Source organism: Chlamydotis macqueenii, chromosome Z (genome assembly GCF_036417535.1).
Source record: "Chlamydotis macqueenii isolate bChlMac1 chromosome Z, bChlMac1.mat, whole genome shotgun sequence".
NCBI classification, from domain to species: Eukaryota; Metazoa; Chordata; class Aves; order Otidiformes; family Otididae; genus Chlamydotis; species Chlamydotis macqueenii.
In genome coordinates, this window is record NC_141593.1 from 58,410,503 (window position 1) to 58,828,882 (window position 418,380).

The following is a 418,380-nucleotide window of genomic DNA, read 5'->3' on the forward strand; positions in this document are numbered from 1 at the left end:
AGGGAAGGCCTTACACAACTAGCTGATCCACGCAACTGATAGAGCCATTGACCTAAACCAAAGCCACACTTACGTCCCCTTTGTGTTGGGGTAGGTTCAACATTCTTTACAACAGCTATGGTCACTTCTTGTGTTCTTCCCTGAGCTTCATGAACACGTCTTTGCCCATCTCCTGTGAGCTTGCTTCCATTGTGGGAGTTTGTTGATCAGTTACAGTTGATGTAACCTGACCCTCAGTGATTTTGCAGTTATTTCCACAGAGAGAGGTAAACAATTATGTTAAGATATGTGCACTTAAGCTAATACAGTAGTGAGGTCATCAGGAATGAAAACAGCAGGGATGGCACTGGTTGTTACAGAATCATAGAATCATAGAACTATACACATATTACACATTACTGAAGAAGCAGATAGCATAATAAAAATACAATTGAGATCTCTACATTAGACTAAGTACTTCTAGCAGTGAAGTTGAAATGCATTTGCCATCCAGGATTTTTTAATGCTTATCCTTTCCTGATGCTTCTTTTTCTAAGAGACGACACTCTTATGACAGGACACTGGACGTGACAAACGTTTTGTCTGACTTGGTGCAGCTATTCTTATGTTCTTAATGTAACAGGAACATCACCAGAGCCAATAACTAGTCAGTCAAACTTGAGAAGTGTTTTAATCCAAAAATACTTTGAAAGAAATACCTTCCTTAAATAGATTATGGCCCTTTTTCTTAAATTACCTTAAACAGCAGTGATGAACAAACCAAGACTGACTGATGTACTTAAAACCCAGCTAAGGTTTGTTTTAAGTCCTTTCAGGCAAAGATCTCAAAGTAAATACTGATCTAAGACCAGTATTCCTCTGGGAAGTATGCTTGGCTCTGAATTATTCTAATGGCTTTACAAATGCATGAATAGGCTACATGAATTATTCCACCAAACTCTGACATAATACTGTTATTACATTTGACTTGAAGACCTGACCAGACCACATACATTTAATGCCTGAATGCATTAGTGGTATACAAGCACTGTGAGGCACAGTTGCTATCGCAGTGAGGTTATAACCTTGTTATTACAAAGTGAATATGTCAATATATGTATTTATGTATTTACTTTTAAGTGACTATATGCTAAGAAGGTGTTTTCTTGGACACGGAATAAGTCACAGATGAACACAAAAAAACCCCAAGAATATTCACAAATAAAAAAGGACCCTCCTTTCCACTGCTGCTTACCCTTCTCCTCCTCTAGCACAGTGTGTACATTCTCTCCAGTTCCCAACTGGGTGCACCAGATATTTGATGGATATAATGGCTCTTCATGATTCCAACCATGTCACAGGGCTTTCCTTCTTCCCCCAGCCCTCAGATGCAGTATAGTTTCAGAGAAGGGTGTCCCATCACTCCTGCTCCTTCTCACACTTCTGCCTGGAGGGTGTCAATTTCTGAGAATTCATTCCAAGATGAAACTTCCATTATAAAAAGTCCTACTAATTACTTAACAAGTGGAGTACTGACTGGAAACTAATGGTGTTAATCAAGCCCAAAACACAACGAAGAATAGTTTATCTGAAATGATAAAGCCAGGACAATAATTTCAAGTTTCTTCCAAATTAATGAGCTGTGCATGAAAATTAATTGTTCAGCACATTGTCATTCATTATCTGAAGGAAAGACAGGAAGATGAGCAAATGTTCAATCTGCATCATAACTGACATTTCATATGCAATTACTTATGTTTCATTAATACTCAAGTGCATTTGTGAAGCAGGCAAACTGATACACATAAATGTAAGGTCTGGTTTATAAACCAAGTGGGCAGAAGACTTCCAGTAGAAGTGGACATTGGTGATAATACCCTCAAATTATTTCCTGGTGTCTACAGTTGACTGTAAGTCCTTTCACAAGTTTATGGATCCAGAATTCTGAGGCCAACAACTCAAATTTATAAAATACAGCATGATCATCTGAGGTCTTGATTTATCGGCTGGATATGCATTGTATTCTCCCCAAATAAGATCTATGTAAAAAGTTATGTAGGCATTACTAGCTTTCGGAGTCGAGTCTCTCATCTGAAAATAAATGACAGCCATTGGTAAATACCATTTTTTTTTTCAATTTTGTAAGATAAGATAGCCTAAAAGTTGTTTATGTGTTTTGCTAATTCTATCCATTTTTGTCAAACCATATGCTCTTGGGGAATCTCCTAACGGAAGTACAATGACTTCTGCATTCTCAGTGACAGCTCTAGATTAACAGGTCAATAATGTCTTAAAAAGGTCATTGGCAGCTCCTCTGACAGACAGATTGCTTGGAGTTTTAAGAGCTTCCGTGTATATCTGGCAGAAGGACTGGGCACTACATAAGATAAAACTTTCTAATAAATCTTGAGGAGACTAAAGAATGAAGTGGAACAGTCAAGTAAGTGGAATGAAGTGGAATAAGCCCAGTCTTCATGGCACGTTGCCACTGTGTTCCCAAATGGCTGCAAAGTGAAACAAGGAGAGAATGTGTGATCATCATGGAGCAATATGAGCAGCCAGAGAAAAAGAATTAAAGGTAAAACATTTTGAGGCTGCTAAGGGAAATCAAATCAAAAAGGCTAAATTCGTATCACATCAGCACTGGCTGCTAAGGCTTTAGCAGATTATTGTGTATGACAGATAGCTTTGAAAACAGGCAAAAAACTTTTTTTTTTTTCCTTTAAGTCCATTGCCTCATTGCCTGCTGTGGCAGCTAGGTAATGGAGATTACTTCATGTCCAAGTGGGAATGAATAGGCTACTGTGTAAAAGCCTGTTGGGAAGAAGAATATTTTGGTTGTCTTCAGCTCAGAGCAGGGTATTTTTGCAGACAGTTCAAAGCAGAGGCATTAGGTTGCAGTGAACACAGTGACAGAGTAAATAAGAAAGTAATAGGCAGTTTAGGTAACCTTAAAAATAGTATTAATTTGAGTTAATTTATTAGTCTTTTAGAAATTTCACATCTGACTGTTTCTGTTCTACCTGTGGCCAGTCCATGGCAGGCTCTGCTGCCTTGAGTTTAAAAAACAATCCACTGCCTTCCTTGGGGATAGCTGTGGGTACTGAGACCAAGATCATTTAGTGTTCTTCAATAGGCAGCATCTTTGTCATAGTTTAGCTCTGCTCAGGACCAAGCTGCACAGTTTTTCACTAACTCTCCCTAGCCTCTGAGAGAACAGAAGAGAAAAAATACAACAAAAAGCTCAAGGTTTAAGATAAGGACAGGGAGAGATTATTGAAGTTACCGTTACAAGCAAAACAGACTCGACTTGGGGATAACTATTTATTTCCTATTATTAATAAAACCAAAGCAGGATATTAAGAAAGAGAACAAAAAAACCCAACTTCCTTCCAACCCTCCCTGTTCCCAGACTTAACTTCATTCCAATTATCTCTACCTCCTTGTCCCTCTGCCCCACCCAGAGCGGCACAGGTGGGAATAGGGAATGGAGGTTATGGTCAGTTCATCACTTGTCGCTTTACGCTGCTTCTTCCTCTTGGGGGGGAAGAACTCCTCACATTCCTCCCCTGCTCCAGCCTGGGGTCCCACCCATGGATCACGGTCCGTCACGAACTGCTCTGGCATGGGTAATTTCTTCCATGGGGTGCAGTCCCTCCAGAACGGCTGCCCCAGCACAGGCCCTCCACAGGCCACAGCCTCCTTCAGGCATCCGCCTGCCCTGGCGTGGGGTCCTCCCCGGGCTGCAGGTGGATCTCTGCTCCTGCGTGGGCCTCCATGGGCTGCAGGGGCACAGCCGGCCTCACCATGGGCTGCACCACGGGCTGCAGGGGAATCTCTGCCGGGAGCAGCATTACTCCTCCCCCTCCTTCTTCACTGACCTTGGTATCTGCAGCCGTTCCTCTCACAAGAAATTCTTCACAACTGGCGCAGGCAGATGCCTCTCAGGTTCTCTTCACATCTCATCTCCTCTCCACTTCTCACAGCCGGCCTGGGCCGAGTTGGGCCCAGTCAGCTGCCCAGTGGGAAGCCAGAGAGTGGGGGCCACAAGAGACACAAGGCTCGCGCCTCCACCTTTCTGCCCTGACTTCTGCTTCTTCACTTCTTTATTTTTTAATTATTTTTCCCCTTCTTAAATACTTTATCACAGAGGCGTTATCACTGAACATTCCATCGCTAGTTCATTTGTGAAGTTGCCACTTCACAAATGTCATGACAACCTTCTGCCACAGAGCAGTGCAAAACAAGTTCCTACACTTCTCCAGGACAGGTTAGAAAGATATGACACTGTCAGAGTAAAGCAAGTATGTTCCTTTGTCTCTGTTGCAGTGTCACACTAGGTCAGGAGCTCGCCCTGGCTGGTGAAAAATGGAAGAGCTTCAGAACTGAGGCTTGGCTAAAAGTGTGATGAAAACCAATTTAGCTGTAATCTGGCAGCTGTAAATTTAACTGTGATGGCAGAATATCTATAATTAGGAACTGGACAGGCAGGCAGACAGACAGTATAGAAATAGCAAAAGAGCTAGCAAGCTTTTGGTGAAGTTTTGGAGACTGTGATGGATGATTCTGAAATAGAAAGAAAATTATGTTAATGAAGACTGCCCATCAATTTTTATAGTGTATGTTTTGTGTATCAGGGACTGAAACTAGAGCAGTAAGACCAAAAAAACTCAGACATTATGGTTGTATCACATACAAAAATTTAAACAAGTGAACAACTAGCAAAGCTAGCAAAGGTACCTTCCAAACCAGAAGATGGTAGCATTAAGTCAATATGGTGTATTTTTGGCTTTCAGATGAAACTGCTTGATGATCAATCAATGCACTTGCTGTGTGTGTGAAAGGAAAAGACTGGCACAACCCCTGCAGAAATGCTCAGCAACAGGTCATTAACCATTCCGAGAAGTATATAAAGTAAACCATAACAAAAGAAAGAAGCCTTGGGATTTATCTGAGATTTCCCCCATTAAGAGATGTGGTAGTATGCACTTTGCTTATGCTGTCTGCACAAGTGAGAAGCTCAGTCCAGTGCTCTAGGCACTGCTATATTAAATATTGATGGGAATTCACTGTATAGTAGATTTTTCCTTCCAAGGAACTAATAAATAGTTAATGAGGAGTTAGGCAGCTGAGTCCATCCTGAGTGGGTAATTCCTTCAGTAACAACAGTTTGTTTGCCCCTTGAGGGTTCATTTTTTTTCTCTCTCGTACAACAAAATATAATTTAAGCTAGGTTTATTATTTTGTAACATGAATATATATATATATATTGATTGCTGGGTTCTAAATTATCTGAACACCTTTGGAAATCTTTTGCTACTCATAAATAAACAATGAACAAGTCAGCAGCTGTCTGATGAATTACAGTTGTTTCAAGCATCTCAGCCAATGTGATCTAGTCAATAATAGACAGCAGCAAAAAAAAAAAAAAAACGAGCCTACTTAGGCACAAAATGATTCTCTCTGTTTCTTTTAGTTATTTCTTCCTAGTCACAGTAACAAATATACCATGGCACATTCTAAACCTGTGCTTCTACTGTGGTAAGAGTCTCAGTACACTGAGCCAGCTATTTGTCCACTCTGTGTTTATTAGCTATCAGCTGACTGCTTCTTTAGTAAAGAAGAAAAAAAAAAAGTACTTTCTTTTCTGAGGATTTTGTGCTTAGATAAAGTGGCAGCTGGAGCTGGAACCCCTTTATCTATCTACAGAGGAATACAGAGGTAGGAAACATTTCCTCCACCACACACTACTGATGTCTTTCAGTAAAGCAAAGAAAGAGGAAAGCAGTGCCATGAACCCTCAGGAACATCCAGATCTGGGAAAGTGTATGTTACTTCTTTTCAGAAACTGACCCCAGGTGAGTTTTGACTTGTAGCTTGCATTAGAATAGAGGTGAATGCTCACAGGCAATGGTCATCAGCTCAAATAAAATCCAAGTCTTGGAGTCATGGAATCACAGAATCATAGAATAGTTTGGGTTGGAAGGGAGCTTTAAAGGTCATCTAGTCCAACCCCCCTCCAAGGAGCAGGGACATCTTCAGCTAGATGAGGTTGCTCAGAGCCTGGTCAAACCTGGCCTTGAATGTTTCCAGGCATAGGGCATCTACCACCTCTCTGGGCAACCTATTCAACTGTTTCAACTCCGTCACTGTAAAAAAAATTTTTCCTTATATCTAGTCTACATCTGTCTCCCTCTTCATCTGCATCAGCTGTTCAGTAGCACACGCCGAGATCTTGCTCCAGGTAGACAAGACAAAAGGAACTGCATAGGAACTCTGTCAATCAAAAGCAGATGCTAAGGGAAGTTTCTTGCATAGTGTAAGCTTGTGAGGCACTTTCTCCATACTGGAACATTGTGATGCACCATGGGATGTGACAGAAGTGGAAGCTTTCTTCTCAACCTACTGTAGAGTATTTGATGCCAGAGAAAGTTGAGGTTTGGACACTTTTATCAGAGCTATCATTAAAAATAAATAATTCATCTAGGTATTGCTAAGATTGCCTGATGAAAATAAGGTGATAATGCTACTGCATTTACAAGTTCATGCAGCTTAGAAAGGAACATTGATAGTCCATGAATGGCAGCTAAATCAGTCTGCAAACCACAGCAGTGATGACAACAGCGCTTAAAGAAACTACTTCAAGAATTTTTTTCCTTGTATAAATGAATGTGATTCTAGTAAGTCTTCACCAATCCTTAATTAAGTTGGGCCAGGTGATCATCTTTGAACAGCTTCCCACAGCAGTTTAGAGTGAGGCAAACTTTCATTTGTTTGTTTGGTGAGATGAAAACCACAAACTGCCAGACACTGGTTACGGTTACATTTACAGACTATGTGGCTAAAAAGCAGATATTCTGAACAATTTGTCTAAGAAGAATAAGGAATGCTTGTAGAGGTTGTTCTTCTTTACAATGTGTTTGGTGGATTGTGTTGAAGTGAATATATTAATAATTATGAAACAGTTGTTAGAGAGTCTGTCCAAGACAGTGTAGAGCGGAGCAAAGCTCACCCATCATGATAGATTTTGTGAAGAAACTGGAGAGCAACACAGACCAGCTATTATGGAGAATACTGTGCCTACAATTACACACTGGAATGGAACACTGTCAATGGGACAGATGGCCAAAAGAGTTACAGAATAAAAAGAGAGACTCGGATGAATTTTGGAGTGTAATGGCCTTGGCAGACAAGTATGCAAATACCAGAGTGACGGACATATTGCTACAGTGAGTCCTAGGGAACAGCTCATGTAATTCAAGCACAGCAAATTACAGGGCTCAGATAAAACTCATCCAAAAGAGTATGAAAGGAAATAAAGTGTGAAATAGTAGAAACACCAATGAGGAAGCTGAATATAGTGGCCAGTAAACACAGAGCAAAAGGAGAAGCACTTTGTTTACACTCTGTTTATCCTACCTGTAGAATTCATTGTCAGAGTCGGATCACTGAATGAAACCCAGGCACAAGATAGGGCTGGTGCATGCTGTGACTTAATGATAACTCTATGATTATCCAAGTAAGAGGCAGTCTGCCCTTAAATTTTGGCACGAAGAGAATTAAGGGAGAAGTGAAGGATGTTAAAGGAAAATGTGTCCCATGCCTCAGCCACCTCTAGTATTAGTGGTGGGTGCGTTACAAAACTTGCCATCTCTGCAAGCTCAAGACCGCCAATTACTCTTTCTGAATGATCAGAGTTGTCCATTAAAAAAAGATTGCTGTTTCTCCTTTAGTGTATTTCTCTATCAAGCCCCCAGTCTTTTATGAGCTTCTTGATTAGCTTTGTCAAAGCTAGTGTGTTTTCTGTGAGTCTGCTGGCCAGTGGATCAAGTCTGTGCTCAGCAGCAAATGCATTCTGAGATTTACCTCTTGTGCCTCTGCGTTACTGTATGGAGCCTGAGCGACAGTCAGGAAAAATTGCAAAGTCATGGCTGGTTGCATGACTACAGTGTGAGCACAGTCACAGAGACCGAGTGGGACAGCATGTGCACCATGGCTACAGGTGTCTTCGGGGAATTATGCTTCTGTAAGTTGGCAGAAGACCTATAGCTTAGGATAAAACCTATTTTCATGCTGGTTTGTCCTGTATCACCTTTGCCAGGAAGAAGTGCATATTTTGCTTTGCAGTGTCACTTCATTTGAGAGGATAGTCTTGAGTTAGTAGCAGCAGTGAAGGTCAGGAGATTAAGGAGAAAAACTAATTGCATGCTATAAACAACCAAAATATACTTCCTTCTGCACCAGGGGTTTTATCAGCTCTTAGTTCATCAGAAATCAATCCATCCCTTCACAGTTTACTTGTTCATAGGATAAAAAATTAGGGCTTGCAGTAATAAATATGGAAACTATAGCTATAATTCATCAGTTCTTTTATCTCTGATAAGCTTGCATTATTCACAGTAAAAGCTCCATGTTTCTCTCATTTTACCAGGAAATGTGACATTTATGTCTATAACCATTTATACAGATAAACTCACAAATCTGAGTCCATAGACATAGCTGGAATATCTTCCCAGTGCAGTTATATTGAAAAGACCTTATTGGTCTTTTACAGCTTGCATAGCTTCACCTAGCTCAGAAACAAACCTTAACTAGTTGGAAGCCCCTTTGTTTTCTAATGTAACAAGCCTTAGGGCTATATTCTCTCCATCTGAAAATGTATAATGGCCTTTGTCTTCAGTGCATGATTTCCTTGAGCTTAAATCAGAAACTCAAGCATAGCTAGAACACAGACTTTCAATAGCAGTCTTCAGTTTTCTTTCATAGTTATCTAAGCTCAAAACTCAGGGGGGAATATGTCATAGATAAATAAAAAATAATAAAAAAAACCCAAACCCCCAAATCCTCCTCACTTTACAAAAGGGTTTTTCAGAAGACTCTCATTTACTTGGTGTCATAGAAAGTATCTAGTGCTCCAGAAATGTGGGGAAAAGATCAGACCCATGCTCTAAGAAACATATAGGGAAAAAAAAAAAAAAAGAAGAAAGAGCAGATTGAACAGAGGGAGGAAGAAGAGGGAAAGGCACAAAAATTCCAAGACAAATCTCTCTGGGACTAAGCTTTGCTTGGCACAGTGACAAGGGGTAAGCCCTGGTGTTACGGATGCTGCCTCCCTAGCTGACAGCACTGACCAAGTAGGATACCCAGATTTTCCTTTCTTGGGCATAGGAGCTTGGGGACCCTCAGGCAAAGCACAGCCACTGGCCATGACCGGGGCAGAGGGGAAGGAGCACTCAAGAGAGGAGGGGAAGCAGCCAGTACCCTTTCAGCTACCTGAAAGCTACCCCTGCCTCTCTCTGGCCCCCAGCTTGGTCCAGTTCCTGCTGGATCCAGGCCACAGGGATGCATCAGGAGCAGGAGGAGTGCTGGCTACAAGGGGTCTTATTGCTGAGTGTGTAGAGGAGAAAGGGCGAGTCTCTGAAAACCTGGTATGCCTGTTACTGTTATTTTCTCAGCTGTCTCTGGCTGGCAATTTCTTTGTTATTTCTTTCTGTCTCATTTGATGCCTGCTGCTGGTTCTTTTTTTTTCTTCTGTCTCAATATCTTTTTTTTTTTTTCTATTTAGAGGTTATTAAAATTTAGTGCTTTCTTTCAGAGTGTAGTCCTCCTTGCCCTGTCATGAAATAAAATCATATTGAACAGAAAGACTTGACTTGGAGCTCAGACAGGAATTAAACACACCAGTTTTAACAAGAACATACATAAACATTCCCAGACTTCTTGTACTGCCAACGTGAGCTTCCTTATTCATGTTAAGATATTGACAATCTATTTTGAAGGCAGGATACATACTGCTTTGCAACTTTTATGTATGAAATATTTTTCAGCACTGTGAATACCTCTCCAAAACAGCATCACATCTAGTCCTCTTACAGTCCTCACTGTACCTCACTGTCCTCATCTACTTTTCCTTTCAGTTAATGCATCTAAATAAATATCTTAAACTGTATTAAATATGTATTATTTATGTACAGTTACCAGAGAGTAGAAGAAAGTCCTAACTTTGTCAGTGTGTTGCTGCTGATTTAATCAGTGTATATTTGCAAACCAGTAAAGTACACATAGTATTTTTCTTCTGCCTCCTGCTTGCTCTCCTTGTCTGCTGACAACATGGATAATACTGTAGCTGCTAATTCTCTGCTTGTAGTGCTTAATGCTCTTGCCAGAGCAGTCACTACTAGAAAGAAACTGAGGATCAAACTCATCCTGAGAGTAATCCGGCGTAGCACTGACTGAAGTCAACAAGAGTTGTGCCTCCCTATGCCAGGGTTGTATTTATCACTGAAGCCACCTCCAACGAAAAGATGCCTTGCTATGTTTATTCTGTCCCACCATATCCTGTATAATCATGAAAGAATAAGACACAAAAGGTTTACACTGTTGTTTTAATATCTGCCAGTAACAAGGTTAGAAATTCACAGCATCTGAAACCAATCAGTTCGGCAAAGTGCTCTGCAGCTGCACAAAGCACTCCATCTTAGCATTGCGTCCAGTTGTGCATTACAGGGGATCTTTCAATATGCTCTGCTAGGCTGTGCTAGCAAACTTAGTAATATGCACTCTTGCCTTACTTGCTGACTTGCTTAAAAAAAGAAAATTAAATACATTTCTCATATGGCTATATTGTGGAATTTTTCTGCACCATTAAATAGAATGTTGCTCTGGTTTATTGGCATTTTCTGAGAGAAAACGTTTCTTAAGTTAAACTAACTGAGTTGTATGGGACATTCTGCTTGTGCACACCATATTTTTTTCTCCAACACATATACTATTTCTGCTATTGTGCCAGCAACTCATCTAAAGTAGAAAATCAGCGTTCTCTTCGTCTCTCACCAGAATAAATAAAATAAAGAGTAATTCTTCTTAAGTCAACGGACTTAGACCAGCATACAGGAAAAGAAAATCATATTCTGCCTGATCAGCCTTGTAAAAGAAAACAAGATACAACCTTTATGATGAACAACTAAATTACAGAAACTTACTCCTTACTATACTTTTAAATGTAGTTTGAGTGACAGAGAATGGGACACATAATATCAGTAACGTTTCAGGAGTAATTAAGAAAAATAGTTGCATATGATGTGCATTTTTTTTTTTTGCATCAACAACCGTGAGAAAGTAATTCTTTGAAATAATAGTGTTTCTTTGTTAATGTATTATGCACACACCTGTGTATTCACATAGGTTAACAGCAGGGCAAAAGGAGCCTTAGTGCAAATGTGATAGCCAGAGTAAAGCAAATACAAAGGAAAGTTATACTGACAGACAGACAGCATGGTTTAATGTTAGCCGTTGGAGCAACTGGAACTGATACTTTGAGCTAGGGTTTCTTAACATTAAGGCTTCCTTCTCTGTCTTCCTGAAAAGCCTGTTACATAAGTCTGGTTATTGGGTTAGACTCATTTAAAATCCAGCCTTGTGTCCCCTATTAAGCTAACAGATGTAGTAGATCCATAGATGGATGAATTACTACTAGCTTCAAAGATGCTTGGCTCCTGTAAAGGGATTGAGGTGCTGTATGATGCTTGAGATTTTTTATTTTCTCATTGCCTTATCCACATGAGATATACTTTGCTAGGCACTAACTTGCTTGCCCTTTTTGTCTCAGTCTGAATTTTTCTATTAAAAATAAAAAATGATCCTAACAGAGAGATACCAAACATACATCGTTTAATCTCTGGGGTCCTTCAGCCACTTTGAAAGTCAACATTGGGGGAAGTAATTTTTTTCTGTTTGTTTCAGTCTGATCTCCTAAAGTTGTTTAAATTGGATCAGCACACAGGAGTTTTAAATTAACTGAATGGTAAAATAAACCCATTGCATACAGCTTTTATAACATTTGCACAGGAAAAATATGACTGTGTAAAAAAAAAAATTAAAAAATTCTGTGGTCTGTAGGAAGGTGTTCTTGCCAAACAATAATACAGAAATACACATTATAAAACAAAAAAAAAAAAAACCCCTCCCTGTGAATTCTGGTTTCAACAGGTCTGAATCACAACTGCTGTAGATGTTATTAACATATTCATGGTGAAAGATCTACTTTTGATCTTGTGCAACCCTGTTTGAGTTACAAATAAATCACGCACATCTATGCAGACCAAGTTATGTGTATGCATGTGGACAAGAGCATCTGTGCACATACTGAGATCTGCATGTGCTATAATGTAGTATGATGTGTGACAGGCCACGCAGAAAGATAACACAGAACAATCTGCTCTTAAGGATGTTTGATTAAATTATGATAATGAGTTGCTAGGGGTTTGGCACTGATCTCAGAACAAAATAAAATCTCCAACACAGTCCTTACTCATTTTGGGAAAAAAAAGACCAAAACCCTAACAAAGAAAAACCAGCCTGCTGAGTGAAGATTTATTATTTTAGAATAAAAATTTATTGTAGTTCTTCAAGGGGAGGCAGAACTCTGAATGATCCTCCACACGGGTTGGGGCAGTCCCAAGCACAAATACAGGCTGGGCAGAGAATGGATTAACAGCAGCCCTGTGGGCGAGAAGCTCAACATCAGCCAGCAATGTATGCTTGCAGCCTGGAAAGCCAACCGCATCCTGGGCTGCATCAAAAGAAGCGTGGCCAGAAGGTCAAGGGAGGTGATTCTTTCACTCTACTCCACTCTTGTGAGACCCCACCTGGAGTATTGTGTCCAGCTCTGGAGCCTCCAGTGTAAGAAGGACATGGACCAGTTGGAGTGAGTCCAGAGGAGGGCCACGAAGATGATCAGAGGACTGGAGCACCACTCCTATGAGGACAGGCTGAGAGAGTTGGGGCTGTTCAGCCTGGAGAAGAGGAGGCTCCAGGGAGACCTGATTGAGGCCTTCCAGTACCTAAAGGGGACTTATAGGAAAGATGGGGAGAAACTCTTTAGCAGGGCCTGTTGTGACAGGACAAGGGATAAGGGTTTTAAGATAGAGGGAGGTAGATTTAGACTAGATATAAGGAAAAAAAATGTTACAGGGAGTGTGGTCAGGCACTGGCAGACATTGCCCAGAGAGGTGGTGGATGCCCCATCTCTGGAAACATTCAGAGCCAGGTTGGATGGGACTCTGAGCAACCTGATCTAGTTGGAGATAGATCCTGGCAGGGGAGTTGGACTAGATGACCTTTAAAAGTCCCTTCCAACCCTAACTGTTCTATGATTCTATTGTATTTGTACTTAGAAATAACCAGGGGAAAATGTTAGATTTACAGGTGATCCAAGAGAAACAAGTCCAATCAGACTGTGCTGCAGCCTATATCAGCATAAAACTCATTTGCTCAATGCTGCTCTTATTCATTTGGAGTCTGATAAAGAAACAACTGGGTAGTCCAGCTTTATATTTTGTTTAGGATAAAAGTAACCTAAAATCACTCTGATAGACTTTTATAGTTATATGTGTTACATTCATTTTATAATATTAAAATCTCTGGACTGCAGACATTTGTATCAATGTAGCCAACTGCAGGGAAACCACACAGTAACATGAGGTCTTGAAATCCTCTAAAACTAACTAAATATTGACAGTGAGTTAATACAAAATATAAACATGGTAAAGTGTTGACGTTCAGTACATCAAAGATCACCCCAAGTGAAGAACAGTGCAAGACTGCTGTTCAGTGAAAGCAGTGGTATTATGGACTAAACAGGTATTTTCCCTATTGCAAACTGCACCTTCACAGAAACACAACCTGCCAAACAATTTGCTAGGTAGATGCACTGAGATTCTGAGGTCCCAGCCTCTTTAGAAACTGCAAAACAGCAACATCAGAAAACAATCAGAAGGCAGAGGCTTAATTGGGTCCCCTGGATGTAGTAATCTCAGTAGTCCTTGGAGCAAGAAAACAACAAATAGGCTCAGCTTCCTGCAAACTGAAACAGGCGCTGTATGGTGGGAGTCTTCTTTGGACATGTGATGAAAATAAAATTATTTTTTAGAAATTCTATTTCAAACTGTGTCTTGTGGGAGAGCGACTTTCCCATTTTTCTCCTTTGCTTTTGGTTTTCACTTCCAGAAAGGAAAATTAAGAGTCATCAATTGTGTATTAAATATTAATTTCTATATAGTTAGTGCTGTCTGTTTCAATGTTTGTAAAGTTCTAAAAAAAAAATTAATTTTTGCATTTGCTTGAAGATTTTGGAGGCTTCCTCAGCAGTGGAGCTCCATAAAGAGCCCTATGGTAAAAACTAAGAGATGTCAAGTAAAGGCAAGATTTGGCATTATATGTTTGTTCATGCAGTCTCTCTGTCAAGCAGGTCCTTCTGGAGTTTTATGAGAGGAAGTTCCGTACAGAGAAAATGGTGTTTTAATCTTGGGGTAGCCTGGATTGGCTATGCCAGCTCCTCTGTTTCCTTTAGTTTCTGAAGACAGTAAACCTCAGTTGATAATATTGTTTCCCTCTTGCATGGTTGCAGAGAATTTCTCTGAGGTGACCTGATGTTTCATAGCAATGAAGTGTAAGTTCATGTTCAACATACACCACAAGGCTAGACACACAACAGTATGCTCAAGTTCAAGTAGTTCACCAAAATCAGTTTTCTTCTCTTTTCATTTCTTTCTTTATTTTTTTTTTTTTTTTTTTTTCAAATGAGAAACAAATAACTCCTACAAAGAGGAACTGCAAAGAGGAAGAGCTGAAACCTCTAAAACTTTCCTGAAATGTTTAGGTACCAAACAAACATTTCTGACTGGTTGGCACTAGGACGTCTCCAGCAGAGTTGTACCCCAAGAACTGTTCCTACCCTGAGTCTTCATGCACCAGGCAAACACGGTGCTTCTCCCAGTGTTCTCAGTATGGAGAAGGATTTCAAGTCTGTTGGTGGATTCACTGCCAAGACTTCAGCTGAAACAGCTGATTATTTGGGAACTGTGGCCAGATTCTTTTAAAAACATTATTCCTGATTTCCCTGACTGCACTTCATGGTGAACACACACTGGCTGTATGGATTTCATTTTTTTTTTTTTTGGAACTTTAGCTCATGTCAATTTTTGGCCAATTAAGCTTGGCAATTTATCTTTAAAATGATGTTCTCTTCTTTCCCAACAATTGCTGTACATACCGTCCTTGGAAGTCCTCAGAACAGTTTTGTTTTTTTTTTTTTTTTTTAAAGCAAAAAAAAAAAGAAGAAAAAAAGAAAAGAAAAGAAAAAAAGGAATAAAGCCCCCAGTAAAGGAACACAAGGCACATCTATGTCAGAAAACTCTTGTTAGTGATTTCTGAACCACTTTTGTCACTGAAATTTAAAGCGAGAATAACAAAACCCTACTATAAAGGAGGACTGAAACATTGTTTCTCCCTTTTACCTCTTTGTATTATCATGTCACTCTGATTCAACTAAAGCTGCACAGAGGGAGGAAACCACGGTCTCAATCCCTCTGATTTTTGTAGCAGACCTAATTTTAGAATCTGTTGTGTCAAGTTTTTCTAAACCTGTCAGTTTAATTTGGCAGATGCGGGTTAATGGAGACCTACTGAAAGCAGGGTGAAAATCTATCTGGGTAGACGAACATAATTCATGACTTTCACAGTGCGGCAGTAAGGTAATAGATGTCTTTTCCTTGAAGTTGTAGCAGGAAGCTATAGAGAAAAGTACCTTTTTAAGAAAAAAAAAAGGCACTAAAAAAGAAAAAACGTTAATGGCCATGGAAAGGAAAAAAAAATACTGCTATGTTAGATGGCCCCTTATCTCCAAATTCTGAAGTGGCAGCTGTAAAAAGATCAAGACAGGTAGGGCAGCAGAAGGCAGAAGCTGAGGCACAAAAGGCTTTAAATGGAAGCAGAGCACTTCATGCACCATGATACAAATCAGCAGTGGCGGAAGAAGCCTTTCAAGAAAATAATTTAATATTTGTTAAATAATTTGTAAGAATTATTACAATATTACTTAGCTTACTTCAGCTCCAGACCGCCAGTGAGTCAGGAGTCCGGAAAATGATGTCCTAACTGGACACTGGTCCATTTAGGTAACTTAATACATAAATCTAATGTAAAGAGCTGAGGGATATTCAACTTTCTAATTACATTAGATTAATTCTGTAGTGATTTTCATTCTGGTAAAAAAATTTACGAGTGAAAGTTCACAGCAATAGACCCCAGCATAGTGAAGCCTACACCTTGAGTCCCATTGGGACAGTTTAAATCCTGACTGTCTCTCTAGGATCTCGGGGGGGAAACTCCTCTCAGGGCTTCATGCAGGTCCTCTGAATTACTCCTTGGAGACTGTCAGAGGGTCCTACCACTTTCCATTGCCTCTCACAAGGAACTAGGCAGAATTTAAAGACTTAAATTCTGAAAACACCAATTTTCCCAGAGCTCCCCTCTTTAAGATAAGGCACACAACCAGTACAGCCGTTATATGGAAGGATATTTGTGCAGGCAGATAAAAAAAAAATACAAAAGCTTCTAACTTGCTTGTGAAAATGTGAGGAAATGGGCTATTCTTCAGTTTTTGGTGGGCTGTTCTTCAGTCTGTAAGTCCACTTGGAAAAGGAAGTGTGAGGAGCTACAGAGGAGTTACTTTGTACACACCCAGGACTTGTCAGAAGCAGTCACAATCCACTCCAGAGTGAGCAATTGCAGCCATGACGTATATCTGACAACCACCTACAGCAGGGCAGGGAAGAAGGGAAGGGAGGAACCTCCCTCCTGTATTAGTGCCATGCCAAATTGCACTACTAAATACGGTAAAAGTCAGGCCCTTTAATTTCCCCAAGAGTGAAGAAAAATCGCTTATGCTTATAAAACTTCTTCCTGACTAGGTTTTTGCTTACAGAAGATCATTTTCAGGACATGCTGCAAGCCAGCAGGGAAGCAAGGTTTACCAGCACAAAACACCTCTGGAGACTTACATCATTAGGCCCTAGGTATGTGTTTGTCAGTGCTGGCCCTGTGTAGCTTTCCTTTATCACAGAAGAGCATCTCAGTTATAAATGTTGTTCCTCATATAACCCAAACTGAGGACCTCTAAAGCACTGTGACAAAAAAATAAATAACTGCAGAAGTGAAATGCAGGCTTACCAATCTTACTGCTTTTGGCAGTCAACTGCCTCCACCCGTATTAAATAGTTCTCCATCTGTCCTTTCCGTACCTGGGAAACTCCAGAAATCTTGGACAAACCCTGGGGCAAGGTGATTACATGCAATGTGGTAATAGGTAATATGTATGAAACAGCTTAATCAGATCTATGACTTTTGAACCATTATTCATCTCCTTATCATGGAAGACTCTGTTTAGACTTCAGGGAATTCTGAGCCTTAGTTTTCCAGTGCTCTGGGTGTGAAGTGATCCTGCCACGCACAGAATCAGCATCTACTCAGTATAAGATGCTTCTAGCATATTGAGTGACAAAACTAATCAGTGAAAGAAACTTGGCACATTGATAGAAGTTACATGCTAATGAATAATGTTTGGGCAATATTTTTGATATGTAAGTCGCATTCATCCTTTATTCAGCTCAAAACTTATTGGACTATCTCTAGTTGACAGTTTGAATCATAGAATTATAAGGAAAAGAGCTGGAGGGTCCTCAAGAGGTCATCTTTCCACCTCTCATGCCCTAAGGCTGAAACCCCAGGGGTGCTAAGCATTCAGGAGTGATTATCTCCAATTCTGTGAGAAGTTTGCCTTTCAGACATGCTAAAGGGCAAAGGGCACTAAGAACAACTCTGATCCGTTGTTATGTGCTTGAGACATTCACTGTTGTGGGTTAAGGGTCAGAGTCTATCCAGATTATTTTCTATTGTTGCCTAAAAAGGAAAGGCCTCTCTGAATACTGAGAAATTGCTTTAAAGCCTTGATTTAACAGCACAGGATTTGCTATGCTGGATCACGGCACCAGTTCCACTGAGAGTGGTTTCCCTTCTCATTCAACAACCCGCAGCAGAGCCTTCAGAAGGAGCTCCATGCGCCTATGTGCGAGCAGGGTTGATACCCCAAGTGCACTGACCATAAGAGAGAGCATCTTCTGGCTCACAGAGCTTTTGTACTATGCTTGTTGCTGTTCTAATTTGCAAACCTATAAATATTGTGAGCTGTCGTAATTTTATAAAGATCTTTCAAATATCTGGAGTAGTTAAATCAGGCACCTGCCACATGAGTGAACTCCGTAGACTGGCTGCGCACCAGGAGAACCAAGATTTCCTTGTTTGTGTTCTGAGTGGGCCTGTACTTCCTTGTAACCTATCATGGGGCAAAGGTAAAGAAAAGAGTTTCCAGCTTTACTATAATTTGCATAAGTGCCTTGCAATTATTTGAAAAACTTCACATTTTCACTATTGTTTCTTTGTGCTTAGTTAAAAAATCTTACTCTATGCAATTTCCTCTCTTGTCTTACCATCTCTTCAGCAGTTTTTGTTGTCTGTCTCAGATTTTACGCAACTCCTGCTATTGCTTTCTTTTGTAATAGGTTTTACTAGCATCTGTGGGCCAGATGCCACACAGCTCTAACCAGCTCAATAAGCACCGGTGTCAGTTCTGGAGTCAGAATCACACATTTTCTCCAAAAACTCTCAGCTTCTAAAGTATAAGTAGGAGTTACAGCAAGAAAAAAAATTTAACCAAAGACTGATCCTAAGCCATGAAAATTGTCGTTAGTTAAACTTGCTCTTTAAAAATTAATTAGGACAGCACACAGGATTGCTTAAGTCCCTGAAATTAGTGTACCTCTTCAGGGTCCTTGAGCAGAGCTGGCACAAGCTACCAGTCCCAGTTCCTTGCACAAGCACTAGTTCACAAAAGGTGATTAATCCTTCTGAGAATACCTGAAGTGAGATACATCCTCCACAGCCAGGCAAAGGTGAAAAGTAACCTTTTCTGCACATTGATATAGTATTTATACTACTACTTTCCATCTCTTTCAGAGACACAAGTGTCTTGACTGCCAGTGGCTGTTACAGTCCTAGTCATGACATCTCAGCCATGACTGCATAATGTCTTTCAAATTCAAGGCTCATCAGCAGAAATCACAGGTTAAGGTTAGCCTGATAAGGTTACCTTACTAGATTCTTAGGCGATAGATCCACAGGAAAGACTGGGCCACATATCAACAATCAATCTTTCAGAACCTTAGCCCAGGTATTTTCTTGGGTTAAATCCTCTCTTGCAAGCTTGAATTAAGTGCAGGGAAAAAATTAGGCACCTGAGAATTGAATTTAAAACTGTGAGAAAGATTCGCTTAAGTGAAACAGGAAGCACTGAGGAAGACTGCAGGGATCTTGGTGCATTTAAGATTCACCCTGAAGTCTCTTTCAAAGTCTCGCAGCATGGTCTACACATCCTGATAAAATATTGTCAGAGCCAGTGAATAAAACAATATGAATTCCAAGGTTCTCAGATTTTGAATCTTTGTATCAAATTATTTTAACTTATTTGAACGGGATCTGTATTTATTGAAGAGATGAAATGGCTCCTTCATAAATTTATGGCATATTAGACCATATTTGTAATTTATAAAAAAAAATTATCCACTAAATTGAACCTTATTCTTTTGCTGTTTTCTGGAATATATGTTAACTAAAATTATAGGTAATTTTATTTCCCAATTAATTTTCTTTAGAAAAATGCATTGCTTAATATATCATATCTAAATTGTATTTTTTTTTTGCTTTAGAACACTTTAGCACCATTAACAAATTAATTCTTATTGCCCTTTCATAAATGGCAGAGTTCCATGGAACAAAAAAACATGTTAATATATATTTTCTGAACAGTCAGAGCTGTGATATCCAGGATTGCTAGTTTCAATATACACGTCATCTCTATGGTCAGTTAATGGAAAGGGTCTTCTTAATAAAGGACCTGATCCAACTCCAATAAAAGTTGGTAAACCTGTACTTCTCAACTGTATACATTATGACTGGAAGAATTAAAAAAGTTATTGAGGTGTTGGTTGATAAGAAGCTCAACATGAGCCAGCAATATGTGCTTGCAACCCAGAAAGCCAACTGCATCCTGGGCTGCATGAAAAGAAGCATGGCCAGAAGGTCGAGGGAGGTGATTCTCCCACTCTACTCCGCTCTTGTGAGACCCCCACCTGGAGTATTGTGTCCAGCTCTGGAGCCCCCAACACAAGAATGACATAGATCAGTTGGAGCGAGTCCAGAGGAGTGCCACGAAGATGATCAGAGGACTGGAGCACCACTCCTATGAGGAGAGGCTGAGAGAGTTGGGGCTGTTCAGCCTGGAGAAGAGAAGGCTCCAGGGAGACGTTACAGCAGTCTTCCAGTATCTAAAGGGGACTTATAAGAAAGCTGGAGAGGAACTTTTGACAGGGACATGCAGTGATAGGACAAAGGGTAATGGCTTTCAACTTAAAGAGGGTATATTTAGATTCAATATATGGAAGAAATTCTTCACTATGAGGTTGGTGAGGCACCGGAACAGGTTGCCCAGAGAAGTTGTGGATGCTCAATCTTTGGAAGTGTTCAAGGCCAGGCTGGATGGGGCTTTGAGGAACTTGGTCTAGTGGAAGGTGTCTCTGCCCATGGCAAGGGAGTTGGAACTAGATGATCTTTAGAATCCCTTCCAACTCAAACCATTCTATGATTCTATGATCTGCTGTCGCCTGAACTGGATTTGTTGAACCAGCAGCAATTTGGCATCCTGAAAGGTTTTTTTTTTTTATCTTGAAGTGCTGCTATTTCCACTTAGGAGAACTGGCACTCAAAGATGTCTAGTCAGAGTAACAGGAGAGCATTGTCCTAGTTGTCCAGCTCCATCTCAGCCTGTGTTCTGGTTTTGTGAGTGAGGTCCCCCCTCACTCACAAAACCAGAACAGCCTGTGTGTCAAATCTTTCCTCCAGAAGCCAAGACTTAGGAAGGGTACACAGCGCAGAAGGTTCCTGAGTTTATCTTCTGAAGAGGAGCCCAAGAGTTGTCCCCTTTCATGCAGGAAAGCAATTAGGGACAGTTGTATCTGTTCTCCTCCTGAATACCACCAGAGTTACAGCTTTTCTAGACTAGCAGCCCAATATCCCAAATCTCCCACTGGAGAGTGCACAAATTAGGCTTCAGACTCATTTGAGCTCACTTGTTCATTAAACTGTCCTGGAGTAATAGATGGTATAGCAGGATCCACTCTTGATAAGAGTGACCTGGGAGCAGAACAGTAACAATGAACAGCTTTGGTATTTTAAACAGTTGTCACAATGACAAAACCATTACATTATTGCAGTCAGAAGTCTACCAGCTAAACTCATATTTTCCCCAAGTCTGGCTGATTTTGGCAGAAAAAAACCCAACCAAACAAACCAAAACCAAAACACCTCCAAAAAAGCTGTAAAAGAACTGAAAGATAATAACATTGCAATCATTGTAATTCTCCAGAATCTCAAAACTTGGGATCAGTAAATATTTATAAATTTACCTTCATAACAAGTTTTGGGAGTGTGAGATTAATTTTGCTGGTATGCAAATTCATGCAGAGAGAGGTCTCAGGATTTATACAGCAAGTCAGCAGAAATTCTGGGGAAAAAAAGTCAAGACATTGCAAATTCTGGGGGAAAAAGTCAAGCTATTTTGATATTTTGGCTCTTCTGAAACTACTGAACTGTATTTTGGTCATTTTGACATTTTGTAGGTTCCCTGCTTTCTTCTCTCCATGCTCATATTCTATAAAAGTAATCTTTTGTTCCCCTTCTCAGTGTTGTAATCCTTCTTAAAATAAGAAATGTAGATTTTCTCAATTTTTGTACTTTACTCTCATTCATTTTGTACTTTACTCTCATTCATTATCTGATCTGTGGAAGGCAGTTATATTTTTATAACAAGCTTTCAATTTATCATCAAACTTATTTTCTTCTTTTCTACCTCTTCTGTATCAAGGATGTTTGCATGATAACAATTAATAGAAGGAAAAAATTTTATGATAGTGCCTAGGATCAAGTTTTCAGCTTTTAAAATTCTGACTATATACATACAGATCATATTACCTTTGGGAAAGCTTTTATTAATCTCAACGTCAGAGCTGTTTCAACAAATCTACTGTAATAATGAAAAGACATCTTATCACATTTTGCTTTCAGTAAATTTACTATTCTTTGATAAGGTTGCAAACAACTGGGAAGTAATTGATCTGTAATTAGTGTGGCAACTATGTAAGATAGACGGTACTGGGATTTCATCATTTATCTGCCCAGTGCTGTGCATCCTGCTCTGTAATATTAAATTATTAAGCTTCTCTCTTCAAATACAAATGGTTTTATCCATTCTCCATTATTTAGGAACTCTCCAAAGATGAGAATAATATTTAAATTTCTGATTATCTGTCACCAGGAGAATTATTGCTGGATAGATCATTTCTCACACATGCCTTGCTATGTCCTTACTTAGCAAGCCATTGTCTGCCCATGCCTGTGAATGGATGCTACGAAAGACCCTTTGATCTGCACCCAATTTGCCGTATTTATCACTTGGCTGCACTAAGCCTCCTGATACGTGTGATTGCCATAGCTGAATCCTGCAAGAGGTGTGGTTACTGAAGGGCACGAGTTTAGCACACTGTGGTGCAGCTTCATCACCATAATCTGCACCACAGTTCTTTCTGCTGTCCTTTCCAAGACTGCTGCAGGCCATTGCATGAGTCCACAGTGAAAACAGTGGCTTTTTGACACAGTTTTCTATAGCATGACTTTTAAACGTAGTAGGGGCATATGAAGTGCATGATTTTTTTTCAGTTCCTGCCTAACTGTGAGGACTGGGGGGAAGGAGGCAGCATGGGTGTTCGCTGACCTGGCAAAAGAAGTGGCCATAGTTTAATTTACATAACTGAAGACATAATTTCTTCAATAGATGAGGAAGAGAGAGATGGCATTACCCTTTTGTCACTCAGCTTCATTTTCTTTTCATTAATAGTTACATTAATCAGTTCACCGAGAAGTCGAAAGGAGAGCCTGTCACTTGAACTCAGAAGTGTCAGGACAGTAATGTATTAGTTCATATCTAGCCTCTGAATCTTTATTAATTTCTGCTGTATAACTGACACAGGAAAATGAGTAGTGCAGAATACCAAGTGAAGGTGCTTCAGTGCTGCTGTATATAGTGACATGATAAAATTTTGGATGTTAGTTTCTGCCCTGTTCCTTATGCATTCTAAGTCTGGCTTCTTCTCCACAGCTATATAACCAAACAGAAGTTTTTGATGAGCTGATCAGACTGATGTGCTGTGTTGTTAACATAAAACAGAACAGTTAGCACAAGTGTTTCAAAATTCCTCCTGGTATGTATTTTCCACCAGCCAATTTCATTTGTTCAGTGCCTGAGGTTTGTCATGCCCTCTGAAGTGTCTTACAGTGCCATCCATACCAGTGAAAATGCCTGAGTATTCTTCCTTCTTCTTTTATTCTTAATAACTAATATATTTACACCACCAGTACTGCCTCAGCGCTTTGAGCAGTGCGTTGGTGATGGCCCATTTCTATTGTATGTATGCTTTACACTTCATGTTTTCTGTATTTAGTGCTCTAGGTATCTCTTTTTTTTTTGTAGCAACCCCCTTGAGTTTCACCTCCTTTTCAATGTTGCTGTTGGAGAGTGGCTAGCTGAGCAATAGAACATGGGCAGTGTTTTTTCCTGCCTTCCACTGGTAGCATATGTTTCAATGATTTGCATGTTTCTCCACAGCCTGTTTTCTAGTAAAAATTACACATGTGATGACAAATAGACATCTTCCCCAGTGCCTCACCAGATCTCTGTCGTGCAGAGCTTCACAGATGGTGCTCAGCCTGGTGCCAGGTTTTCCGTGAATGGAAGCGGGTAAGTAGGCCTTGAGCACAAAATGTCCGCAAACTGCTTCTAATCTCCTGCAGTACTGAAGTACATTTTTCAGTCATTGTTATTGGATTCCTGAACAGCTGACAGGAATTTTGACTGGGAAGTATTCGTGACATATGTTAAATTAAGTAAAGTCCTAAACTCTAAATACATTCATTTACGCATTTTAATTACTCAATATCTAACATTTTCTCTGCCCATAATACCTGCAAATCTTCCTCGCTCTGATCCTAATCTTTCTTTTTAATCTCTTAGCTAAGCAGGAATTACAGATTGCAGATTCATGCATTAGTTTGCTCACTTGAACTGCGCTACAAAGCAAGAAGCAAGAATTGTAGCCATGGGAGCCGGATGTTTCGTACTTCCCAAGATTTACCATGTTAGGAGTTATGGGCAGTGTGATATATCCCAGAGAACAGCATTCACGTGACTTTTCACTCACCTGAACTCACTGTGAAATGGGAAGGTGACAAGTTAGAACTTTTTAAGCAAGTCTCCTACACAGAGCAGTACAGTGGATGTGGCTTTGGGAGCCTCAGAGTTACTGAGATTTAACTTGAAATTAACTTGAAATATATTAGTGAGAAAGAAAAAAGGAAATGAAAAGAAGCTCTAATGGCATATGCTGTAAATCTCTTCATAGGACCAAGATGCTTAGAACATGGAATTAGAGGCAGGAGGAAAAAAAAGCACTAAGGCTTGACCAGTTTAAGCTGTTTTATCCTTTGCTGTCCCCTCTAGGTTTAGTTGAGCTCAGCCATACTTCAGATCCAGTTGCATAAAGTATCTGCCCTTATTTGACTTCTCCTAGTCTCTGCTGCTCAGACTTATTGTGGAAATCAAACAGAAGCTGAACCTCATTATGATACACTAATGGGGAACTGGCAGAAAGCCTCTGAACACACAACTAAATGGCAAGGGCGGTGTACTGCAGGCAAGCAGAGGGGAGTGTGCTGTGATCCTGGGCCCCGAGGTGAATATTTTGCACAGGCTTTGTGGATGGCTGTTAAGGTAGCCCTCATGCTCACTCACTGCCCTTGGCTTGCATGGGCACTGCTGAGGATCTGCCTCCTCTGCCCTGTGCTTGGGGGTTTTTTTTAACAGTGAAACCGCATCAACAGAAATTGTTCATGCCACGTAGATTCCAAAGCATGTACATAAGCCAGCAAGTTGAGTTTAAAGCTGTCAGGCCTGATCTTAGATCTGTTGCAAGAGGGTGGGTGTAAGTATATGTAAAAAAAAAAGTTCTCTGTGTATTTTTTCACAACTATGATAAGAAAAAACAGGTGTATAAATATGCCAAGATTAGCAGTTGGCTGAGGAGGCTGGTAGTGACGATTAGTTTATTGATTTAAATCCAGTCTGTTCAAATGACCCAGATTAACCACCAATTGACTGACTGATGGGCTGGGTAACAGGGGTTTGGTGCCCTTGGTCCAGAACAAAAGAGACAAGTGTCCTGCTCCCAAAATCCCACTGCTGACACTGTGAGCTGGCAGAAGGGAGACTCCCACAGAGCCATCCAGGGCACTGCAGACCATCTGTCACAGCAGGCTGCAAGGCCACAGCAGGACAGGCAGGACAGTGTGGCCTGCAGCCCAGGCAGCAGAGGACATCTCTCCTGGGGGTGGGAAGGGTCAAGGGGGCACCGCCAGCTAAAAGCCAGACAAAGGGACACCTTGAGCTATCCTCGATCATTAAGTGAGAGCAAATTTGATGAAAGAGTGAAAGCGAAGTTAAACGCAAATTATTTCCATAAACAAAAGTGAATGGAAATGGGCTGAAGCCTGATGAATCCACAGAATGGTTACATAGTGGAATGGAAAAACATGAAAGCCCTACACACGCACACATGCATATAGCCCGCCAAAACAAGATGTGATCAAAGCAAAGAGAAGCAAACGTATAGACAAATTTTTAGCAAGAGAAAAGCATAGCCAAGTTCACTGACCTTTATTTTAATTTTCTTTAGTTCTCAGACTTATGAGGAGTGCAGGAAGCGGAATGTGCTAATCCCAGCTGGTACAATCTCCAAGAAAGGTGCAAAATTTCCCCAAACTAGAGAAAATTGAATGCAGTCAGAAGCCTGTTTAATCTGCCTCCCTCCAGTGTCCTTCCACATAAAGCTCTCCTGATGCTCTGTCAGGGGCTACCAAATGAGTCAACAAGGAACTTGCAGTGTGGCAGAGAGCTTGTTTTATAAAATATATTAATACATCTTATAGAAAGATAACTTCAATGAGATGAAAATTTATTTGAAACACTGGGGGATATTTTTTCATATAGCAATGAAGAACTCCTGGGTTTTTTTTTTTGCTGTTGCTCCATTTCCAGTGCCTCTGTTTATTGTCACATCATTTGATAGCACCCAGCAGAGCAATAGGGGAATATTGCTAGGGAGTACACTGACTGGGCGTTTAAAGTGACTTCTGGAGGTCTATATTTTTTTTAATCTTGTGATGCTTTCAGCCTGCTGTTACATAAATACAAACAGTGACGGTGGAATTTTAAATTTTCACATGATTATTACTACTTTGCATTTACAGACACAGTTTAATCCAAAAGTATAAATTTAAGGCAGTGAAGATACTTGTGAAGTAGACAATTTTACGCCTATTTTGCAAATGAACACACTATGGCAACAAGATAGTTGAAATCCAAGCTGAGGACATAACGTAGACTTGCCAGCATCTCATTCATTGCAGAAGGCATAACCTAAACCCGTCCCTACACATGCCAGTGCGAGTTTTACCACTGACTTTTGTGGGGCTACGATTTCATCCATGGTTAGTGAGAAGTGAGACTGCCAAATTGTCTGTTAACTCGGGTTGACAGCAGAGCAATGCCATACCTGTGCCACCTGCCAGCCTCAAAGCTGACTCATGGATGTGCATACTGTGCTAGAACTCTCAGTTATTCAACCTGTCTCTGTTTTTCTAAACATTCCTGAAGATAAGTCTTTTGTTTCAAGCACCCATTGAGGCTGAAGGCCCATGATGTGTAGTGGGCTATCGAGTCGTGGATTGTTTTGACCTAACTTGACCCACACAGAGATTACCTGGTGGAGTTTACAAAATGCACCAATGAACCTTGTACAAAACCCAAGGATACACATACATTAAATTGTCTGAATCTTGAGCTGGTGTCTTAAATTGTAGTGCAAGCTCTGTAATACGATAACTCTCCGATTTGATGATTATATGACTGCCTATAGAAATTTTAGTCTAAATAAATTTTTCAAGCAATAAAGCATTTGAAGGATTTATGACTTGGCACTTTATTAGACTATACAGAAAGTTTTTCTTTGATTTTTTCTTGAAGGTAATCACCATACCAGTATCTACCAAACAAGTTATGGTTTTGTCTGACCACTGAACCTCTGATCAGCAGCTACAGTGAGACTATATAAATAGGAGCATGATTAAAAATCTAGGTATTAATGACTGGAATAAGAGGTTTTAACAGGAAGAATCAAGGGTTTTCAACTAGATGTTCCCTTTGTGCTAGAACTTCTTTTTAGGAGATGGATTTATTTTGATTTATAAATGTCATTGTTGATTTTTACCTAGGGACTTTGGAAAAACTTGGGAACAGAAACATTATTTTTGTACTACTCCACAACAAAACCAGAATTTTTATTTATTAGCTTTTTCCCTCTATTGTCTCTGTATAAAATAGAATATGTTTATTTGTTTTTGGTTTTATCTCATTTGTTTCTACTCCTCTGTTTTTTAAATATTGTACCTGTTTTCAGGTTGCAGAGTAAAAATTCTGCTGTATCTCCATTCTTTTGGCCCTCTATAACCTTTCTAAGCATGAAAATATATCGAATATGGAAAGGTGGAGAAAAGCATGGAAACAGTGAAAACTAGCCTGCCTAGGCACAGGCAAAAAGGGAAAAAGCAGGAGAAGAAAAAAAAAATTGAAATGGCAACATCTGAAGCTTTTCTGCCAAAAAAATAAAAAAGAAGTTTCATTGGAAAAGTTTGAATTCAAACATTAGATAGGAGAACTCTAGCATACACTTTTTCTCTTTGTAAGTTGCAATTGAGAAGGTGAAAAACCAGCTTCAACTTAAATAAAGCAGCATGCTGAGAGCATATGATGGCATTATAATGCTGCATACTGTATCACTGCCAGACATTCTGGAGCTGCTTTTTTTTTTCTGTTTCTGTCCCAGTTCTCCTTCTACTCTGCCTTTTGCTTGGTTTGTTGGTGTAAAATTTTGTGAGGTACTATTTAGGGACAGCCAAACTATTTCTTGTGACCTCTGACATGCATTATACAAATGAAAAATTAAAACCAAACCAAATATATTTTGGACATTAGCTAAACAAATGTAAGCATTTTGCAAAGAATAAAATGTTAAAGAATATTAGTTCAGAGAAATGAACATGCATATTTGAAGGTCCTGCTTTAGTAGGTAAGTCCATTAGCAAATTTAGAGGGGCTCATAAACATTCCAATATCTCCCTGTAATGAATGAAAGAAATAGAAACTGAATATATCTGTAGGACAGATTTGTAAACACAGCTATTCTTTCTTGTATAGTTTCAGGTACATCAGGCTGAATTTGTAATGGTTTTTGTTTTGCATACGATCACATTCATCCACCAGTGTAGACATCCAGTGGCCGCATTTGCATTGGCAGGTGAATAACTATACAATTAATGTTATGTGATCTAGGCTCAGAAATACAGCAACTATGTGTTGAAAAGTCTGTTCTCTCTAAAATGTATGCCTTTTGAAAATGTAACAACAAACATTCTGTGTTCACATGTCCACAGAAAAACCCTAGCTTTAGTCATTTTGATAAATGCAGGAAGCCTTACCATTAAATTAATCACAGCCTTCTCTCCTGGGTTTAAAGAGAGAGGATGCAACGCAAGCATCATGTAAATTGCATTGTCAGGGCTGACACACACCTCCACATGCATTTGCTACAGTTGTTGAAGCTTTAAACATAAAGGAGGAAAAGCAAATTTGAATGAATACCCAAAGGTTTATTTAATAATGTAATAATTTTCCTGGTTAAAACACAGAGTTCTAGAAATGGCTCCCAGAGCTAATAAAGCTGTGTTCTTAATCTATGTTTCTCTTCCTGGAGAGACCCAAAATAAGCTGTTTTCCATTTAATTCCTTTTCCTTTAGGTCATAAAGGAAAACACATTTTGTCAACCTTAGCCAACATGCAAGAAAAACTGAGAGCCCTCCTGTTTTAGCAGGCTCTCATTCCAGTATCTACCACAGTCCCACTCTGGGTATAGTACTATGCATCTACCAGTCCATCTGGTTTTTACCTACCCTCAGCTTTGGACATAGACGTCATTCTTTGCTGCTGTACTCTGAGCTTATCAAGCTGCAGCAGGGATCAGCCCAAACGACCTGCGCGTTGCATACAAACCCTCTTGCTGAAGAGCACCTGCAACCTGTTCTGTACAGTAGGAGCATCCTGTCCTTTTACAGCCCATCCAAGCAGAGCTATTTCACGTCATCTGAGGTGCTCTTCTCCCTGCTATTTCCTCTGTTCATCCATGTGTGAATACTGTGAAACCTGACTTGATTTTCTAGCATTTATACTCTCAAATTTACTGGTTTATGATGGCTCGTTAATGAGTTTTACAGCTAAGATGTTTGTTCAACCTCTCCTCACATGCTCTTAAAACTGTGCTGTTTTAATACCTGTGAGCCCACAAGATCTGATCTCTCCTCAAGAATATTTATATGTGTGGTAAGAGTATTCAATTTGACAACAAATGAGGTTACAGTGCCTTGTAAGTCATTTGGTTTGATGTTTATTTCCTCTGGAATTGCTCTCAGGGGTAGATCTTCCTTCCTGTCAAATGGCTCCACATTCACTTCTTGCCAGCTGTTCTGCTGTATCCCTCAATGTTTCCTGGACTGGGAGAAATGCGTATTCCCTGATTTACTTGATAACAACTTGTGACAAGGAAAGCAGAGCCCAGCCTATTGTTTTAATCAAATGTTATGGGAGGAAAGGAAGGAATGTTGGAAGAAATAGATTAATAGTTTTTTCCTACTGCTTCACCTTTTCCTAGTGTAAAAGCACAGTCTGTGGGTGCAGGTTGAGCAGAAGATCCTAATTGCCCTCTTGGCCTGAACCCAAGAGTAATTCTGATCATTTGGTTCAAAGGACATCACTATGAAAAACTGTGCTATCTTAGCAGCAGATATTCCCTTTCCCTCACCTCATTTCCTCTAAACAGGCCATTTCTGTTTACAAGAAGTCTTAAATAAATGCCTGCGTAAAGATTGCAGCCCTCAATGACAGGACAAGTAAAAAATCCCTTGAAGCTCAGCAGTGAGGAAAACTCAGTCAACTGAGCCAGGGCTACGTGTCACACACTGGCTGCCTAATGTAGATCAGATTAACGCACTCATACATTGGAACCAGGTCCTATATGCAGGCTAGTTCTTCATTAAAAAAAAAAAACGTGAAAGTAAATGAGGACAACAGGTCTCTTGCAATGCAAGTGTTATAAGTTCTGAGTCCCAGTTCCAATGACTTTGTGCTGCTCCCTTTTTTTTCTCTTTTTTTTTTTTCCTTCTTCTTTATAGGTTTGGTTTTTTTTGTTGTTTTTTTTTTTTTTTTTTTTTTCCTGGGGCTTTTTACCACTAACAAAACCAGAAGTTGCAAAGCATGCATGTCTTGATGTCTTAATAGGTTTTCTACTCTACTCTACTGGGGCACCTTAGCACCTTGAAAGTTTTAAGTTGATATACAGTGTAACAGTAAAAAAATTAATTATTATTAAGGGTTAACCAAGGACCTGAGTGGTAGAAACCAATCCAGTTGTGTATAATTAGACAGTAGGTACCTTGTAATATTGAAGCTGTAAATAGCCCCAGCAGGGGCCCTGACAGAAGTCTGAGGTGTTTACAAGGCACAAGAGATGCTGCCTTGAAGTACATAATTCCTGTTGCCATAACTATTGCAGATATAATGGATGTGTTCATTAAAACCAGAGGATTATTTGTTTATCCATCTTTTTCTATCACAGGCGCTTCCTCAGAGGAGGGGGGAACGGTGTCCTTTCAACACAAATTTATAGTACACACCTCTTTTTTTTGCCCAGTCAGAGGAATATTAAAGGATTGCTTTATTGATTGCCAACCAGAGGTCTGCTTCCCGCCGGGAAAACCTGCTTCTCCAAACCGCTTGCAAACAGCCCTGCAGAACCCAGAAAGGGGGGTGCACACGTCCATTTTTAGTCTCCCATTGTGTCTTGGGAGTGCTGGCACTTTGTCTGCAAAGTGTGACCTGCTTACGCAGCCACCTTATGTGCTCAGGTGGGCTAGCTGAAAATGCAGCCTGGGCCTATCTCGCATCAGAGAGAAGGTAAGAAAGCTACTTGAGGAAGAAGGAGTGGCAGAGAGGAGCTGTTGCAAACTGACCACAACCCCATTTCCTCATCCCTCTGCAGCGTTTGCGAGGAGGGGGTGAAGGAGTCAGGAATGAAGGAGAGATGCTGAGCCTGGGTGAAGGGGTGGAAGGAGGAAGATGTTTTAGTTTTTGTCTTTCTTTCTCACTTTCCAAACTTATTTTAATTGGCAATAAATTAAATTCATTTTCCCAAAGTTGCATCTGTTTTATCCCTGACAGTAAATGGTGAGCGATCTTCCTGGTTTTATCTCAACCCATACAAGCTTTGCTATCTTATTTTCTCCCCCCATGTCCTATTGAGGAGGAGGAATGAGAAATCAGCTGTGTGGGCATCTGGCAGACAGCTAAGGCCAGCCCATCGCAACCCATAGCCACCAGCCAGCTCCACAGCCCTCAGTGCATGCTTTCAGAGCTGCAGCCCCTCTCTGCTACAAAAATACAGCCCACACTATCTTTGTGCTACTCCTTGACTTCCCAGCATGTGAGCACCTACAGCAACATGACAAAGGACACTAGGACTACATCAGTAGCAATATCAGGAAACTAATAATAACCAAGCAGACAGCATCTCTGCACGAAGTCTTCATAACGTGTTTCCAAATGGTGAGACCACAAGTGGCTGGGGTATGCTGCCAATAAGATGACATCTTCACAAGCTACTTCAAAAGCTTCACACCCCTGGAAACAGGCAAGGGACTGTACCACAGACTGGTATTTCTGGGTGGGCTTTATGTGTCATGACTTGAATTTAATACATATAGTGCAGTTAGCTCTAGAAGATGCTGCTCCAGGTGTTCTCGGGCTGCTATTCTGCCATTACTAGCATGCTGCATTGAATCACTTGCTAATTTTGAAGCAAATGTGAGCTTGGGTTTAAGAAGGTGGAGATCCAGTGTTAGGGTACTGAAAGCAAGCATGCTTGCATGCGTGCTGCAAGCATGATATGAATAGTAAGTCATATGCTGTCCCTGCAATAGCCACTTCAAAATGAACTGTCGTGCTTGGGAAAGAGTAACTGCCCTACAGATATCCATAAAATATATCACTTAAACTGCATGCTGACAGAGTTCCCATGCACAGCTGAGAAAGATTAATTTATTAAGAGAAGGCAACTTTGCCCATAAGAAATAGGAACAGTGTTTTCCTCCTAGCATTACCTGTAGTCTAAATATTTCTCTTATCACTGCTGCTATCTTCACTCATTGTGGCCCATTATTTCAGCCCTCAGACCTCTGTCTTCCCTTCAGTATGTACCTTTGTCCCCCTATATCTTTATACACACACATATTTGCCTTAGTCAAATTTTATCATGTGTTGAATTTCTGTCACATCTATACCAAAGACCAGAACTAGAAAAAGTGTACACAATTTTATTTTCCAATCTGCCTACTCTTTGTACGGTGAAACTTTTGTGCCTTGGATTCCTGATCAGCATAGGGTCAGCCCAGCATCTCCAAGATAGAGTAAATGGAATGAGTTTGGCACAAATAGCTTGGTCACCAGCTTGCAGGATAAACTACGGGTGGGATATTGGAGGCTGCAAAAGTCTGTCAAGGTAAGAAGAAAGCCTCAGTGGAACATGGACCAATTAAAGGTCAGTGTCAGCGTCCAAAACTCTGTTTTGCTCTCATAGGCTTGGGGTTGGTTTTTTTCGGTTTTGTTTTTAGGAGATTTTTTTGCCTCTCCACTTTTACTGTTGCAGACTAGATTTCAGCAAAGGCTCAAAGCCTTTCAGTCTGCTTTGGTGTCTCCACCTGTGCTGTGGATATCCTGCCACACTGGATGCACAGCCCAGACTCTGACAAAACCTAAGTGAACCAAACGTGTACATTATGTTTTCGTGCTTGCTGATACCAACAGGAAGGCAAAAAAAACCAAATCCCAAACGTAAGTAAGTCCTGGCCAGTTTTGCTGCTCACAAGAACACATGTTCAGGAATCCTCCGCTGCTACCCGTATCTAGTTGCTGAGGATGAGTCTGGAAGTCAAGGCTTGTAAACCCATTCATAGCTAAATCTTTCGCTGAAACTTTCCGCTCTCCAAGTGGTTCAAACTCACAACCAGTAACAAATCTATTCAGATTTTACTGAGGCTCATGAGGGGAAAGTAGCTCTGTAGAGAGCTGAATAACAAGAGAATAAGAAAATGTTTCAAAGGAAATTAGGACTGTGTTCTTAAGGAGTATGGAAATGCTATTGCAAACCAGCTCCTGGCCAAGAGGTAAGCACGTGCGCTTAATTTGGAGTATTGATTTCATGATTAAGCACTATCCACAGTATTGACATATGTCCCTGAATCAGGGCCTTAAATTGTGCAGTTCTTCCAGAATCAGCTCCCAGAGGAGAATGGCTCTTCTAATTAGCTACTTCTGCCATTTCACCATAACCTCTCCATTTTGTATGAGTAGAGTTTTACTTGCTTATGAAAGAAAATAAAAGCATTCAATAAGAAAGCAGAAAACAGTGAGTCAGTTTGGTCCTTTCTTATGAGACGTTTGATCCTGGGATGTGCTGGGCATTGACAGTGCTTACAGAAGTCACCACAGAGGCCATCATATTACTTAATGCAGCCTGTCATTAAAGCAAAGCATAAGCTTTCCTGGTTATTCATGTTTTTACATACCAACAAAAATCTTAAAGCATAAAATAGCATTATTCTTATTTAAAAGGGACTTGAGAGACTGGAGCATTTAGGATTCAGCAATGAATGCACAGGACAGATAATTTTGGTACTAGCCAACTCTCCTGCAGTTTAAAAGATGTTGACAGCACTAACAAATTCTGAAGAAATGCACTGCTGAGTACATTTGTACTGGGAAGTATGAAGGTTTAGCAGGTATAGCTCTTGCTAATTCTCAGATATTGTGGGTCTGCCACTGAACAGAGAATTGTCAACTTCAGCACCCCATTCCACCTCAAAAATCGATGAAAGAGCTCATGATAGCTTGTTTATGTTTGTACAATTACAGTGACCAGAAAACAGTGTCATAAATTTGCTTATAAATCATCCTGCAATTCCACCTCATAAAAATATATGAATACAATTTAGAGGTTACCCTTTTGGTATTGATATAGTATTTGTAGCTATAAGTACATTGACTTTGTGAGATTAGAAAGTACAGTGACCCTCTTGTAACAGAGTGGGAAAGCAAGTAGCTCAAGGTCACTTACATATCAAACTTGCTCAGGAGGATAGTTTGGTCCTGAGCTGCTGACCAGGGCAATCAGATTTATATATCTGTGTTTGGAGATAATATGATATTTGTTTAACATGTCTGCCTGGATAATATTTGCACTGAACAAGCAGGAAAAGAAGGATGAAAAAGCCAAATGTCAGCTATTTTATCTTTATGTGTACAACAAAAGGGAGAGTTTACAAATGTCAGCAACTTGTTTTTGTGTTCTGTTCCCTCAAAACATCTTGCCACTAAAAATTGAATGTGACAAGAAATTAATCCATATTGTGATCTAATTACTGTTGGAATTATGGGAAAAATGTAAGATGTCTAAAATATTTAATTGTGAGAAGTGTCTATTAAGCTAACTTTTTAAACACTCGTGCCAGGTTTGAAATGCCTCAATAACCAGAACATTGTGATTCTCTCTTTCTGGGATACACATGGATTCCACAAAAAAACCCCACCTTTCTGGTTCTTACAATCCGTCCCAGGGCCTAGTCACAGTGTTTTCTTATTGCCACTGCATGGACATAGTGGAAGAGGCTCTTTTCCTTGGGCAAAGGTGACCAGGCAGGTGGGAGAAGGGAGCTGGGCTGGGGCACCCGGCCCCAGGGAAGGGCTGACAGAGCTGGAGCTGCCCTGCCAAGCCCCATCCTCCTGGCAGCCTGGCTGCGGTGGAAGCAGTTCCTCATTCATGTGGTGAAGGCTTGGCTTTGGGGAAGTGTTTACAAAGAAACTGATACAGCTGAAAACCCCCTATTTTTATATTTTAAAGCTCATTAAACTAGCTCACTTTATCTCACTAAGATATCTCTAAGACAGTGTTGTTAGAGGCATCTACAACATGATCAAAAGCCTGTAAATACTTGTTTTCATGCCTTTCTACTAACACAGTTGCTGTTGTGCATTTTTACATTAAGATATAACAAGGCAAAATGGCTGTTTGCCTATTCCTTTTGCAAATCCAGGCACATGCAATATGGAAATAAAGGAATTTTGCTCAGGTCTTTTTTTTTTTTTTTTTGAGCACCTAATAACTGTAACGAAAGAATGTAAAACAGAACTAGAGAAAGATAATTTTTTTTTAAAGATGTCTATTAGATTTCCCTTTCTTTCTGTTATTTTCGATGTTCAGCAGAGGTTTTTAAGGTTAACTCATTAAATACACTTCTGTCTCTGGCAAGTCAATTCCACGAGAGCATCTGGGACTGTGCAGGTTTGTGGAGAGAGTAATAACTCTCCTAGGAAAAACACCCTTAGATCATTACTTTCCACAAAAGGTTAAACAAGGAAGGAAGAAGGGAAGGAAGGAGGAAGGGCAGAACTACTCAGTCCTCTGCCCTTTCCGAGCCCCTGACATCCTCAATACCATATGACCTTGGCTCCTGACCCTCTACCCTGGCCTCCCCACTGCCATGCCCCATGGACTGACCTGAAGGGCATCACCCCATCCTGCCCTAGCTTTCCTCCATGCAACACCTCTCCGTCCAGGTGGTGGCCAGGTCTCCACCGCCTCTTCCACAGTGCAAAAGCAGGAGGCAGTCTAGCGTAGCTCCAACTGCAGGGCTTCCTGGGTTTACCCAACTCTTTCCTTACACCAGGAGCAATCAACATGACCACAGGCACACCTGATCCATGGAAAGACTTTTGACAGGGGACAGTATCTCTCATGCCAGCTGCTCAGTACTAGGCTGGCATCCAGTGGTTCTTGGGCTGGAAGTGCCCCATGGGCCACCAATTCAACAACTCCAATCTTCAAGTTTGCTTTGCTTTCAAGTCATGTCGATGGCAAAAATCCATCACCACAAGTTTTAGGGTTTTTGTTTTTAATGTTTTTGACATAGATTTCTAAAATTGTGGGAAATATTTTAACACAGTCATTAATTGCTTAGAACCAAATGATTTGGTAACTTTTCACATTGTCTTTGATCACTTAATTAGCTTAAGCATATCATATTTCAGAGAACAAAATGATGGTCCTTATTTGCATTTGTATTAAAACTTTGACATTGTACAAGGCTACAAAAGAAGGGATGATAAGTGTCTCCATATTATTGGCAGAACTCTGTAACTAGCACCAAGGAAAGTAGAAATCAGGCTCATTGCTTTGTATCTGCCAGACGTACCAAAGACTGTGAGAAATTCTTACAAACTCTATGACAGTGATTATGGCTCTAATGATTGGCTACAACCAGTTTTCACAAGTCAAAATGAGTACCAGACCTGCAGGCAAGCGAAAACATGGGGTTTGGGGTCTCCTATGATTTTACCCTCGTACCACTGATACAAATGGTGGTCGTCTTCCAATAAGAGGTCATTAGGTCAACCAAGTAGTTAAGTTCAGAGTTGCTTAATTTGAGGCAAAGGAACTGCATGGTTGTACAACTGTGTGAGAAGATCATCCCACAGGCTTGCAGGCAAATTTTGCTTTTTTTTTTAACTTGGTGTAGAGTAAGAGTAGATTCTTGTCATTAGTGCAATTAATCCAAATATATACCATTATAATTTTCAGCAGCATTCACCTATTCAGAAGCATGCTCTCTCTTTATTTTGTGCACATAACTTCCCTTGACATTAACAGGAGGGGATAATAGACATGGAAATGTAAAGAGAGGTTAATACTCTTCTCCGTGACCTTCCCAGAGACATCATATTTTCTCAAGCTGACCCCTCATTATGCCGAAAACTGCAAAGAAAAAGCCCCACGGTTTCTGTTGCTTTTTTTTTGTTCACTTCAGAGACTACAGACATCTGCCCTAAGTACATTCTGTTAATAATTATTTTGAATGTATTCTAAAAATCCACATCATTCCCAAAGAGGGGAAAAACACAAAAGAAACCCCAGTTGGTGAGGGAGGACAATGTGCGACATTATAAGCAGAGCTGGAGCTGCCTGCCGTGCTTGCCACTCAGAGATAAAAATCATTCCTCACACTTTGAGACAAAAGTAAATGGCAGTTTGCAATGTTAAGAACCCCTGTGGAAATAAGATGAAATGAGACGAGGCTTCCAGACCTGTGAGAAAAATCAATCTGATGGAAAATTGACAAACTTGTTTAACGTGTCGGCACAAGATCCGAGAGTTGACCCGTAGAGACCTCCACTTAGGCATACCGTGAAGTTACTGTCAGTTCTCTTAATCTGTTCAATTACACAACAGGATCTCAGAGGGGACTTTTTACCAAACATCACTTTAAATTAACTTTCCTCCTTCGTGTCTTAAACTTCCAGTCCTTTCCCCTCTTTTCGCAGCAAAATGGGTAAATTATTAAAAAGCCCACTTGCTTATCAATGCAAATGCTATAGAATGATCAGTTTTGATTGTCTAGAGATAAGGTTTGTGCAGTTAAAAATAGAAAAATGCTCATCTCATTACATGTGGCCAACTTAATCTCCACCTTAATTTCTTTGAGGCACAAGTCTACTGTTTTTCTGTTTGGGGGAGATGAAGAAATGGTAGCAAAAAGCAGCGCACCATAATTTTCATTCTAATAGGAATATGAAACTCCCTTTCACAGCCACAGGCCACAAAGCAAAATAGAGAAATCTTTGAAATGGAAGAAATACTACTGTACTGATCTGACCCTAAACATTTTTCTCTTCTGACTACATCTTTTTTTTTTAACCTTGTGGAAGTGGAGCAGCAATAGGATAGGAAAGGGAAGATGCTAAAGAATCCAAATGATCAAACAAATTTAACTTTGAAGATAGGTACAGCAGGATTTAAGAGGGAGAGACTGAACTCCAGATGGTTGGAGAAAAGAACTTGGGCTTTTCCTTCTTCATTACTTCATTAAATGCATTTTTGAAAAATAAGATTCATTTTTCCCAAAATCTCTTATATTTGAAGTCTGAAGTGAAGGACTCTGAAACTGAGCAGGAATGTGGCCTATCAATTAAACTCAAGTGCCAAGACTCATTTAGATTAATAGGTGTTACAGTGCAAGTGCCCAGCAATATTATTTAATAGGTTCATTGTCAGCAAATGCATGAGTACCAGCAGTAATATAGCTTTCTGTTAACCAGAAAACTCGTAGAGAATGTCCCAGTAGTTTGTCTGCTATCGATTTGGAGCAGGTGCAGATCATGTGATGGATCTTGCTGATGAATTCTTGGTCTTGTTGATTTCAGTGGGATTAGGCTTTATGCCAGATTCTTTTCTGTTTGTCTGTTTTATAGTTGTTTTGTTTTTTTTTTTTTTTTTCTATTGAAGAGATCAAAGCTGAGAAACAAAAATTCATTTTAAAATAGTAAGAAATGAAGAACGGAATACCAAGGTGATTGATAGTGATTTTTTTTTGAAAAAAAAAAAAAAAAGTCCTTGGAGCATGCACATTGTGCAAGAGATTGCATCTAGGAAGAGGGCAGAAGCAAACAGCTTTTTTTTTTTTCACTCAAAAGGGATTAAGCCATTTTCTACTGTGCTTGTTAGAACAACTTGAAGGAAGACTTACTTCTGTAAGCACTTAAAATACAAAAAGCATCGAATTTAGAAGGTCTCTTATTAGTTTCGTTAGAAGTACAAGTATTAATATTGTTGTAGTGTCAACAGCTTTTGATAGAGCAAAATACGATCAAGAGTTTAAATAGATAGTGCTTTAAAAAGTTCTCTTTCGATTAATAGTATGTTCTTGGTCTGAAGATTTAAGGTAAAGGTTAACTGTAATTTATATTACATACCTACTCTATTACTATGTCTTGCACTGCTATCAGAGATAGCATTATTTTAGGAGTGAAAATAATTTCTAAATGTTTTTGCTTGTATTTCTCACTGTTAAATTTCATTGGAAACTTGTTAAAAAGTAGTATTAACTCTTTTCTCACTTCCTGATTGACCTGAGGAAGACCTTGTTGCTCTTCTCAGCACCAAGCAATTTATAAAAGCTATGCTTCTCAATGAGAAAATGTTATTTATTCTCTCCAGTAGCTTTTTGACAGGCTTCAAAAACTTCAACCTCCTTAGAGTCTGCAGAAATCGACAGAACTCAGGTTAAACTGAATAGTAGGCACCCTTGTGTCTGTGGATTTTTAATGCTCTTTGGCACTCTAGGTCCTCAGCTCAGACTATGTACACTTAGAAGAACACATTCCGTCCTAGGGGAGTAAGGAGGCAAGTTCCAAGGTGGTGTGAGTATTAAGACTGTAACTGAGGTTAGAGGGGCTCAAATTAATGATATCTCAATTTTGAAGGCTTGTCAAATAGTTAGCCCTCAACCACTCTCCCAAGCTTGATTCATTAATCCAAATGCAGAGGTGGCACATTACTGGCTAGTGACTCCAGCTGCTAGCTCCTGTGTATCACTCACTTGGAAACTACAACAGGCACTACAATTTTTAGATATTTCCTATGTATCTAATGACATTTTTCTTTAAAAGACTAAGGTCAAAGTTTGCTCAAAATTAGAAGAGTAGCAGCCCTACTCTTCTATGGAAACTTTTGGTAGATCTTAATGCCTTGTGACTTCACCTACAAAGAAGATTCAGTATTACTGAGTATTAGCACTAATACCAATTCTAGTACAAATGCTAATGCTGCATACTTAGTATTTAACACTAAGTATTTGCTAAGCAAAGGGTCAAGAACAAGGTGTAACTGAGATGATAAATCTCATCAACAGATATATAAGTACATAGATTAACGTAATGACAATGAAGTGTTCTTCATGTTAACTTGTAGCTAACTGACAAAATGTTGAAATAGTAACAAAAGCTTTAGAAGTGTGTTTAACTGAGCCTTAAACAATAGACTATGGTTAAAAAATATACTTAAGAGGTGATGCTAGGCAAGCCAGTAAATTAAAAAACCAGTCTTTGCAATGTAGCTGCCAGCAAATTAGGCTGATTGTTTTGCAGAAATCCTAAAAGGAAGCAAAAGCTACATAGCCCTTTTTTATTATTTATTTTAGAAAAAACATTTGTGCTTTCTGGTAGCAAAAAAGAATCATCCCTTTATTAGATACCATCAAAAAAGGGGAGGGAGTGGCAGATGTTCATGCAGGGAGGAAGTCCTTATTTTTGCTTTCATTGATGCAAGCTTGACTTACAAAGAGAAAAAACAAGAAAGAAATTTCCATGGTCCTTACCATAATAGTATATAGGCATCTCCTGTTAAATTTCCAAAATGCCGCAAGGATTTAGTCACCTAAGTCATGCAGAGGCTTTGAAATTCTTGCCTTTTGTCTAATACCAGTAGTAATCTGTGATTCTTGTCTGTTACACTTTGATGATGCAAAGAGTTACCATTTCTGGTCATTAGCTGTCCAAGGAGGTTTTTTTTTTTGTTTGTTTCTAATTCATGTATTTTTCTTATCCCCATACATGCACACTACAGAATGTGAATTCTCCTCCCCCAGGTATAATGGGCAGCTTCCCAGACTATAATCAAACAGATGGGCTGATCGTACCTATGGAGAATTTATCTTCCTTTAGTGTTGTCCTTGCCACTTCCCAAACATATTGTCACGTTGGCAAAGATCCAACACAAGGCATCTTTGTTTCTGCCAAATCCCAAATCCTATCCTTATCTCATGGTATATTGAACTGTAGAATATTTAAGTTAGATGGCTTTATTTACTTTTTTTAAAATAGATTCAGATGTAGTATTTCTCTCCAGTTTTCAAGAATATCAACAGAACTTCATTTTAAAATTGATGGGTACACACACTCACAAACATGCAAAGGTCTGAAAAAATAAGTGTTTGAGGACTGGTAATAATTTCAGTATTTAACAGCTTCCTGCATTTCCTCAGCTCTACCTTTGCCAAAGATGCTTCCACCCATGGAAGGTTTACCCAAGATATTTTTTTTTCAGAAGCACATTTTTCACAGGCAAATTTCTTGAGCTTAATTTACTGCACATCCTTGCCGGAATAGTTCTCAAGCCTTTGCCGATGGAAAGTCACAGGGGCCTGCCTGGCTATATATGATTTTACATGCCTTGCAGGTAGCTCAGAGATGCAATTGCAAAATCTAGTGCTCATAGACAGCTGGGAATTTGTGACAGTCCCTGAAGGACTTTGCAACTATAAACCAATGACTGGATTACACCGATCCATAAATGCATTTTTCTCCTATCTCTGGCTAATGCAATACAAATAGTCTTCCTACTGTCAATTATTTCTGAAGGCACACACAAGAGAAAATAAAGCAAATGGATATATTCAAACAGAAAGGCCATCAGGCCATTTGCTCTTTATGCTAGCGAAAGACTTCAATACCTGTACTACTGCAGGAAGCACTAGGTACAGAAATATTCCTTAATTTAAGTTCTGCTTTCAGAACATTTTGCTGAAAAGCAATCATTTATTCAGACTATAGAGGGAACTGGTGATAACTTCTGCTCTGGAGCAGGAAAGCTCAACTCATGAACAAGCTGTGGGGATAAAGTTACAGGCTTCAGTTTACCAGCAGTTTCCTCGTTTGTAAGAATCCAGGAGCCCTCATGATGATGCCACTTCCTTATCACCGTACGCTTTGTGTCAGCCTGCCTTAGTACCTTCACTGCCTTGGTGCCATCCCACAGTTGCCCCTGCTTGGCTGACCGGCAGCCAGGGAGAGAGGCAGGATGGACAGCAGGCCTGTGGCTATCCGTGTGCCAAGGGTGCAGCGAGGCCCTGGTGCCGGCCAGGCTCTCCCTGACCTCTTCTCCACTGTGGCACCAGGCTGATAGGGGCATGGTGCTGGACAGGATTGGGGTTGTGCTGTGGGACCCAGGTGCTACTTCAGAAAAGCAGCTTCTGATAGATATCCATGGCCTGCAAATACCAGGTGAGCCATGAAGGCTATGTCTGTATGAGTAAATGAACTTGCCCAGGACAGCTCTCTGGTACCAAGGCTGATGGGTACAGGACCACGCACACCTGTACCATTAAACCTTTCTGCCCTCTGGAAGCACTGGCTGCATGCAGGGAGCCTAAGGAGAGGGCTACTTGGCATTGCTAACACCAGCCTTGCTTAGGAGAGAGTCAGTAGTCATGGGCCAAGAGTGCGCCAGTGACTGCTGGAGTGATCTGACAGCCCAGCAATGCTCCTGGTACTGCGCATGCTACCAGGAGAAGCGTAGCCACAGAAACCGATGTCACATGCCAAAAAATACACAGTGCCTAGTCCAGGGCCTCCACCTGATGGAAGGTGTATTGCCTGGTTTTCAGGCCTGTTTTATACCCCAGTTCAGCGTTACCACTATTTAAAACTACATTGGTCTGAATGCCCCACCGTTTCCCTAGGTTGTCATGACTTGCATTACTTCAAAGATATTGCCTTAATCTGTATTGGTTGCTGAGCCTCTATTTTTCTGTAATAAAATAAAAGTAGCATTTGAAAATTTGTAATGAAAAAACCCTTCTCTTGTTCTTCTGTTGGGAAGATCATGAAAGCATTTGGACTTTGGAATTCTCTTCACACTTCTGCAGAGTCATTGGAAAGAATTTTTCTTCAACTGCAGCCTTTTTGGTTACCATTAAAGATTTCTAGGTGCATTTGGTCCCTAATCAGAAATATTCCTTTGTAGCAAGTTTCTCGTCAAGCAAATTTTTTTTCCTATTTTTTAGTTTGCTCATTTACCTCAGCATTTGAGCATCTTTCAAAGCATCAAGCAAGGTCATTAACATTCACATTTGTTTGTCCGCTGTCTCCAAGGGAAGAAGGACATCAAGCATTTTGTTTTGTATATAAATATCACTTTGCTGCCTATTTTAGAAAAAAAAAAAGGTCCCTTAGAGTAGAGAATTTTTTCATTTATACTGGTTCAGAGACCATGCTTCACATGACATGCCTTACTGTGGGCCAGAGTAATTCATTCAACAGCATGAAGACAATCTTTTAGTCTATTAAAGGTAAGGACTGAGATGTTGATCCTGATTCAAGGAGAACCCAGAGCAAGGCACCTGGGACAAGTTAACTGTGCTCACTGGGAGCTAGGGTAGCTAAGAAATTTCTTGCAGCTTTCTTTAACAGTTGGTATTTTGAAAAAATGAACTGCCATAGCACTTTGCCATAGGGTGCATGATGAAAGCATGAGATGATGAAATTTTCAGTCCAGAAGCCTTTATATCTTCATAGCAGCTGGAAATGCCCAATAATCTTGGTTGCAAAATTTTTTGTTTTAAAACTTCTAAAGCTTATTTATACACGAACACTTTTCATAAGCTACACAAAGAGAGACCGCCCTGAACACTGAAGTGAAAACAGTTTGGCTTGCAGGTATAGCTGATTTTTTCCTAGATATAATTTGAATAGATTTGAAACATAATCCCATTAGTGAAACTTTATAAAGCTGGAACACTTGGATTTACCTTACATAATCCTGATAGCCTTTACAAGAAAAACAACCCAAAACCTAAATAATAAAAAAAATTGGTCTGAGTTTCTTTTTACAGCCATGGAGATGCAGCTGTTACACAGACCTTCCTTTCAGTGATACCTTATTCCAGTTTGTTAAGTGTCTCCAGTCAAGCAACTACAGCTGCAGTGGTGGGACTTAGCCTATTTATTTGTGTTAATCTGAGCCTAATGGAGACAAAGATCCAGAGAAACAGCTGAGATCTTTAACTGTTTTTCAGCATCTCAGATCATCTACAATGATTGCATCTGTGGACAACACATGCAAGGAGACAAGCACAGGGAGGTAAGGAATCTAAAATAATTTAGTACCCTCAGTTTTGTGTAAAACAGGACTGGGAAATAAATAAAAAAAAATAATAAAAAAATAAGCTGTCTGCTAAAAGTACGACAGACACTCTTGGCAGAAACACTGTTTAATGAATAGCCAGTGAATTCTCATCATTAACTTTAATACTATCTCTATTTTGTAGAATAGGATATGTTATGTTTTTTAATTCCTGGAAGAGTATAAGCAAACAATGTCACAGAACCACAACAGCAAAAGCATAGTTTCATTTGTTGGAAGTGTGGATATTTAACACATGTAAGTTTCTTACCCTGAGATTATTGATGCCTGTAGTTTTGTTGAAGGTATTTAGCGGAGGCAGTCAGTTTTGGCCAAAATTTCTTATCTGTAGAATAAACAACTCAGAAGTGAAATTTCAGAAATTCTTCTCATTACCTAATCATCCTGATCTGTAGTTACAAAACAGTATTTTATTTTATTCTTGCATGAATTTAGCCCTGCAAGCATGAGCTATATAAAATGCTACACATATCTAAAAAAAAAAAATCTGATTTTAAAATATATATATATATATATTTGTTTATTAAAAGGAATTGGAGTATTTTAATTTGCTTTGGACTTGAAGTCCAGCATTAAATATTTTCTGCATTTCTATCTCTCTCTCAAAAAAAAAAAAAAAGAAAAGAAATTGTGTGCAGTTGTCTGATCAATAAGCAGCTGTCTATAAAGCTCAATGGTTTGCTCTGCATACACCCACTAGTCAGCTCAGTGCTACTTCCCAGGGTGAGACTGACTAGACGCAGAGAAAAGATGATATAGTAGCTCAAGAACAGTTGAAGCGTAAGAGATTACAAGGATTTGGGAGCTTAAACAAATATTTCCCAGTAAGTCCTTCACTTAATTTTGATAGACTTTTGCAGTTAAATGTCTATTTCTTTTCCTTAGCAGAACTACAGACAATTTAATGAATGGAACTGTTTATAATGTATCAAGCAAAACTAGGAAAAGACCACACAATTCAATTAATAAAGGTCCCATTCCTAATGTGAAAGTAGGCCAGTTTTTTGCAAACTTGATCCAAGATTTGGGTGAACAAGAGCTCTTTCCAATTCCTCTCCTCCAATCCAAAAACCAATTAAATACAGAGTTTCCACATGTTTCTCAATAAAAAAAATAAATGTCTTGTGATCAGTGTGTCTACACAAATTGAAAAAAAGAGGAAAACAGTACTTGAACCTTCTGCCTTTTCTATAAAAAAATTCAATATGGAATTTCATAAATGAGCAGCATTAATTGCCACCTAATTCAGAGTATAAATCTGAATATTTACAAGATTAGACATCATCATAGTCTTTTCACATAAGCTTTTACAATTTTTATTTTGCAATACATTCTTTTATTAGAAAATACTTCTTTGCTGAGAAGGTGGTCAAACACTGGACCTGGCTTCTAGAGAGGTGACCAATGCCCCAAGGCCATCAGTGTTTACAAGGCATTTGGACAATGTCCTCAACAACACGCCTTAACTTTTGGTCAGCCCTGAAGTAGTCAGGCAGTTGGATAAGACGGTCATTATAGGTCCCTTCCAATTGCTCTGCTCTGCTCTATTCTATTCTGTTCCATTCCATTCCATTCTAAATTCTGTTCTATCCTATCCTAATTATTTATAAGATGTAAGAGCCCCTTTCCTTTTCTTGTTCAAGATCACATTACCTGAAGAAGGCCCTGTGAACCTCCTAAAAAACTTGCTTTGTGCCTCCATGACGTTTTCATGTAACTGTTGTGTAAGTAACCTGCTGCCTTTCTTGATTTTGTTCCTGTCAACACCTGTTCATTAAGCGACGTGGTATTTATTTCTTCAGAATTTAAATGGACATCAGTGAGCTCACGTGGAAGCCACCTGAGAGCCTGAAAAAATCAACTGTTGGTTAATTATCCTAATTAAATATATTTTCTCATTCAAAAGAGATTACAACTTGTTTTACCAAATACTGCTTTTGAAAACCCAGCTAGAGAGATCGGTAAGTTTAATAGGTATAGGAAACTGCCAAGGATGGCTCAAACTCTTTCACAGGACCTGCAGAGGAAGAAATGTTTTCTGTGAGTGAACCCAGTGGGGTTCTGGGGCCATGGCTGAGTTTTGAAAGTTAAGCAGAGTTGGTTGCTGTAGGAGCAGCACTGAAGACCTTTGGGTAATGGTTTTGACCATGCTGAAAGTCACTCCCACTTAGCCACCTGTAGCCATGCTGGGATCGGTTTATCCTTATCTGTGATATTTTTCAGAGGAATTCACTTTGTCCATGCTCAAAGATGACTAGAAACAGAGCACTTGCTGAGAAGAGGGGTATGCCAGCTTGGTGTTGGTAATTTACTAAACTTCCCACTAATCTGGGAGCCTGGGCAGAGCGAACTTGAATCTGCATGTGAAACACCATGGTAGCGATTTCCCTTGCTGGGACGCATTGCGTGAGGACACGCCCTTCCACATCACTTTTAAGTGGTGAGAGACAGATAGAGTGACCACCTAGTAAATTATCTGGGTGGCATTAAAACAGAATTATGCCTGGATTTAGAAGAGTGAACAACTGAAAATAAAGGTTATATATCTGTCTTTTTTCTACAACCACCTATTAGCCTCCTCTTCTGCAGGTGGAACAAGCCCAGCTCCTCTGGCCTAGAAAAATCTCTAATAAAGCAAATGCTGAGCCACAGGCTACCTACCCTAATGGCAGGTTCCCACAAAGACCTTGAAGGAACAAAGATACTTTGTCAGTAAAGCAGGCCTGTTGGAACTTAGGAAATCCAGCATGTAAGCTGCCTGTGGGTTTTTGAATCCACTGTAAGTTCTGAGTAAGAGAAACCAGAGGAAATTTTTCTTTTTGCAAGAGGCAATAGCTTTTCATTTTCCCTAAATGGTATTTCCCCTAAATGACATTTCAAAAATTAAAGAGTGTGCTACATTGCTATTTAGTCCTATAGAACTACTTAGGAAACACTAATTTATTGTAAGGAAATTGAAGAGCTATCTGTGGCAACACTGCAGTGAGAAGAACAAATTTCCATCTAGAATTCCCGTACCACACAAACACAAACTTCCAAATTATGTAAATGCCAAGATCCGTGGAAATTAATTAGCCACACTGAGATCTATAAAGTTTAATATACTCAGAAAAATAAGAGAGAGATGAATAACCAGCAGAAGGCCAAACTACTGGAAGTGACTTAAAGGCAGAAGTGAAAAGAGATGACCAATTAGATCTGTAATACATAAAAAACCTTAGAGTAGTTTGGATTGAAAAAGCTCTCTGGAGGTCATCTAGTCGAACTCCGTCACTCACAACAGGGACAGCTTGGATCAGTTTGCTCAGGATCATGCCCAGATGAGTTCTGCATACTCAGGGATGGAGACTTCAGCCTTTCTGTTAGCATAGTCTAAGTACAGTTACTAGCACAGATAAACAGAAGACACCACATCTTTATTATTTTATTAAAAGCCATTGCAAGATCAAAGGTTTCACGAAAAAATAGAAACTTACAAATTGTGTGAATAGTTTTAATGCACTCATAAAAAGACATTAAATGAAAAATGACTAAGATTCGGTACTATATTTGCAATATAAGACATTGGCTTTATTCTGAAAATATTGTTGCATTTTGGAGTAAATAAAAAGTCTAGCATTACACATGTTCACGGGTATTTACCACTTATTTAAAACAAAAACTTTACCATATATTTTTTCCAGAGAAATCGGTTCATCCCCATTTTGAAAAGTCTAATAAGAAAACATTCAACGCCCTCACTGGAATTACTGTGAGCTGATGTTTCTATTGTAAAAAATTATGCTATGGAAATCAACAAACAGTTTTACAGAAAGTTATACAGCCATACTAAACAAGCTTCTGGGTTATGCTGCATTAGACCTTCTGGATTAGCAAAACGTTTTGATAATAAGGGCAACTCTTCAGCTGAAGCTTAAGCATTTCATACTTTGGATTAAAATGTTGTAATCTTTGAAAAACAAATATCCAGTGTTATACACCCGAAAACATTCTTAACCAAATGGCAATACTCTAAAGGTTAATGCAACTTCAAATTGAAGCTGCAGTGTCTGTATTTTCACTATCCCCATGTCAAATTTAGCTCCTTAGAATGCACTATGACAGACAGAAAATTAATTGTTTTATGTATTTTCTCTGGGTATTTTCTTGCATACACTGTATTACAAAGCATCTGATCCTACAAAATGATACTCATAATGGGACTCATGTTAGATGGCCTTCTCGAGGTAAGCACTCTTTGCATTTTAAAATCTGTTTTAAGATAACAACCACAGAGGAAATGAGAGGAATTCTGTTATTGGCTTACATCCATTCATCTGAATTTCCCAATTCAGCAACATAACAACATAGTCAGAGGAGAAAAAATCACTTAAAAAAGAGTAATTTTTTCAATCAGATGTTTAAACATTATCTGTTAATTTATTTCTGATGGTTTATTCAATCACTGTTTGACTTTATGAAGTGGGAGCTGGTTATTAGTGTTAGGTTAAGCACTGTTAACAAGGTGGAAAGATTTGGAAATCTCTATAGCATCTTCTATTTTAAAGAAAACAAAGAAAGAAGATAGCAGTTCTGTTGACTGATTGAAAGAAAATAAGTAAGATTGTCCATTAAATATCCATTCTGCCATTATCACTGTTTACTAAGATTCTTTTTTAAAGTAATGATTTATATAATTACCAAAATGTTTATATGAAAATCACAATTCTTTGTAGATTTTCTTATTACTGTGCATCCTAAAATTCTTGGGGTAGCTTTAGTAAGTAATAGGCATCAAGTTTAGCTCCCAGTTTCAACACAGGCTTCTGTTCATCAGCTGCACTGGTGCTAGCACTGAGTTACCATTTACAAACCAAAGGAAACACGCATGACCAAGGCAAAGTAAACAGAGGAAAACAAGCTTAACATCTTCTATAACTCAAACTATCCAGAGAACTAGTAGGAATCCACTTCAAGAAATCTGCCAAAGGCTTTTATATCTTTTATGCAAACAAAAATACAATGCATTTCTAAAGTTTTGCTTCAATATCAGTACTTAGTTGTACAGTACATTAAAGTCAGTGTACAGCTTTTGCCATTTTACTGTAACCTCTGTAAACTCACAATTATATTGCATCATATGAAAGGTTGTGAACCCTCTGCAATCCCCATTATATCTACTGAACGCAGTAGAGTGGAACTGTCATGTTGCTATACGAGGTTAAGAGGCAGTAGACATATTCGGTGTCCAGCCCATTTGATAAGCTCGTTCCAACGTCCTCTTGCAATCCTGTAGCACAGTACTGAAGGTTATATGTGGATATTGCTGCACTAGCTGTTCCACTGTGGCTTCATTCACCTGCAATTGAAGAAAAGAATCTGTGATGTGCAGGAAGTGAATAAAAAGGGCAACATTATGCAAGCTAAATGAATAATCGTACTTAGGACTCCTGGGAGGACTTGCAGGATTGAGCTTTCCACTGATACTATTGGTTTGGATGCATTTATAACAAGACAAATATACAGAATGTAATATTCTGTTAGAGAAAAAAAACCCCACACGTCGACTTCATTGTAAAGGGAGAAATTCTATATAACATTCCAGTAAATACTGTTTGATTATTTGCAACTGAAGGCAAAAAATCTCCATTTGAAATCAGCTTGTTAAGAAAACTGCAACAATGCTTAACAATCTAGTAAACTATTTTCATTCGATACTTGACTATGCTGGCCACTCACAGAGCCCCAGACTGAATTATTCAAAGTCATCCTGTTTAACAAAGTGCTGCCCAGAGTAATGGATTTGTATCTTGAAATAGAAGCATATTTATTCAAACTTGCTAAAGCAGATAAAGGTTTGAAATGTAAGATTTCCTTGGCTTTGGAAAATGAAAATTGATTACATCTATTAATTAATTTATGGCACAGTTATGATACTTTTACACATTCTAAGTGGTAACTCCACAATTAACCTTACTGAAATGAACTTGTACTGTATAGTAGCTATCAATGCGGTTGCTATGAAAAATAAGGGATGACATGACCAAACACGAGGGAAAGAATGCAAACTATTCTACATTGCAGTTAGGTCAATTTACCAATTGCAAATATAGGTCAGTTTTTCCACAGGTTAAAAGTCCTGCATGTCTTCACATACATCACTGGTAGAAGTTTTTATTTCAGTCTTTTGGTGTGATGCTAACACTGCACAAAGGGTTTTGCGGGCAGAAATGGTGGCATCAATAATTGAAATACACAAGCTTGTCAAGGTCTGGGATGTCCCTCCTAAATCTCAGACATCAAAGGTATCACCTTTATTCTTGATTAGACAAGCCAATCAGACAAGCCTAGCTAAACCTAACACCTTGACAATTGCAGCACTGTGAGGGGATTAATTTGTCAATTATTTTTAAGCTGATTGCAGTTCATATCACAGAAGTAGACAGCTTTCTTCAGCCTTTAGATAAACAAAAGATTAACCTAAGAACCATAACTTTTAGGTAGCTCTCTTTGAAATCTTTGCTGAACATTTGGGCATTTTAAAATGCATTGGTATTAGATTTAAATACTGAACCACCTAGATCAGTAAGATGTACACCTAATATCATCATTTGCTTTTTTCCCCATGGTGTTCCACATTCAAGGCCAAAGGTAAAAAACTAGACTAAAACGGTTGCCACCATTACAAAGATCCATCCTGAGAATAATATTTTAAAGCACGGTGACCACAGTATCTAGTAATATTTTTGTCCTTAAAAGATAACAAGGAGTGCATCCTTCTGAACAGTGATTGCACTCAATGACAAGGATAGATGAAAGGTTTAATATCCAGTTCTTCTACTTTGATAACAGAAACTCTCTATCTATCTTCACTGGAAGTTTCATCTAGCTGAGACTGACTTGGAGAGAAAACTGGCTTAACTTCCCTCGGTAGCACAAACAGTACTCTTTTGGCAAATCACTATGTTACAGTAACATTTTCCAGTGCTGAAGACCAAGAAGGGGCTTTTAATGAATAAAAGTTAAATCAGAGATAGCACAAATCCTCCACAATATTTGGTATCTATTGTTGAATACATACTTTCAAGCTGTCAGCAACACTTCATAGAAAGATTCCTTGGATGGCAAAATCCCCTAAAGTAGCAGTATTTGCTACTTTTTGCCTATCCAAAAATAGTAAAAAGCCTTTTTTTTTTCTTCTCTAAATTTGTGGTGCAGAGAGCCATGGCAGAATCTATCATACTACCAGAAACTTTTCTTAATGGTTAACTCGGCCACAACAAAGGTGCTTACCACAGACAGCTGCTCATTCTGCTCTTTCTAAATGGGAAACTTAAAGAAGAGATACTGTTTATCTACTAGATATCATTATTAGTAGGTGGAAGTTATGATTTAACATATACTTGTTGGGCTTTAAATTTTAAAATAGCGTGGATATTATGGCTTTAGAGCCACTATCATGAGCAGATTTTCTGTTACAGGAAACAAAATAATAAAGCAAATTTGTTACAAAGATGATGTTCAAATACAGGAAGATAGGTAATGATCTCCATGTCTTTGACTCAAGACTGAACACATTTACAGAAGCTACAGTCTAGGTAGATATAAGCTAACGGTATTTACTACAAGCCTAACTTAAGTGAAATAGCATGGCCCATGATACTTAGGAAGACAATGTTACAACGGTAACTTTCAGTCTTAAAACCTATGAAGAAATCTATAGTAAACCATCCAGCACTAGCCATTTGTCCTAAGTTTTTTCTGACACAATTATTACTGGATGAAATAATATTTAATACAATTTTTACTAACTGCTATTACTACTTTACTAAATAGAAGAAAGAAACTTTTGGAATCGAATGTCAAATACAGTTACAAAATAAACATGAGCATGCAGAAGGCAGGTAAAATTATTGCAGAAGTAACACTGACAAAATCAGCTGTTTTATGACCAAAACCTGAACAGGAGAAGGTTTTCTGCATTTTTGCTAGAGTGTTAAATTAAAATTTTAACTTATTGGCTTGATCCTCGACAACAACTTGAGTGGTATTAAACAGTGAAGTAAAGACAAATCCTACATACACATTTGGAACCAGAACAATTATAGAAAGAAATCACTCTGAGTTTAAAAAATTGAGTTTACTCTCATGATAGAGGAAAAAATGATCCTACCAAGCTCCATGATAAATGATAATATATATGTAACTTTCAATTAACTGTAAAAATTTTTAATCCTAAGAAAGTAACAGAAAAAAAAGTTAAAAACTATGCTGGATAAAATAAATTCAATGTAAGATTACACAACACAAGAGGGAGAAAAAGGATCCTATTTGGCAGTGGGACAACCTGCATGGATCCCAGGATAAGAAACAAATGTGGACAGTTAAGCCAGAAATGAGCTCCTATCAGAAGATTTTGAAAGCTTTTCTTTTACTATGAGGGAAGTCAGGTCAAATATTGAAACACAGTAAAATTTTTAGTATTTTAAACTTTCTCTAGTATTGGACTGAAACTACTCTATTTAAAATGTAGGAAAATAGATAAATCCAAATTGTTCTTTGTTACTGAATGAGACAAATAATATCTAAGTCAACTCCCTAAGTATCCTTGTTATAAGTTCCTCTAATGGTAGGATTAAGATGAAAAGAAGTCTTATGCCTAACCATTAGAACACAAGCTTCTGTCTCTTTGTTAAGATGTAGTCTGGATGGTAAGAAAATGAAAGTACTGAATGGCATTCCCAGAATAAATTAATTACAAAACCAGCAATTTTCCCTTCTGAGCTTAAACAGTCTTGTTCAATGAATGAAAACTAAAAACCTTCACATCTTAAATGTGCTTTAAAATGTTATATTTTTCTTCCACAGAACTTTCATTAATCTTCATCTTTTGAGTTGTCAAAAGGAAGACTACTATCTGAAGACAAACTAGTTAGATTATCTAATGCATAATCATTCATTTGAATTTGAATAGCTCTTCAATTATGTTTTAAGACAATGAAAGAATGTAGTTCTTATCATAAAGAATCTAATAGGTTTGTGTGAATCCTGGTCATCAAACAGAAAAAAAGAAAACAACAACAAAGATTGCTTTGAAACTTATTTTTTCTTGCTGAAATAGAAATGTATTCCAGGCCAAAGAACAGATTAAAAAAAACCAACAAAGGAGAAGATGGGTTACAGAAACTGGTAGGACCAAGAACCACCTTCTAACTCAATTAGAGCAGTTACCTAGAAGTCACAATTTTGAATCCTTTTTGCTAAAAGAGATCTGAACACACATCACCCATTTCCCAGGAGAGTATACTTGATTTTGTGACAATTGTTTTCTGGGCTGGGACCTTCTTAATTTCTTCTGATGATGACAGTGTGGTTGTGTAGAAAGGATTTAAATATTACCTGCACTAGAGAAAAATAGTACCTCGTGATAATTAGGAGTTTATCTTGGAAAGAAGAACACGAATACCAATCTAGAGCATGTGAAGTGGACGAACATTCACAAAAGGGTTTTGGGAGTGCTCCTTTAGAACACTCTAATCTCGCTCTGCTAGGTATACACATAACAAGGGTGAAATATTGAGAAGAATGGGAAATTAGTGTTCAAAACTCTTTCTCTCCTTTAGGTAAAATGATCTACCCACAAAAGAAAGGTTGAAAAACCCCTCCAGTCTGTAAATATTTTTTTCCCATAATAAACTAACTGGCATTTATAAGCTGGTTTTTCAGGTTCAGGATAACCTGAAACTTCAGTTTTCAATTAATAAGCTACTCACAGAAAAATATTCACTCAGATTTTTTTTATCTAGTATGCTAGACTTAATAATCTGATCTGACTGCCAGTATTTACTGACTTGGTACACCATTTAGATCTGCCATGGACCACCATGACTAATTTTTTATGCCATCTTCCACAAGTTCTCTTGGAAAATTCTAACTACAAGCATAAACAGTTACTAGAAAATTTTTATGTTTTGCTTTTAGATATGCGATGTTATTTGACAGAATTCTAGTGATAATTTCAGCACCGTTTTCTTTCCTTTCTAGATTCTAAGATCAGGAATTTCTAAAAAATATCAAATGATCCCAAAGGGCTAGAATCTATTTGTCTTTACCTTTTGTTTCCATTATGTTCCTAGGACAGAGCTTATTAAATTCACAGGAGTAAAATTTTCCTAATCCCGTTAAGATAAATTAGGGATTACAACTGAAACCATCAGTTGAACTAGACATTTCTTTTTAATGAGATTGATAGCTTCATTCCCTCTGATGAACATGGCTGGCAAACTAGTAACAATGGATGAGGAGAAAGCTGAGGTACTCAACAACTTTTTTTGCCTCAGTCTTCACTGGCAGCCTCTCTTCCCACACCTCTCAAGTCAATGGACTGCAAGATAGGGACTGGGGGAGCAAAATCCCTCCCACTGTAAGAGATCAGGTTCATGACCACCTGAGGAACTTGAACATACGTAAATCTATGGGACATGACAAGATGCATCCAGAGACCTGAGGGAACTGGCTGATACAGTTGCCAAGCCACTCTCCATCATATTTGAAAAGTCATGGCAGTCAGGTGAAGTCCCTGCTGACTGGAAAAAGGAAAACACCACATTACTTTTAAAAAGGTTAGAAAGGAGGACCCTGAGGACTACAGCCCTGAGGACTACAGCCTCACCTCTGTGCCTGGGAAGATGATGGAACAGATCCTCCTAGAAGCTATGCTGAGGCACAAGGAGGACAGCCTTAGCTGTGATTTGAGACAGCCAGCACGGCTTCACCAAGGGCAAGTCTTGCCAGACCAACCTAGTGTCCTTCTATGATGGAGTAAGAATATCAGTGGACAAGGGAAAAGCTACAGATGTCATCTATCTGAACTCCTGTAAGGCCTTTGTCATGGTCCCCCACAACATCCTTCTCTCTGGATTGGAGAGATACGGATTTGATGGATGGACTATTCAGTGGATAAGGAATTGGCTGGATGGTCATATCCAGAGGGTAGTGGTCAGTGGCTCAATGTCCCGATGGAGATCAGTGATGAGAAGTGCCCCTCAGGAATCTGTACTGCGACCAGTACTGTTTAATATCTTTGTCAGTGACACAGACAGTGGGATCGAGTGCAACCTCAGCAAGTTTGCAGGTGACACAAAGCTGAGTGGTGCAGTTGACATGCCTTAGGGATGAGATGCCATCCAGAGGGACATGGACAAACTCAAGAAGTGTGCCCATGAGAACCTTCTCAGGTTCAACAAGGCCAAGTGCGAGATCTTGCACAGGGGTCACAACAATCCTCAGTATCAATACAGGCTGGGGGATGAAGGGACTGAGAGCAGCCCTGCCAGGAAGGACTTGGGTGTACTGATGGATGAAAAGGTGGACAGGAGCCAGCAATGTGTGCTCACAGCCCAGAAGGCCAGTTGTGTCCTGAGCTGCATCAACAGAAGCATGGCCGGTGGGTTGAGTGAGGTGATTCTCCCCATCTACTCTGCTCTTGTGAGACCCCACCTGCAGTACAGCTCCAAAGTCCTCAGAATAGGAAAAACATGGACCTGTTGGGAGCAGGTCCAGAGGATGGTCACAATGATGATCAGATGGCTGGAGCACCTCTCCTATGAGGACAGGCTGAGAGAGCTGGGGCTGTTCAGCCTGGAGAAAAGAAAGCTCCAGGGAGACCTTATAGCTGCCTTTCAGTACCTAAAGGGGGCCTATAAGAAAGATGGAGACCAACTTTTTAGTAGGTTCTGTAGCGATAGGACAAGAGGTAATGGTTTTAAACTAAAAGAGGGTAGATTTAGACTAGATATAAAGAAGAATTTTTTTACAATGAAGGTGGTGGAACACTGGAAGCGGTTGTCCAGAGAGGTGGTAGATGCTCCATCCCTGGAAACATTCAAGGCCAGGTTGGATGGGGCTCTGAGCAACCTGACCTGGTTGGAGATGACCCTGCTCCTTGCAGGGGGGTTGGACTAGATGACCTTCAAAGGTCCCTTCCAACCAAAATTATTCTGTCATTCTGTGTTTTTATGATTTGCAAGTAAGGAACAGAAACAGAGGTTTAAGGACTTTTCCTAAACATGACTTTCCTACTTTCCTACTTACTTTTAGTTAACTTGCCTTTTGTTGATATAATGTCCAGGAGATCTTCTCTTGGATTGGAGTACCACATAGCACATAAAGGAGCTTTAAAAAGCTTTGATTTTTAACTGAGAGATCTTCTTTACTATACTTCTAAGAAAAAATTTAAGACTGCCTACTGATCTCAAAAACTCCTATAGATTTATCAAGGACAGTTTCAGAATGCAGTTCTGATTCTAAAGCTACTAAAATGTCCCAGAAATGTCTATGTTTTGTCATTTAGAGCATTTCTCACTGAAACGGGAGAATAGAGTCATCACCCGGACTGCAAGTTTTATGCTGCTCTACACAGTGAAGAACTAGTCACAGTTAATCTAAACTCCTAATATAGCTTCCTATATAAGGAGAAGCTTCAGGGTAAGATCCAATTCACTTGATAACAGAAAAGACAAAGTTATCTCTATTCCAAGTTAATAACTGAAATCAATAAGCAGCCATAGAATTAAAAAATCACAAGCCCCCCCAAACCTAGACTAACAGGCAAAACCTCAGACTTGCACAACTGGATTAGTGCAAAGATGCAGTTTAGAACGTAGAAAAACTTGCCTATGCTCATTAGTGGTTCATAACATCATACAGGGAGGGACTGCTGAAATAACGTTTGCATAATATCTAACCTACTAGCCCTTGGACCTGGCATGTGGCTAGCTGATTTTAGAGAGAGTGCTGGTATCATGGGAACTCTCCTAGTGAGGACAATACAGGCAGGTATCTTCAGTTATACAACTTTATAGGCCAGTCATTAATAAAAAACAAAAAATCCAAGTTACAATATAGTTAGTCTGCAGTACCTGCAGAGAACAGCATTAACAATATATAGAACTGCCAGCTTAATTTCAGAAATCTAGTACTTGTAAAAAATTTTAGGGAAATGTTAGCACGTGAGAAGCAACACGCCAAAAGACTTTGAGGACTGCTATACAGATGATGTTTGATAGTACAGGTTAACAAGGTGCAAGTATTATCATTAAATTTCTAGAATAAAGAAACACAAATCCAACTTTATACAAAATAAATGCAAAATGCTTTGTTCCGAAAGGGTGTTCTTATTATGTTATTGATATTTTTGCTTACGGAGCGGTATTGCAGCATTAGCGGTACTGAAATTTGTGTGCATTTCTGTCCTGGTATACGTGGAGTAGTATTACATGAAAGCCAAATTTGTATTGATTGGACAAAGAAATGACTCTATAGTCACTGTGTGTGACTCTGCTCTAAGCTACAGTTTGCTTCCTCAAGTCAGTGTCTTATAAAAAGTGCACTTTGTTTGATTTTTTTTTCTGCTAATAGTTGAATGAATTATATTCTCAGGTGGCCCAATTATAACTGTTGCCTGTAGCCATAACAAAATTAAAGATTTCTGGAAACGTTTTGTGTGAAGTGCACTTGATCAGTTAAGGCAGTCATATTCCACAGAGTTTCAGTGACTGCCCTCATGCCCAGGGGCAGAACGTTTGTTTAGGACTTTAATAAAATAACAGCACTACCAATATTAGCACAATATCCTATAGTCCAAATAAAGTCCCTTACAATTTCAGCAGATAATGTATTTTGACTTAATGGATGTTGTTACTAAAAAAAAAAAAAAAAAGCAAAAGCACACATGCAGGCACATACAAACACTGTATTTATCGACTCATAAATAATGAAATGGACAAGTATAGTCTGATGTACTGTTATCAGGACATTAAACAACTTAATTTTGTTAAATCTTGGCAATTAACTTCCCACTTATATTTGGAAAGGAGAAGGAGAAGGTAAATAGAAATATCTGTAATCTGTTCTGCTGTGTGAAGTGAAATAAATGGAATACACAAACCTTCTCGTATTCAATGGTAGCACCTCTGGAAGGATTTCAGAAAAAGCAGTAAGGTTGCTTGGGGACTATTGCCCCATTACAGCTCTTTGCTTAAATCTTGACAGAAAGGCAGAGTCCTAGAGGGATGAAATTCATTGCTGCTCTTGTTTACACAGGTGAACGCTATTGCCTCAAACTGCCAGTCCCTGCACAATTGCTGCAGTCACTGTATTACTGCAAACTAGCAAAATAATCCATTTCAAGTCTCTGTGAGTTTCTAGCAAAGCCATCATTTCAGCGTTTGCTGTCCTAATCATTACTGCCAACAATATTGAATATAAAAGTTGTTTAAGTGATAAAGTTTTCTTTCTCAACCTCTTTGCTTATTGTGAGGGTTTAATTTTATATTAAATCAGAGAAACCATTCTAAAGAAGCCTGTTAGTTTGGCTGGTTGGTTGGTTTGTTAATTCTATTCTTTTCAATCAGATGAATTTCTTCCTTTCTTTCTACCTATGCAAGACTTCAAGGTAAAAATATCACCAGTGTCATAAGTATTTCAAATTTATGGCAAAACTCTGTGCATTGCTTTGTTCTTACTTATAAAAATTCCAGTTAATAAAGACCCATATGCAGTGAAATGACAGTGTTTATTTATATAGTGATAAATATTCTTTCAGATTACTTTCTGCCTGTTGAATTAATAGCATTGAATATTTTCCTTCCTATTCTGCTACATTAACAATAATTTGAGCACATTATTGTAATACTTGTCAAAATGATGGCCTATAAAATTAACAGAGAAATCATTCTCAAAAAGTTGCCAGCTGGCAAAAATGACTGAACGTTCCAGGGGAAAATGCTTCTAAAAAATTCATCTCTCTCTTTTTTTTTTAAATCATAAAAATGCTGACTACTTCACATTGCATTGTTCCTTAATAGCTGGTCTTATCCTGATTCTGAACCATTGATCACTACCTGAGGGCCCACTTTTTGGTTACAGTATGAAATGGTCAGGTGGTTGCTTTTTGAAAACAAGGACAAACTTATTAACTCAGGAAGATTCCATCTTCAGCCTACTGCCATGGGTATGTTGCTGAAATACCAGCCTGGAAGCTAAAAAATTTTTGGTAAAGAAACGGTTAAACTAGAAGTACAAAAAGTTCAATTTCTATAAAGATTCCTTTTTTTTTTTATACTCTAGCAGATGCTTTCGTTCACGTAAGTAATGGATCTGTTATTCTAGTTAGCTAGGAAAAAAAAAAGTATTGTTCAGTCTCTTAAAATTATTGTGTTGAAAATCAAAGTGAAATAAATGATATTTTTCCTTTGTTGTGGGTTAGCAAGGGTAACTGCAGTTTCCTTCTAATGGGATTCACAGATTTTATGAATCTAAAATCTTCATTATTCATGGAAAGATGTATCAATGGCAGCTCTTACATTATACATACAAAACTTTAAAAAATACAGTGCATCCTTTTTAATATGCAGCAATATAACTTGAACAAATTATAGTGATTTAAGAGAAAATAAATGCTATAGAATTTTTCTTAAAGGCAAGGATTGGCTATTTTCCGTCCTCTTCAAGATCACAAAACCATAATTTCATATCTCAAAATGAACCCCTTAAAATATAAAAGAATAAATGGTAGCAATTTGTCAGGGTTTTTGATCAAGCTAATGATAGTTAGCATTTTCTGAAGGTGGAAGGCAAACTGTTGTAATAATTATATTAAAACAAGCCATGGCTCTGTAGTCTTGCTGGTCTACTGTTAAGAACAGTTTAGCTCTAAAACTTATTTGAAAGCTAAAGATGTATCTCTAGAACCTAAGATCTTACCTCTTTTTCACTTTCTTCAGTTACAGATTACCTATGTAAATTAAAAGTGTTTGAATGAACAGTAACAATGTTTCCGATTGTGTTTACTAGTAAGTATCTATGAACTGGAAAACTCTTTTTGCACTGAGTTGTTAAGTTTTTTCACAAGCTGGCATTTCCTCATATGCAACAAGAGCAGTATCTCAGTTAGGCTGATTTGCAGTTTGCACAGGATATATATTTACACATATTTCTAAAACAGATTTTACAGAAGGATAAAGTGATCAATTATTTTAAAAATTACTGATTTTCTAAAAACGTACTCTTACTTGAGATGCAAATGATTTCTTAAGAGACCATTTTTATTTTTAGAGGTCATTTATCTTCCTTCCTGTCTGTGGTAATAGAAAAGAGTTTGTCTTTTTGTCAGTTGTACTGACCATCAATTTCTGTGTTCTAACATCTCACTAAAACTAAAATAGGAAATACGCGCTACAATTCACCTGAGAAAGTAATCTGGAATAAGCTACAGGCTTTCAGAAGTATTTTAACGAAAAGCAGCCTGAATTTCTCAAAAGAAAAAAAAAAAAAAAGGAAAAAAGTAATGAATAAAGGCCATCATGATTTATTAACTGAAGTTGTGTATCCATGCACAGACAACTTTGTCCGACTCACTTCGTTTCATTCACATATAGCTCTGAATATTGAATTTTGTGGCCTCTCTTTCTCACTGTCCCTTTTCTGCATATTTCCTGAGAAATGTCTCCTGCATTTACACGGTAACACTGTTGATAACCATTGCAAATAGCATCATAGCTACAGGAAGAGCATCCCGAAATACGAAAATCTGTGTGATAATAGTTGCAAACTCCTTAGGAAGACTATTCTAACACATTGTTCAACCAGCCAAGCTATCAGCCAGAAAAACAGATCAAATTTTTTTCAATTAGCCACTGTTTCCTATGCTATCCCACCACTTTCCACAAAGGTGAAGACTTCAAACTGCCATTACTTAAAGCCACTTGGGTTGTTGAAAATAATAAAAAACTGCTACAAAGACATCTTTAAAATGAATTCTACCAATAAATAGCATAGAGAACATTGCCCTCTTTCTCTGATTTACTTTGGAAGTAAGAAATACAAAATATTTAGAAATAATTAATTAAGTAGCTACAATAAGTAAATATTATATAGATCAGTCTAGGAGTAGGAATTTGTTCAGAAAAAGAAGCTTGAAACATCTGGATTCGAATCTGTGAATCTGATGTAGGCATCATTTTATGCCCTTAGGATGCAAGTACGGCTCTCAGGAATCCTGATGTCAGTGTTTGTGTGAGGAAAGAAAGCACCCTGTAACTGCCCACACCTCTCCCAAAGTATTTAAAGGAAAGCACGAATTATACTTTAAAATATATACTTTCCTGAACTGTGTTTCAAAAAAATAGGGAGCTACAATTAACATTTGGTTTGAAGAATGGGTAGTCATGTTCTCTTTCTACTGTGGTGGGACTGAACGGAGGTGAACTGAATATAACCCCTGGTTCTGGAGACAACTCTGCCTTTCTCAATATTTACTGAGGTGACAAATCAGAGCTTCAGCATACCCTGGCAGTACACAAACCAGCTACATGTTCCCACACACCCATGTCAAGTCCCAAAATACAACCTTGGCTGCAGCCCATAACAACACAGCACTCCTCTATGCACAGAAACCAGGAGTTTGAGGTTTCGTTGTGCTGCCAGACCATCAGGAAGAGGCAACATGAGTGAATGAAGCCTGGCTTATCGCCCCTGGGAGCAGGACACAGTGCGAATGTAGGCAGTAATGCCAGAATGCAAAACAGAAATACTTTGTCTTTTATGCCTTTTCCAATTACAAAACTCCAAAATGTCCCGCTTAGGCCTTAAATAACTACTGATTTTATCTCTTACTACTTTCGAAAGAAATGGAGAATGGCAACATTTTCTTTTTATGAAACACAAGACTCGTGCAGTCCCACGAGCTGTCGGGCTCCCCATACAGATCCGCAAATACATATGCACAGAGATACACATTTGCATGCAGCTGATACCCTGTACCATGCGAGAGAGCAGAAGGGAGAAGAGTCCTAGCTGCTGCCGAGTATGTGATGATGCTTGTATGCAGGCAACTGGGGAATTTCACTCTCTAAAACAGAGGTACTTAAAAATATTTAGGGTCTGCTTTCTGCATGCCTAAATACTTTTGGAGGTCTGGATCACAGTCTCTCAGAAGCCAATCTGATACAGAAATCTAATGGTATGTGTCTCACTGTACCTCTGCTGTACAATGCAGGACCCCACAGAGATCAAGCTAGCATTTCCTGAGCTACTCATGGAAATGGAAGCAATAAGTGATACTACCACGTCTATGTGACAGTATCTCATAGGCCTTGCTGAGTGGTAATTTTCTTGGACAAGGTTCTCCACTTTGGCAACCAAGCTGCTAGCAAGACTTATGCCTGTGTGTCCTCACTGCCCTGCTCCTTTCCAGTAGTACCAGTTTGTTCACAGTTCTCTCCAGGCCCCAGATACCACTGCTGTGTAGTGCAGGGAAAGTCAAATTTGGCTAAGTCATGGAGGTGCTAGGGAAAATCGGGGGAAAAAAAAGAGACATTTGCTCAGTTACCTTGCCTGTGATATTTTTACATTGAAAAGAATATTTAGATTTTATGTATCTAAGCATAAGCATGTTTTCTAAACCAAAATTCTGCTATGGATAGTTCTAAAAGACTTTTCGGCATTTAATAATCTTTGACTTTTTTTCTGTATGTGATTTGTAAATAGTGATTATGTTGCTATTTAGCAACATTTAGATGTTGAAAAAATAGTGTTAAAATGCTTACTAGAAAACTTCCAACTTAAATATATACCCTTATGATGATGATCTTATGGTTAAGTTGGCATTTTTTATGACTTCTCAACACTATGACGTTTATTTTAAGGCAAAGACCATATTGCTCCTGTGGTGTGCATGTTAGATGGTAGGAAACATGATAAAAAGAAAGGTCATAGCAACAGCAGTTTGATGAGAAATGAATAATTTGATTATTTACATGGTGTGGATCAATAATGCTCTGCATCTACTGACACTCACTGCCTGGAGGCACTCAGATAATCAATGGCACAAAACAGAGCCTGCCTTCACCCAGGCTTGCAGCCTCTAATCTTTCTTGGGACGACCCCTGACGCCTCTAATTTATGTCAACTGCATATCAAAGAAATTCCAAAGAGCCTGGGTCATAAAGAGTATTTTAGTGGTAACCATTTGAAGTCTACTTACATATGTTCCCTATGTAACTGTGTTTAAGTACTTCCCCTCCAATGCCTAGGAATTCCTAGAAAGGCATAAATGCTACCTGGGAGTAGGATAACAGTCAGTACCTCAGAAAAGGAAGGCTGGTTAGAAGGAGCAAATCTTCTAACCATCTCTTCATTGCAAGCTGACAATAGTCCGAAGACAAGAATTTCAGTCAACAGGGCATGTAAATAAACCCTTCTGCACCACCCAAGAATTCTCTTTAATGATGTGCCGGGACACTGACATTTTTAATTTAATAGAGCAGCCACTGGAAAAAATTAGTTCTGCATGATACTGGGGAGAGACAGTTGAAGACATGATTTTGTTCAGTAATTTCTCTGTTCATTTGCAGTGGAAAAAGGGAGCTGGCATCTTCTAGCTGCCAAAAACTCTTAAGTCAAGGATACTTACTTCATGCTGTCTGTGGAGCTATTTTTTCCCATCACGGCTTTGCAAGCAAGAAAATAATTCCCAGTGGTAGTCCTACTGCTACAGTGTTTGCTGTAACAGCATTTACTCATTTCTTAACAAGTTTTAGCTACCATACTTTGAATACTCGTACATATGCATGCACACAGACACTTACCTCCCCCCCCGTACATATACACACTTACAGGCATGCAGTCAACATTGCTTTTCTATCTTTCTAAAGTTTTCTTAAAAAATATTTCTTTTTCCCATTTAGCAGTTGATTTTCATAGCACAAAAGATGGTGTATAATCCTTTGTAAAGAATTAGGAAAGCATCAACAAGCAATTAGAGGAATACAGACCGTAGTACATGTATTTTAACTGACGAGGTAGTAAAACTTGTTTTCAACATCAAGATCATTGATTTTCTATAGCAGCTGAAGACAGAATAAAATTATTGCACTTATTAGATCCTTGTTGATTGTTCAACATTAGCTAAATCCACAAAATAAATATATGTGTAAAATTGATCCGGTGATTCAGGGTCAGATCTAATTCCGAAGGTCAAGTAACCCTCTGAACATTCTCTAAGTACATAATCTTAGCACAATCCGTCAAAGAGACTCACACACTCTTTTTGTCTATTGGCTCTTAGAAAACACTAATGTTTAGGAGATTAAGTGGAGTCAGCTATAATAGACAGAGCAATTCTTCCAAAGTGCTCAACCTCCCTCCAACTGGAAACTGTCTAAGGCTGGGTTTGCAAAACGCTGTTATTATGCTTTACCAGTTGAAATACTGGATTTTGTAACTGTCTTTTATAAAGCACTGCAAGACATGTAAGGTAATGGTTTTGAGCATAAAGTCTCTTAGACTAAAAACCTATGTTTCCACAGGCTGTATATAATCAGAAATATGCAAGCCTGAGAGATATGCTTATGATGGGCATTACAAGCTGGACATTTCATTCATGATGGCTAGAAAAGAAACAATCTCTGCAATTATATTTGAAGATTTGATATCAGAGACTCTGAACCTCCAAGGACTTAACTATTTGTGCTCTGCTCCCAGGCCTCTTGATCTCTCTTCTCTCAACACAGACATGATTCCTGAAGCCTATACACAGGGCGAGGTGGAGCTGGACTACCTTGTTCTCTCTTCTAATGATAAAGTGCTAAAACTTATACACTTTCTTAATATAGTCCAAGCAGGAAAGCAATATAATAAGAAATATAGTATTTTTTTTCTTTTTTTTAGCATTGTCCTGGTTTTGGCAGGGATGGAGTTAATTTTCCTCTCAGTAGCTGGTGTGTTTTGGATTTCGTGTGTGAAGAATGTTGACAAACACCCTGATAATACGAGTTGTTGTGAATGAGACCAAGGACACTGTCTGGCTTTCCAAGTCTCGCGAATTTGCAGATGCAGGAAGCTGGGAGAAAGACAGACAGAATAATTGACCCAAACTGGCCAAAGAGAGCATTCCATGCCATGAATGTCATGCTCAGTATATAAGTGGGGGCAGGCCAGGGTGGGTATCTGCCTTCCTGGCATCCATCTTTCCTCCTCGTTTTGCTGGCATTGTTCCCTCTACCTTGCTGGCTCCCTTTTGCTCCTTTGCTTGCTGCTGGTTTTCGTTTCTGTGATCGCTGCTCGGGATGGGCTGTATCGGTCGTTGGGACATCAGGTGGTGAGAAAATATATATTGTTCACTTTGTATATTTTAATGTCCTTATATTCTGTTATTATTGTAGTTTTCCCTTGTTATTTTAGTAAATTGTCTTCATCTCAACCCACGAGTTCTCCTTCCTTCCCAATTCTCTCGCCCATCCCACTGGGGAGAGGGAAGGTGAGCGAGAAACTGTGTGGTAATTCGGGCTAAAGCATCACAAGCATTATGGCTTTATCCAAATCCTTGTCTTTGTGTTTTCAAAACCATTATACATGAGCAAGTACACAGACGTATATAAAAACACTCTGGAAGTAACACTGAAGAATTTCTTTATTCTATTGTTTCTTTTTTTCTTTATTTTTAAAAAACAAAGTAGTCTGTCAAGTAATGAAATGACGTACCAATCACTTTTAGCCAAAAATATTCAAACCCCTCGGAGGGTAGATTTTACATAAAATTTGTGTGAGCACCTCTGGCTGTGGGCGTAGCCTGTGAGTGTATTTTGAAAATCCACATCAGCAAAAATTTATAACGCTCTTTTTAGTTCTCTAGATACTTTTTTAGCTAAATATGTGAATGCAATATACTAGAAGAGTTACCACAGTAGTGAACACCAAAGCTGTTTGTACAGAAACACTTAAGCCTTCCTGTCTCTCTCCCTCCCTTACACATGCACACGTGAACACTCCCTCTCACACACACTGAGAAGCAGTTCATGCAAATGCTCCTTACCTGATCACATCTCATCAGCCCTAGATATCTGAGAGACTTGCTGCTTTGTGCAATTTGGGTGGCTCCATGGTCTGTGATTTCTTTGCACCATCCAACATCCACTGTCTCTATTGTCATGCTGTATCGTCCAATGGCTATCAGAGCTGTAAAGACATTACAGATATGAACGACATAGCTTGTGGAGATGGTAAGCTCAGTTCTATGTATACACTAAATGATGTTAAAATTAAATTCTGAGAAGCAGGGGCCATGTACCTTGTAAAAGATCTTACATTTCAGCCCCTTTAACTATGAAATAGCTGTCTCTTCAAATTAGGAATACACACATGCGCAAACACATACAAACACACAGATGAACAGATTTTCCTATGTATTTTTCTGTCTATCAATCAAGATAAACAGACCAGTTAGAAGAGATGTTCTATAGGAGTTCTTTTTTTTTTCAGCAAAATTATATTGCAAAGACAGCACAGAGAATAACAGGACATTTTCTGTGTCAATAAACCAAATCATTTTAGAATGTGGGTATCTTATGTCATACATTTTATAACTATATTCTAAAATTGTATTTGTTTCCCATTGTTCATATTGATGATGTAAAAATGATATGTCTCACTTCCATGTTTTCTTCATGAACACTTTTCCAATAAAAAAACAAAAAATTAAAAAGGCCAGGAGGAATGAAAACAAAACCAGGAACGTTTATAAAAGGAAAAGAAAGGAAAGAGGATCTGTAAGTTCTGAAAGGACTGAAAAATGGTAGGTAGGAGTAACCACGAGGAATCTGATCAGGCTGGGAAGGCTTTGTCAAGACATGGCCAGTCTGGAATGACAGAAAGGATACCAATTACTAGCACCTTGGTCACCACGGACTAGAACACTTTCCAGGAAATACAGGCTGGAAAACTGTTAAGTCAATTTGGAATTTATTAACAGAAATGAGCAACAGTCTTCAGCAGCTAAAATCTCAGCTAAAGAAAAAAGTCTGCATAGTCTGGTCCCGATCGGGGCTGAACTACGACAACATCTCTCTTTTTTTTTATTTTCTGTTTTCCCTTTCTTAAATACGTTATCGCAGAGGCGTTATCACGGAACATTCTGCTACCAATTGGCTCGGCCTTGGCCAGCAGCAGGTCTGCCCTAGGCCCGGCTGAGTCCACTGAACAAAGGGGAGCGACTTCTAGCAGTTTCCTACAGAAGCTGCCACCTTAGGCCCCCCCTCACTAACAAAACCACGACAGATGTGAAGAAGCTGAGCAGGGGCAGAGGTGCAGAGGGGGAGGCGCAGGCCTCATGGGCCTTGCAGGCTTCACCCTCTGGCCTCTCGCCAGGTGGCCGACTGGGCCTGACTCAGCCCGGCCCGGCTGCAAGAAGTGGAGAGGAGATGAGATGAATGATGTGAAGAGATTCTGAGAGGTGTCTGCCAGCCTCTTGTGAAGAACTTTTCTTGTGAGAGGAACAGCTGCAGACGCCAAGGTCAGTGAAGAAGGAGGGGGAGGAGTAATGCGGCTCCTGGCCAAGATTCCCCTGCAGCCCGTGGTGCAGCCCACGGTGGAGCAGGTTGTCCCCCTGCAGCCCATGGAGGTCCACGCAGGAGCAGAGATCCACCTGCAGCCCGTGAATGACCCCACACCGGGAGAGGTGGATGCCTGAAGGTGGCTGTGGTCTGTGGAGGGCCCGTGCTGGGGCAGCCGTTCCGGAGAGACTGCACTCCGTGGAAGAGATGTCCCATAGCAGAGCAGTTTCACGAAGAACTGTGGCATATGGGTAGGACCCCACAATGGAGCAGAGGAGGAATGCGAGGAGTTCTTCCCCCAACTGTGAAGCAGCGGCCTAAAACAACGCATGATGAACTGACTGCAACCCCCATTCCCTCTTCCCCCCTGTGCCGCTCGGGAGGGGAAGGTAGAGATAATGTTAAGCTTGGGAAGGGGGAGCGGTGGAGGGAGGTTATCTTGTTCTCTGTCTCATTCTCCTGCTGTTTGTAGTAATAAATGAATAGTTTTCCCCAAGTCAAGTCTGTTTTGCCCATAACGATAAATTTAAGGATTTTCTCCCTGTCTTTATCTCAAACCTCGAGACATTTTTTCTTATATTATCTCCCCCTATTCTCTCGGAGGGTGGGGGGAGTGAGAGAGAGACTGCGTAGTCTGGTCCCGATCGGGGCTAAACTACGACAATTTGATTTTCCGTTCAGCAGCAGTATTAAATAGCTGGGTATTCTTTAATACATAAGAACAACTGACAACATTTTTCTAATTTAATTACAAATGACACTAGAAATCAATTACTGTATTACAGATGGCTGAAGATTTAAAATATCCTGTCATATGGTAGTAGAAAATAATATATTTATTTTGTATTTTGCAACTCTTTGTCCCCAGATTAGTAGACATATTTCTGGAAAGAAAATATTTAGACAAGAGTGTACAATGTTACACTGTAGGCATATATTGCATCTATGAAATGCACAGAGGGTATGCCATTTAAAAAGACCAATGACCATATTTTCAGAAAATTTCAATGTGTGCATCTGTACCCTCACAAGAATATTCCTGGTCAGCGGAAAGATACACTACTCAGTCTCTATCAGCACCCAACAGTGGGATATAAAGAAAGGCCATGAGAACAGGTGAAAATGTAACAATACTTACCCTGAAAACTTTTCCTTACATCAAAAAAATTGTGGTCAGGGACTTTCTGAGCCACGGTTGATGCCTCTGTACTTCTAGAAGTTCATCTAATCAGTCTTGTAATACACAACATATTTTATGCTCAGCAACATCCTCTGGCAAGGAATTCCTCAGTTCAGCTACCTTCTCTTTTGAAAACTGCCTTCCCTTGTGTCGTGGTTTTGTTTAGTGAGGGGGGGCCTAAGGTGGTAGCTTCTGTAGGAAACTGCTAGAAGTCGCTCCCCTTTGTTCAGGGGACTTGGCCGGGCCTAGGGCGGACCCACTGCTGGCCAAGGCCGAGCCGATTGGTAGCAGAATGTCTCGTGATAACGCCTCTGCGATAACGTATTTAAGAATGGGAAAACAGAAAAAAAGAGAGAGAAGAGAAGATGTGAAGAAGCTGAGTGGGGGCAGAGGCGCAGAGGGGGAGGCGCAGGCCTCATGGGCCTTGCAGGCCTCACCCTCTGGCCTCTCGCCAGGCAGCCGACTGGGCCCGACTCGGTCCAGCCCGGCTGCAAGAAGTGGAGAGGAGATGAGAAGTGAATGAGATGTAAAAAAGATCCTGAGAGACACCTACCAGCCTGTTGTGAGGAACGGCTGCAGACACCAAGGTCAGTTCAGAAGGAGGGGGAGGAGTAATGCGGCTCCTGGCCAAGATTCCCCTGCAGCCTGTGGTGACGACCATGGTGGAGCAGGTTGTCCCCCTGCAGCCCATGGAGGTCCACGGATGAGCAGAGATCCACTTGGAGCCCATGAAGGACCCCGCACCGGGGGAGGTGGATGCCTGAAGGCAGCTGTGGCCCGTGGAGGGCCCACTGGGACAGCTGTTCTGGAGAGACTGCACCCCGTGAAAGAGATGACCCACGCCGGAGCAGTTCCACAAAGGACTGTGGCCCGTGGGAGGGACCCCACAATGGAGCAGGGGAGGAATGTGAGGAGTTCTTCCCCCGACCATGAAGCAGCGGCATAAAACAACATATGATGAACTGACTGCAACCCCCATTCCCTCTTCCCCCCTGTGCCGCTCGGGAGGGGAAGGTAGTAGAGATAATGTTAAGCTTGGGAAGAGGGAGGGATGGATGGAGGTTATCTTGTTCTCTGTCTCATTATCCTGCTGTTTGTAGTAATAAATGAATAGTTTTCCCCAAGTCGAGTCTGTTTTGCCCGTGACGGTAACTTTAAGGATTTCTCCCTGTCCTTATCTCAAACCTTGAGCTGTTTTTCCTTATATTTTCTCTCCCTATTCTCTCGGAGTGTGGGGGGAGTGAGAGAGAGACTGCGTAGTCTGGTCCGATCGGGGCTGAACTACGACACCTTGATTGTTTTGAACCTGCCCTAAAACTTGATCCAGGACTTCCCCTTTCATGACTGCTTAGTTCCTCTGTGAATGCTTTCTGTAAATTCCAACAGATTGTATCAACTAGGTCTTCCTTATTCCTTGCCGACTTCTTCAAAGTACTGCCTGACACAATCATGAAGCACAACCTCTCGCAACAAAAGCTATGTCAGCTCTGCCTGGATGCATCATAGTTATTCATGTGTTCACTAATCATATTCTGTATTATTACTAATTTGCCTTATACAGATGTCAGGTTTATCAGTTAATATTTTTCTGGTCTTTTCTGAACCTTTTTTGGAAATACCTCTGCCAAGCAATCCTGTGGTATCCAAGCAGGCTTAAGTGAAGGATTACACAGCCCAGTTAGGAGCTCGGCTATTTAATCCTTGAGTTCTTTTAGAAGTCTTGAGTACACATGGTCTTCCACTTGTACAAGCAAAATACTTTAAGCCACAAGTTTCAGCTAAGAAAATGTTTGGACTGCTCAACAACTTTTCCTCCTCTCTGCATTTTCCCTCAATACTCAGAATACATTGCTATTCTCAGAAAGCCTGGCAGTGATTTAACCAGAAAACATACAGTAAAAGCCTTACAAAGCAAGTTTGGGTTCCATGACTTAGGAACTTGCAGCACAATCAGCAGTAAAGAACAGTCAAAGGTGTGTTTCAATACTAATGACAACTGAGCTTAAAAACATAGTGAGTGACTAAACAGAAGAACACGATACATTGAAATTAAGTAGAGGTGGGTACACAAAAATCCACCATGTAGTTTAAAGATTCTGGCTTTGACACATGAACCTCTCCATATGTGAATATTTAACAATGCATTCAATTCTTTTCTGTCCTTTTTTAATACTGTCATTTATTTTGGCAAAAGCAAGATTTCGTATTTCTTTTTCCATCCTTAGGTTGGTGGAACGGAAATCAACTGATGTACAGCTCCTACATAGCAGAAGATGAAGTGTAATGTCTCTAACTGGAATGGGAAAATAACCCGCCCAGCCTTGAGCTGTATTAAACAAATTTTTTTTTCCAGTTTTAATGATACTTTGTTGTAGCTTAGAAGGTGAAAGGAGATATGCAGGACCAGGTTTGCAGGCAGAGGTTGCATCTTTTAGACTTTAGTTGGAAGAGCTGGAAGAACAAGACAAATTTGGTCCTTAGTCCACCACCATTAAAAGTAAATAGTATTTAAACCCCATTTTATTTTAAAGTGATTAAGTTAATCTGACATAGTTAAATACATCTGCTACTCTAGGCAGAAATGACGCTTTAGAGAGGAAAGATCTCTGCTTAACCTGATGTAAACTGTGGAACCAATGGTTGCCGTGTGAATGTTGTCATGGTTAACTGCTTCTGGAGCTGGTCTAGGCAGGCACTGAGCTCTCACCGCTAAAAAAACGAGGGAGACGAGACTGCTAAACTTATTTTGCAGGATTGCTTTGGGAAATGATAGTTGGCAGTGTATTATATTGAGGCTTTTCTCCCTGACCTTGTGTATATAATTTAAAAAATCAGAAATAGATATTACACTAATATGTTTAAAAATTCAGTAATCTAATATTTATAATTTAGTCATGACCATTCCCAAGTATAAGGTCACTTCAACAGAAAAAATAACATACGTATCTTTGGTATGAACAACTGGTATTTGGCTCACTCTTAATTTAATTTTAATGTATTTTTAAATCTGGAAACAAATACACTTGGTTTTGTATAATTTTACCAAATAAAATTGTTTGGAAATCTGCTGTACTAAGCAGAATTACATTCAACTAAACATACTTTTACTGACACGCGCCTACTACAAAATAGAGTACATCCTTCCTCAATAATCCTAGTTCAACTTAATTGAAAACAAACCTTTGTGAGGTTTAACTGTGTTGCTGTTTTCTCCTGTCATCACCTAAAACATTGCAAATGTCAAAGGCACAGCACTTGGTCAGCCTTCAGTGAGAACTGGATAGAAATGTTTCTAAAAATTGATTGACATCACTCTGATACCAGGGTAGTACACATGGATTCATGGAAAAAAACATTCTAGCATTTGTTTATTAAGTTATTTTTATCATTAATGTCAAAAGTATTTAAATGTGCAAGAATTAGAATTTAAAATTTCCAACCTCTCTAAGGGTTTTACACAGAGTAGAAATCAATCAGCCAACCAAGTATTACCAAGTAATAGTCTTCTTATGGAACTTCCCATTATCGGGAAAAAAAATCGAGAGGAAGTTTATGAGAGTTAAAATTGTGATAAGCAGAAGTAATAAAAAGAAAATTATCAAAGAAAATGACATGTTTAGATGTTAAGAAAATGGTGTAACAGTTCAACTTAGTGGACTGTGAAATATTCTCCTGTTGGTGGAGTTACAGTTGCTCTCATCTGCTTGAGTTATTTAAAATATAAGTGGACAAAGCTCTAGAGAAGCTACAAAAAAACCCATAATACAAGACAGACTGAACAAGCCAATTCAAACAGTCTTTTCTATCTTTCATTTACATTATTATATTGTATTAGAAACAAAAGAGAAATATGTAAATGATGTGGATAAATTATAAACATTTGAATGCATTGTAATTACTTTGATATTCCACTTCCAGTGATTTGTGGAAAAGCATTTATAAATCATTGCACAATTAGACACAAACATTTGTCAGTTGTAAAATATAGACAACTATATAGACAATATAATCCTAATTAATTTTAATTTATTATTATACCTATAAAACATTAACTTACATATCTCAATAATAATCTCTACAGTATATAACAGATTAAGTATTGCGTATTTAGTCAACATAAATATTGTTTATACACAGAAAAAGCTCTTCTTTACAAGTTCATACCTATACAAACTTCTTTTCAGAAAATTTTCAGTAACACCAGGTTTTTTTCCCCGAATTAGGGCAACAGAATTTGACTCTTCATAGTAAATCTTGATGCCATAAGCAAAAGCTTGGTAATTTTGCCCACATGATACTAACAGAGGATTTGTGTTTACCCCCTGCATTGATAAGGTTGATGGTTATCTGCCACGCAAATCACATGAGGTCCTTGCAATTTAGCTGAACTGTTCTGTGCAGAGACAGAGTACATGCCTAATCCCATTTCCATGTGTCAAAAGATGTTTTGCTGCTGTAACTACAGACGGCGGTTGAAGAAATTACTGCTTGAGTTCTCTGCTGCTTTGCTCACCCAGCAGAGGCATCTGAGCTCACCATTCACATTGCTTCTGCCTTAAATGAAAAACATTTGTATAAAACTCGCTGCATCATACAACTTCTTATACAATTCATCTACTCCTGTTTCAAATTTATAAGGGTATTTTGATGACTAAATAAATGTTTGTTCATCATATACTGATATAAATTATCCATCAAGCACTGTAGTTCATCAGCTATCAAAACGGCTACCATGAGTATATCAGTCCAAAATTTCAGTTTGTACTGATTTACAGTCAAAAGTCTAATTCTGCTCAGGCTTTTGCACATTGAGCTGACGGGCAGTATGACACGCATTTTTTTCTTTTATAATAATGACCTCGCATAACAGCTACATTTCAGTGCCACCATGAAATAGCAAAGCAAGAGAGACAGAATTTGTACAAGAACTGGCATTCTACCAGGGAACTCAGCCAACCTCATTTATAATCCAGCACTTAAATACATGCCTGGTTTCAACTGTATGAGCAGTTCCCTTGAAATAAAAGTAAATACATAAGTAGAGGAGGTAACCATGAACTTCACTGTTCTCAAAATCAAATGTCAGTCTTAATTCCCTAACTAGTTTCCCTTACAGCACATACATCCATGTAATAAGCAAACAGGGAAGCAATTAAGTAATCTTCCCCATGGGATGGCAGTGATGCAAAAGGGAGACTGGTCAGTGTTATTTTAAAAAATATTTTACAATAGCGGTATTTTAATATTTCTAGTAAGTGGTCACATAACACAGCAACCAGAAAGGTATGTGAATAGGTAAAGACCTAAGCTTTAGTAAAAAAAAAAAGTTGACCAGCCTGAAATATCTTCCTGATGGAATGCTGCATCATCGCTCTGGATGGCAAGCCTGCATTTTAACATACTTAGTGTATTTTGTTTTTTCTATTGTCTTCACCTGTCTCAGGCTGCTTGAGGTCTCCTGTGATAATTTTATCTGCATATGTGGCTATGGGCAACATTTCTTGAGAATGAAGTATGGGACTTCAATAAAATGCAGAAAGATAGAAGGGCATGACGACACTAGGAAACTAATCTAATAAGATGCCTCAAGGAAATGAAAAGGAGACAGACTGTATCCCTTGAGCAAACCTGTTTTCTCCAAGAGTTTAGGAAACCTGGGTAAATCCCTTCTCTCTGGATGAATATTTTGACCTTTATTTGGAAGTATGGTGCCAAGCTACTCAACTAGTGATACTACTGTAATTTTGGCTAAAAATCTATTTGAAAGAGAAAACACATACAATATATTTCTAGTTTCCCTTTTGAAAACAAAATCTCATTATTTAAAGTACTGGTTACCTAAAGAAGCCTAAAGAAAATCCCTGGAAGCAAGAAAAGTCCAAAGGAACTGGAAGAACCTAATGCCTGTGAGAGGAACAATGGCAGAGACTGCTCTTATGCAGATTATATATATTTTTAATATAAAATATATTTAATATAAGTAAATATTTTATTTTTTTTTCTGTAAAAGATATAAAAATAATTGACACATAGTTACCTAGCTGTGGTTTGGCTGTGGTATATGGTTACCATTAAGTTAATACAATATACACTGCCGTACGCAAGGCCAACTTTATTAGCTGGTACATACAGAAAGGGCAACTGCTAAATCAACTTTCGTCCTACAGTTCAAACCCCTAGAAACACAAGACAGTTAGAGAGCTATGATTTCTGAAGCAGAATTAATCTTAGTGCTTGCTTTCCTTTTTTATCTTGCATATTTGGCCAGACTAAAACCTTACACAGAACACTTGTACAAAGGTTATTCAAAAAACTACCTGTTGTCCTACCAAGTAAGCAAAATTCTGCCATAAACTTGAAATGAAATTGAAAAAGTAGAAAAGAGTGTTCTTTCAAAATAATTTTTAACATAACAAGTGTTAAACAGCTGTTTCTCCAGAAGTCCACACTAAGAGCAAGGCCAACCTATGGACAAAATCATACAAGATGGTTTGTTGTAATTTATACAGGACTCTTAAGAAAAAATGTCAACATTGAAAATAGTAAATTAATGCTAAGTACATCTCTATTCTGAATAAACTCTGTGAGTGGAGAAGGGCTCTGTGACATTTCAGCCATTGCAACAACATCTTTTACTCAATGCATACCAACGGCAAAAACTAAACCAGATCAAATAAAACCCCAAAATCTTCAATACGAGGATGTAAAAAAGATACTAGTACTGGAAACTGAAAGGCATGCAGCACATTTGATTCTGTCCTGACTGTAGGCCTCTCATAAAAATATTTAAAAATATCCATTTCAGAGATGGATTCCGAAAGTGGTAGCAGCCGCCGGTTTTGACTCCATGGTCTTAAGATAAAGTGGCCCCTGTGGACCAAGCTGGTAAAGAGAGATTTGCTCTATTTTCACTTGCCAGAAGACACTAAAACATAACTTGTTTTCTTTGTATTATTTTGCCTAGAAGTAACTTCTGTCATTGACACAGACATAGTCTGATTGTAAACGGAAGATGGTAAGTCTGACTTTGATCCCCAAGAAAATAATGGAGCCAGTTTTCCTGGAAGCCACATCTGAAGGACACAAAGATGTGTGGGAACAGTCAGCTCAGATTTACCATGTGCAAACCAAGCCAGGACAACCTGATTGCCTTTCTGTGATAAGATGACTCACTCTGTGGACAAGGGACACTCTGTGTGGCAGGATCAGAAGAACATTGAGAATAAATGCTGTAGACTCTTAAAAGATGACTGCTTCCTTTTCCGGTCCAAAGATGGAAACATTGTTCTATCAGAGTCATAAAGACACTAAAAGTTACTGAACCCCTTAAAAGAGGAACAACAGATACATAAGGAAATTTCAATACAATATTTTCAAAACAGGAAATGGGGTATGAGCTTATTTAAACAACATGTACCTAACCTATGAAAGCTGTTAGTCCAAGTTGCTGTTGTATCCAGGAGCTTAGTAGCATTCAGAGATGACAGTCCTTAGTGATGACAGTGAAAACTCAGATCTAGACAGCATTAAAAATAAAGGCTGTAACCCTGAATGATGTGAGGTATATGCAACACATTAAGCTAGATAGAGGTAGGAAAGAAAAAATCTTTTTTTTAAATTTGACACCATTTGGACAACTGGTGTATGCACTGCTTATGACCTTCTGTGAATGCTTTGAAAAAGCTGGATCTTGGAGCACTTCAGGGGCTAGAGAGACAGCCACAGAATGCAGAATATCACATACAGAACAGATGTAAAATTCACTAAATGTTTTGCTGGAACAGCTTGAGATGATAAACTGGGAGAAGCTAGAAAACTCACTCTATTTATATTTATTAATACAGAAATATAACCTATTGCATAACAATATGTATATGATTGTACATATGTAATATGTATATATGAAATTAATAATATTACAATCACTTATTAGCCATCTCTTATTATTCCAAATTTCTGGTGAATGAGTTGGGTTTGGCAAGTCCAAATTTTACAGAAGAAATGAAAATCAGGATGTTGAGATGCTGATTGTCAAGCCATATTTTAGTTAGCTCTTAGTCACATGGGACTGTAAGAGAGGGGGCAGAGACAGAATAAGATGTTTTCACAGCGAGGGAATTTAACTGTTTAGCCTGTTCAGTTGTGGGATCAGCCAAGATAAGAGAGCGTCTCTTTGGAGAAATGACAGAAAGTAATCCTAAATGATGTGGGAACATACCCTTTTGCAAATTTAGCTTTGTCTTGCTCGCCTAAGGACTCTAGCTACTGTATTCTTCTGATTAATAAATATTGACTTTGAAAAGGCTGCTCGATGGTCTGCAAATACTTGCTGAGACGAAGGATGACATCTGTGACAGAGATCTATACTCATTCTGCCACAGAGGGAGAATGTTGAAAACAAAGGTCCTAAGCTGAAGAACAATAGAATTATGCGCTTTGCCCTTTTAAAAAGGAGGATTCATAAATCTATCAATTTGAAAGACTACACGTCAAAAAGACTAGAAGACTGGAGGAAGTAGAACATCTAATAAATGCATGACAACATGTTACTTCTGTGTCATTCACGAAAGAATTTCACACTGTTTGATGGTGAGAGGAGAACAATGACTACTTAAACTATGATTCAGCAAAACAACTCAAGTTTCTACGAACTTAGCAGCAAATAGAATACAATAGATTATTTTTTAGTACATAAAATCGAACCAAATGGAGACAACAGAGCCAAATAAATACTTACCAGAAGATAGACACTGTTTACAAGACGACAATTTTAGGTATACAACCTAAAGTGGAAGAAAATAGCTACTGAAAGTTTTGGTTTTCATTGTAAACTTCCTGTTGTATGAACTTCCTGTTCAGTACTCAGTAAGATGGTAGATATTTGACTGTTCACCAAAACACACAAACAGGTGTTCTGGTTTTGTTTAGTGGGGGGGGGGGGGGCGGGCCTAAGGTGGCAGCTTCTGTAGGAAACTGCTAGAAGTCGCTCCCCTTTGTTCAGTGGACTCGGCCAGGCCTAGGGCAGACCTGCTGCTGGCCAAGGCCGAGCCTATTGGTAGCAGAATGTTCCGTGATAACGCCTCTGCGATAACGTATTTAAGAAGGGGAAACAAAAAAAAAAAAAAAGAGAAGAGAAGATGTGAAGAAGCTGAGTCGGGGCAGAGGCGCAGAGGGGGAGGCGCAGGCCTCATGGGCCTTGCAGGCCTCACCCTCTGGCCTCTTGCCAGGCAGCCGACTGGGCCTGACTCAGCCCGGTCCGGCTGCAAGAAGTGGAGAGGAGATGAGCTGGATGATGTGAAGAGATTCTGAGAGGTGTCTGCCAGCCTCTTGTGAAGAACTTTTCTTGTGAGAGGAACGGCTGCAGACGCCAAGGTCAGTTCAGAAGGAGGGGGAGGAGTAATGCAGCTCCTGGCCAAGATTCCCCTGCAGCCTGTGGTGACGACCATGGTGGAGCAGGTTGTCCCCCTGCAGCCCACGGAGGTCCACAGAGGAGCAGAGATCCACTTGGAGCCCATGAAGGACCCCACATCGGGGGAGGGGGATGCCTGAAGGCAGCTGTGGCCCGTGGGGCAGCCATGCTGGAGAGACTGCACCCCGTGGAAGAGATGACCCACGCCAGAGCAGTTTCAGGAAGGACTGTGGCATACGGGTGGGACCCCAGGCTGGAGCAGGGGAGGAATGTGAGGAGTTCTTCCCCCAACCATGAAGCAGCGGCGTAAAACAACGCGTGATGAACTGACTGCAGCCCCCATTCCCTCTTCCCCACTGTGCCGCTTGGGGTGGGGGGAAGGTAGTAGAGATAATGTTAAGCCGGGCAAGAGGGAGCGGTGGAGGGAGGTTATCTTGTTCTCTGTCTCATTCTCCTGCTGTTTTTAGTAATAAATAAATAGTTTTCCCCAAGTCAAGTCTGTTTTGCCCGTAACGGTAACTTTAAGGATCTCTCCCTGTCCTTATCTCAGACCTCGAGCCGTTTTTCCTTATATCATCTCCCCCTATTCTCTCGGAGGGTGGGGGGAGTGAGAGAGAGACTGCGTAGTCTGGTCCCGATCGGGGCTGAACTATGACAACACGCAATAAAGACAAATAACCACAGAGCAGGAAATATTACACCGGATAGACTGTTTGTGCACTTCAACAAACATCTGTAGGTGGTACTTTTTAACTCCCAGAAACACACTTAGTGCCTTTTTAAGATACTGATGCAGTATTTACAATTTTCAACCTTAGGCGTACAGGTTACTTTTCATGAAGAATTGCATATTTACTTTTCTGAACTAAGCCAGTTCATACTCACCCTCCTTACTCGTAATTCTTGCAAAATGGTAGGTGAACACTAGAAAACTAAGATTCATGCAATATGGTTAGAATTGTTGTATAATCTTGTAAAGTTGTATGCCTAGGAATGAGGTATATGGGCTTGACTGAACAGCACTGAACAGAATGAAAAAACTGCTGTGGATTTCAAGACACCACGCATTATGCTATAAAAAGGCAGAAAGAAGGTGAGTGGTCACATGAAATATAACATATTTTCAAAGAGCAAACAAGAGAATGAAATTTAAAAAGTGAAACAAGAGAAAATTCCTACACATATATACAGAGACGTATCTTTATAGACCACATAAATCCATGAATATGTGATAACACAAAATATTAACATTTTTATTAAAACCCTTTACAGCTTGGGAACATCATTCCCTGATATATTATGTTTCCTCTATAATTACATTTGGGCTTTTGTTTTTTCCATTTTTTCCTTAAAAAAAAAAAAAAAGTTGGCCTCAAACACTGTTTTTTCCTTTTTTTCCTAAAAAAAAAAAAAAAGTTGGCCTCAAACACTGTATTTTGCTTGCCCCCTGCTCACATTTGTAATCATTTGGCTGTGCAGTGAGCTGCTGAAAATGTGAACAAACCAACGACTTCAATGCCAAGCCTCGATATATCCCATAAACCATTACACATCCGGATTTACAAATTTATCTGCAGAAGATCTATGTGTTTAATAGTGGTCCAGTGGCTACTTCCCACAGTCTTGAGGACAACAGTCTGAAAGCTGCTGTTTAAAAAAAGGAGACTCAAGAAATTCGTAAAGAAGAAATTCAGCTTCAGATGGTGGTCAAAAGCTTAGAATTAGTCTAAAACATATGGAAGAAATGAAGATATACTTAGGTTTATATTAGAAAAGCAATCTGAAAAACAGCAGCAATAATAGTTATTACCTAGCGATGGGACTGATATACTATTACGACATTTCCACAGCATTAAAAAAAGAAGTCTGAAATACAGCATTCAGACAAAATAATTCATGTGCACCATCACAGATCTTTCAACTGTCTCTTACTTTTAAAATATTTAAATTTTATTTTGAATTTCTACCTTATTTAGTTAAAGAAAAGCAACTTTGTACACTAGTTTTGCCTTATTTCACCCACAACAGATTTTCATCTGTGGAACTAACATTAATACAGCTGTTATATTTAGGAAGTTTCTCTATAGACCTACTTTTGGTGAGACCGCACCTTGACTACTGTGTTCCCTTTTAGGCCCCTCACTACAAGAATGACATTGAGGTGCTGGAGCATGTCCAAAGAGCCACAAAGGTGGTGAGGGGTCTGGAGAACAAGTCCTATGAGGAGCAGCTGAGGGAACTGGGATTGTTCAGTCTGGAGAACAGGAGGCTGAGCAGAGACCTCATTGCTCTCTACAACCACCTGAAAGGAGGTTGTAATGAGGTGGATGTTGGTCTCTTCTCCCAAGTAACACAGGATAGGGTGAGAGGAAATGGCCTCAAGTTGTGCCTTTCATTAGGAAAAATTTCTTCACTGCAAGAGTTGTCAAGCATTGGAACAGGCTACCCAGGGAGCTGGTGGACTCACCATCCCTGAGGGTATTTAAAAGACGAGTAGATGGGACATGGTTTAGTGGTGGACTTGACAGAGTTAGGTTTATGGTTGGACTCAATGATCTTAAGGGTCTGTTCCAACCTAAATGATTTTATGATTCAAAAGCCCTTGGATAGCTAGAGGTATGGGACAATATCTTCTTCCCAAACTGAATATGACCATCAGCCACATTATGTTGAAGACAGTCATCAGCCAATGTAATTACACAGGAGTAATACATATAGTGCAAGTATAGCGGGAACAATGTGGTTTCCATTTCCACTGCTCATGGGGGGGAAAACCAAGTAGGACAGGAGAGGGTAAGAAGGTAGGATATGGCAGGATGATATGAATACAGACAGTGATAGTATCTATTTTACAGCCTTAAGCTTGTGCAGACTTTTTATCTAACTATGCCTGAGTACATTTGAGTTAGTACTCATGGAAGAATGTCCAAAGAGGGTTCATGCAACTAATTCAAGGTCTGGATTAGTCTTCCAGATGTGCAGTTAATACATAACAAAATCACATGTGTATTTGCCAAAATACATTTTAAGCTGTTGTGGAGATGAAACTCTATGTCACTTTTTACTAAAAATAAGATTAGATTGAAATACATGCTTTCCTACATAACCTATATGTATTTATTTCACTTTGATGAACCCTGGAATATAATACTTTTCTTAAAATTGCTGAGTTAAAGTTTATTACTGAAAGTATCTTCTAGGTCTTTAACGATACCCAAAAAGGACAATAAAATTTGATGGAGTGGCTGACAGACTGCTCTTGAGTGTTTCCTATTGTGCTGATTGTTGCTTACATCCCAAATCACAGCATGAAGTTACATACTGCATGTGCTGCAACAGATCTGTACAATCAGGGAAGGACAGACTGTTAGCCTCAATTTTGCATTTTTCTGTTTTTATCAGCATGTATCACTCCACAGCTCAATATAAATTAACTTTAACACAGGATTTTGTGTCTGTTAACATAATATTTAATACATTTCCATGCAGTTATATTGTTCTGCTTTAGAAAATACAGTCAGAGAACAGCGATGTAACTTGCCATTAATTTCATCATGACTAATGAAACTGAGTTTGTTCATATAAATGAATATAACTAGATGCTGAGAGTGAGTACAACTGGCAGAGAGAAAGGAAGATAATTTAAAAAGGTTCCATACTGTGAATCATCACAAGCAAGCTTGAAAAATAATGAAGGAACTACTTTCAGAGAACTACTTTTGAAGATCTTCCCTGTTAAATATCTGAAATGTGTTGTGAATATTTTAGTATGACAGCTAGAGCTGAGTTTCCATGACAAAAATGAATTTATCAGTAATTTCTTAAAGAACACTTCAGTGCAGTGATCAAACTGCCTTCAAATAATGAAACCTATAGTACATCTGCAAGTTGTTTGTAGCTGAACAGTTACACAATCTTCCTTAGAATAATAACATTTCAAGTATTAATTAGCTGTCCTGTATAACAAATAGAATGAAACTTCATAAAATCAGCTGAGTATAATCGCCTAAGGAACACTTTAAACAATAATTAGCATGATGAAATGCAAACAAAAAATGTTAGTTTCTAAGGGCTCAAAAAATACTTGTTTTATGAAGTATTTCTCCAGTGTACTGCACATTCATGCATCTAATATATTTCCTTAATAATAAAGGCCATTTTCTTGGGAACTATACACGAAAGCAGTTTAGCACAGTAGAACTTTTTCTCTCTGACAAAACCAGAAATTTCATCTAACCAGATCAGAAAATACAGAAAAGTTTATGCTAATCAGATAATTTATAATTCTTAGCAATATGCCTTAATAAAATTCCAAATTTACAATATAAATATGGTTTCAATAAAATAAAAATGCACAGTCATGCAACTTGCTAAAGTGACTGCTTATCTTTTCCTTTTAGCTGCAAAATATAAAGATGGAAGTTTCTCCCTTTTATGATGTTATGTAAGAATGCAACAGCTTACGTAACAACTTCATTCAGGACATATTGTTCAAAAGAAACTAAAAACTGAAATAAAAATCAAGTTTGTAATAAAGTAAAAATGTTGTGGGTTTTTTTTTTTTAAATTGGCTAGATAAAGAACTGGCATGCAAAATACATAACTGGTTTAGAAGATAAAAATGTCTCCAATTTTGTATCAGGTACTGATTTTTCCAAACAGTAGAATGCTTTAATACCGATAAAGACACTCTGTTTGCAAGCTGGGATATAAGCAGTGGTCCGAGTATAAGGCTATGTGCTTCAGTAATAAAGTTTATTTGTGTGCCTGCTACTTATTTTCTTTACAGTTTGTGCTGTCATGGTAATAACAACTTTTGATACACAAAGTGTTAGATTTTCTTTATGCAGATCTGAATATCATACTAAATACATATTTGCCATAAATGATAGGCAATGTCTATGAGTACTACCTCTGGTAACGCCTGGGAGAAAGAAAAAGATCCCTGATAGATTGTGTATATGACATTACCCTACAATGTTTGGAAGTTTTTAATGACATTGCATATATTTATTTATATTCGTATATACACTTAACAAACTACCGAATGCAGGCCTAAGCAAAAGTCATCTTAGTGATGACAGTCACATAGAAATACATCTTAAGTCAGGTAACTACTGGAAGTTTGAGGTTCTGGTATCTTTACGCATTAATAAAGTTTAAAACTTGCAGTCTAAAAATGGTGCTATGAAAAATCTATTGGTTCTACATTTGAGTCTTTCAGAAAACCCTTTGTTTCACTTTGACACAAGAAAAATTCTTCCCTTCAATAGCGGTATCATTCAGATAAATGAGTCCAAAATCTTGCCTTGTCTTCTGGGCATGCTGAAGCAGTCTGTTCTATTATCAGGTAAAAATATTTAAAAATTAAGCAAATTTTAGCTCATGGGAAGGGTACACACACTCAAACATTATCCAAATGAAGAGTGGTATACATAGAAACTTGTTAGAGAGTGGCAAGCATTTATCTGTAGCACATCTGCAGCAGTTTTGAAGTCTTTTCTTGATGTGTAAGCAGTCACACAGACTGAAGAAACACATTTGCTCCTTTCTGCCAGAAGAATATTTCAATATATTTATATTTTTGAGCAAGAATTTTAGAATTTTATGAGGAAGAATGTGGTGAGTCATTCTCTGTTTTGTAATCCAGAAGGGTAAGCACTTGTAGTGTTAGCATAACAGTGACTATAAAAGTGAAAGCCAAACAGCTACTAACTGAAATTTCCAGATACATGATCTCAGCAGATAAACTCACTCTTCTTTGGCTTGTCCTCTGACAGCTTTTACAGGGACTGTAGTGCTCTATGTTCCATTAGAGACCACTTGGTCTACAAGTGACAGGGCCCCCATGCTCACTAAGCATTCTGGGTCAAGAAATTCCAAGTGTTTGCAAGTATAAAGGCAATTTTCTTGTGGGAGAGATGTTGGTAAGTTATTTCCAAACTTGTATCAAATTAACATGCTACTGAAATTCCCAAACTATTACTATTTAGTTGAATTGTATGTTCACAAAAAACTAGCGAACAGGCATGAAGGAGACAAAAAGAAAAGGTCAAAATAATGACATTTAAACTCAAATCCATAGTTCCTCTTTTCTTCAACAACAGGAGGAGAAAAACCAAGACAAACTTTTGTCAAGGAGTTAAAGAAGTATTTTTCCCCTCTCTCTCTGCTACTCATAAGTTTCCATGAACATTACTCAGGAATATCAACAATGCTGCTACAGATAATTTCCAACATTGAACACATCTTTGTGCATGTAGTGTAAAAAATAATTTTGCTCCTTGCAAAAGATCAATATCTCTGTTTTTCTCAGTTGTGAGCATTGCTTTTATTCTGGACGTCTTTTGTTCTACTTTATTGCAGACACTACGTCCCCAAACTTGAAATGGACTTCTACCATGTTTTGTTGTTATTGCTTTCTGCCTATCTCTGTCTTCAATCATATTGACAGTAATCGTTTCAAAAAAAGTTTAAACTTCTTTTAATCCGAAACAGCACTTGTGCCAGAATTCTGTGCTTACTGCTGTAAACCTTTAACCCTTGTACTTAAAACTTTTTGATTGTTCGAAAACACCTGATGCTGAGTAGAACCTACCTTGTAAAATCCATTATTAGCTAGGACATCAGCCAGGACACTGCTAGGTAACAGTATCCTCTGGTAAATCTACATGTGATAGCTCTTCTTCTGGCCTTTTGAAACCAGACTTTTGAAATATTTTCGGTCAACTTGTCTGTTACTTTATTTTTTCTTTCAGCCCTTTTGTTGCTCAGAGTTGTACTCAAGAACATCATAGCTCCTACTGTATCAAGTTATTATGAAAATCAAGTGTTTCATCTGTAAACTGAACAGTCATATTCAACATGGAATCAAATAGAAAAGAATACTCAAACCCAAAAGAACAATGAGCATATACTATTAACTACTAATTTCTTTCCAATGCAAGTGACAATAAAATCAAGATAATTAAAAACTATCCATACACGTATTTTTTTATTTACTTTGGTAAACAAGTTATATCCACTAATTTGTTAAGTTGCAGACTCACACAGGAAATGAGTAAGACGTCATTGAGAGGCTAGCACCTCTCATATTTGAGAGGTGTATGAAGTACTTATCTTTTAAAAATGGTACACTGAACAGAAACCGTAATCCTCTTTCACTGCACTCCACAACATAGCCACCTTAAAAATTCACGAAAGTGAAGTTACTTCTCTAAAGTGAGCCTTATCTTGGAGGGAAAAAAAAAAATTTATGTATTCACATACAGAAAAAGTTTCATACATGTACAGCAGTTAAGTTTCCCTAGTTGTGGGAGACAAACTCCACTATGGTTCATTTACCCACTAATCTCTTTTGCCACCAAACTACTACATGAAGAAGAAATCTGTGAACTTTTTTCTCCCTTGCTATTGGCCTATTACTATTTAAAGGATGCTAGATTCATGATAAAGAAGGTAAGAAAAAGAGAAAAGAATAAAGCTAGCTGGAGATTTGGAAATGTCAAAGTTTCTCTACTCTTCTGTCTTCCAGGTTCCACAGATTTCATGCCAAAGTCAGTCCCAAAGCCTCTAAGAAGACAGAAAATTCCAACAAATGAAATCCTAAAACTGTATGACCTCTTCTTCAGTCTTTTAAACTTTAGTGCAAGTGAAGAAAAAGATACTTAACGTTCACGTAACAGTTTCAGTGACAAAAGCCCCAGCCCATCCATCTTCTTTTCCTCCAAATTTAGTGTGGAAATCAGTTTCTGACTGATTATATTGCAGAATAGCATTATCATATACCATTAATATAACTTATATTCCTTTACTGAAAACCTTCCATTAAGATGACAAGTTCAGAATTTAGTCATGGTCCCTTTTTGTCTAAGGATTTATTTAATATTCCATGCAAATCAATTTGTTTTAAATAAACATTCCCTTTCTGGGATGTCTATGTAAATAGAAAGTAACCTTTCCTCCTATCCCCACCTCAAAAAGCTAAACAAAAAAAAAAATAGATTATGTTTTCTCACTAAAAATGACACTGAAATTTGTAAGAATGGTAGATGAATTAAAAGGAGACAAGTCATAACTATGTCATAAACAGATGGCCCCTGTAAGGGTTGATAAATAGTACAGTAAGCAACAGATTGTTGTTTAATTAATCGAGTCATGTTCAAGTATATCTTGTTGCATATCAAGTTATATCTTGGTTGCAATTTTAAACTCAGTAAAGAAGAAGCAGAAGTCTGAATTGTATCAGGTACAAATTCCATTTATCTTTCTAATAGCCAGAGGTGACAGCATGTAAAAACAGAAAATAGTACAGCTGAGACAATTAAGAGTTTTAACAGAATTACACGGTAAATCTGTCACAAAAATAAATCATTTTGTGTATAATGCAAAGTTTTCTTCATATTTTTCAAATGCAATAACAAATTAATCCGTATTTCTGTAATATCATTAAATTTATGACTGCATGGTTTAGTTAAGAAAGAATGAACATAGATTAGCTTTTTGCTGGTATAAGGCAGTGGTTTTCAAACAGTGTTCTGTGGACTGTAGGAATCTACAGTACTTCTGAAGGCTTCACAGAAGACTCAAACACAGCATACAGTAGTCTATACATATTTCTAAAATGTTCATGTTTTAATTTGAAAATTTCTAAAGATCTAACATCCACAAATTAAAGAAGGCTGACATCACTAGTATGAATCAAAAGGTACATTGATGTAGGTATATTTAAAAGAAAAGTGCATTTATATTTTGTATAAATGCATTAGAGGCCTCAAAGAGTTTGTTGACAATTTTATTGTCACACTTAAAGCAGCAAATACACCATATTATACGTGTCAAAAGATGCTAATTTTTTTTTTTAAACCATGCATTTATTAAATGTACAAACGTATAAATGTACTAACCAAATCTGCATGGACATCTTAAAAAGATTAACAATGCACCCAAAGAGTCAATTGCTTCATCACTTGGCTCAAAATTTCTAAAAAATTAAAAGAAACACTCCCTTTCCCCAAGCCTTCCACAGACACCCACTCCTTCTTTAAAAAGACTCAATAGAAAGATAAAAGTGTGAACATTACATTTACAAAGACAGACACTCTATGGTTCATTGGGAGATTAAAGTCCAGGATCCTGAGACACTGAATGAAATCATCAGTCTTTTACAATGAGGTACTGTAATATCTTTGTCTATTCTAGTTGTTGGAAGTTAGCTGTTGAACTAAATTTAACTTATAGGACAGAACATGCCTAGAGAAATTATTTGGAACAAAATCATACAAGGTCTTACAGTAAAAATCAACATCTTGAATGCAGTTAAAAACTATCTAAAAACTAGAGCACGCTCTGGAGTATATATTGAGAAGTTCTGCAGAGAATCCACTGAAGTAGGAGGCAGCAATATTCTGTTCTAGCCAGAATTTTACAACAGGTTTCCAACATAGCTTCAAGAAGAGCACACTGCCTTCATATGCTCTCAAGTCAACAGATGAAGGCAAGAGTTACTGGAGCGGAGACAACAGCCAGGAAAAAAAATTTGAAGCCTCCTCACCAAACATAATTTCTGCTTGTTTACTTCTATTTAATCATTTCATAGCAGAGAAAACTGAAAAAAAAATCACAAATTGAATGCTTTACCAGTAAATGTAAGTATCATCTAGTATAAAATCAATCATCTGAGTGCTTCTAAACTAATCGCTTTTGCTGAAAATGATCACTTTTACATACTATAACTTGATAGCTATGTAGGCAGCCTCTCTGTCCTTATTATACACTTGAATTAGAAATAAATTTCTTCTTTAATCTCAAAGAAAAATCCAAACTTGACTTTAATTTTTTGGATTCCATTATAAACCAAAATGTAAGCATCTTCCCCACTGACTAAAGGAAAACACTGGAAGACCTTAAAGAAGAGAGGGCATTAGCCATAGAAGAAGAGTTACTTTATTACGTTCATCAATCCTTGGACCTCAGTGGAAAAAAACCCCTAGATTTAGGTCTGTCACCTGTTGTTTACTCTCTCTCTCATCTTGAGGTAAATACCTCAAAGATGTCAAACTCTATTGGTAGGAGAAAAATCCCAGCTATTTAAGCCTTATGTTAACAAGTTTGCTGCTCAATTTTTAGAAAATACAGTCATGCAGCCAAAATGTTTTTAATGAGTACTGCTAAAGGAAACAATTTTTTAAAAGAAAAGGTATTCTACATTGCAAGAGTTCAGAGACAATTTTCAGAAATTAAATGCATATAATAACCTGTTCTAAATCAACAGAACTGCTTACCAGTTCAGATCAATACTACACGTACAACCTAGTCATCTGAAATGAGCACTTCATACAGCAATAAACCTGTTGCTGAGGCATATTTAGTGTTCACCGTGGCTAAATGTTTAACAAGCCTCCAAAGCACAATCTGTCAGTGCTAGAAGGTTTTGCTGCAACTTTAAAGCCATGGAAATGCCTGCGTAGCTCCACTAGGAGCTGTACAAGTTCCTTGCGTCAGAACAACTAGAAGAGACGCCTGCCAGTTCCACTGGGCCCAAGCACAGGTTTCACATTATTTCCCACTTGCATGCATTTTTAGTAAGCAGTTAGATGATGTTCATCTCCCTAGAATATATGTTCACTGCCAACAGATTTAGAAAGTTCAGACGTAAGGCCAATTTCATCCCTGCATCTGTTTGCAAATTCTATTTCCATAGGGATTATAAACTGTATAGACTAATGAATCTATTTGACATGATTCTATTTAACCTCTGAAATATTTTAGCTAGTGAGACTATGTTCAGATAAACTTCACGCATAATCTTAGCAACAGTAGGTTAACCAGACTATTGGGACATCAAAACACACTGGTGAGCACTGACAATCACATCTGCCTTGGTCATGTTTTTTTTTTTAAACTATATTTGTCCCCAAACTAGGTAGATCAAACACGAGGGGAAAAAAATGCACTGGAAAAATAATTTAATATGATTTTACAACCTTCCACTTCAACGAGATGATTTTTCCCAACACAAAACAATAACAAGATTTGTCTCCTCTTTTTTTTTTGGATTTAGTACAGGTAAAATAGACATTTTTTGGAAACAACACTTAAGAGAGTTTCTCTGCCATGTGGGAAATACTTCAGTTCAGAAGTAAATTAACAGCTCAGATTAAACTACTATAGGGCAGACACGATACAAAAGTGAGATGCTGGTCACTGGAGTGAGGGTGCCAGATGTACAACTCCCACTGGAACAACTTGCCAGCTAACACACATACAGCCACCCTCAGTTTGCATAATACATTATCAAGAAATCAATGCCTAGCAGCGTTCAATAAGCACAATAAGGACCCTTTCAGTCAAGATATTTTCACAGAATGTTGCTCTCTTAACGCAACTGTATAGAGATAATAGTGGCCATTTCTGTTTGGTTGAAGGCCTGCAGTAGCAAACATCAGTTATGTGGCCAAGTGGGCAGCAGAACTGACAGAGTTTAGTATTAATGCTTCCCCAGAATTCAAGAACTCATAACAAAATCTTAGTGTGTAAGTATTTTGTATTTGTGTAAAGGAATTCTGTTCTACACGTTATCTTTGTGAGACAAAAATTATAGTTGTCCTGGCACTGATATTTTACACAAAAATTTCCAAAAGAATATCTATGGAGATAGTTAGACAATGGCTTCAGTTGTATTCTTCCTCAGCAACAAGTGAAGGTTACTCCCAAAAAGAAAAAGAAGTTGTTCCCTAAGACGTACTCTACAAAATCATCGCTAAGTATTGTTACTGTCAGCATTACAGGCTGGCAGGAGCACTCTGCATCACAGAGAAGCTTGCTTCAAGCAAAATATGAGAATTTTTTCATCTCTATTAAACATTTTTAATCTCAGTCACACCTACAGTCCATTTTCCAGATGTACTGAAAACAGTATCTTAGTATGGCAGCACAAGTACATTATAATAGGCATTATCAGCCATTCAGACAAACCTAACCTGTGATAATCTGAAGTTTCCTTCACTTCAATGGTACTATTCCAGTTTTCATGACCATGAATCTGCACCATCTTGTGGCTGCCTTAAATAACATTAAATAATGTATTTCTCTATAACATTATCTCAGCACGAAGGTTTACCCACGTCCACGACAGATTGTAGAATATTGCTCATTACGGACAAGTAGAATATATATAAACCGACATTTATTTCCTGAGTAATCACTGCCATTAAAAGACTCCTCACTCTGCTTCAGGTATATAATATCAGCACAGAATTCTAAACCAGCAAAATTTGAAGGCTTAGGCCAGCAATTTCTGGGGAACTGTAACAAACAAACACTGAAACTGAAGAAAAAATAATGTTACAGAAAATAAAATTTGAGATAACTTTTTAAGATTCTTGAAAAGGGCGATCTAGCTTTCAGGGTAGTGTAAGCAGTCCGACAGCAGAACTTTGAATAAATAAAACTAAGACTTGGCCACGTGGACCAATGTAACAGGTATATATGCACTGCTCACATTCAATTTCATTGAAGTGATTTCAAAAAGGGCAGTGGAAATAAAGGCAAAAAGATTCTCAGGCAAAAAAGAACTCACCCTTACACCTTGCATTAGAACAGATTACATATTGACTAGACCACTTCGAAACCTGTTTAATCAGGTGAATCAAGAACAGCAAGCTGACCAAAGGAGAAGCTAATGGAGAATATTTATGAAAAATAGTAGCTCATTTAAAACCAATTTGGGATGTGGACTATTACAAAAGCAGTTCTCATTAAGCACAATTTGCTGATTTCTTCCCGAAACCAACTGCTTTTCATCAAGATCTTAGCTTTTTAAGACCTTCCTAGATACAAAACCAAAATTGTAGACTTGTCATTGCATTTTAAAATTAAAAACAGTTTTAGTATCTCCATAACTGAAGAATAAAAAAGTAGCCCAGAGTATTTATTTAAAAGCATATTAAAAATTTTGTTATCTTTATTTTTATCCTGAGTAGTAGTACTTTTTTGACTGTAAATGAGACATTTGCACATGTAGTTTTTTCAAATGCAATCTCCTATATCATTCAGAAAAGCGCTGAAACAAAAATTCTCCTCATTGGAGAATTAAAATCTAAACGTAAAATACATGTAGATTAAATCACACTAAGCTATTTAAACAAGATTTTGCAGGAATAGGTATGTTCTTTATAAAATAGCTTCCACAGATTAGAAAAGTCATGATCTAATTAAAAAATACATCCTTTTTCTTTTATCTTTTTTTTAATCTGATCACTCCAGTTACAATTTTGAGCATTACTGTCAAATAGTTGCATTAGTCACAGATAAATAAGCATAATAATTTACAATCAATTTTGACAGGTTCTTTTTTTTAACTTGTCATTTTTCTAATTACATTTTTTCTCTTTCTTCCTTCTATTTTATGAATATACCTAGATAGAGAGAGAAACAGATGGAAGGAATAAGACAAGTGTAATGTTCAATGAAAAAATGATGAAAAATGTAACTTGTGAAATGTCTCTTTAGGCCAGCTGATTGCAGGGTAACTACTGAAAAGCTGATACACACACTTTTATTTATATCTACTCAAAAGCAAGAAAATGTCAAAGAATCAGGATGAAGCTGATTTCCCTCTTGTGTATGTGCATAGGTTTTGATTATACGCTTTTTCCTCAATTGATGAAATATTGCATAGAGTTCTGAAAATCACTTTACAAAAATAGTGCTGTGCTTGGGGTCAATACCTCTCCTACAGTCAGCTATAAAGTTTCCACTGATTTTTTTGAAAAGAATGGGATCAGGTCCTCTTTATGTTGACTAGAGAGATTTTGGCAGTCCAGGAAGAATAAAAAGCCCATATCCAATTAATTTGTGGTATTCATTCATCTTTTTCTTCTGCTAAAAGGACAAACAGAATGTTATTTTATGCTATTTAAAAACTACTGTTCAACTTGGAAAAGAATATAAACTTATCTGAAGGTTTGGCTACACCAGTAAATACCAGTTACATGAGTAAATACCGTAACTACCAGAAAAGATTAAAAAACCTGAGAAATAATGAATACAGTTTTGAAATTAATTTTCCCCATTATCAAAGGAGCACATTCCTCAAGATCTTGCATAGTGCATTTGTTTTCACCCTTCTTCAAAAGCTTAATTGTTTTTAAGGCTAAGTAAGGAGTTCACGTAAGTGTCATCCCACAATATACGCAGTGCATCTAATATAATGTATCATCCATATAACTGGGAAACATGGGTGACACTCTTTATATGGACAAACTTGGTCCCTGTTTTTCACTTTTAATGGTATCATACAAAAAATCTGAGTACCTGCAAGACTTGAAAGTCTTCATGCATGCAGTAATCCCATAGTAACTTTCTACTATTTTGTCTACTGTCCTGTTTCTACTATTTTCTTCAGTGTATCTCCCACACAGAAAATAGAAATACCTGTAAAACAAATCCATATCTAAATTCCATTTTTACACCATGGCAACTGGTAGGAGTCTGCAGTTCATGTGCTGTGTTGCACTGCCAAAACATTTGATTATGTTTGTACTAGTAACTCTTACTGGTCATGCACCAAAATGAGATTTCAGTCTTGGTAAGAGTCTTGAAACACTAGTCCAATGTGAACATGTAATTAGAATAAAATGTGCTTGAATAAAAAGCTTGCCTGCAGCATTGATGTAATAGGTAGAATATACTACCTGAAAGCCCTTTTCAGAAAAGTTATTTTTATCAGATAGGAAAACAGAACAAGACAGATTAAGTGTAATTCCTAAACCATAAATAAATCTGTGACAGGGACAGGAACAAAGTATGGATCTTCTGATGTTTTTCCCCCAGTTTACTTAGTCTTTTGACATACTGCCTTCTCCATACACAACACAAACAAAAAATCAAATTTAATTGACATTAATTATAGGGCATTATTATGCACTGTTCACTGCTTTTAATATTTTTCTTTAATAATTTCTGGATCTTTAGAACCAATATATCGCCACCCCAAGTTTTGCTGCAGAATGCCAGAAAGGGAAGAGAGGAATAATAAAACACTGGTTTTTTAATTCAAAGCTGAGCATTTGTTCTGCAAGCACTACTACTCTTCCCACGCGACAGCATGAATTACACTTTTTCCACCTAGGGTTTTTTTCCTGACCTTCTTTGGCATATAAGTGCAGAAAAGAAAGTATTTCAGAGCTGCATGTGTCACTCTCAGAGATCTGAAGTTCCGGTTGCCTGCAGAGGCCATTTAAAAACATTAGCGCTGTCCTGGGAAAAGCAGCCTTTGGACATACTCTCATCCATAACAAAAGAGATTCTAAATAATAATAAGTGTGAGAATATATTGTTTCTCTTTGACCACTGGTGTAGGAAACCTGGTTGTATCATAAAGTCTCGTGAAGAGAAGCAGCATGTAGAGGCAAATAATGGGAAAATAGGACACCTATGGTGCATGTTCAAACTCTCAGGAATAGCTTTTACCAAGATTAAAAAGGGAAATGAAAATGAATCCTTTGACTCGCTTTGCAGTGAAGTGAGCATACAGTAGCAATCCGTTCCACTCAGGGCTCTAAAACTTTTTTTTTTAAGACGTATTTATGTAAGATAGTTTTGTTTTATGATTTGATTTGGCAAGCAGGAAGTCGATTTCATTTTCAATAGAGATTTATTTTCCAAACAAAAACAATAAAATTGCATTTTACCTGTAGACACCAGCACGGTCTTTAAACACAGAGCAATTTTATTTCTTCAGTAAATGTTAATGTTTAAAAATGAACTTAGTTCAAAAGCTTTTAAAAATGATTACAGCTTTTTTGATCAGTGGCATTAAAACAAGTTGACAGCAGCTGGATGGACAGTTTGTGCTTTCAAAAAAAGACTCTCTTTTCACTAATAGGCTTACTGTTGATCTAGAATTACTTCTTACAAAGACAATAGGAATCAATCTTTTCCCCATTCTAAGATAAGCACTTCCACATTTCAGTTAGTTGCATACCTACTTACAATTACATCAGTTATTCAAACAGCATATAGATGCTTCTTTAAAACATCACATTTTAAAACACTATCCATTTTAAACTGATTTCTTCAAAAAGATACTTTACTTGCCAAATGTCTATACTTACTTCCTTGAAAGTATAGAATATCTTTACATATAAAGGACCAAATCAAACCTTGCTTTGTCAAATGCAGTCTTTTGCAGTTTATATATATCCACAAGTCATTGAATGGAGGGTAAAAAATATCAGCAATGAACGGTAAAATCTTTCTCACTCACTCTCTCTCTGTAGATGGTTCCTTAAAGGATCTTGCCATACCAACAGTAAGAAGAAATGTGATTGTCAATATTGAGCACTCTGACAACTGAAAAGACACAATAACCAGCTCTAATAATTTGTACCCAGGCAAATGATCTTTGCATTTCATTTTTTGGGAAGAAAGGGATTCAGAGATTGCATGTCAAAACATTTTATCACTCCTAAACCTTACATGCATCAATTTTGTGTATCTAAAATACTCTGTGTCCTGGGAGTTCTTCCCAAAACATGAATTGCTAACAACTTTAACAGTTTTAAGCAAATGTGTAGCTAAATGGTCTGCCTTCAAGCTCCCTGTAAACAAAAACAAAATATTGAGACTACAGTTTAGTGTAATTAGATATAATAAGACAGGCATACAGTGAGAGCACTCCCCGAGCCTTACGAAAACATTCATACATATACAATGAGTATTTGGCAGAGGCTGATTTAAATAGCTGGGAAAATAACTATGACACACATGCCAGAGTGTGCCACAATCTCGAATTGTTTGCTACACCTTCACAACCAACTGCAGAAATCTACATTAAAAGTTAAGAATCAGATGCTAGCCACATGTCTGGGATCAAACTGGATGAGTTCATGGTCTTTACATTTTTTTTTTCCAATCGCGCTATGAGTATACGTGCAGCTGCAAATTTCACTGGAACATTTTCAAGGTTATTTCAGCATGGTAGTACCAAAAGAACCCAGAGTACAGAAATTAGCACAACAAAGAAAAAACTTTAACCTCAGGAAAATAATATACTTTTTCTTAGGTGAACAAGAGATCTGAGTTTATGTGGACAAAAGATGACTTTAAGCCTATTAGATTTTTCACTTCTGCAGATGGTAGTTCATGAGAGGAGAAAATAAAATGCCAAACTCTAATTCCGTTGCATTGAGTCTCCAGTGTCTTTCAGTCGTGAGGGCTCTAGTATTTTACCTGATGTGAATTAAGCTATATGGGTTATCTATAAAAACAGAAGAAGCCTGGGGGTATTATGAGAGATCAGAGCCACTTGCATGGACTAAGGGATGTCCTCTGTTCTCCTGGAAATGTTGTTTCTAAATAGCTGCACTACTCCATAATTACTATTAATTTCCCCTGGGAACTTTTGTCTAAGAAAGGATCACTGCCTATCTGGTTTTGAATGGAACAAAAGATGACAAATCTAAAGTTTTATTATGCAGTCTTTGACAACTTTTTTTAGATAAACATTTTTAAAGTAACATAGGATGTATCTTCCAACATATTTTAAAAACTGACACAAACTACCTATTGCCTTCTTACACAGAAGACACAGGTACCTAAAATGAGCTTTCTTCAGTAAGATTGATAAGTATTATAGGTGGATGACTAACAACATATGTAATAATATTATGCAAAGTATATATTTTAAAAAGTGCTGTTCTTAAAACTACAATTTAAGTTTAATATTCTGGCGTGTAAAATAAAAGCAGTTAGTTAAGTCTCTGACTTGAAAGATCAAAATTACTTCACTTTCCTGCAAAAAATACAGCTAGATGTTTGTTAATTGAATCTTAGGGGATAGAAGATTAAAAAGTAACTAAAAATTAATTTCACTGTTTACTATTATGTCCAATTTCTACTTTTGGATTACAAAGTATAGCTATATGCAGTTTCACAAACTATTATCTCAAGTACTTCACGTAAAATAATATATCTGCTTCTACTTTTCTGTCAAATTCAAAAAGCAGGACTGAAGTACACTAAAAAACCAGAAAAATTCTAAATGTTGACAAGGTGTACAGCAACATTTAGATAACATATCTCATGAAAGAACATTTATATAGGTCATCAACTTCTTCTCCTCTGATATTTGAGACTTACTTTTGGACTTGGGAGGACATCATGGCCACAAGTTGTACCAGAGGAGGTTTAGATTGGACGTGAGGAAAAACTTTTTCTCCCAAAGAATGGCCTGCCCAGGGAGACGGTGGAGTCGCTGTCCCTGGGCAGTGTTCAAGAGGCGGCTTGATGAGGAGCTACAAGATATGGTTTAGTAGCTGTGGCAGCAGTGGTAGTGGGAAGACGGCTGGACTAGATGATCTTATAGGTCCCATCCAACCATGTGATTCTATGATTCTATGATTCTAGCGGACTGGACTTGAGTTCCCAAGATCATTCTATAAGAATTCATACTGGACTAGAAGTTAGAAATGTTGAAAAAATTTCAACATCAATTCCAGCAATCAACTTTTTGTATGGACTTTCAGACTTTATATTTAAAAATATAAAGGATTTCAAATTATATACCTGCATTATGTTACTGCTATCAGTTAAATCCACAATAACAGATAAGAAACAACAGTGAGGTTTATTTTCTTTAATAACTTAAACAGCTTCTTTTCTTGAAATAATTCTAGAAGTATATTTTTGCTTCCGGACAAATTAGTAAAGTGAGCAGTTATTTGTTATTTTGTACACACTATCATGATTGAAACACTGAGAAAAGTGGCAAGGTCAGCTGGCAGAATCTGGACCTCTCAGTTCTGAAAAGGTGAATAGTTTCCTCCCTCTAAAACAAAACTATCCTGAGTAGAACTGCCAATGAACCTTAAACATGGATTTACAGATACCACAAACCTGTCCTAAGCTCAACTATGTACTCAAACCTTCAGCCAAAATAAGTATTTCAGAAAGGTGGGTTTTTTTTTTTTGCAAGACCCATGCTTCACACAAGAACAAAATTATTTAACTAAGGTCATGCCTATACAAGGAAAAATGCATCAATTTAACTAAACTGATTGATTTTAAATCCAGTTAAAGTGGCGCAAACATCTAATGTAAAGGCACTTACCCCAGCTAAGACCTCACTTAAATTGATTTAGCTTACTTCAGCAATTTATCAATGTTAGCTAAACCAATTCTAGCAAAGGTTAAGCAGGTTTAAGTGCTTCTATATAAGGAGTTTGAACAGATTTAACTATACTGACTTAAAAACATTTTAATTAAAACAGTGTAACATCTCATATGGGCAAGATTTAAATCCCTAAGGCAGAGAAGCAAAGCAGCATAAATAGTTGGGTTGCATGCAAACTGAAATCAGTCCTGGCTTCCACTTTGGTACCTCTCTGCTGATAAAGGATACATATACTGGGTAACCAGCATTTGGGAGAAGGCACAGTAGAACCAAGATCAATGTTCAGATGCCAAAGGATTTCGCAGGACCAGCAGAAAAACGAGAAAGGAAAAAAAACCCCAAACCCCCAAACACATCGTGAGGGTTTCCTGAGGAAACCAGGTCTGGGTATAAATGAAATAAATACAAGTAAAATTCTGTCATAGCATTTTAAAAAGTCACTTCTCAAAATGGAAACTTGTACATTCTTTTGAGACATTTAAAAAATACTAGTGTAGTATTCAAAAAGGGTTTCTCTCTTATGTACCAACTCAGTTAGTCTGGGAATTTCCTCGTGTGTATGTGTAGTAGTCTCCATCACATATATTTTAAAGTGAGTCTTGCAAGAGGAATGGTCAGTGGCAAAAGGCATCAAGAGTAATTTTCCCCTTCCCATCAAAACAGTAGTCACTGCATGCTTTTAAGCAAACTTCCATACCAGCTCATCCTTGCCAGTCTTGAGAGGCATGGATCCACAGACAACTGAAGGGCAAGTCCTCCACACCTTACGGCTGAGGAGCAAGCTTGTGCAGTCCAGAAGTGATACTCTGGACAGCACAGAGTAAGGCAGTCTTACTCTGCCTGTGATAACATAGCTGTACCCCTGTGTCTTGTAAACACATCTATTCCACCTCCTTGGTATGCGAGCAGAACTGGTGCAGCTACAGGCACTGAAGGCATCTGCACAAATCTGAACAGCTTTTAAACTTTACAATCCTTATTTTTGTTAGCTCAAGATTTTAAAGGAATATACAACTACTAGAATATAGAAGGCAGCTACGGTAGGTAGACTTTCATCCCCATTAATCGTCAGAGCAAGAATCCCAAAGTAGACACGAACCTAAACCTACTGCAGCTGGCACAGTTGTATGTGACACTTCTGTTCGTTATGTTCTCTTTCCATCAGACTACTCTCTGCCATTTCTTTTTGACTTTGCAGCTACCCTTCTCTTCTTCCTAAAGTTTACTGCCATTCTGAGTCCAGTTCCATGATTCCAGCTAAAAAGCTGTTCAAATGATTTTTTTTTTTCCTTTCTGATCCCAATCCTACTCGAGGAATCTGATAAGATGTTATGGGTGGGATACATGTCTGAATCCCTCCCTTGACTCTCGAGATCATCACTATTATCAATTTGCTTGGTCTCTGCTGGTCTATTTTTTACCATACAAACTTACCTTTCTCACAAAGATCTCATAGCAAATGCACAACTAAGTTAGTGGTTGCAAAAGCTTAAAACTGAAGCATTTAGAGAAATCTAATAATATGTTCCCAACTGAACTAGATATTGTATTGCTTCTCAATTTTTAGAAGGATGAAAGAAACAACTGTAGTTAAAACTTCTGAAATTTTGAAGTGATGAACTTTAATGCTTTAAAAAGAAGTCTGTAAAAACACTACAGTAATTGTTGATTAGATAACTTACTACAATACAGAAAAATACATATCCACAATTTTAAAAAGTGATCAAAAACGGGCAGGGTGTTTTAAGTACATTTTCATCAAGTAACTTCGTCTTTACCTGATCACCCTGGCATTCTTTGCTAATTCTAGTATTCTTTGGCAAGCTGTTTTTAGGCTCAATCAGGAAACATATGGCATGGTTAAGGTTAATGTTAATGTACTATTGATAGTACTAAGTATGCAAGATATGACTATATTTGCTTATGATGTTCAGCAGGTGGTTTTCACACTTAAACATTTTATGAACTATTTGCCAACATAAAGTTGTATTCGCTCTTTAAAATGAAAGTTAAGGATGGATTAATTTCATCTTATTTTAGCCATGGAAAGTTAGAAGTCTCATCTTTGCTGTTCATCTAACTAATCTCTGTACTCAGCTCAGTGGAGGAGTCCTGTAAGAGATGCTTGAAACAGGCGAATCATTCTGGGGACACAGGTCTCACTCCTTGCCAGCTGAAGAGGTACAGCTGGCTTAGACTCATGGATAACACAAGGTGAGATGAATCTCATGCTATCTGACTAAAAGTGGAAGACAAACACAAGCAACTTGAACAATTACTTTCATGTTTTCTATAAAAATTGCTGTTATATGTATATAGCCATTACATAGGGAATAGTCATAACAGAGTCATGCCACACTTTAAAATTATTATTTTAATGACTGTAATTTATTTTGTTTTGCTTTAACAAAATCCACATTATTAAAAGATGATACTTGCATGCATATGAACCAATACGTAATAAAAAGTTTGCAGGTTTAAACTTCATCTAAGATAGGGTTTTTCTAAAAGCAGCAAATGTGATTACTTAGAACCACCTAATTTAAGATTCTTTTATAGAATTGTTTTTCACTTTGTATCTTACATAAATTTAATTTAGAGAGCTTTAATAACTTCAAACTAAAAATCTTCTTAGCATATTTTGACGCTTTTTTACATTTTTGCTTTATTATAGATATTGCTGTATTTCATCTTGTCATTCATCATAGTGTAGACTTCGTAGGAACCACTGCAAGACTAGCACTTAAAGCAAGTCTCGCATGACTAGCATTTTGCTAGTGTGCCACAAAAGCTTTTTTTTTTTTCTTTAATTGCTATAGGTAGATATTGTCTAGAAGTTTGCTGCAGAAATACACCTGAGATGAATACATAATCCATTTACACAGGTTAAGAAAAAAAAAAGGCAAAAAGAAACACGCAATACACAATGTTTGGCACTTAGATGATCTGTACCGGGCACAGACTTTAACATCATCAGACTGGAACAGTATTAGCTCTTATTAGCCTCACCTGCAAAAATACCTTCAACCACACCTTCAAGAATATCATATGAATGTTTCTTCCCAAGATGGCTTTACTTTAAGATGATTCCCATTATGGAAAACCTTAACAAGGTTAACAAAAAATCTGATAGAGATCTTTGATGAAAGTGCCACAAAATTCTGCCAGGAATTTTGCTTTTGCCACCATCACTAACATCTCACATAATTGCTGAAAACAAAAGTAGGCAGCAATGTGAATGATATCTGAACCAGCCCAGCTGCAAACCTGTCACACAATCAAGTATTTATGTTGGAGAATATCAATCCTAAGCATAAGTAAGAATGCACCTGACTACCTATCTTTCTGAAGCACCTACTGTCTGAGATGGATCAAACATATAACAATACAAATTTTAGCCTTCAAAATTGTTAACTCAAATGCTGGGCCAGACATTGCTGGGAAGTGCTCATGTTCCTGTGTTCCTGATGCAGCGCAATGTCAGGGAATCTGGATATTTTCTCCTCGTCGCTCAAGTTCATATAGAGGAAAGCTCTTCTGCTCTAAAAGCAAGAAACCGGCAAGAAAAAAAAAAAAACCAGCAGGAAAAAAATGAGTAGAAAACTGCAAGAAAAGAAAAAAGAGTATAGTCTGAACAAGGAAGGAAATAAATAAGGTAGAGAAAACATTACATGAGAAGATTGGTTGCTTCCCAGGCATGAAATGGTAGCACACAAATACTCCACTGAATCCTTCCCAGTGAAAGGACAGAATAAATGAAAGAACTTCAGGAGTGGCTTAAGAAACATAGCTGTGGAGTATAAATGAATCACTATAGCATGAGTCACATTGTTTTAATGAATATAAACAGATTTATTTTTTGATGCAGAGTACAATAAGTACACTGTTACAGAAATGGAGTAAGTTGAATTAGATTCAGCTTATGAATCTATCCCAATACCCTATAGCTATATTTTACAATTTTATAATCTATGCCTTTACAAACAATCACTCTATCTACCCTGCAGCTTTAAAAAAATAAACAACAAAAACTTCCCTTACCAACACCGATAATCAGCAAGTGACTAAGACACATTTTTGTATCTCCTTAGTAGTGATATATTAGTTTAATCTCTACACCACTGGCATTGCAATCCTTTCCATATGGACACCCATACGCTATATTACTAGTAACGTATCTTTTAGGAAATAGCCATATGTTTCACTTTTAAACCTGTACAATACAAAGACTTCCTTGTATGTTTACAGTCATTCTCATTGTGCATTTGAAATACCTGTGGGCATTAAGTAGCACAAGAATAATTAATGTTTTATTGAACTCTGTGCAGTGCTGTCATTAGAAGTGCTTCCATACTCTTGACTGTTTTCAGCAACTATTTTTAAAAAAGGAGAAATATTTCTTGACTTCCATGTTGACCATGTACACTTTTTCCTTCTATTCCTAAGAACAGTGGTCAGTATTTATTCATGTAATACAAGGAAAAATATGGAACATTCACTCCTGAATTTAGTCCACTAAAGGCAATTGAATAGTCTGCATCTTGGTGCAGCCACAGCTGTTGCTCTGGAGTACTGTGGGACCCTTTGAACATCTATCCTGCCTATCAGGCCAGGCTCAGGCTGAGAGCCTGAGGCTAAAAAACTGTACTGTCCAGAACAGGGCTGGAAGAGGATTGTCCTCTGCTCCATTCTCCTTCCCCTTTACATCTCTCTGCTCACACCACTCAGAAGTCCTGGCCACAAGAGCAGACTGACATTTTAGTTAGGGAATCCACAGAAGCCTTACACACAGACTGGCAAAGAGACAGCTGGAATCAATGCAATTCACATGCTGCCTTACTCTGTCCTCTCTCTGTATAGCTCTGGCTCTTCCTAGAGACTCAGACACACTGTGGCCATAGAAAAAGACAGTGGGTAGGCTACTAATGGCAGGGAGCATTAAATTATAAGATTCCTGTAGGTTTGAGGAAACAGATGTCATGGAGATGAGCTATTTCTGAACCCATAAGACTCTTATCCTGAAATTCAATCACAGAAGAACCTCCATGGTACTGAGGAAAAAGAATGGCTTTGTGGAAAAGTAAAATAAGTTCATGGTCTTTTTCATGCAATGTTCTTCTTGCTAAATCTCGAATTATAAAGTGTAGCTAAAAACAAGTATTAATGCCCATAAGGAAAAGAGAACTGATGTGACTGCTGTTGACTTTGTAAGATCTTTCTAAATACTTTTATTTAGTGGCTTTGAATTTTAAAAAGTATACATATAAAAATTAAAAATGTTCAGTGAACGAGTCTAGTGAGAAGCTCTTTTCTCTACTGTCATTTGTAATAACATTTTCACAGCATGATCTTCTCTTATTGATCAACAACTACATTTTTCGTGCTGTTTCAGTATTATGTCACTATTTCTTGTTCTATTGCTTGATTTCTTCCCACAGAGATCAAAGAAAATCTGTTTATCAGAAGTTTATTTAGTATGCACGTAATAAGATGTTTAATCTCAGTAAGTTTTTGCAGTTGCAGTTCTTATTTAGAAATTCATAACAGTTCTTACCAGGCAATTATTATGCATTATTTTAAAAAATTATCTATAAAAATGTGGATTAAAAAATATCAGCTACTTCATTTTTAGTTGATTTATGCCAATGTTTATTCAACTGAACCACACCAGGCTAAAATACCAATCCTCCTAAACAGAGAGCTATTGAGCTATCAGGCAGTGTATGTTCTTTCCTTCCAGCGCTCACACAAGGTGAAAATGACAATAAAAGTGCATGATATTAAGGGACAAGGTAACTTTGCCTGGTAACTAATGTCTCCCTCTACACTTTTATCCACTCTCTTCAAAAAGAAGTACAAATTTCCAATTAAGGTCATGATTGTAAACACATTTAATACATGCAGAGGTTCTAAATCTAAGTAACTACATAAACTGCAGTTGCTTTGTATCAATGCATATAAATGCATTTTTTTTTTACACACTGAATACAATATACTTCAGTGGGACTACTTATAGCCAGAGATCTGCAAAATTAAACTCCAAATATAGGAATGAAATATATATAACCCAACGCTATATCAAACGTGATTTTATTTTCCTCTTCTGCCCTTGGTTTATGCCAGCAGCAGCAGATGAATTTAATTTGAGTTATACTTCCCACATTCATGTGTGTTTATATACACTAATTCATCACTACATAGAAAAGCCCTGAAGTGTATTAACACAATATGTTATGATTTCAGACATCTGCTTTATTTGTTTTGAGAACCAAAAAAGATAAATGATAAAATATTACTACCAATCTTGTCTACATTAACTCAGTATTTTACTAAAATAAGATTAAAAAAATAATTTTATCTATAAAGTATAGCCATAAAGAAAACTATGTACAGTAGTGTACTAGCCTCTGATTTTGAATTTACTTATAAACTGTGACCAATTTGCACAACACATCTCATGACATGTCATTGAAATACTTATTTCAGAAACAAAAATATGGTGTGGAAAACACAACAAACTTGGAATCTACTAGAAGCAAATTTAAAGGAGTATCACACTTAGTAACAGCCTTTTCTGCCATCTGTTTTATATTCTTACAATCCAACATACAAAACAAATCAAATACATTAACCTGCATTTTTCCTGAGTGTTTCAATCCTGACATTTTTTAAAAGGATTTTTAATTTCAACTCTTTTAACACTGATTATTGTACTTTCTTCTTAATAGTTGTGTATCACTATGTAAATGCCACTAAATTACATTCAGTTCCAAAATGGAATCTTTGAAAAACAGAAGTAAATTATTTGCAGAGCTGTCTACAGAATTCACTTACTGGGACAAAAGAACAGATTACAGCACATAAAGATTGCCATGACATACTACTTTCCATATTTAGTCAAGACACTGCAGGAAATTTGCCATGGTAAATTCCAGGCTTCATAATTTTCTACAGTGGACTGTGCACCAAATGTACACTGTCAGCACGGTCACTCGAGGCAGCAGGACTAAGATCAGACCTGCCAACAACTGGCACTGGGTCTTTGGCCTGGTGCCCTAAGGAAATGGAGGGGAAACTATGCACATTCAGTGCCTGTGTGTGTCTGCGTGCCCAAGTTTGCCTTTTCCTGACCTCCAAAAACCAAGAAAACCTGCAAAGTGCAGTGTCACATTTGAACACGACTTGTTGCTCAATTCCAACCAAGTCTGACAGAGGAGGAGTCACAAAGATGCTAATTTCTTATGAGGTTTTTGAGAACCGTCTTCTGAGGACCCATAAAAGCTCACATGGAACAAACAGTTGCTTTTAGACATCAGGGGCTCAACATGAGCTCAGCTCACAAATGCAAATCCATAGGAAAGCATGCCTCATTGGTTGTGCCACTCAGAAAATTGTTTTCTAAAACCAATAAACTGTGCCACACAAATATAAAATGGAAAAGAAAAACCATAACAACTAAACTAAAAGTGTGAGATTTCTTCTCAGCATCTTTGAAGTGATGCTCAAAAGAATGGTATCCTATTAATGTCTCACAAAATCTCAGCTTGTAGAGGATGTATACTCAGTTTTAAATAACTAGACCATTTTAGCCCAGAGTAAGCAATGGCTCTGTGATAAAGTGCACAGAAATAGATCCTCCCTATCCTAAAATAATTTCAATATTCCAGTTAGTGTTACCAATATTAGCCCATGATTTTTACTCCTCTAATGTTCACATAGGAGTAAAACGCAGAACGGGTCCATTCTTCCTTTTCTTTCCTCCTAAATGCCTTCCTGAGCCAGAAAAATAAATACAGAAAAAGCAGGTATACAGGTATACATAAGGAAACGCAATGGATAACATCAACATAACTAACCCTACTGTACGAGCCCATCAACTGTAACGTAACTTTCTACCACTCACAACAGGGCTGCACCTGCACAATATCACAAGACCCACGTTGCACTTTGTCCCATAAGGTGGTAAGTAACACTCACTGGCATGAAATAATTGATCGAATTTGGTAAAAACTATGAAAGTATCACTTTGGGAGTTCAGTATGAACATAAATCTTCATTATCTTCCAGAACTTAGCATATTTGTACAAACAAAGACCTGTAAATGTCATAAGTACATCAGATATTCTGAGGTCATATGCCTGAAGCTGTCAATTGGTATAAAACCAGCACAAGAGTCTAGATAGCTTAATGATAATTGCCATAAAAGTTTCCCTTCTCCCTAATTTTGAGACACAGTAAAATATATTTAAATAGAAATTATCACCATCAAACTTTGCCAAATACAAAACTCTTTTGAGAACTTTTCTGTATATATGTATATCATACATTGACACAAACATGCACACATAGATTTATACACATATCTGCCCCGACCTTCATTTTGGTCATGCTAGAAATATATTTAATGTTAAGATGCTCAGCATTTCCTACATGTACAAATTTGTTTGCTTTTTTTTTTGCAGTTACTTCATTCTCAAGAATTTTGTCATTTTCCTCTTGGTGCTGTCTACAGACACTACATAGTGCCTTCCTCATTTTAGAAATGTTTTTCCTTATATTTAACACAGGAGGATAGTGACAAGAAGCTTATGAATGCATAGCTTTACAGTTATAAATATGTAATTTTGTAAGCAGAGATGTAAGTAGAACACTGAAAATAATTAGTAATGAGTAATTGAAAGCTGTATTTCATGCACAGTAGTGATTCATGAGTCATTATCTGTGACAATCATCATGTGTAAATAAAGGCATGCTAGTTGATTAACATGCTGTCTGTAATTCCAGATGCCATATACTAACACAGGTAATGTTTGAATTATACCAATGAGTTTCAAAACTGTTGCCTTCTCTAAGCCGAACAAACATACATGTTTGAAGAATTGACTCTTTTTAAGGGCGTATTTAACAGCATAGGAAGCCATCAAGACCTTTGCCTTGTAGCAAGCAGCACACAGATGATGCTGCTAGCATACCAGACTACCCATGCATGAAGTCAGAGGTTACTGGCATAAAGCAAGTTTTATTGCTGGCTCAGGGCAATGTGTTTGAGAATTATAACTCACTTCTCACAATCCTGTTTTCCAACTCTGGCAACGCATTTTTGATAGGGCTTTTGCCTGTATTTTCAAGAATTCTCATCACTCACAATGTAGATATTATGTTTTTACACAAGAAAGTAAACAAATAAGGACTGTTTTTGCAAGGCACCGTCACTATTTACAATGGTTTACATAATTCTAAAAAAAAAATTACATGAAAAACAACATTAGAATTAACTGAATTAAACAGGTGCACATTTTCATTATTATGTGCACCAACAGGACATTCCATAAAATTATCCAGACTCTGTCACATACTTCTCTCGATTTCTTTTTCTGTCCTAAAAATAGTGTTTGTCTAATTAATGTTTCTTTTTGATTTCAAGATTCACTGACCAATTTTATCTAATTTTGCTTTCAATCTTATACACTATAGTCACTAGCAACGAGACTGAGGTTATCATCTTCGTATCTTTCCACCTTCCCAGGCATTATATTTCTTTCATGTTCTTTGAGAACAAAAAAAGCCATTATCTTATTTTAATTTTTTTTTTGAAACAATCATGTAAGAAAGATTTAGAGGGAGGCAGATTCAGACTAGACATAAGGAAAGAATTTTTTGCAATGGGGGTGGTGGAACCCTGGAACAGGTTGCCCAGAGAGGTGGTGGATGCCCCACCCGTGGAAACGATCAAGGCCAGGTTGGATGGGGCTCTGAGAAACCTGATCTGGTTGGAGATGTCCCTGCTCCTTGCAGGGGGGTTGGACTAGATGGCCTTTAAAGGTTCCTTCCAATCCTAACGATTCTGTGTTTCTATGATTTAATGTAAGAAGGGTTTCTTCTATCCAGTATACATGTCCATACATTCAGGCACACTCAGAATTGAAAGAGTATCTGAAACATCAATAATTAAGGTTTTATTACAGAGAAGAGTTCTGAAGTTTTTTATATCTCTTCAGTATTTCCGTTGTCTGCCGAAACCAAACTGATTTTTTACCAGAAAAAGATTACATTTTAAGATGGCTTGGAATTCGATTACTTAAATATTTTAAAGCATATTTTAAAGCATAACTCTTTCATTGTTACGAAACCAATAATGCTGTCTAAACTGAACATGACGAAAAATCTTGACCAAGAACATGAGTGGCAGAAATCTGAAAAAGGGGAGACAGTTTAAAGGACATAGAGGAAACTCTCAGAACACTGTTGGAAAGGGCTCATCATTGATAAAATATCTAGTACAGCATACTCTGTATCATACACACAATCACTCAGGAACAGCCACTTAGGAAAAATAATTCTCAAATAACTTTAGATATACACCAGCCTACAGAAACTGCATGTGACTCAAGTAATAAAAATGCCAGACTTCTGTTACAATCTCTTACCTTCCAGCCTCTAGTAACGTTTGCTGTTTTAAGCACGCTAAATATCACACTCTCAAAAATCACCATCAGTGTCATATCACTGGCATGATGAGACTGCTGTCTTTTATGTTGACCAAGATTGCCTCATTGATTCTTTATATTTTCTAGTTTTATTTTATTTACCTCTAGCCTCCTGTTTTATACATGCAGTACAAGCTCTGAAAGGCAAAGACCTCAGAGACTTATTTTGTTCTGCTTTTAAACAATGTCTTGTATAAGTGGTTTCCCCAGTTTGCTACTAGAGATTTTACAGTCTTTCATGGTGCTGTGATAAATAGTGCAGTAACACTGCAGATTAATGACTGCTCTTGTGCAGCTCAGTGTGAATGGGAATAACAGCATCGTGATAGCAGGCATTACTCCAAGTAGTGAAGGCATACCTTACACACATTGTAATGAATTCAATAAACTGTTTCAACAAACAAAGATAAATGCTATCAAACATGGGAAGTTTCTTTATTTTGGTATCACACTGAGCCAAATACAGTAGTACCCAGAATCCAGTCATCTACCGAGAACACTGCAAGAGGAACAGAAACTTTGTCATTGGTACTGGTTTTAGAAGCACCAAGGCACAAAATGTACTGTTAGACACGGTGAGAGACTGGAGAGTTTGGTGGTGGCGTAAGACCCAGTCTTTAAGAGTCCTGCACTGCAGATGGGATGTGCATGATGATGGGATCCACTGGCCTTAGGTCACAGCATGCACAATAAAACCACAAGTCCTTGTGCAGTGGCACAACCTGATAGTACAAAAGGGTTTTCAGAGTGTCTCCATAAGTATTTTAAAATCACATTAATTAAAAAAAATTAAAATAGAATATGAAACAACTAGCTACATCATCTTATGAATTAATGAAGCCTGGTTTCCAAAGGATTTGTGTTGTTACTGACTGAGTTTTTAATTGCATTACACTAAGACCATAGAAGAAAACCTCTAATTTTTTTCTATATCAGAGAACCAACACAGGAAGGTGTCGTAGTTTAGCCCCACTCAGGACTAATATGCAGTCTCTCACTCACTGCCTTCACCCTCCAAGGGAACAGGGGAGAGATAATATGACAAAAACGCTCAAGGTTTGAGATAAGGACAGGGAGAGATCATTCAAGTTACCATTACAGGCAAAACAGACTTGACTTGGGGAAATCTATTAATTTACTATTAAAACTAAAACAGGATAATGAGAAAGAGAACAGAAAAACTTCTCCCCACCCCTCCCTCTTCCCGGGCTTAACTTCATTTCAAGTATCTCTACCTTCTTCCCTCCCTGCGCGGCACAGCGGGGAATAGGGAATGGGGGTTATAGTCAGTTCATCAAATGTGGCTTTATGTGGCTCCTTCCTCCTCGGGGGAAGAACTCCTCGCGTTCCTCCCTTGCTCCATCGTGGGGTCCCTCCCACAGCCTACAGTTGTTCGTGAACTGCTGTGGTGTGGATCCTTAACTGCTGCGGTGTGGATCCTTTTCCACAGGGTGCAGTCCCTCCAGAACAGCTGCCCCAGTGGGCCCTCCACGGGCCACAGCCTCCTTCGGGCATCCACCTACCCCAGTGCACGGTCCTCCCGGGGCTGCAGTGGATCTCTGCCCCTCCGTGGGCCTCCATGGGCTGCAGGGGCACAGCCGGCCTCACCATGGGCTGCACCTCGGGCTGCAGGGGAATCTCTGCCGGGAGCAGCATTACTGCTCCCCCTCCTTCTTCACTGACCTTGGCGTCTGCAGCCGTTCCTCTCACAAGAAATTCTTCACAACTGGCTCAGGCAGATGCCTCTCAGGTTCTTTTTACACCTCCTCTCCACTTCTTGCAGCCGGGCTGAGTTGGGCCCAGATGGCCTCTTGGTGGGAGGCCAGAGGGTGAGGGCCGCAAGACCCACAAGGCTCGCGCCTCTCCCTCTCGCCCCTGCTTCTGCTCCTTCACATCTTCTTTTTTTTTTCAAATTATTTTTCCCCTTCTCAAATATGTTACCGCAGACGTGTTATCAGGGAATGTTCCATCACCAGTTAGCTGGGCCCTGGCCAGCAGCGGGTGCGCCCTAGACCCCGTGCGTCTACGTGATGATCTCAGAATGATAATTAAACATTAGATCCCAGCAAAGCCCTCCCGCACTGAATGTACTGAACAGATTGCTTGCCACTGAATGAGAATCTATTTAATATTTCTTACTAATGTCAAAATATATTAAGCATTGTTTTTGCACACTGCATGCTTTTATGCTTACAACCCAGGGATACAGTGATACTGTATCTTTGTGCTTTACAATAATTAAGATAGCATGTGATGGTACATCCACAACTATAATGTGAACTAGATACAACTGTATAATCATCACAATTTTACACACAAGGAACTAAGATCCAGATTAAAGCTGGAAATGGCCAGAGGGTCAAAATAATCAAATAATGTTGAAATGCCTGACAACAGAAATTTTCACCAAACCTCATGTGAACATCCTGACTTCACCTATGCATCCTAAACATAATAGGGTGATACACTGGAACACAGAGGGGCCTGTAAAAAGTCTAGAGATATCCCTTGCCCAGTATCACACAAGACCCCTCTGGCAGAGGCAATCCAGTTCTTTGGCAGAGCATTCAGCTGCCTTAGCATGACACTGTACTTTCTTCTACAGTCTCCAATTCATTCACTACATATTTTCCAACTTCCGCAGTAAAAGAAGCAGATGTACTGCAGACAACAGTCTCATTGCAACTCCAATATGTCCCCAGTACACAATTCATACTGTTCAAAGGAGACGATGAAAAGCATTATGCAATAGATATTTAAAATCTTCTGTGCAACGTAGACAAAATAACCAGGGAACTAATAATTCAGAATTTTCCTCACTGGTGCATTTGACCTTAAGAAATACTTTGAATGTTAATGTTAAATACCCCTTTTTTCCATACAGTTTTCTTAAGATTTGTAAAACTATAAAATTTAAAAATCCTCAAATACCATCAATGGCACGCATACAAACATGCAACATCCTGTTTCTCCTTCTTGAGATGAAGCTGACGCAAAATTTCTGGATTCTGGAGGAATATGCTCCAGTGAACATAAACTTGCTTGTCCTGCTCCCCCTTTTTTTCTTATTGCCTCTACCTCATGTCGTCCCCTGTTCCTTTGACCAGCTCCTGATTCTTTTCTCCTGACATTTTCTACCTTCAAACTGTTGCTGCCTTCTTTGTAGCTCTAATCCCTCTCTCTCACTTTAATTTTACCCTCCTCCCATATTTCCAGCAACAACCTTCTACTCTCCTCCCAGCATTTGTTTGCATGCCTTCTCCCTCAAGCTCCACTTTGAACCTCTCTGCTCTTTCCTTCCCATTCCCAGTAATTTCCTTCCTTTTGGCATGCCAGGATTCAGAATGCTGGATGGAGGAGTGTAAGGTGCACAGGAAAGATTTTCTTCTCTGACTTCCCCCACTGGGCAAATGGTTGGTTACTTTCCAGCTGTCTCTGGCAACTGAGAGTCCCTGAAGACTTGTACCACAAAATGTTCCCTCTTTCAAGACAACTTAGATGAAGAGCAGTGAAGGGATACACAATACCCACTACAGAGTATTGGCAACCTCTAATAAGTCTTGTCTGAATATATTCAAGTAGATTTTTTTTTTTTAAAGTTTATGATTTAGCCACATGTGGATGAATTTGGACAAGCAGAGCAATTACACCAGTATGACCCTGCCTTCAAACTTCATGTCATTTCAAAGTCATGACAGCTAGTCAATGAAATTATTTTATTAATGGTTAACATGGACAAAGCAACCTAATTTAATTCTTGAAAATTGCTGAACTGCTTGAACAAAAGTCTTTTAGAAGGTTAAACTGAAACATACAACTCCCATGGAGAAATTAATCCCAAAGCTTTGCATAAGTTGTAAGAAACTGAAAACAGAATCTAATGAAGAGTGCTAAACAGCCATAGTTACAGACTGCACTATACTTATCACCTACAACTAGGAAAACTATTTGAAGTAAATACGCTATTGATTGTACTAATTATTGCATAGAAAACTTTGTTTACTACAAATTTACTGTATTTTTCTTAATCATCCCTAAGAAAACGCTTTACTTTCATGTAATTTAAGGTTTAGTAAGTCACACTTGCAATTTGGGAATTTAATAGTGAAAAGAATTGTCCTGAAGGAAGCTACCAACAGTGCTTCACCTTCTCTAAAGCTCATTTGAAAGCATTACCAAGTGTTGAATTGTCTAAAAGAAGTAACTGCAGCTGAAAGCTATTAGTGTACAATGCGACAGCAGCCTGCTTAGGAGATGAATGAGACTACCCTATTGATAAGGTCGCAATCGATCTGAAGCAGACTTTTTTAAATTAGTAAAATGTTGCAGCACTTTAGAATGTGTCACCAACAGCCCTTCTCCATGAAAAATGCTCCAACTTGTAGCAAAACTGTAATTTATTATTTTAAATAAAAAATTTGCCTCATAGTGATAGAGTATCATCTATGCCTTATTTATTTCAAACCTATCCTTTCACTGAAAGTGAGCTTACTTTTCTGAAGATAATATTCAGATCTGTACTCTTAAGTTCCCTCTACATCTAGTCTTACAAAAATGCTCTTCAGGAGTCATATGAACTGCTTGAAAGTCAATTCACTTCAAAATACACTAAGAATAGTTATATTTAAAAAAAAAAAAGAAGAAAGAAAAAAGATATCAGCCACCTTTAATTTAATTGAATAAAAAAACTATATAGGAATGCTTAGAATGGCCTGTACTTCAAATAACTTCCAGTCCTTCAGCACATAGGATAAGGAGGTGAAAACTCAAAAGGACCATGATCTCCTGGAACTTAAAACAAAAAAGTGGATGCTCATCCTCAGGGCCTTTTCAAACAAAGGCTGTTCTTACGAGTTGCAAAGTAACCTTATCCTCCATTGTATTTCACTGTGTTCAGACCGTGGCAGGATCTGAAGTGTTGAGAGCAATATGGTAATGACGTTCACATAGACACTGTGAAAAACTGGATCATTTAAGAAAGAGAAAGGAATAAAGGAGTGGAACACTTCAGTCTTTTAATGCAAATCGAGCTAACTTTTTTTCATAGACTTTAGAAAGACTTTTTCCCAAACACTATAGCTCCAGTTAAGCTGGTGCTTTTCAAGTTTCCTTTAAAAATATGGTTTTGAACACCAAAGAAGGATGAAAATGCCAATGACCAAGGTCATACAAGGACACAGTTTCTCATTGAATTCAGGCACTAACAGTGAATAAACTCCACTTCAACACATTAGTAGACATAAAAGCTGTGGTGGAAAGCATGTATTCTGCAATAGCAAAGTGTTAACTATTTACATGTGAAAGAACAGAATAAGCCCTAAATATAAGATCTATGTCTTCTGTCCCAGTTGTATTTGAAATGACTTCTTCTTAATGCTGAGACGTTTCAGTCCTATTTCTAAGTTACTTAACAAATATTCTTAACTCACTAAATTACAGATTCTTAACTGTTGTCAGTCTCAGTTGAGGAAAGGTCAAGAGCTGAGCCAATACAAAAACTGTTTATGAAAAAGAGGAATAATTCAATCCGAAATAAAAACAAAATGGGACAAGTCTTTTGCTTGAAAACTTATATTGGAATTACTTTTTTTCATGATACTTGATCCTTGGATAAGTACCAGTTCTGATTTTTTAAAAGGATAAACATAGCCATACAGCATGTGGTAGGGTTACTTCATACTGTCAGCTTTATACATGCATATATTTAGAGTATATTTTATCTAAAAGCTAGAGAATTTCAGATGACATTAGGTAAAAGCACAGAATGTACTGCTATAGGCAGAAATGAACAATGTACTAAAACTAAGACTATAATCCTAAACTAATTTTCTGTTAATGTAAGGTAACAACAACTGTAGGCTGACAAAATACAATTAAAAAGTCATGAAATGGTAAATTTAATAATAATACCATTTACATAACTACAGAGCATAGTCTAAATACTTTGCTAAGTACTTTCAAAAGAGTAAGCAGTCTCATTATTTACTCTTCATTATAAACTTAAAATATGTAATTAACAGAAAATTATTATAAAAATAACTTGGATAAACAATTGGACTATGTTAACATTACAGGACAGCATTTACTTCCTCACATCAAAACTTCTTAGAAAATGTTATAGCTTGATTGCTAACACGCTGGGGTTAGAATTAATCTTTCTCTATGGACATGTTACTTCCTTTTAATCTTCCTGTAAATCATGTGATCTGAGTTATTCTTAAATGCAGGATTTATTGGCCTGTTGGTCTAGTTTGGTGAGAAAAGGATGTACTTTGGGCCCTGATATTCTCACATTTCATTAGCATAGTAGCTTTCTGTTTGAGAGCAACAAAAATGAGCTACAACTCAAGAATATCTCACATACAAGTATGTATTTTGCATGGAAGTCCTATGCAATTCGTTCCAATGATATTCTCTGTTGGGTGTCTTCTCACAGTCAAGAAGCAATGAAACTATGTCTTACAAGGTGAAGTTAACAGTTTCTAAAAACAATAAATGTTTCTCAAATTCAAACTAAATTTAAAAATGTTAAAGAAAATGGTTTCAAGGGGACTATATTTTCCCTTAGAATCAAGCAAATATTCAAAGGACTGGTCAGGAATATATTGTCTTGTAATGCTTTGAAAGAAAAGAAACAATATTGAAATCAGCATGACAGGCCTGTCGCTTATGTTGCCTCTTAAATGATGAGAGCCTTGTGTGAAACAGCTTAAAATGTCAAGTGTATGGCATGAGGACATGTCAAGGGTGTTTGCTGGACGGAGTACTTTGATTTCAAGCAACCATCAGAGCAATAGTAAACTCCATAGTTTACTAAGCAACGAAGAGCAAAAGTAAATCCCATAGTTTGAGGTAAAAACTCTGCATCCCTGTTATATTGTATCGGTGTTGGTTTAGTATAAATTGCATTTTTAATGTAAAATGCACAAACTTATGAGGGAATTAGGACACTTGTCACCAAACTCGAATGTTTTCCTCTAAACCAAGTGTTTCAGAATCATGCTGGTTCACGTTCACTCTTCTGTTTCTGTGACTCTTCAGTCCCTTCTGTACAGGATCTCAAAATGCAGATGTTGCAGCACCCAGTTGGTTTGCATCCAAGTTTCTTCCTGCATCTAACCTTAAAGTTCCTGACTACCGATCGCCTCACTCTACTTTCCCACTATTATTCCACTGCACGCACAAAGGTTTAAAGTCTGCTATAATTAACTATTTAACTGAAGAGAAAAACTCATTCTAAGGAAGTACAAAACCCAGTCAACTCATCCCAGGAGCTCTGTAGCACACAAGGAGGAAGACAGCACCAGTCAGGACACTGGGACTACAAAAGCAGGGCTCTACAATGTGAATACTCAGAATTTAGGTAGGGTAACTCGCACAGTAGCCATGTGATAAAACCCACCACAACAAAGCATAGCAAGATTTTGGTAATCTTGGTAGATTCTGGTCCTTTTACTCTATTAGGGAAATCTCAATAAGACTTTTATGAGCAATTTCTCATGGGATTTCATACAAAGTTCAAGGATGCATGACCTCATTCTTCCAGCTCAGTCAGTCACAGAAAAAAAAAAGTATATTGATTTAGGGCTTCACTATGTCCCTATTCAGACAAATCTGCTTTATGCTTCTCTTCCATCAGGCTGAAAAACCTATGCTTCCTCAAAATCTCACTACAGTTATTACCGGATGAGAGTAAATTGTTTAATCATCTGGTGGAGAAAGATGGAAGAGTCTTGAGGACACAGAAGAAAACTTGTTAGGAAAACAGTACATCTGCACCTTGCCTAGAGGAATTACGTTCTATAAATATTTGACATAGTTCAACTATTGGCAAATTATAGCTTTTCTGAAACTGTGTGAGTTTTATCAATTGTCACCACTATCTTGACTTTTTGTGCTTTTATAAATGTGTATGATGTTAATTGAAAGTCATAAATAAGGCTAGTGAAAAAATAATTGCAGTAATTTTTGAAAATACTGAAAATACAAATGAAGTTATTTAAAAAGTTAGGAAAAGACTGCAAATTTTCCCTAAAAAATATTAAAACTAAATCATTCTGTCTAATTAACAGAAATGCAGAGCACAGATAAAGCCTCTGAAGACAAGACTTTCCTCAGGCATCAAAATCTCTTTTTAAACACTATGTACCAATGAACTAAGTAACAAAAAAGGGGGTTAGCTATAGCATTTCTGCTTTCATGCACTGATACTTAAATGACAGAATATCTAGATAATTGTTTACCACATGGTGTGGGGTTGCTTTTCTTCTTATCTATTAATCCCTGCAAGTCTAGTAACATGACCCGAAAGACCTCAATTTACATAAAAAGAAGGCACTACTGTTTTTACACAGGTACCCCCAGTTGCAACTAGGCAGACAAAAGTTTTAAAACTCATAATCTCTTCTTAGGTGGATTTGGTCAGGGATGACTGGCTAATTGGGGGAAACACATGAAAGCACCTCAAAATCCAATTAGCACTTCACTGCAATTAAATAGCTTTGCTATTCTGTAGAGACATGGCTTTGATCTTGCACTGAAAAGTGTCCTTCCTTAAAGCTGATGTTTTGATTTTTTTCTCGGTAATTAGTGCTAATTGTAAAGCCATTCCTGACATACTATAAACAAGAGTATTTTGCTGCATTTGACAGAATGGCCTTAAATCAGTGCTCTCTTTTGTCTATATTGTACTAGTTTATTATTGGCCTAGCTACTCTGTTCATTATTAAATGCACAATATGTAAAACATGTTAAAGTCAGATGAAACAAATTACTTAGGTTTAAGAGCTTATGTGGATATCCTCACCAGTGTTTTTAAAATGTTGATTCCAAAGAAACAGAGGAGAGAATATAAAATCTTATTAGGTTAAAATTACAGTAGACTGCTCTGTCAGATTTATTTTATTTTTCATCCTGACCTGGAAAAGATTAATTTTGATTTATGTCTATTTTTTTTTTCAGTCTGCCATAAGATGCACACCGAATAATGAACTGAATGAATCATTGTTATTCCAATTGTCTTGACCACTCTTCTTTCTAAGCTACAGTTCTTACACCTATGAACTTACTAGCTGGGTTACAGACCTCTATCTCCATTTACAAAAAGGCTGGATGTGTCAACTCTGCCATAAGCTTTCTTGCAGGTATGCGTTCTTTCTGTCTTGGGTTACACTGTCAAAACCTAAACCCGTAAGTTTAGAATTAGCACCAGAGTAGAAATGAGAGTCAGCTGTGATTCAGAATTTTCCATTTTTTATTTTCAATTCGAGTGGTGAAGCACTGGAACAGGTTGCCCAGAGAGATGGTGGATGCCCCACCCCTGGAAACATTCAAGGCCAGGTTGGATGCGGCTCTGAGCAACCTGATCTGGTTGGAGATGTCCCTGCTCCTTGCAGAGGAGCTGGACTGGATGACTTTTAAAGGTCCCTTTCAACCCAAATCATTCTATGATTCTATAGTTTTAAAATGTTCCATAAGAAAAAATGAATTTCATTTAGGGAACAAACTGCATGTAGTACACCACAACAGCTACAAAACTGTGCAGATAGCAATGCCCTTTCATAGTAAGTATCTGGAAAGAAAAGCCCTTCATAACATACATTATGATCTCAAATTTAGTGTCAGTAACATAAAGACATAAACTATTTAATGCACTAATATTCCACTTCACAGGAAAAATGTCCTACCACTATTTCTTATTTCATTTTAAGGAATCTCTCACAGACATAAAATCTTTCAAAAGACTTTAAACATTTTTTTTTGAATGTCAACTACAGCAAAATATTGTTTTGATGAATTAAGATACTTATAGATCCACACAAGGCTCTCGCCTTGCACTATAACTGCAATGTTTATGTTACAAGATTCATAAGAGAGAATTATTTGTATTTAGGAATGAGACAAACTTTCTGACAAATAGAGTACCTTTTAGAAAAAAACAGTTTCAGGCATCCTAAAAGTGTTTGGGAAGATGTCAGTGGTTTTGGTTGGCATGTCGTTGCATAAAGCTGTCAGGAAAGCAATCGGTGATTTCTACCGTTCTTCTTTTCCTTGTCCCTCTTAATTCCAAAGTTCAAGCAAACACCAAGATTCAGAAATCACAACGCCATCTGAATCAGGTCAAGAATTTGAAACAAAACTTCTTACTTTCTCAGACAGAAACTGAGATAATAACTCACTGCCTACATGGAATATTCAACATTTGATCTTTCTAAATTCTTTCTAGTTGGATCTCATTAATTTTGAATTAAATGCTTACACACTAAGAGCATGTTTAGTTAGTTGTGAAAAATAGTGATGCATCATTAGAAGAGAGTGAGAAATCCAGTTTTGAAGTGACACAAGGCAGGAGGTTTCCTTTCTCTGCTTTTCATACAAATACATAAGAAGTACAATCAGCAAAAAGGGCAACATGGCATCAAACAAATATCATACTTGTTTTCCTTCACCTCAGTAAATAAAAAAACCTCTTTTTGTCTTTTCTTTTTCAGGAGTTGGAAAAAAAAAAGTTAATTAATTCACATACTCATAACCAGAGCACATGTTAAAAGACAGGAGGATTGTGAACTCCAACAACAATCACATTACTCTTCTCCATTCCACACCTTACTACAGTCCTTTGGCCTGATATTATTAATGTCCCTACTGTGGTTATCTCTTTTGTATTCCACTAAAATTTCAATTTTCATGAAACCAAACTTGCACCAACAGTAAAAAGCTGAGCGGAGCCCAAAGTGGCTCAGTCTGGCTTGTCGAAATGGCACTGAGCTTCACTCAGCTGTGTGCCACTGGAACAGAGTGAGAGGTGGATGCATCTCAAAGCAACCCAGGTAATTTTAATGTTGTTCCCACTAAATGATTCTACACAGACTAAAAAAGTTAGTCTTTTAGTAACATTTAGTGACATAGTTAGATATACAAACCTCAGGAAATAAGATTGATCTTCTAATAATCTGTTTTCAAGGTTGAAAAAATGATAATATCTGCTAGATTTTAAGAAAAATATCTATGTTAGCTCAGAAGCATCTTTTCCATCCACAAGCTTTGAATGAGCAATTAAACAGTCAGCTAAACATTTATCTTTAAAAAAAAATGACAGAGTATTTTATATTGAGGTTACTCACAAAAAAGGCAGATCACATTAAGACCTAATCCTGCACTTTCTGACGTCAATGGGACTCTTGCCATTGGTCTCGATGGGAAAAGAAGAGGGCCATTACAATATAATTTTACTTTTAGTCAGTCTTAATTATACAATGATGGAATGATTCATTCAATTGTTCAATTCATAACATTTTAGCATTAATAAACATGATTTAAACAGCTTTGAAATAATAATGAAATTTTAGGGTCATCTTTTAAAATAATATTTACCTATTAACTGTAGTAACAAGCATTAGAAATAAACCTAAATGGCACACACTCACTTTGGAAGCAAAAGGTGCGTCACTGCTAATGACACTGATACGTCATATCAGTATATTCTACAAAATCAAATGCTTTGAGAGAATACTGATAAGCCTGCGAGATTTTCCTCTGCTTTAGTAGCAGTGCACACCATCCCATTAGCTGGCTTCCTTTCACCCACCCGTCCACCTTCCCATCTTCCTGTCTTTTCAGCACCTTGTATCAAACTTATAAATGGTAGATATTGAGAGTAAGGCCAAATTGTAGCATTAGGAAGTCCTTGCATATGTGCCAAGAAGAAGGATACCCTCCCTTTTCACAGTTTTACTACCCAGTCCAGGTCTCCACAATGAAGAATGCTTTATGACCACTAAACACTTCGCAAAACATCTCTCTGAAATACTGATCTCAAGGTTAGTTAGCTCTGCTGACATCCTAACTTGCAAGGTTGGCTACCAGCCGCAAATAATACTTTTGCATCCTAACCACACCAGGGATTAGCCTTCAGTACTTTCCTGTATCTCAAGGTTATTTGTCCTCCTGCTGACTATAGTCAAATAGATCCAAAATCCATAATTCTACATGAGAAGAGAAAATAAGAAATAAAAATAATATTAATACAAAAAATTCTCCAGTATTATGTGTATAAAAGCAAAACCATTATGATTTAGCCTACCAAAGGTGTTTTTTCTCAAGAACCTGAAAGCTTATCTTTAATTACATAGATAGCACATAATCCTGGTATGAATGGCTGCATTATGAAATCTAATGCATTAAATTAAACTACAATTAGCATTTACTCTGAAGTCTTTACCAAAATCTGACACACCAAAAAATACAAGAAACAGGAATTTTTCCCAGCTCTGTAGCACTGCAAGCAGATCTAAGGAGACCAATTAGGACTCAAATAGATCTTGGTAGTCAAGAGATCCTCAAAGGAAGAGTCAAAAGACCAGTGATATTAAGCAAAAGCTGTAAAAAGGTGCTGCAGGGCACAGAAGATGAGCTCCTTACTGGGACCTACTGAGACATCTCCTGAAGGAGGAGTTACATCAGCTAAAAGCCAATTTTGTAACAGAATTGATAGGTACTAACTAATGATTAGAAATAACTGACCAAATACTGTGAAATGCTTCATGTTCATAAGTTCATGCAGACGGTAGGAAATTAATTCTGTCATAGTATCAGTATTCTGGAAGATGGTAGAAGAAGCCACAAACTGCCCAGAAACAATACTGTAACTATATTATCATAATAATATGATATTCAATAAATGAATATTATGTGACTGCCAGGAACTTAACATAGATGAGTTATAAAGCCCTTCAATACCCTCGCTCTTCCTGTACTGCACCAGAACTTTCCAAAATGTTGTAACAATGCAATTTAAATCTCAAAACTCAGATCTTTCTGGATGCTGAGTAAGACGCACACTGCAGTTTACCATTTTTCCCAGATCAAAAAACTGATGATCAGCCAAGCCCACAGCCTCATAAGAAATCCAGAAAACAGTTTAAAGATGAGGCTTTTATTTGTGAAAGTAATCTTTGGTTCCTTAATTAAAAGTCTATCTGTCAGTCAGTCACCTATCCTACCTACATGTACAGTGTGGTTTAGCAAACCCACTCTAAGAAGCAGCATCCTCAGTATGAGCGCTTCCTAGACACTCAATGGTGTTATCTCACAAGTATTTCAAGGTAAAATACAGAAGGTTGTTTACCATATATTTACTCAAAAAGCATAAGAAAAATTAGGCCAAAAAAGTGATTTGCTGTATGTGAATATCCCTGCAGAGGAAGAAAGAAAAGTCTCCAAACAAACATCAGATTATGTATTTCTGTCAGAAAGAAAAATGAAGCCACTGTATCAGAAGCATCTCTGACTAAATTGTAATGTCCTGGCACGTACAGCATGCCAGGACACTTCACAGCTAAAGCTCAGACATGCTTGAAGAGCACACAAACACACTTCTAGATTTATCTAACAACTTCTTGATGAAAAAACATCTTCATATAAAAAAAAAATGCATTGTACTATTGACAGCTCTTCAATAGCCGCAGAATGTCCTGCACCACCTTCTTAACAGTCATAATAGGAAAATAAGATGGAACAAAGTGGGATAAAGAAACACTCCACTCTCCTCCTATAGGGACTGTACATACTCAAAAGTAAAAGAAAATCTTTTAGAAGGTAAGTAAGAGTTTAAGATCTGCTTTGTCATGTTTTAAGTCCTAGTATTTGGTATTCATTCATCTTTTAGTACCTGTGGCAATAGATAGGCAGCGAACTGTGAATGCTGTCCTAGCTATAGATTAAAGAATCACAGTCTGTTTTGACTGCTAGCATGAAACACGTTTTGGTAAGTCTTTATCCTGGTTTTGACAGGGATAGAGTTAATTTTCTTCTCATTAGCTGGTGTGTTTTGAATTTCGTGTATGAAGAATGTTGATAAAACACCCTGATGATATGAGTTGTTGTGAATGAGACCAAGGACACTGTCTGGCTTTCCAAGTCTCGCTAATGTGCAGATGCAGGAAGCTGTGAGAAAGACAGACAGAATAATTGACCCAAACTGGCCAAAGAGAGCATTCCATGCCATGAATGTCATGCTCAGTATATAAGTGGGGGCTGGCCAGGGCGGGTATCTGCCTTCCTGGCATCCATCTTTCTACTTCATTTGCTGGCATTGTTCCCTCTACCTTGCTGGCTCCCTTTTGCTCCTTTGCTTGCCGCTTGGTTTTGTTTCCATGATCGCTGCTCGGGACGGGCTGTATCGGTCATTAGGACATCGGGTGGTGAGGAATCGTGTATTGTTCACCTTGTATATTTTTAGTATCCGTATATTCTGTTATTATTGTAGTTTTGCCGTGTTATTTTAGTAAATTGTCTTCATCTCAACCCACGCGTTCTCCTTCCTTCCCAATTCTCTCCCCCATCCCACTGGGGAGGGTGAGCGAGAAACTGTGTGGTAATTCGGGCTAAACCATCACAGTCTTTTAATTTTCTTATGCATTCCATGCTTTCACATTAGTTTTATTTAACCAATAGCACCAAAATGAAATGTGGTTTTTGCACTTGAAATTGTTTTCCTAATTTCTGGGCAAATAGTGCCTGATAGAAATCACAGGTATGGAAATAAAAATTTAGAAAAATATGACACTTGCTGTATTCCAACTTAAAAACATAAAAAAATAAGCTATGTTTTTGCTAAGTCATATGCTTGTTTAAATTATTTTTGGTGATACAGGATACAATCTTGATTAAGAAAAGGAATGACTGGTTATACAAAGAGGCTTGTCCCACATCTTTAAGTCACTCATAGTGGGTTTACATACATACCTGGCTACTAAGCTGTGAACACCTGAATCACTTTGTAAGAGGAAGAAAACCCTTGTCCTCATCAAGAGCTGGGCAGAATTTTTTAAGACCTTTGGCTGCCAACACGTTGATGCTTTTTGGCCACAATTCCTAACCCAAGAACCACATGGTAGTACCTGATACGCAGCACTTTCAATCCAAGTCACTCTAAAAGGATGGCAACAACTTCATGCTGGTCTATATCTCCCAACATCCCAAAGCTCTCAAAGCAGGAGTCACTACGCTTTTGTCAAAGAGTTGCCTTACTTAAAAGCAGCTATTTCTTTCCCAGCACTCTTTGTAAGAATTGGTGCCCACTCCACAGGACATGTCTTAGCAAAGCCCTCCCTTTCATGAGACCCAGCACTCTGAGTCTGTTGCACTTTACATACTATTCACCTTAACCTCCTAAATATTTATAGAATCATAGAATAATAGAATATCTCGAGTTGGAAGGGACTCATAAGGAACATCGAGTCCAACTCTGTGCTCCTCACAGGACTGCCTAAAATTAAACCACATCACCAAGTGTGTTGCTGACACACTCCTTGAACTCTGACAGGCTTGGTGCTGTGACCACTTCCCTGGGGAGCCTGTTCCAGTGACTGACCACCCTCCCAGTGAAAAACTTTTTCCTAATGTCCAATCTGAACTTCCCCTGACACAACTTCATTCCTTTCGCACATGTCCTATCACTGGTCACCAGAGAGAGGAGATCAGCACCTCCACATCCACTGCTCTCCTGGAGGAACTTGTAGACTGCAATGAGGTCCCCCGTCAGCCTTCTCTCCTCCAAGCTGGATGAGTCAAGTGACGTCAGCCATTCCTTGTAAGTCTTGCTCTCAAGAACTTTCACCATCTTGGTCATCCTGCTCTGGACCCACTCCCATACTTTGATGTCCTTCTTATACTAAGGAGCCCCAAACTGCACACAGTACTCGAGGTGAGCCTGCATCAGAGATTTTGTGAGAGTACACACCTATTTACACACACACACACACATAAGAGAGATGCTACAAGATCATACACACACACATATATATGTATAATTATACATACACCCAGAGAATCACCATAAAGAGCTACTAGTTCTAATCAGTTACCTCTGTGTAATGGGAGTTGTCCAAGGAGACTGTATTATCATGCCTGGAAGAAGAACTGCATGATCATGTATTCCCATCCCATGTTCATCATTAGATATCACGATCCCTGTGAGCTGGCACAATCACAGAATTAATTCAGAAGCATTTGAGATTGACCATCAATCTCATTTCCTCTTCTTTAAACAACTCTGCCTGACGCACCCTTAGGCATGGCTGGGCAAATCTTACTGTTTAACTCTTGGAGCTTTCTTCTGCTTCTTTCTTCTGGATTGCCTAAGCGCAAGCTGGGAACTCTTCATTCCAACACTCAGTCTCCCCTCTCTCTATTTCCAAGATGACTATCCAATCGTATGGTCCTTATTTTACTGGTTTTGATCCTTCCTTAGCTCATCCTTGCCTTCTTAGTTTCAACCTTCATTTCCGTCACTCCCGGGTTTTCCTTTTTTCCAGCTGGCAGTTCATATTCTTTGAACTGTTTCCTGTTCCCTTTCCCTTCCCTTCAGTATAGTTTTGGCTCCTCAGCTTTGGAAACAGGGCTTTCTTTGTCATGATACCAAATTGTCAGCAAAAGGGTTATTGCCAGCAAAGAACAGACAAATGTTCTACTTTCAATTACAATGCCCAGCCCTAGCTTAGTCCACAGTTGGAGAGAGCAGGCAAGGCAGGATAAGTGCTGCGCTGAAGCACTCTTCCTGATTTCCCTTTGTGCTGTGGCCATGGTAGATCTAGTCAGCTCAGGGACCAGTGGGGACTTCAGTCTAATACTAATAAGGCTTCAGATTTTTCACTCTTGCAAATTCTACAAGCTTGTATGAGCTCCAATGCTCCAAAGGTTTATAACTTAGATTAACTAAGTAGATTTTCCAGAGGAGAGCAGCATCTCATACTAAATGTTCTAAATGTCAAAAGTCCTTCTTCCAAAGTCTGCAGGGGCCACAGGAATTCAAGCAAAAAAGTCTATAAAATATTTAACAAGGGGAAAGCAATATTTTCTTCTTGTACTGTTCTGCAGAATAATTAACCATTTTGACCAACACAAAAGGGTTAGCCTGAGATGAATACTAAATATGGCAAATTTGACCCTAAAGCTACCGCTTTGTAAAATGTTGTATGAAGCAGTTGTTCTATGAATGCTAAGACATTGTAGTAACAGAAGATACTACCACTCCCACCTTTGAAGAAACTTTCATTTGATTTTTCTGAGAGTAAAATTTTAAGAACATTAGAATGACAATCCACCTTTTGCTTTGTTTTTATTTTATTTTAAATTCTATTGCTTTGTGTACATTAAAGTGCAAACGTTGGCCTTGCAGTACCTCACAACTGAGTCCTAGGTCATGATTGCGACAAGTAAAGCAAAAAAAACCTGAACCAAAATAATGACAAATGCCTGCTGTATTCAAACTTCTCTTTAGTTAAGGATTACAAAGGAATGCATTATTTGAAGCTTCCCTTTCAGGTTCAAAATACTGACTGTTAATAAAACTTCAGGGCCTGATACCAGGCTCATTTATTTTCCTGTGACAGGTGACACAATATTATAGGAGACTACACATTTCAGATCCTGGATATCTTTCCAGCTGCTGGATTTTCCTTTTCAAACTAAAGAAGCTTAACTGAGCAATCCCTTAAAAATCTGTAAAGAAGGTAAATAAAATGTAATACAAAGCAGCACTCTTGCATCTTTTGATGGCTGGCTATAGACCACATACAGAATACACACAAATTTACATTCACACTCATAGTGACCAGTTTCTAAAGAATTCTTAACCTCTTTGAGACTCAAACTTATGTAAGACACTGACACTTACTGAAACATGAAAGTAATGACCTGTTTAGTGCACAAACTTGTGTGGATTTCCTTTAAGATGCAGCAACTACAGAGTCATTGCTCAGCCATGCTGTAGTGTGACACACGCTTTACTGCCTGTTTGTAAAGCTACACTTGACAAAGCAAAAGGGATAGATACACAAGCAAAAGGGATAAATTTTTCAGGTATCTGCACTTTCAGTTTTAAGTTGTTTTTATGACATAGAATACAAGCTTACAGTCATATCTCCTTTTAAATATCACATATTTCTGTGTTTTGTTTGGATTAGAGTCTCCTTAAAGAAAGCAGAATATGATAACAATAAATCTTGTGCCATTTGGTATCCACTTGAGAGACAGTAATATAAAGATCTCATGGAGAAGGTTTAATTAGTTTAACAGCAATCTTATCCTTTATGCTTTTGTTAATGGATGTTTGATTTTACAACTCTAAAGATCTTGGTTCACATTTAAGGATGAGAAACACTGCTATGAACTTTAACATGTTCTGAAGACACTACACATATACTAACAGAAATCAGAAGTTCAGAAAAATATCTTCTGTATGCTGAACGTATTTCTACAATGACAAGTTCTTCTGAAATTACTAGGTTCCACCCTCCTCAGTTTATTCCAAATTTCTAGCCAACTGATGGACCTTGCAGACAACAATTCTATAAGCTGATCTTAATTACCATATGTACTGATTATAATGTCATTCAGAAACAGACCACAATCTATCTTCCTATCATATTTAATGGATTTCTAGAAAACAGCCTAAAAGTACAGAACAGGTGATGAATTAAACCAATGCCCTCCACAGCCTTTCCAGTTAAAGTTCTGTCACATTGTGACTATAAAAAAACCTTCACTTTGTACCTACATCAGGTATAAATTATTATATGTGTAATTTGTGAATGTTAGCTTTTAAATAATAAGCACGTACTTATACAGTACCTAGCACATAATGGGATTTAGTAACAAGCAGTACCAATATGAGAAGGATTAATTTTAAAACTCCCCAAAACAACTACTAGCTTCTGACCTAATCGTTAAGTTGTCAGGCACACTTCCTCCCAGAAGCATGTGTTTTTCAAGAACTACCTCCATCTATGATGCTGACATTCTTCAAATTTACCAAACATCTTTCCATCTTCCTTGCATAACAATTTTGCCCCTGTTTTTGATATAAGGAGATTAATGCACACAAATACAGGACTGAAGCTAAGCTACACTGCAGTTCCACACCTAAAGGGGAAATCTCCAGAAATCAAGTAATGCCTCAGTAACATCATCAGACAGAAGTCCCATTATTGCTAGTCCCATTATCGACAAAGCATCTATCATTTATAACATTTTAGGATATAGACATATCTCCAAATAACGAGGGCCATATATATTTACTAAAGTTGTAAGCATACTTGGGAAAGAAAATCAAAGTTTTCAAAACATTCCAATACCTTTTAACATTACATTTTAGTGAGAAAGATTCAAAAGGGAGACAAACTGAAATAATCCAAACAAAAGGCCTACTGCCATAGCTTACTACGTAGACTTAGCCTTTCAACACTTAAGAATTTGTCTTGAATTCTGTAGTTTATGTATCATGCGATTAGGTCGACTGAGGTTTCTGTATTTGAAACTCTAATTCTGGTTATTTAATACACAATAAAAAGGTCATGCTAACATTTCTGGCTCAGCTGATCCAGTTAACACACATCTCCTGCAAAACAGTTTATCTATGCAGCAGTTACAATCATATGAATATGCTGCATCTTCATTAAAAGTAGAGTTAATTCTTACAGAACAAGATGGTGGAAAAAAAAGGACTGGGATGCTTAGGATGTTTAAATTATACAATGTGTCTACTTAAGTTTTTGTCTATATCCAGTCCAGCCTGTTCTCTTACAGAAATAGTCCCAGTCAAAATAGATACATTGTAAGCACTGGCAAATTAATTTTAAATATTCAGTGTGATATATTGAAGATCGTGAAACTAGTGTTAGGTTTTTTTTGTGAGACAATAAATGACAGTGTTTAATGCATATAGGGTTTAAATCAGGACACTAAGAGTTATAACTTCTCTCTCTCCACATTGCCCTTCCTCCTTCATCCTAGAAACATAGTCAACCATGGAAATAGAACAAATTAACTTTATTATGGAACTAGAACAAATTAACATGAAGAATACTATAACCCACTATGTCATTACACCAGAGGTACAAACCAATTCCTTCTCAAGCACTTTTGCAAAAGTCAGAATTCTTTTTAAACACATGGACAATTTTAAATCAAAAGTGTCAAAAAGGAAATGATAAAAAAATAAACTGTTGCACCCCAGTTTCACACGAAACTAGGCCTATCCACGTGAAACAGGTTTATCATAAATTCCTGTGACAGGATAAAGATGACTGATAAACTTCAGTGACCAAACTAATTGAAAAAAGATGTCTCAGTCTTGTGATCAGATTTCTGGTTTTGAAAGATTTCTACACACCTCTGTAATTGATATGTAAGGACGTTTAGGGATGATGAGCCACTTACTTTCGGCATCAGGCTGCTATGGCACATTGTCACCTTTCTCAAGAGAAAACTAAAAATCCAGCACATGAAGTACAGATGGCGTAGCTATTCTTGGGTTACCTTGGAGAACAGTTTGACTCCTCTGAAGTTGTGTCATTCCTTGATGTGTTAGAGACTGTCCTAAGAAGCATCTCCTTTCTGCCTCTTGAGCTTTTCCCCTTGTACGTTACAAACTATGTAGTAATGTGGCAAACAGCACTACTTAATGTATTATTTTTTAACAATATGAGATTAACTTTTCGAGTTTTACAGACAATCAATTGGTATTATACACTATACATTTGCTTCCAAAAAGTAGACTCTTAGCAAGGTTTGATAGAAAAGTTATTTCTGCAGCTTTCAAGATATTACTGAAAAACCTACTATTCCATGTGCATGTCACTCATATTTTCATAAAAGACTACCTGAAAAAAAATGAACTGTTACTGCAAGCATGGACAGCCTGTATCACTACGGCCTGTACCACTGACAGTAAAAGTAGCCATACATGCAAAGTTAATGGTAGAAGCTGGTCAAATATATACATCAAAATGGAAAACTACTGGAAGCAAAATCTCCCACATAGGAGGAACAGACACGATGCTCCCTACAGAACCTCTATGTATGTTTTTAAAATAACTGCTGGTGCCAAGCAGATAACTTCTGTACAGCTAACTTATATATTGTACTTGTTTGCTGATACATTGCTTATTTAAACCTTTGTCTTGCTTCCTAGTTCTTTTAGCAGATTCTCTCAATCTTCCCCCATAGCAAGAAACTAAAACATGAGCAATATTCAGAATAATGACTTAGATATTTCCCAGTTCATCCTACAGGAGAAAATATTTCTCATATGGAAGAATACAAGTAGCAACTTAAATAGACGGTCTGCATGTAACACAATCAGAATAACGGATAAACAATCAGTGTGATGGGTTGGTTGTCTTGGTTAAGCATGATACATACAGATAAAAAGGACAATTTTAGCTTGCATAAGAAAATATGGGTAGAATCATAGAATAGTTTGTGTTGGAAGGGACCTTTAACGGTCATCTAGTCCAACCGCCCTGCAAGAAGCAGGGACAGAGGTATATATGTACTTGAGATCATGTGTGCATGGAACAAAATATTCAAGCACATAGTTGTGCAAACAAGTCTTAAGATGCTACAGAAATATAGTCCTGGGGGGACTCTGTAGGCAGTATGCATGCTTGCACGGATAGGAGGGGAAAGGATTACCTAGTCCATACATATTTTAATTCTAAAAATGCTTTTAGACATTTTTTTTTGTAAAGAATGATCTTATCTTGACAATCTTGCAAAGCTGTATTCCAATGGTGATTGCCACAACAAAATATCTATGTATAAATTATAAACAGAGTCTATTTATAGAGAATATTTGATAAGATCTTAATTGAAAACTGTATGACTTGTGGAAAATAACTATCATCCACGTAAAAAAAAAACCAACTTGCCATGCATCAAAACCAATATTAACTGAAACAAAAATAAAGATACAAAAATTAATGTGTCGGCTACTGAGTTCAAGACACCTAAGCACAGGCACCTATGTTTTTATCTTTGCTTATTAACTCTTCTAGTTTCCTTGTACCTCAGATTATATCGTTATTTGAAATTATGCAAGTCAACAATTGCTCGAGTACACACATCACGTTTTTGTGCTTTCTGATCTAAGAAGTAGATGTTTCTGCTTCCCTTGGACAGCCCAGTGCTTGGACTGTATTTTACAATAACAATATTTATAAAGTAAAAAGAGAGAAAATCATCTGGAGCTGTATGTAACTTGTTCTGATACTCTTACTATAATGCTATTAAGAAACATCATCAATAAATAAAGAAGCACCACACATAATAATACAGTGAGATTCTTACATGTAGCAAATATAAGCAGTACTTTCAGGCAATAGTCAAACTCGCATTTAAAGCCTCCTCTAGTCATAGAAGTTGGTGTTTCAATATTTTCCTGAACAGGAATGCTCTCCAGAACTGTGTTGGCAGAAAACAAAAGTAGGACTATTGACGTTGGTTTGTGAACACACTGCATCAAGACATTTAGCTTTAATAATTTTTTCAACTGCTAAAAAATCCTGAAAACAGCTTGTTTACTTCAACGCCAGATAAATTGCTACCTCACTACAGATCATTTATTTGTAAGAAAAATGTTTCCTACAATACTAGAAATTGGTCTTTTACCTTACTACTTTGGCAAACACTTTTCTACTTGTCTTAATCACATGGCAGAAATCTGCTGAAGAATCATTGCATGTCTGGAAAGCTGTTTCATTCCATCCATTCCACTCATCACAATTACCAGATTGCTTATTTGATGAAATCATCATCCTTTTTTTTCAATTACATCTGTATTTTCTAGATACTATGAGATATTAAAGTGATGAAATCAAAACACTGCTAGCCAGTTAAGTTACAATTCCATTTTAAAGCTTGTTTAAGGAGTTTAGGCTTTACTCTAGCATAAGCTGTGACAGCTTTTTGTTTAAAAAAAAAGACCATCAACATTAAATTAAAAATTCTTCATCATAATCTTTTAGGCACTTGAAATGAAAAATGTTACAAAAAAGCTTCATACTCGATTAATTGCATCTTCTCTTCCAGTTTTCATGTAGCTGCATAATATTTCTTTATGAAAGGTAAAAAAGTTTTTTTTTATTATTCATGACTGTAACACAGAAACATTCCTTTAAAAATTATTACAATTCCAACCTATAGAAGACTTTGCTCATTATGTGCCAGAACTATGGGATTATATTAAAACATTTTGTTATAAATGAAGTAAGTCAGACATCAGCCTTGCAGATGGTCCATGATATAGTATCAACGCAGATGCTGCAGCATAGCTCTAGAGTACTTCTGGCTTGCCTACCTAGCAAAACTATAGCAAAATAATTCAGGGTATGAATTTAGTAATTGTACTTCATGCTTCATTAACTCCTTGAGTAGACAATTATCCTGCATCTCAAAGTATGCATAATCAGTCTTGTCCCACACATAGGGAACATAAAGCATTTAAAGCTCCTTGAATAGCACATGGAAAGTACTAGTAACAATAGAGGACGTAAACTTCCCATTATGTAAGTTATAAGAGATATAAATAACTCCAAACACCAAATTTTTATTCCTTTTTTCTCCTAGGAAGAAGTAGAATAAAGAGAAAAGTGACAGCACTCAATTTTGGAATCCATCTTTCCCAGTAGGTAACAAGACTGGAAGAAAATTCAAAAGCAGAGAAGTAGGGTAGATTACACATTAAAGCACAATTTAATGTTTCTCAATCATGTCATATATTCTATATACCTCCTCCTCCCTCACCTCTTCCACCTTACTTTAAATCGTTCTTGCTTCCTTGAAACTCTTCTCTCAATCTCTGCCTTTATTTTCACGTAAGGCTTGACTTCATTGTTCTGATTTACTCATCTACTCTGGTATATAAAGTAAAAAATTACTCGCAAAGAGAGACCAAACTGAATCTTATTTTTTCACTAACTGCTTGAATAGACAATTATTCTGCAACTCAAAACATGCATAATTTGTCCTTCCTACCACAGGCAGTAAAAGAGAAATCTAGGAAATCATAGAATGATAGAACAGTTTGGGTTGGAAGGGACTGGTAAAGGTCATCCAGTCCAACCCGCTGCAAGGAGCAGGGACATCTCCAACCAGATAAGGTTGCTCAGAGCCCCATCCAACCTGGCTCTGAATGTTTCCGGGGATGGGGGATTTGCCATCTCTCTGGGCAAGCCCTTCCAGTGTTCCACCACCTTCATTTTAAAAATATTTTTCCTTATATCAAGTTTGAATCTTCCTCCTTCTATTTTAAAACCATTACCCCTTGTCCTATCACAACAGGCCCTGCTAAAGAGTTTCTCCCCATCTTCCTATAAGCCCCCATTAGCTACTGGAAGGCCACTATAAGGTCTCCCCAGAGCCTTCTCTTCTCCAGACTGAACAGCCCCAACACTCTCAGCCTGTCCTCACAGGAGAGGTGCTCCAGCCCTCTGATCATCTTTGTGGCCCACCTCTGGACCTGCTCCAATAGGTCCATGTCCTCTCTTACATGAAGAGATGCTGAATGGAAATCAAACACGCAGTAATAGAGAACAGGAATGAACAACCTGAATAAAAACTACTGCATGAAGAAAAGCCTAGAAGCTGAGCAAAATGTTCTACTTTGCACAGGCAACCATGAAATCATGGCAGGTAGGCTTGGATTCTTATGTCAAGGCATAGGGACTTCAGAACTGTACTACCACTGCAAGAGACAAGAAGATATAAACATCCAGAGAAGAAAAATTTTCAGGATTCTTCCACCACTTAAAGCAACCTTATCTTTCACATGTAAAGACCAAAAGAACTTACTTTACCATTAATTTTGTAACAAATCTGCAGGAAACCAGAGAGTTACAAAAAGCAGGAGTCAGCCCGATAATTCATGTAGATCTTTGCAGGAAATAATAGATGTCAATTTTCAAGACATCAGAGAAACAGGCAGGATGGATGACTGGTTTTGTGCCTGTATAGTGTAGCTGACATTTGGGACTATGAAAACAGTATTTTCCAGGTACAAAATATCATAGTCTTTCTCATGAAAACTGTCTGCTTCTTTATATCGTATGTTCTAATGCTTACTTATTTTGCTGTCTGAGAGGGATTTGATAAACTCCAAATAATTCTAGTCATCTATGATATCTCAAGGCAGAACTTCAGGAATCCAATTTCTACAGAGCAGAGAAAACAAATCGCTCTCTCTGCTGCTTGTATTTTTCAGTTCTGTCCTGGTGACTACTCTCTGACTAATGCATTTGCAAAGCGTCTTACATTAGGCTATGTCCATTTTTCTTTCTGAAGCGATGACTTTGCAGGTCAGTTTGCCTAATTTGCAGTCTAAAGTTGAACATGTATTTTGCGCATAATTGTCGCTGTTTATTTGCTGCCAGACAGTTTGAGGCTTACCTGTGCCTACAGGACAGAAAAGATATCTCTTGGACCTTGACAGCCAGAGAATTATTTCCCAGGGTCCTTTCAACGGAGAGACTTTTTCTTAACATTTCATATCTTCCTATACTAAGCTTTCCTTTGTTCACGAGTCAAACTAGAAAGAAACTCCATTTAAACTATTAGAATACAGATCAATTTGTGAGCTTTCTGGATCACATAACTTTTGTATCAATTTTTTATTTTCAATCTTAATTTTCCCTTTGAAATGTCACTCTGACTACTTGCACTTTATAAGAGCAATCCATGCTTTCATAATTACATAAACGAGCTCCAAGTATATTATATATCCCTACCACAAATGCAGTTATTTTTCCCACCTAACTTAGTTTTATGTAATTTTAGCCTATCCTTTCTTCAGTAAGAACAATAAATTGGTGCCAAAGATTCTAGACAGAGCAACAAATATTTTATCCATCAATATTGCTCTCTTGGTGCTCAGATGCCATTTGGACAGACAGAATTGTTTTTAAATGTCTGTTAGCTAATTCTACTTTTAAACTGACCACCCTGATACTCACAGGAAGCTCACAAAACAGCTTTCAAATAGTGGACGACAGAAACAGTATTTCTAAAATCTGCTTAGAAGTTGTATGCTCAAGAGTTTGCACAGAAACCATAAATACTGTATCTAGTTTTAATCAGATTTTTTATTTTCTAGTCACAAAATACACATGTAAATATTGAAGACAGAACTATGTACCTTTTATTCTATTGCTGATTGCAAACAGAAGTAAAACTCAACTTCAGATGCACACTGTCCTCACAATCATAGCTAAAATGTTAAAATATTTGTTTTGCTTGCTCCTACACTAAGAGGTAAGATGGAAAACAGGCACTTGGAAAAGGTAAATATAAGTACCAAATTTTGAAAGTTGAAATCAGACATGAGCATGGAGCTGTAAAGAAGAACTTAAAAAAATAAATTTCTTTCTCATCACAAAGAAGCCATTTTTGAATAGGTGACTCTTCTGCTTAATTAACAACAAATTAAAACTGAGGGCAGAGGCCATATCTGAAGAACAAAAGGTCTGCAAAGCTAAGACAATTTCCTGCAAATACTGAGGTAACAACAGCAAATTAGAGAAACTGTATTTTGAAAACAACAACAACAACCACAAAAAAACCCCAACCATGCTTACTTTATAAACTACATGGTTGCTAAACAAGAATGTGTGGTAAAGCTGGTGTTTGTAATGCCACTGTAAATTGAAAATAGAGATGGACATCTATCATCACTTCTGGTCTAACAATATAAAGACAGTAGAGACCCTTCATATCTAGCCACACAAAAGTTACTTGTTAAAATACCAAGCAAGCCTAACGTGGAAAAGTAGATAAAGAGTTTATGAATGTAAATGGCTGAATTTACAATAGTCATGAAGAAAGACAAAAATCTAAGAAAAGTTTCTAACTTTCTGTAAATTTCTGACTCCAATAGCCCATCACTGCATGGCACTTTTCTTCATATCATTATTTATACCAGATGGTCTACAATATCTTTTTTTTTTTTCCCAAAATACTAAAATCTTTTATTTCTTAAGAAAAAAGTATTTGCTATTACACAGAGCTTTAAAATCAAATTATTATTGGCTCTACAATACATCAGATAGCAAGAGGTTCCATGGCTTCAGAATACAGCTTTTGAATATATGATTCATATGTATAACTGCTGCAAATTGATATAATTTTCTAGTTCTCAGTTTTCACCTGGAAAAGAAAGAAATTAATCATAGCAGAGATAAGATTGATTTAAATGTTTAAATTTGGGGGGTGAGAGAGTATGCTTATTAAAAATACCCTTACGTACTACATTTGTGGTAGCAAGAGAGACAGTGGATGGGTTTGGAATTAAGATTTCTGTACAGGCAACAAGAAGAATAAGGGTATGTGCCTATGTGTGCATTCTTTTCCCCAAGAAAAGGAGTGGCCTGGGCACCCCCTAATCCTCGCTGAAGAGTGTCTCCCTACCCCTTCCACTCTAATATCCATACCTGAGACAAAATATATATAAATTATCTATACTTTAATACATCAGTATGTTCCAGCCCAAGAATCCTCTATTCTCTAATTTTCTTGAGGGTCTAACCTCAGAGCTTCCCATGTCACAGCTCACATTCCCCTGGCTGAAACTATATCCTACCTCCATGTGGGGCAGTCAAACTACCGGTGCAGTCAAATCCCTGGATCCCTCTTCTCCTCTGTTATTCCCAAGGGCCACCAGCGCCTATTATTGATTTCTAGACGAGCCTGCTATCTTGCTTAGTCCTTCAGAGAAAAGGGGGTTTGGCTCTTAACTTAGGAAGAGACTGAAAATACCTATACACTTATGAAAATACTAGGAAAGTGAAAAGAGGCAAGGTCTAGGTAACAAGGCACCTACAGTAGCATTCCTTATACAAAGTGACTGAAATTCAGCAATATCTATCCAAAATTTGCAATGGCCAAAGTTAACATTTGATTTATTTCTTTTTTTTCCCCCAAACATTCTGGGACATAATAGTGAAGGCTGATGTCTCCGAAAGATTCAGGTTGCCTCGAGATAATCAATAGACTTGAAAGTTACTATAAAGTCTGTTCAGTGTAGCAGAATTTGAAAATACTTTACATAATCAAATAAAACTTTTTAAAAAAGAGGATTTTTTCTGTGTTCCAGAACAGATCGAGGTTCCAGCTGACAGCAAAAATCCAAGGATTTTTTTCCTAAACTGTGGCTCATTGCTGTGACTGACTGGTTTTATTTTGAATTCTTTTGCTTTTATTCCCATACATCTAAAGCTGCTTTTATTCCCTATGTGATATAATCAAATGTCCAAGATTAAAGTCTATGTCAGCAAAAAAACCAAGCAAAGCTCTCCATCTTTCACAATCTGATGTGCACCAACTCTTATTGAACAAAAGACTTGTCAGTAGCTCCATTATCAAGTACAGTAATAAGCTTAACTTTCTGCGTGCAGTTTTAAGCCACTTCCCACAGGAACCACACAAATGTTTCTTTGTTAAGTCTTGATTCAAGATTATGGACTTTTTATCTGCAAACTGTGAGGTGCTTAAAAATCTCTAGTACTGGAATCTTTGGTAATCAGACAAGTGACTACAAAAAGTTGCAACTACGATGATTAGAGAATCATAAGCATCTTACATAAGGGTCAGAGCATAGAAGTGTGGGTAGGTAATTTCATCCATCTAAAGAGCAAACTATGTGCACCTACACTAAAAAAAAAAAAAAATCAGGGCTTCTGTATGTTATCTGAAACAATCAATCTTTCCACATGACGTATATAATTAAATCTACATGAACTACGGAACTAGGTTCTTGTGTATCATTAGTCCTCACAGTTTCCAGAATTACCTTTAAATTTTTTTTTTAAATATCTCAGTGCAGTTAGATACCTCAGTGAGATTCAGGCACTTTGTAAATTTGAAACAAAATTGTTTACAATTCACATATTGTTATTTTTTTATTTGTCACTGGCAGCAATATTTACAATTGCATGAACAGAGGTAAATATAAGAAGGTGCACCTAATTCATAGTCCATTTCCCTTCCATTAGAGACCTTCCTCGTTGTAAAATCAAATTAAATGGCATTATACATCAGCAGAAAGTAATCAAGTTGTACTTTATTTTACCAGAAAGACTACACTGTTGACCTTTTTATTTTGATTAAAAAAATAACAGGAATGAATGTGAAAAAATTCACCAGTAATGTACATGACTTACAGAATGTTCAATTGCATTATAAATAAGTTAAATAAGTTTTTTAAAAAATAAACTGCTATTTAATCTTCTTTCTTTTCCCTTAAAGACATCCTTGTAAGATATGTGCTATTTCTCTACTCTAAAGGTAATCTTTCAATTATGATTATATAAGAAAGAAATACAAAGAAAGAGCAGTAATTCAAGGTATTTTTTTCTGTATGCATGTTTGTACATGTAAATGCAATTATGGTTAAATGCATATAAGTGCAAACACATGTCTGTTGGCAAATCCTTCTACATAAGATCACAAAAAGATTTTGTGTAGCTACAAAGGCAAGGTATCTTTTAGCCTTTTTTACAAAAGCTGCGTAAAACCTCACTGGTCATAAATCACAACTCATAAGAAAATACGGAATTCAGGGGGAATATATATCTCTATGAACTAGGTTTCTTTCAGTTTGCAGTTTCTATTAGTTTCAAGGTGCACTTGTGTATTTATTGATTAAAGGACAAAATAGATTTATTTTTTCTTCTTTTTTCTTCTTAATATTTGATCAGAATGGTTTCTAAATCCTCCTCCTTTAATTATCTGACAAAAACACAGGATGGTAGAGAAAACAAGTTCCGTTTATACAAAATTGTTGAACGAGATCTAGGAAAAATAAAGAACTGATCTGCCCCTAAACTAAAAAAGAGAAACAAAAGAGATCATTTAAGTAGCCAAAGTGAAATTTGTGAGTATTATAATTTCTTTCAGTGACAGACACAAGCATCACTTCAAGGATTTACAGGCAAAAAATGAATACTTCATTACAAGACCTGGATTGACTAAGTATACTGATTACTAGCTGCTGAAAGTATGAATCTAAATGATGCCCCTCTTTTTTCACTGAATATTCTGTATCAACATGTTTTTTCCACTTTTTCAGCTTATACAAAAACTGCTCTGATCTAAACAGTCCCATGTGGACCCAGAAAGAAGGAATAAAGTCCTCCCCAGAGACACTGCTGTACAGGGGCTCAAAGAACTCTTCACACGTGCCGGTGCCACCAAATTCAACACAAAACACATCAGCCACTGTAACTCTGACTGATGAATGTGATGTAACTAAAATGCACAAATCAAAGAATAGGGAGTGAAATTTTAACAATGTTGCTGTGCTTGTTTTTCCTTAAAAACATAGCTCCAAATACCTTTCCATTTAGTGTAATCTTTCTGCCTGGCCATCCGAGGTACCTAAAAACCTAAATAATACCATGTTCCCAGTCAGAAGTTCTGGGTTCCTCTATGTGACCAAGTTCCTAAGACTTAGGTACAGCAACGCCACTTTAAGACATGATTAGTTATGACCCTGACTCCTCAAGTCTGGGTCTGGAAATAGCATCCAAACTGTATTACACTGTTTTTGTTAACATTAATCGAGAAAAACTGATACACTCAATCAGACAATAAAGTTTCACAGTGGGAGAAGGAAAGAAAAAGAACCATTCTATACTAAGAGTAAAGGTTATATTCTACTGATATTTTTTACTTAATTGGTCAAAAGAGGTACAAACCTCTGCTTTTAGGGAAATAGCAGGGATTCAGACAAAAAGGGAGAGGAGTATAGGAGATTTAAAATACACATAATTTGGATTTGTTGCAGCACACTAGCAAGTGGTTTAAGTTAATTACACTATGCATCCTCTTAGTAGGCAGCACCTGTTAAGTGCTATGATCTCCTCTCTTTCACTTTTCGTAACAGAGATGCTACCAGCAGTGTTAGCAGGTTAAGATGTTAGAGACTTGCAGCACAAATATAAGGAGTTTTCTTCGTTGTGTTTTCTTTCAAAACAAAACAAAACTTAAAGAACTTGTCGTTTACCAACATGAAAATCAAGCAGCCAAAAGAAGCTTGTACTTTTTTTTTTGCAATAAACCCACTGACTTTTAACGATTTCTCAATGTAACCATAAAAAGAAAGCAAATATAAATAATTCACAAGGCATTAGATTTTTTTCTCTTAATAATATGTTAACAAATTAAAAGGAAATAGTGAAAAAAATGATCATGGTCTAAGGAAAAACTCTATGTGATAAATATGCAGCATAAAAAGCTCCTGATAGGAAAAGTCACTGGTTGTCTAACCAAGAAATAGAAAGTTCCTTTTGTGAGTGTTTGTTAACATTTGTTCAAGTCCAGTTTTATTAAGTTCCAGGTTAATTTCAAATGAAAAAAAACAACACACATTTCTTCTTCCCACAAATTCACTGCTGTGGTAAGATATTGGTGGTTATGAAAATGATGGAATCAAAGTTGAGTCATGAGCTCACCAAAGGATGTAACAGGGTCAATGACAACACACAGTGTGGCTTGTGAGGTTTAGGTTGGGCATTAGAGAAAAAAAAAAAAAAATCTTTAGGAGTGCAAGCACAGCACCAAAACATTGTCCAGAGACACGATGGAACATTCATCCATGGAGGCTGTCAAGAAATAGCCAGGTAGCGTCACAGTGGACCTGATCTAGGACTGGTGACAGCCCCACTCCGAGTGCAAAGCTGGACTAGATGACTCACAGAGGATCCTCCCAACCAAAATACTTAAGATTTTTTTTGATAGTACAATATAAATAGTTTGTCTAATGTTCCTGTTCAACCTCTAATGCAGTAAGACCCAGATGTTTCAAAAATTCTTACAAACCATAAACATGCTGATAAACAACTCTAATTTCATCCTTGACATTTTTGTTTCCTGGTTGCTTGCTAAACTTCAAGACAGTAACTTTTTAAGAAGCAAGCAGTTATTCTAGGATGCTTTGTTTGCATGTGAGTCAGTAGCCAACTTAAGATACCTGACAGATGCTAAAATGGAGAAAATCCTTTTGTTTAAATTGCATTAACTCAGGTACTCGAAAAGTAAGATGAATGAACTAATTATTTAAGAAAACAAAGGTAAGGGATTGTGAACCGCTAGCACTGTTGACAAGCTGGTGTTCATTACCATTTAAATTGGTAGAAATAAAATAAGCTACAGTGGTTTTAAAAATAAATTTGACAGTAGATTACTATTACTGATGTAGGCCTATAGATTTAATCAATACATATGCGCTTCCATACTTAAAGCAGAGAGACATACTGCTACTTCACCTTCAAATTAAAATGATTTATGCAAAACATAAGCTATAATTCGGTGCTTTCAAATTTTCATAGTATGGAAAATTTATTTTGCATTTAATCTTTATTTGAATATCCATACATGGCAGAACTATCGAGTTCTTCAATCACTTGAGTTCATAAAAGATAATTTAGTTGCATCATGTATAACATAAATTGTATTTTGAAAGTTTAAAAAACCCCAACAAAACATTGACCTGGACAAAAAATAGTGTACTAATCTCTTCAGATTACTGAAAAATTTTAGAAGTTTGTAAAACTGGATAATTATATCTAGCTAATAATATTAAAACATTCCCAATATCTACCTTTTTTTTATTAAAGTATGAAAACAGGTTGACATAATGGAAGTTATTCCATTTATCAGTTACAAAATATGTATATAAATGAACAGAAGAATACAAATTGCATATTTTTAAAAATTCCATATATAAAAAAATTATGTAATATATATAAAATACATTATTCAATAATTTCCTTTATCTATTTTTATTCCTTTTTCTTTGTACTAACAACCCTGTACCTATATATTTTTTGACATATTTTACTATGCTTCTGTATTAGGCATCTTTTAATTAGAAGTAATATCGTTCAGTATGTATAGCTAAAAAATAGGGGCGATGGCTCCATGTCAAAGTGAATTGCAAATAAAGCAATTTTGTTGTCTGAGTGAGTGTTTTGGAAAGATACTTGACATTTCAAAAGCTAAAATGATCCCACTTGACTTATGAGAATAAAATACATAACTTAAAAGCTACTTTGAGATTAATTTTTATAGAAATTTTTATAGAAAACTCTTCAAATGTTTGTAGTTGGCCAAACTAAAATTTTGATGTCAATTTATTAATTTTGGAAAGAGCAATGATTACTTTCCTTTCAAATTATTTATGAAGTGACTCCTGTCCCCCACTTCAGTAACAGAATAGTTTCTACACTGTTGGACTGTGGTGTGGAAATAGTTTACACTTACAAAGACAATATGAAATTCTTTGTATACTTCATTACAGAGATAAAAATCAAATGCTTTTGTCACAGCAAATCTAACCCAGACTCACCACAATTAAAGAAATGCAGAAGGGTCACTCATTCCACTTCACTACCTAACATGAAATATATTTTGGATGCATCCTTCTTAGACAACTTGATAAAAACCCATGTTATTAGAATTTTTATTATTGTTTTTGCTGTAGACTCTCATCTTTCAAACTAGTATGAATTGAAAAATGATACAGTCCCTACTTCCTGATATTTAAAAAGTGGGCCGGAGATGCCATACTTAAACATAACAGATCTATCCATCTACATAAATAACAAGGTCTCTGTAGTACACCACAAGGCAGAGATGCAATAGATTTAGAATTTGTTGTCATATTCTCCTTTCCATTCTTAAAAACATTTAACCATTTGTGTTGGGTTTCGGTAGCTGTGGGTAGTGAACTGTTTTTGTTAAGCATTTTCTTTTGTTTTATAAAAACAATAAGGCTGTAAACCAGTATTTATCATATTGCTATGATATTAGCCATTTGGCTTTATTTCTGTTCTAGTGAACTACATCAATATCTCCATCAGTATTTTTTCAGGCATTTAAAGAAAAAAAATTGTTTCTAGGTATTCGTTCTCTTAATATAATCTCTGAGATTACAGAAATGATGAGAAGAATATAGTAATTTTTTCTTACGTTTAGGCATGCAAAATAATTGCCTCCATGAAGTACTTAATAACCTTTTTTAAGGTGGGCAGACAGTCAGATTATGGACAAAATGAGCCTTCACTTCAGTAATCTGAGTATTACTGGAATTCAGCAATGAGACAAGAGAAGTTACAAAAAAGAATATAGAAAGGCAATTTTACTACTAAAAAATATTTTTAAAGACTTAATTTAAATAATTTTGTTGAAACAACTGTATAACTGGCTAAGAATTTTAAACAACAGATACCATATTTAAACACTCCAAATGGAGATCTCCCTTATAGATGCTGCCCGAAGAAAATAATAACTTTTATTGAGGCAACACTGTAGTAAAATACTAATAAAATTTCATTTGTTAAAATATATTTTATACAGCATTAAAAAGGGGATCATAAAACTAGCTCCTAGAATTTAGAAGAAATAAAATACAACTGTGAACTACCACAGTTATTTTAAAATATGGCTAAACCAGGGTTTTGGATCATAACTGATGAAATGGAAAAAACTCGGTAAATTCCTTTTTTTCATTTTTCAGTTCTGTTTTCTCTCACTTAAGAAAAACACAAATGTCACTTTTAAATTTAGAATTCTGAGAGGGACTCTTAAATAACCTCCACTGAGACTAATACCTTTTTTTATAAGAATAATTTAAAATATAGCTAATGTACAGATTTTTCAAAGTATACTGGTAATTGCTACTCAACAAATAAAGTCGTTTAGGGGTAAATTTTAAATGAATTAGTAAGTTCAATTAATTAAATATAAAACTAGACTATAGCACGTGTGTTAATTTGAGTAACTATTGGTGTTTATCAGAAAATATTAAATGTTTTAAATATTTAAATTAAATTACATTCTAACCAAGCCCAAACCAGATCCATGTTAAATACAAGTTCCACAGTTGTTTTTATCAAGTAAATCCACCTCTGACTGCAAATCAAACATTCTGTGTGGAATTATATTCTCCATTGCAGTATGAAATTAATATATACTTTTTGAAATGAAAGATAAGACAAAAATGTAAAATAACAGTACACTTTGCTACTTTGGGAGAGTTTATCAAAACACAAAACCAAATTGCAATGACCCCAATGTTCACAATATGATCATAATTACATAGTTTACATGTAATTATGCACTTTAAATCAGTCTTAGGTTGCAAACAATACGTTTTTAGATATAATAACTTCAAAAATACTTTTGCTGTGTGCTAGGACATTGTTTTCAATACAGGGGTTAGCATGCATACTGAAGGAATAAAGGTTTATGTTATTTTGTAAAGGTCATATAAAACAGAAAATACAAATAACAAAAGAGAACAGATGCTGGGTCCTGGGTCAAATGAAAGTTCAGTATTATAATACAGTTTCCTTACACAGTAAATATAGTAAATGAATAAACAAGAACTTGAAAATGTATTTCTGGTAACATAGACAGAGGTTGTGGCCATTTCAATTTTTGTTATATTAGAAATGTATTTTGTGTTTTGGTACTCAGAAATGAGATGCATTTTTCCAAAGATTAAGTGAAGTATCTCTCTCCAGAGATTAAAAAAAAGCACAAAATTAAGCTTTCTATTACGACTGATTAACTACTGCCAAGTTTGTCACCAAAGAATTGAAATAACAACCCTAACCACTAGCTTTCCCACAGAAGAAATTAAATTAAAACAATAGCACCTGTGGATCTCTCTAAAAGACAAATCAAAACCAGAGTACAACACATCTCCATTTTCCACATTTAGAACAACCAACTGGGAACAAACCGTACAAATCATAGGATTCAAAAGTGCATCTACATCCAGCTTCTCCAGCTTCCTCCAAGTGGCTACTATACTACACTGTTTTTAAGGATACAGGTTAAGGAAGAGAATCCATCTTCTACTATGACAAAAAATAGTTTGGAAGCTTGTCCCACCTCATTATTCAGAGAGAAAATCCTTTATTATGTACAAAGGACAAAGGATTTGCAACTATCTGTTATTTTAGAAACATGCTATTACAGTAACTTATCTCACTGTATGTGTCTTGAAGATGCATGGTGGTATCTCAAATCAACTTTTAAAGAAAACTGGATGGAATTTTCATGATATTGGGAGTACTGATAAAACTTACACAAAGAAAATTTGGCTTGGATAGTTATGAATTATATATGGTGCTGACAGATTGTTCAAGGGCTCTTTTCTGCTTCAGGCATTACTTCTGATAGTTTTAATTCGACTTTTTCTTATTAACAATTTCTACTGAAAACTCCAGAGAGGTGACTAAACTTATCTATGTACTGACAGGTCCTCTGATAGGGTTCCAATCCCAAAATACATGAGCATACGCTTATCTTTCCTCACATTAACAATCCTCTTGGTTTCAATGTCAAAAGGATCTTTTCTGGAAATAAAATTTTGTGTCAACACATGCTATGCTGTGTATGAACAACTACTCCCAACTAAAACAACAATATAAAAGGAATAAAAAATAATATAAAAAAATCAGAACACAAAAGTTGAAAAACATCCTTATAAAAGCTGTATACTCTATATTTTTTTCTCCTAGCTAGAGGGAAATGTACAGAGGTTCTCAAATTCATGGAAAGACTCCAAATAGTCACTCTAGATGCTCCAACATAAACAGCAATGCCATTTAAATGGAGGAAGGGATAGTAAATTGTACTGCATATTACTGCTTCGTTAAACTACATAATACTCTGTAACTCACCTCTATTGCTAGAGTAAGTTTTCATCGATCCTTAAAATGACCAAAGTTTTTATAGAAATATTTGCTTCAGAATTCTGAAAGAATGAACATCTTAACATAAAAGCAATCAAAAGCACTTTACAAGCTGGTAAAGATTTTGTCAAAGGAAGTATCATTAATGCATACAGCAAGGTACAGATCAGTTACCACCCACTTATTCTTCAGGTAATTAATTCTTACAGTCTACTGGAGTTAAAGTTGTAGCCTATCCATAGAAAAGGAACCTTAAAACTAAGCGAAGAACCTCAACATTTGGCACTAAACATCAACAATACTGCTGATTTACTTTAGTGAGTTCAGGTTTCCGAATAATTAGGTAAGAGAACAAAAGGTAGAGAGAAAATGCTTTGTGGAAAGGAAGAAAAAAGTAAGTTTATCAGAAAACAATATCTAGATATTATTTTTCTTTCATATGAATACAACAATAAATATATACAATAATTAGATAATACAATACTACCATTTTATACACACACAAACATACATATATACATAACACACACAGCCACTAAAGAAGATGACAGAGACCCTGGTCCTTAAAATATTATCCGTACACTTATCAACAAGCATAAACATAGTTCTCGGTGTGATTACTGTTTGTATGTATTGGGTCATTACAAGACTATGAAAGAGAAGGAAATACTCACAGCATATGGAAACATAATTGAGGCAAGATTGATTCTGAGAAGACGGGAAACGTGGATCTCAACATAGCAGCAATTCAAAATAATATTAAAAGACAAACGGAGAGCTATATTTATTTAAATTATATATATTAAGGAAGAGATTGCAAACCAGTAATGTGCGAGGATTAAATCTTTTAAACTCAAAAAATGTATTTACTATATGTTCCATTCTATCTATCCATACGTGTTGCATTTATCCCACAAAAAAACTTATCTCCCGTCCGAGTAATATTGTACAAAAGACAATTTGTTTTAGAAATAGATTTTAAAAGGCTAAAATTAGGAAAGAAATAGTTTTAGTGAGATCAAGCACTGGAGAGATTTGCTAATCCAAGTGAGAAGTAGAAATGAAAAATTATTTTGTGAGGAAATACCCACAGTATGCTTATTCTTTATGATTTATATGACAAATGCTAAATATTGGAGGGAATACTCAATTGACTCTCATGGAGTATTTCTGTATTATTCAGTAGAAAGATCGAGCCTCTTGACAATTAAAATATTCTGTTTTAAAACAGAAAGCGTATGTAGCCTAAATAGTAAAACATTAGAGCTTAACAGCATCTTGGAAAACTATTTTAACATTGTTAGCTGTATCTCACTTCTCAGAAAAGAATCCATAATCCAGTTATGAGGAAAAAAATGCAACTTACAGTTATGTTTTGTCTTGGGACGGTCAGACCTAACTCAGTGTAAACACTACCTTAATCCTCCAGATATCTACTTGGAACAGCTATGCCCCATCTATACCATGTTAAAATAAAAACTATATAATTTAATTATAGTTTGCTGAAACTCATTTTTTGCTTCAGTAAATACCCTCAAGAAGAGAAATATTTTTTTAAAAAGTCATGTGTCCCCAGAGACACTAATTATATCAATAAATGATGGAAAGAGGCAATATGAAAAAGGAATACTCACAGCTTTAGTAAACAAAAGGCTACATATCTAGAGAGCTCTTTTTCAATACTCAGAATCTTCAAGCTATCAGTAAAATACCACAGTTCATGTCAGATCCTTGTGCCAAGCATTTATTCTGAAAAACTTTGTGCAGTTACTTCACAGCCAGAAAGAGAGACTTTTTCAGTTAGGCAGACTCCAGAACTACTAGGCAATGGAAATTCTACAAGACAACTATCAAGGCAACTATCATCTTTTGCAGGCTACTTGACAGGAATCACTATGAGATAAACAGATTCCCCAAACTGTGCTAACCACACTGCTACTAATGATAGCTTGGGTACCCTGTTTTTTCAGAAATTTCTTAAGTGATTTCTCACAGTGCAGCTGTACAAAGTGCTGATTTTGAACACTTCCTTCCTTTCCTTCCAACAGTTCTTTCTTGATTTTTATTTTGTTTTGTTTTGTTTGGGGGGGTGGGGGTGAGGTGAGGTGCGGGTGGTGCTCAGTTTGTTTTGGGTTGTTTTTTGTTTTTCTTTTATTTTCTTAGTGAAAGCCTACAATTTAAAGCTTGCCTTGAAATGACTTTCTGCACATACAGAGAAAAAACACTGGTCTGATTACTTTTCTAAAGTGGAAGTAAAGCATTAGAGACTTCTCTCTTTCACCGCTGGTAAAAACACGGTAATTCTTAGCAAGTTTACACTTAACATTACTGCAATATCAGGCTCTTAGCCTCTTTCACAGGTTAGTTTCATCAAATCTTTTAATCTTTGAACACAAAATCTCACTTTTGTGTTTCACAGTGCATAGCACTTTGCACCATTACAAACTTTATAAGTAATAATTTACTTAAAACCAATTCCCAGCACTAAGTATATCAATAAAACCCAGAACTAGAGCAGAAAATTGAAAAGACAGTTACACAATTCTGTGTGTGCTTGCTGCCCTAGCTCACTGCCACACATCTTCACATCAGCCTAATTCATTTGACACACAGTCTCTCCACAGCTGAGAAAGCCTAGCTTTCTTACTAGTTCTTAGTAAAAGCTTAAATACAAAACTCTCTGTGTTTAAGTAAAGTTAAGGTTGTGACACAAATCAACAAAAGGCAGGAAATCCAAACACTGACAATTCATGCTTAATTCATGATTGTTTAACAAAAGAGCAAAATGATATGAGGAACTAATGTCAGTTTTAATCTCACTCTGTCTGTGTACTTCTGCAAAAGGTGCTTATCTCAAAGATCATACTAATTGGGTCTCTCCTGTCAGTCTCGGTAAATTCTAGTGATTATTTATCATTTAACAATGTATTGAAGCTAAAGAAACTTTAAAACTAATTTTCAGCATCCTAGTACATTACATTACAACAAAAATAATTAATTAAAAATAATTTCCTAGAAAATTACGCTAGAAAAACATAAATGAAAAATAATTCTGTAAATTTTTCAGAAATAAAGTATATTTTTCTATATTAAAAATACAAATACAAAATTAACCATTTTGTAATGTGAGATACAGCAGTATATTCTATTTTTCTCACAAGTTAACAACTCTTAGTATATACACATACTTAATTCCTCACTGAATCCTTTTCTGACTGCCTTTTTGTATAATATAACAAAACATTTTTCTGGGTAGCAAAACGTCGAGAAAGTAATGCTACCTACGCTACATTATCAGGGTGTAGGAGTTTTTAATTAGTCTTTTAGGCTTTGAATTAAAATCTAGCATTTTCATGTGTTTTAAAAATAGTAGTTGCATATAAGCATGTCTGTCTGATAGTTTTGTATACTGTTTTACTGTAGAATTTGGAAAACACAAGAATGGAATGAATAAAATACTTCATAGGCTTCACTACAGTACATGAAATTACCTCACACATACATACCTATAGCATTAATTGCAGGGTAAAAATAACCATTTTTTGCTGTAATTATTTTCTTTACTTATAGTTATTATTATTTTTGCTTAATGTCTTAAATGATTACAAAATTTGTTGGAAATTAGCAATATTACTTTTTTTTTTCATTTGAATTGCTAAGCAACTATGATCTTGCTTCAGAAGTCAAAACTCCACTAACAGCTGTAGCATTAAAAATTGTTGTTGATCAGTTTTAAAGACGGCTTTTAAAATCCCGCATCTGTACTACACGCCTGCATTCCGTACTCCAATCAAGCTGCAACAAATCTGGCTACCAGCCTAGGTATGTTTTAAAAACTTAGTGAAAACGTGTGCAGCTACAATTTAAAGTTGGTGCCAAGATTTTAATTTCCAAAGCAAAGACAATTACGTGTTTGACCCTCAGAGATACCAAACAAAAACGCACAGTGACATGCAGCTGTATGCTCCTACCCAGCAATGGCCTTGCAGAGCTTGGCACAATACCTGCCTACCTCTTGGCGGAGCCTGAACAACTATGTATGTGAAACTGTGAGTCTTTTTAAAACCACAGGAGACTACCTGAACGATCCCACAAGAAGTCAGGCATGTGCTTCTCAGCTGATTTCCTCTACTTGCCACAAATACAAAGGTGCAGAGGACACGAGGGCTTGAAAAGCGCAAACAACTGCACACCAGAGAAAATGGTGTTATATGCCTATGCTCAGTCTCCTCTGCCATGCCCACAAGTGCTACAGCTGTATTGTGAGCTCATGTTCACACACTGTGGACATGAGGCAAGCTGAACTCTGCAAGCCAACATATCCCTGAATGCACCCATGCAAACCTCAGTGAAGGACAAAATCTGAAGGAGAAAATAAAGGAAAGAGTTTGTGACCAATGGAAAGGTAATTTGCCACTTTGACATAGTAAATCTTTATAAAAGCTATAGAGTAAAAAGTTACAATTTAAAAAAGAGTGAATGAGAAACAAAATAAACAGAAAACTTGAGATGCACATCTCAAATATACATTTTGTAAATCCTACTGAAATTTAGTTATATACGTGGGAGATAGACATTTGAGAATTTAGCCTTATTGTAGAAATAATTTGAGGTGAGTATCTTATTTAAAAAAACCCCACAAAACAGGATAAAACAATGCAGCCTCTGCAAACACACTCAAGTGCTAAGAAGTTTTCCTATTCCAAATACAAATTCTTTCTCTCTATGAGGCCTAACAGATAGAAAGCCTAATTCCTAAGATGCTCTCCTCTATTTTATTGTAACAGCGCTTTTAAGGGATCATCAAGTTCATTCAAGTTTTATGGCCTACAACACGCCAATCCACACTCAGAGCTGCTTAGTTATGGTTTTACAGCATCTAGAAATGAACATGTATTTTTGGATTTTCTCTCAAATGCTCTCTTGGTCCTCAGGACAATTCAAAGCGCGCGCGCTACCCAGTCTGCCCAGGAACTGTCAATTCTAGAAGAAATAGTTCGTAGCACGTACATACACTGACTTTCACACTTCCTAATCACAGATATTTTTCAGCACGTCAAACACTTTTGTACTTTTCCTATTTTTTTGGACAAAGGTTTTGAGAATTTTTATTTACACATTCCCAACACTTTTGTAACAGTCACTGTGCAAAGCTAGAACAGCTCAAACTTCATAAAAACAAAGATATAGGCATATTACATACCATAGTCAGTGATCTTACAGGATACTAAATACAGCTCCTTCAGGTTCCGGCCTTCTTTGGCAATCACTTCCACACATCTGGAAGATACATACAGTAAATTCACAGTTAAAACAAAATAGATCATTTTTAAATAGCAAAAGCACAATCCACAAGCGTAATGTACTGTATCTCAATTCTTCATTTTATGAATTATTCCATACAATACACTGAAAATGCATATATATACATTCGAGAAAAATATTACTTTACATTGAATGCTTTTATATCAATACTCCCATAAGTCTTTGAATATGTGAGCTGCTTGAAATATATACAGGCAAGTCCTTTGGAAAATAACACAAATGTAAATTTGCATTTCTTTATTACTGTGTAACTTTGAAAAGTTTCTATTGCAAGATTTAAGCTTTGAGATTTTTCTTGGAGGGAAAAACTATAAATACACTGTAATGAGGATGAAAGCTAAGAAAATTTAATTTTAAATTCATGTTTGTCTTTCTTCAGTGATTATTGCAGGAGTTAGTATTCATCAGGTCACATCATGCCACTGGTGTTCCAGTATGTTGCTAGAGAAGCTTGTACAGATGAGAAGAGAGTTCACATATTTGTCTTGTCACAACTATAATGAATTTACAATTAAATACGTAAAGGTTTTCTTCTGTTAATCTCCTTGTTTGATTTCTTGTAAGTAAGAAAACTAATATGAAAACTAAAATTGTCTTGTAAAATAGGAGCTTATTATATACTTGTCACCAAGTCTATATTAATGTTATGTTTACAACTGCATTGTTTATAGTGTTTCACTCAAAAATATAGTTCATGAAATACATTTTCAGTTGCTTTAATGTAAAATGCACCACTGCTCATTAGATCACCCAGATCAGCTAACATGACTATTGTGCTATTCTCTATAGATATTTTAAAATGTGTATTTTATAGGATAAATTGTAAGAATTTCTTCTGATTAAATACATTCCTCTTTAATTTTCAGATCAATTACCCAGTCATCTACTCTACCTCTAAAATCAACCCTCCTACAGTACACAAAATTAATTTACTTGCCAGTTTTGAAAAAAAAATAGATACAGCTGAATTTGTCATAACTTTTGGAAAATACACCTACACCCTCAGGTATCTTTTTCCTCTACTTACCACCACAAATAGATTATCTCCCAATCTGATTTAACTGGCAATTTTAGATTTCAAAAGCAATGACCTAATTCTTACAGCTTACAATAACAGAATGACTGAATGATAGCCCTTATATTTATGTCTTCTCTCTGCTTCCTTTTTCTAAAATCTAGAATGAAATTCACTACTACTAATAAAATAGTGCATCTCTGACAGAGTACCTTAATCATATAGTTCCTTAACCACTATTATAAATTTTCGACCCTTGAAAACTGTGAAAGCCAAATATTTAGAAAATTTTTGCATTGCTTGCAACTGGGAAAAGGTTGCCTTACTTTATGAGTACACAAAGAAAGGAGAGAAATATTTAACATGGTACCCTCTGACATGGAAAAAAACCAAGGTGAATCTCCAGATTCTTTACTTGTTTAAACCCGCAACTTCTCTGCAAGAAAATTAGCAAGCATGACAGTTATTCTTCTTCTAGAAGTGGCACCAGGACTATGCTTTTTAATATAAACTAATCTCAGAATGACACATTCTCATCAGGATAGTCTCCTAAAAATCAGATAAGATTTAGAAAATTAACCATATTCTATATAAAAGGAAAACTTCTTCTGTTCTTGTAAAATATTATTTTGAATGAGATACTCATCTTTGTTAACTGGTTTATCGAGATAACTAGGCCATGAGAAAGATTTTTTTTGTTATCTATTCCTGAAAAATGTTTCCTAATAATATTAGTAATATGAATAAATAGAAAATCATTATCCTGTATTTTATTAGCAGTATGTTCATTAGACATTTCAGCATATAACATATAATTGAAAAGTGATCAGACATCACAGTTAAAAGCAACTTTTATTAATTCGTAGCACCTATATAATTCAGCAGAGTATTGAGATTACGAAATGCTTCTTAACTTGGAAAAATATTCCAAATGTAGAAAAATATTTTGAAGATGTTATCTAATCGCTCTACAAGTTTTCAAACTAATTCTGATAATTTTTATGTACTGAGAGACAATTAATTGATCAAAAATATAATATAGCAATCAGTTTCTAACAATACCACCACAAGACAGTCAAGATGATATAAAAGACTACCTAACTTTCTCTACAACTTCAGTTGCACAAATGTTCAAACAACCAGGGTCAAATTTGTATTATCTGCACATAGACAAATCTGCATGTGCATCCTTCAGCATCCTTGTATACTTAAATCTCAGAACGTCGGCCAGTCTCCGTCTTCCAACAAAACTGATTTAACTGAAGAAAGGAAGTTGTAGTTTCTGTCCCCCCTCCCAGAAGGGTGCTAGTATATATTTACAAGCATGTCTTAACAAACAAAGAACACTAGAAATGCAGTGTTTGAGAAGAAATTTTAGATGCAGTCAGTCACTTGATTCCAACAGCAAAGGAAAAAAAGTATTTGCCTGTGTTGCCTTTTATAATTATATCCTTTAATCCCTCCAGATAGTGCCAGCTCTAAGGGTTAAAGTTTTTTCAAGTGGCTTGAATGACTCTAATTCTGTTATTAATGACACTTTGGAGTCTAAATGAAATACTGCTCACTTTCTCCTGACAGGAAAAGAAAACCTTCACAGTTCACCTATTCCCATTAAATAGAAAAAAAAAAAATGGCAAAAAAACGTAGCTTTGACTGCCTCATTTCTTTTTGTTTTTTGAAAACACTGAAATCACCTAACATCTAAAAGAACAAGGTAATGACACATCTAGTTTGAAGAAAAAAAAATAAATATAGCTGAAATATTGAACTTACAATTTTTTTTTGTCTGCCTTCTAAAAGTTGTGTAAGTCAATCTATTTTAAGTTTTAATTTCTATTATCCTTTCTATAGATCATTGTCATGTAAATCAATGTGCAGAGACAGAAGAAAGACTTTATATGGCCTCATTAGCCTCTGCTCTGTAGAGGGTCACACAACACAATTGTTAGTAAGAACTTATTTCTTTACAGCATAAGGAAAAAAATAAGAGTAGTTGTGCATTTATTACTTTTACCTTTTAAACTTTGTTAAACATGACAGCAAAGAAAAAGGTTAAAGTAACAAAATGAAATTAACCTTTTCTAGAAAGCAAGGATCAAGTCACATTAATTCCGTTGTAATAATCCATCAAAATTATATCAGATTACTGCCCTATCTATCTTCGGAAATCAAACTGCAACATTTGCAATGTTGCTGAATTAAACAACAAATAAGCCTAATCTTAAACATATCGGCATAATAAATAAGAGAATCATAGTTATTACTTAAAGTAGTAGCAAATGAGAGAAGTGAGCAAAACAGATAACTGAGCCCCAGAAAACTTGGTGACTAACCCCTGTCTGTCAGGGAGGTAACGTGATGTCTCTTGGATGTGGTAAAAACAGTTGTGTGCCAAGACACAGAGAAAATATTTTAAAATCTCTTAACTCAAGGTTACTGAACAGGCTTTTATCAGCTCAACCTACTAATTTTAATAACAAAAAGACATGTAACATCTAGATGAAATAATGAAAGTTACAGGGACACAGATATTTCTTTTACATTTTTCCTCCAAATACACTAAAATATAAACTTTCTTCCAGGGAAAAAAGTAATTTTCACACTCAAAATAACTTATTGCAAAAAAATGAGACAAGAGATCATTAGCCAAGGAATAAAGAAATAAGACTATAATTAGAGCTTTGAAAATATATAAGTCTGGATCAGAGCTGGACAAAGCTGAAATCTCTTAACTTCTTATTTTGTAAATGAATATTATTTAGAACCAAGTAAGACATGAAAATATCAAAACAGTGAACATGAAATACTTATTTTAGGAAGAATCTGCTTATTCATTATACTCGGAAATATTATGTTGAAAATACTTATGCCAAGCTTTCCCTAGATCTACTCAGTATTTTATGAATGCTGTTCTCTGATACACTGATGTGTAATTCAGTTTTATTGCACTTGATTCGAAAAGCAAGAAATTAATATCACACACTATGAAATTTACAGTGCAATCAGGAACAAGAAGAATGCAAAGAGCAGGAATTGATTTCACATAAACAAGCCAATCAAACAGTATTTCAGAAACCAAGAATATAACTAAAACCAGACCTACCTACTGTTAATACAAAATAGAGTTATAAAACCACAGATGTTTGTAAGACAACTAGTACTTGTTCAGCCCTGTGATATTGAACACACCAACATTCCAACATCCCCAAATTCATTATGTTCACAGACAAATAAATCTAAGCTTGTCTCTTACTGTTATAATTTCTAAAAATGTCTTCCTACTTAAAAAGCTAAACAAACTTCAAGAAGAAAAGGATTTAACTACAATGTTGCTAAAATTCCAGCAATCAATATCAGGAAAAAAATTCTCAATCTAGGTCACAGAAACTATTGGAATTTGTCTATTACATGGACTTGAAAGTACTGCTCTTCCCATCTGGTCTGTATAAATGACTGGAAAAATTACTCAAGTGTACAAAGATTTACTGGTATAAAGCTTCTCTGCAAACAAGTCTCCTCTAACAGAACAGCATGACTGAGACATTAGCTGTGTCCACTGACAACTTCAAATTTAGGCCAATCCTCTTGATAGCTTCCACATATAAATCTGTGCAATGAATTCACAAAGTCAAGGTTTCTGACGTTCCATGATATAACGCACAATGTAAGAGCTTAAAAATAATTTAAAAAATGACAAATTAGAGAATAAGTCATTCAAAACACTGTAATTTTCTCCTGTTAGCTAACTGATTCCTACATTCTTCGACTTAAATGAAATCTTAAGGTTAATGAATTAAAACTGTGCAAGCTTCTACCTATAAGAAAAGATACAAAAGATCCTTGAGTTATAGAAAATAATTGTATTTTCTATATACACATACAGCTTTTAGGCTTTTTGTCTAATTCTAAAAACATTGGAAAATCATATTTGTGACAACCAAAAGGAACTAATGAGAAAATATGACTACTGTATTTGTGGTATAAGTGGTCCTGGGAGACCTTGTTACAGCCTGAGATGCTCTTCTGCCCCGAGTGAAGGTAATTGGAGTTGCTGTATACTGGTTAAGAGATCACAATTTGAGGGAGTGACTTTCACTCACTGTAGAGGTATTGAAAAAACCCAAAACATTAACACATTCCCTTGGTAAGATTCAGAATGAACATTAGACTGTTCACATGGCTTCTCTGCATCTGACTGGCATACATTTGTCTCTAAGCAGTAAAGTGAACAACTCGCTATCCTTCAAAATATAACCAAGACCACTGCTGGGAGGCAAAAGAGATCTAGGAAAGAACAAGAACACTAAAATATACAACAGCAAAACAGAAACCTTGCAGAAATAAATATATAGAGCACCTAAAAAATCAGTGTTTCAAAGGTTAAATTCAGGCAGAAAATAGTAGCTGCATATAAAAGAATAAGCAGAGTCATTGGTTTTGATGACATAAACATTCCTATGGCCGGTAATAATGCAATATAATAACCAAGTCTCTCCTATAACAAAACAAAATCTCTTACTGCAGAAGCACATAAAGAGTCTTAAGAAATGGATGTAATTTGAGGCCTTATGCACTCAGAAGTAATAATCTGAAGGCTAAAATATTGAAAGGAATAACATTTTACTAAGAGAACTATAAACCCTCGTAAAACCTCATAACAATAAATGATGAATTTCACACGCTGATGGATATATATTCTTATTCAAGATTGTCTTTCAATGATAATTTTATTTACGTTATAAACAACATACCTCAATATATTTGTTTTCTAATATTTTATACTAATAAGAGGTATGATTTTTACTTGTCTTTCAGTTATCCTAGTATACAGTTTTTACTGGAATTTTAACATTTCAATCACATTCAAAATATGTATTTTAATTTTTTTTTAAATTTGAACACCAAGAAACAATATTAACCACAAAGCCAGCAAAACAGGGTAAGACTTTCAATCAAAATCACAAACTGAATATGAGAAGTACTTTTGTCCGGAGCCAAAATGCAAAGTTACACAAGTTAACAACAATTATCTTAGGGCAGTTGTTAAGTTCTGATTAGTAGGGAGGTATTATTTAGGAGATCAATGTAATTTAAAATTAGATTTATTAAACAGCTTTGCCACTTACAGCATGGGAAAATAGATAAGCTTATTTTTACACTGGAACTCTCAGACTACACAATTATGGGTAGACAAGTCCCACAGTGTCTGCTTGTGCTCTGAGCTAGTGAGATGCAAGCAACCTACACGGATAAATTAATCAGCACTGTACTTAAACTATTACGCCTTGTCTTTCAGCAATAAATGTCTATTTTCAAATATTTATTAGCAGTCTTATCTAAAATTATATGCCTTTTTAATTCCTGACTGCATGTAAATTCAGCAAGCAATTAAGCCAAGAAAGGAGAGATTTAGTAAATTGTTTAATTCCACTATTGGACATTTACATGTAGTAGTATTCAAGGCGGCCTTTGGTTCCTTTCTGACTTGGGGGAACCAGATATCATACTGGATTTAACAGAAATAAACAACTGGGGAAAACAATTTTATTCTAAAACCCTCATTGATCTGATTTTCCACAGCTCATCATGTTAAAGTCTGGAATACAATTAAATGGTGTATCTAATTTTTTAAGAACTTTCAAATATTTTAAAATTCAGATTTGAGATTAAAACCAGCATTTGACACAGTACTTCAAATACAGTTTCTTAAATCCATTGTGGCAACTTGTCTGCTAGCGTAAGGAAAAACAAGGAACTGTTTACCAGCAGGCCAATGAACAGTTCTCAGCAAGCATTATCTTTTGCATTATACAAACAAATAATGGCTTCCTTCCTGAATGGCTTCAGTTGTGCCTTTCCACTGGAAAAGTGCTAGTACTTGCTTTACAGGTATGATACAGCCAGATTACTCTGCCATTTTAGGAAGATGGTGTAGAAACGGAATTGCTTACATACATGTTAATGTCATGGTGGCTTTTCCTAAGACTAGCGAAAAGGTAATTATCATAACGTTATCTCCTTGCAAATGCAAAAATGTACAGATTTAGAAAATAAGGACTGCACAGTATCTATAGACAGGTCTGGTATTTGGCAAATTGTAGATTCTATTTCTATGCACATAAGCAAATCTTTGTGAATTCAAACAAGACACTTGATGTCCCACTGCCTCATTTTAATTTGTATAAAGCATACTGCAGTGTACAGAGAGGATGTGGTGGCATTCACATGCTGAATGTGTTCTCGTCGAATCTTTAGTTGAAATGATTAGGAACTGACGCTGCATATAGAAAGAACTTCAGAGACAGACAACCACACATGCTGCAATTTCAGAGGAGTGCAAAGGAGAAGAGACATTCAGGAGAAGGAAAGCCTGAAGTATTGCTACAACTCTCTCTCTCCCTGTACAAATCACACAAGAATATAAAACAGCACAGTTGCACCATTTCTTGTATGGAAAGCCTGGACTTTGAGCAGGGGTAGCTTTACTTTTTCCTGACCCTTTAGTTACAATATTTACAGGCTTCAGGCCTCAATATTTTTCCTAGAGCTACAGTGGCCTCAGTTTTTATAGAATTTTTTCTTTTTTTTTTTTAAAGAGTCTTGTGCCATCCGATTAAGGTACAGTATATAGAGCAAAAGTATTCATAATCCATTTGTTTTTGTTGTAGGCAACATAGCCTTCTTTCCTCAAAAAAGCTGCCAAGTTTAATAGTAAAAATAAGAAATGGGCACTGTACTGCTGTGCTCTAACTTCCCCAAAATGTTCTTTAGATTGTCCTTTTAGAATGCTTGGATAAATTTTAAAATACTTCTATAAGAATGAAAAAACTTCACCTGATAGTTTGAAAATAAAATATTCAGTGTTTATCCAACTCTCTACTTCTCGATCTCAACAAGGACTGCACACATACAAAAGATTTCACCACACTCACTGCTTGGTTTTCATGCCACAGAAGCTGACATACACTTCACAGAGCTTTGCACATAGCCAGCTAAATTAATCTATTGGGATTTACCCTTTCAACCTCTTTTGCATCACTTACTTTTTTTCTAATCTAGATAAAATCTTAACCTCTACTAGCAATTCTTTTATGTATACCTTAAAAGACCAGCCTTTCTTGAAATTACAGTGCAGATCATGGTCAATCGGTGATGTGGACTGAGAATGGACTTCATCTAGGGTCTCTCCACTAACTTTAAGAAAACAGCAAAACCTCTGCCTCAGTTTCTCTTTTCCAAACTGGAAACACATTCTATAGATCTGTTTTTTTTTTTTTTTTTTTAATGTGCTGTAAATACAGATGATTAAATATTGGTAAAGGCTCAGTTCTGTGAAAACATAAAACCCCTATAAAAGTTTGACAAATATTCTCCATTTTATTCCTGGAAGCAGTTGTATTGTTATGAGTTATCATGATCTAAATTTATACGACGTGAACAAGGTTTACAGGGAGAGGTAATCTCTTTCATCAGACAGTAAAAAAAAAAGTAAAGTCTTTTACAGGACATAAGGAAACTTTCTGCAAAACAGTCCTACCATCAGATCCGATCTTTCTCCTTTGCTGCTGAAGGACATTCAAGTTTGTAGAGAATTTGCGCTTACATAAAATGATGACAGAGCAGAAGAAGAGCCAAGATAATCAAAGACGAAAAACACATAAAATCCAGTACTCATCATAATTCCTGTATCCTTGGAATTGATTTGAGGTCCAATTATTTTATACTTTAAGAATTACAGCAAGTTGGTAGATCTGTTACATTAACTTAATGCTGCTGCTGTTAGTAAAAGTGATGAAAGCAAAAATCAAGCTCAACACATTTTTTGACAAATGCTATACAGAAGACATTAAAGAATGTCAGCAATAATTAAATTCTACAGTTCTCAGGCAAGGCCAGTACACTAAGGTCTCACCCAAAGGGTAGCATCACAGCAAAGCTTATATGTGAAATCTGGTGTATTTCATACACCATACATTACCAGAAAATTTTTAGTACACAAATTTTAGCTGAGAAAAAAACCTCTAAGTCTATTAAACTCTTAAAAGTCTTGATTTGCCACGAAGTATGATACAAACCTTGAGAAGAATGTCAAGGTTCTTAGAAATTTCACTTTAACCTAGAGAGAATGCACTGAGATAGCAACGACTTTTACAAAAACATGCTTAAAGGCAAATTGCAGAACCTCTTCATGAAATGATAATGAATTCCTTTCCATAAGGCTGTCTGGCTAGAATTTCTATTACTGGTACACTGCTTGGAGAAAGCAACAAAGAAAAAGCTTGATGGTACTGTCTGTGCTTTGCATTAAGTAAAATTTCCTCCTTTAACTCAGACAAGATACTAGCAAAAGTATTTATTACCAACTGAAAGCGCAGTATTTCTTTCTGTGTGTCATAATCTTAGTACATTGCCAATTATATTCTGTAAATACAGATTTTAATACCATCTAATAATGTATAAACTTCACCAAATATTACCCAATTCTTAAAAGTACTTAATAAAATAACTTTTCTTATAACTTTAATGGAAAATAATCTGGCTAGACAGAATACTAGGATATACTGCGTCCTTTTAAATAGTAGAGACGAAACATGCCAGTTTTCAGTAGCTGTAAAATTCACAACTGAGCAACTACAAACAATGACACAATGAAATGAAAGAGACAGTTGCTGGTATTCCTGATCTAAAATATCACCAAAATAACCAATCAGAAAACTAGTCTAAATTGTTGTTGTAGATAAAGATAGAAAAGTTTCAACTGGTAAGTTAATTCACAGTTAAAATCTATAAACTAAAACTAAATCTTAAGAGATACTATACCTAAATTAAGGACTTGCATGTACGTAATTTATAAAAATCAGCTTTATCAATCAAGTCTGAAGGCTGATCCCTATGACCACTTTGAATCTCACAGAAAATGCAGTTTCCTAGACAGCTACGCAGCAACAGAAATGATTTTTACCACCTTGAATATCTTTGCAGAATTCAGAAGCCCAAAAGCACAAGAATATTACAGAGTAGCTTTATATAATATGATGCCAGATGCTTCGTACAGTAAGATATAAGTGAAGAAAATTTTTTCAGTCCCTCCTGTTTCAGGGTCCCCTAAGTCTTACTGTGATGGTTCTGATTTTCTAGGGCATTGAGCATGCTGGTATTTATATTTGGTGTATTGCAGCATTGTTTATATTTTTGTAAAAGAAACATCACTCAGTGCTATCTGCCTGCACGTGCATCTGCAGACAGTGTTGTCTCATTGGTTACCCCAAAAGCTATCTAGTTGTTAAAAAATAATAAACTACCACCAAAAGAAGAGAAAAAAACTTAAGAATGAGTAGAAGGATTTTGACTGAAATTTTATGAGTTTTACAATTTTTTCTTCCTAATCTATCAGAAGCATTTAAGAAACCATCACACCCAACAGTTCATATCATCTTCTAGCTGAGTTTCTCTGTTCACTGATGTAAATATCCTAAATCTTGACAGTCTAAGTTTAGATGTCTTTCTGGCAAGCCTCAGCTAACTTTGCACTGAAATAGAAGAGAAATAGCCATCTAATTCCTTAATGGCATATCAGCTATGACAGTCATTATTATGTCCTGCTGCAAGACAATCAGAAACAGCTTCAAATGATTTCTTAAATTGATCCAACTGGACCCACAAGGGTGCAACTGTCTAAACCACTAGAAATTATGTAGTCAATTAAAATTTACATGTTCAGAAAGGCAAGGAAATTTCCACGGGTTGTATTTTTGCCTCTCTGGAGAACTCAGGGAAGACTTCTGTGATGTATTAACAAATCATTAAAGATAACTATAATTCCACAGAATTTTTAATAAACTATTATTAACAATTTTTTTTTTAAAATCTATGAAAAAACCTTAACTGTAGATCTGTCTTTCCCTATTTCCCTGTAGTAACATATTTAAATTAGGGTTAGAGCAAACCACATTTATTTCATTCACAACTTTAAAGATATACCTTTTCATTCCAAATATACTGCATTAAAGAAATAAATGTTGCTGACAGTTGAAGCTTTCCAAGGAAAGGACAGCGTTACCACGTTAGTCTTAGCTCTAAAACTCAGCAGTCACTTAAACCAGGTCAAACAGAGTTGGAATTACCAGTCTCTCTGTGCAAAAAAAGTAATTTCTGTATAAAAGTAACACAGGCGCATCTCTTCACTCACCAGGGAAGATCGGGGAAAAGCAAAGTAACCAGTGTGTCCTCTTGATAGAAACAGTGGGGGGCAGGAAAATGTTACGTATTTTCCATATGTGCAACTTTGAGAAATCACAGAAGGAACAGTACTAAGAATACATAAGCTCGCTTTGCACTTCTGTTTCCCAGACAGCTAAGCAACCCAGACAGCAGAAGCATGCTGATGGTCAGCTCGAGCAAACACGTCCACCGCTCAACACAATGTTCCAGGTTATTAAGGAATTAATTCAAAGCAGCTACTGTTTGCCAAAGTTGTTCTGACAGCTATTGTGTCCAGAATTTCTGTGGCTGCCACTGCATTTGCTGTACCTTATTAGAAAAACCGTAAGAAGAAATCTCTAAAATAACATAAGCACATTCTGTACTTTAAGAATAAACGCTGTGTCAGAGGACACCTCGTTGGCAGTACCATCCACTGTGTACTAAGATGTTCACAGGTTATACTGAGAAAGATAACTGGAAAAGATTATGCTCTCACTCTCTTAGTTCTGCTTAAATTACTGGTTTTCAAGGTTCACATGGACACCTCAAGTAATTCCTGGATTATCGGCAGGACACATAAAGGAGATTGTTACTCATTACTAAACATAATCTACATTACAAATTAAAATTATCATCTGGATAAAAGCCTTCTTTAGATTCTTAATAACCTGCCTGTACCAAAGATCAACACAGATAAATCTGAGTTTCTATTCAGTCTTTAGATCCCAAAATCTACAGGAGGCCTGAAAACCTGTTTTCTAAGTGCAGGACTGGAATTCCATTAGGAAGTGAAGGGGTAGCCGAAGCAATTCACAAAGCACAGGTAATGTGTCCACACTGGATTGAAAGAAGAGTTTCTACTTGTTGCTCCAATTCAATTTTTTGTCCTGTACTTGTCATTTTCAGTATCAAGTACATAGGATGAGCCTTGTTCAGACAGAATGTCCCTCTCCATGGAATAAAAATAACATTTTTCCATAAATCATAAATGCAAATTTCCTTGCCATGGCAAATAGTTTTGCATCTGTAACTCCAGGCATAGATCCCCTGGGATGTGTCCAGAAATGGTAACAGGCCTTCAGACTGGCTTGATGATAGGTGTCATTACTTCTACTACTGGTTACTTCAAAGTACTGGCAAGACCTTAAAATATTTCCTTTACTAATTAGCATCATATGTGCTTATGGAGATGTGTTTTAGTCAATATTGGTCTTGGACATACTAGGGAACATATAGGTAGTGATATGGCAGGCTGTTGCTTGGGGCCCTGAATGGAATGAATTAACATTATTTAATCACTCGAAGCAATATACCAGCTTCTTCTGAAACAAATAAATAACTAACAAATTCTGTCACAAAAAGCAGAGCCAGACTCTTCATATCCACATTCTAGCCAGTTGGTACATAATGGTATTTATGAAGTTTTCAGTAAGGCAATTCCATTAATATGTGGAATCCTCATGCCTTTTTTGACTTCAGCGAGCTTGGGTTTAATCCTAGATTTAAAAACGAGTTCACTTACTATTTCCTTCTGGCATTAGAAAGAATTCTTCACATATGTGGCTAAACCTCTGCACAGTATCTCTACTGGTTTTGTTGAGAAAATGATGACAGTAGCTCTGCTTATTTCTCTAGTAGCGCAACCAAGGAGACTATCAGCAAGTAGAGCTCATATGCCTTGAGATCTTTCTCCTCCATTGATTTTAATGTGGTCACCCTCTCCTGTTTGACTTGTTTCTGTGGCTCTGGCAGAATTCATCATCATATCCTAGGCATCTCAAGATATTATTTCATTCATCATCGTGATTAAATAAGGTCTAAGCATCTTCAAGCTAACTCCATCCCTGCTAATCTACTGAATAAAATTTACCTACTCAGTAATGGGGTTTGGGACAGCAGTTTCTATGCTAAGTGGAGTAACCAGCTGAAGTGGCAGATCCTGAAGAGTACAGGTTACACGCCTGTGTTGGGTTTGTGCGGCAAGGTTTTGGTAGCGGGTGGGCTACAGGGATGGCTTCTGTGAGAAGCTTCCCCTGTGTCCAACAGAGGCAATGACAGCTGGCTCCAAGACGGACCCGCCACTGGCCAAGGCTGAGACAGTGATGGTGGTAGCAGTTCTGGGATAACATAGTTAAGAAGGGGAAAAAAAAACCTGGGCAACTGCAGCTGGAGAGAGGAGTGAGAATATGTGAGAGAAACAACTCTGCAGATGCCAAGGTCAGTGAAGAAGGAGGGGGAGCAGCAATGCTGCTCCCAGCAGAGATTCCCCTGCAGCCCGTGGTGCAGCCCATGGTGAGGCCGGCTGTGCCCCTGCAGCCCATGGAGGCCCATGCAGGAGCAGAGATCCACCTGCAGCCCAGGGAGGACCTCACACCAGGGCAGGTGGATGACTGAAGGAGGCTGTGGCCCGTGGAAGGCCTGTGCTGGGGCAGCCATTCCTGGCAGGACCTGTGAACCCATGGACAGAGGAGCCCAGGCTGGAGGAGGTTTGCTGGCAGGGCCTGTGACTCCGTGGGGGACTAACACTGGAGCAGCTTGTTCCTGAGGGACTGCACCCTATGAAAAGGACTCATGCTGGAGCCATTTGTGAAGGACTGTCTCCCGTGGCAGGGTCCCCACACTGGAGCAGATGAAGAGTGCGAGGAGTCCTCCCCCTGAGGAGGAAGGAGCAGTCGAGAATATGTGTGATGAACTGACTGCAACCCTCATTCCCCATCCCACTGTGCTGTTGGCGGGAGGAGGCAGAGAAATGGAGAGTGAAGTTCAGCCTGAGAAGAAGAGAGGGGTTCAGGAAAGTGTTTTAAGATTTGGTTTTATTTCTCATTATCCTACTCTGATTTTGTTTAGTAATATATTAAACTAATTTTCCCAAGACAAGTCTGTTTTGCCTGTGATCGTACTTGGTGAGTGATCTCTCCCTGTCATATTCTTGACCCACCAGCCCTTAGTTATATTTTTTTTCCCCAGTCCAGCTGAGGAGAAGAGTGATGAAACAGATTTGGTGGGCACTTGGCATCTAGCCAGAGTCAACCCACCACAATGTCACAGGAAAATCAACATCATATTCTTTCCTGAGATTACATCAATATGTTATAGATCCAAACAGACTAACAGAATCTATAATTCAGGCTGTTACCAGTCATGTTTTTCACTTCAGCAGGTTCCCAATCTAATATGTGGTCAAACAAGATCGTGACCATCATAGGTGCAAAATCAGACAAAGCATTTGTCTCCATACCTTTAACTTCTAATTAAGTCACACAAATTTAGCCACAGTAATTTTTATACCTCCACCTCCTAATGAAGTATTTAAAATATGTGTTTCTTACAAGTATGTTGCTTACATATTTGAATCTTACAAAGCAAGATTTTTCTGAGCCTGTCAAAACTGCAAATACTGCACAATGTGATCAACTGGTTCCTAATGGAATTGTCCCAATAGACTTTTCTTCATTCCTGGTTACAGTTTGTATTTTCACTTAAAAATTTATAATTGATGAATCTTAGCTGACAAAGATTCCCTGCCATTGTATGATACAGTCACAACCAGAGGGATATGTAGAAGAAGGAAAAGATCTTTAAATTAGGTATTTATATTTCACTTGAATGACCTCTAGATGAGGGTTAATTTGTTTTGCTAAAGATTTCTGGTAACACTAAAGAGTCAGCTACTATCACTGCAGCATCAAGACCTCTGAAATGTATATTTAAATAGAGTACTACACATTTAAGTGAATAATAAGTAGGCATTCATTTCAATAGCAATTATAATGATTATGAGATATCTTGCTATCTTTGTGATCTTCTTAAATACTAAGGTTTTCAGATAAAGATTTTTGTATGTACTGTAAATATTTCAAAGTTGAAATGTTAGGCCTTCAAAGATGTATTTAAAAATATTTTAACACACTAGTATTTCTAATTAATAACATAGATGAAAACATAACAGATACACAGTATCTGCATATTTTTATGTACTTCTGTTAATGTAGGATTTTTCCTTTTTCTTTGTAAGAATATGAAAACAATGCTAATAATATTACAGGAGCATACTGTGTGCAGATACACTGGAGAAAAGAAGGATCTGATTCCACCCCTTACTATCCTCCCCAAACAATGCAGTGCCACCTTGTACATATAAATTAGACATATATAATGTGGATATAAGCCAGGCCACAAAACAATGTTAGTTTTCTCCTAAGGAGAAACCCCCAAGTGTGAATACAACCTTTTCATGTGAAGGATGGATACAGTTGCAGTCACACTCTGACTGCAGTACAGGGAGCTGGAGCTAATACATGAGTTCACAAGAAACGTTTCAGAAGCACTGCTATTAGCATTCATCAGAACTAATTAATTTCAAAAGTATATGCCTTTTGGTCACTGTAACTCAGACATTCTATAGGATTTTATAATTACTAGAGATAGTGTGAATCTTCTGTCCATAGATCTCCTTGATTTCAAAATCAGATAATTAGCTAATACCAATTAAAGAACAGTCAGTGTTTAAAAAAAGGTAGCCTCTCTTTTAAAATGAATTTTAATGAATTCTATTTTGGATATAAACAACAGTTATTAATGGATAATTTAGAAGAATAGTGTTTCAGTGAAATGGATGCAGCATAAAAGGCATCCTCAAATAATCCATAAGCCTTTATTATTGTAATATGCTTTTAGAATATTAATCTACAATCTTTAGCACCATGACCTAAGAAACCGAAATCGTGCAAAGCATCTGCAAGTGAGAGAGATTTCTAACAGAAATCCAAGTACCTCTTCTACTGAATCTGGATTTGAAGACTTCTCTGCCCTTTAACAAGTTTGTTACTGTAGGAATAAAGAAACAGCCATAATTCTTGCCCATCAGTTGGCATCAGCTGTCATAACTACTATCAACTCCTAATACATTATTTTGAACCATTTTCACTCTCCTTCAGTATGAGAAATCATTAAACCAAGGCCTGTCCCTGCACAAAATACCAGTGATTACAGTAATCTCAGATCTTGGTTTCTTCTGTGTCTCTCTCATAGGCAGCTGGAGACAGAGAGAAATTTCCCTTTCCCCCTCAGCCAGTTTCGTTTTACTAGTGGTAACCTGTCGATCTCTAAAATGTCTCTACTTTTCGGCATGGCTCGCTTTCCTGAGAAATGCTTGGACAAAACTGGATAACTTTGCCTTCACTGCCACCCTCTGGGCTCCTTCCTTCAAAAGTAAGACTATAAACTGTAGCATGGGGATTTCAGGATGCGTTGACACATACCGTCTTGCACATACTTACTAACAATAGTAGTATCTATTTACAATCTCTCCTTTCTCCTCTAAAAAGATCTCTGTCAAATGGCTTTACAGATCTATTGGCTGGATTGTAGCATAAACTTAAAATCAAGAGCAGTCAGAATTATTTTAATCTCAGAAATGAAGATGACCCTACACTATCATATAATCTAAATTTTCACAACTGATTTGTGACTGCAGATGAAGAGATGCCCTATTGCTAAGAGGTTACCATTTCTATTCCTATTTCAGTTAAAAGTATGAAAAACTCACTGATGCACCAAAGTCCTCAGGGTCTTTTTCTATTTTACCTAGCTATACAGTTCCACCAACATGTGTTCCCATACGAAATATCTGTTTGTGATACTGTTTGTCAGACATCCCAGAAGCTTAACTGGTCTGTTTTTTTCACATAAAAACAAAGAGGCAATGGTAAAGGAGGCCACACAGACTAGGGCTGTAACAGAGAGGTAGCTCTTGATATGGAACTCAGTGTCTGTGTCCACCTCTTTCTGTTGTCTCAGACAATCATTGCATGCTGTAGCATACTCCCCGACAATGAGGAAGGCAACTAAATCACTGTCCACCAGTGGCTGCAGTCTGAAACGGTTAGGATGGGTTGGCAGCTACTTGGAGGAGCTGGGATGGGAAACTAGTCATTCTTTTTCCACCTTCTTAACCACAGTCTCCCTCCAGTGTCCGCTTAAACATATGTCAACTTACACTAAAAATTATTTTCATTTGTATTTATCCAGACTAAATTTGCTTAATGTATAAGATGATGACTTAACAGTTCAAGTCAGGCTTGAGGATTACTAAGGGTGAAAACAGTGATGTCTGTCAAACACAGTGGAACAGAATTTTCAGGTTATGTTTGTACAGTGGGAGTATTTGAGTTCCTATAAAGTTTGGAAAACTTTCTTAACCTGACAGGTCAAACAGAAAAAGAGTAATAAAAAAATAATTTAGGCCTACAATCGCTTAAAGAAAGTGCTAGGGAGACAGGTGAAGTTCACCACACCTATTGTTACCGCAACAAACTCAAAGAATTAAAGCTTTTACCAAAAAATTCTCAAAGTATTTAAGTCATGGGGAAAAAAAGATGCTTTGCAAACATCTAAGAACATTAAAAATCTGTTTTTCCTCTTATCATAACAAAATACAGGACAAAAAGAACAAAGAAAAAGAATATACGCCCTGGGTTTATATATAACAGAGTTCTAAATTTTGTTTATGCCTCACATAAAATGATTCAGTTATGATCTCAGTGATTTGTGTAAACCAGTAAAACCTCAGTCATTCAAATAATTCTTTGTAGGCCTCTCAACCCAACAACATCAAGGAAGACAGAAGTGGCCACTAATCTTTAAAAGCACTCAATTTCGGGTCAAAGGTAGATAAAGGTTCTTCATAAGCTGTTCTCAAGGATTCTGAAATACTTCAGCAGTTGTCTTTGAAGACAATCACAGTGATGTAATCAACAATGTGTATCATACTTTATAATCCCCTACAAACTCTCACTCAAATACTAGTATCTGAAAGAAAAAAAAATGGAGGGAAGACCAAGTTATTTGTTTTCCTCTTTCATAGAAAATGGAAAGAGAGGAGGAGGAGAGATATAATACATGAAAAGCTTCCAAAACTGCAGACTGAGGTAAATAACACACTGTAATACATTAATCAGGTGCCAAGAATAACAAACAAAAAAGACTAATTAAGACATAATGAAAAAACATATTTGTTAGTGTAAGAATAAATGAGCTACATAAAGTTTTATGTATTAACTTACGTGTTGAAACTACCAGTTAACAACCCAGATGCTTATACTGTATCTTACACTTCCCAAAAAAATGCAATGGCATAAAAGTATTGTCAATGTAGATTCTTCCCTGCAATAACTTAGCATATCAATATAATTCCCAAACATACTGTGATGCCTAATTCAAGATTTCAGGGTTCCTTTTAAGACCTTATACAGGGCAAAAAAATAGCTGCTCAAAGTTCTGTGCAAGCTCCTTATACCAAGCATAAAAACAAATTAAAAAACAACATAAAGCACCCTCAAAAATGCTATAAATAATTCCAAGAAGAAAAAACTAAACCTTGTATCTTTAGGAATAGTGAAAAATAGATTTACAGATCTCACAAAGACATTGTTACAAGTTAGATACTTTGACAATTAAAAGCAATGAAGACTTTGTAATGTTGAAGTTCAAAATAGTCGTTTTCATTTTCTGTGCAATGAAAAAAACCAATACAAGTAATTAACACAATCATCACTGAACAGTAAATACAAGTAGTTATACTAAGATATGCTATGTAAGAACTGTTACAGAGGCCTTAATACACTAAGAGTCCATGGTTTTGGACAGTAGTCTGAGCTGAGTATTAACTTCAACACCTAGGTTTCTACGCATGTGACTACAGTTGCAAACAGACACATAGTTTCTCAAGCAACTCTATGAATAAAAGCCAGATAAATATGTATAACAATTCATGTGAATTAAATACTGAATTTTGTTTCTGAAAATGTTAAGTTGCTACATAGTCACATGGAAGAAGCTGTAAAATGTGACAAGGAGCCAAAAAAAAGGAACATGTGCACAAGTGAGATGTAAAACTAAATATTTCTGAAGAATTTAACGTGAACTTGCCTGCCTTTGACATTTATCTACAAGTGATGGGCAGGCAGACAGGAACGGACACTTTATATTTAAGCCTGAAACTTAGAAAATTGCTGAAAACTGATGCATAACAGCATCCTGAGTGGCTTTGTATTGTTGTTCAGTTCAAAAGTGAGTAAGATTTCTCCACAGTCCTCCAGTCTCAACACTTTTCAAGTGTTTCATGCTGACACTGATGTTTCAGAAAACTGTGGCAGCAATCAGTAGTCGTGAAAGCAGCTGAAATTCAGAATCTTAAAACATCTAGTAGGAATGCATGAGACAGGAGAAAAGTAGTCCAGCTTTCCAAAGTAAGTGGGAAGTTCAATATAAATGATAGAGGCTGCTACCTGCAACAAATCAAAGGGCTTCAAGCCATGAATTAAGAGGTTGCTTGCTCCATACAGATAACCTTCATGTGGGAGCACAAGCATCCTTTATAACCCTCAGGAAAAGTCAGTAAAAATCAAGATTCTAGATGAACCTCTGCACATTTGTGTATCATACATTTAGACATGTGTCAGAGCCAATACTAGTTTATTGAAGAAAGAAACAGAGCAAATATTATTTCACTTCTACATATGCCTTTTTAAAAATCACAGACTCTTAACATCAGTTCAATTATTCTAGATATGAAAAATAAATATTCTTTGCTCTATCTGCAACAAAAACATCAATGCAATTCCTTTTAAGTGTATTGAAAACAGATGCTTCAGCTGTCTGGTTTTCATAACTAAGATAAAATATGTTGCCTTATGTACAAAAATAGGAATATTTCTAACAGTATGGTTATTTGCCAGCTGAACTAAATAGAAAGCCTCTTGAAAACAGCAGTTTATGGAAACAAAATTATGAAGATAATTCAACGTACAACGGTAAATAGAACAATATTCTTGAGCTGCTTTTCATGAATTTTTAAAAACTTAAATATGTCCTTCTATTTAACAGTACAGTGGCTATTGTAATAAGGTAGTAAGGATCTTTCTACTGAAAAGAAGAATTAATAAAACATCATATAAGTACAAACTGCCTCAAACTGTATTTGAGAACTGGCTTTCATTAGAGGAAGCCATATAAAAGAAATTGGGGACTACTGGAAAGATCTATACTCCTAAGGAGGTGCATTTTGCCTGAAGCCAGGTATTGAAAACATCTTCTTTTCAGTGTTTCATGGTAAACGATACAAATATCAAATGTTTCAAACAGTTCAGGTTATGTGGGGAAGCATTACCTGAAGAAAGTAAGACATCCAGCTACAAAAGTATATTTTTATATAGTTTAATATCACTACTGTTGAAGATTTACAAACATACTGGGCTCTGTGTTTCAAATAAGGTAACCAGACATTCCCATTTAGTCAGAACACTGCCAGAAAACTGTCCATGACTCCCTACAAAAATATATGCAGTAGTATTTTGTCACAGATTTTCATCAAGAAACAGATTTTTCCCTTCAACCTTCTACTATGCAAGTGCTTTGGATCTAACCATCCAAATTTTTTTCAGCCTCACAGAAAGAACGGATGTGACTCTCACTTTGACTCCCACCCTCAACTCTGGTGTTGTGCTGCCTACGAAGATCCTTCGGCATTGTTCTGGTTTTACTTAGTGAGGTGCAGCTACGGTGCTAGCTTCTGTAAGAAGCTGCTAGAAGTTTCCCCTTTGTCCGGTGGACTTGGCTGGGCCTAGGGCGGACCCGCTGCTGTCCAGGGCCGAGCCGATTGGTAGCAGAATGTTCCTGGATAATGCCTCTGTGATAACGTATTTAAGAAGGGGAAAAACGGGAAAAAAAAGAAGGAAAAGAAGATGTGAAGCAGCTGAGTGGGGACAGAGAGGGGGAGGCGCGAGCCTTGTGGGCCTTGCAGCCTTCACCCTCTGGCCTCCCGCCGGGCAGCCGACTGGGCCCAACTCAGCCGGGCCGGGCTGCAAGAAGTGGAGAGGAGATGTGAAGAGAACCTGAGAGGCGTCTGCCTGAGCCGGTTGTGAAGAATTCCTTGTGAGAGGAACGGCTGCAGACGCCAAGGTCAGTGAAGAAGGAGGGGGAGGAGTAATGCTGCTCCAGGCAGAGATTCCCCTGCAGCCCGAGGTGCAGCCCATGATGAGGCCGGCTGTGCCCCTGCAGCCCATGGAGGCCCACGCAGGAGCAGAGATCCACCTGCAGCCTGGGGAGGACCCCACGCTGGGACAGGCGGATGCCTGAAGGAGGCTGTGGCCCATGGAGGACTCCATGCTGGGGCAGCTGTTCTGGAGAGACTGCACCCCGTGGAAGAAATGACCCACGCTGGAGCAGTTTCACGAAGGACTGTAGCCCCTGGGAGGGACCCCAGGCTGGAGCAGGGGAGGAATGTGAGGAGTTCCTCCCCCGATGATGAAGCAGCAGCATAAAACGTGTGATGAACTGACCGTAACCTCCATTCCCTCTTCCCCCTGCTCCGCCACTCAGAGGTGAGAAGGTGGTAGAGATAATGTTAAGCTTCAGAAGATGGAGGGGTAGGGGGAGGTTATCTTGTTCTCTGTCTCATTATCCTGCTGTTTTTAGTAATAAATGAATAGTTTTCCCCAAGTCAAGTCTGTCTTGCCCATAACAGTAACTTTAAGGATCTCTCCCCAGCCTTATCTCAAACCTTGAGCCGTTTTTCTTATATTATCTCTCCCTATTCTCTTGGAGGGTGGGGGGAGTGAGAGAGAGACTGGGTAGTCTGGTCCCGCGCGGGGCTGAACTACAACAGGCATACAAACCAGGGCAGGGAGCATGTCATGTGCATACCTTAGCTCTTTGTTTTCTTCCTTTGTTTAAGTGACTCTTTTAGTTTGATTCCCTGTATTTCTTACTTTTCATTACCAGAAAGGGCAACAATGCCTTCAGACAAACACAGTCAGCTCAGAAAGTGTAAGAATAGCAGTTATCAACCTAGAAATCCAGGGTACAGAAATCTAGAGGGTAGAAAACAAGGGACAGTACTTATCAAGGTATAGTATGTGTCAGCACTGATTAACTTTGGTAGCAGACAAAATTATAACACCTACACAGAAATATGGGACAAACTGTAATAAACCAATAGAATATAAAGTCAAGCATAATCAGGATCTGCATTGCAAATAAAGGTCTCATGGCCTTCACCCAGAGATCTCAGTCAGTTTAAGAATCATGCCAGAAAAACGAGGATCCTGGATTAACATCTCCTTCCACCAGCATCCAAAGTTCCCAAACCTATAGCCAAGTTGAATGCTACTCGTTTACTTTTTTCAACTATTTGGCCATGCTAACAAGTTAAAAACATCAAAAAAACCCAATGGCTCTTTCCAGCTTCTGATCAACACACTGCAGAGCTTACTGTACTCTTTTCTTCCTACCTTACCACCTGGCAGTTTGCCCTGTCCTAAACAAGCTCTAGAAGAAGCTATTCTATTCTGTGATTCTGTGATATAAAGTGGGTTCGAGTAGAAAGATGGGGAAGATAACTGCTGACAAGTCTTCCTGCCAGACATATAAAAAGAATGCTGCAATTTGACCTCCAGGGTCTCTTGGATTTACTTTGTTGTTGGTTCAGACTCATGATGAATGATAAACAAGTTTCCTCTGTCCCAGTGAAAACAAATATACAGTTCATCCAGCCTCATACTGAGATGAGCAAACTATTTATCTGTACTCTAACAAACTGGAACCTAAAGAACAATCGAGTGGCTCTTTCCATAGAGGAATATGGAGTCCACAATAACTCCTTTGGCTGTCAAACCATCCATTAATACTTCAGACAAAAGTCATCAAATGCCCAGATCTGACATGAGGAAAAAAACTGTTTTCTTCTTTCATGAGTCTTGGAAAACCTACAGAAAATCCTCAGTAATGCAGACTAAAAGCGCAGCTCAGTCAACCACCTTGCCTTGAAAGTTTGAAGAATAAAGCTTGTCAGGAGACTAAGTAAGGCCACTTAGAAGAAATTTTGAACAATGTGAAATTATAGCTGTGATTATCCAAGCTGAAGTAATAAAATATCTGTAAATATCAGCCATCAAAAACTATGTTATCCTCTTTACAGAAAACTGCAAGAATGAAAATGTATCAGAACAAAATGCTCACAGCCCAGATCTAACATGCTTTCTGGAAAACATAGCATACAATGCATCACCTTCAAAGGAGCAGAGAAACAATCAGCCCACAGGTTCTTACCCTTAATTACTCTTCTAAATGCCAGCTATACAAGTAAGTATTTGGATATGAAAGCTACCACCACTATTGGCGTCCAAGTTTGTGCTCCCTGAAGACTATAGGCGCCAAGTGTAAATCTGTTCTTTGAAAAAAGACAATATGCATAATATTACAATATTGAGGCCTAGGATGTGAAATATTTTGAAAAGGAGGTTAAAAGTTAAGCAGCAAAATCTAGCATGAACCCCACTTGGTTTATCACACTGAAATCTTGCTAGCCTATTCTCCCTCCTCAAGAGCTTTATTCTCCCATTAAAATCAACAATCAAAATTAATTTACCAAAATGCAGAGGAATTTAAAAATGGTGAGTCACACCCTGTTATACATTTTCTACATTTACCCAATAAATAAGTACTTTTTTTGGTACACCATTACTACTTAAAATTAATCCCAAAGTGCCCAAAGCCAGATAAAGCTGATAAAACAAAAATTTTCTCTACAGAGAAGTAATTCAGTACAGCATGGCAAACCTACCACAGAAATACTTAAAGAAATCCCAACATGCTAGTAATCCTTCATTCACTGACTTAATCAAAACCAGTAATGCTTCTCTAATGTTTCAAGAATTGCTGCAAAAACTATGCACAGAAGGCCTTAGCAGGTGAAGTTGACATGCCAAACAATACTTTAGGATGCCTGAATGTGACATCCTGGCTGACTGGAAGGGCTCTCTAAAGGATATTCTGAACAGTGTATTTAGCCGCCACCAGGTGTGCATGAAAGCTCCATCCATAATTAAGTTTTGCCACTGCCAAACATCGTCACCAAAAGACTGTTCCACCATAGAGTCATTCCCTCACTCAGACAAGCCAGTGCCTCTGGGATTGACTATCTATCTGCAGTATCCAGTATAAGTGGACATCTATTCCAAAAGTGAGTGTGTAATACAAGTCCCTTTTTGTCTCAATACACAGAGGCTATGAGCTGCTGAAACTCTCTGTTACAAAGTATTGGCTATTTGGCCAAACCTGGAGAGGCTTTTTAGCTCTGGGGCTTGGTGATTCAATTCCCTTTATTGTCAAGGGAGCAGTTAACTACAAATGCATTTGTTAAATTAATGCATCTGTGAAAGCTGCTGCAGCCCATTTAATAGTGCGTAGATTTAACCCCTGAAAACACACAGACATTTTGCAATACAGTATCTGCTTCATAAATGAAAGTAGAAACAGTTTCCTCTAGGACATATTATGCGTGGTCACATTTAAAATAAACCTCAAACATGTATGTTTCTTCCCTAATTTCTGTGATCTGAGAAATGTTGCCCTTTCTCATTTAAACTTCATCACTAGCATCATCAAATAGCTGCATAAGAAACTGGAAAACAGAATTCTGAAATAAAACAGTAGTTCCATTCAGTTTTCTCAGCTGATAAAAATGTAAACATATAAAGCATGAAGAGGAAGGGTAACCAGGTTTAAATGTGACACATCTCCATTGCTGGTCAAGAGACAATGCAATTATTTTCTGCCCAAGAGAGAGGACAGATTACAAAGGGCCAGTCTTGCCATAGAGATTGTACTGGTTAAAACAGATTATACTAGTTAAAACAGCTAATTCAACATAAGAGAAAAATAATTTAATTTACATAACACTCTTTTTCTTTTTTCCATTGCTAGTCTATTACAAAACAGCTATGAAAGCCATTACAGAACACAGTAAAATAAAATAATACTGAGGTATGATTAAACTAAAGAATCTAAGAAGGCCAGTGTATAGGCTTTTGTAAACTGAAGAGTTTATATAAGCTAACAGCACCACTGGAAGCGCAAGCACATAAGGTAATCTACACTGAGATTCTATGCTCATACACTAGATATCAAAATGAAAAATTTTTATATAGTTCAGTTCTCCATTCTCAGAAAACAAAAAGTTATTTAGACCCCCGCCTTGCAACACATCATTACAAATTTCTGGCACAATAGCAGAAAACCTGCAATCCTACACTTCAGATATATCTTTCATAGACTGCTGGGCTAGCAACAGCATTCAGAAACTGTCCCTTTGAATATTGGTGTGAGTTACTGGGGGTAAAGGCCACAAAAATAGCTAGAGATCATGTAGGGAAGAAAATTAGATACACTAAAACAAAGCAATTTCCAGAGATCACTGTCTGTCACCATGTATAAGGTTTTATCCAATATCAGAAGATGACACAACTGTGCTCAAATCTTAAAATGTTCTTAATAACTTACAGATAATGCAATGGCAATAAAAGAAGAAGCAAGTATAAAATTCAATAAAAACAGGGTACATGACTCTTGTGGTCCAAGTGATCACCTGAGAGATATAATCTGGTCATCAATATAGAAGCGTTAAAAGGAAAAAAACTTAACAAAACAAACAATGTATAATACGTCTTGACAAACTTGAATGTCCTTTTTCATGAACAAAATAGCTGCTGCTCGTAAAATAACCATTTTTACTTTGTGAGAAAAGACTAAATTAGGTAATTTTTTGAACTTCCTGAATTGCCTGAGAAATAGAAACCATAATTTCATATATTCATCCTAATTTTCTCCATTCAATATTTTGAGTAAATGGATCATAATGGCTTGATTAGAAAGCAATTAATTAATATAAAAATGCATTTTCTAATAACTGAAAGTCCACAAAAACTAAATGGTAGAATCAAAGTGTTATTTATGCTCCCATTTAGAAAGACCAATAATGTACTATTGGACTAATCAAAACTTTAAGCTGGAGATATAAAAGAATGCACAAAGGATCAAAAAATAACTACTTGCTGCATCCTCTCTTACATTAACATGATTGTAAATGTACCTTCAAAGAAGGACAAGATACAAATCATAGAAAAACATGATTATATGACACAAAAAAAAAAGGTGTAAATTAGAATTAACCGTGAGAAATGTATGAGATTAGCTCTTCCAGGTAACACAAAAAATAATTTAAAATCTTAACTGTATTTTTGAGGTATGTGATACATATGATGCTCTGATACACATGAAAATATGACAGTATTTTTAAGCATGTGCATTAAATTATAAAGCTATGTTCTAACAGACGTTAGTTCTAAAGTAATCTCATTGAGTAGGAGCTGGAAGTTGTTCTTTGAGGTATTTAGTGACAGACATTATAAGCAATCCATACCATGCAGGATGGTTTAATTCTTTTTTTATAATAATAAAGCTACTGGATAAGACTTAGATACGATAGCTGTTTGATTCTTTAATGCTAATTGAACTGTTTTATTATGATTACTACTTGCAAAACTGTTTCATTAATACAATATTTATTTACATAATTTAATTCCTCCACCAATAATATTTTAAAACATTTAATTTGAAGGGAAAATTCACTATGAAAGAACTATAAAAAAGATGATGACTTAAAAAAAAATACCAGCTAACAAAACACCAAGCATGAAGAAAATACAAAGAACAAACATGCAAACAAACATTTGCCATTGTTTTTAAAAAATCGGTATTCATACTACTTTATCTCTGTTCCAAAAGACCCAAAGATTTCTCCAAGATAAAGTAAGTAAAAGGAGGATAGTTGCACTCAGTACCACCAAGGTACCACCCCTGGCACGCCAAACAAACAAACAAACGAATACAGGAAATTAAGAAGCTTATCTATTGTCATAGAATCATAGAATCACAGAATCGTTAGGGACCCTCAAATGGCATCCAGTCCAACGCCCCTGCAAGGAGCAGGGACATCTCCCTCCCTCAGGTTGCTCAGAGCCTCATCCAGCCTGGCCTTGAACATTTCCAGGGATGGGGCGTCCACTGCCTCTCTGGGCAACCTGTGCCAGTGCTCTACCACCCCCATTTTTTCCTACTGTCTAATCTGAATCTACCTCCCTGTGACCTGTGTCAATGCTTACAGCTTTATAAGTACTGTGCAAATACCACCCTCCCATTTTAAAATAAAATCCTATATAATAGAATTTTAAATAAAATTCTGTATCATAAAATACTATATTTGTTTAGTGTTACAGACTACTGAATAGTTGAAAGATTACAGTTTTTTCATTTATCAGTTTGGAACCTACTGATTCCTTTAAGTAAATTAGTTTGAACTGGACAATGATGGCAGAAAAATACCTCAAGAATATTAAGTCTTGCTATGCCTTGTACTTGCTTTTATATCCAGCTTCACTCTTGCCTGGACTAAATCTTTGTAGTTAATTACCATTTCTGCTTGCATTTCATTCAACTCACAGTAAAATCATTTATACTGAAACCACCACAGTTCACATGTGTTTATTTATTCTTTAAATGCTTAATATTGAAAAACATGCATTATGAGGCAGAATCATGCACAGGAACTTTTTTAGGGATCGCAAGTACTTTCCCATTAACTTCCAAAACAAGACTTAATGAGATAAAAACACATCCAAGTAGCTCCCTGTCCTTCCACAGACATGATTTGTAGACGAATCTGCAATCTCCAGTCAACAATACAGAAAGAAAACAGACACACTTGCTAATTCCAGCAATTTACCTATCCTCTGGCAATCCTAGAAGAGATCACCTACAACTGCAACAATACAGTGCCCCTTCTGTACCTATTTCAGTGTCTAAACTGACTGTTATCAAAAACATTTATGGGCAGCAATACACAGAAAGAATTACCTCACTACAGCCCTTCCAATGCTGCAAATCAGAAAATCAGAAACAGAACACAAGGTAATAACTTGCCAGGGTGTCAATATTGAGTGATAGTACATGAAGCATAAATAATACAGAAAAATTTTTAAGGTAAGAAGTAAATCTGACATATCTCAAGAACGTACTGAAAGAACTTGGAGCTTCTTAGCCTGATCTTCTCCTACAAGGAACCACATATGTCCTCAAAACTTGATAAGGATCACAAATCAACTAAATAACTAACTTTGTAAATTCCACCATTAAAATGTTAACCATAAACCATCTCAGGTTTCTTGTCTCTCTGAAAGACAATTCCTTCTCTTGTGTGCGTTTCTTTCACGCATCATGAACACCAAACAGAATACAGTACTTCTACTAGCAAAAAATAATATAAGAAAATTGGTTCAAATTTTGTTTAACAGGCAGTTCTATTCCCTTCCTATTTGCAGAAAACGTATTTTCTAAGAAATCTAAGTAACTCTAAGTTCATACTTAGTGGTTCTGCTCAGGAAAACCAGTCTTAATGCATCATGTAACTTGGTATGACATAATTTCCTTAATTTGGGCTGAACACTTCTATGGATTGTATTTTTCAGCCTAGGAAAGAGAGGGAGACTTTATTTAAATGTACAATCACATAGAAACACACATCTCAAATTATTCTGTCTGATTTATTTGAAATGCAATTATACGCATCCTTGCATCAGAAATAAAGCTATTTAAAATTAACTGTGAATATATACTGTAAATCAAGAGCAAAAATTACTATGAACTACATTAGAAATGGTCAGAAAATGTTTTGTGCACTTCAACCAAATCCAGTGCTCATGGAAATGTAGCTTCCCATACGTCGCCAGGAAAGAAAAAAACCACAATGTCTTAACCAAATTGTTTCCTAATAAAATGTAAACAATAAAACCCCAATTAAATGTATACTGAGTTCTGTGAATACTTCAGTATTTATAGATGTAGTGTATCTTCCTAATTCACAAAGAAAAAAAAAAATTAGCTACCGTTTACATAGCACAATGCGGTGCTGTGCAGATGCAGATAACACTCCTCAGTAGGACAAATCAGTCACAGAGGAGGGCTGCATTAATGTAGGATGTGACCTAGCTTACCTGGAGCACGGCACTGTATCATATAAATATAGACCTCTCAACCACTTAGTTACAAATTGTCATGCTTTGACGACTAGTACTCAAAAACACACATCAGGTGAAGAACTAAAAGTACAAATGCAACGAACAGTGTTTGAATCCTGGCTTCCTGCTTGCTAATTTGATTTTGATAAGCCCGAACTGGTGCTATCTGATGAGAAAGTGCACCTTTTCGCCTGTTCTGCAGATGATCTCGGGCATGACAACTGTGGCTCAGTAGAACTCTCAATTCTTATCAGAGCTGAACCATCAAATTGTTTTTTTTCAGTTTTCCCATCTGAACCCAGTTCTGACTTCAACCTTTAAATTTTACTTAAATTCAGTAATTTAAAAGCAAGAGTAGTTTTTCACTTGGTTTTGATTTTCCCAGAAATTCATTGTTTTCTCTCTGTAAGGAGAGGTATTTGCATTTCATATTGCAAATATTAAAAGATCACCAGAATTTCTGACAGTTTCCTTCTGCACTTCCTCCATGTACAAAATACTGCTGTACTGCTGAGTGTTTTACTCCCTTAGTAGCAATATATATTTAATACATTTAATATACTATTAATAACTACGTGTCTCAACATTTCTTATAAAAAACTACTTAGACAATTGTCATGCTCTATTACATTAATCTTCCAAAAATTGCTCTTAACCCCTCATAAGCAATCAACAACAAAACTTCCATTAATCGCATTCTTCCCTTTTTTTGGTTATAGAGTTAAATTTTATATTTTACACAGGACTAAAAACTACAAAAAAGCACTTTTCCTATATCTCAAACCATGCCCAGAAGTACCAAGGAGTGCACTTGCAACCTCTAATAATTAAAAATAATTTATTATAATTAAAAATAATTTATTACTTATGATACTATAATATAAAACAAAATTTTGACTTCAAAATCTGTTTTTCTTTCTAAATATACAGACTAAAGTAGAGAAAAAGAACAGACAGGGATTTGTTGTTCCGACTTTGGTAAAGATAAAAGCAAACAGAACAAAGATTGGTAGAATATTTCAACTTATTATTGAATACTCCAGAGTCAACAGTGTGATGTAAGTGAATCTCATTCAATACTGTATAAATTGTATTATTAAAACTCAGATGTGTGAGGCACAAGAGGTGATTTCTACTGTTGAGTTATTTCACACTGCCTTCTGTTTCCAGCTCAGGAGAGCTATTTCCAAAATGGACAAAATAGAATCATACAATGATGTGGATTGGAAAGGACCTTAAAGATAACCTAGTTCCAGCCCCCTCTTCCTGGGCAGGGACATCTTCCACTAGAACAGGTCACTCAAAGAACTCATCCAGCCTTGTACTGAACACATCCAGGAATGAGGTATCCACATGAGTTGCCCACATCTGGGCAACCTGTTCCAGTGCCTCACCACCATCACAGTAAAACATTTCTTCCTTAGGTTGAATCTAAATCTGCCCTCTTTCAGTTGAAAGCCATTACTTCTTGTCACATCACTACATGCCCTTGTCAAAAGTCCCTCTCCAGCTTTCTTTTAGGCCCCCTTTAGGTACTGGAAGACCGCTATTAGGTCTCCCCAGACCTTTCTCTTCTCCAGGCTGAACAGCCCCAACTTTCTCAGCCTGTCCTCATAAGAGAGGTGCTTCAGCCCTCTGATCATCTTTGTGGCCTGCCTCTGGACCCTCTCTCGCTGGTCCATGTCCTTCTTATATTGGGGGCTCCAGAGCTGAATGCAGTACTGCAGGTGGGGTCTCACAAGAGAAGAGCAGAGGGGCAGAATCACCTCCCTTGACCTGCTGGCCATGCAACCCTGGATGCGGTTGGCTTTCTGGGCTGCAAGCACGCATTGCCGGCTCATCCACCAGCACCCCCAGCCTTCTCCTCAGGGCTGCTCTCGATCCAGTCTGTATTTGTGCGTGGGACTCCCCTGTACAGGCTGGGCAGAGAATCAGCTCCAGATAGATTTTTACCAATTAAATTACAGGTTGAAATTACTGGGTTCAGGTGGTCTGATACAAAGGCAAAGATGGAGATATGTAACAATACATTTCCAATATCTCAAATGTAGCTATTAAAAAAGACACTGCTATTTTGTTCTGCATGATCTTTGGAAGAAAAAGAAATCACCTGTAGCAAAGACTGTTCTGCTTATGTTCCGCCACCTTACTGTCTAAAACAGGTTTCCTAGGAAGCAGTGTGGTTATAAGAGGTTAGACATAGTTATGTGATGAATATTCCTAGTACACTTGATAATTGCCTCAGAAGAGAGAATGAATTAAAAATAAATTATTAGTCTTCCAGATTTACATTTTTATGATCCTATAATTTTCATAAAGATTTCTAATTTCATCTCTCAAGACTGAGTAACTGCTTTCTTCCTTCCTTTCCTTATAATGCAAAATGACACTTGGGAGCAAAAGCATTTCCATAAACTTTACCAAACTGCAACATATTAATGTCCAGACAAACTACAGGTAGCGTAATGAACAGCACCTTATCTTCCATTAGTTATCATGGTGATCTTCAGACTAAAATTATCACCCTCTGTTTTTTTTTTTCCCATAGTTTTTCCCACTGTATTCCAAAGTCTACTCCATGCACATGAAGGTACAAATTTATATTACGTAAGTAGCATGACATATTACATTTTTCCAACTTTAAGGCAAAATATTATACTTAAGTTTTTGATACTACTGTTTTATTTGCAGTGAAAAACTGCAATAAACTAAGATTTTCATTATTTACTTTACATGTGTGGTTTCAGAGGCTGCTTTTAAAAATGCATTTAACATCTGTAAAACTTTGCACTGTTTAAATTCAAGAAAGACTTCAAATCTATGGATATTGTTCTCCTTTACAAACTAAAAAAAAAAACCCCAAAATCAATGTAGCTGTTTTTAAAGAAGTAAACATTCTTCAACATTAAAGTCTCTGGAAATGTGTAATAAACTGAAACAGGAATCTATTGGCGCTAAAAAGTTAAAGCTTTCTATTTTTAAATAATATTTGAAAAATCAGATAATGGTAAAACCCAGAAGTAACTGTGCACTAAACTGCAAATATTTTATTGATTTAGTTAAATTAAGATCTTTCTTTTGCCAACTGATATATATACATTAAAACACATAGATTTGTTATACAATTATATCTTAGTCACAAATCAGCACTACTCTAGTAAACCATAATCAATTCCTAATTAACATAAAAGACCTAATATACACAATTGTTTGAGTTCATGAACACTGCTTGGAGGAGCTACGTGCAAGAGCTAATACACAAATATCCACCTCTTTATCTGCTACTGCTTCTCATTTGAATTGCCTGCAATCCAACTTAACATGCTTGGTTTCCAGCTTAGTTGAAATGAAGCTCTCACAGGCTCCTTTTACCCCGTCCTAAAAAATCCTGGAGGCCACTTTGTTCTCAGTCATGTTTTTCTCCAAAGGTTTTGAGCACCTCTTGGCATTGGGATTTCAGTGATCATATCTTTTGAAGCCTTCTCTTTCCTCTAATTTTATTTTACTGGTGGTTCCTATTTCTAATTCTTTGTCATTTTATCCTCTGTTCTTGTGTAAATTCATTCACATGTTGATGATTCTCAAACTTCCTTCTGCACTTTTTCTTTCTCCTTTGCCAGTTTGTTTTGCAAAACAGAAGCCTGAATTTAGATAAATATTATCCAAAAGAGACAAAAATACTTTATTCTGCACCATTTCCTCATTATTTAAGGTCAGAGGTTTCAGTTCAATGCTGTCTCCTCCCTGTCTCCTCTATCCACATAAGCTGTTAAAATGTCTAGTCGCTTGTTTGGTATCACTCCCACCTAACTATTTTGAAACAGACATGCCACAACATGCCACTTTCTGTCAAATTTTACTGCCCCTCAAATCAAGCCTCCTCATAATTTTAGTCTGCTTTGTCTTTTAAAAAATCTTACAAGGATCTATTTAGCCTAGATGTTGAACAGCTCTTAAAAATAATACTTAATAATTTATTTTTGTCATCAGCAGCACTGGGTACTATATCTTTTTTGTATTTTTTTCCTTAAGCTCTCATCAGCCTCTCCTGTATCTCCCAGTATGTATGCAATGACAACTCTGCACCAGAGTGCCAAGCAGCCCATCTCTCCCGTCTTCACGCTTGCCCCGCCAAAACTGCCAGTGTATGCACAGCATACTGAATGTATCAACTCTTAAAAAGAAACAACTGAACTCTGCTATTCTTGTAGAAAAGGGAGTCTAAAAGTGCCCAGTCCACAGAGAACTCTGGCCCCATTTTCTTTTGGCCTGTCTCGCCTTAGGCCTGTGAAGCTTTTGAGTACACAGGCCTCCTCTGTCAGGAGACGGTAACAGTGCCCCTTCCCAGCCTCTCCGGCGAGGTACACAGGGGAAATGAAAAAAAGCAAAACAGCTGTCCCTTTGGTTACTGTAAATGTGAGGAAGAAAACAGCGGCCTTCGTTACTCCCTCTCCAACATAACGCATCTGCCTCGCGCAGCAACCTCTGCTCTTGCGAGGTGCGTAAGTGCGGCCGGCAGAGGGAAAGAAGAGGCAACGCGAAAAGGTGCTCTCCTCAGCGACCAGCCTTGCTTTTCAGAAATGTCTGTTCAGTAGTGAGTTAGTGTACTTTACCCATTCGTTCGATTGAGAAAAAGTTTTTAAAGGCTGGAATAGTATTTTTTTGTGTCTTGTACAGCTCTGAGTAAATTGCCAGCACTTAAATGATTAATAACAACAACAATAACAACAACAAACAATGCTAAGTGCACTCTATGGATACTGAATCTCTTTGCAGAGTCCCCTAGAAGTCATTAGGTGTCCTCCCCCCTAAATATTTAATAAAGATTTGATTTCCAGCCACTCCCAGTGTCTAAAATGTTCTCTTGAAAAGCCTGTGAAAGCATAGAATTGTTAAATGAAGACCAAAGAGGGATATTACTTCTGCACGTTACAAAGTTTGACCACTTTATGTCAAATGATACATGCTGTTATTATAGCTCCATCTTGAGTAATGGTTTTAATTTTGTATTTCATCAAAGGAGACAGACTATTGTGTTACTAGTATAGGGTTAGATGTGACTTATCTGATTAATATTTTAGACAGGGGTAACCATACTGCAACTAAGACACTGAAAGTGTAACTTGGCATACCCAGATGTACCATTAAAATAAGGGACCAGGAGGTGGCCTTTAACCAATATTATTTTTAACATTAACTCTGGGGATGAAAAGTCAATCCCTAGGAAGCCAGAAGCAAAATCAATATTTTACTGTTCTGCAGAAACATGTTCAACCCAATATGTATGTGTAACTTATGTGGCATATCTGAGAAACATGCACAACCTTTGAGGCAAATTGTCTTAATGGTAATATTGCCTTTAATTGGAGAAAATAATATTACTTTATTTTTCCTTTTTTACTGCTATATATTGTCCTGGTTCTGGCCAGGAGAGAGTTAATATTTACCTGAGCTGGGTGGAGAACTGAAGCTGGTAGCCCCTATGGCTGGGATAGTTAACTAATTAGCTAACAGCTGGGGTTAATTTACCCAAATTAGCGAAAGGGCTATTCCATCCCATCTGACATCATGCTCAGTATATAAGTGAGGAGGGTGGTGAAAGGAGCCTCCTGCAACTTGGAAGTGACTGGATGTGGAGATCTGTTGTGAGATATTTTACTGTATTTGTGTTCCATCACTCTCTTGTTTTCTTCTGTCATTACTGTTAAATTTACTTTTTGTTCAATCTCAACCCATGTGTTTGGTTTTTTTTTTCCTGGTTTTCTTTTGTTTGTCAAATCTCCTCCTATTCTCTCGGAGAGTGGGGGGAGTGAGAGAGAGACTGCGTAGTCTGGTCCCCGTTCGGGCTGAACTACGACAATTATCAATGCTATATACTTATGAGGAGATGGTACAGGAAGTTCCAGGGATACCTGAAGCATTATAAATTTAATAACTATAGCTATAAATTATTTTTATTTTTAACCTCATTGTGTACAGAAATTTAAAGGTTTGAAGGTAATGTCTCTGAAGGGGTTCCTGAATACAAAATTATGCTACAGTACAAAATAAATGAAACTTCATAGTAAATATCACATTAAGACTCCTAGAACTGTATCCTGTTTATTACTATGCACCTATGGCACACAATAATTACAAACACAGTGATTCTGCCCTCTATCATCCTATTTATTATAGTTTAAATCATTTTTTAAAACTTCTTTTTTTCCTATTTCTTGCTAGTTCTGTTGTATGAACACCACAACCCAGTGTGGTGGGGCGGATTCCCTTCAAGGCAAGGCTTTAGCCCCTGAAGCTTTATAGAGGGATAAAAGGAAGACTGCTCCCTATAGCACTGTTCCACACAAACTCTAAAGACTGCCTTAGCACAAGACAGGCATGACACTGACCTGGGGAGGTTCTCTCACACAGGCGGGAGCTATTATGGGAAACTCACTACAAAGTGGAAGAAAGGAGGGCAGAGAGTCTGGAAGCACAGCTCTGAAGCCCTGGGGAGCGGGCGGCTGGTACACCTGTGGCTAAGAGAAGCATGTTGTGCCAGCCTCCCTGCCTATGCCGACAGCACCTTGCGACACCTCTGCTCCTTCACTAACAGCATCACTGAACCTGATGTTCTCCATTACAAGCTCAATACAAATTCTAACAGCCTAACTGAGATATGTTTTACTTACCTCCCAGGGTTGTTTTGCCTCCTTATAAAGACATACATACAGTTACAACAGAACACACTAAAGTTATTTAGTACATTGAAGCTATTTGAATCATCATCATGACATTTGAATAAACAAAAATTCTGCGCGTGCCTTGCTGTACATTTTATCCTAACCACTCACCATTCAAATTTTATTCTCTCTAGATCTGTGTGATCTTTAAGGCTAATAATAAACTTAGAAACAGTATAAAATAACAGTATGAACATATTGTATTTGGTTTCAAAGTAACCAAAAATGTTGTCGGAAAGAAAAAGTCAGTGATGATACATTTACACTTCCAGATAAAACCCATTGTAGCATGGAAATCTGTAGCGTGGTGTCCCCTTGCTGTGTCAAAAGCACCTCTCCCTCATGGAGGTCCTGGGCTGCTGCACCATGACTGCTGCAGAGAGCCCCATTCTGCATCCTGCAGCAAATGGAGCCTCGCTCACGTAGGCTGCAACGCTGCTGTACAGCTCTGCGACATCCCTTCCTGCCTTATTAGCGATCCTCCCACGCTGCCTACCTGGGAAGCAGTTTCTCTGAGAGGGATGCTGTCACTAACAGACAAAAAGTTCCTTCAGAAAGCAGGCAGCAGAAGTATGTCGAATCACTGGCAGTCCACTGGCTGTTGTTTTAAACTTCTGCTTGCATACATACATATAAGAATATACAGACACAATTTTACTCCTTTGCAGTGTTTTTGAACTGTAAAACAGTCCAAATTTATTAAATTAATTTTTAAAATCCAGTCTCCGTAATCTCTAATTCCTAATTTCACAAATCTTAACAAAACGGAACTTGCATTATCCTAAATAAAAGCACAGAATATTATTGTGCTGTAACTGAGTTACTGTTTGAAACATATGTGTAACTTAGTTAAAAAACACTTACTGCACCAGTGTTCAGCCATATTGACTGGTTTGTTGGACAGATCAGTTTTACTGTGTGACTAAGGCACATATAATGGTTTTATTTAATTTATAATTTAATTCCATGCTTTGTAATACATAAAACATCCTGAGGATATCCTTTTCATAACATAAACAGCCTCTAAATTCAAGTAGAATGATATCCACTTATTTCAATCCTGTATTATGTAATCACAGAAAACCTTCAATAATTAATAATTTCCACTTAAGAACAACTGTTTTGTATCTGGATATATATAACAAAAACATTCCTGTAAATAAGGATATTAAGAAGAAGTTTTATTGCAAGATTCAGATGGAATATTCTTCTATAGAGATATTTTAAATTTAAAACTCAATAGCATTTTACTCCAGGACATTGCTTCATAAAGACTTGATGAAGCTTATTCTCAAAGCAATTAAATATAGATTATGTATTATAATAATTTCAGTTTTGCCACTATGATAAAACCCTAGCAAAATAATCACTGAATGAACTATGTTAAGTCAAGAAATGCCAGTAGAAATTTTACTACGAAATCATGAGTGGGAAAAAAATGATTATCTATAATCTCATAACTGAAAAAAGACTTCTTTTACTGTTTGGGAGATAATTATTATATTTACTCCTACAGGAAAAAGAAAATACATTAATACACAAACTATGTTAAAGATGCATAACGCCTTTCTTAAAGTTAATCATCATACTAAGATAGGCTACTAATTACCAATTCTTCTCTGGTTATAAAGAACATAAGATAAAATGATTACAAATATGTATATAGTAAGCTATGGTATTATCTTATGTTGTATCTCAAATGGATTTAAAAGCATATAAAAAGTTATGGCAGTAACTGTGAATATACATGTTTTTTTTTTTTCCCTGAATAAAATATTTTGAGCTTATAAGACAACAAGTAATTTCCAAACTCTAAAAATATTTATCGCTACTGAAAAAAAAAGAAGTAACACTAGCTACAACGAGGACTATTCAGTTGAAACCTTCTGAAGTACAGAATCAGACTGGGCAAGGACTTTGCATTTTCATGGGAAGAATTTGCCAGAGAGTAACACAAAAAATAAGGCTTCTTATGAAAAGGATGATCTGAATTAGGAAACCTGAGACTTCAGTCAACTGCAGAAGAGAATGGACTATTCCCAAATGTTTTTTAATGTGCTTGTGGCTATTTTGACACAGGAGGCAACTAGAACTGAGACTTTCTCGGCACACATTTTAACTAGAGGGCTGAGAATGTAAAGTTGAAGATAACTTAATGAAGGTGATTATGAAATAAGAGGTCAAATGAAAGTCACCATGAACTAGTTATACTCCAAGTATTTCCAGTCTTGAACTAAACTGTGACCTTTCTTTCTCTTTCTCCTCCTTTCTTTCCAGTCATTAGGGAAAGAAAACTACTGGTCAAACAACCACAATTTATCAGAATGAGGAAGAACAGCAAGAAAAAGCCATTGTGGATAAATCATAACTCTTCCACAATCTCGAACTCAGAAGTCATTAAATAGGAATGGATACTATGTCCACTGAGTAAACATATTAAATTGACAGCATAGGGACAAAAACCAAAAAAGAACCAGGCACAAACTGAAACAAAACTAGCAAGGGACAAAGAACAACACAAATTATGTAGTAAGAATGCTCAGTAGTTGCAGGAAGACCAGGGGAAGGATTGCCAGGTTATTCAATAGCTAAGGAAGTCTGTCAACACGGGATGCAGAAAGACCGGAATTAAATGTCCTTATTACTTCAGATTTCCCTAAAAGAATCACGCATGGCCAGATGGCTAACTCAATTACAACAATAAAAAAGCCTTGGACTGACCTAGACGACGGAATAAAATGAGTGCTCTTGAAGTCAAAAAGCAGTTTGGATGGCTGAATTAGAAATTCAGGGTGATAGCAAGAAGTTACAGAAGTGATTAAAAGATACGATGAAAATCAACGACGACAAGTGAAAAGTCCTCCACTTAGGAGCAGTCAAATATATACAGCTCCCGTATCAGCTTACATCCTCTACAGAATCATAAACAGATCAAATACAGAAGCTTAAGAACTTAAGAAAAAAAAAAATCTGTAAACATAAGTTGCAATAAATTGAAGATTAATGAATACTAGGATGTTATATGGAGCTCCCACAGAAGCATGCAGCCGTCCAGGTCTCAGGCTGCAGGGAGTGCCAGAGCCTTTGAATGGTAACAGATGGAAGCAGTGGGAACAGCTGTGTGAGGTTTGACCCGGTGGATGATCTGCTCAGCCTGGTGACAGAGCTATGAGAGGAAGTGGACAGGTTAAGGAGCACCAGGGAGTCTGACAAAGATATAGACTGTTGGAGCCAAGCTCTGCCCTCCCTGAGACAGAAATAGAAGCAGCCACCAGAAAAAAACTAGACCAAGGGGATCCTCTCCCATCTCCTGCCCAATGGAAGGTAGCTTAGAGGATAAGCATGAATGAAAGCAAGTTCACGCTTAGGGTGACAGACAAATGGATGTCCTCCTATGAGGACAGGCTGAGAGAGTTGGGGCTGTTCAGCCTGGAGAAGAGGAGGCTCCGGGGAGACCTGATAGCGGTCTTCCAATACCTCAAGGGGGCCTACAGGAAAGATGGGGAGAAGCTGTTCAGTAGGGCCTGCTGTGATAGAACAAGGGGTAATGGGTTTAAATTAGAAGGAGGTAGGTTTAGATTAGATATGAGAAAAAAATTTTTTACAATGAGAGTTGTAGAGCACTGGAACAGGTTGCCCAGAGAGGTGGTGGATGCCCCATCCCTGGAATCATTCAAGGCCAGGCTGGATGAGGCTCTGAGCAACCTGATCTAGTCAGGGATGTCCCTGCTTCTTGCAGGGGGGTTGGACTAGATGACCGTTGAAGGTCCCTTCCAACTCTAACTATTCTATAAATCCCCTCCTTCCCACCCAGTGTTCTCAGGTGCCTCAGTACAGCAGGCATGAGGCTTTGGGGCTAGTTGCCATTACGGAAACCTGGTGGGATTAATCCCATAACTGGAGTGTGGCTATCGATGGCTACAGGATGTTCAGAAGGGACAGGTGAAGAAGGAGAGGTGGAGGTATTGCCCTGTACATTAACAAATAGATGAGTGTGAAGAGCAATCTCTGACGAACAGCCACGAGCAGGGTGAAAGCTTATAGATGAGAATTAGAGACTGAGGCTGTAAAGAGAACTTGTGGTTGGTGTTACTACAGGCGACACAATCAAGGGAAGCGTACTGATGAAGCCTTCTTACTGCAGCTACAGGAGGCATCACGCTCACAGGCCCTCAACCTGCTGGGGGACTTCAACCACCCCAACATCTGCTCGAAAAATGGCATTGCAAGCTGTAGGCTGTCAAGGAGATTCCTGGAATGCATTAAGGATAACTTCTTAAGCCAGGTGATAGACAGCCCTATCAGAGGAGATGCCATACTGGACCTGTTGATCACCAATATAAGTGAGCTAATCAGTGATACCAAGATTGGAGGCAGCCTGGGACCATGCACGGGTGGAGTTTGCAGTCCTGAGGGAAATGGCTCAGGCAAAGAGTAAAGTTAGGATTCTGAATTCTAGCAAAGAAAACTTCCAGCTGTTCAAGGAGTTAGTCAATGGGACCCCCCTGTGAAACTGCCCTCAGGGACAAGGGAGCAGAACAGAGGTGGCACATCTTTAAGAATGCACTTTCCACAGAGTGCAACAGCTCTCGATCCCCAGATGTAAGAAAGCAGGCAAGGAACGCGAGAGACCTGCATCGCTGAGTTGAGACCTGCTGGTCAAACTAAAGGGTAAAAAGGAAATGCACAGGGAGTGGAAGCAAGGGACAGGTATCCTTGGAAGAGTATAGGGACACTGCCTGATTGTCTAGGGATGGGGTCAAGAAGGCCAAGGCACAGCTGGAGCTGAGCTTGGCAAGGGATGCAAGGAATAATAAGAAGGGCTTCTACAAGTACGTCAGCCAGAAAAGGAAGGTCAAGGAAAGTATACTCCCACTGATGAGTAAGACTGATGAACTGGTAACAACAGATGGGGAGAAAGCTGAGGTACTCTTGCCGCAGTCTTCACTGGTAACCCATTTTTCCACACCTCTGGAGTGGATGGACTGCAGGACAGGGACTGGGGGAGCAAAATCCAGTAAGAGAAGATCAGGCTTATGACCACCTGAGGAACCTGAATATACATAAGTCTATGGGATGTGACAAGATGCATCCCAGAGTCCTGAGGGAATTGGCTATGTAGTTGCTAAGCCATTCTCCATGATATTTGAATATTCATGGCAGTCATGTGAAGTCCCTGCAGACTGGAAAAACAGAAAAAAAATGCACCAACTTTAAAAACAGGTGAAAAGGAGCACCCTGGTAACTACTCATCTGTCAGTCTCACCTTTGTGTCTGGGAAGATGATGGAACAGATCTTCCTAGAAGCTATTCTGAGGCACATGGAGGACAGGGAGGTGATTTGAGACAGCCAGCATGGCTTCACCAAGGGCAAGTCCTGCCTGACCAACCTAGTGGCCTTCTATGATGGAGTGACTACATCAGTGGACAAGGGAAGAACTATGGATGTCGTCAACCCGGACTTCTGTAAGGCCTTTGACACAGTCCCCCACAACATCCTGCTCTATAAACTGGAGAGATATGGATTCAATGAGTGGATTGTTTGGTGGATGAGGAAGTGGTTGGATAGTGCCATCTAGAGGGTAGTGGTCAACAGCTCGATATCCAGATGGAGATGGTGTCCCTCAAGGGTCCATATTGGGACTAGTACTGTTTAAGATCTTCATCACTGATGTAGACAGTAGGATTGAGTTCACTCTCAGCAAGTTTGCAGATGACACCAAGCCAAGTGGTGCAGTCCATACGCCTGAGGGACGAGATGCCATCCAGAGGGACCTGGACAAGCTCAAGAAGTGGGCCCATGCAAACCTCCTGAGGTTCAATAAGACTAAATGAAAGGTCCTGCACCTGGGTTGGGGCAATCTCCAGTATCAACAGAGGCTGGGGGATGAAGCAATTGAGTGCAGCTCTGCTGAGAAGGATCTGGGGGTACTGGTAGATGAAAAGCAATGTGTCCTCACAGCCCAGAAGGGCAACTATATCCTGGGCTTCATCAAAAGAAGCGGGGCCAGCAGGTCAAAGGAGGTGATTCTCCTCATCTACTCCGCTCTCATGAGACTCCACCTGCAGTACTTTGGCCAGCTCTGGAGCCCTCAGCACAGGTAAGACATGGACTTGTTGGGACCAGGTCCAGAGGAGGGCCACAAAGATGATCAGAGGGCTGAAGCACCTCTCCTATGAGGACAGGCTGAGAGAGCTGGGGCTGTTCAGTCTGGAGAAGAGGAGGCTCCAGGGAGACCTTATAGCAGCCTTCCAGTACCTCAAGGGGGCCAATAAGAAAGATGGGGACAAACTTTTCAACAGGGCCTGTAGCAATAGGGCAAGGGGTAATGATTTTAAACTAGAAGAGGGTAAATTCAGACTACATATAAGGAGAAATCTTTTTATGATGAGGGTGGTGAAGCACTGGAACAAATTTCCCAGCGAGGTGCTGGATGCCCATCCTTGGAGACATTCAAGGTCAGGCTGGATGGGGTTCTGAGCAACGAAATACAAATACAAACTGCACTAATATTTTATGTACCATATAAGAACTTACTGAAAGAGTATCTAGATTATTTTAGCACTATGCCACATCACAAGATAAAAATGACAGGTAGCAAGGTTTTCATGCAGTGTAAACAAAATGCCTACCTGCAGTTAAGGCAGAGACAAAACTGTGTACACCTCAACTGTCTCCCATGTTCATACCGCCTCGCCTCTTTAGTATAGACCTCACCACAGGAAAACTCTCTAAGCATTAACCTAAGCTCCCTAACACTTCCAACCCCTTGGTCTGAATTTGTCTTTAGAGTAAATCCCTAAAATCAGTTCAGACCCCAACAGCCAGTCTCAGCCAATGGTTACTACTCCCAAACCTTTTTTTATCTTGCCTTTCATTCCCTGATAACTAGCCTATTCAGTGCAAAATATCCACCACTTGTATTAACTTCGTACTTATTTCTGCCTGCTCATACACTGCAAGTGCAGATCTGAGGCTCACACTTGCAGATGACACATTACGCCTGCTGGCCTCAACTGCTGTCTTCTGATTGACTACTGAAAGTATCGGAGTTTGTCCCTGAGCCTGTCCATAAGCTTCTCCATTCAGGTTAAACTCTAAAAATTATGCTCTGGCAAGACTTCAAAGCCAAACAATCCTTGTTAAAGACACTAAATATTTCCATTTTCTCTGAATTATCCATTATTTGCTCACATTTCCTCCTAAGGAATGAACTCGCACTTCTCTGTGTTCTTCTTTTTCTTGTAATAAATCGACAAAAAAGTATTTATTGTCTTGCCATCAAGCAGCTATAATTCATTTTGTACTTCAGCCTTTCTTTAACAATACATAAATCCAAGCTAAAAATAGCTGTAGGGGGGAAACACTGATGACTGGGCTGTTCTCAATAGGTTTTATCTGAGAAAGCAATAGAATAAGGTATATCAGTGGTGCTGTGGAGAGTGCATTAGAGTATGTTGCACTTGCCTGAATACGGGAGTACAATAGTGTAGGGATGAACAAGACCAGCATAGTGCTGTGATGCTGAGGTATTAAAAATTAGCAGAAAAGTTGTGATGGCATGCCATTTCATTACACAAAATCTTCTAAGACCACTCTATGGAGACAAGGGATCCATAAGCTTTAAAAAGGACACGGAGAGTTTCCAGAAAATTTTAACATGAATGCTAGAGAATATATCTGGAGATTAGGAAGTCAGAACAAGCTTCCAGAGTTGTATATACTTTGTTTTAGAAGCAGCATCATAGATTGCACTTGATTAGCCAGGCTTTGTTCAGTTATCTTGTGAAAAATCTCTTTAAAAGTTTTTGTGAAAATGTAGGAACATAGCAGGCATCTGAACTGCAATAAAAGCAGCTTTGCAACAAGAATCCTCAGAAAACATTATGGAGAGAGGGCTTATGAAGCTAGAATAGAATAAATAAACTTTCAGATCAAGGGCTTCTACACATGATGATTATTTACAGAGAAGCTTATAAAATGAACCAATGCCTTCATTAATAAACTTTTGCTATAGTTTAGAGTAGTAAATAAATTATTGAATAAGAAGACTGGTAAGTTATAAAAACACAACTTCTTAACAAGCAATTTTCTATTAAAAAACAAAACATCTTTCAAAAGTAATGTTAAATTGTTCAAAGCATTAAGCCTATTTTACAAATACTTGAGCTATGGTGCCACTTGAGAATACCATGTAAAAGCATATGGTTTCTAACACAATAATGAAACTCTCAATAATGAAACTCTTCCAAACGAGTTACTGAATACCAGCTGTATTTGTAGCATTTTTCTTCCAACTGAAAAAAATTATTTTTCTTTTACAAAATGAAATTTAAAAACAACAACAAAAAATGTATTGGTATTGCTTCATTTGGTAAATAAATATCTATGAATATTAACACACAGAAGAAATAAATGTGTTTTCACTCTAAAAATAGTTTAGAAATTGAAAATTTTATACACAATATAAGCAAGGCTGTAATGTTCTGGCCAAATCAGCTTTAATATACAGTTAGCTTATTGGTGTCTTACTCACTCTGCATGATAAAAGTTTAAAAGACCAAATCTTAAGACATTAGCTCTTTCTAGAAAGAACTACAGAATTAGACTTTCATCAGTAAAAAATTGCATATTCTGTTAAAGGTCTCTGTTGCTGCTTTTAATACAGAAAAAATACTTTATTTTTTCAAAGAAAAGCTGTATTTGTATTATACGGTTAGCAATAAGAAATTGTGTTTGAACAATGTGAAATGTAAAAATAACAGGTTTTATGACCTATGTCTTTCAAATTTTATTATTTTTTTGCTACCCTGTAAACACAATGGAAGAAGACCTAATATTTACTTTTTGAACAGGAGGTATTCAATACTATTTGAAATTGGGAACATCTCAGTAAATTCCCTGAGGAACTGCTGTTCAAAGTTCAGAATAATGATTTTTCTTTGATGAATTACTAACAATTAAAAGATGACATGAAGTATGATTGAAGTTGTCATTACTGACATAAAGGACTAAACCAACACAGGAGCTCCATTTCTTGGCTGCAATATTAAGTAGTGCCAAATGAAATATTAAAAGAACCTGCTTCCTCTGGAATGCATTTCAGCTAATTGTTAAGAGTTTCACCTCTTCAGACTTTTCTTTTCTTTTGGCAGAGGAGTGGGTAGGGGAAGGGTGGGGAATGAGATAAAACTCACAGCTTTCTCTCTCCTTCCTCTGTATTTTTTTCAGTCTTCCACTGGGAAGAGATTAAGATAAACCTGAGAGCACTTAAACATTGCAGTAGGTTCCCCAAAAGTAGTGGAATCTCCCCCAGAGGAAGTACTCAAGACTTGGCTTGATAGGACCCTTGATAACCTGACCAAGACTCGACTTTCAGAAGCAGGTAGGACCAGGCAATTCCCCACAGATCCCTGCTGCATTGACTTTTCCATGATTCCGTATTAAATTCAGAACAGTGATCTTAGCATTGCATACATCAGTTTAACTGGCTGCCTTTGTTATGAAATGTATTACATTGAACAAACTTGCAGAAAATGTTACAAGATGAAGAAAGTGCTATGGGTGTTGCTTTTGTATTTTAAAGTGTGAAATAAGGAACCAGATAATTAGGGTGGTTTTTTTTTTTTTTTCTGTTGCTTGAGTTTTTTAGTTAGACTGCTACAATTTATTCCAAGTCATATATTTGCTATGTTAGGGTAAGCAAGGTCACTAGATAAGTAAGTGAATAGCTGAAAGAGTATCTGCTCATGTACGCATCTATACTATAATGTCAGGAAACTGTAAAAGCTAAGAGTTTTGAATTTGTCAGAGGAGCATCAAGAAGAAATTTTTTAAAAAAAATGAACCACTGATTACCTAAGGACAGACCACCAATTTTACATAAGGAATTCCTCATCAGCTGAGTAATTACTTGGGTAACTTCAGTGGCTGTGGTCCAAATCTCTCTCAGGTTCTGTTAAGCAATTGACAGATAAGTTGCTGTTGGAACCCGAGATGGTCATACCTCAACTTGCTAGTGGGGAAATGACAGTCATGAAGATAAGTGATTTCTGCTTAGTTCCAAACTAACAAATTACCCAGTTGCCAAAAGATTTCCTTAGTCTGTTATTCTTCTGTTAGGATTGCACATATTTACTTTTTGTTCTGCGTCGTTTTTTCTGATGAGGAATATCTTTTAGGTAATAATTGTCATTACAGATTGATAAAAACTTGTTGTGTAGCATACTCTGTATGAGAAAACTTACTGAAAATCTAAAACTACTACCATAAACATTTAGTCACAAAATTTAGTATCTAATTCAATGCCTGGAACTACATAATCAACTCATCCTGCTACTTGTTTGTATAAATGCAGAGATTTTACTGGTTATCACATTAAGGCTTGACAATTATCAAGTGTGTGGTACATCATACATTAAACAACAATGGGTGGTACCTTGTTTATCACACAGCTGTAGCAATGGGTCCAATTTACACAACAATTACCCAGAAGTGACTTAAGAAAACTGGAGAAAGATTAATTAACTTTGCTCAAGACTATGGTGTTGTGCACTTCAGCCTCATGCCCCAAGAGTAAACATCCAATTAAAGTCTGAAGTTAAGATATTGATACTAAGCTCAAGATTATACAGTATATTCTTTATACATGTAACAATATATATGACTCATTGTAAGCAAGCACTTAATGTTTGCTGGACCACTAATGATGAAGCAAGGAAATATACGGATTTTGAAAATATATAACAAATTCTATCTGAAAAAAAAACTGAAAAGATGAACTAATTATCCTGCTAGTCAAAACCCAAGTCAATTTAATGAGAAAGATTGTTACTAGCACACAAAGCTTCAAAATTATTTTAGACACATTTAACTCTGTTTATGGTATGTACATGTCAAGTTAACATAGAAAAGGCAGTTTCAAACAAATAGCACATGGTTCAATGAAGTATTAAATACAATAGCCAATTCGTGACCTTGTAATTAAATAGCTTTATTTATTCAGAACAAGAAACATTTCTTGTTTTGAAAGAACAAATAACAAGCCTGACGAAAGAAAAACAGCATCCTGGAGCTTCTTAATAAGAGTAGTGTTTACTTTGCATCTGAGAACAGGGGTTCAATTTCTATTACAGGGGCAAATTTTACCACCTTTTCCACAAAATTACAAGTTACATAAAATGAGCATGTAAGCAATTTTATGAATCTTGAAATATGCACCTTAAGGTATTTAGTTAAAAAATAAGTTTTGAACATCAGTCTTACAAGAATGTAAGTATGATGAGGGATATTCACAAAGCTTAACATCAGCAAGGCCAGGCTTCCTGAGCTCTCTTTATAATCAGTTAAGAGGCAAGGGAGAGAGACCCACTATCCAAGATAGCTTTGAGCTTTGAGTTTCTCTCTGGAAGACTTTCTCAGTAGTGGCCAACTACACTTCAGGTACTGAGATATTACCCTTTCTAAGACAGACAGATGAATAGGATAGATTTATGAATACCATTCAATAAGACCTTTGTAGTCTCTAGTAATGCCAACAGAACAATATAGGGTGTTTCAAATTTCCTATACAGAAGGGCCTGTTAAAACTTAATAAAAAAGGCAGCACTCAAGTTCAAAAATACTAGATCATCAGAGAATTTAAAGAGTTGAACTCTTTCAGATTTGTTGTGACATATACTATTGTTTTCAACAGGACTGCAGCCACAGACTTCCCTCGTAAGGAGGGCTATGACGTATCTTTTAGCATGCCTTTTTGTCCCCTAACAACATCTCTTAAAGCACATTCCCACAAGAATATCAGGTGGTGTTTACCATTATTCAAAGATGGTAACTCCTTGTTTTCAGTTGATTTCACTATGTGTCTATATGTAAGCTGAGTATGCTGGGGTGTTTATATTTTCACTATGTTGCCAATTTAAAAGAAGGTAAAATTTTAGCTTGTCTATCCATTGTGTTTCTTCTTCACAACAAGCCAAAGAGGGTGAGTGAATCTGTATTCAAAAGCAAAAATTAAAATATATGTAATGACTCGAAGAGGTACAGAATCAAAATTATATTTCACAGGAACTCCTGAGGTTACATATTCAGTGCTGATTTAATTAAAAAGTGAAATATCAATTTAAAAAAAAAAAAAGAAAGATTCATTACAAAAATCTATTTTAAAAGTAGATTTCAATGCACAATTATTATTTAAGTCTATGACACATGACAGGGATGCTTTGATTACTTAAAAATGTATTTGCAATGAAAATAAGTTATCAAGATTACTATTACAATCAAAAGAAGTTCTATCAAGCTGAAGTATAGAAGTGTACACTTGGGACAATTAAAAAAAAAATCTTTTTTTCTGCCATATAGTAACATTAAAAAAGGAAAATAACGTCTCCTGCAACCACTTAAATGTAATCTGAGACATAAAACACAGAACTTCTTCCTAGAAATAGTTAACAGTCTGGGAAAAGACAGCTATAAAAGGAGAGTTCAGCTGCTGTTAATATGCAACCAATTCTAATCACTGTGAGTGCTGCTGCTAAGTTAACTGAGACCCTCATCTTGAAGAGTGCTCCATGTAAACAGACTACTATAGTTTCTTAAGAATTGTAATATACAAGAAGTTTACTAGGAACTTTCTGAGTGTTCAGATATTTTATTAACCACCTGAGGACATCCACAGAGTAGCTACTAATTTGGTTACCTGAAGTAACTTACCTCATCTTGTTTTCATTTGCTTGTTCGTACACTTACTCTATATATCTCTAGCTGTGACACAATATTATAACTAAAATTTTACTTTAAAAATTCCTTGCTTCTTAATAGATTACAGTCTTTCAATTTTAAATAAGTTTTATTGGAAGCTTTTATTTAAAAATTTGAGTTGAATATACCTGAGTACTCATTGTACATCACAGAATAGATTATTTGCTGCACACATTAGAAAAAATAGAATTTTAATAGCCAGGGTTTCTAAACACAATTGGTACACAAGAGGAACAGTCCATCTTTTCTGCTACACATTTTTCCATGAAGTGGAAAAAAAAATAAATTAATCTATAAGTGAGCTCCTTAAGTTCTGACCTTTCAATTCAGTCTATACCATGAAAATGCTAATCTTTCCTAGTTAGGAACTGGTTCACCAAGTCAATATAGAGCACTAACTGAGCATAAGCCACCTCCAAGATTCTCAGAAGTAACTAAACACGAAGGTTTTCAAACTGACCTTTATTAAAAATCATTTCAAAATCTGGTGTTTTTAAGAGTTTCACCTTGCCATAGAATTTATCTTTCATATTCCTATGTAGCGGCTTTTTTCTATCAATAAAAACTAACACTGACCTTCCTCCTAGAAGGTTAAACTTCTAGCTCCTGCTTGAAACGCTAGAGTGCCTTTTCTCAGAAGAAATGCTACATATACCTGCCGCCAGCAACCAGAAAGAATACACTATTACTCCGATCCTTCATTAGTCAGAGGATCTTGGCAACAGCAATAGTGCTTGTATACGGTCTCTGCATGAAAAAGTGTTTTCAAAGGTAACCTTGCCAAGGGCTATGTTCTGTCTTGGCAAAAGGAAGCAAACTTTACTTTTCTACCAATCAGTTCACTCTGCATGAGAAACAGGTTTTGTGACAGGAAATGGGATTTGAAGCAGGAAGAAAATAAAATTTTCTAAAAATAAGTTTGGTTGGGAAAAAAAAATCAGATAATAAGCCTGCAGGGCTTACATGTTTTTGCAAAATGCAAATAATGAAAACCGGTTAAGGGATTAAGTGCTCTTTTTCAAAAATGACCATGGAGATTATAATCATTAATTAAAATCATGTAAATAATATTCTGAAAGAACTCTTCCTTTTATCTCATAGATTTCAAATGATCTAATGGTAAAAGGTTTAGTCTCAAAAGAGCTACTCTAATTAAAGCTAAAAATTTAGTATAATTAATAAGTGTGAGTAAGCTTGCAATCTCATCCACTTGCTATGACAATTTTTAAACAGAGAAAAAAAAATTAAGTATCATAATCAGGTTACAAAGGATTATATTCTTACATATCCCCTTATATTTTTCAATCAATTCAATAAGTGCTGTTATTAGAACCTTCTTGACGTGTGGTCACTCTTTACCACTGCTCCTTAAAACTCTGCATGTGTTAGCATTTCTTCTCCCCATATTGTAATACCTTCTCTTGTTCATCTGTAGTGATGTATACTTGAAACACTACAAAATAGACAGTCTTAGTAAAAATAATTGCAAAATAAAATCTATCCGTATAGTACATGTATTGTCTCTATATTCCGTAATTTCTTCACTGGAATCCAGTGATGGAATATTGCCCTTTAATATTTTCAGAACTTCAAATTATTCTGGCAAGGGAGAGAGAGGAACACTTTTTTAACACATATTAAGGCTCAGCTAAGACATGTTGTCTTTTTCATGGAAACAAGGAAGAATTCAGTTGCTCCATGTTGAACTCAAAGTATGCTTTCAGGAGCCCTTAACTGTGTTTCCTGTGCCCAAACAGATAGATGATTTAATCCTTTTGCAGGAGGTATAGTAAACCAGGAGGTAAGAGTACATTTAACAATCTAACATAAATTGCATGGACATTTGGAGAAAAAAATGTTTTCTAAAAATAAAGCCTGAAAAGTTTGAATTATGTTAAAAGTTATTTTCCGGTTTTGAAGTATATTGACAAACTGAATCTTTTACAATCTGATGACATTTTTCCTTTTCAAATTTCAGCACAGTAATTGTAATCTTGAGTCACCTCACTGGAATAAGAATGGTAACACAGCATTATTGATGGACTGGAGTATATTTTAAAATGTATATTAGAAGAAAAAAATAAAGTAGCTAACAAGCATCTTTGAATTAAACTAAAACCATGAACAACTGAAAACACACTAAAAAATTTCAACCTGTTTTTCCATACATCCTGCTACGTAGTAATTTGTTACTGTTATATTTTAAATACATATGATCCAAATAATGTAAATGCAAAAGGTTTGTGTTGTTTCTTAGAATTGCTGTTCTGTTCTATAGCAAAGTACAAAAGTACACCATTTTTTCTTTTTTTTAAAGTATCTGACATAGTAAGAAAATATATGAAAGATGAAAATTGAGCACACTAATATAAGATGGTAAATATTTCCCTTGAATTTGAATATGAAACTTATCTTGCAACTTATCTAAAAGCCACAAACACAACTTGCACTGCTACATACTGTTAAACACTCTTGCTACATCGAGTGTTGCTGTCTCTTCACATACTGCCCCCCCCCAATTAAGTTTAACAACTTTTAACTTCTTACAGGATTATTTCCACAACTTTTTATAAGTGCTGTATTGACAAGTTAAAACATCTTTCAAAGTAGCACTCTTGCTGCATTTTCATTAATAAGAGACTATACGGAGAGACCTGTAACCCAAAAGGACAAAAATATTTAATATTAATAATGTTCAACAAGCTCTCAGATCATAAACTCTGAGGGTGTCTCTATTTTAAATATCTCAGGGCATACAAAAGTCACACTGTAGAGAGCAGATAGCATGGAAAAAACAAATGCACCCTCTTAAAGTCTGTTTTATTTTAGATGTAATTGAAATGCTCTGTGAGCTAACCCAGTTGAGTAGAATTGTTTGCTGTAATCAAAATAAACACGAAATCAGAATCACTAGGCAACACAGGAGAAGACACACAGTGCTCCTAAAATGAGCATTTAAATTTCAATTTGTGCTCAATAAAAAAGCACAGATTATTAGATAAAATGGAACGCACATATGACTCAGTCTACTAGTATTACCTATTAATCGCTAAGTTCCATGTTACAATCATACAGGTAGCCCATTTAACCAGAAATGGTGAGTAAATGAGAACAAATATATCATGGCTTTGTAAGGATTTTAAGGCACTGCACTCCCAATATGAAACTATTCAACAATGGACATTTATAAAAATTCTCTTCACTTATGTCATTAAAGCAGAGGTCTGATAAACCACCCTCTAATACTCAAACATGCTGTTCCCTTACCCATTATTCTAAACAAATTGAGTGCCATGAAACTACTGAGCTGAAGAAGAGACTCAAATCACAAGGAAAATACACTCCTGCATAAACAAGTTAAAAGTACCTCCAGATTTTTTTAAGCATAAAATGAATTACATACTCATTGGTGATTATTTGAATCTTCTACAAAGCCTGAGAAATTATGAACTTCGTAAATAGGGACAATATGAGTAAAATCCAGTAATAAATGTACTGCTTATAAAATGGTTTTATAAAAATTGTTCACAAAAAATGATCATTCTTCATTCCCAGGTGAAGATGTCAGGGACACATTTTTCCACTATACATTTGGAAGGATTGTCAACACTGTCTAACTTTTTTTTTAATTATAGTGCAACCAACTATCTTTTTTTTTTCCAGCTCTGCAGTAGTTTAAACTATCAGTTTTATCTCTGCAAATGCCATTTATAACTTTATGATTACAAAACACTGTAAAAAAAGTCACAGATTTCCATTCATTTTTACAAAAACAAACTTTGCTTTCGAAATTAAAAGAAATTCACTACAGAACTTCACTCTAGTAACTTTTGTGTCCACAAATAAGTAAATTACATAATATTCAGAATCTATAAAGAATGTCAATTTTTGTGACCAAGAAGAATGCTGTCAATTAAAATTCCCCCATAATACGCATAGCAGTGATTCAACATTGCTAATTTTGCTTCACTGCAATTAAATGTGTCAGAATCACTTTTGGTAGGTGTTCACATTCCAAAATAATCACAGTACTCTCCTAGTTAAGTACTTAATTACTACTATCATAAAACACAGGCATCATAACTTAGTCACAATCTTCTCATTCAAACACTATAGTGTAAAGGAAGATCACAGAGTTTGACACACAGAATGTTCATTTCTTCTTTCTGTGGTATATAGATTGTGAAAATGATCTTACACAGGAGTGTAAAAAAAAAAATCCAGAGAGAGTTAAATCATACAGATTCTCAGTGCTATAATACAAAATTTGGCCATAATAAACTCGTGTTGCTTTGGAGAACACTATTTTAAATGACAGGAAGACATACTGGTTGAATGCTGAAGACAGGCCAAAGAGAGAGGTCTGCTGTAACACGGTATTTTAGAATGATCAAGGGAAGAGGAAAGTAGGAGGTCAGTGTCAACATAATTTTAACTGAAAACCAAATATTAGGCATTTAATGTGAGGCTGACACTCTACAGCGCATATCAGTTCTTCTCCATATGTTTTTTTTTTTAGATATTACAAGCTTATTCAGTGAAATGAAAAGAAATTCATGGCAAGAATTCAGAAAACTTGAGATCTGCAAGATGCACTTTAGAAAGCAGTTGCAGGACGTTAAATTCATGAAGATCACCATATTTGACTTTTTTTTTTCCCAATATGTAAGAAAAAGAAAAAGTATGAACATAAATTATTTATTTGTCTAAATGACCGCTCAATGGTAAGAATTCACAAAGCAAGCATTGCAAGGCAAATATACTTTTGCTCAAAGCTACGAAGTCCAGCAACATTTCCTACGCAACTAAAAAATGCTGTTGAGACATGCACCAATGTAACCATTTCTGTATGACTTCCATGCCTCAGCCATTTACTCAGTAAGGCTCTGGAGAATACAGATTTAGCACATTTTGCAAAAATGTGTTTATTTCATGAAGCACTACTGTTTCTTTTAGGAACAGTTGCTAAACATTCAAATTCCTCCCCACCATTAAGTTGGTTCAGAATTGAAAAGTTATGTATAGTAATGATTTGTGTTTCTTTGAATAATGTTAATATCTTTTCCATGATTTAGGGAGTTTTGCGCGATTTAGTGAAGACTGACCCTTTCCACCAACAATTACATGAGTGCAGAACCACTGAACACAATAGTGGGTCATTTGAAATCATGGTACAAGGCCTGTATTCATTAACCTGACTGTCTTTCTATACTGTCTTTTATAGAGCTAAGTTACTAAAATCAGGAGACAAGAGGAACACTGCTGAAAAAGTTCAAGGAGGAGAAACAATAGTCAGATCAGCTTTCACGACCTTAGACATTAAATTCTTTTTCATATTCTTCTGCACTTATACAGAAGACTTCTGTTAGAAAACAGGTTCATCCAATTTATTCTGAGGTGGGTTTGGAAGTGTGACTGCAAATTCAAGGCTATTCAGGATATAAATGTGCTGCACATTACATTTTGAATTGCAAATTTAATTTTTACTACAGAATTTGTACGCACTATAACACCAAGAGCCATAAATTTCTATGCTGGTTTGTGGCAGCAAATGTAGATAGTTTAGTAAGTTTGTTCTTAAAGCTTTCGAAGTGAACTGAACCGAACTGAAGAGTGCTACCAAATAAAGAAAAAAGACTATGTCAACCTTACATAAACAACTTCTTTCAGGACATAGCTGATGCACGATGCATTCAAGAACCTCTTTAGAACTTTGCGTTAAATATTTAATTAAGAATTAAATACCACTGTTCAAAGACAAATAAATTCAGTATGTGTACACAGATCTAATGTTCACCGGCCAAAACTTAATTTTCAAAAGACAGAGAGACTTCTCAGTGAACAATAATTATGTTTAGCTTATCATACCGAGACATGTGTGCCAACACACTCGAGCCTTTCCGTGTTCCACTATTCATTACAACACATATCAACATTCTCCAGTTCCTGCTAGCTACAGCCAGAGCTCATTTAGTGCGAGCCGAACGCTGAGTCCAACCAAAGGAGCTCAAGGAGAACATGAGCAAATGTTTTGTACGCAGAGCTCAGTTGCTGACAGAACGTGGTAATTTAGTACTTTCCCAGTTAATTATTACGATTTACGATAAGCCTTTGAACTACATCAAGTTACTTTTCTCTTGAACTTCTGTACCACTCAGCATAAGTGGGGAAATAATTACTGAACTAGGAAATAAAAGTTTTATCCTAAAAAACCCCAAACTTGTAACTTGCCCTGCAGTACAGAAAAGGCTGAGGAAAATGAAAATCCTATTACTATCAGGACAAACTTAAAATAAATAGAAGTTACATAAACCATATATTACAGTATACAGAGAGTACAGTAAGATAATTTTGTGTGATCTAGAGAAGACTGACAGTTTCCTTCCTTTTTCTTTCAAAACCAAATGCCTAGTATTTGAAAGAGATATACATAACACACACACTGGTAACTTCTCAGCCTAACTCCAGAGTTTGCACCAGATCATTTCTGTATTATTAGCTGGAGAAATGGGACAATAAAAATCCCACACAGTACCCTGCACAGCAATCTGACTAACCTTTAAGTTCTGAAATTACATTTATTGCACAGAAACCAGAAACACAGCTAAAAAAGTGCCACCGGTAAACCAGAAATGAATTGTATCTGCTTACAGCTCAGCTTCAAATTACGGTCTATCCTAATAAATTATTTGGAATGTCCAAACATTCAGTTTTTCATGGAAATCCTCCATTTTAGTCTAAACCTAAAAGTTAGTTTTACAACACCAAACAAACGTAACTCAAGTGAAACTTGACGTTGTCCTTGGCAAATTCAGTTAATCAGATCATTAGAACATTGTGTTGATTCTGTTGATGTGTGCCAGTAAGATTTGAAAAATGATAACAAAACCAAGGTAACCTGAGGAAGATGAGTAGTTTTCAAAAGTCTGGAAGATCTAAAGCTGTCAACTTGAAACTAACATATTTTAGCTCAATTCAAAATCACAGCTTTTTAGCATCCCATTTCTGGAAAAAGCCTCAGATTTCCACAGGTCTGAAATGTAACTACAGGTTATCTATCTTACAGATTGGGTTCTGGAAGTTCTCTAAGTCAGAAATGGTTGAGAAATAGGCCTTCATGGTTTAATTTCCAGATCAAAATATTTTATGCAGAAGATCTGCTGATGGTAGCACCTCAACTGAATTCTTCATCTCCTTAATTCCCTTCAAAAAAGCCGTGACAACAAAATAAAGACGGAAGAATTCTAGAATTAATCTAATGTTATGACTGAAATAACAAAGACTGTCCATTTCAAATCTCAGAAGGGAAAAGTTTCACTAAGTTTGCGTCACTTACACTTTAATTGATACCTACAAATCGGCAGTTTTAGATGTTATACTATGAAAAAAAAATTAAATGCTTTACTCATGCATTGTTTAAAAGAAGCAGGCATATGACCAAGATGGACAGAACTTGGACAATACTCATTTCACAAACAAAATTCATTCATTCGAGGATAAGCACAATCAAATTGATTAAGGCAAAAAATATTACATTATATTAAGGGCTTCTTGACTTTTAAACGTCTGGTTTCCAGATTCTTAGTAATGCTTCCATTTTTAAATTTAACAAATATATTTGATCTAATTATGGAAAAAGAAATCAGTAATTACACTGAAAAAGACATCAAAATTCTCTATTAACTTCCTCTTCGTTAAGATTTTACTAATTTTGGTAGGCTTTCAGGATACTCATTGGGGAAAAAGGCAGTCAAATTATTCTTCTGTATCACATTTGAAGATGCTAAAAAATATCCAAATCCATTATTTACAAATAAGCAACATGTTAGTTTTCATTACCTATAACTTTTAAGTGAATAAGCAGAGCCCAAATGAACAATCAAATTGGTATAACTGAATCTTTTTACATCTAACCGAAAATACAAAAGAGAATAGAACACTGTGCACTTTATTTAGTATTTGAATGTGTGTCATGTGGCTACTAATACGTTTCCTGGATGCATGTTTATGTCCTATGAGGAATAAGCAGCATTTAATTAATTTGCTGGTAAAACAAATGTTTATACAACTGGCACAATTGTGTTTGATTTACAGCCAATCACCTTCTTCTCTAAGATTAGCTTCTGAATCTGAAAACAAAGTTAAAAATATTTCACATTTCTCAAATTCTTTTTCACATCAGTCCTTGATCTGCTTTCAGTATTCTCTGTTAGGTTTTGAGAAGCTACAGGCTTTTGCTTATTGGAGGATGAGCTTATTGGAGCATAAATACCATATCGCATAGTCTTACAGGTCTCCAGCTTCATGAAAAATGCTGAGACGAGGTGCTCAAGCTGAGCACAGCATGACTGAAAAGAAGAGATCCACTCATGTAGTCCACTAACCTCTCCTCCCACTCTCAAATTCATATGCACAAATAATAGAGACAGAAGAGGCACACAGAAGCTTATACTGGTAAAATAAAAAGCACAAACTTAATTGTCATGCATTTCCAAATGAGGCACAATGACTTCTAACATAATGAAAGGCAGAATCAGGACTTAAGTAAGAGAATTAATTATGTAGAAGACGTAGGCTCGATTCTTTAAAAGGTGCTGCAAACTACAGGGTCAATATTAGGAGAAAACACAGAAACTCAAAGTGTCAAGATTGGCAGGTATTTTTATTTGAAAATAATAACAAAGAAACCTCAGAACTTCGGATGACATTTTAATCCTTCTAAAATTATTCTAGTCAAATATTTTGGTTGCAACAGTGTATTTTCTCATAGAGCATATGCAATCAGGTGACAATTCATACCACCATTACGTTTCTAGCTTTGACAATGAAACAAACTCAAACAGTGCTAATCTAAGCTCTTTTCGTTTTCAAGAGCCATTTGAGCAGAAGAAACCTGCTTGAAATTCAGTAACATTTCTCACTGTTCCAGAATGACTTGTTTCGCACTAGAATGAGCCAGTCAATTTATATGTATAAACAACTATTTGTAGACAGTGATTTTCAGAACAGAGAGAAACAAGCCAAAAAGGGTGAAGAGACTAAACCTAATTAAATAATAGCTTAGTTTTCAACCGTCTGAAGTGAAAAATAGAAGTTGTGATGTCCTTCACTATTGATTTCATCTTATATTTCTTAGAACAATTTCAATTACTTGTCTTACGCAATTAAAATACATCAATGAAAACACAAAATCAGGATTTGAGTTAATGCAATAGTATTATAATGGCTTCCACAACAAATTATAGTACTAAGTTAGAACAAAATCATATTATTCAATATGTCTTTCTCAGAATGCTGTAATTATCTGAATTATTTAAATACATGTATTCTTTGAACATGAAAAAAGCCTGAAGTCTGTATTTGTTCACAAATTTGACTAAATAGTATTAAAAAGTTTGTTTAAAACTATGTTAACATGTAAGATTTACTCTTACAATAAACACTGTTCCTACCTCTATGTTCAGTTTATTTTTTAAGACAAAAATCTTTTCTAGAAAGGAAAAAAATTACCTGCACACATTTTTACGTCGCGCAAATATAAGCTTCAATTCAGTCTGAATTATAAATATTTTTAAAATATATTATAAAAATCTTTTATTCCAAAGATACAAAACCAGATGACCCTAAATTTGCACTGATGCGTTGCACAAATATCTGAGTTGTACTTTTATCATAGAATATCTTACTTTGATCATCCATGCCTATTGACTAATGTTATTTCAAGTTAGTTCCATTCTGCTTTTTCCTAAAGAATTTGTATTGTATAATAAATACAGCAATTCCCATAAACTAATGCCAAATTGGAAGGCCAGTTAATTGTTTTTCTGATTTCTCATAATATAGCAAATACTAAATCTAACAGAAGAGTTGGGGTTTCATCATGCAATTACAAATTTATTAATTTTTGCCTAACCCACCTCAAAGAACCTGTACAACTGCTTACTGATATACTGTGCCCTTTAAATACTTGGTGGCATCGCAATCTTTAAAATTTGCTTACTTTTAAGCTGTTTTTCACTTGCTAGTGAGTCATTCCATTGCATTAACTCCCAAATAAGTGAAGGTTCTTTGATTTTAAAATTATTATAAATTCAGTATGAAAATTAATGAAAATTAAATATAAAACATAATCGTCATAACTATATTTTATTGTTATTAAAGGACAACTATACAAACATCACTAAACATTTGATTGAAGCAAATTAGGCACGAACATAATTTTATAGCCCTAATAGGAAATAAAGCTGTCATATTCAAAACTGCATAATTCTTAACATAAGCTTAAGGAAGAAAGAAACACTTTAAAACTATTCTTACATACACACTTGCTTTGTGGAAGATAAAAATTTAGAAAGGGATCCAATCTGCAATACTAACAAGCAGTGAGTACACGACTATAACAGATTTTTTGTGTCTGTACAAACAAGGGGCTTGATTTTGACTGGATTCACTGAGTCTGAAAGTGTACTACTGATGAACTGCTGACCACTTCTCATACAGGCACAGCTATTCAAAAGAAACACACAGGCCGCGGGAAGAGTACAAGGAGCTGTAATAGTTCTATTTGTGTTTGGAACATAAAACTTCGTTTTTGCCAATGCCTGCTATCAGCAGCGCAGCACCTTACCACAAAAATCTAATGTGGTGTCCAGGAACATTACATTTTAAAGAACAGCAATATCACACTCTCAACTCTGTTCAGGTACTCCTTCATTTTTCTCAGTGGTACACAGGTGTCATCATGTCGTCAATATCTCACATGTAACATTGCTGAAAATTTATGATACTGAGTTCATAAGTGGCAGAGAAAGATAGTACCATTTATTCACACATTTGGGTTTTTTCCCTTTTCTTTTATTTTTGGTTTTTTTTTCCTTTCAGTTGGGGACAATCTAAAGAGACGACATAAAGTAGGTAATACTAAAGCAAAAAATTCCATTTGATGAAATTTTCTCATAATCTAGGAAGGCTAATACTCTAATCTGATTGCCAGTAATGGCATGATCACTTTCAACCGTTATTGTCTCTTAGCAGATTTCACAAGTTTTGTCACTATACAAATCATTGCAAGACTACAAATGTATCCTCTAATATGAAAATCAGACTGTAATCATTACATTTTATGCTGTAGCGTGAAAAATAAAGAATCTAAGCCTAAAATTAGCTCTGTAACACTTACACAAATTCCTTGATGATAAGAGATTCTTCCCACTCTGAAAGGAGGTGGGAAAAATTGACAAGTTTATGAAAACTCAAGATGTGGAGTTTTTGCAAGTTCAGTATTTGGGAGACACTCACAAGAAAGAAGATTGTTCTTCACGGACTTGTTTTATATGACTGCCTGTAATCAGCTGATGGAGCCATAAACTGAAAAATAGAGGAAGGAAATTGCGAAAGACACCTTCATTTACTATATGTAAAGACAAAGGACAAAGTAAGCTTAAAAAAACATCGGAAGATATAAGCTAGGAAATGGGCTGACACTGCAAAGATGCAGTTAAGAAATACGGATATTAATTGAAGAAATATGGGCCAAACACTTAAGAAAGCAGAACTAAGAGTACCGGACATCACAGAATTACAAAAACACAATCACACATTAATCTATTGGTTCATTTGGGGAAGAAATCACAAAAGCACAACGTCTAAGTCCATCCTTGTTCAGCAAAGCACTGAACTAATTACTTGACTTTAAGCTACTGCATTTACATTGAAGCTTCCTTGCACTGCTGAACAAGAGTATTTTCCTGAACTGAGAAGTATTCAAATTGGTTTAAACTTCTAGAATACAACATGGCAGTGCATTACAGGAGACAAGAGAACCTCTTCACTGGAACTCTGGGACTGGTCATAAATAAAGCTATTTTCTTGTACAACTCATTTACAGGATGGGGGTGGGGAACAGACTTAAGAATCTATGTCTAGTGCAGAAAACCAGAGGTAACTGTAACTCCTATAAATTAAAAATCCATAGTCATCTTCATCAATAAGCTTAGTAGAAAAGGCAGAAGAGAACAAATTCTTTTTTGTGACACCTACTTTTCAATATTAAGGAGAGCAATGATGAAAATTCAGTGCTGCAAAGCACAGTGCAATGCCTCCATCTATCAGTCAAGTGGTTTCTGCTGCAGAATGTTTAGCGGTTTTACTCCACCTAACTACTAGAATAGTAAAGCCGCCATTGTGAACCTAAAAGCTACCTGTTAGTCCATTATGCTTCTTTGTATCTGAAAAAAATCTCTCTATAAAGCACTAAATACAAGATATCTTAATTCAGTACATTCTATCATTCCATCCTATAATTTTTTCATCTAGTTCTGTTAGCTCCATTTACTTTGGTTTTGAACCACCTAACTCCTTAGCTGCCATATGGTGCAATGCTCTGGCTAAAATGTTAAAATAAATAGATATGAAACGTAGAACTCACTTAATGTAATTTTAAGTATAATAATATCTGCTACTCTACTTTGTGGGAACGTTCCGCAGATGAGAGGCAAAAGCCATGATGAATTATTGAGTGATGTGTCACAGTGTGGTCTAACTTGACAAAAGATGATTACTTATCCTCTCCTCCTCTAAAAATAGAGCCTCGGTTTCTGTTTTCGTATATGACACACCAAGTTTATTATTTTGTTTCCTCTTCATTAATATCAAAGTGCCTTATCTATATGATCATTCACACTCGGCTCAAGTGAGAAAAAGGAACTGGGCAAGTGTACGGATGCATGTCTTTCTGTTTGTGTGACTACTTAGTTCTACATTTAATATTGTGGGTTCTGTGTGTACCTGCTAAGTTCTTTCTACCTTGTATTATTTTCTATCAGTCCTCGTAGACTATACAAGTACACTTTTAGACTATCTACATTCTAGTCTAGATAGCGTAATCCTGTCATACTGATTCTCTTTGCAATGGGACACACACACACACAAGAAGAAGTAACTAAAGGCAGAGCACACCAACCCTAATACCAAAGACTCCATTCTCCATTCCTCACAGCACAGGATTCAGCTAAACTTGCCTCTGAATTCTTGATATTTGTACTGCCCTTGAAGGGAGTACTTTGAAAACAATGTATCACTCTGATGTACAGAAAAAGCACTGAACTTATTTTCATGGACATTCCTATGCAATTCAGACACGACAGCATTATTAAGGGAACTAAACACTTTGTACATATACAAACTCACTCACACACTTGCATGCATATATCCAATGCATTCAAGTATATAAGAATTCTTTCTTTGCATGGGCAAAGGATTCTGCTTAATAGTAACCACCGTTTTTTCTCTTCTCACAACCTGACAAACCTTTACATGCTTCCTGACAATGGAGTAAGGTAATGGCTTTTGTTATGATGCTTAAATGCCTTAAGAAGAGACGGTATCATTTTCTCTCTGTGTGGACAGTGGGATAGAGTCCACCTTCAGCAAGCTCACCAATGACACCAAGCTGTGTGGTGCAGTTGACACTCTGGAGGGGAGGGATGCCATCCAGAGGGACCTTAACAGGCTGGACAGGTGGGCCAATGTAAACCTCATGAAGTTCAACAAGGCCAAGTGCAAGGTCCTGCACATGGGTCAGGGCAATCCCAAGCACAAATAGAGACTGGGCGGGGAATGGATTGAGAGTAGCCCTGCCAAGAAGGACTTGGGAGTGCTGGTGGATGAAAAGCTCTATGTAAGCTGGCAATGTGCCATGTAACCACATGGGCAGCATCCTGGGCTGCATCAAAAGAAGCATGGCCAGCAGGTCAGGGGACGTAATTCTGCTCCTCTTGTTCACTCTTGTGAGACTCCACTTGGAGTACTGCATCCAGCTCTGGAGCCCCCAACAGAAGAAGGATGTGGACCTGCTGGAGAGAGTCAGGAGGAGGGCCACAGAGATGATGAGAGGGCTGGAGCACCTCTCCCCTGAGGACAGGCTGAGACAGTTGGGGCTGGTTCAGGGGAGACCTTATAGCAGCCTTCCAGTACCTAAAGGGAGCCTACAGGAAAGCTGAAGAGGGACTTTTGACAAGGGCATGTAGTGACAGAACAAAGGGTAATGGCTTTCAACTGGAAGAGGGTAGATTTAGATGTAAGAAAGAAATTCCTTACTGTGAGAGTGGTGAACAGGTTGCCCAGAGAAGCCGTGGATGCCCCAGCCCTGGAAGTGTTCAAGGCCAGGTTGGATGGGGCTTTGAGCAACCTTCTCTAGCAGAAGTTGTCACTGCCTGTGGCAGCAGGGGTTGAAACTAGGTCATCTTTAAGATCCCTTCAAACCCAAACCATTCTATAATTCCATAAGGGTTTATGATTTGTTAGCAGAATTATGAGGTCTTTTTTTTTGTGGTAAACATCAACGCCCTCACTGGGCAAGGAATGATTGCATAGAGTCTCTTGTCCCAAAATACCTTTTAAAATTTTATGAGCAAAGTAACATACATAAATCTGGTTTTTGTTAAACTGTACTAACAAAACAACCATAAGCATCTTTTCTGTCCTAAAATATGATTCTACAACAACATCTTGGCTACATAACCAGCTATGTACAAAAATAACTGCAAAAAAAGATTTAGGAAGTGTAAACATTCCGGCAATAATTTGTATCATTCTCAGAGGAAAATATCTTTCCCAATCTCATTCTTATATTCCACATAAACGTGGCAAACTAAGGAATATAAAAGTCTAAATCTTTCTGCATGTATCAGTTATACTGTACATAAGTCCCCGAGCAGCACTTAAAAGACGAAGAACTGAAAACAATATTCTACTTGCTGACAGTACAAAATCTAACAAACACAGCTTTAGAAAGCTCATAATTTTTAAAAACTGTAAATACTCTTTTCCCATAGATGTAGCTTGTTCAGGAAACTGTCCCAGCTGCAGTGGTCTATGATATTGGTTGATATCCTGGGTGAAAAAAACCAAAGAAAAACCCTGTTCATAATATTGCTATACAGTGTTCATTTATAAGTCATTTACACTCATCAACATTCTATCTTTACAGTCTGATAAAGATGTTTTCAGTGCTATCCACATAAACAGAACTATTTGTACGGAATGCAGAACTATAAAAACAACAATAAAAGCATAACTAGCCAAAAACTAAATGCCCACACGTATGGCACTAGAGAAAATGTACCCCCATCAAGGGGTTCAAGGAAAACTTAAAGAGTTCCCACTACACAAGAGTTAAGCTCCCAGGAACGAGACACACTTACCCCTCATGCTCACTTTCTGTAAAATAGTTGCGTACTTCTGAAAGCTGGCTGGCCTTAGAGCCAGAAGATTTTGTCCAGCTATGTGAAGAAGCAGAAAAGTCTTCAAAGGAAGAAACACATAGTTTTCAGATACCATTCTGCACTTCAAAGGAGCTGCCACACAACTTCCTATAATCAATACAAATAAGCTGAGATACTCAAGATTATAAAATAGAGTCCCAGACACTAAACAAAGAAATCTCATACACAGAGACATTTACATAAAAGTTTGATAAGCCTGCCTCATGAAATTCAACACCTCATGTAGCAGACAAAGGTGTTGGCTCACAACATTCCTCCTGCAACAACTGGAATATTCTTTCCTCTTGGAAAGAAATGAAATAAAGTACGCTTGCTTAAATCCTCTGATAATTGTTTAATGATTGTCCTGGTTTTGGCAGGGATGGAGTTAATTTTTCCTCTCAGTAGCTGGTATGTTTTGGATTTTGTGTGTGAAGAATGTTCATAAACACCCTGATGATACCAGTTGTTGTGAATGAGACCAAGGACACTGTCTGGCTTTCCAAGTCTCGCTAATTTGCAGATGCAGGAAGCTGGAAGAAAGACAGACAGCATAATTGATCCAAACTGGCCAAAGAGAGTATTCCATCCCATAAACGTCATGCTCAGTATATAAGTGGGGGCAGGCGAGGGTGGGTATCTGCCTTCCTGGCATCCATCCTTCCTGCTTGTTTTTGCTGGCATTGTTCCCTCTACCTTGCTGGCTCCCTTTTGCTCCTTTGCTTGCTGCTCGGTTTTGTTTTCCGTGATCGCTGCTCGGGACGGGCTGTATCGGTCATTGGGACATCGGGTGGTGAGACAACACATATTGTTCACTTTGTATATTTTTAATATCCTTATATTCTGTTATTATTGTAGTTTTCCCTTTTATTTTAGTAAGTTGTCTTCATCTCAACCCACGAGTTCTCCTTCCTTCCCAATTCTCTCCCCCATCCCCCTGGGGAGGGGGAGAGTGAGTGAGAAACTGTGTGGTGATTCGGGCTAAACCATCACAATGATCCGTATAAGCAGGAGAAATACCAGCAACTCTGTGTAGGTCTTTTCTACAAGAGAAATAGGAATACGAGTTCCTGGCAAAACTCAAGAACAAAAAGAAAACATGTAGAAGGTGAAAGCAGGGACAGGTAACATGGGAGGAAGACAGAAACACTGTCCAAGCATCCACAGATGAAATTAGGAAAGCCGAAGCCTAAATGGAATAGATTTTGGCCAGGGATGTCAAAGACAACAGAAAGGGCTTCAATAAGTACAAAGATTACAAAAGGAAGGCTAGGAAAAATCTCGGCCCTCTGCTGAATGAAGCGGGGGACACAGGACATGGAAAAGGCTGAGGTACTGAATGCCTTTTCACCTTTACTAAGTAGGCTTTCACGAACCCCAAGTCCCAGAGAGAATGGGAAATTCTGAAGCACGGAAGATGTACTCTTGGTAGAAGATACTTAAGAATATTTAAGCAAACTAGACATAAGTAAATCCATAGGTCCTGATGGGATGCACCTAGTGCTGAGGAACCTGGTAAATACCAGTGCAACGTCACTCTCAATGACCTTTGATTGATAAGTGGTGACTGGGAGAAGTGCCTGAGGACTCGAGGAAAGCAAACGTCACTCCTATCTTCAAGAAAGGCAAGAAAGACAATCCAGATAACTGCAGGCTGGTCAGCCTCACCTGGATCCCTGCAAAGCTAACAGCAGCTAATCCTGGAAACCATCTCCAGGCATACGAAGTACAATAAGGTCACCAGTAGCAGCCAACAAGGGTTCTCTACGGGCAAGTCATGCTTTACCAACGTTATTAACATCTATGACTGGCTTGGCAGACAAGGGGAAAGCAGTGAATATTGTCTACCTTGACTTCAGTAAGGCTTTTGACAGTGCCTCCTGTAAGATCCTCATAGAGAAGCTGATAAAGTATAGGTTGGATGAGCACACACTGAAATGGACTGAAAATGGCTGAATGACTACGCCCAGACAGTGATGGTAAGAGGCACAAACTCTAGTTACTCTAGTCAGTAACTACTAGTGCACCCTAGCAGTCAATACTGGGTCCTGATGAACATCCTCATTAATGATCCTGATGACAGGAAAGAGTGCACCCTCAGCAAGTTTGCTGATGACACTAAACTAGAGGCAGGGACTGATCAGCCAGGTCATGCTGCCACCCAGAGGGACCTAGACAGGCTGGAGAAACAGGCTGACAGGAACCTCATGCAGTTCAGCAAGGGGAAGTGCAAAGTCCTGCACCTGGGGAGGAACAACTCCAGGCACCAGTACAGGCTAGGGGCTGCCCAGCTGGAAAGCAGCTTGGCAGAAAAGGACCTGGAGGTCCTGGTGGACACCAAGCTGAACGCCAGCAATGCGCTCTTGCACCAAGGAAGACCAACACTACCCTGGGCTGCATTAGAAAGAGTGTTGCCAGCGGGCTGAGGGAGGTGATCCTTTCCCTCTATTCAGCATGGAATGAGGCCACATCTGGAGTACTGTGTCCAGATCTGGGCTCCCCAGTACAAAGGAGACATGGACATACTTGGAGAGAGCTCTGCAAAGGATCACGAAGATGATGAAGGGACTGGAGCACCTCCGTTAAAAAGAAAGGCTGAGAGAACTGGGACTCAGCCTGAGCCTGGAGAACAGAAGGCTCAGGTGGAGATCTTATCAATATATATGTATACTTGGAGGGAGGGTGCAAAGAAGAGGGAGCCAGGCTCTTTTCAGTTGTGCCCAGTGACATGACCAGATGCAATGGGCACACACTGAAACACAGGAGGTTCCTCCTGAACACCAGCAAACACTTTTTTGGCATGAGGATGACCAAGTACTGGCACAGGTTGCCCAGAGAGGCTGTGGACTCTCCGTCCTTGAGGATGCTCAAAAGCCATCTGGACATGGTCTGGGGCAGCCTGCTCTAGATGACCCTGCTTGAGCAGGACAGGTTGGACCAAATGACCCCCAGAGGTCCCTGCAGACCTCAGCCACTATATGACTGTGTGAATGGGGAGATATAAGATCCTCAGAGCAAATCCATACCACCTGATCTCCTAGATGTTGTCTAAGACTCAGAGCTGCAAAACCCGTAAATGAATCTTGTGAACTTTACGGAGCTTAACCTGTTGCTCAGTCTAGGAGCACTCCAATCAAGTAAAATAATTTACCTACCACTGGTTGGTTTTACATGAGAGGTACTGTCTGTAAACACGTTTTATGGAATAGAACAGAATATAAAAGAAAAGAAAATAATAGAATAGAATAGAATAGAATAATTTCAGTTGGAAGGGACCTATAATGACCATCTTGTCCAACTGCCTGACCTCTTCAGGGCTTACCAAAAGTTAAAGTATGTTATGAAGGACATTATCCAAATGCCTCTTAAATACTGACAAGCTTGTGGCATTGAGCACCTCTTTAGGAAGCCAAGACCAGTGTTTGACCACCCTCTCAGTAAATAAATGTTTCCTAATGTCTGACACAGCTTTGAACCATTCCCACGCATTCTGTGGCAGGATATCAGAGAGTAGAGATCAGCACTTGCCTCTCCACTTCCCCTCCTCAGGAAGCTGTAGAGAGCAATGAAGTCATCCCTCAGCCTCCTTTTCTCCAAACTAGACAAACCCAGAGTTCTCAGTCGCTCCTCACAGGAGATGCCTTCCAGCCCTTCCACCAGCTTTGTTGCCCTCCTCTGGAGGCATTCAAGGACTTTCACATCTGTATTAAATTGTGGGGTCCAGAACTGCACACAGTCCTGAAGGTGAGGCTGCACCAATGCTAAATACAGTGGAATAATCACCTATTTTGATTGGCTGAAGAAAATACAGATGTAGAGATGCACATGCCTCTTGATTTTCTTCAGCCACCATTCTTAATTTATGCAACATGGTTCACTTTTCCCATTTGATGTTTTCCAGAGTATCAGACACAAAAGGAAGACATAATGAGAAATTATATATGGGAAACTGTAGTTATAACCAAACACATTCTCCTTCTGCTTTGCATGCATATTTCACTGTGGTTGACTTCAAATAACACCAGAGTCAGACTTAGATTATGGAGCAAAGAGTAATAAGGTGATTATTTTGCCAAAAATGGCATCTGTTTAAAATCATTCTGTGCTGAAAAGATATTTTAAAGTATGAATGGAGTTCCAGTTGATCATTCTGCAACGTCCAGATTAGAGGCAGTCCAAAGAGTCCCTCCAATTAATGTAGGTTCTAGTGAAATCCAGCAGGATTTAGTGCTTTGTAGCACATTGACATAGTAAAAACAGAAATAAATAGGCATTGGCAGAAACTGCTGTTTCTCTCAACCTTCTGTTTATGGAAACATGTAACACAGAAAATATCCATGAAGGTTTGCTGATGTACAGTTCAAAACTGCTACTTAAACTCATAGAATCTTTAAGGTTGGAAGAGACCTCCAAGATCATCACATCCAACCATCAACCTAATACCACCATGCCATATAAACCATGTCCTGGAGTGCCATGTCTACACGTTCTTTGAACACCTCCGGGGATGGTGACTCCACCACTTCCTTGGGCAGCCTGTTCCAGGCTCACTACTCTTTCAGTAAAGAAGTGTTTCCTAATATCCAACCTAAACCTCCCCTGCCACAACTTGAGGCCATTTCCTTTAGTCCTATCACAAGTTATCTGGGAGAAGAGACAAACACCTGCCTCCCTACAGCCTTCTTTCAGGTAGTTGTAGAGAGCAATGAGGTCTACCCTCAGCCTCCTCTTCTCCAGACTAAACAATCCCAGTTCCCTCAGCTGCTCCTCGTAAGACTTGTTCTCCAGACCCTTCACCAGCTTCATTGCCTTCTCTGGATGCACTCCAGCAACTCAGTGTCCTTCCTGTACTGAGGGGCCCCAAACTGCACACAGTATTCAAGATGCAGCGTCATGAGTGCTGAGAACAGAGGCAGGATCTCTTCCATTTTCCTGCTGGCCACACTGTTCCTGATACAAGCCAAGATGTTGTTGGCCTTCTTGGCCACCTGGGCACACTGCTGGCTCATGTTCAGGCAGCTGTCTACCAGCACCTCCAGGTCCCTTTCTGTAAGGCAGCTTTCCAGCCACTATTCCCCAAGCCTGTAGCGTTGCATGGAATTGTTGTGACCGAAGTGCAGGACCCGGCACTTGGCCTTGTTGAACCTCATACAGCTGTCCTCAGCCCATCAGTCCAGCCTGTCCAGCCTTCCTATCCTCCAGCAGATCGACACTCCTGCCCAGTTTGGTGTCATTTGTAAAGTCCCGTCTAAACATCTATTATGGTGACCAGGAAGAAATCTCCATGTTTCCCCTACAACAGTTACACCTATCTGCTTCTGAGATGTAGCTAGACATATGCCACCACATAAATTCAGGGCACCTTGCATGCTAATATGAACCAAAAATCCTTGGTGTGGGGTCCCACTGTTCTCGGTCCTCACAATGCAGCTACTGAAATCTTACCTTCAAAAAGATGAGCCTTCGGCTATGAAGTCCAAATTTGCTTCTAAATTGAGCAACTTTAGGGTTGATCTTTGAGGGTTTACCAAGAACTCAATTTACAGAATATTTGTAAGACTCTCTGCCACAGGTTGGCAGAGATACAACTCAATACTAGATAAGAAAAATCTTCAATTCTTTATCTGAGGCTAGCTGCCAAAACAATGACTTTGGCAACAACTCTTGGTGTTCTTGAGTATCCAAAAAGAACTATCATAAGGGGACAGTAGTCCTCAGATATCAGGAACCAAGAATACAGCTATGAAATATTCTAGAGCCAGAAAGTCTGCTGTTTTTCTGAAAAAGAAAACTGGACGTGGATTAGAAGTAAATGTGAAAAACAGCAGAAATATGTGGTCATGAGACAAGAATATTGTTTGGAACAGTAAAAGACAAGCTCAATCTCAAAACAAAGACAATTAAGAGCATATCTATAAAACCTTTTCATCATGTCCTCAGAGCATATATATATATATATTTGTTTCATTAGTGGGAAAGAAGCCCGATGTACTCAAAACTGAACAATCATTATGTGAAAGATCTGTAATTTTTTTAGAAAGTTTTCTTCTTATGCCATGAAGTGCCTATGGAAAAGCTATGCAGAAGATAGTGAAAGCGGTTTTTGTTTTTAAGGGGGCAGGGTGTGGCTGTTTTGAGTCTTTTAAAAAAGTCTTATTATAGAGATACAATGTGAAAAAAAATCCTGACATCCTAAAGTAGGACCAAAACATAATCCTGCAAAGAAGTGAAAAATTCCTTTAGATTCTTCCCAGATGCACACCTGTCAGACACAGATTTAGTTTGCATTAGAAGAACTCTGATGTATGAGCAACGACAGAAAAATTTCACTTGGTTAGTAATGAACAAATCTTCTATCTCATAACTGCACAGGTACATAGTTTGACACTTGCAGCCAAACCAGCTTGGTCACTACTTTATTATCAAACCACAACTATTGTAAAATAAACGGAGAATTGAAAGGGTTAAAATAACACTGACTTTAGTTTGTCACCTTCTTATAATTTGCCCTAAAGCAACTAGTATTCCAACACACACAAAAAAAACTCTTCTGGTGGCTGTCAACTCGCTCATAAAATTTCAAATGCAATAAAAGTCTACAAGGCACAGCCAAAAATAACCAAAAGTTGCACAGCACAATTTTATTTCAACATATTTTAAAAATTTAATGAGATGTTGGAACTGTTGTATCACTTGTTAAAAGAAGCAACAGGGAGACACTTCAGTACACAGCTGATGACTCTAACAATGAGCTTCAGAATATGAAATCATACATCCAGAAAAATATTTTAAAATGATGTATTATTTAATGACAAACCATACCAAGATTATTTTCATAGAATGTATAATCAAATAATGTCAGAGCAATGCTATCACAATGATAATTGCTGCATCCACGTTCAATTAATATAATTTAAAAGATACATTTCCTATCTGATATTTAACAAGATAAGATTGGTTCATCTCAAGAATTTTCCTGGATGAATAACACCTCTTCTTCACTGTAAAACTAAAAGCTATTTTGAAAAAATCCACTTACTGATACAATGAAATACAAATGCAGGATCTACTTTTCCATTATATGACATTTATCACACGTGATGTTTACTGTGTGATAAATATCTTACTGTGAACTTGATTTACAACCAGCTCGGATTTGCTTAGGCATGGATCCCCTACAATCCATGCAAAGTTCCTCTGTTTTCAGTGGAATCCCACAGAGATGTTGCTCCCTGGTGCTGGAAAAACCGCAAGCTGGAAGAAATTTAAGAGCCAGGAGTAAAATCTACCATGTATTATAAGACTGTCTGTCAATCACAGACATGCAAGCCTTCTGCTTTCCAATATATGCAACCTAAGGCACAACCCAGCAGTCATTTACAATCAAGAGTAGCTATTTCTGAATAAAAAAAAAGATTGAGACATCACCATAGAGGCTGATATATTTTGGAATTACTTTGGCATTGTCAGACTGTAGAAAGAAAAATGGAATCGGAGTATCTGATTTCCTTATAAATTACAGTAATTATTTTCAGTCACCTGTGCCAAAGGAAACACTGCATTCATTGAGATGCTATCTATTTCATTCAATGATTCTCCCCAATTTTGACCAAAGTTTATTTTGAGTAGTTCAATTTTACTACTGGGGAAGACAGTACCTTCTGTCTTGCACTGCAATTTAGCACAATCTCAAAAGCATGACTAGAACAGAAACTTTTAGAACAATTTAGTCAGGCTGCAGTTGCATGTCTTTTCAATGACTCTTACTTTAGACTTTCAAACATGATATTTTTTCTCTTGTTTGTCAAGATTACATAAACCTATAGATTGATTTTCATTTAAAAAGTCAGAATTCTGTATTTTTCCAAAACTAGCAATAACGCCGTTTGACAGTGAGAAACTGGAATTCAGACCTGAAAAAGCACAGCTTAAATGGATTTTCAACTAATACACAGCCTTCATTCATTCTGGAAGCAAAGTACCAAAGAATGGGACTAAGCTGTGGTACTGGCAATGTAAATAAAGATTACAAAAAGTTTACGTTGTGACTGTTCTGGCAAGCTACTACTCACTTGTAAGTAAAATTTGGTATTGTAACTCTTAAAGGAATCTTCTAAGGAAAAGATCCAAAGGATCAAAGTTACCAGGTAGCCTTCATCAAGTTTATCAAGAGTTTTTAAGATAGCAAGGTAGATCTATTAAATGATCCATGGTTCTCAAAAGCAGTGAAATGTCTCTCCTGCTTATTTAAATATTTTGATTTATGCAAAACAGTGAAAGAAATCAGGCACACAGATGATTACTTTTTCATATGACTTAGTTGAAGTCACAAACAAAAGGACCAACATGGACCAATAAATACATACTAAAATACTGACTGCAACTACACAATGCGATTAATAAGAGTTTCAGTTGTGCTAGCCACCTAAAACAAATGTTTCTAGCTATATTTCATACATTTTTTCCAAATGTCTCAGACTAGGTTTGCTGGAAAGGTTTTGTTGAATCTGCAAGCACACTAATGCAACCTCAACCGACAACCTCAATGTCACACGCTATGCAACTGGCCAAGCTAGCATCACTGAGATAAGCTACCAATGTTTAGAAGATCCACAATGTCAAGATACCCTAATGAGTTTATTTTCAAAATAGTGAGCAACACAAAATCGATGGGGATATAACTGATGAAAAGGAACAATAAAAATAAATTCAGCGGAGAGGAGAGAGTTGTATTATTTTTTAGTTGTAAAAGTTACAGGAAGTAGTTTGAAGAATAGTGCTATTGGGAAGGAAGGGACAAGAAAAGGAAAGACAAGGGAAGGATTCTGAGTGTGAAAAATTGCATGTGTGAAAGTGAACAGGAAGAAGCTGGAAAAGCATTGGAACACAAAACTGATTTCAGTATATGGATGAAAAGTAATCATGACATCACATACCTAAGGTCAATAAAAAGTGCAGAAAGGATGACGGGATAGCTCATAGCCTGCAGCTAATCCAATGGCAACATGAATCAAAGTCTTGGCTTTGGGAAGGTACAGGTACCACACAATTTCCCAAGTGAGCGTAAAAATATTTGGTGCAACTACACTAGGTACTGGCATAGAAATCTCTATGTCTCTTTCCACAGAAACTGTGAATATGGAGAGGTATCTTAGGGTGTGAATTTTTTTTGTGTGTGTGTTGGTTCTACACATATACAGAAATAAATTATTCAGAGCAAGCTTACACACAAATGATGAAGCATATGATAGCTCTACAAACCATTTAGAACTATGGTTAAGCCATTTATAAGTGGCACTAATGGGTCTGATTTTGACTTCCATCAGTCTCAATCTCGACTGTGGGAACAATATGTGACCAGTAGAGGAAGAAGAATTTATCAAGACAGCTGAATTCCAGGTAGAAAATATGCAAAGAAAAGACAAAGTGAACTACATACTCATTCTAGAGTAAGTGGCTTGTTCCTTGGCAGAACGTTTCAGCTAGGGTATGTGATAAAGGTATTCAACATCAATCATCTATCTGCTTTTTTTGGGAGGTGCACTGCATTCCTGCTCTTTGTAGCATGCTTGATGTTTATTCACATTATTCACAGCTCAACATGTTTTTAATTTGAAAAAAAAAAAAATTGGTAAGTTCCAAGACTAGATATGAAAAAAACTACACGAATAGCAGAGTAAAAAAAAAATTGGGAAAGAGAGTCACATGAAAAAAAAAAAAATTAGAACCCTGTAATGCTTTCTGCACACAGTAGGTAAATAATGGTGATTCTGGTAATGACAGTGAATAACCTGTTCTGTTCCTATGCTTTATCTCCTTCTCACTCTGCCTAAAAGGATTTACAATTTAATTATGCATTTGGGCTTACAGTCCTCCTCTGTCTCTCATCGCCTCCTTTTCTTTCCGTCATTGTCTGTTGCTAACGTGCTGGTCTGTTGCTAATGACAGGCAAGAGAAGAGAAAATTCAGCTTAGAGTTGATAGGCAGAAATTTTCAAACATAGAAGCTGTAACCAGATATTTATCAAACTCTATCAGATCATAAAGCAAGAAAAATTAGGCTGATTCAACCACAACCTATTCCATGGGAATCGCGAAGACAGCAGTAGAGATACAGACACAAAACAGAAGGATACAAAATTAGGTGCAGCAGTGCTGCTAGCACTACTCCAGCTAGAACACCAGGGTACTAGCACTGAGCAGAGTCATTTTGTCTGGCTTTCTTAAGAAATTGCAGAACAGATCATGTTATGATTAATGGTTTCTCACATGGATCCCAAGTTAGGCTGTCACTGGGGCCCAGCTTGCCTACCTTACTCCTTCAAATGAGGTCAGAGAAAAACAGATATCATTAATCTGAGCTCCCCTTGCTGCCACCTGTCTGTACAGAGCCTCTCTGCAGGGCTGACTGCAGTCCTGGCATCACTCAGGTCAGCAGAGCTGGCCTGTAGCTGGCAGATCCAGAAAGCGGATGAGACCACAGCACATGCATTTGGCAGCACTACCCTATCATTGCTTTACATTTTAAAACACTGACTAGAAAGCACAAGTTTCTATGGGCAAAAGCAAAATAAGTGCTGACAGTTCCTCTAGGTCTTTACAGGTTTTGGAGATAGTTGCGAGTGACTGAAATGCTGAAACACACAACTGATGTGCACAGCTTTCAGGTTGTATATATCTAGTTTCATATCTACCAAGTGTTCATTTTTTGTGTAAAGCCTGCAAATACTTTCTCACAGAAAAAAAAAAAAGTGTTTGTGTGGCAGATTCCTTTGTAGCCCTAACTTTGCAGCCTTATTTGTAGAAGTTAATCTGAGCCAAAAAAGTCATCAATCCTGCACTGTCAGCACAGACGGAAGTCTAGAATGCCACTAGACAGACCTTCCTCCTTCTGCACCTCCCTCTTCCCCAGTCTGAATATAAAGTAAGACAAATGTTATTTTAACTAAGACTTCATTGGAAACGTGAAGGGGTCTTATTCCAAACTAGAAAAGGTAAAATAACACTGCATAAGAAGCAATGCAAGGGAAAAAACAATGTGCTCCAAATCCTTCAAGTATCTAAATCTATGAAATATCCCAGACGGCCTTGGAAACCTTCTTCTAATCCTTAAATTCTCTACTGTCAGACTATTTTTCAAGTATTTTCTTAGTAAAGTTATATTTAGTTGTACTTAGTAAACTTAGGGGTTTTTTTTTATTTTTATGTCAATAAGTGCCTTCTCATGAAGACTTTTTATTTAAGAAACATTGATCTAGCTTAGAATCAAAATCTGCTGTGGCTGTATGATACTCATGCAGTAGATTTAACACCATTATCTCATTATAAGACAATAGAAATAATATTCAGAATTTTAATCATCACAAATATTTCTATTTATTTATTTGTATACTTCCTCAAGCTGTATCACAAATTTATGGGAAAAGTTAGAGGCCACACTGTAACTGTAATTATTTTGCAGTTAATGTTTTCCTTCTCTTTCTTTTATGAGAATTTTTTCCCCACTTTATTCCAGCAGTGAGTCTTAAAACGTGTTAACGAGCTAAACCTGTATTTATGTACAGAATTACAAGCAGTTTGTGTTTTGAACTTCCAGATGCTCCACATCTTTTTTGCAAGTCTACTCAAAGCAACCCAAGAGACAATCTCAGCCCACAAAATACTGGGCAATTATTTTTTAAAATGTCAGTTTGTTACAATATGTTGTCTCCTTTTGCCTCCACATCTTACATGTAATTGCACTTTAATTGCAATTATTGCTGGTTTGAAATAGACTTTAAGTTTAAAACTTGAAAAAAGAACAAAGAAAAGCTTTACATCAATCAGTAGTTTCTTGTTAGTTTGTGTGGTTCAAAGAATAAAGAATGCAATAGTATAATGGCTAAATGAAAGGTATGTAGATAGACTACATTAGTACACAATATTGTGTAGAGCAAACGTAACATGGAACAAAAAAAATTGACAGTTTTTTGTTGAATGAAACAGGAACATTAAGATCATGGTAGAATATATTTTTTTAATCTTTGGAGGGCTCTCTGAAATTCATTTGTGTCACTTATTTCTAGGCTACTTGTTTTCACAGCAACTTAGAAACTTTTGTGAATCATTTTATGGAGAAGTAAAAGTAAAATTGTCAACACTTGCTTCCCAGTAAGTTGCTAAATTTCATTACTTCATTAAAGCTCCCACTTACATTAGGAGATATGCTTAGCCAAATATACATACTCCATTACTGGGAAGCCCAGAGGGTGCCAGGTGCGCTGCTCGCCAAAGCCCGAGTCAGCAAGGCCCTCAGGTGTTCTGTGTCTGAGATGTTCTGAAACATCCAGCATTCCGGTTGTGTCATAGCTCAGAGAAGTAGCTGGTGAAGAAAAGAAACAAAACATACCCACAAACACCAGCATGGCTTAACTGTATCCATAAAAGTTAAGGGTCTACATTCTTCTGGGCTATGATTTCATTGTGAATACACACACTTAAAGACAGCAATTGGCGTACTGCACTACCCTCAGCCATTTTCTAACCATTATTACAAAGAAAAAACAATTATTCACCTTTACGTATCTGGTATCTGTATAATTAAAATATAACTCCAAGACATGATTTTCAGGTCTTGTCTAAAACAAAATTCATAAATCTAGTACCCTCATTTCTTTTTTAAAAAGAGCTTTAGGGAAATAATACCAAGAAAACTAATTCTCAAGGAAGTATTTCTCCTTTCCCACTGACATTTAGCATAGAGATGTACAAAGAGGGAATCTAGTATAGATCCACTGCAGACAAATCAGAATTTGTGATGTTTTTTACAGAGTAGATGAAGTAGGACATGAGTGAATTGCTCCAACAGAACCAACACAACACAGATCTGTAAGAACTAAGAAAAATTGTGATCATAGGACTTACGCCCTGAAGAAACACATACGATCTAGACCTTGTAGAATCAACATACATCTGACTTCCTTTGTCTCCACAGATAAAATTCAATATTCTTAACTTGGTTTTAATGGGCTCACAAGCAATATAAATTGAACTACCATAACTAGTGCAGACATTCCACAACCATTTGCTTGTTGTCAGTGTCAAACACTTCTATCCTGCAACAAAGCTTTGTGAAGTTCACCAGTGAAACAGAAGTTGATTTTTACATATTCCTCACAATAGCAGTCTCATTCAAACTCCGTTTTTGAAAGATGAAGTAATCCCAATTTAAGAGTCAATTCAGCAAAGTGTTTTAGTATACGCTCAAGTTAATCACTTGGATATATCCAAATGAGATTAACAAGATTTTATTTTTTTTAGTCAGGATTATTCACGTCCTTATTTATAAACAGTTTTGTGACTTGCAGTCGTATACAAGCAAGTAGAAAAAACAGGAGATTATTAGTTAATTCAGATGAGGGAACTCTAGTTTTTATCAGGCACAGCAGTATTATTCTTGTTAGAATCTCTTAATAGAATACACACCCCTGTTATGATAGTCTTCCAGTACCCGTAAAGCCCTTGGCTCATCACCTTTTCGTGAAAAAAGTGACCCTCCCTGCTCTTACTTTTACACAGTCCATCTAATGATTATACATGGTGTTACTTAATGAAAGCATACAATTCCATATGCAGAGTCTTCAGACAGCAATACAGAAGTGCTTTGCTTAAGCTAGTTTGGAAAGTGAATTTATAGTAAGAGAGACCAATTTATTCTTTCGTTATTGCTAAAAAGCCCTAGACACAATATAATATTGGTTTTGGTTTTTTTTTTTTTTTTGTGGTAGATCAAACATTCCTCTTTGCAACACATGGCAGCATTATTTTGAGTAGCCCCATCACTAACTGATTGCTATGGAATGATAAACAACAACTATGGGGTAGCAACTTCTCAAATATTTAGTTCCTTCCTAGATACTTTAACAATCCTTTTCTAATACTCTGATACTACATTTGGGCATTGCAATATATATACCTGCATCAGGGGACAGAATAGATTCACAGAAAGATAACAGTATAAATGTTGTACAGTTCTCCATTTATGTGTTTTTTGTTTTGTTTTGGGGCTTGGTTGTTGTTGGGTTTTTTAGTTACTATGCAACTGCAATTACACTTAAAGATTAAATCCCATTTACTGGATTTACTGGAAAACCAAAACCAAACTCAGGCAACTGTAGGCCTAAACAATTTCTTTGTATATTAATTTCCAAATATAAAGGACTGTTAAATTAAATACAATAAAAAGGTGGAGCAAGAAGACATCCCACTTGCAATATCAATACAAAATGCTATTTTAAAGTTCCAAAGACAGTAGTAGTTATTTTTAATGACTGAAGCATACATAAATGATCCTGATAGCTTTTTCCAGGAACTTTTTTTATCACATAAGGAGCACTAAGAGGAAGAAATACACAAGTATTTATTTATCTGTATTAATCATATTAATCTCCATTAATAGAGAGAATAAAGAACATTAAAGGTTTTAATAAAATCTGTGTAAACTACATCTGTGCACATAACTTCATGAATATTTTTCATAATCCCTCATTTTTAAAAAAAGGTGAGTTCTACTAAAATTAAGTGCCTAAGTTCCAGTTGCTCACAATACATAAATAAAGTTTACTAGTCTCTTATTATCTATCCTCTTCCTGTAAAAAGAAAAAATTACTGGTATTACATCCTTCTTATCTAAATAACCACACCAAATACCTTGAGTTGTAAACTGAAAATAACTGTTTCCCAGTGTTTCTTCAAGAAATATGTTTGATTTCATTTGGTTTCTCATCAGCCCTAGTATTCTGCCAATGCATTCTGAGTATTCCAATAAGCAGAATGTACTTTTAAAAATTATTACTAAGGAAAATATATACATCCATAAACTCTATTATAAGCACTTACACCTTCTCAGTTTGATGTTGAGTAAGTCCTCTTCAAATATGCTCTCACGTTACTTGTTACTTGACTTCTTTCCTAAATTCCTTTTCCCATAAGAAAAACTTAAATCTGAATATGTTAAACACAAGGCTTAAGAGAAAAGATTACCTAAGACATGGTTTGTATAAAACATGAAGAGAATCATAACTACATGCTGTAAAAGGGAAGAATCTCACATTTAAGTTGTTACAGCCATGGGACGGTACAAACCATTCAAGGGGGCTCTTTAATAAAGCTTGATGGGCTCATGTCATTTTACCTGGCTCAACTTGTAATCTCTCAAAAGTTCTTTAGGTTAATTATATGTAAATACCAATTTTTTTTTTTTTTTTCTGAGACATTGCAAAAGCATTACACAATATGTAAAGAAAAAAACCCACAGTCTGTTTAATGTCCTGCTAATATCCTAAGGCTTTAACAATAATCACACAGATGTACTGTGAACCAGAATTTATGAGGCTAATCAGTGCCTAAAGAATACATTTTATATGAGACTTTCCTCAAAGGTTACTGTAGGTTATGTAATAGTTACTGCAGCCATGCTTTCAGCTACATGAAAAAAGAAAAAAAATGATAGCATATCAAGAGAAATAAAGTAATTTATATGTATTCTTGCCCAATTTTGACAGGCATATGAGAGGCCTAGACAAGTTGTAGGAATCTACTCTAGAGCATCATACTACATTTTTTAGAAAAGCCAGAAAATGGGTAGAAACTAATCTGAATTTACCAACAAAAACTGAGAAGAGCTTTGTATAACATTTTTATTTATAAAATACTTCCATAAATGCTAACAACATGCATGTAGTAGCTATGGAAAAATTGTGAATGTTTTTCAGGAATAGTACTAAAACAAAATTTGTGATTCTAGCCAATTCTGTATTCATCCACTTTTTGAGCTCTACGGCACAGTACCAACACTGGCAGTCTTTTCCTCCCAAAAGACACTATTATGACTTTCTGAACTGGCTGCTGCTATTCGGAGTTAACACTTACCAAGCTCATTTTAGGATAGAGAGGTTAGCTACGATAAATTTGTGCAGCTATCAAACCCCTGATATAAATAGTGAGCAATTCTAAAGCATTTATGTCACACGAAGATCCTACAAAACAATTCCTATTTCTCAGGATTTTCAAACATCAGTAGAGTTTATAACAATAAAATGATTGCACTAAATCAATTTGAAATTTATTAACTATCTTTATCTGCACCTTTCTGCACAGGGAAGTACCCCTTGTACCGGCAGAGACTGTGAACTGAGTGGGAAGTAGTTCTGTAGAAAAGGATTCGGGGTCTTAAAACACAGCAAAATACATGAGCCAGCAGTGCATCCTGGCAGAAGAGAAATCCAACAGTATCCCTCCACTATAGCCTGAGACTGGAATACGGGCCCCGTGAGGAGAGGCAGAAGGGCATTTTCAGCCTTGAGAAGAGATGGTTTGGAGGGCCATACAGCAGCTTTCTTGTACCTACAAGGTCATCAACAGGACAGAGCAAGGCTCTTAACAGGGGTGCATGCTAGGAGAATGAGAAAAAATTGTGTGAGCTGAAACAAGAGTCTTAAACTGGGTGTCTACCTCCGACTTCTTCCCATGAGGACAGTCAAGTAGAGGCACAGGTTGCCCAGAAGGGCTATGCAGACTCCATCCTTGGAAACTTTGATACTTGACTGTCCTGGTCTGGTCTCACAGCTGATCCTGCTGCGAGCAGGGGGTTGGACTAGAGAACTCCTGAGGTCCAGGCTGAATGATCCTACTCTAATTATATTGTATACTAGTTAGCCAGTGGTTTATGGAAAATTTAAGACATGTCAGTGACAATCTGCAAATGAAAAAAAAAAAACAAAACAAAGACCAGCCCCAACTCTGTCAGCATGTCCTCACAAGACAGGTGCTCCAGCCCTCTGATCATCTTCACGGCCTCCTTTGAACTCGCTCCAACAGGCCCATATCCTTCTTATGCTGGGAGCTCCCTAGTTGGATGCAGTACTCCAGGTGGGATCACACGAGAGCAGAGTAGAGGGGGAGAATCACCCCCCTCAACCTGCTGGCCACGCTTCTTTTGATGCAGCCCAGGATGCGTCCCTCCTCTCCAGGGTGTTGACGGCATCCCACAGCTTGGTGTCATCAGTGAACTTGCTGAGAGAGCAATCTGTCCCACTGTCCATGTCGCCGACAAAGATGTTAAACAGGGCTGGGCCCAACACCGATCCCTGAGGAATGCCACTCATCACTGGTCTCCACATGGACATTGAGCTGTTGATCACCACTCTCTGAGTGCAGCCATCCAGCCAATTCCTTATCCACCGAGTGGTCCACCCATCAAACCCACATCTCTCCAGTTTAGAGAGAAGGACGTTGTGCGGGACAGTGTCAAACACCCTGCACAAGTCCAGCTAGGTGATGTCTATTGCTTGTCCCTTGTCCACCAATGCTGTAACCGCATCATAGAAGGTCACCAAATTAGTCAGGCAACATCTGACCTCGGAGAAGCCATGTTGGCTGTCACCAACCACCTCCTAGCTCTCCATGTGCCTTAGCATGGTTTTCAGGAGAATCTGCTCCATGATCTTGTCAGGCACAGAGGTGAGGCTGACTGACCTGTAGTTCCCCGGGTCTTCCTTGTTCCCTTTTTTTTAAAAATGGGAGTCAGGTTACCCCTCTTCCGGTTGCTGGGAACCTCACCAGACTGCCCCAATTTCTCAAATAAAATGGACATCAGCTTGGCAACTTCATCTGCCAGTTCCCTCAGGACCCATGGATGCAGTCAATTGCCTTTGAATCTTTCTGAAATGTCAGAAGACTATATTCCTTTATTTTAAAAAATATTAATATGGAAACTGTTTGTCACATTGTGACACTCTTTTTTAAGGCTATACGCAAAGACGAAATACGCTCCTTCATGTAGTTCCTTGCAACAAATGCTCTTATGCCATGTTTACACAGCAGCTTGAGCTCAGTTTACTCTTTGTAATCCCTACGTCTGTTTTCAGAATCACTGCTCTCAAAGTTATAACTCTCTCCCCATTGCGTAGGTATATTCTGCATTCTTTGTTCCTAAATATGTAATTTTGTATATGGCTATATTGAAATGCATTTTTCTCAGCATGAGCTTAGTGCAGTAAAATAATCTACATGGCTTGGCATCAACAGTCTCTCTTCACTGTTATTTACTAGTTCTTTCCTTCTTGAATCATCCACAGATTTTAGCTGCTGTAATTTTATATACATCTAGAAGATATACATACAAGTAATGAATGACTGTTGTTCTCTTACCAATCTCTTTCAATATATGATGCCAATCCAGGTTCAAATTAAGAAAGAAAAATGCATGGAAAAAATAACAGTAAGATTCTGAAGTAAAACAAAGACTATATTAACTTCATTCTGAAGGACATAAAAATTCAATTTATGAATATGAGCTAGACCAGTCTTCAATTTATGAATAAATAGATATTTCATAGTCCCTGTTCTGTTGTTCGAGAAAGAAATACATGTGGCAAGACTACCCAGGAAGACGAAAGAAGAAACCTCCCAAGCAATCAAGTGTTATATTCTTTGCAAGGAAATAGTACAGCTACAAATCTGAACTTTGGTAAATATTAGAAAATTTCTAGTACTACAGCAACAAGTGATGCATTCTGATCTCCTTCTGCAATTATTTAATAGATTCTTATTCCTTTTTTTTTTTTTTGGAAAGCAAAACACAAATGAGAAATGAATACAGTAAATTTCTAATCTATAAAATGTTGTCTTTATAAATAAATGATACCACACTCTATTTAATTTAGTCCTTTTTCAATATATTAAAAAACTCCTGCAGAGCTGCAAATACTACAAATCTGACGTATGGTATCAGATGCTTAAATCTTAAGACAGACACTGAAATTATTACATATTGAAATATAGCCATTTCTGCTCTCCTTAAATTCAATTCCCAATTTATACAATGAAGGACCTCTCTCCACTTCAGCTGTGCTTTGTAGATAAAACAATAAATATCTGTGATCTTTTAATTAGTAGTCCTTAGAAAGATAATTTTCCCTTATTTTATACATGAAGAAATGGAGTCACTGAGAGTTTAAATGAGTTAAGTTAAAAAAGACAGTAAGAGTTAAGCCTATAAAAGCACTCAGCTCTGAATCCACATTCACAGGATCATAGAGTTTCCCAAAATGCCTTAGTATATCTTAATTTTCCTTTTTTAACCAATCTACTATGCAAACAAATACATAATGTTTTCCTCTTTCTCTTATGTACAGAGCTTACTCTGCTTGCAATAAAGGATGATGTTAAAAACAAAAACTCTCTTCCTCAGGCACTTGCTATCTCATGTGAAACTAATTTTAAACTTTAAGATTCAACTCGTTTTTCAAAACTTTAGAGCATGCGATATTTAATGAATAACACTTAGCAAAAACTGTGAGTCAAACTTGAACTACTGAATATCATACACAACACTGTCTCAGCTTGTTAATTTCAGTGTCTCAATTCACTGATCTCTTGTAGAAGTCCGGTATCCTGCTCTGTGTACCAAGAGCTCAAGAAAAGGACTGCAGGTGTCCACCTTCCACTTCTTTGTAGATCCTTTAAGACACACTTATAAGTAATGAAAAATTATTTCACAAGGTCTACCAAAGCCCCCAAACAAAAAATATCCTACATACCCTGACCTTTCAAAGGTTATGAAATAATAATCAACTCAACAGCTTACACTTTATCCCTTGTTTTCCACACAACAGAGAAGTGCAAAGGTCATAGTGCCTCCAAACTCTGTCACAGTTCTTCTCTCTGCAACCTGTTCTATAGTTTCCTGCTGAAAGTACTAAGATTCACCTGTCAGAATGTTTGACTCTGTAACCAGATGGTAACACAGAGACAGGATGCATGGGATAAACAATACCTGCAACTTCACTTATAGCATAAATTAAACATAAATATCTAAACATAGCACCTAGCCCCACATACTAGCAGTTTATTCTTTCTTCTGCAAAATAGGTAGGAGACTCTAGTCTGACAAGACCTTCACTCCACTCCCACTTCACACCAAAAATACCTGCAATCCCAAGGCATAGTAATACTGGCTCTATTAGATCTCACCACTTAATCAAATGCATTAAATAAAAAAAAAAAAACCAACAGAAAGCAAGGCCATAAACACAACAAAAAAAACCCCACTATAGAGGTACATAGAGTATGGAAGGAGAGAAGATCATGGTCCCCATAAAGCTGATATGGCCTTTCAAGAGGGTTTCCCCCTGAACCCTGAAAAGGAAGTGATCAAAAACACACTGTATGGCAAAAATGTTGGTTCAAAATACAGCGAATGATGGGATGCGGAAAAAAATTCCAAAGCCTGCTCTAACCAAATATACCAAGGTAAGGTTGTCCAGGAACCTATGGAGGGCCTTGCAGGACTTGCTGTCAGTCAGGTGACAAATAGGCAAATCCTTCACAAGAAATAGCAGCAGCATGGCCATTCTGTCATGTGTGTTCTTTCCTTTGAATTATGCCAATCTACACACCCAAATAAAAAAAAAAAAAAATCAGCTGACTCACAGCTCCTGTTCTTCTGGGTCCAGCTGTAAGCACCTGTGTATTCCTCTGCCTTGTGTTATTGTTCTATATCCTCTTTGTAAACATGGTGCCTTGGTATTTGCTGCTTTGCCTTCTACGTATTTTGGATATCTCCACTGCTACGAATGTTCTGGGAATATCTCAATCACGTTGCTAGAGAATGTATCCCAAAAGCAATCCATCTTTCAACACTATATTTCTTATGTTCATGCTTCCTGTGTTCCTATCATATCTTAACAAAATAACTCATTTCATTAAAGACATAAATGACAGGTTAAGTCAATTTCCAGATTGCTTTTTTTTTATTAATTTAGATTCAATGTTCCAATTGGACATACACAGTTCTATCAAGTGTTGGCAACATAAGAAAACAACCTGTGGTCTGACATAGTGAGAATCTTTCTTTTTGAGGTATGATGAGAGAGTCAGTTTTTCTCTTAGGGTATTTACAGGCATGTAGATTAGTAATTGGCTTATTTGGAGAAAAATTCTATTTTTTCATTTTGTTCAAACAGTGTAGAAATGTGTTGTTCACATTTTTGTATCTTAAGTAGTTTCCATTGAAGACAAGAAACGAGGACTTCAAATGCACAAATATGTAATCATAGATTGCTATATCATTTTATGTTCCTCTACTGAACTCCTTACAAAGAAAATCAATATCAACTTCAATACTAACCTCAATTTTGATTGTAACTGTCAGTCTTTAAAACAAATTTTTCCTGTTTGCACTGAATTGGTTCTCATTTCTGTCAGCTTGCCCCTCAACAACCTATCCATTTTGGTGAAACTGATTATTTCCAATTTTATGAAACTTTTACTGTTCTTCCATTTCTGAACAGTTTCCTTAAAATTAATTTATTCCTTGCTGATCATTTGAATATGAATAAAATTTGCAGATGAGATGCTACCATACACTGTCAGTTGCTGAAACTTTTTTTTTCGATTAAAAACGGTCTCAACTATTTCTTAGTGCAAAACACATTTTCAGGACAACATACAGAAACATAATCACTCTTAATATAGCTATCAGGTATATTTATTTTGAATTATGCTGATAACTAATGTCTGTTCTGTGTCTGTATCCTGGAGAGGATCAAGAGTGAAAGAAAGAGAGTAGGGAAAGAAAAGAAGTAGAAAAAAAAAGTGCCATGGTTAAGATATTGCTGTCTTTTTTGATATGTACTATATCAAAATTAGCTTAAATATTTCAATATTTAAAGTTACCATGCATTATAAATACTCTTTGTTTAGCCTTATTACCAGTTTGAGTTTTTTAACAGGTGATAATCTAGATGTTTGCTGTAACTCTGTAACCATTTCAGATTATGCTCATTCAATATTGTTCAGGTTTTGTTTAGTGAGGGGGGGCCTAAGGTGGCAGCTTCTGTAGGAAACTGCCAGAAGTTGCTCCCCTTTGTTCAGTGGACTCAGCCAGGCCTAGGGCAGACCTGCTGCTGGCCAAGGCTGAGCTGATTGGAAGCAAAATGTTCCGTGATAACGCTTCTGCAATAATGTATTTAAGAAGGGGAAAACAGAAAAAAAAAACAAACCAGAAGATGTGAAGATGCTGAGCGGGGGCAGAGGCGCAGAGGGGGAGGCGCAGGCCTCATGGGCGTTGCAGGCCTCACCCTCTGGCCTCTCGCCAGGTGACCAACTGGGCCTGACTCGGCCCGGCCCGGCTGCAAGAAGTGGAGAGGAGATGAGCTGGATGATGTGAAGAGATTCTGAGAGGCGTCTGCCAGCCTGTTGTGAAGAACCTTTCTTGTCAGAGAAACAGCTGCAGACACCAAGGTCAGTGAAGAAGGAGGGGAAGAAGTAATGCAGCTCCTGGCCAAGATTCTCCTGCAGCTCGTGGTGCAGCCCACGTGGTGAGGCCGGCTGTGCCCCTGCAGCCCATGGACGTCCACAGAGGAGCAGAGATCCACTCGGAGCCTGTGAAGGACCCCACACTGGGGGAGGTGGATGCCTGAAGGCAGCTGTGGCCCATGGAGGGCCCACTGGGACAGCCGTTCTGGAGAGACTGCACCCCGTGGAAGAGATGACCCACGCCGGAGCAGTTTCACGAAGGACTGTGGCGTATGGGTGGGACCCCACAACGGAGCAGGGGAGGAATGTGAGGAGTTCTTCCCCCGACCATGAAGCAGTGGCGTAAAACAACGCGTGATGAACTGACCGCAACCCCCATTCCCTCTTCTCCCCTGTGCCGCTCGGGGGGTGGAAGGTAGTAGAGATAATGTTAAGCTTGGGAAGAGGGAGGGGTGGAGGGAGGTTATCTTGTTCTCTGTCTCGTTCTCCTGCTGTTTGTAGTAATAAATGAATAGTTTTCCCCAAGTCGAGTCTGTTCTGCCCGTAATGGTAACTTTAAGGATTTTCTCCCTGTCCTTATCTCAAACCTCGAGCCGTTTTTTCTTAAATCATCTCCCTCTATTCTCTCGGAGGGTGGGGGGAGTGAGAGAGAGACTGCATAGGCTGGTCCCAATTGGGGCTGAACTACGACAAATATAAAAGTTAAGGAAGTCCCAAAGTTTCTGTAAGCAGTAAAACAACAGGCCTTCTAACAATGCAATATAAGTTTACATTTGCATCACATGAGTTTCCATATCAATATCACCTTGTTAAATAGAGTAGTAATCTGAAATAGAATCTACTCTGCATTACTGAATGATGGTGTCTCATTCAGATGGATTTGATGAAACAGTCAGTCATTTCTACTGTTTTAGTACTTTAATCTTAATCAAGAGCTGGTTGTCTGTTTTTCTCTCCTATACTGTCATTTAAAGAGTAGTGCATTACTGGATGGTTGTGTTCCTAGAGTAATCTACACAATATTGCCTTCATGGTATGTTAGAGATTTTTTACACAAAACCAAACACAGTTCAAAAAATACCACCCCTCCACAGAGGGGAGAAGGAAATACACTAGTTAATTTATTATCTATTCCTTTAAATTTCAAAATACTGCATACATCTAATCTCCTCATGAACTAACATATTAAGTCTTTGTAAGGTTTAGTATTTAATAATTTTTATGTACAAAATCCAACAGCAGGTGAGGAAGACAGTGTCTTCAGTTGTAAGAAGCTAAAATAATGACTTAAAAACAATGAAAGTGGCTCTATTAAACCATTCATTCCCTTTAATAAGGAAAAAAACGTATTTTAGAATGTAAGTAAAAAATAGTTTCATAGTCTTTATGGTTCCTACTCTCTACCATTTGCTCAATGCAATTATGGAATAGACTCACTAAAAGTTTATTAAGCAGCTACTAACAAGAAGCTATCTACTTTGTTTTTATCATCTTCACCTGGAAAAATGACTTCCTAACAGCTCCATAAGAGACAGGCAACACTGGAAAATACTGTACTGCTGGAAAACACTCAACTTTTTCTTCTCAAGCTCCAATTTTGTAATGGCAAATTTTGCTCTAATGGAACTTGAACCCACAAGACTACTTCCATTATTCCTATGGTTGTGCCAAGCTCTTCCATATCCAAAAATCTTCGTCTGTATCACTATGATCAGAAGACTGATTGTAAGGACTGACCTAACTTGACCTGGCAGAGCAACAGGAGATGAGGAAAAAGTCATAATTGCTCCCGTAAAGCTGCACAGCATAGTGAAGTCATTTCATATTGTCCACCCATATACAGCCAAAATTGACTAAGTTACTTAGAGGTGGCTGCAGTAGCCAACCAGACCAATAAGGAGATGGTATTGCTGCTGCAGGTAACGGCCATAAGTGCAGGAACAGGATTGCTTAAAGTGGCAGAATAGCAGACAACAACAAAAGCATTTGTTCATTATGCCTGAATATGCTCCTCGGTGATATTACTCTTCCCACGAACAAACTAACAAAGTGAAAAAGAGAAGGGACACATCAAAAGGGGGTCACCTTGTTAATCATAACTAGAAGACAGGACAGAAAGACAAAATGACTACTGGCCAGCCATAAGAGCTCCAGTTGCACTTAATATTTGTATCCACATGGTTGATTTACTTTGTTATGCTGGTTTATCACCTTATCTCCTATAACTTAAGAGTAACCATAGTACACAAAGTCCTTACAAAATAAGTATTCCCTGCAATAGCACCCACAGGAGATACTAAGCTTTCTGAAAGGGCAGGGAGGGTACCTAAACCAGAACATTTTCAATTTTAACAAGTATTCCCTAATCACTTGTCAAAGTTGATGCCAACACAACTATAGTAGCTACAAGCTACAGATTTTGTTCTGTCACCCATCGTGCGTTAACACTGTGAAAACAAAAGAGTAATATTGAAATCTCGCACATCCATTTCTATTCATTAAAGTAGCTAGGTTTTACTGTACACAAATCATGTGACAATGAAAGAATGTGCAATTAACAGACAATACTTAAGGTTATCTCTACTCAGCAGTACCAAGTGCCTGTAAAGAGCAAGTCTGCTGTAATTCCACAAAAGATAAGATTTACGTATCCTAGCAAACGTGTTATACACTGATGAACAGCCTAAAATTGACATAATGGTTCTTCAGGGCTATAAACGTGTTTTCTTTCGTAGTTTAATTGACAATGACTAGATTGACCTTTTCTCTATAATTGTAACTACAGTAGAGCAATTAGGTAAATCATCATCTCTATCATTCTGCACATATATTAAGTAAAAAGCAAAAGTTACAGCAGAACAGCTGCTGAAGTTACAGCAGAACAGCATTTTACACCTGCACTCAGGAATGAACACTGAAATTTAAAAAAATTGTCTTAAATTATATACAATAACGAAAAGTGATAATTATGTTAGAAATACTCCACATCATCCAGTCTCCCAAGAACTGTGCCCTAAATGAACATTTGTGTCCTTTACTATCACCACAATAAAAGTTTTTTCCTGACAATTCACACTTGCACTTAGCCGTTAGCTCACTTAGAGTTTTGTAAGCAGTACAAAACAGCTCACTCTGTTTTGTAAGCAGTAAAATTAACATCTAGTTTTATACAGACACAGTCTAAATCACCTGTGCACATCAAGAAGGCTTAGCAATTCCTCACAGTTGGATTTTATATCAGATAATTCAATATTAGAACCGTCTCCTCATTTTTCATTACCCCTCCTCCTCTGCAGGCACTTACTGTGTGATGTCAAAGGTGAGATGACAAAAAAAATAATATAGTCTGATCTTCCCGCTACATCATTAACGAAAACACCATGATTGTTAATGGGAAATTACAGAGTATCCTGTTTTAGGAAGGGATTACTTAATGAGATAGACATGGACAGCTACTAGCAATGTATATATGGAAAAAGAGTGAAATTAATTTATTGTAGAATGTGTAAGTGTAATTAGAATTTTCATTCTGTTTTTAAAAGTGATGTTAGTATGAGCTTGGGGAAATCATGTAAATTTTCTAAGACTGAGAATAAATTCATAAAGCAAATTTAATGATACAATATTATTAGCTTTAATCTAATACTTCTGGAACACTATTTGATCTTGATGTATGACTTTAAAAGTCTTGACACGGTACATTTATCAGGAAAATTCCTCCTCTTATGTTCAAACATACAGTCTTTAAGGAAAATTCTGTATAAAAATTCACTTTGAAGTTCCTGAACCAATTCTGCATAACATTTATTCATGTATATATATTTATGTATATGGATGTTACAGAGTATTTCATATTTCAGTGCAAAAAAAAAAAAAGTGTCTTGAAATTTCAGGAAACACTGAAATGTTACATCAGATGATGAAAACTTTATGGTAAAAACTGTAAACATCACCTGCATTTCCAGAGTGTGAGTAAAAATAATGGTTTAAATCATATGCAAGTCTCCCATTCTGAAAGTATTTTGCAAGAGTAATTAATAGTCTGTTTTGCTTGTAATGGTAACTTCAATGATCTCTCCCTGTTCCTGTCTCAAACTTTGAGCCTTTTTGTTATATTATCTCTCCCTATTCCCTCGGAGGGTGAGGAGAGTGAATGAGACTGAGTAGCTTTGTCCTTAGTGGGGCTAAACAATGACAGCTCTACAACTCTTTATTTTATCCTCTGAGTATTTAAAGCATCTATGTAAAATGAAGCTTAAAAGAGAAATGTGATAAAATAATTTCCTGAAAGTCAACTGAAGATCCACTGACATATTTCAGCTGGAACCTCATTTTTTAAGTCCTTGTCTTAGGACCTAGGACTGCAAAAAATATGCATTGAGAAGGTCTAAGGAAATGTTACTTGAAAAATCATCACCTAAACCACCAGTGAACTACACCTGTCAAACACAAGATAGTTTAATTCCTGATCTAATTCTTGTTTCAAGCAAGGTTACTTGTTTGAAAAGTCCTAAGTCACCACAAAGAAGTCCATTGTTCACCTACATTTCAAATTATGCTTTATAATCACACTAATTATCTCTCTTGCAAAAGACATCTATGCACATAAAAAATCCCCAAAAGCCTACACAGTATGTTATTTATATAAATGGAAAAAAATTCACAGAAATTCAGTACAAACTTCTAGAACTGAAAGGCTAAATTCTGTAATTGTTAGATGTGTAAACAAACAAATCTGAATCAAAGTCAATAAAAGCTGAATAAACAGTGATTAACATTCTAATAAGTTTGTAAATTAAATTATCAGAGACTAGGGCAAGATCGAGAGAAGAAAAAAAGAACTGGCATTTGTTATTATTTCTATCCTGGCAGTTTCCATTCGGGCAGCCGATACAAAAAAAAATGCTTCAGGAAAGTTTTTTTACGAAGTCTATCTTTCACTTACAGACATTTGTAATGCAAAATTATGGAAAACTACTTAAAAAAAAAAAGAAAAGTAAAAACAAAAATCAAATCATTATTTAAAAAGCATAGAATCATAGAATCATCATAGTCTTTTAATTTCTAAAAGGTACACATTTTGTATTACTAGATGTTCCAATATGATTTTGTACATTCATTGTATTGAGATCCTTGGAACAGTCCTTGGAGAGACTAATATATCCATATTTTTTAAAAAAATAAGTAAAACTCCACAATTTCTATGTTTTATCATTGGTATACTAGCACAAAATGGATATAGCAGTGAAAATTTAAACTCTAACTTTTGTACCACTTTTTAAAAACAATCATCAGTTTCACATTGCTTCATCTTATTTATTTCATAAAACTCATAGGTATTCAGATTCATAGATATATTACTAAATGATCATTTAGATCAGGGGTAAATATTATGTATTTTTGCAAATGTTATTCAGCGAATATTCAACTCTATTGACTACTGAGCTACATACTACTGAGACTGGAAACTGTGCCAAGGACATGGAAAGCAAAGATGTGGTTGGTGACAGCAGCACAGCCTCACTAAGAGCAGATCATGCCTGAATAATTTGATGGCCTTCTATGATGCGGTTACAGCACTGGTGGACAAGGGATGAGCAACTGATACCATCTACCTGGACTTGTGCACAGCATCTGACACTGTCCCACACAACGTCCTTCTCTCTAAACTGGAGAGACATGGGTTTGACAGATGGACCACTTGCTGGATGGCTGCACTCAGAGAGTGGTGGTCAGCAGCTCAATGTCCAAGTGGAGACCAGTGATGAGTGGCACTCCTCAGGGGTCAGTGTTGGGCCCAGCCCTGTTTAACATCTTTGTCAGTGACACGGACAGTGGGATAGAGTGCACCCTCAGCAAGTTAACTGATGACACCAAGCTGTGTGGTGCAATTGACACGCTGGAGGGGAGGGATGCCATCCAGAGGGACCTTGACAGGCTGGAGAGGTGGGCCTGTGCAAACCTCATGAAGTTCAACCAGACCAAATGCAAGGTCCTGCACGTGGGTCTTAGCAATCCCAAGCACAAATACAGGCTGGGCAGAGAATGGATTCAGAGCAGCCCTAAGGAGAAGGATTTAGGTGTGATGGTGGACGTGAAGCTCAACATGAGCCAGCAACGTGTGCTCGCAGCCCAGAAAGCCAACCGCATCCTTGGCTGCATCAAAAGGATGTTGGTCACCTGTGTGGCCAGCAGGTCAAGGGAGGTGATTCTGCCCCTCTACTCTGCTCTTGTGAGACTCCACCTGGAGTACTACATCTGGTTCTGGAGCCCACAAAATAAGAAGGACATGAACCAGATGGAGAGAGTCCAGAGGAGGTCCACGAAGATGATGAGAGGACTGGAGCACCTCTCCTATGAGGAAAGACTGAGAGAGTTGGGGTTGATCAACCTGGAGAAGAGGAGGCTCCAGGGAGACCTTATATCGGCCTTCCAGTACCTAAAGGGGGCCTACAGGAAAGAAGGGGAGAAACTCTTTAGTAGGGCCTGTTGCAATAGGACAAGGGGTAATGGCTTCAAAATAGAGGGAGGTAGATTCAGGTTAGACATTAGGAAAAAATGTTTTGCAATGAGGGTGATGGAACACTGGAAGAGGTTGCCCAGAGAGGTGGCAGATGCCCCATCCCAGGGATCACTGGGGGGCCAGATTGGATGGGGCTCTGAGCAACCTGATCTGGTTGGAGATGTCCCTGCTCACTGCAGGGGGGTTGGACTACAGGACTTTTGAAGGTCTCTTCCAACCCAAACAATTCTATGATTCTATGATATACTATACAGGAAAGCAATCAATGTATGAAAACAACGTTATAGGCAAAAATGAAAGTGTAAGTCGTATCAAAAATTCTTCTGAAATGCTTATTTTAAAATTGGACCTCAAGATTTTAAACATTTAAAGCAAATTCTATACTGTGGTAAGATTTTTTTTTTCAAAACAATGTTTACCTAAGAAAATGAGATCTGTCAAGTAGAGTGACAAAGTACTTTTTGTTTCACAAATTATATAGTAAGCAGAATGACCAAACACATTTTTAGGAGAGAACGACACAAGAATCTCCTCATAATAAGAACTTATATTTTTACTTAGAACACATGTTTAAGACAATTGTTTAGCATTACAGGTAAGGAGAAGAGGGAGTACAGAAGTGGTTATTCTGATGAGTTGCCTAAAGAATATTTATATATTATATTGATTCATTGAAATGTAATTCATGTAGACTGCAATTCACTGAGCTACAGAAAATTTCATGAAACTTTATTTGTAAAAATGATTAATTGATACTGCAAATGGGATGATCTGAAGTTTAAGAAGTGCATCTATCTAAAGGCAAAAGCCTTCGTTTTCAAGTAATGTTTGGAAAAAACAAACATATTCCTAGAAAATCTTGGGTTTAGTTGTATTTCAATTATCTTGTTTTGAATTCTGAATGCTATTTTTTAAAAAAACCCATTATTTTGCCTGAAATTTCTGAGCTACTACTGCTATTATGGAAAATCAGGAATGTCCATTACACCCAGCTCCAAGCTACAACAAATATTAGCAATTCTGCTCCTAGTGCCATTAACAAAGAGACCAGAAACGGCAGAAAAACAGTCCAAATGGAGACCACTGAGCACAACTATGATGCACAGAATCTATTTTCCTTCTTGTTTGGTTATCCCCGGGGTGCGCAGTATCATTTTAAATTTCTGCTGGTATCCCAGGCCTGAAGACAATGAATGGATGAAAACTTTTTATTTTTCTCCTGCTGAAATAATAAAGGTTGGCACAAACCTTCTAAGCCAAATTCAGGTGTCCAACACTTAACTGATATGTCTGAAAGCAGAAATGGGACCACAGTTTAACAAAACACCTTGCCTGTATCAAATATGTGAGGAAAGGTATTCTCTCAATATAGCCTACATATGTCAGAATTTAAAAGATCACTTTAAAAAACAACCAGAACAACTATATATGGATTTGTAGAAAAAGAAACCACTGAAAACTATTAGCCGAAAGAAATACACAGATTGTAAACAATAGAGCTACGAAATTCTGAAGGTAAGACCTTCAGCTTTAAGTACTTTTATTCAAAGTAGGAAAGTACTTTCAATACCTGAAAAGACTGCATGAATATTTGAACGTGATCCGACAGGCTTAGTAATGTTTTATTCACTGTACAGTCTAATAAGCTCATTGGTATGCCTTGTTGATAGATATCTGCCAAGATCAGCATGCAAAGCAATGATACCTAAACTTTGCAAGTGAAATTTACCTGAAGAACTTCTCATGAAGAAATAAATACTTAAAGACTGCATTTTACTCTGAATTGCATAGACAGATATCTTCTCAGTCACAGTAACAAAAAACATACAAAATTACGTTTGTTAGATACTGGTCAATCAATGTATTATTTATAAATATGCTGAAACTATGTCTGAATGAATGCATTTTATATTATTTAACAAGTGCACAATTAATTGAGAACTATAAAAGGCTTTTTGTCTTCTGTTAGTATCGTGAAAATAAAATTTATCTCAGTATTCTTCCAATCCAGTATGGGGTTTTTTTCCTTCCTTTTACAATCAACTCACGCTTGATTTTCTGGATTGAAATAAACTGTGCAACTTCAGTAGCACTGAAAAGGACTTTCAAGGAGTTTTAGCACCATGCTTTGGCAGTACTGAATAACTCCTAATAAAGTTTAGCTAATAGCAATTTGTAGGAGGAAAGAACCAGAGAAGAATAGAACAATTAATACATAATCCATTGTACACATCTTTGAGTGTATAAAGTATGAGTTCTATAAACAAATTCCTATTTGTTTAATAATAGGTGGATGACCAAAATTAGCCTTTGGGTTCTGTTCTGCTCTGCATGTGGCAGGGTCTGCAAGCAGCAAGTGACTGCATCTTTCTTGCAACAAGCCTTTTTAGATGCTGCATCCAGCCTCAGGCTTTGGCACAAAGGGTTTAGCATGCCTAACTCTTGCTGCAACAAGTCTGAAACTGCAACATAGGGTGGCTTCAACTAAAAAAATACTACTATCTGATCCGTTACTCCTGAAGCAAACGATTTGTAGTAACTCACATTTTACAAACAGATATAACTCTGACCTAGACTCAGACTTCCCTAAATAGGAAGCATTCATTCATTCATCAACATCTTTAGCATGTCTACAGAAATGCAAAAATCTGTTAGCACCCACTCAGAAAACATAGTATACTATGTTCAAAGTTCTCTTTGTTAAATATATGGTATATTATATAGGTATATGTACCTGTATATTTTAAAATACACACATTTTGAAAGAAAAATAACTAAAGATAAATAAAAGGAAAAAAAAAATCAAAATTTATCAGAAACTCTTCCAAAACTTTAATTTCATTAACCTCGGATAATGAGTGTAAGGTCTATTTCAACATTCAAATTTCTTTGCGTGATGCCAGACGTATCTTGTATGGCTTGTTGTTTTACTGATTTCTATAGGGCATTCATTTAAAAGTACATTCGTTCTCTTCACAGGAATGGAATTAAAGCACTAATCATTAATGACTTGTCATTTCTGTCTGCGAAGACGCACCCTTAAAGGTGAACAAAAGAGAATAAGAAACTTTTACATAACAAGATGGCAGGTCTTGGCAAATCCAGCCAGCTGCAGCATCTCAAGAGTTAAAATGATCTCTTTTCACAATGGAAACAGAACTACTGCTGTAATAGTGGCAATAACCACTTTTAAAAATGTGTCAAACTCATTGAGGAAAAATACGAAAATCTGAAATACAAAGTACTAAGTACTTGTAAACTAGCTTTATTTTAACTCTACCGCTTTAGAAATGGATAACTTATAAATAAACTGCTTTTCCAGCTGTCTTTTAGGTCATATAAGATTGTATTAGCTGTCCTTTTTTGTTCACAAAACCCAAGACTTCTTAAGATTAGGCACTGATGATGGTACTAAGATCCTAGTTTACCTTATTCTTTTTCTTTTTTTTTTTTTTAAAAAAGAAAAAGTAGGAAAGCATTGCAGGGGGGAGTAGGGAGGGAGGGATGACATCACATATAGATGTCTGTCTTTTGAAACAATGCCTTCAATCATGCTGCAACAGTAGCAGACAACAGTTCTGGCAAATCTGTTCCAGTGCACAACTTTTGGCATTTTTCTTAAATATCCCACTACAATTGGCTCACAATCACCTGTTAAATGCAGTTGGCTACATAAATTGGACTCTTTTTAGACAGATCTGAAGGGGAGGAAAAGAAAAGACAAGAAATAAGATAAAGTAGGAAGAGGTAATTGGTATTGGAGGAGATGAGGAAAGAATGAGAGCAGAAACCAAATCTTTCTCTAGAAATTATTCACTAAAAGCAACAACATTAATGACAATGATGTCAATATGTCTTACATTCACTGAGGATCTTCTTTAGGTCCTGCTTGGCCAGTACATTTTCCAGAATCAGGAGATAATGGTCTGTCCAAACACATTATGACAAACCTTGAAGAACTGTGAGTCAGCAAGGAAGATGGCTGCTATGGTGAAGCTTGTTTATTCTACCTCCAGTTTTCTTTACTGAACACTCAAAACACAAACTATAACTCTAACAGCAAGTGTTAGTACAAGAATCACAGAATGGATGAGGTTGGCAGGAACCTCTGGAGGTCATCTGGTCCAACCCCCCAGCTCAAGCAAGGTCACCTAGAGCCCTTGTCTCCAAGGATGGAGACTCCACAGCCTCTCTGGGCAACCTGTGCCGGTGCTCGGTCAACTTCAGAGGGAAAAAAGTGTTTCCTCATGTTCAGGAGCAACTTTCTGTGTTTCAGTTTGTGCCTGTTGCCTCTGGTCCTGCCACTGGGCACCACTGAAAAGAGCCTGGCTATGTCTTCTTTGCACCCTCCCTCCAGATATTTATGTACACTGATCAGATCACAGAATCAGAGATCCCACCGAGCTGTCTGTTCTCCATGCTGAACAGCCCCAGCTCTCTCAGGGTTTCCTTTTAGAAGAGCTGCTCCAATCCCTTCATCATATCTGTGGGCCTTTGCAGGACTCTCTCCAGCATGTTCATGTCTTTCTTGTACTGGGGAGCCCAGAAATGAAGGTAGTACTCTAGGTGTGGTGGCATAATACCAGAGAATGCTCTACAGATGATAAAAATGGTTGCCAGTGAAAAGTTTGGGCAGTATTTAATGAGTAAGCATTCTCTGTGTGTATCAGAATTGTGAGGCCTGGAAACACTCTGCCCCTCCAAAGGTTAGCTGTACAAGCTGGCTGAGTCCCAGCGCCCTTCCGGCATACACAACTGGGTATATACCAGTTTCTTCCTCACTCCATGAGATTAAAAACTAGATGCATGGACTGAAGGAATTCTCAGACCACTTCACCATGGTTCTGAAAATCAGTAGATCATGATCACAGGGTATGCAGAGAAGTCAATGAGACTCCAATCCAAACATAAATCACTGTTTAGCCTTTTCAATTTTTGTTTTCTTTGTGTCTTTCACTTGTTGTCCACTGCCTATACCCTACAAGCATCACCATGATCAACACTTTCACTTTAAGTTACTGCTGTTTTTTCCCCATTACATTATTATTGGCAATTCCAGAACTACCTAGTAATTCATTCTGTCAGCTCAACTTTGATTTCACCACCATCTTCCTCTTCAAGCTTACAACGTCTCAAAAGCATATTAATTTTTCATCTCCTTTACAAGTCAGTACTTACTGGTTGATCTTGAATTCTGAACACCTAAAAATAACTACATTTAACATCATAGAAAAGTCAGCATACACGAGCCTTCTTTGGTTTTAACAAGAGACAACGGAGGGATCGTTGAGTTAACTTGATTAGGACTGAAAGCAATTAACATGCAGCATCTGGCACATTTCCTGTTTATATGATGGCATGATCCCACCAGTAATATGGGCCTTATGTTCACCTACATACAAAAAAAAAAAAACCACGAAAACCTACAAAACAATTGCAAAATTATTTTGAGTCTATAACCCATTCAGCAAGGAACAGCCTAAAGCAAATTCAGAAGATGGTTATGCTCCTTTCAAATGATATTTATAATGGGTATACTGACAGACTCTAAACAATACAGACAGTGCAGAAAATCATTAAGACAGCCATCCCTTCTCCCCTCGTTTTCTCAAGTACTGTGCCTGTCCTGACTGCATAGTGAATTATAGGTTGTAACCTCAGAATGCAATGGTAATCGCAATAAGGACTACATCCTCTTTTCTGCGCATTAGTATACTGGATTTTTTTTTGTTTTTCTGTACTACTTCAAATTATAACACTGAAGTATTTTATAGGTACAGAAATGATATATACATAAAACATTTCCATTTTGATGACGCACTAAGGACTCAGATTTGTAACACACTGTCATTTCCATGCCTTCAGGGAACATTGCACTTCCTTAATTTCTGTAAGGAATGTCATACAGAAAATAGGCAAGCCACATTTGTGTCAAGTCTGCCATTTTTGATTATTGGCGATCAAGTCCAAGCAATTTCTCCTTTGGGTTAACAAGCACATAGTTATCTTCCAAATTTTTTTTTATGCCACAACTCATAAAATAGTTTAGGCTGATGCTAGTCTCTTGCACTAAATTAATAACTAATCACAGGAGATATTTATCATCTCAAGTTTTTTTACATTAGAATTGTCAGACTTAATCATCCTCCTCATATTTTCACTATTTACAGAGCTTCATTTATCACTCATTTCAGCAGTGTGACAACAGTGGACTATTTTCCCCACTTTTCAAGTATGAAAGATAAGGAAAGAAAGAGAAAAGGGTGGCAAATCATGACAACAGCTTGAAAGTTTTACTTTTTCTGATAACATCCATTTCCACCAGAAAATGATTCCTAAAAAACTTAATTATTTTAATACCCATCTTAGAGAGAAGTAGAATTAGGAGTCTAAAATCTCAATAAATGGACAGTTGCACTTAACTACAAAAAATCCATTCTGATTTTTAACATTGGTTAAACTGAGACAGTATAAGAAAGATCTGTTCCAACCAAGTGTTTGTAAAATATAATTTATTTGATAACAATGCCAAAGAAACTGTTCTCAGAAGCCTTTATAAAGTGGGTTCAGGGCGTAAAACTAGATGCTAAAAAGACTATTAACTCTCTGGTCCTGCTAAGAAGGGAATGAGTGGCTAGTTGCGTGTTTGGCTGTTACACTAGCCTAACATATGACAAGAAGAAGACTGGAGTTATTTATGGAAAAAATGTAAGTAGTAGAGATAGCTATCAGACACAATAGTGTTTTACTCTTTGTTTTCTGCACGTTTAGGTCAAAGAAACTACTACAAAACATTTTAGTGGAGTTATATCAAGCCAAGATGATGGCACCTCTGGGAAAGCATTTTTAAGAAAATTAAAAAACGCTGCACAGCAGAGTGTGAGAGAAAGCAGTAAGGACAATGTGAGAGAAATAGCCCTGCAGATAGGGCTGAGAAGAAGGTCAGAGAAGGAGTGGGAGGAGGTGCTCCAGGTGCCAGAGCAGAGATTCCCCTGCAGCCCCTGTAGGAGACTCTGGTGAAGAAGGTTCTGCCCCTGCAGCCCACGGAGGATCACTTTTGAGCAGATATCCACACTACAGTCTGTGGAGGACCCCACGCTGGAGCAACTGAATTTGCAGTCCATGGAGAGAAGCCCATGCAGCAGCATATTTTCTGGCAGAAACTGTAGCCTGTGGGGGACCCATGCTTGGAACAGTCTGCTCCTTATGGAGTGTACACCATGGAAGGGACCCACGTTGGGGTAGTTCTTTAAGAACTGTAGCCCATGGGAAAGACTCATACCTGAAGGATAGCAGCCCATGGAGAGCTGCGGTGAGTTAACTTTGGCTAGCTGCCAGGTGCCCAGCAAGTTTCTCTCTTACTCCCCCCCCTCAGAAGGACAGAGGGAGAAAATATGATTAAAAAGGTTCATGGGTCGAGATAAGGACAGGAAGATAGACACTCACCAATTACCATCAGAGGGAAAACACGCTTGGGTTGGAGAAACTGATTTAATTTATTGTCAACTTAAAAAAGCAGGATAATGAGAAATAAGAACAAATTTTAAAACACCTCACACCTCCACCTTTCTCCTAGGCCCAACTTCACTCCCAGCTCCTTTATCTTCTCCTCTGAAAGGGCGCAGGGCAATGAGGAATGGGAGATTAACATAACACTTCGTCTCTGTTGCTCGTTCCTTATCACTTTCTTCCCCCACTCCAGCATGGGGTCCCTCCCACAGGAGATAGTTTTCACAGCCTTCTCCAATGCGTCCTTCCCACAGGCTGCAGTTCTTCAAGAATGTCTCCAGCGTGGGTCCTTTCCACAGGGTACAGTTCTTTAGGAACAGACTGTTCCAGCGTGGGTTCTTCCTAGGGTCAGAGTCCTGCCGGAAAACCTGCTCCTCTCCACAGGCCAAAGTTCCTGCCAGGAGCCTGCTCCACTCCCAAAACCTTGGCACATAAACCCAGCACAAGAGCCCATGCTGTAGCAGAGGAAAAGTGAGGAGGGAGTGGCAGAGATGAAGTCTTACGAACTGACCGCAACCCCTGTTCCCCACTGCCCTGCACTGCTTCAGGGGGAGGAGGTAGATGAGTGGGGAATGAAGGGTTGAAGTTGAGCCTGGGAAGAAGGAGGTGGGGAGGGAGGTGGTTTATTTTTGCCCCTTTTTTCCTTTACCATCCTACTTTATTTGTAACGGGCAATAAATTAATCTGCCCCAAGTCAAGTCTGTTTTGCCCATGACAGTAACTGGTGAGTGATGTCCCTGTCTTTATCCTGACCCACAAGCTTTTCCATCTTATTTGCTCCTCCTGTTCTGTTGGCAGGGGAGGAGTGACAGAACAGCTAGGTAGGCATCTGGCAGCTACCAAAGGTCAGCCCTCTACTCTGGACTAAGCACAAAGGATTATTTTTTCATATATTTTTTCATAATCACTTAAAAAAAAAAAGAAGAAAAAAAAAGAAAGCATCCAGAATTTAAAGCAGGAAATTTACCAAAGCATGCTAGTTATTTTTCTTTGTCCAACTTCTATGCTTTATTTTGAAATTTTAAAAAATCTGAGAGCTTCAAAACATTTTACAAAACACACCTGTAGGGTGAAGACATTTCCTTACAAATTTAATTTAAAAGTATGACATTCAAAAGAATAATTTTTAAAGTAAAATTAATTTGTGTTACGTTATTTAACTTCTAATGGAGTTTAAGTTTTTAATGTAGCTGACTAAACACTTGCTAAATATGCAGAGAATCCAAGTATCATATTTCAGATAACATTGAAAACATGAAATTAAATTAGAATTAACAAATGCTAGTATTCATCTGGAATGATTCATGACAAATATAACATAAAAGCACAGTTACTTTTCTGGAAGGCTTTACTATATCCCCAAGTTTAGATTATACAAAATGACAGGAATAACTATCAGTGCTCCTGAAGCATATTTCCACTTCAGTCAGGCCAAAAGGGATGAATACTAAGATGTTATACTAGCATTTGTAGTCACCACAGATAAAACCATCATTTTCGCCTGCGCAAAAATACAGGCAAGCTGAAAGCTTTATACATTTTTAGTTTAGAAGTATATTTATTAAAAGAATTTCTACATCAAATATGCAGACACAGATACATTCAGGAAGAGAATATTCATTTTATTGTTTTTCTTGAAAGTAATTCTAGCATCTACTAATCCTGCATTTTATTAAAAATATACTGTAAGAACTGAGCTACTACTTTAATGTTCCTCTCTGCTAATGAAATGTTGGGGCATTCACATACACCAGCAGCTCCGGAATGAAACCTAGTGAGCTAATCACTTGCTGAGACCACCTTCAGCATTGTATCCTCTGCCCACAACACATCCAGATCACAGCAGATGCACCCAAGTCTAATTACACAGGTTCACATGAACTCACGGTAGGCAATCAACACAAATTTTTTGAACACTTCTCTAGCATATGGAAGACAACATTAACAATTTACTCCACTAAGTAACAATGTAGAAAGCCCCATATGCTCTATGCGAACAAGTATGACACCCAATCCTGAGAAAAAGACGCTGTATTAGTGACCCAGCAAAATAAAGCAGATGGAATCTCTTTACAGGAGAAAATGCTTCTTTCTCCTGACTAAGCTGCTGCACAAACACTTTGGTTTTCATGCTTATCATCTGCCTTACAACTATTTACCATGTTTCCTCTGAATTTCTCCCATATCTTGACTTCCTGACTACTACCCTTGTCAAAAGTCTGTACTTCCAAGTTCCTCCATCTTGGACTCCAAGCAGCATCCTCACCAAGTCTTAACCATTACAGTATGGAGAGACTGTCCCACTACAGCATTTACTCTGGTTTATCCACAGTGATATTTAATGAAAGCACTACAGAAGGACAGCCGTCTTCTCAGAACTGGTATAACTAGACAAAATTCAGGTTTCCCATCTGTGCTGAAAGCTCAGGGAAGCGCACATCACGCTTATCTTCCCCCACATCACTAATCAGAAGTCTGACGGTGGTAAGCGATACCACTACAAGGTCATTAACCAACATTACTCACTCTTTTATTGTGCTGTGCAGATTCTGCGTATCTACCTCCAAGTCACAACTATAGCTTACTCTCAGTAACCTCCAGATGCTCTGCAAATGTCAGCACCTGCTAACAAAGTCACCTACAATCAGTGTGTGATAAATTATGTGAAAAAATACAGCTCTCTTGAGACATTACTACAAGATGTCTCTGAATTTGTGAATACAAGTGTTCATACTTGGCACCACCTACAGAGGAAGAATCGAAGTTCTCAAAGGGCTGGGAAATTATTGTACTGTGAATAATTATTGTACTGCAAAACTAATAATTAATTTTGTTATTATCCCAGATGACGGGCAGTGTTACGGCACCAAAAAATCTCACCGTAATTCTAGATAAAGTTCATTACCTTATCTACACTATTCCCTGCACCACGATGTTTAATTGAAGAACCATAGATACAACATGGGCTGGCAAACATGCCCTATACAAATATTACTAAGAGACTGTTTTAGTAAGAAGGATGACGTAAGCAAGCAGAAATACTCACTATACAGCTTTAAAATTCTATCTCTAGATGGATTATGTAATACAGAAGTCCACAGTGACATGATTCACAAAAAAAAAATAAATGTTAGAATAACTGCTGCTTTCTCCTTGATCATTTATGGATATAATACATAACAGATGTTCCTCAAATTACCAGAAAACTCACACAACCCTGAAAACTTTGCCAGTATGTCATACTACATTTTTCTGAATCTCCCATGAGGTTTGTTTCCAGATGTCACTATTTTTATTGTATCAATTGAAATTCAAAAGAACAAATGCAATGACCACTAAGACTACTTGAAGCTTGACTTAAACAACCATATCACTTTGAAGTTACCACCAATTGCAAAGACCTGAGATAATCTACTCATGATGCACTCTAAAAAAATTTGCAAGTTCAGCTTTGTTCATATTTCAAAGTATCAGTAGGACTGTTTCTATAATACATTTAACCAACATGATAAACAGTACATTAAGCTTTTGAGGGAGCTGTAAGAGAAGACATCATTATGTTAGATTACTTTAATAGGTCTTTTTTGGATCTTGCTTAACTCTCAACTTTTAGAGACTTTTACCACTCATTACAAGAGACCCGTTTTCCTGTTATTTTAAAACTAGTGTCAAGAGTTTCTCAACTGAACATACTGAATATATTTTTTGCCTTAGGCAACTAATTCTTTTTTACTGCCCTACACAAGCCTTTTAGATATATACTAATTATATACTAGTTAAAAACAAAAATAGCTTTAACCAAAACAGAGAAATAATAGTTCTTGTTAATTCCTGCATGTGCAAAAGAAATACAGCACCAAAAATCTTAGCGAATGCCACCATGCAGAGCTATAACACTGTGCCACAAGCAAGAGAGCACTGTAAATGTTCCAGAGCCAGAGCCTTGCTTATGGAAAAAATTTTTATGGATTTCTGGAAACAATAAAGAAATTGTGCTGGTTTTGTTTAGTGAGGGCGGGCTACAGTGGTAGCTTCTGCAAGAAGCTGCTAGAAGTTTCCTCCTTGTCCGGTGGACTCAGCTGGGCCTAGGGCAGACCCGCTGCTGGCCAAGGCTGAGCCAATTGGTGACAGAATGTTCCTTGATAATGCCTCTGCCATAACATATTTAAGAAGGGGAAAACAGGAAAAAAAAAAAAAAAAAGAAAAAAAAAGGGAGAGAAGATGTGAAGAAGTTGAGCAGTGGCAGAGAGGGGGAGGCGCGAGCCTTGTGGGCCTTGCAGGCCTCACCCTCTGGCCTCCTGCTGGGCGGTCGACTGGGCCCGAATCAGCCCGACCTGGCTGGAAGAAGTGGAGAGGAGATGTGAGGAGAACCTGAGAGGCGTCTGCCTGAGCTGGTTCTCACAAGAATTTATTGTGAGAGGAACGGCTGCAGACGCCAAGGTCAGTGAAGAAGCAGGGGGAGCAGTGATGCTGCTCCCGGCAGAGATTCCCCTGCAGCCCAAGGTGCAGCCCATGGTGAGGCCGGCTGTGCCCCTGCAGCCCATGGAGGCCCACGCAGGAGCAGAGATCCACCTGCAGCCTGTGGTGGACCCCACGCTGGGGCAGGCAGAAGAAGGCTGTGGCCCGTGGAGGGCCTGTGCTGGGGCAGCCACTCTGGAGGGACTGCACCCCATGGTAAAACGACCCATGCTGGAGCAGTTTCACAAAGGACTGCATCCCGCGGGAGAGACCCTACGCTGGAGCAGGGGAGGAATGTGAGGAGTTCTTCCCCTGAGGAGAAGCAGCAGCATAAAGTGACGTGTGATGAACTAACTGTAACCCCCATTCCCTATTCCCCCCTGTGCCGCTCGTAGAGGGGAAGATGGCAGAGATAATGTAAAGCCTGGGAAGAGGGAGGGGTAGGGAAATGTTATTTTGTTCTTTTTCTCATTATCCTACTTTGATTTTAGTAATAAATGAATAGTTTTCCCCAAGTCGAGTCTGTCTTGCTCTTAACGGTAACTTTAAGGACCTCTCCCTGTCCTTACCTCAAACCTCCAGCCTTTTTGTTACATTTTTTCTCCCTATTCCCTCGGAGGGTGAGGGAAGGCAGAGGGAGACTGCATAGCTTGGTCCTCAGTGGGGCTAAACTATGACAGAAATCTAAAATAAAGTTTTACAAATAGTGATTACATCTGCTGTAAAAATCTACCAATAATCAACTACCTTTAAGAGATAATTAATAGATACATCTTTAAGCTGTATCAGTATTTTTGAGAACTTTCTGGTTTTCTTTCATCCTTGCTTACAAACAAAGGAATGGAGAAAAACAGTTTTGCAAGGCTTTAAATAAAAGACACAAACCCCAACCCCCAGTCATTCTAGAGAGAACTAAAAAGCATCTTGCCGAGTTTGAAAAAAATCTGGAAGCCTTATGGCTTCTCGCAAGTAAGCAAGCTTGATAACAGGGGCATGGGGGTGTGGAACTGATCTCTCTATTTTAAAACCAAGAGTCAGGTAAAACATTAGACTACTGCTCTCTTATATGTGTTGGAAATAACGATAAACAAAGTTTACTCAAAGATACAAAGATGTAGAATCTCCTTTCACATTCCCTCCGACTTGATTAAAGCCCAATTGTTTACCGCATTCCTTTTATATAATTTTCAACAATTCTTAATTCAGTAATTAGTAGGGGAAATGACTTTATTCAGTTAAGACTGGTATCTGGAGCTTCGTCTTACTTGTAAAATAGGAAAAATTCTAGAATTGCCAAATGAATGCCTATGAACAAGACTTAACAAATGCCTTAATTATTTTCTAAATTCTTTGTTTCCTTTTAGCTAGAAGCTAATTTAAATAGCTACACTGAAATTTGTAGTTGTTTTAGTTAGCAGTCACATGTTGAAAAAGTACTGACAGTTATGATCAGAAACAAACAGAAAATGGAAAGAACAACAGAACAAAAGTTAATGATCTAAACGTTAACATGTAACAGTAGGTTTTCTGTCACTGCTGCAAAGTGTTTCATTTTCTTGTTAAGCTTCATAATATTAACAATATTCAACATGAAGTTTTAGAGTCCTATCCATATAATTAAAATATATATTTCTTATTGTAGCAATTTTAGTAATTTCAAGAACAGTTTGATATCAGTTTGGATGATACTTAGCAGACTACCCTACCCAAAACCTTCCTGCAGAAAGGTATACAGTTTCCAAGTACTTTAGCTAAAACCTGAAAAGTGCCTGCCCTTTAAATTTACATTTTTCTTCTTAATATTTTTTCTGACTTATTCTAATCCATTACAGTAGTCTTATTCTGCATATGCAAACAAGGCCCTATAGACAGAAAGATCTGAGGCAACTGAATGTTTTCAAAACCAGTGAAGTTATACTAAGGGTCCGACCTAAACCTACAAAACGAAAAAGAGCCTTAAAGGCTAAAAGGACTTACAGTAAAAGTTCAATGGTACTTCCTATTCAACATATTTCAATATTAGTCTTTTAGGAATATTATACTTTTACCAAACTCTAAGCTCATTTACACTTTAGTACATTCTTAAAGACTTCAGAAGACCTTGAAAGACAGTATGATAAAAAAAAACAAAACTGAAACCATTTGGAACAAATACAATTGCTAAAACACATCCTTCTGGTTTATATGAAAGTTAATGTTTTTATATGTTTTAGAACTCCCCTCTGCTAGAAGCGTCTCTTTCCCTTTGTTTAAAGCACCAGTTATAGTAAATCAATCTGTTAAAAGCAATTCCAAATGTTCTTTCCCATGCACCTTGAGGTAACAGCTTTGCTCTGTTCTTATTTTAAAAGGAAATTTCCACTTTCTAAATTCTCACTATTTTTTTGCTTTTCATCTGATCTGAAATGTAACTACACATTATCTGTGTGCATTTACTTAATGTTACAATAAATTACTTGACAAAGAGGACAGAATACAGCAGGATAGGATGTATTTTGGTGGAAAGGAAAAGCCTAAGGGAATACTCCAGTTATTTATTCAGTCTCATTCGGGAAAGTTTACTTGCCAAAAAAATGAAGGTCTTGTTGCTTTTTAAAAAACCCATAATTCCAGTACATAACCCACAAACAGTTTATTTTTCCTTATGTAGTAAAAAAAAAATGCTTCATTGTTTGTATGCATATAAATCTGTTTAAATCCTGGCCACCTGCTGAAGGAGTCATAATTGCAGTTGTACACTTCAATCACACATGGTAAAAAGCACATTCTCATGAAATCTACAGGAAACAGATTAGTGCCACCATCCAGTTACAACTAAACGTTATCCACCACAGAAATATATAAGCACTCGGTAAAATACAGGTCTAGAAGATTTATCCAAGACACCCAGAAAACACTATTTGCTTTTCATGATCTCCTCCACCTCCCAAGCCATGAGGAATTATTCTCAACTAATACAACTAGTTAAATTAGCTTTATACTGGTTTTAGATGCTACAATGAAGTTACCTGTCATTAATGATCCAGTTCAGACACAGATTGAGGGAATTAAGGTTTTTGCATCTCTTTACTATTTCCATCACGGTTTCATTGTCCAGTTCTGTGATGTGACGTAGATCCAAGCTGGAAAGATTTCTTAGCTGTTGAGACAAATATGATAGAAAGAAATAATCTGAAATTTGTCCACATACAAAACTGTTAAGCTTTTCAGAATCATGTATAATAGGTGTAAACTAGGCAAGAAAGATGAGATTACTGTATTTTTCACAAAAGGAAACCTATCTGAGACAGTCATAGAATACGACTTCAGCAAATGTGGAATTGAGGCACTCAGTTAATCCACAAAATCAAGACACTCTCATTCATGGTCCAGTACATCTACAACAGGGGTTTAGGTCTTCCTCCTTTTAACTGTATGAAGTGTAAGATACCAAGGTAGCATATAAACTCATTTAAGACAAACAGGGCATGGAAGAAAGGGGAGACAGTACATCTGTGCTTAGATTCAAACGCATGTCAACTAAAGACTCCAGAGTCTAATGCTTTCAAACTTCCTGGAAAATACAGTATTTATACTGTAGTCTCACCTGCACAGACATCAAGAATAACTTGGATATTCTGAACAACAAAAGGTGGAGTCACAAAACAATATGATTTAAGATTTAGGCACTAATGAATCTGATTTATTACTATTGTTAATCACTATAAAGTCCTTCAAAAACAAATAAAACCCTCTTACTACTTTTATGAGCTATAGATTCAAATAATAAAATTTTTACAGATCTCTGCAGTATCCTTAAACAATGGATCAGTTTAGTCATAATAACCTCCAAGTGCTGTTTGCTTTTTAAGCTGTCTGAAATAATCTCTGTTATACGCTGGAAAAATAATTGCATTAGGTAATACTGACACTTTAATTAAATTTACCTTCCCTGTAAGAGAGAAAAAAATAATACAATTCAGTGATTTAACTCACTAAGGATTTGATTAAGTAAAGGCATGCAACTGAGATCATGTAATTGGCCCACTTCAGTACTTAATTATTAAGTCAATGTATTTAAGGGGAAAAAAAAAGACAAAAAAAAAAGACAAAAAGTAAAGGAAAAAAGGAATTCAAACGTATGTAGTCTTCTACAGAAACTGGTGTTCTAGTGTTTTGTTCTGGAGGTTTTTAACATTCTCCAAGCTGAAACTGAAGGTAAACCACAGACTGTTTCCAAAAATTCTGGAGCATAGAATTAAGGAACCTAACCTCTGAGAAACAACTGCAGGGTATGTCTACAGGAAGTAGGACAGTAATATTCCTATTATCAGGATATTACCACAGGTCTACTGTGGAGGTGCTTATTGTAATCCAGTTGAACTTCTGATAATCTTATTCACGTATTAGGGAGAAAAGCACATAATGACTGACATTGTGTTGGTAAAATGGACAGATCTTAAAAGTTCTGTCTCTCTGCATTTCATACATATTGCTCCAGCAGGAAGTTTAAAAGACTTAACTTCTACGCATCCAAAAAAAAGCTCACAATCAATCCCTCATCTTTTTCTGCACAAATTACAAGGACAAGGGGAAGCTTAGAGCAACCTGAATTTTCCTCTCATATAGCTATTCATATTAGATATTTCAGTCTTTATACTACGTTGGCCATAATATGGCCAATGACTATGACACAAGAAATAAACCTACTGGAGAATTCAACAATGCATATGCTCTATGACAATAAAAAAAAATTACCAAGAGACCTCAAAGATAAGTGGAAAATCTTCTCATTAAAAAAACACAGAATTCTTAACTAAAACATGCTTCCTTTCATGACAACATTCTTATAAGCAGGGGACAATCCTGGTGATTCTTTTGACATTATTATTACTTACAGAGTAAAAAACATGAACTTCCACTAAAGACAAATCAATGCATGGATATCAGTGCTTCTTTTGTAAAAGTGTCTAACTAACATGACTTCAAATTAGGTAAGAGTTAACAGCAGAGTTATCTACCTCATCATGGTAATGATGAATGTGGCAGAAAGAATTTGTGATTTCCCAGGGAGGGGGAGGAGGAGGGGTGGGGAACAACTTTTGCATGGCATTGCATGGTAGACTAAAAAACTAAAATCAATTTGTAGTATTCCTACTGACCAAACTAACAGGGTTTCCAAGGTAGATTTTATCCTCTGCCATCACAGGAGAATTATTATGACCTCAATGTTTCTTTCCTTCACAGTAATAACGGTCTACTGTTACATTCAATATACAGTAACTCAACCATCACTTGCCTTTTTTATTGTCACATTCATTCATCTTAAACAGCCTACCTGACACTTGACCTATTTGGTAGGTTAATTCTTTTCTTTATCAGGCACAACACACTTGATCCAAAAAACCTTACTGTCTTAGAAGTTTGAGGCTGCTTCAGATTGATACAAACTCCTCAAGTATAATTTGATCTATACAAACACACTTCTGCCATTTCGGTTGAGTGAATTACTTTCAAGAGCTGCAGAAATGGATACAAGTACTGGACCTTCTCACATGATTTTGTATTGATCTGAACATGACAGGTGAAAAGATTATCCTTTTGACTATATAAATCAGAGGTATTAACATCTTATTACCAGTCAGAGAATTGTTATAAATGTATATGTAACCACTTTCCATTTTAAAAAAATGAGATAGATACTCTGACAAATTTTAGTTTTTACCTGAAAAAGTAATTGTAAGGGGTTAATGCCACAATGTTGAATTCCATATTAATCACTAGTATTATTTAAAAAATTGCAGGAAAAAATACATAAGTTTTATATTCTACCTCTAATCTTCACATCTAAAGGTAGTACGACATAAAAAAACCCACCAAACAGCTTCTCTGAAGCAGCCAACTGGACAGTTGTGATGTTTGAATATTCAGTGCATTCATAAATCTTGAGATTAAAAGAGTGTATCTTTAATTAGCATTTTCCACAAGACAAGGATGTTCTATGACTCAAATACCAATTTTAGGGCAATAGGATGACTTAAGTTTTTTCTTTTTTTCCCAATCAAAATTAATTTTCTTCATGCAGCACTATCATTTTACTGAGCAATTTCAGGGCCTTTCTTCTACAGATATTCACACTTTTCTTCAATTCTTAATTTTATAGCTCTACAAAGAACACTTAGCATGAGCAGAATTTAAACTTTGAACTCCGCTCCAGCAGAAGAAATGTTCAAACCAAAAAAGGAATCTTTAATGTGACAATAAAACAGACAACGCAAACAGACAGAGGGCTTAAAAAATGAGAAATAGAAGAATTAAGAGAAAGCAAGAACAGTTAAAATTAATTTTGTGTGCCACATATATACACAACCTTGCTGAAATTGCTGAATATTGACTCGGTGTTAAAATTGTATGAGACAGTATAAGAATAGCATTTAAATTTCAGAGGGAGTCTAGTTAGATGAATGAGATTAGAAGGGAACAGGATGTCGGTCCCTGCCTCTCAGTTCCACTAACAGACAGAGAATTGATAGCCCAGTATGTAAAGGTTTTGTGAGGAGATTGCCTGTTAAAAAGTACTGAAAAGAAATTGTTCCACTGTGAATGACAGATGCAAAAGAACCGCTTAGATCACAAAATGGTTTTGGACAAAGGAAGTTTGAAAAACAGAGCTTCACTTCTTTTACAAATATACTGAAATTAAAATATTAAATACCACTATTTTTAAGAAACTATCTACTACTTTTTGATTTCAAATATTTTAAATTATGAAATAATTTGTGTTCAATAATTTTGTTGGTTGGGTTAAATGAAATTTTATGGAGATTGATATATTTAAAGATTCAAAGATTATCACACTATTTATGTGCCTGAAAGTTATAGAGTTCGTAAGACTTCTATCTTGGTTACTGAAACTTGTAATAGTAAAATATGTGCAATGCTAATCAAGAAGCTAGAGCATTTGAAAAATATCATAATGAGAGAGAGAGAATATATTCCTGATTTGAGACTGTTCACATTTAGGATAAATGTCATATACTTTAATATACTTTAGATGATAAAAAATTACTCTTACTATTGGGATCACAGGTAATTTTTCAGTGTGGATGTATCAATATTTAGCTGTTACTGTAGGGGACTATTAATATAATCAGAATGCAATTAATTTTCTTTTTCTTTTTTTTTCCCCCTGCACACTTACACAATTCCTGTGAAGATATGCTTCCTTAAAAATCATTGAATAGAATAGAATAATGTAATTATTTAGGTTGGAAAACACCTTTAAGATTATCAAGTCCAACCATAAACACTGCCAAGTCCACCACTAAACAATTCACTTAAGATCAATCCTCTTCAGAACCTCAGCTAAATTATTTTTGAAGGAAACTGCTTATAAGGACTTAACAAGCTCTAAATTCACATCTTTGGCTAATTAAGCTTCATTTTCTTGACACTCTCTGTGTATATATATGTGCCTTCAGGCAATAAGCTGCTCTCTAATTTAAGCCTCCCAAAGCCAATGTATGACAGGAAATAAAAAATAGCAACCTGAAAAAACTGTAAGTCACACACTTTTTTTTTATTATTATGTCAATAGAATCTATAAATTATTTTTTAAAAGTCATATACATTACTTTTTACTTAAGAACTGACGTAACTGAACTGTATTATTGAGACATACTATGTTCCTGATACACTAACCACACACGGTTTAAAGAACTGGAAAATGATTGAATAGTTACAGAAGATACTATTTTCCCACAGACTGATTGAATGTTCTACACATTCACAACTTTTAATTTAATTTCTTAAAGTTATTTATTGCAGAAGATGAGGTCCCATTGCTTAAATAAGAAATACAGATTCACAACCAATATTATAAATCCAGACATCTAATTTGCATCACTTACAAAAAACCAAAACAGAACAAGTTTGTTTTGAAGAGTGTAGGTATTTGTAAAAAAACTACACCTGAGAAGAAAAGGAAGTTCAAAATATATGTTAACTAAGGAAGAAAATTTATTCAATAGATTCCTTTATTTTGTAATGTATCACAGCAAAACACAATAAGAAAGTGAATGACATTTGTATTCAAGCTGCTACTCCTTCCAAGATGACTGATGATAATAATACGGGGTTTGATTTATTACATGCACACTTTTACAAGTTACGCTACAAAAATAAATATATTGCTGTCCTTTCTAACATGAAGAGGAGGTACTTGCACACACACAAACCGCACATGCAGTACTCATGTCACAAGTCTTTCTCCTAGTTTATAAACTCCAAAAGTTGCTGTTGCATTACATTATTGCTAAGTAACAGCTTACTCTCTCTTTGTGTTATTTACTCTCAAGTACCTCTAATGAATTTTTTTTTTAAATTTCACACATCCACAGAGCACTGAAACCCTTTCAGCCATGCAACCAGACTTCTCTGCAATGCCTTTTTCACTTCACTGCAACTTGAAAGAAACTGCAGTTGAGTACAAATATCAAATTCTTGACAATTATGAAAGGAATCTCTTAGGAGAGACATAGTTAACTGCGTTCAACAAAATGGGCAGCTTTAGTTTGACGCAATGTGAAAAGGTTGTCTTACACAGTCTACAGCACTGTATTATTTAAAGTATCATGCCAGTCCTCACAAAGAATCTCCCAGAATCACTATGTTCAGAAATCCTTACTTAATGACTTTTTCCTATGGTTGGAAGTCTAACATTTAAAAGGACATCTTTTTAAATGCAAACAGATTCAAATAAGTTATATGCCATATTATGAAATATAGCTTATTACAGAAACTGATTTAAAAATTGTTTTCTAGTCCTAGTCAAAGAACAACAATCAAGTTCTTAGGTAGGAAGCATGATGATTTTAAGATTAGAAGATATGCTGAAATATTACCATAAAAAGACCATAAACCAGAGCACTTCACGTCAAAATAAATCAGTTACTGAAGAAAGGGACCATACAGTACCTCAGTTTAGAAAAGGCTCTTGCAAAAAATCAATCCTGTCATGTGTAGGTTATCATTATGTATCTGTCAAGCTGATAACATGTGCACTAAATGAGTCCTAAATATTTGCTCTGTAAATCTGAATTTTGATTTACTTCATACTGGCCACCAACTGATGCCCAAGTATGACTAAGTTAGACTGGGCATGACTCTCAGGTAAAAATTATGAGACAAAGACAGAATAAAGATCACACTATTCCAAAAAAGTTTTCTTAGATAAACTGACTTCATGTATCAGTGATTAGAAGAACAAGTTAGAACTTTTGTCTACTAATAGGTTGTCCAAGGATTCACATATATTTAGATTAAAATGTCTGTAATAAACTTTACCAGATATAGTCTGTCAGAAGTGCATGGTGTAGAAGCAAAGATAGAGTTATACTGCTACAAAGCAATTACTCTTGCATGTATATCTGAACTGAAAAGAAAAAGCCCAGCAAGTGGCTTGGAAATAAAACTATGACTAAATGTCAAGATTTGCTAATGCCTACTGGTAAAATTCCATCAGAAGTGCAGCAGTTAAACTGATGAGAGATAAATTGCCACAAGAGGGGAAGAAAATAAAACCATTTGGGGTTCTGAACAACCTGATCTAGTTGAAGATGTCCCTGCTCCTTGCAGGGGGGTTGGACTAGATGACCTTTAAAAGGTCCCTTCCAACCCAAACTATTCTATAATTCTATGATTTTGGGGGCCAAAGATACAAAATTTAAAAATCACTATTTCACTAGTTAGTACATAGAATTTCTTATTTACATTTAGTTAATGAATAAAAGTTACCCATCTTGTTATTCAGTATTCAATGCAATCACCTAACATGCACAGTGTCGTAGTTCAGCCCCGATCGGGACTAGACTACGCAGTCTCTCTCTCGCTCCCCCCACCCTCCGAGAGAATAGGGGGAGATGATATAAGGAAAATGGCTCAAAGTTTGAGATAAGGACGAGGAGAAATCCTTAAAGTTACCGTCACGGGCAAAACAGAGTCGACTTGGGGAAAACTATTCATTTATTTCTAAAATTAGCAGGAGAATGAGACAGGGAACAAGATAACCTCCCCCCACCCCTCCCTCTTCCCAAGCTTAACATTATCTCTACTACCTTCCCCTCCCGAGCGGCACGGGGCAGAGGGAGGGGGGGAAGGGAATGGGGGACGCGGTCAGTTCATCACGCGTTGTTTTACGCCGCTGTATCATCGTCGGGGGAAGAACTCCTCGCATTCCTCCTCTGCTCCAGCGTGGGGTCCCTCCCACGGGCCACAGTCCTTCGTGAAACTGCTCCGGCGTGGGTCATCTCTTCCACGGGGTGCAGTCCCTCCAGAACAGCTGTCCCAGCGGGCCCTCCACGGGCCACAGCCTCCTTCAGGCCTCCACCTGCTCCGGCGTGGGGTCCTCCACGGGCTGCAGGTGGATCTCTGCCCCTCCGTGGACCTCCATGGGCTGCAGGGGGACAACCCGCTCCACCATGGTCATCACCACGAGTTGCAGAGGAATCTTGGCCAGGAGCCATGTTACTCCTCCCCCTCCTTCTTCACTGACCTTGGCGTCTGCAGCCGTTCCTCACAACAGGCTGGCAGACTTCTCTCAGGATCCTTTTTACATCTTATTCACTTCTCATCTCCTCTCCACTTCTTGCAGCCAGGCCGGGCCGAGTCGGGCCCAGTCGGCTGCCCAGCGGGAGGCCAGAGGGTGAGGCCTGCAAGGCCCACAAGGCTCGCGCCTCCCCCTCTCTGCCCCCACTCAGCTGCTTCACATCTTCTCCCCTTTTTTTTCTGTTTTCCCCTACTTAAGTATGTTATCGCAGAGGCGTTATCACGGGACATTCTGCTACCAATCGGCTCGGCCTTGGCCAGCAGTGGGTCCGCCCTAGGCCCGGCCGAGTCCACTGAACAAAGGGGGGCGACTTCTAGCAGTTTCCTACAGAAGCTACCACCTTAGGCCCCCCTTCACTAACAAAACCAGAACACACAGGTACTTTACATATTTGCATACATCCTCGCACTTACAGGAGAAGAAGAAAGTGAAAAGTAAAAAATAACCAGAGATAAACTCTTGAGTGACAAGGATGCAAAAAAAGAAGGCAGGGAGAAAACAAGAAAAAACAAATCTTGTATGGAAAGATGAGTAAATAATTTGAAAATAAGAAAAAAAAGATAAAACAAGGAAACAATAGTTGGGGATGTACTGGAATCATAAGATAAAAACTACACCACTACATCCAGTACATGTTCTTCTGTCATCCACGGAAACAAAGACAAGCAATGTTGGACTAAGTTTTCTGATGATGTCGAACAGATCATTCAGATCTTTTGTGACAGTGTTTCACACATTATAGCTACAAAGCAAAATAAAACATTCCAGATCATCAGAACAAACCACGGGTTTCAGCTGAAAGACTACCTGCAAATTCCATATATACCCACACTCTGTCTCTCCCTTTCTCTCTCCTTGAGTATACACATGCAGTGCCTCTCATCTTGCCCAGTAATAATTATTTATTTTAGGTGCATTTTTTTTGTAGTTTATAATAACTACAAGGAAAAAAGGCACTAGTGTGATAGTATGGTTTCGCACAAGAAGCAAAGGTTTTTTTAATGTCACTCTGTGCAGTACAAAAATAATGAAAATAAACTCTGAATATTTCTTCTTTTTCTAAAATATACAACCTTTTCACTACCATACTTCACAATTAGCTATTAAAAAAGCTCCACAATTCAGCAGCACTGTAATGCAGAACTCTCAAGTGTCATGGGCTTTAAACTAGTGTTGCTGGGGGAGGGGGAGCACAGTTCAGCCCACTGTGGTGAGCATGGCGCCAGTGCCAGCACCGAGGGTCTAGAAGCTGAGGAAGGATCACAGATAAGTGCAAATAAACCTAAACTGCGGTGCAATAGCAGCCCTGTCGCTCCAGCCAGCAAGTCGGCCTTGTCGGGGGCCCAGCTGAAGTGTCTCTATACCAATGCACGCAGCATGGGGAATAAACAGGAAGAGCTGGAGATGCTTGCACACGAGCAGGGCTACGACCTCATTGGCATCACGGAGGCGTGGTGGGATGAGACATACGACTGGAGTGTCAACATGGAGGGGTATAGGCTTTTTAGGAAAGACAGGAAGGGGAGACGAGGAGGGGGTGTCGCTCTCTACATCAGCAACCGGCTGGAGTGTGTGGAGCTCCGCCTGGGGATGGAGGAGGAGCTGACAGAGACCTTATGGGTCAAGATTAGAGGATGGGGATGGACAGGGGACGTCACGGTAGGGGTCTGTTACAGGCCGCCTGGCCAGGAGGATAGAGTGGACGAAGTGCTCTATAGGCAGACAGGAGCAGCCTCACGGTCACAGGCCCTGGTCCTCATGGGGGACTTCAACCACCCTGACATCTGTTGGAGAGACAACACAGCAGGGCACAGGCAGTCCAGGAGGTTCCTGGAATGCGTGGATGACAACTTCCTCCTGCAGGCAATAGAGGAGCCGACAAGGAGGGGTGCCATGCTCGACCTTGTGCTCATCAACAGGGGGGGGCTGGTGGGGGATGTGAAACTAAAGGACAGCCTTGGCTACAGCGACCATGACATGGTGGAGTTCAAGATCCACGGGGCAGCAAGGAAAATACACGGCAAGCTCTCTGCCCTAGACTTCAGGAAGGCGGACTTCGGCCTCTTCAGGGACCTGATGGGCCAAGTGCCATGGGAGGCAGCCCTGGAGGGAAGAGGGGCCCAGGAAAGTTGGTCCATATTCAAGGAGCACCTCCTCCAAGCTCAGCAGAGGTGCATCCCGATGAAAAACAAGTCGGGCAGAAAGGCCAGGAGGCCGGCGTGGATGAGCAAGGAGCTCCTGGACCAACTGAAAGTGAAAAAGGAAGCCTATAGAGGGTGGAAGTGGGGACAGGTAGCCTGGGAGGACTACAAAGAGGCTGCGCGAGTGGCCAGGGATAAGGTAAGGAAGGCCAAAGCCCTGGCAGAACTGAATCTGGCCAGGGATATAAAATGTAACAGGAACAGCTTTTATAGGTACGTAGGGGACAAAAGAAAGTCCAGGGAAAATGTAGGCCCCCTCCAGAAGGGAACTGGTGTCCTGGTTACCCAGGACATGGAGAAGGCTGAGGTTCTCAATGACTTTTTTGCCTCAGTCTTCACCGACAAGAGTTCCTGTCCCACCGCCCAAGCTGTAGAAGGTGCAAGCAGGGACTGAGAGAATGAAGAACTGCCCATTGTACTCGAAGAGCAGGTTTGGGATCATCTGAGGAACCTGCAGGTGCACAAGTCCATGGGACCTGATGAGATCCATCCTCGGGTCCTGAGGGAACTGGCGGATGAAGTTGCCAAGCCACTGGCCATCATATTTGAGAAGTCGTGGCAGTCTGGTGAGGTCCCCGATGACTGGAAGAGGGGGAACATAACCCCAATTTTTAAAAAGGGGAATAAGGAAGACCCAGGTAACTACAGGCCGGTCAGCCTCACCTCTGTGCCTGGCAAGGTCATGGAGCAGATTCTCCTGGAAACCATGCTAAGGCACATGGAGAGCAAGGAGGTGGTTGGTGACAGCCAACATGGCTTCACCAAGGGCAGATCGTGCCTGACCAATTTGGTGGCCTTCTATGATGGGGTAACAGCATCGGTGGACAAGGGACGAGCAACTGACATCATCTACCTGGACTTGTGCAAAGCTTTTGACACTGTCCCGCACGACATCCTTCTCTCTAAACTAGAGAGACATGGGTTTGATGGACGGACCACTCGGTGGATAAGGAGTTGGCTGGATGGCCACACTCAGAGAGTGGTGGTCAACGGCTCGATGTCCAGGTGGAGACCGGTCACGAGTGGCATCCCTCAGGGGTCCGTGTTGGGCCCAGCCCTGTTCAACATCTTTGTCGGCGATATGGACAGTGGGATAGAGTGCACCCTCAGCAAGTTCGCCGACAACACCAAGTTGTGTGGTGCCGTCAACATGCTGGAAGGGAGGGATGCCATCCAGAGGGACCTTGACAGGCTGGAGAGGTGGGCCTGTGCCAACCTCATGAAGTTCAACCAGGCCAAGTGCAAGGTCCTGCATGTGGGTCATGGCAATCCCAGGCACAAATACAGGCTGGGCAAGGAATGGATTGAGAGCAGCCCTGAGGAGAAGGACTTGGAAGTGCTGGTGGATGAGAAGCTTAACATGAGCAGGCAATGCGCCCTTGCGGCCCAGAAGGCCAACCGCATCCTGGGCTGCATCAAGAGAAGCGTAGCCAGCAGGTCGAGGGAGGTGATTCTCCCCCTCTACTCTGCCCTGGGGAGACCCCACCTGGAGTACTGTGTCCAGTTCTGGAGCCCACAACACAAGAAGGACATGGACCAGTTGCAGAAGGTCCAGAGGAGGGCCACAAAGATGATAAAAGGGCTGGAGCACCTCTCCTATGAGGACAGGCTGAGAGAGTTGGGGCTGTTCAGCCTGGAGAAGAGAAGGCTCCGGGGAGACCTGATAGCGGTCTTCCAGTACCTCAAGGGGGCCTACAAGAAAGATGGGGAGAGGCTGTTTAGTAGGGCCTGTTGCGATAGGACGAGAGGTAATGGTTTTAAAATAGAGGGGGGTAGATTTAGATTAGAAATTAGGAAAAAATTTTTTACGATGCGAGTTATAGAACACTGGAACAGGTTGCCCAGAAAGGTGGTGGAGGCCCCATCTCTGGAAGCGTTCAAGGCCAGGCTGGATGAGGCTCTGAGCAACCTGACCTAGTCAGGGATGTCCCTGCTCCTTGCAGGGGGGTTGGACTAGATGACCTCTGAAGGTCCCCTCCAACCCTAACCATTCTATGATTCTATGATTCTATGATTATTTTTAAAGAGAGCTAACATTACTAGGGGGAAAAACAGTAATAATAAACTACTCAATTTCTATAAATCCATCAGCCTTAAATAAATTTACAACAACATGTTATCTCCAGTTTGCACACAGGAAGCAGAAGGACAGAAGTGAACCAGCTCTGCAAAGCCTTGCAGGACATACTCACAGGCCATGTGGAGCAAAGAACAAATTCCACCTTCTGTAAGAACACGAGGCTGGAATTATTACTAAGTACTTATGAAGTACTAGTTAAGAACTCGACACAAAACTGACCATATGAAATACATGATGGTTAGAACAAAAAAAAAAAATGATGTCATCAACAGATCACAGCTGGAAAAGTCAGATGCAGCAGTTAAAGATCATGTCATTACTCCCCAGATACTTGTCATAACCTCCTGCCAGACTTCTCTCCTCCAAGGAATTGTAGACATGGAACATGTGTCTGGGCCAGATTCTTCAGTACAATTCAGAGTTTTAGTTAAAATTGCCTGCTGTACCACAAGGAAATAACACATGCCGGAGGAGCCCGGTGGAAACACTAATGAAGTCACTGCAGCAAGATTAGACTGATACAATTTGTCAATAGCTTCAGAGTAAAGGAGACTGAATTCTAATATAATTTCCCAGTCATTGTATGACTGGGAAAATCCCTTACTTGCTCTTTTTCCCCTCAGTATATGGCATCATCCCACTTGCCTATATTACATACTGTCCTGGTTTCAGCAGGGATGGAGTTAATTTTCTTCTCAGTAGCCGGTGTGTTTTGGATTTCGTGTGTGAAGAATGTTGATAAAAACATTCTGATGATACGAGTTGTTGTTGATGAGACCAAGGACACTGTCTGGCTTTCTAAGTCTCGTTAAAGTCTCATTAACGTGTAGATGCAGGAAGCTGGGCGAAAGACAGACAGAATAATTGATCCAAACTGGCCAAAGAGAATATTCCATGCCATAAACGTCATGCTCAGTATGTAACTGGAGGTTGCCCATGGGAGGGTGTATTCCTTTTCTGTTTGGACATTCTTGTTGGGTATTCTTGTCGGGTATCCGTGCGGGCACCCTTGGCACCCTTTTCTTCTCTCTTGCTTGCTGGCATTGTTCCCTCTACCTTACTAGCTTGCTCTCCCCCTTTGCTTGCTGCTCGGTGTCGTTCCTGTGATCGCTGCTCAGGACGGGCTGTGCCGGCCATTCGAACATCAGGTGGTGAGAAATTGTACATTGTTCATTTTGTATATTTTGTAGATATTAATATCCTTATATCCTGTTAGCTTTGTAGTTTTTAGTATTTTTAGTAAACTGTTTTTATCTCAACCCACGAGTTTTCCTTTCTTCCCAATTTCTCTCCCCCATCCCACTGGGTAGGGGGAGGGTGAATAAGAAACTGCGTGGTGATCTGGGCTAAACCACCACACATGCATATAGGTCTCAGCTTAAAGTAACAATGAATGTAAAAAAATACCTTGTTATTGTGCTCAGAAGGTCATTCACATGTAGAGCGAATACTTGGCAAACCTTACAGAAGACATAATATCACGGAATCGAACAATAATTTGGCTTGGAAGGGACCTCCAAAGATCATTTAATTTCAACCTCCCTGCAAGGAGCAGGGACATCTTCAACTAGATCAGATTGCTCAGAGCCCCGTCTAGCTTGACTTATTTATGTCCTCTTCTGAACAAGCCCTAGAAGTGGACCCATGTAAACCTCCTGAGGTTCATCAAGGCCAAGTGCAAGGTCCTGCACACAGTCAAGGCAATCCCTCATCAATACAGGGTGGGAGATGAAGGGATTGAGAGCACTAGTGTCGAGAAGGACTTGGGGATACTGGTGGATGAAAAGCTGGACAACAATGTGTGCTTGCAGCCCAGAAAGCCAACCACATTCTGGGCTGCATCAAAAGAAGCATCAAAAGGCCTGTAGTCCCCTACAAGGGGTAATGGTTTTAAATTGAAAGAGGGTTGACTCAGACTAGATATAAAGAAAAAATTTTTTACAGTGAGGGTGGTAGAACACTGGAAGAGGTTGCCCAGAGAGGTGGTAGATGCCCCATCCCTGGAACCATTCAAGGCCAGGTTGGATGAGGCTCTGAGCAACCTGATGTAGTTGAAGATGTCCCTGCTCCTTGCAGGACAGTTGGACTAGATGACTTTTAAAGGTCCCTTCCAACCCTAACTATTCTACGATTCTGTGATTCTAAGGATAAGACATCTATTACACACCACATAAATCCAGGCAAGAATAACGCAGTAACCAAAGCATGAACCTGAAAATTGATCTCTTCAGGAATTCGTCACAAAGCCCTGGACTACATAACCTATCTACGTCAGATTTCTAATTTATGTACCTCCTTTCTTTACATTGTGTCTATAAATATAACCTATAGTTATACATACATAGTTTTCATAGGACATGAAAATTATTGTATTATTTCTCCCTCCCACAGATATATGCCTCTTTTACACTTCATTTCAATATACATAGAGTCCTTTCCAGGTTACATCCTTTGAGGTGCTATAACTTTAGCAAGCAAATTAATTTATCTGGCTTATTTCTTTCTGCATGTGTTCCAAAATGTTTTCAATTCTTCTGTATCTTCAATTGCTGAACTACCCTAAACTGACAAAAAGATTTTATAGACAAACTGAATGGTTCTGTATAACAACAGTTACATAGCTGCATCAGAAAAACTGGTATTTTCTTCAGGCATGTTCTGTTTTCAATAAATATGCTCTCCACTTGCTACTTCAAGGTGTCTTCAAGCATTTTTATGTTTACCAGAAATCTTCCTATTCAATACTCATGTTACAGTCATCTTTACCGGTTATAAGTCCCATTTCCCCATTTGAACTTTAAAAAATAAATTCTTAGCTATAAATACTAATTTATCTAGTCTAGATGCATTTTTCACCTGTTCTCCCTGACGTTTGCATGATCTCTGAATTTACTTTCAGTTACGAATTTTAATTAATATGCTGTTTGGCCATCTCAGCCAAGGCATTCATGCAGGTTCACTCAAGTTAGCTCTCCTACACATCACTCCTCTTACATAAAAGAAAAAGGAATGGAAATATAATGTATCTGTCAAACTATCCATGCTAAAATACAAAGACAGATATATACAAAATGTACGTGCATAGAGGATATACTGCGGCCCTAAGGGGTCTAAGTCAAATGTCTTGCACTAAGAATTTTGCACTTCCAGTTATGGAATTTTGGTTGGGTTTTTTGGTTGTTTTTTTTTTTTTTTTTTTTTTTTACAATGGAATGTAGTGTAATTAAGCATTTTAAAGACTTTTGACCTGAACAGTAGTATTATTTCGAAGAAAACGTATCATCCCTTGATTTTTGCTACAAAGTTTTTACACAGGGACATCTGAAAGTGTCTGGCCAAATAACGCAAAGTTCATTTATCTTGTCGTGTTTCTTTTCATGACAGTGTTATTCATCATATGTATAAACTTATCCTGGCTGATACCTATGGTATGGCAATAGTCAAACACACTGATGACAAGCTAAAAGTAGTTACGATACTTACATTTGTGAGGTGAATTACTCCTTTTGATGTAACAGAGCAGCCCATAAAACCAACATATTGCAGCTCAGGACAATGTTCAGCAAAGGCCTTCACTGACTGATCTGTCACCTACAGAAAAGATACACAGATAAGAGTTGAATAGGTGATATGAGCACATACTTAATACAGTCTAATTGTTTCCCTGTAGCACTCACAACATTAACACTTTCATTATGACTACTAGTATTTATTTCGAGCGTTTGAGAGAAAACATCCTGTATGCACACGCATCTATAAATGTGCACGAAAAGGAAGGAAAAAGATCACCTTTAGCAGAGGGGGATCATCTTCCTGAAGGAGGAGGAGAAACAAAAGAAAAGAGAGAATGATGGCCATAAACTCAAATAATATTGTCACCTTGTTTATCTGCAAATAACCAAAAAGACCATTCTATCCACTATTCTTATAAACTATATGCAAACATGAAAATGCTAACAAATTTATGTTACTGCTGTCCTGCAGACTCATGCTATAGACACCACTGACTCTGCACAAAATTTGAGTTGTGTGACATCTTAAGTTTATATTCCTTTTCCAAGCATTTTTACTAAAACAAAGCAATTGATGATTTTAACTTAAAAGATAATGTTACACACTTCCCATATCAGACTTGTATCTCACAGTAATATACCATTACTGGTTGAATGGCGTTACCAGTTGAATGGAGACATTACCTAGTTTACTATTGTGATTTACTTATTTCTACAACTATTTTTTTTCTCTAGAATTCTTTGGTTAATAAAGTTTAATAACTGTGAAACACAATCTGTTGCATAAATGTAGTGCTTTGTACATAGACTAAATACTCAAAAGGACAACATTTTGTGAACTTTGTGAAGAATGTAATATTGACATGGGTACACTTAAGATACCTGCATATCTTCCTTTAAACAAGTTGTTTGCTTTTATTTTTTTTTTCCCTGAGACGCATATACTCCTAGTGCAAATGACAGTAATGCAAATCTCTATATTGATTTTGGGACAAAATCTGTATATTCCAGCCAAACTGCTGAGGAATGTCTCACTATATCTGGAATTATAAATTCTGAATGCCAAGGACAATCTGGGTTTGTAAGGATGTCTTCTTGTTATCACAGAATTCAGAAGCAAAACAAGCTTTGAAATATCTAGTCCACAATTGAGCCTCAGGTAAATACATACATAGGAACATTATTCCTGTTGTGCTGTGGATCACCTTTATCCACAGTTCCAACTGGCCTAACATGTCACTTAACTGCACACTGGCAGCATACGGTGACCTTGTGAAGACTCTGGTAAAATGATTTTCTGAAAAGATAGCCCAGAAATAAGGGAGGCCAATGAGATTACAGGTGCAATACCACACATAAACTGTACTGGTTTGGGGTTACTGAATATTTATCAGCAGTCCTGGTTAGCAGGGGAGGTCCCAGATGACTGGAGGCTTGCCAATGTGATGCCCATCTACAAGAAGGCCTGGAAGGAGGATCTGGGGAACTACAGGCCTGTCAGCCTCACCTTGGTGCCGGGGAAGATAATGGAGTGCTTCATCTCAAATGCACTCACCAAGCATGTGCAGGACAACCAGGGCATGAGGCCCAGCGAGCACGGGTTCACGAAGGGCAGGTCCTGCTTGACCAACCTGGTGTCCTTCTATGACCAGGTGACCCACCTAGTGGATGGCAGGAAGGCTGTGGATGTTATCTCCTTGGACCTTAGCAAAGCCTTTGATACTGTCCCCACAGCATTCTCCTAGAGAAGCTGGCGGCTTATGGCTTGGACAGGTGTACCCTGTGATGGGTTAAAAACTGACTGGATGGCTGAGCCCAGAGAGTTGTGGTGAATAGACTTAAATCAACATGGTGGGCTGTGACAAGCAGTGTTCCCCAGGGCTCAGCCTTGGGTCCAGTCTTGTTTAATATCTTTATCACCAATGTGGATGAGGTGATTGAGTGCTCCCTCAGTAAGTTTGCAGACGGGAGTATCAATCTGCTCAAGGGTAGGAAAGCTCTGCAGAGGGACCTGGACAGGCTGGTTTGATAGGCTGAGGTCAGCTGCATGAGGTTCAACAAGGCCAAGTGCCAGGTCCTGCACTTCAGTCACAGTAACCCCACACAATGCTACAGGCTTGGGGAAGAGTGGCTGGAAAGCTGCCTGACAGAAAGGGACCTGGGGGTGCTGGTAGACAGCTGGCTGAACATGAGCCAGCAGTGTGCGCAGGTGGCCAAGAAGGCCAACAACATCCTGGCTTGAATCAGGAACAGCATGGCCAGCAGATGTAGAGAAGTGATCGTGCCCCTGCACTCAGCACTCATGAGGCTGCACCTCGAATACTGCATTCAGTTTTCGGCCCCTCAGTACAAAAAGGATGCTGAGTTGCTGGATTGTGTTCAGAGAAGGGCAGTGAAGCTGGTGAAGGGTCTAGAGAACAAGTCTTACGAGGAGTGGCTGAGGGAACTGGGATTGTTCAGTCTGGAGAAGAGGAGGCTCATTGCTCTCTACAGCTACCTGAAAGGAGGCTGCAGTGAGGCCGGTGTTGGTATCTTCTCCCAAGTAACAAGTGATAGGATGAGAGGAAATGGCTTCAAGTTGCATCACGGGAGGTTTAAGTTGAATATTAGGAAACACTTCTTTACTGAAAGAGTAGTGAGGCACTGGAACAGGCTGCCCAAGGAAGTGGTGGAGTCACCATCCCTGGAGGTATTCAAAGAACGTGTAGACATGGCACTTCAGAACATGGTTTAGTAGACATGCTGTCTTTAAGCTCAGTGTGTTCCTGTCTGTAAGCTCAGTTCAATAACAGATCCTGTCCTTTCCTGTCAGCCAACAACACATCACCACCTGCTGAAGCTGCCTTCAAGTTTTATTGGGAAACATTGCAAAAATTTTCTCAGTAATCACTGTAATCTCACAGTCTGCATTCTTTACTATTACCAGTATCTAGGAATATATTACTGCTTTTTCAGACCCTAAGTCATTTATAGCAATTGGTACTTTAATAATTCGATTCCCACTCAGACTGCCTGTAATGAAGACCGCTTGATATTATGTTTGGTTAGCTACTCTTAACACATGATCACACTCTACTGTTCAGAAGGAAAAACATACATTTGTATTTCTATATATACATATACACACACACTCTTGCAGTTTCACAAGATTGCTTCTCATAAAATGAATATAAGATACCATTCATGGAAATACCAGATCAAAACACCTGTAAACTAAATATCTGATGAAAGTGTAAAAAATTTATATTAGGTCTACAGAAAAAATATGTAGCAGTTTGGAATTTGTTTATAAATACGTGTAGCATTATAGTCAAGTATTGATAAAAAAATGCATGGAAAATTAGCAATGGCATGTATGCAACAATTATGCAATCTTAACACTGTCTCTCTTTGTAGTGTAACTGTACACTACGTTTTCCTGAAAGGCCTCTTAACCACTCAGGAGACAGAACAGATACATGAAATGTGCATTATAAATACGGTGTCTGTAGACTAACGGAGTACAAACAACTGACATTCAGATATACTATACAGCCTGATTAGACTAGCATAAACTAAAAACAAATTACCACAGAAAACAAACTGCAGTTCTACAGGAATTACCCCTGTCAACAAAGGTACAGAAATTCACTGCCAGTTCTTTCATAGATCACAGTACTTCTTCCAAGAATCTTTAATAATTGCATTGTCTAGTTGACCTTCATTGACTTTCATTCTTTTTGTCTTGCTTAATGTTAGTCTTGCTTTGCAAAAGTAATATAGGATGATGAAGACTGATTTATAAGTTATGCACTGAGGCAGTGTGAATGGGTAATATAGTAATCTGGAACTAATGGCACACATTTTGCTCTTATGAAAAAGATCTATGGTAAGTGAGATATGCTCTAGTAATTTTCTTTTTATGTAGTGCAGCCTATTGTACATGAATTCCCGCTCTGCACTGTTTTACACAAGTTCAATATTTTGACTATTCTGAATTAGATTCTCTAAGTATTAGTTTATTGTACATTCCATTCAATAATAGAATCAACAAAAGGAACAGTTCTGAAGCAAAGCTGGCAACTCAAAAAGGAAGTCTGGGAACAACAATACAAGCCTCTTAAATTCAAACTAAAAAGCCTCACAATTAAAAAAAAAACAACTTACAGAAGCTCAAACAAAAATAACTGAAAAAGAGGTAGGAATATAAATAGTGATTTGCACAGAATGAACACCATGTTCTGTTATTTAAAATAAACAGGTGTATTGCAATGTAATCTTAATGTGCAATTTTCCCCAGGTAAAATACATAAATCAGAGTTCACAAAATATGTTAAATATTCCTCAGAAGCAAGACACTAACAGAATAAACTCTACCAGAGTAAAATATGCTCTCATGAAAGCAGAAAGTCAGTCTCACATAAATATAACATGTAAATATCCACTGCAGAAGTCGGCACTAATGGTAGGAGAAATCCTTTTTCTCCCAGTTCCTCAGTCCATAAATCTTTACCTGTCTTGGTCAGAGACTAGCTTAACCATACTTATTTTTGGGCAGCACAGGAAGAAGGGAAAGGTCAGGGACGACTTAAGAAAATTCAAGCTTATGTTTGAAAATAAGTAGGTTTACAAAAAGCTCATCTGCTAATTCAGTCCTAAAACTTTCTTGCTTTATCCATGCATTATTACATACTACAAAATCAGGTCCACATACAACCCACTCAGAAATCTGCCTCACATAACGCGTGTGGCCAGGCCCCCCAGTACTGTGTTTCGTATCACATACTCAAACAATGTGCATTTTCCCTGGTCTGTTTTCCCTGAAATCCTTGCATGCGATAAAATGCAGTCAGGTCAACTTCAGGCATAAGTCTGCTTTCCTCCTTTTTACCAAAACTCCTGAAATGCATTAATTTTACAAGATACATGCAAATTACACAGAGCGAAGGCATTTATCCTGGACTAATTCAGTTTACTAATTCAGCTTACATACACAAGAAAGTAATATTTACAAAAAAAAAAAAAAAAAAAAAAGGAACATAGAACAATAAGATTGCTCATATATAGGAATTTTTTACAATGAGAGTGGTGAAGCACTGGCACAGGTTGCCCAGAGAGGTGGTGGATGCTCCATCCCTGGAAACATTCAAGGCCAGGTTGGACAGGGCTCTGAGAAACCTGATCTGGTTGAAGATGTCCCTGCTTCTTGCAGGGGGGTTGGACTAGATGGGCTTTAAAGGTCCCTTCCAACCCAAAACTATTCCGTGATTCTGTGAAATACCTGTACATACTATAAACAAAGGCAGCCAGGCTACTGCCATTCTATCAGCAGGAAAGATATTAAATATCATTAAATAAAAATTTAAAAATAAAAACATAGAAATAAAGCAATGAAATAATTTTGAGAGACGCTGCATGACTACAGGTGTGTGTTTGCAAAGGTTCCTGCTACTTGGCTTAAAATTTGCATTGCTACCTCTATACAAAAAAATGTAACCACCAACAGCTTGCCATGATGCAAGGTAGAAGTTGTTGAATTTATTGTACTTTGTCAAAGGGTGAAGATTTATTATAAGATAACTCCTCATTGCCACACAGGGAAAGATGACAGTGCCTCTCTTCTAACACTTTTAAATTACTTTTTAACAGAGGGTCAAACATAGATCACAATATTACATTAGAAGTTAAATACTAGCAAATTTTAACACTAAAGCATACACTTACAAATATTTAAAATTACATTTACATTGCTAGTCCAATGAGTAAGAAATTACAAGCCAAATTGTTACAAAACACTTGTTTTAATTTAACCACTTTTGAATTCAACTACAAAGGAAATTTTATTTTTAAATTCATTTCCACGGGAGGCTGCAATACTCAAAGAATTTACTTACAGATTTAATCCTAAAGTTCCACCAAATATGCCAAGGCACTTATTAGCATCAGTTTCTAACCTTATTTTAATAATACAATTTATTAGAAATAGATTATACTATTTGGTTGGTCATGAAAATAAACCAAATTAATTTTAAATGAAATGGCAATACGGCACAAGCGTATCTTACAAGCATACACAAATCCTGACAAAGGGCTCTTCTGCTCTCCCTTCTCAAGAAAAGGTGAAAAATTTATGTTTAAAGATTAAAGAATGTTTATGTTTAAAAGATTTATTTCAAACTTAAACTAGAAAAGACTTTTCCTATTCACTGGTAGTGATACCTTGTCTGCTTTCCACAAGCACCAACTTAAATAATATTTGTCATAAAAGCTGTGACAAAGTAATCATTATTGGCAAAGATGCATTTAAGTCATGACCTCTTATTGCAATTTCAGAACATTGACAAAAATACGGCACAGACAATCTGTTATCATGCTCAGATTTTCAGGACACTCAAATTTCATCAGTGAACAGTAGCAATACAAGGCTCATCTTAACTAACTGCCATTGGATGTATTTATTTTTTCATATTCGATAACATATATAGATAAATGTAACCATTTGCCTAATCACAAAGGAAATTCAACAACTGTCAGCTTTACCTTGCGGTAGTAAGGGAAGATTTAAGAAGTACTGCCAATTTCTGCAAGCACCCAAAACAGAGAAATAGAAGTATTTCTTTTCCTTCACCTCTGAGGGAAACAATCTAACTGAAAAGGAGATGACCCTCATTTTTTAACACATATTTGTAAAGTTTAGGCTATATCTTCAATCCTTTCACAGTCTGACTTTATAAACTTTGATTGTTTTTTTTTCGTTATAAAAAAATACCTTTATACAAAAGAAATGTGCCGTCTTTCATAAAATAGAACACTACTGCTAACTGGCAGTAAAACTTGTTTTATTATTAACTGAAAGGGATTACTGGCAATATATCGATTTAAGTGACTTTCTACAGACAAGGAAAAATAAAACTTATTCTACAGTATTTTAGGATTAAATAAATTTTTTAAAAACTAATTCATTTCAGAAATCTGCTTCTTTAAATGAGTATCGCCATTTAAACTGAAACATAAACAAAATACAAAGAGCCTGTATTGTCAGGTGAACCTTACAGTATGAGCTATTGCATCAGAATCAACAATTCACAGCACACAAGACTAATACAATAATTAAAGCCTAGACTCAGAGGAAGCCTCAGCTGCCTGAAGCAGCATCCCAAAATGCAGAAATGTCTGTCAGTACTCTTTATGTGCTTGCTGCCTTGCACCTGTGAAGCTCTCTGTAACTGCTTGATTTTGCAATGAGAATGTGACACCTGCCTGAAGTTCTGCCCTGCACACTCCTGCCTACCTCAGACCCCATCAGAACATAGTCTCCTGATGAGGCTCTGTGCAACATTATGTTACCCCACCTCACATTCAAGAGGAGTAAAAGAGTGACAAGGATTGCATTGCTATCCTTTCCTTTATCCTTACACATTAGCTCAGGAGTTAGTATTACTATCTGCCCATGATACAAGAGGGAAAGATAGACAAGAGTGTAAGGACTAATGCAAAGAGTTGAAAGGAGTATTTTATTTTACGTCATACTTACCTGGTGGTGTCATGAACTACATTCTGGTAAGATCAACGATTTTAAAATACTGTAAGTATATTAAAAAAATCCCAAACTGTTTTTCACTATACTGAGTTGAATACTCAACCTAAGGGAATCACAATTTAATCAGGTATCTTTGCAGAATGCATTTGGATTTAATGTTTCTTCCTCACTTAAAGAGGATTAAACAATTGGCTATAAAGAACTGTGTTCCTGTTTTATCCTGTTGACAGTGCAAGCCTATACAAATTTGTCCTAATTCATCTAACAATTTTTAGATACAGAACTCTAAGTAGCTCAGTTTATGGCAGTATAAAGTACTCCTTCCATTTCTGTGGCAGAGTTTCACTGCTTACTCTTATTCTCTTCCTGTTAGTGATAACACAGCCATAAAAACAGATGAGATTCTCCTCCTATTTTGATCTATTTTATCCCCTGAATTAATTAATACTACACAAAACAACACATTTGGAATGTATTGAATTTGAGATAATTAATAACTATAGACAACTATCTTGAAACTGGTTTAAATGTCAGGTTTCGAAAACAAATCTCAGTTCTTAATATAAGTTATCTCTGATTCCCATTAACTCACAATTTAATAAAGTACAGTTTGAATGTACTTACATTGAACAAGGCTATCAGCACATTCTAATCTGTTTGTTGTAAAATGCAAATAAAATTGCAAAAACAATTCTTCAGCTTATTAAATATTGCTCTCCTAGCAAAACAAAATTAATTACCAAATTGTGTTTACTCTGGATTGGAAAATACTGCTTCCAAAACAAAATACTACATCTTTCATCAAATATCATGTATACATAATCTCATAACAATTGAAATTTCAGGAAAAAAATTAAAATAATGTATTTATTTACAGAAAAACAGTGCCATTGCACTACAAATTATGCAATGAGAACCACACATCAGGAATACTGTTTATTCACAAAAGGTTATAGGAAGACTAAGTGTTGCTCAGCATATCTTTTGAACAAAAGAAAGCAAAATAATCTCTAAAAATTAAAATAATATCCTGGCTATCCTTTTTTATTTATAATACCAAATCAAAAAAAAGACTGATGTGTCCACACGGTAAGAAAACATGTAAGTATTTTCATTTGGTATCATTCTGAATAAAAAAAGAAGAAAAAAGAAGAAAAATGTTTCGATGTAGCTGCAAAATAGATCCATGGTTTATTGTTCTGACCACGTAATGTTTTCTCCTTGTATAAGGAATGTATGAATCAAATATTCATCCTTTCTGTGACAGAGGATGACTTTGCATTATCTCCCCTTTTAATGCTCCCACAGCTATACAAGTGTATTTCCTATTCTTCATCACAAATAAAAGAACAACACAAAACCCCAGTTTACTCAACAGCTTTATGGTTCACCTTAACAGAACAGATCTCGTTGCCATTTAAGATCTTTTGGTAAAGAAATTAACTTGTATTTTCACTTCACCTGTGCAATTGATCTTACAAATTCCCATTAAAATTATGTACTGTAGCACATTTATGTGTTTACCACAACTTCTACGCCTCTAAAGGGGCTGGAATATTATTTTACAGTATACATTCACTTAACAATTACTTTACACTCTTTCCCCTCAAAAACAGACCCAGAAGAGCATTGTTAATGTTCAGAAATACAGGAGGCCTTGTTCACACGCAACCCTTCAAATACTTAGGTCATTACGCCTGCAAACTATTATACACAGTTAGTCTACTTCCTTCTGCTTTATTCCAAGAGCACTGTCATTTTCACACATCAAAAATATTAACTGTTTTGATTTGTTCATTACTTGGTTACTCTCTGAAGGCCTCCTAAATGCCCAGATAAACTGCTTCCATTCTCTTGATCAAGAATCTGACAAATCCACGTTCCTTTCATTAAAAGCACCATCATGACCACAGCATAAGCATGTTCTATGGTCAGATCATTATCAATGGCAAAATTAATCTGTTATTCCCTCAGTATTTTTAATCCAGGTAAGAAACTTAAATACCACTTAGGCAACACCCTCACTGCTATCACACTCCGCAAAAGTTGTTTCTAACAGATTGTCACATATTAAAGCTGCTGTACATTAACAAAGCAACTGAGCAGTGTGAACGTACTGTAACTCTCCTTCTACCAAAACTTACTGTATACATCATTGTGGTATGCTACAGGGATAAATGTTTGCCAGATTCTTCGCTATGTCTAAAGAAGTTTCCTCAGTGAAACAAAAGTGATAAACACACTGAGGCAAGCCAAAACACTGATAAAAAAGAGTGATATATCTAACCAACCCCCAAATCCCTCCATCTCGCCAACACATAAGCATATTCCTAGTATGCAATGCAATCAATAATACAGCCTTGTAACACCTACGTAGTTTTAAGACATATGACAGTGGTAACAAAGGCATTGTAACCTCTAAGGTTAATACGCACACGAAGACAGCAAATAGCTGGTATTTATTCATGTCTGCAAAATGATCCAGAAATCTTAAGTGGAAAAATAGGATATATCTTATTACATGTTTATTTTAATAGCTGGTAAATATGACTGAAAAGGTAATCTTTTAAAATAATGTGAACATTCGCTCTTTAAAAAATTAGAAATTTAGACCATTTAGTACAACTAGAAAATTACACAATTCCTGTTCAAATATTTTGTTTTGATTTTCAGAGATACCATATAATTTTAATGAGTGGGGAAACTCTTGTAGCAGTTGAAAATGTAAGGTAATGTATACAGTAATGTAAACACACAGTACAATCTATATCATAAAAACACTAAGTAAATAATAGCATTTCCATCTGTTTTTCATGCAACTAACATTGTTTTTTTTAAGCTAAACCTACTCATACTAGCCATACATAAAATAATACAACTCAAATATAGTATGACATCATGAAGCTGACATCATCAGGTGTAATATATAGGTAAGGCCGCCACCAATAAATATCTAAAGATTGCTACTGCAGGAACTGAAAGTGGGCACAAATACCAAAACCTTTCTTGCAATCCACCTTCAAGACTTTTCCATCCTATGGCACTCCACACAAACTATTCACAGATTGATCATCTTCTCTTCTTTCACAAGCACAGAAGGACAAGATTTCCCAAAATTTTCCAGTATAGGTCATAGGTGTAATAGTTTTGTCTGCCCAATCCACCAAAATAAATTTCATCCTGGGAACTATTCAATTCTGATTATCTGCATTCTATCTGAAGCGTACAGTCACCATATGTCACAAATTATACGATAAATACATGCACTAAGGCGGGGGAAGGAAAAAGTCTTAAGTTGCAAAATATAAGTTAACATGAAGACAGCAGAAGAACTATGATTACAACTGCATAGGTCAAAGAAAGTAATTTCATAATTACATGTTTTTATTCTGCTATACTTTAATAACTATACTCCATTAGGAGAAAAAGAAGACTGTATTCTACTAAAAAATGCTAAATGGCTCTGTATGTAATATCTAAAAACAACATTCCATAGAAAAGCTCACAAAAAAAATACAGATCATTTAATGGACATTACCATTAATTGGGACACCACTAGAGCTTCTTAATATAGTTACACCTTGCCCCCCAAAATTTACATATTAGCACTCTTGGGTAACACACTTATCATACAATATATGCCATTATGTTTAAAACAAACAAGAAAACCACACATACAATGTCACTCAAACATCAGATGCAAACAAGATTACCAGCTGAATTAATTTTAACAAATGTCTTATGGAGGACAGAGAACTTAAATTTTAACCAGCCTTGCAGATTTCCTTCTGAAATTGTAAGGTGTAAAAATGAAATTACATTCTCCCTATGAGAAGTCCTTCAGAAAAAGAAAAAAAAAAAAAAAAAAAAAAAAAGGATGAATTATATATGGAGGAAAAAAAGTTTCTTGTAATATAGGAAAAGCAACATGTTCTTACTGGCTAACAGACAGGGTATTAGGTATTCAGTAGTAATGCTTATTCATCTTTCTCAATCTGAGTACCAGAAGTCTTCAAGTTTCATTACTGAAAAATCCAGAACATTCCATACTATTCCAGCCTACAAAAACTAAGTAAAGCCAGAATCCAAATTCTAACTGTAGCAGACATTTATTCAAATCACCTGTATTCAGAATCACAAGTTCAGACAAACTCAGGAAATGCAGCATGAGCTTGCCATCAGTGAAAGTGAGACACATTGCAAAGAAATGGCTTTGGTTTATTTGAAGACTATTTGAAGACCATTTGATCTCCACATAACAGAGCTATCATTATAGAAAATACTCAATAATTAGAAGCAATAGAACACTTTTCTTTGTAATTTTTTCCTTACTGAACTGCATGCATTACAACTAATTCAATTTAAAATTAATCAGTTAAAGAAGTTTGATCAAGTAGTTCTCCAACTGACATATTCTAGCAATCTGAAGAATAATCAGCTTTATATCACAAAGTAGTTAAAATCTTGAAATGCATCAGAAATTATGAAAAGACTAATACAAAAGGTATGAGATTTAATACAGTTCTCTAACTTTTACACTTGTATGAAATATGTTTGTTTTCATGCTTTCTGATCTATTCAGTACTACAAAATCAGCATACACATGGTCTACTGAGCAAATACAATAGCGTAACAGGCTAGGCATCATCATGGTCTTAATAGTAGCTTTAGAGTCTTGTCCCTACATTCACGAATTGGTACAGAGTTCTCCAATAAATTTTATGGTAAGAAATAAACATGCTACTCCCTTTGAGAGTTATTACATGAACGGTACTGGCCTACAATGAAAAGCTGCAGGAAAATTACTCACTGAAATGGTAATCTTCAGCATTCGCTACTGTGATTGACTACTTCATTACAATCACAGTTTGATAGCAGCAGTAAGAGTTAGCAGCGACCGCCAAACATTAAAAAAAAAACAGAACAGTAGAAATAGAGCTTTAATATGCATGTTCACAATGACTGAGATGCAAATAACACAGTTTGGTTAAAATAAAAATTAATATCACATAGGATACATATACACATTCTTGCATATGCTTCAGTGGAAATCCAATTTAAAGATTTTAGCAAACAATCACATCTAGCCCAGAAAAGAAAACTCTTAAGTGGAAGTTCCGCACATTCCATGCTTTATTCCTCTAAGATTTTTTTCTCATTCAGCCACAAACCGTACGTTGTACCTTGTGACAAAAAATTGAGAATATTAAAATAGAAACTGAGCTGTATTTTTTTAATGTTTGCACTAAAAAAAAACCCAAACAAAAAAAACCCACAAACTAAATTAAAAAAAAACTTAAAACTTTTGCTTTGTCTTAATCACAATAGCAAGGAAAATCAATTACGCCCAAAAATAATTAAAGAAAAGGCATTTATAGCTGGTAACAGATAGTATACTCAAATTCTTCATAACAGACTTGTTTCTTTGAGTTGATTTTTTTTAAAGACACCTTTGCACCAAGTAGTTTGTCAAAACACAAAAATAGGGTGATTTTTTTGTTTTGCTTTATGTGTTCTCATAATATTTAAAGCAGTCTTGTTTTTTTTTCTTTCTGAAAGCTGAGTGAACAAGGAAGTAATCCATGTTATTTGGTAAGAAAATCACATGTCTACCTGGTTGGTATCATCTACATCACTAATTTTGATCTATTAGAGTTAAATCTTAAGAGGCGTTCTGGATGCAGATGTCAAAAGAAACAGAATATATAACAATAAGCACAAATAAAATATAGTCAGGGAGGCACTTAAACTTGTTAATGATAGCCACTTGCCTTTTTTATCATCTGGATTAAACAATCTCATAGTTCCAAGGCCACAGACTAAAACAGGAAGACAAATAATCTCATAAGGGCCCTCACTGACACAGTAGAAAGTGAAGGAGTGGGAATCTAGAGCTCCAGGAGAAGCACACAGATACAGAAACTAGAAATCAAGGATGTTTCTCTCATACGGAGGCAGAATTTGAGACAGGCCCAGAAAAATATGGCTGTGGCATTACAGAAAGTATTAGAAGCAAGCAGGTGACATGATGTGAATATGATCATGAGTTAGATTTGATTTTTTTATCCCTACATGTTGTCTAAAAGCATACAAAAGACTTGTTCAGATTATGTCAATCTATCACTGCACACATGCATTCAAGAACAGCATCTTGCTGATGAGAAATGCCAGTCCCGATTAAGTGTAGTGCAGAACCAGACCTCCATGAAGAGAGGCTGAAACATGGATCCACAACCTGACAAGCTGTTAGGCTCCTGTGAAGCCCTACATGCAATGTCATCATGGCAGGACCAGCACAAGAGGGTGCTGAAGTTCCACAATTCAGTTTAAAAAGGAGAAAAGGGAAAAAAAAACAAAAACAAAACAAAACAAGAAAAAACAAAACATATGGAAAAAAACCAAAAACCAACAAAATATTTGCTTGGTCTTCCCAGGGTTCAACACATTCAGAAAATGTGTGCTAGTCTCTAGGCCATCATAGAGAAGAAAGGGAAAAGAAAACAAAACAAACAAACAAAAAAAAAACCAACCCAAAAGTAAGAAACAAGTAGGAAACAAGAAAAAGAAAAAAAAAAAAATCAAAGTTCTTCAACTTTACTTAAACCACTAACTATGTCAGTATGTCTTGGTTTAACCCTGCTAGGCAGCTATGCACTACACAGCCACTCATTCGGTCCCTCACCCAGGGGGATGGGGGAGAGAATCAGGATGGTAAAAGTGAGAAAAGTTGTTGCCCAAGTAAATACAGTTTAATAGGTTTTGGAAAAGAAAACAATAAAGAGGGAAAAAAATCCCAATCCAAGAAAAACAAATGATGCAAAAAAAAAATGCAAAACAATTGCTCACAACAAACAGACCAATGCCCAGCCAGTCCCTGAACAATGGCAGCCTCACCAACCTCCTTCCCCCCTCAGTTTTATTACCGAGCACAATGCCATACGGTACGGAATATCCCTTTGGTCAGCTGGGATCAGCTGTCCCAGCTGTGTCCCCTCCCAGCTTCTGCATCCCCAGTCTGCTCACTGGTGGAGTACTGTGAGAAGCAGAGAAAGCCTTGGTTCTGTGTTTGCACTGCCTTAGCAACAACTGAAATATCCTTGTGTTACCAACACTGTTTTCATCACAAATCCAAAACCCAGCCCCATAAAAGCTACTAGGAAGAAATTTGACTCTATCTCAGCCAAAACCTATACACAGTATTATCACAAATTCTCATTTTGCTTTCAGAAAGTCAAAGTTTTAAAAAAAAAAAACCAAAAATCAATCAAACAAAACCCAAAACCAACACACCTTCAAGCAAATAAACCTAACTCTGAATAGACACATAAAATAACAGACATACAATGTATTTTTTTGAGTCAACCTAGTCAACAAGATTTTTTAAAGAAATAACACTTTTTTTTTCCTGTCTTTCTAACCCTTGCCAATATACACCCTTCACCTCTACCCCACCCTTCCCTACAGGTAAATATCACAATTACAAGCAGGAAAGTAATTTTTTATGCCAGAGCTGTAAAACAAGCTAGACAAATCAATAAGGGAAGATGAACCATAACCTTACTGAAAAATACACAAACTATTGCCAGCTTCCTAAATCTTCTGATGAATTCCTTCACAAATCAGCCGCAATTTTGTGAAAACAGCAAAATATACAATATCCCATGCTCTGCATAATCAATGTGTCTTCAACGTCTCCAGCTTCTGGCAAAGCAATCAATTAGGTCAGCTCTCAAACAGTCATCAGTAGTGGCCAAGCACACTGGTTAATGACTTCTACTTGTACTGCGTCAGCAACCTGGGGGGTGCAGAGGAAAAGGGGGCCAGGGGAGCAAAAGAGACAGAGACAGCAAATGATGTTCTCTGTACCCATAAGTATAAGCAGAAGAACAGTTACATTATTTCTATTTTAAATGTAGTATCTGGAAAGATGTCAGAAATTTATTTTTGTTTCTTGTCTTCCTCCATCTCCACTCACTCTCCCATCAAACATCTGCAGAACCAGCAGAATATAAACGAGGGCTCAATGCTCTTCAGGCTACCTCCTTCTTCAGAAACGACAGAATGACCAGCTGGACAATCATATAAATCATATCCTACCTTGTTCCTTTCTCCTTAGATAGTCAGACTCTTAGCTGTCTTAGTCTTATTACCTTAGAATGAGACTTCCAGAGCCAGGGTCTGACACTGCAAACTTATTAACTCAATTCCTCCTCTTCTGACCTCCTTAGTATAAATTATTCAAACAATTATTGGAATAAATGTTAAGGAAAGAAAAAGGATCCAGAGGTAAATGAGAACACTAAACCACACATTTACCTAAGGTACGCTACTATCACCTTAGTATCTGTTTTCTACCACTGTTTGAGGAAGTTTGCTTGGAGAAAATGCAGCAATAACAATTAATATGAGTAATTTCCTTCACAGAATATAACAAAATAAGTTACTAAACTCAGGAAGGTGGAAATCAACATAAGAATTAAAAGACAGGAAAGGAACTGGCTAAGATGGAGGTAGCAATGAACTGGACTGAAAGGAGAAAAACGGAGCTGGGTGGGGTGTACAATTACAGTACTACTACAGTAATACACCTGTTAGTGAAGAACTGGATAAGTCTGAAGACTGGTGTCAAGCAAATAGGATGAAACTGAAGAGCATTATGTACAAAGTCACTAAAACTTCTGTTACAAACTCAGATCTTATCAGCTAGAAACACATCAGAGGAGAAAACACCGGGTAAACTGCCTGTTTAGGGATTAGTACCACAAGCACCAATTAGATGCAGCCATGCAAAAGACAAACTGCTCTACAACGTATCAGGGAAGGTTTTCCAATAAGAGAGAAGGAACACAATTCTGAAATGCATTCAGTAACAGTATGCAAAAGAAGTTTTTTGCAATTCTCTCCACTCATATTCAGACCAAATACAGAAAAAGAGCGGTACCATAATCAGGGAATGGAATGGAAGCAAATGAGACACTTCAAAAGAGCACAGTTTATTAAAGATAAAGCCAAGATCTGATTTCTCACCTGAGTGAGAACATATGGAAAAATTATCTTAGCTGAAGGACAGTTAAAGGACAATTTCACAGCAGTTGAACTTCCCAGTATTAATAGCCTAAGCAATGTAACTATTTTTTTCAGTTGAAACAGATACACTTCCAAACAGCATTAAGTCATGAGATTAGCTACAGTAGCAAGCAACAGGACACCCTGATGCACTAAACAAAACCACAACAAGGTCTCCCTCCCACATGTTTCCAAATATTCCTTACACTAGTTAAAATAATCGGCCAAGTCTTACAGACTTTAGGAACCTCAAGATTGAACAAGAAATTCTAAGGAGTCTGGACTACTTGGCAGAATTCAATTAGTATTATGACCCAGGAAAATTCTTGGAACAGTGTTGTAATCTAATGGTCATCCTGCTGAATGTAACACAACTGCAGTCGTGGCTGCCAGCATATTTGCTTAGTGGTTTTTACTCGTCTTTACTCTTCTCAATGACTTAAAACGCCACACAGTCCTCCAGTTCATGATGGCAAATCCTTTGGAAAGCACATCAGTTTCAAAGATAAAAGCAGAAGTGAAAAAAAAAATATCCAAAACCAACCACATCCACCAGCTTGGGACTCTCATCCAGCAGTGACTATAGACAAATATATTAGTAAGTAATGAGCAGAAAATAATTGTTTCAAAACAATTGGGAAACAACCAAATTTATTATCTCTCCAAAATGCATATGTGATAATATCAAAGGCTTATCCAATAAGAGTTTTCAAGGGAGTGTAGTAAGAAAAGACACTGATTTTTGAAGGAAAAAGACAACATCGATACTACATATTGAAAAAAAACTATTACAAAAATTAGAATTACATCTATATTAATAAACCCTTTGTATTTTCAGTTGGTGTTTTAGTTTCATGAGATCTTATCCAAGGGACGTAAATTTGTTTCCATGGGCTATAAAGTCTTTGGTAATTTTCTTGTGACAAATACATCCCATTAAGTGCCCTGTGCAAATATACTTAACCCAAGGCACACTGAATGTGCTTTACTGGGGTAAAGTTATTTAACAGGGACTGAAAGACAGCAACACTTAATATCTGACAATGACTGTCACTAGAACAGCTGCTGTCCCCCAAAGTTAGAGCTGTTAGCCTGAAAATGTGCCCTATACAAACAGGGCAAAGAGGCTGCCTCATTTTGCAGCTGTTTTTATTTCCTGTCTCATTGCTTCACTGCACCGCAAGAACCCCAGGGAACTGGACATGCAGTTTATTCAAAGCACTGATGTTGCTGTAAGAGCATGAAAACAATATCCCAACCTCACTACAAAATGACCTTCATGATCTGTATAACATTTGTCAGAGACTAATAAAATTTGTAAAGATACTTGCTGGTATGATTGATTGCATTCTTCACTGCTCCAGTTACTTCAGACTAAATTGCCTGTCATTATAATGATGACTTTTCTAAGTGCAGCTTCTTAATTTTTTCCTCAATCTTTCAACAGCAATCTCACAATACATTGAAAGTGTTTATGGATCAGTAACACACAAGAATAAAATACTGCATTCTAACAAAAAGTATTTTTAATCTTTCTACTTATGAGGTGTTGCGACAAAGGATTAACAGAGAATGTAATCTCTAACTAACAGGAAAATAACATCCAAACCTAGTCTGCACATATCCAGTGCCATGAGCAGATGGAGAATCCTACAGATTCTGGATACTACCAAGTGTTAGTGATTCATGGTCATCTCACAAAAAAAAAAAAAAAAAAAGAAAAAAAAAATTAGCAAAGACATTGTAATCAACACATGTATTCTAGACATACCTGATCACAGACAATCTGTCCTGCTGAGTTACTCAGGTGTGCCTGACCTGTTTTTCCCTGTACTGAATTCAGGTGCCTTGCATGATGCAATGATAATCAGAAGCCTTTGAAAGGAGCCAGAAAAGATTCAGAGTGTTTACTCATTTGGGCTCTAGGTATGATAAAATGTCTGTATTTCTTTCAGCCTCTGGAAAAAGCACATCTTAATTCATATGGGAACCCTGTTAATCAGGTCATGCTGAGAGTGTGCTTCAGGATGGGGTACTCAGGAAGCAACTGTATCTCTGTACAATGAACAGTAAATATTTTTCTTCTCTGTTAGATCAGGAAGCTTCTCATTCACAGCCAGGTTCACGAATGTCACAGATCCAAATGCTCTAAAAGGAGCTCTCCTCAATAATTCACAAAGGCAAAGCTGAGAGAATTGCCAGGAAATGTTTCTGCAGACCAACTTTGATCGCGAAAAACTGATCCAAAAAGGAGGCAGCCTCCAACAAGAACTTAATGTTTGGACAGGGGCAGGCACCAAACACAAACTACTGATTTGTATGAGCTACAAACGCTGCAAAAGATATTATACTGCACTGTTACAAGCAAAACTGACAGCTGTGGGCTGACCTCGGCTGGCTGCCAGACCCTCTCCTCATAACTTGGAAAAGCCTATGAGTCAAGTTAAAGAGCGCACTCATTATCACAGGATAATGGACTCGACTCTTTCACCTCCTTGCCCTTCTCGAAGGGTACAGGGAGATGGGCAAACTAAGAAACACTTTTGTGCTACTGCATAGCATCTAGATCTATAAAAATATAATACATACACTATATTATAATATACATCATCTATATATGCGTTAGCCAAGGAATATACACATTTTCAGAGAGGCCAGCGTATAGTATGAGGGATGTTTTGCTTTGTACTACTTTTCCAAAGCCAAGTTCCTCAAAGGATCCCACTCTTCCTAATGGGATCACAATTTCAAGGAACTTGCTGGTTCCATGCATGCTATGTAGAATGGTGCTACAAAGAAATCCCAGCAGGCATGCAGACTGTAAAGCACAGGCTAGAACAAAACCAAACAGTTCACCTAAAATCTATATCTAAGTTGGTTAGACAAAAATAACGGTGTGAAAGCACATTTATTATAAATACATCATTGCTGGTTTGCTCAACATTTTTGAACATCAACGCACTTATCTTTTATGCATTTTGTCCTAGCTGTGTTGCTTCATAGCAACTTAAGCCATTCTTTTCCTCTATGTTTACATCTTTTGAATGCTTGCAGACAACCAGTATGGCTAAAAATTTGAAGCTCAGAGGCACAAATAGTTAAGAAATTAGTACTGCATTGATAGTATCTAAATAGGACCATATTGTGCTGTGCCTTCCAAAACTGTAACGAGATCACTCAGAAAACTGACAATAATTTTCTAATTACTGGGATTGATCAACATCAGTGATAATTTTGAAGTGACTTTAAAAAACACCACCACTATTCTCCTCTTGTAATTAGATTTGAATGGATACCCAAATAGATGTCTTTAATAAGAAAATGAGAAGTCTTCCACTTCAGAAAGATATACTGTTGTAAAAAAATCAATCCTATCTCCTTTCACTGCTGCAGATACCAGGTGGAAGAATACAGATCTCTCTTCTTACTTGCTAAATTTAGAGGAAAAGACTTCGTATAGCATCAGGGAAGGACTGAACTACTTTCCTCTCATCATTAACCAACAGTGAGGAACTAGAAATAATACCCAAGCTCTTCCTTTGAAGAAAGCTCCATTTCTTCCTCTTGTTCTTAAAATCAGCTGGAAGAGTTCGTGTGACAAGCTGACAAGAATTTTCTTCTAAAACGATCCCTAGCGTATCATTTTCTTAGGTAACAGAAGAGTGCATCACAGAGTTTTGAAGAGCTTCTGATTTCAGGAAACTTAATTTAGAGCCTCTTCTGAAGTGCTATTTTTTTTTCCAGGAAACAAAATAATTTGTATCCAAAACGTGGATAGGACAAGGAGTAATGGTTTTAAACTAAAAGAGGGTTGATTCAGACTTGGTATAAGGAAAAAAAAAAATTATTGAAACATTTTGTTAAATTGATGCAATCCTAAACACTCTTAGCATGTACCACCATCTTAATGATCTGATTGCCCTACTGCCCATCTAGGTTAGAAGATCCATTACATCTACGTCTTCATTTACAGAACTTTATTAAAAGCAAAATATACATAGAATGATTTTTATCCTGTGTATCCTCTTCTCATGGCTGTACCAAATAAAGATAGAACATTTTTTAAACAAAGCTAAAGTTCAAAGAATACTGGTATCAAGAAGTTCAATGTACTGGATCACTACACATCAGTCTTTAAAAAAAATAAATTTAGTGAGTGCTAGCATAATAGGAAACTCAGAATTTTTCTGTCAATCTTTCAGAATTAAAATTTTCAAAAATCGCACACAAGTTAAAGATTCTTTGAAAAATCAACAGAATAAATTTTCTATAATATGAAATTTTTTTCTTCTGATTGCAACTTTAAAATGTTATTCTCTAAGTGTAAAGAATAAAATTAATCTTTAAGTTCAAAATATTAAAAAACTCAGCACTACGTAACAACTATTCAGAATTTAAAATTTTAAAAGTTGAAGACAATAATGAATGCAGAAATTTTGGTTAGAGATTTTCCTATGCAGATCAAACTTTAAAAGGACAAAGGTTTTTTTTGCTTTTACTGCTTACTGCAATGGACAGAGATTCAATGGAACTCAGTATACTTATAATCTAAAAGCCTTTGTTTGCTAAATGCTATAACAAAAGCTCAATTAATAGACTAATGGGAATATTTACCTAGTACCGCTAGGTTTAGAAACAGAGATCTAGAGAACAGAGACCAGATAGTCCTGGAATTCATCTTTATTATAAATACAGGTAAAAATAATAGAAATACAGAATAAGTATAAAATGTCTTTAAAATACAAAATTCAAATATAATAAATATAAATAAAGACATGATTCCGAAACATTTTCAAGTGTCTCTCCAAGGAAAAGCCTTTATTAGTCTTCAATTCTTCTCTGTCCCCATCTTAAGTGTTGTCTCATTTTCACTTTCATGAAAAACTTTTCTTAAAATAACTGAAGCATTCAAAAAACATTTGCTATTCTAAACATGCTATGAATCAGATGCACTCATGACATGACTCTTAGATTCATAAAACTCCACCTTAAATTTCATGAGATTCCCGCCCCCACCCTAAACTTCACACAAAAATAGTGCCCAATGTGATACTTGCTATCAAACTACAACTTTCTACACTTACACAAAATTGCTGGACATCAAGGTTAAAGATGACTTCCCTTCAACTGCATACAAATGCAAATTCAAACTCATAAAACAGCTTTATACTAATGGTAAGTAAAACACTTCTTCTGCAAATACATAAAGTCTAAACCGGAAAAAAAACTATGTTATTCTACTTTGTAAAAGTTTACTTGGAAACAGCCATATTATAAAAAGATATCGTTCCTTACTAATGTTACATTTATACTCCAAATAAATAAATACAGTTATCATTAATATACCATTTTTAAACTGACATAAAATGTTTTCAAAACTTTACTGTAATACCATGACTGTCATATTCCTGGACTTTTCTTTTTAGCAAAAATATTTTAACATTTAGAAGTAACAAAGCCATTTACAGTAATAAATAAGAACAGAAAGCATACAGTAAGAACTATAAAACTCATGTCTTCCTTACAAACTATAGTTTCTGATTAAAATTCTGTATCCACTCTTACTAATACTACCAAACACAAAGGTTTCAAATAAAAAAAAAGGTAACTTACATGAACTATTTTTGTTGTATTAACAGTCTGAGATAACTGTACATCAAAAAACTACACTACTTATTTATTATCCATTGATAAAAACTGAGACTTTGATGCACTTCTAAAATGTCAGTAGTAAGGGGTAAAAAGCTACAGATTGCTTTGTCACCTTAAAGAACAACATATATTTTTAACGTGTTTTTTGAGACATCCAAATGTTAGCTTAGACTTATTCCATCCCGTGCTACAAGTATGTTGAGAGATTCTTGGAAGCACTCAAACATACTGCACTAGTCAGTAACTTCCTTGTTTCCCTTTAAGAAAGTAAATACATACATTTCTACCACAGTTGACATAGCTATCCAAAGAAATGAAGTGTTTTAAAGTCCTGTTATGTATCTCACATTTCCTGATACCCTTGAGTTTAAAAAATGACAAATGAAATTTCGTAGATAATACTTACACTTGGTAATATCCATGATTAGAAACATTAAAGATGCAAAACAAGGCAGACTGAACATAAACATAAGATTAGAGGTTTCATTGCTTCTTCTTGACTTTTTGTATTAGCCAATGAAAAAAAAAAAAAATTAGTCTGTTGCGTCTCTTACTGACACTATTCCCAAATACAAATACATACAATCTTGAAGTCAGTTTGCTGAATAGAACCACTACCAGCAGGCAAAGGGAACCCATGCCTGTAAATATCCTCCCACTTTTAGTCCAGAAAATTCAAGCACATCACCCAAACCAAGAGAGAAAGATTAGTAAAAGATAAATAAGGTAAAATTGGACATAGAAGGGTGGTATAAAAAGTATTAATATTTATAAAGGTTTTGAAGACCTCAATGAGCATCTTTCATGAATGGCTAACTAGAAAGTAGTATAGTGAACCACGTACACTGTCAAGAATTCATGTCCTTATTCTTATAGCCACTTTGTGATTTGGAATAGGCAAATTAAATCTTTATTCACTCCAGACTTTACTGTACAATGCAGAAATGGTATCTATGGTTTGCAGAAGAGCACCCTAAAGAAATAAATACCTGCAAGACATTGATAGTGTTGTGTATTTCCTCAATCACTTGTTTTTCTGCTAACATTAAATAAAGATAACCCGCGATTGCGGCATCTCATTCCAAATAGTCCAAAAGGCAAACATAAAACTAAAAAAAATCCAAGCTTTCTAAACTGAAACTGCTTGACTACTACTACAAAAAAATAGACATTTACTCCAGAAACATTTTTCACCAAGTGCAAATGTGTATCTGGTCAAAAAAAGTCATGTAACTAGATATAAACTTGCAGCCAATGAGTCTTTAAATCTATTTTATAGTGACTTAATAAGAAGACTTTTTTTTTCGTTGCTATCCAAATTTTAATAATTTAAAACAACTGCCAAGCATTGTATTTTCACCACACCTTTTCATTTCAACATTCTCACTTCTTTACAGAACAAAAATCTTACGTTTGCAGTTCTACTGACTGATCTAATGAATGTTCAGCAGTTACTCCTCCTTAGGAAATACACCAGAACAAAGAAAGCTGGATAAACGGACATACTGTATAATCATATCTGAAGACTCAAGTCTTTCCCACAAACATATTTTTCAAATTTTATAGAAATTCAGATATTTAAGATCTATTTCATAACGACACCATCAGCTTCAAGGAAAACTGGTAAAAATAAGCACTGAGAAAAGGTTTAATCCATTAGTCTGACTGAGCTTCTAAATTTAATTGAAGATATTTAACCTTTTTTTCTAGGATAACTCAGAAACAAATTATTCTATTCTTCAGAAAGAAGAAAATTTGAATTACCAAATAGGTCAAAAGTTGTTTGTTTTTTTTTTTTTTTTAAATAAAATATTTATAGGTATCGCAAAGTTAACAGAAAAGTGACTTTTATTAGTCCACCAGTGATGAACTGGCTTGCTGAGTTTGACAGTTAACTGTTTCGGCCACAGAATTAGCCTTCTTATTTTTCACGCAATACTTAGTTACCTTATATAACAATCACAGAATCAGGAAGAAGTGATAGGACAATGCTAAAAGGCGAAACAGTCTTCAGTGCATTCTACACATGTCGGTTTCTGCAACAGCCTCAGACACTGAAGTTGTAGTGAAAATGAAAGGCTGCAACTACATTTGTAGATAGGTGAGTTGTGGGGGGAGTGTTTTGAGGGTGTGTGGTAAATATAGACTAGTGTAAGAACACAGAGGCCCCCCTTCCCCACGCTTCAGTTTATCAAAAAAACAAACAAACAAACAAAAAACAAAAAAAAACCAAAAAACCACCAAAACACACACCAAAAAAACCCCAAAAACCAAACAAAAATAAGCAAAACCTCAACTGAGTGAGTACCAACATAACAAAAGAGGAGACCTGGTCTACAAGGATCCAACCTGTCTGGCCACCCCTCAAAGTAAAGGCACCCTTTTGGTTAGTCTTCAAAAACCTACTTAATATTTTCTGCAGTAAGTCCATCCTCATTCTGTAAGTCTTCCACTTGTGAACACCTGTCCATTTCAACATCTTACACAGATCTGGCGTGCTGACCTTAGCTGGCTGCCCACCTAGCTGCACTCTCACTCCTCCTCCACAACAGGACAGGGGAAAAAAATAAGATGGAAAAGCTTATGGGTGAAAATAAAGAAAGTTTAATAAGAAAAATCAAAGGTGTGTATGGAATTAAAGCAAAAAGAGGAATTTTTTCACTTTTTCTCACTGGCAGGCAATATCCAGCAACTGCTGGGAAAGAAGTGCCACAGTATGTGCAGCAGTTGCTTAGTAAGACAAACTCTGTAATTACAAATGTCCCTGCATTCTCCTCCTTACTCTCAGCTTTTATTGCTGAGCGTGTCACCACACAGTATGGAAAAATCCTTTCTGTCAGTTTTGTCAGCTGTTCTAGCTATGTCCTCTCCCAACCTCTTACTCATCTCCAGCTCATTGACCTTTGGGAGGGACATAAAGTCTTGATGCTGTGCAAGCACCTGTTCAACAACAGTCAGAACATTCAGTCACAAATGCAAAGCTCAGTAGCATAAGGGCTGCAGTGAAGAAAGTTAACTCCATCCCAGCTAGACTCCAAGACCAGAGTGCAGCAGCAACCCACTAGGGGTGAGCTACCAACCTCGCTCTTCCCATTAAATGTATCCAAACATTAGACCTGGTTACAACACGCAGTTATTTATGAAAGAGTAAGGCATGAAAACAGCTTACTGACCTTTTAGTTTCCACGTTTTCCTCTAGACCCTAAAATTTAACTCATGTTTCTATTACAATTTTAAAAATATTCAAATTAACATTCCTAAGATATAAAGTGTTATTTAGAATTGATGATTTCTATCAAAAGCACTGCTGCAACATTCATTCTAGCCCTGAAATAACTTCAGATCCTCAATATCTATTATTCTTAAATCACCTAAATTTCTGTACTATTTGTAACTATTAATTTCAATGGTTTTCCTAATTATTTATCTGTTCAGCACAGTTTAAGGCAAGAAACTGTACAATTGTTCTGGAATCTTCGACAGCCTGTCACTCAACTGTCATAGTTCTCTGATTTGTGTCCAAATTTGTTTGCTCAAGCTCTGACAGATGACAAGAGAGTTTGAAAAGTTATATCTATGGCAAAATAAAACTTTAATAGTGAAAATATAGACTTTTGAATAATTACAGTAAACATTTGCAAGGATTCCAATACTGAACATTACAGCTGTTGCCACAGGTAACTCAAAGCACGTAGTCAGCAACAAATAATTTGTTTCTAAGGATTCTGAGAAAAATAAGTATTTCAAAGCATTTGAGTTACACACCAAACAGGATTTATCTGAATTACAGATATTCTATTGTTTGTTTGCAATAAAAATCTTAAGTGAACACAAGAAGGTAAGGACAACCAATCCACTGTCCTAGATTATCTATTATTTTCCTAACAAACCAAATTCATGTACTTGTGTCACAGAAAAATATAAATTATCATTCTGGTAATAAGTTAGATTGTTTTACTATTTTAAAACATCTTGTAACCTTCAGTCAAAACACACTACAACAGTGAAGCAACACTTAAATTACTTCCCCTAACCTGACACTGAAATAAAGCACTTCTTTTCCCTTATAACACCAGCTATCAACTCTTCATGAAGCATAAACTCTAACAAAATGCTCCTGGCATGAATATGAAGAAAAAAAAAAAACAGAATTAAACTTTTGATTCCTTCCTGGATCTATTTATGAATAACAGAATCTCTGTCTACAGCATATCAACACTAGGCAGCTGTTGGCTCTTGAAGCTTTAGCAATGGTAAAGTTTCCTTATTCTATTGAAGACCATCTGAAAGTTAGATTATCCTGAAATATTTGTAAGTTAGGACACATTTAGCTTTGTCTGCTTTTCATTATCCTCCCTTTAGAATATTAAATCATTAAAATAACAAAAAAAAAATACTCAATAGGATAAAATACTCTATTTAAAACATTTCATGCCCATCCTCCAGGGGTAAACTTTTCATACTCTTTTGTCCAAAGTGCTACAGAAGTGAAGCTGAAACTTTCTTGTCATATTTCCTCCCAACTTGATCATCCTAACTGCTGGATCTGTTAGACTTAACCCTCTCCCCACTTCCTCCTTAGCTCAACAGCAATTTTTTTTTTAATTGGTTAATATTTGTGAGGCAGATACAACTGTGAGTGAACGGGAGATAAAAACTTCTGGCTTCAGAACAGCATATGAACTTGGGAACAAACTGTAAAATACGACCAGTGGCTGCAATTTTTAAAATAAGTGAAAGTAAAATATTAGCTAAATATCAACTAATATAAGCAACATTCATTTTGTATTTGAATAAAATGAATTTCTGAAGAAACGGCAAATATGAATGCTTAAATTAAAAACTATATCATAGTATGCATGTCAAGAAGGCTAAGAAAGGTTACAAGCAGAACCTTAAATCAGGTTTTCCTAATTTTTGACCAGTCAACTTTACAACTGAATATAGGATTCAATTATAAACACATTACACATCAAAAGGATGCAGTCATTTTAAGCACTGCTGTAAATTTGTAAACAATACTTTGCTATTTGTCAACTTTACATAGAGTAATCATATTGTAGAGCAGTAATATAATGAGTATGACTCTCACCTCATACAAGAACAACAGTTTGACTTACCAGATGCATAATTTTCCCTACACTAATTTAAATGTCTTCCTAGCTACCTCTGTCTGATCCTTCTAGCAGTATGGTAAAGTGAAATGTAAAACGATTCTTCAGAGATACTCTTTCCTGTTACCAAATAATCACTGACAGATATTTGAAGCTTTTGCCCTCAATGTTATAAAGTAATAGATTGTCATTTTTGAAGCACAGGTTAAAAAGTTAAATGCACTTGACAGTTTGAAAAACACAGTTTGTTAGGGAAATTATCTTTTAAGACTTTACAATAGTAATTTTTCCACTTCGGTATTTTTCATATTTGTCTTGTGTTCATACTGTGGTAGACTGGCAAGTTAAGACACTTTCTTTAATCTCTGCTTTAACTACTGCCTTGTTATGTGTGATAGATTTAATTAAAAACATGTGCACAGCTTAATGCAAATTTTACCATGACAACTTTTGCTGCAGAGCAGAAGCAAAACATAAGACCGTCAATTATTTGCAGTATAGAAAGAATTAAGTTTTACTTTACGCAAAAAAAAACCAACAAAAAAATATGTATTGACAAAGAAAATGTTTAGAAATCTCAGTAAAATGCTCTGAAACATTTCTTCATTCTAAGATTTTCCACTGTGAATGTTGTAATTAATACAGTACTTGTTTCTCCTTCATCCTCCAAATCTTACTAAGAATGACAATATAATTGCTATTAAAGACATGTATGTTAATAGAACACCTCTTAAAGGCTGACATTAAGAAAGTTGCTCTCAAAGAGAGAAGAAACACTGTTATAGTTTTCTAAAACTAAATATGAAGATTTTCAGTAGTTTCACAGAAGCAATTCTAAGCAGACAAAATTTCAAATTAACATAAATTGAAATGTTTACTCACTACCTCAAACTTCTTTGCCATGTGTCGTAGTTCAGCCCCGATCAGGACCAGACTATGCAGTCTGTCTCTCGCTCCCCCCACCCTCCGAGAGAATAGGGGGAGATGATATAAGAAAAACGGCTCAAGGTTTGAGATAAGGACGGGGAGAAATCCTTAAAGTTACCGTCACAGGCAAAACAGACTCGACTTGGGGAAAACTATTCATTTATTTCTAAAATTAGCAGGAGAATGAGACAGGGAACAAGATAACCTCCCCCCCACCCCTCCCTCTTCCCGGGCTTAACATTATCTCTACTACCTTCCCCTCCCGAGCGGCACGGGGGGGGAAAAGGGAATGGGGGTCGCAGTCAGTTCATCACGCGTTGTTTTACGCCGCTGTATCATCGTCGGGGGAAGAACTCCTCGCATTCCTCCTCTGCTCCAGCGTGGGGTCCCTCCCACGGGCCACAGTCCTTCGGGAAACTGCTCCAGCGTGGGTCATCTCTTCCACGGGGTGCAGTCCCTCTAGAACAGCTGTCCCAGCGGGCCCTCCACGGGCCACAGCCTCCTTCAGGCCTCCACCTGCTCTGGCGTAGGGTCCTCCACGGGCTGCAGGTGGATCTCTGCTCCTCCGTGGACCTCCATGGGCTGCAGGGGGACAACCCGCTCCACCATGGTCTTCACCACGAGTTGCAGAGGAATCTTGGCCAGGAGCCATATTACTCCTCCCCCTCCTTCTTCACTGACCTTGGTGCCTGCAGCCGTTCCTCACAACAGGCTGGCAGACGCCTCTCAGGATCCTTTTTACATCTTATTCACTTCTCATCTCCTCTCCACTTCTTGCAGCCAGGCCGGGCCGAGTTGGGCCCAGTCGGCTGCCCGGCGGGAGGCCAGAGGGTGAGGCCTGCAAGGCCCATGAGGCTCACGCCTCCCCCTCTCTGCCCCCCGCTCAGCTGCTTCACATCTTCTCCTCCTCTTTTTCCTGTTTTCCCCTACTTAAGTATGTTATCGCAGAGGCGTTATCACGGGACATTCTGCTACCAATTGGCTTGGCCTTGGCCAGCAGCGGGTCCGCCCTAGGCCCGGCCGAGTCCACTGAACAAAGGGGGGCGACTTCTAGCAGTTTCCTACAGAAGCTACCACCTTAGGCCCCCCATCACTAACAAAACCAGAACACCATGTTTTTTCTGTTGTGTTCTAGGTAAGTATAGACTCTAAATGTGTTACCTAATTTTGGTGTCCTTCAATAGGTTTTTAAAATAAGAAAAGGAGGGAAAGGAAACACATTTTACTTAGTCAGGTACAACACTACATCTACACTTATTCTCACCTGTGACAGATTAATTTATTCTCTGTTTTCTACACCACACTGTACTTGAGGTTGGGAAGATGGGAGGGCGAGGTGGGGGAGAAGGGGCATCAGTCAAGCACCCTAGGAAGTTATACTACACAAAAGACTACATGTCAGAAGAAAGTCTAGAATGCAAACACTTACACAGTGAAATAACTACAAGAAGCCACTGGAATTGGATTCAGGATAAAGAAAAAATCCCTACTATTCCTTCATGCTTTTGGGGTAATGACAGAATAACACTTTTAAACGAAAAAAAAAGAAAGGAATTCAATGTTGAAACAAGGTGGACAAAGGCAGGAACATTAAACTTGTGGAGGTAGATACAATGCTGAATTTTCAGATGAGCAAAGGTAATTTTGAAACAAAATTATACAACAGAATGATTCAGAAGTGACAGGATCAAAATGAACAACTGTATCTTTCATTGACAAGAAAAAGTTATTTGACCGGTATCTCCAGTCTAATATTCCTAGCTACTGCAGAAGATACAGAAAAGAAATGTACAGTCAGTGTAAGTATTTAATAACAATATCATTGATAGCGATTCTTCAACTACGAGTGCGCAACTGAAACCCTGGGTTTACCTCCTCAAGTACACCACAGACTACAAAGAGAATTTCCGAAGACAGGACGAAGAGGTGATCGCTGTATTCCACTCCCTTGATCCTGAATCAGCTATATACTATGCTACACGAGCTCTCCAAAGCTGGGGAGAACAGGCTTGCATCTGATTCTAGCTACATTATTTGGTAGTTTCCGTAAGAGCCACATAGCATGCAGTGACAGCTAACTATATAAACCATAAAACAGCACCCTTCACACTTGCTTAGCAACCACGACTTAAAGGCCACAAGAACTTCATCACCAAAGCACCAATAGATCTCCAAGTATTAATGATGTTCTCACAGACCACTTAAAAGAACAAAATCTGTTACATTATTTTAATCTGAACCAATGTTTTAGGAGGCACTATTCAAGTCCCTGTCATTATTCTGTAACAGTTACATTTAGTTCTACAGTTACAAGAATAGGAATCACATATGCAATCCTCCAGTTGTAAAATACATAAATAGAGGCAAATTAATTCATAGAATATAAATGTGTTTATAATATTCTGAAAAAAATCACATTAATTACAGACATTCATCATCAAAATACGATTAGAAAAACATCCTATGAGAAGACAAAAGAAGCTTTAATTCTTGTGGGCCTGAGGATCTGAGTTATCTCAGGAAAAGTCTGGGTTTCATGAAGCTTTTCATTGTATAATATTGATATACTTCAAGAGGATTAACTCCATATTTACAGACTACTTTAGAAATGGAGAGAATTATAGGACCTAGGTTCAAAACATTCTGGCCAATAAGCTAAAGACAAGACACTGTCTTATTCCAAAAACTCAAATGCATTAAAATGAGGATTTTCAAAATTACTGGACTCTATTTCCTGGAAGGAAGATCTTAGTTTTTTTTTTTTTTAACTCCTGAAGAGCTTTTTTATTATGTTTTTATTACAAAAAATACTTTACAGAATGGCAGCACATATAAAGAGACAGATGTTATATGCTTTGGCCTAACTGGAATAAGCTAAACTTCATAAAAATATTTTTTTAGAACCACGTGTCAAAGTACATTAAGTGAATGACATCAAATAAATCCCTCTTGACCAAAGCCACTAACTCAAAAAATGACATTTTTATCTATATACAAAACAAAAGACTAATGAATAGTGTAACAGTTTTCCTGTAAAATCAGAATATCAACCAGTAGAGAAGGGAAGATTAACAATTCCAGTATCTGTCCCACCAGCATAAAAAAATTGTCTCCCACTACAATTTCATACTTATAAATGCTGCCCCTTCAGAGAACTGTGCTTAACAACTTCCTCTAACTATAGCAGAACCACTTACTTACATAATTTTCATTTTTCCTTTGTGAGATATGTAGAAATAGAATAAAATAATTAAATACATGGTAATTCTTATATCCAGCAAGCTATAACTGAGGGTCCTATTTTTATATTAAAAATCATTATATATTTAAGAGCATCCAAGTCCCTTACCATTTCTTTTCAAGTCAATGTCCTTACCAAGCAGTTTGTCAATTACAAACGCAACAACAAATTCTCCAGCACGCATCCTTTCTGATGTTCAGCTGATTTAAGTTACCTCCAGTCTTTCCTATATTTCATATTAAAAATGTCAAAGAATGGAGTGACTCATTCAGTAAAAATAACGGGGGGGGGAGGGGGGGAGAGGGGGAAACACGACACACACACGACACATAATTTGTAATTTGTCCAATAATAGTTACCTTTATTAAACGTATAATCTGTAGAGAGATCAACTCCTATTGTCCCATATTTTGTCAAAGATTTCTGAAGGCTTTCCTAAAATGCTTTGCATTATACAGGATAACACCTCTCATCTAATCTGCAAATCGTGCTTGCTACATAAGTACTTTCTGGGTTTTGCAGGGGTTTTTGTTGTTTTTTTTTTTTTCTTCTGAAATTGCCATTTCTACCCTAAAGTCTATCCTTTCTTTTCTGGCACCTGCATATATACAGAGATACCACAAAGACAGCAGGATGTTTTTCTCAGAAAAACCATTCCCTCCCCCTGTAAAGTCATACAGCAAATTAGCAATAGAATCCAATAAATTTTTAGATAGAAAACCAGCTACTGCCCATACAAAAAGCTTCATGTATTAAAAAAAACTATGATCACCTCCAAACTTGAATGGAAAACTTTCAGTTCCTCATCCCTTCAGTTGTTTCGTACTTGTGTTGGGTTGGGGGGGGGGGGGGGGCGGTGCAGAGGGCAGCTACAGTGGCAGCTTCTGCAAGAACCTGTGAGAAGTTGTTTCTCCTTTGTTCAGCGGACTCAGCCGGGCCTAGGGCAGACCCACTGCTGGCCAAGGCCGAGCCAATTGGTAGCAGAATGTTGCCTGATAACGTGTGATAACGTATTAAAGAAGGAGGAAAAAAACAAACAAAAACAAAAAGCGAAGAAGCTGAGGCAGGGGCAAAGAGGGGAGGCGCGAGCCTTGTGGGCCTTGCGGCCCTCACCCTCTGGCCTCCCGCTGGGCAGCCGACTGGGCCCAGCCCAGCTTCAAGCAGTGGAGAGGAGAGGAGAAGAGAACCTGAGAGGCGTCTGCCTGAGCTGGTTGTGAAGAATTTCTTGTGAGAAGAATGTCTGGCTGCAGCCGCCAAGGTCAGTGAAGAAGGAAGGGGAGCAGTAATGCTGCTCCCAGCAGAGATTCCCCTGCAGCCCGTGGTGCAGCCCATGGTGAGGCCGGCTGTGCCCCTGCAGCCCATGGAGGCCCACGCAGGAGCAGAGATCCACCTGCAGCCTGGGGAGGACCCCACGCTGGGGCAGGCGGATGCCCAATGCAGGCTGTGGTCCATGGAGGGCCCGCAGTGGGGCAGCCATTCCTGAGGGACTGCACCCCGTGGAAAAACGAACCACGCTACAGCAGTTCACGAAGGAGTCCCCCACGTAGCCCGTGGGAGGGACCCCAGGCTGGAGCAGGGGAGCAACGTGAAGAGTTCTTCCCCCGAGGAGGAAGGAGCAGGGACAAGCAACAAGAGACGGACTGACTGCAACTCCATTTGCTATTCCTCCACTGTGCCGCTTACAGGGGGAAGGAGGTAAAGATAAATGAGATGAAGTTAAGCCCGGGAAGTGGGAGCGGTGAGGGGGAAGTTGTTTTTTCTTCCTACTTTGGTTTTATTATTAATAAATTGAAATAGTTTTCCCCAAGTTGAGTTTGTTTTGCCCATAACGGTAACTTTAATGATCTTTCCAATGTCCTTATCTCAAACCTTGAGCCCTTCTGTTATATTATCTCTCCCCTATTCCTTCAGAGGGTGGGAAGAGTGAGTGAGAGACTGCATAGCTTGGTCCCGAGCGAGGCTAAACTGTGACAACCATATTTCTCTAGCAAAGTAAGCCTTCCAAAGAGGGTAATATCACTGAACTTTCTCTAAACGGTTTACATTTCTCTATTTTAGTGATCCATTGAAAAGGTCAATATCCTTTGCTCACTAGCCTTTAAAATGCACAGGAAATTTCTCATCCACTTGTCTTAATTGTAACCACTCCCCCAAAAAAACCCACCAGATGAACTATTCAGACACAATTCCATTATTACAATTCACCACAGTATATCAACTGACAATCACATTGTTGCAGCTACCAACTATTTTTCCCATTCTGTTTATCACTACATAATCTTCCATGCGCATTTCTTAAAATATTTCTCAAAATACTTATTTTATACAAAAATAAAGATTAACATTTGAAAACATAAAAATCTTAGTCCAGTTTCTTATTCTTGTTAATCATTATTTAATCACAGAATATGTAGACTCTTCTCCACTTCCATGCAAAGTCTGAAAGAAATAAAACACATGCTTTTGATTTTCAAATTTATTTCTCAATTTTGGGAAAATGAATCCATTTATCAAACACTACAGTCTAACTGTAATTTCTCCATCTCCACCAGTGAAACTAAATATTGCTACAGAGCAGATGAATGGATATTCCAAGTATTTGCCTGACTGGAATGAGTAACAGGCTGTGCTAGGAAGAGTGCAACAGCAGGAGGGTGGTCAGACACTGGAACAGGGTGCATGGAGGGCCTGTGAAATCTCTGTCTTTGCAGATACTCAAAACTCATCTGAACAACCTGCGCTATCTTTGACCAGGAGACTGGACTAGATAACTTCCAGAGGTTCACTCCAATCTATGTGGTTTTATGACAGACAATTCTAGGACTTGTATGAGTAGGTTCTTTTTTTCTTAGTGTTAACTACTGCCAAACACTTTAGCGTATAGTTTAACACCTATTCTGATTTCCAACTAAATTAATGTATTTTTCAAGAGTTAAACTTGAACAGTTCACATAATACCTTCCATGAGGCTCACATCTCAATCTTAAAGTAGACTGAAAATACTAACTGTTCTTCAAACAGTTCATGAGGTAGCTTTTACTAGCAATGTTGTGTCAATAGGGAAATCAATGCACAAAAGAGTCAAGTGATTTACACAAGAGTACAAGGAAAGCTTGTCCTATTTGGAGAAAGTCTAGTGTAACAGTATCCAGAAAAGTATATCACAGAGAAAGAACCAACATTTCCTCTGCCTTGACATTCTGCAGGCTTTTAGCCAGCTCCTGCTGGCAGTGAAAAAAAATCACTTTGACTTCCAAGTCAAATATACGTATTGCCTATATATTGCCCACTTCTCTTCAGTCCTTAAATTGTCTTAGGCTCCAGACTGCCTAATAAAACTGTAAAAATAGTATTTTGATATGTTAGGTAGTACTTGAAAATATGAATGCTACTTTAAAATAATTTTATGTTTTTCAAGTGATATATACGAAAAGGCAGCAAGGAAAGGCAGAAAAAAAAAGAATTATAATAAAAATTTCAAATGAACAGTTAGCACATGATTAGGTGTGCAACAAGCAGCATTCTTAATGAGTGCAAAAAGCTAAAATGAGCTACATTTTTCCAGTAAAGTGCTGTTTTTCTTTTTATTAAAAGCCACGTTTTCACAAATCAAGGGAATAAAATAAGCTCATTTCAAGGACAAAATGATGCATGTTTAAATTTTGTTAGTTGTAAATATAGTATTACTATCAAAAGCCGACAGTCATAGATCATTACGTACACTCTGACAAGGTTCCCCGATATCAATTCAGAATGACAGGTAGATTAATCATTTTGTAGTTTGACAAACTGCATTGAAAAACATGACTCGTACGTACAAAATTTGAGAGCTCAGTCATCTACATCAGATAATAAAGATTCAAAGATGTCTTTTCATCAGTGTCATTTGATTAGTCCCTCATCGAAAAGGAGCCCTTTTCTTGTGATGAGGTGCTTTCTTTTATGTACCTTTTTTCTTTCGCTCCAGATTTATTATTATCCATATACTGATATAAAAATGGTGAATAGTAAGGTGGCAATTTGTTTTGTTTGAGCTATAAATAGAGCAAATGGAGCTACTCTCTTTCAGTACTACGTGAATCATGCAGTGTAACACTAGTCAAGAACAGGAAAAAAAAGGGACTTGCTCAAACAAAACACTTATCTACTATGCAAAAAAAATTACTATGAAATACTCCTATAAGGATATATTTTATATTGTACAGCCTGACCTTTAGTATTAATTAGTTCTTTTCAGGTACACTGAGTCCTAAGGTACACTTTTACCTAAACAAAAGTAAACACACATTTTAAATAACCTGCAGAAAATAATGAACCCGAAGTGAGATGCTACACTAGAGCACAAAAGAGAAAGAAAGACCTAAAAAAAAGCTACACAAAAAAAAAGCTACTTTAATGTTCACAGTAGCAAGAAGATGGTCTATCTTATCACAGCAAGAAAACAATTACCTACTACACATACAGGAAAAAGAAATGGTCTAAATAACAGTCTTTCATTGCTAATGATCTCAAGATACATGAAACCACCTAAGGTATGGTGCTACTGTTTCCCTTATTAACACACATTAACCATTCTTTACAACAATTACATCGCGAACTAATGAGCGCATTGAATATTTTACAGCTATAACAGTTTTACATTAGATACTTCAGTACAAACAACTCACTTCTAATACAAAGCTATCGAGCATCAAACCTGAAATTATTTGCATATTGCCCCTCAAGATTATTGCTGTAACTTAGGAGACAGAAAATATTCTGATATTCCTTCTATTGGTACCTGCCATAGTATCATTAATTTTTAATACTTCATAAATACTACTATTTAACTTCGTATTGTATTACAGAACAGGCACTATTAACAAGCGAACAGTGTGAAAACAGTGTATACAAATGGTCAGTATGAAACTACCCCTGCAATTTCAAAGTACAGCAACTACTCTATTCTACAGAGCTACAGCATTATTGATAATAATTACAACTACTGTTACTTCTTTTTTATGGATTGCATTTACTATATATTAAATCACAATTCTGAAGAACATACACATAATGGCTAATCAAATATAAGTGTCAGGATCAAAACTATTATTATTTTTGTCTTTTATTAGTCTTCAGAATAGTTGGAGTAATTTTAAAAGAAAAATACTGTTTAATTTTAACTGAACACTACTACATACCAATTAATTAGCTGCATCTTTTATTCAAAGACTGTTTTTAAAAGGCACTCTTAAAATTAATTTTAAAATATTTCCTCTGTTACACATGCAATCTGCAGTGACTAAGAAAAATCTAAGAAAGGGTACTGTATACCATGTCTTCAGCTCAGAAGGAGATGTAAAGGCTTGTAACAGCCTTCTTTTCAGTTATTAAATTGCGCGCACACATGAATATATGACTTGCACTTATCCCAAAACAATTTCTTTACAGTAATTTATTAGAAAGTAAATATCAAGTCCTTACATAAATTTGAAAATGCTTTACTTATTAGAATTTGCCACATGCACAAAGCTTAAAATTAAGGTATGCACACACACATACACTCAATACACACATCCTCGTGTGCGTGCCTAGATACTGAACAGAGTTGATGGGAATTCAATAATGCATTCACTATACTGCATGCAGAGATTTTTTTCCTGTCTTCAAAAACCACTGCATAACACTTAAAAATTAACTTAATCTGTGTCTGTAAATGCTAAATATGTTCTGAATAAACAGATTTACAGTAGCTTATACATTTAACTGTGTAAAGAGAACAATTTTTTCTTACGCAAAATCACTGGCACACTCACGTCTCCTCTCATAAACCAGAAGATTCTTAAATTCAGGACTTAAATGCACACATATCTAAAATATTTTGAAGTAAAAGAGTATTTTTACTTTTTTCGGGTTTTTTTAGATTTTACTGCAAGCACTATACACAGACTGTTAATCGCAACATTATTTTATCAATTATTACATTTAAGACTGCTATTATAATAGCAAACAGGTATGGTTTTGGTAATTTTTCATATGAACTGAAAAACAGAACAACACTTTGCTGAATAGATGCTGTTACACATACCAATACTTAGAATTTCAGTCAATACTCACTAATATTAAAAGCACAGCGATTATGACATCATAATTTTCATCTTACTTGTGTCACAAAATGCAGCAATAAGCACGTTGAGCAACCTGTAGCCTTTCATTAACTTTGATCTCCAATGTTATAATTAAAAACAACAAAAAAAAAAATCTCAAGTTGTTGCCACATAACCGTATTGCCAGATAAGATTGGCATAATCTGCAAATTCTTTTTTTTCTCATGGGGAAACTCAGTAAACAAAATAGCATTAATGTCTTCATTAAAATAAATTTTTAAAAATTTAAAAGGAAAAACTGAACATTAACTATAACATGTTTTGTATTGGTAAGTAAAAGTACATTCAGATAAAACCTATTAACTGTAAAATAATCTACTTAAATTTTAAAAACGAGCTTGAAACAATTTAGCGTTGTCTTTGGAGTCCATGCACAAAAAAAAACCCCAACAAAACAACAAATGTTTAGAATAATATTTTCCTGAATGATAAAAAGAAAGTATTTTCTAGTTAAAGCTGAAAACTAACAACTATGAACACTATTTCCTTAATAAAAACCTGAACCTAACAGGCTGTACTTAAAGAGGTTTAAAGAAAAATACAGATTTTTCAAATAGTTAAACACAGTCTTAAAAACAGGTCCAAAACACAGAAAGCACACTGTAAAAGTGGACACAGGACATTTCTATGCATTACTGCTTTGCTATTCAGTGAAATTATTTTTTTCATTCAGCTTCAAACTAACATTTCTGAACTAGTAAATATAATAAAGATAGTAACATATGCCCCTTTTGAGGCATTTAATTTACTTGTTCTTTAACAAGTTCTATTAACAATAAACAAAGCAAACATTTTTCCCTTAAGTTTGTTAGTTACATTCATTAGACTTATTAGAGTCACAAAAGAAAAGCTGGGTCCTTGTTAGATACATTGTCAATTGTCTAAGTGCAGTATACAGTTACCGAAGAACCAAAAGGTATGAAATGCATACACAGGGTTAATGTAAGTTTGCAGGGAAACAGACAAGAAAAAAAATCCTAACAAATAATATAGCTGATTATACATTTCTGTTAAATTAACATTTAATATTAAAATTATAGAACAATAATGAAAATAAAACTCTGGGGATAAACATCAAATAATCATGAGTGAACAATATGCCTTACTAACACATTCAAGAAAAAGCACTGTCTGTCACAAAAAAAACAGCCGCGGGAGGGGAGGTATGACTACCACAGCAAATGTTTTCTTAGATTTTCTTCATTTTACATAAACATTTCATTCATAGGTCTTGAAATATGGAAATACAATGGTAATCCAGTAATATGAAAATGAATGTACAGCAAATGAAACAAGGCTGTAATGCAAGACCCTGCTCCAGTCCTCTCCTGCAAAATCATAGGACAGAAACAACCTGCTTTGGTCAGACTGTCACTGTTAACTTCCACAAAAGCTTTTCTGACAGTGCAAACATGACAGCTGCCGATTACAAATTAGTAATTAGACATATTCACTAGGTGATGAGCTAGTCATACGTGAGGCAGCAGAAACTGCCACCCCGGAAATAACCCGAGTGCTGCCTGACCAGTGTCCTATCACTATACTTTACTGTGAAGTTTATTAAATTTTTTCATGAAAGAGTAAAACCAGAATAGATGGATAAGGAAAAGGAAGTACTAGATTTCACAAAATTTGATGAGCAAGCAACCTTTCAAAAATTCATCTGTCAGATACCCACAACTACCTTTTCTTTTTGGAGCAGTACTATTTGCGACAGGATTGTACCACCCCTCATGTTACTTAACTTGTGCTTAAAGTAAATCTAAAATTATCAATTTCCACGTTCCCCGCTGTCTTCACATTAGTTTGGTGTTTTGCTCCTCTCAATCAATCCCTAAAAACTTCTTTATTTGTGTTCTAGCAGTTCAAGACTAACTAGCTGACGACTGCTCATCCAGCCTGATGTAGAAAAAAGGACAGTGGACAAGAACAACCCACATCACTTGTCTACATTAGCAATTTTCTGTTTTTTAAAACCATCAAAGATTTATATTTGAGTTTATAAATTCAAGTGCTAATGGAAAGTCTCATCACTGCTAAAGTATGTGTAGAGTGTATTCATCAGGTATTAAAGTTAAAATTGTAACTAAGTGACTCAATTTATACATGGCACTTTTTTATTTAGCATCTACTGCCTTTTAGATTTTAGTTTACATAAATACTTGTACATTATTTTAAACTCCTCTACATTTATTGTTTCATGCAATAAACCCAGTTCATGTTGCAAACAATATATACAAGGGACAAGAAACACCATGTTCAAAATAGCCAATGCACGCTGCATACATATGATCTTGTATTTACTATGGTCAGACACCGCATGAGACTTAAAATGCATTTTGCATTTAAAAAAATAAAATAAAAAAAGTATTAGATATCACAAACATTTCATAGGGATTTAAGCTAAATGATAGTAGATTATTCATCTTAAGAATCAAAGTTAATTAGATGAGATCAACTCTCAAACTTGAAATACATTGCAAATTCCTGACTTAACTTATTGTGAGTAGAACTTCATATATTCCATACAGACCAAAAGGAACTAGCAGACCAAAAGGAACTAGCAATAATGAAGTTTTGTTGTGTGAAAAACTATCTAATCTAAAAAACAGAGGCATCCTTTCCCTTCAGAACAATAAACAAAGACTTAAATACAATGTAAAAACAAGTAACTTAGAACTTGTGCTAGCATGTCAAGTGCAGAACTTCTTTCAATTAATTTTCAGACCTATTGCTCTCCTTTTTAATTTCAATTTTCTTCCTCTTTTTTATAAATTATTTTATGTGATGTTCATTAATATCCACTTTGCAATTTAAGAGGATGTCTAAATTATAAAGGATTTTGCCACCTCAAAGATATAGCTTATAAGTAAGAAAGAATACCAAAACAAATATTTGAAGAAGTTTCTTTTAAAAACTAAGATAACAAGCTACCCTGCAAAATTATTACAAGAGGGTCAAGAACAACATGGCCTTGACAAGAAATACCATTTAATACCCCTCAAATTTCACCAACCTGATAAGTGTTTTATCATTACAAAGCACACAGTATCACTGTACGACATCAAAATAATAAATGCAAATTATTTCTTGTTGCAACAAAAAAGAACGCCCACCGTGCAAACACAACTTCCTAGAGCCCATTATTTACAACCATTTCATTTCTTCGCCATTCCTTCCTCCCCTACGATTTCCCTTTTCTTTCTTATTCCTACCTTTTGTTTTTGCTTTTCTTCTTCATCCCTCTTACTACGCACTTCTGTTTCGTCATCTGTTCTCATTTGTTACTTTCTTTCAGCTGGTAGGATGTGAAGCCTAAGGCAGAGGTCCCATTTAGCCATGTCTGAGAATATCAAGTAATTCTGGCTATGAAAGCCAGCTACCACCTGGGAAGGGACAGAGGGGGGCTCTAAAGTCACCAGAAAAGCCTGCCCAATAAAAGTCAGCCTCGCAGCCCGTAATTATAACTTCTCATACACATACACAGGGGCCTTGGCAACCGCCCAAGCTTTCCTTTTTCCAACCCTTCCCCTCCTCTTCATTCTCTGCACTCTAGTAAATACGCAAGAAACTCAGGTGGTAGTCAATACTTTGGTACTTCTCCAGTCTTATCTTACTGCCTAAGTGACAACTTCTTGCAGATAGCACATCCACTGTGAAAGAGTATTTATAAATGTGCACAACACACTAATAATCTTTTTCAGTACTTCAAAGCTGTTTTATTCAGTGAAGTAAAGAATGCTCAAGCAGGATTTTTAAGATATACTGCACTTCCAGTGTAGTTTGTAGGGTCAGTGTTCAGTGGTCTTTTTTGTAATTGCAAATACATGCCTTACGCTGGAAGTACTATCACTGGTGTGCTCACTGTCAACAAAACATTAACATTGAGAATGGCCATTAAACTAAATGAAATTGTGTCAGAACAACATTTTTAACAGAATTCTTAAAAATTTGTACAGGCTACACACATTATTAGTGCCTCCATCAAGTGAAATTTACTGATACGTTCATCTCACTGTAACACACACTATTTCATCAGTTACACGTACCCTACGCAGCGTATGTGAAACAGATGCATCCTAACTGTAGTCAGTACATAAATTGCTGACACATTGAAAAGATGTTGGTAGACTAAAGGGGTCTTCTTTAGAATATGCATAATATTTCTGATGTGCCAAACTGCAAAGGGTTTTTTGCCACATTTTGCCACATGTAAAATTTAATGGACTTTCTCTAATAACTTGGTATATTTAACAGTGAGCTCTGTTCTCCATTACAAGACCATTCCTCATGTAAATGCATTACAGCAACAATGAAGAAAGGACATCGTGCCAACGTAGTGGCTTTAAGTTGGAAAAAAACTCAAAAACCAACAACAAAACAAAACACAAAAAAAACCCCCAAACACTCCCCAAACAACAACAACACAAAAAAGCCCCAACCCACAAAACACTGAAATCAGTAGGATAAGTATACAGATTTTGAGTTGCAGCCTTTGTTGAATGATTTCTTGAAATACTACAAAACATAAGATGAACCATTATCATTAATTCTGGACTTGAGCTTTAACAAAGAAAGAGGGTGACAGTGTCCTTTGACACAAACTCGTTTCACAAAATGAATTGTGTCATTATTAGACTGCTTATTGCTTACTGAAGGTAGTACATCCAGCGCACACACACACGCACAGACACACAGAGCTGTACTTTCAGCATTAACTTAGCTATAGTTGGCACAAGATATGCTATAGTTCTTGCTAAAAGGAAACAACTCAAATGGGAAGTACGATTATAATCTTATACATACTGAGAAGTCTTACGAAAAACAATTCTTAAAGGCAAATCCAGTGGGCACAGAACATTTCTCAAGACATCCAAAGTAATAAATCAGCCCAAATTAATACCTTAATTTACTTTCTCAAACTGTGATATATTTATGAGATAACTCAAAAATTAAAAACACTATGTACCACGAACCTACAGGGAAAGCACTTCATACTATTTTCAAAAGACTACAGAATTAAACATCTGTCAGCATGCAAACTACCTCTGAACTCATTCAGTAAGTAAAATAATTCATGCTTACATTACTGAGGGATGACTACATAATATCGATGCCGGATTAAAACCACACGTAACAGCCAAACGCCATTATGGCAAGTTTTGTGCTATATAGCCAAAGAGCGCAGAACAGAATGACCATTTTGACTCGTATTAGTTGCTGTTGTTCCCGTATCACCGCAATGCTCTTCCACAGCAAGTAAACTAAACAAGACCTGTACCAGATTAAGAGCAAACCACTGCCTTCAAAAAATGTACTGGTGGCATTATTACCACCAGATGACTCTGCGTGATTCACAATTGCAGACTTACCACAGTTAATTTCTACCTTGAAGTCAGTACACATTTCAATACTATTTGCCTTCTAAAGGACTTTTTTTAACACATTAGATATCTAGAAGTATTTTTATTCGGTGTTCTAAATCCATCTTCCCCTTCAAGATCCTCTTCTGCCACATTCAAAGATCTTCACCTGTATTAGCTTAAACACTTCTAATGTGATATTTTCCTCTAGTTACAGCACACTAAAAACAAGGAGCCATTGTTTTGGGACTTGGATGGTCATGGAGGGCTCTTTGCTCATTTTCAACAAGCAGAAAGAATTGACTTAGACCTTTCTAGCAACTATTAGCTGAAAAGGGTGGCCGACTGACCTTTTTATTCTTTCTGAGGTCTACTGTTCTGATTAGCTTGTATTTATGTAATAAAAATATCAATCTACTCTTTATTTAGTCGTATTTTTTCTCAGCTTTACATCTACTCAAATTTATCTTACAGTAACTTCCCAGAGAAGTTCAGAAGATTTCAGTACTCCGGCCAAGATTCAGAACTTTCATTTTAACATTGCAAATAGCTATTTAGCTTTGCAGCGGGAAATGTGATCCAACAGTAAAGCAAATTAAATAAAGTGAATTCTTCACACATTCAGAATTTTTAAAAAGGAGGTCTTGAAAGTAAATATGGACGTAAACTTAAATTTTACCTTTCTAAACATGGTCTAAATGGTATGAAAAAAGGAGGAACACATCTAAATTTGAAACAAATGCAGTGGGAGTCAGTATACAAATGAAGAACATAAACCCTGCAGAGTTCCGTATTCCCTGCAACTAATCATGCATTTATCCCCACAAGTCACTATCATTTTAGACAGAAGTTGGATAAGCATGTTAGAACAAAATGTAGAATACTGTGGATTAAGAAGCAGATGCACAGGCTCACATTACTATTGAAAAGCAGACTTCTCGCAAGGAAAAACTTTTTTTTTTCCCCTTCTTTTAAAAAAAAAAAAAGAAAACTAAAAACCAACCGTGAAGTGAAGTGGAACAACAATTTAGAATAAATAGTTTAATAATATGAAAAAGACCTCAATTTGTAGAGGCATGAAAGATACCTCTAAAATTATGCAATGCTTTATGAGAAGTAACTCAAGGTAAAAAAAATTAGCTTAATACAGAAGGCTGCATTATTTATAAAATTTAGGCAGTTTATGGTCTCTGGGTTTTGTTTTTTTTTTTAATTTGAGCCTAAAGCTGGAGCGACAAAACTTAGAAAATGGGTATATCACATTAAGCAGCTCTAGTAAAGTCTATACAGATCTAAAGAAAAAAAAAATAAATAAATAAAAGACCCTTTCTTCAGAGGGGTCTCACACACACTTTTTTCCATTGGTTGCAAATCCAGACAAATCCAAACTAATTAAGGAAGACATTTTTGTTTCAGCTAGGGTTTCATTTTTTTTCCAATTAGAACACTAACTTTCAGAAGATAGGCACACTACCTGAAGCTACATCTGAAATTATAAATCAGTTAAGGGAATAAGAATTATGGGCAAAATGTAACAGGGTGGTTCTAAATTTTTAGGTCAAAGTACTCTGATGACTCAGATGGCACCACAGCTGAAGTTGTATTACACTTTACTGTTCACAGGAACTTTGCAATTGCGAGTGCCCCTTTACTTAATAAAAACAATAACAGAAATAATAAAGAAGTCACATATGCATAGCAAATTAATTCCCATTTAACTAGATTGCAACAAGATGAAAATCTTACACAACTTTCTCTTTGAATCTAAAAATTTATTTTGAATTTTCTTTTTTGGTGGATTTGTACCGATTTCTCTGTAGCTCAGAGATGAAAAGAATAAACCAAACTAAATAAGATCTTCTCCAAAAGATACCTGAATACTAATCACTGATTGCAATTATTCTATGCATGAAAATTATATTGATTTTAAATTACATAGTCACTTAAAATAGAAGACACTGAGGTCAATTAATGCAAGAGTAAAATTTGAAAAGTTGCATAAAAGCTGAACTATTATACAATGAAGAACAAAAGGCCTGCCACAAATGTACAGAATGATCTCAGAAAACCAGTGTTTTTTTTAAGGCAAATACTACTGTTTCTGTTAATTCTGCACTATCTTTCAAATGTTTACAAATCCGCACAGACACTTCAATTTTGCTGAGTCGATACTGAAGTATGTAAAGCTTTTCCAACTGGTAATAAAACTGATGGAGATTTTCTTAAGCAAGTTTCATCCTGTTTTTATTCTATGTTATCAAGGGAGATAATAATGGAAATTGCAAAATATCTTTAATAGAATAAAAAGGATGCAGAAGTGAGGAAGTTCACTTAAGTTCCAGCACATTTGCTTAATAAAATATAATCGTCTACGGAATTATGTCATGAAACACCATGAAAAATTATTAAAGCTATAAAACTACTTATGTTTTGCAGGTGTGTATATATAAAGAAAACTATTTCACAAGTTGAACACCAAGTATGGCATATTATCATCACACCTGAAATGTTAATAGGTAATCACTTTACTTTATAGCTAGCTAGACCTTATATTCTGAATTGTAGCAAAAGTGTTCATGCTCAAAAAAAAAAAAAAAAAAAGTACTTGTAGTATATGCTTCCACATCTCCCTTCCTGCTTAAAGGAATGATAAATTCATGAAATTTTGAACAGAATGCAAAAACCAAGACAAGGCATGCCTTAACGAGTATATTAACAACAACAACAAAAAATCTAAATCCTGCAGTTCTGAGAAAATCCACAAGGTACTAATATCTTGTATGCAGTAATTCACTAAACAGCTCATAAAAATAATAGAATTACAACCATTTATAGTTTTCTTCAATAAATTAAATAAAGTATTAATATAATTTTTGTCCTCAACCGTCAAAATGCAATGCCATTGAAAAATTCATCAGTGAGACACAGAGCTGGAAACAGAAAACCAAAGTCCTGAACATTTTGCTTCAAACAAGGGCCTTGCAGAGATTTTCTGGCTGTAAAGTCTATGTCAGCATTACATAGCAAAGCACCTTTAATCACCCAAAAGAAATGGGAAATAAAACTCTTCCCTCTCCACTTCAGTTTCCATCTTCACTCATTCACCATACATCAAAGGGAATCAAGGCAACCTGACACACAAGGACTATTCCCCTCAGTGATCCGGCAGGTGCTGAGGCCAGACAGAAAGCCTGTTTTCCACAGCCCTTTACCTTGTTTGATCGCTGGTTACTTTTGATCTGACACTGCCCTCGCGCTAGTAATGACTTCCCCCTTGCAGAACCCACCTCGCATCTGTCACCTAGAATAAAGGGTATCACACTGCGCTGTGACAAGGCCTATGGCCATGAGATGTGCTGCCAGCGAAAGGCTCCTCAGCTCCCACCATTTCCAATTCAGCTCCCTTTGTTCTGCTGGGTACCGGGGCCAGGGCACCAGCGACAACAGAAAGGATTATACACCAGCTGTGAAGCTGAGCCTTCATGAATTTATATCTTTTCATCTCAGCTTCATCGTCTCCTTAAATGCAGTGAACTTCATGGTGGTTACTATGAAATACACATCCAACAAATGTTACGGAAAGTTTGTTTAAATCCTCTTTCCCCAGAAAAGAAAAGCCAGTCAACGTCCTCTAGTTACTCTGAGAAGCACTTTTTATTTTTCCAACTATTATTATTATTAAAGTTTTCGAACTGCTGTTGTAGGAAGTCACTGAAGGCCAGCTGGCTGGTAGTACTGAAAGGACAGAGAATGTGAAAAGGGGAGGACATGATTTTTGTTTTTATTGACAAAAAGTGTCTGAGAGTTAAATGAGCAAGTTCTTTATATCCATTTTTTCTTTGGAACTATTGTGTGCTTTAACAGTAGGAAAAGGAAAAAGTAGGAAAAGGAAAGTAGAGGAAGATTTTAAATCTGTACATGTTACTTGGAGAATATATTTTAAAAAGGATAAAAACCACACACGTAGTACTACACAAAATAATATACAATTGATTTCACTGTAGCTTTTAATTACAAGTATTTTAATGGTATTGTTGTTTGAATTTCATTGTAGTAACATACATTTGAAAGACATAAAGCTTTTTTTTTTCACCTGGAAGTACAATTAAAGAACTGAAACCCACATCACAAAGGATACAATCTCACTTCTCCACTACAATCCAAACACAGATTAGCATTACATGGGTCAGAGTCTATTCTTAAAGATTACATATTTGATACTATAAATAAAAGGGTCCTGACTTCCAGAGTGTTGCATACTCATATTTTAAAATTAATAGGAACTGAGGATATCAGAAGTCTTCAGAAATAACTTTTTGAGGACCTAAGTGTGAGTTTAGGAACCCAATTATGTAAAATGCTCAATTTCCAAAACTGAAATCAGATATTCTAAAGAGCTGTAGGTCTAATGAAGACTTAAGCTACTTAGAATCAGTACCTCCAGTCACTATTTAAGTTTAACTAAGTTCTGTTGAAAATTCAACTCATTTTTCAAATTGTTTCCACTTGAAAATAATAATGAAACCTTAGAATCTAACTGTTGATGTTTGAAAAGCTGGAATAGTATCCGTCAAGGCCTGCAGAACTTGATGTGGAAAGGTAATCATGCACAATAATAGTGCATCATAACCTGCTGACATCCCCACATGCATTCTAGAATAATCCTGAAATCAAGTAAAAGAATCCATATAAAATGAGGTCTCTGCTCAGCCTGTTTCCATTAAGAAGCTCTAGACCACTATATTAATAGCATTGTCATGTACTGAATACTGAAGTCCATCCTTGCAAGATCAGACAAAAAAAAATAACAAGTAAAGGAAGACACGACAACATAGCCTAGAAGGCAAATACTTTAACTATTCTGGAATAAACAAAAAAAACCCCAACCTCAAGACAATGGAAAAAAAACCAACAAAAACTAAGTTTAGCAATCTGGAAATATAATCAAAGCAATAATTAGAAAGACAGCAGGGATTTAGAAACTGCTAGTTACTTTTCCACAAACAGTTGAAAAGTTCATTTAAATTGTAACTGTCATGGGAACATGAGACTACGGAGAAGGAGAGACATGTTTTTCCCGTCAAACAAGATGAAGAACAGTGTACAGACTCTGCAGCCTGGACACTGAGGTATATTTACAATGACTAACTACAAAGTTCTATCAATACAGATTTATTTCAGGCTAATCTTTACTTTAGATTAAACGGAAGCTATCTGAACAAAGTCAGCACAATGCCAAGTCTGAGCCTGTCTTACACGTGAGCTATGCCTGCACACTCAGTGCTGTACTAAAGCACTCCATAACAGTCGTTGTGATGGTTTACAATGTGTTTGCATCTGCTACTACCACTCCTAAAAGGGTGAGGGGAGAGGGGTAGGAGGGAGGTAGGAAAAAAAACCAAAACCTAAAACCAAAAAATTCACCACCAATCCAAGACCCGATTCCCCCCCACCCCCAACACACACCCAGCTTGTCCTCTACAGACCAAATCCCAGTGAATGACTGTTTCATGCAAAGCGGAATGGACCCTACTGTCACCTGAGTGCCCTTAACTCAGGGATTCTTGCTGATAATTTATCTTCCCTCTTCAGAGAAAATTAAATGCTCTTCTTCTGATGAGAAACAGCAATCTTTTAGATTTTTTTTTTTTTGTATTAGGTGGAGAGAATACGCCATTCTTAATGGCATCAAACAGATTCAAAGCTAAACAAACTGACCTTGATCAAACTTGGTGTCAATAAGTGAAAACTGAAAATAAATTGTGTAAGTATACCAGGCAAAGAGAAAAGTGCTCAACAGAATGTTTGGGTGATTCTGAAAAATAATTAAGGTCTGCAGAGACAGAAGCCCTTTGCCTGCTTCAAACAGTTTGCAAGACAGAATAATAATAGAAATTTTTAAAAATCTTTGTGAAAGAAGTAAGAACTTTCAATAAACATTTTGAATACAGACCACTTGCACTATACAGAAAAAAAATGAGTTAGTTACTAAAAGAAAATACAGGCTATTTGTATAACAACTAGATTACATTCAGTAACAAAGACAAAATCTCTGCAAAATCATTTAGCTTTCAGAGAAGAAATAGTAAAGAAAAAATATTGATAAAAATACATAAGATTTTTAAGAAATCTTACACTTTATGTAGAAGTTCAGTTTTTTTAAACTGAGGTCAGCATTTAATGCTGCAACTGTTAAATCAAAATTCTCAATCAGCAAGTCAATTTTTTCCTTTTATTTGAAGCTTTGGAATTCAGGGGTTTTTTTTGCAGAGAGTTTTCAAAGAGATAAGAGACTAAAACCACTCCACAATCCAACTTTGATTTAATAACAATAAACAGTTTATCTGAAATACACAATAATTAGGTAAAGGAAAATTCCTCCTTTCCACCCCCACCCTGAACAATCCTCAGAGGTCAGAAATAACACATTCATAATAACGGGAATAGAATATTGAGGCTGAATTGTCAGCCTCAATCCATCAGAATTCATACAGCGGCAATGACTCACCAGATTCACCAAACAATGTTGTGTTGGGCGTTTTTTTAAAAACAAAAGAAAACATAGTAGAGTTCTTCACTCTATACAGACTCCTATAATTAACTTCAACTAAATAAAGTCTAAAATAGCAAATCTAAGCATTTTATAAATTGATACTGAAATTATTTACATAATATCAAGTTTGTGTTTAGAAGGAGGAAAACAAGCAACAACATGAATATTGCATGACAGAATGCCTTCAATTCCAACAGTAATTCAAGCACTGTACAAATAGCAGCTACTGAGTAGTGAGTAATGTACAGTTTCACTATCTACCTCACATATAAAAAGGTTTTGGCACTTGCTGGCTCAAAAATTCATACAGAAAGAGTTTAAAAACAATCACAGTGTTAATATAATAGATTGGACTTCATCAAGACACCAGAGTACACGTAAACTACATTTAAACTTCCCAAAGTTACAAATGAGGCACTATCACTGAGAGGGTATCTGTCTACTAGCCAGTTCTTAGCCTTTACTCATTTTTTTTTTTAAAGACAGTTTTGTATAATTGAAATATATTGGTAAATGCTCATAAAATACACATGGTAGCACAGGATAAAACAAAAATATCTGTGTGAATTTGATTATGCAATCTGTATGGTAAAAGCCTATCTCTGACAAAAACACTCCAGCTCAACAGCAATTTAATTTTTCACATTGCACTGGACAGCTGCCTGAGATTTAACTTTTCAAGATGAATCCAAAACCATTTTTTATAATTCCTATCAGCAGGCTCAATATTTTAAGATGTGACTCCCCTCACCTTTTAATTTTAAGGAAACTATACACCATGGAAAACGTTCAAGAACAAATTTTCCCAATCTAGTCTGATGCTTATAACTGACATCTTGTATTACACACCCATACATGACTTTGGTAATTTCTTCTTCTCTCTTTTTTTTTTTTTTTTAAAAAAAAAAGACAAGATCACGAAAAGTAGGAATTAGTAATCCTCTGTGCTGAAAGTATCTTACATTTACTCTCTGAAATACTAACAATATTGACAACTTATTTAAGTCCCAAAAATGAAAAAAAAAGAACAAACAAGTTGGTTTTGGGGGAATTTCACCACAACACCCTATTCTTTTCCACAAGAGAAAAGCCAGAACAGGCTGTAAGACTGTATATATTCAGAGAGCAGCGTCACTTGTAAAACAACTGACCTATCCTCCAATTAGGCCCAGCCTGAACTTTAAGGGAATTCATGGAAAAATAAGTAGGAATGAAGTTTAGAGTACCCCTTATAAAGCCTCTTTTTAGTAGGAAAATAAGGGAAAAACAAATAATAAAAAAAAAAACCCCAACAACACAAAAACACAACTGCCTGCTTTTACTTGTTCCTACACTTACATCAGCCTCTAGCATCTAGGGAAAAAAATTTCAGGTAGCCTTAACAAACCTTTTCAGATCTTAAACAGAAAATGTTCATATTTGGCCATATCATGCCACATTTCTCTACATACATTTAGGTACATAATCCATCTCAAAATTAATTATCTTTAACACAGACAGTATACATGAGGAGAAAAAAAAAAAAAAAAGTAATGCTCATTTCGTTTCAAACCTTGGCTTGAACACAAGCAAGCTGTATTCTTCAGAGAACAATAAAAGAGCAAAAGCACATCTTCTACATTGTAGTGGGTTCCCCTGCTAATTGGTACAGAAAAACTGAATTTTAAGGAGTCACAAGCAGATATTCATACAGATTTCTTACTTTTTTTTTTGTGAAAAATGAGAACTTTTCCAAGCAAAACATTTGCTCATACACATACTCTCTAGATAGAAAGGAAACATCTGTCTAAAGTGATTAAGAAGGGAATGTTTTATGCAACTGAACACTTAAGATCTTGAAATTAAAATTGTTGTGCTATATTTTTGTAGGGAATACAAACTGCATAAACAGCAATATTAAATGAATAGGTAGTTTGTCAAGAATATTTGTTCTCAAAATCAACAGCTGCTTTTACAAAAACTCTGATTTTTGTAGTGTGTAAGAGACTGGTAATCAGTGCTAACACTCATGAGACTAACTTTTCTGGGTGACAAGCTTAAATCAAGAAAGTAATAATCATACATCTTCTGAATATAAATACAAACAGGTTAACCAGTAGTAACAGTAATAATTATGTGCCATTTCCACATTCAGAAAAAAAAAAAAAAAAAATTTGCAGTGCTCACCTAAAAAAAAAAAAAATCTAGTTTCAAATTTTAGAAATAAGAGAAATTGAATGTTATTTCTAAGATAGTCAAATTTCTCAGAAACAAATATTCCTGGAAAATTACATTGGTGAGAAAAAAATCTCCTGTGATGAACTCTTAACTATTGCAGAAGTCAACTGTCCTAGTAAACACGGCTACAGCATACTAATGATTTCATTATGGCAGATTTGATCCACAAAGAATGACATCATTAACAGAGTTACCAGATAAAAGGAACCATTTATTTTGGGCACAAAGTCCTAAGGCAAGGTAGCTAAATCATCAATCTGCCTATTATGTTTTATTGTGCATTTAAATTTATCTTCTCTCAAAGCAACATTTCCTACAAATTCCAGCGGCAGAAAGACACAAAGCACGCTTAAATCAAGAAGAATCTATTAATTTTTTTTTAACTACTGGACAAAAATATTATATTTTTGCTTCCTAATTTTCTTTAAAAATATAAAATAAATAATATCACAGAATTAACTATTTACATTCTTGTTCTTCAAATAACATGCTAAAATGGTGAAGCATTTATAGACTGTACTACAAAAATTCCTGCAAAGCTAGTAGCATCTGAATGTAAGCCAACTGCTGAGAGATACTCTTCAGATAAAAAAAATGCCTACACCCCACAAACACCAAGTTTTCCACTGTTTTTAATGCATATTTAGTATCTTTAATATGCTTCAGTACTTAAAAGCCAATACTAAATGGCAAGTAGAAATTGTTCTGTAGACACTTTACCAATCATGAAATTAGCGTCACATGATACCACTTTTTTATTCATTACTAAGTAGATAGCTTAGACTGGACAAAAATGGTCAAAATATGTATCCAGATTTAGTTATTTCTTGTTATAACATTTATTTAAAATAGAACTGGCATTTTCCTTAAAAAGAACTGTAGTCTGACAACAGGAAGTATTACTTTAAATCTTCTACTTGTGTTTAACTTGATGTACAAACTGTACTATCATCATCTTCATAGGATCAGAGCAAATTACTAGCAAATCCCAAGTTAGCATAAAAAATAAAAGACTTAACATAGTGACTTTTTGCATTACCTCGCCCAAGTTTTCTTTTAGGAAAGTAAGGTGTACATTCACAGATATATTAGATCTGTTCCTACAGTCCAAGATATCACTGAGTGAATTGCTACTTCCATGTAAAAGCAGCAAGAAAAAAAAACGAAAACAGCAGTATCTCACCATGCCAATATAGGATATCCCTTGTTTCTACAATTCTTTTCAGTTCACGAAAAGAATGCTTTACAGGAGAGGAAAACAATTACGTACATATGTTACCCAGTCCTTTACCGAGTTCACATAGTAACGCAGCTAAACTGTCTCCTGCACAAAAGCAACAAGTAAGCTACTGCCATGTTATTTGAAATGCCATTCCTGCAGTGAAAACACTGGAATTACCTTCAGAGTAAAATTTTGAATTTACAAATAACTCCACCCACAACAGAAACGAGGCATATGGAGGAGGAAGGACATCACAACCCTACCAGATATAATCACAAGAACTTTGTTACCTTTTTCCTCAAAAAAATTACATCCTCCAAAGCACGGTCATGTTCTTTGTTTTCAGTTTATCTAAAAGCGTAAGTATCAAAGTACCATCATCCAAGTTTAAAATTTGCTGTTCAGATTTCTTTTCCTCCAGCAAGGAAAAAAAAAAAAAACAAAAAAAAAACCAAACACACACAAAAAAAAAAAACAACCAAAAAAGAAAAAACAACACTTATCTCTACAGGCACTAAGTGCTAAGAGACATTAAAAAAACCCTAAAACAACAAGACAGTAGCATAAGAATGACTCCTATAAGAAGATATTTTCTAAGATGTTCTGAGATGTGATGGGCAGCACTAGACGTAGAAGAAAATGATACTACATACAGCTGTTCTGGAATACATAAAATACAAATTTCTGAAGTATGAACATTAAGGTATTTTCAACAACGTCTAAAACAACAGAAATTCTCTACCACAATTTCATTCTAGAAATTCACGTTTTCATTAAATAATAACTGTATTTCAAAGAGATCTATGTAGCACATGTTGAAATAATCCAATTTAAAGAACACAGTCACAAGCCTCTTACTCATTTTAGACAGTACAGGTATTCTCTATATACTTAAGTAGTCCTCAGTATTTTCAAAGGCTGCACAAGATTAACAGCTATCACTGCCACCCAAAACAACCAGACAACTTCAGTGCAACTCAACACTTTAATTTTCACAAATTTTAAATAGTTAATTAAAGAAAGTATTGAAAAGAATTAAGACAATTTAAAAAAAAAACTGTAAAACTGCTTTGATAATAGTCTCTTTCCACAGCTACAGCATGTCTCCAAACGAGAACAGATCTTAGAAATACCATAAAGGAGAACTGCACAGATGCAAAGAGTCGCAAGCAAAATTGACATTCTACTTTAAGTAAACCTCTCCTTTGTAACAACTACAAAGTCATTAGGAAATTGGTACAAAAGTACTCACTTTGTAACAATTGTTGTTGCAAAGCCTGACTGCAGTACACTGGCTAACTCTACCTCCACTGCAAAATCAGAGAGCATCATCAGACGCATAACACTTCAAACACATCAGGCCTAGAAACAAATCCTTTGGGCATGTGACATTCGTGTTAATAAGGGAGACAATAGCAGAGGCACCACTACACCTCTAACCACAGCACGGTTTGACTGTGTGATCATCGCTGTAAAAATGCAATCCTTGGAAGCAGCCGGAGAAGTCTTCTAGAAAACCGCAACTGCCGTTGCATGCTCACTCACATCGAAGCAGGCCCACTGGCCCACATTTAACAAAACCAGTATTTTTTTCCTTTTGGAAAAGAGAAAAATACTTTGTGAGAACCCTACTTTTGTTTGTTTGTTTGTTTTAGTACGAGGAAGTTCTCAGAATTCACACTATTGTTTAATGAAACTGTAAAGCTATCATAATATTTCACAGTTTTCCACTCCTGCTTACCCTCACCCATACTCCTGCCCTGACATCAGCCACGCTGCTTGACAGACCTATTATCTTCTCGAGCTCACTGCACAGTGAGCTCAGCTTATCCACCCAGCAGAAAATTACTCATTTTTAATGCCCCCCACTCCACAGGTTGAGATCACTCAGGTTGGAATGGTGGAGATAGAACATGGGAATAAAGTGGCAGCACACAATGGAACAGATTCCTTGCAACAAACCCCGTTTTGCAGAACTTAGCCATAGCCTGTGATTACTAGGGTTTTTTGGGCTTTTTTTTTTTTTTTTTGTAGTCCTTACGAATAAGGCAAGATCATTTAAGAGCACTTATTTGCATGTGTTTGTTTCACTCTCAATTAACCCCTCTGAAGCCTAAAAGAAATAAACTTACTCTTATTTCTTGTATAGATCAGTCTTCCAAATATCGATGATGGCCTATGACATTTAAGTACGAGTTAGATAATATTAACAGTAGCAACCATTTTTTTGTTCACCCATCAAAATGTTATTATTGTGTTCCATGTTTGAGCTGCATATGAGCAGAAATTTTATCTATGTTTAATCAGAAAAATATTAAAAGACAAATAGTTCCTAGTCACCTTTGATCTTTCTCACCATAACTTTGTTACATATATTTTTTTCTCATTTACATTTTCATAGTTCATACAGAAAACATTCATAAACTAGTCTGATAATTTTACCAAACTGGTAGCAGACACAACACCAGGACAATCTTTTCCCTTTTGGGTTAATCCCAGCCAGCAGTTCAGCCCGACACAGCCACTGGCTCACGGACCCCAGTGGGACGGGGGAAAGAATGGGGAAATGTAACAGTGAGAAAACTCATGGGTTGAGATAAAGACAGTTTAATAGGTAAAGTAAAAGCTGCACATGCCAGCAAAGCAAAGGAAGAAATTCATTCACCACTGTGTATCAGTAGGCAAGTGTCCAGCTACTTCCTGGAAAACAGAATGTCATCACAGCAACAGTTACTTGGGAAGACAAACTTCCTAACTCTTCTTCCCTTCTCCCCTTCCTCCTTCTTCCTTCAGTTTTATTGCTGAGCACAACGCCATATAGTCTGGGGTGTCCTTTTGGTCAACTGTGGTCAGCTGTCCTGGCTGTATCCCCTCTGAACTTCTGCAACCTCAGCCTGCTTGCTAGCAGGGCAGAGGCAGAAGCAGAGAAGGCCTTGACTCCCATGTAAGCACTGCTCAGTTATCAACACTATTTTGGTCACAAATCCAAAACCTAGCACCATATGAGCTACTATGAAGAAATTTAGTTCTATCTCAGCCAAAACCACTACACTTACAAAGTCATCCCTATGGTCGTTTTAGTATCCACTCATGTATTCTTGCCCCAGACAGACATATCCCTCAACCCTTGAAAAACTTTAAAAGGTTTAAAAATAATTTTGTATTTTTAGAAAACAATAATATCTGCATAACGTCAGAGGAATGTACAAACCCCATATAGATAAAAAACCATTTGGATGCAGTGGAGTAGGAAGACCAGAAGACAGTCACAAGTTGGTGTCTGCAAACCACACTAGCAAGATAAACTTTAGGAAAACTTCAGACACAACAGAACTTTCAAATGGTTAATATGGGGAAAATAAATAAAAAAAAATAATAAATTAAAAGTTAAGATTCAAAACAGAAGAAAGGAGGAATACTAAGTTAAGGACTCTGGGAAAAATACTGGGGCAAAGCTATACGTAGCTCTGAAAGCCAGAACAGGATGTTCAAGATTAGCTACAGTAAGTACAACGGTACACCTATGTCTAAGGCCCAGACGGACCCTTCTTAAGCATTAGCATTCTGGATAAAAAGAAGAATGACAGTTGAAAGACCATAGCAAATTCTACCGTAAATAGGACTGGAATTTCTAGGATGATGAAAGTGCACAAAATGTGGAACATCAAAACCAGGTTTAGATATGGATGATAAATTTACAACTAAAAACTTTCAGCTAAGTGTAAATTAAAGAAAAAAAAAAAAAAGTATCTGGGACACTGATGTTGCAGTTCAAAAGTTAGAACAATTCAACCTTGACTCAAAAAAGACAGTATTTTGGAGACTTTAAGCAGTTCATTCTCCATGCCCACTCAATTTGCCCTTAACGTATATGCCAACAATGTAATATTTTGGTGAACACAACTACTTGGAAGACCATCTCAAAATACACATGAGAGTGCATGAATATATTTGTTCCCAAACACTGGTCACTATAGTAGGATGAGGAGAGGGAATGTAGACATTTGTAGAATTTACTACCATTACACCTAACGGTATTCAAGGTTTGCTCTCTCTTACTTAAAACTTCAAGCTACGCAAAGTTACAGCTAAGTTACTTGGAAAACAAAGTGTTTTCATTCAGCTTTAGAAAAACGACAAGTTCATTTTTCTAGCTTCATAGAGATAAAAAGTTCAACTGGAATTTTCTGGAACAGATTATATAAACAAAGATGAATGCCTGTCTGTCATTCATTATTTTTACATAATCTTGTCTTTGTCCTATACAAATAAAATCCTATTTGTATTATGCTTGATGGATGCAAATTACCACCATTTAAAAATAATGATACTGACAGTTTTAAGGATTTTCTTCACAGCATCATACTTGTGATCTCTTTCAGTAAGAAGCATCACAGCTCACTGGGAGCAATATTATCAGGTTTGATTTACTGCTATCCTTAAGTGAATGGCTGGAGATTTTTACTAAGTACAACATGGATCAAGATACAGACTCGACAAATGAAGAACTACAAGTTCTGGAGCTTGACAGTGGTCTCTGACACAAGATATCACTAGATTAAAAAAACAAAAACAACCCATCCCCTCCTCCCCCAGAAAACCTTACAAAAACTGAAGACTTTTCTTACAACTCAATTTAGGTTACTTTATTATCTAGCAGCACGTATGCTATTAAAGTATATTTTAGTGGAAAGATTTTTCACTCTAGTGTCATGCAATTCTGTTTATGACTAAAGTATCACAGTAATACTTGGACCACTGACCCAAATGGCAATCAAATATGGCTATTTCCAACAGTTAAAAAGGCTCCATACCCAGATACCAACCTCTGGTCATAAAGTTTTTAAAATTAGATTAAAAGTTGAAGTGACTTGTTCAACAACAACAAAAGCCAAAAAAAACCCCACAAAACAAAAAACCCTACAAAAACTCAAACAAGTGCCTACACTCTAGTTTATTTTAAGATCTATTATGGCTATTAGAATTTATATAAATCGACTCTACATAATTAAACATTTTGCTTAGTTCACTAACCATTTATCATTTCAGTAAGTAGACTAAAGACTAGATTTTCTCATAAAGTTTATTAATTACTGTAATTCAGAGGAAAAGGAATCAGTTTCACTGCATACATCTTGTTCAATATAGCAGTCACCTATTATTACAGACATTTTACAGCTTCAGTAGAAGTCTCTTTTGAAGGCAATGTCCTATTGCAACTTTCTATTAATTTGCTTTTACTTACATTAATTCTTTTTACATAAAATGCTAACAGGTCAAATTAGATAATACCACAAGAGTAAAGAAATTGTATGGGGATCTTCTCAGCTGACTAATAATTACATTTTAACTTTCCATTTGTAGTCTCACAGAATGTTTAACAAAAACCAAAATATTTTATGCTCTAGAAATATAGAAGTACCTTGTAATACTGCCATTGCCTTTGGTGTGTATTTCATTACAATACATAATGGCTTTTTCAATAACTACACAGAAAACACAAAAATTGACTTATATTTAAAACTCCCACCTTGCTGCAATTTGTTTGTAGGTTGCTTTCAGATTTTTCACATTACCTCCATCCATTTGCATTATTAGTACAGGAATCTTCAATATTGAGAATATTATTCATTTGGGTACTTTAAGTTTGATGTACAAGTTCACTAGCACGCCTGTTGTTAATGTGCAGGCATTAGCAGATATCACTTGAACGTATAAACAAAAGTACTTAACCTTTTCCAAAATTGTATGCAAAATATATCATCTACAAGTATCAAATGAGTGATCATCTTAATGTGTTGACCAAAAAGTAGAAAAAAGTTCTACATCAGCCACTTTTCCACACCTATTTTATTCCATCCCTCAATTCTTTGTAATTATGTTACAGTGTATATACTACACATTTTTAGATATAAAATATTCATTAAAAGTCATAACAAATTACAGCCTAAAGAATTACTGCAAAGTGGTGTAACACTTAATTTGACATCAATATAAAAATTAAGAAGTTTTTTAAACTGTAGAGTAGGTAGAGCCATTAATCTACCACATGTAGCCTAACAAGAGTCCAAAACCACAATTAAGGCAACAATACATATTACAACTCTAGTTCTTAGTTACTTTTAAAATGTATATATACACACACACCCTCCCACACCATACACGACAAGTGAACTCATAACATCGAATAGTTTGTTAAAAAGCTCAATAAATGCAGTACTTGTTGAAAAAAGAAAAAAAAAAAAAAAAAAAACCCAAAAAAAAAGGCAGAGTAGTGAAACCATACAGCTGACCTTATTATTAAGTCATTGTATTTACATGTATAGTCAAGCATTTGAAAGGGGTACACAACTAGCTTTACACGAAAATTACAGTCTGTACACACATTTTGTTTCTGCCTAGTATAAAGAAGCTGCACTAATATTTATAAAGAGGCTGAACTCAGGGAATTGGCAATGGGACATGGAGCCATTCACTTCTACCAGTGGCCCAGGTCTGTGGTAACTGAAGTTAAATTGATCTGACAGATGGTCGTTAGTTTTTATGAAATAAGCTGGTGCTTTCAGTCCAGTTCCTGGTGCTTTTGTGATGTGGATATCTATACACTATCACAAACGGGTGCTCCCATTGGCAGCCACAGTAAAGACTGAGTGAGCATGGAAACTGAACCAGCCTCTTAACCCTCGCTAGAGGTCTCTCTCTAGGCCAGGGTTTGCAGCACTTTGGTGGGGCAGTGGGGTGAAGCTTGCACTGCTGCTGCTGTTCACGCTGTACCTGTTTAGTGGACAAAAAAAGGACTTCAGTTTCTAATGCTGTCAGTCTGAAGAGTTTCACAAACACTGAATTCAGGTTAAAATGAAATTTTCTTTCACCTGCTTAAATACAAAGATTCCCTGTTGGAGACAAATATTTGGAGGGGGCAGGATGGGGGACAGAAATCATACAGAAAGATGAAAGCATTAGCAAATGTTCAAAACAAATGAAAATCCCCACACTCCGCAACTTTTGAGTATGATTTCCTCCTGCACAGGCAAGATGTTTTTTAAAGAATACAACAAAGAAAAACATTTTCAAAAAATTTAAAACCCAAAATGTAACATTAAGCATTAAGCTGAAACTTATTACTTTAAGGGTCTCCTAACTTATCTGACATTAAGGGCTTAACCAGAACTCATTTGCCCCTCTGACACGTATCCTTGAAGTATAAATGCAGAGGGAGATAGCTGAAGTACTGCTAAAAAACAAAATTAATGTAGTAAAAAAGAAGATCCACACTATTAAACAAAGTCGTACATAAAATAATTTGCTTCAAAAAGCAAAGCTTCTTGTGTTGTGTTCCTAAATAAGCATCCCCAGAAGACACATTCTCAGCCTTTAAGAAGCCACCAGTTCAAAACTGCATTATCATTACAGAAGGCGGTCTAATCTAGGAATGAATAAAAAGCAAACAAGGAAAAACAGCTGGTTTTCTCCAAGGTTTCCCTCAGGATCTCCAATAGCAGTTACTTTCAGCTCATTTGCTTTATACTCTATATCTAGCACAGATCATAGAAGGGTTAGCGTTGGAAGGGACCTTCAAAGGTCATCTAGTCCAACACCCCTGCAAGGAGCAGGGACATCTCTGACTAGATCAGGTTGCTCAGAGCCCCGTCCAGCCTGGCCTTGAATGTTTCCAGGGATGGGGCATCTACCACCTCTCTGGGCAACCCGTTACAAGATACACACTTTTCCATTCTATGTTCTTCAAGCTCATTCTATTTTAAAAGAACACAAAATATTTCAAAACGTTCCAAAATCTATCAGTTTTCTCCTTCCTCTTTGCTAATATTTAATGAACTACACAAAGCAAACCTATTCAAGTACTTTGATAAGAATACACATAACTATACTGCAAGAGTCAATTGCTTTATAGTTGAGTAAGCTTTGTCACACTAACAGTTTGAAGACATTTGAGAAATACTTAACAGCGATCCTGGCAGTTGAACCAAAGAGAAAACAGGATCTGTGAAATCAGTACAACGTTCAGAAGCTATCTGCTGTATATCGGCAATTCACTATAGCAAGGACTCAAAGACCTGTTACCATTACAAAGTCAATATCGCCACCTAAGGGTGACAACAAAGTATTGTATTTGTTGCCAGATTATTTGCAGAAACATTTATATAGAAAATAAAAGTCTGACATCTCTATAGTGGTTCAAATGCCTTTACAGCAAATACAAATTTATGCGCAAGCACACAATCTTCACCTTTTTTCCTCTATTAACATCAAATTCAGCATGAATGTTTTATCTTAAGAACTGTATTACAGAAACTGCCCAAGTCAACATGTAACAGTTCTAAACAAATAAAATTTGTTTAGAAAGATGAAATGAAAGATACCATTGTATCAGTTTAGAAATGAAAGATACCATTGTATCAGCTAGATTTCAAAGAAATAATTGAATCATTTTATTTTGTTGTAAAAATGAACAAAGTGGATGTTTAAGAAGGGAAGCTTATTGAAAGACTAACTTTCTGACGTGGTTTTTAACACTGAACAGATGTCTCAAACAGTTCTTATGAAATCATGTTTTGCCATAGCTCAGTTTTAGTATAGTTATTCAATGTATTTTTAAAGCACTGAACATTATTTTTAGGGTACATTAGTAGTTTTTGATGTATATGTATTTTAGTTGCTCAAACACATTACGAGAGGAACTTTATCCTTACCAGTGAACACTACCAACAATGTAACCTGTAAGGAATTTTGCTTCAGAAAGCTCTACTTTAACACTCCACAGAAGATAATCTTCTATGCTACGACATATAGTAGAGAAATCAATATCAGTTTTGGCATCATCCTTACTACTTGTGCATATGTTTAGCAAGTAACTAGTCCTATATGTGTGTTCTGTGTTGACAAAGAAAATCACTAACACTCTCCTGGAGAACATGAGGTTTTAATTTAAAAAAAAAAAAAAAAACAACAACAACAAAAAAACAAATTGAAGGGGAAAAGTCTGCAAGAACTGTAGCTGTTTTCAAAACCTCAAAACAATGAAATAAGCTAGTTAGAAAGTATTTTGGGAAAGCATTCCTGAAGAAGCATGAGAAAATTATGCTTTTTCTGAAATCTCTCCAAGTAGAAGAACAGTTTTAAGTAATTATATGCAAACATTGAAATAGTATATGGAACATGTTGGGCTGTGGGGAAAGGCAGGGAAATCAGTCTTTAGGAATAATTTTCCCCAAAAGTCTCTTTCATTTACTTGTCACCAGTGGAAAAAGTAAGTTCTCTCTCCATATTCTAAACTTCAGTAGTTATATCATCAAATGATGTGCAGTTTATACGCCTCATAATAATGACTTTTCTCCTCAAATTATTTGACTAGGATAAACTCAGAGTAAAGTACTCTCTCCTCTCCCCGTCTGGCCTGTATCATGCACAACAGCCTTTGGGCACTCTCCTGAAGTAAGTGTTTTGTAGCTGACACGTATGAAGAAGAAAGTGAGCTGCTTTCCAAAGTCAAGAATGAAGCAGGTGGTGGAATCTCAGGAAAACATATATGGATAAATAAAACAGATTAAACTACACTGTGATTATTCAGAAAACATGAAAGTTAAGTTTATTTTGTTCTACAGATTTTTATACTAGGTTGATTCCAGTCAATGCTTTAAACGTCTATGTTAAGTAATTATATGACATAAAACTGAAATGTTTGTTTTAGTCTATCTCAATTCTTTTTTACTGAAACTCAAAAAGTATATTATTCACATATCTTAAGTATTAGAGTTTCTATCAAACATGTTCAGAGTTAATATGGATTTCTACTCTGTATTATCTGCTACAAACTGCAAAGGTGGGCAGAACACTAAAAAAAATACTCATCTTTAAAAACACCATTAAATAATTACCTGTAAAATATTTACTATAAAAGCATTCTTACACAACCAGCATGAAAAGAAGACTATCAAACACACTGCCAATTGAGCCAAAATTTGGTTGTTACGAAATGTCCTCCACTCATAGTAGACACTGATCCTGGACAGAATTAAAAAACAAACAAGGAACTAGAAACATGGTCAAGTTAGACCATAACCATATTAATGAACTTACCTGGGAAACATCAGATAAATGGTTTGTCTTTAAGCCACCTATTTCACAAGATCACTTTATCTGAAAGTGAGAAACGCTGCCAGCATTTCAACTGTAGTAGCTTAGTTGCAGTGCTATTTCCCATCTACCCCTAAATAAGCTTGAGAAAGAGAAAAGAGAGGATGGAAAGAAAGCAGACAGGTAGGAATGCAGTAATCCAGTTACAGGGTCCAAAAACTCTCATCTCCCTTCATCTTTAGAAGTTCCTTCTCCTCATCCACACCTAATTCATCACGAAAAAAACACACAAAATGGATAGAATAGGGAGGTACAAATCTGTAACTCTTGTCTGCTAAGTTTCAGCAACCATCGTATTATAATTTTAGCCATCAAGTCATTCAGTTAAGGAAAGGCAATGAAAAATAAACTAATGTGTAAAAATCAATGTATTTAAGTGGAGAAGCTTTTTCCCAGTTCTAAAATGGAGCTCCCAAATCTACGTCTATTCTATTCACAATGAGGAAATTGAGAGTTTACACACCGCTTGTAAAAAGTTGCTTCTGAGGGCAACCCTTCCCATTGTGTGCACTACAGTCACAAACTTATTCTGCATCTCTCTACAAAGAAGTCACAAAATCTTTAAAACCTTTTAGGCCTGCATTCTTCTAGGAAAGGCTCCAATGAGAAGTGTTAATTTTCCTTGACAATTCTAGTTAAGTACAGCCCCACTTCACGTCTCAGGGAGAGTACTGCACTTTCATGTGGAGTACTCTGATTTTTCAGCTGAAGCTATGTACTGCCTATCTGCAGTGGAAGGACAGAAGAGGGGTTGGCTGGAAGTTAACCATGAAATTAGCCACCATCTTCCACTAGCTTCATTCACATGGGTCAAACATGGAAGTTACACTCATAGCATTCAATTCCAGCCATGACCATAAAATGAGAAGTTCAACAAAACTCAACCAAGAACCTAGGAAATTCCTAGTTTTGTCAGTGTTGTGGTTTTGTTTAGTGAGGGAGGGCCTAAGGTGGTAGCTTCTGTAGGAAACTGCTAGAAGTTGCTCCCCTTTGTTCAGTGGACTCGGCCGGGCCTAGGGCAGACCCACTGCTGGCCAAGGCCGAGCTGACTGGTAGCAGAATGTTCCGTGATAACGCCTCTGTGATAACGTATTTAAGAAGGGGAAAACAGGAGAAAAAAAAAAAAAAAAAAAAAAAAAAAAAAAAAAAAAGAGAGAAAGAGAGAAAAGAAGACCTGAGGAAGCTGAGCGGGGCCAGAGGCACAGAGGGGGAGGCGCAGGCCTCATAGGCCTTGCAGGCCTCACCCTCTGGCCTCCTGCCAGGCGGCCGACTGGGCCCAACTCGGCCCGGCCCGGCTGCAAGAAGTGGAGAGGAGATGAGCTGGATGATGTGAAGAGATTCTGAGAGGCGTCTGCCAGACTGTTGTGAAGAACTTTTATTGTGAGAGGAATGGCTGCAGACGCCAAGGTCAGCTCAGAAGGAGGGGGAGGAGTAACGTGGCTCCTGGCCAAGATTCCCCTGCAGCCTGTGGTGACGACCATGCTGGAGCAGGTTGTCCCCCTGCAGCCCATGGAGTGAGTCCACGGAGGAGCAGAGATCCGCTTGGAGCCCTTGAAGGACGCCACACCGGGGGAGGTGGATGCCTGAAGGCGGCTGTGGCCCATGGAGGGCCCGCTGGGGCAGCTGTTCTGAAGAGACTGCACTCCGTGGAAGAGATGACCCACGGCAGAGCAGTTTCACAAAGGACTGTGGCATATGGGTGGGACCCCACATCGGAACAGGGGAGGAATGTGAGGAGTTCTTCCCCCGACCATGAAGCAGCGCTGTGAAACAACGTGTGATGAACTGACCGCAACCCCCATTCCCTCCTCCCTCCCTGTGCCGCTCAGTGGGTAAGGTAGTAGAGATAATGTTAAGCTTGGGGAGAGGGAGGGGTGGAGGGAGATTATCTTGTTCTCTGTCTAATTATCCTGCTGTTTGTAGTAATAAATGAATAGTTTTCCCCAAGTCCAGTCTGTTTTGCCCATAACGGTAACTTTAAGGATTTCTCCCCGTCCTTATCTCAGACCTCGAGCCGTTTTTCCTTATATTATCTCTCCCAGTTCTCTCGGAGGGTGGGGGGAGTGAGAGAGAGACTGTGTAATCTGGTCCCGATCGGGGCTGAACTATGACAGTCTGGACAGTTATAATCTGTTCTTCCATTTACACTGAATTTCTGTGAGATTGATTGTATCAGACTGCTTGGGGACAGGTAAGTAAAGACAACACAATATACTGGCACACTTCGTAAGTCCTGCAATTTTTTTTTTTACCCAGTAGGTTCCAATGCTTCAGAAAAGAGGCTTTGCATACAATTACTCTTACATTCAAGGGACAGAGGGAAAACAAATGTATTTTGAAGAGATAGAAATCATAAATAGTTATGCAAACAACAAGTACCTTGCATTGTTAACTTAGCTCTGCAATGTTAACTTTTTCGTCACATATCCTTTGCAGGTTATTATTTGCAGCTTTCACTTATTACCAGGACATTATCAGCATTTCAAAGAAAGAGTCTATTTTTCTGTGAAATGCCTAGTATATTAAACAATCAGAACACAAATTCTTCTTTCTCTGTTTCTGCTCAGCGGTCTGATAATGGAGTTACTTAGCAACAGATGAAGCAACTGAACTGTGTTGCCTGATTCACATTTCAGTGTAAAGTAACACTCACAAAGGCATTATTTAGCTGCTGGTTGCCCCTACATAGATGTATTTTTGAAGTATAAAATCTACTAGTCTGTGACAAGCCTACGTGAAAACCCAACCATCGTGTACTATCTATAATGGACTACACATTTTTAAATTAATAGAAATTTCCTCTAAGAGTCACATGATTTTAAGCACCTCTGAAAAAGGAAGAAAGAAGAAAATAAAGAACAAAACACACAGACTCGATTTACAGCACTTACATGGAAGCTACAGAAGCTGTTTCAAAAGAAGGGGCAGGGAGGGTGGAAAGGAGTCTTCTTCCTATAGCAGACTGACAATCCGTGAACCTCAAATACATAAACCAAACTCTTGTATGTCAAGCATACTTTTCTTCCCACAGAGTATTTGATTTTCAGAGAGTGTATACTTACTTATTTTGAAAACAAACACACAACATACATTTCCCCAAACCACCTTCTTCACCGAAAGAATAGGAAGATGTGCCACAGCAAATATTAACAGTGGTTTTATTGAGATGGCAGTCTTAAAAAAAGCAACCCACAGAATTCGACAAATCAAACAGTGCATTATTATTTGCCACCAATCACTACTCCCTTTTAAGCTAACTCTGCAGCATTAAGCAATTCCTATCTTTTTTTTTTATTATTATTTTGGAAGGTGAAAATTTGTATTTTAAACTGCATGAGAACTTCTTACAAGGTGTCTTGCTTCATTACACAAAATTACACTTTCAGCAAGATTTGAAAGGCTCTTGACTCTAGCAAAGGGAAAGCACATCAGCTTCTCTAGCTTTGTAATCTAGTGGAATCATTCAACTGTTATTTTGTTCCAAAGATTCAATACTCTGGCGTTCATAACAGCTTTATAACTTATTTCACGTTTACATTTCTAGACCAAAATTTAAGCAGCTGAATTAGGACTTTACAAGCCTAAACCAACTTTGCCACAAGTTTATTTTCTCCTGAAAGTTAAGATTGGGCAGCAGCTTTAAACAAAATCAGACACCAAAACACACCCTACATTCATGAAAAATTGTGCAAAGGGTTAGCAATGATAAATAATTTGACAAATTTTCAGAAATTATATAATAATTAAAAGCCGTTTCTTATTCACATGAGAGTACGTATTTTTGTCTTATTTCCAATGAAAATTAATGTTATATTTCCAATAACAAAGGCGACTAAAGGGCAAGTGAAGAATATCTTTCCTGATTGCCTTAAAAACAGGAAGATACTTCCTAAGTCGTATTTCAACTGAGAACTTCGGTGACATTTCAGGTAATAAAACCACAGAACTTATAAGTGCTAACAATTGTAATGTCAATTTCTTAGGTTACATTTCAGACTACAAAACAGAATAAAAACTTCAGTGGCAAGGAATGTCAAATTAAAACCTTACTCATATTCTCCCACAATCATGAACTTATGTAGGTATTTATACATAAAATAATCTTAACATACAATTAAGTAAACTTTCATGTACAATTATGCAAACTTTGAATATGCACAACAGGTTTTTCATCTTTCATTCATGTATAAATAATACTTTGAATTTTCCCATTTTCTCCAGTTAATTTTTGAGGATTATCGTTTCCTTCCAGGCTCTAGAATTTCCATTTCTCTCTCTTTTTTTTTTCCTAGTTAGAAGATTTTAATATATTAAGATAAGTATCACAGGGACTAATTTTGACAGTACTCAAGACTTTGTTTTGATATGAGAGAATGACACAAACCCTTTTTTTCTGCATTTGAAATATTGTGAGATCTCAGTTTTGGTCATTATCTCCTATTTCTCAACTTCCTACAATCCTGATCGAAACCAATGAATGGCTTTTTCTTTATTAAATAGAAATCATTCTCAAAGGAACCATCGTAGGCATTAGTATTTGTCTATTTGAAGCCAAATATCAAATGACTCTGAGTACAAGGTACGCTGTTTTCTTACAAACACAATTTATTTTTTCCACTTCAGCAGTTTTCAAACTAAAGGCCACAACCCTGACATTAGCTTATAGTTAAGAATTCAATTGCAAGCAAATTTTTCTACTTACTTGCAAGAAAAAATGAAAAACAAAAAAAAATAAAGCCAGTGCTCTACTATACCATTTAGTACATAATAGCTTTCATAATTTCAGAGACCACTTTTAACTAGGACACAAGACCTTTGTTAGTCCTCAACAATTTCCTTCTAGTAGCACAGGCATACTACTCTGCTGCACCCTGATGAGAAAGTGACATATTTCAAGAAAAGATCAGAGCGTATTATTTTTAGTCAAGAACCCAGCCTCCAAAAATATTTCAGTCTACGTAAGTTTGCACTTCTTACTGTAGAAAAACATACAAGTGTAAACAAAAGAAATATTCCATATGGACTAAGTATTTTCCTACACAAATCAGGCATCTTCCAAACAATTACTTCTGGAATGTCATGTCAAAACCAAAAGTTAATATGTATCTGAAACAGCATTAGCTTAAGTTGTACTTTGAATCATCATCTGAGCTATCTCTGTAGAATCTAAATTTTCACAGCCATAGAACACTTTTAAGCAAATCACTTTCAACAAAACAGCTGTTCAGAATAAAGTTTTAAATAGACACAAAGAGGAAGCTTTGACAATGAAAACACAGTGGAAAAAAAAACAAAACAAAACAAAACAACGTGACATGTACTTACTAATTTGTTTTCTTGCATGTATATTCTTTGCAACTTCAGACAGCCTTTAGCTATAATGATCATTCCTTCATCTGAGATCTTGTAACATTGCCCAAAATGAATGTCTTTCAATTCTCTGCATTTTGAACCCAGCTGCAATTAATGAAATCAAAGCAAGTATTTAAGAATAAAGGAAAAAAAAACAACAGGATTTGACTGAAATGTAGGGTTGGGAGTTAAGATTTCTTTCTGCTTCTCCACTCCCCCTTAAAATTAATCTTCCTTTCCAGGTTTTGTAAGTACTGTACACAAACAAGGATTATAATCACACACATGACAAAGTGAACTTGCTAACTACAGTCAACAAAATGGAGCTGAAAGCAGTACATAAGACCTAAGTTATTTATTGAGCATATATATAAGTAGCTAACAATGCTATATGCTAGACCACTGACAGCATATTTGATTTAACAAAACTATTTCATAGCTTACTCTAAATGCTCCTTTCACACAAGTGACAGAGTGTTGATAAAACCTTCCTGCATGCCTAACAAATAAAGATCTCTGTCACCTTCGGCTTTCATGATGCAAAAAAGAGTTACTTAAACACTGGTTCCAAAGATTAATTAAGCTCAGGAAAATTGAATCAGCCAGAGGTGAAGTGCAGAATGTCAAACTAGAGATTTCATTACAGAAGGGATCATTTAATCCCTTGGATACTAAGAAAAAAGAAGTACATACAGTCTCTACAGCATTTACTGCACGAAGAACATATCCATGAACCTATTTTTGCAGTAGAAGAGGTAATCTGATTTTAATTAAATTCTAGAAGAGGATACCTTCTTCCATGTCCCTTTTTGCACCTGGCAAGAGGTTGAAAGATACTAAATTTACAAAACACATTTGTGGAATGGATGGTTACCTGCTTTAGGCCTTCATCAGTGAGTCTGTCTTGATTGCCCACATGCACTTTCTGAAGAAGAGGACACTGAGAGGCAACTGCAATAATAGAGGTGTCAGAAAGCTGTTTACACCGATAGGCAGTATACCTTAGGAGTCCAGGACATTTAATTGCTAATATGCATACTCCTGTATCAGATACATTGCGACAATCAGAAATATTGATTTCGGTAATATTCTGGCTTCTTGATGCTATCTTTTCCAACAGCTCATCTGTGACCTGCAAAGAAAATCCAAATATTCAAATTTAACTTCTTTCATAAACATATTTAATTTCATTAGCACAAAAACTTCTATTTGTAAGATGGATTTCCATAAGCTATTGGATGAATGAAAACATTCATTTTCCAAAGTAAGAGCATACCAGTATAATCAGTTTTACAGTTATCTTTAAAGAATTCTGCTCCAGCACTTGGAGAGAATAGTTAATGGTCCTTTTCATACTGTAGACAAAGAATCCTCCATCCTTTAGAAAAAAAAGGATTTGCTTGCTCTTCTATCGCAGCATTCAACTTAAGTCCCTAAGGCAGCATTTACAGACAAAGTTTTTATGTCTCTGAAATGCAACAGGTTTTTACTTAGGATTTGCTAATCATCGAAAAACAGGTGTCAGCACACAAATATTACAGTGATGCAGGTAACAATGGTCTTCTTAACAATGGAAAACAGTCACCTAAGGTAGCAGTGAATGAAATGGATGAGAAAGAAAGACTATAGTAACAGAAAAAAAAAAGCTAACTAAAACCCAAAAGTTTCCTCGTTTTAAAACAGAATACTTGCATATTTTAAGTGTTGGCCTATGAAAGACCATTAAATCAGTTAAATGTCTATCTTCCCAGAGCTCGTTTGAAGAAAAAAAGGTTCTATCCACTTTGTACCTGTACACATTGTAGTTAGCTAACATACTGATAATTTTAAGAGCTGGTAAGAAACACAAGATATTCTTCCTTCTCAAGCTTATAAGTTAAAATAAAACAAATAAAACCAAAGTGTGTAAGACACAATGCATAGATCTCCTTCACTTTACAAGTTTTGTTTCAAAAAAACCTGAAGTGACATATGACAAAAGTCTTTCTAACAAAAACAGGAATACTTATCCACCACTTAGAGCAGATGGGATTTAGTTTTAAGCCTGGAGAGGATAAGAGAGCAACACAAATCCCTTTTGTTTTTCTCTTACACAGCTGAGAAACACACATTTCCTTTGCTGCATTTGATCTGTTTTCCATTAGTAAGAAGTCTAAACCTCTTCCTTGCTACTTCATCAGGCAGCTCTTAACTAGAAAGTATGACAAACTGGAAAAAAGAAAAAATAAAAAAAAAAAAACCAACCAAAAGCACCGCCAAAAACCACGAACAATGCTTAAGCAAACACATACACACCACCTCCCCAAAAAAACCCCACGCAACAATAAAAAAAAAAAAAACAACCCAAATTATCAAACTCTCCCTACAGAGAAGAATAACATTTGCACTTAATATCGATTTAGGAACTCAGAAAATTCGGATAGGTTTTCTAGGACAATGCCACAACTGATAGACTTTAGTGAGATCCCAACTTATCTAATAGGCAAAAAGATTCTAAAACTCTGTAGAAGAAATAAGGATACACCTCAAGACAATGAAGAAGAAAGACTGATTTGACACACTGTACCTACAGAACAAAAACAATGGACTTCTGGTCTGAAACTACTTTGGTGTCATTTTAGAAAAATCAAACCATCTGCTATATAACTTTTCCACAGCTGTTCAGAAACATGTTAACTAGTAACTCTAAAAGCAATAGAATTTGCATGCTTTCTTATGCATTGGTGATCTGAAAATAATACCCCATGTATACTCTTTATATCCAACACAGACGAATTCGTGTTGCTGCTTCTTCAAATGGGACCCTCCAATGGTTGCTTCCCCTGCACCCTGTATTTTCATGAAACTCTCAATAAATTGTTTTATAAACCTCTGCAAGTAACTAAGTAACAAGAAACCTAAGGAGGGTTGCAAAACAACACAGGCCTTCTTAAAAAAGTTTTCCAAGGAGGAAAGTTACCGTAAACAATCTAAGGCTAGGCTCTGTAAGGATCTCCCTAAACAAACCCCATGAACCCCAGGTATACTGAATTCTGGGATTGGCTAAAGGCCTAAAAAGACACAATCTCTCCTCTGATCAGTACAAGTCACATCATTTGAAAAAAAAATAAAGAAAACTTGTTAAAAAGAAACAGAGCAAGCATCAGTCAGGTGACTATTCCTCAAACTAGAGCATCCTCAGAAAAGCTGACGTACGCCTTTCAACCAATATGAGATCTGGTAGTTCTTATGAATGAACTACCAGTACCTGATGCAGACCTGAGACAGGTAACACACAATCCATTTCAAACAGCACTTTTCCTCACACTGTTTTAATAACTGACTGCAGTCAAAAGAAGCTACATTCAAATAAGTTAATCTAAGGGTCCAGACATTTTCAGCCTCTAGCAGAAAATTCCCCAAAAGCACAGACATCACCATTTTATGGCTTTCTTTTGTTTACCTTTAGTCAAGACTACAAGTTTTGAGAACAAACTCTGAGTCATCAAAACACATTTTTACCACTATGATATCTTCATACCTGTTGACGACTACTGAGATCCAGTTGCTTCCAAAACTGAAAATCTAAACAGAGGTCACGCCAGTATTTGCAGACTAATGATGCTGACAGGCAACGCTCATTCAGGGATAAATTGGAAAATATCTGTAAAGGAAGGGAAAAAAAACATTATTTGTCAGAAATAATCATATTTTAGAGACAGAAATATTTTATTACTAACCTGTCTTGTAAAAGACAGAAAAGTACTAGCATGCATTGCAATATACAGTTCTAGAACTTATTGCCAACTTGATTAGTCAAGGACTAAAAAAAAAAAAAAACCAAAACAAAACACCCTGCATGCCACAACAGCTGACAATATTAAGTTGTCACACTACCACAACCAAAACAACAAATAATGTATCCTACTTAAGCACTCCTTTCTTAGACCATATTTTAAATGTGCTTCTGAGATGGTATACCTAAACAACTACAAACACAAATACTAGCTCACAGAGGACCATGAAGATGATCAGCAGGCAGGAGCACCTCTCCTATGAGGACAGGCTGAGAGAGTTGGGGCTGTTCAGCCTGGAGAAGAGGAGGCTCCGGGGAGACCTGATAGCAGCTTTCCAGTACCTAAAGGGGGCTTAACAGGAAAGACAGGGAGAAACTCTTTAGCAGGACCTGTTGTAATAAAACAGGTGGTAACGGTTTTAAAACAGAAGGAGGCAGATTTAGACTTAAGATTGATTTTTTTTTTTTTGTTTTTTCACAATGAGGATGGGGGAACACTGAAAGAGGTTGCCCAGAGAGGTGGTGGATGTCTCATCCCTGGAAACAGGGCTGGTTGGATGAGGCTCTGAGCAACCTGATCTAGTCGGGGATGTCCCTTCTCCTTGCAGGGGGGCTGGACTAGATGACCTTTAAAGGTCTTTTCCAAGCCTAATTAGTCTATGATTCTATTATGGTTATCTGCAAGCCATTTAACAGGTGTTTTCATTCCTGCTCTGATTCAGATAGGAAAAAAAACACCAAACAAACCTTCATTGTATTTTTTAAATTAATTGAAAGGAAGAGTCATAAATGTATCAAAACATCAGTCTTGTCGGAAGGGGGCATGGGATGGTGGAGCAGACCAGCAGAGCAAATCAGTGTTATACAAGGAAATGAAGCACAAAATTAGTATTTTATACCCCAAAGTTTTGAGCACTACAGCAGCCTCCAAAAAAGAATAAACTGTAACTTCATGGAAGGCTCATAAATTACTATTACATATGAAGGTACCCTGTAACCACAAATAAACTTTAATATACATGTCATCCTGTAAGGCATTAAGACACCTACATGGGAATATAGACTGTAACACATGAAACAGTCCTTCCACTCAACTGATGAGGACATCAAGTACTAAGTAGAAGCACTATAGCCAGCCTCAGGCAATGCGCTCAAGAAAATCTGAAAATATTAGACAGTGTCCATAGGAAAGCACTGAGATCTAGAAAACACAAAAGCATTCAAAGAAAAGACTAAGATTGTTTAACCAAGGAAAAGGGAGAGGAAAGGAGGTAAACAAACTAGAGAGAACAACATTTTCATTTTCTTTGTTATGCGTACGACAGTTAGTCTCAAACTAAGCACAATGAAGCACCGGAATATAATACCTGGTAACTTACAGAATCTCCACCATTGGCTGCCTTTAGAACAGACTAGGCAATCAACTGTCAAAAATAACAACCATTACCGTCCCCTTGTTCTAGGGGGATGGCTTAGCTTGGCAGTTTTAAACGTGTATATCCCTATCAGACCCTTTAGCAAAGGGGAACTGATTGACTATTCCTAAAAAATCTGCAAAGTATAATAAAGGGAAAAAAAAAAAAAAATCGAATTCACCACCTGTAAATGCTTGCAAGATTTATCACTCTCATCTTCTTCTAGCTATGAAAAACTTACAATCTCTTAAGTAAGACTGCTCACAGTGCTGAAGGATTGTGCATGAACCCTGCACAATTTCCTGCAGGCCTTTGCTTGACCATTACCACAGTCAACGGATCTTTCATATTAGAGCATCAGCTGAACACGAGCAGACAGAAGTGCGGATGAAACAATCAATGCCTGCTTCCTTCCTGCAGTTCTTTGTCTGTATCCACACACAGAGCAAGGACATGGCTGTGATCAGCACTCAAAAAATACTATCATCCCCAGAAAGACTGCAAACAGCACTAAAGAGTAAGTGGTAATTTGGCATCGGACATTCCTACTGCAAAAGTGTAATTCTAAGATACAAAAAGATGACAGTCTGATGATTCTCAGCAATTCTAAGTTACTAAAAGTAGCAGGAAACTTGAGTTCCTACTAGCAGTATGAAACAGAAGACTGCATCTTTTAACAGTTATAAAAACCTCAGAAGAGAACCAGGCAATATGACCCATGTTACTTTTAGAGGGACATCAGTGAGAAGAGGGGCTAAGGAAACTTTAATAGATATGGCATTTATTGATTATTGCTGTGCATGCTAATATAAATGGCGCTTTATGCTTTGCTAACTAGCTATTGTAAAAACTACCCGGGGGGGGGGAAGTCTTGCATTCCCCAACCGAGGGGCCTTGCTTTGTGCTTTCAACTCTTTATCTGAAGTGAGAAGTCCTGCACCTCCCACACAAGGACAGTCCGGATAAGAACCAAGGGGTCTCCTGCGAGAAGTCCTGCACCTCCCACACAAGGACAGTCCTGATAAGAACCAAGGGGCCTCCTTCAGGAGCCAGCTAAAACTGGCCAAATGACTTCTTGGAACTAATTGTAATACCTAAATGACCTCTTGGAACTAATTGTAATACCTAAATGACCTCTTGGAACTAATTTTAATACGGAGCGGGGATAGCTCATGCATATGTATAGGCGTGTTTTTTTAACTTCATGGATATGTAACACTTGGTTGTATAAAATTCAAAGTGAATTGCCACGCCAGGCGCGCACGATTTTGGCGGGACTACCCCCCACCCCGTGCTGCCCGGCGCCGAATAAACATACCTACTTTACAATCTCACAGATTGTGGAGTCTGCTTTCCGCACGTCATCAGACTGACTCCAGGTAATACTAAGAAGGGATGCTGAGGCTGGCATTATAAAATGCTTTAACTAGTCTTTGCTACAGTGGGAAATAAATATGTTTATTTGTGGAAACACTACCTTCACTTTGAGAAACAAGAGCTTACAGTTCTCAAATCAAGAACACAGCAAACTCTTGCCACTGTGAATATGAAAGCCCTTAAATAACTTTTGTTCCAACTACCATCCTACCAAAAGCTGAAAGCCCTCACAAATCACAGAAGACCTGCTGCTGCTGCTTTGCTACTGCATGAGACACAGCAGTAGCAATGCCGAAACAAAAAAGAAGCAAGTCTGATTCAGTATTTTGACACAAACAACATTTCTGCACAGAAAATAATTATTTGGAAAGAAATGTTCAAAAGCATTTGTGGTCATGTTTTAGTCCACATTGTACTTAACTCTAGCTGCAGAGACAAGCAAGGAGTGTACAGGTGTTGCAAACTGACTTATTGAGAAATGATCACCAGAGTGAAGCGAGGAGGGGGAAATGCAGCCACTGACAAAGCCACTGCAGAAGTCCCAGCACAGAGAGAAGTCACAGAAGTGGTACATGTTCAAAGACAAGGCCTTGCTGGTTTTGTTGTCTGCAGTAGCTACAAAAGTTCCAACTATAAAAAGATTCTGAATAATGCCATGTAAAACACCATTTTCTCTTCAGAGCTTGCAGCTGTTAAAAGAAGACCTATTGAATTACACTAAATGGAAATTAAGAGCAAAGCCTATACATATTTCAGGATAGTGGCACATCATCCTTACATTAAGGGATTACTTTAGTTGCCAGTTAAAATAATACATTAATGCATAAAATGCTACAACTCACCAACCTTCACCACCCTTTAATCCAGTTTTATTCTCTAGATATATACTGATACTGTGGCAGCTTAATTGTCTCGAGTTTTAAATTGTTTTCTTATTCCCAAGGTTGTATAAATATAGCTGAAGGCTAAAACCATTTCTATCCCCAAGTCTGTTCATTTAACTCCTGCTTATGATAGATAACTTCCTCATGGGTCCACTAGTTAGCACATTTAATTCATTAAAATTGTGCTCTAGCATGTACACTGGCATGTTCAATACTCAATTTTCACCCTTCAACGCCCTAATTCCCCTTTCAAGCACCAGAGAGACTGAAATATCCTTCAGCACTCAAAAAAAACCCAAAAAACCCAAACAACACAAGTTTAATAGTATTTTCTAGATGCATTTCACACTTTTTTTTTTCCTGCTGGCAAGAGGCAGAGTTCTACAAAACAAGTAACAAAAACCTCTACTCATGTTCCTTGCTCTTTCATCTCATCTTCTTTCAGCTCCAGTTCCTAAAACAGATTACAGTGCCTTCTGCTTCAACCTTTCAAGGGATAATTAAGATTAGTGGGTTTTTCTTCCCCTTCAATGGATGCAAAAGACTTTCTTAGCCTCCAGGCTACAGCCTATCTAATGGCCAACACCCATAGAGTGGGACACTGAGGCCTTACCATACCTTCCAGACACAGTCAGTTCTTTTGAAGTCAAGCACTTGCTTCGAAGTAACTGTTCACACAGACTCATTAAAGACTACAGTGAAAACAAAATCCAAAAATGCAATGCCCAGGACAGGAAAAGTCAACTAACAGACACAGCTGGCTTTCAGTCAGACCACATTCAATCTGCCGAACTCAATTCAAACAGTCTAATTTTACATCCTTTGATAGATACAACCATACAGATCCCTTACAGGAGAAAATCCATGCAAACAAGTCATTTTACCTTCAAGTAACAAAACACAACTAATTCCACAGTACCACCTTCAGTGTGTTTGCACACACCCGTGGTAATCCACAATCCTGGATCAGGTGACAGTTCAACAGATTTTTATCCAGACAAATTAAGTCCTTGCACAGCACACTGTCAAAAAAAAAAAAAACCTAGTACCTGACCAAGTTTGGGGGTTTTCTTTAGCTTTCTGGAAGAAATGTTTTGTAAGACAACGGATGTGAAAGGGAGAAAGAAGCTGCTGATTAATATTAATTAATATTGGGGGTTGGACTAGATTACCTTTGAAGGTCCCTTCCAACCCTAACTATTCTATGATTATTGAAGAGTCTAACCAGAAAAGCTAGAAATAAAAGTTCTTCTGTGTAATTGCCTCCTTTACCACCAAGTCCCTACATGATGGTCTTCAGACATTATACTTAACACTTTCCCACTGTTTCTCCATTAAATGTACACTACATATTTAGAGCTATGTATCCAAAAATGACTACTTTAAACTTCTGTACTAAATATTGGCATTTCAGCAGCAATAGTGGGGGAAAAAAAACAAAACAAAACAAAAAAAAAACCCACACCCTACAAATATCTTAAGAAAAGACTAACAAGACTTAAATATCATAAACCTATGTATTAAACCTAAGTTCACCTGTAAGTATTCAGTAACTGTGGACTTAATTAAGTTCCTCAAAGTTCAGTCAAGTGAAGGAGGTATCTAACTGCACTTCTAATGAGAGGAAATAATGAAAAGCCAATCACATCCATGAGCGTTACCATGAAAAAACTACAATAGTAGAAAATTGTGCGTTTACTGATAAAACATCCTCAACACCAAGTTTTCCAAAACCAAAAATTCACATCACACAAATAAAAAATGAAGTAAATGTAAGAACAATTCAAGAAAGAGTTTTAACTTACCAACTTGATAAGCCCTAATCAAAAATAAAAGACCTTTAAAAACCACAAACAAGGAGTTAGAATTAGTGATTGCACAGACTTAAGAAGCTCTTGCCTCAGGAACAGAGGCAAGAAAATTCAGTTGATTGCTAATACCATTCTTTAAAGATACTAGTAACTTTAATAACAAGTTACAGTTTTATGAAGACAAACAAAATATAGACCATATGTCCCAGAGCAGAAGAAAGATTACAGAAGGCGGATCCACACATCTCCTATTTCTGTCCATTGTTTGCATTTGAAAGATCTTTCAATCTAACTAGAAGAGTAAGGATTTCTGTGAACGAAGCTTTCTTTTCTCAATAAAAATCTTTTATATAAAAAAAAAAATAGGTATCTATGAAATTGTTTCCATTACATTGCATCAGCTAGATTTGTTTTGAAACTAGAAAGTTCACGGCATTTACAACAGTACATATGAAGAACATTAAAATATAAACTTAAACATTTCATGGTGCCTAATGAAACTGATACATTCATTCTTGGAAAACTGCTCATTTGTTTCATCAACTGGGTGCAATTTTTTTCAGCAAGTAATTGAAGTTTCATTATAAAAAATGATTCCATTTAACAAAAGGAACATGCTTAGGACATGACATTTTACTCGGAACTGTTAAACACAGCATTTGTTACAGAAGTTAAGCTTCCAGTGGATTTATGTTTATGAAAGTTTGTTTCATTCTGTTTCAGAAAAATCAAAGAATCATCTATCAACAGAAGACAAAGGACAGAGAAATATTTGCTTAGTTTTTTTTTTTTAAGATGCTTCATCACTTTATCCACACATAACCTCAAGTGACTAAAGTAACACAAATGATTTGTGAGCACCTGAGTATATGACAAACATGTAAGTACTCAAGGCACACACCTCTGAAAGGAACCTCAGTATACCCATAAAGGGAATTAAGTTTAAAAAATGCTCTCGTGATTAAGAAAAGTGTGTCAGTCGTCAAAAGTGATACAAACAGTTTACTAGTCCCCTACTCCTGGTTACCTGAATTTTTGCACTGGATTTAGCGACTGTACACAGAGAAAGTCTTTTCAGGCAGCTGATCCTGAGGAAAAGTTTTGCAAGGTTAGATGGGTGTCAGAATAGCCAGCTGAATCAACTCACTCAGCAATCGCATGATCACTCTACCGAGCACAAAGCTAGCAGCAGGAGCACGCAGACAGAGGTTACAAAAGGGAGACAAGACACTGCCCGTAACAGCCACTTACTAACAAAAAGGTTCTGACAACAAATCGAATAACTTTACTTAAAGGGACTGATAAAGTTTTACTCACAACCCAACTGTCCTCACTAAAAGACAGTGCAGTTGACATGCTGAAGGGAAGGGGTGCCATCCAGAGGGACCTGGACAGGCTGGAGAGGTGGGCCTGTGAGAGCTTCATGAAGTTCAACAAGGCCAAGTGCAAGGTCCTGCACTTGGGTCAGGGCAATCCCAGGCACAAATAAAGGCTGTGGGGAGAATGGATCAAGAGCAAACCTGAGGAGGAAGGACTTGGGAGTGCTGGTGAACATTAAGCTCAACACAAGCTGGCAATATGTGCATACAGCCCAGAAAGCCAACTGCAGTCCCGGGCTGCATCAAAAGAAATGTGGCCAGCAGGTCGAGGGAGATGTTTCACGCCCTCTACTCTGCTCTCATGAGACCCCACCTGGAGTACTGCGTCCAGCTCTGGAGCCCCTAACATAAGGACGTGGACTTGTTGGAGAGGGTCCAGAGGAGGGCCACAAAGATGATCTGAGGGCTGAAGCACCTTTCCCATGAGGACAGGCTGAGAGAGTTGGGGCTGTTCAGCCTGGAGAAGAGAAGGCTCCAGGGAGACCTTACAGCAGTCTTCCAGTACCTAAAGGGGGCCTAAAAGCAAGCTGGAGAGGGACTTTTGACAAGGGCATGTAATGACAGGACAAGGGGTAATGGCTTTAAACTGGAAGAGGGTAGATTTAGATCAGATTTAGACTTAGAAGAAATTATTTACTGTGAGCATGGTGAGGCACTGGAACAGGTTGCCCAGAGAAGCTGTGGATGCCCCATCCCTGGAAGTGCTCAAGGCCAGGTTGGATGGGGCTCTGAGCAATCTGGTCTAGTGGAAGGTGTCCCTGCCCAGAGCAGAGGGATTGGACTAGATGATCTTTAAGGTCCCTTCCAATCCAAACGTTCTATGATTCTATGCTGCTTCTGAATCACCACAACAGTTTAAAAACAGAGACACTAAATATACCAAAAATACCAAAATCTGTGAGAGATCAAACATAGGTCAGGCACCTTGAACAAAAGAAACAAATAAATGAACAGTGAACGAAAGCAAGAGTTCATTTAATTTACTTTGCATTCAAACACCACATAACTTGTGATCTGTTAGTTTTCTCCATGCTATAAACATCGTTTCGGTGATATAGAGCAAGCCAAGCAACATCTAAACAACATTAAGAAAAGTTTTGTTGTTCATGGGACTTGAGTGTCAAGGCATCTATCTGCCTGTAGGAAAAGCAGAAATTTAATTCCAAGACATTTGTCTCTTCCATCACATAACTCATTCTGTAATGTGAAAATATACATGCTTACACAAAAGCCACCTTTTCACACACACCTATGGAAAGAAAAATACCTATTTATTTTTATAATTCTGCAACAAGTTACAAAATAGATCAAGACACCTTTCAGAACTTTATCACTGAAATAATGTCCACACACTAACTTTGCTTTTGTTACTAGTCTACTGGCATACCCTTCCTTCACAACTGTGCCCCTCAGCTGCACTTCCAGAAGCTCAGCATCAACACAGGGAAGCTAAAGCTGGTTCATTTCCCAACTGCAATCACAGGGTGACAGTAAGCTTTATTGAAAAAAACAAACAAACAAACAAACAAAAACACCCCCAAAAAACCACCAACCCAACAAAACAATGTTGTTGTGTTGTCCATTGCTAGAGAAAAATGAGTCTGGCAGAATAATACTGATTGGAAGAAAAGAACATTTACCTCCCTGCATCAGCCTCGAAGTTTCAAAATCCTTTCCATTTTTCTCAGTGCTAAAACTAAAGCTCGACACAAACTCTAGATAGGATAAACTTATGGGAACACCAGCACAAGAAGGAAAGAAAGGTGGTATTACAACAGTGACTCCATGAACTTGTGGATGAAGTTCAATCTAAATGATATATTTTGATGCCTCTACCTAGTGAATAGGCCAGAAAAAAAAAATGACAGGGCAACTATAACAGGTATATTCAGTCTTCTCAAGTGTAAGTTTATTAAAAAATAAATGCCAGTGTTCAAAAATCAGAAGGTAAAATGAAAGGCCTAACTCTAGTCTATCAAAACCACTTCATATAACTTAGATAATCTTAAATGCAGTGCTTCTAGCACTGCAATTAGTATCAACACTAGCAAAAGTAAACATGTAAGCTATTACAGCAACAAAAGTAAACATGTAAGATATTACAGCAAGGGAAGAATGAGAAAAATAAGTAAAACAAGTTGAGTAAACATGCAATAAAAGGAGCCAGTAGTGCCTTAAATAATAGTAATACATTTAGGAAAGCCTTAAGTTAAACAAAATACATACACATATATATATACACACACTCTTATCTTCCCTGTATAGCACATCAGCTCTAAGCTAAAAGTGACAGGGTCTCTGCTGCAGACAGAGCAGCAAGTGTTCATGCTTTGTAAAAATTAAAGCAGCAAACAGACAGAAGACATCAAAAAGATCATCTATTCTAGACACTTCTCTGCTTTGAAGTAAGTTCAAGCACACTTAGAACATCCCTGATAAAGACATCCCCCTTGTTGTTAAAAAAAAAAAAAGAATTAATAAATAAAAATCCCAGCTTCTCACATAATCTCACAGACAAGAAACCACCTTTGCCACAACTTAAATTTCTCACACTCGTGTCTTCCAAGTATCTCACCTAAGTTTTCCTCACATGAAATTAAGCTTATTATTTCTTTTTATTTGACAAAGGACAGGAATACAGTTGAACTTTTTATCAATTTTCTCATAACAAAAAAGTGCATCTCAATACTTTTTCTGAATAGAGGTGTCATTCAGTTTGAATAGGTTCTGCCAGCTTCCATCACAGGCCACGTTTCCACGACCTCTAGCCCTCCTTTCGTACCTCTTCAATATGTCTGTGGGTTTTTTAAGCAAACCCCAGTGGCCACAATCTAATGCAGTACTCTAGCAGAGGCTTTAAAAGCACCAAGCACAGCACAGAACTTCCTTTCCACGCTCTACATGCACAGTTCCTCTTAATACAGTTCAAAAGGAAATCTAAGGTGTTTGAATGGACATCACTAAGTTCACTCAGTCTGGAGACCATTTTACACCAGTTCACTTTTTTGATTAAACAGCAACAGTGCAAAGAAGTACCAGGTACAATAGGAAGATTTATTTTTTGCTTTCCAGAAATAAATAGCAGTGAAATTGCTATAGGCACAGATTTGTGATACATAGCACAAGAGTTCTGAAAACTTAGTGAAACACAGCAAAAGATTTTTTAGTCTTCTGCATTGTATACTTACAAACAGCTCCCTTTTTTTTCCCCATTCACACATCTGTCTAGGTTACAGTCATGTTGACTGATCTATAATTCCTTAGTGCCCCTCAGATTTTAAAGAGAACAGATTTATATTAGCCTTTAGTCAAAGGTAATCACCCTTATCTTCAAAGCTTGAACACGAAATTTTGTCCACTGCGTAGCACATTTTTCTGATATGTTTCAGTGACCAAATGAAAAGTAAAACAACCTATAGGCTTGTTTGATCTGTGGAACTGCAGTTCTTCTATCCCATCGTACTGGCGAAGAGATCTCTTCCCCAGCCAAGGGAAAAGGATCAAACAGCACACTGCACTGCTGATTCAGTAGGGCTCATCCAATGATCTCTAGGCCAAGCTTAATCTGACAAATCCTTCCATCCAGCCCCATATCCTTCACTTAGGAGAGACTTAACAACTGCTTAACAACAGAACAGCACCTAACAAACCCACAGCAGCCACCTCTAAGTGGTCAGATACTACTTAGGAGTTCCTATAATGTTTCTTTGGGCTTGTCTCCAGCCCATATACAGACATGGGTAACAGCCATTCCTGCACCAGCACCGCTGCATCAGGAGGTCACAGAGGAAGGAATCAAGGGAAACAAACAAAAAACCTCAGGATCTGGCTCCTGAGACTTCTGAAAACGGACTCTCTTGTCCTTGTATTACGGTTTGTGTCTTAACCTGTTTTCGGCAGGGATGGAGTTAATTTTCCTCGCAGTAGCTGGTATGTTTTGGATTTCATGTGTGAAGAATGTTGACAAACCCCCTGATAATACCAGTTGTTGTGAATGAGACCAAGGACACTGTCTGGCTTTCCAAGTGTCGCTAATGCGCAGATGCAGGAATCTGGGAGAAAGACAGACAGGATAATTGACCCAAACTGGCCAAAGAGCATATTCCATGCCATAAATGTCATGCTCAGTACATAAGTGGGGGTTGGCCGGGGCAGGTATCTGCCTTCCTGGCATCCATCCCTCTCCCTCTTTCGCTGGCATCATTCCCTCTACCTTGCGGGCTCCCTTTCGCTCCTTTGCTTGCTGCTCAGTTTCGTTTCCGTGATCACTGCTCAGGATGGGCTGTATTGGTCATTGGGACATCAGGTGGTGACAAAATGTACACAGATAATTTTGTATGTTTTAATATCCTTATATTTTGTTGTTATTATAGTTTTCCTTTGCTATTTTAGTAAATTGTCTTTATCTCAACCCACAAATTTTCCTTTCTTTCCAATTCTCTCCCCCATCCCGCTGAGGAGGGGGAGGGTGAGCGAGAAACTGTGTGGTAACTCAGACTAAACCATCACATGTCTACACTACCTACTGTGAAAAGTTTAGTAAAGCCTTTGGTTATACTCGTCTCTCACCCTCTCATAATAAAATAGCACCTCTGGAGAAAGGACTGTATTTGTGATATTTCATCTGTATCAAAACTCAGCACATGAAGGCCTTTAGGCACCTGTATAATCCAGTTAACAAGAGGCCTAGTCAGAAATCTGAAGTTAAAAGTCCCATAACAGAATAGGATGCTATGGAAGCAGCCAACCCCCCTCCCGCCTCAAAAAAAAAAAAAAAAAAAAAACCCACAAAACAAACAACTCAATCCATAAACCTAGCTAAGGATTGAAGGGCAAATTGGAGTTGGGGAAATAGAATCGTAGATGGCAGTGGTGAGGGATGTGTGTGATACAATTTTAAAAAACCCAACCACCAAACAACTGTTGAGTGGGCTGGTTCCAGCTGCTGGAATTAAGGGTAGCCTTCTTCAAAACATTGCAGAAGGAGCTGAACTACGGGGAGATTAAAGAGGCAAAGTAATTGGAGGAGGTGAGGAACATAAAGTTGAACTTGAAAGTATAGACACAAATGAGGTACTGTGTCAAAACAAAGTAGAAAAACGTACCGAAAAAAACATTTAAACTAGTCCATAGGCGATACAGGCACGACACACCTTTCACTATTAAAATAATTGGTCTATGGCAGAGTTACAGACTGAAATTTTTTAAAAAGTGAAACTCAGTACTAAGGCAACCACAGAAAAGTACTCACACTACTGCTCAGAAAAAGTGTTTAAGCCGTACTAAACCAAGTCAGCCTGTTTGCAAATCCTAAAACAACACAATATCAAAGAAAAAAATATCTTCTGATAATAGTGGCAAACAGACAGATTATTTTTTAAGAAAAACTAGAAGACAAAGTTTCAATTACACAATCAAAAAAAAGAGATTAATTCAGATAAGACTGATGAGGAGTTTTAAATATTTGCCAAAAAGGAATTTGAATAGTGCATCTATGAAACTTCATGTATCCCTACTAACACATCCATATGTACCTAAAACAACCCCCAAGCAGTAACAAAAAAAAAGAACCAAAAACCTCACAGAATTAATTTTATGTGCAAGACAAATAAATAAGTTGACTGCTGTTGCTTGAGAACAAAAAGAGTAAAGGAAGTACTTTCTACATTGGAGTTGTACAACTAGCACCATAGCAAGAACAGGAAGTCATGTGTCTCACGTTCTTCCATTACCATGCCCTGCTTTACGTTTAGCCATCTGACCTCGGAGTAAACTGCTGTAATGCTGAAACTCTACTCCCAAAATTTGAAGACACACTCACATCAAGCTACGGAAAACATCACAGGCTTCAGTTTCAGTCTCGTCTTTTTAGCTAAGATTTAGCAGAAGAAAGTCAGTATACTGACTAGATCAACAGAGTAGCTTAAAAAGGAAAAGCCATTCTCAAAAGAAAACAGTATTAAAGGAACCAAAAGATAGCAAAAGGGATAAAAAAGTTCCTTGAAGATACAGAGTAAGGCATTATGAAAGCATGTCATTCAAGAGGGCTACAAATACTCAGCCTGACCGTGAAACCAGTAAAGCCAAAGTTTACTCAAAATACACAGTAATAGAATTTTTTTTTCCCCAACCCACAGTGCAAACTTGTCAACGTAGTTCTGACCAACACAGCAGCACTAAATCCAGTGACTGCCCACCTTCCCGAGAGCTCCGTCAGCGATATAAGGAAGAAGCTACCTGTGAAGGACACACCACGAAGTTAACAGGTCAAAATATTTACGGGGCAGCTTCTGGAGCCGTTTTGTCTGCCTTCACCTCCAGGGAGTGACTCACAATGCCGTTTACAACGACAAACCAAAACAAAGGGGAAAAAACCTCACCCAAACAAAACCGAACACGCCCCTCACAACCCTATGGCTCTCCCAAACGCCGGCCGGGGTAGGCCGGCCGCTCGCCCACCTGCGGTGGCAGTGGCACCGCACCTCCCGCCCGGCCGTCCCGCTGCTCCACTCCCCGCCCCGGCCCAGCAGCCGCCGCAGGTGGCGGTGCCAGACACCCGAGGACAGAGGCCGGTCGCCTCGGCCCCACCGCCTCCGGCTGCCAGACGCCACCGAGACCGCCCGCGGACACCAGGACCCCCGCGGTCGCCCCGGCGGCGGGGGCAGGCCCAGTCCCCGCCCCGCCCGCCCTTCCGTCCTGACCCACCTTGAGGAGGATGGAGGGCGGCAGCTGGTTGATGTCCGGGGCCGGCGGCGGCAGCGGCTCACGGCAGCAGTCCCCGGGGTGCTCCAGCGGCTCCTCGCAGCCCGCCTCGCTGCCCCTCTCGTTCGCCCCCGCCTCCTCCTCCGGCGGCACGGAGGGCGGCGGCGGGGCCGAGGTGGGCTGCTCCCCGCCGCCGCTGTCCCCGGCGGCGCCCGAGGCCGGCGCGCCCCCACCGCCCGCCGCGCAGGCGGCGGCGGCGGGCAGGGCGCAGAGCTGCGCCTCCCTCGGGCACTGGCAAGCGGCGGCCTCGGGCTCCGCCGCGGTAGCCGCGCAGCGCGGCTGCTTGCAGGGCGGGCAGGCAGGCAGGCCGGTCCCCTTGCGCTTGCACACCATCTCGGAGGCGACCTCGCCGGGCGGCCTGGCCGGCCCCAGGAGGCCCCGCACCGGTGACGGCAGGAGGCCCGAGAGGAGGAGGCGCTGGCAGCGGCGCTCCCAGGCGGCGGGCGGCAGGCGGAGGAGGCGGCGGGCGGCGCGCTGCTCCGCGGCGGCGAGGGCCGCGTAAGTCGGCGGAGGCAGCAGGGGGTCCCCGGCGGGCAGGCGCTGCTCCGGGGCGGGCGGGCTGGCGCTGTGCACGATGAAGCAGAGCATGCAGGGCCCGCGCAGGAAGCAGCTCCGGCTGCGCGGCGGCACCTTCCTCCCCCGACGGCGGCGGTCCCGGTCCCGACTCAGGCTGCTTGCCTCCTTCGAGAGCAGGTGGCCCATATAGGAGGCGGCAGAGGCGGAGAGGCCCGCGGGTTGTCACCTGCAGGAGGTGGCGGCGGGCGCTGTCATGCTGCCGGCGGGGGCGGCAGGTGGCCGGGCCGCGCCGGGACGGGACGGGACGGGACAGGACGCGGCGGCGGTGGAGCTGGTTCCGGGACGCGGCGCCGGGAGGAAAAAGCTTCCGCTACCGCCGCTCTGACCTCCCCCGGGGGAGGCGAAGAGGCGGCGCTCCGCGTTCTGGCCGCCGCCCGGCGGTGCTGCCGCCACCGGCCGGGCTGGGAGCCGCTGCCGGCGGCTGGGAGCGGCTTTGGAGGCGCCTCCCTCGCCCCCAGTACCGGCCCCACCGGTAACGGCTTTTCGGCCGGCGCAGGCAGCCCCGCGCCCCCCCCGCCCCACGTGAACACGCGTGTACGTTTCCCCCGTGTGCCTGTGTGTGCGTGTGCAAATCCGCGGTGTGTGTGCGTTATTTCAGTAGCTGTTTAAATACCTGTGTGTATAAGTACAGCTGTGTAGCGTGGAGCCAGTATAACATGCTTGTGTGTGTATTATTCTCTGTATAATGTGTATATAGCATATAGATATTTTTGAATACCTGAGATAAAGGTTTTTTGGTCACCGTTTGCAGGGAAAGGTGCGAGGGCTCCTGCCCACTGGTGTCGGATTGTACGCAGCTGTGCAGGACTGCAGTCAGGTTTTTGCAGCGGCAGAGTAATGTGAGGTTTGAGACCACTGAAAGCGTTCCTCCAAGTTTTCTCCATCGGTGCCGTCTTCTCACCAGTGCAGTCCAGCAAATACCTGGTTTCAGCTGGTTTAAATCATCATCCAGCCAGAACCAGGGCCCGTATGGGGCCTCCGTCCCTGTACACCCTGCTCCTGGCGATGCTCACTGCCAACTGCAGGTGTGACTCCTGGGTCACACCTCTAACTGCAGTGTGTTGTACCTTGCTGCAGGTGTATCAGTCCTTGCAAATGTGAGCCATAATGCTTTAATTAAGACTTTCCTCCATGCTTAGCAAAATTTATTTGCATTTTTCAGCATTTAGTTCTAAATGATTGATGAAATTTGACTTAGATATATAGATTTAAATACATGTCAAATTTGTCTTTAGTAAAAGGTGTTTGAGGAGGGAGAAGGCAAGTTATAGCTAGAGTATATATGGTGCCATTAAATAACAAAGGGCAGCAGAATAAATGTGCAATGTTATATACTGTGACACAGATCCCAGGGACGAGTTATGTTAGGATTAAAATGCCTGTGATGCTATTAGTTTTGTTTGTTACCTATATTACTAGTCTTCAACAGCTCAGTAAATATGTGTTTGCTACAAGAAAAATACTAAATATACCATTGGATAAAATGGTATATGTAGAGTATTATGTAGAGTAATAGAATATTTTACCTGAATTTATAGCTTACTGAGATCTATCAATATAAACTGCAGCAAATTTTGGCAAAAATTTGGGAAGGTCTTTTCCCCTCTCAGATTTAAAAAATACATTTCAATAAGAACAGTCAAAGGCAACATCAAAAGAAGATGAAAGTCCAAGCAAAGCCTTCAAATCAAATGGCATTCAGAATCAATATTTGCAATGTCAAATATTCAAAATAAATCTAATCTTTAAAGCTGGCTGTGGAGCTTCTGAATAGTCGTTGTGACATGGTCTTTACTTAGATCACTAGATACTAGTATTTCCTGCAGAAATGCTGGAGAGGGGGACTTCAGTATGTCACATTCCTGTCTGATAAATATTGGCCCATTATTTTGAGATGTATGCACACCATGTGTGAACATATATATGGAATTCGTCCCATACCTCTAGTATTTACTGTGACATGATCCGTCTCTGCTACCTACTTTGAAATAAGTTGATTTATACAGAACGTAAACACACCTCATCTTTCCAATGCAATTTCACCTTCAGATAATTTTCCTGTCTAGTTCTTCTCATTTTTTCTCCTAATAATTAAAGCTCAGTCCTTAAGCTTGTTCTTTGAGACACTGCTTCTGAGGGGTTTTTTTTGTTGCTATAAAGATGGCAGAATGGAAGAAAAACAAGACAATAAATGGTCAGTTTTCATACGCTACTCCTTTAGTGCTCTGTCACTTAGCTGGTAACAAGATTTTGGCCTTCAGGATAACAGCAGAGCTGTTCCACTGGCAGTTTTCTTGGCAGATATTCAAACCATAAATATCTGCAGAACGACTTCTTCTGATTCAGTGTAGCGCATGTGATTTGGCTGCTCCGGCCTGAGATACGAGAAATGAGTTTTTACTGTCCACTGAGCAGGTGTGAGAAACTGAGACAATAATTTTTAGAGAAAAGTATTCTTAACTCAAGTTTATATTTTTGCAAAGAGAGAAGGACTTGTGGTTGATGTGATGGTTGGAGGCCATCTTGGGCATAGTTCTCTGTGTTCATCTCTGCTGAAGACGACAAACTACTTCTAAGACTATTAATCACCAAGGATGGTTTTCTTACTCAGCCTTCTGAGGACTTTGAATAGGAGAAGTTGAAGGAGGGACTTTTTTTGGTTTTCTTAAAAGCTTTTCCATCCTCCAAGCCCTCTGCCTAAAAGCTAGAAAGAAAAAGCCAAACTTACAGGGGATTGAAAGAACATTGACGGTTTGGCAATATTAAAAAAAAAAAAAGGATGGGTTATCCCATCAGAGATAACTAGTTGTTCAATTAATCTGATGCAAATTCTGTCAATAGTCAATTGACTAGACTTGAACTTTTCCAAGTTACTTGAGCTAGTAAAGAAAACTGATTTTAAAAGTACTGCCTGAAATATTTATTACACTGGTTAAGAATGATTGCTCGCCTGGGTCAATCCGTAGCAGGGGTAAAACATAAATTCACAGTCAAAAAACTTGTAGATAGCGCAAAGATTTGTGACATGATGACAAATGATGGCAGAACAGTCACCAAAAAAAATCATAAAAATTATCAATTACTTATTTTTTCCAGTACATAATCAAATACAATTTTGTAGTAATGTTTCTTTTTTATAGTGTTACATTATATTTATTCTCTTTATGTGTGAAAAGACCAGTTCTTGTTTTTAACATCTCAATTTTCTGGGTCCCTCTGAATTCTTCTTTAGAGAAATCTCTGCAGAAATGTTAAATCCTATAAATTGTATATGCTAGTAATTTTTTTCTCTAGAAGCTGTCAGATTGAAAACCACCAGCAATTTAATTGGTAGAGCGGCTTTTGATTATGACAGTAACATATTATGACCATCTCACTTTTTTAAGCCTTGTAAACCAGGAATTTCTCCCAAGGATTTCAACCTCCCTTACCAAATTTTTAAAGCAGTAAGTAGCTTCTAATTTCTACTTGCTGCTGCTCATTTTTTTCTGCCTGCTCTGCCCATCTGTTGTATTGATATTTTAATTCACTGAAGTCATCTCACCACTCTGTCATGATCTGAATTTAGCCAATTCTGTCTTTAATATGTAGAGTCATGGGGTTTTTGGCATCTGATAAATGCTTCGGAAAGGTCACCTGGATGCTGTTTCAGAGTGTGGGATTCAACTGCCCACAAATAGTTGTAGCACTTTCTTAGATATGCTAGGTGACTGAGCTGTCCACAGAGGGCTGGGGTGTGTGATGGAGGGCACAGCTACAGCCTGCAGGAGCACAAGCTGCTCTGTGATGTCCTCTGCTGGGACAGCTGAATGACCTCCTGTCCTGTGTGGAGTCTTTATTACCTATCAGTATTCTCTTATGTAGCTGTGTGCTTTCTGTTGCAAAATCCTATTTGTTTGGGATTCAAATTTATTCATTGTAGCTTGTATGGGACTATATTTTGGATTTGTGACTACAACAGCGTTGATAACATAGGGATGTTTTAAGTGCTGCTGAGCAGTGCCTTCTCTGCTTCTCATGTTGCCCTGCCAGTGAGCAGGCTGGGGGTATGCAAGAAGTTGGGAGGTGACACAGCTGGGACAGCTGATCCCAGCTGACCACAGGGATATTCCATACCATATAGCGTCATGCTCAGCGATAAAGCTATGGTGGAATTTGGCATTGGGGAGCCACTCCTCGGAAACTGGCTGGGCATTGTTCATTTGGTGGAGAGCAATAATTTTCATTTGTATCACTTGTCTTTCCTGGGTTTTATTTTCCTCTCTCTTTTATTTTTTCCCCTCTCTTGTCCTTACTTCTTTTTCTTCTTTTTTTTTTCTTCTTCTTCTTACTATTATTATCATTATTATTATTAATAATAATTTTCAATTATTAAACTGCTGTTATCTCAACCCATGAGTTTGTTTCTCACTTTTACCCTTCCAGTTCTTTCCCTATCCTGCCTGGGGCAGGGGAGGCAACTGAGCAACTGTGCAGTGCTTAGATGCCAGCTGGGGTTAAACCACGACAACTATGTTTACCATAAATATGTTCAGTATGTTTATTTCCCTTCCAAGTAGATTGTCTCAGTGGTTTTATGCCACTGTTGTCTCAGAATGGAGTGTTTTGTACAGCTGGGACACTGTCACAGAAGAGCTAGCAGGCACAATGTGTAAAAGAAAATGTAATATTTCTGAAGTTGCCCCATAGAATAAACTTTTTGGACACTGAAGTAGGCAAGTTACAAGCCAATGATGCTGTCAAGGTGCCAGGAAGGCCAGGGCACCAGGGATCATAGTGCCTGTCCATGGGGTAGGCAGGGTAAGACAGGGACTCACCAGTTGTGGCCAGATGTAAATTTTATCCACATCCTGGTTAACAGCCTTCTTTTCAAGTATCTTTATTACTTAAACATACATATTTGTGTCTAGTAATCTATCTGTTTAAATCAAGTAGGTCTTCAAAGTTCCTCAAGGATTTGCAGTATTGGTAGGCAGCTGGAGAATGCCGGATTCTTTCCATTGCTTTCACTCTTCTGTATGAAGTTTAAAACCACTTCTCCCAAAACACTATCCGCTCAACTGTGAAACAAATTCAATCTGATCAAGACCTCATTTCAAAAGCAGAATGGTGAAAGTACCATGAATAAGCTTTAGTTTGTTTTTAATGTTCTAGGCAAGACTTTTTAAATACAAACAAAAATATATAGAGGGAGGCTTTAGACCATTTTTTCAGGATGGTAGACTGTTTTCTGATAGCCTGCAAGAGCTGAACAAATACGGAATTACAACATTGAATAGTAAGTGAGAAAACAGGAAAGCGCAGGGTGCTTCTGGTCAATATGAGGGTTTTAACACTGGGTGTCACCCTTGCTTCATGCAAGGGAAGCGCATTAACAACTTGCTGTAGAAGCAGGATTAACTACTACATGACCAAATATCTTTATCAGCTGTGCAGTCTTCGCTGCATTAACGTCAGAAGGAAGACATAACTTACAGTTAATTTCTTTATTTTCACTGCTTATATTTCATGAAATTAGAAGTCATAAAACCAGTAATCTTCGAAGCCTGAAAGCTTTTACAGCTAGCATGTTCTAGGAATTGAGCAGTAAAATCCTCTCAGTTTATGGTATTAAAGGTTTATTACATATATTACAATAGATTGTGATGCTTTTCAGTGTTATCTCTGTGTATATTTAAACAGGCCACACAGACTGATGAATCATAGAATAAAATCATAGAATAGTTTGGATTGGAAGGGACCTTTAAAGGTCCCTCTTGCAATAAGCAGGGACATCTTCAACTGGATCAGGTTGCTCAGAGCCACATCCAATCTGACCTTGAATGTTTCCAGGGATGGGGCATCCACCACCTCTCTGGGCAACCTGTTCCAGTGCTTCACCACTCTCTTTGTATACCTAATCTAAATCTACCCTCTTGTAGTTTTAAACCATTACTCCTTGTCCTATCACAACAGGTTCTGGTAAAAAGTTTGTGCCCATCTTTCTTGTAAGCCCTCTCTAAGTGTTGAAAGGCTGCAATAAGGTCTCCCCAGAATCATCTCTTCTTCATGCGAACAGCCCCAATTCTCTCAGCCTCTCCTCACAGGAGAGGTGCTGCAGCCCTCTGATCTGGCTCTCCTCCGGACCTGCTCCAACAGGTCCATGTCTTTCCTGTACTGAGGACTCCAGAGCTGGATGCAGTACTCCAGGTGGGATCTTACAAGAGCAGAAGAGAGGAGGAAAATCACCTCCATCAAACGGCTGTCCACCATTTTTTGATGCAGCCCAGGATGCGGTTGGCTTTCTGGGCTGCGAGCGCACATTACTGGCTCCTATTGAGCTTCTCATCAACACCCCCAAGCCCTTCTCCTTAGGGCTGCTCACAATCCATTCTCTGCCCAGCCTGTATTTGTGCTTGGGATTGCCTCGACCCATATGCAGGACCTTGCATTTGGCCTTGTTGAACTTCATGAGGTTTGCACAGGCCCGTCTCTCAAGCTCCGGATGGCATCCTTTCCCTCCAGCTTGGCAACTGCACCACACAGTTTGGTGTCATCAGGAAGCTTGTTTAGAGACAGGGATGTCATGTGGGACAGTGTCAAATGCTTTGCACAAAGCCAGTAGGTGATGTCAGTTGCTCTTCCATTATCCACCAATGCTGTAACCCCATTGTAGAAGGCCACCAAATCTGTCAAGCATGATTTGCTCTTAGTGAAGCCATATTGGCTGTCACCAATCACCTCCTTATTTTCCAGGTGCATTACGAGATGTTCCAGGAGAATCTGCTCTGTGAGCTTGCAGGGCACAGAAGTAAGATTCACCTGTAGTTCCTCAGGTCTTCCTTTTTTCTCTTTTTAAAAATAGGAGTTAGATTTCCCTTTTTCCAGTCAGTGGGAACTTCACTGTTTTGCCACAACTTCTCAAATACGATGGACAGTGGTTTAGCAACTTCATCTGCCAGTTCACTCAGGACTCACAGATGCACCTCATCAGGTCTCATGGACTTGTGCACCTTCAGGTTCCTTAGATGGTCTTGAACCTGATCTTTTCCTACAGTGGGACCAAGAACAGGACAGTATTTAATTTTTGAGCTACAAAAAACCACAATAAATAATAATTTAAAAGTTAGTTATGATATTATATCTATTTCTGATACCTATATGTACATGTTTTTCTGGATCTCAGAACCGACCTTTAGGAAGCTGGGTGTATAAGAAATTTTTGGCCATATTGCCGTAGCTTGTTGCTGGTTGATCCCACCAACAGTTCATAAAATTACCAATTTGCAAGCTCTTAAAGGATGGATTAGCTTTTAGTGCTGTTAAGAAATAGATGGAAGGAAGTAGCAGAATTTCCACCTTGGGTTTAGAAACAGCAGAAAAAAATAAGTACAAAACAAAGACCTAAAATTTTTCCTTATTGATATTTTTTGTTTTATTGATATTTTTACAATAAACTTTTGTAACTTTCTTATCTAAATAAGTATGTGTATGTGACAATTACAGCATGGATGACTTGCAACATTTTTGTCAAGGCAGTAAATTATGGTATCTGCTTGCAAGTGCCCTCGTAGAAAACTCGAGGGAGATGTAAGCCCTGTTTTCCTGGGCATTTTATGTGCACTTCAAGCTCTGAAAAGCTTGAAATCTATGGTGTGATGCAGAGGAAAGTTTGTAATGTGAAAGTAGTAACTCATCCTGCAAATGAACATGTGCACATCTGAGAACAGCAAGACATAATGCCTGATAAATAGGCGATCTCTCTGTAAAAGGCCTGAAAACTTAGCATCTATGTTCTGAGACATCCAGTGTTAACATGACAGATTAAAGACTATGTCCTGTTTTCTGATCGTATGTGCATGTTTAATCTAGTTTCATCTTTTCAGAATCTGTATAAAAATACAGGGCAGAAAGACACCTCCAGAGTCAATTAATCTTCTGCTATCATGGGCAGTTACATTGCACAATCCTGTTAACCACATTAATCAAGCTTCTCTTTCTTGATCTGACCACACCCATGGAAAAGCTGTGCTGCAATCTCACATCTTTTGCGATATCACCTGCTGGCTTTCAGATTATATTTATTCACGATCAGTTAAGCTCCCAATTTAATCCCTTTATAGTTTGTTTGTACCAGATCTGCAACTTAGTCTGCAAAGTTCTGGGATCAATGTAGTCTTGCTCTTTTGCCTTTAGTGTGTTAACTGCTTTGCAATTGCTTTTATCTCAGTGCAAGCTAAAACAACACTGAAAAAAACCTGAAAAACAGGAAGTCTGATTATTGTGGCTGTGCAGTTGATGTGTTGAAGTGCTTGCACACATGACTGATAAGCAGTTGGGTAACAGACTAAACAACTCCCCACCTGAGTACTGTGTCCAGTTCTGGAGCCCACAACACAAGAAGGACATGGACCAGTTGCAGAAGGTCCAGAGGAGGGCCACAAAGATGATAAAAGGGCTGGAGCACCTCTCTTATGAGGACAGGCTGAGAGAGTTGGGGCTGTTCAGCCTGGAGAAGAGAAGGCTCCGGGGAGACCTGATAGAGGTCTTCCAGTACCTCAAGGGGGCCTACAAGAAACATGGGGAGAGGCTGTTTAGTAGGGCCTGTTGCAATAAGACAAGGAGTAATGGTTTTAAAATAGAGGGGGGTAGATTTAGATTGGAAATTAGGAAAAAATTTTTTACAATGCGAGTTATAGAACACTGGAACAGGTTGCCCAGAGGGGTGGTGGATGCCCCATCCCTGGAAATGTTCAATGCCAGGCTGGATGAGGCTCTGAGCAACCTGATCTAGTGGAAGGTGTCCCTGCTCCTTGCAGGGGGGTTGGACTAGATGACCTTTGAAGGTCCCTTCCAACCCTAACCATTCTATGATTCTATGATTCTATGCAATATAAAAGGCCAGCCCTGGAATATCTGAGTCAAGGCTCCAGAAGCATTAGCAGAAGCCAGTGGAAGAGGCAGAAGATCCTTTGCAGAGAGGTGACCTTGAAGATCTTGCCTTTGTCCATGTTATCTGGATGTCTACTCTGCAGCCTCACTTCTTTCTTCCTTCTTCCTTTCTGTTTATATAGAGCACTATAGAAACCCAAAGGAGCTGCAGTCATGACTGAAATACAAATCCTGAAGGGTATGTGCTATTAAAGAGAGAAAAATGCATGTATACAGTAAAGGCTATAGATAAGCTGTAAACACTGTAATAAATTACACAAAAATAAGAGCTGGCACAGACCTGCCTTTGGTACCTGGACCAGTTTTGGCTGGGGTAGAGTTAAATTTCTTCGTAGTGGCTAGTATGCGGCTGTGTTTTGGATTTGTGACTAAAACAGCATTGATAAGAGAGGGATGTTTTGGTTCTTCCTGCGTAGTGTTTACACAGCATCAGGACCTTCTCTACCTCTCACAGCAACCCACTAGTGAGCAGGCTGGGGGTACACACGAACCTCTGAAGGGGACACGGCTGGGACAGCTGACTCCAATTGACCATAGGTATATTGCATACTGTATGGCGTCATGCTCAGCATACAAAGCTGGGAGAAGAAGGAGGAAGGGGCGAAGTTAGGAGTTATGGTGCTTGTCTTCCCAATTACCCTTCAGCATGATGAAGCCCTGCTTTTTTGAAGGCGGCTGAACACGTGCCTGCTGATGAGAAGGAATCAATGAATTCCTTATTCTGCTTTTCTTGCACATTTACCTATTAAACTATCTTTATCTAAAGCCACAAATTTTCTCACTTTTACTCTTCTGATTCTCTCCCCCATCCCACTGTGGGGAGTGAGCAAGTATCTATGTGGGGCTGAGCTGCTGGCCACAGTTAAACCACATCAGTATCTTTAGATTACATGGGTATGAATGGAGGTTCCACAGTCCTCCATCTCTGTAGACCTACAATTTTTATCAAGCTGCAAAGGTTACAATAAGGTATTGCTCAGCTAGAAGACTAGAAAGGGAAGACGTAATTAAAAAAAGAAACAAAACGACAATATCAAAAGGAGCAGAACAGTGAAAAGTACAAAGATGCTGAAGGGATAAAAAAATATAAGCCTATTAAGATTGTGACCTGAGTCAGGCAGAATTTTGGAGAGTATCTACCTGCATTTTTTTCTTCTAAAAACACCTAGAGCTTTGCAACTCTACAGCTGTATTTCAATGGAACACAGACAAGAGCAACAAACTTTTTTAGGCAGAGAAATCTCAGACCTGCTGGATGACACCTAAAAAGATATACATACAAATCTCCTTTCTGCACAACGCGTTCTTCCAGAGTAAGTCTTCCCAGCATCTTTTAGTGACTCCCTGGACTGTAGCCATGCCAGGAAGCTGGAGAGACATGAATTTTACAGATAGATCACTTGGTGGATAAGGAATTGGCTGGATGGCCGCACTCAAAGAGTGGTGGTCAGCAGCTCAATGTCCAAGTGGAGACTGGTGACGAGTGGTGTTCCTCAGGGGCTGGTATTGGGACTGGCCCTGTTTGATATCTTTGTGGGTGACATGGACAGTGGGATAAAGTGCATCCTCAGCAAGTTCGCTGATGACACTAAGCTGTGTGGTGCTGTCGGCACGCTGGAAGGGAGGGATGCCATCCAGAGGGACCTTGACAGGCTGGAGAGGTGGGCCCATGCAAACCTCATGAAGTTCAACCAGGCCAAGTGCAAGGTCCTGCACCTGGGTCAGTGCAATCCCAGGCACAAATAGAGGCTGGGTGGAGAATAGATTGAGAGCAGCCCTGAGGAGAAGGACTTGAGGGTGCTGGTAGATGAGAAGCTCAACATGAGCAGGCAATGCGTGCTTGCAGCCCAGAAAGCCAACCACATCCTGAGCTGCACCAAAAGAAGTGTGGCCAGCAGGTCTAGGGAGGTGATTATCCCCCTCTACTCTGCCCTGGTGAGACCCCACCTGGAGTACTGCATCCAGCTGTGGAGCCCCAACATAAGAAGGACATGGACCACTTGGAGTGAGTCCAGAGGAGGGCCATGAAGATGATGAGAGGGCTGGAGCACCTTTCCTATGAGGACAGGCTGAGAGAGTTGGGATTGTTCGCCTGGAGAAGAGAAGGTTCCAGGGAGACCTTACAGTGGCCTTGCAATACCTAAAGGGGGCTTATAACAAAGATGGAGAGAAACTCTTTAGCAGGGCCTCCTGTGATAGGACAAGGGTAATGGTTTTAAAATATAAGGAGGCAAATTCAGACTGGATATAAGGAAAAAATATTTGACGATGAGGGTGGTGAGGCACTTGAAGAGGTTTTCCAGAGAGGTGGTACATGCCTTATTCCTGGAAACATTCAATGCCAGGTTGGACGGGGTTCTGAGCAACCTGATCTGGTTGAAGATGTCCCTGCTCCTTGCAAGAGGGTTGGACTAGATGACCTTTAAAGGTCCCTTCCAACTCAAACTATTCTATAGTTCTATGCGGGGAACTCCTTGGACCTTTGTTCAGCATACACAAAAATACTTATTTCTCCAGCTCATCCTCCACACCTTCATCCCATCAAGAACGACTATCTGATATTTTGTAATATTACAAATTCATATGAAATTTTGTATTGGCTTTGCTTCATAATGATTTACAATGTCAAATTTTCATATTTCAAAGAGCAAAATGTTAATTACTAAGGACCTGAAAAATTATGCTCCTCCTTTCTGTGGGAGAGCCAAATTCAGGAACAGTTGTGAGTTCCTGGTATTGTTGAACCAGGAGGCAATTCTTCTGGGATGAGGAGACTCCAACTGATGAGATAATTCAACAATATTCATGTTCCATGTTACATACCTTGTAATAATGCAAGGAGGCACCCAAGAGGGCTAATCAGAACACCTATGGAACACTTAAGATCTCAATTTAGTTTACAAGTTTTTCTATAATGTAAGGAATTTAAAGAACGGAGTATAGGAGAGACTAAAAGAAGTATAGATCTTTTTCTGGCACAAAAGACTTAAGCAGAAATAGGGAAAAAAAAATTGGAAATTGTTAAGACAGGGCCAGGTCTTACAGTAGGCTCAGAGAAGAAATAGAATTTGAGGGGATGAATCTTGTATGGCCCTCATCCTGAAAATTTAGTAGAAATTCAAGTCTCAGTTTGTGCAGTGTGGGAGGTTCATATTTCAGTATATTTTTCAGGACTAGGTGGAGAAGTTGGGGAGAAGATTTTTGAAGTCATTGTATGTTTGATGAATTATATCATGACGTTTCTAAAGACACTGTTCTTCTACAAAAAAAAACCAGAACGGTTCTTCGGAGGGTGGGAGGAATCACTTTAAAGGATGAGTTCCCCAACACAGAGGCTGCATATGAAAGTATAAAAATATTCCAGCCTAGAGAAAAGATTTTCTCTGAGACCAGAGAGTTCACACCTAGTAACATATTTCAATTTTAGAAACAGCACAAACAAGAAGTGAAGCATCACAAAATCTGTGATGATATAATCTAGATTTTTACTTTTCCTTCATAGGATATTAAGGAATATAAAAAGCCTATCTAATTTTAACTGACTTGCATGCTTATTTGAAAACATCAGTCAGGATGTGACTGCTCTTGACTTGTTTTTCGTTTGCTGGCATTCTGATGTGTTTGCACTGAATACAATATGTATGTATTATCATATCATATCCTGCCAGTACAGTAAGATAGCAACAGTGGTTCACATGATGAAAAAAAACATTTTTGGGAAAATATAGATATCTGATTTTGTACTCTAATAAGGAATTTAAAAAAAAATATGTATCTCAATGTTTAAATTAAAGACTTGGCCACTTTTAGAGACTTAGTCTTCATTTCAGCTATTGTACTATCTAATTTATTATGCGATCTTTCTGGCTGAATACAGTAGGTCATCTCAATTTCAGGGCAGTGTAAGAGGAAAAGGAAAGTTAGTATTACTGCTCTGCTGAATACTTGGGTAGTCTATACTGTACAATTTATCTGTTTGCTGCAGTAAATTGCCTTTTATAATTTGTTCTGTAGGTATAGTCATCTGATGTTTAAATGCTATCTTAAAGTTCTACTTTGTTGGAAGGGAATTAAAAATGTATAAAGATGACAGATAATTTCAACCCATTTAATTGAAATAGTTTACACCGTGCTGCTACAATGACCTGCCAGTGTGTTTAACAACATGCAGTATGTGTACTTGGAAGTGTTTAGCAGTTAGGGTCTCAAGTATGGCTATAAGCTTAGCCACTTATACCTCATTCAGCAAGCGAAGTAGTTGGATGTTTTAATTGTTTAGCCCAACGTAATGGCTAGGCGTGTTTCGGTAGTGGTAACCCTATACCCTAAGGTAGAAGGCAATCTCTCAAGATCCCCTTCCATCTTGTGCAAGGTGCCAATCCCTTAGCTGTCAAAGAATAGAAGTAACGAGTTATTGTTTGTTTGAGATTATGATCTACTCAGCAATTAAAAAACCTTGAACTGGTAAACATGAAACACTGTCTGCCTGAAGATGGCAGTGTTTGATTTGGAAGAATAAATCCTGGCGAGAACTGCAGCTTGGATCCTGTTTTATTATTCATCGTTCCACAGCACCTAAGTGACAGGCTGTCAATAATTAAAGGGAGGGTAGGAGAAGAGAGGGCACATGTTTCACAGCCTTCTGACCTGCCATAATTTTTCCTTCTCTCTCAGCATTAAGATTCTCTAGTGAGCATGTGGTAATAATCTATTTACAGGCATTGCAGTCTCCAGCAAGCATTTCCTAGGAAATCCTGCATTTCAGGGCTTTTTGTTTTTTAATCATTTGCCAATTAAGATTTGCCCTATAATGAAGTGACAATGTCAAAAATGTCAGCACTGTATTGTTTCCATTTCACAATTTTTTTAACAGTTTGACAATATTGACAATTAAAAATAATTTTGTATCCAGGTATTTAAAGATTAGCTATGAAATATCATGTTTATGTTAAAATTATATGCAACTTTGAAGGGGCTACTGCCTTAGGAAAAAAATAAAAAGTTGATGACTTACTAAGTATTCACTCTAGATATCTTTCAGTAATCACAGAATCATTAGAGTTGCCTTGTAGTAAATTTCTTCTTTACAGAAGTACCCTTGTGTAAATAATCAAACAAACTAGCCCAAATCAAAATACAAGCTATCTTATACAGCTGTTCTTATTTTTAACATATCTGTGGAAATCCTGTCTGTATTGTGTATAAATGCTTTTTTTCACCATTCCAAATTCTTTATTTCACTTGGTTATATGGGTGTATGAAGATCTTTCTATTGCTTTGATTAAAGACTCCACAATGCTCCTGAGGTTCAATGCAAGTCATAAATGGACATCATAACTACAATGCTCCTGGCTGCTTACACAGTTGAGAAATTAGTTTCTGGTAATGTGATCACCTTTTATTATTTATGATAGTTGCTTCCAAAGTAGAGTTGTGATTCCCAAACTGGGTTATGAGGCTTGCAAGATCAGAAGAAAGGTAAAATTGGGGCATCCAACCAATACTAGATTCATGAATCCTTTCCTCATCGTAACCAGAGATAAACTCTTTTGCTCATAAATGCAGTTGTCTGGACCATGAGATTAGTTGTGCATCTTTTATGGCAGACTTTGGTAACCTGACAGATGTCTTTCTAATCCCTTAAAGGGGGAAGGGCTTTAACAGAATTTTTGGTTTGTGGGGTTTTTTTTTTTGGCTAAAGGAGTCACAGACATTTCAAGGACACACACACAAAAAAAAAAGGAGAAGCTGCATAGGGAAGTTCCTTAATGTACAGAAACATGACATTTTAAGTAGTTCCTGATTTTAACTGGGGCCATTATTTCTAATCAAGGCTTGTCAGCAATTTCACTTAATTTAATCTATATTGGACAGTGATCTTGGAAAGGAGTTATAATAAAACCTATCACAGTAATTTAAACATGTTGCAAGAGATGGGTGGAATTTTTAAAAAAGAAAACAGGAAGTGTTTTGGAGGATGGCTCCCAAACAGGATTCATACATGTATCTTCAAGTACAAACAAAAAAAAACAAACCACATCCCACTCCTCATTCTCCCATATACCTCCAAGGAAGATGAGCAGAAAAATTAGACTGTAGGAAATTTAGATTGCAGGCACGTTCAAACAGAGAATACAATCTGTCTAGGTATAGGATGTCTAAGTATAGAAGTAGACACTAAAGCCTTCTGAGAACAACCCCTGCCAAGATAAGATGCTCTGATTCTTTTGGACAGAAATAAGAGGGGCAAGTTAAAGAGGATTTTGTCTTGACAGCCCCCAAGATAGCAAGTAAGATAAACCATGATAACTTTCCGGGAAGAGAGATATTTGAAGAATCACTTTCAAGCAAAATTTGTAAGAAATCTTTATGATACATTTATAAATTAGTAACATCATTCATGTCAGATTCTCTTCCTTCTCTGTCTGGACTCTTCTTCATCCCTCTGTCCTGCTCACAAATGTTTCTGTTTCAAGCAGCCAACAACAGATGACTTCCACTGCCCTACTATTCTGCCTAGTTAGTGTCTGTCTATTAGGTTGATGGTATAAACTTATAACCTTGTCAGATGTATATATATTCAAAAAATACAATTAAGCATGGATAAAAGATTTTTTGAAAAGGTAGTCTTTGGTTTTGTAGCAACATTTTTAGGCAGTGCCAACTCCCTGCAGTCTCTGTCTTTGAAAAGAAGCTGGGGCCTTTGCCAGAATTCATGTTAACTACTACTGGCAAAAACCTACAGGCAAACTGGCCCTTCATCTGGAAGCAGCAGCTGCAGCACCGCTTTTCAGAGAAACTGCATCTCTCAGTAACCTCTCCAAATTTTGTCACCTTGCTCCTATAAGAGCAGCTATATTCAAAATTTGTTTACAATACAAAAAGCATAATCTTAGAACTAAAGAAATATCTAATATAAAAAGTCTAGGAAGATGAGAGACATCTTGACAGGTTATATGAATGCTGCTGTTAGGATAGTTTACATTTCTGTATTTTGCACATTTTAGTAAGGTAGGGCATATTCCCCTATTGAATGAAATGCACATATCTTCTGTCGGTTACCACAGCAGGGAAATACATGTGATATGTATTATAAAAACAACTAGACTAGCTAGAAAAAGAAACACATTTCTGAGGGCACAAGCCTACCTGGGTTCCATGCTATCTGGTGGCTGAGGGATGGGAGGGAACAAAACTGATTGAATTAAAAAGTGCATAAAATAAGCTTTGCATATTTCATGTGCACATTTCGACTTTTCCTACTGATGTGTTTCCAAAGAGAGACAGAGATTCTTTCTAATCATGAATGTTCTGCCTTAGCATTAAACTCCTTGAATTGCTATATGCAGTATTGCACATACATTGTTGGATGCTGGATAAATGAACCAGACTCTCCAATTTTTATCCATGTGCAAAGTCCAGTGTAGCTACATGGGACTTAAGGCTTTACGGTCGAGTCCTGAATTATGTACTGAAACAATTCTACTGCACTAGAAGGTTAAAGGAAGGGTCCTGCCGCAGAAGTGCAATGGGTGTGTAGGAACTGCCAGAGACAGCTGTGGACAGCCATTGTCTCCTGCGCTCAATGCAAGACTTAACAATCAGCTGCTGCTTCACCTCCTGATGCATTTGTCTAACAATATCTGGCATGTCGGCATGGAGTGAAAAGATTCTGTGATGCAACTGGCTGGCCTGAGCTGTCGACAGGCTATGTCTGGAAAACGGGATCCCAGGCTGGGAGAAAGACCATGATGCTGCTTTCAAGGAAGTGAGCAGGGCTAGGGGCATCTCTCCCAAGTGTGCATAAAAATGCTGTAAAAGAGGTGCTCTTTTTGCTACTTGGGCTCAAATTCTCTCTCAGAGACTTAATGTGCAGTTTGCATACTCATGTTTAAAAATATACAGGGGCTACAAAGCTAGGGGAAAAAATGTGAGACTTCCCTTAGACTAGAGGAACTATGAGATAGAAATAAGGGAGTACTAAAAGTCCTAAAGGAGTATTAAAACAGGAAAAGTTTAGCTTGTTTGATACAGGTTGCTTCAAAAGAAAAAAACTATCCACAAAACAACTATCTGAAAATGTTACATAGAAAATTTGATTCTTGCTCTAACTGCTCAAGATGTTGCAGACGCTTTCAAGAAGTGTCTTGAAAGCTAGTGTTCAGTTGTAGATCTTGATCATTTGGGGAAAACATTTAGTCTTGAATGTCTAACTCAGTTTTTGAAAATGTATCTTGGACATACAAACCAAGACCATCAAAGTACCTTAGGAAAAACGTCAAGCTGTTCTGTCATTGTATGAATGTATCCAGTATTTTCACCCATATAGATGAAAGCACGGTCCTTTGCCCACCTCAACCCTGATGAATGGTGTTTGCTATTTCTTTGGCAAAGTCTACATCTCCTAATACTGTTGTTGCAATCCATAAAGTACAGTATATTCCTTTTCTATCTGTGTGTGCGGTGCATGAAACCATCTAGCCTGCAGGCAAGTATAATTGAGAGGGTTCAGAGAGAGACGGTTCCATTTTGCAGTACAAGCAAAGGACAGCATGGTATGGCTTTGGTAGTTGCAGAAAGCATCATACCGTTATAGGAAATCACTAGCAAAGCAACTGCATGTCAGTGGTTGCAAGAACTAGAGCATATGCTGCCCTAATTTTCCAGAATGACGTAGCTATACTTCTGAAATTTAGTATTTACTCAGCTTCTTCTCAGAAACCTGCAAGCTGTCTTGTTACAAAGTGGGATTATTTAGAAGTAATTGCATAAATTGCTTGTCACATGCAATATTCCTTCACAGCTTGAGAAGTACTCTCTCAGCTGCAGTTAATTTGGGCAGTAGTGTCTAATATTCATTAATTAAAATCTATATTCCCTGTGGATTATCCTGTGTCTTATTCTTCACTTTGCACCCTCATGTAAATTTGGATTGGTTATGATTATGTTTCCCGTTAAATATTCACAATAATGATCTTTACTCAAATAAATGCTTCTGTCATAACCTGGCTGTTTGAAATAAGCTAAAGTCACTTTTCAGTATTATTAACGTAGAGTTAAAGTTGCCTTCTGGTGCCTTATGCTCTTCCAGAATGTTTTGTGCAGTGACAAGTCTTTGCTGGAAATTATCAGTATGAAATAGAGCTGTATTAATTGCATGAAGTGTGGTTACGTTGAATGAGGTAGCAATGATGGAGGGGCTGGTAGGAACAGCTTGATGAAGCTGTGGTTTTGATAGGAAGACAAGTGGAACATGAAGTTAAAATCAAAGGAAAGATGCACTTAGCCTGCCTCATTTTACTGTTTTTTGTGTTGTCTTAAACGTGTTTAAGACTTAAACTTGTTGATATAGCATTCTCAGTGCTAAGGTGGACTATGTAGCACAGTACAAGGGGGGGGCTGACTGCCAGGTAAGTCCTTCTCCTGTGGGAATCTGTGCTGGTGAAAGGCAAAGTCAATTAGTCCTACCTACAACTCTTCCAGTCCTCGGATGCGGTAGTAGGGCATGCACAAAGTAATCTCATGTTTCCTCCATAAGGCATGTGGAATTCACATGCAAAACATTTTGTCCAAGCAGAATAGTATTTCAAGTTAAAAAAAAAAATTCTCTGGAGTTGTTCTAACATAATTAAAATCAGAGGCTGTGGATTAAAGCTTTGATTTCTATGTGAGAGAACAGTGAAATGCAACAATTTCAGTTTGCTTATGCCGATTTTTGCTGGCATACCACTTACAGGCACACCATGCCAGGAAGCCACTAAGCCATGAAACTTGGATCTCTTATCAACAAAAGCATTTTAATGTTTCTACCCAAATCAGCCATTCCAATAAGTTGTTTGCTGATCATTTCATTTGCCTGTTCCTAAGGTAACATACTTTTCATATTGAAATTGTTAAGAACTTTCATACACATCAATGGGGCGCTTTTGGGAACAGCATAGATGAACTGGAAAATGGATTCCTCAGTAGCAGTTACCTAATCCTTATCTTTTTGGAAGTTAATTGAAAAGATAAGCCTCCCCTTCTCTTTCTTGTAGTCCACAGTTCTCAAACGGCTTTTCTTAAGGAAGAGCCTTGATGTTAGCACTGGCAGTCACAGCCACAAGTGAGAGAGGGTAGAGGGTTTTTCTGTTGTCTTGGAAAGGAAGTCTTAGCCATCATTGAAAGAGCAATGGCTTCAAAAGTGCGGGAAAGAAGAAAAAAGAATAATATGTAAGCCTTTTTTCCCTGTTTACTGAGAGAGCTGTACACAGCAATTGTGTCTCTTATAGGAGAAAGTGACTTCTAAAGATTAATGAATTCCGATTCACGTTACCATGAAGAGAGAAAAAAACTGTTATCAGCATGCACAGAAGGGGAATGTGAGGCACAGGCAGGATCAGACAGCCTATAGTCACACAGGAAAGCTGTGGCAGAATAAGAAATAGCATACAAAACTTGCCAGTCATTTCCCATGATCTCCTTACTTACCTTGTTTCCCTCATAATGGGGGCTGGGAATGAATTTGGTTCCACATCCTAGTACTAGAACCTCATGCGGGGGAAGGGGGGAGAAGTGTTCAGGACTGTCATGCTTCCCTGAACAATACTATCTCTGAGACAAATCCTAAAATTCTGGAGTGTCTTAAATTGTCTGAAGTGATTCAACTTCATTAGGATTAAATGTTCTGAAGACTTCATGATGCAAAGTGTGTGAAATAATTTGGAAATGAAAAGGGAACAGTTTCCAGTTTGAAGAGATTTATTTTGAGTTTTCAGACAATTTTATATTATTTCTTGACATACAACTTGTGATCTATCAGCCTGAAAGGCTCTAGAATATAAGAAAATTGAGTCTTAATTAGTGTGTAGATGGAAAATTATAAATCCATCCTCCTTCCTCATCTGCACCGCATTCAATTTGACAGCATTTTAAAGAGCCATTACTAGAATTAAGTCTTTTTTTTTCTTTTTCCTTTTTTTTTTTTTATTTTACAGTATTATATCAGTATTTCCCAGCTTTTGGTTCACAAGCAATATATTGCTCACAAGATCTGAAAATAGCACTTGTGGCCACACAAATCATCTGTCCTTGCAGCCTACATTGACGGGAAGTGCAATTAGGATGTTGCCTTTATCCTCTTACATGCTCCGCAGCTTCCCAAAGGTCAGGTAAAAGTTGAAGGCAACTTATTCATAGGAATAAAACTATTTGAAAAAAGTAGCTCCAGTCTGGACCTGGGGAGAGTAATTGTGGTCAGTTGACTGTGGCTGGCTGCCAGATGCTTGCCCAACTGCTCTCTCACTCCTCTTCCTCAACTCAACAGGGAGAAAATAAGATGGCAAAGCTCATGGGCCAAGCTTAAAGACAAGGAGGTCACTTACCAGTCTCCGTCATGGGCAAAACTGACTGCAAATGGGGAAAATTAATTTAGTTTATTACCAATTTAAAAATAGAGTAAGATGGTGAAAAATAAAGACAAGACTAAACCCACCTTCCTCCAGCCCTTCTTCCCAGGCTCAACTTCACTCCTTCATTACCAATCCTTGCACCTTCTCTGCACCAAGCAGAGCAGGGGGACAGGGAGTAGGGGTTGTGGTCAGTCCATAACAGGTCCTCTCTGCCGCTCCTTCCTCCTCAAACTTTTCCTCTGCTCCAGCGTTCTTCCCACGGGATACAGTCCTTCATGACCTTCTTCAAAGTGCATCCTTCCCACCAGTTGCAGTTCTTCAAGAACTGTTCCAGCATGGGTCTTCTCCACAGGGTGCAGTTCATCAGCAGTGGACTACTACAGCATGGTTCCGCTGCAAGTGACAGTTACTGCCAGGAAACCTACTCCTGCGTGAGCTCTTCTCCATGGGCTGCAGCTCCTGTAGCCAGGAGGCTACTCCAGTATAGGCTTCCCACAGGCTGTAGCTTCCTTCAGGGCAGCTTTATCTGCTGTGGCATAGGATCCACTGTGGGCTGTGGTGTGGATATGTGCTCCACTGTGGACCTCTATGGCCTTCAGATAGACAACCTGCATAGCATGGTCTCCTCCAGGGGCTGCAGGGGAATCTCTGCTCCAGCACCTGGAGCACATTCTCCCCCCTTCACTGACCTTGGTGTCTGCAGGGCTCTTTCTCCCACATCTATCTCACTCCTTTCTCTCACAGCTGCTGTGCAGTATCAGTCACCACCAGACTGGCTGAGGGACTGTGCTCTGTCCAGTGGGTCCATTGGAGCTAAATGGGATCCAGTGTGTCTGGCATAGGGCAGCACCTGTCTGTCCTCAGAGAGTCTATCCTTGAAGCCTCCTCCGTCAGTGCTGGGGCATAGACACCCAATGCAGCAATGCAGTACTTGATGGAGAGCCTTTTGGTTTCTCCGTTAAAAGTTAGAGGCTGCTCTATATGTTTTCTGGCAATAATGTATGAAACAATCATAAATACTCATTTAGAATAGAATAGAATAGAATAGAATAGAATAGAATAGAATAGAATAGAATAGAATAGAATAGAATAGTTCAGTTGGAAGGGATCTACAACGATCATCTAGTCCAACTGCCTTAATCCTTCAGGGCTGACCAAAAGTTCAGCACTGACAGGCTTGCGGCATCGACCACCTCTGTAGGAAGCCTGTTCCAGTGCTTGGCCACTCTCTTCTTAAAGAAGTGTTTCCTCATGTCAAGTCTGAACCTCCTCTGGCACAGCTCTGAGCTGTTCCCATGTGTCCTTCCACTGGATCTCAGGGAGAAGAGCTCAGCACCTCCCTCTCCACTTCCCTTCCTCAGGAAGCTGTACAGGGCAATAAGGTAGCCCCTCAGCCTCCTTTTCTCCAAACTAGACAAACCCAAAGTCCTCGGTTCCTCCTCACAGGAGATGCCTTCCAGCCCTTCCACCAGCTATGTTCCACTCCTCTGGATGCATTCAAGTGGCTTACAATCCTTTTTAAATTGTGGGGCCCAGAACTGCACACAGTACTCAAGGTGAGGATGCACCAATGCTAAATACAGCGGGATGATCACCTCTTTTGACCAGTTGGCCCCAGGACGCAGTTAGCCTCTTGTCTGCAAGGGCACTCTGCTGACTGCAGTTGAGCTCAGTGTCAATCGGCACCTCAGATCCCTTTCTGCAGGGCTGCTCTCCAGCCTCTCCTCTCCCTGTTTGTACTTGTGCCTGGGGTTACTCCGTTTCAGAACCTGGCATTTGTTCTTGTTAAATTCCGTGCCAGTGATGATTGCCCAATACTCCAATCTATTTAGATCCCTCTGCAAGGCCTCTTGTCCCTTGAAAGAGTCAACAGCACCTCCCCGTTTGGTATCATCAGCAAATTTGCTAATGGTGCGTACAACTCCTGCATCCCAATCATTGATAAAGAGATTGAACAGAATTGGCTCTAGAATTGAGCCCTAAGGAACACCAATGGTGGCTGGTCACCAGCCAGGTGTAGCCCAATTCACTACAACCCTTTGAGCTCTGCCCTCCAGTCAGTTCTTCACCCAGTGCACCACATACCTGCTCATCCCACAGATGGACAACTTGTCCAGAAGGATGCTGTGAGGGACAGTATCAAAAGCCTTTATATAGCAAAAGGTATCATCTTACAATATGTATCCTTTTATGAGTAATTCTTCAGTGTCTTTAGTACTCACACCCTTTAAGTCAGGGAAGAAAATCTGCAAATGAAGCAAGTTAGAGTTAAGTAGGTTGCTGTTTTGCAGTCCTCACAGCTGCTTGCTCTGGTGGCAGGTAAGCTTTTCTTTTAAGTACTTGTGTAGTTGTAGAGTGGCTTATTCTGTAAGCTCTGCTGTATACACACTTGACAGCCAGGCATGTTCATCAGGGTGGCTGGGCAGCAAAGAAGGTGGCTTCTTTGCTCTGCCCAGGGCTGCTCTGTGCCTGGAGGGAAAAGATCACACTCTCCCTGAGGGTCTCTGCAGCATGGGCTGGGACAGGAGAAGGTGATGATAGCCTATAGGGCAAGGCCAAGCAGAGAGCAGTGGCAAAGGACAAAGACAGAAACATAGGGATTTGGAATCCATAGGGATTTGGAAGAGCACGGAGTCCTGAAAGTCCGTGGTAATTCAGGAGGCCTGTAAAAGAGTTTCACCTCAGGAGCCTAAACGAGAGGACTGCCTTGCCAGGACAGTGGAAAAGGCAAGGAAGAACTGGTATATGAATCCTTTAGTTTCAGTCTGTCTCCATTTTCTCTATGTTTTCTAAAAACTTTGCTCTATCCTAATTTGTGTTCAAATGAAAGACAACCTTAGACTTTCACAGCCTCTTTCTTCTACAGATGGAAAAGTTCTCATTAAACCAGGGTCTCATTACAGTTTGCGTTGTACTTTTATAGGTTATATACTAGCTGCCTCTGTCATCTTGCTGAATCACAGTGCTTTCAAAAAAAGACAATAATGTTCTTTGCTTAACATGCATTTATTATTTGTAGTCCATTACCTGAGTATTTTGTACAGCATTTTGAAGGGACATATTACTGGGAACAGGGATATCGTTAGTGAACACAGCAGCTGAAAATAACTGACTATTCAGAGATGATAGGACTTAACACCATAGGCCAGGGGCTAATGTGAAATTATTTTCTGCTACACTCAGTAAGTTACAGTGACTTACAGTAGGGACCTACATACCACAAAAACCAAGCAACCCCCTTCCAAACTATTGGATTAGGTCTTCTCCTTGTATTACAGCTTTTAAAAAGCTTAATCGCTCCCTAGATAACAAGAGAAATGTGGAAGGAGAGCGAGAACCCAAAACTTGAGTCCCACTCCAAATTCAGATCCCATTGACCATAGGTGCTTGGTGACTGTTGCAGACCTGTGTATACAGAACAGCATTTAATTTTTTAAGTTTTCTACAATGTCACTACAGTCAGCTTTAGTTTAGTTTACAGCACTTTCTTCCTCTCTGATATGAACCAGCTTTGACGGTTGGGTCAGCTGCACTCTTTTCCTCCTCCAGTGCAAACGATTTTTTGATGGTGGGCCACAGCAGCTCCCAGAGCATATCACACATGAGACAAGCTGAGTGGTCGCGAATGAGTGCTAAGTGTGCCCCAAACTTTGCAATTACAGAGGGTTCCTAGGCAAGATACGCTTGCATGGGCCTGTGCAGCAGGGTTTGCCTCTGGCTATGAAAGGAAGGTGCAAAATATTGCTTTGTTTTTCCTTTATCACTTTGGAAATACTTAATAAATCTAAACTGCAGATCTGGGAATAGGTTTCCTCTCAGTCTATGAGTTTGATACACCAACCAGAAATCTAAGTGCCTCACACTGGATGCAAACATTGAGCCAGGGAAGTGATTTCAACTGAAAAGCAAGTTTTTATAAGTTTAGTATCTCCTGCTGTGTTATCATCTAAGCTTACAAGTAGACATTTGACTTCCACTGAGTTGCTGAGAAAAATATCCAAATCCTGGGGCAGTGCCCGTTTCCTGAGAAATCTTAGTGCCGTGTTTAGTGACCTCACATCTTTGACACCATTTTAAGTTCTGCCAGAAAGAATTTTTAATCCAGCTGAATGGTTTTGTAGCTTGCAGTAAGTGTTAGTAGGACATACATAAAGGAACTATGAAATATCATTGACAGGTACAATATTGTGCTAAGTAACTGAAGTATAAGATACTAAATAAAGTGTCTGCAAAAATCCAGGTCTGTAATACTCCATACACTGTCAACCTGTTGGACAAACATATTTCGGACAGAACTACAGGTTTCATCCTACAGTGAAATTATTTTGATCAGATGTGATTGTTCCTTGGCCTCTTTCTCTGCATTCTTCAATCATATTGTCCTGCCTCTCAAGGATGCCAGGTCTGGGGCTAGGTGCAATTCTGTATTTAATTCTGTATTTAACTGGCTTTTCCATTCTTAAGGAGCAATACTGGTGTGATTATCTCGAATTAAAGCTATTAATATTTTTCTTAAAAAAAAAAGGATATGGGATTGATCTATCTGTCCACAATACTATTCTTTACAGCTACAATCTCCAGCATTCAAATATCTGTTACCAAAACAATGCTCTTGTTGACTTTGCTATGCTGCTGCAGCCATATGAATTGCATATAGTATAATAGTTTGCCCAGAACTGTTTTTTCTGGGTCCTTTCATTGTGCTGAGCAATTCAGAGGCAAGTCATTGAAACATTACAAGATACAAAAATACAGGCACAAATACAGGCTGGGTGGAGAATGGATCGAGACCAGCCCTGAGGAGAGGGACTTGGGAGTGATGGTGGACGAGAAGCTCAACATGAGCAGGCAATGCGCCCTTGTGACCCACAAAGCCAACTGCATCCTGGGCTCCGTCAAAAGGAGTGTGGCCAGCAGGTCGAGGGAGGTGATTCTCCCCCTCTACTCTGCCCTGCTGAGACCCCACCTGGAATACTGTGTCCAGTTCTGGAGCCCCCAACATAAGAAGGTCATGGACCAGTTGGAGAAGGTCCAGAGGAGGGCCACGAAAATTATGAGATGGCTGGAGCACCTTTCCTATGAAGACAGGCTGAGAGAGTTGAGGCTTTTCAGCCTGGAAAAGAGGAGGCTCCAGGGAGACCTTATAGCGGCCTTCCAGTACCTCAAGGGGGCCTACAAGAAACATGGGGAGAGGCTGTTCAGTAGGGCCTGTTGCGATAGGACAAGGGGTAATGGTTTTAAAATAGAGGGAGGTAGATTTAGATTAGAAATTAGGAAAAAATTTTTTACAATGAGAATTGTAGAACACTGGAACAGGTTGCCCAGAGAGGTGGTGGATGCCCCATCCCTGGAAACGTTCAAGGCCAGGCTGGATGAGGCTCTGAGCAACCTGGTCTAGTTGGGGATGTCCCTGCTCCTTGCAGGGGGGTTGGACTAGAAGACCTTTGAAGGTCCCTTCCAACCCTAACCATTTTATGATTCTGTGATTATACTTACACGAAAATTCTCAGCTATTTGGCATTAGCTCTGAAAGCTGTGGATGCAATATCCCATGCCACCTGCATGCGATACTGTACTCTGGTGCAGCCAGTGCCCAAGAGCAAGGTCACATTTGTGCTCTGTAGTGTCAAAAGGTGCTAGATCCTGAACATCATTTCCTTGACAGTAGTGGCTACTGATAGGCATTGAATTTTCCTGTGTTCACATTCTAAGTTTATATCCATTGACATTTAATTTCCATGTTTTATACTCTATTTAAAAGCACATTCACCATGAAAATGCTTTATCATCATATCTGCCTTAAATGATTTATTGTGCAGTGTAACTTCTGTTTATGGAATAATGGCTTTTAGTATTCAGTAAGGTATCTTTCAAGAGAATTTCTAGTTTTCATTAGTACTTTTCAATTTTTTTTTTTTTTAGTTTAAGAGAGTTTCAAATCATTGTAATAATAGTTGCTTTAAGGCTATTTGTCTTTTTAGAATATTCAAACTTGGTTTTTTTTGAATGCTGGCTCTGCATTCTCTATGTATAGAATATATAAAATGAAAGGATTATCACTGGCACTACAGGCAACCACTAATTTTTAGTTTTAACTCTTCATTTCTGAATATGCGTGATAGGATGTTACCACATGCAAAAGAAGAGACTTTTGGTGCTTAAGAGGAAAAAGCCTTTATATTTAGAAACTCTCAAGCAGCTTTTTTTTGCTGGCTGCATAAGAATACTTAGGAAGAAACCTCAAAGTTGAAAAGGTTCACTTTGAACTATATGAAAGGCCATATACGCGCGTCTGGGATTGAATCTTGATCTCACTGAAATGAATCAGAGATTTGTTACTAATTAACTCAAAAATTTATTTATTTTCTATGAGTTTGCTACATGAACGCTATTAGATTAATCTTGAACAAATGCTGCTTAGCATTTCAGAGAGACGACAATTTGCACTATAAGCTTATACATAAATACGAATTCCATACTCACTTAAAATTCAGTGACAGCAATTGCTTCAGATACAGTGAGCTCAAGGTTAAAGCCATATTCTATAGTATGAGACATTTAAATGAGGCATTGGCAATTTAAAAAATGTAAGGGAACATAAAATGTATAGTCCCAGGTTATAATAATATTGAACCTTATTCCGAGGCAATAATAATACTGATGGTTATAATACCCCAAAAATTTTAGGGGTTTTGCATATTAAGTAAGACTATCTTTAATTGATGATGGGTTAAAAAAAGTTTCGGTAGAAAAATTTAGGCAATTTGAATTATTTTAGAGTAAAAAAAAAATGCTTTAGTGGACTCTGGAAAACCCTGGACTGGTTTATCCACCTGTGTTTTCTTAAAGTAGTCAACTCAGCAGGAACAAGTTTGCAGACAAACTAATTATAACAGCACCTGAAAAATAATTAATCAGGAATTTCAAAATAAGAAATAAAAAAAAAACCAAACCAAAAATCCAAAGAAGAAAAACAGCAATTTCCTCTCTCTCTCCCCCTGTCTGTTCCATATTACAGGATGAAGATACATTTCTTATTGGAGTCAATTCCTTCTATGGTAATTTACTGTAATCACTTTTACCTTAGAAGAGTACTACCTATAGCAATACATAACCCAGCAACAGCAAGTTTTCAATAACCAAGCAATAGAGGTATTGATGTATGGAGTCTAGGAATTTCCTCCTTCTTCCTCCTTCCAGAAAGAGGACAGTATTTTAGATTAATGCACAAGGGGTCTTTTCTGTTCATACAGTTGTTAACCTGCTGAAAGAACACAAGTCCAATACTTGCATTCAAGGAACTGTAATATTATTTTCCACTTCATTTAATATGGGAAATTTTGATAGGAGAATGTGCAGTAAGTACTGCTGTCATAACCAGCATTTTACAGTTGCAAAATAACTGTCCCTGGAGAGTGCAGAACTTCAGCTGGTATGAAATGGTTGAAGTTATATGACAGTGACTTACTAAGATCAAACACAGAAGGTATAACATAAATATTGTGCCTTTGCAGTTCTCTCAGAGGTCACCTGCATACTGACATCCTGAAGTGGAAGTGCAGCTCCACAACAGCAGAAGGCAATGGAGCTCTGTAAGAGGTGCCAGCAGCAATGGATGCTGCTGCTACACCACAAATGAAACTCTCTCCTGGAAAACACAACAGCCAAGGAATCACGATAGCCTCCAGGTGCCTTGTGTATGTAGGTAGTATGTGCATTTTACTAAGATTGCAAAATGTTTGTTATAAACATCTCATTAATGGCTATCATATTATACAGTTTATATAGCAGGTATTCTCCAGTAACCATTACTAACTTGAACAAAGCAATTAACTTAGAAACTGTATTTAACACTGGAACAGGTTGCCCAGAGAGGTGGTGGAGGCCCCATCCCTGGAAACATTCAAGGCCAGGTTGGACAGGGCTCTGAGCAACCTGATCTGGTTGAAGATGTCCCTGCTCCTTTCAGGGGGGTTGGACTAGATGACCTTTAAAGGTCCCTTACAACCCAAACCGTTCTGTGATTCTATGACTCAGTATGACAGCTATGAAAATTCCCTCTGCTCTAACTACTTAGTATCCCAAGAAATCTTTTTAAAATATCCATGTTATGCCACAAATTAAAAAAAAAAATTACACCTCTTTGATAAGGGGTCCCTCTCTCCATCAGTCAGTTGGAAGTAGATACTGCTTGTTTGTCTTTTAGGTTCCAGATCTTTGGTTTCAGGTAGAGATTGAGCCTAAATAGTAAAGTAAAAATGAACCCTTCTCAGGAGGAATTACACTTTTGAAGAACAAACACAGCATTACATGGAAGTATATGAGATAGTAGCTGTGTGAAGGTATGAAAAGGGCATGAAAAGATTAAGAGTAATATTAAGTTTGAAAGTTATGGCGGTTTTATATTAACATAGCTGAAGAGAAAAATCAGCAGGCAGGACCAGGTATTCAAAAGTTACATGTAGTTTGAAGAGACTATATAAGAAATTAGAATAAAGCTTTGGATATATTACATTTTGAAAAAATACTAATAAAATGTTGTTTGCAAAACTGGCAGAAGCTGTTTATTGGACTAATAGCCTAAAAGTGCTAAAGCAAAAGTATAAATTTACAAACTTATCTAAAGACTTAAATGTTTTTTCCAACGGAACTCATAATCTAGAATTAAGTGTCTTAGTTATCCTGTTCCTTGCATGTAAAGGATTAGGAACCTGTAGAATGGGATTCATATACTCTGAATATACTTTTGACATTGGGCCTCAAATAAAAGGCAGCAGAGGAGCATCTGGTATCTAAATCCTACGGGAATACATGTGATGGAGTACCATGAAGCTTAGAATTGTTGAGATTTAGGTTTCACTCATGCCTAAAAGTCAGAAGTTACGCTTTGGGGAACTGAGCTGGTTAAAACTCATTGTGATGGGATTGGGCACCCACTGAGTAGCTGTATGCCAAACACTGGGTTGGAATCTGGCTCCATAAGTATCAGTGTGTTTTAGCCCAGGATAGAAGTGACAGTAGGTACAAAGGGGTAAATATTCTAAATAAATCATTTTGAAGAGAAGAGGAAAGAGAATTTAAACCTAGCAATCTACACATTTAAGCTTTTTCGTAAGTGTCTTCAACTTTTTTTCATTTATACAAATTCATTACTTAGTGCTGGTTTGTTTCTTTTCCAGAACTAAAAAGTTCTGAAGACAATGTCTTGTCCTATTCAATCTACTCTGAATTTTGTAAACAGCAGGTTATATACTGACCTCTGTTCCTCCACATTGATGTTTCTAAGGGGTAATGTCTCCAAATGGAGAAACTACTGGGCTACAGTAAGCTACTTCGCACTGTTTGGCATGCTGTCTTGTCAGCATCAGTGCTGCTTCTTTGCATTAGTCTGAAGAATTAAGTAATAAACTATTTACAGTCTGCTCTTTTCCTATCCCCTAAAGAGTGTTTCCTTGAAGAGACAAAAAAAATTTTTTTCACTGTTCAGTAGTTTACATCTTATAGTTGTGTTGCTTAAGTACCGTTCTGTACCTAAGTTGCCATTGGAACAAGAATCATTGATAATGGATGAGCTTTAGCTTTTTCTGATAATGTTCGGATTTGAAGTTTATTCTATTTTCACAACATACTCCAGCAATAGGTCTGAAGACAAGACAGTACAAAATTCAATTAAAGGATAATTGGAGGAACCTATTTGAGTTCAGCTGGGTGAAAAAGGCTGGGAATTTCTCATTAAGCTATGATATGCTCTAGTAAAAATTACCTTGAGTACACTACATTTTTATTATAGGAATGACTTCTCAAAGCTGAGTTGGGTTAGGCTAGACATGTATGTAGAGTTACATGGGGAAGAAAAACAGAGAACTGCTACATTCTTTTCCTAGTGGGAACTCTTTTCTGCTCTTGGAAATGACAAGAGAGTTGTAAGTATCTTCATAAAACAAGGAGGCTCTAGCCTACATTTCTGTAGTATGAAATAATTTCAGTGCATCTGATCAAGTTCAGAATTGACTCAATTCTTTTCACAAAGCTTATTTACATTCTTGTTGATCCAAATGTAAAGTCACATTAACATTGTCTATGTAGATTTCATAAACACCACTCTAATATATTTATTGGTTCAGTTTTCCCTTTTAAAGCTGAACTTTAAAGCAGCAGGCAGCAAGCACCTAAACTAGAAAAAATTCTCTCACAATGCTTTACTTTTTAGTTAATTCTCTCTTCAAAGATTTGTTCTGAAGTTATTCCTGCATGCAAATATTCCAAGCAGGAAGGACAGAAACTCCATCTAGTTTCTCTTCCTTATTTTTTAAACTCAAAATATGAAAAAATATTCAGCAAAAAGAGTTAGGCAAAAACTAGTTCCCATTCCTTACCAGTAGGACTCTTTGTCTAGAGTTACTTTGATAGGTGCTCTTACTTACTTTTAATTTAACTAGGATAAAAAGATAAGTAGAGAAGCATTCACAGTTTTGAGGTAGAGGAATGTACTACGGTTTGAATTACGTGAATTATATAAAGTCACAAGAACAGAATAAAACTTCAAAATATTTTAATCCCAGAGCATTGAATCAAAAATCACACTCCTAGAATTTCTCCTATGCAGCCTTTTCTCTGGCATCAGACATCTGGTATAGCTTACATTATTGATTTTTCTGTAGACAACAAAATAGATTAGAGGGAAAAATAATAATCATAGCAAGGTGGTTTATATTTGACTTTTATCTAGCACATAGATCAGAACAAAGCTGGGTGGAGAATGGATCAAGAGCAACTCTGAGGAGAAGGACTTGCAGGTGCTGGTGGACAAGAAGCTCGACATGAGCCAGCAATGGGCGCTTGCGGCCCAGAAAGCCAAGCACATCCTGGGCTGCATCAAAAGAAGCGTGGTCAGCAGGTCGAGGGAGGTGATTCTGCTGCTCTACTCTGCTCTCATGAGACCCCACCTGGAGTGCTGTGTCCAGTTCTGGAGCCCCTGATATAAGAAGTATGTGGATCTGTTGGAGCAAGTCCAGAGGAGGGCCGTGAAGATGATGAGAGGGCTGGAGCACCTCTCCTATGAGGACAGGCTGAGAGAGTTGGGGCTGTTCAGCCTGGAGAAGAGAAGGCTCCAGGGAGACCTTATAGTGGCCTTCCAGTACCTCAAGGGGGCCTACAGGAAAGACAGGGAGAAGCTCTTCAGCAGCGCCTGTTGTGATAGGCCAAGGGGTAGTGGTTTTAAAACAGAAGGAGGCAGACTCAGACATGATATAAAGAAAGAATTTTTTACAATGAGGGTGGCAAAACCCTGGAACAAGGTTGCCCAGAGAGGTGGTTGGTGTGCCATTCCTGGAAACATTCAAGGCCGGGTTGGTCTGGGCTCTGAGCAACCTGATCTGGTTGGAGATGTCCCTGCTTCTTGCAGGGGGGTTGGACTAGATGACCTTTAAAGGTCCCTTCCAACCCAAACTATTCTATGATTCTAAGATGAGAAAAATAAGACCATGTGTACATTGAATATTTTGTATCTGCTGTACCGGTGTCTTTTTCTCATTGCCAAAGTTAATTATTGTTCAATTAACATAATTCTCTAGGTCATTACTTAATACATTAATTATGCTTGTTTTCATATCGAGTCCTTTTATCAGTACATTCATTACTCTTAAGTTTGCCTGATACGAAAAAAATGTACTCCCTTGTTCTGTACTGCTAATGAGGCAATATTTTCTTGCTGTTTCCATGAATTGTCTGTGCTGTAGAGTTAGATGAGTTTTGTTCAGATATGCTGCATTGCCTTTATTCACTGAGACTGTGTACTGTGATGTATACGGAGTTATTTTGGTGTTCTCTGTTTGACAAACCTCTGCTAGCTTTTTTTCCTTAGATACTTACTTCCTGTCAATAGGAGATAAAATTCTTTAAAAATATACCACCAACAATCAAATTTTTCGGTGTTCTCCTTGTTAGCAGTTCTACCAGATCTGAGCTTTAGATACCTGTTGTTCAAATAATTTAATCATATCTATTCTTCATCTATTTTAGACAAGAAGGCTATGCCAACACTTCCATAAGGAAGCCCAAACCCTTGCTATTCCTGCCAAAAATCTGTTGCAGAACACTTTTTATAGTCAGAAAGAGGCCTCTACTTTACAATCTAAATATACTTATGTGCATTTTATAATAATTTGTTCTTCTGTCAGCAATATCCATAGGATTTTTTTCCTAATATGTCATTCACGTGTTTATGAAGAGCAATTGTATGCCTTTATCTCTACATGTTGCTAGGCCAAAAAAGCGATGCTCTTCCAGATATCTCTTCTAATATAGATCCTTCATTCCCTTGATCATTCTAGTAGGCTTTCCCTATGCCTTCTCCAGTTTCTGTCTTAAATCTCCTGTCTAGGCTGTTCTGACTACATATAATTAATCTGAGTTATGCATTTCTAACATTGACCTAAGTGCACTATTTTGAAAAGAAAAGATGCTTAATATATTAGCATCTTAATGCGAGTAAGAGGGAAACATCAGAATCAAATAGGAAAATAAAAATGAATTATAGTTTTAGAGAGAATTATTATGTTGAACTGAGTCTAGGATTCTTCTGATACAAAGAACTGTGGTAAGCAAGAATAGTCTGCAGAGAAAACCTGTACTCACTCATATAAACTGAATTTGGAAGGAAGGGAATTCCATAAAAAGGAGAATGAAAGCATGTAATAGAAGCAGTTGCTTTCAATCTTAGTCCTTATCTCTCAGTTTTCACATCAAAACTTTTTTTCAACTATCATGCAAGTGTTTGTTACCCTTAACTTTCTGGAAAGCCGGAATAGAGAATGTATGACTACACAAACAAACAAAAGGCTTTAACATTGTGGCTCAGAGCCAGAGCAGCGAGACTGTAGTTGTTGTTTTAGAGAGATGCACATTTTCATTTTAACTAGGGAAATAATAACATTGCCATTATGCAAATCAACGACCTAGAACCACTCAGAACACAGACAAAAGATGGCTGAGAGGAACCCCATCGCTATGGGTCAGCAACTGCACAGACTCCCTGCAGTCTGATTGGGTGAGCTAATTCTAAGTCAAATCCTAAAAAAAAAGTCATTAATATTCTATATAAATGTGTAATTTAGTATTATTGCATTAACCCTTTATAATAAATCTGTCCTGGATTTTCAGCCTTCTATATGAAGTTTAAAAGGAGTAATTCCTTGTAGGAGAGCTCTTTTCGACATAGTGTGACTGCTAATAGCTGGTTTCAGTTTTCAGAGAATGCATTGGTGATCTATCATCTTGAATAGCAAAATGAGCAGCTGGAATACGGTTTGTCCTTATTTCACCATGTGCAAAAGTGAAAGATCAGCGTGCTACTACCTCAGCACTGTGCAGCTGTGACTGCAAATATGTCTTTAAACTTAGCTGTAATTTTTTCTGCGTTCCCAACACCCTGGGCAAAAACAACTCTTTTAAAACTGATTTAGGGGCTTGACTGTTTACAAAATATACATGAACCTTACTGCTCAAATACTTTAAGTTATCAAAAAGAAGTAGTTGCAGTGATACTGAGAAAGAAGCAAATAACTCAGCATTTTAAAGTGAACAGAAGTGAAGTGGAACGATTTTCAGAAACTTGAGCTGTGAATGTCACTTCAGAAGGAAATATTGTGGACTGTTATTTCCAAAAATTGATATTGTCAGACAGTATTTAAAATATAGATGCATTCCATCAAGGTCACATAAGTGGACTACACAAGAAAAAAGAACCACAGAAAACCAACCCCCCCCACCCCCTTCTAAAACCAATTGAAAACTGATTTGTTACAGCCTTTGTGTACAACCCAGGAGATGCTCTGGTACACACACAAGGTCTTGCAACATGATTCCACCCACAGCTGTGTTAGTTTCCCTCCATCATATTACATATGAAATTTTAAAAACCTGTTGAATTAAATTATGGTTATTTGGGAGGGACAGGTGTAGGTTGCTTGGTTTTTTTTAAAGACAAGCGCTGTTTTCTGACTTGACTTTCTTTAAGGTTAAAAGAGAAAATTAAATACAAAAAAATGTTAAAAATCTGGCAGTCACTGTGCTTAACAGACTGGCTGGCACAACAGTTACAGAATGTGTTGGCTGGGTTCTCTACCTGCTGAAGCACTCTCTAGTATGCAAATAATGAAAAGTGAACTAAAGCCAGATTGTGATTTCACAAGGAGGACTTTCCTCATGTAAGGGGAATGTCCGTTTTCACTGTGTCTCTCCTCTCAGTAGCAAAGTAAGAGGAAAAGTAGATGTATGTGGGATGGCTGGAAGTGCAGGAGATGCCTTGCACACACAAGCTCCACTAAAATGATGAAGCAAATCTGTTTGTACTCTTATTTCACCAGACACCTAGAGACTGTGCTTTGAGTAATCTCATGCATGGATTCCTATCATTCTAAGCACACCTTCATCATACTGGACTACATCTTACTTTTTCAGACTTTCTGGTTTATGTATTTAACAAAATTTCCCAGAAGTTAAAGTAGATGTTCTAGTTTTGTTTGCGTGGTTTTTACTTTTTCTTCTTATTTTTCACAACCTCTTTGATCAGTCTACTCTTCAGAGAAATTATATCTTTCCACACAAATTATTTCCGAATGCACTCTCAATGGGAAGCAGTGAAAGGCAGCATAAGTGCACATCGCTTATGCCTTGCCTCTGCAATGGAAGGAAGGTCATTTCCTTGCCCTTAGGTCAGACCTAATCACTAGTTCTCTCTTTCTCATTTCTTTTAGTTATGACCCAGGCAGGAGTTGTTTCAAGATTACTTTTAATGTGGAATGGTTTAGAAGACAGAGTTAAATGCCTCTGTGAATGTAAGACTTGAGTTCAAATTTCAAAAATAGAATATAAATACCTGGCATAATGAAAGGAAGCTCCACAAATCTGCCAAATTTAAGAAATATATTGTCAAGCAGCTGGTAATTAAGGCTTTTTAAATACAGGACCCATTTATGTCACTAGGAACCGTAATTCTAATGCAGCCAGCCAGAGAAATGTGTCTCATAAGAGTTGTTTGGAATTTTTTTTTGCCTATTCATTTGCATGGCCTTTTGGGAGGCAGAACATATACCTACCTGTCAGTAAAATGTAAAATATAGAAGAACTGCATTCTTCAGATCTCACTGTTACTTTATAAATGTTCTTTCAATTGAACTCATTGCCTCAGGAAACAATTGTCTCTGAGACAGAAAAAAAAAAAGTCAGGTACTGATTAGTTTTTAGGATTAGAAGTTATTTGTGAGTGATAATTGCTATTCACTTAAGTATCTGGAGATTGTTTAAATTCTTTGAAAAAATCACAAAAGAGCTAGTAGTAGTAGTATTTTGCAAACAACAATTAGTTACAGCTCTTCAAAATTTGGTAGTCTATATGGGGCAAGAAGAAAGACTAGAAATAAAAACGAAAATATTAAATTGAAAGCAAAAAGTTGTTCACCTCTATGTAGTCAATAAGATAATTTTCACCAGACTTTTAATGGTATACTTCAACCTACAAAGAAAGATCGGGAACTCGTTCCATTTATCACATCCATGAAGTGAAGAGAGTATTTTAGGTGCCAGCGAGTAACCCATGAAAAATAGAGACAGTTTTACATAAATGATAAATTGCTACAGTGCAGCTATTAAGGTTGATGCCTATCCCATTCTTCAGAAAGGCTTGCAGACAGTATATTATCTGCTAGAATTAAAGAATATCGATTAAGGATCTCTTTGCCATAAAAGATAACATAAAGTTGTTTCAAAATCCTGAAGCAAACATAGCAGATATATTTTGACGTTAATTTGTGCCCTCAGGTAATGTACAACCCCCCTCCATTTATCTGGCAGAGAGTACCACAGAAGTTTCCAGCAAGTAGCTGAAGAGAATCCTAAAAGCAAACTCTGAGCAAACTATGCAAGATTCCAAGAATAAGTTTGAGAAGCATACGCTGAATGGGTGGAGAAATGTTGCCTTCTTACCTTACTGATCAAGTATATTAGGGACTAAATATCACAACATAATGTTTCCAATAAGCGGACTATGACTAACATTATATACTAGTACATTTACAAACTGTCCTTTAAATAATTCTATCCATCCCAGGCAATCATCTAGCACTGTTAAATGAACTGTGCCACTGTGGTAGACTGCTGATCTCACTGGCACCATGTGCCTCCTACTTCTGTACTCCTCCCACCGAAGTTTAATTTCCTAATATTTTGGAAACCCATAAGAGGTATATCGTGTCACTTACTGAACTTTTGCAATTGTCCTTAGTGTTTAAAATAATAGCAAGCTTTTAAAGATACAAAGACTATTACTGCAAATGGCCATAATTGCTGAATATTATTTGCCTTCTGAAATCATAGGGTATTCTCTGTTTGACTTCAGAAGTCCTCAGGCACCAACAGCTCTTGCTATTACATTACAGAATAAACATACATTTTGCTGAGTGTTTTACTCTCTATTTGTATCATTCATATCCAGTGCAATCCTACTGCAGAATTTTCTAATAGGAAAACTCAGTAAATTTCAGGGTTTAGGACAGAAGAATAATTCAGATTTCAAAATGAGAAGCTATTTCTTTTCTTTGAGGGGCAAGGAGGTAAGGGGAGATTAACTAGTAAAAAAAAAAAAAAAACTAGTTAAATGAACCAAAATCTATAAAACTTGGCAAGGAATTGCTATTTTTAGCAAGGCTTTAAATACCTATTAAACTGTTGTACTCTACTTGGAGGTGGTAGTGGACCTCATTCCTACCACTTTTTCTTTTAAGTATGATATTGAATATTGCAGGCAAACCAAAGTTTGATTGCAATCAGACTTATGTCCAGTGTCACTACACTAACTCTGGGGGTGTGATTAACATGCATACAGGACTTTGAAGGTATTGACAGTCCAGTCCAAAACTACTAACACCTCCCAGAACCAAAAGTGAGCAGATACATCAAAAATGGTATTTTCATCTTCTCTATTGCTAAGCCTGAGGAAATAAGGTCTGCCAGACTAAACTGGCACCATTCAGACCTAACTCTGGTGTTCTTAATCAGTGGCAGTAGACAAAGTAAAATAGCTGGGAGAGCAATTGAAGTCCAGAATGGTGAGTAAGTTTTCATAGGCAGTAGAGATGGAAAGATACTCTTATTTCTCTCAAACGAAATATTTATTGTCATCGGGCGGGTAGACGGTTCTCTACATGTCCTGCAGGACTCCAAAGACTTATGCATGTTTCCGCAGGTTCCTTAGATGCAGACACTTTGTCTTCATCTATTACGTTGACCTTATCAGGTCATTCAGTTCCACAGTAGTGAACTTTGGGAAGTTACAGAAGATACTGTGTATACTAGTATCCTTTGACAAGGAGGAAAATTAAGTTTTCTGCTGGTAAAACACAGAGGCTTTTTTTGAGAAGGGTGGGAAGGCCAGTGCAGGGGGTGCAGAACCAACCTTCTTAAGTCTTGGTGCTTACAGTGGAAGGGTGAGTTTGTGTTAAACTTGAGCCTCCCATGACAAATTTGTTTGAACATGAGCAAGATAACTGGTAAATAGTAAAAGACAAACCAGGGAACAATATGTATGCCTCCCTGTTCATAGAGTTTCTGGACTCTAGTAAAAAAAAAATAATCTTATTTTAATGAAACAATCCATTTTTTTTTTTTGCATATGGCAATGTAAATTTGACCATAAGTAATTAAAATATTGAAATTCATGTTCTCTATTTTCTGATGCACATGTGCAAGATCAATATGTGACAACTAATATTTGCCCAGCCAGGCAGAGATTCGTAGAGGGCATTTTAATTTCTAAGTTTTCCTTTTTCATCTCATCTGGATTTACGAAGCTACCTAGAAAAATGTTGAATTTTATTTTTTTGGCATATATCCAGATATAACTTTTGAGGATCAAGAATTAAATCACATAAATAAAATGTTTGCGTTAAAATTACTACAGACAATCACTTATCTTTACCACATTTATATGAATTAAAATTGTTCTATGCACATACGGGAAGAGAAAGCTCCACATTAGGAAAAAGCAACTGCTTACAAGCCAACCTCACTTCAAAAAATGTAGAGCAGAAAAGTAATTTTACATATTAGATCCTGCCTAACCCATTAAGTTGAAAATATAGACAAAATTAAAATTCCCTCTTGGCAAAATCCTGGTTTTTAAATGCAAACTATCCATTACTGTCTAGTGCATTTTTAGTGCAATTGACTTGAATTCTAGAAAAACTAATACTCTCCATATTGACCAAGTTAAAAAGCCTCTGAGATTTAGTGAAATTCCTTCCTGATATTTCAGGTTTAGCAGGAGGTTAATTAGACACAGTTTCAACACTGCTGTGTTGCTTTAGGGCATAGCATAACAGGCCAGTTTTTAGGTATTTGTGAGCTTAGAAGCCTTAGGAGATACCAGCTTGAGACCTACAGCAGGTTTAAATTGTCTTTTTTTCCTGCACATTTAGAAAATACAGTGAAATTCTCTTCCACAGTATAAACTAATTGGACAAACTTTTGTCAGTGATGTGCTGCTTAAGGCCAAAATGGAGACAATATTTATCTCTTACGTGATGACTTTTAGGCACAGTGAGAATTATACCATCCAGATGTCCATATGCACCAGGGCTTAGGAACACAAAGAGTGTTATGGTTTGTCTTCATCATTACCAATGATCATTGGCAATCTATACTGTATTGATACTATTATTTGTACTACTGCATTTATACTAAGACACACACAAAATGAAGAATAAGAATTTATGAAATTATTTTGCTGTGGTAATTTCTTGTAAAGCATTGAAAATTAGCATTTTGTCACAGAAGGGTGAAAAAAATTACATAAAGAAGCAAGTCAATAACTTGTTTATGAAAGTATAACCTTGCATGGCATTAAAAAGAAGTGATGAGAAGGAGGTGAAAAATATGTGTATATATTGTCCCTTCTACACACTACAATCCTAAATTGTCCCTTGGCCCTATGACAATTCTTTCTTCAGGTGACAGGGATACAAAAGGATAGATCCTTTTGTCTTGATATGTCCCAGGTATCCAGATAGCATGTTATTTGTTATGCTGTACATTAGGAAATCCAGTTAGCACACCCAGATAGGGAGAAGAAACACTACTTTCATTTCTGTGGTTTTTTTTTCTTCATTGTGTTCATGTTTGTGAACACTTTAGCTATTTCAATCATGACCTCCACTTAACCGGTATTTTTGGAGTAGGTAGAGGTACCACATATAAGACCTTTGTGGGAAAACTGTTCTGAGCAATATCATTCTGTCAAGGCAATGGAAGTAGAGTCTGAAATTGGATCTGATTTCACCTCTTCACCTGTTAAAATTCCATTTCCTTCTGTTTTCTCACATCAGCATGCCAATAGATTTTACAGAAATAAGAATGATAAGTCTCCAGACAACATCACAGGGCAGAAGTGCTGCTAAACAGTGGAACAAAAGATTAGATTTTTTCATCAGCTCCGTTAGCTTTTCTTTTGAATAAGGTTTTCTTTTAAAGTCTTCTACCCAAGTACTCGCAGAGTAATCTTGTTTAATTATAGACAATCAAGTTTGGAGTGAGCTAAAATGGTCAGGTGGCCCAAGTTTACCTCTGTTGCAGAGCTGCCTTCACTGGAGTATTTGAGATATACCAGGATGTGCAGAGAGTCTGGGCATCCCTGATTTTTTCCTGATCCTTCTGCATACTATTACTGAAATGGTACAGTATACAAGTTACTCATCTGCAAAGACAACAAAACATTTGTTTTAGTCTTCATTTTGCTGATAATTGTAATGAATGTTTTCTCCCCTCTGGCACTAAGCCTTTCCATCATATTTGCATCAAGTTAGGGAAAAAAAAAAATCACAAAGATAAACCCCGACTGGATTGGACTACAAAGGCAAGTTTATTCTGTAATTCAGAACTTGAAAACACCACTTCAATTTGTCAGCATCAACACGTCAAGCATATGCTGTCAGCAAAAGTATCAAGCATACTTTGATATGCTTATATTTCTCATTCTTTAGTGCAAGTCCTTGTTACTTTCTCAGTGGGCTATGCAGGACCCTTTGCTGCCAGTAAATAAAAGGTCAAAAGCTCTTTATTTCCCTTCTCCAACAGGATCACAGGGATGAGAAGATGCCTGTGGGTACAAATCTTCAAAATAAGGATTGCGCATGTTGCAAACCTGATAGTCCACACAGCCAGAAGCGATTACTCAAATAAGAGAATAAAGAAAACAGAGTTGTAATCACCATTCATTGGTTTAGATATGTCATGCCAGCCACATTTCAGACATCATATGATATTAATACTAATCAGCATATAATAGCAGCCAGACATGTTCACAACTGTTCTAACAGCTGAGTGCCTCCCAGCTAAATTGATTTCATCCCTTAGACACCCATTAACACCTCTCCTTCCCATTTAGATAATAGAACACAGTTGTTCAGGAGTGTTTATGAAATGACATTCATTTGATTGATAAGTGACCTTGACTGAATCAGAATATATGCTTGCTGGAATTTAAAGGATCACCTTCCTTTCCAATAACCTTGTCAGAGTTACAGGCCTCCAAATCCGTAGAGAATTCATAGGTGCACAATCAGTAAATATTGATTTTATTTTTTTTTTCCATTAGAAGTGTGTTTGGGAGAATTAACTTTTAAATAAAGTCTTACATACGCATACTAATATTCTAATTGTAGAAAGTGCTGAAGAAATCTGAGAATGATGGCCTGTTTTAAAAAAAAAAAATCAGTGTTTAATTATTTGGGTTTTGTAGCTTAATCTATTTTGAAAAACTGGATCTAGAGGATCATTCTTATTAAGATCAAATGAAATATTGAAGATTCATATATTGTTAATTTTATACGGCATATAACGTAGCTATGATTAATTAAGAATATTGGAAACCTGTGATACAATGCCAGAAAAAAAACCTCAGTTTAGTATAGAGAGGCTTTCCAGAGCTGCATTATGAGAGTTTTTCAATAATAGATTAAACAGACTAAATAATTAAAATGTCATTTGATTGAAATCAGACTGTTCTTGTATTTCAGCATTACATCCTGTAACAGGCAAGACTGTATTTTCAGCTTCAAATACGGACGCAATCCTTCCTTTTCTGTACATTAGTTCAAGGAAAACATCAGACAGAATTTAAAAGCAAATGACAAATACTGACCTGAATATTTAAGAGTTTAAATAAAAAGCTAGGGTTGGGATTTTCAGGGATGCTTGAATATACTTACAATCAGATTATTTGGGGGAAACCAACCTTCCTTTGTTCCAGAAAAGACGCCTGGGATGTGAAGATGCAGCCACTGCTGAGTATCTCATCCACCTCCAGTGCAGTACCCAAGAGGAGGCACTTGAAGGCTGGAGCCCTGCTCATTTTCCTTGTGCAGCTGCTGCTGCTTCTGGCAGGGTAGAAGGACACCTGAGCAGCAGCATCTCTGTCACAGCAGCCCCAGCTGCAGCATTTCCTGAAGTATCTGTGGCAGGGCAGGCAGGCACGCAGGTGCCCTTGATATAAGGCTGGACAACCAGCGGTGTGTGGGCCAGACCTGGTTCACCAGTCGCTAGTTGGACCATGTCAGTTAGTTGGTCTGTTGCAATTGACCATTTTACAGCCCTTTTACACCTTCTTACTAAAGCTGTTTAATATTTAAAAAAAAAAATGCTAACTGCAATAAAATTTTCCAGTTGCAAGAGCTCCCAAGTGCAGGTGTTTCATGTCTAGGTGGAAAGCCTCAGCACACAAGACAGCAGGAAACCCACCCCAGCATATAACGTGAAACTGGCAGATGCTGATCTTGGCTGGAGGGTACAAAGAGATCAAGCACATTAATTGCCTGCTTCTGAACGGGCACTTGAATGGATGTCTTCCCCTTTACAAGACAGCACGCCCAACAGAGAAACATTTGTTTCTCCTTTACAATTTTGAAATGCAAAGACTAATTTAGAAATGCTTCTGCCCCAAATTTGCCGTAACTGTTACAAGCTATTTCAATTGTATAGAACAGCTGCTCATACTCAGTCTCATTTAAGTGAGACAGGAAATGGAAGCAAAGGCATTCCAGAGTCAAATTGTAGTTATTTGCACAGGTTAATTTCAGGGGGTTTTTTAAACCTATTTTCTCTGTTCCACTACTATAATTCTTTCTGTAGTATTCCTTTTTCTCTCTGCTGCTAGAAGTGAAAAGATCAATCAAGTATGATCCTCATGATGTGAGGATCACACAACTGTGCCCTTTTTCAGGATATTCTTTACACTAATCAAGGATTTCATACAGTTCACAGTTCAGCAACCACAGTATGTCGTACACTTTTCATCTTTTCATTGTGAACAGTACTCTGTAACCTACATTTCAACAGTAAGCTAAATCAGTAAAAGGGAGCAGCTGCCTTTGGGGCTATGGTAGCAGGACATCTCGAGCTTGGGTTCCACTGTGGTCCTCATCACTGGCAGCAGCACAGTGCCACAGGCTTTCCTGCTTCAGGGTTTGCATACACCAGGTGTGGGGAGAGCACACTGTAAAAGCAGGAGATGCCAGTCCTGTTGTTAGGGCAAGAGAATAAGATTTTGGCATAGGCACAGCTGACATAGCACAAGATAATGAACGTGGGATAAATGTTCTTGTTCAGTTCTTCCAGTGTTCAAGAAAACAGGAGTTAATAAAAAAAAAAACCAAAAAAAAAAACCAAAAAACAGGCTGCTTTTAGTTGTTGAAAAGGCATCAGCACTCTTTTTTCCTAATTAGAACAACTAGTAGTACTCCAGGCTTTTGTCTAGCTGCTTGGGTCAAATGTGTAGAAATTATTTGAAAGTAACGTAAAATAAACGTCACAGTGGATATTATATGGACTGTAATAATATTTTTACATGTAATGCATCATTATCTCTCATATTAATTTTGAACTGACATGGTCTAAATAAGACATGGGGCATTGTCATCGAGTTTAAACCTGCCTTTCTGTTGGATTTGCAGAATTTTCATTAAACTTTTAACAATTCTTACATCATGATATTTATGTTTTCATCTTTATTGATACAGGAATGGCTTCATTAAAGCACTAGCAGGAAAGAGAGATGGAAAACTAAATTATAACTTGATAGATAGTAATAGAATAAATGTAAAATTGTTTTTTTCACATGTATTATTGGTAGTTATTATTATCTCTGATCATAAAAACCTTCGGGCTGATTTTCAGTTGCCAGAAGCATACTCCCATTTAATTTTGGGGGTTGGAAATTTAGAAAAGGTGAAAGCTAAATGTCTAATTTGTGATTATGAGATGTTTTAAGTTACTGAATGATAACTGAGTAACCATGAATGATAACTGGATTACCATGATTGCCAATCTAGGATGTGAACATTCAGGATAGCCTGCTTACTCCTGCTGTGAACAATTCAGGTTGGTTGCTTAGTTAATAGAATTGCCACCTGTGTCCAATACAATAACAGATGGCATAGTTTTTGTATTATTGCCAGCACTAATGTTACATCATATCACAGCAGATTTATGAGCAAAGCCTTTAAATTGAAGGTGTTGTAAGAGAAGACTGCTGGTGTCTTCAAAAATTAATAGTTTTATTATCCCGTATGATGTTTGAGATGAGGAAGGAAAAAAGTCAATAAATCCTATAAACTTAATTTCACTATCAGAGCTCCTTGTATGTTACAATTCCATAGGCTGCACAGATTTCACTGTAATGTCTCCTTCCTGAAAATAAAGATACATACTGAGCAGTGATATGATTCTACTTTTGACTTAGCTGCTCCGCATTTCTTAACTCTATCTCAGCCAAAACCAGTACACTGACTCAACCCTATTTCTGTATCACAGAATCTCCCTCCATCCCCATCCTTAGTTGCCAGCACAACCGCCTGTGGTGACATCCTGTGGATAAAACCAGGGGACTAATCTGACCAAAAACATAGCAAAACAGAAGTTTCATAATTCAGATTAGCATGCTGTCCTCCTTTCCCAGGTAGTTGTGTTTACACAACAGATGGCTTCACACAGGGTGGAGATAAAGGAACAAGCAGCATAAAAACACACAGCTTACAGCAAGACACACATTTTTAATCTACCACTGATTAATAAACCAAGTTTTTACCTTGCACTTAGTTTTCTGTAGACTTGCGATGTTTCAATAATATCTTGGGGGGGGGGAAAAGAAAAAAAACTTCCCTGAGTTCATTTGCACCTGAATTTATTCTTACCCCAGCTTATCCCAGCTTCACTTGCACCTAATTTTCAAGAAAAAAAAAAGTGATAAAAAGAGGACTCATCTCAGTTTTGTGGGATTTTGCTCTCTTACTTTCAGTTCCTGAATAATATATTTTTGCATTTTCTGTGTAAATGTAAAAGTCACACCAGAGTTCTGCTCAGCCACACTAAAGTTCCACTAGCTCAATATCTTACCGGCAATAGTAGCCAAAACCAGATAGCAAGTGAAGAATATAAATAAGTACTAGCACACTTAAAAGTTAACACTCACTGAAAAACAGTCTTAGCTTTATTTTGCCAAATTTATTACTCTATCGGATATTCCAAAGTGTTACATCCTCAGTATTAGAGAGAAAAAGAAAAATTCATGCCACAAAACCAATTGTTCTAGACCTCCACTGTAATACGTTGCTCAATGGAGGTAGTAAGAACCTTCCTTCCAACTGCAGGCTGATACACCTGTGACTGGGATAAAAAAGATGCAGGGAGAGTGAGTTGGTACCTGGTAGAAACTTTACATGGCTTGGAGGGAGGCTTGTTTGACTAAGACTGAAGAGCTGGAGCTGGCAAAGGGCAAAGACAAGAGGGTATGGTTTCTAATTTGACCAAATAGCACAACCAAACCTAAGACGCACAGCTCAGGTCGTGGTGAAAAAGTGTGCTCCTCACTTGCCTAGAAAGGAGAATAAGCAATGAAGAGAGAGTGGTTAATCCTTACCTAGTAAAGAAAGAACCTGGGCAGTTGCTGCTAGGCAGGAGGTGAATAGGCTGATGCGGCTGTTTGGCAAGGAGGATGGCATGATTTATTCAAGATCAACTTACTACATTGTACCTCAAAGAGGTTTTTGTTTAGTATGTCATACAAGCTGTCTTAGAAAGGTATAAATACTAGACTTTAGAAAAACTATTATGCAATAATGAAAGGTGAAGGAAAAGGAGTAATTTTAAAGTACTGTAACTGCCCTTTAAGGCAGAAGTGACTAAGAACTCATGCTGTAATTAAAATGCCCTGCTCTCAGTAGACAATAGTGTCAGCTTTTTATGCTGCCTTAGTGTCAGCACTGGAAATGTTTGTCAGCAGAAGCCATGTAAATAGAAAATATTGTGTATGTGTTTCTAAGCCAACCATACTGGAGAATTGTGCCCTGGAGACAACTGGATCATCTCGCTGGTAGAATAATGGCATTTGGAAATTAACATGGCCCAAACTAACTATTGTTTACAAATATAGCACATCTCAAAGCCTTCCTAAGTCTACAGAGGATCTGATTACTAAGCAGATTGAAAGGAGTGGCTAGAAGTGCAAGCCAGTATGCAGAGCAATGATGATAGTAATGAATACAAGGACCATTGCATTTATGACTGATTTTCTTTTTAGGCAGTTTCCATGGTCTGCAAGGACTCTCTAGCTACACAAACAGACAGATAATCACCAAAACTCTCTAGTATGATGGATTTATATTTTTTTTTCTTAAAGTTCTAGTGGGTTGACAATGCAACATTTCTGGGGATGGGGATATCTTGTGCATAGTGAGACCATGTTAAAGAGTTACGTATGAAACGTTCAACCTCTCATTCACGGAGAAGAAAATGTTTTCTGAGAAGTCTTTACATTTCTAGGCATATCACTCCAGTAGGAATTAATAGAAGCCCCAAAATTTATCCAGGCCCTTCCTTCCATGTAATTCTTCAAATGAAAACTGCACAGTAAATCTAAGCGAAGTAATCTCTAGTCAAGTAAGTTTCAGGTATCCAGGGTTCTTCACCTTTAGCTCTCTCTTCTGAGACAAAATGAAGAGGCAGCCAGAAAATACTACTTAATCTCTCCCAGCTCAGCTTTCTCAGCCCTTCTTAGGAATTGCCTGATCCTTCAAACTTGGGTCCAATAACTGAATAAAGTTAGCATAAAGAGGCAAATCCATGCTGCTCATTGTGTCTGTGTTCTCAGTTTTGTGGCCTGGTGTTAGATAGACTCTATTCATAAGCCTCATGTGAAAAGAGTTCAGCATCTTCATTAGCTTTTCATAAGTTCAAAAGGCACCTCTGTAGGCACAGGTGTTTGGGTACCTGCTCTAACTTTTCTTTAACATGTTGAACCAAGTGAATGCCTTTGCTTACAATAAGCAATTAAAGACTCTCTTGATAGACAGGTGTGTATGTTAGAAACTACAAACCTGATATTTTTTCTGGTAAGTGTATTTTCCAAGAATAAAAATTATTGAAAAGTAATTCTCCCTGTTATATCTAAACAAGCGATTAGTCAGGTTGGCTTTATTTCATCTCTCCTTTAGATGAAAGACCAGCTCAGTCACTAAACTTGCTCATCCCTCCATTGAAATTGTCAACCAGTGTATAATTTGTGTTTAATTTCATCATTAAAGAGTCTTGTTGATCGTGGCAAATGCACTATAAAGACATTTATTTCACAAATGATAAATTAAGCATCCCTCAGATAAAAAACAGATTTACAACTCTGAAACATGTGATGAAGCATAGATGTGGCCATCTATGATTTTACCAATTGCCAGTTACTTGTCACCAGATCTCTGATAGAAATCACATATATGCGGCAAAGTCAACATATTTCACAGCCAGCTGTTCACAGATCAGGACCAAAATACAGCCCACCTTTGTCAGCCAATCTTTCCATTAAAGGTTTGGCTTACATAGTAACTGAAGCTCAAAAACTTACTTCTGTTTTCTGACTCTGTTATTGGACATAACCTTCACCACAAGATCAGTTAGACAGCTCGGGAAGTAACACCTTAAACCACTGCAATGGCTTGCCAGAGCTCATCTGACAAAGATCTTGCAGAAAGAGAAACATCTATGTATGAATATTTTTAACAATAACTTCACATTTCAGGGAGAATGTTTTCCTCTCCTTAGGCCTATGCTGAAGCAATCCTTGCAGAAGCTAGAGACTTCAAGTTTCCTAGGCCACTGGCAATTTGCTTTTAGATCTCTTCAGAGTAATCCATGGAAGCTTTCATAAAATTAGAAAGAACATTTCTTAGTTATGACCAACTTGATCATCTCAGCAGTTTTCAATACTGACCAAAAAGTGACCCTGAGATCTTGCCAGTTCTTAAATTTAAGCTGCCCTGTCTTTCGTTGCTGTTCACAAATAGAAATACAGCTATAGCTGGATTTAAATGCTTTTAGGAAGAGAGGGCATCTGCTTGCAAACACTTTTGCAAAGATGTAAGATTCTGGACAGACTTGCTGGCTGTTCTGTCCTTAAACTTGGGGATACCTTCCCTCCTCCTTCATTTGAACACAGTTTGTTAATTGGCCTAAATTTAAGCCATTCCTGGTTTTTAGTAACTGACAAGGTAGGTGATGACATAATCTGCCAAGCAGGTACAAAGGACACAGCAATCCTTTTGTAGCCAGCTCCTCTCACTAAGCAAATCTTAGCAAAGGGGGAATCCAAGTAATTTAACAGATGTGAAAAAAAAAATGTATGTTTGCAAAGAATATCTATTTTAAATGGCTTTTTAAAAATCTAACCATTTTCTTTCGCAATATTACATGTTGATGACGGACCTATGTAGCTAACAAGACAAGCTTTTGCTAGAAGCTAATATTGGACTGTAGGTCTAGGACAAACTTAACAATTTCAGCTGATTAGTGATGGCCAAGACTTGATCTAGAGGTTACAATTGCTTAAATTGAATGATTTTTTTTTTTCAAAATTACATTCACCGTTTTTTTCATAATTCTATCAGGTAGCTCACAGTAAGGTAAAATTTTTGACAGAACCAGAGTGAAAACCCAGTGTCTCCAGCCTGCTTTCGTACTGCTTTAATAGTTAATAAGAAAGGCTTTTGTCCTGAGAAAATTAATTTAATAAAATTATATTTTAAATTTTCAAGCAGCATAGCTCTTACTAATTCTTAAACCAGTATAAAAGCAGCCTAGAGACTAATTTACAGGCTCTGGGTAAGCAAGATGCCTATGCTTGTAACTTTTTAGAAAGATGGACAGCATAAACTATGGACTCCATATGCCATTTATGTTTAAGATTCTTAATTTTAAATACATGCTATAGCCAGTTCCTGCTGGACAGTGCTTCTTAGCTTTACTAACTTTCAAGTTACCATAACATGTAAGAAAGTCTAATTCAAATTACTCTTAAATTTGGATTGCAAAGCATTTCGTATAATAATACAGGGGGGTTGGACTAGATGACCATTGAAGGTCCCTTCCAACCCTAACCATTCCATGATTCTATGATTCTGTAATACACTTACAATTAATTATGTTTATAAACTTATTATTGCCGATCTAAGTGAATAAGAGCTGGACGTAAAACCTGGAGACATATCCTACTCTTCCCTCATTAGGAGAATTCTCTCTGAAAGCCTACTGGAAACTCCCTGGTCTTTGAGAGCATTGAGTGTCTTTTTTGCCGGAGGGAGATCCAGACATGCATCTCCCTCATAAGCATATACATCTTCACCATCAAACTATGCCACAAACATAAGGCAATTTTAGCAGCTTTTGCGGCCCCTTTTTGCTGTGCTTAAAGCTAGCATCTCTTTAGGCTATGACTACATTTGGTTTATAAATAATTGGATCAGGCACCGCTCCTACAAGGTTTGGGTCATGGATCTGGAGGGAGCTCTGGCAGTTGGTCGGCAGTGAGCTGGTCAGCACTGAAAAAGCTGAGCTATTATCAGGAGAATACCCAGAAGTCAACATTAGGTAGCCGGTGCATGCTGGTGTCATGAGACCTTTTTGGCCTTAAATTTCTCTTGTGATAGACAGGAGCTCACCTGGAATTTGGAAGGCTACTTTTTTGGGCTTAAGTACCTTAGCATGGTAGCCACTGAGACTTAAGAATCAATTTCTGAATTCTCAAGAATACATTTCGGGACTGAGTTCCATTTTCGCGCAAGGGTAATCAGTTATAATAAGCAATCATTCCGTTCCAAACTCATATTTCATCACAAACAAACATATCACATTACAAAATAATGTCTGATATAGAATGCTTTTCTCTCAACTTGGATAAAGTTCAATAATTTATTCTTTAGGATTTTTAAAGTTTTCAAACATATTGTAGTAGAAAAATCTCATGGCATCTGTCATTCAGATTGGTAATTCAGGTTTTTTTTTCACTCTACATGTTATATACTGTTGTGCGATGAGCTGCTCACCTAGCACTTTAGTGATATATAGTATTTATGTGATGTATATAAGACACTGGTATGTGCTTTACCCATTAGAAAATAATCCATATGCATTCAAGATAACTTGCTTCCAGCTTGTAAATGACTTGAAGCAGGTGATGTCAGTTTTGGCATAGAGTACCATACCATATTTCTTTCAGAACAATCAACATTTTCCAAATAGGTTATGACAACTGATTTTCATCTATTACACGAATCATTCCAACATGTTTCATTAATAGATGAGCAATTATAGATTTAGCTACATACTCTACAGAGATTCTTCTCAAAGTAGGAGTTGGTGCCTATTTCTATCATTAGATAAGTAGTCACAGAACCAACAGACTATCTAGGATCCTACTACCTAGTTAAGGAAATTGATACAAAGTTGAGGCATAAAACAGGCATTAGCAGCTTAAATATTCTGTCGGATCTGGGATATGCATAGCTTTGGCAATCTGATTTTAGTGTAAGACCGTTCTTTGAAAAGAGACTCAGGCTCTCACACTGTGGCATTTTGAAAATTCCGCTCACGGTAAATAAACACTGATAAATTCAAATGCAATAACTTCCAGCCTCTTTTCTTTCCAACAAAGCTTATCAGAAAAGTGAGAAACTTGAGTATGAATGTCTTCAAGATTCAATAATGTACTAAAAAATATTAGTCTTTTCAGCAGTCTATCTTGTTTGCTTCAATAACAGAGCCAAACGACATGAGAGGCAGCCAGATGGCCAGAACACAGCATCTTAAAGGAAAAAAAAAATCAATGTGAGAAGATTATATAGTAGAACAAAGTATTCCTTCTTCATTCAGATCTTTTTTTTTTTTTTTCTGAAGGATGGAAAACTGCCAGACTGGACATCTTGCATTAGAAATGTCACCATTTGCAGTAAATGTGAAATGTAGCCAGTTTCAGCCAGTCAATATTAACCCATCAGTCACTCCAGACTCATCCTCTGTGAACTTAAAGAGGAATTCATTGATCTGTAACCCTTTTTTTTTCCTGTACTGAACTGTCCTAGCATTCCCCCTCTAACTTCCTACAAGAGTACTCCTTTCTTGAGCTTTATAACCGTATCATAGCAATCTCCCCTCCCATCTGGCTGAATACTTTCGTATTATCTAGTTTAATCAGTGCCATGCACCCAGCATAAGCCCAGTTACCAGTCCTCCAGTTACCAGGGAAATGTTCAAGAACTGAAAGATGGGGCTGCTGAATGATTTTTTTCCAAATTGCCTGCCTGTTATGTTCATTTTTAGAACTGCAACGTACTTTAAAACACCCAGTACCACACACTAGTCTTTGCTCCAATAAATAAACAAGAAAAATGTGACTTGTCAACATAAGGAAAGACTACAGCAGTATTGTATATACATGATGTACTATCATGGATTATAAAATAAATACAAGCTATAAAAAGTAATCAGAAAATACAATGTAATTTATTCCTTACCATAGCACAGAATGGCTGAGGTTGGCAGGGACCTCTGGAGGTCACCTGATCCAGCCCCCCCCTCCTCCACCCCCGCTCAAGCCAGTTGCCCAGAACTATGTCCAGATGGCTTTTTAATGTCTCCCAGGAGGAAGACTCCACAGCCTCTCCAGGCAACCTATGCCAGTGCTCGGTCACCCTCACAATTTTTGTCCTTTGCCTCTTGTCCTCTTACTGGGCACCACTGAAAAGACCTTGGCTCTGTCCTCTTCTCACCCTCCCTGCAGGTATTCATATATATTGATAAGATACTCCTGAGCCTTCTCTTCTCCAGGTTGAACAGTGTCAGCTCTCTCAGCTTTTCCTCCTAGGAGAGATGCTCCAGTGCATCATCTTCATGTCTCTTTACAGGACTCTCTCCAGTATGTCCATGTCTCCCTTGTACTGGGGAGTCCAGTACAGGACACAGTACTCCAGACGTGGCCTTACCAATGCTGAGTAGAGACGAAGGGTCATCTCCCTCGACCTGCTGGCAACACTCCTCCTGACGCAGCCCATAATGCAGGATACCATTGGCCTCCTTTGCCACAGGGCACATTGATGGTGCATGTTCAACACTTGGTGTCCACCAGGATTCCCAGGTCCTTTTCTGAAAAGCTGCTTTCCATCCAGGCAGTCCTCAGTATCTACTGGTGGCTGGGGTTGTCCCTCCCAGCTGCAAGACTTTTCACTTCTTCTTGCTGAAATGCATGACGTTCCTGTCAGCCCATTTCTCCATCCTGTCCGGTTCTCTCTGAATGGCAGCATGACCCTCTGGTATACCAGCCACTCCTCCTAGCTTTGTATTATCAGCCAACTTGTAGAGGGTACACTTTGCCCTATCACCCAGCTCAATAATGAAGATGTTCAACAGGTCAGGACCTAGTATTGTCCCCCGGGAAACATTGCTTGTCAGGCCTTCCAGCTACATTTTTGCCACTTACCACCACCCTCTGGGCCTGGCCATTCAGCCAGTTTTCAATTCCCCTCACTGTCTCCTCATCCAGCCTGTATTTCAACTTCTTTGTGAAGATCTTAGAGTCACAGAATCATAAAATAGCTTGGGTTTAAAGATCATCTAGTCAAACCCCACTGCAAGGAGCAGGGACATCTCCAACTAGATCAGGTTGCTCAGAGCCCCGTCCAACCTGGCCTTGAATGTTTTCAGGGATGAAGCATCCACCACCTCTCCAGGCAACCTGTTCCAGTGTTCCACCACGATCATTGTAAAAATTTTTTTTCCTTATAGAGGCATCAGAAGGCACTGTCAAAAACCTTACTGAAGACAAGGTAGACAATACCCACTACTCTCCCATCATCTACCAAGCCAGTCATTTCATTATAGAGTGTTGCCCTTAGTGAATCCATGCTGACTACTTCTGATGACTTTCTTGTCTGCCATGCCTGTAAATGGTTTCCAGGATTAGTTGCTCCATCACCTTTCTAGGAATCAAGGCAAGGCTGACCAGCCTGCAGTTCCATGGGTCATCCTTCTTGTCCTTCCTGAAGACAGAAGTGTGATGTTTGCATTCCTTGAGTCCTCAGGCACTTCTCCCAGTCACCATGATAGATCAAAGATCATTGAGAATGGCCTTGCAGTGATATCAGCCATCTCCCTCAGCACTCATGGGTGCAACCCATCAGGGCCAATGGACTTATGTAAGTCCAATTTGCCTAAGTATTCCCTGACCTGATCCCCTTCCACCAATGAAGATGATGTTCCATGTCTTCCTTGCTCCAGATTTTTCCCTTGGTCCCTGGGACCTGGGATTAATTAAGACCCGTCTCAGTAGCAAAGACTGAGGCAAAGAAGGTATTTAGTACCTCAGCGTTTTCTGTGTCCTATGTCACCAGGTCCCCCGTCTCCTTCAGCAGTGTGCCCTAGCCTTCCTTTTCTCAACTGAATCCTTACAGAAGCCCTTTCTGTTGCCTTTGACATCTCTTGCCACATTAAATTCCATTTGGACTTTGGCTTTCCTAACTCCATCCCTCAATACTCTGTCAATATTTCTTTATTCCTCCCACATTACCTGACCCTGCTTCCAGCCTCTGTATGCTTCCTTTCTGTGTTCAAGTTTTGCCAGGAGCTCATTGCTCATCCATGCAGGCCTCCTGGCATTTTTGTGTGATTTCTTACCTGGGGTGGACTTCTCTTCAGCTTGGAGGAGAAAATCCTTGAATATTAACCAGTTTTCTTGGGCTCCTTTTCCCTCCAGGGTCTTATCCTGCAGGACTCTTCCAAGCAAAGAGGCTAAAGTCTGCTCTCCTGAAGTCCAGTGATGTGATTTTGTTTTTTGCCCTCATCCCTCCTCTCAGGATCCTGAGCTTTGCTATCTCATGATCACTGTAGCCAGTGCTGCATTTGATCTTCACAGCCCAATGAGCATCTCATCACTGGCAAGTATGAGGTCCAACAGAGCCCCTCTCCTTATTGGCTCCTCTGTCACTTGGGTCAGGATGTTATCATTGATGCAGTCCAGAAACCTCCTTGACTGTCTATGCCTTTCCACCTGTAACTGCTCCACTTGGCAGAATGGCACCTCCAAGACAGCACTGAAGGCCAGTGAGCCATTGCTCTTGGCATCAGAGAGATGCCCCAGGTGCTTCCTAAAGCCTGGGGCTGGGAGGGCTACATCCACCATCTGAAGCTCGGTCTTGTGTGGAAGCCTCTACCCTGACTATGGCAGCAGCTCCAGCATCTGCTGGGGAAAGTGCTCTGTGGCTTGCCACCACCATACCCGAGATGGTTTATGCAGATACAAATTCAGTTGAGGCCCTTCTTTGCACTCTTCTGTGCAAACCGCTGCCTTGGATTGCTCTGCTCTGAGCCTGGCCTCTCCTAAGCACTGGCTCAAGTCTCCAGGCACCCTGGATCAAGGGCAGCGGTCGTGTCTGTTAGAAGCTGCTAGAGCTTCCATGGCACCGCAGCCTTTTGGCTCCCTTCGCCTTACTCCTACCTAGCAGCAGAAGGCACCCTCAAGTCTCTCAGAAGTTTCCAGGTCCTGGACCTCATCCTTGGAAGGTCCAGATGCTCCCAAAGCAGAATCCAGAGACTGCTATGCACGCTGCTGCCGTTTGCTGTGCTCCCAGAGCAGTCACGTAAAGACTGAGGTGCTTGCTTTAATATACGGGAGAGAAAGTGCATAAACTCAGCAGTCAGCCTTTTCTGTGTTACCGATACAGTGAAATTCACTTCTTCCTTTCTAGTGTAATAAGTTTGAAATGGAACTGTATATATAATTTTTTATTTTTTTTTAATGGGAAGTTAAATGTTTCTAATATTTTCATGGACATTTTATCTCTGTATTTTTGTTTTGACTAGTTGTTTAAAAATTTTGTCATTAACATATAGAAATGAGGTATTTTTAAAAATCTATCAAAGCAGATACAAATGGTAGCTTCTGGCTTAAATACTGTAATATAGAAAAGAATAGATTAGTAATGAATGATGACAGCCCACATTTGTTTTCAAACATTTTTTCAGATGGGTATAGGCATTCCTGCAGCTAAGTGGGGAGGCAGACCAAGGAACTGGTGAAACTGAAAACTCATCAAGGAAAAATCATATATTTTCAGCCAGATTTATTCCTTCAACACTGTTCACTGTGATGCTTATTACCGGTGCTTGGACAAGGAAGGATTTGGATGTAACAGTGCCAGAACTAAAAGCAGCCAATTACTAAATGCATCACAGTTTTCGCTTTTGTTAAACATATCGCAATATATTTGCACATTGTACAGAGCTGGTAACCAGTCTGGTTACCTTTTATCAGTATGCTGTCAAGAGTGCCACAGTCTCTGCCCACGAGAGTCTGTTGTTCCCCACTCCCCACCAAAACCAGACCTTGTTCAGATGAGGGAGATACAGGAAAGCTCACCGAATAACATAATCAAGTAGCTCCATAGAAAACAGTTATGATCAGCCCCTTATTTATAACAAAATCAAGCCCAGAAAATTCATAGTGCCTTCTATTTAAAGATTTTAAAGTTGTTTAAGAAGTGCCACAATGAGTAACAATTTTCCCATCTTAGAGGTGAATTGTCCACAGGTCATGTGTCTGGAGTGCCTTCCAATCGCCTTACTTCTTGTCTTATAGATGTCAGATCCCACGCTATTAAAGCTTCAGTGCTCCATACCATCAGCTCAAATCAGCACACCTGCTCTGTCCAGAACTAGCAGAAGACAAGCATTAAAACCTTGTAGGAAGTGTTCATAGCAAGATGCTGTGCTCTACAAATAAGCAGCATAATTCTGCATCAGTTCCAACACTGGAGAGTCCACTGTAATATTTTGACCTGATCCAAGTTTGAAAATAAATAAAATGCCACCCAGATCCATGCAGCTACAGGATGACATGAAGGCTGTACAAAACCTAGTAAGCCTTGTAACTCAGAAGTCAGCTGAAGTGACAACCGATGGATGCACATCCTCAGTAAAAGGGCGGACATCTTCTCCATATCCCTTGGTTGCTTTCCGCAGTTTCATCATCATACTATTAATATCCAGACTGAATTTTAATCAATTTGCTCTCAACCATGCCACAGTCTCTACCAAGCTCTTAATGAGATGCTTGATCACGCTGTCTGAGCACAGTGAGCTGCAGATACAAGATGAGTGCATGCTGTTGTCCTGAAAATGTTTCTCCTTGCATTTCCTCCCAGACTCCCCTAATTGCAATTGCCTGATACTTATATTGAGCTGAACCGTGACACAGAATCCCATCAAGTATCCTTCAGGGCAGAATAACTACAAATCATTTAATGATTATTCACTTGCTTATTTAATAACAAAAATCTGTGCAGAAATCCCAACACTGCATAAAGCAGATTTTTAAAGGATATTTTGAAATATCAAAATGTATTTAATTTAGTTTTGGCTTTTTTTCTGCTTTGGAGGATTCTTGCATCCTACTTCACTACAGTAATAGGATTACTGTGTTTAACTGCTTATGTTGGAAGATAAAATACCTCCACAGAGCCAATGATGATAGGATAGAATTGCTGCAGCCTGAGGAGTTACTAAGCAGCATCTTCCGTAGATTGTTTCTTACTCTGTGCAGGTTGGTGTAATGAGCTCCCATCCTGCAGCAAATAAAATAAAATAAATAACTTTAAAAAGCAGTGAAAAAGAAAAATTACTGGGTGCCTCTTTTCACTTCATGCATTAATTCCCTGACATGTCTTCCTGTCCTCCTCCTCTTCTAAAGGATTTATAGTGTTTTACCATACCATTGTGCTGCTGTTATGCCCACTGCCATGCAAAAGCATTCACATTTTGAAACTGGAATTAACTGGTATTACAATGGTAACCTTGGGACTTCTCAGTGAATTTTATTTAAGAACTCAGTAATAATAACTATCAATAATTAATATCTGCAAGACACAGTGACAACATATTCATATGTACATATCCATCCTAATTACTATCCACTTCTTTTATTCCACATATAACTAAAATTCTTATTTACATTATTCCAGGAGACTAATTTTCTTCTGTACGTTCTGCTTTTTTTTTTTTCCTCCTCCTAAACTATTTGCTTCCTCTAAATAACCTTCTAATTTTCATGTTCTTCAACAGTCCTTGTTTTTCATGTGTCTGCCACTGTAGATACAATTATAACATAGTCAAAGTCAATATCAGGTATGTTTTCCTTCTAAAATAAAGACAACATTCTTCTTCTAAAATAAGTGCAATAAATTCTTAAAAAGCACTTGTATAATGACTGACTTACCAAACAGGCTTTGAGCTAAATCATTGCATATTTTCCTGTGCAGGAAAGAAAGGCAATTTTGCTGTAGCTAATCTTTCACACAGCACCACGTATGTTTTTTGTGCTATATAATAATTGCTGCCACTCTGCGGTTATTTGCTGGAACTATTAATAGAGTTCAAAGGCCCTAAGTGAGATCAGGATATTATTACAAAAGCACCACCAAGGGGCAAAAAAAAATATTCAGACTCTGATCCTGTGAAAATAATGGAATTAAGTACAGTAATGTTAAGCATGTCTACATTAGACATGGGCATGCAAAACTGTGGATTAAAGAATGGAAGTATTGCTACCCTTGTTTTGTCCATGGGGCAGAAAGTGACAGTGAACTTACATGATTTATCCAGGACACACAAGAAATTGGTTGCACAGCCAGATACAATTTTTTCAGTTAGTTATCTTACGGATTTTTTTTTTTTGTAGACTGTCAATAGAAGGAATAAGGTTTAAGCTAAAATAGCATCAAAACAATAGCATTTTGAATTATATTGCCTTAAATAGGAGTATAACAAATGGGTTTGTTAGCATACAGGTATCATTTTAAAAGCAACACTATGACAATACTGCACTAAAGGGTATTTTGAAAGCCATTCTTTCTGAGGTCTTTCTGTGAAGTCTCAGGCTTTATTAGGGACTCTAGAGGAGAGGGCAGATTCAGTAAGTGATAGGAACTGTGACGGACTGGGAGAAAGGGGCACCTAGAGGAAATGAGGACTCAAAATGGGAATAAAGCAACAAAACTGGATCTGTCATAGTCTGGAGGGAAAGCACAAGGAAGAGTCAGATTTGCAAAAGGGGCATGAGCTCACAGTGGCAAAATCTCCCTTAGAAATTAGATTAAAACTTACAATTCCCAAATCTTAGAGTTGCTATCAGCAAATCCCTCACAAATCCTCTTTACTGTTAGCTAATTTAAAGAGAGTATTGCCTTAGCTCAGCTCTGAGCTGACTGAAGACTCAGCATGAGCCAGGTGAGTATCTGTATAGTGACATACAGTTCACAGCTTTGCTTTGCTCTGCTTTTTTTCTAAAAAACAAAACCAAACCAAAACAAAAACGCAGAAGGTCACGTGAAAAAAACATAGCTTAAAGCATTACTGAAGTTTCCTACACAAACTTAATAAATCCCTCTTGTGTCTTTGCATTATAATTTGGAATTTATTTTACAGAAGATTCCCCCCTCATCCAGTGCTCGCAGGATACTCTTGCTCTGGAGACAAGTCAGAATTATACAGGGCAGGATGCTGTATAATCCCTACATTACTTTTCCAGAAGTTGGAAGACATGCAGTGCTGGGTGCAGTAGAAAATAGATTAAAAGAAAGGATGGTCTGAAAACTCAGGGAGATGGAGTGCTGCTCTGAATAACTGTATCTCTCTCACGAATCCCTCACAGCTAAATCACTTAAATGGAACTTTTTGCAAGTGGACACTACCTCTCTGGTCCTCATTCTTGCCAGTCCAGGCCCTTGCTGCGGTTTGAAAACATGAAGTACCTACACCTGCAACATAGGCAACAGGCACTGAATGTATTCTGTGTCATATAATACTACACCATCTGAAAAATCAGCTTGTAAGCACCTCAAATTGACTGTCAAAGATAGTGGATATTTTCTAATTTATTCTGTCTCAGTTCTCTCTCTGTCAAATTAGAATAATAATTCCTCTTCAGTGTACAGAAGTGCTGTGAAGATAAATTCATTAAGATTTGTAAAGCACTCAGACACTGTAGTGATGAGCACCATAGAGAACCTCAGGAGGAAATTAGAAATTCTGTCTTCAAAGCAGAACTTAAAAATGTGGCATGGGACCATACATTGAACAATAACAAAGAAACAAAATGTTGAAGTTACGCATTCAGTGAGCATTATCTACACACTGTGCACAGCAGGAGACAAGTGTCCCGCGGGGTGGGGGAGTGGGCAGAGCAGCGGCAGGCGGACCATATGTGATCAGTTAATTAAAATCAGGCTCATAATGTATGCCAGTAGATAGAGAAAAAAAAGTGGACAATTCACATTCTGGCAATTCCAACAACTGACTACTGAGTACTTGATTATAAATATAGGGCAATTTTTTTTCAGTATGCTTTTGACGCTTAATATGGAAAAAGCTTAAAAGAGCTCTACCTACCTTAATTCCTTCCATTGAGACATGACAGTGACTATAGTTTTGTCTAATGTTACACCTGATCTCCTAAGTCAATGGATTTGCTGCAGTCTTCTTCCTTCTTCTCTCAAGTCAGTTTAATACTTTCTTTAAAATGTGTAGGATCCTACCAGAGACAACTTTTTTTTTTTGTAGTAATGATATATTAAATGAATGCTGTTGAAAGAATCTCAAGAAAAAGTTA

General features: G+C 37.7%; 1 protein-coding gene across 2 annotated transcripts; it reads right to left on the reverse strand.

Moving 5' to 3' along the window:
- Positions 1–48,548: 48,548 nt before the first annotated feature.
- Positions 48,549–359,499, reverse strand: FBXL17 (F-box and leucine rich repeat protein 17). 2 transcript variants are annotated; one of them, XM_086770407.1, is made up of 9 exons: positions 358,408–359,499; positions 344,582–344,704; positions 341,936–342,193; positions 341,035–341,166; positions 272,506–272,613; positions 257,165–257,295; positions 149,372–149,448; positions 65,864–66,006; positions 48,549–49,348 (listed from the first exon to the last, which is right to left on the reverse strand). In XM_086770407.1, the coding sequence occupies exons 1-9, from the start codon at positions 359,164–359,166 to the stop codon at positions 49,211–49,213; spliced, it is 1,869 nt and encodes a 622-aa protein (XP_086626533.1). In that variant the 5' UTR covers positions 359,167–359,499; the 3' UTR covers positions 48,549–49,210. The 2 variants fall into 2 exon arrangements, with proteins under 2 accessions (XP_086626533.1, XP_086626534.1); XM_086770408.1 differs by lacking the exons at positions 48,549–49,348; positions 65,864–66,006; positions 149,372–149,448; positions 257,165–257,295; positions 272,506–272,613 and adding an exon at positions 330,630–332,328.
- Between the last annotated feature and the right edge of the window lie 58,881 nt (positions 359,500–418,380).

What these genes read in the sequence shown, in the direction of transcription:
- FBXL17 (XM_086770407.1), bottom strand. Translation starts at nt 359,166, where the DNA reads ATGGGCCACCTGCTCTCGAAGGAGGCAAGCAGCCTGAGTCGGGACCGG. An exon ending in AACTGGATCATTAATGACAG is followed by an intron (nt 149,449 to 257,164) that starts GTAACTTCATTG and finishes TGTATCTTCCAG; the next exon opens with ATGTGTGGAAGTGATTGCCA. An exon ending in GGCTGATGAGATGTGATCAG is followed by an intron (nt 49,349 to 65,863) that starts GTAAGGAGCATT and finishes CTTCAATTGCAG; the next exon opens with GTGAATGAAGCCACAGTGGA.